Genomic DNA, 516,456 nt, shown 5'->3' on the forward strand with positions numbered 1-516,456 from the left:
GAAATTGCCAAAAAACTGAAGATTTCATACAAAAGGTGTACACTACAGTATTCAAAGACAAAGGACAACTGGCTCTAACAAGGACAGAAAGAGATGTGGAAGGCAAGATGTACAACTAAACAAGAGGATAAGTTCATCAGAGTCTCTAGTTTGAGAAATAGACGCTTCACGTGTCCTCAGCTGACAGCTTCATTGAATTCTACCCGCTCAACACCAGTTTCATGTACAACAGTAAAGAGAAGACTCAGGGGTGCAGGCCTTATGGGAAGAATTGAAAAGAAAAAGCCACTTTTGAAACAGAAAAACAAAAAGAAAAGGTTAGACTGGGCAAAGAAACACAGACATTGGACAACAGATAATTGGAAAAGAGTGTTGCGGATCCTAACTGGGGGGGGTGGGGGGGTTAATGAATGGAAAAAAATACTTCTGAAATGTTGTTGCATCCATGCCACTAGGTGTCGTTGTAAGTCCTAGACGAATAACATATTGACCAGCACAACATAAACTAAGTGTGCACATTTAATCAGCCCTCAATAGACGGTCAATTGATTAACACATAAGCATTTTTTTATTATTATTATTATTATTATTTTATGATATCTTTTAAAAATATATTTTATAATGTCTGCCTTTAAAAATATATTTTATCTACTTTTTTATCGACCTGTCTATGAACCCAAACAGCCTTGACTGTGGGTCTCTTCCTTCACCGTGTGCATGCTGCTGGGTGTTGAACAATGTTTAATTTCCCCTCAAGCGACCTCCACTGGGCGTGACTTAATGTACTTTCTTGTAAACCCGCTCTTATTCGCCTGTTATTCCATAATTTCTTGTCATACTCGTATCTTTCACACGATTCCTGGGAACAAAAGCGCTCCTTTACTTCCTAAGCTCACAAAAGTGGCGAAAGCTGGACATATGATCGATTGAAGTGCATTTTAAAGTTTTTTTATTGCATTTGTGGACCTGTCTTCACTGTGTTTTCCCTCAGAGAATTTTTCACAATGTTGCAGTATTTATTTACGATATTTCTGGGCTGTATGTCCATGCTACTCTTCTGTGCGCTCTGCCGACGGAGGCGGTGAGTGTCGGTTTGACTGTACAGTAGTATGTTGTCTATTTAAATTGACCATTTTTATTAATTGGAATACAGCTTAATGCGTTTTTACATGTATATCAATGTGTGTAGTCGTGCTTATGTTGTGCATGAGGGTTGTGTTTAATTATTTACCATTTGGCAGCCGGATTTGTTCGTAATGACTTGCGGTTTTATTCAACAGATCCCAAATAAGTTGCGCAAGCCAGGAATCCTAAAGATAAAGTAGCTTTATTTGCATGTTAAACAAGGATGTGCATCGCCAAAAAGCTTAAATACACATGATAGGTGTTGACAGTTATGTTCTTTTAAAAAAATGAAGATAATGTTGTGTATATCAATTATTGGAGTGTTTTTGTTTTGCCAAGTGTGCTCTTTTAGAACTTTTAATGGAAAGAATCTACTAGAGTGCCCACATCAAGAGCTCTGTCCTTCGTAGTGAGTAGGGCATAGGGCATAGGGATGATCACTTTCGACTGGAATCGCCCTTGATCTTTGACCACCTGTGAGGACTTCCGGGTTGGTCAGGTTGCTATTTAGTATTTTCTGTTTTTTGATAGATTATCCCCTTGTTTTGTGATGTCTGTAATCTTTATGTCTTCGGTGTTTTTTGTTTTGCTAATTAAATCTGTGCTGAGTTTTTGTACCAAGTCTCTGAGTTAGATGCCCTTTTAAACTTTTAAGTCTGAAAGCATGATGGCTGTATCTGCAATGTCTTTATTGTATTGTTCAGTTAAATAAAGGGGTTGCATACAACATTTACATTTTAGGCATAAATAATGAGGGTCAAGCCATTTTTATTTGTATACAGGTGCTGGTCATAATTAGAATATCATCAAAAAGTTGATTTATTTCACTAATTCCATTCAAAAAGTGAAACTTGTATATTATATTCATTCATTACACACAGACTGATATATTTCAAATGTTTATTTCTTTTAGTTTTGATGATTATAACTGACAACTAAGGAAAATCCCAAATTCAGTATCTCAGAAAATTAGAATATTACTTAAGACCAATACAAAGAAAGGATTTTTAGAAATCTTGGCCAACTGAAAAGTATGAACATGAAAAGTATGAGCATGTACAGCACTCAATACTTAGTTGGGGCTCCTTTTGCCTGAATTACTGCAGCAATGCGGCGTGGCATGGAGTCGATCAGTCTGTGGCACTGCTCAGGTGTTATGAGAGCCCAGGTTGCTCTGATAGTGGCCTTCAGCTCTTCTGCATTGTTGGGTCTGGCATATCGCATCTTCCTCTTCACAATACCCCATAGATTTTCTATGGGGTTAAGGTCAGGCAAGTTTGCTGGCCAATTAAGAACAGGGATACTATGGTCCTTAAACCAGATACTGGTTGCTTTGGCACTGTGTGCAGGTGCCAAGTCCTGTTGGAAAATGAAATCTGCATCTCCATAAAGTTGGTCAGCAGCAGGAAGCATGAAGTGCTCTAAAACTTCCTGGTATACGGCTGCGTTGACCTTGGACCTCAGAAAACACAGTGGACCAACACCAGCAGATGACATGGCACCCCAAACCATCACTGACTGTGGAAACTTTACACTGGACCTCAAGCAACGTGGATTGTGTTCCTCTCCTCTGTTCCTCCAGACTCTGGGACCCTGATTTCCAAAGGAAATGCAAAATTTACTTTCACCAGAGAACATAACTTTGGACCACTCAGCAGCAGTCCAGTCCTTTTTGTCTTTAGCCCAGGCAAGACGCTTCAGATGCTGTCTGTTGTTCAAGAGTGGCTTGACACAAGGAATGCGACAGCCGAAACCCATGTCTTGCATACGTCTGTGCGTAGTGGTTCTTGAAGCACTGACTCCAGCTGCAGTCCACTCTTTGTGAATCTCCCCCACATTTTGGAATGGGTTTTGTTTCTCAATCCTCTCCAGGGTGCGGTTATCCCTATTGCTTGTACACTTTTTTCTACCACATCTTTTCCTTCCCTTCGCCTCTCTATTAATGTGCTTGGACACAGAGCTCTGTGAACAGCCAGCCTCTTTTGCAATGACCTTTTGTGTCTTGCCCTCCTTGTGCAACGTGTCAATGGTCATCTTTTGGACAACTGTCAAGTCAGCAGTCTTCCCCATGATTGTGTAGCGTACAGAACTAGACTGAGAGACCATTTAAAGGCCTTTGCAGGTGTTTTGAGTTAATTAGCTGATTAGAGTGTGGCACCAGGTGTCTTCAATATTGAACCTTTTCACAATATTCTAATTTTCTGAGATACTGAATTTGGGATTTTCCTTAGTTGCCAGTTATAATCATCAAAATTAAAAGAAATAAACATTTGAAATATATCAGTCTGTGTGTAATGAATGAATATAATATACAAGTTTCACTTTTTGAATGGAATTAGTGAAATAAATCAACTTTTTGATGATATTCTAATTATATGACCAGCACCTGTAGCTCTTTTCACAACACGCGTCGTATTAAAACAGCTGTACAGAAAATTCAAGTCATCATTGTCCGTTTTGCTAAAAAACGTGATTGTAGATTATGCCTTCAAATTTATAGATACAGTATACTGTACATACTGGATTATGTGGATTAGGGCTTCCTTTGACTAGAATTGTATGCATTTACATTACATTTATGCATTTGGCAGATGCTTTCATCCAAAGCGACTAACAGTGCATTCAAGGTATACATTTTTTAAATCGGTGTATATATATATATATATATATATATATATATATATATACATATACATATACACATATACACACACACACACACACACACACACACACATGCTGGCGGCCAAAATTTGGAATAATGTTCATATTTTGCTCTTATTGAAAGAAATTGGTACTTTTATTTACCAAAGTGGCATTCAACTTATCACAATGTATAGTCAGGACATTAATAACGTGAAAAATTACTATTACAATTTGAAAAAAAAATCTGAATTTCTTAAACTACTTCAAAGAGTTCTCATCAAAAAAATCCTCCACGTGCAGCAATGACAGCTTTGCAGATCCTTGGTATTCTGTCAGTTTGTCCAGATATTCAGGTGGCACTTCTCATGCACCTTACAGTCTAGCTGATCCCACAAAAGCTCAATGGGTTTAAGATCCATAACACTCTTTTCCAATTATCTGTTGTCCAATGTCTGTTTCTTTGCTCACTCTAACCTTTTCTTTTTGTTTTTCTGTTCCAAAAGTGGCTTTTTCTTTGCAATTCTTCCCATGAGGCCTGCACCCTTAAGGTCTTCTCTTTACTCTTGTACATGAAACTGGTGTTGAGTGGGTAGAATTCAATGAAGCTGTCAGCTGAGGACATGTGAGGCATCTGTTTCTCAAACTAGAGACTCTGATGTACTTATCCTCTTGTTTAGTTGTACATCAGGCCTTCCACATCTCTTTCTGTCCTTGTTAGAGCCAGTTGTCCTTTGTCTTTGAAGACTGTAGTGTACACCTTTGTATGAAATCTTCAGTTTTTTGGCAATTTCAAGCATTGTATAGCCTTCATTCTTCAAAACAATGATTGACTGACGAGTTTATAGAAAAAAACTGTTTATTTTTTGCCATTTTTGAACTAATATTGACCTTAAGACATGCCAGTCTATTGCATACTGTGGCAACTCAAAAACAAACACAAAGACAATGTTAAGCTTTATTTAATGAACCAAATAGCTTTCAGCTGTGTTTGATATAATGGCAAGTGATTTTCTAGTAATTAGCAATTTAGCATGATTACTCAAGGATAAAGTGTTGGAGTGATGGCTGCTGGAAATGGGGCCTCTCTAGATTTGATCAAAGATGACTTTTTTCAAATAGTGATGGTGCTGTTTTTTACATCAGTAATGTCCTGGCTATACTTTGTGATCAGTTGAATGCCACTTTGGTGAATTAAAGTACCAATTTCCTTCCAAAACAGCAAAATCTGTACATTATTCCACATTTTTTGCCACCAGTATCTAATATATATATATATATATATATATATATATATATATATATATATATATTTTACATATATATATATATATATATATATAATATATATATATATATATATATATATATATACATATATATATACATATATATATATATATATATATATATATATATATATATATAAACAACACGAATATAACATCAGTATTGGTTATCTATGTGTCTAAGTCATGGGTTAAAATATTAAACTGAGTAAATGTTGGTGGCCAATGTTTAAACAAAAGGATTTTGTATGAACTGGACAGTTAATGACTAAAAGTCTCTGAACTCCATCCTGTATTAACTAGGGATGCACCGATCCGATACCTGGATCGGTATCAGCTCCAATACTGAAGCTTTTAGACGGATCGGTTATCGGTCCGACGAGCCCGATCCAAATCCGATACTGTGTGTTAGTCATGTTCGTTACTGTCAAGCTCCAAAAATGACATAAAATACCATAAAAACACCATTAAAGCAGTTCATATGACTCCTGCATTTTATTCAAAGCCACTTGAAGATGTGAGATAGCTCTGTGAATCACAAAAGGCTGTGTTTAATAATAAATATATAATATGTGCAGTGCCAGCGTGTTAGTGAATGGTGCTGCTCTGTTGACAAACTCACGCACAGGCTGGTGATGCACTTGCGGCTATTTTTAGCCTTCACAGCAGTGCGCAATATTTGAGCGCTGTTCAAGAACAGCATCTCAGATGTAGATGCTCAATAGTTCGGTTCACTTATAATATGCATTTAGAATGGCACCGGAGGCGCATTTGACCAGAATTTGAATAAGAAGCGAATTAAACTACTGTGAACTTGCCTACAAACAGACACATACAGGATTTCCTGGAGAGTTTAGAATATCAAAATAAAAGCATAAGGGTTTAAAAAGTGCACAATTTAAATATATTACTGTTGTATTTAAAATAAAAATTCAAAGTTAATAATAATAATAATATTAATAACAATGTATTATTATTATTATTATTATTGTCATCATTAGTATTTGTTTACTATTTATAACAATATTTAAGTTGAGTGGGTTCCAAAAAATAACTGTGTGAATGAAAAGTGGACTGATGTCTTACAACTAAATTGAACAAAAAAGAGATCTGAATCCTTTAAAGTCCAGATGCAAGTTGAAACATTAAAAAAAGGCAAAAATAAAACACTGGCTTCTTTTCTACTGAAGACTTGAAGACTGGAATTACTGTTAATTTTGCTGATACATTATCCAGTATACTAGCTAATAATAAAGTGTTTCTTAATAAGCTATACATTTATATTGAAATAATGTGTAGTTAGAGGTTTGTGTTTCTTTACATATTAAAGAGCACTCCCAATTAGTTCCACACAAAAATGTAAAGATATCCTAAACTGATTATGCAAAAATCAACAACACTGGTATCGGCTTGGGATCGGTATCGGCCGATACTGAGATTTCCGATATCGGAATCGGCTCGGAAGAGAAAAAGTGGTATCGGTGCATCCCTAGTATTAACTGTGAAAGTGCACACAGATGCATTGTCCTTTGTTTTTTGGCTGATGAAGGCTTTAGCTGGCATTCCATTTAAAGAGAGTGTAGTCCATCATATGACCAAGATGATACAGGCAACAGTCAGTGAGATGCATCGCCGTCCATCTGGAAGCTTGTGGCAGTTAATTTATGGTAAAGGCCATCCTAAGTCCAAGGTTCAGGCAGTGTCCAGTGCAGTATCCCATGTCTTACGATTGGAGTTAGCAGCAGTTCATCCTCGTGAAGTCTATAGTAGTAGACTGAAGTGATGTCCGGCTGGCACTGGCTACAGTTAGTAGTCAGTACTCAGCAACACATAGCAGTGAGAGTTGGACATTGGGCTTGACCGGAGCTGAATGTCATTAGATGCCATTCATTTTAAATCAGAGTTATAGAATATGAGAAGTGTTTCTGGTTACAGCAGACCTAACTAATGAAGCAGAACTATGAGTTGAGGGATAAATTAGGTGTATGCCTTGCTGAAGAGATGTGTCTTTAGTATAGACTTAAACTGAGAGAGTGTGTCTGAGTCCCGAACAATGCTAGGAAGGCTATTCCATAGTTTAGGAGCCAAATGGGAAGAGGATCTACCTCCTTTTGTGAATTTTGATAATCTAGGTATTATTAACAGGCTGGAATTTTGCAACCGTATTGAACGTGATGGATTATAGCACAATAGAAGGTCACTTAAGTACTGAGGAGCTAGTCCATTCAAAACTTTGTAAGTAATTAACAGAATTTTCAAAATAATATGAAGCTTAACAGCTAGCCAATGTATTGATGATAAAATGAACCTGATATAGTCATATTTCTTGGTTGTAGTCAGCACTCTAGCTACTGCATTTTGAACCAATTCAAGTTTATTTATTGAACCTGCTGGACATCTTCCCAATAATGCATTACAATAGTCTTGAAATCATGAACGCATGAATTAGTTTTTCGGCATCAGAAACAAAAAGCATGTGTCATAACTTAGCAATATTTCTGAGGTGGAAGAATGCTGTTCTACAAACATTCAAAATGTGTTTTTCTTTTTTTTCCCGATTAACAATTTTTATTGATTCACATATATGTAACTCATAAGACAAAACATATATACATAGAATCAAACTTAACCCCAACTATTAGCCCTCCCAATCCCACTCTAACCCCAACAATATAACAGTGGTCCCAAATGACATAGACACACACATGCACAAAAATAAATAAATAAATAAATAAACAGATAAACACAACAACAATAATCACACATCCACAACTGACAAATACCCGCCCCATTTCTCCATGAACACTTTATACCTCCCCGTTCCTCTGAATGTCATTTCCTCGAAGGCCGCCACCCTTCCCATCTCCGAGCACCACTCCTGAAAAGAAGGCACTCTAGCCAACCTCCAGCCCCTCAAAATGATCTGCCTGGCGATCATGACACTGGTTAAGACCCAACTCTTTATATGTCTGCTTTCAATGTCAATGACCACCCCATCACCCAGGATACAGAAGCTGGGGCAGAATGATACCTGAATGCCTAACACATCGCACACCAGACTCTGCACCTTTAACCAAATTTTTTGAATTTCAACACACCCCCAAAAGACATGGGTTATATCTCCATCCGCTGATTGGCATCACCAGCAGGTGGGTGTGTCTTTAAGACCAAGCCTATACAATTTAGAGGGGGTCCAATAGAACCGATGTTAATCTTGAATTGTATAAGGCACACCCTTGCATCTCTAGATGCAGTTTTTATGTTTTTTAAAATCCTAGCCCATTCTCCCTCCTCCAATTCTAAGTTTAAGTCTTTCTCCCATAATCTCTTTAGAGTGGTCGAGACTCTATCCCCCAGACTCTGAATTAGCAGGGAGTAATACACTGATGCCTCATGACCTTTTCCAAAAGTAGAAATCACCTCTCCTAGAGTATCTGCTGCTTGAGGGGGGTGTATGCTCTTCCCAAAAATAGTACAGAGCAAGTGGCGTAGCTGAAGATACCTAAAAAACTGAAATCTGGGGATCCCAAAACACTGAACCAAATTTTCAAAGGATCTCATCACACCACTCTCATAAAGATCACCGAGTGTATTAACCCCCCTCGCAGTCCACTCTGACCAACAAAAAGGGGACTTTTTAAATGCATAGTTTGGCGTTTAGCCATAGACTCAAGGCAACATTTAGATAAATATCTGAATTAAACACTCTGGACACTTTTGTCCATACTGAGTGCAAATGTGAAATAACGGGGCGTGATTTAACTTCTCTGGTTAGATTGGCAGAAAGGCTTTGCAATGGCAAAATAGGAGCAAGAACTTCTTGTTCAATGCAGAACCAGGGAGGGGCTCTTTCAGGTGGAAGTGACCAATGAGCCAAATGTCTGAGACCGAACGCATAATAATAAAACAAAATCTTGGGTAGGCCTAGCCCACCTTTGTCAATCGGTCTATGTAGCTTACTAAAATGTAATCTGAGGCGTTTGCCACTCCAAATAAAAGACTTTGCTATGCTCTCAAATTGCTTGAAATAAGAGAGGGGGATATCTAGCGGGAGAGACTGTAGCAGGTAGTTAAATTTTGGAATACAGTTCATTTTAATAACATTAACCTTCCCAATCATCGATAAATGTAATGAAGCCCACCTGTCTACATCGCTCGAAATAATTTTTATTAAAGCATCAAAATTAACTCTTAACTAAATCAGACAAATTTGTTGGGAATAAAATACCCAAATACTTAATGCCCTGTTTGGGCCACTGGAAGGCGCCTGGCTAGAAGACCGTTACTGGACAGTACGCTGTCAGAGCCAAAGCTTCGGATTTAGACCAGCTGACTTTGTATCCTGAGAATTTGGAAAAGGAATGAGTAATTCTGTGGAGGCAAGGCATAGATTTAGCAGGGTCAGAGATGAATAATAAAATATAATCTGCATAAAGCATAAGCTTATGCGCCACCACCCCTGGAAAATGATCCTCCTTTCTTATCGTGGCTGCTAATGGTTCCAGGGCAAGACAGAACAATAATGGGGAAAGAGGGCAACCTTGCTGGGTGCCCCTATTCAGAGTAAAATAATCTGAAATTAATCCATTTGTTTGTACCGCAGCTACCGGGTGTCTATAAAGTAACTTGATCCAACCAATAAACGTACTCCTGAACCCATACATTTATCAAACGCCTTTTCGGCATCAAGTGAGATGGCAGCAACCGGAGCCTGATCATTCACCACTGACCACATGGTATTGTTGAAACGCATAATGTTATCAGAAGAGCTATGACCCTGAATAAACCCCACCTGATCTATATGTATAAGAGATGTCATAACTTTACATAATCGGTTAGCCAAAAGTTTTGCCAAAATGTTTACATCTAGCTGGATCAGGGAAATTGGACGGTAACTCTTATACTCACTTGGATCATTGTCTTTTTTAAGAATCAGTCTGATCTGTGTTTGCGTCATGGTTGGCGGAAGCTTTCCATTCTTTAATGATTCAGAATAAACTTCTAACAAAAGTGGAGCCAATTCTGTAGCATAAGATCTAAAAAATTCAGCAGCAAAGCCATCTGGCTCCAGAGCCTTTCCTGTAGGTAAGGCCTTAATTACCTCGTCAAGCTCCTCCAAGGTTATCTCAGAATCAAGAGAGTTTTTTTGCTCAGTCATCAGTTTAGGGAGTTCTAATGGTTCCACAAAATTTCTAATATCATCATCAGGTGACGAAGACGTGGAACTATAGAGATCAAGATAGACTTCTTTAAAGGCATTATTAATATCAATGGCCAAGGTAAAAATTTCACCACCAGCAGATTTCATTGAAGGAATGGTAGAAAAAGACTCTCTCTGCTTTATATATCTAGCCAACAGCTTCCCTGCTTTTGTCACCTGACTCAAAATATGACTGTCTTGCTCTGAATAATATAGTATTATATCTGTATTTCAAACGGTCAATTGTCTGAGGCCATTAGACATCATTCGGTGCTTCAGCTCTGCCTCAACACTTTTAATATTCCCCTCCAACTCCACTAGTTCTCGTGCTTTGGGTTTTTTGGTGAATGAGGCATACTGTATGATCCGACCCCTAAGAACAGCCTTAAGTGCCTCCAAAGCCACACCCACAGAGGATACTGAGGACCAGTTGGTCTCCATATAGACACTGATTTCAGTCTTTAACATTTGTTGGAAATCAGGATTTTGCAAAAGGGATACATTAAAGTGCCAGTTGTATGATTTCTTTTTCTCCGTATGTGGCAACACCACCAAGCTCACCAGGGCGTGATCTGAGACTAAAATGTTTCCAATTGAGCAATCGACAACAGATGAAATGAGGGACTTAGATATAAAAAAAAAATCTATTCTATAATAAATCTTATGGACTGATGAAAAAAATGTATAGTCTCTATCAGATGGGTTCAAAAGTCACCAAACATCTGCAAGACCAAGATTTTTACACATCCTGTGAAGTGACACCGTTGCTCTAGGAGGCTTACACACTTTTGCTTCACTATGATCAAGGACTGAGTCCATCAAAAGATGAAAGTCTCCTCCCAATATTATATCATGAGGGGTGCCAGCGATTTGCAACATCCCTTCAAGATCTATAAAAAAGCGTAAATATTAGCCAAAATCAAACTTTGCCCCTGAATTTCTGCTAGAAAAACAATGACTCTTCCTGATTGATCTTTAATCTGTTTGAGGCATTTGAATTGTAGATGTTTATTTATTAATATAATGACCCCCCTGCTCTTACTTGAGCCAGCACTAAAAAAACATGTCCACCCCATATCTTCCCAAATGTTTCAGCTTCCTGTTGGGAAAGATGTGTTTCTCGAAGAAACACTATATCATATTTCTTATGTTTAATGGGGTGCCCCAACCCATTCACATTCCACGTGGAGAAAGATATCCCACTCATATTAACATTTGACATTTGATATAATAGAAAAAATAAATTGTGTCAAAAACAAGATTACAAAGACCAAATTTCAACATCAATGCAACAGTCAAACCCCGAACTTTCCCCAGAACAAAACAAACAGAAAAAAGAAAAACGTGCGCATTAACCCTGTGCACAACAGCGCCAACCGGCGTCCATCCTTCTAAACTCAGAAGGTCCATGTACGTATACGAGAACCCCCGCAACAACTTTGCCATCGGATTGCTCAAGTCCGGTGCTTCTATACAGATTTTGTGAGGCAAAAGTACATAACAGAAAATACTTTGTAAAACAGACCCCAGCCAACAGGCAGAATAAACAGAAAGAACATGTAGATTCATTCACAGAACTGTCTTGAAGGTATGTTCCTCCACAAAACAAATTCCAGCTGATATAAAGCCATTCAGTTTCCTTGGAGAGACAATTAAGTGTTTCAAGTGTTCAGTGAACCAGCTGTTATGAGTGCAGCAGATGACGTAATCATTCCAATGTCCCGCGAAAATACTCCACAAAAACAAACTCCAGCCAACAGGAGGCATAAGTACAAAGAACAAACAGATTCATCCATAACTGTCCCGAAGCAGTGTTATTCCACAAAACAAACTCCAGCCGCTAGGCAGAACTAGCACAAAAAGCAACAAAATAGACATCCCGGTTCCTAAGATGATCAAGAGTCAAATTCACTCGGAGGCCGCATAAAAAAAAAAAAATACATCATGACTTACTCAGTCCGTCAGCTTTATAAAAGACATCCTTTGTGTGGGCATGTGGATATTTTGCGGTCATCTATAGTGTCCATTCTCAATCTGGCCGGGAACTTCAGTGTAAAAGCAATCTTCCGTCAATGCAAAAGTTTCTTGAAGGAAGTGTCGTTCCAAAAAACAGACTCCAGCCGCTAGGTGGAGCCAACGCAGAAAGAAACAAAAATGGTGCCCAGCTTCCTTAGATAGTCGAGTTATGTACAGCAAGTCAGTCCACTCACATAAGTAACATGCAATGGTTTACTCACCCATAGTTTCTATAAAGAACAGTGCTTTTTTGGGGCATAAAAATACTTTGCGGCCATCTTTGGTGTCTATTCTCAGTCTGGTTGGAAACATCCTTGCAAAAGCGATCTTCCGTTGATGTAAGAGTTTCTTACATTCCTTGAACTGATCGCGTTTCTCTCTTGTCGAATTTGCAAAGTCTGGGAACAAGAAAATATTGAAACAGAAATTTGGCCAGAATTGATCGAGGCCTGTCTCCCTCAGCAGATCTCCGAGCCAGGACTCTGTGAGCTCGCTCGATTTCCAGGAATTTCACCATATCTCTGCCCTCTTCATGCTCAGGAATTCCAACAAACCGTATATTGTTCCTTCGATTCCTATTTTCAAGATCTTCCAATTTTTCCAAAATATTTTCCAAGTCTGTTTTGGACACGGGCGGATTAGCGGATAATTCCCTTTCCGACGACTCCAGATAATCGATTCGTTTCTCAACATCTTGTGACCAACTCAGAGAATTTTGTTTCCATCACCTTAATCGATTGACGTATTACAGTGAGATCCTCCAAGTCAGCTACAACCTTTGTCAGCATCACTGAGATGTTGGACAGTTGACGCTGAATATCTTCTCCCGTCACGCTTTCCAAATTGAGTCCCCGGCTCGCAGGCCCGTCAGAGGTTTCAGCTAGAGCACATTAATGTCTTTTAATGTCTCCAGAGTCTGAGGATTTTGACTTCTTTGCCATGTTTACCTCAAAGAGCAAAGATGTAACTGGGTGTATCGAATCTCACCGGATTAAACATGAAAATAATTAAAAACTAGCAAAGTGCGCAGAGCTAGTCGCTCACACGTCTGCTCCTCACATGGCATCACGTGACCTTCCCCGAAATGAACCCAAGTTCTTGACTGTAGAATGGGATGTAAAAGTGCATCCATCGAGAGTCAAATTATATTGTAGTGACTTATTTTTTAGAAGTTTTTGTCCAATAATTAGTACCTCTGTTTTGTCAGAATTGAGTAGTAGGACATTTCTAGCCATCCAATCTTTTATATCATTGACACACTCTGCTAACTTGGAAAATTGGGAAATTTCGTTAGGATTCCAGGAAATATAAAGTTGTGTATTGTCAGTGTAACAGCATAATTCCACGGTTCCTGATAATGTCTCCCAGTGGAAGCATATATGTATAAGGAGAAAAGCAGAGGTCTTAAAGAAATAGTTCACCCAAAAATGAAAATTCTCTAACCATTCTCTCACCCTCATACCATACCAGATGTGTATGACTGACTGACTTCTGCAGAACACAAATGAAGATTTGTAGAAGAATATTTCAGCTCTGTAGGTCCATGTGGTGGTCAGAACATTGAATCTCCAAAAATCACATAAAGTCAGCATAAAAGTAATCCAGATGACTCAAATGGTTAAATCCATATCTTCTGAAGCAATATGATAGGTGTGGGTGATAAACAAACAAAGTGGTAGTGGTTGGATAACTAGGACCTAAACCAAGCTAATGCCTGTCCACAAATGCCAACATAATTCTCAAGCCTATTTAAGAGAATATCAGGATCTATGGCATCGAAGGCAGCATTGAAATGTAAAAGCACTTGAAGTGAAATGTAGCCACATTTAGATAATAAGAGCAAGTCATTTGTAACTCTGATAAGTGCAGTCTCTGTACTATGATGGGGCATAAACCCTGGCTAGAATTCTTCACAGATACTATTTCTCTGTAAAAATGAACATAGTTGGGAGGACACTACCTCTTCTAGTATTTTTGACATAAATGGGAGATTTGAGATCGGTCCATAATTAACCAGCTCTCCAGGATCAAGGCTGCAACCTCAGTTGTAAGTCACAAAGGTCTGCTCCCATTCTGATCAGCCTGAATAAGTAGGGCATGGGAAATAGACAGGAGCAGTAGAGCAGAGAGTCATTAAAAGGTATTTGAAGTAATTAAGTCCTGACTTTGCAAATTAACAGAATACTAGCAGCAAATCAAGCTGAAAAGCATTAAAGGATTTTTTTTTTTTTTTTTTTAAGAAAAATAAGGCAAATCACTCATCTGCAGTACAATATAGCATGTTGATATAAAGGACAGATATATTGTTTATGTGTGTTAACAGGAAGGAAGGTGAGCCCCCACTCATCAAAGGCTGGATTCCATTCCTCGGGAAAGCTTTGGAATTCAGAAAAGACTCTCAACAGTTTCTCACTAAACTACAGCAGGAGCATGGAGACATTTTCACTGTACTTATAGCTGGTATCCATCCCACACACATACATACACACACACTCACTTAAACTTGCAGAAATTCTCTTGTTCTTCCACTCCGACACTGATATTGTGCAATACATGTTCATGTAAAATTGCAAAGAAATACTTCTGGTAATGAAAGACATTGTTTGGATAGAAATAGTATTTGAGTTGTCTACTAATAACGTGGACAAGATTTTAGGTTAAAATTCATACAAATGTATAAGAGAATGTGTATGTTTAAGTTACTATAAATGTAACTTTAATTTCTTATTATTTTTAATAATGAAGCTTTTGCAGGTATCTTTAGTCCTTCAGTATGACATTAATATTTAAAAGTACGAATATCCAAGTTGGATAGGGTCCACACACAACATGCATAAGAGTTAATGAGAGAAGTAGAGATGTTTGATTTGTACAAACAAATCGTTCTTTTGAGTTGGATCTTTTCAAAGAATGACCCGGCTGATCTGGTTCACAAAACTGACCCAGTTCTCGAGTTCAGCTCACTCATTTAATGATCTGGTTGTAGCAGTTCTCAAGGGAAAATTAGTAACAACTTTAGTTTGTTTTGAGCCAATCCTTTAATATGAGGTCATAAAATGGCATGCATTATTGTTAAACAAGAATTAGAAAAAAATGTTTTAGATGAAGCATGTTAAACTGCAGAACACTGCTGTAACCACTTGACATGTCAAATACCTATTTATAAAATGTATTGATTTAAATGTGTGCACTGCATCTGTGCCTGTGTGTCTGTTTAGGGAGATACATAACATTTGTGATGAACCCTCTTCTGTACCCATCTGTGATCAAACATGGGAAACAGTTGGATTTCCACACATTTTCAGACAGTGCTGCATCAAAAGCATTTGGTTACCCACCAATGAGGACTGATCACTTCCCTGGAATGAGTGATAGCGTTCATAGGACCTACACCCTGCTACAGGGTCCCGCTCTCGACTCGCTCACATTCAGCATGATGGGAAACCTGCAGCAGGTCCTGCGACGGCTTTTTCTGTCCAGTGAGGGGGCAGAGCCCCATGGTGATTGGCAGGAGGCAGAGCTGTATGATTTCTGCAAATGTGTAATGTTTGAGGCCACGTTTAAAACACTGTATGGACAGTCACCACACTTGAAGCTGGATCAGCTGCGAGAGGACTTTGAGAAATTTGACGCCTTTTTCCCTTTATTAATGGCCCATGTGCCCATCAGCTTGCTGGGGAAAACCAAAGAGATCCGTGAGAAGCTTATAAGATTTTTCTACCCTCATAGAGTGGCACAATGGAATGCTCCATGTGAATTCATACAGGCCCGAACGGCCCTTTTTCAGCAATATGATACACTTAAAGACCAGGATAAAGCAGGTGACTCTCTCACACAAACACCCACATGCAAGCTCACCCACACAAACCAAAAGATAATGTGTATTTTAAATTGTGTCTTGTCAGATGCATCAGTGTTGTGACTGTGCATCAAGATGCAAAACCATTGCTTCTGTGTTTGTAAAGATAAGACAGATTTATCAAACTCATCTATTGGCTATGTTATCTTAAGGAGGTTTCTGTGGGATCCCATTAACTGGGTTTATATCAGGAGGTTCCTACAGATGCCACTTACTTGTTTTCCTCTCAGGAGGTCCCTGTATGTAGCATGTAGCACAGTCATCATCAGGTCAGGAAGACCATTTGGGTTAAGTATTTAGAAGGTTGAGAAGGTGTCAACATTGGTCTAGAATATTTATGCTACACTGACACCCCTCAGTAAATGCTTCTCCTCACAATCACATTGGTTCAGATTACTTCCTTGTATTAGAAGATCTAACAATGCACTCAGAGAGAAAGCTACTGAGAGGTGGATGGGCCCATGTGACTGTGGAGAGTATTGTTGATGGTGAACACTTTGCTGTAGGTGGGATTTTCCTATTCCCATGGTGCTTTTGGTTTTTTCATGCTTTGCCATGTTTATGCAATTAAAGCATCTTAGGCTTCCCTCAGTGGTCTGTAGAGTGGTTTTCGAGTCTAGTGATGGTCTGTAATGTTTGGTAGATTATGTTAATGCGTGACTATTGTTCCGCTCATACGCGTAATTGTGAGTTGGAGTAGACTTTCCTGTGGTTTCCCCTTCCACAGCAAAATGAGGAGTCTGTAAAGGATGACAGCTCATTTTGTCAGGGCTTTTCATCCAAACTCTAAGTTTTGTCAGTAAAAAAGTATGACAGCCAACATAAAGTGCTAAAATCGATATCAAACCTAGACATTAGATTATTTAGGTGGATGCCTTTGTGATTAAAAGCACAAGGGAAGTCAACAAAAACAATATAGCATGATTCACATTACTTCAAGGTGTTACAGCTTTAGTAGAGTGCTGACGATGGAAAGTGGAATGGATATTACCTAAATTACTTTTCGTCCTTAACATCTTTTGTGAATGAATTATTTAATTGTTAGAGCAGCAGACTAAATGCTGTAGTCATGAAACTTGATATCTGCACATGGAATGAAAGTTAAATTAGGTTTTAGGTTAGTGTGGCGTGGTCATGTGTCGGTCTGCGGGAGAGGGAGAGCGGTAAGGCTCGTCACCTGGCTCATAATTATCTCTGACACATGTCTCTTTCCTCTCTGATGCTCTGGCTTGATTTTTAGGTCTCCCTCCGCCATCACTATAATGAGAGACAGGTGTTAGAGATAATTATGGGCCAGGTGATGAGTCTTACCGCTCTCCCTCTCCCACAGACCGACACATGACCACGCCCCCCATGCCACAGTTAGTAAGTTCGATTTTTAAGATTTACACATTTCAAATTCATAAAACATTTCCATAAAATTGAACTGAGTAATATTTAACTAAATTAAATGAATTCAACTTCAAAATACCAATGTATTTAAGTTGTATTCATTTATTTTTGTTAAATAATATTCAATTAAATTAGTTGGAAATTAGATATTCAAACTGAAATGCTCAAAACTATGCTAATTTTTTTTTTGAGTGTACATGCTGTTGAGGAGCGGGTTTATTCAAGATAGATTACACCACAATGAAGAAAAAAGCATTTAAATAAAGGTGCAACATTTTAATAATGAGAGACTCATAAGTACAGTATAGTCTAGAAAAGAAATATAGTCTATTTCACAGATATAACATAGAAAAGAAGGTAGAATATACAGTTGTGCTTGTGGATATCTAGGTCACTTGATTACTATTTTTTATTTTATTTCCCCTGAGGTTCTCTTATAATATTTGTACATTTGTTTTTAGCAAAACAGTCATAATTTAGTAATACTGTATATGATAATTTTTCAACCAGTCTCTGGACCTCAGGGTCTCACTGAAAACACCCACTGTTATGATTGGCTAACATCGTGCAGCTCCTTGAATACAGCCATATACAACGATCAGCCACAACATTAAAACCACCTTCCTTATATCATGTAGGTCCCCCTCGTGCCACCAAAACAGCTCTGACCCATCAAGGCATGGACTCCACAAGACCTCTGAAGGTGTCCTGTGGTATCTGGCACCAAGACGTTAGCAGCAGATCCTTTAAGTCCTGTAAGTTGTGAGGTGGGGCCTCCATAGATTGGACTTGTTGGTCCAGCACATCCCATAGATGCTCAATCGGATTGAGATCTGGGGAACTTGGGGGCCAAGTCAACACTTTGAACTCTTTGTCAAGCTCCTCAAACCATCCTGAACAGTTTTTGCAGTGTGGCAGGGTGCATTATCCTGCTGAAAGAGGCCACTGCCATCAGGGAATACCATTGCATTGAAGGGGTGTACGTGGTCTGCAACAATCTTTAGGTAGGTGGTACGTGTCAAAGTAACATCCACATGAATGCCAGGACCCAAGGTTTCCCAGCAGAACATTGCCCAGAGCATCACACTGCCTTCGCCGGCCTGCCTTCTTCCTATAGTGCATCCTGCTGCAATCTCTTCCCCAGGTAAACAATGCACACGCACCCAGCTTTCCACATGATCTAAAAGAAAATGTGATTCATCAGACCAGGCCACCTTCTTCCATTGCTCCATGGTCCAGTTCTGATGCTCACATGCCCATTGTAGGTGCTTTCGGCGGTGGACAGAGGTCAGCATAGGCACTCTGAACAGACGGGCTAGCCTTCACTCACCACGTGCATCAATGAGCCTTGGGTGCCCATGACCCTGTCAGCGGTTCACTGGTTGTCCTTCCTTGGACCACTTTTGGTAGGTACTAACCACTGCATGCCAGGAACACCCCACAAGACCTGCCGTTTTGGAGATGCTCTGACCCAGTCGTCTAGCCATCACAATTTGGCCCTTGTCAAAAGTCACTCAGATCCTTACACTTGCCCATTTTTCCTGCTTCCAACACATGAAATTCAAGAACTGACTGTTCACTTGCTGCTTAATACTGTATATCCCACCCCTCGACAGGTGCCATTGTAACGAGATAATCGATGTTATTCACTTCACCTGTCAGTGGTTTTAATGTAGTGGCTGATCAGTGTATATTTAGAACTCAGTCGAAAGAAAACGAACCAGCTCCACAAATTCAAAAACAAAATATCAGGGTTTACACATAACGCACAACCAACACATTGTATCCGAATTTATCAAACTGTTCACTCAAGCACAGCAGCACCATAAACTATAAATATAAAACAGTCATGACATATGAAACATATATGAATGGGAATTGGTTACTTATGGTTTTGTGATTTATTCAATAGTGTTTTTTTCTGATTAACACTTTTATTGATTCACACACTTGAAACAGAAAAGCAAAACATATATTCACAGAATCAGCTATAACCCCCATTATTCCCTTTCCCCCTCCCAATCACCAACCCCACCCTGACCCTCAACAAATATCCCTGTGGTCACAACTTGAGTTACACACAAGAAAAAAAAAATATTGTGCAAAAGTCTTAGGCACTTAAGATGTTTCACAAAAGCATTTGTCTTAAGATGGTTATTTATATCTTCAGCTTTAGTGTATCAATAGGAAACTGATACACTGCCCCCACAGAGCCCCCCACTGAACATAGTGTCAGTCTGAGATTACATGAAGAGACAGAAGCAGCTGAGACAGCCTAAATAGATAGAAGAACTGTGGCCAATTCTCCAAGAAGCTTGGTACATCCTATCTGCCAACAACCAAGAAAAACTGTGTCCAGGATTACCTAGGAGAATTGGTGCTGTTTTAAAGGCAAAGGTGGTCACATTGAATATTGATTTAGCTTTTTTATGTTTACTGGACTTTGTTTGACATTCAGCAGTAAATGAAAACTGTTTATGTCATTATTTTTGAAGACATCCTCACTGAGCAACATTTTTCACACGTGCCTAAAACTTTTGCACAGTACTGTATATATTTAAAAAATATATATATATATAATAATCACACACATTTAAAATTGTGCATCTCTCTCCACTGCCCCTCCCTTAGAGTCCTCCAAAAAGGTCAAGTAGCAGCCCCATTATTTAATTAAATGAATTAAAGTAGCCTAGCCTTCTACATGACATCTCCTCTAATGGTGCTACCTTGCCCATCTCTGTGCACCTCTCTTGAAATGAGGGCGCTCCAGCCAACTCCCATCCCCTAAGAATGATCTGTCTGCCGATCATAACACTGGCTAGGACCCAATTTTTTTTATGCATTTATCCCCTATATTAATGACCGCCCCATCGCCTAAAATACAGAGTCTGGGGCAAAATGAAATTTGAGTGCCCAATACGTCACACATAAAACTCTTGAACCCTCAACCAAAATTCTTGGATCTTAACACACCACCAAAAAACATGGGTTGTGTCCTCATCTTCTGATTGGCATCGCCAGCAGGTGAGTGTGTCTTTAAGACCAAGCCTACACAATCTAGAGGGAGTCCAATAGAATCGATGTAAAATCTTAAATTTCATAAGGCACACCCTTGCATCTCTAGATGTAGACTGGATGTTTTTTAGAATCCTAGCCCACACTCCCTCCTCCAATACCAAGTTTAAATCTTTCTCCCATAATCTCTTGAGAGAAGCCGAAGCTCCATCCCCCAGACTCTGAATTAGCAGGGAGTAATACACTGATGCCTCATTACCTTTTCCAAAAGCAGTAATCACCACTCCCAGAGTATCTGCTGCTTTAGTGGGGTGTATGCTACTTCCAAAAATAGTACAAAGCAGGTGGCGCAGCTGTAAATACTTGAAGAATTGAGATCTGGGATTCCCAAAATGTTGAACCATATTTTCAAAGGATCTCAACACTCAACTCACATATAGGTCACAGAGCATATTAACCTCCCTCACAAGATAATGGTGTGTAACTTATCTTCTCTGATTAGTTTGATAGAAAGGCTTTGCAATGGCAAAAGCAATAGGGGCAATAACTTCCTGTTCAATACAAAACCAGGGAGGGGCTCTCTCAGGTGGAAGCGACCGATGAGCCAAATATCTGAGACCGAATGCATAATAATAAAACAAAATCTTGGGTAGGCCTAGCCCACCTTTGTCAATCGGCCTATGTAACTTATTGAAGTGTAATCTGGAACGTTTACCATTCCAAATGAAAGATTTCGCTATGCTATCAAATTGCTTGAAATAAGAGGGGGGGGACATCTATAGGGAGAGATTGTAGCAGGTAGTTGAATTCTGGACTATAATTCATTTTAATAACATTAACCTTCACAGTTATAGATAAATGTAATGAAGCCCACCTGCTCACATCGCTCGAAAACCTTTTTATTAAAGGGTCAAAATTAACTCTTAACTAAATCACACAAATTTGCTGGGAATAAAATACCCAAATACTTAATGCCCTGTTTGGGCCACTGGAAGGCGCCCGGCTGAAAAGCCATTACCAGGCAGTATGCTGTCAGAGCCAAAGCTTCGGATTTAGACCAATTCATTCTGTATCCTGAGAACTTAGAAAAAGACTTAATAATTCTGTGGAGGCAAGGCATAGATCTAGTAGGGTTGGAGACAAATAATAAAATATCATCTGCATAAAGCATAAGCTTATGCGCCACAGCTCCCGCCACCACCCCCGTAAAATCATCCTCCTTTCTTATCGCGGCTGCTAATGGTTCCAGGGCAAGACAGAACAATAAGGGGGAAAGAGGGCAACCCTGCCAGGTGCCCCTATCCAGAGTTAAATAATCTGAAATTAATCCATTCGTTTGAACCGCCACTACCGGGTGTCTATAAAGTAACTTTATCCACCCAATAAAAGTATTCTCGAACCTGTACATTTCCAAAATCCTAAAAAGATAATACCATTCTACCATATCAAATGTCTTTTCGGCATCAAGCGAGATGGCAGCGACCGAAGTCTGATCATTCGCCACTGCCCACATGACATTAATGAAATGCCTAATGTTATCAGAAGAGTTACGGCCCCAAATAAACCCCACCTGATCTATATGTATAAGAGATGTCATAACATAATTGGTTAGCCAAAATTTTTGACAATATTTTAACATCTAGCTGGATCAGGGAAATTGTACGTTAACTTTTACACTCGCTTGAATATTTGTCCTTTTTAAGAATCAGACTGATCTGGGCTTGTGTCATGATTGGCGGAAGCTTTCCATTCTTTAATGATTCTGTATAAACTTCTAGCAAAAGTGGAGCCAGTTCTGTAGCAGTTCAGCGGCAAAGCCATCTGGCCATCTTGCCTGTAGGCAAGGCCTTAATTACCTCACTAAGCTCCTCCAAGTTTATCTCAGAATCAAGAGAATGTTTTTGCTCAGTCATCAGTTTAGGAAGTTCTAATGGTTCCACAAAGTTTCTAATATCCTCTTCAATAGACGAAGACATGGAACTATAAAGATCAAGATAGAATTCTTTAAAAGCATTGTTAATATCAATGGCCGAGTTAAATATTTTACCACCAGCAGATTTCACTGAGGGAACGGTAGAAAAAGGCTACCTCTCTTGCCAGAAGTTTTCCTGCCTTGTCCCCTGACTCAAAGTATGACTGTCTTGCCCTGAATAGCCAAAACTCCACCTTCTGTGACAAAATGGTATTATATCTGTATTTCAATCAGGTCAATTCTCTGAGGCCATTAGATGACATTCGATGCTTCAGCTCTGCCTCTGCACTTTTAATATTCCCTTCCAATTCCAAGAGTTCTTGTGCTTTGGATTTTTTGGTGAATGTGGCATACTGTATGATCCGGCCCCTAAGAACCGCCTTAAGTGCCTCCCAAGCCACGCCCACAGAGGATACTGAGGACCAGTTGGTCTCCATATAGACATTGATTTCAGCCTTTAACATTTGTTGGAATTCAGGATTTTGCAAAAGAGATACATTAAAGCGCCAACTATATGATTTCCTTTTCTCCATATGTGGCAACACCTATAAACATACCAGGGTGTGATCTGAGACTAAAATGTTTCCAATTGAGCAATCAGCAACTGATGAAATGAGGGACTTATATATATATATATATATATATATATATATATATATATATATATATATATATATATATATATAAAAAATCTATTCTGGAGTAAATCTTATGGACTGATGAAAAAATGTATAGTCCCTCCCAGATGGGTTCAAAAGTCTCCAAATATCTGTAAGACCAAGATTTTTACATATCCTGTGAAGCGTCAATGTTGCTCTTGGGGGCTTGCACACTTTTGCTTCACTATGGTCAAGGACTGAGTCCATCAAAAGATTAAAGTTTCCTCCCAATATTATATTATGAGGGGTGCCAGCGGCTTGCAACATCCCTTCAAGATCTATAAAAAAAGCCCTGATCATCAATGTTAGGTGCATAAATATTAGCCAAAATAAGACTTTTAGCTAAAACAATAATGACTCTTCCTAATTTATCTTTAATCTGATTTAGACATTTGAATTGTAGATGTTTACTTAGTGTAATGACTCCCCTGCTCCTGCTCGAGCCAGCACTAAAGAAAACATGCCCAGCCCATATCCTCCCAAATTTTTCAGCTTCCTGCGGGGAAAGATGCATTTCTTGAAGAAACACTATCATATTTCTTACGCTTAAGAAGAGAAATAACCTTCCTTCTTTTTATGGGGTGCCCCAACCCATTCACATTCCATGTGGAGAGAGACAATCCACTCATATTAACATTTGATATTTTTACATATAAGAAAAAATAGATTGTGTGTCAAAAACAAGATTATAAAGACCACATTCCAACATTAGTGGAACCATCAAAACCTGAACATCCCCCAGAACCAAATAAACAGAAAAAAGAAAAAAGTGAGTATTAACCCCGCGCACGACAGCGCCAACTGGCGTCCGACCCTCTAAACTCAAACAGTCCATGTACGCCTACGAGAACCCCCGCGACAACTTTGCCATCGGATTACTCAAGTCCGGTATTTCTATACAAATTTTGTAAGACAAAATTACACGACAAAAGATAATCTATAAAACAAACTCCAGCCAATAGGCAGAATAAGTACAAAGAGCATGTAGATTCATCCATAAAACTGTCCTGAAGGTGTGTTACTCTACAAAATAAACTCCAGCTGCTAGGCGGAACCAGCACAAAAAAAAGTGCTCCGTTTCCACAAACAGTCAAGTGGCTGCAACGTGAGTACCACAAGATGACTTACTCAATTGTGAATGTTTTACGGCCATCCTTAGCATCTATTCTCAATTTGGCCGGGAATTGCAAAAGCGACCTTCCGTTGATGTAAAAGTTTCTTGCATTCCTTGAATCAATCATATTTCTCTCGTCGAATTCGCAAAGTCTGGGAACAAGAAAATGCTGTTTTTTTTTTCAAGAAAGCCTTCCTTTACTCCTCGCCTCGTGTAACACAAGATCTTTTTTCGGATGATTTCAGAAATTTGGCCAGAATTGATCATCTGTGTGTCATCACAAAGTAGTGAAAACTCAAACAAGCCATTTTTTCAGCTTGGTTTATATAAATGCTCTTTTTGTATTGAGGAGGAAGTTTTGAGTTCTGAAACGTACAGTATTTATAGTACAATGAACTCTTACATGTAGAAAGATCAAGGGAAATTTTATTCCCCTTTAACGGCACTAATCTGGCAAACTTTGACAAATCCAGTAATAATTTTATCCCAAAAAGTGCTTGTTGTATCAACCCAGAACCGTGTCAACACTAATTTGTTTGACCCAAATTTTTTTTATAAAATAATATTTCCCATGTGCTCTTACTCATTGATGCATCAGACTTTTGAAAGGTGAACGGACTGTGGGTGATTCATGGGTGTGCTGTCCAGGGCTTAACATTAACTTTTTGGCTAACCGGCCAATGTGGCTAGTGGTATTTCAAAATCACTAGCCAAAATCTCCTGTCCCACAAAAAGTTATGAAACCAACTGGAGACTGTAACTGCATGCATTTGTTTTGGACATTTTATTTGAACAAGAATTATATGAGTTCAGCAGGACACAAGCCAAATGATTTAAGTAATCTCTTAGAATATCTAAAGGCAAACTGGTGTAGGACATGACAGAGGGAAACAATTTTCAATAAATGTCCATTGGTCTATGGAAGTCCAGATTTTAACCCCTTTAACCATTATAAACTTGCCTTTATTAAAGTTTACCATTTTTCTTAATTTTTTTAACAGTGGCATTTGTAACGATGAGGCCATAGGTAAGACCATGGCTGGCTCCACATTACTGTGGTTAGGCGAATACAGATAGTCTTCCTAAAAAATCAACAATAGTATTTGTTTTGAAAAACTAAGTGTCTAAACATGTTTAGAAACCTTTAACTACAACTTTCACAGTTAATAATTCCATGGAGTACAAAATGGATAATAAAATGTAGATGTTAGGTTGATTAAACTCTCTACTTTCATTGCACCTTTTTCCATGAATGGAAGAAAGTCGGGTTTGGATCAAAATAAAGGTGACTGAATGATGACAGAATAATTATTAATAATTAAGTCTTATAGATTCGCCCTAATTAAATATGCCTCTATACCAGTTACCAGTTAGTGTTACTGCAGTAAAAAGATTTTAGTTTGGATGATGTGTATTTTAAAAAATGTATCAATGTTGATGCAGGGCATACTGTCTCTACTTCATCAGTGGTGTTTATAATGTCAGGGCTGTCTAACATTTTGAGATGTTCGACTTCCTCCATATAGAGCTTTTTCCTAGAACATTCTTTGTAGAATTTAAATGGGTCACATAAGTTTTGTGGTTTCCATCGGCCGCCGCGATATCGAAGCCCAACTGAATCACGCAAGTTTCGCTCTGCACTGTCCCAGAGCTCTGGTTCAATCTCTGGAGTACGCTGATGTGTGCTGCGGCGGTTCACACAAAACCACGTCTCATTCTCCCAGCTGAGATGCACATGTCAGATATGAGAAGCATATTTACTGCTTCTAAAACGCTGGACGCGAGATGAATACAGTTAACTTTGCTTTGGCTAAAGCCACCCGCCAAAGTGGCTAGTAAGGGTGACAGAGTTACCAGCCACTGCCGATTTCTACCCACATTTGGCGGGTGAGTGGTTGTTAATGTTAAGCCCTGGAGCTGTCTGAGATTAATGCACAGATGAATATGAAAACATGCGATGAATTCTGAAACCTAAATGTCACAAGGAGACAATGTAAGAGCTCTGATAGCAAGACTTGGAACTTCCTGACATCAACTTCCATTGAAATGTGGATGGAAGCTAAAAAATATGCTGAAAGGAAGAGTTGCTTATAACAGATTAGCACACATTGAAAATAAATCATGTGGTTTAGAGACACACACATTCGGCTTCTGTCTCTCTTTGTCTATAGCACATCATTTTGCCATGCTGTGGGCATCAGTGGGAAACACCATCCCAGCAGCTTTCTGGTGTCTTTACCACCTCCTTTCCTGTCCAGAAGCCCTTGCTGCAGTGCGGGTAGAGATTGTGGATGTGGTTGGAGAGGAGAAAATTCAGTCAATCTGTAAAGAGGACATCACGATAACACGGGAACAGCTAGAGCAAATGATTTACCTGGGTAAAACACACACATCCTGATTCACATCACAAAAACAATAATACTGTGAACTCAAATGCATTGGTTTAGTAGACCAGGGTTTTTTTTTTTTTTTTTTCAAAAAAAGGGTTACAAATTAAATAATGGGAAACATTTACCTAATTTGACATTATTACAGTTTCATTCTAAAGAGCACTATACAAACAAATATGAATTGAAAATGTTTCTCTTCAAGTTTATACTATACATCTCTTTTGTTATACACTCAAAGGGATTGTTCACCCAAAAGTTCTCATCATTTACTCACTCTCATGCCATTCCAGATATGTACACTATGACTTACTTTCTTCTGCCTTATGTAAATGAAGATTTTCAGAAGAATATCTCAGCTCTGTAGGTCCTCACAATGCAACTGACTGGTGACCAAATCTCCAAAAGCTCCAAAAAGGAGATAAGCAGCATAAAAGTAATCTATAAGACTCCACTGGTTAAATCAATGTCTTCTGAAGTGATCCAGTTGGATTCGGGTGAGAACAGACCAAAATATAACTCCTTGTTCACATTACATCTTGTCATTGCCGTCTCTAGGCATGATAATGATTTCAAGCTCGATGACACTTCCTAGCACTTGATGCATGGGGCGCACAGTGCACTATAAGGCCACTGGAAGTGTAATCGAGCTTGAAATCATGATCGCCGAGAAGACTGCTGTCAAGATGTGCAGTGAAAAAGGAGTTATATTTTGGTCTGTTCTCACCAACTGGATTGCTTCAGAAGACATGGATTAAACCACTGGAGTTTTATGGATTAATTTTATGGTGCCTTTATCACCTTTCTGGAGCTTTTGGAGATTTGATCACCATTCACTTGCATTGTGAGGATCTACAGAGCTAAGATATTCTTCTACAAATCTTCATTTGTGTTTAGCAGAAGAAAGAAAATCATATACATCTGGGATGGCATGAGGATGAGTAAATTACTTTTTTTTGATGAACTAACCTTTAATGCAAAGTAAATATTTGTCTTTATAATATCGCTCTGTATAAATGGGTCTTTATATGTGACAATGCCTTTATATTTTAAGACGGGGGTCCTTTGAAGGGGACCATCACATTTGGGGATCCTTGGCATCAAAAAGTTTGCAAACCCTTGTAGTAGACAATACATACATTAACATACAAGTGTATGTCACTGATTTAGCCTTTTCTCTATCTGCAGAGAGTTCAGTAAATGAGAGTTTGCGTCTCTCCTCTGTATCGATGAACATCCGTGTGGTTCAGGAAGATTTTTGTTTGCGTCTGGATGCCCAATATTCCATCGCCCTGCGGAAAGAGGACATCATAGCTCTTTACCCTCAAACCACGCACCTTGACCCCGAAATATACGAACAGCCTCAGGTAACACACATCTAAATCTGCCCAGAGCCATATAGCAGACCTCTTTCTAAAGCATGCATTTTTTTATTTTTTTATTATTGATTTATTGAGATGTCTTGTGTGTTTGCTTTTTTGTAGCAGTTCCAATTTGACCGATTCGTGGAGGACGGGAAGGAGAAAACAGAGTTTTATAAATCCGGCCAGAAAGTCCGGTACTACCGTATGCCATTCGGTTCCGGGGCCACGCAGTGTCCGGGGCGTTTTTTTGCATTGAATGAGCTGAAACAGTTTGTGTGTGTGATGCTGCTCATGTGTGATATGCACTTGCCACACAGCCAGCAGGAGGCGACGCTGGACACCAGCCGTGCTGGTCTTGGCATCATGCCACCTGCCAATCAAATCCCTTTCAGATACAAAACCAGATATTCACAGGAGAGCTTTCAGAGAGAATGAACTGAATGATGGGGGTGAGGGGAGAGATCTGAAATATACGAACAGCCTCAGGTAACACACATCTAAAGCTGCCCAGACCAGACCAGACCTCTTTCTAAAGCATGCATTTTTTTTAAAATTATTATTATTTGATAATTTTTTTATTGAGATGGGGGGGTCTGGGGTCTGAACTAATTCTGGGTTCATTAAAAACAATAAAATAACGCAATTTCTGTAGTGTACCTTTAAGAATATATTTTGGAATTTATATTTAGCAAAATGTAGAGCTTTCAACACAACTTTTAAAACACATTTTCATATTTTATCTTGTTCCTGGGTGTAAATCACACATTGTAAACTCATAAAGGGACAAAAGCTGCACATGACAGAAAATTATGTCTTAAGAGCAGCTTTTTAATCCAAACTAACTGCTGTTTTAACTGTGATTTTAGCACTTAACATTAAAAGGCATATATTTCTGCCTTTTAACTTTACAAAGCATCCACCCCAGAATTTTATCAGGATTAATGGACTGTTTTAAAATGCATGTTGAAGAGTAAATAAATAAATGTATATTGAACAATGGTGATCTATTGTGTCTGTTTTAACTTTGATTAAATAACTTTTTTCAAAGCTGGCTTACTACTTTTTCCAGAAAGAACCTCCTATTTCTTTCTGAATCTGCAAACACCTTTGATCCGGTGGGATTCAAGCTTATAAATTATTTATAACCTGATGGTTTTCATCTAAAACTATATTGTAAGTCATTAATAAGTTCTTAACTGCTCATACATATAAAAAGATTGATATTTTGGGTATGTTTAAGCTAAATCTATTAAAATGTGGACAATTTCCTCTCAAGCCCTATTTAGACTGATGTGTGCATGAACAAAATCTTGCCACACCCCCTTTAGGCCGTAGTACCTTTGATTTAGTTTATTGTGTTTGTTACATCTGTCATGCCTGTTTTGTACAGGAATGTGTGTGTGACTGTATGTGTATGTGTGTGCATGTTTGTAAACAAGATGCAGTACCAGTGAGAGACAAAAAAAGTGTGTGAGAGAGTATGGGAAAGAGTCCAAATGTAAGAACAGTGTTTTAAGTAAAAATCTAGTTCATAGATGTACTAAAACATCTACATTATATCACGTGTATAGCCACAATGAATGCCCTGGTTATATCTCTTATATACATTTTTTTTATATATATATATATATGTGTGTATTATGATAGTCTTGACAAAGTCCCAAAGTGTGGTTCCTGTACTAAAAACTATGTGGTATTTAAAAATTATTATCTACCGACCCAAACGCAATAGGAGGGTTAAAGATGTTTTGTGGAGGTTCTAGGCTGGGCCATATTCACTATAAAATCTAAGAGGGAGATTGCTTTCAATGTATTCTTGAAATTCTTACATTTGTTCCCCCAATCTTGAATCTTTGGTTATATACTTGGTTCTAGTGAACACTAGATTTGTTTGTTGATATTGTATTTAAAATGTCATTTTCTTTTGAATCTTTACCAAAATGTTATTAAATTACATTTACATTTTGAATTTGTCATACTATTCAGACTGAATAAATGTTTACAGCAAAGAAATCTATGAACAGAGACTATCTGAGACTGACCACTTCTATTAAAATGTATGTGAAAAAATTGGAACGCCCAACGGTGTAGAAAAAGTCCTCAGCTTTTAGATCACCTGACAATCAACTCAAGAACACGCTTGCGCTTTAGCTGAACCAGACTGAAAAATAGCGTTAAGCGTGAAATGAGCTAAAGGAGCACAATGTATGATACCATTGTTGTCAGATTTTACTGCTGATTTGCTAATGCGGATTAACTACTGATGTTCTTTGATCATAATCCTGACCAACCATTTTGGAGATTCTGGTATTTCCCAGTTCAAGTAAATAGGAGCTGTAATTTTATGCCTCTTGTTTACATAGAATATAGTTGCCCAGCCTGCCTGGGAGCATTCCAAAGATGGCTGCAGAGTGGAATAACTTGCCAAAGGGACTTTGCTATGAAGCGCCCTTGAAAATCCTAGAGTCTGGATATAAAAGGTGCTGTAAGCGATTTTAGCAGTTCTGGAATTTCCGCAATCTGAGCCATTGGATTAGCCACGCCCCCCCTTTTTTGGTTGCAAAACCCGCACTCCAAAGATACCAAATGAGCTTTACTGACACCAACATGGAGCAAACACGGTTGTCAAAAACAGCAACAGCAAAATGGCGCCCTCAACTGACAACAGTTACGAACAACATGCCATAAAAATGCCATTAAGCCTCAATTCTCAGAAACGACAATACTAAGAACACGCAAAATGACTGACAGGCAGAAAGTGTCAGTAACCGCGGCTCGTGGACACATTTTTGTTTGCCGTTTACAGAGTCTAGTGCTGTCACAGAGACAAATGAGATATCTCATGACACTTGTTTCATTAATATCTCAATTTTTAATATAACAAATTTTTGCATACCTTTCCTTGAAAAAAAAAAACAAAAAAAAAAACACTTAAAGCACCTCTAAGTGACGGTGTTCATTATTTTTAGAACCGAGTTTTACAGTGTAGGTACTTTGGTATTCTTATCCAAAAATCCATTATTCCCAACCAGGATCCAAAATTAACATTTGCCAACCCCAACTTTCCAAATGTGAGTAAAACTGTGTAAAACTAACTGTAAGAACGGTAATCTCACCCTTGCTGATGTAAGTGACGTGCACGGTTCAAACCAAACTGTCTGCTAAAGAAAACGCGAGCTTTCTCGTCAGCTTTTTTACCCAGTGAAATATTTACCATCAAAAGTTTATGTAGGATGCCCTTTTTACCCCAGAACTCAATGTGGCGACACGTGGAATATTGCCAATATTTATCCACAAAAACGAAAATAAGAGCAAAATTCCTGATGTTTGTTCAATGACAGGTGCGGTTTCACAGAGAGACTAGCATCTTGAGAGACAAATTACCTATGATGTTTGTCTCAAATATGAAAGGAATAAACTGTTTAATAAATCCAAAAACATTATTTGTTTTTAATAAAACAGAATGTCAGACATGTCAGCAATAAAGCCCCAAAGTAGCAGTAGTAATTATACAAATGCACAGTTTCATGGCTGGCAAGGCATATTTATGACCAGTACATTCTCATTTCATCCACTATCAACTGAGGCGGCAAAAAGTAAATTTTGGACCCTGTTCCCAACCCAATAACATGCATGCTAATACTCTCATTGACTGAATCAAGCAGAGATTAGTCAGAGCAACTAATACAAAGACACCAGGAATCAGACCCAAGTTTATCATGGGACACTTTTACTGAAATGTTGGTAGGACAGCATGTGCAAAATGAACACATTCACCACCTCAGAAACTACTGTACAACACTGTGTACCAACAAACACTTGAGTAAAAAAATCAACATAAAAAACCTACAATGTCCACAAGTTTCTCTTTTACACTGAAATTGTAACAGTCAATACTTTTAAATACTGTTTATCCCCAAACAAGCCACAAATAAGATGAAAATTGCTTGTAAATACAGAGCTGCTTCCACCTGTTCAGACGACACAAGATCACAGGCATATCAACAGATGGACGGGCATGTCAACAGATGGGTGGTTGAAGTTAAGGGTTACTTATCACAGAGCAGCATTTATATGGAGTGATGTCCTTATGCTTGAAAAAATGACTGAAGTTATGACTGTACAGTCTTGGGGTCAGAAACCAATGTCGAGTTGTATCCTGTGTTCAAAAACAGCGATGACAAGCATGATGCTGAAGCCCAGGAGTATCCCAGCATTCTGCAGGAGGAAGAAGCCATAATGACTGAAGCCTGCTTCACTTGCATCATTGTGTAACATCTCAGGTACCTACAAAAATACAAAGACTGATTTGAGATCATGGTTTTAGTGGGATAAACACCATTAGAAATCACATAATATGCATACTTGCAATATGCAAACACACCACTATCCACACACTTTCCATCAAGCGCTGGGAGAAATGTGTTGGCAATCACATTATTATAAAGTTTTTTCATAGAAACCATTGCAGTAATTAGATTAACAGGATGTGTGCTTACCATGTCAACTAGGGCGACGTACATAAATAATCCAGCTGTGAGAGCAAAGATCCACATGGCAACATTCTCTGCATAATGACCAATCAGAATACCTGTGATCATGCCCAGATATCCCATTAGGGCCGACAGTAGATTGTACAGAATGGCCTGTCGTACCGACATACCAGCCTTCAGCAAGACTGCAAAATCACCTTCAAGAAGGGAAAGCCGAGGGCAAGTGAATGACAAGATTTTGTAAAGTGCAGATGTAAAAAAAAAAATGTTTATTCATCATTTCAAAGAAATTTCATACAATGGGTTAATACATTGGTCAATTTCAAATGTCAAAACAAATTGTCATCATGGTGATATAAATAAATTATATATATTTATCTCACCCAGCTCATGAGGAAGCTCATGGCAGAATACAGCGACTGAGGTACTAAGACCACTGGACAACCCTTCTGTAAATGCTGCGCCTGAAACACAAACACACACACCTCTTCAGTAAACGCTGCCTTTGAAAATGCACACACATACACCCACACATTATATAAATACTGCCCCTCAGGTAAAAAAAATAAATAAAGGAATTGTTAACCCAAAAATTCGGTCATAATTTACACACCTACATGTCATTCCAAAGACATTACTTTTTCTTATGCAGAACACAAAAACTGAAATTTTAATGAATATTCCGGTCTGTCTTTTCAATACAATAGCACTTTATAGAATTTACTTCAAAGCTTAAGTGTAATAAAAGCTGTCTGTGCATCATATTCTGTGTTCCGAAGGCGTATAACCAGAAATGTACGTTTTTGTTTTTAAAGAAAATGTAAGAAGCTCATTCACAGTGGCATGCATGTTCATGCGAGAACTTACGCGGTTTTTAAATCACTAAACATAGCTAATTCTGGCGTGAACACGCTAGCCACTATGAATGAGTTTCTCTCATAACACTCAAGGACTACTTTTAAGAAACCTCTGGATCCTTTTTTTGTGATTTAAAGTGAGTCCCTTTTAACTGCCATTGTATTGAAAAGCTATAGCTATAAGGACCAGAATCTTTATTTTAAAAAAAACGTTCTTCTCCAACATAAGTCAGTGTTTGCCCTATATGCATTCAGTAGAGGCAAGTCACCACTGCTAAATTATGGTCGCTGCTGCTGAAATTTCAAAAATATTCTCATTAATATTCTTGACACAACGTAACGCTTGATAGGTCTTTTTGGATATAGTTGCAGACAGGAGGAAAAGAACAATGCCATCCCTCCATTGAAACATTTTTAATGGTCACCCAAGCAAAGTTTGGGACAGCCGAGACAAATTTAATGCTAATCTCGAGTTCAGCACATTATACGCTCTAAATAAGCGCTAAATATTCTTCTCATCTGCAACACAATATTTTCGCGGTGCCATTGAAACCTGGTTTGAGAGAGTTTGGCGCAAACCATCCTGGAAGTACTTGCGGCAATGATCTGCACTGCATCTCTGAAGTGCATGCATCGGGCGCATGGGCTTCTCTCGATATCGCGGCGCAGACCACAAAAGTGGTGCAACCCATTTTAATTCTAGTAACTATTTTCTATTTTAAAGGGGGGGAGATGGGAGTCAAACCTCTAAAAGATTAGACAGCCCTGACACTAAACAGCACTGAGGAAAAGAGAAACACTGTGCTATGCGCCAAAATAAATATTTTTTCGAATTACGCATCATCAACCATCAATCATCAACTGTGATATTTGGCAAAAAAATTATAGATTCATATGAATCTTTTAGTAATAATCTGTGTGTTTAGGCTACAATTTTTTTTTTAAAAATACAACAATTTATTTTTATTATTTTAGAAAGACTAGCTACAATGACCTAAACACTATAATAAGGAGCCATCTATGGTCTTACCTGTGCTTATATGCAGGGACTAAATTGGGATTTTTGAGGTGAGGGATTACATTGGGTCTTGATGTCCAATGTAAAATCTGGGTCTCGAAGCAAAACCAGTTACCAGCAGAACCACCGGTGTAGTGATTCAGTAGTGTTGATAGTTAAATGATGTGTTAAATAGGTTTATATCATCTATTTGTGGACAATTTCCAGTCAGTTTCCCGACCGCATCACAGCACAGAGATGGTGCTTATAAAGATACTTAATGATATTCGGCTAAATTCTGATTCAGTCAAAATATCAGTGCTGGTATTACTAGATCTCAGTGCTGCCTCTTGACACTGTTGACCACAACATTCTCCTAGACAGATTGGAAAACTGGATAGGGCTCTCTGGGACGGTTCTCAGCTGGTTCAGGTCATATCTAAATGAGAGGGGTTACTGTGTGAACATAGGCAACTATGAATCTGACTGGACATCCATGACGTGTGGAGTCCCACAAGGCTCAATTCTTGCACCACTCCTGTTCGACCTACAGGTGCATCTCAATAAATTAGAATGTCGTGGAAAAGTTCATTTATTTCAGTAATTCAACTCAAATTGTGAAACTTGTGTATTAAATAAATTCAATGCACACAGACTGAAGTAGTTTAAGTCTTTGGTTCTTTTAATTGTGATGATTTTGGCTCACATTTAACAAAAACCCACCAATTCACTATCTCAAAAAATTAGAATACATCATAAGACCAATAAAAAAAAACATTTTTAGTGAATTGTTGGCCTTCTGGAAAGTATGTTCATTTACTGTATATGTACTCAATACTTGGTAGGGGCTCCTTTTTGCTTTAATTACTGCCTCAATTCGGTGTGGCATGGAGGTGATCAGTTTGTGGCACTGCTGAGGTGGTATGGAAGCCCAGGTTTCTTTGACAGTGGCCTTCAGCTCATCTGCATTTTTTGGTCTCTTGTTTCTCATTTTCCTCTTGACAATACCCCATAGATTCTCTATGGGGTTCAGGTCTGGTGAGTTTGCTGGCCAGTCAAGCACACCAACTCCATGGTCATTTAACCAACTTTTGGTGCTTTTGGCAGTGTGGGCAGGTGCCAAATCCTGCTGGAAAATGAAATCAGCATCTTTAAAAAGCTGGTCAGCAGAAGGAAGCATGAAGTGCTCCAAAATTTCTTGGTAAACGGGTGCAGTGACTTTGGTTTTCAAAAAACACAATGGACCAACACCAGCAGATGACATTGCACCCCAAATCATCACAGACTGTTGAAACTTAACACTGGACTTCAAGCAACTTGGGCTATGAGCTTCTCCACCCTTCCTCCAGACTCTAGGACCTTGGTTTCCAAATGAAATACAAAACTTGCTCTCATCTGAAAAGAGGACTTTGGACCACTGGGCAACAGTCCAGTTCTTCTTCTCCTTAGCCCAGGTAAGATGCCTCTGACGTTGTCTGTGGTTCAGGAGTGGCTTAACAAGAGGAATACGACAACTGTAGCCAAATTCCTTGACACGTCTGTGTGTGGTGGCTCTTGATGCCTTGACCCCAGCCTCAGTCCATTCCTTGTGAAGTTCACCCAAATTCTTGAATCGATTTTGCTTGACAATCCTCATAAGGCTGCGGTTCTCTCGGTTGGTTGTGCATCTTTTTCTTCCACACTTTTTCCTTCCACTCAACTTTCTGTTAACATGCTTGGATACAGCACTCTGTGAACAGCCAGCTTCTTTGGCAATGAATGTTTGTGGCTTACCCTCCTTGTGAAGGGTGTCAATGATTGTCTTCTGGACAACTGTCAGATCAGCAGTCTTCCCCATGATTGTGTAGCCTAGTGAACCAAACTGAGAGACCATTTTGAAGGCTCAGGAAACCTCTTCAGGTGTTTTGAGTTGATTAGCTGATTGGCATGTCACCATATTCTAATTTTTTGAGATAGTGAATTGGTGGGTTTTTGTTAAATGTGAACCAAAATCATCACAATTAAAAGAACCAAAGACTTAAACTACTTCAGTCTGTGTGCATTGAATTTATTTAATACACGAGTTTCACAATTTGAGTTGAATTACTGAAATAAATGAACTTTTCCACGACATTCTAATTTATTGAGATGCACCTGTATATATGCTCCCACTATGATCCTCCATGCTGTCCTTACACATCGCCTGGTATAGATGTCCTGGAGGGAGGGAAGCACACCTCCAATGATGTGCTGGGATGTTCGTACTACCCTCTGCAGCGCTTTGTGGTTGAGAGCAGTACTGTTCCCATACCAGACAGTGATGCAGCCAGTCAGAATGCTCTCCACAGTGCACGTGTAGAACGATCTGAGGATGTTGTGACTCATCCCAAACTTCCTCAGTCGTCTCAGGAAGAAGAGCCGTGGTTGTGCCTTCTTTACTACGTCAGACCTTAGTTTCAGCAGTCACATCAAAGCAATAACTAAATCAGCCTACTATCATCTCAAAAATATAGTGAGAATTAATTGTTTTGTATCCAGTCAAGACATAGAGAAACTTCATGCATTCATCACCAGTAGTGTGGACTACTGCAATGCACTTCTCAACGCCTTTCCCAAAAAGACTATTAGACAACTGCAACTTGTTCAGAATGTTGCTGCCAGGATTCTCACCAGAACCAAAAAAATCAGAGCAGAGTCCTCATGTCTTTACACTGGCTTCCAGTTACATTTAGAATTGATTTTAAAGTACTATTACTCGTTTATAAATCACTAAATGGCGTAGAACCTAAATAAATTGCAGATATGCTTGTTGGATATAAACCTAACAGACCTCTCAGATCATTAGAATCACGTCAGTTAGAAATACCAAGGGTTCACCCAAAAAAAGGTGAGACTACGTTTAGCTATTATGCCACCCGCAGCTGGAACCAGCTTTCGGATGAGATCAGGTGCACTCCAACAGTAGTCACATTCAAGTCTAGACTGAAAACACCTCGGTTTAGCTGTGCATTTATTCACTGAGCACTGTGCTGCACTGCATCATTTTATTTCTGCATTACTTTTTATTATTTTGCTTTATTTAATCATTTAAAAAAAAAAAAAAATTTGTTATTACTTTTTATTCTTATTTCATGTTCTTTATAGGTTTTAATTAATATATAGTGCAAGTATTTTTCTGCGTTGAGGCATTTTATTATTTGAGAGTTATTACTCTGGCTATCTGGGCTTCCAGAGCCCTTTAAGTGTCAAAAGCTCCCAGTAAATAAACACACTTGACAAGGTGGGCATGAATACACTATAACGAATCTAAGGATGTTTTAAGCTAGTTTTCCACCGGCACATGTAAATACGGGTCCGGAGTTTCAGACTTGGGCACGCGTACAACAGCACCGCTGCTGAAAAAAATTCTAGGAGAAACACTGAATGTCATAACAAAACTATGATATATTATGAGTAAATTATGATAAAATGAGTGTCTTTAAAATTTACCTATGGCAAGTCCATCACTGAAGTTGTGAAGTCCATCTCCCATGATGACCATCCAAGCGAGTGTGGCCACACCAGCCTGCTGAAAGTGTTGTAGCGAGTAGGAATGTGTGTGTCTATGCGAATGTGTGTGAGGGTGATGGTTTTGTGAGTGATGGTGATGCAGTATGTGATGGTAGTCATGGTGATGATGATGTTGCTCATCTGACTGGCCAACAGTATCATGGAAGTGGGAGTGGCATTTGTTCTCACAGTCCAGGTCGGTGTAGAGCTCCGCCCCCAACATCACTTCCTCTTCCTCTGCCACGCCACGCCCACATGCACTGCCACCATTTGTTTCCGCAGCTGATGTAATCGTCACAGGCAGTTTAACGTTGACTGCATCTACATAAGCATGCACAAACTTTTACATTTAGACAGACATGTTTACCTTCAAGTGCTTTGACGTCATTTTCCTCCAGTGATGGCACTTTCTCAGATTCCAAAACCTCTGCTGTTAGATCCACTCTCTTCTGCACCTACACACACACTATAATACTTTAAAAATACTCAAGTTCACAGAATACTTTGCCATGCAAAACCCTTAAAAGTGAACTCACTGATTTATTTATTGCTAAATGCTAAACGCTAAACTTTTAAACAGAAAGAAATAGTATTAGTCAAATAGCATTTTTGAAAAAACTAATTTTGAAATTTATTGATAAACATAATATTACTGAATGCTTCTTAAAAAAGTGAAGTGTGTAAATTCTGCGGCATTAGCGGTACCCAATGGAAATGCACAAATAAAGACTTGAGTTTTCCAACAAGTTTCTCAAACACTCTGTCTATCATTGGTCAGACAACACAAGTAGCCCCACCCCAAACTAATGTCAGGACGCTCAAACAGAGCAGTGTTTACTAAAAAATACAAAATGGCTTATTTGCTGTATAGCTGACTCTAAATATTACTCAAGGATAAGATAAAGTATTTTAACACTGAAAAAACACACTTCACCTGTAAAGGGACATCAAGTTTCCATAAAAGGCCAAAATAAGAATGTGAATATGACTATTTTAGATCCGAGTCCTGCAGATTCACTGGCTAGCTTATAGTGTGTGTGTGTGTGCGCACATTTTGCTAACCTTCTGTTTTTTGTCTTTATACATTTTGCCGAGTGTCAGGAAGTGCTCGATAAGGAACATGACGTAGACTCCGCTCAGCACTGTCAACCCTGTCCACACAGGCCGAAGGGAATCCTCTTCTTCTCCATGGTTATGATGCTCTGAGTGGCTGTGCTGGTGATGGCCCTGTGACTGTGGGCAGACAATGAGAAAAGCTGATCAGAAATTGCATGAAATTGCTTTTGTTACAGAAACGTACAGAAACATCTACGCATGTACATGTGCATTCTGCCTAATATCTCCTTTCATGTTCCATGGAAGAAAGTCATACAGGATTGGAACATCACTTTAAAGCTGCACTACATAAATTTGTGCTCTCTAGCGACATATGTAACTGAAGGTTAAAATTGCAAGCAATTTGCAGTAGAACACATTGCATGAGTTGTGTTCCGGCACTGCTCTTCTGGCGGATGAATCTCAAGATTTGAGCTTATCTGGACATCGCATGTGTGTGATCATGACTGAGAAATATTCAGAGCAGGAGTCATTAATGTGCTATTTTGATGTTGATATTATGGTATACAATTAAACATTTAAAACTGAAATATTGGGGGCCTGGGTAGCTCAGTGGTAAAGACGCTGGCTACCACCCCTGGAGTTCGCTAGTTCGAATCCCAGGGTGTGCTGAGTGACTCCAGCCAGGTCTCCAAGCAACCAAATTGGCCCGGTTGCTAGGGAGGGTAGAGTCACATGGGGTAACCTCCTCGTGATCGCTATAATGTGGTTCGTTCTCGTGGAGCACATGGTGAGTTGAGCGTGGATGCCGCGGTGGGTGGCGTGAAGCCTCCACACGTGCTACGTCTCCGTGGCAACGCGCTCATCAAGCCATGTGATAAGACGTGTGGGTTGACGATCTCAGACGCAGAGGCAGCTGGGATTTGTCCTCCGCCACCCGGACTGAGGCGAATCACTACATGACCACAAGGACTTAAAAGCACATTGGGAATTGGCCATTCCAAATTGGGAGAAAAAGGGGAAAATCCCCCCCACCCCAAAAAAAAACTGAAATATTACTTGCTTTGATGAAGATTAAAAAAAAACTCCTATTTAAATATTTTGAATGAATGAATTTTACACTTATATCACTTTTCTGACACTACACTCAAAGATGGGGTTAAAATATAATTTATTAAACAAGAAAACAGTAATATGCTTAAATATGCAATATAACAGTTACAAGAAGTAAATTTCAGAAGTCATAAATATTAGTAATCATGTCACAGTAACTTCCCCCGACAACATAGATACATCGCGATCGGTTAACACTCGATTTCTCTAGCAATATTAGCTTCAACAACCCTACCAAACAACATATCTAAGCATTATAGCAGGTAAACAACCAAACGGGTAACAGATATACATCCATCCAAAATGCAGCGATGCTGTGAACTGAGTGAGTGTGACTAACTGAATAGCATAGTTTCCCCAGCTGGAACACGTGACGGCCGGAACTTCTTTGCTGTGTTTACAGACATGACGTAAAGACTCAAGGATGTACATCATAAGCCAGCGATTTCATGCCAAATCCAACCTGACAGCTCAAAATTATTTGTATGCTTACCACGGTGAATCGGGGTATGGTAAGGACATTGTTTTGAAAAATTATTGTTTATGTACTAAAACAATAAATGGCAATTTGTTAATTTTTAACCAAAAAATTATATAGTGCAGCTTTAAAAGCAACAGATTCCCAAAAAATTTCCAGCCATGTGATTGGCATTCTGTTGCATATCTGTCGTGTCGAATGTGAATGTGTCTTACATGTGGTATGAGGTGGAGGAAAGCATCTCCACTGAGAGTGCCCACTGCAAGGGCCACCAGGAAGCTTAGAAGGAAATTGAAGCAAACTCTGTTCATGAGCGGAATCAACACCACACCAACCAACGCCAGCAAACTGATCAAAGTGATGGCGAGAAAGCCTCCGATCCATGCTGTAAAACATATACTTGTTAGAAACCAAAATGCAAACACGACCCAAACCCCCGGGACACATTATTTTCACATTTAGAGGGCACAGATATTAGTAACTCCATACTGAGGAAAAAAAAACACAAACATTTTGAAGATGCACCAGTTTATACATGCATTACAAACCTACATACATACTAAGTGCCAGATTTATGTAAAAACTAAACTCATATACGTAATAGAACCTATGCAGAAAATCATTACTTTTACACTAGTGAAACAGGTTAAGATGAGACGAAACCAAAGGCAAAACCTATGTGAGACCCAAAAGGGTCTTGTCAGAGGAAACGCTATCTCATTGGCTGAACGTAACAGTTGAGGTGACTGGCTATTTGCAGGATTCCCACACTTTTTGACCCATTTATTTTCATGACCTTTCCAGTTGTATGAAAATTTGCATAAATGGACACCACCAGGGGGTAAACTGGGGTGGAACTGTCCCAAATGGTGTTAGGGCACCTCGGACTCAAAACAGAAACAAATATTGGCAGTTTATTGGCCACTTCATTCTATTTCCTGCAGGCAGGCTCCAGTTGTTTTCTTTACGCATTATGTCTCCATTTAGCAACTTTAAAGTTCTTTAAAGTTCTTTAAATATGCACACATGCTCAGCCTCACCCGCTTCCCACTTCTGTTCCCGTTAGATCACAAATTACTATGCAATTTAGAGGTGGGCGACATACCGGTATACATGATAAACTGGTAGAAATTTGGCAATCAGTATACATTTTGGATTATCGCCTGTATCGCGGTAACCCAAAATCGCCTTCGCGTGGCAAGAAATGTGCACCTCATTCTATTCACGTCACATGTATGCGGTACACGTTCTGTCTGAGAAATGGAGTAGGAAGGCGGGGTGGCTTCACGTGAGAATGAGAGAATTAAAGAAACAGGGTTTTTCAGGTACTGACCATTTTTCAGCGGCTGCTCAAGCGAAATTTCAGGCAGCCGAAGCTAATTAAATGACATTCTTCTCGTGTTATGAATATGCTTCTCATCTCACATATGCAGCTGTGTATCACGTGATTGTCGCGCACGCATCCACTCCAGCAGGCTTCCAGATTGTGCTCCATAGGCAGGAGGACACAGAGCGTGTGATCACTGGCGCTACTTGATCCGGTTTCTCTATCACCAACAAACATCAAAACTTGCGTGACCCATTTGAATTCTTCTGAGTTTAGTTTTTTTTTTTACCTTAAAGCGATGTGGAGGAAGTCAAACATCTCAAACGGAGAGAGAGCCTGACATTCTAACCAACACTGACGGGGAAAACAGCCAAAACAATGTGTCATGCGCCAACAATTATATGTCATCTGTCATGCAGATTTTTAAACGACACATCATCACCCTAAATAAAATTCAGTTCGAATGATGTTCGATATTAGAAAACAAACCGGCTTTGCTTTCAGATATTCAAATATCATCTACAGAGATGACTAAATAATGTGTTTTTTTTCAAGGATAGGAAGGATATTTTTTTACTCATGAATAAGATGAATTATTTCCTTTGTTGCATTGTTTCAGAAGATGTCAAGTTTCTTAAGTTTTATAATAATAATAATAATAATAATAATTAGAGGTAGGAAAAATATCGAAATATCGTGATATTTTTCCTTGTGATATTTGCAGGCCAAATATCGATATAATAATTTTCACATTTTGGTGATGGGTAACATTATTTCTCTTTGCCAAATCGATCTAGGAATTCAACAACAGACCCTTAGAAGGTGCAGTTATCATGCTTTACACATAATCACCCACACTTACTAAAATGTTTAACAATTTTACAGTAGTAACATTAACGGAGGTATTTTGACAAAAACGTTAGTATCATATCGCTTACCTTTTAGGTGAAAAACTATTATACTTTGTGTATTGAAACTGTCATGTAATAAATAATTATTTTAAAGTGTTTTGGCTACTATTGTAATCATAAATACTATAATTTATTTTTAGAAAGACTAGCTACACTGACCTAAGCACAGAAATATGGAGCCATTATGGTCTTATAACCTTGTGGCTTTGCATTGTACATGGATATTAGCAAATAAACTGGCCTTGTTTTGTAAACTGGCACTTTTATATTAATTTAAAAATGCATTTGGTGATTTGGAAACAGTTCTCTGAAATCCAATGAAGACGAATGAGAAACACTGAGTGAAATATTGCAATATATCGTAGTTTTTAATCGCAATAATATCATATCGTGACCTAAATAGCGATATAATATCGTATCGCCAGTTACCTTGTAATTCCCACCCTTAATAATAATATTAGTCAACAACATCAGACTGAAATGTGAAATGTATCATTGTGGTAAGGTTTATTACCACCTTATGAATACCTCCAATTCATTTTTTTAAACTATGTTTGTCAAGTTCCTAATAAAGAGAAAAGTATTCATGAGTATTTAATTCAATTACAGGATTTTTAAAAAAAATAGGCATTACAATATATTTAATTTATAAACCAATTTTTATAGATTTTTTTTTTTTAAATGTAACTCTCTCGTGACATATATCATTATCATGATATCACATTTGTGATATCGTGATATAAGATTTATCATATCGCCCACCCCTAACGCAACTAGTGCTAGAAGTGGGAAGAAATGTGTGGTGGCAGATTCCCCCTCTCAGAAATCCCAATTTATAACACAGTTATTAAAATAACTATGCAACTTAGCCTTTTTATATTAAAAAACTCAAACTATGTTTAAAGTTAATTTGACTGATTAACACTTACCAGTTTTAATAGAGGATATCCTTGGACTGTCATTGGTGTGATTGTGTGGATGGTGATGATGATGATGGTGGTGGTTGTGATGATGGTGATGATCTGAAAATAAAAAATACAAAAGCAACTTGTTACACAGATTCTGCTGATCAGCTGTTACAACTAGAGCTCAGAAACACAAATATATATAAATTATAGGCTCAAGACCTAACCTGATTGGTCATCATCCTGCAAGAGGCAAGACTTGGAATCAATTTGCATAAGAAGGGCAGGGCACAGATAACTGAAGTCCTTGACAGAGAGACCTGTTCCCTCTGTCATGCCATGTGACTGCAGGATTGTGGAGGCATTTTGACACTGAGAGAGGAAAAGCAGAACTTACTTGAGCTGAAAGTGTGGTAGACCGTATGTAACTGGTGCACATCAGTGTGACTGTGCATTTATGTACCTCTAGACTGGGATGGCCGTGTTCGTGCTCATCATGATCATTGTATAAATGGGTGGGTGTGTCCTCAGACTGGTGGGTGTGGTTAATGTGTGTTACATTAGGCTGGGCCGTATTAAATGAGGCTTGGTCCTGCCTTAAATCATAGTCAGCGCTACGATTTGTCCGGTGTGGTTTTGTGATGTATGACGGCGTGGTCAAAGGTGTAGTCAATTCCTGATTTATCTTCATGTAAAGATTGTGTTGTGCATCTGATTTACTCTTCTTCCCAGGGGCAGGATCAGATTGCACTTTCGGGACAGGGTCAATCTTCTCCATGTTATGGTCGTCATCAACCTTCTTGCTGGTAACATGATGTGTATGTGTGGTAAGTTTGTCCACATGTGCATGCGTGCGAGCATGTGAGTGTGTACGATTGTGTGCGTTTCCATGGTGATGCACCATCACCTTCCGGATGTGGTCCAGCCCCACCCCCTTTAAAAGATTGTGCAAGCCTTCTAATGAGATACTACCATTCTGGCCATACTTATTGAACAGAGCCTGTAGGTAGCGCTGTTGCACCTGTCCTGCTACACCACCATCTGTCTCTATGGTGATAGACCTGCAGTCTGAACCTGCCTCCATTGAACACGCCCACAACAGTGCCAGTGACATCACTGGCCAGAAGCGTGGCCATCTGCCAATCATGCTGGTATCCTATTACATAGAAAATATTACTTTTGTAAGTTACAAAAACATTGTAACAACAGAATGTCAACATTACAATTCTTAAAATCTATGAGTCATTCCTACAATTCGGTGACTTTGGCTTTGGAACTTTTGAAAAATGAAACTGCATGGCACGGACTACATGTTTCATCATTAAAGGGATATGTTAAAGATTTTATAAATCATAGAGGTCAAGCTAAATGATTTAACAAATTCAGAGGTCCATTGAGTTAGGTGAGCAGGGTCAGGGTAGAAAATTACAGGGTGAACAATAACAGCTGACATTCAGTGAGTAAAAACAGATTTTCATCTAACATATTATATAAATTATATTTGTAAACTTAAGAGTGATGATTTTATTTCTATCATATATCATATATTAGTTATTTTTTATTACATTAATTTTCCCTATATCTTTCCATAACAGGATGGACATGTTATGGTTGACCATTTATGACTAACATCACAAAATAAAAGGATAACATGATTACAAACCAGAGCTGTTACACACTGATTTCAAATAACTCCAAAATAATTTTGCTTGATGGATGTCACTTCCAAAGTGTGACATCATTTCATAACATAGATCATCAATTAAAAGTAGTTATAGTTAACCCAAAAATGAAAATTATCTTATTTACTCACCCTCATGCCATCCCAGATGTGTATGACTTTGTCTTCTGAAGAACACCAACAAATATCTTTAGAAGAATATCTCAGCCTCGTGGATCCATACAATGTAAGTTAATGGTGACCAAAACTTTGAAGCTCCAAAAGGATATAAAGGCAGCATAAAAGTAATCCATACGACTCCAGTGGTTTAATCAATGTCTTCTGAAGCGATCCAATTGGTTTTGGGTGAGATAAGACCAAATTATAACTCCTTTTTCACTATAAATCTTGCCATTTCAGTCTCTAGGCAGGAGCATTATTTCAATCTCGATTACACTTCCCAGTGCTTAACATATGCACATGGCACTAGGAAGTGTTATTGAGCTTGAAATCATGATCGCCAAGGAGACTACTTATGTCATTTTGCTCTTATCCAACCTAAAACCGATAGGATCACTTCAAAAGACTGATTGATTAAATCACTGGAGTCATCTGGATTGCTTTTACGCTGCCTTTATGTGCTTTTGGAACTTCACAGTTTTGGTCACCATTCACTTGCATTGTATAGACCTATAGAGCTGAGATAATCTTTCAAAAATATATTCTTCGTTTCAGCAGAAGAAAGAAAGCCATACACATCTGGGATTGGCATGAGGGGTGAGTAAATAATGAGAGAATTTTCATTCCCTTACACGACATTGCGTTCTGGTAATGCATATGGGGAGTGTCCTTCCACATGACCTAGCTGAAACCTCTCTACAATAACGCCAATATTCTAATATTGGCTAAGGTGTTTGAGCCCCCCCCTTTTAGGTGCAAAGTTGTCCGCTATAAAAGCAGGCACGCAAACACCACTCCTCAGAATTTTCTTCCTTCAAGACAGCGATTTATCTCTCGTAGAGAAGCCCTCTACTGCTTCGGCATCGACTACACGAGTCAGCGGGCAGGATCTTCACCGCAACGAGAAGACGCTCTGCTCCCCTGCAGTTCTCCGGCGAACATCACTCTGTCTCACTGCTTGACGCTTCGTTGGTGAATGGGCCGCTTCAGCATCCTGATTCCCCGCAGCGCTTCGGCAGGAGTTGTATATCCTTATAAGCAACTATATACTGTTATATTGTGCACACACACACACACACACATTTTATAAATAAATGAGTCCCTTACACGTTTGCGTCTTTTTAAAGATGTTGTTCCGTAAGTTTTCCTTGTGCGAGAGGCACATCCCGCCATCAGATCAGCATAAGAGCTGCATTTACTGTCTGTGCCGTGCCCACACAGAGTCAGCTCTCATGGAGACAACAGACTGCCCTCACTGTGAGGGCATGAGTTTCAAGACGCTTCACTCATGAATTGCCCTCGTTTTGAGGGATGATTCAGCCTCAAGCGCCCACCCGAGGAATCACATGAGGAGGCATGGCGGGGTCGCGAGGTCGAGCAAGATTAATTTGAAGTGGTCTTCGTGCTGGCCCGCGAGCCCCTCAATCTCCATGTAACATGTCTATGCCGGCACGGCCTCGTATCATTTGGTGTTTCTGACACTGGGGATGATGACGATGTCATTTCTCTCAATGCATCAGGCGAGTGGTCAGTGGATGATGCTACCGCCCCTTCCCCAAGCAAGGGCGAGGAGCATGTATGCGCCACTGACAAGGAGATGCTTTCCGTCCTTTCAAGGGCGATCGAAGAACTCGATATTGAGTGGTCTCCTCCAGAGGAACCTACACAATCTCAACTTGATGAATGGTTCCTGCAATCCGGACACTGTCAAGAGACCGCGTCCCGTAGATCTGCACCGTTCTTCCCTGAAGTTCATAACAAACTGTCAAAATGGTGCGCACCCTATCCAGCTAGCCCAGGCAGCGATTACATCCACTCTAATGTGGATCACGAGAAATAAAATGGTTATGCCGAACCCCCTGAAAGAGGCGGTAGCGGCACATCTCTGCCTGGCAAGTAGCAGGGTGTGGAACTCACACCCCGTTCATCTTTCTAAGCCATGTCGACTAACGTCCGCACTGGCTGGAAGAGCAGATTCAATGGCGGGCCAAACTGGTTTAGCACTCCATGCGATGACGGTGCTCCAAGTTTTCCAAGCTAAGCTCCTCAAACAAATGGACGAACAAGGCTATGATCCAGAGATGTTCAAAGAGCTCCGCACCGCTACAGACTTAGCGCTGCAAGCCACGAAAGTCACTGCACCGGCCACTGGCAAGTCAATGAGCAACCTGGTGTTTTTGGATCGTCACATCTGGTTGACCTTCACGGAAATGCGTGGCGCAGAAAAAGCCACTCTACTTGATGCTTTGGTGTCTCCAGCCGGCCTTTTCGGAGGCTCTGTGAATAGAATTGCTGAGTGCTACGTCACAACTCAGCAACAATCACAGGGTATGATACATTTTATGCCAAAACGGAGCAGTACTTCATCACAACCGGCTCGCTCCCACTCTGTCTCGGTCCAGCGCCAAGCTAAAAACCCCACACCAGCTGCCTCAGCGCCACCAAACGTCACTGCTAAAGCCACGCAAGCCTTGGCCCAAACGAACACAGCCATTCTGCCATTTTGAATCACCACATTCTGATTCGTTCAACAACGCAACGGTAGTGGTGTATATACATTGCCATGTCGTGCTGACCTACGAATGGCTGGCGAAACGTAAGTATGCGCTTCTCCTGGTGCACCTCCTTCATTCTGTTATCAGGAAAGTCCGAGTGGACATGGAAACAGTTCTGTTAATTGTGCCAAAATGGCTCAATCAGTCCTGGTTTCTGGAGATGGTAGAAATACTGGACAGGCCTATGGGAAATACAGCTGAAGAAAGATCTTCTCTCTCAAGCACAAGGCACGGTTTGCATCCCCAGCCAGAGCTGCGAAGCCTACATGTGTGGCCTTTGAACAGAATGTGCTAAACACGCCAGAACTGACACATTCAGTTATGAACACCATTTTACAGGCCAGAGCGCCATCCACAAGACACCTCTACGTGCTAAAATGGGATGTGTTCACTGATTGGTGTCTTTCACATGGCAAAGACCCAGTAAACTGCCCATACATGAAATTCATTTCTTCAACAGCGATTAGATGCAGGACTCACTGTCAACGCTCAAAGTTTATGTGGCGACTATACACTGGCGGCCAAAAGTTTGGAAATATGTACAGATTTTGCTGTTTTGGAAAGTGGCATTCAACTGATCACAAAGTATAGTCAGGACATTACTGATGTAAAAAAACAGCACCATCACTATTTAGAATCAAATCTAGACAGGGCCCATTTCCAGCAGCCATCACTCCAACACCTTATCCTTGAGTAATCATGCTAAATTGCTAATTTGGTACTAGAAAATCACTTGCCATTATATCAAACACAGTTGAAAGCTATTTGGTTCATTAAATGAAGCTTAACATTGTCTTTGTTTTGGAGTCACCACAGTATGCAATAGACTGGCATTTCTTAAGGTCAATATTAGGTCAAAAAAGGCAAAAAAATAAAAAACAGCTTTCTCTAGAAACTCATCAGTTAATCATTGTTTTCAGGAATGAAGATTTCATACAAAGGTGTACACTACAGTCTTCAAAGACAAAGGACAACTGGCTCTAACAAGGACAGAAAGAGATGTGGAAGATGTGTACCACTAAACAAGAGGATAAGTACATCAGAGTCTCAAGTTTGAGAAACAGACACCTCACATGTCCTCAGCTGACAGTTTCATTGAATTCTACCCGCTAAACACCAGTTTCATGTACAAGAGTAAAGAGAAGACTCAGGGGTGCAGGCCTTATGGGAAGAATTGAAAAGAAAAAGCCACTTTTGAAACAGAAAAACAAAAAGAAATGGTTAGAGTGGGCAATGAAACACAGCCATTGGACAACAGATAATTGGAAAAGAGTGTTATGGATCTTAACCCCATTGAGCTTTTGTAGGATCAGCTAGACTGTAAGGTGCGTGAGAAGTGCCCGACAAGACAGCCACGTCTATGGCAAATGCTACAGGAAGCGTGGGGTGAAATGTCACCTGAGTATCTGGACAAACTGACAGAATACCAAGGATCTGCAAAGCTGTCATTGCTGCACGTGGAGGATTTTTTTGATGAGAACTCTTTGAAGTAGTTTAAGAAGTTCTGAAATTTTTTTTCAAACTGTTATAGTAATTTTTCACATTATTAATGTCCTATACATTGTGATCAGTTGAATGCCACTTTGGTGAATAAAAGTACCAATTTCTTTCCATAAGAGCAAAATCTGTACATTATTCCAAACTTTTGGCTTCCAGTGTATCTGCCAATCACACACCTGAAGCCGGTGCCACTATAAGCAACCATGATTTAATCAAAGTTCCTTACAGTCCCAACTTGGGACCTAACTTTGGTTGACGCTGTTTTTGCGGCATGAGAGGGACCTACACAATATTAGGCAGGTGGTTTTAATGTTGTGGCTGATTGGTGTGTGTGTGTGTATATATATATATATATATATATATATATATATATATATATATATATATATATTAGTATGACGTTTGCAACGTCTTCATAATAAATAACGAGTCATGGAAATGCTTGTCCTCGCATTCTATTATTATTTTAGATAACTGATCATTTACATTATACTGTATAGCAATAACAGTAAATGCACTTCGGTCGTTTTTGATAAGTTTTATTTTTTTTTTCTTTCTAATGCATTTCCATATGTGTTTCTGGCTCACTGCGCATCAATGACACCTGTTCACACACACTGCTGCAACAGCTGCTTATGAGCACGGCACGAACGTCGTTTTGACATAAAAGCATTACATTTATTAAGTACTCCGATTTTGTTTATCTTCTTTTGAGACACCTAGTACGCACAAATTTGACAGATGCATCATACGAGGATGGACAACAGGCTTCACGCGGCCTATAGTCGGTACGTTACTGCGCAACCTTTCCTAACCGTAAATGCATGCATGCTTAACGGACTTGTTTACACATCAACTTACCGGGACTCCACACGCGCACCACTCTCAAAAGTAAGCGCGTTCAAAGCGGCTATTCTGCACACAACACCACAAGCTCCTCAGCCAGACCGTGTGCAAAAGAAGCGTCATCATAACACCGGAAACCAAAGAGTGCCTTATGTTTCAGATGGGAGCACACTGAAACCGGGGTCTTATCTCATACCTGACATTCCCGACTCAGCAATGACACAGCACAAACAAAAGGACTTGCCAATTCGGTGTGACAATAGACCTCTTGAAAACGAATGTTGACACTGAGATAAAGCCTGGCTGATCTTTAAAGAAGCATTGAAAGCTCTTTCCTATGTCAATGAAGCTTGCTGCTATTGGTTTAGATGTTAGTCACATGACCATTCAACGGTATCATCCAGTAACTTTGGGAAGTCTGATTCATTGTAGCGAGTCTGTTCGTTCGGACGGTTCATTTAATGCAGAGGTGCCCAAAGTTGACCCGTTATGAACTTTGATTTGGCCCGCCTTGCCATAGATGACAAGAGGAAAAAAAATAAAAATAAATTAAAAAAATAAATATGGTATTGATGCTAGCTAGACAAGAACGGTAATGCAATAAACGAATTCTTCATATTTCATCTTATTCTGACTAAACCCCGTTTTGGGGTGTGTATAACATCTGTGTGCATCATACTGTAATTCATTTGTCAAACGTGAGGATATCTTGTTTTCTTGTAACTATCTGCCTAAAAACAGAAAGCTGCAAGTTTTTTATTTTATTTTATTTAATAACATAAGATACAATGCCATATTTCGGCAGGTTCTTAATCATATTTTGGAGGCAACGAAATAAATAGGCCTCTCAATTATTTAGATTGCATAAATGTGCTTCGTAGCTTTTATTTCCTTTCATAATGTAGGCTAATGAATTCAACCTTAATCCATCGCCTCTTAAGAAAAGAAGCAAAAGTACAATTCAAGTTTTTGATATCACAACAGTTTTAATATAAAAGTAAGTAGGCTAAATGCATTAACTATGCAAAAACATTTTACAGCATTGTTATATAATAATCCTATTATCCAGGACAATGTGTATAGGTCTATGATAAGAAATATCTTTAATATCTTCTTTGTCACAAAACAATATCCTACTTGATAGTATTACGTCATGCCGCACTGTATCTTCATCTCTCCAAAACTGCACAGAACTACTGTGTGTTCAATGTGAGGAGATGCGCTGTTCTTAAAGAGACAGTAACCATGTTTAAGAGACACTTACATTTAGTCCATTAGCAGACATATGAACATATGTTTGTACCAGATGTGTACCACATGTTGTTTATTCCAAGGTGCTCTGCTTATACTGAAGTCATTTCATACCATATCAGTCATTTTTAGTGTTTTCCCTTAGGTCCACTTATAATACTAGTCATGTTTTTGTTTTGTTTTTTTAAAAATTATTTAAAAATTATTTTACACAACCATTTTACACCTCCTCTCTGTCTGGCTGTTTTTGCTACTGTACCGTTTTTTTACTCCCCTTCTGTATTTTGTCATCTTTCTAGAATGCCATGGAACCATACAAGTTATAATATTTTGGCAGTATTCAGACTGCAAAAAGTTACATTTAACACAAAATTGAATTAAAATGGAAAAAGACTATCTATTTTCAAGGTGATAACGGCACTTGCTGAATTCAAAATGCCATGTAGTGAGGTCATTGATCTCTCAGGCATATTGAATCATTATATTCTGAGAATATAATTCTATATAATATCCCTATAATTCTGCATGACCAATCCGATTAAACTCAGTTAACATTTTTGAAGTCATTTTAAAGCTGAAGTGTGCAGTTTCTGCACCACTAGTGACAACGAATTAAATTGCAAAAAATAAACATTCTTTTCAATCAGGCTAAATGGGTCACTCAAAACATATCAGCTTAAATGGAACTGTGTTGTCTTTTGTGAAATCTTTTCTATTTTGTGTGTTTTCCTTTATCTTCTGGGATATATTTTTATGGCTAATGTACTTATGTTCCTTAGTGACCCTAAATGTTACTTTAAAACCAAAGAGCATCCTGGGAGATGCAGTTTTTTAATGTCAGGTTGCCACAATGTAAGGTCAGAGGTCAAAACCGCATTGTGAAAACACTTGTTTGCTAAGTGTGCATGTGTGTTTTAGCTGTTGGCTTCAGTTTAATTGATAGTGTGCCACAGGGGAGTAGATTTATAAAAGTAAATTTACCTCAGCACACACAAATGCACATTTGTTCTCTAGATCAACTAAGAAGCAACGCCACTTCTATTTTATATATTTTAGAGGTGAGAAAGCAACGAATATTATCAGCCACCCTAACACACAGATTACGGGAATGTATGAATTAATGGGGCTTTCTATCACTTCTGTGATGTAGCTTCCAAAAATGTCTTAGTATCCCATTACAGTTGTATTTATATCCATGCATATATATATGTGTGTGTGTGTGTGTGTACACGGGGTGGAGTTAGTCAGATTCCAGTGGGGTGTCTCTCTGGAGTGTCAATTTCTCTCTGTACTTATTGGGTGTGTGATTCTGTCTGGCCCCTTACCCATCTCTGGCCCTGTGGCTGTACTTTTGGGGACACTGGTGAAAGAGAGTCAGAGATGGAAAAGAGAGGAGATGTCATTCTTGGGGTGGAGGATGAGTCCGGGCAGCCCGTCACTGCCCTGTCGATTCTCTCTCTGCTGGAACGTGTGTCTACAATCATCGATGGCATCCAGGCAAGTCAGCAGCGCATGGAGGAACGACAGCAGCAGCTTGAGAGCTCGGTCAGCGCCGTCCAATCTGAGCTGCTCAAGCTGGCTCACAACCATGGCTCCACAGCAACCACTGTTGACAAACTGCTCCAGAAAGCCCGCCGTGTGAGTGCACACGTTAAAGAAGTGCGTTCACGTGTGGAGAAACAGAATGTACGTGTGAAGAAGGTGGAAACTACACAGGATGAGCTGCTCACACGCAACAAGTTCAGAGTTGTTATCTACCAGGTATACACACCGACACAGATACACCTTCCCTAAATTACATACTGCATGTGTGTGTGAGTGATTAAGGGTGTGGCTTTATGGTTACTGAGTTAACTGTAAATTGGCTCTGTAATCCCACACTGACACCTGCTGCACTACCAATAGGGGGCACACTTGAAAGTTTTTATTCCTTGAGTTGGTTGGCTATCTATTTCTGTTAGTGTGCCAGATGAGTAGCATTCAGATATTTTTATTATGTCTATTCAAGAGACTTCCAGAAAAAGACTTAAATAGAGTGTGAAATGGAGCCGTAACCACCATAGACAGGGGAACACGCCCCCCTGAATTTTCAGATTAGTAGTCACCCAATAAGGATTTTTCAGTAGCTGATTATTTAACTATTACATTATTCACCCAATCCAGAATATGTGGTTAGTTACGGCCTTGGAGTGGCACAAATGAGTCAAATTCATTTGACTGCGTACCAATAAAACAATTGGTACTTTGAGGTATTCTGAGCTTTCCTAATATAGAGCTGCTCACACAGCTGTGAAGAGTCTTTAAGGTTACTTCCAGAATTGGGGGGGCGCAGGCAGTGATCTTGACATCAAGCCTCTTCTGGCTGATCTGTAGAACAACTTAAGACAGAAAAGATCAGATCAATCATGGCTTCGAGTGTTGCACTACCCAGAATCCAAGTGTCCCACACAAGGTTTTCACTGCCTCAGTTGTTCGGAAATGAGAGCCTCCTGGTGCCACAGCCTTCTGTGTTCTTCTGCCCCAGGGGGAGGTCTTGTTCACTATCAGTGGGGGACGGTATGGGACACATAATGAGCTTCACCAGGGGCGTTTCTAGGACTTGAGGAGGTTCAGGCTTAGCGGGAGCGGGGGATATTATTGCGTGGCCTACATTTAAAATTACATTCGGGGCTACAGTCAAAACATTCGGGGCTGAAGCCCCGGAAAAATAACTTGGCGACGCCGATGAGCTTCACTAAATCACACTCAGAGATTAAATCCCAGCTTGTAGAGAGCAGTCTCGTTTGCATCCAGACTGCAGCTCAGAGGAATACTAGTGTAAACCTACACAAAAATTTTGTTTTTAAAATGTTACTGGTTTTAATGGTTTACAGGTTAATGTGTGCATTCTTGTCGCTATGATCTAGAGTCACATCGACAATAAGTGATTGAGTAGAATAAATAATTGCCCACTTACCACCAGTCCGACAGATACTTGGATATCCATGCTATAAATAAACCGAGAAGCAGATTCGTGAGGCGCTCCGATGTTTATTATTTTTTTTATTAACTGTAATTAATAATTTCCTTTATGTATGAAGTAGAAAAATGCCACAGACCCTTTGTAATTATGCAATCAATACTCAAGGCGGCCGCTAGATGGCAGCCACTGCACGTGTGCGTATCTAGGCGCATTATTGAATTTACATTCAACTCTAGAAATAGCTCAGTATTTCCTCAATATTCTGTAGAGTAAATACTTACGTCAAAATTTTTTTGAAATGTACTTACCATTTATGTAACTGTTGTGCATCCCTCTCGCTGCAGCCTGACTGACAAATTCACGTCATTTTCCTTCCGCATCCAAAGCCAGGGTTTTGCTTTTGTACCAGAAGAAACGAGGAAAACACACAAGAATGAGAAAACCTTTGTATAAAAGTAAAATTTTCATGCACCAAAAACTAAAAATCACACACTAATGTCCTTTTTCTCGGTGGGCCGATTTTGTAGTCCCCAAGTCTGCAGCAATACCTACTACTTGGGTGGTCTGGTGGGCTGACAGCAGGCCAATCCATGATATAAATATAAAAATCAATAAATAAAAATAAAAAGGTCAATTAAACAAATAAATCCCATTTAAAATATAATACTATTATTGTACAATATGTTTTAACATTGAACATAAAAAATGCTTAATTCCTGAATGTTTCACACACCCAGCTTTCCATCCCTTAAAGACGTTGGATCGAAGAGAAAGAAAAGGGCCGTTCACACTAAACATCCTTGCATTAAAAAAGCTATACTCAATGCCACGAATAGAGCAAAACACATGTGTCTCGAGACCGTTCTTAACAGTTGAAGTTCTTTTTAATTTGAAATGGTTTCATTAATTAATGAAGTTGATCTTATCCATAGAAATGTTAAAATGTGGCCAATCAACTTTTTTGTTTATTAAATAAACAAGTTTTTGTTATTGCTATATTTACCCTACAGCCCTTGCGTAAAGATAAGCACCCAAGAGTAAATTAGGTTGTGTGTCGTGTATTATGTCAATTTCAATGAGTCGTTGATTCAGTGCCCCGTTTCCTAATAATAATTATTAAACAATCTTTGTTGTTTAAAGAATATTGGAGGTTCAAGTTAATTAATTAATTAATTAGAACAATTTATTTTGACTTCCCCCTCCTTTTCTTTAAAATCTGGGTTACAGTGTGGCACAATGGTATTGTATATTGTATTTCTATAAAAGAATCAAACCTGTACTTTATGTCTTCAGTGTTTTTACTGGTTTTTGATCTTGAAACTGAGGAATCTAAAACTAAGCAAGCCATTAAAGGGGTCATGACATTGTGGTGATGGGGGCATGGCCGAGCAACATCTTTGGAGAGCGATGTCGCAAGAGGAAGAATGGTAAGGATTGACACCTGTGGGAAATTATCTCTAACAGCTGTTTGTGTTTGCAGTGAGAGCTGAGAGGGATATAAAAGAGCAGTCCGGTCTGCTGGAGGAAAGAGAGAGAGAGAGACATGCAGCAGAGTGTTTGTGTGTGTTGGGGATTGTGCTGAAAAGCTTGAACACCTTGGTGCTGAAAAGCTTGAACACCTTGGTGTGTGGCACTGAAAAGTGGAACAATAAATGTCTTATGTGTGGATGTTAACCCAGCTCCCATTTTCTCCTTTCCACATTAAGAACGTGATCTACCATATTTGTGCCGAAACCCAGGATCTGGAGGAAGGATGAGTCCTTGCCGCTGACTGAAGATTGCAGGAGTGCGTCAGCCGGCAACTGAAAGGCATCGCTGATGGAAGCAGTGCAGCTGGCTGAGGACCGTCTGATGCCGTGTTTTCTCTTCTCTCTCTGTCTCCCCTCTCTCTCTCGTTTTCTCTCCCTCTCTCTCTTTCTCTCTTCCCTCTCCCTCCTCTCATCCTTTTCGTGTTTCCAGGGGGCGGGGAAGACCATCCGGCAGCGGGTCGGCCGAAAGGGCAAAATTTCCCTCCAGAAATGGAAGGGGGAGTAAGTCAGGCCGGATGGCTCCCTGGCCTGAGTTGAGCGATGGGGGTATGTGGCGAGCAGGCATGGCCGAGCAGTAAGGATGGACACCTGGCGGAGAATTATCTCAATCAGCCGGGAGGGAGATAAAGAGGTGCCAGGGCACCAGTTCGAGAGAGAGAGAGATAGAGAGACACACGAAGCTGTGTGTGTTGATGTGTTTGTGTGTGTTTCTCTCCTCTGGTGCACTGGACTGCCCTTTTATATCCCTCTGAGCTCTCACTGCAAACACAAACAGCTGTTAGAGATAATTTCCCACAGGTGTCAATCCTTACCCTTCTTCCTCTCACGGCCTCCATCACCACAGACATACTGTTTTTTTTTTTTATCATTTCATTATCTTCCTTGAGGTCCACTTATAATTTTAGTATAGTTTCTTTGCACCAAAACAGTTTTAATTTAGTCATATATAATAATTTTCCACCCTGTCTCTGGCCCTCTGTCTGAAACACTCAGTTTTAAGCTGTCTGGCCCTTTAAGAGTGCTTTCACACTTTTGCTGCACACCCGGGGTCGAATGACATAAAAGTTTGGTTCGATTGGATAATGTAAACGCTGTTTTCTGAATTTGGGTGTGCACCTGCAAACTGCACCCGGGTCCGCTTGAAAAGGTGGTCTGGGGTACGGTTCATTTGAACTCCAGTACGGTTCGCTGCTGATATGAATGCAAGCGTACCAAATCGCAAAAAGTGAACCATTTGTGATGACGTATAATTAGTGTCTTTGCAGGCTCGCGATCGCAATTATTGTGGTATAATGCATTTCTCATCCCTGCTTGTCTCCAAATAAATCCCCTTCAGAGAGCAGCTCGCATTCTTCACATCTCTTGCAACACATCCACAGCAGACAAACACAAGTGTTCTTCTGTGCATGGCAAGTTTTCGTGGTAAATCTAAAGAGACAAACTTTAATACTTCACTTAACACAGTGACATCTTCTAAAGTTTTTACCTAGTTTCAGTGGTAACAGCTGCCACTTGTACGCACGTTGATGGCGTAATCGGACAGTGGTTCGGTCCCAAATAATATGATGTGAACAGAGACCAGCGGGGGCAGGGAGAGGGGGAGGAAACGAACTTGGGTTTGGTCCGAGCAATCGAACCAAGTGTGAAAGCACCCTTAGACTTAACGTAAACACACACTGTTCGTGCAGCCCTTCCAATACAGCTATATTTGAATCGCAATCTGAAGAAAATGAACAAACTCCACACTACATTTCATGGTTAAAACATCTGAATATATTAAACTGTTCACTCAAGCAGAACTATAAAATATGAAACAGTCATGTCATATGAAATATTCTTGAATAAAATAGTTTACTTACAGATTTGCAGTCCAATAGTGTTTTAACTGCCCCATTCTTTAATAAAAGTTCCTTTACAAAGCTTGAATCATATTGTGACTGTAATACAATCCATGATGTTGGGTGCTTCAATAAGCCAAAGCAGAGACACTGGTCTTCATATCTCACATCTTCTGTGCTTGTTTACACACAGGAATGCATGTGTTTCACCCATCCAGTGGCAGCAGCAGAATGAGATGCATTTTTTGAAGTTGTGCTTATATGTTCTTAAAACGTGGCGCACATTGCCGGTGTTGTGTGGAAAGGCACAAATAGGTCCATGTTTTCAAAAGGCCAACAATTAAAAATAGCACAGATGGGTGCAAAAACAGTCCAGGATGCCTTCAAAACAGTACAACAGCGCAGCTGAATGAAACATAATGGGGTCTCCATTTAGAGTTATAACTTGACATTGCGTCTTTTAAAAGTGGCGCGAGATGTATGATAACTATCAAAGCCATTCGTCTAGTGCACATTTATGTAGAAAAACAAGACTTCTTCAGCATGTCTGCTATGACCATGCAAGCAGTGACAGTGTGACACAGATGAGAAGGACGTAGTCTACATCTAAAGCTGAATAATACAGGTAGCCTACTCCGTTAAATAATAACTCAGAATTCTGCACTAAACATCATGTTTGCGCTCAGATTAAATCCAAGTATAACCGTCAGAAATGGTGCACAAATTTTGTGCACTTTCTTTTTAATCTTGTTCATTTTGTGCGAATGTGCACTTGATTATCATGCAGTACTGGCAGCAACACACTGTCGTTATGATTGATGTATGCAGTCATGAAATCACATAGCCTCCCTTCGAAATCTGAATCGGTCAAATGTCAGGCAGCATTTGTAATAATTATCCATATACATATATAATATATATCTCATTTGTCCATGTGACTCTACCCTCACTAGCAACTGGGCAAATTTGGTTGCTTAGGAGACCTGGCTGGAATCACTCAGCAAACCCTGGATTCGAACTCACGACTCCAGGGGTGGTAGTCAGCGTCAATACTCGCTGAGCTACCCAGGCCCCTTTCTTAAACTAAAAGAGTTCTCTTAAAATAAAATCCTCCACATGCAGCAGTGACAGCTTTGCAGATCCTTGGCATTCTAGCTGTCAGTTTGTCCAGATACTCAGGTGACATTTCACCCCACGCTTCCTGTAGCACTTGCCATAGATGTAGCTGTCTTGTCGGGCACTTCTCACACACCTTACTGTATAGCTGATCTTACAAAAGCTCAATGGGGTTAAGATTCATAACACTCTTTTCAAATTATCTGTTGTCCAATGTCTGTGTTTCTTTGCCCACTCTAACTGGTTAGGCTAAAACATGTGAAATATTAGGGGTGTAACGATCCATCGATCCAATGACCAACGATCCAATGTTATCGATACAATGTGTAATCAATATATAATTTTTTTTAAGATGTACCTTTATTTTAATAATCTCATGTCAGCCTCGTCCGTACGCATTTCCGTCAGGCGATGAAGTAACCTTATTACATTCATTTGATTTTATGAGCGGAAAACATCCTTTTCATGTGGGACACGGATGTGCGTGGGGTCTTTCAAGCTAAATTGTGCTCCGCTATCCTTGTGGCGTGCGCACGTGTCAACCAGGCTTCCCGCGAAATGTGAACTCCATTGACAGGATCCGTGCAAGCGCATCAGCCGGGCACTCCTTAAAATGTGAGCTCTCGTGACAAACGCAGAGCGGCTCACATGCGCGATTAATTCGGGCTTCCATCGATATAGTTTGGTGCTGTGCATTACAGGGAAGACATCCTCCTCCCTCATGTGGTACCCTTCCTGCAGGCTCATCCTGACATGACCCTCCAGCATGACAATGCCACCAGCCATACTGCTTGTTCTGTGCGTGATTTCCTGCAAGACAAGAATGTCAGTGTTCAGCCATGGCCAGTGAAGAGCCCGGCTCTCAATCCCATTGAGCACGTCTGGGACCTATTGGATCGGAGAGTGAGGGCTAGGGCCATTCCCCCCAGAAATGTCCAGGAATTTGCAAGTGCCTTGGTGGAAGAGTGGGGTAACATCTCGCAGCAAGAACTGGCAAATCTGGTGCAGTCCATGAGGAGGAGATGCACTGCAGTAATTAATGCAGCTGGTGGCCACACCAGATACTGACTGTTACTTTTGATTTTGACCCCCCCTTTGTTTAGGGACACATTATTCCATTTCTGTTAGTCACATGTCTGTGAAACTTGTTCAGTTTATGTCTTAGTTGTTGAATCTTTTTATGTTCATACAAATACTTACACATGTTAAGTTTGCTGAAAATAATGAATTTACATATGTACATGAAATATTTATTTACATTATTGCACTATGGGAGTCCTGAAGGCAGTTTAATTGTTCATGTGGAAAATGGCCTGAGGTTAAAAACTGTTCTTGTGCCTGAATGTCCTTGCACTGAGTGCTCTGTACCAGCCAGAGGGCAACAGTTCAAAAGGGGATTGGGCAGGGTGTGTGGGGTCCAGAGTGATGCTACCTGCATGTTTCCTCACTCTGGAGACATACAGGTCTTGGAGGCTGGACGGGGGGCACCAATAATCCTCTCAGCAGTCCTGACTGTTTGTTGTAGTTTCCTTCTGTCTCATTTGGTGGCTGAACCAAACCAGACAATTATAGATGTACACAGGACAGACTCAATGACAGCTGAGTAGAACTGAGTCAGCAGCTCCAGTGGCAGGTTGAACTTCCTCAGCTGGCGAAGGAAGTACTACCTCTGCTGAGCCTTCTTTACAATGAAGTCTATGTGCATGTCCCACTTCAGGTCCTGAGAGATGGTAGAGCCCAGGAACCTGAATTACGCAACTGCTACCACAGTGCTGTTCAGGATGGTGAGGGGGGGAGAGTGCGGTGGGATTTCATCTGAAGTTCACTATCATCTCCACTGTTTTGAGCATGTTCAGCTCAAGGTTTTTGTGACCACACCAGACAGCCAGCTTTTCAACCTCCCGTCTGTATGCAGTAGGGGTGTAAATCGGATGTTTCATCACGATACAATCTTTTATTGATTCTCTTGGCCTGCGATCCAATATTTGCAGATACTTCAAAGTCTGCCGCGAGTTGATTTGATTCAGCGATCGATGTTCCGATATTTTGTGCCTATTTTACACAATCACTTAAATGTTTTTTGCCCTCAAATGCAACCAAAATATAATTTGAATATTTTATTGAGCTCTCTGTAAAGTGCAAATTTAGTATCCACATTGGGACATCCACAACAAAATAAGGTACTTCAGATGTTGAAAAAATTATACAGATAATAATATAAAAAATAATGTCACACACAAGTGATCATCAATCGTTTGATTACAGCTTATTTTTCAGTTTAAATTCAATTCACATTACTTACATACCCATGACTTGTTTCCAAATCCATGCTATCTGCGGTTTTCTTGGCTACAACTTCCGCAGTTGTAATGAAAAATGTTGTTACAGTTAACTGGGATAAATGTTAGTAAGCGTGTTGATGTGTAGATGTGTACAATCTTATAACCAATGCTAGCTCTGGGCAGCAGGTGATTTCTCTTTGCCTCATTAGTGCTGTTCAGAATGTCGGTGTTGTCAAGATGTTTCACATGATGGTTGAACTTCTCCATGGTACTTTTAAATAGCAAATTCTCATGTAAATTCAAATGGGTCGCATGTGCAACAATATCAATGGAAGCCCGATTTAATCGTGCATGTGAGCTGCTCTGTGTTTGTCACAAGAGCTCGCGTTTTAAGGAGCGCCTGGTTGACCTGCTCGCACTGATCCTGTCACTGGTCTGGAGCTCGCGTTTCGCGGTAAGCCCGGTTGACGCGTGCGCACGGATAGCAGAGCACAATTTGGCTTCACAGACCCTGTACACATCCTTGTCCCACATGAAAAGCATATTTAGCGCTCATAAAGTGAAATGAATGTAATAAGTTTACTTCATCGCCTGATGGAAATGCATATGGGTGTGGCTGACATGAGAGTATTAAAATAAAGGTGGATCTTAAAAAGAAATTTCTATATCGATAACATTCGATATCGATAACATAATCGCTGGTTATTGATGCATCAATCCAGATTGATGGATTGTTACACCCCTAGTATGCAGACTCGTCACCGTCACGGATGAGGCTGATGACCGTCGTGTCGTCTGTAAACTTCAGGGGTACTTTTGACAGAGGGGTCCTTTGCAGTGCAGTCATTTGTGTACAGGGAGAAGAGCAGTGGAGAGAGAACACATCCTTGAGGAGCACCAGTGCTAATAGTGAGGGTCCCGGATGTGATTTTCCCCAGTCTCACTAGCTACTGCCTATCTGTCAGAAATCTATTGATCCATTGACAGATTATGGTTGGCATGGAGAGCTGGGTCAGTTTGGTTGAGAAGATCAGGCATGATGGTATTGAAGGCTGAACTTAAGTCCACAAATAGGATCCTTGCATGAGATGTACAGGTGCATCTCAATAAATTAGAATGTCGTGGAAAAGTTCATTTATTTCAGTAATTCAACTCAAATTGTGAAACTCGTGTATTAAATAAATTCAATGCACACAGACTGAAGTAGTTTAAGTCTTTGGTTCTTTTAATTGTGATGATTTTGGCACACATTTAACAAAAACCCACCAATTCACTATCTCAAAAAATTAGAATATGGTGACATGCCAATCAGCTAATCAACTCAAAACACCTGCAAAGGTTTCCTGAGCCTTCAAAATTGTCTCTCAGTTTGGTTCACTAGGCTACACAATCATGGGGAAGACTGCTGATCTGACAGTTGTCCAGAAGACAATCATTGACACCCTTCACAAGGAGGGTAAGCCACAAACATTCATTGCCAAAGAAGCTGGCTGTTCACAGAGTGCTGTATCCAAGCATGTTAACAGAAAGTTGAGTGGAAGGAAAAAGTGTGGAAGAAAAAGATGCACAACCAACCGAGAGAACCGCAGCCTTATGAGGATTGTCAAGCAAAATCGATTCAAGAATTTGGGTGAACTTCACAAGGAATGGACTGAGGCTGGGGTCAAGCCATCAAGAGCCACCACACACAGACATGTCAAGGAATTTGGCTACAGTTGTCGTATTCCTCTTGTTAAGCCACTCCTGAACCACAGACAATGTCAGAGGTGTCTTACCTGGGCTAAGGAGAAGAAAAACTGGACTGTTGCCCAGTGGTCCAAAGTCCTCTTTTCAGATGAAAGCAAGTTTTGTATTTCATTTGGAAACCAAGGTCCTAGAGTCTGGAGGAAGGGTGGAGAAGCTCATAGCCCAAGTTGCTTGAAGTCCAGTGTTAAGTTTCCACAGTCTGTGATGATTTGGGGTGCAATGTCATCTGCTGGTGTTGGTCCATTGTGTTTTTTGAAAACCAAAGTCGCTGCACCCGTTTACCAAGAAATTTTGGAGCACTTCAGGCTTCCTTCTGCTGACCAGCTTTTTAAAGATGCTGATTTCATTTTCCAGCAGGATTTGGCACCTGCCCACACTGCCAAAAGCACCAGAAGTTGGTTAAATGACCATGGTGATGGTGTGCTTGACTGGCCAGCAAACTCACCAGACCTGAACCCCATAGAGAATCTATGGGGTATTGTCAAGAGGAAAATGAGAAACAAGAGACCAAAAAATGCAGATGAGCTGAAGGCCACTGTCAAAGAAACCTGGGCTTCCATACCACCTCAGCAGTGCCACAAACTGATCACCTCCATGCCATGCCGAATTGAGGCAGTAATTAAAGCAAAAGGAGCCCCTACCAAGTATTGAGTACATATACAGTAAATGAACATACTTTCCAGAAGGCCAACAATTCACTAAAAATGTTTTTTTATTGGTCTTATGATGTATTCTAATTTTTTGAGATAGTGAATTGTTGGGTTTTTGTTAAATGTGAGCCAAAATCATCACAATTAAAAGAACCAAAGACTTAAACTACTTCAGTCTGTGTGCATTGAATTTATTTAATACACGAGTTTCACAATTTGAGTTGAATTACTGAAATAAATGAACTTTTCCATGACATTCTAATTTATTGAGATGCACCTGTATATCAACAAGAGGATAAGTACATCAGAGTCTCTAGTTTAAAAAACAGATGCCTCACATGTCCTCAGCTGACAGCTTCATTGAATTCTACCCGCTCAACACCAGTTTCATGTACAATAGTAAAGAGAAAACTCAGGGGTGCTGGCCTTGTGGGAAGAATTGCAAAGAAAAAGCCACTTTTAAAACAGAAAAACAAAAAGAAAAGGTTAGAGTGGGCAAAGAAATACAGACATTGGACAACAGATAATTTGAAAAGAGTGTTATGGATCTTAACCCCACTGAGCTTTTGTGGGATCAGCTAGACTGTAAGGTGTGTGAGAAGTGCCCGACAAGACACATCTATGGCAAGTGCTACAGGAAGCGTGGGGTGAAATGTCACCTGAGTATCTGGACAAACTGACAGCTAGAATGCCAAGGATCTGCAAAGCTGTCATTGCTGCATGATTTTTTGATGAGAACTTTTTGAAGTAGTTTAAGAAGTTCTGAATATTTTTTCAAATTTTAATAGTAATTTTTCACATTATTAATGCCCTGACTATACACTGTGATCAGTTGAATGCCACTTTGTTGAATAAAAGTACCCATTTCTTTCCATAAGAGCAAAATCTGTACATTATTCCAAACTTTTGGCCGCCAGTGTATGAACACTTGAAATGTTTGCGATGCTCTTTGTGTGAGTTTTTCTAGTGAATAATTGTCTTTCTTTTCTGTCTGCCATGGCAGGGTGAAACTAGTGTACCCTCTGTTGCTGTCACCAAGACTCCCAAGGGGGCGGGGCTAGCTAACCTGATGGTGGAGCCAGATGAGTATGACATCCCTGCTGACCTATCATCTGATGAAGAATACATGGTGGTGGAGGAGGCGGAGTCATCCCGAGGTGCACGTCTGAAACAGACAGGGTTAAAGGGCATCGAGAACATAAAAGCTGCATTCTCCAAAGAGAACATGAGCAAGACTCGTGAGAAGACAAGAGAGAACCTAAGCAAGACTAAGGTGAGCCTGAGTAAGACGGGCCAAACGCTCGGAACCAAAATCAACACCTTCGGTGAGAAGATTGTGCCCCCTGAGCAGCGAGAGAAGATACGTCAGAGCGGAGAGTGGCTGAGGGACAACATCGCTAAGAAAGCACCCAATAAAGAATCGTTCCGCATCAGACTGAAGAAGGAACGCACTGTTGCTGAGGGCCAAGAAGGCACAGAGGTGGAACCTGCTGTGACTCCACCCAAAGGCAGGAAGTCCAGCCCAGATGTGACCTACACAGAAGTGATTACTGAGAGGAAGAGGGAGGGTCTAGTATCAGAAGAGGGAGCGATTCGTATCCAAGAAGACTGAAAAAAGGCAATTCACCACACAAACTGTGGAGATATGAAATGAAAAAATGAAGAGAAAAGTGATTCAAAGTGAGAAAGTAGTTTGTAAAGAGTAAGTGGAAGAAAAAATAGTTTTTTATTTTGTAAAATGTGCTCTAAAATGTGAGTGTGTCAGTATGTGTGTGTTGGGTAGCCAAATTAATTAACTTTGCAAGCATTAGATGTGCTTGTATAATTTATGCAACCGTAAGCCTGTTCAGTGTATCACAATACAAAAATGTCTCCTGTTATTCTGCATTGTGTCTTTATTTTCACATTTTTACTTCAAAGTTCAATATCCTGCTGTCTGCATCTGCAGAACGATCTGGCAACTCTGTCCATAACACCTCGATTACAGGTGCAAAAGAGAACTCCCAGAGAACATTAAAGAGTGAAAGAGAGATTGATCCATCAGCCAAAAAAAGATCTCTTGGAATTAATCTCAACAGCTGAACAGCTCTGTCTGCTACACACACAGTCCACACACTCCATAGCAACCTAAAATGAAGCATACCGTTTCTGTTTGTTTACTGAATTCTGTTTTTATGTTCACAGATATGATACCAGACATAAACAAAATATGGCTACTAAAAATGTAGATAATTTCTTTAAAAGTATAGCAATGACTATGTGCAGGGATGTGGAAAAATAAGAACACAGTCAGATGGCAGGAATGGAAGTAGTTTGAAGGTGACACAAGAACAGCAGTAGATTTCTGAGGGTCGCAGTCTCTTCTTTACACCAACAGGTTCTCATAAGACCAAAGCGCAAAACCTAACATCAGTTTCATATTTCATATTTTATTTTATTTTCCATTATTGCTCAGTACCAAGGGGCTGTTTTTATTCAATACACATTTGTATAAATTGTTTTGTATAGTTACAAATATTAAACATTATACAGCAAGACATGTATAAAAATACACACACACTCACAATGGTAGGGGACAAAAAAGTAGGGGAGGTCGGGGTTGGTTGCAGGGCCGTTTTTGAGCATATGGGGGCCCTAAGAGAAACCCAACATTTTAAAGTTCACAAATATTTATAAATACATTTTTATAAATGTATAGCTTTTTTCAATCAATGTACAGACTTTACTCTTTAAAACCATAAAGTGTGTTTTTTAATTAGTAAATTTGCATTTATTAATATGAAATTTGGTCAGAATTATAATTAGATTAATCAATTTAAAATAAAAAAAATCAGATTCTTTTAGCAAATCAGTGAAGTACATTAGTGAATTTAGTACATTTTCCTACAACAGTGAAGAGAAAATATTTTCATTAATACATTTCTGTACACCTGGGTTTTGGGGTCCGGGGGAATGCAATGTTTTTGAGAAAAAAAAAAAAAAAAAAAGGAAAACTACTATTTTTTACTATTTACTATTTTTCTCACACATGGGGTCCATCGCAATAGCAATAGCATATTTATGGGTCCTTGGTAGGTTTGCAAAGGGGTGGAAAATTTCTGGTAAATTTCCGGAAACTTTCCAGAAACTTTCCATGGGAAGTTAAAGGAATAGGTCACCCAAAAATGAAAATTTGCTGATAATTTACTCACCCTCAGGCCATCCAAGATGTATCTGAGTTTCTTTCTTCATCAAAACAGAATTTAAGATTTTTAGGATTTCATTTCAGGCCTCCTCCTCTAAACAATGAAAGTGAATGTCCTCCATTTTTTGACGGTCCAAAATGCATATTTAGGGTGCATCAAAATAATCCACATGACTCCAGTCGACAAATAAAGTTCTTCTGAACGCAAACGACTGATTATTTTGAGAAACAGTCAAGAAGCGCGTCATTGTTTACATTGTTTTTTTTTATTTGTATTATTATTTGTACATTTTTTATTTTATTTTATATTGTTTTGAAATTGTTTTGGACTGTTTTGGTTTATGAACGGTGCTTGGTCTGTGCTCTGTGCAAGTTTCTATTGTAAACAATGATGCGCTTCCTGACTCCTCCTCCACGTGACGCGTGACCTTACCAACGAATTTACGTCATCCCTCTCATGAGCGCATGTCACAGAGATGTAGGAAGCAAACATTTGTAGTTAAAAAGTATATAAGTATTGTTTTGTTTCTCAAAATAATCAGTCGTTTGCGTTCAGAAGAACTTTATTTGCCGACTGGAGTCGTGTGGATTATTTTGATGCACCCTAAATATGCATTTTGGAACGTCCAAAAATGGAGTACATTCACTTGCATTGTTTAGAGGAGGAGGCCTGAAATGAAACCCTAAACATCTTAAATTCTGTTTTGATGAAGAAAGAAACTCAGATACATCTTGGATGGCCTGAGGGTGAGTAAAGTATCTGCTAATTTTAAGCTGGGAAATTTTGGAAATATTGGAAAAAACTTTGGGCACTTGGCTATATGCTGCTGCATCTTTGTGGCATTCTTAACATAGGTCACAGCCTTTCCTTCTACATTGGCTGAGGTGAAATGTATCCACACATCAGATGGCGCACGTGGCATTGTTCTGTAGAATAAGATTAGAAAAAAAGCTTGTAAAACACACTAATGCAATGCCACACACAGATATAGAAACAGTTAGCTAAACAATTGGAATATTCTGGAATGGTAAAAATATTTTACAGTTGATGCTGGACAAATGAATAGAAACAGGCTAGATGAATAGATGAACACTCCTCAATCAGCATGCTAAATCAAATAACCTACATTCTTGTATGATAACAGAAAACTGGCTAGCAGAAGAAACAGCATCACAGTTGAACTAGCTAGCACCATGATAGCTAGCCTCTTAAATTGTCAATGAAATGGTGTTAGCTAGCTTAAATATAGCATATCTGATTTACTGGCTAACTAGCTACTGTATAAACACATTTTGATTTAGTATTTGCTAGTTAAACTTTAATACGATAGATCAAATATATTTACCCTAGTAATATCATCAAAACTTACTTGACTGGATGTAGTCCTTGGGCTCAAATGCAGTAGTGTGGCTTCAATAGTCCTGCTGTACTAAGTAGCCTGCAGTAAGTAGTGTGCTGTGTGCATGTGATTGAGGAATATGCAGGGTAGAAATTCAGCTGAATTTGTATTAAATCTGGTTGTTTTAACCAAGATTATGCTGCAAGATGTTTTTTGTTTTTTTTTTCCAACTACATTTAAGTTCCCTGTTATAGGCTAACTTGCAATTTTGCAAATTTCCAGTTTATTCCCATTAATTCCCGTTAATTCCCATATATTCCCGTTAATTCCCATGGAAAGTTTCCAACTTTGAAAATTCCCGGAATTTTGCAACCCTAGTCATTGGCATCAAAAAGTTTGAAATCCTTAGCATTACACCACAATGTAACTGACTAAATGCAATGTCAAAATAAATTCAAATTAGTTCCATGACAGTCAAAACAGTTTATCCCAAAGAGATGTTCAGTACTGTTTTTTTGTTTCCTATCATGTCGACCACCGGGTGTGACATCATTCTTTGCAACGGTAACCACAACATCCCGAAGCTGTTTTTCTGCCTACAGAAAATGAGTGATAAAAACATACATACAGAGAGAGAAAGATAAATGAAATATGTATCTTTAACATATATTAATGTGTTCGTGATATAAACTCTTTTAACCTTGTTGAATGTGAATCTGATGAAGATAGTGGGATGGCGGAGGAGGAAGAGCGTGGTACCGGTGTTATAGTTCAACTGGTTTTCATGTTAACTGGTGACCTGCTTCCGTTTTACACCAGATGTGAATGACCAGTGTTCTGTCGAAGTCTGTTCCCCAAATGTTTCCCCTTAGTGTCGAAGTCTGTTCATTTAGTGCCGAAGTCTGTTCCCCCTATGTTTAATGTTTAACGGTGCTCTCGAAGTCTGTTCCCCCTATGTTTCCCCTTAAAGGAGTAGTTCACCCAAAAATGAAAATTTGCTGATAATTTACTCACCCTCAGGCCACCCAAGATGTATCTGAGTTTCTTCATCAAAACAGAATTTAAGACTTTTAGGATTTCATTTCAGACCTCCTCCTCTAAACAACGCAAGTGAATGTACTCCATTTTTTGACGGTCCAAAATGCATATTTAGGGTTCATCAAAATAATCCACTTCAGTCAACAAATAAAGTTCTTCTGAACCCAAACGATTGATTATTTTGAGAAACAAAAAATACTTATATACTTTTTAACTACAAATGTTCACTTCCATACATCTCTGTGATGTGTGCTAATGAGAGGGATGACGTAAGCTCGTTAGTAAGGTCACGCGTCACTGGAGGAGGAGTCAGGAAGCGTGTCATTGTTTACATTTTTATTTTATTTATTTTTTTATTATTTGGAAGTGGTTTTAAATTTTTTTGTATTGTTTTGAAGTTGTTTTGGACTGTTTTGGTTTGTGAATGGCACAAGTTTCACTTGTAAACAATGACGCGCTCACGGGCTAGTGAAGGCCGTGTTCGTATGATAAGTGTGTGCGTTCTGGAAGTCAAGAGCAATCCGAAGAGAGTCCATTGAAGCTGGTGTGGTACGAAGCAAAGCCCAGATGATATACTCCCTGAGACGTAGACAGAGACTGAGGAATCCTCCTCCACATGAACTGGGCACAGAACTGACGAGGGCGACGGCAAACAAGAAGGTAACCGCACCTCTACAGACAGGCAACCAACAGACATACGAGCATGCTCCAGCTACACAAGAGAGCACAGTTAACATGACAGTGAACAATAAACAGGTAAAGAACGAGGGGAAACACAAGGAATAAGTAGGGAGTGCAATCAGAGTGAATCAGATGGTAACGGGCGAGTAAATCATTGCCATGATCAGCGTCTCCCCGAGATCGATCAGCATTCCCATGGAAACGCTGATCGCATGCCGGCTCCACCTGTGAAACACGAGGGAGATGCCGGAACCATGACAAATAGTTGTTTGTTGGTAACAAGTTGGTAATGTTTGCTTTTAAGAATTATTCTATAGGCAGACATGCAGTGTTTTAACCTAATTTATGTCCTTATTTGCCCAACATTAATTTAGAGGCTATTTAAACAGTTGTGCATATGAATAACGATTGCAGACTCAATGTACTTCATTTATTTTGACAGTGAACAGAGAAAAATGCAGCAATAAAAGAAATTAAAACCTACTGCAACAGAACTGCAATGAAATTACAAGCCTAAATGACTTCTGTCCTCATCTTAACACCTAATGTTAATTTAATTTAAAGCCATTTTGATAAATAAAAATGGTAAATGACTTTATTACAATATAGTCTTTAGATCTACATATCTTTTCAAAAAATAATCATATTAAATTAAAGCAAAACATTTAAATGAATCTGTTAGCAAAAAAATTTAAAAGTACAATTAATATAGATAGATAGATAGATAGATAGATTCTCTGAATTCTCTGAATTCTCTGAAATTTTAAATACTCCTCCTAGGTGATTCATGAGACTGTCACCACATTTAGACAACATTATGCCTGGATCTGGTGAGCATATCTGTTACTTTCTGGACCAGCTGGTAGAAAAGGTACTAAAGAGCAAAGGATTCACCTGGAAAAGGAACACATACACATAATGACATGCATCTCATGAGCAAAAACTATGATATTTCCATTACATTTGTTAAGTTTGAAATGAAGTTGTGCCTGGGATCCCTTAGAAATCTCAACGGAGACTTCACAAACTCGCTTTCCCTACTTTACACACACATAATCAATAATAAAGCAGTATTTTCTTTAACAGGCCATTGTACCCATCTGTAGAGGTGGAAGATGAGTGTGTGCAGGAAGATGATGTTGAACTCACACTCAGTAAAGTGGAAGAAGAGATGACAGTAAGTCACGCACAAACACTCACACAGATGCATTTACACTAAGTAAGATATAACACACACACATCCACACATGTTGTTTAAAGGAATAGTTAACCAAAATGAATATTCTGTCATTATTTACTCACCCTCTTGTCGTTCCATACCCTTATGACTTTCTTTCCTCTGCAGAACACAAAAGTAAGTACTTTAATGAATGCCATTGTGGCTAAATTCATTACAATGGCACTACATTGAGACTAGTGATAGACCGATATATATATCGGCTGATATTTGGCCATTTTGCAATTATTGTGTTCGCTTGGCCGATTAACAGTGTTATTATTCCCATGTGTCAGTTCCTAAATCTACCAATAGATTTGTCAATGTATACAGGGACTAAAAAAAAATTTTTTTCATTTGGGTTCGTTCTGAGCAAAAACTTTATTTTTTCATTCTGGTTTAGAAGTTCCACAGCCTCCTTTCCAAATAGTAACCGGTTAGAACAAAATAAAAGATTAATAACGGTTAATAATGTTCTTTTTAAAATGTCAGTACTCTGTGCTAAGGGGTGGGTGAAATACCACGTGCAGTGTTGCCAGATCTCACAAGAGAATCAAGCAACCTGGTCTGGAAAAACAAGCCCAAAATAAGCCACTTGCCTCACCAAAATAAGTGAAAATAAGCATTACATTTTTTCCTAAGTGGTGGATTTATCAGCATAGAAATCATAAGCATACAGTTAATTAACAATACAGTATAATTTTAATTACAGATCTGCTTCTCAGTCAAAACATGGCAGCATCAAATCTGTATTAATGCATCATATCTAACAATAATTCAATGAAGACTTGGAAACAACAGAGAAACTTACTTTTAACCTCAAATTATTTTTTCCTTGTATCTGGATTAAGCGCGCATGTAAATGTAGTAATTATATAAAGCTGTTAAAAAGGTCTTAAATTAGGCAAAGAAATGTGTGATGCAGCAGTTTTCTTCAGGATCAAAGCACATGTTTAATTTTTTAGGCAACATGAAGTGGTGTAGGTCCAGACATGTACTGTAATAAAACCCTTTAGCCTTTGGTTTCATGAAAAAATTATCGGAACAGAATTAACTGGTTATAACCGTTTACCAGCATTTAAAAATAAAGTTTTCACTCCGGAACAATTGAAAATCACTTTGTTCCCATTTTTGGATACATTCTGCAAAAAATTTTGTTCGTTTTTGGTTTTTGATTTTCATTCATTGAGCCTTTTTTAGTCCCTGAATGGATACTCAACACTTTCTCTTTTCAAGGTTTTTTTATTTTCAGGTTTATGCAAATGTGGGTAAATATTGCATAAAATGAGTGTTTGTTTCACTTTAGAAATTTTGTGTACATTTGATTTGCTGTTGTTCAATTGTATTATGTCAAAGTCTTTCTAGCAAGTCAGTCCACTGGCAGCCATCTTTGAAACGCTCTCCGGCAGCTATTTTTCTGTAAACAAACAGCATACAAGAGCAGCTACTGTCTACTTGAATGGTGAAAGACCAAATTCTCCAAAACGGTTGCTCAACATTACGAACAAAGAACATATTTCAAATCAGCAGTAAAATCTAACAACATTGGAATCATAAATTGTGCTTTACCTCAGATTACGCGAAAAACAAAACAAAACAAAAAACAGCAATTTTCCCGGCTTGAATAGCTAAAACGCATGTGCATTCTCGAGTTGATTGACAGGTGATATCTGTATCTAAAAGGTGATTGGCTCTTTTATCTGTAAGGCAGGACTTCCTTTCTACATCCGTTGACCGTTGGGCGTTCCAATTTCTCCCATTAATCTTAATAGAAGTGGCCCATCTCTGCTAAATACTCTCTGATTATGTTTATCAGCATTTATATTGGCCAGCCGGCTATCTAGATATCGGTATTGGCATCTGTCATTTAAAAAAAAAAAAAAAAAAAAAAAAACATATCAGTCAACCACAAATTGAGACTCACTTTCACGCTAAATAAAGCACACAAAAGTGTCATAAAAGTTGTTAGTGCGACTCGTGCGTCATATACAAAGTCTTCTGAAGGCATATGATCACTTTGTATGATGAACATACCTTAATTTAAGTGTTTTATTTAAGCCGTATATAGATTTGGGAGAATTAGTAAGAGTTGTAAAGTGTAACTTCAGCAGGAGGATGAGGAGTATGACGAAGAGGATGGACTTGATTTAGACATGCTGAAGACCAGAACCAATCGGACTGTGAGTTTGGGTTGATTTTAAATATCAGCAAGTGCATCTTGTAGCATAATGTATAATAATATAAACAGATTAGAATAACACTCTCTCTCTCTTTCTCTCTACAGGTGGTGAATTGTTCCATATGTGAGGTGTTATTCATGCGTGTGTACTTCAGATGATCAGTAGTCCTCGGTTTCTTGTGTACTGAGTTTGGAGGGATGTAAAAAGCTAATTTAATGAGGAATAATATATATATATATATATATATACACACACACACCGATCAGCCACAACATTAAAACCACCTGCCTAATATTGTATAGGTCCCCCTCGTGCCGCCAAAACAGCGCCAACCCGCATCTCAGAATAGCATTCTATGTAAGTGTGTATATGGTGCAGTTTGTTTTATGTGCTGTGTAGTTTGCTTATAATTATGATTTGATTTTTATACAGTACCGTTTGTTCTTTAATACTTAATGTTTAAGAATTTGTTTTGCAGCTCCAGTGGTAAAGATCTGTCAAAGTTTGACCAAGCTGAAGCAGGAGATTGAGCAGATGGATGTTCGGACGGGAGTGGTAGAGCACACATTGCTACAAGCCAAACTCAGAGAGAAAAACAACATGACCAGAGACATGCATGCTACACACCTCTTAGAACCCAACACATAGACTCACAGACACTGATGTTGTATGTGGTGGTTATATTTATGTACATATTTTATAAGTGTTTCTATCTGTTTTTAAGTGTAAATGATCAAATATCTGCTATAGAGCAATTAAATAAACATTCTCTCTAGATCTCCCACTGAATGCTGCAACAACTCTCCCAAAAAAATTATATTCCAGTTTCAAACCAATCCAAATACTTATTTTAAAAAAGTTTATAAATGCTGAACTTTAGTGACTTCTTCAATGTTTAAAGATCTGGCACACGTGATCCTCACATCCACAAGAATTGCACTGACATCAGCCTTTCCATAACTGAAAAGATTTAAGTCTCATTAATTTTGAAGTTTTAACGTGTAACATTTCCCAGAGGAAGAAAGAATGGTGTAGGTAGTTGTTACTCAACAGTCCTAAAATGTGCAAGAACACAAGAGGCCCAAGAGTTCCACATTGCACACACATACTCTGTTCCATGATGTCATCCTCACAGATTGCAGAGAAACACTTGAGATCATTTGAGTCTGCTTTTCTCAAGTTATTAGTCTACACCCTGAGGAAACACTCACGTAGTGTCTGTGTTCAGTTTAGGAACAATGCACTTTTTGTATTATGCATTTGACAGATGCTTGAATTCAAAGAATTTTACAGTGCACACAATCTGTACATTTGATTGAACCTGTGGCTGTTGCCATGCCCTGCCAGTTGAGCTACAGGCAATATACAATTCTCTCTACTTATTTGCAATATTTACCAAAACAGTCTAAAATGATGGATAACAAGTGCTAGTGAAGCTTCCGGAACTACTTCTGTGATTAAAACCTGCAGCACAGGAAATGTTTTACTGCTCTTTGAAGACAGAGAATTGTCCACACATATCTTAACTGACCACAGGCACACAAAGCCAGGACCGCTCTGCTGGTGTACAGTGCCAGGTTTGTATCAGTATTTTAGAGGTACCCTGAGCATCACAGTCCACTCTGGTGGTCCAAAGTGTTTGGACTAGTCCAGACCAGCAGTTCACATCATACATTTAACAGACCCTCTTATTCACTATGCCTTATAAAAGCTGCTTTAATTTTCATTAACCCCAAATACTAATGCATTTCGTTAATAAATTGTATGAATCAGTCATTTGATCATTATATGTTATATCCAGTGTTGGGGGTAATGCATTACTAAGTAATTAAATACTGTAATTAAATTACTTTTTCATTGGGGGGAAAGTAAAGTAAGGGATTACTCTTAATTTTTCAGTAATTTAATTACAGTTACTTCTGATGTAATTGTGTTAATACTGTATAGACTATAGAACAATTCTAGATAAAACAACAGTGAATTTAAAATCGAAATGTAATGTCTAATGTTAAAATGTATGTTTTCTAATTAAATGCAGCCCCCTTAAATTCTTTGGCCAGTTCATGAATAATTTATTTGATTTTATATGATTTATTTGAAAGAATTAAAAGAACAGTTTCATGTCTATCCTTGTATTTTTCATCTGGTCGAGGTTGATAAGGGTTTTAGAAAGTAATTAGTAATAAGTAATGCAATTACTTTTCAGACAGAGTAATTACATTTACATTTTACATTTACATTTATTCATTTGGCAGACGCTTTTATCCAAAGCAACTTACAAAAGAGGTGTACTAAAAAAAATTAGTACAGTAATCTAATTACACTGTAGAAGATGTAATTAGTAGTTAGTAATCAATTACTTTTTTAGAGTAACTTACAACACTGGTTATATATTGTTTACATGACTGGTGCATATTGCCCTACTACTTTATTCTTGAGTAAAGTTTTGTTTTGAACAGAGCCCCATCCCCTCCTCCCTCCCTCTCTCTCTCTCTCTCTCTCTCTCTCTCTCTCTCTCTCTCTCTCTCTCTCTCTCTCTCTCAGTAGGCGCGGCTCTTCTTCATGTCTGTCAGTGTTTTTAACTGTACCAGCGGACGTCCTTGATCCGCTCGGAAAAGCTGTGTAATCGCATTCTCTGTGATTAAGGTGAGTCTTATTTCTAATGTTTCTGGATCTCTGGCGTTTTATTTGTTTTGCACAATAGATGCGGAACAGATAAAGCGGTAAGTAATGTTGCAAGAAGTGCGAGAAGAAAGCGGATGTTTGTATTACGCAGCGGAATGTCTGTTCAGTTCATTGTTTTATACGTTTGGTATTTTTAAATGTGTGAAACCGTACTTTTACTCTCGGAACCGCTCGATATGTTTTCGACATGTTTCTGATATTGTGGACAAAGACAGGAGGAGCGTCGCGTTGTGTCACGTCTGTACAAAACTAACCGACTGCTCATATAATACAAATAATTTAATGCCAGATTTTGCGGAATTAAAAGAAAACATGGTAATTATTATGATATTTTGATATAAATTATCAATCATCAGATATTATTATTATTAGCCTATTATTGGTCTTGTTCTTATATGATATACACAATAATAGTAACAATCATCATCATCATCATCATAAAGGTAAAAAAAATAGCTTTACTAGGAACTATTTTTGTTCTTCCTCTGCCACTTTTGGGTTAAATAACAAATTTTCTTATTAAGTAATTAAGTACAGAAAGAAAGCAATGAAAATAAAAGAAATAATTTAGCAAATTTAATTATTATTTTGTATTCATATTTATATTTTGAGCTTATAAAGGCTGTTTTTGTGGTTAGTGTGCACTTTTGGACTGGTTTTGTGGTTTAAATGTGTTTCAATAAGGAACTTTTCTATTGCAGCTGCTTTCAGATCATTTCACTATCACTGTTAAAATCTTTACATGCTTTATTTTTGTCTGTATTTACAACTGTAAAGTCTGATGATGTTGGAATTTTTCCAGTTATTCTTCTTGTGGTCATTTCATGTTTCTTACCCAACTGAGAGACTACAGGAAATGTGTGCATGTGTGTATGTGAAAGAGAGAGAGTTGTGTCATGTGATTACTCTGGGAACAGATTTCTGAACAAAAACAAATGGGTGCTGCTGTGTGTGAGCAGTTGTTATTGTACGCCCTCATTCTTTGCCGTTGGACTCCTCGGCTTCACTTTCTAGGCTGTATAATAGCAGCTGCACAGTGCACTCGTACACACAGTCGACACTCTATTCAGCCAATCAGTTTATCCCCAGACAGGAAGTGGTTAACAGGAAGTAAAGTAACTGGTATCCACCCTCTTTGCCAGCATCATCCCCATCTAGATCAGAATGGCTCCCTTATCCCCCCTCCTCATCCCACTCCCTTTATATCCTGCCAGACATCCCTCTCTGATGCTCTCCCCATGTAAATGATTCAGTGTATTTCATGAAAATGTAGACACATTTAAAAAAATAAAAATAAAATACATGAAAAGAACCCTTAAAAATTAAGAAATACTTTATAAATTGTATTGCATTTTACTTTATTACCGTAGGAATTAATCACACAAAAGAATTCCTGCAATGTTTTTTATTTTTTTATCTGTGTCTAATTTACAACATCAGCATTGAATTAAGGCAGCTGTTATTCTTAGCTTTCCAATATATATATATATTCTTATTTAGTTTAATTATTTAATTTTTAGCAACTTAATATTCTTAACTAGTTTCATTCTTTTTTATGAATTAAACTTGAAATGTAATTATGTATTTTATTATTATTATTATTATTATTATTATTATTGTGCGTGTGAAGTGATTTTTAGCAATTGTTTCATGGGAAAAGCTATATTTTGAAATAAACGGTTCTTGAATTAAGCTCTGTTTCTGGAAAGTGAATTACACAGCCTGGCCAAAAAAAAAAAAGTTGCATACTCTTAATATTTCGTTGGACCGCCTTTAGCTTTGATTACAGAGCAAATTCGTCATGGCATTGTTTTGACAAACTTATGCAACTTCACAACATTTATTTCCATCCAGAGTTGCATAAATATTTGGTCGAGATCTTGTATTGATGACAGGAGAGTCGAACCACTTCGTAAAGTCTTCTGCAGCACATCCCAAAGACTTTCAATGGGGTTAAGGTCTGGACTCTGTGGTGGCCAATTCATGTGTGAAAATGATTCCTCATGCTCCCTGAACCACTCTTTCACAATTTGAGCCTGGTGAATCTTGGCATTATCATTCTGGAATATGCCCATGTCATCAGGGAAGAAAAAATCCATTGATGGGATAACCTGGTCATTCAGTACATTCAGGTAATCAGCTGACTTCATTTTATTGTCACATAATTTTGCTGAGCCTAGACCTGACCAGTTGAAGCAACCCCAGATCATAACACTTCCTCCAGAGGCTTGTACAGTGGGCACTGTGCATGACAGGTGCATCGCTTCATGCACTTCCCTTCTTACCCTGACGCGCCCATCTCTTTGGAATAGGGTAAATCTGGACTCATCAGACCACATGACCTTTTTCCATTGCTCCACAGTCCAATCTTTATGCTCCCTAGCAAATTGAAGTTGTTTTTTCTGATTAGCCTCACTAACAAGTGGCTTTCTTGTGGCCACACAGCTGTTTATTCCCAATCCTGTAAGTTCTTGTCGCATTATGCATGTGGAAATGCTCTTACTTTCACTATTAAACATAGCCGTGAGTTCTACTGTCGATTTTTTATGGTTTGATTTCACCAAGTGTTTTTCGACCACATTTCTTCCATGAAGCTGAAGGTTCACCACTATCCTTCCAGGTTTTAATAATCCAATTCCAGTGATTTCAGCAATCTCCTTAGTTGTTTTCCTTGCTTGATGCAGGCAAATAATTCGCCCCTTCTGAAAAACAGTAACATCTTTTTCACGATCATGGGATACATCTTCCGACATGGTTGTTTAAGAAATGAGAAGCTGTTGAACACTGAACTTTCATTTAGCCCCAGACTCTGAATCCTGGGCGATGGGTCGACATTTATTATTGAGGACAAATATTTAAAAAGTTGGGTCCGAGTCATGATTGGTCGGAAAATCATCCTCAGGGGATGGAAGTCGGCTGGGGCACCCTCATTTAGGGAATGGTGCGGGGAGATGGGGAGGTGGCGGCATTTGAGGAGATGTTTTTTAGAAGGCTGGGGAAATGGGATTTGTTCGTCAGGAAGTGGGGGGGTTATCTGGCTTTTTTGGAAGGTTCTCGGGGAGTGGCTGTGGAGAGGGATTTGTAGTTTAGTTGGGTATGTGTTTTTTTTTGACCAGGCAGTGTATATCAAGGATTATTTGATAACTGGTGTATTAAATAACCTGTGTGTATCATATCGGTTTGTGTGTCTGACTCATGCCAAGAGAGCAGAGCAGTGAACATTTGTTAACTTAAGGGATGTGCCAGGGTGGTTGACTAACCAACTAGTCATCCAACAACGAACTAGTCAATTAGTGGTGTTGACTACTAACATTAATATTTTTAGTGGTGGTGGTAATAATGGGAGACACATTTCTCGAATTAATTGAGAGGCGCAGCTTCTTGGAGAGCATTTTTGTGTGGTGATAACTTGTGCTTAACAGTGAATAACAATCAGCACTGTAAAACCCTCTGCAAATGCTTTAGGTTTATGTGCTTTTGTTATAAATATATAATTTGTTGTTATGTGCTTATGTGTATCTATTTATGTGCTTTTGTTACAGCAAAGCGCTACATCAACAATACATTTCAAGACGATCACTGAAATCCTCTGCTGTGAGTAATGTTCCCATATTTAAATGTCTTAAAGTCTTAAAGTCTTGTGCTGAGTCTGTCTGACACTGCTTAGCTAAATAGTTGCAGTAAAAAAGGTTTAAACTGCTTGATGTCATGAACTTTGTTTACCGGCAATATTGTCTTGCAGTTCTGTGCTTTTGAATGTGCAGCGAGGATCACCCTAAAGCACTCTGGGTATGTTGAAGCATGCATTCTGCCTTCAGGATGAGCATAAGCGGTTTCGTGCCGCTCAATATTTGAGCCTGTCTTATTTCTTACCTTGACGTTTTGTGCAATAGGATGTTATAGTTATTTAGCCTATTTATTTGTTGAATTTCCATTCATTACAATGTTGAAGTGCTGCGCTTAGTGTCCATATATCCCTCTGAAACATGTCTGATTGGGGTCACGTGAACATATATAGAGCCTAATTAGAACCAATCCTTAACACCGACTAGTCGATTATGAAAGTTAGTTCTGCACATCCCTAGTTCATTTGTTTATCTGCCTCCTTCCTGAGAGCAAATGTACACTTGTGTTAATTTTTCATGTATTATAGTCTTTCTTTTTCATGCCTTACATCATTTACATATAAATGCAGATGCATATTTACATGTACACTTACATATATACTTGTTTATTCATATATCCATATAGTAAAGTATAACAATTCACATTTATAATAATATTATAAATTTTGTGTTTATTGTGTTTTCCTGTTTCTTCTGCCATGATGAAGAGTTATTCCAAACTTTCTCACAAGGTTTCATCACAATAGTACGAAGTGGCTCATTCATACAAAATTATACAAGTTATACACCCACCAATTAGAGACGCTTGTTATTGGCAAATGTGTAAAAAAAAAGTAGTGCTTTTTCGTACAAATTAAGTCACATGAATTGGTACAAATAGTCAACTCATATTATTGTGACGAATTCTCATGATACTATATTGGTTTTTCTCTGCAAGATGTTCTGTATATTGTCTTAAAAGTTAGCTGATAAGGAGTTGCTGCCACAGACACTGTGAATTCTTTGTTTCTTGTGAGATATAAAGGGGGTGTTTAAGATTGTGTGATTTGGAAAATCTCTAACCTTCAGGTGGCTGTTACATTTCATCTTTAGGAGCTCTCAACATAAAGAAAGCTTTGCATCATTATACTCAGTTTTGGAAATTTTACTTAAATAAAGGGAAAAAGGTAGCTGAACATTAAGTTGAATGTGATGTAGGATTCACTATTTATTTAGCCAAAATGTTATTGTGTTACAGGTTTGGCAACAGTGTGATCCATGGCTTTGTTCTTCAGAGGAGCTGTTACAAGTAAGTATGCCTTTATATCACATCGCTCTCTCTCATTCTCCCTTTATCTTACACACACATTCCATGATAAGGCTTTTGTAATGATGACTTGATGTTTGTTATAGGTTCTCCGATTAAGACCAGGAGCTTGGAGGCTGAACACATTTGTCACAGGTATAGACATGCAGCTCCAACATATATTCATAACCTCTTGCATGTTATTTACTTTAAGTATATGTGTGCTGCTTGTTTGTGCATCAGTAACAATGTGTGTTCCTGTGCATGTGCATGCGAGTTAATGCTGTTTTTTTCTTTCAGTCTTGACTCCTCCTATGAGTGTTTCTCCACCAATCCGCTGACCGGCTCAGTCTGCGCATGCCGGCGAAGTCCCCGTCTACTAGCCAACGGTTACTATGTACTGACAGAGGACAGTTTTAGTACAGACGAGGAGGGTAACGTCACCCTGACTCCCTCACAAACAAGCGTCTCATACAAAGAGAATCTCGTCCGGTGAGTTTTATGTTTGTGTTTATGTGTTCCTGAATTGTGATGCAATGCATAAAATGACTCAATGGGCTTTTAAAACTTTAAATGTTCAGTTATTCTAAAGTTGCAAAGTAACTAGAGATCCTAAACTTAAGTGTTCATGTTACATATATTACTATAATAAATTACTACTATAATAATAATACAAAATGTAATTACAAGCAGCTTCACAAAAGAAGTACACATTAAGTGCATGTTGGTCATTAGCAGTGTATTATTCAGTACTTACGTAAATACACAATAACATAAATGCTGTAATGGAAAATGTGACTTAAGTGTGTTTTTGTGTGTGTGCATGTAGAATATTCAGACGACGGCGCCGGGCAAAAAGGTCATTGGCCAGCCTTCTGAGTGATATGAGCCAATCGTGCCAGTCCTGGCTAGAAGGAAGTGTCTTTAGAAGATCTGACCCCATCACTCCCCTCCAGTCATCGTTATGGGAGGTGGAAGAGCTGGATCACAGCTATGAGAAAGACACACCTATCAGCTTCACCTACGGTTAGGTGGTTTTTTGCTTTGGAGTGCTACTAAATCTATAAAACAGCCAGTTTAAAGCAACTGAACATAAATTTGTGCAAGTGTGCTTTTATGAAATGCATGTGTGTTTTTTGCATTTTTATATATGCAGATCCCACAGATCCTGTTCCTTCCCCTGATAAAGTGGGTCCTCAAACTCAGCTTGAAGAGGAGGAGCCTCAGTCTGAGGCATGCTCTGCCCATGAACAATTCAGCCAATCAGTGAGCGGTCTTCTAGATGTTCCTCCTCCGTCCATGTGTCACCTCAACAGTTATAGTCCATCCAGCAAGACATCATCAGGTGAGATAGAATGAAGACTTTACTGACTACGTTTACATGGACACCTGAAAGCAGCTTATTGCGAGAAAGCAGCGCATTGCCAGAAAGTAGCGTTCCAGTTTACATGCACTGTATACGTGGCATACACTACTCCAGTATACATGCAGTTGTGTCAGTAAGCAGCTTTCTCCACAGCAACGTATTTTCACTGCGCTGCTTGTGTAAATAACAAACATGGTATCCAAGGAAGACTTCCCTGTTGCATCGCTTTATTTCCAGATATTCTAGAGTTGCTTTGTTTGTCTTTCAATCACATCATGCAGCGGAATTGCGCTTTAATAGTGGCGTTTCCCTCTCACGTAAAACTAGGGGATTCCCCCAATGTACGAGCGCATATGCATGAATGTGAGGGACCATTGATATTTTACGTTGGTGTGTATAAATGGGTATAGTTTATAGTGTATGTCCTTTCCCACTGTACTCCTAGAAATAATGAATTATTTTCGCTATGTTGATTTGAAAAGAATTCATTTAAATATTGAATTCTTTTCACTTTGTTGACTCTTCAAAAACCTGTTGCAACACCGCTTATGCATTTACATGACCACATAAGCCACGTTCTCCGGGAGAAACCTGGATGTGTTAAACCGTTTTCTCCTAATGCCTTAAAAGGTGTAAGGAAATTGCCGTTCTTGTTTACATGATGTTTAAGAACGGCACGTACTGCAAAAACCCTGGAATAAACCGTTTTCTTAAGTGCATGTAAACATGGCCAGTGTCCCAACCAGTGGCAGCTCAGTTCCTCAATTAATAGCTCTTCTTGATGAATGTGGAATATTAAAGGTGCTGTAAGTGATTTCAGCCATGTTGATACTTTCAATTAAATGCCCTCTCTCTAAAACCTTGCTCTCTGCCAAGCTGATGTTAGCAATCATGCATCATGTCAAACATGCAACATGCTAAATGAAACACACGCAGTGAGTGTATTTGATAGACAGTGAGTGTCTTTTCTTTTTTTCTTCTAAGGACAGGTGTGATATCTCAGTACACCTATTTCATTGATATCAGTCCGGAAGTAGGGACATTTATGTGTGGTATTCCCCAAGAAACAGTATACTTACAGCATCTTTAGCTGTAAATGCATAGGTCCGTTGAAGATTTTGATTATTTTTGTTTATTTCAGACACTGTGCTGCTGAAAGTCCTCTTGTTGACCATCACTCTGTGCCTCTGCATTGCCATCTCCTCTAGGTAACGAGTGTGTGTGTGTGTGTGTGTGTGTGTGTGTGTGTGTGAGAGAGAGAGAGAGAGAGAGAGAGAGAGGGAGAGGGAGATTTCTTTCTCCTCTGGCTCATTATTAATGAAAATTGGCGAAACTTCTCCCAGACTAATGATGTCATAATCCCTACAGGTGGCTGCTTGGAGGAGTTTCTGTAGCAGTGGCGTTCTTTGTTCTGCTTTCATCCTTATGTGAGTAAACGAAATAAATCGGAAAAAAGTAAAGCAAGTGAGTTGTATTACAAGTTTAAAATCAACATGACATCAATGCAACCCATTTTATTCCTGTAATCTTCTGACGCATTTCCGAGTGAAATAGGATATTCGATGAGAAAATAATGTAAGGTGGAACTTTATTTTATTCATTGGAAAATCGATTGGATTATCTGTAAGACAGGTGGTTGGAGGGAAGGGCTTGAAAAATATAAGGACTTGGTAATTACATTTTGATGAAAACTACTGTAAAGACAAACATTGTTAGAAATAATATGCACTGATTAATGATGCACAATAAGGCCAGTAGCATGTATTAAAAAGGTAAACATTTTGCTCTCATGTTGACTTTAGTATGATTTACCCAAGTTGATTTACCCATGTTCCAACATCATCATCCTTGTTAAACAACATTCTTATAAATCAGTCAGATTTTAGGAGTAGGTTTAGGGAAAGGAATAGGCTTCATGCTGGGGTCAGGGGCTTGAACAACATTCTTATCAATCTATTATTTCCTTATGATTTAAGGGGTAGGTAATGATTTGGTTTAGGTTACAACAACAACATCATCATCTCTCATCATCATCAATCTGCCCTCTACATTAGGTATGTCTAAATCTGGGACAGTCCGCTGGAGGAAACCAAAGGCTGAGGTGAGAATCTCCATACTGTATTGTGTTTCTGCACCTAGAGACAAAAGTAGCACTAAAGCATGACAATGAATACTTGAAAGAATCTGATAGCAGCCCTGTGTCTTTAAAACAGGATATCACCTCTAGAAACGAGTGAGGAGGGGCCATACAGACACATATATACACCTGTGTGAAGTCTGTCCAAGAAAAGTGGAAGAGCGAGTACTGTATGTGAATGCACATCCTGCATTAGCATTACAGTTTAATTATAGATGAGTTTATTGTGTTGGTGTTTTCACTGATCAGCTGCAGAATTCTAAATATGAATCATTATAGAAAGTTCAGGCAGGACCAGTGATGGAAAATGTCACAGTAAATTTTACATGCTAAGAAAAGCATGCATTTTATTCAAATGAATTTTGAACATATCAGTGCAGGACGATCATTTAGGAAAGGTTTAGTAAGTTTCCTTAATTAAAGACTGGATTGCATTCTTAAGGATTCTCTGAGATTCAGTGAAGCTGCCTTGCATTGTGTTTGTGAATATGTTATCTTGGCTTGGCTGGGCTCTTCAACATGGTGACTGGGGCATAATTTGCTTGATAGTCTGATTAGATGATCAGATGCCCATATCATTTAAATAGCTTGCTGCAACACCCAGACAGTTTTAATAGCATTGAGGAAATATTAAACTTGTTAATAGTTAATCGTTAGTAGCAAATTCTGTATCTTAAGGAGTGCAGTTTTGCTTTGCAGAGATGCCTCATATTTGTCAAGTGCCTTCGTATACAAAACTTGAGTGTTTGTTATTGCCATTTGCCAGGGTTATGCACACACACATGTGTTGTGTGACGCAAGAGGGCTAATATTTTGAGCACAAAAGTGCTGCTAGTAGAAGTGCAATAATTAATATTAGTGTATTGCATATCTGTATTGACACTTATAAAGCTCATACAGGGACTTTCTCTAGATAGTGAAGACAATTAAACTCAGTTTGCAGGGGATTGGTGCTGCCAAGGGAACCATGTTCTAGATTTACTCTATATTATGTGTATTATTCTGTCAAATTCGTACAAGGCAGCTACTCTCACAGAAAGAGCCTCACAAGAAGTTAGGACGTTACAGTGTTACCTGTCAAATATTAAATATTTACAATAAATAAGAAAAAGAGTTCTATATCAGCTAACGGAACCTGCAGGTCTAATAGAAGCCGCCTGGAGGAACTGAAATGGATGATTTAAAAAAACATTTTATTACAAAGACTCAAAGAGTTTATAGGAGTTGAATTGTGTTTTTAAAGGCAGCTCAGTTTTGAAGAAAGACATTCACGAGGAAACAAAAGCAAAGCAAAAGTATTTAAAGTAGATCAATTTTAGAGGTTTAAGGTACTAAAAATCTGAAAGCGAACATGTTACAGAGCCAGCCAAGATGAAGAAGTGAATTATCCAGATGTATTTAGCTTGTAGCCAATAGATATGTGTTATATTCTTTGTATCATGCTTTCAATGTTTAAAGAAACTCTTTTTGTAGTGCCCATGAACAATGAAACATTCAAGTGCAATGAATATTACTGTATAAACTAGTCAAAATTCAATGTAAAGTCTGTTACTATTATAGCAATTATTATTACAACAATCAGTTAGATGAGGGTGATAAGCAGTTAATCAACAACAACAACAAAAAATAGACACCCCCCCCCAAAAAAAGGAAAAAGGCCCAAAAGAAAAGATATGTGTATTTTTGTTTATTTACTTCAAATTGCAATTTGTAGTATTCACTGGACACAGAGTATAAATGCAAGTTTTGTTTTTAGAGAAATGGTTTTAAACCATTGATGAAATTTAATATCAAAGTATAGAGAGAAAGCTAGTGTGTAACAGAAGGGTTGTACTAAACAGTCCTCATAAAAATGTGTTCAGTGTTCAGTAATCTGTTTTGTAATTATTGTAATTCATTTGTAATTATTGTCCTGCCATTAAGCTCTGGTGACTGCAGTGAAACTGTAACTCCACATAGACAACAATCTGTGTCACAATAACTGTAAAATTACTGTAAATACTAAAAAGCTTTAGTTAGTCTGTATTCCACTGCAATTGAAAGTGAAAGTTTTAAATGTATCTTCTTAATAAATACACTGTAAAATGTAATCTAAAATTAAATGCATTTGCACAGATAGATTTTAACATGATAAAATTAGCCATGTTAAAAAGGAAAGGATTAAAAGACCTTAAAGATAAGAAGTCTTTGTTTTTTTTTAATATTTATATTTTTACAGTGTATTTTGAAAAGAAAAACTTTTTATTAATTATACAGTTTTGAATTTCATCAATAAAGCATTTTATATGTACTTTTTTGTTGTTTTTGTTACTGAACATTTAAATATTCAACAAAAATAGGGGAAACTGGTGTAAGATGTGCCATTTAATTAATGTTATATTACTGTGTGTATATATATATGCACTGATTAGACAAAACATTATGACCACCTGCCTAATATGCTGTCCTGCGCGTGCTGCCAAAACAGCGCCGACCTGCTGAGGCACGGACTCTACAAGACCCCTAAAGGTGTCCTGTGGTATCTGGCACCAAGACATTAGCAGCAGATCCAAGTCCTGAAAGTTGCAAGGTGGAGCCACCATGGATCGGACTTGTTGGTCCAGTACATCCCACAGATGCTCGATCGGATTGAGATCTGGGGAATTTGGAGGCCAGGGCAACACCTGCCTTCATCATGTTCCCCAAACCATTCCCGAACAACGTGTGCAGTGTGGCAGGGCGCATTATCCTGCTGAAAGAGGCCACTGCCATCAGGGAATACCACTCCCATGAAGGTGTGCACCTGGTCTGCAACAATATTTAGGTAGAAGGCTCGTGTCAAATTGATGTCCATATGAATGGCCGGACCCAGGGTTTCCCAGCAGAACATTGCTCAGAGCATCACACTCCCTCCACCGGCTTGTCGTCTTCTCACAGTGTATCCTGGTACCATCACTTCCCCAGTTAAATGGCGTAAATGGCTGTCCACATGATTATGATGAGGAGGAGGGTGTGGTCGGGCCGTGAGGGTGCACGGCCGGCGCTGAATCAGCTGATCAGCGGGAGAGCAGGATAAAAGGGAGCCGGAGATGCCAGTTCAAGAGAGAGAGCGAGAGAGACACATGCGGCCACGTTGCATGTGTGTCTGTGCACGGCCCGGCCACGCCCTCCTCCTCGTCACAGTGATGTAAAAGAAAACGGGACTCAACGAGCCAGGCGACCTTCTTCCACTGCTCCAAGGTCCAGTTCTGATAGTCGAGTGCCAATTGTAGGCACTTTTGATGGTGGACAGGGGTCATCATGGGCACTCTGGCCAGTCTGCGGTGTTGTGACACATTCCTCCCGTAACAATATTTTACATTTTCTGTGACTTGTGCCACAGTAGACCTTCTGTCGGTTTGGACCAGACGGGATAGCCTTCATTGCCCTCGCGCATCGATGAGCCTTGAGCGCCCAACACCTTGCCACCGGTTTTTCCCTCCTTGGACCACTGTCGGTAGGTACTCACCACTGCTGACCAGGAGCACCCCACAAGCCTTGTCGTTTAAGAGATGCTCTGATCCAGTCATCTGGCCATAACAGTTTGGCCCTTGTCAAACCACTCAGGTCTTTACTCCTGCCAAATTTTTCTGCATTCAACACATTGACTACGAGAACTGATTTTTCGCTTACCATCTAATCTACCCAGACCTTGACAAGTGACCTTGTTAGGAGATGATCGTTATTCACTTCACCTGTGAGTGGTCATAATTTTTGGGATCATCGGCTCATCTGTGTGTGTATGTGTGTGTATACATATATATATATATATATATATATATATATATATATATATATATATATATAAATGTATTTTATTTTTTTGGGGTGTGAAAAATGGCAGCCGTAATTTTGTCTCCTATGAAATCAAATTAGAACATCTACATATAAAACACTCTGTATAAAGTGATTTATTGTGAGGTTGAGTTAACTTCTTCAGTACATATTTGATCATTTTTGTTGAAATGTTTCCCTTTGCTAGTGCTCTCTTTGATTATTTGAGGAAATTTTGCCCCCACTTCCTAACCCAATGTAATAGTATTTATTGCATTTGAATGCAAGGATATTTTGACTAAAAGTTGAGCCCTGGCACCGCTTACAAAACATCTGCTTATATACAGAATAATATATATTGTTATATTGTTTGTACCACTGTATACCTGATCTGTGGTTTTCCCTACATTGACTGATGGATTGAATCTGAGACTGAGCTTTAATTTTTGGTCAAATTGCTTCAAACATTCACACTAGAAGTTTCTGATTGAAATGTATGACAAAACAACACAACAGAATAAAGTGGGCACAAAACATAGCATAGTGGGTTGAACAAAAAGCAGTGCCACTCACCATAGCTTATGAAAGCACAAGCACACATACTGAATCTGGTCAAATCAGAATCCAAATGAGCTTTATTGCTAAGTATGCTTACACATACAAGGAATTTGTCTTAGTGACAGAAGCTTCCAGTGTACAAACAATACAACAACAAGACAGAGTTAATAAAAACATAGAATAAAAATAATAAGCGAAAGAAAATATAAGTATATATAGAAATATACAATAAGAAAAAAATATATACACCAATCAGCCACAACATTAAAACCACCTGCCTAATATTGTGTAGGTCCTCCCTCGTGCCGCCAAAACAGTGCCAACCCGCATCTCAGAATAGCATTCTGCTATTTTCACCACATTTGTACAGTGCGGTTATCTGAGTTACCGTAGACTTTGTCAGTTCGAACCTGTCTGGTCATTCTCTGTTGACCTCTCTCATCAACAAGGCATTTCAGTCCACAGAACTGGCCCTCAGAACCATTCTGAGTAAATTCTAGAGACAGTTGTGTGTGAAAATCCCAGGAGATCAGCAGTTACAGAAATACTTTAACCAGCCAGTCTGGCACCAACAATCATCCACGTGATTATCTAATCAGCCAATTGTGTGGCAGCAGTGCAGTGCATAAAATCATGCAGATCCGGGTCAGGAGCTCCAGTAAATGTTCACATCAACCATCAGTATGGGGAAAAAATGTGATCTCAGTGATTTGGACTGTGGCATGTTTGTTGGTGCCAGATGGGCTGGTTTAAGTATTTCTGTAACTTTTGATCTCCTGGGATTTTCACACACAACAGTCTCTAGAATTTACTCAGATGGTGCCAAAAACAAAAAAACATCCAGTGGCAGTTCTGTGGACGGAAATGCCTTGTTGATGAGAGAGGTCAACAGAGAATGGCCAGACTGGTTCGAACTGACAAAGTCTATGGTAAGTCAGATAACCACTCTGTACAATTGTAGTGAGAAGAATATCATCTCAGAATGTTATTCTGAGATGCGGGTTGGTGCTGTTTTGGCAGCACGAGGGGGACCTACACAATATTAGGCAGGTAGTTTTAATGTTGTGGCTGATCGGTGTATATATACATATGTACAGATACAAATCTGTTATATACAGATAGTGCAAGGGAATGTAAGGGCCGAAGAGGTAGGATTTGTTGGATAAATATAAATAGACTAAGCTGTGTGTTGCACATAATTATTGCTCGGTGGGGAAGTTTTAACAGTTCATGTGATGGATAGCCTGAGGGAAAAACAGTTCTTGTGCCTGACAGTTCTGGTGCTCAGAGCTCTGTAGTGCTGGCCAGAAGGCAACAGATCAAAAAGGTAGTGGGCTGGGTGAGTGGGGTCCAGAGTGATTTTTCCAGCCCTTTTCCTCACTCTGGAAGTGTACAGTTCTTGAAGGGAGGGCAAGGGGAAACCAATAATCTGCTCAGCAGTCCGAACTGTCCTATGTAGTCTTCTGATGTCTGATTTCGTAGCTGAACCAAACCAGACAGTTATTGAAGTGCAGAGGACAGACTCAGTGACTGCTGAGTAGAACTGTTTCAGCAGCGCCTGTGGCAGGTTGAAATTCCTCAACTGGCAAAGGAAGTACAACCTCTGCCGGGCCTTTTTCAATGTGAGTCAATGTGGGTCTCCCACTTCAGGTCCAGTGAGATGGTAGAGCCCAGGAACCTGAATGACTCCACTGCTGCCACAGTGCTGTTCAGAATGGTGAGCGGGGTCAATGTTGGGGTGTTCCTCCTATAGTCCACTATCATCTCCACTGTTTTGAGCATGTTCAGCTACAGGTTGTTTTGATTGCACCAGACAGCCAGCTGTTCAACCTCCCTTCTGTATGCAGACTCATCATCATCCTGGATGAGGCGGACGACAGTTGTGTTGTCTGCAAACTTCAGGAGCATGGTGGTGCAGTCAATTGTGTACAGGGAGAAGAGTAGTGGGGAGAGCACACATCCCTGGGGGACACCAGTGCTGATAGTACAGGTGCTGGAAGTGAATTTCCCCAGTCTCACTAACTGCTGCCTATCTGTCAGAAAGCTGGTGATCCACTGACAGATAGAGGTGGGAACAGAGAGTTGGTTTAATTTAGTCCAGAGAATAGCTGGGATGATGGTGTTGAAAGCCGAACTGAAGTCCACAAAAAGGATCCTTGCATATGTCCCTGGTTTGTCCAGACGTTGCAGGATATGATGCAATCCCATGTTGACTGCATCATCCACAGACTTGTTTGTTCGATAAGCAAATTGAAGGGGATCAAGAAAGGGTCCAGTGATGTCCTTCAGATGGGCCAACACCAGTCTCTCAAATGACTTCATGACCATCGACGTCAGAGCGACGTGTCTGTAGTCATTAAGTCCTGTGATTTTGGGTTTCTTTGGAACAGGGATGATGGTGGATTTTTGAAGCAGCAGGGAACTTCACACTGCTCCAGTGATCTGTTAAAGATCTATATGAAGATGGGGCCAGCTTTTCAGCACAGGATTTTACACAAGTGGGTGAAACCATCTGGGCCCTAAATGTGAGCTTTACTGCAGCTGATGTTGGTTAGATCTACCAGCTTGCAGCACTTTGCAGCATTTCCTGTCAGGTTTCTGTTCCACTTTACTGGAGGCCTTAGGGCACATTATGGTTTGTCTCTGTAACTGTGTGCACATACAGTAAAATGGCGGAAGCCAGTGTTTCTTTGTCTCAGGACCAATTCAGCTGTTCAATCTGCCTAAATGTACTGAAGGTTCCAGTGACCATTCCCTGTGGACACAGTTACTGTATGAGCTGTATTACAGGCTACTGGGAACAGGACGATCAGAAGAGAGTCTACAGCTGCCCTGAGTGCAGACAGACCTTCACTCCAAGACCTGTTTTAGGTAAAAAGATCGTGCTGGTTGAACTGGTGGAGAAACTGAAGAAAACAAAACTACAAGCTGTGAGCCTAAAATCTATGCTGGACCTGAAGATGCGGTGTGTGAAGTCTGTACTGAGACAAAATACAAAACTTTCAAATCCTGTCTTGTGTGTCTGAACTCTTAATGTGAAAATCACCTTGAACAACATGAGAATCTCTTCAAAAGTAAGTGACACTTCTTGATGGATGCAACTGGACGACTACAGGAGATGATCTGCCCTCAACATGATAAATTGATGACAGATGAGAAGTGTATCTGTATGCTGTGTATGGTGGATGAGCACAAAAACCATGACATTGTAGCAGCTGTAGCAGTGAGGACAGAGAAACAGGTATGAACTTAAAAATATACATAAAATCTATTGTTTATATACTTATAATCAGTAACATAAAATCAATAGTTTTATATATTCCCATTGTTTATTATTTAATTACATCATTTGCAATGCTTCATGCCAGGGGATTGTAGTTTGTGCCCTCGTGAAAGAAGGAAAGAACACAGTCTTGTACCTTTGTCTTTTTGTCCATTTTTCAAATATGGTTTTTGCCTCAAATCAAAGATTGTAATGTGGTTCACCTCTGAGCTGGTTGGTTTGGTTCATGGCTTACAGCTTTTATGGAGAATTTTATGAAAAGCCTATGCAAAACATTTATAGGAAAAATACTTTGGGAACTTAGACGGCTGAAAAGTGGGTGGGCACTTTTGCGCTCTATTTCTTGCATTCATTTTAATAGAAATGGCCCGTCTCTGCTAAAATGTCTCTTCTATGGACTCAATGCACCATCACTTTCACGTTTTGCCTCAGGTGGTGCACTATTGTACAGCAACTATACAAAAAACATTGCCATATCAGCTTCATGATAAATTAGAAATACTCTTTCACCATCTGAACATGTTACATATTTTTCATGTTGTCTTATTTCTAACAACTGCATTGTTAATAACTGTATATACATATAGTTGTGGTCATAATAATTTAGTGACATTCAGTCTAATGGAATGTTTCTGAGTTCTGCTGTTACTTGGTTGTGCTACAGAGAGACTTGGAAGAGACCCTGACAAGATTCCAGAGAGAACTCTAGCAGAGAGAGAAGAACTCACAAAGTAAGTTTTGAGCAGAAGAACAACTGCAGCCTTCTGTAAGAGCTGTTTCACACTCAGTTAGGACTCTCCTCCATCAGTCAGTGAGGAGCCCAGTGCTGGAGCACTTTCCAGTCCCAATGAACCCCACTGTGGGTAACAGGCTGTGTGAAGTACCAGTAAGAGCTGATTCTAATGGTTCTCTCTCTGCGTGTCCTAACAACGCTCTGCACAGGCAACAGTGGAGGACAGTGAGATGATCTTTACTGAGCTGATCCGCTCCAATAAGAGAAGCCGATCTGAGGTGACACAGCTGATCAGAGAACAGGAAAAGACTGCAATGAGTTAAGCTGAAAGACTCTTGGATCGAATAGAGCAGGAGATTGCTGATCTGAGGAGGAGAGATGCTGAACTGGAGCAGCATTCACAAACAGAGAATCACATCCAGGTAACAGAGATAAAAAAACAAAAAACAGGACAGTGGTCTTTCATTCTAACTATTACAGGGAGATTACTGATTGTATTTGAGCATTCAGTGTTTAAATTGTATTTGAGCACTTAACTAATCCATAACCATAAATGAAGGCACTTCCTATTACCAATCAAAGTAATAAATATGTGCTTTTCCACATTTATACTTCTGCTTCAGTTTTTGTACTTCTCTGGTTTATTTTTGAAATTAGGTGTTGCAGCGCTGCTAGTTTTATTGGCCCCTGTATGATAAATTGCTTTCTTTGTACATTGTTTTTGATAAAAGCTTTTGTTAAATGATTAATTGAATTTTTTTTATTTGAATTGCACTTTTCATGATACATGGTTACAAAGCAGCTTCGCAGAAGGTCAAGCTTTCATGTGTTAATGCATAATGCAATGTAAATTGAATGTAATGTAAATGCCATTTCTCTTTCTTACGTTTATTTTAAGGTTTATTTTAAGTGTCTTTAATTAATTTATCTGTTCTTTGACTTTTTTGTCTGTGTAGATCTTCCATCTTTCTCTATCACTCCTGGATCTCTATACTTTCTTGGCACCACTGTCAGTTCGCTAATCTCTTTTGATGATGTAATAAAAATATGTTGCACAACTGAGAGAGAAACTGGAGTATTTCAGCAAAGAGGAGATAGAAATTATATCTGGTAGAGGTAAAGTGATGGGCATTTATTTACTCTCAGAAATGAATCAAGCATTAAATAATACAATGTAAAAACAGTGCATTCAAAATACATTACATATGGATGTAGATTAAAGGTTTTTACACTAATTATGCAAGTTGACTCCATAGGCGGATACATCCAGATCATTCCCACCCCTGAATATGAGAGCAGGGAAGAGTTCCTCAAATGTAAGTTATAAAAACATGACACACACACACACACACACACACACACACACACACACAGATGGACAGAGAGAAAAAGATAATGTATTTAGATAAACCGCTCAACTGCGGTACATCTACTAAGAAACAACAGCATTTCCATCATTTACAAAGCTACAAAGACAGGCAGCAATTTTACATTTAATTTATGAAAACATGAACAATAACAAAGATCTAGCTACACTGTACACTCAAAAAATTATTTTTGCTGCTTTCTCAATGCACTTCATTTTAAATTATCTATTGCAACACAATTCTTGAAAAATTATTTCACAGCATGCAATCCACTTACATTTGTAGAATGGAAGTTTTCTTAATCCATTTATGTTGGGACAACATAAATAATTTTGAATTCGGCATGAGTAAAAATTGTGAATTAATGTTTTAAAATGTACTATTTATTGCAGTATTTGCACTTGAGGTGTTGTGTTTCTTGCTCCTTTGAGTTGTGTGTCATGAAGTATTTGCTTAGATTGTATCTCCTTCGGTTGTTTAGTGTCACCGTCATTGTGGTTTGGATGTTAAAGGGATAGTTCACCCAGAAATTAAAATTCTCTCATCATTTACTTAACCGCATGCCATCCCAGATGTGTATGACTTTCTTTCGTATGCTGAACACAAACAAAGATTTTTAGAAGAATATCTCAGCTCTATAGGTCCATTCAATGCAAGTGAATGGAAATATTGATGTTTCTCACCCACCCCTATCATATCGCTTCTGAAGATAAGGATTTAACCACTGGAGTCTTATGGATTACTTTTTTGCTGTCTTTATATGCTTTTTGAAGCTTCAAAGTTCTGGCTACCATTCACTTGCATTGTAAGGAACTACATTTGTGTTCAGCAGAAGAAAGAAAGTAATGCACATCTGGGATGGTATAAGGATGAGTAAATGATGAGAGGATTTTCATCTCTTGTGCAATGATTGGTCAAAACTAGATCAAATCCATTCAAATTAATTATTTTTAGTTGAAATAATGTAATTTTAAAATGTAGCCCATTTTTGCTCAATTTTATGACATTCTTTCAACTTAATAAATTTTAAAAAGTATTCATTTTTGTTTTTTTGTTTTCTAGTGTGAAGAGCGGTAACCTGCAATTGTTACCTTAAGGAGCTATTTCTACCTGATTTAGCCTTTAAATTAGTTTTGTGTTTGTAACTTAATTCAGGCTGATTCAGTGATGTTAAAAAATATTTTTGACTTGATTAAAACCAGTTAATTTAGATTTTATCACATGAAGCAAATTTTAGATTAACATTTTCTTTCAGTGTAATGTGTGGTCTAATGGTTCTAAAAATTAAGATGCGGATGATATGTTTTCTCTTCATCAGATTTCCATCAGTTCACTCTGGATCCAAATACAGCAAATGAAAACCTCTGGAGAAAAGAGAGTTCACTCACACTAATACACTCCAACTGTATTCTTATCACCAAGACAGATTTGATCATTGGTTTCAGGTGCTGTGTAAAGAGTGTGAGTGGACGCTGTAACTGGGAGGTGGAGTGGAGTGGAGTGGAGAGATGTGTCATATAAGAGCATCAGCAGGAAGGGACGATATAATGAGAGTAGATCTGGAAATAATGATCAGTCCTGGAGTTTGATTTGCCATTGATTTTGCCAAATATGTGCTCATTCTGTCACAATAACAAACTGAATACTAGTCTATATGTATTCTCCAACTTATTTAGAAAAGGAGTGTATGTGGATTACAGTGCAGGAATTCTGTTCTTCTACACCATCTCTGACACAATGACCCTCATCCACAGAGTCCACACCACAGTTGTCCTGCTGGAAAATGGAGGGACGTCCCTGGAAAAGATGGTGCTGGATGGCAGTATATGTTGATCCAAACTTTTTATATATCTGTCTGCATTAATGGTGCCCTCACATATGTGTGAGTTACCCGTGCCATTGGTACTGACACACCCCTGGCACATACAGACACTGGCTTTTGGACCTGATGCTAATAACAGCTTGGATGGTCCTTTTCCTCTTTGGCCCGGATGACACAACAGCTGTGTTTTTCAAAAACTTTTTGAAATGTGGACTCTTCGGACCAAAAAACACAGTTCCACTGTTCTACTTTCCATCTAAGATAAGACCGAGCCCAAAGACGTCGGCAGCTCTTCTAGACAGTTTTGATGTAGGGCTTCTGCTTTGCATAGTAAAGTCTTAACTTTCATCTGTGGATGCAGCGGCGAGTGGTGTTGACTAACAAAGGTTTACTAAAGTAATCCCAAGCCCATGTTCATGATATCCATTACAGATGAATGATGTTTTATTAGACAGTGAGGTCTGAGGGATCAGAGATCATGAGCATTCAGAAGTGGTTTTCGTCTTGCCCTTTACGCACTGATATTTAACCAGATTCCTTGAATCTTTTAACTATATTGTGCACTCTAGAGGGTGAAATGCCCAAAATCCTTCCAATTTGTCTTTGGGGAACATTGTTCTCTAAGTGTTGGATTATTTGCTGAAGCACCTGTTGGCAAATTGGCAAGTCTTGAACGATCCTTGCTCTTGAAGGACTAGGCAGTTTTTGGAGGCTCCTTATGCAGTATACAATACTACAGGCCCAGACAGTGTTTCACCTGCCTGTCTGAAAGTCTGCGCTGGCCAACTGGCCCCCGTCTTCACACAGATCTTCAATAGATCACTAGAGCAGTGTGAAGTTCCCTGCTGCTTCAAATGCTTCACCATCATTCTGGTCCCCAAAAAAACCAAAATCACAGGACTTAATGACTACAGACCTGTCGCTCTCATGTCTGTGGTCATGAAATCATTTGAGAGACTGGTTTTGGCCTACCTGAAGGACATCACTGGACCCCTGCTAGACCCCCTTCAGTTTGCTTACCGAGCAAACAGGTCTGTGGACGATGCTGTCAACATGGGACCTCATTATATCCTGCAACACCTCGACAGACCTGGGACTTATGCAAGGATCCTATTTGTGGACTTCAGTTCAGCCTTCAATACCATCATTCCTGATCTTTCTCAACCAAAGTGACCCAACTCTCCGTTCCCACCCCAATCTGTCGATGGATCACCAGCTTTCTGACAGATAGGCAACAGCTAGTGAGACTGGGGAAACTCACATCTGGGACCCTCACTATTAGCACTGGTGCTCCTCAGTGATGCGTTCTCTCTCCACTGCTCTTCTCCCTGTACACAAATAATTGCACTGCAAAGGACCCCTCTGTCAAGCTCCTGAAGTTTGCAGACGACACCATGGTAATTGGCTATTTCCATTTCCATTTCCATTTATTCATTTGGCAGACACTTTTATCCAAAGCAACTTACAAAAGAGGAAGACATAAGCGAATCATCTTAAGGAGACAGTGGTATGAAAAGTACCATATTACAAAGTTTCACTAGCATCAGAATAGTATTCAAAACAGATTAATGTGCAACATTAATGACTGGTTAAGTGCTCATGGAAAAGGTGTGTTTTTAGTCGTTTTTTTGAAGACAGAGAGTGAGTCAGCTTCACGAATGTAGTTGGGAAGGTCATTCCACCAATGTGGTACGATGAAGCTGAAAGTCCGGGAAAGTGTTTTGGTGCCTCTTTGTGTTGGTACAACAAGGCAACGTTTCTCAGCCGACCGCAGGCTTCTAGTGGGCACATAGCTCTGCATAAATGATTTTAGGTATGCTGGAGTAGACCCAGTGACTGTTCTGTATGCCAGCATCAGAGCCTTGAATTTGATACGTGCTTCAACTGGCAGCCAGTGGAGAGAGATGAGGAGTGGTGTAACATACGCTCTCTTTGGTTCATTAAAGACCAGATGTGCTGCTGCATTCTGGATCATTTGCAGGGGTCTAATTGCACATGCAGGGAGGCCTGCAATGAAAGCGTTACAGTAGTCCAGTCTAGTTATGACAAGTGGCTGGACAAGCAGTTGTGTGGCATGTTCAGAGAGGAAGGGTCTTATCTTCCTGATATTGTAGAGTGTAAATCTACATGATCTTGTGGTCTTTGAGATGTGGTCTGTGAAATTTAGATTGTTGTCGATGGTTACCCCTAGATTTCTGACCGTTTTGGAATTGGCCTCATCCACGACGGTGACAAGTTCAGACGGGAGGTTGAACAGCTAGCTGTCTGGTGCGGTCACAACAACCTTGAGCTGAACAGCACTGTGGCAGCAGTGGAGTCATTCAGGTTCCTGGGCTCTACCATCTCTCAGGACCTGAAGTGGAACACCCACATAGACTCCATTGTGAAGAAGGCTCAGCAGAGGTTGTATGTCCTTCACCAGCTGAGGAAGTTCAACCTGCCACAGGAGCTGCTGACACAGTTCTACTCAGCCATCATTGAGTCTGTCCTGTGTACATCTATAACCGTCTGGTTTGGTTCAGCCATTAAATCATACAGAAGGAAACTACAACGGACAGTCAGGACTGCTGAGAGGATTATTGGTGTACCCCTGCCCACCCTCCAAGACCTGTACGTGTCCAGAGTAAGGAAACGTGCAGGTAGAATCACTCTGGACCCCACACACCCTGCCCACTCCCTCTTTGAATTGTTGCCCTCTGGCCGGTGCTACAGAGCACTGAGTGCCATGACATCCAGGTAATGTAATGTTCTGTGTGCACTTGTTTCTCCTATGACCAAAAAAAATTCAAAAAAATTGTGTACGTGAGAACGCTTGGCAAAAAAGCTCATTCTGATTCTGATTCTGACTATGACACAACATCTCCTATTTCACATCGTCTTGTTATTTCAACTTGTCAAATTGTATTAGTCTTAAATTGCCCAAGTCTCAACTTTTTTGGAGCGTGTTGCAAAAATCTGATTTTAAATTACTGTACATAAAAAAAACAAAAAAAAACAACAACAACAACAAAAAAAAACCTACACAAGGTAAAACATCATATTATGTGTAGTTGTGGTGCTTTCAATATAGCAAAGGGTGAATATAATTTACAAATCATTCCTTTTTGTTTTTATTAGCATTTTTCATACTGTCCCAACTTTTTCGGAATTGGGGTTGTATTAATGGTTTTAGTGTAAAATTGTATCAAGATTATATAAATGTTCTCAACATGATTGAAATGTGTTGAAAATACATCTTCGTCATTAGTCAATAATGCCAGTGTGCAAACTGTGTTTAAAAGTACAGTATTTACACTTTTCGTCTTAGAGAGCTGAAGCTGTTTAAAGCTTTGTGATGGTTTGCACGTGTACACAAGGTGTAATCAGAAAAAATAAGTATGTCTTTGCTGGCTCTATGTATTTGTTTTCCAATTTTTTTTTATTAATTTTTTTTTACTCTTCAAAATCAACATCATCTTCAAATATAGCTGATATGCAAAATGATGTTGATTTTCAGTAAAATTGTCATTTTTGACACAATGCTGCTTAGAAAATAGATTAACCATTTAACTTGTACTACAGGCTTTCCTTACAGTAACATGTTAAATAATCGTTACTTTATTATCACGATAGTTGCAGTGACTGTCTAATCATAATTATTCATATCAATAATACAATTTTTGGTTTTCACCAGTATTTTATTGAAATATTGATTCTGTTTGTATAAAGCAGTCTTACCTGGGATAATATATAAAATCTAAAAATGTAATTAAGAGATCAGTCCTTGCATCAAAAGCAGAACCATAAACAGTGATTTATTATGTACTGGACTGCAGTAATTTATTGTAGGTCTGGACTGTGAAGATCTCTGCATCTGTTGGTGACCTATGGGAGTGAGAAATTTAATCATAACAATGCAATGTGAAAATGTGTAATTTTCAGTAGAAACAGACTGTTTAGAACTTTAGTTTCAACTCACCTCTGTATTTTAAGCAGTCAACAGTGTCATCATTTACAATAACCTAAAAAAAGGCATTTTGGATTAACTGTTAATAAACCTGATCTGACTTGAAATACTTTGTTATACTTTAGTTACTTTGTCATGAAATATTGCAGGAAATGAGAGGCAGACACAAAGTCTGGCCAACCTTTTGTCAGAGGAGCCTTAAAAAAATCGTCCATAAGAGCACACTCCGTTTTAGATTTAAATTCCTGCATCACTTCATCTGGTGTGGTGTCATTATGATCTGCAATGGATGATGGGCATAACTCTTGAATATGTATTAAAAACAGCAAACACATATTTAATTTTTTTTTTATTGTAAATCTCACTTTAAAACTGCCCCATGCTTTGTTGCTAACCGGATCACATCAACTAAAAGTATGTGGCAGCTTTTAAATACTTAAATCACACTTAAAATGTTTGAAAGTCCTTGCATTAGAGAAGCAAATATCTTCCTTTAAATTATTGCCACTTGGTTTAATATTTTATTTCATAATGCAAAAACTTTTATACATTTTTGGTGTGTCCAAATACTGTATTTTCTGGGCCGCTGTACCAAAAACCTCTTGATTAAACATTCGTTTCGGAGGTGGGATACAACATAAATTAAATGTTTGTGTATGTTTTGTTTTCATTGCTGTCTGGTTTAGGAGGAAGTATACGACAATCAAGGATGATACTGACTGAAGAGCAGAACGCTGACTTCATCCTTTGCATTCACCATCAATATTATGATGCATGAGGGGCAGTTTATCCAGTTGCCATCCCAAATCACTGCACCAGCCTCAAAATCTGCTCAGAAAACAGTGACAAAGTTTTAAAGTATGTTAAAAGGATAATTCAACCTAAAATTAAAATTGTCATCATTTACTCACCCTCATGTTGTTTCAAACCCATATTACTTTCTTTCAAGGTGCACAAAAAGAGATAGGCAGTCTCAGTCACCATTCACTTTCATTGGATGAAAAAAAATGCAATAAAAGTGAAAGTTGACTGACTCTGCCAAACATTTCCTTTTGTGTGCCACGGAACAGAGAAATTAATATAGGTTTGAAACAACATGAGGGTGATTAAATGATGACAGAATTTTAATTTTTTGGTGAGCTATCCCTTTAAAAACATAAATGACCAATAACACCAGATTGTGGCAGAAATCAGTTCTATGTTAGCTCTCATTCAATTATTGTGTTTTTAGCAATTGAACATCACCTACCTGTTCTAGACAGGAATGGGTATGTTGCAGTGTAAGCAAAGTACTCCCAAGTTTTTGTTTGACACTCCTCTCCACTGTGATGTCATTAACAAAAATGGTTCACATGTACTTGAATCACATAGAAAATTATAGAACAGCTTATATGATATGTAAATGTATCTGGGTGCATATGTGTCTCTTTCCACTCACCGTGCCTTTTCAGTCACTATCAGAGTGGAGCTTTCGTTTTTCTGGATGTGAAGGATAGAACTGTCAGTGACCCTGAAGTCCTTAATACTATCTTCATCCCATGCTGCTGCTGCCACAAAATACCAAGTGCCCATGTACTGCAATGGAGTGAATACAAATATTTTAATATTAATTGATTTTGGAGTATCTGGAAGGCTGAAAATGTGTCAATTAGACAAAGACAACCCATAAAAAAGAAATATCACATTTGAGATATCTTTAATTAGGGTCCAAGCACTGAAAGTGCAGAGGCCCTATTTTCTTCTAGGAATTATTAGGGCCCAAGCACTGAAAGTGCGGAGACCCTATTGTTCTTTTAAGGATTCTTCTTCTTCTTCTTTTCAAGGTTTTGGTACTTTTGGGGTACTTAACATGCATGAAAACTGTTGAAAGTTTGCACACACATCAGAGTTGTCGGTTATTAGGGCTGGGCAAAGTTTGGGGTGTAGGGGGGCTCTATGAAAATGGCCATTATGGGGGGCTCTGTAGGACCCCATTTTCACCTACAGTCACCAAAATTGGTAGATATATAGATCTCATCAAGCCGGACAACTTTCACGCTGACAGTCATAAGCTCCGTCCAACAGGAAGTCAGCCGTTTTTGATTGTTTGAAAAATGCATGCTCTGGAATTTGAAATTATAATTATAATTAAAATTATAATAAAGAATGAAGTGTTTCACAAGTTTTGACTGGTAGTGTATATTAATGTACTTAGTCCTGTTAAATGTATATGGAGTGTAAAGTGTCCTTGAGCTTGTGGAAAGGCGTTATATAAATATAAATAAAAATTATTATTATTAATAATAATGTCAAATGCCAAATGCATGTACCACCTTGCATTGTTTTCTGAAATTCACCAGGTGGAAATGGACCCCATAATAATGTTGGATATTAAAAGTTTTTATGTCTATTTGTTAATGGTAGATCTGTGGACAAAGTAATGTATTTAGATTTTTGGAGTAAAAAGTAGAAGAAAAAAAGTCACAGATATGGGATGGCATGAGGGTGAGTAAATTATGAGAGAATTTTCATTTTTGGGTGAACTCTTCAAAAGGAGAGCAAATTGCTTCTCAAATTCAATGAGCTATGAAAAGAGCAACCCCTGGGGAATCTTATTTTACCTCAGAGAAGGCCCACGAGGTAAACTGCACAATACAATACTCTATATGTATCAGATTTTTTAACTTATAAAAACTCTGATATATATTTTATATATGGTCTGTTTTAACACATATTTACAGATCACTTGAGAAATTTGGGGTTTGGATAATTCTGTCATTTAAAGTGCATGTTGTCAGGTTTACCTTTCCTACCTGTAGAGCTAAAAGCTTTTACTTTAAAGCTCTTACCTGATCAGTACTTATAACAGGAAAGGAGAGTGGAGCTGGAGGAAGACATGGTATCACACCTTGCATCCCTGTGTATATCAAACTCACTACTGAGCCGAAAATACCCCACAATGTGCCAAGCATAGTTGCTTCAATAAGATCACCTGTGTTACACAATGAATCCTGATTCCTTCTAACTGAATGATGCTATGACAGTGACTTTTTAAAACAGTGCTCAAGGGGTACTGTCACCCACCTACAGTTTGTTGCCCTTATGTCTGTTTGTTGAACATCCAGCAGTGGTTGATGGTGTGTTTGTCCGGGCAATGTGCAAGTCAGTAAACCCTAATATGCTCCAGAAAAATCACACAGACAAATGGACGATGATATGACCAATAGCTTTATTCTCGAATAATTTTGCTGACTTCCTCTGATTCCTCAGAAAAAGATTTATGTTTGTCACATAAATATTTATACATTTTTCAGTTGTTGTTTTTTTTTTAATTTTTTTTATTTAGAGCCAAAAAGGCCTCTACAGTAACTATTTATTACAGTATTTATTTATTCTTTTGGCTCCAGGAGCATCCATTTTTAATGGGGCACCAGTGTTATGTCCCTCACTTATTCTGATCCTTTTAAAGGGGTCATGACATGAAGAATAACATTTTCCTTGATCTTTCGACATGTATAAGAGGTCATTGTACTATAAAAACAGAACTGAAAAATTCCTCCTTAATAGAAAAAGAGCATTTATTTAAACCATGTTGCAAAAACGGCTTATTTGGAATTTGTAGAACTTGTGACGTTACAAGGACCAAATATTTCTGCATATGACTGCCTCTTCTGCAAGACATCAATATTTTTCGTCATTGCACCCTTGGCCCTACCCACTGGTGCTCAGTCAGTCACACAGGTGAAGAGGAGAGAGATGGGCCTGTCATGTGAGATTCACACAAAGGGGACTTTTACTGGACACTTTCAAGTGCCTATCTGGATTTAAATGTTTTTCTACATAAACATGCATGGCTTTGACCATTGTCATGCCTCTCGTGCCACTTTTAAAAGACACAATGTCAAATAATAAATCTAAGAAGGACACCCCCATTCTTGTTCATCTTGCTGTTTGCTGTCTTGCTTTTGTGCTGTTTTGAAGGCGTCCTGGACCATTTTTGCACCCATCTGTGCTATTTTTAATTGTTGGTCATTTGTAAACATGGACTAGATGGACATCTTTGATCGTATTGATGCGTTTCCGCACAACACCTGTTTAAGAGCGGTACAAGTGAAATTTCTAAAAACGTGTCTCATTCTGCGGCTGCCACTTACTGGGAGAAATGCATGCAGTCCTGTGTGTAAAGAAACTAGGAAAATGCTGAATGTCACTCTGGTGAAGATGTGCATCTCTTCTTTGGCCTGTTGAAGCACCCAACATCACAGTGGATTGTATTACACTTGCGTATTCAGAACATTTCAGCGTGGATTGTGTGTGTTTTCGGCTCATATCAGCATGTATTGCTTGTGAAACAATCACAATATGATTCAAGCGTTGCAAAAGAACTGTTATTAAAAGATGTTGCAGTTAAAATTGGACTTTTCGACGAAACACCATAAGTAATCAATTCTATTCATGAATGTTTCAAATGTCATGACTGTTTGATAGTTTATCCTGTGCTTGAGTGAACAATCTGATACATTCAGTTGAAATGTGTTGAGTGTACGTTATGTTTTAACCCTGAAATGTGGTTTTATAATGTTGTGTGGAGTTTGTTCATTTTCTTCTGATTGAGTTAAAAAAATGGCTGATTTTGAGGGGCTGCACGATGTTAGCCAATCACAGCAGTGGATGTTTACAGTGAAGTCTTAAAGGGCCAGACAGCTTAAAACTGATAAAATATGATAAAACAGGCAACATGTAAAGATTTTGCCAAAATGACTTTTTAATTTTTGCAGTGATATGAAAGAAAGAACACATTATATAGTGATAGCATAACCCTGTTTGTGACCTTCACTGTCATATAAGCATTTAAGGAAATTTGGTTTCCATATGTGTTGGTTTTTAATTTAGTATTTGTAGTTTCTCATCCAGAATAATTTGTGCTATTTATTTATTCATTCAAAGCAACATTCTAAAGAGACAATTCAAAGATCAGATATTAGAAGCCCTTGTGCAAGCTGGTATACAAAGGCATTATTCTTTACTGCGGGTCGGTGAGTTTCTTGCCACGTCCATACAGCAGCAGAATATGGTTGTCAGGCCAGTTTTATTTGTATTTAGAGTGCTAAATACAGTTCAGTCATGATAACTTTTTGGACTTTTCTGACACACTGATAGGATATTGGTCTTGGTGTACTAGATTTGCTACGCTAATGCTGCTGCTGCAGAGCAAGTATGTAGACTTTCTACAGCTAAAACATACACAGGCATGCAGAGATAAGCATGCTGCTACACAATTAGACATTGGGCACTTTATTAGGAACACTATTGTCCTAATAAAGTGCCCAACACGGTCTTCTGTTGTTGTAGCACATCCGCCATGTGTTGTGCATTCTGAGATGCTATTCTGCTCACTACAATTGTACAGAGCATTTATCTTAGTTACTGTAATCCTTCTGTCAGATCGAACCAGTCTGGCCACTCTCCATTGACCTCTCTCATCAACAAGGCATTTCTGTCTGCAGAACTGCCACTCACTGGATATTTTTTTGTTTTTGGCACCATCTGAGTCAACTCTAGAGACTGTTATGTGTGAAAATCCCAGGAGATCAGCAGTTACAGAAATACTCAAACCAGCCCGTCTGGCACCAACAATCATGCCACGGTCCAAATCACTGAAATCACATTTTTTTCCCCCATTCTGATGGTTGATGTGAACATTAACTGAAGCTCCTGACCTGTATCTGCATGATTTTATGCATTGCACTGCTGCCACACGATTGGCTGATTAGATAATCGTATGAATAAGTAGGTGTACAGGTGTTCCTAATAAAGTTCTCAGTGAGCGTGTCTTCATAATTAGTCATTATTATTCAGGGATGCAAACTCATGAGAGGTGAAAAAGGTGAGAAAGTCATAGCAGGTGTTCCAGATTTATATTTTCAGTTGATTTGTTTGTTGTATTGATGTTCCTGCTTCTGGACTTTAGATTGTTGGGAATTTGTGGAGAATTAGTCTGGATAAAATCTACAAATAAAGTAAAATCATCATGGTGTTAATAATACAAATGTGCAAGTTATGTTATATCTTACACTTTGTACTCTTAGAGATGACAACAGAAAGATTTAGCTTCAGCATTGTGCAACTCAGAATCATAGGGCAGAATCAAGTGGGCTTTACTAATGAATTACACCTCTTTTCTCACACTAAATTGTATTTTGCCACTTAATTCTACATTAAAATTGTAACTCTTTTATACAGTCACTTACAATTATTAGAATAATCATGAAATGTTACGTTAAATATTTTCAATAAATTTTTTTTTTTTTTAAAGCTGTTTAGAAACGTTAATCGGTGATGTTGAATCAGTGCAACAAGCTTTCCCTCACTGTAACATGATAGCTAATTGTCAATTTTTATGATGATTTTGTTAAATATAATTCATCTGTATTTCAGTAATTGACAAATTACATGGACATTTAGGTGCTGTGACTGTTTAACATTTGTAATTAACTCATCGTTTACAGTTAAGAGACCTATGGTGTGACATATGCATTTTTTAAATTACAAACATTTCACGTTGTTTTTCGATTAGATGTAAAAAAATAAAATAAAAATGGAAATCATAACAAAATATATAAAAAAATTAAAAAAACATTTTTTTTAGATATAGCAGTCACAATGGCTTAAAACTAGACGCTTGGAGACACAAACACTCTTCCTTGAATTTGTTTATTTCTATTAAATAAAACAAATTAATGCAGTGTTTCTCCAGTGACTAGCTGCAAGTATAAATGTAAAATCTATAGTTCTATCTAATTTAGATCATAACAAAACTCTTCATTGAAATAGCCACACATTTTCCTGTACACTTTCAGTACATCTACTCTATGTGCAACAGTTAGTGGGTATCTGACTTTTTGTGTACATGCTCTTTTTAAGAGTCTTTGTTTCTTCTAATATTGATGTACAATTGTTGGCTTTCATATGGTTTCCCTGCAGTGTGTATAATGCACACAGGTTTTAACTCACTGACAGAGCTGCTTTAATTTTTCTATAACATGTTTGAGAATGCAGGTCTGACCACTGCATAACTACAATCAGGACTGGCATGTTAACTCTTCAAACATTTTAATTAAATTAATGTCTTTCATTAAATCTCTTCTGTATAATGCAAGATGCAGGACACCTCCACCAAACATCTTTCCAACTGAATAAATAAGAGGAAAAAAATCTTAAACAACAAAACTGGTTTCCAGCTTTCTCTGTGTTGTGAGCACATGTATACTCTCTAGGGATGTGTTTCATTTCACTCATGGTGGTGTTTCCTGCTGTGTGTGTGTTGCTATATGTGAGAGCGTGTGTAAGTCAGGGTGGTGTTTCTTGGTGTGTATGCGTAGGTATTGTTTTCCTGCAAATCGTTTTCCACAGTGGGTGCACTTGTATGGTCTCTCTCCAGTGTGGACAGTCTGGTGAGCCGTGAGGTGGCCAGACTGCGTGAAACGCTTCCCGCACTGCTCACAGCGGTACGGCCGTTCACCAGTGTGTATGCGCATGTGTGTGTCCAAACTCTGCGACGTGGTGAAACTCTTCCCACAGATTGAGCAAATGAAGTGTCTTTTGCCAGCTTCGACTCCCCGTAGAGCGCCCAACCGCCCATAGAGACTCAGCCCCGAGACGTTCCCCAGAGCAACCAGTCGCTGTGCAGCAAACAAAGGTGAATTAATGGATACAAGGGGATCTGAGCCACCAACCGTCTGTGGGGAGGTTTGTGAATGCGTGAGTGTGTTACGGACAGAATGTGTGGCCCAGTCGGAGACTGTGTCCAGATCAGCCGTCACACAAAAGTCTTCCTGAAACACTCGATGGAGATGGGAGGGACGAGTCTCTGATGTACTGTGTGCGAGGGAAAAGGAGGCATCATCGGCACCCGTCAAATCGATACTGGAGTGCTGGGATTCATCAGCACCAGAGTGTGTGTCTGCAAATGCATGCGTATGAGAGTGTGTGTCATTGTCAGGGGAATGTGGGAGTGTATGAGTGTGTGTGTCATGCACAGGGGAATGTGCAAGTGTGTAAGTGTCCTGACAAGAGAGCTCAGCAACATCTGGTTTAGGAGAGTCATGAGTTACTGCAGAGACGCTTTCAACATCATCATCGTCGTCATCATCTGTAAAAACACACAAGCAAACACAGTATGTTACACATCACACTCATCTGGAAGGATTAGGTATTAAAGGTCAGGTGGATCATTCCTACTACGCAGAATATTTTCATCTCCCCATCATATGGGTTAATATATTGGATAACAAATGTATCTCACAATTTTCAAAGACAGAAATGATCAGTAATCATTCAATAGTTCTTTTCACCCTAACTATTGATATCACAACATTTCTACTACTACTTTATAACTAATTTCACAACTTTGGTTTGAGAGGATGTTGCCATTTTAAACAAACATATATTACTGTGCAAAAGTTTTAGGCACATAAGATGTTTCACAAAAGCATTTGTCTTAAGATGGTTATTTATGGAGTGGTGGTGGCGTAGTGGACTAAAGCACTGAACTGGTAAGCAGAAGGTTGTTGGTTCGATCCCCACAGCCACCACCATTGTGTCCTTGAGCAAGGCACATAACTCCAGGTTGCTCCAGGGGAATTGTCCCTTAATAAGTGCACTGTAAGTCGCTTTGAATAAAAGCATCTGCCAAATGCATATATGTAATGTAAATATTTATATCTTCAGCTTTAGTGTGTCAATAGGAAATATAAATGTTAGACTCCCAAACATTACTTTTGCAAATAGAAAAGATTGGAATAAAAGAACAGGGAGCCCTGCAACAGATGTCATGGCCCCAACAAAGCCCCCCACTGAACATCGTGTCAGTCTGAGATGACATAAAGAGACAGAAGCAGTTGAGAGAGCCGAAATAGATAGAAGAACTGTGGCGAATTCTCCAAGAAGCTTGGAACATCCTATCTGCCAACAGCCAAGGAAAACTGTGTCCAGGTGTACCTAGGAGAATCGGTGCTGTTTTAAAGGCAAAGGTGGTCACACCGAATATTGATTTAGCTTTTTTATGTTTACTGGACTTTGTTTGTCATTAAGTGACAAATGAAAACTATTTATGTCATTATTTTTGAAGACATCCTCACTATGCAAATTTTTCACAAGTGCCTAAAACTTTTGCACAGTACTTTAAGTTCTTATGACATCATCCTCCAGGAAAAGGCATCAAGTTTAGTAGGAAAATATCAGCACAAACATCTATCAAATATTAGGAATTAACTGAACAAGGAGTCTTTTTTTAACATTTACGAATGGGGCCCCATTCACTTTTGTTGTTAAGTGCCTCACTGCAACCTTGATTTTTGTTTTTAAGAAAAGGAGGGACAAATTAAAAAAATTTTTTTTTAATAATCAACATTATGCCACAAATGCTTTAGATTGAGCTTAAAGCTTAAGTATGTAAATTTTTTAGTGTTAAAATACTTTCCTATCCTAGCTTAATATGAAGAAACAACTGTAAGTCATTCATAGGTTAATTTTCTTGAAAACTGTAAACACTGTGGTGCTAAAATATTCCCGTTTGTTTTGAGCGACACGCTTAGACCCCACCCAACAATGTTAGTCAACCAATGGCGTGAGTTAGGGGCGGGGCTATTAGACGTTTCAACAACAGCAGATGATAGCTAAATTCGGAAAGCTGTTTTGAAAATATTGTTTATTTTTGTAATTCCGTTTGGTGGCGCTAGTATCACAGAAATTACATACTTCAGCTTTAACTTGATTTGAAGCCGCGATATAATGTTTAAATTACAAAACATCCATATTCATTCATGAGTTCAAACAATACTGTATAACAGAAATGACTGGTGACTCACCTGCCAGCGGCTGCTGCTCGAGACCCTCCACTTTAATCTGCATCTGGATCAGATCTACTTCCTCGCGTGACTGGAAACAGATAAATAAGAAACAAACGTAAACCTTGAGGATTTTTTATACACATTGTTTTACAACCACAATATCAAAACAAAACAAGTGATCATCTCGCCTCCGCCACGGAGCTCCGGCTCGTGGATTCTCCGCCTCCGGACGTTTTTCTGCTCACGGGCGCTTCGCCAATATTACTGTCACACCGACCGTCTCGCAGTGCCGTTTTCTCGTCGCTGTAGCCCCGCGCCGCAACGATGGACTCTATGAGCTGAAGTTTCCGTCTTAGCTCCTCGTTCTCCTTCTTATGGCGCGAGATCTCGATGTGTAAAACGGCGTAACCGTCATCCACGAGCTCGCAGATCTCCGCCACCGCCGCGCGCGTCAGCGTCTCCATGATGGTCGCGAGCTGGGTGTGAAACGCCCGGTAACTCGCCATCCTTGCCTTACCTCAGCGTTTGGGCCACCAGAAGGTCCCTCGGGCAAGTGTATTTCAGTGCCAAATTAGATTACGGAAAGTGTTTTGGTCTCTGCTCTAAACGTGATATTTTCTTGTTTTGTTTTTCACTTCGAAACGGCGTAACGCTTTGAGACTGTTGCTAGTGGAGGCTGATGTCGGTTCCGGGGGTGGGGCTTTGCCCAGATATTATGTCAAAATAAAAGTCCTTGTAGCATTACATAAATATTCCGAGTCCAATACAAGTTAAACTCAATATACAGCATTGGTGGCATAATATTGATTTCCTCAACTAAAATAAATAAAATAAATTGAAAAAAAAAAAAAAACACTACATGTCCCTCTTAAAAAAAAAAAAAAAAGAAAAAAAAAAAGAAGGAAAATCTGGATTCCAGTGAAGCAGTGGAAGACACAAGACAAACAATACACGTGTTGACATGTTTTCATTGTGATAAAATCGATTACTAACCTTTTCTGTGTAAAGTTATAGCCAATTTAACAACTTAAAAATTATAAGCTTCACATTTCTGCCTTTAAAACCTCACCAAAAAAAAAAAAAAAAAAAAAAAAAAAAAGCCTCTTCACTTACATGGTAAGTGCCTCACTGTAATTCCGATTTTTGCTTTTTTTTTTTAAGAAAGGAGGGACGAGTGGAAAATACTTTCAGTGGTAATCAACATTATGCCACAATTGCTGTCACTTGAGCTTAAATTGTATTGAACCTGGAATATTCCTTTAATGAAGTCCCAGTCATAAACAGAGAATGTACCTCTTAATTTTTTAAAATATTTTTTTTGCAATAAAATGTCTGATGAACGACTACATTCACACTTAACATTACCAAATATTACTACATAAAACACAAATTATTTTAACTGCTTACACTGTTTTGCACCAAAATAAAAACCAAGTACTTTACAACTGTTAAATTTAGGCCTATTATCGTCCTACTTTGCATGCCTGTGATCAGCACATTAACCAGTCTTTCTTCATGGTCACCTGCAGCACAGGTTTCACCAGAACAGTTGACCAAAACATGCCTAAAATGTCAAAAGGTCGATATCAGCTTCTTGTTAATAGAACAGTTGTATATAGGCAATCACACACACACACAACTGTCCTGTTGTACAATGCAAAAGCACTTTTGCTCAAGCAATATTGCTTAAATGTATTAGACTAGTAAATTTCCACATTCCAAGAGTGATTTAATTAAAATTCAGGAGACTCCGGTTCAATTATTTGGGTAGAGATTTACTGGACTCCCACTGCACATATTCTCCTCAGTTGCAAAACAACAACTGCTTCCCCATTAATCTGTACTCAGATCTGTTTTTTTGTTTTGTTTTTTTAAAAAATGTAGAATTCAAATTCATGATCATGCACATGATCTATATGGCACATTCTGCACGATATCAGACACTTGGGATAATTACATTACTAACATTTCAATAGCAAATTCTTTCATTTTTAAACTGTGTTTCCATCTGTAGAAAGAATAACTACAGAATATAGAACAATTATTTATTAATCATAGCATAAGGATAGGATGCATAAATCAGAGAGAAAGAACAAGTGAGCAAGACTGCATTTATCTTCGGCTGTTGGTACCAGATTTCCTCTTTCCAGAAAGGAGATGTTTAGGTTTGAGATCAAACACATGGCGGTCAGATTCACCCTTCCTGCCCTGTTTGTTCATATCCTTCTGTGAGCTCTTCATCATGGTCTTCACCTTCTTCAACATCTGGGGTAAAAATAAGGAGACAGTCTGATGAACACGTTTCTTTGAAGAACATGTGAAAAATCTTTCTCTATAACTTGCTATATTGACTTAACATCTTTGTTAATGTGGGCGATTACAGAACTGTTATGAGTGTTTCTTATAGGTTAAAACAAAGAATGCTAAAGGTGATGTGGGCGGTACCTTAGCATCTCTGACACCTGATTGGTGCCGTGGTGGCTTTGAGGCACTCTGGCTGCGAGTGCGTGATGTCGGTGGTGCTGACAATTCCCTCTTCCTCTTTCGGACCAGAGAGCGAGATCTCCAAGCATAATGAATCTACAGGGACAAAATGTGAACACAAAAATGCTTAGAGAACTAGTGGTCGACCGATATGGGTTTTTTAATGGACGATGCCAATATCCAGAAAGCAGGGTAGCCGGTAGGCCGATAAAATGCAGATATACAGGTGCATCTCAATAAATTAGAATGTTGTGGAAAAGTTCATTTATTTCAGTAATTCAACTCAAATTGTGAAACTCGTGTATTAAATAAATTCAATGCACACAGACTGAAGTAGTTTAAGTCTTTGGTTCTTTTAATTGTGATGATTTTGGCTCACATTTAACAAAAACCCACCAATTCACTATCTCAAAAAATTAGAATATGGTGACATGCCAATCAGCTAATCAACTCAAAACACCTGCAAAGGTTTCCTGAGCCTTCAAAATGGTCTCTCAGTTTGGTTCACTAGGCTACACAATCATGGGGAAGACTGCTGATCTGACAGTTGTCCAGAAGACAATCATTGACACCCTTCACAAGGAGGGTAAGCCACAAACATTCATTGCCAAAGAAGCTGGCTGTTCACAGAGTGCTGTATCCAAGCATGTTAACAGAAAGTTGAGTGGAAGGAAAAAGTGTGGAAGAAAAAGATGCACAACCAACCGAGAGAACCGCAGCCTTATGAGGATTGTCAAGCAAAATCGATTCAAGAATTTGGGTGAACTTCACAAGGAATGGACTGAGGCTGGGGTCAAGGCATCAAGAGCCACCACACACAGACGTGTCAAGGAATTTGGCTACAGTTGTCGTATTCCTCTTGTTATGCCACTCCTGAACCACAGACAACGTCAGAGGCGTCTTACCTGGGCTAAGGAGAAGAAGAACTGGACTATTGCTCAGTGGTCCAAAGTCCTCTTTTCAGATGAGAGCAAGTTTTGTATTTCATTTGGAAACCAAGGTCCTAGAGTCTGAAGGAAGGGTGGAGAAGCTCATAGCCCAAGTTGCTTGAAGTCCAGTGTTAAGTTTCCACAGTCTGTGATGATTTGGGGTGCAATGTCATCTGCTGGTGTTGGTCCATTGTGTTTTTTGAAAACCAAAGTCACTGCACCCGTTTACCAAGAAATTTTGGAGCACTTCATGCTTCCTTCTGCTGACCAGCTTTTTAAAGATGCTGATTTCATTTTCCAGCAGGATTTGGCACCTGCCCACTCTACCAAAAGCACCAAAAGTTGGTTAAATGACCATGGTGTTGGTGTGCTTGACTGGCCAGCAAACTCACCAGACCTGAACCCCATAGAGAATCTGTGGGGTATTGTCAAGAGGAAAATGAGAAACAAGAGACCAAAAAATGCAGATGAGCTGAAGGCCACTGTCAAAGAAACCTGGGCTTCCATACCACCTCAGCAGTGCCACAAACTGATCACCTCCATGCCACGCCGAATTGAGGCAGTAATTAAAGCAAAAGGAGCCCCTACCAAGTATTGAGTACATATACAGTAAATGAACATACTTTCCAGAAGGCCAACAATTCACTAAAAATGTTTTTTTTTTTTATTGGTCTTATGATGTATTCTAATTTTTTGAGATAGTGAATTGGTGGGTTTTTGTTAAATGTGAGCCAAAATTATCACAATTAAAAGAACCAAAGACTTAAACTACTTCAGTCTGTGTGCATTGAATTTATTTAATACACAAGTTTCACAATTTGAGTCGAATTACTGAAATAAATGAACTTTTCCATGACATTCTAATTTATTGAGATGCACCTGTATAACACAACTTAATATAGTAAATAACAAACATAAAATTGCACACAAAAAACCCCTCTTATTTAGCACTGTATTTACTCACACAAAAGAATCTAAAAAAAGAATATTTTATTTTAAATTGTAGATAGCAGTTTCTTCTGATTTCTGTTCAGTCATAAAAAATTTTTTGCACATTAAGAAATTGTTAATATATTAGGAAGGAGGACATAAGAGCATACACAGTAGTCCAGCAACCATAGATGGCATGTCCATGTTACCAATCACATTTTCTCAAAAAATACTGAATCAAATTAATTGTACAGACTGTGCATAGTGAATAAGACATTTACTTATAGCACACGTGAAGCGCTTTTACTTTGAAATTGCACCAGAGACTATTTAGCACCAGAGACTATTCTATTAAAATGAATGGGAAAAATTTGAATGCCCAACTGCAGTCAACGGCTGTAAATAGGAAGTCCGCCTTAGAGGTAAAAGAGCCAATCACCTTTTAGATACAGACACTGCCAATCAACCTGGACGCGCATGCGCACTGGCTATAAAAGCTGGGAAAATTACTTTTTTGGGGGTAATCTGAGGTAAAGAAGCTCCATTTATGATACCCGTGTTCTCATATGTTACTGTTGATTTAAAATATGTTCTTTGATCATAATCATGACCAACCGTTTTGGAGATTTTGGTCTTTCTCCATTCAAGTAGAAAGGGGCTGCACTTTCATGACTGGAAATAGCCTCCCGAGAGCGTTCCAAACATGGCCGACAGCGGACTGACTTGCTAGAAAGACTTTGGTCGCACTCACGCTCTCGTGCGTATCCAGCGTGAGCCTCAATCTCCTGACAGTTTAAACGGCCTGGATCGCCTGCTTGGATTGTCGTCATGATTTGTAAATCAGAGTAACTTTTGATCCTGAAGTTTTGATTCTGGCTGATAGAATACATGCTTCAGAGGAAGATATTAGATGAGCGCTCGATGGAAAGAAAACGCTGGATTTTCGTGAGGTTCGTGAATTACACCTGTTTAAACGAGATATCTGCATATAATAAAAGTTTAATTTATATTTGCCTTTTATAATTAGAAAAGTGACAGGGAACTGTTGAGGAGTTAGAATACGTGCTTTAGAGGAAGATAAAAGAGCACTTCACAGGATGCTGAAGTTATGTGAGGTTGGTTTATTACATCTGTTTAAATGAGATATGTGCATATTTGCAGACAGTATATTATATTCATTTTATTGATATTTGCCTTTTTATCATTAGACAAGACAGTTAAAAGTTACAGGGAACTGTTGAGGAGAGAGATGGAGAATGAAACAGGCGAGCACTTTAATATTATGAGCTCAAATGCGTCTGCCGCGGCTCTGATATGTGGATCGCTTAAATGACACTGTGTTGCACACCAGTCTATTATTGTAGTAACAAGATGGCACGTAACAATAAAACGAACTGTAACTGCTCGTTTACATGTCTCAGTCACTTCACATGCAAGCAGCCGATTCTCGGCGCCCTCAAGAAACAAATCGGGCAAAGGGGAAAATTTATCGGCCGATGCGATAATTAAAAAAGTCAGAATATTGGCCATTTTATCAGCCTGGCCGATATATTGGTCGACCACTATAGAGAACACAAGTTATCGTTATGAACAAATAACTTACAGAATCAACCAACCAGAGTATGGAAAGAGTATGCAATTATATGAGATGTTCTTACATCATCTTTATCTGTCATGTCCAAACTTAGATCACCCAGCTCCTTCTCCAGAGTCGCTCTCTCCATCTGCAAACACATATCAATCAAATCAACACATCTATAAACCAGCTAATTAATGAACAATTTGTTTCTTAAAGGTGCACTCAGTACTTTTTAAAAATAGGTTTAAAATGATGTACTTAAGACTCATGTTGGACCTGTAGAATTATTCTTAATGGCACCAGCGCATTAGGATCACAACACCAGGAAAATACTACTCGCCTTATCTCAGTAACCCCCATGTTATTGAACCGTTTTGCTCACAGAATAAATTAATTAGGGCTGACTTCAAATAGTGATTTTCTACAATGGTATCAGTAAAGGAAAATGTTTGTTATTACATAATGCTGCATCTAAGTGTGATAAATCCAAGACCAATGAAATATGACAACCAGGATTGGGACGTTACTTTTAAAATGTATTCAACTACAGATTACAGAATGTTATGATTATAAACAAGTTAATAACAAGTGAAAAAAAATCTACCAGTACAGTAAGACAAAATACACTTATATTAAAAATACATTCTCTGAAAAAGGTCTAAATATTTTATGCAGTGTTGCTTCTAAAACAAGAGAAAGCAAATTTATCTTGTTTTAAGGATTTTTAGATATTTTTACAGAGAAACAAAACAAAAAATTCTCATTAAGAATAAGATTTTTGCCGTGATATCAAAGGTCTTAGTAGAGAAAATAAAATTATGATCTAACGTGGATTTTCTTGATTTGATCCTGCCTGGTAACTGGTGTGTGTAGCATTTTAGCTTAGCATAAAGCTAAATATTCACATGAAAATCTACATAAGGTTTCTTTCTATTGCAACTGCTCAAAACATACCTCAAACTTACTTCTCTGTCTGCTCGTATAAATGTATCACATTTTAAGGATGTGTTTCACCGCTGTTTTAACACTCATTGGATCGCATAATTTATATTAATAAAGGTTTTTCAACTGAATAGACTAAATATTAAATGAAACAAATGACAATAAAATGCAAAATAATCTCTCCAATAATCAAAATATTTTTGAATGTAACTATATTCTGATTACCAACTATTTAAATTGTAACTTTAGTGGAATACAGTTACTTATATTTTGTATTTTAAATACGCAAACAGTTACATGTATTCCGTTACTTCCCAACCCCGATTATAATTTAGATTGGATTAACAACCAGTATAAACCTATTCGCTGTAAATTCACTATTTAGCAATGAAATGAGATATTCTGGAAAGAGAGGCAGACCTTCTTGGCTGTGCGGGGCATCCTGGGTCCCTGAGTGTCTTTCTCTTTGGACTCGAAAATCTTCAGTTTCCTTTTCTCTCGAATCTGACTGGCCAGCTGCTGGATTTCCTTCATCTCCTCATCTTCACTCTCTTCCTCAGAGTCATATTCTCCGGCCTGCTCGCGCAGTTCCTCTTCATGTTCCAAATCCACCAGCCTCTGATATAGAGAGAAAAAGACAGAGAAATTCAGAACATATCATCTGAAATAAGAGGTGTATTATGACATCATGACGTCTGATTGGGTTTCAAACCTTCATGATCTCCGGGTCGATGTAGTCAGCAATATTGTGTCCCTCCCAAACCTCAGGAATCTTTTCCTGCTTCTCATCTGGATTTACCAAATCCCAGTATTCTAAACACACATCGACAGACATCCTTTTAGTCATGACTGCAGCATGAATGTGTATGTGTACATACAGGCTATGCATTTTATACTCCGTAGGTCCAGTGTGTAGTAGTCTCCCAGCTCCATCTCCAGGTCTTTCTCCAGTCTTTCTTCACAAAAGATAACCAGTGCTTTTATTATGAGACATGCCAATACTGAACACATCTCAGTCATAGAGGGAATGGCAAAGTAAGGAGTGCGTGTTTGTACCTTTTGGTCTCTCTTGGTAGGCACTGCCAGGTGGAGTCTGTTCAAAACCTCATGGACCTTTTTGCCTTTCATCTTTGTGTCCACGCGGTGAGCCAATAGCCAATCACATGCCTGTAAATAAACAAGCAATCACACTCTTAAGGCCCGTTCACACCAAACAGTTTTTTCAGAGTGATTGTTCATTCTGAATGAGCTTTTGAACAGGAACATTGGATTCCCATGGCGCTATTCAAACCGGGTTTGACAAATCTTTTGTTGACAATCTGAAGGTTTTATTATGGAGAGTGGTTCGATTTTTTTTTTCTTCTTTGTACTGCAAAACCCGGTCTGTTTTTGGAAGTCTGCTTATGGTTTTTTGTCTTAATGTACATTATTTTATATGTTTTTCACTGTGCCCGTTATATTCTCATGGCATTAAATATAGCAGCGAGGTTCGACAAATGGTTTGCACCAAGCTCGTAGTAAAATATCCCATAAAAAGACTCTTTACATGCAATGTTTTACTGTTGACAAACAAATTGCAGAACCACACTGCTATTTTTATTGCAAGGATACTATAACAAAATATTGCAATAATTTAAATAAAGAAAACACAGTGCGCCAGTATTTTATATTATTTTTTAATATTATGCATCATATTTTCTACTATACTGGTTATTCTTAATGTACATTATTCCACATGTATTTATATAACTGTACCTTTTGTTATATTATCCAGGCATTATAAAAAGAGAAGTTAGGTTCGGGAGTCCATTTGGTATATACTCGTAGCAAAACGAGTATTTGCAAAAATAAATATGCTACAGTGCTCTATATTCATCTCACTCGCATAAAACATAGATATATACTCCTCAAAATGCATCAACACCATGGAAAGAACATAATGAAACAGTTATGCCAAATTAGGTAAATAAATGCTTATTGCTAGCAAATATATTAATCTCTTAACAGCTGGAGGCAAGAGGTCCTCGCTGCGGACTGTAGCCCGATGACGTAGTGGATTTCATCCGCTACGTCACGGACATCCATTACGTAGTGGAGCCGGTAGCTGTGATATACTGGATGTTTTAATGCAAACATTTTCAGCGTGTACAGTATATAGAATTATGTGTAAATAAAAAGTGAGAGAGTGTAATAATTATTGTATTTCCTTAACCTTAAACTTTTTTTATATTAGTAGTATAGTATAGCGTACTAATAACTTTTGAGCATCGGGGATTTTAGTCTTCTAAAGACTATGAGATGTTGCTGAATTATGGATGATGACTATTATATGTTTTTTATTATTTGTTTGTTCAGTTTCGAAAACATATACAGTTCTATTTCTTTGATTTGGGATTAAAATCTTATTTTATACTCTTTCACGTATATCACAGAGGGACAAAGAAATAATATAGCTTTTATTTGATTCATACATTAATGATTATAACATGCCGATGACTGCTTCTACACATCTATGAAACAACATCTCTATAAAACAAGAGAATTATACAGTTACAGATAGATATTTTCAGTCTCTAAACCTTACAAAACAAAAAGGACAAATAAAAATGTGTAGGCTAGTAGATTTTTATGTTCAAAACTTAACAAAATGGCATAATCCAAAGTTATGTGGATTATGGACAACACATATATTATATAAAATATGACTTGCTTGAAATAACAAGAATAAAAAGAAGAAAACGTTTATTTTTATGTATCCTGCAATGGTCGATTATGATACGGCACAAGTAGAGCGGTTTTGTGGAGATAAAATACAAAACATTGAATATATCCAGTATTTAAAATAAACTCCAAACTTTGAAGCTGCCAGAGAGAAACAAACATTTATTATATGGATGAATTTATTAAACATTAAAGCTTATATAGACACAGATCTACTGGCAGACTTTTAGTTATCCACTAGGCTAATATAACCTGTCAAACAAAATTGCGTATAGTCTATATGCCGTACTGACAACACTAAATAACATAATATTGTAAAGAGAATCTAATATAATGTGTAGCTGTGGGCACTTCGACTACGTAGTGGATTAAATCCACTACAGTCAGGAGCGAGGAGTCTCTCTGAAGGTGCGAGGAAGAGACTGGTATAAATGTTTACAGAACAGCAACAGCGCCGCCTACTGTACACGAAATGAAAAGTTTTCGTTTCATTTTTTTAAGGACTTTTAACAGACCTTTCATCGGAAATTCATCCTGCAAAATTGTTACGGATTTGATGTGAACAGGCCTTTACGCTTTACAACTCATGCATGAAACTGATTGACTGTTTTCAGTGAGCGTGTGAGAGATTAAAGCTGATTGGCTGTTCTTACCTCCATCTTCACCTGCATCACTCCCTGTTCTGTCAGAGAGCTGGTTTCAATCACTGTAATCCCATCAGCAGAGATTTTCTATACAAACACAGATCTCAGTTTCAGCACTACTCCAGAATGTCTTAAAGGAATATTCCAGGTTCAAAACAAGGTAAGCTAAATCGACAGCTTTTGTGGCATAATGCTGATCACTACAAAAAACTATTTCCTTTTCTTAAAAAAGAAAATAATAAAAAAAAAAGAAGAAGCAAAAATCAAGGTTACAGTGAGTCACTTACAATATTTGGAGGTTTTAAAGACAGAAATGCAAAGCTTATAATTTTATAACAGCACTTACATTAATTCTTCTGTTAAATTCATGTATTATTTGAGCTGTAAAGTTGTTTAAATCATCATGTTTACAGTCTTTTTAGGGTTTGAAGACATTACATCGCCATTGCAACGAGGTTGTAAAATTGGCTATAACTTTACAGAGAAAAGTAAGTGATTATCACATTAAAATCATATTAACACGCATACTGTTTACATCTTGTGGCTATACTTTTTAAACGGATAGTATTTTTTACATGTGTACAGATTGGCCCCATTTACTTCCATTGTAAGTGCCTCACTGGAACCCAGAATTTTCAAATGTATCATAAAACCAGTCCATGGAACTTCATGTTTGTCATATTCAAAGTCTTCTAAAGGCAAAAAATAGGTCCACTGTGCACTCGGAAGGGCAGCAATATTAATTAAAACATCTCTTTTTGTGTTTCACATCTAAGTCATACAGGTTTGGAACGACATGAGGATGAGTAAATTGACAGAATTTTCATTTTCAGGAACTATGAAGGTCATCAAATATCATTCATTGGTGATAAAAATTCCTTTAAATTTCTTTCATCTGCAGGAATTCTAGATCCTGACTTTAATAAAATACTAAAGAATTTGGGCCCCTATTCACAAATATCTTAAGGCTAACGAAATTTAGGAGCAACTCTTCACTCCTAATTGTAGGACTCGTAAAATTTTCATCAAAAAGTAATTCATGAAGCATTTTAATTATAAAGTAGCTCCTAAACCTACGACAGTTTAAGTCGTCCTGAGGACTTCTAACTCCCAAAGAGTGACTCCCAAACGATCTGAAGCACGTCTGCTGTCGTCAATCCACAATAAAAATTATATATTCTAATATTAGTATGACATGGACTGTTTAAAAAGGCATCGTCTGAATCACAATTGAGTAATGCATTTTAATAATATAATACTATAAATATTACAATGTTGATATTGACCTTTAAAAATCGCGAGGGTGTTCTCATTATTGTAAACTTATATACAGTTACCTCTACTACAAACCAAAACAACCCAATTACACCGGAGATAAAGGTTTTGACAACTCTGCGCCGCAGATGAAATGGGAATTTCTGTCATCCGTCAGCAGAATCATCTATCAAACTATACATGCCCTCTTCAGACCGCATATCACCCACATACACAATCGCTGCAGAGAAAAAGCTTGTGAATATATATCGTTGTCTGTCTCCCGACCAATAGCGGTTCCGTCTACCAATCACTGTGTGCAATTTAAAAGAGCACGCACATAAAACGTGACATCAACTCCGCCTTACTCTTATCTTGAAGTTTCACTAGTATAAGTTGCTCTTAGCAGTTTTGTGAATAGGCTAGCAAAACTCCTAGCAGTAAGATAAAAATGTTTGTGAATACTCTCCCTGAGGCCGTATTCATAGAACTTCTCAGAAATGCTCCTAACAATAGTCTTAAGCTTTGACTTAAGTGTCAAAAAAAATCTTAGCAAAGAGAAGTACTTGTGTAAGAGTGGGAGCTTTTTATAAAGATGCTAAAAGCAACTTTCAGCAAAGTCTAAGACTGATTCTTAGGTGCTAACTGAGGTGACACTTAAGTGTTGTGAAATAAGGACTACAGTGATGTCTACCCAAAATGGCCACCCTCAACCACTGAATCAGCCAACAGTGAGCCTGCAAGGGTAATATGTCCCAGCTGGAATGACATCATTAAATCACTCATGATTTAATACAACACATTATACAACCATGTTTTGATAATAGGTTATTTTCTGTTGATTAATTCTTTGGTTAATCAAATGAAGCCAAAATGGATTTCCTGTATTGTAAAACATTATTCCTCATTTTGCCGAATGTTGTCCTCAAACAATGTGCAAATTGAAGGCTACAAAAAAATCCAAATGCAAAATTTTGCAGTATAAATATAAAGAAATATAAATGTAAATCACAAAATGAAATAATAAACCAAACTGTTATAATCCCTTTACAGTTACATATAAGATTTCAGTGAAACACTGTTCAATTTAATGATTAATTTGACATTCAACATATCAACAATATTTTAATGTGGCACTCTGTTTGTTTACATCACTCCATTAATTTTTTATTTTATTTTTTATTTAATTTAATTTTAAATTTTTGGCTTATTTAAAGTAATAATGACTTGCTGTTTTAGACGAGTTGTTTTGCAAACTGGGAATGTAAACTTACATGACATCGAGTTTATAATATTGACAAATAAGAATAAATCAGTAAAATGTAAGTTATGAGCTGGAGTTAAACATCTCTCAAGCACACTGAACATCGTTTTATATAGTGCTTGTGTTGGGCTCTTTTCAGATGCAGCTCTGTATCATTTTTCAAATGTCTTTTTTTTCCTATCAAAATAAGTTTTCACTACTGTAAAGTGGCATCACAGATGGAGGTTTGTCATGTAAATGCAAAGATTTTCAACTAATCATAATTGAATTCATTGTAGATTATTTTCATCATTGATTTTTTATCATTTTAGTGATATTTATATTTTATTAATTAGTTGTTGCAGCCCTCTGAAAGCTTAGACAGGTAACCCATCAAATTTTTCAAATGCTTAATTCACAATGAGTTTCAGTGTATTCATTAAATCAAATGAATGTGCTGCAATAAAATAAAAAAATAAAAAATAATAATAATAATATATATATACCGGTAGTGTATGTATGCATGAGCACACACACACACACACACACACACTACATTTTGCTTAACTACGAAACACATTTGCCCAATTTCCACTGTCATAAGTCCAACACATTCTTTCTTTGTTGTAGAGTGTGTTGTCTCCGCAGAACACAGTCATTGTGCAACTCCTAACTAGGTTAGGAGACCTCCCCACTACACAAACAATTTAGAAGCGGGGACCAAATCTTAACACTTATGAACCTTTATGAATCACACTTATTCTTAAGTCTAGGAATAAGAGTAAAATGATCTCATTCTCAGAATTTTGACACACTTAAGACAAAAATTTTACTCTAAGCAGCTTTATACATACGACCACAGATCTCTGTTACCTGATTCTCCTCTGAGAGTTCACTCATCTTCCTCACGTCACACTTATTGGCCATCACCATCAGAGGCTGCAGGACACATAAACATTACTGCTGCATGTAGGCTTTGTATGTTGTTCTTGCATTCATTTTGACTATGTTTATGTACTTTGTTGGCAAACAGTGGTCGTATATTGCTGAAAAGCTCTAACTCTTGGGAGAGTGTGTGTCCACACTGCTCGGAGAGATCCATGACATAGAGTACAGCGGCACGCAGGTGAGCCAGAGCTGTGATGGCCTGCATTTCTATAGTATTCCTTTCCTCAAGAGGGTGATCCAGAATACCAGGAGTATCAACAACCTACAAAGAGCACACACACACACACACACACACACACACACACACACACACACACACACACACACACACAAAGATCAGTGAGTTTGGTTCATTTTAAATGTTGAAGTTATGTTCATAGTTGTTATAATTGTTTCAAACTCACTTGCCAGCGCAGGTATTTGTAATCCATGTGACCTACAAACAAAGATTTGGTGTTGAAGGCATATGGCTGGACTTCAACATCTGCACGGGTCACCTGCACACACACAAATCCCATTTAAACCACACATACATATAACAATAAACATACATACACACAAACAAACCTTATTGATAAAGCTGGACTTGCCGACATTGGAGTAGCCACATAGCAGGGTTCTGGTGTTTGGGTCGATGGTAGGTAAACGGGACAGATGCTGCCGCACTGAGACAAACAAAAACTTCCATTTACTGTGTGTAAATGTGTACTGCATGTAACAGGGTTTGTGTTTGGTAATTGATGCGTCATATGCAACCATATGCACACTTATGCTTTTGTGGGTAAAATATTTGTGTGTATGTTTGTGCATGTGTACCTTGTTCCAAATACTCTATGCTCTGTTTCTGTTTCTTTAAGATGGTGCACATGCGACCCAGTGCGGCCCGCTTCAGCTGCTTGCAACGATACAGTGAGTCTCCATATTTCATCAGACGGACATCATTTTTAGCAACACTACACACAGACACATACATTTTTACTCTGTAACATAAATCTTATATGAGCAGAGCTGTACGGAGCCCCTTAGAGGACAGGGTGGGAATTTTTTTTTAGTTTTGCGTGGCCACGCAATACGTTTATGTTCCCTCACAATAGTTTGTGCTTCTTCCCTTGTTTCTTACCTCACAATACCATTGTAGTAAACATAGTTTTTGCCGGAAATAATGTTTCTATAGTAATACTGTAGTAACAATGACTGTTGTAGGCTAACCATGTTTTGTTTTTGATTTTTTGGCAGAAACCATGGTTTTACTATAGTAATATTGTACTAACTATGAAAAGTCAGTCAAGTAACCATGTTTTTTTAACACAGTATACTGCATCCATATAGTAACCATGGTTTTACTACAGATTAACCATAGTAATTCTTGTGGTTACTATGGTTTTACTACACACCATGGTATTTGTAGTAAAACCATAAATCACAACATTTTGATTTTAATTACCATAGTTTTAATTTTCCTGTATTATTTCTGTGGTTTTACTACAAATATCAAGGTTAAAATATGGTTACTACAGTAAAACCATGGTACATTTATTGTGAGGGAATGCAAAACTTATTTCAGAAAGAAATTCCCAACCTCTCATCTAAGGGGCATAGTACTATGAAGCTACAAGGTGGGCCATATCAGAAATATTTTCAACAAGAATCGTAACACCTTTTTAATTAAATCAACAAAAATGCATTTTAAAGTTAGTATGGAAGAGAATTGTGTTTTTTGTAAAAGTGCCCCCAAGACTAATAATAATTTATTTTGGGGGTTGTCCTAAAGTGCAAGTCTTTTGGAGAGAGTAGAAAAATATTTCCAAAAACAAAAAAACAAGATTGTTGTTACTCTGGAAGAATTTGATGTTAACATGTATCTCAATTGATAATATTTCTAAGTGATTTAATTATTACTATGGGTCGTTATTATATACATGAAGTTAAATGGACTGAAAAAATATCTGTGTTTCAACTATTTCAAACTGAAATTAAAACATACGTGGAAACGATATCTACAAGTAAAAATCTGAAAGCAACAAGAACACTATTTACAACATTTTTCTATAATGTCATTTTTGTTGCTTCACTTTCATGTAATTTTTTCCCCATATACCCCTGACATGTTTGTTTTATAAGAATGTTTTTATATTGGTATATGTACTCTTGTTTGTACCATTTGAACTGTTTCCAATGAATTTTTAAAATAAAATAAATCAACAATGTTTTACATTTAAACAACACTTTACGGTTGCAGCCATTAATGGTGGTGATTATTATTATATGGTTATTTGGTGTCTACACCATGAGAGAAGTGACAAAAATGCTTGTGGATATACGTAATACTCTAATGATAAAACTTGTGTATGATGATGATGAAGAAAATAACAGAGAGACTCACTTGTCAGTCAGGTTCTTTGCAATATTGATCTGTCCCAGAGCCAGTTTATAATGATCTTTATCATACAACACATTCATCAAATCAGCATAGAAGGGGTGGATGTCCTAGGAGAGAGCATAGAGAGCAGTGCAGTACTCTTTTATCAAACATGTTATTATTGAAAAGCATTAGTGTGTGACGTTTTCCCCATCTGTGTTGTGAAGTGTGTGAGACTTAAGTCCAGTTTGGGGAAGTCAGTGAGGATCTGAGAGAGCCGGTCATGGTAGTTTTGCTGGGTGAATTCAACTTTGAGCATGTAGAAATGTGTTACTCTGTGGATCTGATAGTGTTTGTGTATGACAGTGGGAGTTTTTCTCTGGGTTTTGGATAAAGTCACATCTGTGAAGTCCTGCATAAAGAATATATATATATATATATATATATATATATATATATAAATAATAAACTAATATATGGAAATAATTTTTATATAATATCGAGACACAAGTTTAAGGTTAAAGGCTTGTCAAAACATATGACAAACAAAAACACAAAAGTATTTCACCCCTTTCCAGATCTATAACACAAGTTTCAACTCAAGTCTTATACTTTTAATGTTAGTAAATACATAAATGCTTAAATGTTGTCAGTGACGGGATGAACATACAACACATTAAAAGTTTAAAGGCTCAGCTCCGCGCGCACGTGTACTGCACGAGCACATTCTGTCAGTCTCCGTCAATAACGAGATCTCACACAGCATCGTATGTAACATTCAACCGCACAAATGTGAAACATAATACGGCATAAATGCCGTACCTTAGCGGTGGGAACCACTATAATATTTTTAAAGTTGTAGAGAGCCATGATTACGGCACCACTGAACACGCTGAAGGATCGAACACGTGTCACGATGAGAAACACGTGTGGTCTACAGTGCCGTCTACTGAGGAGAGGAACCACATTGGACTGGTATGATGAGGACCATTGATTTAAAGGGATAGTTCACCCAAAAATGAAAATTCATCATTTACTCACCCTCATGCCATCCCAGATGTGTATGACTTTCTTTCTTCTGCAGAACACAAACAAAGATTTTTAGAAGAATATCTCAGCTCTGTAGGTCCATACAATGTAAGTGAATCGTGACTAGAAATTTGAAGCTCTAAAAATCAAATAAAGGCCACATAAAAGTAATCCACATGACTCCAGTGAATCAGAACGTGAAAGTGGAGATTTATGGTAAAATAAATAAATAAATAAAAAAAGGACTTAAATATCTATCTTTTTCTCACCCACACAAAGCAGCATTATATTCTACCAAAATCACTTCCAATTGCTGAAACCGTTATGCTTCAGCATGGATTCATAAAAACACTCCAAACCAAAATCTGTTTTATTTCAGCATTTTTTATTGACACAATTCATTTATTTATACATGTAAACCAAAAAATGTAATAAAGAATTACTCTAGTTTTACCTCTGATTAAACAAACCTTCAAGTACTTTAAAGTACCTACAAATAAATAACTGTATTAATTGTGTCTTGTTTGCAAACAGAGCACAGTAACAGGAGAGTCGGAAAAGTGGGAGGGAAAAATCCAACATACTCTTTCTTCAGCAGTTGCTCAGTATTCGTGTGAATTCTGCTCTGTTTTTTACTGAAGTCCTGCAGTGATCAGGACTGCAGCTGATTTCTGCTCACAGCAGTAATTGTGTTATCAACAACACCACTAATACTGGCTCAGCGCTAACAGGACACCATCTAGAGAGATGTGAGAGCGTTTTTTAAGAGTATATGTGATGTGGGTGTACTTGAGATGACGTCTTCTATTAGTGTGTGTGTGTGTGTGTGTGTGTGTGTGTGTGTGTGTGTGTGTGTGCGCATGTCATTTACAGAGGTGAATGCTGACCACTAAAATCAGATGCATTCAAGACCAAGGAAAGAGAACATTTTGAATATTGATATGATGCACAAGTATTATGACCAGTGTTGGGTGTAATCCAATTAAAGTAATTAGTTACTGTAATCTAATTACATTTTAAGTCAAAGTAGTGTAATCCAATAGATTTTAAATTCTTGTAATCAGATTTCAATTACTTTAATTACTTTTAAGTACATTACAGGGTTATGCTTATTTCTAATATATGATTTATGTAGAATACATGAATTATGGCCCTGTAATGAGTCATTGTGAAGCAGAAATGTGAGGTGCTGAGTGTATGTATGTCTTGTGTGTAACAATGAACAAACAAGAAATATAGACATTATTCTGAATTTGTTGAGCAGAAAAGTGTTTTAGAAAGTAACTATTCATTTTATAATTTTTTCATTTAAGTAATTAGTAAAGTAATCTGATAACAATTTTAGAGAAATAATTAGTAATTTGAAGTGGATTACTATTTTTAAGCAACCTACCCAACACTGATTATGACAAAAAGGACACAAATGAAGCTTATTTTAACAGATGTTTGTGTTGCACCGACTGCTGCAAACTCAAAAGTTCAAAGCACCATAAATGAAAACAGCTGAAAAATAAGGAAGTTTCATGCTGTGGGAGGGGCTAATGTGGTTTGGGTGGAGCCAGTGCTGTGGCAGGGGTTATGATTCAGGAGGGACTAATATGGTTTTGATGGAACCAGTGCTGTGGGAGGGGTTATTAATCAGGAGGGACTAATGTGGTTTGGGTGGAGCCAGTGCTGTGGCAGGGGTTATGATTCAGGAGGGACTAATATGGTTTGGGTGGAGCCAATGCTGTGGGAGGAGTTATTAATCAGGAGAGACTAATATGGTTTGGGTGGAGCCAATGCTGTGGGAGGGGTTTTTAATCAGGAGGGACAAATTTGGTTAGGGTGGAGCCAATGCTGTGGGAGGGGTTATTAATTAGGAGGAACTAATATGGTTTGGGTGGAGCCAATGCTGTGGGAGGGGTTATTAATCAGGAGGGACTAATATGGTTTGGGTGGAGCCAATGCTGTGGGAGGGGTTATTAATCAGGAGGGACTAATATGGTTTAGGTGGAGCCAATGCTGTGGGAGGGGTTATTAATCAGGAGGGACTAATATGGTTTGGGTGGAGCCAGTGCTGTGGGAGGGGTTTATGAGTAAGGAAAGGCTAATATGTTTTAGGTGGAGCCAGTGCTATGAGAGTTCACAGTTTGGGAGGAGCTTATATGATCTGGGTGGTGTTAGAGCTAGGGAAAAAGTTTGCATAGTAAAGTTTGCAGTCTTTTTCCCGTCGCTTTTTCAAAACCGAAAGGATGAATCACTGAGGTAAACAAGTAAATATATCAATCTGCTGTATAGAAGAAGAGTAGAGCAGATGAGTATGTGCACAAACAGCAATATAACAGTATGGGGAGATGACTATGTTAAGTGTGTTTGAATTTGTACAATATATGACAATAATCAGAGGTATCTGTCCTGCTGAGGTATTGTGTCAAAAAAAAGTCTTATATTACTAATCAGTGCTTTACGAACTTACTGCGTTAATGTGTGTCACAATTGTGTGTGTGATTAAAAAAAGGCACCAGCAATGGCTATAAGCAGTGTGTTGTGTGTTTACATTTACAGTCTTCCCTCATAACTGTATGATGTATGAGTTTACATGCTTGTGTATGAAAGAGATTAAGTGTATATGTAAATGTTTGTGTGTGTGCATGCATCCACTTGTCTTACACTACCACTTTCTCAAGTGACCGTATGGGTGGAGTTATTGCTTTTAGGCCATTGCCAGGGCAACTGTTCCCACGGCTAAGGGCATTTCCAGTTGGCATGGCAGCGTGGGAGTATTCAGGTAGGCGCGGCAGGAAGACAGGACAGGAGCGTGTGCGGGCGTGGCCTTTGTGACCTCCAGCGTGGCAGATGAGGTGGCTCACCATGTCCAGTGAAGAAAGAGTGTGTGTATGCGTGTGTGCATGTGTCTGCTCCTCAAGCCGCTTCAGAGAATACCAAGTGAGGAAGATGAAGAGGAAGCCCAGGAACTTCAGGCTCGCTGCAAGCCCAAAGTAAACAAACCGTAGGGAAGTGACATCATACTCCCAGCAAGATCCATGGAAACCACAATCTTGCTGCCACAGCATACAGGTGGTGTCAATCACAGCTCCAAAGTAGATGGGAGTGGGGATGTAGGCTGAAGAGATAAAGAAAGAGAAATATTTAAATTATTTCCACAAACTGCACAGCTGACTAATTAAATGCTGTAGTAGACGACAGTGACAGACAAAAAAAAAAAAAAAAAAGTGAATTCTGTAAAATCCTGACAATCGTACCAATTTCAATTCAGGGAGTCATTGCAATTACAAATTCTCTATGTGATTTCTGTGTAAATACAGTTATGCTGCCACAAATGCTGATTACAAAGTGTGTTGTGGTGTCATGCACCTTATACAAGAGTGGAAAACACATTCAATGCATTGTGTTCCCTTAAAAGGATAGTTCACCCAAAAATGAAAAGTCTCCCATTATTTACCCACCCTCATCCCATCCCAGGCGTGAATGACTGTCTTTCTTCAGCAGAACACAAATGAAGATTTTTAGAAGAATATCTCAGCTCTGTGGGTCCATAAAATGCAAGTGAATGGGTTCCAAATTGAAGCTCAAAAAAGCGCATATAGCCATCATAAAAGTAATGCATACGACTCCAGTGGATTAATTATTGCCTTCTGAAGCGAAACACTAGGTATAAGAAATAGATCAATATTTTAAACTTTTATTAAAAATGTTAGCTTCCAGCCAGCTCGTTGATGAGGGTGGAGTTCAAACTGGCTTTCACATGACACAATTGCGTAAGCCTCCTCTGCATAGATATTCATACGTAGATACCTTTTTAGCAGCTGTTCCTATGGACCTCCTATCGCGATACTGTTTCCACACAAAAGCAGTTTATGCAGCAGTCTGACCAAGGAGCTCAGTCTGAGGCATCTTCTCCATTCACTTGCATTCAAACCAATTCAAACAGCTCTCCTTGTTGACCGTTCTAAGCTGGCACCACAGTTGACGTATCCAAACCAGCCGAATGAGGCATCTATGTATGAGTATCTATGCTCCTCTGTTGTGAACAACACTGTGCTTCCGTATTTTTTCGTATTTCACACATCAGTTCTCGCGCGAACTTGCAAATGCGCTTACGTCACGTGAGAGGCTGCTTGACCTCGACCCTCCTGAATTTTTTGTAAAAATAGTTTTAAATATTGATCTACTCCTTACATATAGCGTTTCGCCTCAGAAGACATTAATTAATCCAGTGCAGTTTTCCCCTAGGATCTTTTCAGCAGCGGTGCTGTTGGGTGCACATCCATGAGCCTGCAACAAAAAAATGGAGTTTGACGTGTATTTGTGTGTGTGTGTGGCGGGGTCTCTTTCGCAGTTTAGAAACTGAACTGCTAACTGGGGCTAGCAAGCGTTACGTTGTTTCAAGAATATTAAATGAACCTTGTGAAATGTAATAGCGGTGCTGCGCCGCTGCAAAACACATATACGGGAAACACTGCAATGGAGTCGTATGAATTACTTTTATTATGGCTATATGTACTTTTTTGTGCTTCAAAATTTGGCACCCATTCACTTGCATTTTATGAACCTACAGAGTTCAAATATTCTTCCAAAAAATCTTCATTTGTGTTCTGCTTCAGAAAAACAGTCATACACATCTGGGATGGCATGATGGTGAGAAAATGATGAAAAAATGTTCCTTTAAGTTCATGACAAAACGCTAGTTGGTTTTTAACTTGTTCAGCCTTGTCTATTAAACTGAGGGCTCCCATGTATGTTTATTTGCACCTTTTTGTGGTGTACAGTATATATGCAGAAGGCTATATTGCACACCACATAGTGCTTATGTCTATGTTTTGTCCTACATATGTTTTATCAATAAACAGAATTGTTAATACTTAATTTAAAATTACGATACAACATTTTTGTTCATCAATGTAGAATCATTTCAGAGAGAATATCGATGCATCTGTGAATAACTTTTTTCCCCTCCAGCACAACCTACCAAGAGTCCTGAGAAGAACGAACTGCATTCCCAGAGCAAACGGTCTGTCCTCCTCCTCTACTGACCTGTACAAAAAAAAAGAGAGAGGGGTTAGAACAAGAGCAAAACAGAGATAATTGCTATGAGCGAAGAGAGAGGCAGACCTGAGCGTAACGATAATGACGGACGGCTGAGCGCAGGCAGTTATGAGAGTGACGATGAAGAGAAAGATGAGGAAGGTGATGAGCGTTCCGCAGGTGCGTTCACACTTTCCTGCCAGTGCATAACCGTTCTCGTTCAGGTACGTTTTAACGATCACAACCTGCAGCTCGTGGTTCCCTCCTGACGGCGTGATCACCTGTCTGCTTTGAACACACGCACAGTCCGAATAGTTTCTGATCTGATAGGGAGAAAGACACACGTGTTATTCATACACCATTTTCATCTAACTTTGTACTGTGTATGGCTGTCAACTGATTTAAAATGTAATAAACTTAATGACATTACATGCAAACTAAAAAAATCGAATTTATCACAAATGATCGCATCAATGAATCAAAAAGTGATTGCAATACTTGCAGAGAAAAGCCCCCAAATGAATATAATTCACAGCCATTACATTATTGTGGCAGATGAGTGTTGAATAGAGAATGCAAAAAGAGCAATTAAGAGTCAGTACATTATATTTAATTTCCATATCATTGAACTTAATCCTATCACTGTCCTCAGCAAGCCATTTTGCAGTCGAATTTGTCAAACTGTCCAAAGTAGACTGTTCAGCTCCTTATTCATTCTGTGCTGCTTGCTCTCGTTAACCCTTAAATGCATGGGTGTTTCACCAAACATTATTACATACTCTAGTTTTTAACAAACCGGCACGTATATATCTATCGCAAATGGATCTACAAAATACTCAGATAGTGTCAAATTGTCAAAACATCTTCAAGACAATTAGAAAATAATAGAATAGAATAGAATCTGATATATTTTGATGTTTTATTTTTCATATATCAAAGAGATGATGCAAGAAATATAGAACAGGATTCATTACATCCACACTGAAATTTCATGAGACGCAACTGGCTGTCAAACACATACTGAGCTACACATAACACATAATCTACACATTTATATTTTCTCAGGCACTTTTTGAGTTTAAATAGACACAACATAATTTCAGTAGTACACTCCAATGACAAACGCCAAATCATACTTTTCATGTGTTACACTTGCTATAGTTTACTTCCATGTTGATTCTTCATCAAATAGCAATGTCAAATGTAAATCAGGTCAATCACTGACACATCACTGCCACCTTGAGTAAGAAATAGCATGTATAATATGTGTTTACATGCATATGGAATACTGATAATTTGTCACTGTCACACAGAAAAACAATCGTGATATAGTGGTCATTTGTAAGAATATAGTACTCATTTGTCTTGTAATAAACAAAGAAATATATATTCTGTAAAAGTAAACTCATATAAATATGAAAAAATAATACAAATATGATTTATGGAAGTACAAAAAACAACACTATTACATACTTCGGGTCTTTAATGACCCTATACACTTTTAGTAATCAAACAGTTATAATAATATATATTTTGCATTGTTTTTTTTTTTGTTACACTATTCATAAGAGAAAGCTTAAGGAATACTAAATAGATGTGGACAAAAAATGGATGATATAGAGGGGGTGGAATGAGGTCCCAGATCACTAAAGACTCAAGGTATGCGTTAAAGGGTTAAGTGAGGTTTGGCGATGCACGTTGCAGCTGGAACAAACTTGCAAATACATGCTTTTCCTTTGATGGTAGGAATTTACATACAGGTCAGATGTGATTACCAGAGTTATTTTGTATTACATTTTTAAATAATGAATTGTACTACAGTACATTAGCAGGTTCAATTGAGAGCCCTACTACTGATATTTATAACTCAGGACTTTTACAGTGTGAAGGTACAGCAGGGCATCTGTGGACAGATATGTAAAATGACTTACTCCTGAGGTGTGGTTGGCGATGTTGCTGCATCCAGCCAGGCATGGATTAAAGTATGTAATGCCATCAGAGCCACAGACAGGTGCATACTCATGGATCCTGCAGCCACAGTTGACATTACAGCTTCCCGTAAGGTTACGGTGAGACAGAGTCAGCGTGGGCCTGCAGAATGCAGATCGAACATCATTCAGTGCAGCTCATGTTTGCTGGAGAGTGATTACTGCAGGTGATATGTGTGAGTGTATGGTTTTTTTCTCCATTACCCCGTGGTGTAAGGGATATTGATTCCGCCGAGGTTAATGCTCTCACAGCCGACGATGAAGAGTGTGGAAAAACAGAGCAGGGAAACGCCACTGCAGATCATGGCCAGCTTCGCTGCTTCTCTTGCGCCCAGTTTCAGCTTCTTGATGATGAACCCGCCCAAAAATATACCCACACCTGCACTGGGTACGATGATCAGACCTACACACACAAAGATGCATTTAATAAACACAGACATTAATCTCCACACCCACACTGGGTGCTATGATCAAATGGACAACTGTGTCACTGTGTGTGTATGCATGTACCTGTGTATATACTGGCGCTAGATGCTGGAACACCAAATTGAGACTCAATAAATTTGGGAATGAAAGTGATGAAGGCCGTGACGATGGCGCATTCTGCCGTATACGACAAACTCACAAACAAAAACGTCACATTACTCAAAATTCGCCCTGCTGCTTTTGGCAGATCTGGAGATATAAAGATAGAGAGAGGAACAGATTTATAATTAATCTGTGAACGACAACTTGAAGCCTTCTGCACTTAATAAACAAATAACGATGTCCCACTTTTATTCATTCAGGATCAGGACAGGAGCAGAATCATGAAATGTAGTGAGCCGGACTCAAAATCAAGTTGTCTGTATGAGCACCGCAGCTCACTGCGTTTACTGCTTGGGCATGGCTCTGACATGGATTTTTTTGTTTTAGGCCACAGCCTAAATTATTGCAAAGTTTTGACATTATGTTTTACCTTTGATGTTTTTGCCAAAACCCATAGAAGAGGAGACAGCCTGGCTCTTTTCCTTCATCATTTCGTCATCACTGGAGACGTCGCCTGGACTCTTTTTCACATGCCTCTTACTTTTCTTGTGGCGCGGTGGAAGTTTTTTAGGAAAGGAGAACATGGGGAAGATCACCAACAACATTGCCACAGCACACAAGAGAAACCCACTCCACCTGAGAAAGACAGAGACAGAGAGAGTTACAGGGCTGTTAACTATGCTTGAAGGAATATTCCGGGTTTAATACAAGCTAAGCTCAATCGACAGCATTTGTGGCATAATGTTGATTACCACAAAGATCTATTTTGACCTGCCCCTCCTTATCTTTAAAAAAAGCAAAAATCTGGGTTCCAGTGAGGCACTTACAATGGATGTGAATGGGGGCCAATTCGTAAACGTTAAAATACTTACCGTTTCAAAAGTATAGCCACAAGATGTAAACAATATGCATGTTAACAGGATTTGTGTGATAAAATTGTTTACAAATCCTTTCTGTGTAAAGTTTTAGCCAATTTTACAACTTTGTTGCCATGACAATGTAATGTAAACAAACCCTAAAATGACTGTAATAATTATGATTAAAACAACTTTACTGCTCAAATATTACATGAGTTTTAACAGAAGAATTAATGTAAGTGCTTTTATAAAATTGTAAGCTTCACATTTCTGCTTTTAAACCCTCCAAAAATTGGCCCTCCATTGTAAGAGCCTCATTGTAACCTCAGTTTTTGCTTTTTTTTTAAAAATTTTTTTAGTGGTAATCAACATTATGCCACAAATGCTGTTGATTGAGCTTAAATTGTATTGAACCTGGAATATTCCTTTAAGTGTGTGTTATTTGAGAAAGAGGTTCTCACCAGTTTCCAACAAAACGCGGGTCGCTCTGGTCAATATTGACATTGGTACCGGGGTCAACGTAGAATCCGATCAGTATCCCTCCCAGCAGATAGCCAGCAGCTGGTCCAAGTGCTCCCATTACATACATGATAGCTACACACAAACAAACAAAGAGAATACAGAACTTACTTCATTAAGAGACAATTACAGACTTTGTATGACAGAATACCCTAGTTACAGAATTTCCTCAGAGGGCAAAAAATAACCTGTTAACCACAACACCAGCAGATTAAAAACTGATGTTATAGTCCAAAAACTAAACTCAGCTGTACTTTCAAACACATTCTACATTTGTGACAGATTCACACACCCATACACACACACACACACACTTATGGTCAACTGATATAAATCTGCCCATATTTTTTTATTTTTAAGATTATCTGAATTGCCAACTTGACCGATTAATAGAAGTGTTACTGACAACATTTCTCCCAAATTCCAAACATAAATATTGTCATTTAGAGCATTTATTTGCAGAAAATGACAACTGGTCAAAATAACAAAAAAGATGCAGTTTTTTCAGACCTCGAATAATGCAAAGAAAACAAGTTCATATTCATTGTTAAACATCACAATACTAATGTTTTAATTTAGGAAGAGTTCAGGAATCAATATTTGGTGGAATAACCCTGATTTTCAATCACAGCTTTCATGCGTCTTGGCATGCTCTCCACCAGTCTTTCACATTGCTGTTGGATGACTTTATGCCACTCTTGGCACCCCCCAGATCATCACCGATCCTCCACCAAATTTCACAGTGGGTGCGAGACACTGTGGTTTGAAGGCCTCTCCAGGTCTCCGTCTAACCATTAGACAACCAGGTGGAGCATCGGTGATGATCTGGGGGTGCTTCAGCAAGGCTGGAAATGGACTGATTCGTCTTTGTGAAGGACGCATGAATCAAGCCACGAACAAGGTTATCCTGGAAGAAAACTTGCTTCCTTCTGCTCTGACAATGTTCCCCAACTCTGAGGATTGGTTGTTCCAGCAGAACAATGCTCCATGCCACACAGCCAGATCAATCAAGGTGTGGATGGAGGACCTCCGGATCAAGACCCTGTCATGGCCAGCCCAATCTCCAGACCTGAACCCCATTGAAAACCTCTGGAATGTGATCAAGAGGAAGATGGATGGCCACAAGCCATCAAACAAAGTCAAGCTACTTTAATTTTTGCAACAGGAGTGGCATAAAGTCACCCAACAGCAATGTGAAAGACTGGTAGAGAGCATGGCAAGATGCATGAAAGCTGTGATTGAAAATCAGGGTTATTCCACCAAATATTGATTCCTGAACTCTTCCTAAGTTAAAACATTAGTATTGTGTTGTTTACAAATGAATATGAACTTGTTTTCTTTGCATTATTCGAGGTCTAAAAACACTATATCTTTTTGTTATTTTGACCAGCTGTCATTTTCTGCAAATAAATGCTCTAAATGACAATATTTTTATTTGGAATTTGGGAGAAATGTTGTCAGTACTTTATAGAATAAAACAAAAATGTTCATTTTACTCAAACACATACCTATAAATAGTAAATCCAGAGAAACTGATAATTTTGCAGTGGTCTCTTAATTTTTTTCCAGCGCTGTGTGTGTGTGTGTGTGTGTGTGTATATATATAATACATATAAAGCATTATAACAGAGCCAAGTCTCTATCATTTTTTAAATAAAAGGCCCCAGTGTATTTCGGGCTTGTTTATAGTTACGTTATGCACCAAATCTTTATTCTTCTGGTTATTATTGGAATTTTGGTTGCACAATAACCTGCTTTTGAGATTTTATTCATTTTGGACTCTTGTAGCCTCAATGTCTGTGCCCGTCATATTAAGGAAAGACACAAGAAATCTTTGATCATTCTATAAATCGATTTAAAAAAAACTATCGGCCGATTAATCGGTTATTGGCCTTTTCCACCACCTTAGTTATCGGTATTGGCAAAATCACAATCGGTCGACCTCTAATTACTGTATATCACCATCAGCCATCTAAATATCTGCATCAACCTTTAAAAACCCCAATCAGTCAGCAACTAAGACACAGATTACACTCAAATGAAACCCCACACTGTCTCACCAAGGTACAGTGATGCGTTCTCTTTCTTCACATTGTCATCCAGGTAAGTTGGTCCAAGTGTGTATATGGGAGTCGACCCCATTCCCACCAGGATCTGAGCACATATGAACAGAGCCACATAGAGGGCATGTTCACTCTCCTCTCGGTCCCGTTGGCACCTGGACAGCACTGGCTTCTCCTGTCCACTGCTGTTCCCACTGGCACAGAGCCCCTCACCCCCTACCGTGCTGTTCAGCTCCTCCAGCTGATAGGGTGGAGATATGAAGTGAGGTAGGGAGAAGAGGGCGGCACCCACTGCAATAAATATGCCCCCTACGGCCAGCCAGCGTGGCCTCTGACCCCGTCCACCAAAGTAGCTTATGAAGACCACAACGAGGAGACTACCAATGTCAAAACAGCTGACCAGCAAACCTGACTCTGAGCTCCGAAGACTGTAGCGTTTTTCTGGAAAACACAGGGCACATTTAGTCAGAGACAACATTCATGTAAGACTTCCATGATGCCATAGAATGAGATTGAAATGTTAAAGGGATTGTGCCACTGATATATATATATATATAGAACTGGATTGCTGATGACGCCATAACAGTGAAGCCACTGCGCCGCCATATTGCTATGCCCAAACATTCCATTCTGCCTATTGACTTAACAGGCCATTTAAACAGATTTGTATTTCTAAAATCTGCCTGAACATCCCTACAACGCAAACGTCATACATATGTAATTTATTTGAAGTCGGAAATTGTTTCTTGAAAGCCCGAGCGAGTAATGTATATCTATATCAAACGTATACAGTACCTCTGACAAACTTCAGTGGCGAACAGATCAGCTGAATGTAAACAAGTTCAATGAAACTGAGGTAAGATACAAACAGACATTTTCAGAAATATTTATTTACAACATTGAAGTGTTCGTTCAGAGTTACTTGTTTCACATATGGTAAATGTTTTCATTAAAAAGTGAATTTTTCTTGTGGTCACTTGCCTGAGATCATGCATTCTCTCTCTCCCTCTCTCTATCACACACGTGCAGCGGGCACGCAGAGAATGAGGGAGACAAGCAAAGCAAAGATTATTATACTGATACGCTAGGTTAAAATGGCAAACACACATAATGTATGACGTGTACATTTGAAGTCAGAAGTTTACATACACTTAGGTTGAAGTGATTAAAACTCATTTTTGAACCACTCCACAGATGTCATATTAGCAAACTATAGTTTTGGCAAGTCGTTTAGGACATCTGCTTTGAGCATGACAGAAGTAATTTTTCCAACAATTGTTTACAGACAGATTGTTTCAATTTTAATTGACTATATCACAGTTCCAGTGGGTCAAAAGTTTACATACACTAAGTTAACTGTGCCTTTAAGCAGCTTGGAAAATTCCAGAAAATGATGTCAAGCCTTTAGACAGGGAATGTTTTCTACGATTTAATGTCAGGTATTGTGAAAAACTGAATTTAAATGTATTTGGCTGAGGTGTATGTAAACTTCTGACTTCAATTGTATTGAAGTACTCTTGACTAAAAAGAGCACTTCAATAGGAAAACAGGCAAATCCCGGGCATTTTAGGCGATTTAGAAATACCGGTCTGACTTTTTTAAGAACGCTCTGAGGAAAAAGGACGTGTTGTCACCATAAAACAAGGACATATTACAGCTTTTCCTACTTACATTACAATTTGTGGAGCGTTTTGCCACGTCCTTGATGATCGTAGTGCTGCAACTGATAAGATGCACACCGGGACAGGTGAATGCTCTGACATCACGATTGCTTATATCGTTTCCCTCTTAAAGTGTGCATGAAATGAAAATTCACACTATCTATTTTCTTTTTTTACATTTTTTTTTTTTTTTTACTTCGTAATCTTTAATCAAAATGTAATAATTCCATCTTCCGGTGAAACAGCAGACTTCTCTCTGGTGACGTATGCAGGACTTCTCCAATCATTTAGTCCACTTAAACCCTGCGCCTTTCTTATAAATATCACAACCTTGCGTAGTGTTGAACGAAGCGTCAATCGCATGTTGGCGAAGATGGCAAGGTGTATTTTCATCTGATTTGAATTCAAGCTGGCTTGAATTTACATTTCGAATGAGGAGAAACAAAGGCGAATTTGCAGTTGTGTTCGAGACATTTCATGCCTGAATTGCTGAGGTGATCACTAATAAATACAATGCTTTGGATGCCTCTGGAGTTTATTTATATTTTTGAATGCAGTTATATTGGGATGCACAGCACGAGTAAGTGTTTTTTTTTTTCCTTTATATTTAGTGTATTGTGATTCAAAACGTTAAAGTATGGTTATCTTTTACCTCGCTCATTTTTCAACAGCTACAGCTTTTTCGTAAGCAAAGACCGTGATGTGCTTGTGTGTTTATGTTGTCAGTTTGTTCATAAATGTGTTGATCACTGCTCAATTTCACCGATAACCGGCTCTGACACGAACAACATGGTGGTAGGGGTGTGTGTGTCCACTGCAAACTCGCATTCAGATCTTCCTCCATTCTGCTATGCAACGCCCATATTTTCACAATCCAATCAACGACCAATGGATAAACTCAGATCCCAGCCCTACATTTTGTTTCTTGTTTGATAAGCTGTTTCACTCGGAAATACATCACAATACGGAAGTAAAATCGGTCGCAATTTCCGTTTCATGCCGACTTTAACAAAAATAATCCAAAACAAGCAAATTAAACATTAACCATGATTGTCACTAGAGGGAAAAATGCGACTGCCATATCCAGAGGTCGGAGAGAGTGAAAAGGCAGCGTTATCAGCAGTCAGTCATTGAGGCTCTATGACAGTTGGGGCACACCAAGATGGCCGCTCGAACACTTCCTGTGGCTTCACCTCCTGCTGGCAGTTTCCTGTTGCATCAGTGATCTAGCTCTATATATATATATATATCAGTGGATTGTGCACCAAAAAATGAAAATTCTCTCATCATTTACTCACTTTCATGCCATCCCAGATGTGTATGACTTTATTTCTTCTGCTGAACACAAACAAAGATTTTTAGAAGAATATTTCAGCTCTGTAGGTCCATACAATGCAATTGAATGGTGGCCAGAACTTTGAAGCTCCAAAAAGTACATAAAGGCAGCATCAAAGTAATCCATATGACCCCAGTGGTTAAATCCATGTCTTCTAAAGCAATGCAATCACTTTGGGTAAGAAACAGATCAATATTTAAGTCCTTTTTTTATTTTTAACTATAAATCTCCACTATCACTTTTAGAATATGTAAGTGAAAATTTAGATTTATAATTCACACAGTGGTGGCTCAGCGGTTAAGGCTCTGGGTTACAGATCAGAAGGTCAGGGGTTCAAGCCCCAGTACTACCAAGATGCTACTGTTGGGCCCTTGAGCAAGGCCCTTGACCCAATCTGCTCCAGGGGTGCCATATCATGGCTGACACACCTATTATTTAATCACTTCTGAAAATATAGATTGTATCACTGGGGTCATATGAGTTACTTTTATGCTTCCTTTATGTGATTTTTGGAGCTTGAAAGGTCTGGTCACCATTCACTTGCATTGTAGGGAACTACAGAGCTGAAATATTCTTCTTAAAATCGTTGTGTTTCGCAGGAGAAAGTCAAACACATCTGGGATGGAATGAGGGTGAGTAAATGATGAGAGAATTTACATTTTTGTGTGAACTATCCCTTTAACAAGAAGGAAAGAAGAGATGAGATTGAGAGTAGAGGAAATTGAGGTAAATAATCTGACAGGTGATGTAAATGCGGGTCAGTTGTCAGGTATGTTACCTATGGTAGTGATGACGCTGCTGAGATATCCGGACACCATCAGTGACTGAATAAATGTGAGGTAACACATGCAGAACAGGAAGCAGCGTGAGTCGGCCAGGATCACGTCCACATAGCGTCTGATCGGCAGCCGGAACGCCAAGAGCGCAGCTGTGCCGCGACCCTCCGAATCACGAACTGGGGATCCGCAATGGGGTGAGCTGTACGGGGCAGAGAGCAATGTCTGATCCGCCTCCTGCTCCGGAGCCTGACTACCGCTGAGCACAGGGAGGCTCTGAGATTTCAATCCCTGAGTAGATTCCTCACACAAGCACGGGAACGGTTTAACGGGTGCACGGTCCCCTACCCCAGCGTCCCCACCAGCACCGGAGGCCATACTGACGGGCAGCGCGAGCTCCTGTGTTTAGCGCAAATACGCTGATTGACACACCAACATGACAGACTTTTAGATAAACCAGCAACAGCTTATCTATGTTACTGTAACACCCACTTCCTTTCTATAGATAATGTCCAAATAAAAAAACAAGTGTTAGTGCTGAATCTCCGGCTGTCCAGACCCGTAATAATCGCGATATAGACGCAGTTATTCTGCGCTGGCTCCGTGATTTTATTGAAACAAAAACACATTAATAGATACGTATACACAGATATGCTTTATAAAACAAATGTAAACGCACCCTATTTGTTCACAGCACCATTTTAATTCCCATGACACATATTCACTAAAACAACACGTTGATTGAGTAAGAATCGCCGACCGAGCGCTCACGCGCCTCTGCGCGGATACTGCAGCGGCGCAGCGTTCGCGCTCGGCCGCATCACACACGAGCATTCTGTCCCGTTATCTGCGGGAGATAAATAACACCGATTAATTCCATCTTGCACAGTTAAACGGTAATCGATCGCCTCTCCGTGCGACAATCAGACACACCATCGGGGTAGATCCTCGTCGTGTGATCCAAATATACTTGTCCTTGGACGGCGGACGGTAGCCTTGTCCGTTATTCACGGTAAAAGCGGTATCGCCTCCAAGCGCATTGGTGAGCACCGCAGCAAGAGCATGTAAATAAGTGTTAACTTCCGGTTCACGGTTCCCCTCTGTCAGAAAAAAAGGGAGTGCGTATTTTAACTCGTTTTGCCTATTCTATGTGTGCAAATACAACCCCTGGCAAAAAATAATGGAAGCACCACACTTAGAGGATGTTCACCAGCTTTTTTACTTCGTAGCAAATAAACAAATCACAGATATGACACAAAACAATTTTTGTTTAATAGCTGAACATTCTTGCTTCGTGAAACATCCCTCAAACAAATTAAATTACATTATTTTGATTAATAGCATTTTATTTTTTATTTTTTCCATATCAAGTAGAGGAAAAAATTATGGAATCACCTTGTAATTTGCATTTCTAAAACAAATACCAGCACAAGTCTAAAAATGCAAATTAGTCTGCAGTTAAAAGAGAGTGCTTACAGACCTTAATGAGCTGTTGGACTTGGTTAATTGAAAGGAAACATGGCCCCAACAAGAGAGTTGAAACAATGGAAAGGATTATAAAACTTCTTCAAGAAGGAAATCCAACATGGAGTGTGGCAAAAGAAGTTGGTTGTTCCCAGTCAGCTGTCTAAAATTTGGTGCAAGTATAAACAAAATGAAAAGGTTATGAAAGGAAAACATTTGGGTAGACCAAGGAAGATGTCAAAGCGTCAGGATAGAAAACTCAAAGCAATATGCCTTGAAAATAGAAAATGCACAACAAATGAAAAACAAATGGGTGGAAACGGGAGTCAATATTTGTGACAGAACTGTAAGAAATTGGCTGAATGAAATGGGATTTACATATAGAAAAGCCAAACGAAAACCAGCACTAACACCTAAACAGAAGAAAACAAGGCTACAGTGAGCCAAAGAGAAGCAATCATGGAGTGTGGATGATTGGATGAAAGTGATAATCAGTGATGAATCACGAATCTGCATTGGCCAAGGCGATGAGTGCTGGAACTTTTGATGTCTGGTGCTGTTCTAATGAAACATATAAAGATGACTGCCTGAAGAAAACAATCAAATTTCCCCAGTCATTTATGATATGGGGTTGCATGTCAGGTAAAGGACCAGGGGAGATGGCAATCGTTACCTCAACAGTCAATGCACAGGGGTTCATTGAAATTTTGGACACTTTTCTCATTCCATCGATAGAAAATAGGTTTGGTGATGATGAAGTCATTTTTCAGGATGATAATGCATCTTGCCACAGAGCAAAGAGCTTTTCTCCAGGAAAGGCATTTCAATTCAATGGCATGGCCAGCAAACAGTCCGGATCTCAATCCGATTGAAAATTTATGGTGGAAATTGAAAATATTGGTCCATGACAAGGATCCATCCTGCAAAGCTGATCTGTCAACCGCTATTCGAGAAAGTTGGAACCAGCTTGATGGAGAATATTGGTTTTCATTAGAGAAGTCCATGCCTCCAAAAATTCAGGCCGTCATAAAGGCCAGAGGAGGAGCAACAAAGTACTAATTGTGATTATGTTGATGATTCCATAATTTTTTCCTCAACACTGAGTGATTCCATAATTTTTGCCAGGGGTTTGTACTGTTTCCTCTCAAATTTATTAAACTGTGTTGCTTAAAATATTCGATTTTGCAATTGATTTCAATAATGAACCCATGCCAGCCCATGCTATATGAAACAACACTGTTCTCTAGTGGCAACTAATAAAATAATTCAACATTTCAGACAACAATGACATCAAAAAGGCTTAAGACTTTTTTAATTGGTATTAATTGGTAGCACTTTACAATAAGGTTCCATTTGTTAACATTAGTTAATGCATTGGGCATTACACTGTTATCCCTGATGTTGTTCTAACCGAAATAAATGAAGTACAATAAACATAAATCTCCATTACGTTAAGTGTTTTGAGTTAGGTGGATGATTTTAATTTCTCATTCTACTGGAATTTTTGAGTTCAATCAGTTTGTATACTTAAGTTGAATTAACAAGCGTATTTGCCAAATCAACTCTAAAACATTTGTTGAATCAACTAAAGTGGGTGTCAGTTAACGCAGCATCATTTATCGCAAATCTTAGATACTGAGAAATGTAAATTACTTTGAATCTAAACATGTTAGACAAACAATATCCCCCTAAATGTCATCCCAAATAGCTTAACAAATGTGTCTAAACACTATTTAACATTGAACAATGTTGCTGATTTGCCAGATCCCAGCATGCATTGCGGTATGAATATATTTGTAATGGTTGTTATAGGCTTATGGTTTGCAGACTTTATCTGTGCTGTTGTTTTTGTCATCACTGTTAGTTAATAGTTCTGTAATGATATTCAGAGCTCATCTTTTTAATTGATGTTTGTTGATTGTCACCATTACTGAGGTGTGTGTGCCAAGTGTTGAGCTCTATGTGCGTCAGCACATAATGTGTTTGATTTGCAGTTTGCTATTGCCTTAAAAAAAACAAAGATTGTGCTGTGTACTTGATAAAGTATGCAGATGAATTGCAAGTGTTTAAATAAACAAATGTAATGAATTATATATGTTATTTGAACAAAACAAGTCTACATTACCTATATCAAATGGGTTTTCAATCATTTTTACCTGTTGTCTTAACAAGACTTCATTAGTTTAAAAAAATGATATTTTTATATCAATGTAACTTGAGTCAAAGCAAAGATAACACAACTAAGTTAAGTCAAACCAACTTTTTTAACACAGAAAAATTAACCTTTTTAGGGCAACGAGTATCCATGAAAATTTTTAAGTTCAATGAACATGTTTGGGCTTACATGAACTAACAATGAACAATATATATATATATATTTTTACAGCATTTATTAATATTTGTTAATGTTAGTTAATAAAAATGTAATTGTTCATTGATAGTGCATTAACTAATGTCAACATATATATGTATAGTAAAAATGTATTACTATATGTTGAAATTAACATTAACCAAGATATATAAATGCTTTTAAAAGTATTTATCATTTTTAGTTCATGTTAACTAATATAAGCAAATGCAACCTTATTGTAAAGTTTATGAATGTAAAAAAAAAAGTGCAAATTTTTGTAAGCTGATTCCTTAGATGTTCCAGTCATTAAACCTCTCAATTGGCAAGATCAGGTGCATAGGAACCATTTAGGCATGGGATTTTACAAAGTAGGCTTAATGATTATCCTGAAATACAGAACAGGCAACAAATACATTTCTTAAAGTGGAAATGTGTTCATTCAGTTTTAATGATTGCTACAACCCTGTATGTAGATTAATATGATGAGCAAGTGTTTCCAAAAAAAAATAAACTTCCACAAAACAAAAACACCACCCAAGTCCTATTTGAACCTTTTTTTAAACACTGATGGTGATATGTGCTCTGGGTAAAAATCACAAATTACTCTTCCACTTTTTTCCACTTGAGTCTTCTTCAGCTGCAAGCAAACAAAAAATAATGTTAACTCACATAGAGTACAAGCCCTGAAATGTGGGCCACTTAAAATTAACAAAAGAACATACATAAGAATGTACAACTGTGCACAGACACACATAAACACCTGCATGCACACATACCAAAGCAAATCTTTCCTTCCTTGTAGAGTTTCTTTAAATGGTGCAGCAAGTTAACCTCTGCTGCTCTGTGCAGATGTTCAGGAGTCTCCTGAAATGGCAAAAAACAAGATCACCTAATGAATATTTGGGGGGGGAAACACTTAGTAGTTTGCATCCCTGTAGGTTTAACACAGATATCAAAATCATTTCAACACTACAAAGCCTTTGAGTTCAGTCTAATTACAAAGGTATCATGAATAGGCTGAACCGAGATCAGTAAGAAAAGGGCTTAACCTTGTAAACCACTTTAACCAGTTGGCTGGATGTAAAGACAGTTCCACTGTTCTCCTGTAGAACCTGTAGGACCTGCTGTTCTCTTGCGTTCCAGTGAGTTATGTACTCATAAATCTTAGAGCCTGCATTCTGGACAACTGGCCCATGACCTGACAAATACACACACATCCTTAAGCATCACTTAAAATATAATGCAAAAAGATATATATAACAAAAACAGCAACACGCACTCAACTGGATATATGAAATCAGCCTTCATGCTGAGCAGCTTCTGCAGTGACTTCATGTAATCATGGAGGTCCTCAAACACAGCAGTGCCCTCTCCCAGAATACAGTCACCTGAAAACACGGCTTGCTCTTCCTCCAGTAATAATGCCATGTGATCATCTGTATGACCGGGAGTAAACAACACCCTAAACACACAATATCAAAAACAAATTTGTTTAGTCAGTAAAAAAAAATTAAAAAATACATTTAAAAATATACACACTAATAAGCCTTATGCATAAAGGCTCAAGCCTAAAACAGCCTTTTTAAAGGCCATGTGAATGAATACGAATTCTATTCTGTTCTGTTTTATTGTTATTCTATAAATACAGGTGCATCTCAATAAATTAGAATGTCGTGGAAAAGTTCATTTATTTCAGTAATTCAACTCAAATTGTGAAACTCGTGTATTAAATAAATTCAATGCACACAGACTGAAGTAGTTTAAGTCTTTGGTTCTTTTAATTGTGATGATTTTGGCTCACATTTAACAAAAACCCACCAATTCACTATCTCAAAAAATTAGAATATGGTGACATGCCAATCAGCTAATCAACTCAAAACACCTGCAAAGGTTTCCTGAGCCTTCAAAATGGTCTCTCAGTTTGGTTCACTAGGCTACACAATCATGGGGAAGACTGCTGATCTGACAGTTGTCCAGAAGACAATCATTGACACCCTTCACAAGGAGGGTAAGCCACAAACATTCATTGCCAAAGAAGCTGGCTGTTCACAGAGTGCTGTATCCAAGCATGTTAACAGAAAGTTGAGTGGAAGGAAAAAGTATGGAAGAAAAAGATGCACAACCAACCGAGAGAACCACAGCCTTATGAGGATTGTCAAGCAAAATCGATTCAAGAATTTGGGTGAACTTCACAAGGAATGGACTGAGGCTGGGGTCAAGGCATCAAGAGCCACCACACACAGACATGTCAAGGAATTTGGCTACAGTTGTCGTATTCCTCTTGTTAAGCCACTCCTGAACCACAGACAACGTCAGAGGCGTCTTACCTGGGCTAAGGAGAAGAAGAACTGGACTGTTGCTCAGTGGTCCAAAGTCCTCTTTTCAGATGAGAGCAAGTTTTGTATTTCATTTGGAAACCAAGGTCCTAGAGTCTGGAGGAAGGGTGGAGAAGCTCATAGCCCAAGTTGCTTGAAGTCCAGTGTTAAGTTTCCACAGTCTGTGATGATTTGGGGTGCAGTGTCATCTGCTGGTGTTGGTCCATTGTGTTTTTTGAAAACCAAAGTCACTGCACCCGTTTACCAATAAATTTTGGAGCACTTCATGCTTCCTTCTGCTGACCAGCTTTTTAAAGATGCTGATTTCATTTTCCAGCAGGATTTGGCACCTGCCCACACTGCCAAAAGCACCAAAAGTTGGTAAAATGACCATGGTGTTGGTGTGCTTGACTGGCCAGCAAACTCACCAGACCTGAACCCCATAGAGAATCTATGGGGTATTGTCAAGAGGAAAATGAGAAACAAGAGACCAAAAAATGCAGATGAGCTGAAGGCCACTGTCAAAGAAACCTGGGCTTCCATACCACCTCAGCAGTGCCACAAACTGATCACCTCCATGCCACGCCGAATTGAGGCAGTAATTAAAGCAAAAGGAGCCCCTACCAAGTACTGAGTACATATATAGTAAATTAACATACTTTCCAGAAGGCCAACAATTCACTAAAAATGTTTTTTTTATTGGTCTTATGATGTATTCTAATTTTTTGAGATAGTGAATTGGTGGGTTTTGTTAAATGTGAGCCAAAATCATCACAATTAAAAGAACCAAAGACTTAAACTACTTCAGTCTGTGTGCATTGAATTTATTTAATACACGAGTTTCACAATTTGAGTTGAATTACTGAAATAAATGAACTTTTCCATGACATTCTAATTTATTGAGATGCACCTGTATGAGCATATAACATTAACAAACGCAATAATGTACAGAATGTGTGTGTGTTTACCGTAATGTTGCCCCCTCTGTCTTTATCACATCACCATCACTGAGATATGAATATTTCTTCTTCTCCTCTCCAATACCTTCTTCTTGTGGAGGAGATCGGGGAAGCTTACTTACCCTCAGGTCAGCATCTGTGTAAAATACACACAAGTTTAAAGGAATAGTTCACCCAAAAATGAAAATTCTCTCATTATTCACTTACCCTGATGCCATCCCAGATGTGTATGACTGTCGTTTTTCAGCAGAACACAAATGAAGATTTTTAGAAGAAGATAGATCTCTGTCAGGTCCTTATAATAGAAGTACACGGGTGCCTGCACTTTGACGGTCCAAAAGTCACATTTAGGCAGCAATAAAGTAATCCACACGACTCCAGTTGATCAATTAATGTCTTCTGAAGCAATCTGATAAATTTGTGCAAAAAATAAATCGAAAATGAAAACGTTATTAACTTCTAAAAAGTGCTTCCTGCCAGAAAATCTTCATTTGTGAACTGCTAAAGAAAGACAGTCATACACATCTGGGATGGCATTAGGGTAAGTGAATAATGAGAGAATTTTCATTTTCGGGTGAACTTTTCCTTTAATTTACTTAAAATTCAAATGTTTTTTTTATTTATCTTATTTTAACCCTTTAAAGCATACCTGACCCGAGACCTCATTCCACCCCTGTACCACATTCATTTTTTGGAGTTATGCCCACACCTCTTTAGTATTCCTCAACCTTTCTCTACTGAATAGTGGGTTAAAAAAAAAAAGGCAAAACTGCAAAAAAAAATAAAAAAATAAAAAAATAAAAATGATAATATATATATATATATATATATATTTCATAACTGCTTAAAGGTGCACTCTGTAATTTTTTAAGTATTTCGAAGAGGCTTACATTGACTTACACTGACACCTAGTGGCCTGGATGCTGCATTATTCAAACGCAGTAGTTTTCAGTTACCAATGCCATAGTAGAAATTCACTAAGCACAGTAAACCAGGATTAATTTATTCCCTGAATGAAAGTGTCCAATAACAGGGCAGTTATTGAGATTAAGTGAGTAGTATTCAGATGGTCATGTGATACTAACACGGCAGCCCCCATCAGGGGACCCTGCCCCATTTAGAATAAAAGAGCTTTTATAAGGTTATGACTGAACAGTTCATCTCACAAGAGTGGTTATGAATCCATACATGTTTCAACATTACTATTACATTTTTTAGAAGAAAAACTTCTTAAATAATGAAAATAATTACTCAGTGAACTTTTAATTACCAAAGTGTATAAGGTCTAGGCCTGTCGCGATTATTAAATAATCGTCTGATCGCGGTTATTTAATCTGATCTTGGTTATTTGAGATAACCGCGATTATTGTGCACATTAAATTCCAATCAAGTCCAAATAAGGGAAAGAACGGCGCGTTCGAGTGTCTCCGACTGTCTCAGCAACACTGTGGACCACACTGTGCAGCTCCTGAAGAGTGGGTAAAGAAACCACTTATGAATCTGACTTGAAGTTGACTATTGAATACAAAATGCTCCAGTTTCCCTTTAATTTAACCATCATGTAGTGGCAAATGTTATTTGTCGCTGTGGGTTCATACACGCAGTGTTAATGACACACAGTGACACAGAGAAACCCTGTGCCATGCCCAGGATGACAGAATAAAATAAAACACAGAATCTCAAGATCTGTCTTCATGTGAAATAAGGACTTGTGGGTTTAATTGGAATGCCTTAAAATAACTTGTGAAAGCGAAGAATTTTGGACAAACATTTAATTATTGCATAATAGAATAGAATAGCTATTCAGGTTGTCTGGGTTCCAACAATAACAACAGTGTAAATGTAAAATGACCCAAGACAATAGTTTACCAAAAAGAGAGACATACAGGCCTATTTTAAGTTATTTGAAATATTTTGATATTTAAAATATTATTTTTAATATCATTCATACATTTTTAAAGCCTTCAAGGAAATCATGTAAAAGTTAAATATAAATAAATTAAGGTTTATGAAGCACACATACACCTATAACAAAAGCATGACAATTTGTATGGCAATTAATCGTCAAAATTGTAAGAGCCCAAAAACAGACAATTAATCGCAATTATTTGATTGACAATTAATCGTAAGAGACAAAAGAGTACTAATGACTACTATATCACATTGATTTTCTGTGTGACAATGGTGAATTATCATTATTCCATCTGCGTGTACATTAGGGCTGGGCATCACCAGCCAACTCACGATATGATACATATTGCGATAGACGTCACGATTCGATATATCGCGATACTCCACAATACCATGATTCCATTTTGATTTAGCTTTTAATATAATTTAATCTGGGTCAGTTTTAATGTCCATTTTGCTTTTTCTCATTATACAGGGGACCTTCTGACTTGTTAAATTACGGACATACAGTATCAATTTTACAAATTTTATTTCATCATTCATTTTTCATCATTTTGGTGACATATTAGCTTTTTTTTTTTTTTTTTTTTTAATATAGTCCATGTATTACATCAATAAACATTATGTATTGAAATTGCATATATTATATTGCATATATACAGTAGCTACATGTATGTTGTTCACATGCCTAATTTACACTATTAACAAGTATTTACAAGTGCTAAAATGGTACGGTCTCTTTAAGACCTGTGGCAGTGACTTTGACAGTAGTGTTTGTTTGGTCGAATGGCTTCTTTACAGCATCCATGCTGTGTGTGATTAGAATTAAATGTTTGTTTTGTTGTTTTTGATACATATCTGACTGTAGAGAACAGAAAGAGTTTTAAAAGAGACATTATTAAACAACAAATCATTTGCTTGGATCTAGTCTTTGGACTCATTACACAGAAAGAGTCAAAACTTTAACTCTCAGCATGCAGTGAAAAGATCTTCTACGCCACTACACCACTCAAACACTGGTGAGTGAAATCTAAAAAATTACCAGCCTGTGGCTAAACATTTTTTGTAGCATATGGGAAGCATTTACGCACATATGATTGTAGGGGACTGCAGACAGAATGAAAGAGCGGTATATTAAGAATCAACATTGGGTACGTACAACTGAAGTTTAAGTAGAAAATAAATATTTTTGCCCGGCCCTAGATCCAAACACGTGAGAGGGGTTCAGCATGTCTGTGAGAGAAACCGTGAATGCTGCTGGATTGGTTTCAGTCTCTTTCGTGCCTCATAGAAGCGTCTCAGACTGCATTGAAAATATCACAATATATCACAATACATGGATCGAATTATCAAAACAACATTGTGAGAAAAAGTATCGCGATATATTGGTATTTGATTGTATCACAGCCTAGTATCAGGGGGTCAGGAATTGGCTGGTTAGCAGGTCCCTGTTAGCACCTGCTGGTAGATGCTGGAACTACACCACCCGATAGCAAAAAGCATGTTTCTCCATAGACAGCCATTCAAAAGTAGCCGTGTTTTATGACGAAATTAAACAAAATTCCAAAAACCATTTTAATTTAAATTATTTCATTGGATTGTTTTTGAAGGGCTCTTAAAAGCATGAAATGTATTTATATTTTCCCCTATCTATTCCCATTGATGAGTGATCAGTCACGTGACACCCGATCCCGGAACGGAGCGCCCATGGGCAAAGATGGCAGCCTCCATTTCGCTAGCTTTCTGGGAACCCTGCGCCAGCTGAGCACAGTCATAAAGATGAATAGGGATGCAAACGGATAGCTCTCTCCAGGTATTTTATATCTCCATGCAGGGTCGTAGATTCCAATTTCTTCAACATGGGGGGTATTGGTCGCAAGTACACCCCCCCATTGTCGAAGAAAAATCGACATATGGTGGCACTGACGTGTCAGTGATTGACTTGATTTACATTTGACATTGCGATTTGACGACGAAGCCACATGGAAGTAAACTATAGCAAGTGTAACATATGAACAGTATGATTTGGCTATTGTCATTTGGGAGAACTTCGAAATGATGTAAGTTGTGCATCTGTTTAGACTAAAAAAAAGCGCCTGAGAAAATGCATATGTGTAACTTATGTGTTACATCACTCACCTGCGTGAACGTTTGCGAGTATGTCCTGTACTCCTCCAGTGTGGTCATAATGCCAGTGTGTTATCAGAATGTGCTGTATAGATGTCTCGTGTTGCTTCAGCGCCTCGCGCAGATTGGCAATATACTCTGGTATCGCGGGCTCACCTGCATCAATTAACACTCGCCTGACAAGATCGATACACATGCACATGAGTCTCACACACACTTGCTACGTTCAATAAATATGTTGTGCATGGCGAATGACTTGATGTACATGCTGTGATGTCTCAATAAAATAAATACGTTCCTCCATGACAGAATTATTTTCTTGAGTGTTGTACCACCTTTTGCCAGTCCCGACCAGGTATGTGTTGGTGCCCTGCAGTGTCATGGGTCCCGGGTTACAGCCCAGAATACGCACCACTCTAGATGACAGCTGCTCGATACGAGGAATCACCGTGGACATTGTCTCCAAGATGAGCCTGACCGACCCAGCGTGAACTTTTAATGAAACGTAAAAGAAAAAAAAAAAAAAGTCCTGGCTGCGACTGACCTGACTGACAGCACTTTGGACTGAGACTTCCTGTTCATAAATCACACTTTACAAAATAAAAGTCTTTTACGCTCAACATTAGTTGATGTTTAATCTCTGATATAGCCTACTTTTTTGATAAATATTAATAAAACAATTAATTTAGTTTCTATGCATTTTAACGCTTTTTGAATCAGCTCCATTAACGATTATGATAGTAAAGAAAGAGATTTACATTTATTCATGCAAATAGTGAAATAGTGATTAGTTTTGTTTTATTCTTTCAAATTGTGTGCACATGTATGGAAATGTGTATGTTTGCAATGTATACAATGCAATGTATGCAATGTTACTAATTCTTTGGCCTTGTAAAATGTAAAGCTTTGTTATTAAAGCTACAGTACATGAACCTGAGATTGGTACGCATTTATTAAACTTATGTACACTTACACTTATTTTTTGATTTTTGTTTTATGCCACTGCTTTTATTGTGTTTATTGATGCTTTGACAATATCGTATGTAAAAAGTACGATAAATAATGCCAATAACAGTCTGGTTCCGGAAGTAAAAATCCCATTCATTTTTTCCATAGACTAATTGTTTTTCAGCGATAAATTATAAACCTTTAAAGCAGACTTACCAAGAGCTCCGAGGTTGTTCATCGATTGTTGAAGCCATCAGTCCATGTTTTTTCAACTTCATTGTTTAAAAATTGGTTGATAGCGGTATTCCTGTTAAACAACTACATTACCCATGGTCCAGCAGAGAAAGCTTCACCAATCAGAGAACCGGGACCAACAAAGCCTGCAAAACGTGCCTCCGAGCGACCGCCCTCTCTGTGAATGATGTAATCAAGTCTCTTCACCTTATATATTTATACATATAGGATTATTATTTTTTTTTTGTTGTTGTTGCAGTAAATGTAAAATATATTGTTTCTGTACTTATAATCAACAACCTAAAATCAACAGTTTTATATAGTCCCATAATTTTCTGTTTGTTTAATTACATCATTTGCAATGCTTCATGGGACTGTAGTTCATGCCTTCATGAAAGATGGTAAATACACACTCTAGTCTCTTTGTCTGATTTTTTTTTTGCCTCAAAACAAAGTTTATATTGTTGTGATTCCCCTCAGAGCTGGTTGGTTTGGTTCATGGCTGGCAACTCTATTATGGAGGATTTAATGATAAGCCTATACAAAAAAATTAATGAGAAAAAATACTTCCGGAACCCACAAAGCTGAAAAAGTAGGCTGACACTGTTGCGCTCTATTGAGATGGTGTTTTTTAATAATATATGATTTTTAATAATACATGCATAAAGGATCAGCAAACAGCAAAACTAGAGTGGAATTAGTGTAATATGTTGGCTAAATGAAAAAGCTAAAAAGATGAGATATTAAGTATCTAAATGGAAATCGTATGTTTTGAGAGCATATATAAAGATGTCATAACATTAAGATGCACATTATGCAATATTAACAAATATGGCATTATATATATTTCAAATTTAAGAAATGATGACATATGTCTGCTTGACAAATACATAATATCATCAAGTGGTTACTTACTGTTTCCATTAGTATTTGTTCCAGTCATACACAAACAAAATAAGGAATTCTACAAAAAGGCACAAACACAGGATATGTGGTTAAAGGGAGATCTCTTAGAATAGCTGGATCTTCTAAGAAATAACTGCTAAAACTACAAATACACTTTGCTGTAACTGATGTGTTCAAAGACTGCTTAGTGTCCAAAGCGGCGCTTGTAAAAATGCCAAATTCACAGATACTCTAATAAAATCTGCCCACGATCAATCATTTGACCACAATTCTCTAGAGAGAGCCTACTAATTCAAAAGTCACAACAGCATTTGCAATTGCCATTTTCCTTTAGTCTCAGCTCAGCACCATTGTCCTCAAAATATGCATTTAAAAACCAATTTAAGTTAGTTAGCAGCTCTCAATGGTTCTCTGAAAATCAATGGTTCTTTGAACAAGGCGAATGGTTGGTTACATGTTTATGTGCATTGTTACATTGTGTGTGCACATAACAATGAATCTGCATGTGTAGGTGTTTGCAAGTAGACTGTGTCTGTAAGTGTGTGCCTGTATTTACCTCACAGACACATGGCACTTTATTATGGAGCTGCACTGGTTCAAAACAGCTTCCGTTATTCTTTAGTAATATGAACTGATGGTCTGTTAAGGATGAAGAAATTAATCAATCTAAATATCCACAGACTGAATTTAGTCAAACAAATGAGCCTGTTAGTAATGATCTTATTACTGGGGTTATAACTGGAATTTTAACAACATTTATTTATTTTCTGTTTATGTACAATGCAGCCTGCTATTGGCTTAAATGTTAATGTCTGAGCTGCTTCTGGGTCAGTCCACGGGAACCTGGTATCAAGAGATTCATTGTATGCCCACTGAGCATTAGGACAAGTTAAATCCATCTATTGATTTTCTTTATGGTCTGTTATTAAAATGAGTGAATGTTTATTGCTCTATTAATCTGGTCTCCATTTGTCTTCCATTTTTACAAATAAGACCATGCCCATGCACTCCTTAAACCTCAAAGTAATAGCAGGTACCTTAATGGAGATCAGACATTGTGTCTGTGATTTTGACAATAATATTTATTTGTTTACGTTCTGCTGTAAGATCGTAAAGCACAACTGCACAAGTCTTGCATGCATTTCAACTTGCTATAAACAAGTATTTATTGTAATCCATACACAGTTTGTGCATACTGCATTTTAATACACTTTGTAAGTGGGACTTGACAAGATTTTGGTTTAATGGCAAATGAAAATGATAACTTGAACTTCATGACTTAAATATTTCCTTGGCTTGGAGAGGCAGAAATGTCCTCATGTTCTTGGCATGAATCATGGTTTATGTGTTTGTATGTTATGTGCACATTATCTCATGCAAGATGTTTCTACTTTTTATATATCTCTGATGATCAGATAAATTAAATCTGCACACATAACCCGTAGAACAAAATTCTAAATCTTATATCAAAGCACTTAAACAGACAGATTAATTTGACATGAGGAAAAATAAAATGTACTTTCTTATTCACACAAAACTAAAACAGCACATAATTCCTAATTACTAATATAGTCCAATAATTTTACTGACAAAATAGTTTCTATGGGACATATATGTTCAGGGTCAGAGTTTATATATACAACAGACAGAGAGAAAAAATGAGAGGCAAAAAAGTTGAGAGAAAAAAGAAGAGAAGAAGGATCACTGTGGCAGGACTTTGAGAATAGCGTTCACTTCCTCTGCTACAGCTGTCAATGCAAACTCAAACTGCTCCTGAGGAAGACAGACAGAGTGCATGTCAGTTTGAAAATATGTATCTGTGTTTCAGTGTGCATGTCCCCTCATATGTTTAAGTTCATGTACCTTGGTCTGGACCATGCCAGGTCTCTGGTCTCTCAGGTGTTCCAGCGTAGCAGCAATATCAATCTCTTTTGCACCTGTAAAACACACAAACAGCTCACACTGAGAGGAAGGTTCTATATCTGAATTTTGTATAAGATTATCCATAATGCGTGAAACTTCACTGAACTGATCAGGCTCTGCTCCAGATGTAAGGAGGGCCATAAGTCTCTCAGGGTGGGCTGAACACCCCATGGGATTACCCCTTTTTACATGGTACCATGGTAATTGCTTTGTATTCTTTGAAGCATCTAAGTGTACCATGTAAATACCATGATATATGTATTGTTCAGTAGCAATGTATATATCACTGTAACATGGCATTACAATTTGACTCCATCACTTTACCATTGTACTGCACTACTATTGTGTGTATGGTGGTGTCCAGGGTGGGCCGAGCTCATAACTGGCTCTCCCGTGAAACTCAGGTCTGTATCTGATTTAACTTCAGCGTCTCTCTCTGAATTTACCTTTAGACATTTTATTCAACACCATGTCAATGAGAATATATGTCCCAGTCCGTCCAGCACCATCACTGATGGAAAGAGAGAAAAAGAGAAAAAAAAAAAACAATTAAAGGAATATTCCAGGTTCAATGCAACATAAGCTCAGACGACACCATTTGTGGCTTATTGTATATTACCCCAAAAAATATTTTCAACTCATCCCTGATTTATTTAAAAAAACAAAAATTGTGGTTACAGTAAGGCACTTACAATGGCAGTGAATGGGGCCAGTCTAAATATGCACTGTTTCAAAAGTATAGCCACAACATTTAACACTATGTACATTATTTTAGTGTGATAAAATTGCTTAGTAACCTTCTCAGTGGAAAGTTCTATTCAATATTACAACTTCATTGCCATAACAACGGAACGCTGGTAAACCCTATGAGCGATTTTATCACACTTAAGTCATGTTTACATGTATAGGGCCCTATTTAAAGAGCACTAGCAAGGCCCTGTAGCCTTAAGTCATATATGCAAAGTCCGTGGGCATGGCCATGAAGTTTTGGTATTTTCGTGCAAGCATGTGCTAAGTCTAGGAGCAAGTGGGTTTGGGCTCGATGAACGCTAGTGGGCAGGGTCAAGTGCAATTTAATTCGGAGATTCTTCTCTGGTTATTGCACCATCTATGTCCTATTATATAGTGCATTCCCTGTCAAGCACCAGTGATATAAACAAAGACAGCACATTTATAAGAAGTTGGTAGTCTAAATGGCCTGTATGCAATGAATTAGAAGAATAGAAATATGGACTTACGTTCTTTTGTGCATTAATTGAATGTCTGGCATATTTCTATGACAGTGACACGCTCCTGTTATACGCACTGGAAAAATGTGGTTCTCGTCAGGATTTGGATTAAATTATAGAGAATGTAAATATTATCAATGATTTTCATCTATTGACACACAAATCATGGCTAGTATTAACAGTGATTGTATCGGAATGCACTTGACTTCTACCGGTCGATTTTGATAAAACATGTTTTTATTAATTTATTGAAACATGAAAAAATTAAACCAGAAATATTTCTACATTCAAATTTGATTTAAACATATAATATATATATATAAATAAAATCAAACTAACAAAGTCATAAAAAAAATCATACCAAATCCAAACATTTTACACTCTCCAACTTCTTCCACTGGCCCCTTTTGCAGTGACTTAAAAATCACTCTTCGACAAAAGGTGGACATTTTATAAATAAAATTGTAAATATAAACATTATAATAATAATTGAAAAATAAACCATGACCTAAAGATAGATTAACACAAATCTCATAAATATTTGTTTCATAAAAGGCCTACAACAGTGATCATCATGGACATAATTTAATGTTCCACTGTATTTTCAGAGTTTGGACATGAACTTTATTACCACCTGCTGTTGGAATCTCCAAACTGCAAATGCAGGAACTCAGTTTGGACTTTGCGCTGAGATAATATGTGCTTTTGATGACAAATTGTGCTTTGTGCCACTTCATTACATACAATACACCCACATTTTATGCACATACACCCACAGTAGCGCAAACACTGCCACCCAATTGCGCTTTGCACTGGCACGAAAATTGCACTTAGAATTAGCACTCTTATGAAAATTGGACGTTGTGCATGGTCGTAGCACTGCACTTTGCTCAGTCACGAAAATAGAGCCCATAATGTTTACGTCATGTGGCTATACTTTTGAAACGTATATTTTAATGTTAATGGACTGGCCAATTTTTAAATAAATGAGGGGCAAGTTAAAAATATTTTTTTATGATAATCAATAGTATTCTACAAATACGGTCAATTGAGCTTAACTTGTATTGAACATGGAATATTCCTTTAAAAACACAGAGAAAGACATATTACGGATTGTTTTGTAGCGACTGAAGTCGGCTTTGATCAGTTTGTGTTTATTTTTTGTGCTTGTGTGTGTGTGAGTTTTTGTACTTGCCTGCAGTGAACAATGACAGGACAGGACCTTCCACGGTAGCATTTGTTTACTTTTCTATTGGAGAGAAGACACACAATCATAGACATACACACAAAAACATAAACACACACATATACACAGACATGAAACACTGTAAATAGACTTAAAATGCAGCTCAACAGAAAAATATGTTTTAAAAGAGCATATCAACTTGTTATAAATTGCCAGAAAAAAACAAACAAACAGATTTTGACATAATAATTACAAAAACACTCAAATTTGAGGATTTGTGGATTAAAGGAGATTATGTAGGACAAATCAATGAACACACTCTCATGATGAGAACAGACTCTCACTCTCTCTCTCTCTCTCTCTCTCACACACACACAGACACACACACACACAGACACACACACACACACAGCAGTCAAGTTAGCTTCAGCCTTGTTGCTTGTTTATGCTCATAAACACTGTTGCTGGTTTTATGCAGATCAGAAATAAAAGATGGCACGGTCTGGAACAAAAGCAAACCATTCTGATAAGAGAAAAACTGAATACATGAGAGAGACAGAAACAGCAGTGGTAGGCAAGGGGGGAAAAGAGAGAGAGAGAGAGAGAGAGTGTTAGAGATTGGTTGGGAAATGGCTTAGGGTGAAGGACGGAGGGGTTGGTATCCGAGGGAGCACTTGGATGCAGAGTCGCAGTTGTCAATGATCACTTTTGTGACTATGCAACTGGAGCCAGTTCACTAGCTGCACGACCACAAAAATGACACTGGCAACCGCTCAGGAGCTGACACATACGCACACACATACAATCACATGTTCTGGCACACACTCTCTAGGGTAGGTGTACCTGCGGAAGTCGAGCAGGGTCTGGCTGGTCTCAGGCGTCTGGTTGTTCAGCCAGGTGTGATAGTGGAACTGTGTGACGGTACGGGTCTCGTTCGTCTGCATGTTCTTAAGGTAAAAGCTCCGAACCAGGAAGTCCTCACACCAGACGTGCTCTGAAACCAGATTAACCTATGCAAACACACATAAGACAAAACAACATATTAATATTCCAAACATCAACAAAACCAGTGAAAAAAAAAAAAGATGATGGTGAAAGATGGTCTTCTGATCTTAGCTGGTCTCCCAACCTGGATTGTTTGCTGGTTTTAAACACTTGTCAGCTGGTCAGGCAGGGTCACCAGCTAAATCAGCTGAAGACCAGTTTGGCAAGACTGGAAGATCAGTTAAACATCTTACACCAGCTAAGACCAGCAAAGCATCTTAGGCTGGTTTAAACTATTTTTAATAGCAGGGAACAGTTAGGATTTTTGATTTGAAGTGAACTTACACTGAACAACAAAACAATAAACACAAGTAAAGCCACAGTTTGTAAAAGTGTGTGTGTGTGTGTGTGTGTGTGTGTGTACGGTACTTCGTAAATGTTGTAGAGATTGGATCCTTCATCGGGCCAGTAGTGGTAACACTGCTTTACACCGTTCTCAGAGAGAGGAGTCAACATGACAATCACCACACACCCGCTTTCCCACACCATCTGCAAAAAAATACACACATATCTGTATGTTACACATATCTGCAAGTCAACACACACATTACACACACATACTTGACACTCAAACTTTCCACAAACATCTGCAAGAGAACACGTACACAACACAATCTGCAAAAGAAAGAAACTCTGTCTATGTGTAATCACATACATTCCACACATACTGTATGTGTTTACCTGCCAGAAGTCTGCAACAGTGGAGGGCAGTGGGCCCTGAGTGGCGATGTACGCTGGGTTACGAGGATCATGATCCATCTGAGAGAGAGAGAACCACATAATCATAAATACACAAACTAGAGAGGAGTCTCTCATGAGCCCTGTGTGGGTGAAAACTGTATGTTACATTGTGTTTGCAATCTACCGGTATGAGATTTACTCCATTACACATACAAATTTCAATTTAAAAAAGTTGGGACACTGTGTAAATTGTAAAAAAACAAAAAAAAACAAAAAAAAATATATGAAAGAAAAAAGAAAAAAACAAAACAACAGAATTAAATGATTTAAAAATCCTTCCTGACTTGTATTCAATTGATGTCTATATATTTATTTATTTATATATATATTTTTTCCCATTTTACATACTGTCCCAGCTTCTTGAGAATCAAGGTTTGTATGTACAATCAAACCATAAAGCATCCATAGTGTGTTTATTCTAAAGCTTTTATCAATATAACACTGTCTAAGTTAGAACTGACCCTGAGATTGCTAAATTATGCTGTCACCAGTACTATGAATGCACAACTTATAGAGTGAAGATCTTTTGTCAGTCAGCTCTTGCACTCATTTACAGTCTAACACACTACAGCTTTCATTTACATGTGATCCGTGCACAGCATGAAGTATGCAAGGTGAAGTTTGGTTACTTGTTTGTTTGCTTACACTTTTTCATCTCTTTTCTCTGGCAGGATTCTCATTTAAACCTATATCTATGCCTAGAGTGTGGTTTGTCCAGTGCTTACTATAGTGTGCAGTTTGTGTAGAAGAGTGTGGTTTGCACTATAGTGTGTAGTGTGCAGTTTGAGCTGCAGTTTGTAGCTTTTGCTCAAGTATGTAGTTTAGGCTCACGATTGGGCTGGCGTTGATGTAGTCAGAGTTTCCTTGATTGTTCTCCGCTTTTAGAGTTATTCTGCAATGATCATCTACACAAATACATACACACAAAGAGATTTTATTTTAAGACCTGAAAAACTAAAAGCTCAATCATATAGAAAAACATTAAATACACACGCAAACAATTCAACATTTTAAAGGAATAGTTTACCCAACAATGAAAATTCTGTCATAATTTACTCACCCTCATGTGTTCCAAACCCATAAGACTTTCTTTCTTCTGTGGGAGACAAAAAAAAGTAGTCACATGGACTACTTTTATGATACTTTTGGGCGCCTTTTTCAACTTTAAAATGTATCCCTATCAACTGTCATTGCATTGAAAAGGACCAGGATATATTAATTTCATTTTCTTCTTTTAGTTCTACATACTAAAGAAAGCCATACAGGTTTGTAACGACATGAGGGTAAGTCATGACAGAATTTTCATTTTTGGGTGAACTATTTTTTTAGGTTTACCATCTGGAAAAATGTGTGTGCACAAATATGTATGCGTTCTACTCACAGGCTATGACTGTGCTTGTGCGGTTTTTCTTGGTGTTGCCGTCTCTCTGACCAATGGTGGTGGCATTGGGCTCAGCCTGGTATGCACAGAGAGCCTCCCACTCTGATTCCAAACGATTCTTATTTTTCAGATGGTCCTCCATATATGCCTACATGTGTACATAGAAAACACATATGTGATTGTGTGTGTCTTGTATTGTTCCTATTTATGCATCATGTCATAATTGCTGTTAAACTGTCACTAGCAAAACTGTAAACATAGTAACAAACATTTTGATTTTTTTTTTAGTTTTGGCTTGTTTATTTCATTACACATTGAATATGCATGTGCCTATTAACTTTAAACATTAATGTATGCTCAACCAGTAACTTAGAGCAATAGAAGAACACATTCGTGAAGACTTTATAATGTTAAAGGGATAGTACATTCGAAAATGGAAATTCTCTCATCATTACTTACCCTCATTCCATCCCAGATGTGTATGATTTTCTTTCTTCCGCTGAACACAAATTAAGATTTTTGACAAATATTTCAGCTCTGTAGGTCCATACAATGCAAGTGAATGGTGGCCAGAACTTTGCAGGTCCAAAAAGCACATAAAGGCAAAGTAATCCCCAGGACTCCAGTGGTTTAATCCATATCTTCAAAAGCAATAAGATAGGTGTGGATGAGTAAAAGATACATATTTTAGTCCTTATTTACTATAAATCTCCACTTTCACATTCTTCCTCTTTTGTTTTTGGTGATTCGCATTCTTCGCTTATGTCGCCACCTATTGCTATTGGGCAGGAAGGAGAATTTATAGTAAAAAAGGACTTCTATTGATTATATTAATATTGATCTGTTTTTTACAGAGTTCGTACAGATGCTTCAAACTTAAATTCAAGGACTTTTCAAGCACATTTTTATTTGTTTTCAAGGACTGTGCTCGAGTCATTAAAACAAATTATTTTTGTTAATTTTAAATACAAATATTTTAACCATTCAGTTAATTTATTTTTTATAAAACACCACTTATTACAAGTACAACAATGAGCTTCTTTAACTACATATTCTCACAGTAACAATTCTTGGTTCATTCATGACGAAATTGATGTGCAATTGTAGTAAGCTCCCTCAAAACGCACTTCGCTTTCCAACAAAAGTGAATAACTGGGTCTGTAAACAGTAGTCCATATGATTCATGTGCTGTGTTCCATGTTTTCTAAAGTCACACAACAGATTTATGTGAGGAACTGACCAAAACTACAAATGGGTCATTCTCAAAACATTTTGACTTTCCAACTTACAAAATATGGAAATTTTCCATTTAGTTCAGTTTTTGCCTATAAATGCTGAGGGTAAATTATTTTGTAACATGTTGACATTATTTTTTATTCATAAAGGACAACTTGGCTGTTGTTCTTTCTTTTATTATTTAATTTTGTTTCATGAACGAAGCAAGTTAACACTAAGTTAACACTTGGGTTACAACACCACATTTTGAGGGTTCAATGGGGTACAACACCAAATATTTTTGTGTGAAAATATTAGTTAAAATGTGAATAACTTTTTAACATGCTGGGAAAAATCACTATATGCATATTTAAGCAGCCTCTGATCTTAAACCTTAAAAATTATTTTCTACAACTTTTTGTTTTTAAAAAAATGTTAAAACATAAAAATAAGGGTTTTAACATTGATAAAACCAATAACATGAAATCAAGGGACAAACATTCTTTTTAAATTATTAAAATTATTAATCATAATTTTATTTGCATTTTTGCACACTTGTTCGACCTTGCAATAATGCTTTTATTAAAAGTACAAAATCAATACACAAACAAATTTACATGTCATAGAAGTGGTGTACCAGATGAAGGGATCAGTGTTTTTTTTCAGGCAATTAAAAATGTCAAATATATTTTCTAAAAAAATTTCAAAACAGAGTCAAGCCATTTCATATCATTAAAGGTTAGGTTATAAAATTATATTTTGATATTGACCCAAATGTTGTCAGAAATAATCTATTTTGTAAGACACAAAGCTTTCTTTACAGAAGGGGATACTAGACGGCTCACAAAACTGAATCCTCCATTGATCTGCATTCAAATCATTCAAAACGTTTTATATCTCATATAATTTTTTCACCCTAGAGAGTAAATTGTAATTGAAACTGATAGTTGCAAGGATTTATACTTGTTAAATCCGCAACAGCAGTATCTATAAAATATATATATTTTAAATCCTCCAGTAACTCGAAGTGATTGGCCCATTCTGAACAGCGCTGCCAAAAGTAACAAGTGCCACATGACAGCCGTCTATGCGCTGCCTGCTTCAGCAGTGGTCTAGTGGTCTGTCGTCGTGTTTTTCCAAAAATAAATAAATACATTTCATTTATTAAATGATTTAAGCAACGTATTTTAAGACTTTCTATAATTCAAGAACTTTTTAAGCACCGCGTGGTAATAATTGCTATTTTCAAGGGTTTTCCAGGACTTCAATTTGAAAAAGCCAAATTCAAGAACTTCAAGCACCTTTTACGAACCCTGTTCTCATCCACACCTATCATATCGCTTCTGAAGACACGGATTAAAAAACTGGAGTCGTGTGGATTACTTTTATGCTGCCTTTGTGCTTTTTGGACCTTTAAAGTTCTGGCCACAATTCAATTGCTTTGTAAGGACCTACAGAGCTGAGATATTTTTCAAAAAATCTTTTGTTCACAAATTTTGTTCAGCAGATAAAAGAACATCAAACACATCTGGGATGGCATGAGGATGAGTAAATGATGAGAGAATTTTCTTTAAATTCCAATTTTTTATGTCTAAAGGAGATGCAAAATGATCATTTAATATGTGTTTGTATGTTCATGTACCAGTATCATGTGGCCAGTAGAGATGTCCATGTTGGAGTGAGCTGGCTCTTCGCTCCAGGAGGAAGTGCTAGTGCGTGCAGAGGGGCTGGGCATTGGCCCGTCACTCAGCTGAGATGACACACTGTTTATTCGAGAAGAGTGAATAGGATCCGACTTCTCTACAGAAGGCTTTACTGCCATTCGCTGCCTACACAGCTCCTAGAGAGAGAGAGAGAGAGAGAGAGAGAGAGAGAGAGAGAGACAAAGAGATGTTGGTCTCACAGCTTTAGATGACACTTAAACCCCATACTACAGGAATAACCTCTACACACACACACTGTGATACCTGATAAGTAGCAGTGGCATCAGTGGTGGGGTCGGAGCCCAGGTTTGTGAGCTTCTCTTTGAGTTTGTGATGAGAACGGTGACGCAGACAGTACACCACACTGGACGCCAGAAGCACTCCAATGATACACACAATAGAAATCACAGTCAGAATGAGAAACTTGAGTGACTCAGAGCGACTGTACTTTGTGGGAATCTGGTTTAGTTTACTCTTCTAGAGAGAGAGAGAGAGAAATACAACATGAAATAATAAAAATTTTATGCGAGAGAAATGTGAAAATGTACCTATTTTCTCATGATTTGCTTTTTGCTAAAGTTATACCAGTTGGCCATTGAAGAAATATACAGTACATACTTTCAACTAGAGAGAAACAGTAAGATGAAAACAGTTGGAAAGTGAGGCTGAGACAGAGAGAATGAAAGAGATTCTTACATCAGTAACTCCAGCTTCCACAATCTTGACTTTTGCTTCTTTCTCCAGTTCATCCTTCTGACGGACTGATAAAATAGAAGAATCAGAGAAGATGGGATAAGAACACTCATCACTCTGAACACTGCATGGACAAATAAAAGTGGACATGCGTGCATATCTTTAGGGTGTGATGTACTGTATATTTGTTGTATTGACTAAGCTCTTACCTGCCACATTAGCCACATCAGCTGTAGTGATGTTCTGAGCATTCGGATGGACTTGAAATGTCACAGCTGGACTAACAACACTGCACACACACAGCAAGTTAGTTTCAGGCATTATTTTGCCATATCCAAACATGAAGTTTACTCACAGTTAGTTCTTTTCAAATCCGTTCTCACACTCCAACCTACAACCATCCATTAAACCTTATTCTTACGGTATGCTCCATACCTGCCTGAACTTTAATTCCGTAACTTAATCCTTAAATGCTCCTGACTCTGACTAAAATGGCATAAAATTTTAGTCAACGAAAATTGTTTTAGTTGATGATAATGTGCATAATGATAAAAACATATGTCAAACTCTAACAGACAACACTTTAATACAATTTTCAAATGTATCAAACATACAGCTAAAAAATACAACAAAATACAATTGTCTCTGAGCTCCTGAAATAATAGCAGAAAAAGAATATACTGAAGTATTAGCTACATTTCAACTTCAAAATTCTTCATGCTTTATAGCAGGACTATTCAACTTCATCAAAAAGTGGGCCAGAGGTAAAACATCTTCAGGGCACGCAGTACAAGCCAGGATATTTTGTTATCGAAAAGCTATCTACAGATATTGTATAACATCTGTGTTATCTACAGATATTGTATAACATCTGTGTTTATAGTAGCTTTCATTTTTTGAACAAGCCTGCTTTAGACTGTTATTCATTTTCTGTGTTTTAGCCAGTTCAGGATATTGCATTGCATGTAGCACATTTTTAAGGAAACAGCGTTTTCACAACGCAAGTTACGCATTCTGGCAAGCACATAATTTAGCTCAAGTTTACATGTTCATTTGCTTCATTGTCTGTGCATTGTGCAGTTGTAAGTTGTAAAATTACATATATGTTGTGGATATAGCGATTAATCCTATATATATATATATATATATATATACACACACGATGCGTTTGAGTGATGTAATTAACCCATTTGTAAAGCGGTTTAGCTCTTTCTGTTCACACAGATCAAGCGGTGAAATGCCCAACATACTGGATTTCTTATAAAAACAGATGTTTCTCTAGATTTTTCTACTTTTGTTTATGCACTGTTAATATCTTGCAGTATTATTGTTTTCTCGTCCTATTTTCATCAACAGTATGTTTTTACTAAAATTGTTTAAATTTTTGTTGTCACGTATTCCCTGTGTTTTTGCTTAGACTTTTATTTTGAAATTCTTGTTTAGTTCCCCGTTCCTGTTTCCCGTTAACGTTGTAGTCCTTTGTAGTTTCTTTTCATGATTGGTTTTCCCCTGATTGTTATCCCCAGGTGTTCTTCGTTTCCTTATTTACCCATTTGTATTTAAGCCCTTGTTTCCCCTGGTTTCTTTGTCGGTCTTCACATGTGTTGTCATGTTCTGTGCCTGGTTTCCTGTGTTTTATTTCCTTTAATTCTGAGTACTTTGTTTATCTTTGGTTTCTATTAAAAGCTGCATTTAGACCCTCATTCCTCGCCTGCCTCCTCACAATTGTCAAAATTCAACTTTTAGTTTCATCTTAGTTATTCCTGGCAAAATAAAAAAAAACCTTTGTCTATGAACATTTTCCTCAGTTATTTAATTAACGAGATTAACACTGTTTCCATTATTCTACAATTTCTAATTTTCTAGTTTTTTCAATCTATAAATATGACCACTCCAACTACAGTATATATACTGAACTGGCCAATATATTAAACAAATTGTGGCTTTTCTTGTTTGTAAGTTAGTGTGGCCCCTGCTTTAAGAATCACAAGTATACACAGACATGCAATCACGACTCACGAGAGCTCTGAGAAATCTGTCATTTGAATTTTCGCTTTACGAGCCACCAGCTCCATCAGATACAAACCCTTATCAGTGGGAAGAGACCTGATCCAAAGGAAGAGAGAGAGGGAGAGAAAGAGAAGTTAAAAAACAAACTTTAAAAGCTCTTGATTCAATTTAACAACAAAGTGATAAAATGTGTCTTATGGGATACAACATGCATATACTGTATTTAAGGTCACAGAAAAAGATTGATGTTTAGGCTCAAGTTTGTTCAATATATTTATAATCAATGAGTTGCAATATCAATATTCATAGCCTACAATGAGCAATACTGTATATAAAATAATGTATGTTACCTTAATAATGCCAAAACCCTCACAGAGACAATACAACCCAAACAATACACTTTAGACCTCAGAAATACATATAAATAATTTTTGAATGGGTACGAACTTGATGAATTTGTTCACTAATGTCTATATTGTATAGTTGCTTCTGTACTGATTGAATCCTTTGATAATGTTGTATAGAAAAGAGTCGGATAAAGAACACTGAATTGAAAACTGAATTAAGAGAGGGGGGGGTCACTTTGGTGTGTGTGTGTGTGTGTGTGTGTCTGTGTAATGTGCAGTAAACAACTCACTCTGTATCAGTGATAATGTACCCATAGATATCATTCTTAGCATTGTTCTGGACATCCAGCTGAAGATCTTGCACTTTCATGTTCTTGCGGCGTGGTGTAGGGTTGTCCTCCAGGCCAGAGGATGGCGCTATAGCAGCTGCATGTACCCAGCCCTCCACTTCCTCCACTTGCTCTATTGCCTTTTTCTGCATCCCCACTTCTCGATGTGTCGTTCGGCTGTGCACCGTCTCCACAGACACACCCTTCCCTTCACCAACAGACTCAGGTTCTGTTTTATCCAGGTACTCCAGCAGCTTGCCTAAAATGCCCCCATCCTGTTTAAGCAGGACATATACACATTAAAGCTGGGAAGTAGGGAATGACAATCTGTCCTCTAAGGGAAAACTCTATGCATGTTTCGAATGTAATCAGACTTTTATATGATTTTTATTTAATTTATTTTAATGACGTTTTATTCAACATTCAGTCCCCTGCTGGAATAACCAGGTGGCCAGGTTTAACAGGAAAATCCAGCTTGAGGTGATTAAGGTGGATTTGGGACATATTTTCTGGTTTGTTACTGGTCCAAGGTTATCTGTCAGCCTTAACCTGCTTTACCAAGATAGCTTACCAGGTTAAAACCAGGTCCACCAGTCAATAGTCCAGTTGACTGACCATCTAGAAACTTTAGGAAACCAGCCACTATCACTGGTTTTAGCTGGATTGTTGAACAGGGAAATGCATTTGTCTTCCTCCCTCTGTCTAAGCATTTTCTATAATCGTAATGTCAGTAGAAGTACCTTGTTGTCCATGGTTCTTTTCTCCCCCCCTACAGTTTGTCTCTCTGAAAGAGAAACACAATGATCTTTATATGCGTTTGTCTATGTATGAATGAAGTCATCATGGCTTTGCTTCAGATGTGTGTTACCTGTCACAAGTGGGATGGTTTGGACAGTTTTTTGAGTGACTGATGAACTTTCCTGAGCCACTTCCATCTGTTTCTGAACACTGTCTTCTGGGGTCTGATCCATCAAATCACTCTCAGGAAGCTGGTCCTCTGTTTGGTCCTCATATTGCAGATCTTCTGTCTGGTCCTCAGGCTGCTGCTGGGTCTCCAGGTCTCTGGGTGTTTCTCCCTGTCCTGCCTGTTTTTCCACAACATGCAGAGCATCTGCAATAAGGACAGAAAGCTTATCCAGATCTGCTGCTTCCAGACTCTTCACGTCCACACTGTGCCTGCCCACATTCCTCAAAATTTTGCTGATGAAGGTTTCTGTTAACAGATGAACCATGACATCAGTTTTTTCACATCTAGAACTGTATATCTTCACATTCATATTCAAAATTGACAATCAGTCACGAGACATGTAAGAACATTTTACATTTACTTTTGCAAATTTTGAAATAGATTTGAGATTCACACAGTTACATTTGAGAGTTAAATTTTGGTCTGTTCCTCATAAAAAGCTATCGTATGGTTTCAGAAGACTGGGAATACAGAGCACTACTAGTATGGAATCAATTATATGGACCATTATGGTGCTTCTTTGTCCTTTTTGGAGCTTTACAGCTACTGGTAACTACTTTTGTTGAAACTAAAATATTCAACTAAACATCTCCTTTTATGTTTCACAGAAGAAAGAAAATCATACATGTTTCGACAACCAGAGGTTGAGCAAATGATGACAGAATTTTCATTTTTTTGTGTGAACTATGCCCAAACAGGTGCGAGATGGATGTCATACCATCCACAGGAGTGAGGGAGTCACTGGCTGAGGGCTTTGTGGATCCATCTTTTAGAAAGAGTCGTTCCGCTCTTGATCTGTCTCCCACATCAGGCTGAGGGGGTTTGTTCTTGTAAAGGTACTTTTGAAGAGCGGCCACGAGCAGGTCTGAGCCATCTTCCTGTGGAGGAGTTTGTACCGCATCGCTCTGGTACCAGCTAAGATCAGGGTAAGACTGTGATTGATAGGGCAACTCTGGAATGAACTCAGGAGGGGTGGAGTCAGTTTTAGGGTGTGGTTCTCCAGAGCGATAATAGTGAAGCTCCGCCTCCTGTGCAGGGAGAATGAATATTCACATTTAAAACCTATTAGCAACTTTAAGAAATTAGTTTAATTGCTTTACAAATATTTTAGTCCAGGATATGTCTTAATTAGTATGAATGAAAGAAATGAGTGCGTTCAAAATCATAGTACCATAAAATAGTAACTTGTCGGTGCCCAGATGATAAGATGTTTTTAGTGGATTTTTTAAGTGTTTAACCGTGCATGCTTTTTCAGCTAAATGTCGTACTACACACACTTAAAAGTATAAACTTTCACATCAACACGAAGTATACGCGTTGTACTCCCCAGATTTGTTAGTTAACGTGTATGTTAGCGAATTCTAAACATTCATAAACAGGGGGCGTGTGCATGTTCATACACAATTTTTATTTTTTATTTTAGCAGATGCTTTTTTGCAAAGCAACCCACAATACAGTCAAGGTATACATTTTATCATTATGTTCCCTGTGGATGCACACACACAGATCATACACACACTCATCACCTTTTGCGATGTTTTTGGTAGCAGTCCCAGGTGCTGCAGGTATTTCAGAGTCTTCCGAAGCTCCGCCTCTGATGATTTCATTCTTCTGTCTCCGACAACAGCAGCACTATAAGGTCTATTAAAATGTAAAGATATAGGCCATGACATCAAGAATCTTATGACATCAAGGGATTTATGAGTAACTCTGAGGGTTAACTGTGTTCCTAATCTAATACCCACAGGAACATTTTGTTGCTCAGAGGTTGCTTCTTTATAGCCCAGGAGACTTACTGTACATCAGTTATGTTTCATTTATCAACTTTGTCTCAGATGTTTCTCCTGTGCCCTAGATGAAATAACAGTGGACTATATAAATCTATCAAATTAATGTGATGATAAATTGGCTTAAATAATTTGGTCTTGGAAAATTTGTATGATTTCATTCTGAATTTTTATTGCAGACTTTGGTATCTTGGCAGATCTGAGCCCAGTGCGTAATACTGTTGAGATCTCTTCTGAAAGTCTAAATGAGACACATCTGAGACTACTGTGGTCTTTTTCTCAGAAGAAATATCTAAGTAGGGGACTTCAGCAAAAGTCTCATTTGCTCTCCATTTAATCTTATTTGTGTCTAGGAGAAACAATTGAAAAACATCTCATTTGTGATGATCTTTTCTGTGTACCTGTGCTCTGGTAATGGAAGGGAAATCTTGCTTAGTTTGGAGAACTCATTTGATAAAACCTGTTGTGTGACGTCATCCTCCCACGCTAACCCTATTGGAGTAAAAATGCAAAATAAACATTTTTATTTCCAAGATGATAACTGGATGGCACTCACTGAATTAAACAGGCAACTTTATGAGGTCTTGTGAAAACAATGCAGCATATCACTGTTTGAAATGTTTACTGTGGAATAATGACTACTGTTTCACTTACTATTTGTAAAAACTAGTAGCTAGGTAGTATATACTGTGCAGAGGTATATATAGTGCACTAGTTTTTAATTCCGTACATAGCCTGAGGCTTTGATTTGATCCTCAAATGCGGCCAAGCTAGTAGCCTTGGTGACAGTGATGTGTGCAGTTGCTATGGCAACACTAATGCACCTACCTCTGTGAGCCAGTCTCTGAAGCAGCGCACGAAATCTCTGAACTGTTGCTGGCTTGACGTCATATGTGTAGACATCTGTTAATGGAGCAGACTCACAGCGGCCAAACATGCCATCTATAGAGAAAAACAGTTCAACAACCTGCAGCACTCCAGACTGACAATTATGTACACAAGAATACATCTGTGTGTGCGTGTATTTTTAGATCCACTGTGACATTAGTGCGGTCGCTAGTGGCAACTGAGATAGGACCAGCTGGAGTCTCCGCCACCTGTCTGATAATGAGGTCACAACATGTGTGAGTGTTTGTGTGTACACTACACGCTTTAAATTACTATTCGTTTGCTTTCTCTCTCTATTATTATTATTTGATGAATATTCAGTATGTAACTGAAGTGGGGTAAATGATCTGGCAGTCAGTGATTTGTACAGTAAGCAGAGCTCAGATCAATGCATAGAAAATAGAGCATGACAAACACATTCATATGCAGTAAAATTCATAGCTTAAAGCTTATATATAAAAAATTATGTATTAACAATTATTTCTTTAACCCTTTAAGCTCTGAAGGTGTTTTTAAAGATTTCTTGTTTCAGTGGCATGCCCAAAATTAAAGACTTATAGCTCTCCAAAAAAAAAAAAAAAGAAAAAAAAAAAGGGTCAATTATTTGGAATCATTTTATTGTATTAATTTTTTTTTTTATGCTACAGATTATGATAAATTATGAGACACTCAGCCTTAGAATCTGTTGAAAAAAAGCAAAAAATTTACTTTTTTTCGTATTTTTCTGATTTGATATTATACTGTAGAATGTAAATAAGATAGCCCCGAAAAACTGCTTTTGTTTTGTTCCCAATCATGTCACCTGTTACTGAGTAAAATTTTGTGTTGGTACGACAACAAAGCAATCGTACATAAGAACTAAGGACACATACAAATACAACAATGACTAAAGGTATGCTCTCTCCAAAGCAGTAATGAGTAATGAGTATCTCATTCAGTTCCATTCTGTGGAACTGCCTATATTTGGATGATTTTCACCTCTGGTTTCAGCGATCTGAATCCTAATACGACTGGTTTAGCGTTCCATTACGCTGGACAACATACTAAATCATTTCCGGTGAAAGTCATCTGGTCCAGGAAATCTAATGTGTTTTAAGCCAGATAGCACATTTTGTGCTGTGTGCACATTGTGCTTCATGTGGATTATCTAATGATCTATGCAGCCGATTCTGTGTGTGTGCGTGGGCTTGTTTTAATGGGAATCCCCTCCTCTAAGTAATGGTATTATATTTTATATAATACCTGTTCTGTTTTTTGGCGAATTTATAAGCGAAAACGTGTCTTATAAGCAGCACCTGTTTACATGTCACATGTATGTCAAAGACATGTACATGTCATTGACATGACATTGACATTGTGAGTAAAACAAATAGGCTGGTTGTATTCTACTCTTTGAGAGCTTTCCAACGACATATGACACACGGCTATTTGATCAGTTTGATGTTTTTACTGATTACAATAATATGTACTGAGCAAATGTCAAAATCACAGCATGTCGAGAAAACAATTATCAAAATATTAATATTTACAGTCTTGACCAACACAAAATAGGTACTTATGTATCAAAACCATAGGATTTACCCTTGATAAAGGATAAGGCCAACTATATTCGTCATCAGCAAAACTGCAACATTGGCTAAAAGGTAATTTACATAGAAGTCTTAAAGGTACAGTGGCAAAAACTGCCTGTTTGATTCTAAGAGTCAAAAAGAGGGTGGAAAATATTCATGAAAAACTAATTTGCATTTTTAGGGCATGACTAAAATTATTAGGACTTAAATGAAAAAATTATAAAAACAAATATGACCCCTTGAATGTAAATAAAAATGTACTAAAAACAAATATTTAAATTTGTCATAAAATAAGTTGTTAATCCAAAATATTTAAAAGTGAACAAATAATTAATCTTTTGTCAACCTACACACTCTGATATCCTTTTTCACAGTAAAGCTGAATTAAATAAAATTAAATATACAGTAACACACACTCTTGAAGAATATCAGTAGGAGAGTAGGTTACTAATCTGAATGTGAATGTTTCATTCATATTACCCTAGCATTGAGTGCAACTCAGTGTGTGAAAATATCACAGCAACAAAAAACATTTAACCTTTGACCTTTTGGAGTTCTGAAAGGTTACAAAGCAACTCAAAAGTTATATTGAACAACATGTTTGTTGTATGACGCACTAAGAAATGCATTTTTTTATTTTGTTACACTGCTAGTTGTACATACACACACACTGGCTGAATCCAGATAAAAACCTCCACTCTAGATCAAACGGCATGATGCATGAGATCTACTAACAGAGACTGCAGACTCAAGTGTGTAAAGGGGGTAAAAATTTTGCGTGGCAGCATAATATAAAAAATAATATTAAAGAAAACAATGGCTCTTGGTCTTTTCTGTATTTTTTATTTTTATTTTTTTTATTTATCCCCTTTACTCCCCAATTTTGGAATGCCCATTTCCCACTACTTACTAGGTCCTCGTGGTGGCACGGTTACTCACCTCAATCTGGGTGGCGGAGGACAAGTCTCAGTTGCCTCTGCTTCTGAGACCGTCAATCCGTGCATCTTATCACGTGGCTCGCTGTGCATGACACCGCGGAGACTCACAACATGTGGAGGCTCATGCTACTCTCCATGATCCACGCACAACTTACCCCATGCCCCATTGAGAGCAAGAACCACTTAATCACAACCATGAGGAGGTTACCCCATGTGACAGGTGGTAGTCAGCATCAACACTCACTGAGCTACCCAGGCCCCCCGGTCTTTTCTGTATTTAATTATTGCATATTTGTATTGAATTCAGGCTTTCTTGTGCATGGTGAGAAAAAGAGCACTGTTACAGGAATACTTTGTTATACACTGCCTGGCCAAAAAAAAAACCTTGCCATTTGGATTTAAATAAGCAGATACTTAAGAGCCTATGATTGGATCATTACTGCAGTGATTAATATGTTTCAGCTGGCAACAATTCTTTTAACCCTAACTGATGCAGTGTGTGTAGCTTCTCATTTCTTAAGCAACCATGTCAGAAGACGTATCCCGTGGTCGTGGAAAAGATGTTACTGTGTTTCAGAAGGGGTAAATTATTGGCCTGCATCAAGCTAAGAAAACAACTAAGGAGATTGCTGAAATCACTGGAATTGGATTATTAAAACCTGGAAGGATAGTGGTGAACCTTCAGCTTCACGGAAGAAATGTGGTCGAAAAACGTTTGAAGTCAAACCGTAAAAAAATCAGACAGTAGAACTCACAGCAATGTTAAATAGTAAAAGTAAGAGCATTTCCACATGCACAATGCAATGAGAATTTACAGGATTGGGACTAAACAGCAGTGTGGCCACAAGAAAGCCACTAGTTAGTGAGGCTAATCGGAAAAAACAACTTAAATTTGCTAGGGAGCATAGAGATTGGACTGTGGAGCAATGGAAAAAGGTCATGTGGTCTGATGAGTCCAGATTTATCCTATTCCAAAGCGATGGGCGCGTCAGGGTAAGAAGGGAAGTGCATGCAGTGATGCACCTGTCATGCACAGTGCCCACTGTACAAGCCTCTGGAGGAAGTGTTATGATCTGGGGTTGTTTCAATTGGTCAGGTCTAGGCTCAGCAACATTATGTGACAATAAAATGAAGTCAGCTGACTACCTGAATGTACTGAATGACCAGGTTATCCCATCAATAGATTTTTTCTTCCTTGTCGAAACGGGCATATTCCAGGACGACAATGCCAAGATTCATGCATGAGTAATCATTTTCACATATGAATTGGCCACCTCAGAATCCTGAACTTAACCCCATTGAAAGTCTTTGGGATGGGCTGGAGAAGACTTTACGGAGTGGTTCGACTCTCCCGTCATCAATACAAGATCTCGGCCAAAAATTAATGAAACTCTGGATGGAAATAAACATTGTGACATTGCATAAGGTTGTCTAAACAATGCTATGATGAATGCGCACCATAATCAAAGCTAAAGGTGGTCCAACGAAATATTAGAGTGTGCAACTTTTATTTGGGCCAGGCAGTGTATTATACTTGCAATAAAAATAGCAGTAAGGTTCTGCAATTCATTTGTCAGCATTTATCATAAAGTTTTAGTAAAACTACATTCATAGTAAGTCTCAGAGGGACTGCTGCGTTATCTGCCTTACAGAAACTTGGATGTCTGCGGAGATTCCAGACTCAGCCATTGAACCCACGGGGTTCTCCATGCTCCGAGCGGACAGAGCGAAAGACCTCTCAGGTAAAACTAGAGGAGGTGGTGTATGTTTTATGATCAACAAATCCTGGTGTGATCAGAGGAACGTACATTCCATCAAGTCTTTCTGTTCTCCTGATCTGGAATTTCTTATGCTTCTGTGTCGACCATTCTGGCTACCGAGGGAATTCACAGCGGTCATTATCACAGCTGTGTACATTCCCCCACAAGCCGACACAGACCGGGCACTCAAGGAACTGTATGGGAGTATAAGTGAGCAGGAAACCGCGCACCCTGAGGCCGCGTTCATTGTGACCGGGGACTTTAATAAAGCCAGTTTAAAATCAGTCGCACCAAAATATCACCAGCACATTAGTTTCAACACACGAGGGGACCGGGTTTTGGACCATTGCTACTCTCCGTTCCGGGATGGCTACAAATCCCTCCCCCGCCCACCATTTGGCAAATCGGACCACTCTTCCATTCTGCTTCTGCCCGCTTACAGGCAGAAACTGAAACAGGAAGCACCCACCCTCAGAACGATCCAGTGCTGGTCGGACCAATCAGACTCTACGCTACAAGACTGTTTTGATCGCACGGACTGGGAGATGTTCCGGTCCGCCTCTGATGACGACATCGAGCTTTACGCTGATAGCGTAATGTGTTTCATCAGAACGTGTGTAGAGGAAGTGATTCCGACCAGAACTGTGCGAATCTATCCGAATCAGAAGCCGTGGATCAACAGCGATGTTCGCGCGGCACTTAATGTGCGGACCTCCGCTTTTAATTCCGGGAACGCGGAGGAGCATAAACAAGCCAGTTATGCCCTCCGAAAAACTATCAAAACAGCAAAACGCCAGTACAGGAGTAAGATTGAGGGACAGTTTAACACCACCAACTCTAGAAGCATGTGGCAGGGAATTAACATCATCACGGACTTTAAAGGGAATAAAAACTCCGCCATGAACACCGCTGCCTCTCTACCGGATGAGCTAAATACTTTTTATGCTCGTTTCGAGGGAAATAACACCGCCCTCGTGGAGAGAGCTCTCGCGGCCGAAGCTACAGAGGTTAGTTCACTCTCCGTCTCTGTAGCGGATGTAACCCGATCCTTCCGACGGGTGAATATCCGCAAAGCCGCGGGTCCAGACGGCATTCCGGGCCGCGTCAACAGAGCGTGCGCGAACCAGCTGGCTGGTGTTTTTACGGACATTTTCAACCTTTCCCTCTCTTTGTCTGTAGTCCCCACATGCTTTAAAACATCCACCATTGTGCCTGTTACAAAACAATCGAAAATAACTTGGTTAAATGACTGGCGTCCTGTTGCTCTGACCCCCATCATCAGCAAATGTTTTGAGAGACTAATCAGAGATTACATCTGCTCTGTATTACCACTCAATCTTGACCCGCTGCAGTTTGCTTACCGCAACAACCGCTCCACTGATGATGCCATTGCATCTACAATACACACTGCTCTCTCCCACCTGGAAAAAAAGAACACTTATGTGAGAATGCTGTTTGTAGACTACAGCTCAGCATTCAACACCATAGTGCCCTCCAAGCTAGATGAGAAACTCCGGGCTCTGGGCTTAAACAGCTCGCTGTGCAGCTGGATCCTGGACTTCCTGTCAAGCAGACGCCAGGTGGTTAGAATAGGCAGCAACATCTCCTCATCACTGACCCTCAACACTGGAGCCCCACAGGGCTGTGTTCTCAGCCCACTACTGTATTCCCTGTACACACATGACTGTGTGGCAACACATAACTCCAATGCCATCATTAAGTTTGCTGATGACACGACGGTGGTAGGTCTGATCACTGACAATGATGAAACAGCCTACAGAGAGGAGGTGCACACTCTGACACACTGGTGTCAGGAGCACAACCTCTCCCTCAACGTCAGTAAGACAAAGGAGCTTGTGGTGGACTTCAGGAGAAAAGACAGAGAACACAATCCAATCACCATCAATGGAGCACCGGTGGAGAGAGTCAGCAGCTTCAAGTTCCTGGGTGTCCACATCACTGAGGAACTCACATGGTCCGTCCACACTGAAGTCGTTGTGAAGAAGGCTCATCAGCGCCTTTTCTTCCTGAGACGGCTGAGGAAGTTTGGAATGAACCGCCACATCCTCACACGGTTCTACACCTGCACTGTGGAGAGCATCCTGACTGGCTGTATCTCCGCCTGGTACGGCAATAGCACTGCCCACAACCGCAAAGCACTGCAAAGGGTGGTGCGAACTGCCAAACACATCATCGGAGGTGAGCTTCCCTCCCTCCAGGAAATATATACAAGGCGGTGTGTGAAAAAAGCTCGGAGGATCATCAGAGACTCCAGCCACCCGAGCCATGGGCTGTTCTCACTGCTACCATCAGGTAGGCGGTATCGCAGCATCAGGACCCGCACCAGCCGACTCCATGATAGCTTCTTCCCCCAAGCAATCAGACTTCTGAACTCTTGATCTCCCACGATCAAAATACATCAGCCCTGCACTTTATTACTCTTTTATCTCACACCGGACTGTCATAAATTATATTACTGTCATTATATTATGTCTCTCTTAACAACTGACTATCAACCGACAGCCTGAATGTCAATACAGTACAATACTGTACATTCTATATATATACTTTTTTCATATATATTTTAATTTTTATTGAATAATGTGTATCTATATAGTAAAAAACAAAAAAAAAACAAAAAACAAAAACAGCATATTGTATACTGTACAGTGTATGTTATTATTTGTATATTGTTGAGTGTAATTGTGTATAACAGATGTTTAAATTGTGTTGTGTTAATTTGATGTTTTAAGTTGTGTAATTATGTATAACAGATGTTTAAATTGTGTTGTGTTAATTTGATGTTTTAAGTTGTGTAATTATGTATAACAGATGTTTAAATTGTGTTGTGTTAATTTGATGTTTTAAGTCGAGTTTAATTATGTATAACAGATGTTTAAATTGCGTTGTGTTAATTTGATGTTATTGTAAATTGGTATATGTCTCATCACTGTCACGACTGCTATGTTGATCGGAACTGCACCCAAGAATTTCACACACCATTGCACTTGTGTATATGGCTGTGTGACAATAAAGTGATTTGATTTGATTTTTTGATTTTGATTTTTATGGGATATTTTACTACGAGCTTAGTCAAAACGAGTATTTTTAATGCAATCAGAATATAACAGGCACAGTGATATATATATTAACTAATGTACATTAGGAGTAAAACACGAGATATAATATCAAATGTGAGGTATAAATGCATTACATAAATATTCTAAAAAGAAAGAATATGTTTACAGCTTCTACATTATTTACTACATATTTTCATTGAATTTAGTGTTTGTGCATGAGGCGAGTAAAAGCAAAGTCTTTGTTTATGAACTTTTATAATACATGCACATACAGTATATTATAAGCAGATCGGGTTTATGTTTGAAGTACAAAGGATTCATGAACTGCAACTATTTAAGTATATAATTTTCGGGTGTGTGTATCAGCTGCATGTCCAATGCCGGTGTTTGCTAGTTGATTAGCACCACCAATGCGCTGGATTGTGCAGCTGCAGCATTTCTGGAAAAGTGATAAAAAGCTTGTATCTCATTGGTCAGTCAGTTTTTAATTGCAGTCCAAAGGAAATAAATCATACTGCTCTCCGAATTTTTTTTCCCTTATTGTCGGGATACGTTTTGTCGGACCCAGTGTGAATAGCGCCATGGGAATCCATTTTTACAATGCAAAGCCATGTCTGGTCGAGTGGCAGCTGCCTGTGGCTGTGATGCAACGCGACACTCACGTCCAAAGCTTGAATATAGTGGCAATGGTTTCAAGCCGTGTCTGGTCTAGTGGCAGCTAGCTGTGGCAGTGACGGGTCGAGTGGCAGCTGCCTGTGGGAGTGATGGGTCGAGTGGAAGCTGCCTGTGGCGGGTGCGGCTCGAGTGGCAGGTCTCACTGACAATTAAGATTTTACCCCTACTGCAAGTGTGTGTGGGTGTGTGTGTGACTCACCATTAAGACAGACTTCATATTTCAAACACAGACCCTCCTCAAACAGGCAGCCTGAGAAAGAGAGAGAACTTTAAGATTAAGAAAGAAAAAAATTATTTCTGATTCAGATAATTCTATTGAAAGTAAATGTGAAACCACGTTTTAACCCATTTTGGGTCCGTAATTTGACGTATTTCCATGGGAAATAGAGGAAGTGAAAGTTATTGCATTTTGATTAAAGATAACAAAGACATTGTTTTTACATTTAAAAACAATGTGCACTGATGAGTCCATCACCAAAACTGGAATCATGAATTAAGAAAGTAAATAGGGTCAGTTGTTCATGTTGACTTTAAATTGCTTCGAAATCCTCATCTAACCACATCCAAACAGCTGGGATTTGTTGTTACACTTTTCTTAATCAAACCAGTTGAGACAGATGGCAGAACTCTGCCATCTCACCTGCTGCAGGACCAACAACCCAAAACACCAAACAACTGCAGTGTGTTTGATCCTTCATCACTTCATCTGTTCTGATTTCAGTGTGCTTTGCAATTTCTTCATAAAAAATAATTCAGTGTGATTTGTATTCTGACACATTCACACGACTCAAATAGAGCAGCCAGGATGCACCCACACAGCACACTAAACAACGTCATAATGCGTACTTGGCTTTTCATAGTGCTGTTGATGTCTTTTAGAGGCTCTCTGTTACTATGGAGAGTGTTTTGGAAGTCTGTTTTGGGGGAGGCAGTGTGAAGTCACAGTCAAAGAGTATCAAAATAATGGTGGACAGACTGTCCTCTCACTGACATCCTCTCAAAAGAACCTAATGGCTCCACATCTTCTTATCAGTTCGAATTATGACTGCACACTAATAGGTGGTTTGGTTTAATCAAAGCTTTTCAGTTGACTATGACCAGTACTGTGTGCAGCCTTTTAATATTAACGTAATACAGTATATGGTACCCTAAAATGACTGAATAACGGACAATAAACAATTACAGGTACGATACATCTGGCATAAAAGAACAGTTTAAAATAGCTACACTCAAAAAATTGCTCTTTGGCTGAACTTGATTCAGTTTTGGACAGTGGTTGCACATGTTTGGAATGAGTTTTCTTAACTTAAAATTATTATTTAATCTCAACACAAACACTTTGTGTAGAAAGAACCAAGTTGAATTAAATGCATGCTGGTTGGAAGCACTACAGAGTGTAGATTAGTAATTATGCTATGGAAAGTAGAGCAATTGCACAACGAAGTGAAAAATCTATTTCATGTCCGATATCTACCTGTCCTCATCGTCAGCTCAAGCTCCACTTTTCACCATAAAGGTAACCCCCAAAACTCCAACATAACAGAAAGTAGGGATGCCATAAAATATTGATATATCGATTATTGATCGTCACGTTATTTTATCAACACATTCTCACGGCGAAATCGTCAGGATTCGTAGGACTTTTCTAAATTTGGCAAATTCGTATCGTGCGACTGCACTCTTTTGAATTCCTACGACTTTCACTACAGCCAATGACGTCGCTGGACATCGTTTCCATCTAATCAGCGACAATTACTTGCTTCTGTCACACACAACAGCTTCCTATCATGTTTACACACTCTACTGATTGGTTAAGTTTAGATAAGGGGTATGGGTTAGGGCATAATATTAATAAGTATGTCCTTAACACTTCGTGCGTGGAACTCGCACTTACTTCCGCATTAGACATCCGGGAATTTGCACGTGATGAAGTCGTACGGGTTTATGCGAACAACATCGTGCGAGACCATACGAAATAGCCAACTTGTAAATTATGTATGACTTTTCATGATATATTTTTGAGGCATCAATATATTAAAATGAGCTGACATTTAAATTAGAAGCCTAATTTGTGAGCTTTCCAATTCACTCAGTTGGGCTTCTGTTTAATAGTACAGCGTAATAGCGTTGGGATAGCGTTTGTACTTCTTCAGGAATGAACGAAGTGATAAGTTTACAGGTTAGTGTATGAAACTGGTGTAACTGCGCAAACTGAATGATTAGAAATGGCGAAGTTTATTATTCAATTTCTCTGTATGTAGCCTTTAATAGGCCTTTAATTGTAAGCTGTCAAACCACAAAACAACATACTGAAAATACATAGTGTTGGCTATATGAAAGATACATATGCACAATATATCATCCAGCGATGGCTAGAGTAAATAATATTGTCCTTTGATAATGATTTGGGTCGAATTTAATTTAATGGAAGACTGCGAGTTGCACTCCATAGCACTGCAGAAATCTGATGCTGAGCACTGATCTGATGCGCACCTTCTTAGAAAATAATGGTTTTGAATTTTAGAATGCGCCATGTCATGTGTGTGACCCCCTTTATTTACCCTGCCGCTCACACTTTACCAAAGCTGTGTTGAGAAATATGTTTGAAAAGACTACTGTGCAACGAGCAGCCACATTTATGTCTGAAAAAAATCCCAATATATATCGATAATCATCGAGAACATTTTCTGATTTACCAAGCCTATTAACAAGTATCCCCCTTTATATTCATCTTGCACAAAACCACATAAAATAATGCTTCATTTTTAACATTTAGTCTCCCCAACAAGTCCCATGAAAAGCATGCTGGAAAATGGAAATCCCCTGCCCATTTTCATCAATGCTACATTAACACTACAAAAAGTATGAATGTATTCCCAACTTAAATAGATTAAGTAAGCATCCATTTTTACAAATTTAAATGGATAGAATGCAATCAAATAAAGTTGTGACAAAATGTTCTAGAATTGTGTTGCTTTAGTTCATTTTAATTCAGTAAATTGAACAAGCAGCAAAATCCTTTTTTAAGTGTACTGAACTTATAGCAATATTTTGCAATATTTAAATATACAATTGCAAAAAGCTACACACTGAAACATTTTAAAGCTGAAATAAACTGTTGAATTTCTAAAAGTCTTATTTTGTGTAATCGACTCTAGTGTGTAGTGCTGAGTGCTGATAACTGGGCATTAAATCTACCTATAGGCCTATTTTATTGTTGTCATCTATTATAATTATCCGTAACTGTAATCCCACTCCTAATTTACTACATTTAAAACAGAAACTCTGATTTGCACTAACTAGCTGTCTTTGAGCTGACAAACTGTGTATATTTAGATGGTTAATTTAAAGAATATTGCACTGCGAAAGTGTATATATATATATATATATATATATATATATATATATATATATATATATATATTTTTTTTTTTTTCCTCCCTTTTTCTCCCCAATTTGGAATGCCCAATTCCCAATGCGCTCTAAGTCCTCGTGATGGCATAGTGACTCGCCTCAATCCGGGTGGCGGAGGACGAATTTCAGTTGCCTCCGCGTCTGAGACGTCAATCCATGCATTTTATCATGTGGCTTGTTGAGCGCGTTACCACGGAGACCTAGCGTGTGTGGAGGCTTCACGCTATTCTCCGCGGCATCCACGCACAACTCACCACGCACCCCACCGAGAGCGAACTATATTATAGTGACCACGAGGAGGCTACCCCATGTGACTCTACCCTCCCTAGTAACCGGGCCAATTTGGTTGCTTAGGAGACCTGGCTGAAGTCACTCAACATGCCCTGGATTCGAACTCACGACTCCAGGGGTGGTAGTCAGCGTCAATACTCGCTGAGCTACCCAGGCCCCAAAAGTATATTTTCTTCATTTTTAGGCTCACTTGTTTGTCTTGTTTAAATGTTATTTTCAAACTCTCATTTGAACAGAATGAACCCTGGGCTACTATAACAGTTTATATCGCAATTATATCAAAAGTGTGCGTGTGCGCTGGTGTGTTTGTCTGTGTGCACTTGTATTTGTGCCAAATCAATATGAATGTAACATGCTGCAACCAGTTGCCATGGTTACAGTTGCTAATGACTGACAAGAAGACCTTTTTCTGGGCTGGGTTCATGAATCACACAGGCACACACGCAGACCCCATATAAACTCATATTATTGGCGAGCTGTAATCTGTGATGCTTCATTTCCTGTGCTGATGCACTGACTGCAGAAAGAGGTCCAGCTGATGACAAACAATTCTCTGATGTAATGCTCAGATCAATAATATCATTAAAATACTCAATCATATTATTGGATTCATCTGCATGATAAATGAAGCATCCAGGCCGTGGGTGTCTGTCATATATTAATGCATCACTTATTTTCCGTCTCTCCAGCTTCAGACCCAGTTATGTAATGACGGAAATACCAGTTTATAATACAGCTATACAGACTGACAGAACATGGGGTAAAATTAGTATACATTTACAATCAGTGTGTTTTAAAGACTGGAGCCACGGTTTGTTCAGCTCGTTTCGTCTCTCTGCCGGAATAAGCATTAAACTAATTTATGATATTCCCTGTCGCCCTATTTCTTGGCTCCATGAGCGCTCTCAATCTGCCTAAAAACACTCAGCGGGGTGGGGAAAAAGCGTTTGGACGTCCACTGAATTTTTTGGTTGCGATAGTTAAGAGAGATATGGCGCTTTTATCCGCACGCGCTTTTGATAGACTAATAATATTGACATGGCGCGCGCGCTTCTCGCCCTTTTCCCACGGAAACGCGGACGTACACACACACACACACACACACACACATACATATATATATATATATATACACTTACCGAATTTTCGATCCGCCGTGGAGGCGAGACTGGCCCGGAGCGCGAGGAGGACGAGAAACAGGTGAAGCGGTTCCATCCTTCCGATCACTCATCCATCTCACCTGCGCGTTATTAATCCATTCCAGCGGTTTGGTGGTCTACGGCGTATTTTCTGCTTTCTGTTGAGGTCTGAGGTGATGAGGGACAGCGGAGACGTTGTGGAGGAAGAGAGAGAGAGAGAGAGGGAGAAACGGGAGGAGAAAGAGAAGAGAATACGTCAAACGTACGCAAAACCTGTCAGCGAGCGCCGCAGTATCCGCGCGCCGCCAGAATCAGCACTGAACGGCGACCCGCCTCTGACGTCACGAACGCATATACACACACACACACACACACACACACACACAGTATCCAATGTTAATGAACTTAAAGCAGTTGCCACATCTCTTGGTACCCTTTCAAATGAAAAAGCTATTACAGTAGCCAACTTTTTCAACGAGTTAAGTACCCCATAGCTTTTTGATACCCCTTTGCAAAAACGTATCTTTTCAATGTTTTTTTTTATTTTTTTATATTACTTTATATTTAATTTAAATTTATTGCTGTCACGTATTATAATTGTTAACTATGTCTGCCTTTTGAGAACTGTAAATGGTTAATATTGTTTGTTAATGCCTTTTTTGTTTGTAAATTTGTTATTCTTTTCAATAAAAAAAAAAAAAAATTAAAAAAAAAAAAAAAAAAAAAAAAAACACACAGTATCCAATTACACGCTACACATACTGTACTCCTATTTATTTATTTATTTATTTTTTACACTGACTCAAACATAGTGAAAATGTTGTGTCATTGCCATTAAAAAACATCTGGTAAATCATAGCAAAAAATCTGGGTTATAGCAAAGAATTTACAATGAAAGAGAATGGGGCCAATCCGTTAATGTTAAAATACACACTGTTTCAAAAGTATAGCCAAAAGACGTAAACAATATGCCTGTTAACAAGATTTCAGTGAGAAAATTGCTTACTAACCTTTTCTGTGTAAAGTTTTATCCAATTTTACAACTTCCTTGCCTTGAAGTAATGCCTTTAACACTAAAAGTGCCATAAAAACTATGATTTAAACAACTTTACAGCTCAAATAATACACAAGTTTTAACAGAACTCATGAAAGTGCTTTTATAAAATTATAAGCTTCACATTTCTGCCTCTAAACCCTCCTAAAATTGGCCACATTCACTTCCATTGTAAGTGCCTCACTGTATTCTTGATTTATTTGTATTTATTTTTTTAAGAAAAGGAGAAACAAGTCAAATTTTTTTTTTTTTTTGTTGTAACCAGTATTATGCCACAAATGCTTATACGCCCTTGTATATTTTTAATTGTGTTATGCGGGGTGTTGCAGATGTTATTTATGTTATATAAGGTATGTGTGATGTGTAGGATTATATTATGAATGGCATATTGAATGTTATGTTTTACACAGTGTCAGGGATGTTATCCATGTAATGAACAATGTTTAGGATGTTATTATTGTTATAAACAGTGTGTGGGATATTATTTGTGTTATGTAGGGTGTTGCAGATGTTATTTATGTTATAAAAGTGCTTGTTGGATGTTATGCTGTCGATTGAGCTTAACTTGTATTGAAGATGGAATATCCCTTGAAGTGCAAATACATTGTATTAGAAGTTTTTGGATTAGTTGGCAATATCCGCCCTTTATCCGAACATTGTGCACATCTACATGAAACCAATATTCCTTTCACACAGAAAACATGTAAATTAATTCAGATCCTTTAAAACAAATTTTTCCTCAAGCTGAACATTCCCAAAATAATCAAAACAAATTTTCTCTGAACAGCTCTTCAAAATGGCAAAAGTGCATGGTGAAATCTGGGATTGGTTTTGGGATTAAAACATAAACCATCTGACATAATGTAGCTACAACACAAATTATTTGAAATCAATTACTGGTACAGAATAAAATGTTTATTGAAACCAAAAACTTGGACATCAAAATCAAAGACTTTACAATCCTCTTTCTGATGTCAAATATACTCATATAAGTATCATATAAGTATATTATTGGTCGTAAGGCACATTAAACATATATACACATCAATAAGGCAAGCTTAGCAGAGGGGTGCTCTTACAGCATACGTTTGTTGTTTGTGATAATAAGCATTAATCATAATAATAAGCATAATAAAATCTGTCATAATATACACAATAATTTATATAATAAAACATTCTTGCTGACAGAAACAAAGAACAGTTCGAGGTTAGATCATCTGCATACAATAAGCTCAGCTCATTGACAATGCATCAGAGTCTAAACCACAACCTTCACTTAAGATTAGACCACACACAACACATGCTTTTATAAAACTCTGAGACTCAAATGATCATTGAAGGACAGCTGATATGGTAGTGTGTGAGAGGTGAGCAAGTGTTTTTGCAAAAACTGTGAATGTGACCAAGTGCTTTAGAAAAGCAAATCAAGATTCAGAGACATGGCAGCATTTGATATCACACTAAGAATGACATACAACACACCCAGGGTCATGTGAAAATATAGATGCCCATGCATGTTTGAGCACTGACAGTTAGTTCTGTGATGGTGGATGCTGACACCAGCACTGCTCAATCGCAACCAGAGAATATAAACACTCATACTGTACATATACCAACACTTTCAGGTGCATATTTGGTTAAATCATACACTTTAAAATAAGCCAAGCACTTCTTTGGTAGTTGTTGTCTCCTAAAAGGAGCACAGGAAGACATAAACAAAATACACATTATAACACTTTTCATTCAGACGCAAGCGTGAGTTCAGTGTTTTTAACAAGAATTCTTAAAGGTTAATATTCAAACATTTCAAAATATTATATTTTTTTTTAATATTTAATTTAGGTTTATTTACAGTCTGAGCTCCATTTTATATATATATATATATATATATATATATATATATATATATACACACAGTATATATACTCTGTATATATCATATAAAATCTCCACCATCACTGTTTGAATAGTGGATGCTTTTAGAGTTTGCCTTTTAAGAACTTTTAATGTGTAAACAACTAATTTCACAGATGCCACTGAACTGTAACCTTTTTTTTTTTTTTTAAATCTCTAAACTCTCTCTCAATCATTCTTTGCCATGCTCTCATTCTCTCTTTCACTCTTGCTTAGTCAGTGCACATAACATTGATATAATTTTTTTTCTTGTGTACTGTACATAAATCTGTTAAAACTGAAGATACAACAAGTACAAGTTGTGCCTACATTCTAAAACACAAGGCTTAAATATGGCTGACGTTTGGAACTTGTGTTGGGATTTGTAGTTATTTTAAAATGTGTAGGCTGATTCCCTTGCTTAAGGAGACTGTCGCCTCAGTCCGTCCACTGTAAGCTCATACCTGTCATTAAAAAACACAAATATAGGGACACATTAACACATTACATTTTTTAATGTCAGCTAAAGTTTTAAATGTCAATAAGGTTTTTATTTTCTTGTATATTTTTTATATAAACATTTTACCATAGTGTTAAGCCCTTTGATATTTCCTCAGAGGTCAAGTCAACCAATACCTGAGACACACAGACAATCAGAATGTTGGCGATATATTGTTGTATTATACAGTATATTGAACAGACTTTTATGTTAAGTACAAGTTAGGCATGTTATGACATGCTTGTGGCATATTATACATGCTATGAAGGTTGTGACAGATGTTATTTATTTGATAAAAGGTATGTGGGATGTTTATTTTGATATGAATGGCATGTTGGATGTTATTTATATTAAACATGGTGTTAGGGGTGTTATCATGTAATGAACAATATTTAGGATGTTATTATTGTTATGAACAGTGTGTGGGATATCAATTGTGTTATGCAGGGTGTTGCAGATGTTATTTATGTTATAAAAGGTACGTGTAGGATTATGTTATAAATGGCATATTGAATGTTCTTTATGTTTTACACAGTGTCAGGGATGTTATCCATGTAATGAACAATGTTTAGGATGTCATTATTATTATAAACAGTGTGTGGGATATTATGTGTTATGCAGGGTGATGCCGATGTTATTTATGTTATAAAAGGTATGTGGGATGTGTAGGATTATGTTTCGAATATCATGTTGGATGTTATTTATGTTTTACACAGTGTCAGGGATGTTATCAATGTAATGAACAATGTTTAGGATGTTATTATTGTTATAAACAGTGTGTGGGATACATGGTTTTAGGGATGTTATCCATGTAATGAACAATGTTTAGGATGCTATTATTGCTATAAACAGTGTGTGGGATATTATTTGTGTTATGCAGGGTGTTGCAGATGTTATTTATGTTATAAAAGGTATGTGGGATGTGTAGGATTATGTTACGAATATCATGTTGGATGTCATTTATGTTTTACACAGTGTTAGGGATGTTATCCATGTAATGAACAATGTTTAGGATGTTATTATTGTTATAAACAGTGTGTGGGATATTATTTGTGTTATGAAGGGTGTTGCAGATGTTATTTATGTTATAAAAGGTATGTGGGATGTGTAGGATTATGTTATGAATGGTATGTTGGACGTTATTTATAATATACATGGTGTCAAGTGATGTTATCCATGTAATGAACAATGTTAGGATGTTATTATTGTTATAAACAGTGTGGGGGATATTATTTGTGTTATGAAGGGTGTTGTAGATGTTATGTTATAAAAGGTATGTGGGATGTGCAGGATTATGTTATGAATGGCATGTTGGATGTTATTTATGTTAAACATGGTGTCAAGGGATGTTATCAATGTAATGAACAATGTTTAGGATGTTATTATTGTTATAAACTGTGTGTGGGATACATGGTTTTAGGGATGTTATCCATGTAATGAACAATGTTTAGGATGCTATTATTGCTATAAACAGTGTGTGGGATATTATTTGTGTTATGCAGGGTGTTGCAGATGTTATTTATGTTATAAAAGGTATATGGGTTGTGTAGGATTATGTTCTGAATGGCATGTTGGATGTTATTAATGTTATACATGGTGACAGGGATGTCATCCATGTAATGAACAATTTTTAGGATGCTATTATTGCTATAAACAGTGTGTGGGATATGTGGTAAATAAAAGTGATATAAAATGAATGTGGAATGTGTAGGATGTTATTTATGTTATACATGGTGTTAGGGATGTTATCTATTTATGCATGGTGACCGGAAAGTTATGTTACACATGGTGACGGGATGTTGTCTATGTTTGGCATTGCATATGGGATGTAATTTACATTAGAAACTGCGTGAGGGGTGATATTTACATTATGAAGGATGCTATTCATGCTATTAACCATGTGAGGGATGCTATTTGTTATAAATGGTCTATGAGGATGATATTTATGTTTTGTATGGTATGATGGATGTTCTTTCTGGTGTCAGAGATCTCACCTTTCCAAGCAGGCCTCTATGTTTTGACAGGATTCCTCCTCCATTCTTTACAGCCACATCAAGAGTTCTTCTGTGTAACTCCACAAGTGATGCACTAAATTCAAACCTACACACACGTACACATGTACACATAATTAAAATCAACACAAAAAGAAGTTATTATGATGAAAATTCAGAGCAGACTGGTATAGGACAAAGGAGGAAAAATTGGAAGAACTGGAAGGAGGAAAGATGACTAACGTCTGATCGTAGATCGGGTTTACAGTTTTCTTCATTGTGTTTGTTTTTCTGCGTCCAGAGCGTCGTTTATCAGGCAGCAAATACAAGCGGACGTATGGATCAGAACCACTTTCAGTGGAAGAGATCAGATTTCTGCAAACACACACATACTTACATATTGAAAACTTCCTGCATAATTCTTCAAAGTGGTCAAAGTGTTGTGCTTTCTACAGTTAGTCATGATCTGTGTGTACAGTATAAGTTATTTTGTAGCACTGAAATTCTGAAACATAAACAGTCAAGTCTGTCTGTGTGTATTTTACCTGCAGCTGTGTACCACAACTATTAATTTGTTTCTCTGGGGACTGTGCTTGATGGTTAGCTGAATCTCACCCAATGCAGCGAAACCAGGTGAGGCACCACTGTGAATACACACACATTCCATTAAAACCAATAGAAATCAAGCGTTTCAAACTGATAACATCAATAATAAACATCCTTGGAATTGCTCTAAATATACAAAAAATGGTCAAAACAGTTATGTGTCTGAAATTAACTTTAGCATTAAGGGGATAATTCTCCCAAAAATGAAAATTCTCACATCATTTACTCAGCCGCATGCCATCCCAGATGTGTATGACTTTCTTTCTTCTGCTAAACACAAATATTTGTAGAAAAATATCTCAGCTCTGTAGGTCCATAGAATGCAAGTTATTGGTGGCCAGAAATTTGTACGTCCAAAAAAAGCATATAAAGGCAGCATAAAAGTAATCCATAAGACTCCAGTGGTTAAATCCATGTCTTCTGAAGCAATATGATAGGTGTGTTTTTTATTTTTACTATAAATCTCGATTTTTACTTTCACATTCTTCTTTTGTTTTTGCTGATTAGCATTCTTTGTGCATATCGCCACCTACTGGCAGGAAGGAGAATTTATAGTAAAATAGGACTTAAATATTCATCTGTTTCTCACCCACACCTATCATTTCGCTTCTGAAATACAGATTTAACCATTGGAGTTGCCTTTATGTGCTATTTGGACATTCAAAGTTCTAGCCACCATTCACTTACATTGTACCACTTGCACTTGCATAAACCTACAGAGCGGAGATACCCTTCTAAAAATCTTTGTTTGTGTTCAGCAGAAGAAAGAAAGTCATGCACCACTGGGATGGCATGAGGGTGAGTAAATGATGAGAATTTTCATTTTTGGGTGAACTATCCCTTTAAGGGACAATTTTTACCCCCTTGATTTGATTTTCATGGGTATTTTTGTACCTTTATGAAGGCATATTTCTTCTAGCCATAGAAAAATATACTGTTTGTCATACTTTTGTGTCTATGAGGTACAAATAAAAAATAGAGGAATTCATTAAGGGGACATTTTCTGCCCCAAAAACTAAAGTTTCAGTGGCATTTTTTTCCTAAGCCCTGGTTATTTTTGACCCCATGTGTAAGTCATTCAGAGCTGTGTATACTTCTGTAATTGTTGTATTGTTCTCTGGAGATCCTGGGTGGCGCTGGGATTGGAGATATCAGATGCTATGCTGGGTGTTGCCTCTTTGTTGTTCAGGTGCATCTGAGAGCCAGAAATGGCCAGGTTAGACAAGCTCCGCCCTGATTTAGCCAGACGGGCAGGCGAATCCTCCAATGGTGTGTTGTCTGTTAGTGACTCCACCCTCGGGGAAGGTGTTGGGGTTGGTTGTGTTCTAGGTGCTGGGGTCGGCTGGGCTCTGGGTGTTGGGATGGGCTCTGGAACAACAGGTTTCTGCTGAGGGGAGGGGTTGGGGCCTACACTGGCGCTGGGCCGGCGGATCTGGACTGAGGAGGGCTGATCCGATACAGCCAACTTCTCCAAACATAGCACCTGAAATGAACAAACAAACTTTGGATATTGTCTTTTACCAGATAGACTTAGAATACATTTGCTGCTTGGGCAGCTGACATGAAGCAAAACAGGGTTAAAGGTTGTCAAGAGCATAATGGTTATTAGGGATTTAAGCAGCTCTCAAATTCATGAGATCTGCTGAGATTAGGGACCTTTCAGTCAGAGGTGTCTTGCCCGTTAAACTGAGTCAAGTGGAATTTAAAATTGTTTTATCTTTGATTAATAATTAAGTGGTATGATTAATGCAGGTAAAAAAAAAGTGTCTAGAATGTCTAGAAAGAAACAAAAAAAAAACCCACTCATGTCGATTCAAACTCTCATGGAACACAATTAGTTATCAAAATGTCACAGCATTTTATTCCTACATGGACGGTGATCACTGGCTGTCAAGTTCAGTTGCAATTTTGTTTGGTTTAGTAAAAATAAAATACATACAGTATTACAGTAGGTCAGATTTAAACCCACATCCCCAAGCTCACTAAATGAAAGCTGTATCCCTAGACCAGCGGTGCCCAACTGGTAGATCGCGAAAGGACAGCTTCACGATCAATGTGTGTGTGTGTGTGTGTGTTACCCTAAGAGCCATCTTCATTTTAAGTGTAGCACTTGGTCCTGAGTTTTTGAGAGGGAATCTCTGGCTGATCATCATCTGATCCTCCTGTAACAGCTTAGACAGAGGAAGAGAGAACATCCCCAGAGAACAGTCGTGTTTCACATCCTTCACCTGCACACACAACAAAGGAATGTGACTCAAATCAATTCACTGATCACTGCACTGTGAGCAATTCAACTTCCAGATGACATTTAAATAGCTGATTTATGCATAAGCGTGAATCTCACAAAAACATGTTCAGGTTACCTGACAATCAAAAGAAAACTAAATAGTGTTAAAAGTTTTAGGTAAGTTTAAGTATTTGGTTTTGTTTCTGTGTAAACAAATTATGCATTAGAGCCACTTTACTGCTGTTATGACACTGAATATGCATCTTGTTTTCAGTCAGCTGGAAACAAGAATCAACACATAATCACTGTGCAGTATAAAGGTGGCTTTAAATGGTTAAACATATGCAAGAAAGAAGATCAAATCACAATTCAATATACACGTATCATGATAACGACATCACTTTTGGTTACATTTTGAATTCTCCACATTTTAATAATGTAAGTTTATTTTTCTTCAAATGTATGTTCTTTACCTCGACTTCAAGTTCCTGACTCTTTGGATTGTGAATCAGGAATGTGAAGGCCTCCTCCCAAACCGGCTCGTTGGTTTTAAATCGTGTCTACAATGAACAGAGTATGTAAACTATTTGACCATTTAATTTTTAACAACAGTGAAAACACAAAAGGGTGGAGATCCTGGTCTTTTATTCCTATCCTGAAATCACAGCACAATTAACTCAAATATAAGTTAAAAAAAACAACTGCACAAATGGGATCTGAATGGGACCCATAACAGTAATTTCCTTTAGTGCCGTACATACTTATTTTACTTGTCTATTCTTAGTTTTAGAACAAAATTTTGAGTGACATCATCTTAAAGACAATGCAGTTCATTTTTCTCTGTCTTTAAAAAAATTAATACAAAATAAAATACTTCATGCAAAACCATACCTAGTGTCCCTGATTTATATTTCATGTGTATATTAACACCTGTAAGTACAACACTGTCTGATATGCACCTCTATAATTAAAGCCAGATAAAAAAAAATAAAGAAATGAGTGTGGGTATGTGTGCATCTGTTAAAGGACAAGTTCACCCAAAAATGAAAATTCTGTCATCATTTACTCACCCTCACGTTGGTCAGGCGACTGTTCATCATACAAAAGGACCGTTTACCTTTAGAAGACTGGAATATGACGTACGAGTCATATTTACACTTTTGGGTTCTTTATTAAGCGTTAAAGTAAAACACTATCAGTGGCGTCTCAGGCTCTTTATTTCTGGTGGTACACAATCACTCACTTAAAGGGATAGTTCACCCAAAAATGAAAATTCTCTCATTATTCACTTACCCTGATGCCATCCCAGATGTGTATGACGGTCTTTCTTCAGCAGAACTCAAATGAAGATTTTCAGAAGAAGATTGAGCTCTGTCAGGTCCTTATAATGGATGTACACGGGTGCCAGCACTTTGACAGTCCAAAAGTCACATTTAGGCAGCAATAAAGTAATCCATGTGACTCCAGTCGATCAGTGAATTTCTTCTGAAGTGAATCGGTAGGTTTATGTAAGAAATAAGTCGATAATTAAAACGTTTTTTTAATTAACCCATGTACATCCATTATAAGGACCTGACAGAGATCTATCTTCTTCTAAAAATCTTCATTTGTGTTCTGCTGAAGAGAGACAGTCATACACATCTGGGATGTCATCAGGGTTAGTGAATAATGAGGGACTTTTCATTTTGGGTGATGTCAGGGGTTGCGTCACCTCATTCACAGATTTTTTAAATATTGATGGATAATTCCAAATGCTGTCCATCATTTTAACAGATAAAAAAAGAAACAAGAAAATAATTTTAACCTAGTGCATCAGTTTTGACTTCACTCTTTCTCTCACACACACTCCTGCTGTGTCTGTGTGACCTGTTTATTCCCTGATATTAAGATGCTTAAAATGCGTATTAACAGGCATCATGGCCATGAACACATGGTAATAAGCATCTCTTTTGACCAATTGTGTTCGGATTTCGAGGAGAGGGTCTATGATTTCATGACTGCATACATCAGTCATTACATCAGTGTGTTAATGCATGATAATAAAGCACAAAAATGTATAGAAACAAAAAGAAAGCGCAAAAAAGCGGAAAATCGTTTCAAAGTAACTAACATCATTATAATAGTAATTCCATCTCAGCACAAAACACCACTAAAACATCCACATCAAAAAGCTCAAGTGACCATGAAAGCATACAAGATATAGGCAAATCATCAAAGGCTGTGCATTTTATTTCACTAACTTGCACAAACGGCATTAAAAAACTAATCAAAACGAAAGACTCAATATTTTGCAATTATTGTAATCTAATACAAACCAATGAATCATCAACAACACCTTAAAGCAATGGCACACAATTCATTGAAATGATGAGCGGTGCCCTTTAACTAATTCAACCGGCAACATACTAGAATAAAATTTGATTTTAAAACTTATGAATAAAGTTCACTAAGCAAGTCTGCACTCATGAGCGGTAACTTCCGAGGACCATGCCAGCTTGACATACATGCAATCAAATCTTTTGATTAGCTAAGTGGCAAAGGCAAACGTGCCCCTCAGGCCATCACTGAACACTAGTTGCACAATCACATGATGATGTCCAAATCTCCCTTGATTAACACTGAGGACGATGGGCTAGCCCCACGTATAGCAAATGAGAACGATTAAATGGCTTTAATGCAACAGACCGTATTAATTATAGAATTTCTCAAAAGAATGTATACTGTTGTCTTGTATAATAGACATAAAACAAGTTTAAGATACAGAAAATATATTTTTCTTCAAATAAATCTATGATTATGCCGCGCACTTTGAACCACAGCGCCACATCTGGTGGGGAACAGCCCCAAACTGCCCCTAATGTAGAGACGTCATTGAATACTATGTACGGTCATTGTATTGAATTTACAGTGATGTGAAAAAGTATTTGCCCCTTCCTGATTTCTTCTATTTTTGTGTATTTTTCATACTAAATTTTTTTAGATCTTCATACAAGATATAACATAAAACAAAGACAACCTGAGTAAACACAAAATACAGTTTTCAAATATATATATATTTTTTTTATTGAAGCAGAAAAGTTATCCCACACCTACTGTATATTACTCATTTGAAAAACGAACTGCCCCCTTAAATGTAATAGCTGGTTGTGCCACCTTTAGCAGCAACAACTGCAACCAAATGCTTCCAATAACTGGAGATCAGTCTTTCACAACACTGTTCTGGAATTTTGCCCCACTCCTCTTTGCAGAACTGCTTTAGTTCAGCCACATTGTAGGGTTTTCTAACATGAACTGCCCATTTAAGGTCCTGCCAAAGCATCTCAATTGGGTTCAAGTCAGGACTTAAACTAGGCCACTCCAAAACTTTAATTTAGCTTCTTTTGTGCCATTCAGAGGTAGACTTACTCCTATGCTTTGGATCATTGTCTTGCTGCATAATCCAGTTGCACTTGAGCTTCAACTCACGGACTGACGAACGGACATTCTCCTTTAGGATTTTCTGGTATAGAGCAGAATTCATGTTTCCCTCAATTATTGCAAGTAACCCTGGCCCTGAAGCAGCAAAGCATCCCCACACCATCACACAACCACCACCATGATTGACAGTAGGTATGATGTTCTTTTAGTGGAATTCTGTGTTTGATTTAAGCCAGATGTAACGGGACCCCTGTCTTCCAAACAGTTCCACTTTCGACTTATCAGTCCACAAACATTCTCCCAAAAGGTTTGAGGATCATCAAGGTGTGTTTTGGCAAAATTAAGATGAGCCTTAATGTTCTTCTGTGTTAGCAGTAGTTTTCACCACACCACTCTTCCATGGATGCCATTTTTTGCCAGTGTCTTTCTAATAGCAGAGTCATGAACATTGACCTTTATTGATGCGAGAGAGGCCCGCAGTTCCTTGGATGGTGTCCTTGGCTTTTTTGTGACTTCCTGGATGAGTCGTCGCTGTACTCCTGGAGGAATTTTGGAAGGTCGGCCACTTCTGGGAAGGTACATTACTGTGCCAATTTTCTCCATTTGGAGATAATGGCTTTCACTGGGGTTCTTCGGGGTCACAGAGCCTTTGAAATATCTTTGTAACCCTTCCCAGACTGATGTATTTCAATCACCTTTTTCCTCATCATTTCTAGAATTTCTTTTAACCTTGGCAAAGTGTGCTACTGGGTGAGACCTTTTAGCCAACTTCATGCTGCTGAAAAAGTTCTATTTAGGTGTTAATTTGATTGAACAGGGCTGGCAGTAATCAGGCCTGGGTATGTCTAGTCCAGCTGAACCCCATTATGAATGCAGTTTCATATATTTGGGGATTTCGTAACTAAGAGGCAAATACTTTTTCACACAGGCCCAGTTGGTATTGGATAACTTTTTTTGCTTCAATCAATAACATTATCATTTAAAAACTGTATTTTGTATTTACTCAGATTGCCTTTGTTTTATGTTAGATTTAGTTTGAATTTTTGAAACACTTTAACATGAGATATACACAAAAACAGAAGAAATCAGGATGGGGCAAATAATTTTTTACAACAATGTAGCCAACAGGACATTAATTAAAATAAATGATAACAGAATTTTCAATTTTGGGTGAAATGTTCCTTAAATACATTTCCAGTAAAACGTTTAGACATGAATTGATTCATCATTTCAAAATTCATCAATTCATCATTTCAAAATGTGAGTGTGTTTACCTTGCTCTCAAAGGATTTGTGTCCCACAGTAAACTGGACAAATGGACTGGGATCACTGGTGACCTTCTTACCAGACTAAACAAAGTCACGAGCACACAAGTTTAATTAACATCACATTCACATTCAAATATCACAGTTAACATTACCGACACACTTGCTTAAAAAATAACAAAGAAATCAAAGGTGAACTCAGTAATTTTCTTTTCATATTTAAAAATTTGCAACACTTACTTTGAAATGAATAGTACTATTTAAAAATATGTTTAAAAATAATGTACATTAACATGCGATGAAGACTTCCCTAATCAAGGCTAAATGTGAATAGAGCATATCTACAATGATATCGGTAACTACAGTCCATACTGCCATATCAGCCAGCGCAACATAAATAAAATGACTGAGTGCACCTTAAATAACAATGAACTTAATCATACAATTAATCAAAGACTGTCATCTGACATATGACATAGAACATTGTTGAATTAAAATATGGTCACATATGTGTCTTGGCTGCTCAGCTGATTTATACTGTTTTCAGAGAGCCCCTTACTGTCTGAATTCAGTGCATTTCAGATAGTCAGACACACAAAGTCTGTAAGATGCAGGTTTAGATCTGCATGCGGTTAATATTAATGCGGCAAAGCAGACAGACAGCACACACAGCACCTGCTGTGGGTTGATCTCCCTGATTCACTTACACATAATCATCTTGGGCAGTCTTTTAACACCTGTCTATGTGTATGTAAGTGTGCGTAAACTGAAATAATTGGTTGTGTTGTGTTACCTTTATCGCTTTATTGGCTGTACCCTTCTTCAGACCTGCATGGTTGAATTCTAAAGGATTGCGCTTATTTCCCAAGCAGAAAAGGACAACACACACAAATACAGGCAGGATTATTAGGAGGATGGCATGCAGAACAAACACACATAACACAATGATTTATGGGTAAATAATTAAATGCATGGTTAATTTGATGAAATGATAAAAGAAGGAGTCTCTTTTTGTATTTTTTGCAGTTTAATTGGTAAACCCATTAAAACGTGTACTAAATTAATACATCCATAATTAACAACAATAATTAATTTTCAAATAATAAAGCAGTCCTAACTTAGCACATTAATCAGATCACAGTATGTAAAAAGGGGCGGAGTCTCATATCAGTCTGCAGATAGTCTTGCATACTTTGACTTTTGACTTGCGGCATAAAGTCTGGTCCTCATTCCAGCTTATACTGGTCAAGAACCGCCCATTTTGACCATGTAACGCCTGATTCACACTTACTCCGTGAGTGAGGCATGAGTGGGGTGTGAGCAATGCGGTCTTGTTTAGGCTCTCTTCTGCGAGACAGAGCCTGTGGCTGTGTGCAGAAAAAAGTTATATCTAGGTTATATATATATCACCTATATATCAAAGCTCCTTTAAAGGCAAGCCAGTCTACTCGGTGGCCATCTTTGGAACGCTCTTGGGCCACGCTGGGCAGCTATGTAAACATGCGGCATAAAGTACAGCTCGTACTTACATGGAGAAAGACCGAATTTTCCAAAACAATTGGTCAAGATTACGATCAAAGGACATATTTAAAACTAGCAGTAAAATCTGACAACAACAGTATCATAAATTGTGCTTCTTTAGCTCAGATCATGCTAAAAAATGCTTTTTTCAGGCTGGTTCAGCTAATGCGCATGCGTGTTCAAGTTGATGTCTGTATCTAAAAGGTGATTGGCTCTTTTACCTTTCCAATTTCTCCCATTCATTTTAATACCGGTGGTCCATCTCTCCTAAGCTGTCTCTGTATATATACATAACACAGGCAAAAGTCCTGCAGTTTATTTGTTTATTCTTTCCTTTATTTAGATATTTTGTGTTTGTATGCAGATATATAAATTGTAGTTTACTGTAGGTTCGGTTTAAATATGTTTTATTTGCTTTTGCGCCTTTTCTATAATCTTCTGATTATTTTTGTTTTGCACTGCACACAGAGCCGCCGAGTTCAGCGTGAGCCGTGTGACAAAAACAGGCGATAATCGAATAATGAAAACGCGCTGCTCACGCCCCTCACGGAGTATGTGTGAAACAGGCCTACACCAACCAACAAACCACAGTTCATTTTGTTTTTACCTGCCATTTAGTGTTAACTTTGGCAAATCCTGTGAATATTTCATCCTCAAAAGAACTCGTTTCACTTATTAATAAACACCCTGTGTGCCATTACTCCAAGAAGTTGCGTAAAGTCAGCCAGTTAGATTAGAGTTTGCAATATCGAGAAAGTGCTTCCTAGTTCAGTGTGCAATATCAGCGAACAGACCGTGGGTGGTCTGTGAGTGTACCAAAACTGAGACTAGTTTTATGACCTACAATCGCTCCGATATCAAAGAACATTAAAGGTTTTATTAATCTGTGTGTGACTTATGAGGTCTGGAGAGTGGGCACAGGAGAGTACACAGTTGATATGTCAGGGACAGTGATGGAAAAAAATGAAAGAAGATCATGATGCACAAAGATGAAAGAGAAATAAAGACACAGCAATCCAAAGAGAATTTAACAGGAGTCCAACCCACACTTCACTGAAAATGAAACTGCACATCTGGGTGCAGAAATATATACCAGCTCATGGGCAGCTGATGATACAGGATGTCTGAATCTACTTAAATGACAAATGAGGATGGAAGAAAAAGGCATGAGCTCATATAACTGATACATTATAATGTATGTCTTACAGTGAAGTGCCAAGTGAGACCTGTTTCTTTCAACATGCACAAAATATTACAAAAAATGTAATTTTCTACACCTCACAGACACACCTATCCACACCTGTCTAACTACAGAAGTTGTCTAACAGCCCCGCCCACTCCTGTCTCATTTACCTTTATTCATTTAGCAGATAATTCCAGTTACAATAATTAACAGTATGTTTTGGCCTTCCATCCACACTGAGACAGTGTTTTTGACAGCAAAAACAGACTCAGAGCTTTATTTAAATTTGAAAACGCCATCTTCGTGTTGTAGTGTGGAGAGGGAAAATGGAGATATCTAAAAATGATGATGTATTTTTTGTCATGTGATCCAGTCAACCCGAAACAATCAAGATGGCAGCCCATGTTGTAGCAGTGTTGTTGTGCCTGCTATTCACTTTGATAGCATTGTTCAAGATAAATATTACTTTGTACAACCTTCCTAATGTATTCCTTTAAAGGCAACAGGAAGTTTACTCGGAATTGCTTTCCGGCAATGGAACACAAGGACAATTGCATTTCAGACTGTAAATTAGTGGTGTAGTCGGTGCCATATGCATGTATATGCCATATGCTTACTTTCTTCCCAGGGCTGTTTTCGTATAACGAATTCTAAGGATCAATATTTGCGTATACCCTCGGTATACCCACTTGTTTTGCTGCTTCAGAAGTCCATAATACACTGTCGTGTTAGTTTCCCTTTAACTGTATTGGATGCTATTTTGTGAAACTAGAGATTCTTTGTTATAACTGGTGCATTATCACTTGAATTTTACCATTCCCCGCCCCTGACAACCACTGTCACTGCCATCATCGACTGAGGGAATTTATGACAGTGAGTGGATAGAGAGAGTCTCACCCTCACGTTGAAGCAGTATCAGGTAAAATTAATTAACCGTATATGCCAAATGTCTTGTCAAATAAGGAATTGTCCCGTAATTAAGGAGAAAAAAAAATTGCGTTTCGTATGAAATCCATACGCGATGCCGTTTGTCCCTTATTTTAGCATCACACACCCAAACTGCTGAGAATGTTTCACAAATTGAGAGAAATGGACCTGAAACACACACTTTTCGCGTGAGTTTTGTGAGATATCAGATGTTGCTTTACATGGACGCTACACTTGACAGAAATGGCTGGGGGAAAGATCAGTGACAATCAGTGGACGTCTTCTGTCAGAAGCAAGATAATTATTTCAAAATCATATAGCATTCGAGTGCATGTTAATTGTTTCACTGTCAACTCTATTGTTTTATTTAGGTTTTCCTTTATTTTGTTGTGTTACTCATATGTGGTCAAGCACAACATGTCCACCCTATTATGGGAAGATATATGGGTAATTAATATAATTTAAAAAAAATTAATATACAGTATTTATGTAAACAGAATTTGTTTCCTAGATATCAACCACAGACCACGCAGTGGCTCATTTATCCACTGAATGTCCACCCTGGTGCTGCCCATTTAACTGGATGGACTTCTGAATTTTTTAGTAATTTAGCTTGACCAGTAAGACCAATACAATCTTTAATATGTCCCTGTAATGATGAAATGTGAAGAAACTTGTAAAAGTATGTTTTATTTTTCAAAAGTTTCAAAGCCGGAATGTCACTGAATTGTAGGAATTACCCATTTACAATATGTACAGAGTTGCAGTTCCGCAGCTCTCTATACGAAGATTACGCAGTCTACAGTAACAGTAAGTACAGTCTATAGTAACAGACAACCACTTAAACACTAGTAAATCACTTTTTTTGGTAGGACTACACCACTTTTCGAAAATGAAAACGCCATTTTCAAATGTATGCAGATTAATGTGGACGTAGCCTGAGAATAGTACAACAGTATTTTTGATATATATATATTATATATAAAAACAAAATAATATAGTACATACTGTATATAATATCGAATATAAAAGTATAATATACTTTTTAAATTATATATAAATAAAATCAGATTTGAAGATATAGAAATTATTAATCTTTAGCTACTTTATCTTAATCATTGCATATTAAAATATTTTACATTGTATATTTCATAGTATGTATATTTTATCTTTAACATTTAAAATGTTTTATGCTCAAATTTTAACAAATAAACTACATCTCCTCTTATATGTTCATATAAATAAACTATCCCTCAGGGATTAATAAAGTTGTATTGTGCTATTAGAAATTAGATGCAATCACAAAGAGATTTCCCAGAACTGCATCTGATCAAACACCTCTTTATAAAAAAAATTAGCACACAAAATAGGAAAAATACACACAAAAACACCTGTATTAACATTAAATTAATGTGAAAATGTGGGCGGGGCCTCTACGAACATTAGCGTGCTGAAAAACAAATGAAAAACAAAGCACTCAGAGTTCAAAGAGTATTACAGGAAGATTGTAAATGAAAAAGGGAGGTAAAGAAGATCTAACAAGAAGACTTTTGTAATTAGAGAAACTAGCAGTTAATGCACAAAATGCAGGTAAAATGCAAGCTGCAAAATGAAACCAAAATGCCAGCAGAGTGACTCACAAACATTGTCCTGTAGAGGGTAGCAGTGTTCTCACAAAACACAAGCCCAGCAGAGCGGCACTCTCGCAGACACCCAGTGCCCACGTTCCCCTCAAAAACACTCTTCAATGACAGGAAACCAGAGAGGGATGACAGAAAGAAACGGAGGATGAAAGAAGAAAGAAGTGATATCAGATAAAAGAGTGAACGATTCATAAGGAGAAGGTGAAGAAAAGGTGAAAGACAAGAAAGCAAGAAGGAGAGGAAGTGTGTGTGGGTGTGTATGTAGGTGTGGTTTGTGTGTGTGCTCACTGGCAGGTTTTTTGCAGAGTCCAGGTGCACCAGTAATAAAGCTGATGACAGTCCGTCGTTTGCCTGCCCCTTATCTGCTTTAATAATGCTTAACACCTAAAACACAAAACATTAAATATTTATTAGCAATAACTCTGTGTGTGTGTGTATGTGTGTGTGATCTGTTCATCTGCTAATGTCCTTCATGACCAGTGTTGGGTAAATTATTCAAAAAAGTAATCCACTACAAATTACTTATCTAAAATGTATCAGATTACTTTTCTGGTTACTTCATCTAAAAAGTAATCACATTACTAATATTTTACTTTTAAGTTACTTTCTAAATCACTTTTCCTAGAAAAGTTTTTGGTTTTCCACACATTCAAAATGTCTATATTTCCTCCACATTCATTGACACACATCCTTCAGCTGTCACAGACAGGTGGCAACAATTCTTTTAACCCTAACTGATGCAGTGCATAGCTTCTCATTTCTTAAACAACCATGTCGGAAGACATACCCCGTGGTTGTGGAAAAGATGTTACTGTGTTTCAGAATGGGGCCAATTATTGGCCTGCATCAAGCCAAGAAAACATCTAAGGAGATTGCTGAAATCACTGGAATTGGGTTACGAACTGTCCAACACATTAATAAAACCTGGAAGGATAGTGGCGAACCATCAGCTTCACGAAAAAAATCTTGAATGATCGTGATCGGAGATCACTAAAATGCTTGGTGAAATCACATCGTAAAAAAAAAAAGAAAAAGAAAAATCGACAGTAGAACTCACGGCTATGTTTAATAGTGAAAGTAAGAGCATTTCCACATGCATAATGCGACGAGAACTTACAGGATTGGGACTAAACAGCAGTGTGGCCACAAGAAAGCCACTACTTAGTGAGGCTAATTGGGGAAAAAATGACTTCAATTTGCTAGGGAGCATAAAGATTGGATTTGGGAGCAATGGAAAAAGGTCATGTGGTCTGATGAGTCCAGAATTACCCTATTCCAAAGCAATGGGCACGTCAGGGTAAGAAGGGAAGAGCATGAAGTGATGCACCCGTCATGCATAGTGCCCACTGTGGTCTAGGCTCAGCAATGTTATGCGACAATAAAATGAAGTCAGCCGACTACTTGAATGTACTGAATGACCAGCTTATCCCATCAATGGATTTTTTCTTCTCTGACAACACGGGCATATTCCAGGACGACAATGCCAAGATTCATCTGGCTTAAATTGTGAAAGAGTGGTTCAGGGAGCATGAGGAATCATTTTCACACATGGATTGGCCACCACAGAATCCTGACCTTAACCCCATTGAAAGTCTTTGGGATGTGCTGCAGAAGACTTTACGGAGTGGTTTGACTCTCCCGTCATCAATGAAAGATCTCGACCAAAAATTAATGCAACTCTGATAAATGTTGTGACATTGCATAAGGTTGTTGAAACAATGCCACAACAAATGCGCACCGTAATCAAAGCTAAAGGTGGTCCAATGAAATATTAGAGTATGCAACTTTTTTTTGGCAAGGCAGTGTATATTGGGTCCAAAACCGCTTCCTCATTCACTTATTAACTATATGGAGAATGTCATATAATTAGGCCCACATGGAATCTGCAGGCCCAGAACTCCAAAATGTCCACAGATTTCTACACAACGCCGCTCATTCACACTTTTCTTCTCATCTCCAGCCTCTTGTGTGTTCATTTTTTAAACTCTCAGCTCTGTTTAACACATTTTACCATGTTTCTCTACTCCACAGAATTCGTCAGATTTCCCCCCAAAATTAGCACAGAAAAATGTGGGAACAAGTTCACAGATTCAATCTGGTTATATGCTTTTTTAAATGCTATATAGAAAAAGAGTGTGTGAACGTGTATTTGGACACAGCTCCATATAATTTTGCTATGCTGGATGGTACATTCACATTGTGACCCATATGATCAAAATAACTTCTTGAAATCTGTTAAGACAGACACAAAAAAAATAAAAAAAATTGGAATTGAATTTAGATTTCAAACCACCAATGTATGCAGTTTGGATCGAGTTTGTAACATCAGATTTCATTTGATTTTTAGCTGTTCAGACTACAAAAAAACTGAACAGATTTGAGTCAGATGCACCAATAAACCCCAAGTGTCCACACAAAGATGGCAAAACCTGAAAAACCTACATTTCGGTGACATATTTAATAATCTCTTCATAAAGAGATTTAATAATGTCTCATTTTACATTTACAAAATTTTAGGGCTATGATTAGGGTAAGGATTAGTCTATAGTAATTTTAATTAGCTAAGAACAACAGAAGCCCATGGGAAGTCCCCACAATGATACAAAAAACAAATGTATGTGCGCAAGTTACCTCGTCGAGTTTATCAGGTTTAGGTTGAAGAGAAAGCCATTCAATTTTCAGGTGAATCTTCCCTGTAGCAGTATCATCAAGTACAAACCACTACAAACATAAAACAGACATGAAAAGTATATGTAACAAAAACATATGTAAAACGCAATAATTTATTTAAAACTAGAGCTTTCAAAATGTAATTCGTTAATGTATGCGATTAATTTAAAAAGTTTAACGTGTTAATTTTTCTTAAAGGGGATTAACGCATTTACCGTTAATACAGGACAAACCAGCATAAACACTGCTTTGAAGGGCGGAAGCTTTGCGATGTGTCCGCCCGGCGTCATAACACTGACGGACACACAACAACACACACACAACAGTGATTCCGTGTCAGTAAATAAAATGATGGAGAAAGGAGCTCTTGACGCTACTTGTTGTACAAAACAAGCCCAGATGGGACTTGTGACAGAAAGTATTTTTCAGCCTAAGTGAGGCGCTTTTTTATGATCACGTAAAGTCTTACCTATCACCAAAACGCAGAATGAGACGTTTTTGTCTGCAATCGCTTTTCATGTGGAGTTCAAAGCGATGACACCCTGATGCAAATCGTGAATGCGGTGGAACGATTGCTTTAACATGGAGGATCAGATTTAATGTCCATTGCAATGAATATGCAACCTAGGTGGGGACTAGTTCTTTCAATTTTTCAAGCTCCCACTTAGACATTGGGAAACGTGTAATGTTACTTGAATTGGTGCTATTTTAGTGCATTTCTATCTTTATACTCTGGAAGGCTTTGTTTGGAAAATGTTAATAAAGCATTATATTGTTACATATTGTTATCTTTTCTTTCCTAAGATGGAAATAAATTCATTTTGACAGGAAAATATCAAATTTGAGCACTTTCAAAATCTGTGATTAATTGCGATTAACTACGAAAAATGATGCAATTAATCGCTATAACATTTTAATCGCCTGACAGCACTATTAAAACACTTTATTATATTTCATGTCATTTTTTAATTTCTGTACTATTTTTAACACTTTAGAAAGTATCACGTTTAATTTAGGACTGCGAGGTGTACTGCTGCAACATGTCATGCCGGATTTTATGTAACTGAGTTTCCGACTAGTAAAAAATGCTCATGGCTTTGACAATCTTGTAATTACAAGTTGGAATCTCTGAATTTTATGAAAGCTCCAACTTCCTACTCGACCATCATATGAAAACTACTTATAGAGATGAATTCATGTAGCTAAAGTATTTTGCTGTTATTAACAATAAAGCTTCAAGTGGATTTTGGAATTCTGAAAATTGCCATAGAAACAAAAAATGAGTCTGAGAACATGAACAGCTCAGAGTAGACGTCATCTTGAATTTTCATTAAATCAGGTGAATGCAGCATAACCCTATACTTTATGGTTTGCATTTTATGGAGGGATGCCTTCCTCTTTTCTTCAAAAACGTAGATGAAAAAAATACTTTTTATTCTTACCTCATCTACTTTCTGTTCTTTTTGCAGTTCATCTACGTTGATTTTAAGGCTAGAGAGGAGGAGAAATATCAGACTGAATTAAACATACAAATCCTGGTGACCTTTCAGGCACAAATCTGAAGGATGATGTCATGTGAATGTCATATTTGATAAGTCTTTGAGCTTGATTAATCAAAGCCGTTACCCTCCCAGAAAATCATCTTTATCTGTGTCCTCATCAAACAACTCTATCAACAGAGTCTGTCCTGTGTGATCATATACACACGCCTAAAACACACATAAACACATCACTTATTAATTAATTAACTGATAAATACAAATATATACATTCAAATAGACTGACCCACACACACCCTTACCTCGTACACTTCATTCCATTTAGGGTTTAATGAATCTTTGATGACTTTAGAGCGGAAGAGCTGATTACCAAGCTGAACAACACCATACGGGTCAGACTTTCCTTTTATCAAACCACCCAGAAACGTGTCCTTCCCTACCAGGTCCTGTGCCTCAAGGAAGTGAATCCGTAGAACGCCCTGCAACAAACACACACATATACATACGTTATATATATATATATATATATATATATATATATATATATATATATATATATATATATATATATAGATAGATACATTATACAGTATATACAGTGTGTTTGTGTCTGCGCATGCGTGAGTGTGTTCAGTGTGTGTGTGTGTTACCTTGGGCAAAGGAAAGCGGAGTTTAGCAATCTGTGCATCATCTACTAGTGGAATAGTGATTTTGTTTGGCAACACCAGATAACTGTAGATGATATCCTGAATGATATTGTCACACAGACCACTGAAAGAAAGAGAGAGAGAGATCAGTACAAATGATGAAGCCAAATTAATAATAAAACAAATCCGTCAAATACATGAAATTCAATCTTTCAATAAATTCACACAGCTTGTGAAATGTTTTTACTAAAACAAGCGTTACATTTAGAAGTGTAACTAAGACTTCAATTTCAGTTTGTTACTCACACACAGCTATCGTATGGCTTCAAAAGATGTGAAACAGCACACAAGTCTTATGTAATTGTCGACCAATATGGGTTTTTGAATGGCCAATGTCCATACCAATATCTAGACTCTATTACTCGAAAGCAGAAAATGTGCACTATCCATTGGTAAGTCTGTCGGTAGATTTTGGAACAGAGAGTCTAAGAGGAATGACCATTTCTGTTAATTAGCCAAGTGGGCACAATTATCGGCCAATAACCTCAAAATGGCCAAATAATCAGTCTGGCCAATATATTTGGTCTATCACTAGTCCTACAGACAACATTAATGGTATTTTTTATTTTTTTGCCCTTTTTGGAGCTTGACAGCCCCTGATCCTCATCCAATTTAATTGTATGGAAAAGAGGAGCCTGAACATTTACAAAATTCTGATTTTTGGCTGGACAATTAAATACAATGTCTGTTCTTGGAAGCTGTGGTCAGAGTTGCAGAGTTTAATGTACATTTTTTTTTTCTTCTACAAAGAGCGCCAGTTGAGGTAACAGTCAAGTTTGCTTAAAGCATTATTATGTTGGATTGACAATGCCAACAAACTGTTTTTATACAGACTTGGTTTAGGTTTTTTTCCAAAATCCCTACGAACAAGAACAAAATTATCAATTGTAACACCTCCTACAGCTCTTCCAAGCCACATTCACCAACTTGGCACAGACCTTCAGACTGTTCTGACTGCTGTCTTTTCTAACTGACTGGACTTATGGTTTTCCTGTAGGGGACAATCAAATATCCAAAAAATCCCATAGACTTACACTGACGGAACGTTCAAATGGCCCAAAACTATTTCAACTTCAACAGTCAAAAATGTAAATGTAAACAAACACGCACAAGGCTTTTAATCAGCTTTATATAGCTCTCTCTCTCTCTCTTAAGCCATCTTTACACTGCAAAGGAGGCACAGAAGCTGCATCTGAAGTGGCATTTAGGTGTATTTACACAGACTATTTAATGCTGCTCAGAGAAGGCATAAATGCATTTACACAGCAATTACAACTGCATATATTATGTTATAAGGTTAATGTTTTAAATATACAATTATGAATATAAAAATATGAAATTAATGAAAATATGAAGTTATACTTTTAAATATGAAACTAAATTATGAAATATATGCTCTTATCATGGCAACAACAAAGTTTAAGGCTGCTCTGATGCTGCATTTAATTTACACAGAACCAAAGCAGAATCAGAACTGCCTTTGATACTCAGGGCTGAGGTGGGTCAGAGCAGGCACAATTTAGTCTGAATTTTATGTGTCATTGTGTCTTTAGACATAATTTTCAGCAGGCACAGAAAAGCTTATCTTGGCTGTGTAACAATGCCTTTAGTGGTGCACCAAAATGAAAATTCTTGACCGAAACCGAACATTCTGGACACACTGGCCCGAAAACATAAATTATTATTTTAAATTAGACGTTGTTTGGGATAATTCAATTCTAAATGTTATTATAAGGGATGCACCAAAACCACCTTTTCCATAACTACATATATCATTATAAAATAGAGTAGACAGAAAATAATTACATTAAAAAAATTAAAAAAATGTGTAGCCTATTAAGAAAATCTTTATTGTTAACAATGCAGCTGCAAAATGAACAGTAATTTGAGTGAAAATCTTTCGTGAACATGAAGCCAGTTCTATTGGCACTTTTATTTTCTCCACACTGTATGTGGACCTAGAATGTGCAATAGATTCTTTACTGGACCTCTTCTGTGTTCACTTTAGTTGTGAAAGGATATCACATTACTTAGATAACATTACTCAAAATAAATATTGTTGAAATGTGTAATATATTATTATTATTGCTAATAATAAAATAATAGCATAGATATATGATACAATAATACAATTTAAGTTGTAATTTATTAACTATAAAGATGGTGTGATTATTTTCCTGGAAAGTTATGCACAAAATGTTCCTACTCCCTGAAAGTTATTAATGAAATAAGTGTCGTGAGATATCTCACCAGTCTCCGTGACCGCCCACGACTCGGTAAACAGTAAAAAAAAATGTCTGTCAATTATTTTGTGCGTTCTCATAGTATTGTAGTTGCAGCGAATGATTGAGGATTAATGCCATTTTTATGCCATGTTGCTCATAACAATTGAAGGCACTAATTTGCTGCTGTTGTTTTTTATAACCGCTTCTGCTCAATGGACCATTTTCACATATCCGGGTTGGAGTGCGGAAGTAGATCCATAGCAGGGTAAACTTGAATGGCAGCGAATGGGAGACCACAGCAAATATAATTTTTGCTTAACCGTTTACAACAGCAAAAGAAAAAAAAAATCATTAATTAAAAGAAAGATTAAGCTTTCACATCTTTGCAAAAGAAGATAAAAATATAGAGCGCTGAATAACAGCAGTAAGAAGAGGGAAATGAGCCAAATTTTCTGTCACTCGCTCAGCAGCTGTGTTAGAAGCCTCCTCTCAGCTGTGGTACCTGACTTTTTAAAAACTTTTTCCAGGGTAATATAATACAAAGCACAATGTTATAAATGTAAAAATGGAAATATAAAAAAACTTTGCTACATTTTCATTGTTAAAGAAGGCGGAAACGCATCATAACAGGTCTGTGAAAAGGGTTCATGTCAGTCTCAAAAAAGTTCATTTGGTATCTTTCGAACTATCAAGCATCTACATCTGAGATGGAGTTTGTGTTAAGCTCTCACATATTGCAAGCCACACGCGTGCTGTGTGTCTTTGTCAACAACAGAGCACCGCTCATTCGCTGAAGCCAGCTGTGCATGCAGACTGTATATTTAATAATTACTCTATCAGATCAGAGATCAAAGAATTCAGATTGAAATCAGCTATACCGTCACACCAGCAGAGGGTATAAATTGTGACTCTTCTAAGAGGGGGTGTGTGTGTGTGTGTGTGTGTGTGTGTGTGTGTGTGTGTGTGTGTGTGTGTGTGTGAGAGAGAGAGAGAGAGAGAGAGAGAGAGAGAGAGAGAGAGAGAATGTAACAAAGGACAAAATCTTATTTTACACGCCTTAACCACAACCCCAGCTCCACCTAGGAATACGACTATAAAAGGAGAGAGAGAAAGTGAGAGAAATAAATAAGAAAGATCTAACGTTACTCCACTGGGGCAAACACACTAAACTCTATGTTTGGACTGAAATCTCACACACACGATGGAGCAAATTTTATGATAAAACTCAATTTTCCCCAATTACAAGAGGGCGTTTCCATGGATCTGCAGATGTTGTCAGACAGGAAGAGCAACATTTCTGAGACTGCAGTGTGCAAAATGTGTGTGAGAAAGTATGTTATCTGTGCCACCTTAAAATATGACAGCATACTGTATGTATGTTGCCTGGACTACTTCCTGGTTTTATAAAAGCTGATATAATAATTTGCTCACAAAATAATCACACACACAAATACTCATCTATACAAACTCATACGACATTCAGTACAGTAGTCTTGTGTGTCACTTACTTTATTCCTGGGATGTCTAGCATGTTTGTAAGACCGGTCCAGTTTATATCCAGCAACTGACAGAGACAAACACACAAAATTTAATAAGCTATAGCTGAAAGAGGGTAGTTGACATGACATGTCAAGCAGTGTCCTGCTTTGTGACATCCTACATCTAAAACTATATTAAACATTTTCCCATTCTTTTATCATTATTATACGTACATACAGAGACTACATTGAATTTGTCTATTGGAAAAAGTGAACTGCAAAAATGCTAAAAGGTGATTAAAATGGTTAAAAACTTCAGTTATAGAGTCTACTCACTGAGCACTTTATTAGGAACACATGTACACCTATTTATTCATGTGATTATTTAAACAGCCAATCGTGTGGCAGCAGATCAGTGCATAAAATCATGCAGATACCGGTCAGGAGCTTCAGTTAATTATCACATCAACCATCAGAATGCGTGTCTTGTGTTAATCATAAGGGGTTTAGTTAACTCAGAAACAGAAACGGAGATATGAGCTGTGTGTCATCCAATATCCATCCACTGTCTTTCACCGAAGCTGCTCACGACTGCGTACGACAAATGCTGTGCTCTGCACTCAGTTAAAAAGCATTCAAAAGGCGCTGCCGGCTAATTATGTTCTGATGAATGAACTTGCGCCTCATTTGGACTTGTTTATTTAATAACGTGGCGTTATTGTGATAAGACATGTTCTGGACTTCGCCATTTTTAATATTTACTTCAGTCACTGTCACTACGGTTCCAGCTGTTAGAATACGGTTGTGACTTTGGTTGTTCGTTCATACAGACCGTATTCAAGCCGCTACTGTAAGCTGTTGTATAAACTGGACATTTAAAGACTCACACCTGTAAGTAAATGCGGTTGTCAATCCCAAACACTGACTGTGTGAATGTAGCCATTGATTTCGACCGTGGCATGATTGTTGGTGCCAGATGGGCTGGTTTGAGTATTTCTGTAACTGATGATCTCCTGGGATTTTCACGCACAACATTCTCTAGTTTACTCAGAATGGTGCCAAAAACATCCACTGTGTGGCACTTCTGCGGACCGAAACGCCTTGTTGATGAGAGAGGTCAACGAAGAATGGCCAGATTGGTTGGAGCTGACAGAAAGGCTACGGTAACTCAGATAATCAATCAGAACAATTGTAGTGAGCAGAATAGCATCTCAGATTGCACAACACGTCGAACCTTAATGCGGATGGGCTACAACAGCAGAAGACCACGTCAGGCACATCATTAGGACCTTAGTGTTCCTAATAAATTGCTCACTGAGTGTATACTCTTCCTTAATTATTGTCATTTCAATTTGAACCTTAAATCTTAATGTTGATAAAAAAATTTTTTGTCAATTATCCAGTATCAGGTGAAAACATATCTTGGTCATCTGTACCAGCATCCAATCAGAGCCATCCATTTAGACTCTTTCCTCTTAATTGGACAACTGGCGGTGTATTAAAACAGCTCAATGGAAGCAGGTCTAATAAAACTGTTTATGACACTGATATTAAAGATGTAAAATTACTTTCCCTTAAGATCAACACCTTTAAAGACAATCAATTAAAATGCTGTTTCATTACTAGTTGAGGATCACAATTTTAGCCAATTTTGAATTAATACATTTAATTTTTGGGACAGCTTGAAGGGAAATAGATTTAGAGATCTTGTTTGACTGCAGTAGTTTCTGAAAAGCAGGTCAGAGCAGTATTTTGAGTTTTAGGAAAGATTCTGACTGTTAAAACCTTTGGAGTTACAAGGGTGTTGGTGTGTGTTTATTAAATTTCAGGCACATTCTCATCATCCTTTAAGTTGTTTGTTTGCCTATGTAAGAAAGTCTGGTCTGCAGTAAAACTGATTAGATAAAGACACACTGAGAGACTGAGAGAAAAAGCATGTTCACTGGTGTGTGTATGCTGTGGTTTCATACCGGTTTCTTGAGGAAGAACACATTCAGTGCTCCAACAAGAGGCATGTCTCCTAGCAATGGCTCCATGATGACTCTCAACACCCCATTAAGCTACACATAAACAAACAAAAGATCAATAAACTTTGGCACCAGAAACAACATAAGCAAATGATAGACAGTTACACAAAATGGGCGGCACTAAATATCAGGTAAGAAACTAACTAGGAACGTTGGGAAGAATAGGAACTAACAATGCCAAGGTCATGGGTTTGATTCTCAGGCAACATAAGTAATGACATACTGATGAAATGAATACTTAAAAGGCCCTGTATGTTGCTTTGGATAAAAGCGTCTGCTAAAAGAATAAATGGTAACACTTTACAATAAGGTTCCATTCGTTAACATTAGTTAACGCATTTGGTATCATGAACAAACAGTTAACAAAATGTTAGTAAATAAAAATACTATTGTTCATTATTAGTTCATGTTAGTTCATATTGCATTAACTATTGTTAACAAATACAACTTTTGATTTGAAAAATGTATACTATATGTTCAAATTAACATCAGCTAAGATTCATTAATGCTTAAGTATTGTTCATTGTTAGTTCATGCTCACTAATGTTGTTAATTAATGTTAACATATGGAACCTTATTGTTAAGTCTTACCGAATAAATGTAATGTAAACGTAAAATGAAAGAAAAACGTCATCAGTTCCGATTTGAACATGCCTCACTGACACTAGCTCTTGAGCTCAATATGACAGAGCATGTGTGCTACCCAGGGACCTAAAATTCACAGAGCCCAGGAATTTTTTTTTTGGATGGGCCCCCTCTTTCCTGGGCCCAATTGCTTCCTGTAAATTCTTAGGTTAAAAAGTAAACATTTGCGAATTGAGGATGATATACAAGCATAGCCAAGTCATCCCCAAACACACACACAAAAACACTCTTACCTGTATGCTCTTGATTCCTGCACGGCAGTAATATCTTTTGATGTCCACATCAATTTCTGTGTTTCCAACAAAACTACACAAATAGAACAATATACAAACTGAGTTTCAATTACTGAACTCCAATAATGAGTCCCAATGGGTAACTGTATTTGTGTGTACTTTACCTGATCTGTAGGTCCATAATAATCTGTCGTTTATCTACATTTTCTGTATAAACTTTCACTCCATCCACCCTGAGTGGCTGCAAACAAAATTAAAGTGATTTCATTTTAAGCATGTATCAGAGTCAAAAGGTAAACATGATTAATAAATACATAAATCATGCAAATGTTTTATTGTAAGGGTAGGGTTTGGATTAGACTGTTGTAATTATATTTAGCTTTATATTAAATAAAAAAATCAATGGTATGTTCTCATTTAGATACTGTAGCTATAGGTAAACATCTATATACATATATACCGTATGTGTGTTATGTGTGTGTACCTTGTCCCCCATGTCTATTTTGGAGAAGGTGAAAGTACTGAGGTGTGCATTGGCTCCCTGAACAGCCGGTTCAATGGTCTCTCTGAAAAGTTTATCTACAAACTGACAAATATACGGCCACATCTGGTGTACTGTCTGAGAGAGAGAGAGAGAGAACCAGAGAGAGTTAATGCTCTGGAGAAGACATTTCTGGGTTAGCACAGACCCAGATCTATTTTTATTAAACCAGCCCACACACACACACACACCTTGTTGAGCCACTCCACTCTCTCCACATCTGGAAAATGAACCTGAAAGAGAAAGCAAATTTAAATAATCAGCATGTATTAATGTAATAAATGTATTACTTTAATTCTCAGGCTGATTTTAGTGCATGTAACATACTCAGTCTTTAATTAGGAACAACACATCACCAGCTCACACATCCACACCTCACAAAACCACACTCAAAGCTTTCAAAGCTTGTATTGAAGTTTAATTCAACTTCAGCATCAAAATGGTGTCTAATCAAACGAATTCATAAAACTTAAAAAAAATGAAAATTGAACAATTGCTTTTCAACATACCATTGCATTCTACTAATCAAATAAAGTGCTTCTGTAAAGATTTCACAGCATAATCTAAAACACAACATTGGTCTTTTTTTTTTTTTGTCAAATAAAGTGCTGCACAAAAAAGCATCACAGTATGAATTAAATAGACATAATTGATAAAAACTTTTATTCAGTGCAACAGTACTCTTGCTTGTGAGATATTGCTTAAACATTATTATAAATATTATTAATATTGGTGAATAAATTTTGGTGAATATTAAATTTTACTATACAGCATTAACATATTTCTGTCGCAAGTTGAATTGAGCTTTTATTTTGACATAAAGGCTTTTCAGTTTGTGTGTGTTTTTGATGGTATTTTCACACCTCTAGATTAGCACGTTTAAATGGCCCATTGTGATTATTAAAGCGCAAAACTCTACGATTTATTTATATAAATACAGTATAGTCTGCAGGCACTATGCGCTTCACAGTGAATATGCGCTCTGTTCTATAATTTAGCCTGTACAACACGCACAGCATGAGTGATGCTCTTAATGCGGTGATGTTAACATATGAGTGGCTTCACACATTCACTGTAAAGTGCTCAGCACATGCAGACAGACTATTTAATTAAATCGCATCCTTTTGCAGTTTAATACTCGCACTGGTACCTATCATGATTTTAATCAAATTAATTGTGCATTAATCTTTTCCCAAATATGTCAAATTCGTGTGTGAGCATTTGAAAGCAGTCTTGTGTCAGTCAGACAGTGCGCTGGTATTGAATTGAGCTCAGTACTACTGGTGCTGCATAAATACTGGTATTGTGACATATTTTTTTTTTTATTTTAGTATTGACTTGGAATCGAAGTAGCAGTACTTTTGACATTTGGAGAAAGGATCTAGATGGAAAGATGCAGTAAGAGAGATGCCAGGAACACCAAATGGAAAATCCCTGACTTGTCTCAGCTCCATTTCTTTCCAATATTTTCCTGAGGGGGAAAGCCAGCCTATGACTCAAAGCTCTGTTATTTCCTGAATATACACACACACAGAGCATACACCAGCTAAAGTTAGCCTGCTAATTCCCATGGCCTGTCAGACAACAGTCGATGCTGAGCTGATCTGATATTACACAAAGACTACAATCTGTTTACATGTCTTATCTCTGCCACAAACACACAAAGACAAACCTCTGGCCATCAAAGAGCTTCAAAATCTATGCAAGGGATCAGAGTCTCTTTCAAACACACAATTTTCTCTTTGACACTGAAATACAGTGAGTCCACAAATGCAGTAATATTTTTTAAAATAGGGCAATATTTTTTTAACATGACATGCAGCTAGTCTGAGCATTCAAGACTGAGGCATAAAAACATGTACAGTAATGTTTGTGATTTATCTGCATGGGTGGTTATGCATGTTTGCGCATCCGATTTGTTAAGCAACGTTATTTCCTATTTAAGAAAATAACTTTGTCATACGAGAGACCTGCTGTCCAGTTGAGAAATATACCAATGCTAACACACATGCAAATACATGCATTCCGAGAGTAACTGTAGCAATCAGGAAGAACCTCACACAGATTTGAACTTATTTGACCCCTGAATGACTCAAAGAGAGGATAATTGTATTGAAGGTCTCACAGCTATAGCTGTTTAATGATTTGGCTAAATATCTCAGGCTCTTCTCTGAGATGAGTCAGCGTGATTGGTGGACAGGTCAGAGGGCATCTGCTGTGCTATTTTAGCTGTGCTGTGTGTATCTGTCAGCGAACACAGCCAATGTGTCAGACTCAATGCATGAAGCTGGATTTATGAAAAATGTCATTTTTATGCCTCAAAACAACAGTTCTTAAAGGGATAGTTTACCCAAAAATGCCAGTTCTATCATTGTTTACTCACCCTCATGTTGTTACTTATAATGGTATGTTCTAGGTTCAATACAAGTTCAATCGACAACTTCTGTGACACTACCTCAGAAAATAATTTGAACCAGCTTTACAATTGGATATAGCTTTGAACAGACAAGTTAATGAGAGATTTTATCACACATACTCACGCTAACACATAAAATTATAAGCCTTGAGGCTGTACACACTGTGTATAGTGTGTATTTTAACAATTATCCTGGTGCAATGCCCCGTAGTCTTCCACTGAAAGTGCATTACAGTAAAGAAAATGTTTGTATCTTTTACAAACTGAGGGAATGATTGGAAATTATTTTCTGTAGTAATCAGCCACATGCCACAGATCCTGTTGATAGAGCTTAACCCAGAACATTCCTTTAAGACGACACACCAACCAGTTCCTTTCACACCTAAAGACCAGTTTACTGCTCACATGATCAAAAAGAGTTTGATTGTTTTTTAATTTATGTGGAGATAAATAATGGTCTCTGCTGAAGGGAAACAGACAGACAGATCCCTCTCAGCATTTTACAGGCATGATGACAGGCTGACGAGATGAATAAGAGAGGAGATGGAGAGATCTGCAGATGTAAGAGAGGACAGTTTCAGTTTAATTAGAATCAACCAGCGGAGAGAGCTGACATGAGGGAGAGGAGAAAAACACTGTCCCTATAGAACAGACACTGGGTTTCCTAAGAGAAAGATCCGTTGGGAGAGGCTGTGGGTGAATCAGTGCAGCAGACAAGAAGAATCTGAAGTGTGATCCTAAATACAAAAACAAAAAAGCCACTGCCAATGACAAAAAGTCCACCCACTTTTAGATATGCACAATTAGAGTACTGAAAACTTTTATGGTTTTGTGAGGAGCTTGGCACTGCACAAAAAAGAGCAAACAATTCTCCCAGGGCAAAAACAGAAGAAGAAACAGCAGAAGAAATACGTAAACATGCTCTCTGATGAAGGGGTTATGTGATTTATTTTTTATTGGGGGTTTTTTCCTCGACGTCAGCTAACAATATTAGTACGGTAATGTTTTTTTGCGAAGTTTTTCATGACCATTTTCCACCCTCTTTCTGACACTGACAATTGAGGGGCCTGCTTCAATTGATGCAATTCACTGTGGACTTAAACAATCCACAGTGAAATGTGCCACATAATTGGTTAAAACTAGGGCTGGCAGACGATTAAAATATTTAATCGTTATTAATCACGTGGTTTTTCATAGTGAATCGTGATTAATCGTACACATACATAGCTGCGGGAACGGTTTTTGAACAGGGGCTGCTGTAGGCAGATGGATTTATGATCATATAATAATTTATATAACTTATGAAAACCTGAGCTCCTGTAATAAAAGCATATAAAGAGTATAAAGTATTAGCTAGTATTAGTATTATCATTTAAGGAGTTATGGTGTTGTTAATAGTTTTAGGGATTGTTATTAATTTTCCGTGTTTTAGACAGGTGGTCTGTGATCAGCTCAATTCATGCAGCTCAAGCGGGCAAAATCCCCAAAACTATGTTATGTCACGGTCCAAATCACTGAGATTACATTTTTTCCCCATTCTGATGGTTGATGTGAACATTAACTGAAGCTCTTTACCAAATCTGCTTGATTTTATACATTGCACTGCTGACACATGATTGGCTGATTAGATAATCGCATCAATATGTAGGTGTACAGGTGTATCTAATACAGTGGTTGGTGAAAATTGAACAATTGCTTTTCAACATACCATTATATTTACTAATCAAATAAAGTGCTTCTGTAAAGATTTCACAGCATAATCTAAAACACAACATTGGTTTTTTGTCAAATAAAGTGCTGCACAAAAAAGCATCACAGTATAAATTAAATAGACATAATTGATAAAAAACTTTTATTCAGTACAACAGTACTCTTGCTTGTGAGATATTGCTTAAACATTATTATTATAATTATTATTAATATTGGTGAATACATTGTGGTGAATATTACATTTTACTATATAGCATTAACATATTTCTGTCGCAAGTTGAATTGAGCTTTTATTTTGTCATAAAGGCTTTTCAGTTTGTGTGTGTTTTTGAAGATATTTTCACACCTCTAGATTAGCAGTTGTTTAAATGGCCCATTGTGATTATTAAAGCGCAAAATTCTACGATTTATTTATATAAATACAGTATAGTCTGCAGGCACTATGCGCTTCACAGTGAATATGCGCTCTGTTCTGTAATTTAGCCTATACAACACGCACAGCGTGAGTGATGCTCTTAATGCGGTGATGTTAACATATGAGTGGCTTCACACATTCACTGTAAAGTGCTCAGCACACGCAGACTGACTATTTAATTAAATCGCATACTTTTGCAGTTTAATACTCACACTGGTACCTATCTCATTTTTAATCAGATTAATTGTGCATTAATTTTTTCCCAAATATGTCAAATTCGTGTGTGAGCATTTGAAAGCAGTCTTGTGTCAGTCAGACAGTGCGCTGGTATTGAATTGAGCTCGGTACTACTGTGCTGCATAAATACTGGTATTGTGACATATTTTCTTTTATTTTAGTATTGACTTGGTATCGAAGTAGCAGTACTTTTGACATTTGGAGAAAGGATCTAGATGGAAAGATGCAGTAAGAGAGATGCCAGGAACACCAAATGGAAAATCCCTGACTTGTCTCAGCTCCCATGTCCTGTCCGGTGAGTGTGTGTGTCTATATGTATATATATATACACACACACACACACACACACACACACACACACACACACACACACACACACACACACATATATATATATATAAACATATACACACACATATATATACACACACAAATACATACATGACTTAAATACTGTTTAAAAAGCAGCCCAGGGTGATACCTCAAGAAGTTGGTTGAGGAAATGTCAAGAGTACATGTCTGCAAATTCTAGGCAAAGGGTGACTACTTTGAAGATGCTAAAATATAACACAGTTTTGATTTATTTTGGATTTTGTTTAGTCACAACATAAATCCCATGGTTCCATTTATGTTATTCCATAGTTTTGATGACTTTATTATTATTCTAAATTGTGAAAAAAAAACAAAAAACAAAAATGATAATAAAGAATGAGTAAGTGTTTCAAAACTTTTGACCGGTAGTGTACATAAAATAAAAAAACAACAACTTTTATTTAGCATAATATTTACACAAATCTTTGTTCAAATAAAAATCTGTAAAAAAAAATGGTTTGTGTTTTTTTTTTTTTTAGAGTAGATAGCAGCTTCTCATGGTTTCTGTTCAGTCATCCCATATAAATGAAAAAAATTGTTAAGACATAAAAGAAGGAAATAACAACAGTCAATCAAAATCAAATCAAATCACTTTATTGTCACACAGCCATATACACAAGTGCAATGGTGTGTGAAATTCTTGGGTGCAGTTCCAATCAACATAGCAGTCGTGACAGTGATGAGACATATACCAATTTACAATACACAAATTAACACAACACAATTTAAACATCTGTTATACACATAATTACACTCAACAATATACAAATAATAACATACACTGTACAGTATACAATACGCTGTTTTTTTTATTTTTAACTATATAGATACACATTATTCAATAAAAATTAAAAATAAAAATATATAAAAAAAAGTATATATATATATATATATATATATATATATATATATATATATATATATATATATATATATATATATATAGAATGTACAGTATTGTACTGTATTGACATTCAGGCTGTCGGTTGATAGTCAGTTGTTAAGAGAGAATATAATATAATAATAATATACATTTATGACAGTCCGGTGTGAGATATAAGAGTAAGGGTAATAAAGTGCAGTGCTGATGTATTTTGATCGTGGGAGATCAAGAGTTCAGAAGTCTGATTGCTTGGGGGAAGAAGCTATCATGGAGTCGGCTGGTGCGGGTCCTGATGCTGCGATACCGCCTACCTGATGGTAGCAGTGAGAACAGCCCATGGCTCGGGTGGCTGGAGTCTCTGATGATCCTCCGAGCTTTTTTCACACACCGCCTTGTATATATTTCCTGGAGGGAGGGAAGCTCACCTCCGATGATGTGTCTGGCAGTTCGCACCACCCTTTGCAGTGCTTTGCGGTTGTGGGCAGTGCTATTGCCATACCAGGCGGAGATACAGCCAGTCAGGATGCTCTCCACAGTGCAGGTGTAGAACCGTGTGAGGATGTGGCGGTTCATTCCAAACTTCCTCAGCCGTCTTAGGAAGAAGAGGCACTGATGAGCCTTCTTCACAACGACTTCAGTGTGGACGGACCATGTGAGTTCCTCAGTGATGTGGACACCAGGAACTTGAAGCTGCTGACTCTCTCCACTGGTGCTCCATTGATGGTGATGGGACTGTGTTCTCTGTCTTTTCTTCTGAAGTCCACCACAAGCTCCTTTGTTTTACTGACGTTGAGGGAGAGGTTGTGCTCCTGACACCAGTGTGTCAGAGTGTGCACCTCCTCTCTGTAGGCTGTTTCATCATTGTCAGTGATCAGACCTACCACCGTCGTGTCATCAGCAAACTTAATGATGGCATTGGAGCTATGTGTTGCCACACAGTCATGTGTGTACAAGGAATACAGTAGTGGGCTGAGAACACAGCCCTGTGGGGCTCCAGTGTTGAGGGTTAGTGATGAGGAGATGCTGCTGCCTATTCTAACCACCTGGCGTCTGCTTGACAGGAAGTCCAGGATCCAGCTGCACAGCAAGCTGTTTAAGCCCAGAGCCCAGAGTTTCTCATCTAGCTTGGAGGGCACTATGGTGTTGAATGCTGAGCTGTAGTCTACAAACAGCATTCTCACATAAGTGTTCTTTTTTTCCAGTGCACACAGTTATCCAGCCACCATGGACAGTATGCGCATTAGCAAACGCATTTTCTCACAAAAAGACCTAATACTATGACAATAATAGCTAATAATAATAATAATAATATTTTTACACAATCACTTGCATGTGGCATTGCTATACAGCATGTGGCATTGCTTAAACCCTTAAGCCTTTTTCTGAAAACTGAAGAAAGTATTTTTGAGTTTTTGCATGTAGCTGAGTTGACAATGGCCTTTTTTTCTGATTAACAATTTTTTATTGATTCATATATTAAACAGAAAAACAAAACATATATACACAGAATCAATGTTTAACCTCCACTATTACCCCTCCCAATCCCCAACCCCACCCTGACATCCCAGTGGTCGTACATGATTATAGACACACACACACACAAAATAAATAAATAAAATAAATTCCCTCCAAAAATGCCAGATATCTGCCCCATTTCCCCACAAACGAGTCCAATTTCCCCAGTCTTCTAGATGACCCTTCTTCAAAAGCCGCCACCCTCCCCATCTCCGAGCACCACTCCTGAAATGGGAGCGCTCCAGCCAACCTCCATCCCCTTAAAACTATCTGTCTGGCGATCATGACACTGGTTAGGACCCAACTCTTTATGTGACTATCCTCTAAATCGATGACCGCCCCCTTGATTAGACACTGAAAAGCAAACATACTGTAACCAATCCATCTACGACTACACACAAACACATACAGCATAATTATTTTGCATAAAATAAGGAGATGTTTGAAGCCTTTAGGCAACAAATGGAAAATACTAAATAATTTGCATCTTATTTTGTATAGTAAGGCACTGCAGAACTTCCTTGGGTTTTTATAATCTACACAAAGCTTTTAGTTCACGTTAATAAAACAGGCTGTAAATGTGTGTTTTTTTTAAACAGTGTTGTAGTTCTTTTGGCCTACTGGCAGGATTCCAGTAGTTTTCTGTTACTTTAAACAAATGAGTGTGCTGTCTAACCTGAGATAATAGTTGTGGCATATTACCTCATAGCTTTTACAGGACTGTGTGGTGAAAGCGTCATTCAGGGCTACAAAACTCCTCTGTGTTCACTCCACTAGCTGTAATTCATTCTCTGGCATTGTCAGACAGGCTGTTATTGTTCCTTCCCTCATTTTTCAGCAAATCTTCAGAAACATGATCAGGTAAGACGTGAAAAACAGGTTGGCTGATTGTGTGACTTGGGACTGGGTGGCTACTTTTAGTGTTCTCCACCTGTGGGACCTGAATAGGGTGTTTGGTCGTGATCAGACTTTAAGGTTATGTTAATTATTACGCTTATACCATGTGCTTATACCATTAATCGCATAAACATTTATCACATTGGTTTTTGCCCCTAAAACACACTTGTGTGAATAATTTACTAGGCTTGGGATTGATGACTTTTCCATGCATCAATAATCGGAAGATTTTCCAGATGATTATCTATATACAGTAAATCTGAATTATTTGCAGATATAAATTGGGCTGCTCGTGGCACAATAGTCTTTATCTTTTCAAAAATTTTCTCAACACAACTTTGTTGAGAAAAAGTGTGAGCAGCAGGGTTAATTAAAGGGACACCGGACGTATCTAGAGGACGACAGGGCGCGTTCTAAAATTCAAAACAATTATTTTCTACAAAAGATACACACCCACCGCCAACATTCAGCATCAAAATTCTGCAGTGCCACGGAGCACAACTGGCATACTCGTTTTCCATTAAATTCAACCCAAATCATTATCAAAGGACAAAGATTATTTACTCTAGCCATCACTGGATGATATACTGAGTACATATATCTTTCATATAGCCTACACTATGTATTTTCAGTTACAAGTATGTCATTTTGTGGTTTGACAGCTTGAATGAAAGACCTATTTAAGAATACATACAGAGAAATGGCATAATAAACATCACAATTTCTAATTGTTCAGTTTGCGCAGTTTCACCAGTTTCATACACTAACCTGCAAACACATCAGTTCCTTCTTGAAGAAGCACAAAAACCCTCATAACTTTGGACTGCCATCTGCTGTGCCGCATCAGCTTGTCCAGTGTGTTTGTGTGTGGGATCGTGACCGGCTTCAGTAAATATTATATCACCCTCTTGTGGTCTCCCCATGCTACAACACCACACTATTAAACAGAAGGCCAAGTGAATTGGAAAGCACGCAAATTAGGCTTCTAATTTAAATGTCGGCTAATTTTAATACATCGACGCCTCAAAAATATATCGATCAAATAACGTGCCAATCAATAATCGATATATTGATATTTTATGACATCACTATTAATTACATTCTTAAGCCACTGATTGAGCATCCTGCTAAGAAAAAGCCTACTAGTTCAAAAATGTCACAAAAGCCACCATTACAAGTTTAAAAGCATCACTTTAAAAATAGTAACAGTAGCTTGTGCAGTTATTAGAGTAACACATACTATATTATTATATAATTTGTAATACTTTATTACACATTATATAATAATGTGTGATACATTATTATATATTACTGTATTTTTTGGCTTTACAGATGCCTCATTCATTCACTCCTAAATAATGTATATTAAAAGTAATTAGAAAAATCAATTTATTTATTTTTTATTCACTTTATCCATTTTGCTGTACCAGTGGCCTGTTTCATTGTTTGGCTGGGTAAAAAACTTAAATCGTGATATTGACTTTTAAAATCCCAAGATTGATCTTTTACTTTTCCCTTAAAGTTTACTTCAGCTTTGGCTGGGCTGAATATAATATCTGTTGCATAAATAGCAATTGAACTGCATAGTTTGGGCCCTGTTGTTATTTTTTTTATTGAATATTTTCGTAATATACCTACCAAGTTAGAAGGTTCCCAGTATAATTTACAGCATTAGCTGAGAGAGAATTTCTTTCATATGCAAGCAGAACATTATAACTGAAATATACCCATATGAATCAGATTTTAATCAAATCGGATCAAAATCAGAACTGAAGCTTGTGAATTGGAATCTAGCAAAAATCTGTATCGATATCCAGCCCTACATTTGACTTTAGCAAAGTGATATGGAACTGTAATGTGTTCAACCTTGAACAACTACATAGCTGTGCAGTTACTGCAACATTTTCAACACCCTGGAATGTCTGTCAACCAATTAGAATCAAGCATTCATCTATGCCATGGTATAAGACATTGTACAACAGCCTCTTTCAGTGGTAGTGTTCAAAACTGAAAGGGAAAGGCAACGATTTACACACAGAGACATATGACACACGGCACACTCATAAACACTTCATTCACAAAATTCACAACTTCACAGAATCATCACTTTTAGACTTGTTTGAGTGAAGTGGTCTGTGTGTGTCTGTCTGTAAACAGCTGTTGCTGATATTTTGTTAATCCTTTTCAAATAATAGCTCTCTCCTGAGTGGGTGTGGCATGTTACTATAGTGATTGTATTATTATTTTGACATCAAGAGCTATTATTGACATCACCAACCAACTTAAAGTCACATGCTTGAGGGAATGTTGCCATGGTGACATATCAATCAGATGGAGCACACCATATTCCATTTTTGGGCAATAATGTGTGCATGTGTGAGAAGATGAAATGACTCTGCACCTGGAGGACAAGTTTTATAAAGGCAGTGCTCTTGCCCTATTGTTCACCAGTGTTTGTATGCATCAATAACTAACAAGTGAATCATTATATCAAACTTGGAGTATAAAAGTTGTCAGTTAACCCTCAGAGACCCAGTGTAGCAGAATTGCATAGTTTTTACAAAGCAATCAAATAATACCTAATTTTCATTAAATACTGGTAAAAACTACACGTAACAGTAGCTGGCACTCAGAGCTTTCTCACTACATCAGTTTTGGTGACATCACAGCTTGCTTAAGTCAAAACAAAAAAGGTTGCATCTTGCTGACAAAGTGTAACACTTCTGGAACAAATTAAGCCATTTTCAAGTAAGTATCTGACATCAAATATTTTTTTTCTTAATTCCTAACATGTTTAGTGATTGAAAAAAGCTTACATGCCCTGAAATTATCAACTTACTTAAATCTGAGGGGCCTGGGTAGCTCAGTGAGTATTGACGCTGACTACCACACCTGAAGTTGCGAGTTCGTATCCAGGGCGTGCTGAGTGATTCCAGCCAGGTCTCCTAAGCAACCAAATTGGCCCAGTTGCTAGGAAGGGTAGATTCACATGGGGTAACCTCCTTGTGCTCGCTATAATGTGGTTCTTGCTCTTGGTGGGGCACGTGGCGAGTTGTGCTTGGATGCCACGGAGAATAGCGTGGGCCTCCACACGCGCTACGTCTCCGCGTTAATGTGCTCAACAAGCCACGTGATAAGATGTGCGGATTGACGGTCTCAGACGTGGAGGCAACTGAGATTCGTCCTCCGCCACCCAGATTGAGGTGAGTCACTACGCCACAACAAGGACTTAGAGCGCACTGGGAATTGGGCATTCCAAATTGAGGAGAAAAAAAAATAAAATGAGACCAATATTTTAAGTGTGGCAAAAATGCAATGCTGGGCATTAGCGGTCAAACTTTTTTCTAGATTTTTCACACAATGAAACCTATTCAGTAAATCATATATAAACTATTCCAAATTATTTTCAGCTCTCTTCTGTGCTGTTTTCTCATTGTCTCATTAACTAAACTTTTTTTTAAATTGTACTACACATATTACATTGCATACAGTTGGTAAGAGAAGGGCATATTTTATATCTTTTAAGAATGCCACTGACAAAAGGAGGAAGATGTTTTTCAGTTCAGGATGTGTTGGAGGCAATTATTCACGGAGATACAAGTGATTTTTAAATTGAATCAGAGGACTGAATGATAGTGATGAAGAAAGTACAGAAAATGATGTAAGGAAACGGAATCTTACTAATGAAAGTAAGGAAGAAAGACATGAAGAAAGTCAAAGTGAGGAAAAAGAGGAAAGTGAGAATAGTCCCTCTTATGAAAGGTGTGATTCAGCACGTAGCAAGAACAAATCTGCCAGGTGTCGCTGGTACCACAACCAGAAGAGAAGATTAAGCGTTTTGACAAACGTACAAAGTCTTATCTTGAAGTCAGCAGACCTTCTGTTGTGAGAAAATCTTCTGGCACACTATCATACTTGGAGTAGTCAATGCTTGGTTGCTGCACAGGTGTGATTGCAAAGCCTTGCAAATCACAGAAAAAGACACCCTGAAAAGGAGGCACTTCCAGGCACAGCTGGCTGCCTCCCTCATATCAATACTGCAAAGAGAGGCAGACCATCCACAGCTGAAGAGAGGTCATCAGCTCCCAAAGAGAAAAAGATGCACTGCAATGTCCTACCCCCCAGCATTCGGCAAGATAATTTGGAGCATTTGCCGGTGAAGACAAAAAAAAGAGCCAGATGTAGGTACTGCAAAGATGGATTTACAACATCTGCCTGCATGAAGTGTGATGTCTGCTTGTGCTTTAATGACCACAAAAACTGTTTTCTTAATTTTCATATGTAAATGGTCACACAATAGTCATTTTTAATTGAAAACATGAAGAAAAAAAAACAGGAAAATGTAAACTCTTCAAGTTTTAATAATATTCAGATGATCTTTTGCAAAGAATATTGTTTTAAAGATTTTAAATATTTAAAGTTATTAACTATTTATGAGTTTACCCTTACAAGTTGTAATAAAAAAAAGTCATATACATTTGTGTTGAATTGTGTTCAACAATGCAAAATATGTTCCTAAAAACATGTTTAAAAGTGAAAAATTATATGTCAAGAACATCAATGCTTGGGTCTCTCGGGGTTAAAGTTGGACAATAAAGTGTGTGCACAGCGTTTTTCGATCAGTTCTCACAACTCTTTCTGTATAACCAGGGGCGTAGGAACAATGCAATTGAAGTCAATAAATAACTAAATTTACCCATCCCATTAGTGATGGGTTTAGGGTTAGGGTTAAGGTTATAGATTCTTCAACCAATCAGGTATCACTTTCCTCATTGAATATAAAGGACCGATCCCCTTGCCATCCTATGTTTCGGAAATTCGCCTTTCTGACTGACAGATGCCTTCTTTCTCTGTGCGTGCTAATGTGTTTGTGTGCGTTAAAAGCACTCACGACGGACACGCGCCACTGTTACTGTGTGACGGTACACTGTAAAATGCCTGTCTTGACACGAGGTATTACTGTAATTAAAACACAATAAGTTTTGTCTTAAGTAAATGTACAAGCCTGATAGACCTGCCTGTCTATGCTGTTAATATGAATCAAACAATAATAACAAGAAATCAAGACTATTTATTGCTCTTGACTGGATAACTTTAGTAGCTTTAAAAATATGAATGTATTATAATCATGATCTATTAAGTTTTATGGTAAATTATAATTTTTTTCCATTTCTGAACATATACTTGAATACCTATTAATACTGCTGTAAATGTAAGCACTGTTTTCTTTTTTTATTAAATCATACAATAACAGTGAAATGCAAAAAATAAATAAAATCAATATATATTTTATATATATATATATATATATATATATATATATATATATATATTTTTATATTATATATATATATATATATATATATATATATATATATATATATATATATATATATATATATATACACTATATTGCCAAAAGTATTCGCTCACCCATCCAAATAATTGAATTCAGGTGTTCCAATCACTTCCATGGCCACAGGTGTATAAAATGAAGCACCTAGGCATGCAGACTGCTTCTACAAACATTTGTGAAAGAATGGGCCGCTCTCAGGAGCTCAGTGAATTCCAGCGTGGTACTGGGATAGGATGCCACCTGTGCAACAAGTCCAGGCGTGAAATTTCCTCGCTACTAAATATTCCACAGTCAACTGTCAGTGGTATTATAACAAAGTGGAAGCGATTGGGAATGACAGCAACTCAGCCACGAAGTGGTAGGCCATGTAAAATGACAGAGCGGGGTCAGCGGATGCTGAGGCGCATAGTGCGCAGAGGTCGCCAACTTTCTACAGAGTCAATCGCTACAGACCTCCAAAGTTCATGTGGCCTTCAGATTAGCTCAAGAACAGTGCGTAGAGAGCTTCATGGAATGGGTTTCCATGGCCGAGCAGCCGCATCCAAGCCATACATCACCAAGTGCAATGCAAAGCGTCGGATGCAGTGGTGTAAAGCACGCCGCCACTGGACTCTAGAGCAGTGGAGACGCGTTCTCTGGAGTGACGAATCATGCTTCTCCATCTGGCAATCTGATGGACGAGTCTGGGTTTGGCGGTTGCCAGTAGAACGGTACTTGTCTGACTGCATTGTGCCAACTGTGAAGTTTGGTGGAGAGGGGATTATGGTGTGGGGTTGTTTTTCAGGAGCTGGGCTTGGCCCCTTAGTTCCAGTGAAAGGAACTCTGAATGCTTCAGCATACCAAGAGATTTTGGACAATTCCATGGTCCCAACTTTGTGGGAACAGTTTGGGGATGGCCCCTTCCTGTTCCAACATGACTGCGCACCAGTGCACAAAGCAAGGTCCATAAAGACATGGATGAGCGAGTTTGGTGTGGAAGAACTTGACTGGCCTGCACAGAGTCCTGACCTCAACCCAATAGAGCACCTTCGGGATGAATTAGAGTGAAGACTGTGAGCCAGGCCTTCTCGTCCAACATCAGTGTCTGACCTCACAAATGCGCTATATATATATACACACACATACATAAATACATACATACACATAATAATCATACTAACTATAATACACTACTTTCTCCACACCCCACCTGAGAGCCCTCCAAAATCTCCAAATACCTGCCCCATTTCCGTATAAACATATCCAAGCCACCCCGTCTTCCCGATGACACCTCCTCATAAGCTGCCACCCTCCCCACCTCCGCGCACCAGTCTGTATATGGGGGCGCACCAGCTGACCTCCAACCCCTCAAAATAACCCAGTTCTCTATATGGCCATCCCCCAAATCGATGACCGCCCCATCGGTCAGAACACAAAGTCTGGGGCAAAACGAAACCTGAGTGCTCACCACGTCGCACACAATATTCTGAATGTTCGACCAGAATTTCTGGATCTCGACACACCACCAAAAAACATGGGCCATGTCTCCATCCTCCGATTGGCATCTCCAGCAGGTGGGAGTGTCTTAAGACCAAACCTATACAGTCTAGAGGGGGTCCAATAAAATCTATGCAAAATTTTGAATTGTATAAGATGCACCCAGACTTAATGTTTTTAAGAATCTTAGCACCACACTCCTTCCTCCAATGCCAAGTTGAAATCTTTCTCCCAAACTCTCTTGAGAGAAGTTAAGGCTCCGTCCCCCAGACTCTGAATTAACAGGGAGTAATACACTGATGCCTCATGACCTTTTCCAAAAGCCGCAATCACCTCTCCCAAAGCATCTGCCTCCTTAGGGGATGCGTGCTACTCCCAAAAATAGTGCAAATCAGGTGGCGCAGTTGTAAATGCCTATAAAACTGAGGTCTGTGGATCCCAAAATGTTGGACCAAGTTTTCAAACGATCTCAACACTCCACTTTCATATAGGTCACTGAATGTAGCATCCCCCCTCACAATCCACTCTGGCCAGCAGAAAGGGGACTTGCCAAAACACAATCTTGGGTTCTGACATATGCTTGAGGCAACATTTAAATAAGTGTCCAATTTAAACAATCTGGACACTTTAGTCCATACCGAGTGTAAATGCGAAATAACAGGGTGTAGCTTAACTTTTCCGATTAGTTTGATAGAGATACTTTGTAATGGCGAAATAGGGGCAAGAACTGCCTGTTCAATAACAATCCAAGGAGAGGCTCTCTCAGGTGGAAGTGACCAATGAGCCAAATGTCTGAGACTGAATGCATAGTAATAAAACAAAATCTTGGGTAGGCCTAGCCCACCTTTTCTATCGGCCTATGTAACTTATTAAAATGCAATCTGGGACGTTTACCATTCCAAATGAAGGACTTCGCTATGCTATCAAATTGCTTGAAATAAGAGAGGGGGACATCAGCAAGGAGAGATAGTAGCAGGTAGTTAAATCTTGGAATACAATTCATTTTAATAACATTAACCTTCCCAATCATTGATAAATTTAATGAAGCCCACCTGCCCACATCACTCGAAAACCTTTTTATTAAAGGGTCAAAATTAACACTAACTAAATCAGACAAATTTGCTGGGAATAAAATCCCCAAATACTTAATGCCCTGTTTGGGCCACTGGAAGGCGCCCGGCTGGAAAGCCATTACTGGACAGTATGCTGTCAGAGCCAAAACTTCGGATTTAGCCCAATTGACTTTGTATCCTGAGAACTTGGAAAAGGAATTAATAATTCTGTGGAGGCAAGGCATAGATCTAGTAGGTTCAGAGACAAATAAGAAAATATTATCTGCGTAAAGCAGAAGCTTTTGCACCACAACCTCCCGCCACCACCCCTGGAAAATCATCCTCCTTTCTTATCGCGGCTGCTAATGGTTCCAGGGCAAGACAGAACAATAATGGGGAAAGAGGGCAACCCTGCCGAGTGCCCCTGTCTAGAGTAAACTAATCTGAAATTAATCCATTTGTTTGTACTGCTGCTACAGGGTGTCTATAAAGTAACTTAATCCAACCAATAAATGTACTCCCGAACCCATACATTTCCAAAATTTTAAAAAGATAATCCCATTCTACCACATCAAACGCCTTTTCGGCGTCAAGTGAGATGGCAGCGATTGGAGATTGATCATTCGCTACTGACCACATGATACTGATGAGACGCCTGATGTTATCAGAAGAGCTGCGGCCCCGAATAAATCCCACCTGATCTATATGTATAAGTGATGTCATAACTTAATCAATTAGCCAAAATTTTTGACAAAATGTTTACATCTAGTTGGATCAGGGAGATTGGATGGTAACTTTTACACTCGCTTGGATCTTTGTCCTTTTTAAGAATCAGACTGATCCGGGCTTGTGTCATGGTTGGAGGAAGCTTTCCATTCTTTAATGTTTCAGAATAGACTTCTAACAAATTGGAGCCAGTTCTGTAGCATAAGATCTAAAAAAATTCAGCAGCAAAGCCATCTGGCCCCGGAGCCTTGCCAGTAGGTAGGGACTTTATTACCTCATCAAGCTCCTCCAAGGTTATCTCAGAATCAAGAGCGTTTTTTTGCTCAGTCTTCAGTTTAGGAAGATCTAATGGTTCCACAAAGTTTCTAATATCTTCATCAGTAGATGAAGACGTGGAAATATAAAGATCAAGATAGAACACTTTAAAGGCATTATTAATATCAATGGCTGAGGTAAAAATTTCACCACCAGCAGATTTCACTGAGGGAATGATAGAAAGAGACTCTCTCTGCTTTATATATCTAGCCAAAAGCTTCCCTGCTTTTGTCACCTGACTCAACGTATGACTGTCTTGCCCTGAATAACCAAAACTCCACTTTCCATCAGATGACATTCGGCGCTTCAGCTCTGCCTCTGCACTTTTAATATTTCCTTCCAACTCCATAAGTTCTTGTGCTTTGGATTTTTTGATGAATGAGGCATACTGTATGATCCGACCCCTAAGAACCGCCTTAAGTGCCTCCCAAGCCACGCCCACAGAGGATACCGAGGACCAGTTGGTCTCCATATAAATATTGATTTCAGTCTTTAACATTTGTTGGAAATCATGATTTTGTAAAAGGGAGACATTAAGGTGACAACTTTATGATTTCTTTTTCTCTATATGTGGTAACACCTCTAAACAGACCAAGGCTTGATCTGAGACTAAAATGTTTCCAATTGAGCAATCAACAACAGATAAAATGAGGGATTTGGATATAAAAAAAAAAGAAAAAACTATTCTAGAATAAATCTTATGGACTGATGAAAAAAAAAATGGGTTCAAAAGTCTCCAAATATCTGTAAGACCAAGATTTTTACATATCCTGTGAAGCGTCAATGTTGCTCTTGGGGGCTTACACATTTTTGCTTCACTGTGATCAAGGACTGAATCCATCAAAAGATTAAAGTCTCCTCCCAAAATTATATCATGAGGGGTGCCAGCGGCTTGCAACATCCCTTCAAGATCTATAAAAAAGCCCTGATCATCAGCGTTAGGTGCGTATATATTAGCCAGAATCAGACTTTGCCCCTGAATTTCTGCTAAAACAATAATTACTCTTCCTAATTTATCATTAAACTGTTTGAGACATTTGAATTGTAAATGTTTATTTACCAATATAATGACTCCCTTGCTCTTACTTGAGCCAACACTAAAGAAAACATGTCCACCCCATATCTTTCCAAAATGTTCAGCTTCCTGCGGGGAAAGATGCGTTTCTTGAAGAAACACTATATCATATTTCTTACATTTAAGAAAAGAAATAACATTCCTTCTTTTTATGGGGTGCCCCAACCCATTCACATTCCATGTGGAGAGAGATAGTACACTCATATTAACATTTGACATTTTGATATAATAGAAAAAATAAATTGTGTGCCAAAGACAAAATTATGAAGACCACATTTCAACATTAATGCAACAATAAAACCCCGAACTTCCCCCCGAACAAAACAAACAGAAAAAAGACAAACGTGCACAACCGGCATCAATCCCTTTAAACTCAAAGAATCCATGTACGTCTACGAGAGCCCCTGTGACAACTTTGCCATCGGATTACAAATTTGTATGGCAAAATTACATAACATCAAATATTTTGTAAAACAAACCCCAGCCAATAGGCAGAATAAACACACAGAACATGTAGACTCATTCACAGAACTGTCTTGAAGGTGTGTTCCTTCACAAAACAAATTCCAGCCGATATAAAGCCGTTCAGTTTCCTCGGTCAGGCAAACGAATCTTCAGTGAGCCAGCTGATGAGTGCAGCAGATGACATAATCATTCCAGTGTCCCACGAAAATACTCCACAAATCATACTCCAGCCAACAGGAGGCATAAGCACAAGGAACTGACAGATTCATCCATAACTGTCCCGAAGTAGTTTACTTAACAAAACAAGCTCCAACCGCTAGGCGGAACCAGCACAAAAGGAAACAAAACACGCATCCCGGTTCCTCGGATGGTCAAAAGTCGCATAAAAGTATATCCCATGATTTACACAGTCCGCCAACTTCATAAAAGACATCCTTTGTGTGGGCATGTAGATATTTTGAGGTCATCCGTAGTGTCTATTCTCAATCTGCCCAGGAACTTCATTGTAAAAGTGATCTTCCATCAATGCAAAAGTTTCTTTAAGGAAAAGTGTTAATCCACAAAACAAAACAAACTCCAACCACTCGGCGGAGCCAATACAAAAAGAAACAAAAATGGTGCCCAGCTTCCTCCGAAAGCCAGAGTATGTACAGTGAGTCAATCCACTCACAAGAAAAACACCCAATGGTTACTCACCCATTGTTTCAATAAAAGACATTGCCTGGTTGGGACATGTAAATGCTTTGCTGCCGTCCTTGGTGTTTATTCTCAGTCTGGCCGGAAACATCAGAGCAAAAGTGATCTTCCGCTGATGTAAGAGTTTCTTGCATTCCTTAAACCGATCGCGTTTCTCTCGTCGAGTTCGCAAAGTCCGGGAACAAGAAAATATTGTAATTCTTCCAAGAAAGCTTTCCTTTGCTCCTCGCCTGGTGCAACACGAGATCTTTATCGGATGATCTCAAAAATTTGGCCAGAATCGATCGGGACCTTTTTCCCTCAGCAGATCTGTGAGCTGGGACTCTGTGAGCTCGCTCGATTTCCAGTTTGTGGCCTGTTATGTCGAGCAGACTTGGGAAAAGCTTGTCTAGGAATTTCACCATATCTCTCCTCTCCTCATGCTCAGGAATTCCAACAGTTCGAATGTTATTCCTGCGGCTTCTATTCTCAAGATCTTCAAGCTTTTCAAGAACACGTTCCAAATCAACTTTGGTCTCGGGCAGATTAGAGGCTAATTCCCTCTCTGATGCCTCCAAATAATCGATTCGTTTTTCAACATCTGTCACTCTTGTGACTAGCTCAGAGAATTTGTTTTCCATCTCCGTAATCGATCGACGTATTACAGTGAGATCCTCCAAGTCCGCAAGTACCTTCGTCAACATCACCATCGTGTTGGACAGTTGACGCTGGATTCCTTCTCCCTCCACGCCATCCAAATCGAGTCCCCGGTCCACAGATCAGTCTGGGCTTTCATCTTGAACCCGTAAGTGTTTTTTAATGTCTCCAGAGCCCGAGGATTTTGACCTCTTTGCATTGTTTACCTCAAACAGTAAATGTGTAACTGGGTGTATCGAATTTCACCGGATTATATAATGAAAATAATTTTTAAAAATTAGCAAAGTGCGCAGAGCTGTCTCTCACACGTCTGCCCTTCACATGGCATCACGTGGCTCGACCGTAAGCACTGTTTTCTTAATTTGTTTCTATGTTCTTATTACTGTTGTTTCCTTGTCCTGCATAATTGCTTCAGAACTTAAAACAATGTTTACCTAATGAACAAATTAGTAAGTATTAGTTTGGTCTCGAGAATTGTCAAATTTCACTGGTATGCAGGTACCGACAACTCAAATGTTGGTATCATGACAACACTGTCTACAATACATGGTAGATCGTTCTTACTATAATGGCATTATGAAAAAGTAAATCTCATGCCATAGAAGTGTGAGCACCCCTGGTGTAGTGCAGTGGAAAAAACTGCAGCCGTTCACCTAAAATGAAACCTTTAACACCCAGGGGAAGCCTCTGCCAGTTGGGTGCTTCGGTGCTAATCCCACTGGTTTTTGCTCACATTTCACAGACCACATTGTGACGCAGACAGCGTGATTAATATTAATGAGCCCAACAGCCTGTCAGACAATCTATCGGAGACAAGACGTGAGCAAACAGAGAACTCATCTTTGACTATTGTAAGTTAATGTTGTTAAACAAACAGAGAAGTCATCTTTGACTATCGTAAGTTAATGTTGTTAAACAAACAGAGAAGTAATATATGACTAGTGTAAATTAATGTTGTTAAACAAACAGATTAAAATATTTTATATTTTTTATATTTTTGGTAACTTTTAGCAAGTTTTAAAGTTCTGACCTTTTTTTATTTTTAGTCTTTTTCACTGAAAAAGACCAATAATGACCAATATTGTTTCATGTAAAACCAGCAGCCAAAAAACTGAAGGAGACAGACATTAGGGATTTCTATCATTGAGTCATGTGTGTGACAACAATAATCTAATGTCAAAGTATTCATAAACAATGATATTGTTTATTGACTCTTCCATGTTTTTTGTTTGCTATTATATTTAATTAAGATTAATGGTAATGGTTATGTTTGTGGCATAATACTTCTAGAGAGAGGGAAAAAATGATCAGTGACAAAGTCAAAAATGAAGACAGAGAGGTGACACAAGCTTCTGAAATTGTTCAGATAAGATCATATTTGACACTGACATTAAGGATTTATTTTTTTTAGTGCTTTTATTCTTTGGTTCTGGCTGACTGGACAAACGTTAGAAATGTTTGAGAATCATTCAGTTATATATATATATATATATATATATATTTATATGAAAATGTTCATTCATACATGGTTTCTACATTTTTGTTCTAATTATCATAATAAATGCTTATGTTTCTTAAAATTTCTGTTGATATGCTTTCTTTTAAATATCACATATTCTTAAAAACATAATATATATAATACATATATATATATATATATATATATATATATATATATATATATATATATATATATTCTTAATTATTTGGTCCAGGTCATCCATTTCAAAAACTTTTTAATATATATATATATATATATATATATATATATATATATATATATATATATATATATTTATATAAAATTTTTGTTTTATAATTAAATAAATTAATATAGTGGCACAATTATATTTTTGTCTACAAAACTCATTTCAAACATTTTAGCATAGGCCTTCAGATCAAAAGATTTTTAAGATCATGAGAAACATTTCAGGCAAGTGACCCCAAGCTTCTGAATGGTAGTGTGTATATATTTTTATTATATATATATATATATTTATTTTTTTTATTTTTTTTTACTGGCGTATTATTTTTTTAACTGTGTGTATATATATATATATATTTATTTTTTAATTTTTTTTACTGTCTTATTGTGAAGACTCAAGATTTGATTTGTAATCAAATGAGTCATTCGGGTATGCAAGTTATGAAAACAGACATACACAAACTTCTCTCAGCAACATCAGACTTCAACCACAAACACGCCCGTACAGCGAGGACACACCGGTTGAACTGGGCTATGTTAATCAGAATTAGTGCTATAGGTCAAGGCTGAGGTCAGAAGTCAAACTTTCCGTTGTGAATCATTAACAGATGAAGTAAAGGACAGTCTAAAAGACACTCACCCACGGCGGCAGCTCCGATCTCTGAAAGGTCTGACGCACCGCTCGCTCATCCTGCTCCAGGAACGCCAGCGTCTGGTTCACCCGAGCGAATTTGCTGCCCTGGTTCCGTTTAAGCCAAAAAAGCACGGCGAGGACAATGAGGATCCAGCTGAAGCTGAACTCCAGATATCCCAGCACGTAGATGGGGAAAATGAGCAGGAATGTCTTAGCGAACTTAATTCCCATCTGCGTGGCGTCCGTCACCGAAGACTGCGGCTCTTCCTCCGGTACCTCCGGCTCGGGTTCTTTGACATCTCCTGGTTTCGAAACCGGACCGGGTCCATTCTTACTGACTGTTGGTCCCGAGTTAGGGTTCACGCTTTCTGACGCACTCATCTCCAAAGTAAAAATCCAAAAACAAACAAAACTAAAAACTAACCAAAACAAGTAAGAGAGTTTCTACAGAAACATCTCAAATATGCAAAAATGTTCACAGAAAAACAAAACGCGTCGCTCGATTCCGGGGCCCTTCCCAGCAGCACAGATGATTGGATCAGCGCTTCTGCTTAAACTGCTTCTCACCCGACCTTGCCTTGTATGGAGCGGCTGTCGGCCGGTGATTATCCGCCCTTCCAACGAACTTTTAACTCGAGCTCGAGTCCTTCAGCTGCTGCCCGTCTCTGCCCGCGCTACGTCTCGCAGTCACACAATAGTCCCCGCGCGAGCTCAGAGCGGCACCACCTCTCTCGCACTTACCACATCCTGCAATAACACACACGCATTCTCTGACCAAACCCTCCGCTTTGGGCTCAGTAGTAACCTCTCTGACAGGATAAGGGTGTCGCATTGAGCATTCACCAGCAATGTCTGTTAGCGCCATCATGTGGACTCAACTAAACATGAAGACATAGAATACATAATTATTTAACCCTAAAGTGAAAATTCTTTAATCATTTACTCACCACCATTCCATACCAGATGTGTATGACTTTCTCTCTTCTGCTGAACACAAATGAAGATTTTTAGAAGAATATCTCAGCTCTGTAGGTCCATACAAAATAAATAAATAAATAATAAAATTAAATTACAATGCAAGTGAATGGTGACCAGAACTTTAAAGCTCCAAAAAAAAAAAAAAAAAAAAGCAGCACACAAAGGCAGCATAAAAATAATCCATAAAATTCCAGTGGTTTAATCCGTGTCTTCAGAAGTGGTATAATAAGTGTGGGTGAGAAACAGGTCCACATTTAAAATATTTTTTCTATAAATCTCTAATTTCACTTTCTTCTTCTTTTGTTTTTGGTGATTCGCATTTTTTGTGCATATTGCCACCTACTGAGAAGGGAAGAAAACTTATAGAAAAAAAAGGACCTAAATATTGATCTGTTTCTCACCCACACCTTTCAAATTGCTTCTGAAAATATAGATTTAACCACTGGAATTTTATGGATTACTTTTATGCTGCCTTAATGTGCTTTTTGGACCTTCAAAGATCTGGTCATCATTCACTTGCATTGTATGGACCTACAGAGCCAAGATATTCTTCTAAAAAAATTGTTTTGTGTGTTCAGAAGTGAAAAAGTCAAACATCTGGGATGGCACATGAGGTTGGGTAAATGAGAAAATTCGACCATCCATCCATCCATCTAACTATCTATCTATAAAAGAAAATACATTGATGAGCCAAAACATGACCACTCACAGGTGAAGCGAATAACGTTGATCATCTCCTAACAAGGCCACATGTTAAGGTCTGGGTAGATTAGATGGTAAGCGAACAATCAGTTCTCGTGGTCAACATGTTAAATGCAGGAGAAATGGGCAGGAGTAAAGACCTGAGTGACTTTGACAAGGGCCAAATTGTTATGGACAGACGACTGGGTCAGAGCATCCCTGAATCGACAAGGCTTGTGGGGTGCTCCCAATCAGCAGTGCTGAGTACCTGCCGACAGTGGTCCGAAGAGGGACAAACCACAAACTGGCAACAGGGTGTTGAGCACGCAAATCTTATCAATGCACGAGAACAACCAAGGCTATCCCGTCTGGTCCGAACCAACAGAAGGTCTACTGTTGCACAAGTCACAGAAAATTTTAATAATGGTTACGGGAGGAATGTTTCACAACACACAGTGCATTGCACCCAGCTGCGAATGGGGCTGCATAGCCGCAGACCGGTCAGAGTGCCCATGATGACCCCTGTCATCTGTCGAAAGCACCTACAATGGGCACACAAGCATCAGAACTGGACCTTAGAGCAGTGGAAGCAGGTCGCCTGGTCCGATGAGTCCTGTTCCCTTACAATTCAGTACACTTGACATTGCATCACTAAGCTGACACTATGAGGATTGCCCTTCTACACGACCTAGTTGAAACCCTTCTATAATAACGGCAGTATTGACTATGGTGTTTAAGCCCCACCCTTTTAGGCACAAAGCTGTCCGGTATAAAAGCAGGCACGCAAACACCATTCCTCAGAATTTTCTTCCTTCAAGACAGTGATTTATCTCTTGTCTAGAAGCCTTCTATTACTTTGCCGTCGACATACACGAGCAACGAGAAGACTCTCCGCTCAGCTACAGTGTTCCGGCGAACATTTGCTCCACCTCACCACTTGATGCTTCGCTGGTGCATGGGCCGCTTCAGCATCCTGATTCCACACATCGCTTCGGCAGGAATTTTGTATCCTTATAAGCTATTGTTGATATTGTGTGTGTATATATAAATAACTAAAAGAGACGCTTACATGTTCGCGTCTTTTTAAAGATGTCGTTCAGTAAGCGTTCCTTATGCGAGGGACACATCCCGCCGTCAGATCATCATGAGAGCTGGATTCACTGTCTGGGCTGCGCCCATACAGAGACAGCTCTCATAAAGACAGACTGCCATTGCTGTGAGGGCATGAGTCTAAAGACGCTTTGCTCGCGAATCACCCTCGTTCTTAAGGACGATTCAACCTCCCGCGCCCACCCACCTCTTCTGTGACTCCTGAGGGATCGCACGAGGAGGCACAGCGTGGCCTAGAGGTCGAGCAGGATGAATTTGAGGTGGACCTCGTGCCAGCACACACCCCATGAGCCCCTCAATCTCCATATACTGTGTCTATGCCAATACACTATGTGCATGACAAGCATTGGCCCTCTGCAGGAGCACACGACCTCATCACATTTGCCGGTTCTGACGCTGGGGATGATGCTATGTTTCTCGCTGCATCTGGCGAGTGGTCAATGGAGGACATTGCCGCCCCTTCCCTCAGTGAGGGGAGGAGCATGCACACACCACTGACAAGGAGATGCTTCATGTCCTTTCAAGGGCAGTCAAAGAGCTCGGTCTTGAGTGGTCTCCTCCAGAGGAACCTGAAAAATCTCACCTTGATGAATGGTTCTTGCAGTACTGTCAAGCGACCACGTTCCGCAGATCTGCCCCATTGCAGATTGCCAGTGGCGGGCCAAGCTGGTTCAGCATTCCACGTGATGGCGTTGCTCCAATTTTCCAAGCTAAGCTCCTCAAGCAAATGGACAAACAAGGCTACGATCCAGAGATGTTCAAAGAGCTCTGCACTGCTAAGGACTTAGTACTAGGAGCCATGAAAGTCACTGCACAGGCCATTGGCAAGTCAATGAGCAACCTGGTGGTTTTGAATCGTCACATCTGGCTGACCCTCACGGAAATGTGTGAGGCAGAAAAAGCCGCTCTATTTGATGCTCCGGTGTCTCCAGCCGGCCTTTTCGGTGGTTCTTTGGATAGATTTGCTGAGTGCTACGTCACGACTCAGTAACACTCACAGGCTATGAGATATTTTATGCCAAAATGGAGCAGTACTTCATCACAGCCAGCTCGCTCCCGCTCTGTCTCGGGCCAGCAACCGGCTAAAAACCCCACACCTGCTACCTCAGCGACACTCACACTTTTTCAATGAAGAGCTCTTTCCCACTTCAAAGCTCACACATTATGTACAACTGCTTCCCAATGGTGAGCAGTGCAATATATCATACAATGAACAAACCAAATTGCCCTCTGTCCCGTTACGTGGACGCATGGCGAGCCCTTATGGGAATTTCGGACTGGGTGCTAAAAATGACCGAACATGGTTATACGCTCCAATTTGCACTTCGGCCGCCCCGTTTCAACGGTGTTCTGTCTTCCACAGCTCCATCCAAAGACACGCTGGTGTTACGAGCCGAAATACACAATCTTCTCCCAAAAAATGCGATAGAGGTTGGCTGTGTCTTGTTTGGAAGGCTGCATGCTAGGTAGGATGCATCCTTTGAAGGCTGCAGTATACCGAGTGTCCTCCATTAAACAAGCCACGTTTACACGAGACGGCCTTCGTAGGACAAACGGAAACGGAACATAACATGGTTGCTATGACAGCACGCCACTCTTTAACAAGCGCGAGCACTTTGAGTGAGAAGGGAACAAAGTCCTTCTGGAAGGGAATGTATGAGGTACATTTTAGGAGAGTTATAATGATGTAAAGAGAAAAAAAATAGATTTTACAGTTGTACTTTTAGTCTAATACTTTATTTTAATGATATATTAATATAATTATACATATTATATACTCTGCACCCATCTACTGAGGTACTTCAACTTGGGAATTAACATTACTTGCGTTTGAACATCATATTTACGGGCAAATTGGCGTAATTTGTTTAGACATTTCCGTTGAAGCAAAGAATTGTGGGTTGTGAGTCCCCACAAAGGATACACCTCATGCATCCTCCGAATTCCCATGAAAGAAGGTCGCATTCGAAGGCTGCATTCGAAGTGTCAAACTCGCTTTTCTAAAACGAGACAGCCTTGATGACGTATGCGGCCAAAAAATGCGACCTCCGGAGGACGCATCCTTCCAAACGAGACACAGCCATTGTTTCAAATGAATTAATAAGCCTGCTGTCCCACTCCACGAATGCATGGCAAGTTCTCACGGGCGTGTCAGACAGGGTGATTAAAACGATCGAGTCTTAAGATTCAGTTTGTACGCCAGCCACCTCGCTTCACCAGCACTTTGCAATGTGTGGTCTGACCTCAGGATGCGCTGGTGTTGCATGCAGAGATTCACAGTCTCCTCACAAAAATGCTATAGAGACTGCGACACACACAGCGGGATTTACAGCTGTTATTTCCTCATTCTGGAGAAGGACGGAGGGCTTCGACTCATTCTAGTTCTGAAAAGCTTGAAACGTACTCGCAACACGTCCATTCAAAATGTTAACTCAGATCTTATCGCACATCCATCCTCAAGACTGGTTTGCGTCATTAGATCGGAAGGACATGTACTTCATGTACCAATTGCACCGCATTAAAGGTGGCTTTTTAGAGGAATTCTGATGAATGGTGTTTGTGCACCTGATTTTATGCCAGACAGCTTCGTGCCTAAAAGGGTGGGGCTTAAATACCATAGCCAATACTGCTGTTATTGTAGAAAGATTTCAACTAGGTCATGTAGAAGGACACTGCCCATAGCGTCAGCTTAGTGACGCATTGTCTCGTTCCCTTCATCTCAGGGAAACCTGTGCGCCGTTTACCTGGGGAGGTAATGGCACCAGGATACACTGTGAGAAGACGACAAGCTAATGGAAGGAGTGTGATACTCTGGACAATGTTCTGCTGGGAAACCCTGGGTCTTGCCATTCATGTGGACATCAATTTGACACGTGCCACCTACCTAAACGTCATTGCAGACCAGGTACACATCTTCATGGCAATGATATTCCCTGATGGCAGTGGCCTCTTTCAGCAGGATAATGTGCCCTGCCACACTGCACACATTGTTCGTGAATGGTTTGAGGAACATGATGAAGAGTTCAAGGTGTTGACCTGGCCTCCAATTTTCCCAGATCTCAATCCGATTGAGCATCTGTGGGATGTGCTGGACCAACAAGTCCGATCCACGGTGGCTCCACCTCACAATTTACAGGACTTAAAGGATCTGCTGCTAATGTCTTGGTGCCAAATACCACAGGACAACTTCAGGGGTCTTGTAGAGCCATACCTTGGCAGTTTTGGTGGCACAGCGTATTAGGCAGTTGACCATAATGTTTTGGCTCATCAATGTAAAATATAAATATTAAATAAACAATTTAAAACGAACAACAATTATTATTATTATTGTGCAGACCAAGTGCAAATATCAAAATGCAATACTTAATATATCCTATGAGTTAGTTTATAGCTGTACCTAAATTTAATAATTATCAAGTTTCTGACAATTGGAAATAATGAAATTAATTGATAAAAGCTTTAATTTAAAACTTGATTTTATTTTATAATTTTGGCACATACTTTGTGGAAACTGAAATAGTTAATGAGGTTTTTGTTTTTAAGGATTGTATTTGTGTTTGGCAGATTGTAAGGTCCATACATATAATTGGACTGCACTACTAAAGAACAAAAGAAAAAAAAGAAAAAAAACAGCAATGAGCCCAAGCTAAACCACATTTCTTTGACCACCTGGTCAGGCTAGAAGACTATTTTAAACCATCTACAACCAGCTTAGGGAAGATGTTTATTGTAGTGATTCTGTTTGTTGTCTTCAGTCGCCTCGCTGAGGGCAGTTTGGTTAAGAGGTGATGTGTAGATGTGGGTTGGGCTTTAAGTGGGCATGCAATAGGTCAGCAGAACCAGCTTGGCCCAAGAAGACTAAGCAATTCAGTGCCACACACTCTTCTGCTCAGTCAATGTGACATAGCTAGGTACAGTATAGGAAAATACTATGATTGGAACTCAGTGCTGGTGCGTTGATGTAATGTGTCCACTAGATGACAGTGAATGTAGAATGTGAGCCCCCCTTTCACAAATATTGGCAAGACAGCTTTCACAATAAGAATAGTTGAAAATATTTTATTGACATATGAAAAGACATTGTGACTGAATCAAAGTGCTCTAGTTACCATAAGGTCATGGAAGCTTCAAAAATAAATAAAGATATGATAAACACACATTTTGCATATGTCCTCTTTCTCTGTCATTCTTTCCATTTCTCCATTTCTTTAGCTATAAACATAAAACAGTATAGATCAACTGCAGCAAGGCAATTAATCTAGAATGCAGATTCTAGTTGACATTGCTCTGTATTCTCACAGTGCAGAAATGATATTTTTCACATACATGATAAAATAGCCTCATGTTAGCCGAAACGATTAGATCACAAACATGATACTGCAAAAGCAAGACACAATTAAAAACAAAACTGAACCAAATTCTGTACATAATTAACAGTTATGAAATGTCAACATTATTATCTGTAAAAGTATAACAAACATGCTAAATGAGTTGGTATGTGACATACTAAAACAACTTGGAAAAAGCGTACTAACAAAGACAACAACAAGCATAAAACATCAATATGCCAAGAAAGAGCACACAGAAGCCCAAATATGACATGTATATATTTAGATGTGATTGCAGTTATAAAAACACAAATGACATGAATTTAGTTGGCAACAGCAATATATAAAAATTCCTTGTTCTTTAAATCAAAACTTAATACACAAGATAAAAAAGCAACAATATCGAAATAATGAGCAAAAATAAAAACTTGAAGATATGCTACAGCAGTCCTTTCAAGTCCCTCTGTGAATGAGTGTGTGTATGTGTGTGCTTGCTATTTTGAGGGTGCTCAATCTACTGCTAACAGAAGTGCTGACAGTAAGAGGGTAGTGCTGGAAATCGTTGTCGTGCCTGTATTTATGACAATGATTCTCTCTCTGATAAAAACTGTGTTTGTGTGTTTCTACATGTTGTAAGCCACGTATATAGGGTCGAGCTGGTCGGCAAGGAAGCCGTCTCGCAGGTGCATGCGCTGCTTCTCTCCACGAGAGTTGATGGGAATTACACCCATATCCACGACTACCACCACACCCACAATCAAGTAATGTTCCTCTAGAACTACATTAGTTACCATGGGAACCAGATCTAGAGCATCTTGCTCGGAACCGTCCAATTCCACCACCACCACTAAGAGATTAGTCCATGTGAACACCGCACTGAGAGAAAGAGGGAGAGAGTTAGGCCCAAAACATAGTCTATGGAAGTATGTGAATGCAAATGCTTCTAGCTAGCTGGATTACATGCATAGTTGTGTTCCAAAATGTGTACGAATTTACATGAATAATTCACAATTTTTAACTCAACTATGCGTGGCTTTCTTAAGACTTGCCCAAAGAGATGGTCAATTTTCTCTTAGGGCAACTACTGTCATGGTGGAGCAACAGTTTGAAGAGAGAATCTTGCTGAGCAAGTTAGTTGTCATGTTGAATAGTAACACAAACAGTTTAAAGGGATAGTTCACCCAAAAATGATAAGTCTCTCATCATTTTCTCATGCAGTCTCAAACTCGTATGATTTTCTTTTTTTTTATGGAACACAAACAATGATATTTTGAAGGATGTATGATGTGTTTTTGTCCATACAATATAAATCAATGGGGTCCAAAACTTTAAAGCTCCAAAAAGGACATAAAAGCAGCATAGATGTATGACTCAAGTGGTTTAATCCACATCCACATTTACATTGTCATTTAGCAGATGCTTTTATCCAAAGCGACTGACAAATGAGGAACATAGCAAGAAATTTGTCATACAAATTGCATGTTCCATGTCTTCTGAAGTGATACGATCACTTAGGGTGAGAAATCAAATCCTTATTTACTATAAATCTTGACATCTGCCCCAATTAGAACACAGTGCAGGCTTAGAGATGGGTGATTCTCTGATGCGGCATGCGGTTGCCAGGTATTTAATCCTGGTATTATTATACATCATTATCAACCTTCTGCAACTGCGGTACATTTTAAAAGTATTGTAAATAAACTCAATCCGTGACTATGATTTTAACTTGAAAATTAAGAACCTGGCAACCCTGTGTTTGGTTTGTGTACAGCGCTTTTTGTATGTGTCAAGCACGTGGAAGTGGTGAACGAGCTTCTCTCGTTAATGCGTGAAGGAGAGTGCAAAAGTCAAGATGTCTCGTGAATAAGGACTAGAAGGAATATTCCGGGTTCAATACAAACTAAGCTCAGTCGACAGCATTTGTGGCATAATATTGATTATCACAAAAATTTCTTTTGACTTGCTCATCATTTTCTTTAAAAAAAGTAAAAATGTGGCCTGGGTAGCTCAGCGAGTATTGACACTGACTACCACGCCTGGAGTCGTGAGTTCGAATCCAGGGTGTGCTCAGTGACTCCAGCCAGGTCTCCTAAGCAACCAAAATGGCCCTGTTGCTAGGGAGGGTAGAGTCACATGGGGTAACTTCTTCATGGTAGCGATTAGGGATTCTCGCTCACAATTGGGCGTGTGGTAAGCGATGCATGGATCGCGGAGAGCAGCATGAGTCTCCACATGCTGTGAGTCTCTGCGGTGTCATGCACAGCGAGCCACGTGATAAGATGCACGGACTGAGTGTCTCAGAAGTGGAGGCAACTGAGACTTGTCCTTCACCACCCGGATTGAGGTGAGTAACTGCGCCACCACAAGGACCTACTAAGTAGTGGGAATTGGGCATTCCAAATTGGGAGAATTTCACCCCATTCAAAATGAGACTTACAATGGGAGTGAATGGGGCCAATCATTAAACGTTTCAAAAGTATAGCCACAAGACATAAACAATGTGTTTTAACATGATTTTAGTGTGACAAAATCACTTACTAACATTTTCTGTGTAAAGTTATAGCAATTTTACAACTTGACAACGCAATAAAAAATAAAAATAAATAAAATGACTGTAAAAATTATGATTTAAACAACTTAAAGCTCAAATAATACATGAGTTTTAACAGAAGTATTAATGTAAGTGATTTAATAAAATTATAATTTTCACATTTCCACCTTTAAACCCTATAAAAATTAGCCCCATTAACTTACATTGTGAGTGCTTCACTGTAACTTCGATTTTTTTCTTTTTTTTTTTTTTAAGAAAAGTTTGAATTTGAAATAATTTTTTGTGGTAATCAACATTATGCCACAAATGCTGTTGACTGAGGTTAACTTGAGTTAAATCCAGAATATTTGGTCTGCTTCTCACCAAAGTGATCGTATCACTTCAGAAGACATGTAATAAACCACTGCCAACAGCCATGTACTTTTTGGAGCACGAAAGTTTTGAAATCCATTGACTTACATAACAAAAATACGTTATGCATCCTTCAAATATCTTTCTTTGTTTTCTGCAGAAGAAAGAAAGTCATACGAGTTTGAGACAGCATGCAGATGAGTAAATTATGAAAGAATACCATTTTTTGTTGAACTAACCCTTAAATTGCACTGACATTTGAAGGTTGCTCTATCGCCCCATTGAATACTGGGGTTTCTTACTGTCACGGTAACAAAAGAACACACGCTAAGTATGTAAAACCGGACAGCACGCTTGCAATGTGTTGACCAAGCATTTTGTGGAGGTGTGTATAAGTGGGTGTATGTGCTCACCATTCTGTTATATTCCGGTGTGCTCTGATAATGGACGTTTCAATGTCAATAGGATGGTATTTCATCCCTCTCAGCTCCATGACTTCATCCAGTGCTCCCACCACATAAAGGGCATCATGCCTCTCTGAACAAACACACAAATTAATCAGCTGTTTTAACAACCCCAATGTATTGGTGTTTAGTCATGAATGACTCTTTGAAGTAAAGGAATCATTCTTGTTCACTTCCATGCACTGACTCAAAGCATTGACTGATTTGACGGCTTTTTCATGGCTTCAAAAACTGAAATAGCATTGATTGGTCAAAGTTATTGAACTAATACACCCCTGCAATGAGGATTACATTTCTAGCCAGAAAATCAATGTTATTAGATGTTTAGACTTTAAAAATCTTAGTTGGTGCTTTGGTACAGCCTCATTTTTATTTTGCTGCTTTTCTTTTGGTATATCAGCATTTCTCAGTGTACTAAAGGCAAACTACAGAAGTTTAAAATTAACTGCTCAGGTTAATATTAAAAACTCATCCCTCTACTCATTTGGATACAAAATCTTTTAAGGATCTTGGTGTCTTGCCAACTGAGAAAAAAGCTATTATAATAAAATGGGGTCATACCAATACAATTTTAAATAATTCTGTTCCAAGATATTTAGCAAGCTATTTCAACTTGGTAAGATATCATCATAAATATGCCACAAGTGGTTGTATCTGAACAAAAAAGTAACCATGCATATTTAAAGGAATAGTTCATCCAAAAATATAAATTGCCTCATCATTTACTCATCCACATGCCATCCCAGATGTGTATGACTTTCTTTCTTCTGCTGAATACATAGATTTTTAGAAAACTATCTCAGCTTTTTAGGTCCATTCAATGCAAGTGAATGGTGGCAAGAACTTTGAAGCTCAAAAAAGCACAAAAAGGCAGCATGAAAGTAATGCACTCCAGTAGTTAAATCTGTGTCTTCAGAAGTGATATGACAGGTGTGGGTGAGAAAAAGATTAATATTTAAGTCCTTTTTTAACTATAAATCTACATTTACACTCACATTCTTTTTCTTTTGCTTTTGGCAATTTGCATTCTTTGTGCAGATCGCCACCTATTGGGCATGGAGGAGAATATTGGGGACTTAAATATTGATCTGATTCTCACCCACACCTATCATATAGCCAGGGTTGGGAGGGTTACTTTTTAAATGTATTCCACTACAGATTACAGAATACATGCTGTAAAATGTCATTTGTAATGTATTCTGCTAGATTACTCAAGGTCAGTAACGTAATCTAAATACTTTGGATTACTTCTTCAGCACTGGTAGATTTTTTCACTTGTTTTGACTATAAAAACTCTGCCAGTACAGTAAGACAAAATACACATGTTAAAAATACATTCTCTGAAAAACCTAAATATCTTATGCAGTGTTGTTTCTAAAACAAGATAAATCAAATTGATCTTGTTTTAAGGATTTTTAGATATTTTTTACAGGAAATCAATACAAAAATTATTATCAAGAATACGATTTTTGCCCTAATATCAAAGGTCATACTAGAAAAAAATAAATGATTGACCAACGTGAATGTTCTTGATAAAAAATATGATCGTGCCTGGTAACGTGCATGTAAAATGGCTAGAAATAGCATTTTAGCTTAGCGTAAAGCTGACAATTTAAACAAGGTTTATTTCTATTTCTTCTGCTCCAAACTTACCTCTCTGTCTGCTCGTATGAATGTAACACATCATAAGAAAGTGTTTCACCGCTGTTCAAATTCACTTTGGATCACATCATTTATATGTATAAATGTTTTCCATCTAAAAGGATTAAATATTAAATGAAACAAATGACAATAAAATACAAAGTAATCTCTTCAGTAATCAAAATACTTTTTGAATGTAACTGTATTCTAATTACCAATGATTTAAACTGTAACTGTAGTGGAATACTGTTACTTATATTTTGCATTTTATATACGTAATCCCATTACATGTATTCTGTTACTCCCCAAACCTGCATATAGCTTCTGAATATATGGATCAAACCACTGGAGTCATATGGATTACTTTTATGCTGCTCTTTATATACTTTTTGGAACTTCAAAGTTCTGGCCACCATTTCCTTGCATTGTATGGACCTACAGAGCTGAGATATTTAAAAAAAATAATAACTGTGTTCAGCAGAAGAAAGAAAGTCATACACAGCTTGGATGGCACAAGGGTGAGTAAATGATGAGAGAATTTTCATTTTTGAGTGAACTATCCTTTTAAGAGGTCTATGGGGAAAAATGCTGTGCCTTTTTATATACAAGTACAATTGTTTGAAATAGATTATCAGAGCCTCTAAAATATATACAGCTTGAGAGACGTTTTAAAAGATGGCTTTTTGTAATTGATTGATTTTTGTAGTACCGTATGTTATGGTTAGCCTCCTCCCATCTTTTCTGCTCATAGAGGACCACAATGCAAATAAGCCTTTGGCTTTGGATGGTGTAAATATTATAATTCTTGTACATTTTATAAAAAAAAAAAAAATTGTCCAATAAATCAAATCAAATTACATGCTGCCACCTGCTGGTGTAATGATGTTACCTACAGAAAGAGTGACTGAACTAATTAGAGAATGAATCTTAATTTATATTGCTAAATAGATTCAAAAGATTTGAGTAACTGGGATGAATCAAAATCCCCACTACTGTCCCACTGTTCAACCAAAACAAACATCTACACTCTTTAAACCTCTCTCTACTCACACAGTTCCCCTTATCTGTGACAAAAGAACAATAAACATTGAGCGCACACACACACCTCCACTTGCATCTGTGAGGTCAGTTCTGCGCAGGAACCCCAGGTATCCGGTTCTGGCCCAAACAGTCTGAGTGTCTCCAAAGCTCAACCTGGCTCCGAAATGATCCGAACGCACATTTTCCTCTCCAAGCACAGTGAAGTATCCGCTGGCATTCTGTGGACTATGGACCCAGATCTGCACCACAGATGCACATTTCACAGTGACTTTGTGATAATAGACACACAAAAGACCAAAAGATATTATTTGATCTGCTAGTCAAGAAAGAGTGTGGTCTAACCTCCCCTAAATGAGAGTCTCCGATTGGTCCCTTAGTCTCTGGGTTAGCGATGATGATGCGTACACCTGGTAAAATCTGTTAATGAAAGAAAAAATCCTTAATAAATGTTATGTTTATTTCTTTAAGGACATAGACACAGGATTGTTTCATTGTCTTACCTTCCCTGATTCCATGAGAGGTAGGCTGTGTGGAGATCCTCTTTCAACAAGTCTCACCCTACAAACAACGGAACAAAAATCCTTACAAAAAGTACTGAGCCGGTACCATGGAACAGTGATGGCATCAGATGACAATATAATGCCACTTGGATATATAGCATTGTACAGAATCATTACCTTATACAATGGAAATGGCAGGGTTTTAAAGAATACCATGGTCCCATTTTCTGAGTGGAAATAATGACATTCTTAATGTGTTTGTGTGTGTCTTGCCTGTCATGTCTCAGTGCTCTCATGTCCACATAGACAGTTGTGGGATCAGGTCCTGATGTCCCCTGCACAAACAAACAAATCACCTTCTATAAATAACGGTCAAATATACCGTAAAATGTAAAGCATCATGCTCATCTAACTTGCATTAAAAGTGCCGAAAGTGCAGGTAGTAATACTTTACAATTTAAATAATATATCCTTTTTTCACGTTGCAGTAATGAGAGTATAATAATGACTTTTTTCTGACTTTTGTCGGTAATGAGAATTAGGGGTAAAATGTGCATAACTGTCATAAAAATAATGTCAAAATGTTAAAAAGAAATCTTACTGGCCCCAAAAATAGGCTTCACTTTCTATATGCAAAATTAGCTTCTTTTGATTTAAGTAAAATAGGACCAGGACATTTTCTTGACAGGTTTCGTGAAAATAATGGCATTGTTTAAAGTAAGGACTACTTGTTAATATTTTACCATTTCCAAAGCAACAATGTTTTTTAATTTTTTTTTATTTAAAAGAACATAATACGTATGTACACACCACACCCATACATTATGGTCCAGAGAGGGCGCGATGTTTAAAAGCTGTAACTTACAGCACATGAAACATGGAGCTTCTGTTGATGGCAATTTATTAAAATTCCTGAAGGATAATACATATTAAGTCGCAAATACTACTTTGGTCAAAAGCAGATAGTTTAAAGGGGTCATATCATGAGGAGTCAAATTTCCCTTGATATTTTGACAAATAAGAGTCTACTATAAAAACATATTGTAAATTTCAGAACTCAAAACTGAATCCCCAATGCAATAAAAACATTTATTGAAACTAAGCTGCAAAAACACCTCATTCTCTTCTTCCGCGACTTCCCAACGTCACTAGGGGACTCATTAATTCATGACCGCCTCTACAGCAACAACATCAACGCCTACATTACATCACCCTTGACCCAGCCCACTGGGAATCAGTTTGGAAACAGAGAGAGAGAGCAGGATGGACAGGCCTGGTGTGGCCTACTAACTATTCCTGAACACCAAAAGGGACCCATCTGAACTATTTTGAATAATTTTTTTTATATAAACATACAGTAGACAGACAGTAAACCATTGTCATGTATTTTGATCTGCTTTTAAAAGACACGGTGTCAAGTTACAGCTCTGAAGAGGAGACCCTGTTTCATTCATATACACACCAGGATAGTCTGAGGACATGTGCTAAATTTTATCAAATTCCTCTGGTCAACAACAAATAAAAATATTATTTATTTCGACTGTAATTGACAGAAGAAGGATGTACTACTTATTTTGTCCACTAGATGGAGCAGCAAGTTAGGAAATTAAATTAAATCATCTGACTTAAAGTTATTGCTCTTGTAATGTAATATCTGTGCAGTAAAATAGCAACAGCTATCCAACAAATGAAGAGCCCTATGAAATCTGTTTAAGTTTTTCTCAAGTTCAGCTTTTCCTGATTTAACTGTCCAGCAATCCAAAATCTCATTTATGTATTGTAAATGAAGGATGTATTACCGACTTTGCCAAGACTAAAAATCCTTGACAATCCTCTTTGACTTAGCTTTTTGCTCTTGTAATTTGCTGTTGTCCAGTAATCCAAATCTATTCTTCTTCTTCATCTTCTATTGCCATTCTAATAAAATTCTAATTTTGCAACTGTGAAAAAAAAGGTTTTGGAAGAAATTTTACACAAAAACAGCTTTGTTCACAACATCCAGCTCTATTGTGTCCAATTTAATTATTTTGGACATGTCCTGGCCATACGTGCTTGGACCACGATGATTACCGCTTGTGGCTTTATTACTAAATTATGACTGTTTTTATGCTAAAAAACTTACATTATCAGTGGACCTCAGGGAAGATAATAAAATATAATATATATATGAGTATGTCATGACACCTTTAAACTGTTGGCATTTATGTCTGTTGTTTACAGCTGCGAGACACCTAAATGTTGCTATGGTTATCACTATGTCAACCATCGCAAATTCTGTACACAGAATGCAAATTTGCGGATTGACTCCCTCTTTAAGCATATTTTTCACTCCCAAAACTTTGCAGGGTGTATGCAACCAATAATGCATCTCATTGGAGGAGATCAGATAAATGAAGAACAGTCTGGGGTTTGATATGATGATCAGATGAAGATCAGCCATACCTGCTCAGCAAGCTTCCCCAACCTATGAGGCTACATGAGGAGAGGGGGAGGAAAAGAAGAGGCAGATGTGATGTACAAATATGATGTTAAAAATAAGACAAAATCAACTTCATGAAAAATGTTGCCAAATGAATAAAAAAGCTGAACACTGGGGGGTGTAATGAGACTATGACGTCAGATTTGATTCTATATGAACATATTCTGTACTGACCTGTAAGCAGATTGCGAGATTGACCCTGCAGCCGAATGCAGTGCTTACTGCACGGGGATGCAGCCCCACATCCTTAAAGAGCTTACAGAAGGACTGAGTCAGACAAACACGAGGCCTCTCCTCTGCCACAACCACACATGAACGCACACGGGTCAGGTCCAGCCCACGGGCCTAAGAGAGAAAAATACACACACACAGCCGTACAATATGAAGTAGATTTAATGCCATGTCAGAGTACGTGTGCCTACTTCTTTAGCTATAATTTAGGGGCAGAATTGTTGGGGACATTCAGGGACATGCTCAATTGGAAAATCATAAAAAAAGCAAATACTGTTTTTGAACATTCGAAAGGTGTGAATACAAACACACCTTTAGAGGGTCCGTGAGAGAGCTGAGTGATCTCGTGCAGAGCTCCATCACAGAGTATGAACAGAATGTGTCTCGGACTTTAAACTGACTGACGGACTGCAGCCACAGAGCTGGATTCACCTCTAGATCCATTGGAGAGATCAAAACAGACTGCTGCCCTGCATACACACTATACACACACACACACACACACACACACACACACACACACACACACACACACACAGCACACATTCAAAACAGATTTACATAAAGAACAGAGTGTTTGTTTCTTAGTGATTTAACACCATGTCAGCTTCTGTGGCTATTTTCATGGTGAAAAACAAGTAAAAATACAATAAAAGGATAAGAACAGAGCGTAATGCGCAAAATATTTAGTTTAACATAACATCTTCAACTATTTTTTTGCCTATTTATTTTTATTTAGGAAAGGTGATGCAGGAGATAGGTGCTTAAAGAGATATTCTGTGTTTAATACAAATTAATCTCAATTGACATTAATTTTGACATTTGTGACAATGTTGAATACCACAAAACATTTTTGGACTCCTTTTCTTTAAAAAGCAAAAACCGAGGTTACAGTGTGTCACTTACAATGGAAGTGAATGGGGCTAATTTTTTGAGGGTTTAAAGGCAGAAATGCAAAGCTTATAATTTTATAAAAGCACAAATTAATTATTCAGTTAAAACTCATGTATTATTTGAGCAGTAAAGTTGTTTAAATCATTTTTACAGTTGTTTTAGGGTTTGTTGACATAGCATATTCATGGCAGCAAAGTTTTAAAATTGGCTATAACTTTTCACAGAAAAGTTAGTAAGTGATTTTATAACACTAAAATCATTTTAACGATCATATTGTTTATGTCTTGTGGCTATACTTTTGAAACAGTGAGTATTTTAACAAAAAAGGAGGGGCAAGTCAATACATTTTTGTGGTAATCAATATTATGCCACAAATGCTGTCCGGTTAAGCTTAACTCGTATTGAACCCGGAATATTCCTGTAACACCTGTTAGCTAAGGTGGTCCGTACCTGCAAAGACACCAAAGGATGAAGCCGAGGCCGCAGTAGGGGTCAAGACAGACGGCCACCTCACGAGAGGGATACAACTCACATTGCAGTTTAACAGAGCGACACAGAGCACTGGTGGCATTGTGAGACATCTTCAGAGAGAGAAAGAACAGATAATTTCCTTTTTAATGAATAATAAAAAAATAGCATTCTGAGATGATATTCTTCTCACCACAATTGTACAGAGTGGTTATCTGAGTTACCATAGACTTCGTTAGTTCGAACCACTCTCATCAACAAGGCATTTCCGTCCACAGAACTTCCGCTCACTGGATGTTTTTTTGTTTTTGGCACCATTCTGAGTAAATTCTAGAGACTGTTGTGTGAGAAAATCCCAGGAGATCAGTTACAGAAATACTCAAACCAGCTCATCTGGCACCAACAATCATCCATGCAATTATCTAATCAGCCAATTGTGTGGTAGCAGTGCATAAAATCATTCAGATACGGGTCAGGAGCTTCAGTTTATGTTCACATCAACCATCAGAATGGGGAAAACATTTGATCTCAGTGATTTAGACCGTGGCATGATTGGCATCGATGTATTTCTGTAACTTCTGATCTCCTGGGATTTTCACACACAACAGTCTCTAGAATTTACTCAGAATGGTGGCAAAAACAAAAAACATCCAGTGATCAGCAGTTCAATGGACAGAAATGCCTTGTTGATGAGAGAGGTCAACAGAGAATGGCCAGACTGGTTCGAACTGACAAAGCCTACGGTAATTCAGATAACTGCTCTGTACAATTGTGGTGAGAAGAATAGCATCTCAGAATGCTATTCTGAGATGTGGGTTGGCGCTGTTTTGGCGGCACGAGTGGGACCTACACAATATTAGGCAGGTGGTTTTAATGTTGTGGCTGATTGGTGTATAGTGAAGGGGGGATGGGAATATGTGCTAAATGCTGCACTACAATTCTGACTTTTTAAAAAATATTATAAAATTATTTAAATATTTATACATTAAGAATTATAAAATGTATAAATTATTGTTATACTAATTCAATTCCAGTTTTTAAAAGAACCTGAATTAAAACATTCATTTCCAAAAATGACCATGCACTGAAAGACAGAGATGAACATTATGAATATTTCGGAAATCAATTCCGAGAAACTTACAGCCTGTACATAAAATAACACCACCTCCATCCCCAATTCCTCACACATTAGTTGGAGGTAAAAGGAGTCAAACCTTCACTCCAGCGAGCATGCCAGTGGTGGACACACTGAAGTCCAGGTACGCCAATGAGTCTGGGTCACACGGCTTATACAGCAGGGGACAGCGCTTCTTTGGCAAGTCATCTAACAAATACACAAATGCACATATCGTCTGAAGTTCTGTTCAGATGGAGTATAGTTTTCTACTTTTGGCTTATTTCGTGCACAGAAAACAATCAGTTCAATGAAACACCCTGTATTCACCAAGTGCGAGCAATCACAATAAAAATACAGCTTCGTTGATTATAATGGGACTGATAATCAACGTTAGATCGCATTCAGACCGTGTACTTCTGTAAAAATAAATAAATAAATAAATAAAAATACGCAGCACAAAGAATGAAACAGACTGCAGGTGTCTTGAGAAACGTTTTTGAAAGTTGTAGTTCTTTTTAATTGACTCGCCATCTTAAAAATGTGGTGCTCCTGCACCAAACAGAATTTCTTTTTTTAAAACAATGCAAATGAATGCAAAAATGCGTTTGGTGTGAACGGGCCCTTACATGACAACATTCCACTATTCTGAAGTATTTGGCTAAAAAATGTTTGTTGGGTCATTGTGTAAGAAGTTTAAAAATACTATTTCAGCAACTCAGTTGCTGATAAGATCTCTTCTGACAAGAACCTGACAGGTATAACCTCTGAATAAAGATCTCTCACATACTCACCTGTTTCCAGGATAGGAGGCCATGATTTAAAGTCCACAGCCACTGATGCATCTCTGGATCGCAGAAGTTTAGCGATCGCTTGGGATGTCATTACACACATTGAACGACTCACCTACACACACACACACATACACACAAGATTTATTAGAATACATTATAATATAAACTCACTGACCACTTTATTAGGAACACCTGTATACCTACTTATTCATGCAATGATCTAATCAGCCAATCGTGTGGCAGCAGTGCAGATATGGAGCACGATTAAGCTTCAGTTAATATTCACATCAACCATCAAAATGGGGGAAAAAATTTGATCTCAGTGATTACAAATTAGTTGAATTCATGATTGTTGGTGTCAGATGGGCTGGTTTGAGTATTTCTGTAACTGATGATCTCCTGGAATTTTCACGCACAACAGTCTCTAGAGTTTACTCAGAAAGGTGCCATAAACAAAAAACATCCAGTGAGAGGCAGTTCTGCGGACGGAAATGCCTTGTTGATGAGAGAGGTCAGTGGAGAATGGCCAGGCTGGTTCGAGCTGACAGAAAGGCTACGGTAACTCAGATAACCCCTCTGTACAACTGTAGTGAGCAGAATAGCATCTCAGAATGTACAACATGTTGAATCTTTAGGCATATGGTCTACAACAGCAGAAGACCATGTGGACCTGAGGCCCGCTTTTGCCGGTGTCGCTGCGGCTCGTTTCGTGTGCGCTTGTAAAATTTATGGTTTATTATTTCTCTGTAATGTAGAACAGTGTTAGCAATGTTACTTATAACAGCCTTTCTCAGCCCTGGAACTCAAACCATTTTCTGATGCCCCCCAAAAAATATATATTTAAGTAATTAAATTAATATCATAAACCTGCGACAACTAGTCGACTAATGGCTTAAACTAATGACTACTAGTCGACTAGGAAAATCTTTGGTCAGGGGCAGCCCTAGTAGCTCTACTTCTATCGTTTTCCCCCTTTGATTAATAGTCTTCTCATTTGTAAGCCACTTTGGATAAGTGTCTGCTAAATGAATTACTTATGTCTCAATTCTATAATATCAATATAATCACTTTTGTAATAATAACGTAATTAATTTAACTATTAAGTCAGGATCACTTCTAGAATCTATTTAGTTTAATTAATTATAAGTGTGTCTGAGTGTGTGAATTTAATGGTGTGTTCTCACCTCTAAGATCATTTTAACTGTAGGTAGAGTTGTTGAGATATTCTGAGGGTGAGGTGGCCGTACAGTGATCGGAATACAGCCTGCATACAGACAGCCATAAAACGCAGCGATCAAATCTAGACCTGAAACACACAGAAACATAAAATCAGTATGAAATGGAATTACATTTGTAATAAAACAGAATCTAGTGTATAGTTACTCATCCTGGTTCGATGAAATTCTTATAGACATTACATATCTACAACAAGCCATGTTCAGAATTCATCGCTTTAATAACACAAGTTCATTTACAATTATGATGTGAAGTGCGTGAAGAATTAACTGGAGTGGGCAGCTCTTGAATGTGTAAAGGAGGAACAGGTCAGACTGCTGTAGCCAATCTAATTTAAGGGAATATTCTGGGTTCTATACAAGTTAAGCTCAATCGACAGCATTTGTGACAATACTGATTACCACAAAAATTTATTTTGTCTTGCCCCTCCTTTTCATTAAATAAAAGACAAAAATCTGGGTTCCAGTGTGGCACTTACAATGGAAGTGAATGGGGCAAATCCGAAAACATTAAAATACTCACTATTTCAAAAGTATAGCCACAAGACACAAACAATATGTGTGTTAACATGATTTTAGTGTGATAAAATGTCTTACTAACCTTTTCTGTATAAAGTTATAGCCAATTTTACAACTTTGTTGTAACTTATGATTTAAACAATTTTACAGCTCAAATAATACATGAGTTTTAACTGAAGAATTAATGTAAGTGCTTTTATAAAATTATAAGCTTCACGTTTCTGTCTTTAAACCCTCCAAAAATTGGACCCATTCACTTTCATAGTAAGTACCTCACTGTAACCTAGATTTTTGCTTATATAAGGAACGAGTAGAAATGATTTTTTATGGTAATCAACATTATGCCACAAATGCTGTCGATTGAGATTAACTTGTATTGAACCCAGAGTATTCCTTTAAATGAGGTGGAACATTACAATAAGCAGTACAGAAAAACAACTTCAGGTGGGACTTCTATCTTGAACAAGAGTTCAGCACAAAAATAATAAAGACTGCACATGAAGACTGAACAGTTTATGAACTAGTGCGCTGATAACAAAAAATTTGATAAATTACTTACAGCATTATTTGGCTTAAATAAAGGCAAAGGTGTATTACTGCAGATTACACAGGTTCATTGGTAAACACAGGTGGCTAGAGTGAGTGAGGTTGTTTACCTGGAGGGTACAATAATGCAACATGATCTCCATCTCGCAGTTGTCCCCTCTCATACAGCAAAGTGGCAATTTTCTCAGCTCTTTTATGAAGTTGTAGACAGGTCAGAGAGCTTCCTATTGTCCCCTAAACACACACACACACATTTATATAAACGCAACTCCATACGTACACCTGAAATCATATCTACTTTGTACGTTTAATATTACGTGTGGATAAAATATGATTTTCCGAACAAACTCTGCTTTCTGTGTGAGGATAGTGTGTGTGTGTGTGTGTGTTACCCGTGAGTTGATGAGTGTGTACAGGATGTGGTCAGGTGTTGTCTGCACTCTCCACTGCAATACCTCTGACAAAAAGAGAAACTGGAAGACACAAAAGAGATAAAACAGTCATACAGTGAAAAAGACATGTTTACACACATACTTTCATGCCTTCATAGAAACACACACACTCTGTGTTTACCTGTTCACTGTCGTCTATGTGACTCAAGTCTCGTCCACTGGTCTGAGCCATTCGCTTTCCTGCTACGAGATTACCCACCATCACCGAGGCAGGACCCACCTCTGCAACAAACAGGCATATTATTAATAATCTTTATACTACCTCCAAAAAGGAAACTTTTAGCATTTTTTGAACAGTATTTGCATTATTTATGAATTTGTCAAATTTTCCAATTAAGGACATCTCAAAATATCCCTAAAGTGAGGATTTATGCGATTTTGGGGACAATTTTGTCTACACACACATGTTCACTCAGCTGTCTAGATGGGGACGTACCATAGACTTCTATTGTTTTTATATAAAGCTAAATTAACCTTAACCCACACCCTAAACCTAACCCTAACAGAACCTAAACCTTCTGCTAACTTCTGGGTACAAATTTTCCCCAAACTATAGCCAAGCAAGTACAAACACACACACACAGGACACACAGGACACACAGGACACACAGGACACACACTTCATGCATCATGCTCAATAATAAACACAAAGTGCTTTTGTACCGGGTTGTTTCTGTCTGGGTTTGGGCAGGTTGGTGATGCAGGAGTGAGGACACATAAGGATGCTGCAGGGGTGTAGCGCCCCCTCTAAGAACAGCTGTTTGGTCTCAGAAAGGTGAATCCCACCCAGTGGAGTTTTTGGGAGCGTGTTAGCAGGAACCATGGCCAGACAGTACACCCCAACCTGATGAATCCCATCTATAGCCTGAATACACACACACACACACACACACACACGATCAGAGAAATATTTATATATGATACAGTTAATACACAGAGGAGTCCTTACATCATGCCTTCAATGACTAACAGAACTGAGATTTGCAGTCCCTCCAAAATTGAAATGAATAAATATTTGAATATACATTTAAAATAATAATAAAAAAAATATATATATATTTATATGTATATATATATATATATATATATATATATATATATATATATATATATATATATATATATATAGTAAATATATTTATACAGAAAAACTCTACATAACTAAAAGGTATTTATTATCTGAAATAGAATTGTGTTGATTGTTCATTAAATTTATGACTGACTCTGAACTGCTGCATGGCATGAATATAAATAAATAAATAAACAAAAGGACAAAAACAATTCAATTCACTAACAATTCACTGTTGTTGGACAGATTTTGAATGGTGAAATTCTATCAGTGTTTTGTACATTTTTTATTTAAAAAAAGTTGAAGTTAATGGGGAATTTTTTTACTTAAAGGGATAGTTCACCCAAAAATAAAAATGATCATATCATTTACCACCCCCCCCCAACCCCCCGCCCGCCATATGTGTATGACTTTCTTCTGCTGAACACAAACAAAGATTTTAAGAAGAATATCTCAGTTCTGTAGGTCCACACAATGCAAGTAAATGGTACACCTTTAGTAGGTGGCAATATGAAGGAAGAATGTGGAAGTGAAAGTGGAGATCTATAATAAAAAAAAAGGACTTAATTATTTATCCATTTCTCACCCACATGTATCATATTGCTAGTGAAGATATAGATTTAACCACTGGAGTCATATGGATTACTTTTATGCTGCCTTTATGTGCTTTTTGGACCTTCAAAGTTCTGGCCACCATTTACTTGCATTGTATGGACCTACAGAGCTGAGATATCCTTCTAAAAATCTTTTTTTATGTTCAGCAGAAGACAGACAGACATATACATCTGGGATGGAATAAGGGTGAGTAAATGATGAGAGAATTTTCATTTGTGGGTGAACTATCCCTTTAAATCTCAAAGTTTATAGATAGTTTGACAAAAAAAAATTATGTTAAAGTTTCAGATTTATTAGTCTAGGACAGTTGTATGAAGGTAAAGGCTGTCACCTTAGCTCTGAAATTTTGCAAGTACAGCACATTTTACTGTGAAACGTTATCCATCCCATTTGTGTGTGTATGTGTGTTTACCTGCAGCACTCTGCTCATCCACTGATAACTCTCTTCTTCAGTAGAATCTGGTCTCTGTTCAGCCACCAGCACAATCCTCTCATCATACAATACAGTTACTGAGAATACCACTGTCCTACACACACACAGTTAGAAAAGAGACTTAGATGTTATTCAGGTGAAGAATAGGCTGTGTGTTTCTTGTAATCAGAGCTACTGTATGCACAGTTTCATTGATAAACAAACCTCCCCCGATAGATGAACTTCATCGGCTCCACTGCGAGAGCAGTGGCGATGATGTCATCAGCGTTGTGCTTCCGTCCACCGACCTGCATCAGTCCTTCCAGCGTCCCAGAGACAAAGATCATTCCACTCGGACCCACAAACCCAAGCAAACCCGACCGCACAAACACACAGTCACTGACTAAACCACCATCAGATGACACTGGACATACCTGTATCACGGAGAGAGAGACACACACACGCACGCGTGCGCATGCACACATACACACAGACATATTTAATGACCAGAAGGACACATGTATGTTTATAGCAGAAATTACTCGAGCAATATCTTTGTTAGACACTACAGTGAAGTGCATTGCTGAAAGTAACAGTTCACCCAAAAATGGAAATGCCATCATCATTGTCATTCCAAATTCGTATGTCTTACTTTCTTCCATGGAATGCAAATTTTCACGCTGTTCTTTTCTATGCAATGCAAGTTAACAGGTATGGACTATTCTGAGCTCCAAAAACTACAAAAATTGCTTTTTAAAGACTACTTTTATGGTGCTTTTTTGTCATTTAGGACATTCTGCTAAACTTGTTTTGTGTTCCACAGAAGAAAATGAAAAGCCATACACGTTCATAATGACATAGGTGAGAAACTAATGACAAAAATTCCTTTTTTGGGTGAAGTATTCCATAAAGTAGTGCTTAAGTAAAATAGTTACATTTTTTTAAAATTACGATGGTAAAATGCCATGTGTCTTAAAGGAATATTCCAGGCTCAGTACAAATTAAGCTCAATCGACAGCATTTGTGGCATATTGTTGATTATCACAAAAAATAATGGAGATGGAGACTTGTCCGTCCTTTTCTTTAAAGGGGAAACAAATTTTCCTTGATTTTTTGACATAAGAGTTCATTGTACTATAAAAACATACTGTAAGTTTCAGAATTGAAAACTTCCTCAATAGAAAAAGAGCATTTATTAAAACTAAGCTGCAAAAATGGCTCGTTTGGAATTGATGACGTCACAAGGACCAGATACATCTGCATATGCAACGCCTATTTTTCCGTCATTGCACCCTTGCCCTGCCCATTGGTGCTCAGTCAGTCACACAGGTGAAGAAGAGAGAGGAGGCCTCATGGGAGATTCATCCAAAGTGGACTTACACATGACACCTTCATGTGCCTGTCTGGATTTAAATGTTTTTCTACATAAACCTGCTCTAGATGAACGGCTTTGACCGTTATCATACATCTTGTGCTGCTTTTAAAAGACGCAATGTCAAGTTATAACTTTAAAATGGAGACCCCTATTGTGTTTCATTCAGCTGCGCTGACATGCTGTTGTGCTGTTTTGAAGGCGTCCTGGACCGTTTTTGGACACACGTGCTATTTTTAATTGTCTTTTGTTAACATAAGTGCTGCGTTTTAAGAGCGGTACAAACACAGCTTTCATAAACGCATCTCAATCTGCTACTGCCATTGCATAGGAGAAACACATGGTGTTCTGTGTGTAAACAAACTGGGAAAATGTGAGATGTGAAGATCAGTGTCTCTGCTTTTGTCTGCTGAGCAGCCCAACGCCACCACCATGGTCTGTTTACGTTCTTGTATTCAGAACATCTCAGGGAGGATTGTATGATTTCAGCTCATATTATGAGCATGATTGCAGGAACTGTTATTGAAGGATGGGGCAGTTAAAACACTATTGGACTGGAAATCCGTAAGTAAACAATTGAATTCATGAATATTTCATATGTCATGACTGTTTGATAGTTTATGAGTGAACAGTTTAATATACTGAGATGAAATGTGTTTGATGCGGGTTATATGTTAATCCTGAAATTTAGTTTTATAAATGTTGTGGTTTTGTGGAGTTTATTCATTTCCTCCGGATTGCATTTCAAATATGACTCTGTTGGAAGGGTTGCATGATGTCAGACAATCACAACAGTGGGCATTTACAATGAAGTCTTAAAGGGCCAAACAGCTTAAAACAGAGCATTTCAGACAGAGGCCAGAGACAGGGTGGAAAATTACTATATATGACTAAATTATAGGGCTGCCCCCTAACAGTTGACCAAACATTAGTCGATGAGAAGAGTCTTGGTCGACCAAGTTTTGATTGGTCGGTTGGTAGCAGAAAAAAAAAAACTCCATAGGAATCGACAAACACCAGTATTACTGCTGGTTGGTCGCTAGGTGGTACTATGGGGTAATTTTTGTTAAGCAGGGTTAGGGTTAAGCCTACACAATAAAGCAAGACACCTTGATTTCAAACCTTGAACTTTATTTTTTATTTATTTTTACAAAAATGTAAAATGAAACTGGAAAAAAATTAAGTGCAATTAAAGTGTGTGTTGTTCAACTTTGAAAGTTGAAAGATGGCTTTACAACAGTTGTGAAGGGCAACATCTCTCTGGCAAAGAACCTACATCATCTGTGCATTCTCTACCGGTCGGGTATTTCATTGTCCGGGAAAATACATCATGTGTGTGAATAAATTTGTTTTGTTCCCTACTTCACGAGATTATATTATATATATATATATATATATATATATATAAACTCAGCAAAAAAAGAAACGTCCTCTCACTTTCAACTGCTTTATTTTCAGCAAACTTAACGTGTAAATATTTGTATGAACATAAAAAGATTCAACAACTAAGACATAAACTGAACAAGATTCACAGACATGTGACTAAAAGAAATGGAATAGTGTTTCCCTGAACAAATGGGGGTCAAAAGTAACAGTCAGTATCTGGTGTGGCCTCCAACTGCATTAAGTACTTTAGTGCATCTCCTCCTCATGGACTGCACCAGATTTGTCAGTTCTTGCTGTGAGATGTTACCCCACTCTTCCACCAAGACATTTGCAAGTTCCTGGATATTTCTGGGGAGAATAGCCCTCACCCTCCAATCCAATAGGTCCCAGACGTGCACAATGGGATTGAAATCCGGGCTCTTCGCTGGCCATAGCAGAACACTGACATTCCTGTCTTGCAGGAAATCACGCACAGAACGAGCAGTATGGCTGGTGGCATTGCCATGCTGGAGGGTCATGTCAGGATGAGCCTGCAGGAAGGGTACCACATGAGGTAGGAGGATGTCTTCGCACAGTGTTGAGATTGCCTGCAATGACAACAAGCTCAGTCCGATGATGCTGTGACACACCGCCCCAGACCATGACGGACCCTCCGCCTCCAAATCGATCCCGCTCCAGAGTACAGGCCTCGGTGTAACGCTCATTCCTTCGACGATAAACACGAGTCCGACCATCACCCCTGGTGAGACAAAACCGCGACTCGTCAGTGAAGAGCACTTTTTGACAGTCCTGTCTGGTCCAGTGAAGTTGGGTTTGTGCTCATAGGCGACATTGTTGTCGGTGATGTCTGGTAAGGACCTGCCTTACAACAGGCCTACAAGCCCTCAGTCCAGCTTCTCTCAGCCTATTGCGGACAGTCTGATCACTGATGGAGGGATTGTGCGTTTCTTGTGTAACTCAGGCATTTGTTGTTGGCATCCTGTACCTGTCCCGCAGGTGTGATATTCGGATGTACCGATCCTGTGCAGGTGTTGTTACCCGTGGTCTGCTACTGCGAGGACGATTAGCTGTCCTTCCTGTCTCCCTGTAGCGCTGTCTTAGGCGTCTCACAGTACAGATATCTCAATTTATTGCCCTAGCCAAATCTGCAGTCCTCCTACCTCCATGCAGCATGCCTAAGGCACGTTCACGCAGATGAGCAGGGACCCTGGGCATCTTTCTTTTGGTGTATTTCAGAGTCAGTAGAAAGGTCTCTTTAGTGTCCTAAGTTTTTATAACTGTGACCGTAATTGCCTACCGTCTGTAAGCTGTTAGTGTCTTAACGACCGTTCCACAGGTGCATGTTCGTTAATTGTTTATGGTTCACTGAACAAGCATGGAAAACATTGTTTAAACCCTTTACAATAAAGATCTGTAAAGTTATTTGGATTTTTATAAAATTATCTTTAAAATACAGTGTCCTGAAAAAGGGACGTTTCTTTTTTTTGCTGAGTTTTATATATATATATACAATAACATCGGCAACCCCCGGGCTGAGGGACTGGTGAATATTCTTGCTTTAGTGATTTTGCATTGAAAATTCATTTATTTAAAAAAAACTTAAATCAAATAAATTTCTAAATTCAAACTGCACTCCAAACGAAACGAACAAGCAATTAAAATAATGAAGTGATCAAAAAAATTATATATATATATATATATATATATATATATATATATATATATATATGTAACAACCTTTCCATTTGCCGTCAGGCAAGTATCCATCTAAACATGCAGGCGGAAAATTACTTACACACATGAAGGCATAAAAACAATTATAAATGTAAAAATATTAATTAGAATGATGATAATAATCACTGAAATATAAATCATGGTTCGAGGTGAATGTGTTTTTGTATTATTTTATGTTTTAATCACAGATGTAGGCTATAGGCTGCAGAGTTGGTCACAATGAACAGCTCTATGGAAATAAAGCGAACTGAACTCAAAGCACCTCCTGAGCTGAGATGTCTGAGGTTATTTGCAGCACTCATAGACGATACTGTTCTTGCAAAAAAAATAAAAAAATTCAGAAGACAGAAACAAAGAAAAAGCGAGAACCTTTTACATGCGTGTGTTCCACGAGACTGCACGCCTCCACACAAACATACATGCACACAGACGCTTTTCTGTCATCTGTTCTTAATAATATAACAAAGTGAGTTTCTTTAAGCGCGTGTCTGTGTGCCGTGGAGCAAATTATTTATAATATTAATTTCATAATAATAATAGCCTAATAATAATAATTTAATACATTAATGGGAAAACGAGCCAAACATCGTCTTGACGTCATCAAAGGCATCAGCTATTGCCGATCACTCTGACCATCGTCGATCCTCGAGATCATCATCTGTCGGCACAACCCTAATGTGCATTTCTCTATAAATTAACAAAATGTTCAGACAGTCTCCTTGCTGGTTTTTCCGATACATTCAGAATCACTACCGCTTTTGTCGGTGTCACTGTGGCTTGCTTCATGCATGCGCTTGTAAAATGTACATTTTAAAGGCTCATTATTACGTCTTAGTATTTCTCTGTAATGTAGAACAGTGTTAGCAATGTTACTTATAACAGCCTTTCTCAGCCCTGGAACGCAAACCATTTTCTGATGCCCCCCAGAATATATATATATATATATATATAAAGTAATTAAATTAATATCATAAACGTCCAACAACTAGTCGACTAATGGCTTAAACTAACGACTACTAGTCGACTAGGAAAATCTTTGGTCGGGGGCAGCCCTACTAAATTATGACTGTTTTTGTGCAAAAAAACTATACTAGCATTATAAGTGGACCTCAGGGAATATAATACAATTATATATATATATATATATATATATATATATATATATATATAATTTTATAAAAGCACTCGCATTAATTATTCTGTTAAAACTCATGTATTATTTGAGCTGTAAGTAGTTTAAATCATCATTTTTACAGTAATTTTAGTTTTTTTTACCATATATTGTTTATGTCTTTTCACTATACTTTTGAACATTTATGGATTGGCCCCCTTCACTTCTAATGTAAGTGCCTCACTCTGGAACCCAGATTTTTGCCTTTTTCTTTTTTTTTTAAAAAAGGTGAGCAAGTCAAAATAAATGTTTGTGTTAATCAACATTATGCCACAAATGTTGTCGATTGAGCTTAACTTGTATTGAACCTGGAATATTCCTTTAAGCAGTATATTTCCTTATGGAACAGGGTGGATATTTAATGTATAGGGGATTTTCACACCTCAAAAATGTTCTTGCTCATTCCTGTCAGCCCATAATATGACGTCCCCGTGGCAACAGATGACACGCAGATCTCTCCAATCTCATCTGTTTTACACAGCTGAGGGACGCCCTCTGGTTTAACAATGCACACCATCGCTAAGAGACATAGAGAAAGTCAGTTTTATGAGAATCATAAAGGCGTTTGATGAGGTTTGTGGTCACATGAGGAAAACAGCACCAAATTGCTCTCTGCTGGTTATATGAGGTTTAGGTTGGAAATGAATAAAACGCTTTGAGAATGGTCAATCATTCATGCTCTCTTTGCCTCTTTACCTCCTGGCATGGCTGTGCCCACATACTGTAGGGTGAGGACGGACAGCTTTTCTCCTGTGTCCACTCTGATGACCCCATGACTCAGATTCGTCATACTGAGAACCCCACGTCCTGCCAGCTTAGAGCTGCCCTCCTGAGGCCTGATAGAAAACACAAACACAAACAATAAACATGTCCATATGTGTTAAGGACAGAATATTATGTTACCATTTGCACAATATTTTCCAGATTTCATAAACAATATGGATATGTTTGGTTTGGTTACTGGAGCTGTAGAGGTTCTTGATTGGCTGATTGGTGGACATTACACTATGCTAAAGTTCTCGTTGAAAACGGAAGCCAAAATATAAAAGTTTATGGAAGCTTCATTGTTGTTATTTTTTAACAGTACTTGCATTTATACCCACAGTAATCAAAGATCAAGAATATGTCGGCAAAAGCATTACATTTTATGCCATTTTCAAGAGATTCACATTGAACAGTCTGGTTATGCAAGACTAATATCAGTTTGACTGTAGGATACAGTTTTAAACCAAAACCACACAAAAACAGAATTAAATGTATTTTAATAACTGATTTATATGCAAAATCAAGCAATTTTTCTACATTTGAAATGAAGTTAAATTTCTGTAAAAGTCAGATGTGTTTCCTAATGGATTTGTGTGTCCTTGTGTCTGTGTGTAAGAATGTGTGTAGGCCTGGTTATGTTGTTTGTAATGTGTGACCACAAAAGGCAGAACCTCCCAATTTTAATGATTTTAAACAGAAAGCAGATTCCTGAGCCCAAGAATGACTGCACATGTGTGTCTGTGATGTTTGCTTGGTTACGTGTGTGTGTGTGTGTGTGTGTGTGTTTACTGGGCAAACAGTGAGAGTGTATTTCCTGTATACCTCCTGACAGCTACAGTAAGGGCTTCGGGCGAGCCGGCACATGGGCATATGACCTCTGACCTCAAGCCCATATTCTGGAATACATTTAGGAATGCGTCACATGAGGATATTGACCCTAAGAATGGGAGAGTGACAATTTGTTTAATTAAAATTCAATTTACAGTATTTTTGTAATGTTTTACAAAGGATAGAGCATTTAATCCTTCTGTGATCACACCAAAGGTGATCGTGGAAAGGAAAAACTACCAAAGATGTTTAGGCAAGTTGAGAAAGAAACCTTATGGTGAACCAAGACTCAATTAGGGGAGCCCTCCTCCTCTGGCTGGCACAACAAATTATTACTTTCTGCATGTACAGTAAGAGTTTGAGTGACCAGTAAGACTTCACACACTCACAGGGGTTTGATCCATCAGCAATCAGCAGCATTCTCAGTGAGCTCATGTTGATGTCAGTCTGATCTTTGTGGGCCATCAGAGCCCAGTGTAGATCCCTGCTCTTCACACACACCACCTTAGCTGCACACATGCAGTACAGAGAAAGACACCAATTACTGAATAAAACTATTATTTGTGAACCTGTTTGTGCACTATTTTTGTATATCAAACTTCTAATCAGAGTGAAACAGAAGACTCAAGATGGTGCCGAGTATGGCTGCTGCGTTGCGAGCTCCGACACAACATAGCAATGTTTTGTTTGTTTTGTTTACAATTCTTATGTTTTTTGTCTTGGATGCTGTCTGCCTTATTGTCTACGACAGACAAACACTTTTGGACATTGGTTCAGCGATCTCACACCGAAAACCGGACTTCACATTCCTCAATGCCGACCCGCTGTTTACAAACACGCAAGCGGAGCCCTTTGTCTGGGCAGCACGGCCGCAGAAACGCAGGAGGAAAAGGGGAAACAGAGCCGGCGTTCTCATCAGAGTAAGACGCCATGCAAATCGACCCCCGCTACCCACTATTCTACTGGCAAATGTTCAGTCTCTGGATAACAAGCTCTGCGAGCTGAAAGCGCGGATCTCTTTCCAACGAGAGACGAGGGACTGCTGCATTATCTACCTTACGGAAACTTGGATGTCTGTGGAGATTCCAGACTCAGCCATTGAACCCGTGGGGTTCTCCATGCACCGAGCGGACAGAGCGAAAGACCTCTCAGGTAAAACTAGAGGAGGTGGTGTATGTTTTATGATCAACAAATTCTGGTGTGATCAGAGGAACGTACATTCCATCAAGTTTTTCTGTTCTCCTGATCTGGAATTTCTTATGCTTCTGTGTCGACCATTCTGGCTACCGAGGGAATTCACAGCGGTCATTATCACTGCTGTGTACATTCCCCCACAAGCCGACACAGACCGGGCACTCAAGGAACTGTATGGGATTATAAGTGAGCAGGAAACCACGCACCCTGAGGCCGCGTTCATTGTGACCGGGGACTTTAATAAAGCCAGTTTAAAATCAGTCGCACCAAAATATCACCAGCACATTAGTTTCAACACACGAGGGGACTGGGTTTTGGATCATTGCTACTCTCCGTTCCGGGATGGCTACAAATCCCTCCCCCGCCCACCATTTGGCAAATCGGACCACTCTTCCATTCTGCTTCTGCCTGCTTACAGGCAGAAATTGAAACAGGAAGCACCCACCCTCAGAACGATCCAGTGCTGGTCGGACCAATCAGACTCTACGCTACAAGACTGTTTTGATCACACGGACTGGGAGATGTTCCGGTCCGCTTCTGATGACGACATCGAGCTTTACGCTGATAGCGTAATGTGTTTCATCAGAACGTGCGTAGAGGAAGTGATTCCGACCAGAACTGTACGAATCTATCCGAATCAGAAGCCGTGGATCAATAGCGATGTTCGCGCGGCACTTAATGTGCGGACCTCCTCTTTTAATTCCGGGAACGCGGAGGAGCATAAACAAGCCAGTTATGCCCTCCGAAAAACTATCAAAACAGCAAAACGCCAGTACAGGAGCAAGATTGAAGGACAGTTTAACACCACCAACTCTAGAAGCATGTGGCAGGGAATTAACATCATCATGGACTTTAAAGGGAATAAAAACTCCGCCATGAACACCGCTGCCTCTCTACCCGATGAGCTAAATACTTTTTATGCTCGTTTCGAGGGAAATAACACCACCCTCGCTGAGAGAGCTCTCACGGCCGAAGCTACAGAGGTTAGTTCACTCTCCGTCTCTGTAGCGGATGTAACCCGATCCTTCCGACGGGTGAATATCCGCAAAGCCGCGGGTCCAGACGGCATTCCGGGCCGCGTCATCAGAGCGTGCGCGAACCAGCTGGCTGGTGTTTTTACGGACATTTTCAACCTTTCCCTCTCTTTGTCTGTAGTCCCCACATGCTTTAAAACATCCACCATTGTGCCTGTTCCAAAACAATCAAAAATAACTTGTTTAAATGACTGGCGTCCTGTTGCTCTGACCCCCATCATCAGCAAATGCTTTGAGAGACTAATCAGAGATTACATCTGCTCTGTCTTGCCACTCAATCTTGACCCTCTGCAGTTTGCTTATCGCAACAACCGCTCCACTGATGATGCCATTGCATCTACAATACACACTGCTCTCTCCCACCTGGAAAAAAAGAACACTTATGTGAGAATGTTGTTTGTAGACTACAGCTCAGCATTCAACACCATAGTGACCTCCAAGCTAGCTAGATGAGAAACTCCGGGCTCTGGGCTTAAACAGCTCGCTGTGCAGCTGGATCCTGGACTTCCTGTCAAGCAGACGCCAGGTGGTTAGAATAGGCAGCAACATCTCCTCATCACTAACCCTCAACACTGGAGCCCCGCAGGGCTGTGTTCTCAGCCCACTACTGTATTCCTTGTACACACATGACTGTGTGGCAACACATTGCTCCAATGCCATCATTAAGTTTGCTGATGACACGACGGTGGTAGGTCTGATCACTGACAATGATGAAACAGCCTACAGAGAGGAGGTGCACACTCTGACACACTGGTGTCAGGAGCACAACCTCTCCCTCAACGTCAGTAAGACAAAGGAGCTTGTGGTGGACTTCAGAAGAAAAGACAGAAAACACAGTCCCATCACCATCAATGGAGCACCAGTGGAGAGAGTCAGCAGCTTCAATTTCCTGGGTGTCCACATCACTGAGGAACTCACATGGTCCGTCCACACTGAAGTCGTTGTGAAGGCTCATCAGCGACTCTTCTTCCTGAGACGGCTGAGGAAGTTTAGAATGAACCGCCACATCCTCACACGGTTCTACACCTGCACTGTGGAGAGCATCCTGACTGGCTGTATCTCCGCCTGGTACGGCAATAGCACCGCCCACAACCGCAAAGCACTGCAAAGGGTGGTGCGAACTGCCAAACACATCATCGGAGGTGAGCTTCCCTCCCTCCAGGAAATATATACAAGGCGGTGTGTGAAAAAAGCTCGGAGGATCATCAGAGACTCCAGCCACCCGAGCCATGGGCTGTTCTCACTGCTACCATCAGGTAGGCGGTATAGCAGCATCAGGACCCGCACCAGCCGACTCCATGATAGCTTCTTCCCCCAAGCAATCAGACTTTTGAACTTTTGATCTCCCATGATCAAAATACATCAGCCCTGCACTTTATTACTCTTTTATCTCACACCGGACTGTCATAAATTATATTACTATTATTATATTATGTCTCTCTTAACAACTGACTATCAACCGACAGCCTGAATGTCAATACAGTACAATACTGTACATTATATGTATATATATATATATATATATATATATATATATATATATACTTTTTTTTTTATATATATATTTAAATTTTTATTGAATAATGTGTATCTATATAGTAAAAAACAAAAAAACAAAAACAGCATATTGTATACTGTACAGTGTATGTTATTATTTGTATATTGTTGAGTGTAATTATGTGTATAATAGATGTTTAAATTGTGTTGTGTTAATTTGATGTTTTAAGTTGAGTGTAATTATGTGTATAACAGATGCTTAAATTGTGTTGTGTTAATTTGATGTTTTAAGTTGAGTGTAATTATGTATAACAGATGTTTAAATCGTGTTGTGTTAATTTGATGTTATTGTAAATTGGTATATGTCTCATCACTGTCACGACTGCTATGTTGATCGGAACTGCACCCAAGAATTTCACACACCATTGCACTTGTGTATATGGCTGTGTGACAATAAAGTGATTTGATTTGATTTGATTTGATTTGATTGATTTGAAACGTCATCTTTGATTACGTAAGATATGGGTACACTAGACACACAGCCAAGATACCAAACATCTACCATCTACATCTAACATACATACTGATGTGTTGAGTGTTTACGTTTGTGTACCTTTGTACTGGGAGACTTTTTGGATCCAGGAGAGAGGATTCACCTTCATTAGCGCATATGGAACACTGACCACATGTAACATATTCAACACACTCTACAGACACAAAGAGGGAGAAACAGAGAGCGTTAGGCTGCAAAAGACTAAAGACATTGTCAGAGAAATTTATGTAAAACATATATTGTTTTAGAAAAGGAGTCTGATAAATGACAAATAACAAACATGAACTGATATTACCGCTTGAACACTATGCCAAAGGCCGATGCCTTTCTTAAAATCCAACACATTCACCATGGTCTCAGCTGAAACACACAAACACACACACATGAACTAACAAGGAAAGGTCACCCAAAAATAAAAAGGAATAGTTCACCCAAAAATGAAAATTCTCTCATCATTTACTCACCCTCATGCCATCCCAGATATGTATGACTTTCTCTCTTCTGCTGAACACAAACAAAGATTTTTAGAAGAATATCTCAGCTCTGTAGGTCCATACAATGCAAGTGAATGGTGATCAGATCTTTGAAGGTCAAAAAGGCAGCATAAAAGTAATCCACATGACTCCAGGAGTTAAATTCATATCTTCAGAAGTGATATGATAGATGTGGGTGAGAAACAGATTAATATTTTAGTCATTATTTTCAATAATTCTCCGCTTTCACTTTTTCTTTTGTCTTTGGTGATTCACATTCTTTGTGCATATTGCCACCTACTGGGCAGGGAGGAGAATTTATAGAAAGAAGGACTTAAATATTGATCTGTCTCTCACTCACACCTATCATATCGCTTCTGAAGATATGCATTTAACCACTGGAGTAGTGTGGCTCCCTTTATATGCTTTTTGGACCTCCAAAGTTCTGGCCACCTACAGAGCGGAGATATTCTTCTAAAAATGTTTGTTTGTGTTCAGCAGAAGAAAGTCATACACATCAGGGATGGCATGTGAGTAAATGATGAGAGAATTTTTGGGTGAACTATCCCTTTAAGAATCAGATGAAAATGCACATTCATCAGAAGTGAGATATTTGTGTGTGATTAAGTGCATTTTAACACGTCCGTGTGCAGGTTTGTGTGTGTGTGTGTGTGTGTATCTTACCCTCGCTGTATCCACCGGTGTGTGTGAGTGTTTGGCAGTGTTTGAGCATTGCCATCCTGCTCACAGTTATTCCCAAAACACTTCCATCCTTACAGGTCTTATACTGTCAATCAACCACAAAACACGTCCCCTCTCATTATAACTTTATGAGATAATCAAGCATGTCTTATATTGTACATAACACACTCACTTTAAATATAACTTTAAAGAGTTAACTGTACACATCTCTAATATTACTAAATTAACAATATAAGATATGCACAGTTATCTCCTTACATAGTGGATGTGTTTTCAAACCATGCTCACTCTTATGTAAATAATGAGATAACTGTACACATCTAATAGTGTCAATCAACCACAAAAGCCGCCCACACACATTGAAAATAAAAAATAAAAAATCTGACATGCACAAGTACACACTGTATTACCTCTATATATGCAGTGTCATTGTTGGCATCTTTAATGAGAGGGAACCACTCTCTTGGGGGTTTAGATAAATGTTTGGAGTCAGTCAACACCCATAGCAACTTTGGCCAGCCTGACCACACACACAGAAAACAAACACATACTCACTGCTAAGTACAAATAACACACAAATATAACAGATAAATTCATATTCAAAAGTTTTCCACTACTGAGACTTGTATGTAAGTGATATTGTGAAATCTCTGACCTTTAAACTGCATGACATCACCACTAGTGCTTTTGGGAAGACCTTTATGACACGCATCGCTGGTCAATGCCACAGCAACTCCACAGCTGCCCAATAGGAAGCCAATCTGTTGACTCCCAGCATCCTTTGAGGGGAAAGAGAGGGCAAATTTCAGGCAAGTTCATTCTCAGTGTCTCATTGGTGTGTCAGCATGAATCTGGAATTTTTGAAAGGTTTAAAGGCATAGATTACCATACATAATGAACTATTTCTTTAATAATGACTAGGGCTGTCACCATTATGAAATTTGGTTGAAGATTAATAGTCAAACAAATAATTGTGATTATGATGATTAATTGTCTGTTTTAGGGCTTTTACGATTAATTGTCATTCAAATTGTTATACTTCTTAAGGTGTTTGAGTGCTTCATACAAAAGTAATTTATTCATATTTAACTTGGAATCATATTTTAAAATATGGATGTATGATTTCCTTTAAGTCTTTAAAAACTTATGAATTAATATGTTTTAGTCTTGGGGGCCTGGATAGCCCAGCAAGCAAAAGACACTGACTATCACACCTGGAGTCGTAAGTTTGAATCCAGGGCGTGCTGAGTGACTCCAGTCAGGCTTCCTAAGCAACCAATTGGCCCGGTTGCTAGGGTGGGTAGAGTCACGTTGGGTTAACCTCCTCGTGGTCGCCATAATGTGTTTCTCGTTCTCGGTGGGGCGCGTGGTGAGTTGTGCTTGGATGCCGTGGAGAACAGCATGAAGCCTCCACACGCGCTACGTCTCCGTGGTAACGTGCTCAACAAGCCACATGATAAAATGCACGGATTGACGGTCTCAGACGCGGAGGCAACTGAGATTCATCCTCCACCACCCAGATTGAGGCAAGTCACTATGCCACCACGAGGATTTAGAGTGGGAATTGGGCATTCCAAATTGGGGAGAATGTTTTTTTTATTTTACATTACATATACACTGTTTTTATATTTACATTGTTTTTGGAACCCAGCCAGTCTGAATAGCTATTATATTATATTATAAATAATTCTGTCCTAAATTCTTCATTTTCACACGTTATTTTAAGGCTCTCTGATTAAACCCACAATGAAGAGATTCTGTGTGTATTTGAAAAAAATTTGTTTCTTCAAAAAGAGTAAGCGGGCATCCCCTCCTCTATGTCAGTGTGGGCCATTAACCCTGCATGTATGAACCTGCAATGACCAAGAGCATTTGCCATAACACGGCTGTTAAATTAAAGTGAAACCGGAGCGCATTACATTTACCATCAAAATCCTAGCGTACGTTTTCGCGGGAGTTTGGCGCGAATGTCCGCATGTGCATCACAGCACTTCACGTGCTCTTCAGAATCTGTTCTGAGAGCGGTCCGCGTTGCGGGTCAATTTGTGGGTGCGTCTCAATCTGTGTTTAATTTTGTGGTTACTATAAATTACCATGGTGATACTATAGTTACTGTAGTAAAACCATGGTTAATATTTGTAAGGGAAAGTTAGAGTTAGGTTTAGGGGTAGGGTGTCTATGGGACTCTAAATAAACAATCTTTGTTTATTAAAATAGAAAGTTGCATAGAAGCGGATTAGAACCCGGAACCTCTGACACAAGGGACGAATTAGTTACTACTAGACCACCCAATCAGACTCTTATCAACAGAGCTGATTGATGTACTTCTCCACTGACCAACAATATGTCAGAGCGTAGCAGACGTATTGCTGAAGTTATAAAATGTATTATGTAAACTACTTATTTTAGAGCTTGAATTGGTCATCAAGAATGACTATTTATCAAAACAGACAATTTAAAATAGTCTTTTATGAGCGCTTTTCATTGCTGTGCTATTTCAAATTAACATGAGATTGACGTGAGAGGGATCCCTTTTAGACATGACCCATCGTTTCTCACTATGTTCTCTTACCGGAAACATCGTCATAACTTCTGTGCAAAACAAGTGTAAAACTATGGCTACGTTCACACCGCAGCTGAATGTGGCCAAAATCTGATTTTTTCACACACATTTGACACAGACCTCCTAAATGGATGACTATGTGAACAGCCACAAGCGCACTGAATCTGACATTTTCAAATCTGATCTGGATCACTTTCATATGTGGAAATAAATCGGATACGTATCTGATTTTTTTTTTCAATGTGCCTTTAGTGTGAACAGCCAGGTGAGATTTAATGTGATTTTTACATCAATCTAACTTAACATTCGTCATTTGTGCACTTGATTTCCGGCATATAGACGTGTTATTGTTTAAAACTTTTAATCAGCCAACTAACAAGGACAATGCATCTATGTGAACTTCTGCAGTTAATCCAGGATGAACTTCAAAGACATTAGTCATTAATCTTACAGTTCATACAAAATCTTTGGCCCTTAACACTTACTTAGTTTACTATTTTTAAACCATGACTTGCACTGCACACAAATAACTAATATTGCCATTATATCCATGCTCTTTAGAGGTGAATTGGCCCCCACAGTGAGCCTGGTTTCTCCCAAGTTATTTTTCTCCATTAACCCTCTGGGGTCTGAGGGTGTTTTTGGGCCCTGGAGTTTTGACATGCCTTGACATTTGTGCTTTTTTCAGTTACTTAAAAACATATTAACGGCTAAAGTCTGATAACACTGTACTTAGCACAAACTGGGCTACAATAATATGTAAGCAACATGTATGTACATGTTTGTATTTTTGAGAAAATAACGTTTTTGAAAAAACAAAAATTTTAAGTCACTGAAATAAGGCCATATAACACATACTGAACATTTGTTCACAAGACTTTTGAGAACTGGATCTTGTAGCCTAGAGTTTTTGCAACAAAATGATATGAAAACCATCCTGATCACTCATTCTTGTAAGACACTTTTAGTGTTAGAAAGGCCATATGCAAGGAGGCGTGAATGATCATGAATACTGATGTGATTCACACCTGAGGAGACAAAGACCCCTCCCCTGGGAACAGAATAAAATGTAATATCTGATATAGGGCATATACACAATATATTAAAAAAGTTTCAGGATTCTTTGATGAATAGAAAGTTCAAAATAACAGCATTTATCTGAAATAGAAAGCTTTTGTAACATTATAAATGTCTTTACTGTCACTTTTGATCAATATAATGCATCCTTGCTGAATAAAAGTATTAATTTCTTTCCAAGAAAAAAAAAAATTCTTACTGACCCCAAACTTTTGAACGGTGGTGTATAATGTTACAAAAGCTTTCCATTTCAGATAAATGCTGTTATTTTGAACTTTCTATTCATCAAAGAATCCTGAAAAAAATTGTACACAACTGTTTTCAACATTGATAATAATAATAAATATTTCTTGAGCAGCAAATCAGCATATTAGAATGATTTCTGAAGGATCATGTGACACTAAAGACTGGAGTAATGCTGAAAATTCACTGTATGCCCAAACATGATGGAGTATTTGAAGTTGTTTCCGCTGATATGAGGAAAAAAATCCAGCAGGATGCGTCGACCCCAGAGGGTTAACCAACATCTTATGGAGTTTTGTGTTCCTTGCCACAGTCGCCTTCAGCTTGCACACAGGGGTTATTATACATTTTTTATACACAATTTACAATCATAATGACTCTAAGACTTTATATATATTACAGTTTCATTTTTTGTTAATGCATGATTTTCTGTAAAGCTGCTTTGAAACGATGTGAAAAGCACTATACAAATAAAATTGACAACTTAATTGCGAGTAATTTATTTTTCATTTAATGCATTCTTTTTCAAGGAAATAAAATACAATTATAGGCTCAACAGTTGGGTTCAGCAATTCAATTGGACTACACATAGCAAAATATGTGCATGAAAAGATTCAGAGATAGATTAATCATGTAACAGCACTCTTTGCCCATGTCACTCACACAGTTTTGCGTTTCTCAAACTGTATCAAAACGTGAATGCAAGTCAATGGCAATCTGAAATAATTATAGATAACAACTCTACTTGCTTTACATATGTAATGCCGCTTTTCTGCTTTTTATGGTGTTTTCCTCTTAAGTAATAGTATACTTTTGAGCTTTCATGACAATTAAATTGCACCATATGAAGGCAAATTACTTTATTTAAAAATACAGTACTTTATCCATCAGGATGGTCTTTCTCCATCACTTGCTGACACAGTATTAGATAAATAGGCATTAAGTGTCCTATCTGCTTAAAAAACCTGCCAATTACATTTTTAAATGTAATTTAATTCATTATTCATTTTATAATAATGAACATGCTGAGTTTTTTATATTCACGTGCTCATGGAGTGTTGTATGCATGCGGGTCAGTTTAGGAGCAACAGCTGTTCAGACCAGTGTCTGATATATAAAAAAAAAATAAAAAACATCGGATTTTAGCAGAAAATTGATTTGGGTCACATTCAGCTGTGGTGTGAATGTGGCCTTTCAGCCTTATTTTCTTTTTAAAAGAGATATTGTTTGTAATGTTCTTCATCCATAATGACCATAAAAGTGAAACAATCTTTTAAATATTACAGTTGTTAAAAGAAGTTAAAAATATACACAGCCATTCAAAAGTTTGGGCTCACTTACTCATTCTTCTTTATTATTTTTTCTTAACATTTTAGAATAATAGTGAAGTCATCAAAACCATGGAATAACAGAAATGGAACTATAGGAATTATGTTGTGACTAAAATATAATTGGATTTTTTTTTAGTCACAACATAATTCCCATAGTTCCAAAGTAGCCACCCTTTGCCTAGAATTTGCAGACATGTACTCTTGGCATTTTCTCAACCAACTTCTTGAGGTATCACCCTGGGATGCTTTTAAAACAGTACTGAAGGAGTTCCCATCTATGTTGGGCACTTATTGGCTGCTTTTCTTTATTATTCGGTCCAAGTCATAAATTTCAAAAACGTTTTTTTTTTTTTTTTTTAAATAAAATTTTCGCTTTGCAATGAAATACATATGTTGGCACAATTATATCTTTGTCTACAAAACTCATTTCAAACATTTAAGCAAACACCTTCAGATCAAAAGGTTTTTAAGATCATTAGAAATATTTCAGTCAAGTGACCCCAAACTTTTGAACAGCAGTGTATATTTGTATTACTTTATTTACAGTATGTCATTAATCTTTCATTATCAAACTGTGCGTTTGAATATCTACAATGAAAATACACTGCATTGTCATTCATACAGCAACACTGTTGATTAATACCAGCTGTATTTTAATGCGCAACCTTGTAATCATGTCGCAGGTGATTGAGTCATAAGTGTCATGAATCTGTGTTCATGATATACCACTTCATAACATAGGGAGCCGATTAAGACGCACCCTTGGAGTGCTCACATAATGCAATAACATTGGAAAATGAGACACACAAAGCACCATTCTAAGCATTTATGTATTCGCTAAAAATTCCCTTATTTGGACAGTAAAATGTGATTGGAATTTGAAGTGCACAATATTCGTGGTTATCTTTAATAATTGCCACAGCCCTAATAATAACTAATTAATATGTTAACTATTCACAGTCAGACTGCTGTGTATTATGATGCCATATCTTCTGTAAATTATTAAATTATTTCATGAAATCTTCACAAAATGTGTTGCAGTCCTGCATATTCTGATCTATCACTGCTAGAAAATCAATAGGTATTACCTTCTTTGTGAGTGGCACTTCAATTGGGACAGGAACAACTTCAGCCAAAAGACAGCCATAAAATGCCACCATGAATGCTGCTGGGTCATTATTCGGGTACACAAGTGCTACCTAACACACACAGACACACAATGCATAGATATTAAAGAATCTTTATTCTTCAGCAGTCCTTGAATATATATCTGTTTTAGTGTGCATATCTGATTTCATTTAGTTGCCAATACATTTTAGAACAATGTAACACAATTATTTAAATTCTCTCTTACTCTGTCTCTGGGGTGGATAATTGGTTCTTGTTTGGTTCCCAGTTTGTGGAGGAGGTTATATGCCAACTTTAAACTCTTGGACCAGAACTTGCCTACAAAAACAAACACAAATATGTATAAACATGCAATGTCAACCAAACAAAAGGTTTATCAGTCACTTTAATGAACATATGTGTGTATGTACCATATGTAAGAGTGTATGGTTGTTTGGCATTGCTGTGCGTGGTGGTCAGACAGGGGGCTTTAGGTGCAATGGCTCCCCAATGCAGAAGAGCTGCCTCCAGGGAGGCAGGGCAGTTTTTGAGTCTTTCCAGCATCTCTCCTTGTAGAAGAATTGACTCCCCCCCCTCTGGGCGTGGCAGAGAGGGATCAGGCTGCTGCACTGCACAAGGCAAACATTAAAAAAAGGTTGGCAAAGCATTGATGTCATGATGTTGACATTATAAATAGACCTGTCTTCTAAATCTTCTAAGGTGTCTTTACACAGCCGAGTTAAGTCTGCACTGTTCTTTCTTAAAATTCTGTGTAAAGACACAATGCCGCATAAAAGCCAGACTAAATTATGCCTGCTCTGATCCACCTCAGCTCTGAGTATCAAAGGCAGTTCTGATGCTGCTTTGGTTCTGTGTAAATTAATTGCAGCATCAGAGCAGACATAAACTTTGTTGTTGCCATGACGGAGCGTATATTGATATTTAAAAGTATAACTTAATTTTCTCATTCTTTTCATAGTTTTATATTTAAAACATTAATATCATAACATTATTTATGCAATTGCTGTGCAAATTCATTTATGCCTGCTCTGAGCAGCATTAAACAGTCTGTGTAAATACACCTAAATGCCACTTCAGATGCAGCTTCTGTGCCACCTCTGCAGTGTAAAAAAGGCTTTAGACAATTTTAACTGAATCAAGATTTTCATTATGTGATGCTTAAAGGAATAGTTCACCCAAAAAGGAAAATTCTGTCATCATTTACTCAACCTCATGTGGTCAGATTGTGAATTACTATCTTACTTCCATGAAACACAAAGACATTTCATTCATTATCGCATTAGATTTTACGTGTTTTGTGATCGATCGCCATTGAAGTCAAATCTGGCACAACTCATCTTAAAAGAATAGTTCACCCAAAAATGATAATTGTCTCATCATTTACTCACCCTTATGCCATCTCAAACTCTTACGTGTACAGCGCTCTGCACATGTATCAAGCACAAGGAAGTGTGAATAAGCTTCTGTCATGAATGCGCCAGGGAGAATACAGATGTCAAGACTAATGTATAGCGAAAAAGGAGTTACATTTTAGTCAGTTTATCACCCAAAACTGATCGTATTGCTTCAGAAGACATGGATTAAACCACTCAAGTCGTTTGGATTGCCTTTATGCTGCCTTTATGTCCAATTTGGAGCTTGAAAATGTTGGACCCCATTGACTTGCATTGTATGGACAAACAGACATCATATATCCTTCAAAATATCTTCATCTGTTTTCCACAGAAGAAAGAAAGTTGTACGAATTTGAGACGGCATGAGGGTGAGTAAATGATGAGAGAATTATCATTTTTGATACCATTCCTTGAAGGGAGCAGGTTTGAATGTGCATAAGGGCAAAAGAGATTTGAGAGCTGCAGCATAACAACTTCAGTCTGTTCCTCATACAAAGCTATTATATGGCTTCAGTAGACTTTGAATATAGTATATAGTTTGATGTGTATGAATATAGTATGATATTTATGAATATACAGAGAAAAGTAAATGACAGAAATTCTGGGTGAACTATACCTTCAAGCTCTTCACCTGGATCTCTGCAAAAATAGCTGAATCAAATTAGCCTTTTCTGAATGTGATGTGGAGCATTTAATCTGAGAGTAATGAATTTTAAGCCCTTTGACCTGTCACTAACTGTGGAAGTGTAAGAAGTGTTTCTGTGAACTGGTGCAGGGTATTTAAACACCATTTGACATCTATATTTACACTAATTTACATTAGATTCTAAATAAAACATGAAGGCACAAAGAGAGAGGAAAACATTTATACCTTCCAGCAGCTCTTCAAAGTCCTCAACAAAGAATTCTCTCAGGGGCCTTCGCTTGGGTCGCTTCAGTGTGTTCACTAGCTGCTGGATCTTTGCTGAGACCCGGCTACTGACAGGTACACCTATATGAACACACACATTCTGTATATGCAATTGCACTTTAATACAATGTCTCACAATGTTGAGAATTTTTTATCTTAAAGAAAGTGATTGGCAGATTTTTTGTCATTTCAAATAAAAGAAAAATCCATGAACACTGAATAAAGATTGTATACACACTAAACACAGAGCTGCCAAACTCACCATCTCCTGTCTCCATCAGCTCAGCATTGCCATATTTGGGTGGAGGCTTGGTTATCATGGAAACCTGTGGGCGTTGCACAGAGATGGGGGCAGGGTCTGGCATGTAGCTGGTGATGTCAGGGGGGGCCGACAGACTGTCTGCATGGCACAAACAAATAGGTTAACTCAAATCGGTATAGTACCGTAAGGCATAACCAATGCTATTTCCCCCTGCAAGAATAATTCACAGTCAATTATTAGGAATGAGATGGAATCATTTAAAAAAGGCCTCTCAGCTACAAAGTGCATTTGAACATAACTTTGGTGTGTACATATCAAACAGTGAACCTCAAGTCCACTACTGACTTAGATTTTTAATATGTTGGATAAATACTCTCACATATTCGTACACACTCACATTAAAGCACAGAAATGAACTCTTTATGTGATGTCATATTAGTGGATGTATGTAAGCTGATGTTTAAAGTCTATTGAAAATATTCAGTCAAAAGCATTACAGCTTACTGACTAGGGCTGGGCGATTAAACGAATGTTATTTTCAATTACAATTTTGGCTTCCAACGATTATGAAAACAAGATAATCGAGATAATACTATTGTTGTGCCGCATTCTATTTCGCAATGAAACGTCCCGCTGTTATATCTTTAAAGCATCCTTTATTAAAGTTCAAATAATAAGGAAGTGGGTGTGGCGGCGGTGGCATGGACGAGCGTTCGTCTGGAAAGAGAGAGAAAGCGATATGGGTACACACCTGAGCGCTATAATATCTAACACCTGTTTCTGTTTGCAGTAAGCACTGGGGAGAGCGATAAAAGGAGAGACCAAGCCAGAGATGGGGAGGGAGAGCCGAGCTTCAGAGCTGTGTTTGTGTTGACAAGAGTGTTCCGCTGAAAAGCACGTTGTTTGAGTATACAATAAATGTACAGTTTTTGAGTATGAATTTCCCCGTCCTCCGCTTCCTCCACCTAAGAGTGCAAGAGATCCTTTACAGCGGGTTATGAAAATAAACTCAGAAACTGGCATTTCTCAGTGCGGTCAGCGATGCGTCTATGAGTTGCGTGAAGTGACCGGGGAAGAGATTGAATCTTCTCCCGGATATGCACACTCTGGCGTGGGGACGCTTGTCACCCGCACGCATTTGCTGCAGCTAGGTTATAACGCGATGGCCCACAACATAGTGAATCATAATATATAGGTCACGTTCACTGTGCGTATCTTATCATGAAGAATATCGGCGATACGCAGCTTTATTAAGAAGAGATAGTTTGTTTCTTGTTCTTGTTAAAGATGGATCGAAGTGAACATAAAGGTGAGAGAGTGTAGTCTTAGCCCATTGTACAGTGGAACAAAATTCGTTTTTGATAAGTCTTTTTTGGCTTGTTTTCCAAAATAATATCTAAAACTCCTTTAAAACAACATACATTTACTTTAGGAGCTATGCTGCAGAAGAACATTTTTTTATCAGAGAATGCTGAATAGAATATTTAATCAGGGCTTGACATTAATGCAGATCCGGGACAAGTGGATTTTTGAAGGGGCAAGTGAAAGAGAATTTTACTTGCCTGACCGGACAAGCAGACTGATTAAAACATCAATAACGAAAACAATAACCGGCTATATTTGTCACTTATTAGAAAGTTCATATTCTTATTCTGCTGTTGAAAGTAATCCAGAGCATGTAATTTTATAATTTGCTAGCAATCTAGTAACAGCTGCACCCTGTTTGATTGACAGGCGGCGTATGTGTGTGTGTGCTGAACATGCGCGTGTTCCAAAAATGCTTGCGCTAATGCGTGCCTGAACGGTCAAATACATTTCAAAATACCACCAAAATGCCCATCTTGGTGAGGTATTCATGTAAACATAGAGTTATATCTAAAGTAAACGTAAACAGTGAAGAAAAAAGCAGATTTGTATTAAAATGTTGGACTTGTAAGTATACTAATAGACCTGATGCCATCTAGTGTAGTGTGTCATAATAATCAAACAACAAACAAGAATACAAGAAAACACTCACTGCTCTTGAATGGGTAATTTTAGTAGCTTTAACAAGTATTAATGTATTATAATCATACAGTGAAGACCAGTAGTAGTTTTATGTTGCATTTTATTCTGAATGTTTACTTGAATACTTGATACTGCTGTTAAAAACTTTTAAAGCTGTTAAAAAGCACTGAATTTTCTTAATTTGTTCTATTATTTTAAATCTATTTCTATTCATTGCTGTTTTTTTTTTTTTTTTTATTGTTAATTTATTACTGACTGTTTACTAGTCTTGAATAATTACTTAAGCACTTGAAACCATTCTTCCTCATTAACATATTAGTTAGTGTTATTATTTGTAATGGTTTTGAAGCTGGTATTGAGAATTGTCAAATTTCACTACCGACTACTGAAATTGTGGTATAGTGATAATGTATAGCCTTTATTGTACATGGTAGATCTTGCTGCAATAACATGATGAAAAAGTATATCTCATTCCATAGAAGTGTGAGCATCCTTGCTGTAAATGATGGTGATGAAGGCTTTCCTTTATTTGACTACCATACATAACATAAACAAATTATCATATGACAATAGCCTCCTCCCCTACCCAGCGCAGTTTACATTTCAAGTTCAAGGAAATCCACTGTTAAAAAGACTATTTTTTTTTTAAAAGTTCAATAAATGCATGATGTTTCCAAAGTTGTTTTAAATAAGCGTGATCTCAATATTGACCAAAATAATCGTGATTATAATTTTGGCCATAATCGAGCAGCCCTATTACTGACCCTCAGAATCGAGAGATGACCAGGGCCGATCTGATTGGTAGTCACTGGAATGCCTGATGACAATACCATTCTCAGCAGACACACCCATTTCTCTTAAGCCCCACCTTTTCAGAGACAGGTGAGACATCGGACCAACTGGGGTAGAAAGACAGAGGGAAAGCAGAAGGGTAATATTAACAATTGCAGTCATATTAAAGCTGAAGTAAGTAATTTCTGCGAAACTAGCACAAAAATAAACAATGTTTTCAAAACAGCTTTCTAAATACGCCCCTCGCCTGCAGTTGTTCAGACAGTCAGATAGTCCTGCCACTCATGCCATTGGTTAAGTAACATTGTTGGGGTGGGTCCAGGGCCACGTTAACCCAATGGACAACATGGGCTGCAGCTAGTGGGGGCCCCCGGGTACACGAGATCAAATATGAATTTTAATATGAATTGTGTAATTTCGGCACCACCAGCACCACCAAACTCTGTAAAAAATTATTATTATTTAAAAAAAAAATACAAATCTGAACACTCTTGCCACTCTTAGTCTGCTATTGTTTGCAAAAATGAGTAAATTCACAGCTAAACAGCGTATTACAGGTACTCCCGCCCCAAAGTCACACAACTGGTTGAGCCAGAAGTTGACATGTCATTCAAACTAAGGGAACAACGTTTTGAGAGCGCTACAGAGCCAGTGTTTACATTTTTCCTGGGGAAATCAACCTACAAATGGCTTATTTACTGTAGGCTATAATTGTCTCTGCAATAAGAGACATTATTTTAACATCAGAAATAAATCACATGAGGATGTTGGTTCACATTATAAAATATGTATGTATATGCATTACCGGTCTGAACTGACTCCATACTCTTAGCGCTTATAATTGAATTTACCCTTAAACCGGAGAGTTTGTTTTCGGAGATCAGCCTCATCAAAATCAGCTGAGGACGTCAGTGAATTGTAACAGACTGAACTTTATGATGACAATGTAAACAGAGCACGACGATCTCCTGCACCTTTTGGGTTTCAAATATTCATTAGAGGGCTTGCTTTCAAGGAGGCCATGAAGAGGGCACGTTAAGTGGTTTGATCATAGTGGTGAGTGTCATTTAATTTTATATATAACTCTGCTTGACTGTTTTAGTAGTTTTAACATGATTGCATGGTAAATTTATCTATCCTCAATGGCGTGGGCTATTTTTATATGTATTCCGCAGTCTAAACAAAATTATTTCTGTCTGTGTTACATTCATACTAACGGCCATTCAAGGGCTGATGTATTTACTATTTGTTCTTTATTGGACAAGCTTCGACATATGTGTCATTGGCGAGTCTTCTGTGATCAAATACTGTATGTTGGTAGTTTGCGACTCTCTGGGCCATGAGCGAATATTTATTATTAATATTAATTTGTTTACTATGACGTTGGTTAACCTGTGTAGTGAGGTAGATCACATGACCTAATTAGTATTCAAGAGCTAGCCAAGGGTCCCGGGGAGCCTTAACCCGGCCCAGGGCAGGTCTAAAGCCCAAAGTATACTTCGATTTTGACACGAACAATCAGTGTCTGCATACAGTTGAACGTGACCCTGTCAAAGTATACTTCATATAACTGTGCGCATACACAGGCTGTTGGCACATGTGCAATATGACTGCTATGAGACACCAGACTATTTCTCTTCAGGAGTTTGATTTTGTTGATTTTCTTTATAGTCCTTCAGACTGGATTTATACAATTGCATTTCCTCACACACGCGCTCTTGACGTGCACACCTACTGTTGTTGTTTTCACCTATGTCTCCTGTTGTTTACTGGATATTACATTTTCTTCTATTGTTTCTTCGTGACAGCATCAGCTCAAATGTGAGTGTTGCCACCTTGTGAACCCATTAATTAGTGCAAATAATTACAGGCGCATGTGCATTCTGAGCATTCAAAGACGTGCCGTTAGAAAAATCATGCTGCGTGCATTCAGTGCTACAGCACTCTGCTGATGATGAGATTTAAGCCATGCGTCCTGTACTGAAGTATACTTTGGGCTTAAGCAGGTTGCTGAAAACAAACACAGGAATTTTTATAGCACCACAGAGACACAGTGTTTACTGTTTTTGAGAAGATTAATTATAGATGTCTCTGTATATTAGGCTGGGCTAGAAGAAAGTAGTTTAACACTAAAAAGTTACATACTTCAGCTTTAACAGTGTAATTTCAAGTAAACAACATGTGTTAGTATGTGCAGTGTTGAAGGTGGCTTGATTCTAAGGATCCGATTGGCTAAAGGGAATTGAGTGTGAGAGCCAATTGGCTGGAGTGAGTTGACTGTGTGGAGCTGATTGGCTGAAGAGACTTTGGAAAAAATTTGAAAAAGGCCCAAATCGGATTTGAAAACAATCTGAATTCATGTGTGTTTACATGCATAGCAACAGTTAGAGAAAATCAGTTTTGGTTGCTCAGACTTAGCTGACAGTATAAATGTGGCCTAAAAGACTGATTTATCACATGACACGTGATTCTCTGTATTTGTTTGTGTATTTGCACGCAAACTTACTGCCGTATGAGTGCATGTTGGTCTCTGCGAGTCGGGCTGCATTGGCAGAGCTGTTGCTGTGTGAAGATGATGACGATGAAGTTGAAGGTGAGCCATGGAGAGCTCTGCTGATCCAGGAGTCCACGCTGACACCTCCCGCCCTCCCCAGAGACCCCTCTGCGTCAGAGCCAGAAGACGAGTCTGCAGAGACAGGGACAGACAGCAGTCACACACACGCATTCACACTTACACACTCACTCTCTCACAAACGGCCTCACACCTGGAGGCGTGTACGTGTCCATGGAGGTTTGACCGATAAGAGACCGTCGCTTGGATGGCAACAGCACAGCCATCTTTCTCTCGCTGTGTCTCTCCAGAGCAGCCTGCACAGCTTCTGAGTGCACGTCTGAGAGAGAAACATAAGAGATATAAGTTTAGAGAAATAAGAGGGACATAGATGCACACCCTCAGAAAACAGTATTCTTAATATTAAATAATGTCGTCAAATGTGTATTTTATTGCATGTTATATATTATTATTACCATTGGCAACTTATTAAATAAAATTACATTAATGGCAGATTAGTACAACACAAAGAATAATGTAATGAATTTTTACTATAAAAAAGCTAGATTTAAGGCCGAACCATACTTGCAAACGCAGACGCGAGCGCTTGGCCAACACGTGGTCCCGTTGTACATACATTTTGTGTGCTCTTGCGTTGCTCTGGTGGTTACAAACCTCAGACCACAAGGGGGCAATAGATTTTTTAGGTGTGACCACGAAACCGGTGCTGCGTCCGAAACCAGGACATTGCTGCCTTCAGAGGCTATATACGGAGGCAGGATGAAAATAAGGTGCTTTTCAAACTGTACGGAGACCAGTTTTCTTAAGAGTTCCATTTGTTCAAAACAGCCAGTTAAGCCATTAACTGATTAGTCAGCTGCCTACGTTTTTGGATGCTGCCCGGATGTGGTAGATGAGTCGACAGTTGAGGACTGGGGATGAGACACAGAGAAAAAACAAGTTCGTCTAATGGACTACGGACAAAATGTCGTATATATTTTTCGAAAAGATTTAACTCAAATTGCTGCCCGAGTCCGCCATAACAGTTGTTGCGGCAACGCTGAGAATACAGCACATACTTGCGTTATGTTATGAATTGAGCACTGACACATTTCACAATGCAACGACGCTTGAAATCGAACTTGCGTAGCAAGGTGCGCCTGCATTCACGTACTTGCGTAGAGTATGTTTGGGCCTTAATGCTGCTAAATTAAGACGGAAATGTGTCATCTGTGAAAAGGGTCCATTTTGTATGCAAACAATCATGTCAATAGAGTATATTGAAACTCAAATAGAGCGAAAGAGAGAGTTTACAGTAAGAGTGCACAATGCTAAAACCTTCTTAGCTTCTTATGTTTATAGAATGTGTGCAAAGAATAAAGTTTAACAGTATTAGACTTGTACATCTGGAGATTTACTTTGAGAGATTATTTATTCAACAATTGTTTATCCATGCAAGAAATACTGTTTCTATTTTCAGCACAGATTAAATCTAAACCCAATCACACATTCTGCAATGCTGTCGATAAATTACATCATTCTGAAAATCTACACTTATTTATTAAAGCTACACTATGTAACTTTTGGCCCTCTAGTGGTTAAAAAATAAAACTGCATGCGTCTTGCGGAAGAACATTGTTTTAGTAACGACGCAAATTGTGCTTCGGCTCTGCTCCTATGCGTGGATGAATGTGGTTCGAGGCACCGGTGTACACATGGATACAGGACATCTTATCAGAGCGAATGAACAAATAAATAACGAAAGAAAGGAAAAGATGGATATCCGAAAACATGTCATCTGAGCAGGTAAGTGCCATATCTTATGCTGTTGTTTTGACTTATTGGAAACATTGATGTTTTGAAATAAATTACGTTACAAAAGTTAGGCAACATTCGTTAACATTAGACATAACGATTGCTAGTCTGATAAAGTTTTTATAACTGCAGAATATTCTGGCCAAACAGACCATGGTAGTAACTAATTTATAGATTGCCATTGTTACCAACCAGTGGTCAACATAATTTCAAGACTCACATGTCCTTGGCAAGCCTAGGACTAAAGGATTTATTTAAATAAATTATTGCCATGATAAAGAAAAATACACACGTGTGCTAGCAAGGGAAATGTTCTGCACCGATTACAGTATAATTATTGTATTTCACTACACACACACACAGACGTTTGTGTGTGTGATTACACAACTATACATAAACCATATGAATAAAATATCTTGCCTGTTGAGTAAGAAAAAAGCCACCTCTGAAAAGCTAAGCCGATGTTGATTCGGGTTTTATTACGGACTCTGTCACTTTCCCTTTTGTTTGTAGACTCTGCTCTGTTCGGGGTTTCTTTGTTTTACAACCGGTGATTCCCCGGAGGTTTGCCATTTTGAATGATCCATGGTCAATTTTCTCGTTCGTTGTGGCAACAAACTTTCAGCTTCACGCTACTCCCACACCATACACACGCTACAGTAGCCAGAGCTTATTTTCTCTGTGTACGGATATGACATGAACACCCACGGGTGAAAGAACGAATGTATGCAATTTCCCACGAAATCCCTCCCGACAGCTCTAAAATATAAATCATTATTATAGGTTTATCAAAGTGTATTTGGGTAAAGTCATGGTTTGGAAAATTGATTTTTGTTGCACTCTCATATTAATAACATTTTGTTATTTTTAACCAAAAAAAAGTTACATAGTGTAGCTTTAAATCAGATAAAATGGAAAAATGTCTTCTTGAAGACACCTTTGATTGAGTTTGCTTGCAGACTTTTTAAATCAATTTATAACTGTTTCTAACTATATAATAAAAGCACATTTAAAGATGTGCTTAGTAATTTTTTTGCTTATGTAATCTTGGACTTACACTGACACCTAAAGGCATGGATTTATTATCATTTAAACGCAACAGTTTTCAAATCAAATCTTTATTAAAATTACACTTAAATTAAAAATTTATTGTCACTCAACCATATACACAAGTGCAACAGTGGGTGAAAGTCTTGGGTGCAGTTCCGAGCAACATAGCAGTCATGACAGTGATAAGACATTTTCAGTTTACAATAAACATCAGATTTACACAACACAATTTACATATCTAATATACACATAATTACACAACACAATATACAAATAATAATATACAATGTATAGTATACAATACACACAATATAGAATACACATGCACACAATATAGAATACACAGTATACAATAAAAAATAGTATATATAAAATATACAGTAGGTTGTATTGTGCTGTATTGACATTCAGGCTGTCAGTTGATTGTCAGTTGCCAGTGTGTTTTTAAGAGAGAATATAATTTATGACAGTCCAGTGTAAGATTAATAAAGTGCAGTGCTGATGTATTTTGTTCGTGAGAGATCAAGAGTTCAAAAGTCTGATTGCTTGGGGGAAGAAGCTATCATGGAGTCGGCTGGTGCGGGTCCTGATGCTGTGATACTGCCTACCTGATGGTAGCAGTGAGAGCTGCCCATGGCTTGGGTGGCTGGAGTCTCTGATGATCCTCCGAGCTTTTTTCACACACCGCCTGGTATATATGTCCTGGAGGGAGGGATGCTCACTTCCGATGATGTGTCTGGCAGTTCGCACCACCCTTAGCAGGGCTTTGCTGTTGAGGGCAGTGCTGTTGCCGTACCATGCAGTGATGCAGCCAGTAGAACCGTGTGAGGATGTGGTGGTTCATTCCAAACTTCCTCAGCCGTCTCAGGAAGAAGAGGCGCTGGTGAGCCTTCTTCACAACGGCCTCAGTGTGGACGGACCATGTGAGTTCCTCAGTGATGTGGACACCGAGGAACTTGAAGCTGCTGATTCTCTCCACTGGTGCTCCATTGATGGTGATGGGGCTGTGTTCTCTGTCTTTTATCCTGAAGTCCACTACAAGCTCTTTGGTCTTGCTGACGTTGAGGGAGAGGTTGTGCTCCTGACACCAGCGTGTCAGATTGTGCACCTCCTCTCCGTAGGCTGTTTCAAACATTGTCAGTGATCAGAACTTCTACCATTGTATCATCAGCAAACTTAATGATGGCATTGGAGCTATGTGTTGCCACACAGTCATGTGTGTACAAGGAATACAAGAGTGGGCTGAGAACACAGCCCTGCAGGGCTCCAGTGTTGAGGGTCAGTGATGAGGAGATGTTGCTGCCTATTCTAACCACCTGGCGTCTGCTTGACAGGAAGTCCAGGATCTAGCTGCACAGTGAGCTGTTTAAGCCCAGAGCCTGGAGTTTCTCATCAAGCTTGGAGGGCACTATGGTGATGAATGAGAAACTCTAGGCTTTTCAGTTATCAGTTCCATTGTAGAAATTCACTATTCACAGTCAGCTACAATTAATTTAATTAATGAGTGAAAGTTTTGAATAACAGGGTGATTACTGAGATTAGGTGAGTAGTATTCGGCTGGTCATGTGATCTCAACATGGCAGCCCCCATGAGGGGACTCTCTCTGTGTACAATAAAACAGCTTTTATAAGGTTACTGATATGACTGGATTCTTAATAAATGTGAGAAGTCTTCCTTTTAAACATATGTTTTAAAATTACAATTAATTTGTTTGGAGTAAAACATTTTTAATTAGTAAAAATTAATGAGTGAACCTTTAAGGTGGGCAATTTAAATATGAGCTATTGCTGCTGGTCAGTTTATTATGACTCCTGGATCCTGGGAACCGTATTGTTTGTTATATATGTGTGTCTTTATCTCACCTGAGCGGTAACGCTCATCCCTTGTGCCGGTGGACCGTCGACGCTGGTAACGAGAAGATGAGGATGACGATGAAGATGGTGTGACAGGGACACGACGCTCCGCCCCTACAACCAACATACAGGGACAGATGCAGCCAAAATCCAATAAACACTGTTTGTTTGACCAGTATCTGTGTGACCTGTTAAGTATGGTGTGAGAAGTGTGTGTTACCTGGTGTGTGAGGTAGGTAAGCTTTTAAAAGTTTGGATCTCTTCTTCTCATAGCCCTTCTGTGTGATGTCACCTGAAAATACAAAGTCATGTTAAACTAAACATCAATTGCTGCATCAGTAAATTGAAGTATGCCAGGGAAGCATCACAGTAACATTAACAAAGATTTTAAGGGATAGTTCACAAAAAATGAAAATTCTGTCATTTATTCACCCTCAAACCTATATGTCTTCTTTTATCCACGTAACACAAAAGGAGATGATGTTAGACAGAATGACAGCCTCAGTCACCATTCACTTTCACTGTATGGAAAATGATGCAATAAAGGTGAATGTTGAGATTAACATAGTGCCAAACATCTTCTTTTGTGTTCCATAGGACAAAGAATTTCATATTGGTTTGGAACAACATGAGGGCCCTCTACTTTGCGAGTAAATCACTTGCATATGTGACCAAATTCTGCGCTATGCAACTAAAATATGTCTATAGAAATGTTCAGATTTTACTCGCCAGTGATCGAGCTGTGTAGTGGTGAAGAATTTAAGCACAGCGATCCTTTTACTGAATAAAAAGTTGGCATTTAAGAAGACGGATTCAGCCTCGTCTTTTACTGTGTGCTGTGTCTCGAGAGCGCCAGGGCTGGGAAGTAACGGAACACATGTAACGGGATTAGTAATTAAGGGATTACATATTTAAAATACTAAATATCAGTAACTGTATTCCACTACATTTACAATTTAAATCGGTGAAAATCAGATTACAGTAACATTCAAAAAGTAATGTACAGAAGAGATTACTTTGCACTATATTAGTCTGCTTAGTTGAAAATCATCCATACAAATGATGCGATCCAAGGAGTGTTTGAACAGCCGTGAAACACTTTTTTATGATGCGTTACACTCAAACAAGCAAAAAAAGGGCACTTTAACTATTATGAATTATGAATGAAAAGATGGATATGATGTCATACAATCAGAAGATGATGTGGTTGTGTACACACTATGGGGTTTTGAAGTAAGTTTGAAGCAGCAGAAACAGTTAACCTAGTGTAAACTGACATGTAAACACTTAGCTTTATGTTAAGCTAAAATGCTATTTCTAGACCTTTTACATGCACCTGTTATCAGGCACGATTATATTTTTCAGGTCGGAAACTTTCACTGGGAGGCAGCAGACATCTAATACATTGCATACAACCGGGTTTCAGCAAAATATTTATTATGTTGATGATGTAGAGTTTTAAAAAAATCGTTTATGAAATATGATACACACAGCTTTATAGGATTAATATTTGCAGATATTATACACAGACCTACACATACAGCCAAAACTGTCTGTAGTGCACACACACGTGCGCACACACACACTTAGTAATATGTAGTCGTTCAACTGCACAATGTTGATTTGACAATGCTGACAATGTATTTCTTGTACAATGTTATTTTTTTTTTGCAATATTCCTATCATTGTAATGTTGCAGAATATAAACCATGATTTTTTTTCTTTCAGACTAATTAAATTTGTAAGTAATATGAGTATCAGCTTTTCTTAAGGACTGTAAATGTGTAGTACCATAACTCACAAATAGGTGGTGATCTTTCTAGTTAAAATGCTACTATAGAAGCCTTTATTCAGTGTGAAAACATGTACAGGTGCATCTCAATAAATTAGAATGTCATGGAAAAGGATGGAGAAGCTCATAGCCCAAGTTGCTTGAAGTCCAGTGTTAAGTTTCCACAGTCTGTGATGATTTGGGGTGCAATGTCATCTGCTGGTGTTGGTCCATTGTGTTTTTTGAAAACCAAAGTCACTGCACCTGTTTACCAAGAAATTTAGGAGCACTTCATGCTTCCTTCTGCTGACCAGCTTTTTAAAGATGCTGATTTCATTTTCCAGCAGGCTTTGGCAACTGCCCACACTGCCAAAAGCACCAAAAGTTGGTTAAATGACCATGGTGTTGGTGTGCTTGACTGGCCAGCAAACTCACCAGACCTGAACCCCATAGAGAATCTATGGGGTATTGTCAAGAGGAAAATGAGAAACAAGAGACCAAAAAATGCAGATGAGCTGAAGGCCACTGTCAAAGAAACCTGGGCTTCCATACCACCTCAGCAGTGCCACAAACTGATCACCTCCATGCCACGCCGAATTGAGAGAGTAATTAAAGCAAAAGGAGCCCCTACCAAGTACTGAGTACATATATAGTAAATTAACATACTTTCCAGAAGGCCAACAATTCACTAAAAATGTTTTTTTTTATTGGTCTTATGATGTATTCTAATTTTTTGAGATAGTGAATTGGTGGGCTTTTGTTAAATGTGAGCCAAAATCATCACAATTAAAAGAACCAAAGACATCATCACAGACTGTGGAAACTTAACACTGGACTTCAAGCAACTTGGGCTATGAGCTTCTCCACCCTTCCTCCAGACTCTAGGACCTTGGTTTCCAAATGAAATACAAAACTTGCTCTCATTTGAAAAGTGGACTTTGGAACACTGGGCAACAGTCCAGTTCTTCTTCTCCTTAGCCCAGGTAAGATGCCTCTGACATTGTCTGTGGTTCAGGAGTGGCTTAACAAGAGGAATACGACAACTGTAGCCAAATTCCTTGACATGTCTGTGTGTGGTGGCTCTTGATGCCTTGACCCCAGCCTCAGTCCATTCCTTGTGAAGTTCACCCAAATTCTTGAATTGATTTTGCTTGACAATCATAAGGCTGCGGTTCTCTCGGTTGGTTGTGCATTTTTTTCTTCCACACTTTTTCCTTCCACTCAACTTTCTGTTAACATGCTTGGATACAGCACTCTGTGAACAGCCAGCTTCTTTGGCAGTGAATGTTTGTGGCTTACCCTCCTTGTGAAGGGTGTCAATGATTGTCTTCTGGACAACTGTCAGATCAGCAGTCTTCCCCATGATTGTGTAGCCTAGTGAACCAAACTGAGAGACCATTTTGAAGGCTCAGGAAACCTTTGCAGGTGTTTTGAGTTGATTAGCTGATTGGCATGTCACCATATTCTAATTTTTTGAGATAGTGAATTGGTGGGTTTTTGTTAAATGTGAGCCAAAATCATCACAATTAAAAGAACAAAAGACTTAGACTACTTCAGTCTGTGTGCATTGAATTTATTTAATACACGAGTTTCACAATTTGAGTTGAATTACTGAAATAAATTAACTTTTCCACAACATTCTAATTTATTGAGATGCACCTGTAAGCAAGCAAGCCTATGCCAATTTTTAAGTTCATAATTTATAGATAAGTGTGCTGTAAATTTACTGAATATCTATTGAACTCAATACGGGTCATTTTTGACCCGAACATCACAGGTGTCATTATTTTTAAACATAACAGAAGGGTTAACTTCAGCAAACATTGTAAATATGGAAGAATTTAACAAATAGGCTCTTGCAGCATCTAAGCAGGTTTTTTTTTACAAAACCTAAAAAATTGTATATGGTACTTTTGATATAGTAGCACTTCAATTATTATTTTTATGATACAATGATTAAATTATTGTTATATGTGGAATTCTATTTTCATTATTAAGTTCCAACCTTGTGAATTTTTTTGCAAAAAAGTGTATGAAATTTTTAAACTGTGACAACAGCTTGAATCATTACTAAGGATGTCATATGTCGATTAGTGATCGGCACGTTATTTTAGTGAAATATATTTCATGCTTTCAAGTTCTCTCAGTTGGCCTCTGTTTAACAGTCTGGCGTAATAGCATTTGGAGACAGCAGATATATCCCGAGATATATCGAAAATCTTTGGGGAAATCTTCTGATTATCGATCCCAAGCCTAATCATTACTATAAATGCAATTTCACGACATCATATACATTTATAGAATGTGAAATTTGTACTTTTTTAAAAAGCTTAAATGTGATTGAAATGATAAAAAACAAAATATGAAATTAAAATGTACAATCTTGCAAACTTATATCGCATGAGTTACACACACCGATCAGCCACAACATTAAAACCACCTGCCTAAGATTGTGTAGGTCCCCCTTGTGCCACTAAAACGGCACCAACCTGCATCTCAGAATAGAATTCTGAGATGCTATTCTTCACACCACAATTGTAAAGAGTGGTTTTCTGAGTTACCGTAGACTTTGTCATTCGAACCAGTCTGGCCATTCTCTGTTGACCTCTCTCATCAACAAGGCGTTTCCATCCGCAGAACTGCCGCTCACTGGATGTTTTTTTTGTTTTTGGCACCATTCGGAGTAAATTCTAGAGACTGTTGTGTGTGACAATCCCAGGAAATCAGCAGTTACAGAAATACTCAGACCAGCCCATCTGATTGCCAATCTGATGATTGTTGGTGCCAGATGGGCTGGTTTGAGTATTTCTGTAACTGATCTCCTGGGATTGTCACACACAACAGTCTCTAGAATTTACTCAGATGGTGCCAAAAACAAACAAAAAATCCAATGAGCGGCAGTTCTGCAGATGGAAACGCATTGTTGATGAGTGAGGTCAACAGAGAACAGCCAGACTGGTTCGAAATGACCAGTTATGTTAAGTTATGGAGGAAAAAACTTTTCCATTTCATCAGGCTAGAATGACTGCACTGCGGTTTCAAAGACACATTCAAACATTCAAACAAACACACTTATCGATGGAAGCGATGCAAAATATATAAATATTTTAAACTCTGAATTCAAAATCCATCAGCATATGATTCACTACTGAGTTTGTGTAGTTATCAATTCTAGTAAACAAACACAAGTCTAAACATGCAGCATCCCAAATTAATAATGGTATCCATTGCAACATAGGTGTGGTGGCCCCCCAGAGACCTTTAGGAAATGAAGACAAGAAGCGCCTTCTCTCATGAGACCCCCATTTTATGAGCAACAGAGGAAGAGAAAGAAGCATTAATGTGATGAGATAAATTCTCTAAATAAAGATACATATTAATCGAATTAATTCTTTTCTTTTATGAAACAAAAAGAGGTAGTTTGATTGCACAGAGAGCAGAAGGGGAAAACCATAAAACGTCACTCCACAAACTGGGTTACTGGGTTAATCTGAACTGAGCTTTACATAATATAAAAGCACATTCAAAGACTGGATAACATATGCATGTACACTGAAACCCAAGCAAACACACACATATACATTATCAAATACCACATAACAAACACACTTTACACACATTAATGCATGCTATCCTACACATGCACACCAAAACACAAGCTAACACACTCTCAGTGGCCACTTTATTAGACACGGCTGCTTGTCAAAGCAAACAGCCAAACATCTGGCTGTAACTGTATTTAGAAAGCACACAGATATCATCACAATGGTTTAGTTGCTTTTGGACAATCGGATCATTAGAATTGGCACATTATGGCATGTGATCAGAGCGAATGAGCGTGGGAGGATTGTTGATGCAAGGTTTCTCAGAAACGGAGGACCTCCTGGGATTTACATTTTTCAGTTCACAGAGAACGCTGTGTGAAATCAGCCAGATCTGAGAGAAAACACCTTGTTAAACAGAGCTCAGAGGAACTGATGTTAAAGCTCTCGTCACAACACTGTTGTGAAAAAAGGGCATATGTCAAAGTAGGGCTGGTTATTGATACAGATTTCCCGATTTGATTCGATTCACAAGCTCACCATTCGACTCGATTCTGAGCTCGATTCGATGTTGATTCATATGGGTAAATTTCTGTTACAAAAGAAATTCTCTCCCAGCTAATGCTCTTAATTATAAAGGAATCTTTTAGGCAACCATTCTAGGTACAATTTGAAAATATTAATTTTACTAATTATATTATTAATTATAACTATATAATATCATTAGTTTTTCATCATATTGGTCACATTTTAGCTTTAGATTTATTTTTTCAAATTCAGTCAATTAAATCAATTAATGTCTTGAAATTGCATTTATTTTGTTGCATATATATATTTGTTACATTTTTATTGTTTACTTGCATAATCTGTACTATTTACAAGTATTTACATTGATATGCAGAACACATGCTTAATTGGCACTGTCTCTTTAAGACTAACGGCATCAGCCAGTAAGCACATACCTGTATAACGAGAGAAGACGTGCATCATTTCTTTAGTGCATCCATGTGTGATTTTAATTAAATGTTTCTTTTTTTGTTGTTGTTTTTAAATCAACAACTGACTGACAAAAAACAAGGGTATTAAAAAAGGCAATATTTAATGACATGTTGATCCATGGATCTCATCTTTGGACACACAGAACAACTTAAACCAAACTTTTACTCTCAACACGCAGTGAAAGGGCCTCTGTGCTAATAACTTCTCCACTATACTACTCAGTCACTGGAGAGTGAAATCTGAACATTTACTAGCCAGTGGCTCATCAGAGATATTTTTAGTTGCATAGTGTGAGATTTGGTTGCACATGCGAGTGATTTACTTGCATTATAAAGGGTTGCCATATAAAGTGAAAGATTGATCTTGGGATTTAAGAATCGATATCTTTCAAATGAAGATTATGATGTATCAGAAAATCAATATTTTTTACCCAGCCCAATGTCAAAGCTCAGAGAAGAAGAGGTGCATGATACATGACTGGAAGATGAGCTGTTAATTGCAATGTGATCACCAATACTGGGCAAATAAAAATAAGAAAGCCATTACTTCTGACAAATGTTGATTTCTGTTGCAGTTATAATGGTAGTGGGTCAAAATTTGGCTAAAACAGCATGAATCCAGGCTTTGGAAGTACAAAAATGTTTTGCTCAGATGTTGCTCATTCATTTCTCAGTAAAATTAAATGAAGCTCTCAATTATGCTTCATTCAAGTCTCAGATGTTACTTCTAGGTTTGCTCCAATACCAAACTGTTGGCTTCGGTACGATACCATCCCTGGTACCTCTTAATCGATACTAACGATAATCAACAAATAAAAAGCCTCAGATTTTTGATGAAATTACACAGAAAATGACTTGATTAAAAGAACTGCATAAAGTCTCACAGATACAAATTATGCATTTTCAGTTCGAACTTTTCTGGATTTCATGTTAAATGTTTTAATTAAATGTTATGATCAAATGATGTTTAATCAAATTGATACATACAGCTTTAATCAAATAAAAATATAATATATATATATATACACTGGCAGCCAAAAGTTTGGAATAATGTACAGATTTTGCTCTTATGGAAAGAAATTGGTACTTTTATTCACCAAAGTGGCATTCAACTGATCACAATGTATAGACAGGACATTAATAATGTGAAAAATTACAATCTAAAAAAAAAAAAAAAAAAAAAAAAAAAAATTCAGAATTTCTTCAAAGAGTTCTCATCAAAAAATCCTCCACGTGCAGCAATGACAGTTTTGCAGATCCTTGGCATTCTAGCTGTCAGTTTGTCCAGATACTCAGGTGACATTTCACCCCACACTTCCTGTAGCATTTGCCATAGATGTGGCTGTCTTGTTGGGCACTTCTCACGCACCTTACAGTCTAGCTGATCCCACAAAAGTTCAATGGGGTGAAGATCCATAACACTCTTTTCCAATTATCTGTTGTCCAATGTCTGTGTTTCATTGACCGCTCTAACCATTTCTTTTTGTTTTTCTGTTTCAAAAGTGGCTTTTTCTTTGCAATTCTTCCCATAAGGCTTTCAACTTTGTTTGATATAATGGCAAGTGATTTTCTAGTAATTAGCAATTTAGCATGATTACTCAAGGATAAGGTGTTGCAGTGATGGCTGCTGGAAATGGGGCCTGTCTAGATTTGATCAGAAATGACTTTTTTCAAATAGTGATGGTGCTGTTTTTTACATCAGTAATGTCCTGACTATACTTTGTGATCAGTTGAATGCCACTTTGATGAATTAAAGTACCAATTTACTTTATATACATATATATATATATATATATATATATTTACATATGCAATTTTCTTTTTGGTAAATTATGATGCTGCACAACAGAGCTAGCTTCACAATATTAATGAAAACATTAACGAAAAAAAAAATCTGATTACATGTGGCACAAGGCTGCTATGGCTGAATAATGCATGCTGATAAAACACTTAAATTTGTGATATTGCTTACAGATGATAATAATAATAATAATATAATAATAATAAAACAACCATTTAATATTATAGAATTGTTATTATGAGTATTATTCTGCTTTTTTAATATTACATTTTTATACAGTAGTTATATTTTTCTGTCTTCAATCTCACGCATCCAGTTGAATAGAGCTTTCATTTAAGCGGGACTTTCATTTTGACATACCTTTGAGTTCTTCTTGTTTTTGATGAGTTAGTTATATCAAGCTTCCCATTAATGCTGGGATAATCCCGTCACGACTCTTGAGCGGAAATCTCCGAGCTGCACAGGAGGGGTTCATTTAAGTGTTAACAGCCGTTTATACTCTAAACACACTGCATGAAAATTAAGCACCAGTAGTGTGTGTTACGTTTGTGTGAGTGTGTGCATGTGACTGTATAATATTTAATTAAATTACATCCTTCAGCTGTTTAAATGATCACACTTGGCCATATCCAAAGGTTTTTTTATTTTATTTTCAAATTGTTATTGATTTCATCTCAAAACTGTCACATCTCATATCATTTAGCTAATTACAGCATACTGTAATATGGTACCGAAATTAGCAACAAGATGACATTGTACAATTTTAAATTTTTTGGTATCACGATACTTCATTAGTACCGGTAAACCGTGCAACCCTAGATTCTTCTCAAATTCTTTAGGAGACATAGAATTTGCACTATTGTTACTTTACTTTATTGGACCTATTTTGCATAATTTATCTTTGTACTATACAAATGTGCAGTTTTTTAGAGTCACGTTGGGTTAACCTCCTCGTGGTCGCTATAATGTGGTTCTCGCTCTCGGTGGGGCACGTGGTGAGTTGTGCGTGTATGCCACAGAGAATAGCATGAGCCTCCACACGTGCTACGTCTCCGCGGAAAAGCACTCGACAAGCCATGTGATAAGATGCGCGGATTAACGGTCTCAGACACGGAGGCAACTGAGATTCATCCTCCGCCACCTGGATCGAGTCGATTCACTACGCCACCACAAGGGGCAAAAAAAAAAGGAAGAAATTTCGACAGAAATATTTTACTAATTTATAGTAATATATTTAATTTATTAGAAATAATAATTATTATATTTAAGTAATATCGCATATGCAAGAGTGTAGCTGTACTGAATATTAGATTTCATAAATGTGTTCATTTATACTGTGATACAATATTGTGCAGTACTTTTTTTTACCAAAAAATTACTCCAAAACACAATATTGGAGTAATTTTTTGGTTAAAAAAAAAAAAAAAAAAAAAAAAAAAAGTATATTCGATTTGTATACAAGCACTTAATTTGATAACATTATGCAATCTTATGTTGAAAATTATTTGTTTCATATTTTATTTGATAGAAGTTTAATTATTTCATTTGATTAGACACCCTTTTGATAATAAATTAAATTAAACATGGCATTCAGAAAAAAGTAAACATAAAACACAGAATTTGGAGGAAAAGAAAACAGATTTTATAGGGCCCTACAGAGCACACTAAGTTGAGTGCATTAAATACAAATGAGACAATTGTTGACAAAGTAAGAGTATAGAGCTATGACATTAATGTGAATAGCATAGCTCAGATATTTTGATCTTGGAAGAATTTGATAAGAAAGGTTTTGGATTTATATTGAAATATTTGACTTTTAATTGCAGACTTTAGTATCTTGGCAAATCTGAGCACAGTTTGAGACATTGTTGACATCTCTTCTGAAACTCTTGAAACACATGTGAGATTACTGGGTCTCCATTTGTTCTCCATTTACTACTACTGCCTTGGAAAAAACAATTCAGATTTTTCCATCCTGTGGGTTCTACCATCATCAGGGTTTTGTTACCTAATTTAGCCATAATTTATCTAACCCTGTAGGGGTATGGTACAGTATACCACTGGATAATGTGAAGTCACAAAGCTCCCCTCAAGTGTGACCCATAAACTTTATACTTGAGGATTTACATCTAGATCCAAGGAAGGTGCAGGCTTTCGCATTTACTGATGCATGGCTAGCAGGTGAGAGCTTAACCCTAAAACTAATGCCAACACCATCATAACCAACAAAATAAAACTGTATCTAGGTCAAGTCTTAAACACAAACACTGCTGCTCTGAGATTGCCTGAAGCTGTAAATGAATGCAAAAGCATGGAAATTAGGGGAGAATGGAATGCTTCAGAGAGTATAAATACACTCTTTAACATAACAGCAGCAATAATGTGTATGATTACACTGATCAACTCGTATGGAGCTCTATTCCACTTATAATTATAAAAATAATAGGGAAATTATTCTGATCTATTTGAGGCAGTACAGTAATTTATGTGTGTATATATGTGAGAGAAAGAAAGAAAGAGAAGGAGAGAATTAAAATAGCATCATGACGGGCTTTTGGACAGCTGCAGTTGCGGAAAGAATAACTTCCCATGATTCCCCTACCCTCTACCACACACACACACTCACATTGTGTCTTGTTTTTTTCTCATTTAAACATTCAGAGGTTAAACACTACAAATGTGTACAGCAACACAAACTCTTACGCACACAAACCAAAGGTTAATTATCTTAAAGTGGTCATGACATAAGGAATAATATTGTCCTTGATCTTTTGACATGTATGAATTAATTGTACTAAAAAAATGTTCTGTAAATTTCAGAACTCAAAATTTTCTCCTCAATACAAAAAGAGCATTATTTAAACCAAGCTGCAAAAACGGCTCGTTTGGATTTTTCCTACTTTGTGACATCACACAGATGAATATATTAGCATAGGGCTGGGCAATTTTTTTTATAAGCCATTCTGTAGTGGATTTACTTTGATGTTTAAAGTCATTGTCCAGCTGCATCACTCAACTTCTACTGAGCTTCAGCTGGCGCACAGCCACCCTGGCATTGCCCTGTAGGATATCTTGATAAACTTGGGAATTAATTTTTCCCTCGATGATGGCAAGCATTCCAGGCCCCGAAGCAGCAAAGCATCCACAAATCATGATGCTCCCTCCACCGTACATCACCGTTGGGTTGATGTTTTCATGTTGCTATGCGGTTCCCTTTTTACGCCATACATAGTGCTGTGTGTTCTTCCCAAACAATTCAACCTTAGTTTCACCAGTCCACAAAATATTTTCCCAGTAGCGTTGTGGAGAGTCAGGGTGGTCTTTTGCAAACTTCAGGTGTGGAGCAATAATTTTGTTGGTAAGCAGCGGCTTCCTTCGAGTTATCCAGCCAAGGACACCATGCCTTTTTTATGTTTTCCATATAGTATACTCATAAACATAGATGTTAACCAGTTACAATGATTCCTTCAAGTCTTTAGCTGTCACTCTAGGGTTCTTTTTGATCTCATTGAGCATTCTGCGATGTGCCTTTTGAGTCATCTTGGCTGGACAGCCACTTCTAGTGAGAGTAGCCACAGTACTAAATCATCTCCATTTATAGAGAATTTGTCTAACTGTGAACAGATGAATATTTAAGCTCTTCAAGATAACTTTGTAAACCTTTCCAGCAAAACAACAATTGTTGATCATAGATCTTCTGAGATCTCTTTTTTGCGAGGCATGGTCCACATCAGCATATGCTTCCTGTAAATAGTTTACTCAAAATGTTTGAATATTTTTTATAAGTCATATTTGCTCTAACCCACACCTCCAATCCCGTTTCATTAATTGGATGCAAAGTTTGCCAACTCCTGACTCTAATTAGCTTTTGTTGACGTCAATAGCCTAGGGGTTCACATACTTTTTTCAAACCTACACTGTCAATGTTTGATGTGTTCAATATGTACTAGAACAATACAATAATTTGTGTGTTATTAGTTAAAAAAAGATTGTGTTTGTTCATTATTGTAACTTAGATGATCAAACCAGATTATAAGACATATTTATACATAAATGAATGTAATTCAAAAGGGTTCACATACTTTTTCTTGCCACTGTATAAAGCCTGTTAGCAGGGAGCCCTGTTGTCATGGAAACAGGTTATGAGGCCAGCTAAGCTCTGTAGCCACAAGCTAGCAGCTAGCTATCTGGCTAAAATTATTTAATCATGTACTGAACAAGACAGCATTGACAATCCAATACAGCTATCGACTGAACACAACAACTCCAACATCAACACCATTGCTGTTTATTAACATACTATTTGGTTAAAGTTTTTTCATGATCCATAGTGCTGTCACAAAGAAGAAAGTATTTCTTATTCTTGTGATGTTTATAGTGGTTGGCAATCCAGTTTATGGTGCATTACTGCCACCTACTGAGCTGGATTGTGGAGCGAAAGACAGTCTTACAGCGGAGTCAAACATCAGCTGAAAATGATGAAATTCCAAAATTTCATTGAAAAGAGGTCATGCACACCTTATTTAAGATTAATTCCTAAACTGAATGTACTTTAAAAGGTAGCTTACCCTCTGGAGTTTACTTGTAAACAAACAAGTTATGTTTCATTCATTCTTGAGGTCTAACAAACATGTGGAACGCAGTTCCACCTGGAGGTCTGCATTCCCGTGGAACTCTTGCAGGATTCGTGGGACCCGATCAGATTTCTTGCGGGGTGGGATTACATTTCAGAGTATCGCCCAGACCCACATTAGCACACGACTGCCTCTATAGCAAGACATCAGCACCTACTTTTACATGATCCCATCCTTGACCTGCCCACTGGTGCTCAGTTAGGCAGATGGAGAGTAAAGAACAGGACAGATGGGCCTACTATTTCTCTACATGAAAGGGGACTTACAAAGGACACATTTTTGTGCCCATCTGGATGATTTTTAAATGTTTTTTCTACATAAACATCCAAAAAACAAACTGCTTCAACCATTATTATGCATCTCACGGTGCTTTTAAAAGAAGCTGTGTTAATTTATAATCCTTAAAAGGAGACCACCTTTCTGCATCTTGAGGTTTTGAGTAAACACATGTTCTGGATGCATTTTTGCACCTAACTGCGCTATTTTTTAATTGTTGGAATTTGAAAAAAAATGCACTAGATGGATGTCTTTGAATGTTTTGATATGTTTCCAGTGATGTCTGCCATGTTTTAAGAGTGGTAAAAGCTCAACTTATAAAAATGCAACTGTTCTGGTCCATTCCATTAATGCCACTGGCTAGGAGAACTACATCTCGTCCAGAGTAAACAGACGATGACAGATGTGAGATGTTGCGCCTGTGAACACCAGTGTCTCTGCTTTGGCCTCCGAGTCACTGTGCATTGGATTGTGTGTGTGCGTCATGTTTCACTGTGGATTGTATTATGTGTGTTCAGCACATTTAGGCATGGATTTTATGTGTGTTTGACTCATTTCAGCGTTTATTATATGTGCTTTCAGCTCATATTAGCGTTGATTGCTTGTGAATGAGTCATAATATGATTCAAGCTTTGCAAAGGAACTGTTATTGAAAGATGGGGCAGTTAAAAACACTATTGGACCCAACTGTAAAACTGTAAGTAACCAATTCCATTCATGAACGTTTCACATGTCATGACTGTTTGATATTTATAGTTTATGATGCTGCTGTGCTTTAGTGAACAGTTTGATAAATTCGGATGCAATGTGTTGGGTGTGCGTTATGTGTAAACCCCAAAATTTTGTTTTATAATGTTGTGAAGCTTGTTTATTCTCTTCTGATTGAGTTTCAAATATGGCTGTATTCGAGGGGCTGCATTTATATGCATATATTTATACTACTCACATGGATTCATAAAGAACATACTTTTTTTGTTAGTTTTTTTACCAGAAGAGAAGTGCATCCTTCACCAAATGCAGTATATACTCTTACAGTACACAATTTCAGATTCTCTCTTCTATCTAATATGCAGTAAGGGTGTAACGGTTACATTTTTTCACGGTTCGGTTTGTATCATGGTTTTAGGGTCATGGTTTCGGTACGGTTCCGTATTCGCAATGTTCAGAAAAAAAAAAAAAAAAAGAACATTTCTGCCAAATCCAAAATAAGAATATTCTATTTGGTAACAAACACTTCAACAGGTTTGCCCTGAATAAAAATTATTGTTTTACAGTAACCAAAGTTTAACTGTGGTATTTGTAGTAAAAACATAGTACCACAAAATCAACATGGATACGATCATGTTTACAATATATAGTATAATCATGGTTACTATATGGAAACTACAGTATTACTGTTGTAAAACCATGATTTTTGCAAAGAAAACCATGATGACAGCAGTCATGGTTACTACAATATTACTATAGTAAAACCATAGTTAATTTTCATTAGGGTCTTTAACTAAAAAAAAAACCTTTTCTATAATTACTAAATCAACATTTTAACTTAATACCTGCACTATTACGCTACATGCATTGACATAAAATGCATTTCAAACTCTACTGCACATATATTCAATATTCGGAAGCTGTACATCATTGTAGAAGGAACTTTGCTTTTAAAATGGATACGAGGGATGTTGTGACACGGCTCAAGTGTTTTAAACATACGCAGAAATCACACATCTTCGTCAGTGGAGTAGGGAAACATATCGTTGCCAATGAACACCCCAATCACTTTAGTTCTTGTTTTATGCCTGTCCGAATTAGCACTGAGTGTCTGCTTAAAAACGAAAGGGAGTGTGTGCAGTGTCGGCTGATCTGAGGTTCTGTGCGCGCCACGTGCTATCTTTACCTGGTGATTTTGGTGTAAATGATCATATGTCGATGTATTACCAGTATACAGCACTCGTTTTGTAAAAGTTTTTTGACCATCGCTGTTGTAATTGACTACAAAAAGAAAATGTTTCCAGACAGGAGACCTGAATAATGCAGGGGGCTTCTCAATCAGTGGCTCGTTTTCTCCACTTGCCATTTTCAACTACACACAATGCTTGCAGAACAGAGATGTCATCAAGTTGACCCGCATGAAACACAGGCTGAGCGTATACATCTACAGATCCATTCAGGTGCATTAGCGGAGGTTGTAACTGTGTGTGTCTATTTGACGCTTTATTTTCTTCGCAAAACCTTGTGCTCCAGATGCGTCAATAAACTTGAGGTGAACAGCGGTGCCAGTGCTTACCAAACTGTTGGTGGCGAACCGTACGGTTCAGTATTTTACTGAGAACCGTTACACCCCTAATATGCAGTAATCATTCAAACTGTGACAAAAAATTTAACACACTAATCAGACAACTGATCTAAATCAGGAAAGAGTGTGTGATGTGTTTGCATGTATTGTTGAGCTGCTGTATATGTTTATATTATTTAGATTTTCTATTCATTCCTTGTTTATTGTCTCGCTGGATGACTAATAGACTCCCATATGTAAATAGTGATAATTGTGCTGGTACCTCATGTCTACACCTTACTTCTGTACACAGGAAATAAAAGTGGCTGACATTCTGAAACACACACATCATGCATATTTACACACAGATACACTATATAGCCAAAAGTTTGTGGACACCCCCTTCTAATTAACGAATTTGGTTACTCCATTAAATCCAGTAAAGAAAAATCTTAATGTTTCTTTATGCAAAGGCTTGGGCTTTGTGTGCTTCCAAATTTGTGGCAACTGTTTGGGGATAGCCCTTTTCTGTTCCAGCATGACAATGCCCCTGTGAACAAAGTGAGGTCCATAAAGAAATGTTTTACTGTGTCTGGCGTGGAAGAAATTAACTGGCTTGCACAAAGCCCAGACCTGAACCCCACTGATCACTTTTGGGGTGAACTGGAACAGCATCTGTAAGTCAGGCCCCATTGACCAACATCAGTTCCTGACCTCACTGATAGTTGTGTCTGAGTGAGAGCAAATACCTGCAGCCATGTTACTACATACAGTATAGTGGAAAGCCTTCCCAAAAGAGTGGAAGCTGTTATTACAGCAAAGGGGGAAATTGATGCCTAAGGTTCTGAAATCAAATGTTCATCAAGCACATATGGTGTTCACAAACTTTTGGCCATATAGTGTATGTTGTCCACCACTGTCTGTTTCCAATCCAATTAAATTTTTCTGAAGATATCAACACTTCACTAATGCAATACAAAACTTTACAAAGTGACATTATTGGTATGTTAAATCTCTAACAGACAATTGTCGTTTACCAAATGCCATATCAAAGCCCACATACATACATACATGGTTATTGGTTATATTCTGCATGAGTGAATTAGTATAAGTTTCTCAGTGAAAGACCCTAATCCTCCAGGATGACTCTTCTGTCCCCATAAGCCTTTGTCCTCAGAGCCAATCAGAACACAGTATGAGAGACTGTAAACCAGTGAAGCACTTGCTTGTAGGCAAGAAGGCCAATTAGACGACAGCATGCGTGGAAACTAGGCCAGAAGCCAAAGCAACAGAACAGTGACAACAGATGCCACAACCCACACACACACACACACACACACACACACAAGTAGGATATTGTAATATATGACAAGCTTATGAATCCAAATGTCATACACCCTAATTTTTAAACAGTTGTAGTACAGATCTGACATGGCTCTCATGCGCTTGGCAATTTTCTAGTCTGAATCTTCAGTAAATAGCTCCAAAGCATAATGCATTCTTGGGAATATCTGCTCGTTATAAGTATTCTAGCCCATTTGATTGAACAGGGTCAGAGGTCACCGGAAACATTCTGAACTACTGACTTTTTGAGCTAGAACAAACATCATGATGGAGGAAAAATTATTTAATATCTGTTTAAAGTATACAAAATAACAGAGCACTGTATCGTGCACACAGGGATGGTGGCAGATGTGCCCTAATAAGGGGAATCATCATTCTCCATCAAATGATGCAATCTCTGTGAAACATGAACTACAAAAATCTCTCACACACACACACAGACTTCTGCACTAACTGACCATGTGGCCTCACTGTCTTCTATTTGAAATATTTGAGTGCAAAAAGCCAAAAAGTTTATTAAAAATGACTAAAAACTTAAAAAGAAATGGTGACCATTTAAATCACCTCAAATAGTATATTTCCACATATACATTTAACCAAAGCTCTTGAGGTCGACTTGACCTGGGCCCAATGCATAGACTATTCCAGGGCCATAACCACCATAGACATTGAGAGGGCGTGTCCCCTGATATTCTTATTAGTGCATCAATATGCGATTTTCAATTAACAATTAACATTTTTTTACCTTTGGTCTCACAATTTTGAATATTTGTATACACATTTGGACTTTAAAAAAATATGATATATGGTAATACCTGTATATGTAAACACATGCACACACACGTATACAGTATATACTATATCTATATATAAATATATCCATATAGATATACTGTATATATATATATATATATATATATATATATATATATATATATATATATATATATATATATATTAAGGATGTGACAACCCATCAATCTAGATCAATGCACAAGTCAAATAACCAACAATGCGATGTCATCGATTCAACGCGTAAACATCGATGTATATTTTTTAGGTCTGGGACGATTAATCGACGTAATCGACATCATCGATTACAGAAATACGTCGATTTGCATAACATGCATCGGCAGGTCGCAATGGAGTAATTAAAATGGCAGCGCCCGGTTTAAGTATGAATTCCCCCAAAGAACAAGCTGCAGCTAAAACAAGTCCTGTTTACTTTTTGTCCCCACCCAAGCATGACATATTAGTATTACAACACATGTTTCTGTTAGTAGTAGTCACTTTAAATTGATTTTCTAAATGTTTCCTCATCGCCCCCATGTTAAAAGTAATTTCTGCACCGCTGCTAATGTAGGGTGACCATACGTCCTCTTTTTCCCGGACATGTCCTCTTTTTCGGACCTTACAAAAGCGTCCAGCCAGGATTTCTAAATTTGCGAATATGTCCAGGATTCGGCTTTAGTTGCATTATGGTGTGCATCTGGTCTAATACTTCATTGTGTGTGCGTGCATATTTGCATTGCTTTAACCCCTATTTGTAAGTCCCACCTTCTCACACACAATTGGTCACATATAAGAGGCTTGCAGCAACTATTGGCCAAATTCTTGATTGTCAATCTCTCCGCAAATGCACCAAGCGCTGTTGTGTTCGGCATCAAACAGTTGCTTGACAGCAGCAGCAAATGACAGCTGAGTGGTAACAATGCCCAAACGAAAGTGCAATTTACATAAGATTTAAACAAAAATTCCCATGCTTTCGTCCTGGTCGAGATCCGTGGTAAGCAGAATGTATGACATGTAAAGCTGGCACTTAAGTGTCAGTTGCTAATAAAGGTCCAAGTGATTTAGAAGCACACTTTAGCTCTGCGAAGCATAAAGGGTCAGCAAAAGGTGAAAGTTCATCAGGAAAATTAACGGACTACTTTTTGCGACCAGGTAAAATTGTTATCACATTGCTTCATTTTCCATGGCCATTCAAAATAATAGTAATAGTAAATGAAGGTACACTCATGGCATCAAATATTTTATTTTAGTACACAGACATTCAAAAGAATGTAGGAAATGTTTGTTTATTTATATATATATATATATATATATATATATATATATATATATTTATGTTATGCTAATAGAGTGTCTTTTTCACTGTATTAAAGTTTGCATTCATAGTAACACTGTTTTTGGTTGTAGAATAATGCCCTGTAGTGCACACTTTGTTTCTTGTACATTTGTTTGTGTTTAAGAGAAGATGATTTAATAAAATATTGAAATATTAATGAGACAAGTTTTGTATATTTATTTTGGGTTAATTAATTGTTATATTAATCAAGTAATAATTATAAAAAAATCTTTAGAATAATCGGCAAATTAGTCATTAGATTAATCGACTAATCGGAAAAAGAATCGTTAGATTAATCGATAACAAAATAATCGTTAGGTGCAGCCCTAATACTTTTTAAGATGCACCTTTATTTTGACGCTCTAATGCTAGCCACCTCCGTACGCATTTCCGTCAGGCGATGCAGCAACCTTTTGACATTCATCTCGCTTTATAAGCACTAAATATGCTTCTCATGTGGGACACTGCACGTAGTGATTGAAGCCTGAAGTTGCGCTCTGCCTTATCAGCGTGCTCACATCAACTGGGTTTCTCTTGAAATGCAAGCTACGGTGACAGGATAGCACAGAGCGGCTCACATGCACGATTAAATCGGGCTTCCCTCGATATCGTGGCACATGCAACACATTTGAATTCTACATGAGAATTTTCTATTTTAAGCGCTATGGCTATTTAAAGTGCAATTCAACCATGTTAAACGGCTAGACAGCCCCGACATTCTGAAAAGAAATGATGAGGGAAAGAGAAAACACCTGCCCTGCTCAACAACAATTACAAGACTTTTCACATCTTCACATAAACACCCTTAATAACATTTATCACTGTAAACTGTAACAATTTTTTAATACAACTTTTGAAGTTGTAGCCAAGAAAAAACACAGATGGCACATACACTCCTGTCGAAAACAAGTCATGGGTATGTAAGTATTTTGGATTGAAAGACTTGCATTGAGCTGTCATCAAACAATTGACAATCATGTGTATGTGACTATTTGTTATATTATTTATTTTTCTGTATATTTTTTTCCAACAACTTAAGTACCTTATTTTGTTGTGGATGTCCCAATGAGGATACTGGATTTGCACATTTTAGAGAGCGCAATAAAATATTCAAATTATATTTTGGTTGCATTTGTGAGATAATAAATGTAATTGACTGTGTAAAACAGGCATATTATTTGGTAATATCAATCGCAGGCCCCTGATTCGAAGCAAATCGAAATCGCATAACGGAAGACTTTAAAGGGATAGTTTACCCAAAAATGAAAATTCTCTCATCATTTACTCACCCTCATGCCATCTCAGATGTGTCTGACTTTCTTTCTTCTGCTGAACACAAACGAAGATTCTAGGTCCTTTCTATGGAAGTGAATGTTGACCAGAAATCTGTATGTCCAAAAAGCAGATAAAAGCAACCTAAAAGTAATCGATAAGACTCTAAAGGTTAAGTCAATTTCTTCTAAATCGATTTGGTAGGTGTGAGTGAGAAACAGATCAATATTTAAGTCCTTTTATACTATAAATCTTCACTTACACTTTCAGATGTGAAAGTGAAACTAAACAGGTGCCACATGTGACTTTTAGATGTGAAAGTAAAAGTGGAGATTTATAGTAAAAAAAGGACTTAAATATTGATCTGTTTCTCACCCACACTTATCATATCACTTCTAAAGATAAGGACTCAACCACTGGAGTCTTATAGATTACTTTTTATCAGCTTTTTGGACCTTCAGATTTGTGGTCACCATTTGTCTGGTCACCATATTTCTGTTTGTCCTTTCACTTGCATTGAAAGGACAAACAGAGCTGAGATATTCTTCTAAAAATCCTTGTTTGTGTTCAGCAGAAGAAAGAAAGTCATACACATCTGGGATGGCATGAGGTTGAGTAAATGATAAGAGAATTTCATTTTTGGGTGAACCATCCCTTTAAGGTATCGGTAAACATAGAATCGCTGGCTAAGAGGATCGATATAAAATCGTATTGTGTTAAAACTTGTGATTTACACCCCTAATGTATACATACATATGTATATAAATATAATAGTATGTTCACATAAGGTTTTCACTGATATAAAAAGACACATACTTGTACATATAACTAAAATGGCAGTTTTCCTATATGTAACACATATTTTCCAAATCACAGTGGAATTTCAATATCTATCTATCTGTCTATCTATATAAACAGTGCATTTAAAAAGTACTCAGCCCCCAGTGCATTTTTCACAATTTTTGGTGGCAGATTCCAAATTTACAATATATTAAATTAGGACTATTTTCTGACCATTTTTATATGACTATTCTACTGTATATCATGACAAAAAAACCTCTTGGATATACAGTATACATTATATTCATATACATGGGGGCTATCTGTATATGGGGGCCACTGATGACCAGACCAGAAAACTCCTATATCAGAGTGAGATGCATTGCGTGTTTAGTCTGTTCCAAAACTTTAAAAACAAATTATTTACATCAAAACAAGAACAACAAACGGGAAACTAAACAGAGAGGAATATTGCAATGCCACGCATACCAGCTTTACTTATAACAACTCATTTACGTGCACTATAAATTCAAAAAGGCGGTGGCCCTCTTATGAACAACTCACTGGAACGAAAGATGGAAATGTACTGTATTTGTGTGTGTGTGTGTGTGTGTGTGTGTGTGTGTGTGTGTGTGTGTGTGTGTGTGTGTGAGAGAGAGAGAGAGATTTGTCAATTCCAACACACCTCTCCCTTCAATAAAACAGTTACTGAAAGTGCCACATAACATCCATTTCTGTCCTCATCCAAGGTCACCGGAACCACTCATCACGTAAATCTGGTACATGTACGGAACGCGCGCTGACCCGTTCATCTCTCTCTCTCTCTGTCGTTCACTCTCTCTCCGGTAATCTCGTTCTAAATTGACCGGGCAAACAGGCAACTCACCCTCAGATAGCTCCAGCTCCAATTCCGCGAGCCGCGCTCGCACCTCCAACGGCAGCGGTAACGAATCACGGTCTGCCATTGCGATTCCAACACATCCGAGCCTCGGTTCCTGTGTGTCTCCCGAGCGCACGGTGTCAAACGTGTTTTATGGTGCAAAAATAGACTGCATGAGTGTCCGCGCGCGGAGAGCAAGCCGTTGCGCTACTGGACACGCGCCATCACAGGCGGGTTTTTCGGTTAGAGGACGTACTGATGTCGATCGTTATTGCTTCTGGTGTAGCGGTGCACAGGAGTGAAACTGCCCGTGTTTCCACTGCGGTGCCACCGTACCCGTGGCCGTTGCTGCCGTCGCGCTCACGTGACCTCGGTGCTGATTCAAACCCAGACGAGGGCGACAATGCGCGCGCGCAACGACTGTAACGGAAAGTGCGAGCTGTGAGGAGAAATAACACATCATGGTATAACCGATTGAATACAATTTCAAAAGTCACATTTAAATCCATTTAGTAATATGTCCTCTTTTAAAAGTAGTAACATGACTGTACTGAAATATTTATCTATTTAAAGACAAAATTAAATTACTCTCATTTAATGCAATATGTAAAGTCTTTTTTATCATTAAAAATTATATTATTTATTTTCTCATATTATGTAAAAATTGTAATTATTTTATTTGTTTCATATATTCTTTTTTTTATTATTACTATTCGTTTTGTCATATTGTTTAGGAAATAAATCAAGAACTTCACATTTAGTGTGACTATAATGCCTCCTGCAGGCGAGAGGTGGTATGACAGCTTTAAGAGTGCAGTAATGCAGTGACACTAGTTGAATCCAAAACACAGCCTGGAGATGATTACTGAGTAGAACAAAGGCTCTGTTGTATTCCAGTGTGAACTTTGTCCGTTAGTATGGCATAATTCGTTTTATTGGTGTGACGTGTTTCTGCAGAGCATACACCTGTCATGATCACCTGATTATCATCTTTCATAGGACTGTTGATACTGAAAATCTGTTTTTCCACTTTTCCAGTTATTCACAGTCTTGACTCACAGTCCAAATCTAAGAACACACACTTAAGTGTAGCACAGACTATGCAGATTTCAAAACTTCTTTTTGGTTGAAGGCAGGGAACTTTTTTTTTTTTTTTTTTTTTACACATTGTGCACTGATCCCAGATCAGAATGTTTGTTTCCTCTCACATACTGCATGCATGAAGATAGTAAATAGCAAGAAGAAAAGACCATGGCAGGAGTAGGTTCAATGTACAGTATTATTACTTGTGGTAAGCAAGTTATGTCCTAAAGGCACATATAGCCAGTTTAATAACACTGTAAGAAAAACACAGTATAAAGCATAGGCTACAGTCATGACTCATGAGCCAGACAGTAATAACCACCTCAGAGAAGCCATAAAAAAGAGCACACATGTGTATGTGGCACAGAAACACCACATCAGTTCAGATCACATGATGAACTTTGGATCTGGTAAGAGCGTTGCATTTATATAGGCAAATGTGATAAAAACTACTGCACCCAGGGAGGTCTGTGGAAAACCTTTAGGGCCCATTTGATGAAAAGAGTAGTAAGACACATTGTGAATGCTTGAACTTCAGTAATTTTTCTTGCATAAAGAAGCTTTAACACCCTCTCTTTTGGGTCAGACCCCATGCCTTTTTAATAGCTTAGAAAACATACTTTGTAATTAACATTTTTATTAAATCATACAATAACAATGAAATGTACAACATATATATATATAAAATCAACATTTAAACCCCACAACCCCCCCTCCCCGACCCCGTCCCCCCAAAAAGCAACCCTGTGGTCAAACATAAGAAAATATATAGAAATAAAAATCAAACCGACACACATATATACATATATATATATATATATATATATATATATATATATATATATATATATATATATATATATACACATAAATACATACAAACACACGCATAATAATCATACTAACTATAATACACTACTCTCTCCACACCCCACCCGAGAGCCCTCCAAAAACTCCAAATACCTGCCCCATTTCCAAATAAACTTATCCAAGCCACCCCATCTTCCCGATGACACCTCCTCATAAGCTGCCACCCTCCCCACCTCCGTGCACCACTCCGGATATGGGGGCGCACCAGCTGACCTCCAACCCCTCAAAATAACCTGCCTGGCGATCATCACACATGTCAGAACCCAGTTCTCTATATGGCCATCCCCCACATCAATGACCGCCCTATCGCCCAGAACACAAAGTCTGGGGCAAAACGAAACCTGAGTGCCCACCACATCGCACACAAAATTCTGAACCTTCGACCAGAATTTCTGGATCTCGACACACCACCAAAAAACATGGGCCATGTCTCCATCCTCCGATTGGCATCTCCAGCAGGTGGGTGTGTCTTTAAGACCAAGCCTATACAGTCTAGAAGGGGTCCAATAAAATCTATGCAAAATTTTGAATTGTTTAAGACGCACCCTTGCATCACTAGATGCAGACTTAACGTTTTTTAAGAATCTTAGCCCACACTCCTTCCTCCAATGCCAAGTTGAAATCTTTCTCCCAAACTCTCTTGAGAGAAGTTAAGGCTCCGTCCCCCAGACTCTGAATTTACAGGGAGTAGTACACTGATGCCTCATGACCTTTTCCAAAAGCCGCAATCACCTCTCCCAAAGCATCTGCCTCCTTAGGGGGATGTGTGCTACTCCCAAAAATAGTACAAAGCAGGTGGCGCAGTTGTAAATACCTATAAAACCGAGGTCTGAGGATCCCAGAATGTTGGACCAAGTTTTCAAACGATCTCAACACTCCACTTTCATATAGGTCACTGAATGTAGCATCCCCCCTCACAATCCACTCTGGCCAGCAGAAAGCGGACTTGCCAATACACAGTCTTGGGTTCTGCCATATGCTCGAGGCAAGATTTAAATAAGTGTCCAATATAAACAATCTGGACACTTTAGTCCATAACGAGTGTAAATGCGAAATAACGGGGTGTAACTCAACTTTTCCGATTAGTTTGAAAGAGATGCTTTGTAATGGTGAAATAGGGGCAAGAACTGCCTGTTCAATAACAATCCAGGGAGGGGCTCTTTCAGGTGGAAGTGACCAATGAGCCAAATGTCTGAGACTGAACACATAGTAATAAAACAAAATCTTGGGCAGGCCTAGCCCTCCTTTGTCTATCGGCCTATGTAACTTATTAAAATGCAATCTGGGACGTTTACCATTCCAAATGAAGGACTTCGCTATGCTATCAAATTCCTTGAAATAAGAGAGGGGGACATCTACAGGTAGAGACTGTAGCAGGTAGTTAAATTTTGGAATACAATTCATTTTAATAATATTAACCTTCCCAATCATCGATAAATGTAATGAAGCCCATCTGCTCTCATCGCTCGAAAACCTTTTTATTAAAGGGTCAAAATTAACACTAACTAAATCAGACAAATTTGCTGGGAATAAAATCCCCAAATACTTAATGCCCTGTTTGGGCCATTGGAAGGCGCCCGGCTGAAAAGCCGTTACTGGGCAGTACGCTGTCAGAGCCAAAACTTCGGATTTAGCCCAATTGACTTTGTATCCTGAGAACTTGGAAAAGGAATTAATAATTCTGTGGAGGCAAGGCATAGATCTAGTAGGTTCAGAGACAAATAATAAAATATCATCTGCGTAAAGCAGAAGCTTATGCGGCACACCTCCCGCCACCACCCCTGGAAAATCATCCTCCTTTCTTATCGCGGCTGCTAATGGTTCCAGAGCAAGACAGAACAATAATGGGGAAAGAGGGCAGCCCTGCCGAGTGCCCCTGTCCAGAGTAAACTAATCTGAAATTAATCCATTTGTTTGTACCGCTGTTACAGGTTGTCTATAAAGTAACTTAATCCAACCAATAAATGTACTCCCGAACCCATACATTTCCAAAATCTTAAAAAGATAATCCCATTCTACCATATCAAACGCCTTTTTGGCATCAAGTGAGATGGCAGCGATTGGAGATTGATCATTTGCTACTGACCACATGATATTGATGAGACGCCTGATGTTATCAGAAGAGCTGCAGCCCTGAATAAATCCCACCTGATCTATATGTATAAGTGATGTCATAACTTTACTTAATCGATTAGCCAAAATTTTTGACAATATTTTTACATTTAGTTGGATCAGGGAAATTGGACGGTAACTTTTACATTCGCTTGGATCTTTGTCCTTTTTAAGAATCAGACTGATCTGGGCTTGTGTCATGGTTGGAGGAAGCTTTCCATTCTTTAATGATTCAGTATAAACTTCTAACAAAAGTGGAGCCAGTTCTGTAGCATAGGATCTAAAAAATTCTGCGGCAAAACCATCTGGCCCCGGAGCCTTGCCTGTAGGTAGGGACTTAATTACCTCGTCAAGCTCCTCCAAGGTTATCTCAGAATCAAGAGAGTTTTTTTGCTCAGTCGTCAGTTTAGGAAGATCTAATGGTTCCACAAAGTTTCTAATATCTTCATCAGTAGACGAAGATGTGGAACTATAAAGATCAAGATAGAACTCTTTAAAGGCATTATTAATATCAATGGCTGAAGTAAAAATGTCACCATCAGCAGATTTCACAGAGGGAATGGTTAAAAAAGACACTCTCTGCTTTATATATCTAGCCAAAAGCTTCCCTGCTTTGTCACCCGACTCAAAGTTTGACTGTCTTGCCTTGAATAACCAAAACTCCACTTTCCGTGACAAAATAGTATTATATCTGTATTTCAGTCGGGTCAGTTCTCTGAGGCCATCAGCTGACATACGGCGCTTCAGCTTTTTCACTTTTCATATTTCCTTCCAACTCCATAAGTTCTTGTGCTTTGGATTTTTTGATGAATGAGACATACTGTATGATCCGACCCCAAGAACCGCCTTAAGTGCCTCCCAAGCCACGCCCACAGAGGATACTGAGGACCAGTTGGTCTCCATATAAATATTGATTTCAGTCTTTAACATTTGTTGGAAATCAGGATTTTGCAAAAGGGATACATTAAGGCGCCAACTATGTGATTTATTTTTCTCTATATGTGGCATCACCTCTAAACTCACCAGGGCATGATCCGAGACTAAAATGTTTCCAATTGAGCAATCTAAAACAGATGAAATGAGGGATTTGGATATGAAAAAAAAAAAATCTATTCAAGAATAAATCTTATGGACTGATGAAAAAAATGTATAGTCCCTACCAGATGGGTTCAAAAGTCTCCAAATATCTGTAAGACCAAGATTTTTACATATCCTGTGAAGCGTCAATGTTGCTCTAGGGGGCTTACACACTTTTGCTTCACTATGATCAAGGACTGAATCCATCAAAAGATTAAAGTCTCCTCCCAAAATTATATCATGAGGGGTGCCAGTGGTTTGCAACATCCCTTCAACATCTATAAAAAAGCCCTGATCATCAGCATTAGGTGCATAAATATTAGCCAAAATCAACCTTTGTCCTTGAATTTCAGCTAAAACAATAATGACTCTTTGAATTTGAATTGTAGATGTTTATTTACCAATATAATGACTCCCTTGCTCTTATTTGAGCCAGCACTAAAAAAAACATGTCCACCCCATATCTTCCCAAATTTTTCAGCTTCCTGTGGGGAGAGATGTGTTTCTTGAAGAAACACTATATTTCTTACGTTTAAGAAAAGTAATAACCTTCCTTCTTTTTATGGGGTGCCCCAACCCATTTACATTCCATGTGGAGAGAGATAGTAGACTCATATTAACATTTGACATTTTGATATAGTAGAAAAAATAAACTGTGTCAAAAACAAAATTATACAGACCACATTCCCCATTAGTGAAACAATCAAACCCCGAACAAAACAAACAGAAAAAAAGAAAAACTTGCGCATTAACCCCGCGTACGACAGCGCCAACCGGCGACAATCCCTCTAAACTCAAAAGCTCCATGAATGCCCACAAGTCCCCATGACAACATTGCCATCGGATTGCTCAATTTTGCCTCACAAATTTGTGAGGCAAAATTACATAACAGAAAATACTTTGTAAAATAAACCCAGTAAATAGGAAGAATGAACACAAAGAATGTGTAGATTCATTCACAGAATTGTTTTAAAGGTGTGATCTTCCACAAAACAAATTCTAGCTGATATAAAACCGTTCAGATTCCTTGGACAGACAAACGAATGTTCAGTGAGCCAGCTGTTATGAGTTCAGCGGATGATGTATTCATTCCAATGTCCTGTAAAAAAAAACTCAACAAAACAAACTACAGCCAGCAGGAGGAATAAGCACGAAGAACGAACAGATTAATCCACAGCTGTTCCAAAGGAGTGTTATTCAATAGAACAAGCTCCAGCCGCTAGGCGGAACCAATACAAAAAGAAACAAAACCAGCATACCTGTTCCCTGGATGGTCGAGTCAATTCACTCGGAGGCCATATAAAAGTATATACCATGACTTACATAATCCGTCAACTTCATAAAAGACATCCTTTGTGTGAGCATGTAGATATTTTGCGGTCATCCGTAGTGTCCACTCTCAAACTGGCCGGGAACTTCCATGCAAAATTTCTTTAAAGAAAAGTGTTATTCACAAAACAAACTCCAGCCACACGGCGGAGCCAACGCAAAAAGAAAAAAGAAACCAAAATGATGCCCAGCTTCCTCAAGAGTAAGTACAGCGAGTCGACCCACTCACATGAGAAACAACCAATGGTTTACTCAGACACTGATTCAATAAAAGACATTGCCTGATTTGGACATGTAAATACTTTGCAACCGTTTTTCGTTTCTATTCTCAGTTTGGCCGGAAACATCAGAGCAAACAAGAAATTTTTCTGATGTAAGAGTTTCTTGCATTACTTGAATCGATCGCGTTTCTCTCTTGTCGAACTCGCAAAGTCCGGGAACAAGAAAACATTATGGTTCTTCCAAGAGAGCTTCCCTTTGCTCCTCACCTGGTGCAACACAAGATCTTTATCGGATGATTTCAGAAATTTGACCAGAATCGATCTGGGCCTTTCTTCCTCAGCAGATCTGTGAGCTGGCACTCTGTGAGCTCGCTCGATTTCCAGCTTGTGGCCTGTTATGTCAAGCAGACTTGGGAAAAGCTCCTCAAGGAATTTCACCATATCTCTGCCCTCCTCATGCTCAGGAATTCCAACAGTTCGAACATTATTCCTGCGGCTTCTATTCTCAAGATCTTCAAGCTTTTCAAGGAGATGTTCCAAATCGACTTTGGTCGCGGGCAGATTAGTGGTTAATTCCCTCTCCAAAGATTCCAGAAAATCGATTCGTTTTTCAACATCAGTCACTCTTGTAGCTAACTCAGAGAATTTTTTTTCCATCGCCGTAATTGATCGACGTATTACATCAAGATCCTCCAAGTCAGCGAGAATCTTCGTCAACATCATCGACATGTTGGACAACTGACGCTGGATTCCTTCTCCCGCCGCGGCATCCAAATCGAGTCCCCGGTCTGAAGGACTGTCAGGGCTTTCATCCTGAACACATAAGTGTCTTTTAATGTCTCCAGAGCCCGAGGATTTTGACTTCTTTGCCATGTTTTGCAACAAAGGGCAAATGTGTAACTGGGTGTATCAAAATTCACCAGATTATAACATGAAAATAATTAAAAATTTAGCAAAGTGCGCAGAGCTCGTTGCTCACACATCTGCCTCTTGCATGGCGTCACGTGACCCCCTCAGAAAACATACTTAACATTGAAGTATTTATGACGTAAATTGATTTTACGAGAAATTATCATAAACAAAATTTTAATTTTATAGCATATTTCAAAATTCATCCATGAAAATTCTTACATTACTTCTGTTTGGGGCGTCAGATACCCCAGGTATAAAAACATTAAAGGTGCACTCAGTAAGTGGCTTACATTGGCTTACACTGACACCTAGTGGCCTGGATGCTGCATCATTCAAACACAGTTTTCAGTTACCAATGCCATAGTAGAAATTCAATATGCACAGTAAACCAGGATTAATTTAATCCATGAATGAAAGTGTCCAATAACAGGGCAGTTACTGAGATTAAGCGAGTAATATTCAGCTGGTCATGTGATGCTAAGATGGCTGGCCCCATTAGGCACCCCTGACCCATATAGAATAAAAGAGCTTTTAAGAGTAAACTGATATATTAATACTACTTATAATAATACATACAAATTAATATAAAGGTTGATTGCCTTGCAGTGATTTGGTCACGGTGACGGTCAGGGAGTTTGATCCAGGTAAAATTAACCATGGTTTTACTATAGTAATATTGTAATAACCATGTTTTTTTTGGGGGGGGGGGGGGTTTGGCGGAAACCATAGTTTTAATTCAAATAACCATAGTGTTACTACAGTAATATGGTGTTAATATAGTAACCATGTTTAATTTTGTGGTTACTATGATTTTACTACAAAATACCATGGTGATACTATGGTTACTGTAGTAAAACCATGTTACATTTTTGAAAGGTAGAGTTAGGATTAGAGGTTAGTGTAGGGTGACTGTGGAACTCTAAATAAACATAATAAATATGCTGCAGTGATGCCCATATACTGTATGTTAGAATTTAATTAGGAGTGCAAATAGTATCTAACTATTTTAGTGCAAAGAAGATGCTTTTTATAGCTTCTATCACTATTTCCTATGCCAAAATTAAATTACATGCTATTTATTTTCAAATGGTAAGATTTTCTGACTGATAAACAATTCACCAGTTCACTCGGAGTCAATGGGGTCAATTTAACCCTGGCAAAAAATGCATTGTAAAAAGATACAACAAAACAAATCCAAACCGACAGGATCTTTCTACAGTGTGTTTTTTTGCCAGGGTTACTGAAAATTGACCACAAACAAAAGCAACATTACTATTTTGGATACCAGTCATACAGTATTTCTGAAAAGTGCATGCCTATTTTGTGGTAAAAGTGACCAGTTAAAGAGTCATTCATTTCTGCCTACTGGGTTTTGATTATATCACAGGAACATTTTGAAATATTTTTTTTTACACTTAAATCATTGGTTTCTCTGGGACCTCACACATAAAGACAGTAAGATCAATCTCAAAAGAACACGAGGGTTGCAGTAAAACGTCTCTGTTACATATGTAACCTCGGTTCCCTGAGATGAAGTGAATGAGACATTGCGTCGCTGACGCTATGGGGAGTGTACTTCTAAACGACCTAGCTGAAACCCTTCTACAATAACGGCAATTCTATTATTGGCTATGGTGTTTAAGCCCCGCCCTTTTAGGTGCGAAGCTGTCCGGTATTTTCTGACTGAGGGACAAAGTGTGCATCGCTCACACCTAAAAAAAAAAAAAAAAAACTGAGTCTGTAGTGCAGCCAGCTTATGCAATGTCTCGTTGCCTTTATCTCAGGGAATCGAGGTTACATAGGTAATCGAGACATTCCCTTACAATTCAGTTCTCTTGACATTGCATCGCTGACACTATGGGCAACAGAGTCCCATCACCCCACACTACATGACATAACCCTCCCAGAGAGGGAACTGAGGAATAATACTCAGAAAAACATGATGCCGCAGTCCTGCGGGATGGTGACCGACATGAGTATGCTGCAAGTGAATGAACCTGATGGTGAGCCAGGAGGGGAACACTCAGAATATATATAAACTATGGTCATTATAATATGAATTAACCCCTTCAACGAACCCAGTTGGGAAGGAAATTTTATTATAATGAAAGTGCTTGTGACTTTTGGGAAATACAACGGTCTGAATGCAGGCGGTTGTGTAAAATGACCCAGCATGACACTTTGCTGGTAGAAAGCAGGAGTTGTCCAAGGTGCTGTAGCAGCTAGACTGTGGCGTGATATAGCGATGTGCATGCGCCTTTGGCGCCAGGCATGTCATGGCACATGGTGCTTGAGCCAGCACTGAAGAGGTCTCATGTGTAAAAGACCTAATGGAATAACGGTGGATGCCGCCATCGTAAACTCCAATGCATTTTTAAACAGCTTCAGTGGAAGTGTTCTCCCCAGTTTGAACTGAGACAGACACAGGAGAATGGCCTGACTGCACTCGCTCGTGAGAAGCTCACGCTCGCTCAGCAATAAGTCTCTGTGCTGGCATAACAGAACCTTTGATTGGGCCAGTAATAGCCAATCATTGAGGCAGTTCAAAATGCATTCGCCGCACTGAGTAGCGCATTGATGCACTTTGTAAACGCTCGAGGAGCCAGGGACAACTCGAACGCGAACCTCAAAAATGTCCTGTGATGTGGTACAATTTGTACATGAAAGTAAACGTCTTTCAGATCTATAGACAAAAACCAATCGTGTGGGATGGCATGTCATAAGATCTGACAATGTCCTCTATTCATTAGATGCAGCGAGAGACACAGCATCATCATCCCCAGCATCAGAACTGCTGAATGTTGACGAGGCCATGCGTTCCTGCAGAGGGCCAAAGCTTGTCATGTACATACTGTATCAGCATAGACGCTTTACATGGAGATTGAGGGGCTCGCGGGGCATGTGCCGGCATGGGGTCCACCTCAAATTCATCCTGATCGACCTCGCAGCCCCGCCGTGCCTCCTCGTGTGATCCCTCTGGAGTCACAGAAGAGTCGGGTGGGAGGGTGCAGGAGGCTGAATCGTCCCTCAGAATGAGGGCTATTTGCGAGGGAAGTGTCTTGAGACTCATGCCCTCACAGTGAGGGCAGTCTGTCTCCATGACAGGCGAGTGGTTCACGGATGATGTTGCCGCTCCTTCCCTCCCCCAGCGAGTGTGAAGGACGTGCACACGCCAAGGACAAGGAGCTTCTTCGCATCCTCACAAGGGCGGATGACAAGCTCGGTCTTGAGTGGTCCCCTCCAGAAGAGCCCAAAAAGTCTCGCCTGGATGAATGTTTTTTGCAAACTGGCCATCGTCAACAGACCGTGGTCCGGAGGAGCGCACCATTCTTCCCTGAGGTCCACGCAGAGCTCACAAAGACCCGGCGTGCACCCTACTTTTCACACACTCAGGTCAGAGATGCTGTCGTCCTCACTAAAGTGGACCACGGCAAGGAAAAAGGCTACAAAAAGCTTCCCCTGGTAGAACATGCAGTTTTAGCTTGCCATAATACTGCCATGGAATGAAAATCCCGCCCCACCCACCCCATCAAGCCATGCTGACTGACATCCACACTGACTGGAAGAGCTTATACAGCAGCGGGCCAGGCTTGTTCAGCACTCCACAGCATGTCGGTGCTCAAGGTTTTTCAAGCTAAGTTCCTCAAACAAATGGATGAGCAAGGCCCCAATCCAGAGCTGTTCAAAGAGCTCCATATCACTACAGATTTGGCACTGTGAGCCACGAAAGCTACCGCTTAGGCCATCGGCAAAATGACGAGCAGCCTGGTGGTTCTGGACCAGCATATTTGGCTAACTCTCACGGACATGCATGATGCTGAGAAAGCCGCCCTCCTCGACACCCCGGTGTCGCCAGCCAGTCTCTTTAGCAATGCCGTGGAAGGCTTTTTAGAGTGCTTCATCGCGGCACAAAAGCAGTATCAAGCGATGATAAATTTCCCTTTCTCGGCACGCTCCTGGTCTAATTCTGGTCAGCGCCCGTCAAAGAATCCATTTCTTGCTGCCCCAGGGCAGCCGAAAGCTACTACTGAGCCATCTGTAAAGCCACGCAAACTGTAGCCCAAGCGTAAGCACCCACCATCTCAGCGTGAAAAAACACGCCGAAGGAAAACCCCAGCTGGGCAGCAGAAACATTCCTGACATGTCCAGCTCCATGAAGAGGAGCCCAGAGCTCGCCGTTATTCACGGCCCAGAGCGGAAGAAGGCTCATTTTGAGGCACATAGTGTTTCTCCCCTCTTCCCCAATACTGTTGTAGGAAATTTGATAGTATAAATGTTCACGGTATGGGTTAAAATGCCCGTGTACCGTGTCACGTTCGACAACCATTATAAGAAAGATAAATGACAAATAATTAGATTATTTGTCTGAATAAAATTCTCCACCATTAAAATCATATTACATCTTGTTGTATCCACTCACAATTTCTATTGTAAGGAATTAGCTTTAATAAGGGAATTATGATTAATTAACTTATTGGAGTAATACTATTCTCATGGCTTATTGAAAATAGTATCACATATATTTTAGATATGGTCCGAGCTTAGGTGCAAGATCTTTGAAAAATCAAGTGATGAGATTATTTAACAAAATATACTACAGTCAATTCATCTTTGAATAGAAACAAGACTTTATGGATAATCTACAACATAAAACTGACTAACACACAACTAAACTAACACATAGACAAAAAAACATAAACATGGGTTGGTAAGTGAGCTTTGACAGAAGATGAATGGAAAATTATCTGTAATAGAAAATGAATTTTTATGGAGTCAATAGTTCTTGCCTTGAACAAATCCTGAGAACTTAATTTAATATGCCGTGATTTGAGATCGGGTTACTCAAATTATATTAAATAAAGCACCAGATTTCAGCGAAAGTCTGGAGGTCTGTACTAGCATTGCGTGCGTTGTTTGGCATGTTGAGTTCTTTGAAGTCCTTTGGCTTGGTTCAGTTCCAGGATGCCTTTGTTTGGTTCAGTGGAGTGACCAAGCAGAGCCTGGAGGCCAGGACTCCCGCCAGGGAGAACTTGGGACTTCTCGAGACCGAGGTCAAAGTGTGTGAAGGCCATCGAGTAGAGAAGAACTCGAGGGGGTTGTCCAGGCTGGTCATTTAACCCATTCGGTTAGTTCACACCCCAAAGTGGCTCTAAGCCAATCAGAGGCAGCTTTTCAGAGGGCCCGTATTTGAAGTGTCCTCCCCTCAAGATAATTAATTTATGGCCTTTGTTCTAAGGTTTGTCAGTTTCCTGCTCAAAAAGTGAACATTTTAATCATGAATTTAATAAGAAAACTATAACTGCAAATAACCCGAAAATACTTCACATCATCATTCTGGAATTTAAGAGACAATCAGTTACATACCAAATACTTATACTTTATTATTAAATTACAGTTATAATGCATGATAAAACTTCCTACTAATTAATTTTTTAGTTTTAACACGGATAATATATTACACGTTATAAAAAATGTAATTGTCAGGGTTATCACCTGCATAGGATGCATTTGTCCATATTTGCAGTATAATCCTACACATGTCTGTGTATTTGGATTGTAGTGAAATAGAAAAGCCAAGGTCCATGTCAACTGTTTATGAATGAAGCTTAATGTGAGCTGATGAGCTGGAAACATGCCTCATGATTAGTATAATAGTTTTAAATGTGGAGAGTTGGTTATTTTGAAGAACAATGGGTTTCCATGGGTTTCCCTGGCGATCATGAAAAGAGTAGTCCCTCAGCAAATGGCCAGTCATGTGATGAGTTAGTTTAAGGGTTATCTGATTAACAACAAAGACAGATGAGCTTCACTGTGCCTTTCCCATGATTCCCCACTGTTTTACGGCAGTTAAGATTTGCCAGATGCATGACACCCAGACTTGCTGGCGTAAGTCCGAATCTCTTTATAGTTCAGGAGAAAGTCAGTGTAGATTCTATATTTAAATTATTCTGTGTAGAATTGTTGAATTTCTCATAGTTATCTTCTGCATCAAAGTCCTACACTGTTCATCGGGAACGGGACATTGTTCAAAATGTTGCTTCTAAGTGTATTACTCAAACAGAGGTTGTTCTCACAAAAGAGAAAAAGCATCCGTTGTACAAACACGGGACACTCACACAATCTCATAAAATCTCTCATACACTATGCTCAACCGCTTCCCTATGCTGAGTGGCGCTCTTTCTCCTATAGCGAGCAATTCAATAAGCCCGCTGTCCCGCTGCACGAACAGACTGTCAGACTGGGTGTTAAAAACAATCAAGCACAGTTATACGATTCAGTTTGTATGCCGGCCACCTCGCTTCACCGGCATTTTGTGGTCTAACCACAGGATGCGTCGGTGTTGCACACAGAGATTCACAGTCTCCTCGCAAAAAAAGTGATAGAGACTGTCCTAGACTGTGACACACACAGCGGTGTTTACAGCCGTTATTTTCTCATTCCGAAAAAAGATGGTGGGCTTCAGCCCATTCTAGATCTGAGATGCTTGAATTCCATGCTCGTGAAGCGCCCATTCAAAATGATAATTCAGAAACAGATCTCATCACACAAACATCCTCAGGACTGGTTTGCGTCAATAGATCTGAAGGACGCATACTTTCATGTACCAATTGCACCGCGTCACAGGGGGTTTTTGAGATTCGCATTCGAGGGAACTGCGTATCAATTCAAATTCTTTCTTTCGGTCTGTCACTGGCTCCCCACACATTCACGAAATGTATCGATGCGGCACTCTCCCCATTGAAAATGAACGGTGTGCTTGCTTTGAATTACCTTGACGATTGGCTATTACTAGGCCAATCAGAGGCACTATTGAGCGAACACAGAGACTTGCTGCTTTGCCATCTGAAAATCTGGGTCTAAATGTCAACTGGGCGAAAAGCACACTGTTCCACAGCCAGCAAATCTCCTTTTTAGGAGTTTGTCTCGACTCCGTGAGCATGTGTGCGCACCTCACGAACGAGTGCGTACAGACCATTCTTGCCTGTCTCAGTTCAAACTGGGGAAAACATTGCCACTAAAGTCATTTTAGAGAATGCTGGGTTTTATGGCGGCAGCATCCGCCATCATACCGTTAGATCTGTTACACATGAGACCTCTCCAGTACTGGCTCAAGCGGCATTTTCCACATTGTGCCTGGAGCCTCGGGTGCATGTGCATCATGGTGACTCACTGCTGTCTGGCTGCTCTAGCATCATGGACAGTGCCGGCCTTCTACCAACAGATTGTTATGCTGGGTCAAATTTTCAGATGAAAAGAGCATGACACAACGCCTCCTCCAATGGAGTCATCTCCTCTCATTGCGTGTGACACATGTCCCAGGCCATCTGAATTTCGGAGCGGATCTGTTGTCACACCAGGGAGCATTAACAGGGGGAATGGAGACTTCATCCTCTGACAGTGATGAGGATTTGGGAAATATTCAGCAAAGTGGAAGTCGACTTATTTGCCTCTGTGGAGAACAGCCATTGTCTCCTCTGCTACTCCATGTCCCATGCCCCACTGGGCGTGGACGCGCTGGTTCACAAATGGCCGGCAAAATGTAAGTATGCGTTTCCCCCGGTGTGCCTCTTTCATTCTGTCATCAGCAAAGTCTGAGAGGACATGGAAACAGTTCTGTTAATTGCACCAAAATAGCCCAATAAGTCCTGGTTTCCAGAGATGATAGAAATACTGGACGGCCCTCCATGGGAAATATCGCTGGGGAGAGACCTTTTCTCTCAAGCACAAGGCACAATTTGGCATCCCCAGCCAGAGCTGTGGAACCTACATATGTGGCCCCTGAATGGAGCATATTGGACGAGCCAGAACTGGCTCAGCGGTGATGAACACCATTTTACAGGCTAGAGCACCATCCACGAGACGCCTCTATGCACTTAAATTGTGTGTGTTTGCAAATTGGTGTTCTTCACGTGGTAAAGACCTGGTGAATTGCCACAGCTGAGATTTTGACATTCCTTCAAGAGCAGCTGGACGCTGGTCTTGCCCCGTCAATGCTCAAGGTTTATGTAACGACTATTTCAGCATACCACTCCCTGGAGGCTGGCTCGTTGATAGGCAAACATAATGTAGTCATAAAGTTCCTTAGGAGAGCGAGACATTTGAACCCCCCTCACCCTGCTCTGGGGCCGACTTGGGACATAAATATGGTGCTCCCCATTCGAGCCATTGGAATTTGTTGAGCTGCGGGTGCTTTCCATAAAGACCGCCCTCCTATTGGCTTTGGCCTCATTTAAATCGGTGAGTGACAGGCAGGTGCTGTTGAATGACAGCTCAAATCTGGAGTTTGGTCCAGGTCTGTCAAAAGCCACCATTAAACCTAGAAAAGGCTACGTGCCTAAGGTTTTATCAATGCCCTTCAGGGCTTTGGTGGTTCGTTTGCAAGCCTTCTTTCCCCCACCATTTAATTCAGATGAAGAACAATCTATACATATTTTATGCCCGGTGAGGGCATTGCATACATGGCTGTCAGATCAGCTCTTTATTTGTTATGGAGGACACACAAAAGGAATGTCCGTCTCCAAACAAAGGCTCTCTCGCTGGATCATTGATCACCCTCACTTATGAATCACAGGGCATGAATTGCCCTATTGGTGTCAAAGCGCATTCAGCCAGAGGCATGGCCTCTTCATGGGCATGGACAAACGATGTCCTTACAGGACATATGTTTGGCAGCAGGATGGTCCTCATAAAACACATTTGCGTGGTTTTATAACCTGGACGTGGCGTCCATCTCCTCACAAGTCCTCACAAGTCCTCTCTGTATAGAGTGCTTCTTATATTCAAGCGGGTGAGACCAAGCCCTTATTATGGGTGGGCTACCAACTATAATCAACACAGCCACCTAATTATATGCTGTTGAACTGCTACTTTTGAAGTCATAACACTCCCATAAGAAATAAAATCTACTTTCCCAACCTTGTTGTGAGAGGGATAATATTCAGTACTGTGTATATCTATACGGTTCATATAGATCCCAGACTACATTAGTTTCCATCTGGCGTCCGCCACGTGGGACTATTCATAAACACTTTGATATGACTTATAAGTCATCAGCCTGTGGCTCCTTATGAATATATCTATTTAGTGTCATAACTTTGGGAGTGTAATGTTGCATAGTGCAGCATGATGGGATATCATTCCCCATAGTGCTTACATCAATGTCGAGTGAACTGAACTGAAAGGGAATGTCTCTGGTTACACAAGTAAGCTCGGTTCCCTGAGATGAAGGGAACAAGACATTGCGAAAGCTGGCCACACTACTACTTCAGAGTTTTATAATACAAGTGACTCACTCTTGTCCCTCTGTCAGAAAATTCTGAAGAAATAGTGACTGAGCACCCACTTATATAGTCTTACTACACACCTAAATGTGCGGGGCTCAGACACCACTGCCAATCAGAAGATTGGCATGATTGTATAAGGGTTTCAACAAGGTCGTGTGAAGGACACTTCCCCATAGTGCTTACAGCAATGTCTCGTTCCCTTCATCTCAGTTAGGTTTAGGGGTAGGGGTTAGTGTAGGGTTACTGTGGGACTCTAAATAAACATAATAAACACGCTGCAGTGATGCCCATAAACTGTATGTTAGTATTTAATTAGTGCAAAGAAGATGCTTTTTATAGCAACAAGATTTGGCGATCTGTTTTGTTGTATCTTTCTACAATGCATTTTTTTTGTAGGGATGGCACCGATCCAATACCTGGATCGGTATTGGCTCCGATACTGTCAATTTAGACAGATCGGGTATTGGTCCGACGAGCCTGATCCAAATCCGATACTGTGCGCTAGTCATATTCATTACTGTCAAGCTCCAAAAATGACTTTCATACTTAGTTCATATGACTCATGCATTTGATCCAAAGCCACTTGAAGACGTGCGGTAGCTCTGTGAATCACAAAAAGCTGTTTAATAAATAAATATAAAAAAAAGCACGCAGTGAATGGCACTGCTCTGTTGAAACACACACACACTCATGGCTAGCCTTCATGCGGTGCACAATATTGAGCGCTACTCACGAACAACATCTCAGATGTTGATGCTCAATCGTTCAGTTCACTTATAATTGTCACGGTTTGTAGCAGAGATGAGATGGGAGACGATGGATCTATATGCAGGCTTTTAATGAAGGTGATGGAGATACAGAACAATGTGGAGAAATGCAAAGAACCAAATAATCTATCAACTACAAACACAGGAACATACTAGGAAACATGCTAGGTAACATACTAGGTAACTCAAGAAAAAGTTGCTAAAGCCGTCCTACCTGTGCTCTGCCGCTATCCAAAAGAGAGAAACAATCGTACTAAAATTACCTCAGGAATTATAAAACAGCTCATATTTTAAACATGCAATTATATCTAATACAGTATAGTTGCCAAAAGGCTATATCCACTTTTTGATGATGAATTACAGAGAAGTGCTGATCATCATATGTCTTCTCCAAAGATCTCTCAGTTATGTTCATGGTTTTTATAGGGATATTGTTTGGTTCGTTGGGTCGGTTTGCATTCTCACCACAAGGGAACTGCTCCAGAGTTCGTGTGCAATCGGTCTGAGGCCACCTCGTTCAGGTGGTCTTGACCGATTGTTTTGGTGCGGATCCGAGTGTGATTGCCGTGTTCATATATGCCTAAACGAACCGAACCAAGGGAGAAAACGCGCCACGTTCCGAAACAAACACTCCAAATGAGCCAGGTGTGAAAACGCCCTTAGACTTGAATTACTGTTAATTTTGCTGCTACACTATCCAGCTGACTAGTTAACAATAAAGTGTTTCTTAATAAGCTATACATTTCTATTGAAATAATGTGTAGTTAGAGGTTCGTGTTCCTTTACATATTACAGAGTACCCCTAGTTAGTTCCACACAATAATGTAAAGATATTCTAAACTGGTTATGCAAAAAAAAAAACAACAACACTGGTATCGGATCGGGATCGGTGTCGACCGATACTGAGATTTCAGATATCGCAATCAGATCGGAAGAGAAAACAGTGGTATTGGTACATCCCTAGTTTTTTAACAGGGTTACTGTAAATTGACCACAAACAAAAGCAACATTACTATTTTTGTTACCAGTCATATTTCTGAAAAGTGCATGCCTACTTTGTGATAAAAGCCACCGGTTAAAGGTTAATTAATATCTGCCTTCTGAGTTTTGATAATATCACAGGGTGTGTATCAGTATGACTGCGCTTATTGGCTATTTTAAAAAATGGCTCGAGCTGTTCTTCAACAAGTTTTGTTGTCTTCATGTTTCAGTAGGAAATAGTGTAATGTAAGCTGTGCTTTTCAAGACACTTCATGGGGACATTAATATCTGCCTTCTGAGTTTTGATTATATCACAGGAACATTTTGAAATAATTTTACGGGAATATAACTTATTTTTACACTTAAATCATTGGTTTCTCTGAGTCCCTGCACATAAAGACAGTAAGGTCAATATCAAAAGAACAGGAGGGTTGCAGTAAAACTACAAATGGATTAAATCCTTAACTCTCATGAGGCGCTAACGTCTGAATGTAATGGTTTGACCAATCACAGCGCAGTAATTTACATATACCCCACCTCGACAGTTTAAACGAGTAATTTTAATTGTTTTAGAGAAAATAATGCATACGTCCAACATACAAAACATGTCAGCCTCAAAGAGATATTCTTTGTATTAACACTGTTTAGCGGTTTAGAATAAATAAATAAATAAATAAATAAATAAATAAATGTAACATGGTACCACAGATGAAAAGTATTTCCCTTTATAGAGAGTTTATGAGCTACGTAAACTCCCTATTTGATCGGAGCGGTAGGAAGCTTACTGTAGAGGTCACAAACGGAGTGTCTATCACTCATCGATTAACCTCGGGGAAGGTCTGAGATAAGAGCCAATCGCTGTCTTAACGGGACATTGTCTGAAAAGGTCTGAGATAAGAGCCAATCGCTGTCTTAACGGGACATTGTCTGAAAAGGTGAGCGAGTGCCCAGAAAACATGGGTCACTGTGCGGTGTAATCGCACAAGACGTTGGTAGTTGCTCAATGTAAAGCAAACCAACTGATGCGATCCACGCAGACTTGGAAATGCTCGCGGCTGGCGCTATGAGTTCAATGTGTGAGCTAGCAGGACATGCTAGAACCCAATTCAGACTACTCTCTCCCCGCTCTTTTGCCTACTCACAAGTTATTTGAAAAGATAACATATGCGTACTTCATTCGTTTAAATACACCGGTGATAAATTTTAGCACTTATTTCACAATGCAAATATATATATATATATATATATAAAAAAATGAATGCTTTTGCTAGACCTTTTTAGTCTGAATCTTCATTCAATGAGAGGAGGACAGCAACTTTTGTGGTTTTGATAAGGGCTCTGGCCTTAAGAGAACTTATTATGCATCATTATGTCTTTTTGTACTAATTGTACACTGTAGAGCTTAGTCAGGACTTGCTTATAGAATATAAGCAGTGCTGTTGAATTTACAGATACATTTTGGGGCATTTTAGGCTTTAAATGTTTTTTATGGAATGTTGCAATAAAGTTTATTATTATTTTGGAAGCTTTTTTCGCAGCTCTTTGTAATACATTAATCTGACGACTGTCTCTGTCTATGAGAGTTTTTTTTTTTTTTTTTTTTTAGAAATTAAGATTTTAGTATATTAGTAGGTTAAGCACTGTATTTGGAAGTTATTCATGAAGCTCTAATCTGTATCAGAAACAAGATCTTACTCTACCCTCTGGGCATCACAGGAACTGTGCTTGACTGGTTTAACTCCTATCTCTCAGGTAGGTCCTTCAAGGTAGCCTGGAGAGGTGAGGTATCCAAGCCACATCAGCTACTTACTGGGGTACCTCAGGGATCAGTGCTTGGGCCACTTCTCTTCTCTATATACACAACATCACTGGGACCCATCATTCAGGCACATGGTTTCTCTTACCACAGCTACGCTGATGACACGCAACTCTACTTGTCTTTCCAGCCCAACGACACCACAGTGACTGCTCGAATTTCTGCCTCCCTGGCAGACATCTCATCCTGGATGAAGGAGCACCACCTGCAACTCAACCCAGCCAAGACCGTACTCCTTGTCTTTCCAGCCAACCCTGCTGTTGAACACAACATCACTGTGCAGCTGGGTGCAACTACAGTAACGCCTTCCAAATCGGTCAGAAATCTAGGGGTAACCATCGACAACAGGCTAAATTTCACAGACCACATCTCAAAGACCGCAAGATCATGTAGATTTACACTCTACAATATCAGGAAGATAAGACCCTTCCTCTCTGAACATGCCACACAACTGCTTGTCCAGTCACTTGTCATAACTAGACTGGACTACTGTAACGCTCTCATTGCAGGCCTCCCTGCATGTGCAATTAGACCCCTGCAAATGATCCAGAATGCAGCAACACGTCTGGTCTTTAATGAACCAAAGAGAGCGTATGTTACACCTCTCCTCATCTCTCTCCACTGGCTACCAGATGATGCACGTATCAAATTCAAGGCTCTGATGCTGGCATACAGAACAGTCACTGGGTCTGCTCCAGTATACCTAAAATCATTTATGCAGAGCTATGCGCCCACTAGAAGCCTGCGGTCGGCTAAGGAACGTCGCCTTGTTGTACCAACACAAAGAGGCACCAAAACACTCTCCCGGACTTTCAGCTTCATCATACCACGTTGGTGGGACGACCTTCCGAACTCCATCCGTGAAGCTGACTCACTCTCTGTCTTCAAAAACTGACTAAAAACACATCTTTTCCATGAGCACTTAACCAGTCACTAAAAAAAATAAAACATTTCCTGTTGCACTTTATTCTGTTTTGAATACTATTCAGATGCTAGTGATACTTTGTAATACAGCACTTTTCATACCACTGTCTCCTTAAGATGATTCGCTTATGTTTTCCTCTTTTGTAAGTCGCTTTGGATAAAAGCCTCTGCCAAATGAATAAATGGAAATGGAAATGTAAGATGTAAGGGAAACCTGAACTGAAACCTGTGGCCCTGCAGCATTTTGCCAACTATTACTACTGTAATATCATAACCAATAATAATAATAATAATAATAATAATAATAATTATTATTATTATTATTATTTATATAAACTCTGATAATTGAAAAGGGGATATCTGTAGAAATATCAGAATAAAAGTTTTTTTCATGACTAAATAAACTGTACCATTGACCATGTCACTGTCAAGCCTATTATGTTTCTGAAGGCATAATTACAACTCAAAACATATCTGCATATCAATATTTATAGTGAATAAGGACTTAGATTTTAAAATGTTTCTCACACAAAGCGATCGTATTACTTTAAAGCACTTGAGTTGTATGGATTGCCTTTAGGTCCTTTTTGGAGCTTGAAAGTAATAAGTTTACACGTAATACCTTTTCACATTCTTTTAGTCATTTTGTTAATTTTTTTTATGGCAGTGGTGGCTATATTATGGTATTAGGTATAATACCACGTTGCCACAGTTTTATTTTATAATGGCTATGGTTACTATGGTAAATCTTTTAAGTCAGTCCGTGCTGCAGACAGAGCGCGTGCCTCCAGGGCGGGTGGCTTGCAGGTTAAATGATCAATCATATGGAACATTTACCCAAACGACTTTCTTATATACAGCATCGTCGTCCATCCTTGCGCGCCGTGCAACACTCACGCATTTGCCACACTCAAGCCGTTGTAATCGGCGTATTTCATGCTTTTGTGAAGGGAGACTGTGGTTATGCGTGTTTTATATCTCAACTGCTCGGTGTTCCAGCACCGCGCCCGGATGGAAATGTGTCTTTCGGGGAGAAGCCGCTTTCAGCCAACTAGACACCGAGCACAGCGCGCCACACAGCCTGGGCATCTGCAACTTTTAAGAATACATGCGGTTTGAGATACAGATCTATGGCCAGACGATACAACCTGCGTCCCAGAGGACAGAATAGGGGTTGTGGGAAATCTGACAGAGGCTCTTAAGAGCTATAACTCCAAATTGTGCTGTTTCATTCTGGTTTTAGTGCCGTCATTCATGGATGTGCACGCAGAGGCGGGTCCGTTGCACGAGCAAACGGTGGAAGAGCCACCGGGAGGCGCCACGGTGACTGTCATCACCGCACAGTGTCAGGTCGAAACGGTGGTGGGGTGTGACGCCGAGCTCGGCGAGGATGACCTACAGTCGGGCGCTGGAGCTCAAACACCGGGGGCGGTTGTTCCAGACACGGAGATCGAGAGCGAGGATGGTGCGCGTGCAGGGGCGGACAGACCTCTCGAGGAGCAGAGAGCGGGGAAAACGGAAACCGTGGGTTCCAGTTGCAGCAACGAGAGCTGCGTCCCGACCCCAGGCTGTCGGATTTGCTTCCAAGGAGCCGAACAGGTAAGGGGTCGTTCAGACGAGCACGTTCTTGGGCTTAAAAGGCCAGACGCAGCGCAATACATGTAAGAGTAAGCAGGTGTCTCGTTTTTTTTTTAAATTTATTTTAATTTTATACCTGACACGGCGTCGAAAAAATGTGGCACTCCTTTGCGTGACGCTGAAAAACAGCGAGACGTGGCGCAGCGGTCAAAGACATCCATCTAGTGCATGTTTATATAGGAAAAACAACGGGAAAAGACCACAGACGTACGCACAAACGTATTCGGTGTGAACGGCCCCTGACTAAAATGCTATTTCTTAAAGGTGCTGTAAGCGATTTTTTTTAATGGAATGATATGCAGAAAATGTTCCTTCTCCCTGAAATATATCACCAAAATAAGTGTCCTGAGATATCTCACTAGTCTCTGTGACAGCATTAGACTGTGTTAACAATAAACAAAAAATTGACCGCAGGACTTTACATCATCTTGCGCATTCTCAAAGTGTAGTAGTTGAAGCGATTAATTCAGGTTTAATGCCATCTTTAGATTCATAACAGTTGTCAGCGTTATTTTGCTACTGTTTTGACAACGGTGAGAAGGTGAGGTCTCAACCTATCTTTAGAGGGCGTTGTTTTGGAAAGAGGGGGCGTGTCTTTTTCAACAGCTGGGCCTTGTGGAAGTTCCAGAACGGCTAAAATCGCTTACAACACCTTGTTGGTTTATGTACACATGCGTCAGACCGGCATATTTGACCATCGCTGTTTTTTCAGTGTCTCGCTCTATGAGCATTGCATTTTAAGACGTGCGTCAACACTTTTTAAAACGCGTTGTGAGGACCGTTCTATTCATTTGCAGCTATTTCTGTTTTTAATTAAAGAATGCGTCCTGTGTGAAGAGTACACGTTATTATCTGTAAATTCAGCACCGTGGACAAGGATCGAACAAAAAGTATGCGCTTCTACGGATAACATACAGGTATAACAGAGTCAGTGGTTCATTGAAATATCCTGCTGTTGAAGAGCGTTAGGACATTCGGGGGAGAACAATATAAACCTTAGGCTATCCATATAAACTTGCATAAATATAAACATATTTTAGATTTATAAAAAGACAGCCTACATTATTAATACAGTTATTAGAATACAAGAAACCTGAGATCAAACATTCCTGATGCTTTGAACTGATATATTGTACAGTTTGAGTGTGTGTCTGTGTGTGTGTGTGTGTGTGTGTGTGTGTGTGTGTGTGTGTGTATTGGTGAGATGTCAGATCCATTAGAATACCTGCTGCTTGTTTCATCCTTTCATCTCTAATGCTTTTCACTTCCTGCAGCTAATGTGCTTCCTCAAGACGCCTTGTCTCTCTCTGAGTGTGAGTGTGTGTTTGTGTGTGTGTTTGTGTTCCACTCTGTCTTTAGACTCATTATAGTTCTAAATGAGGATGTTTCTGAAATTATTCATGAATCCACAGATGAATCATTTCCTTTCCACTCATACCAAACTGAATCTCTGTCATTATTCATATTATGTTTCATTGATTTCACTTGTTCTTCTCATTCAGGAGACAGACTTTGGCTTTGAATTCATCTGCTCCCTTGTTCATGGTTCCACACCCTTAATGCTCAACCCAACAGTAGAGGATGCAAAGACACACATCTCCCCCTAGTTTTTGATAATATTTTATTTCTATTGGAAGTCATACATGGAGGATCTCCAGTCAAACAGCTTTCAAATGGTCTGTGTTTTATCTTTGTGTGTTATATGTGTCTGAGTGATATATCTGTGTATGTGGTGTGTGTTGTGATTGGTTACAGGGTGAGCTGCTGAGCCCGTGCCGCTGTGCTGGTTCTGTTCGACATGCCCATCAGCAGTGTCTGCTCAAATGGATCAGTGAGAAGGGCTCCTGGACCTGTGAACTCTGTAACTACAGATTCAACATTCTACCCATACATATCAAGCCCCCACAGCAGGTAAATGCATACACAAACATGTATACAAATCTTTATATACACATACATGCTAAGAGATGCAAAATATATCTGTCACAATATCGATTTTTGCATATCAGTTGGCCCATTTAAAAAAAAATTTACTGGCATATTTTCCTGCCATTTTTGAAAATGACTGGAATCATTTTTATTTAATTACTGGCATTTTAAGCACTTAAAATTCATCCATCTTTTCTAATTTTGATGCATGCTTTTGTTTGAAGCATGTAAAATTCTATACTTGAGCTTTTGCGGGAACTCTGCGGCCTGCTGGGGGGTCCAAAAGGAGGGATGCTATGTCGCAAAAAAAGTTTACACTTAAAATGTTCAAGTCTCCGAATACATAAGTCATATGTGGTATCGTTCGAAAGCTTAGAATCTGAACTTTTCATATATATAAAACCATCATTTCTGCATTTATGTTACATAAAACAACAAAATAAGGCCTGAAAACATTTGCGTCGCAATCAGCGCCATCTTGAGATGATGATAAAATGTTATACATAATCGCAAAGGGGAGGCTTAGCTTTCTAATGGCTAGATTTTTATAGATTGAGCTTCTAGTCCACTCAGAGGCTGAGATATTCAATGAAACAATAAAGGGGGTGCGTGAACTGAAATTAGACTGAATGTCTATGGACGAGCACATCTGTGAGGGCTAAAATGCATTAGAGGGCCATCTACATTTCAGATATGAAACAATGAGACCATTTTTTTTTTGCAGTTAGTCCACAGTATGTGTAAATGGTAAGCTTTTAAATTTGAGTGTGAAAAAATTGCAGGCAGCAGCCCAAAAATGCCACATGCAAAACATATCAGGCAGATTGGATTTATAATATTGACCATCGTATATGTAATCAGCCATTTTCAGCATTATCATATTCTGCCAAAATTATACATATGCTGTATATGCACAAAACAGGCCCTTCTGAAAAACAGACCTGTATTCTATATTCATTAAAGCTGTTATGTGAACAAAACATTAAATGTGTTTGTTTGTGTGTTTTGCCAGTGGCAGGCAGTCACAATGACTTTGGTGGAGAAGGTGCAGGTCATTGCAGTGTTGCTGGGTGGCATCTTCCTATTGGCCAGTGTGTCGTGGCTGCTGTGGTCAGCACTGAGTCCTGAGGCACTATGGCAACGAAGTGACCTCCTTTTCCAGATCTGCTACGGCATGTATGCAGTCATGGACCTTGTGTGTATTGGTGAGACACAAATACTGTATCTACACTCAATCAGCCATATATTTTCTCTGCGTATGTTTGTATGTGCTGTGGAGGTGTGGTACTACTGTTATTTGTTATACAGGGAGAGAAACGGGGGCCATGTACACACTAATCTGTTTAAGTTTGAAACCTCCATTTTCAGTATCCTAACATCATTATTTTAAGCAAAGTATGCAGTTGTGAAGAGCATTTTCAAAAGTCTCCGTTTTCGGTGAAGGGACACGCCATTGTAGTGTAGGCGTAAATGTAGCAAAATCAATGTGTTTCCAAACTAAAACGTATCAGTGTGTGGACATGGCCTGAAAAAGAGTGAAAGTAGAAAACGTTTCTTTATTTTTTCTACTTGCTTCTATTCTGAGAATGGATGGATTGATTCATTAAGTGAGATGTTGAAAAACAGATGATCAGCACAAAGAAGCCACTCTCATAAAACTAAACGTTTCTATTAGAACCAAAAAGAGTTTTACAGTTTGATGCCATATAGGAGAACCTTTTTAAGTTCTATTAAATGCTATTTATTCTCCAGTTGTTTAGACCAGGGGTTTTCAAACTTTTTGATGCAAGGACCCCCAGATATAATGACTGCCTTATGAGGGACTCCCTTGCTTAAATATAAAGGCAGTTTTATATTTTAATGTATAAATAGAATATATTTATATTCTTTGTGAAAAATAGAAAGTGTGACACATTGTTGGCAAAATTAAATAGTTGCCGTTTATATTGTCATTTACAGTATTGTAACAGCCAAAAGAAATTGTTAAAGCATTATCTGTTAAAAGTTTACTTTGTATTATGTTGACAGTCTTTTTACTACCCACTTTTAGAGTAATGTTGGGCATATAAACCTGAAGAAAAGTTTTATCTGAATTTGTAATTCGATTAATATTTATTAGTAGATTTTAGAAAGCAGAATGAAATGGCAATAATGGCAAATTTTGTTTAACTGTTTTTTTTTTGTTTTTTTTGTTTTTTTTTTTTTTTACGCTTTTTTTTTTCTCTGAAATTTTCCACGGACCCCCTAGCACCCCCATTGTGGCCCCCTGGGAGTCCCCGGAACCCAGTTTGAAAACCCCTGGTTTAGACAACCCATCTATCTACTGGTGACCTTACCTCATGCGACCCTGCGTCCACATGCGTGGACATTGTATTTTGGCTTTGTCACACATTTTGTAGAAGGTAACTAAAAACACATTTAAAGTAATGCACTTATAATTAAAGTCTATGGGAAGAATAGTGAAGTTCGTATTTTTGTTATCGCACTTCGGCAAAAATTAGTGTTAATAAATTATTTAACCTTGTGTGATCCCGCGTCCACATGCGTGGACATTGTATTTTGGCTTCGCTATATTCAACGCATAATTTAATTTCATTTAAGGAGAGTGTGCTGTCAGTAAAGGGTTAAACTTTTGACGTACATAGTCATTTGACAAAACAACATGGTGCCGATCACAGCAGAGTTTGTCTTTGGGAGAAACGCCAACAAAACGACATTTGGTAAGAAACCTAGGTAAGTTTTTACATTGAAACCTATTTGAGTCAAAAGATTAGAGTCTCTAGTTTAATCCGATATGCCATTTTTAAAATTAGAGCGATTTATCGTGAAACAGCATGCTATTAAACAGAATGACCATGTAAGTTGCGTGTGGATCGCGGAGAATAGTATGAGTCTCCACATGCTGTGAGTCTCCGCGGTATCATGCACAGCGAGCCTTGTGATAAGATGCGCGGCTTGACTATCTCAGAAGCGGAGGCAACTGAGACTTGTCCTCCGCCATCCCAATTGAGGTGAGTAACCGTGCCACCACGAGGACCTAGTAAGCAGTGGGAATTGGGCATGCCAAATTGGGGAGAAAAGGGGAGAAAAAATAATAATAAAAAAACCCCAGAATGACCATGTACGTGGACTGTATGATCCTTTTCATTAAAAATATCAATGGATGCATACAAAAGCTGGAAAATGTTGCTTTCAGAGACTGTATACAGAGTTAGAATGAAAATAAGATGCATTTCAAACTGTTCTGAGACCAGTGCAGAAAGACAGCACACTGGAGGTTAAGTCATTCACTAAATAGGGAGCAAGGGAGCATCCTATAGCTGAAGAGCATTCAATCTAAACTTCCTACCAAAAGTTCAGTTTCAGACTGCAGATGATGTTTGGACAACTCAACATGTTTGGCAGACATGGGACAATGGTAATCAGTACATAGATTCAGAATTCTTCATGCAAAATTATATTTTAACATGGTTGGCAGTGATTGGATGATGCTGGCCATTACTTAGAATCAGAATTAATTATGCTTCTTTCTGATGTAATGTCTGTAATTTCTCAAAAACATGAATAACCAACACTCTTGGAAACATAATAAACAACTGATGATTTTAAAAAAATCTGACTTTCTATAACTTAGTCCTGCTGTCCACATACTGTATGTATGACTATTTGCTCTAGAAATTATTTATTTTTTTGTGCATATTGTTTAGGGGCTATTAGTTACAAATCAAAAAGGAGAATGGAAATTGCATATAGCAGTCATGCACTGGTCTCAAAGGACCCATAATCCAATATGCTGATCTAAAGAACATATAATATACTGTAACATCAAGAACTTTTTTAATGTCCAGACAGAGAACCATATAGTCAACTCAAGAACCCTATACAGAGAAAAAGTGTACTTTGTTGAACCTTTAGAATCTTTATTTTTAAGTGTTAACAGAAAAATTATGCAGATAAATACATATGCTATAGACCCTTTTCTCATTTCACGTGTTTTGAACATGGAAGTAAACTTCTATAGATGTACACAGGAGACCAGAGCAAGTATTATTTTTGCGATTCCATTTGCTCCAACAGCAAAAGCAAAAATCCATTATTATGTTTTCATGACTTTCCAAAAGAGATAAAAAAAAGAGAGAGAATTACAACAGTCAAAAGAGAGAAAGATGCCAAATTTACTATAATTTTTCAGCAGCTGTTTTTGAAACCCCATAGGAGCAGTGTTGACAAATTTTTCTTTAAAGGTGCAATATGTAAAAATTTTAATGTAATATTCGCGGACTTTCTAGTTTGCCTATTAAAGCCTGTAGACTGATTTTCATGGGAAGGGAGCGGGTCGCTTTTGCCGGGAAAATCCAAAAGATGTGACGTTTATGCGCGCTTCCGAGAGCCTTGCCAAAGTGCTTCCGCTATTCAACAAACTGCAACACTAGGTAACGTTATCTTAGAGATGGAATCCAGCAAACGTCCGGCTCCCAGCACAACACCAACTCCTACACAAACTCAGAGTAAGCCAAAAAAAAAAAAAAAAAAAAGTTTATCTACTGAATCCTGTCTGGCTAAGCGGGATGTGATCGTGGTCGAGCGAAAATTAGAGTGAACATCGGCAGGGCATTTTTTTTTCCTTTTTCTCCCAACTTGGAATGCCCAATTCCCAATGTGCTTTTTAAGTTCTTGTGGTCACATAGTGATTCGCCTCAGTCCGGGTGGCGGAGGACGAATCCCAGTTGCCTCCGTGTCTGAGATCGTCAACCTGTGCATCTTATCACATGGCTTGTTGAGCACGTTGCCATGGAGACATAGCACGTGTGGAGGCTTCACCCCATCCACCGCGGCAACCACGCTCAACTCACCACGCGCCCCACCGAGAACGAACCACATTATAGCGATCACAAGGTTACCCCATGTAACTCTACCCTCCCTAGCAACTGGGCTAGGGAGGGTTTGGTTGCTTAGGAGACCTGGCTGGAGTTACTCAGCACACCCTGGGATTTGAACTAGAAAACTCCAGGGGTGGTAGCCAGCTTCTTTACCACTGAGCTACCCAGGCCCCCATCAGCAGGGCATTTGATTCCTGGAGGGACTTTCGTTCGGTTTTGGGGATCAAAACCGCCCCTGATTTGGCGTTCTTCTTATTGGACAGGTAAGCTTACATAACTGCAAAGCATGTGAAATATAGTGCCATAAGGATTGATCTGTGTAATTTTAGCTAACAGTGCAGTGCAACAGTAAACTGTCTGGTATAGTTCGGTAGTATGTAGCTGTATGTGTGTATCAGTATGCTATGTTAACTGATAAGTAGTTTTAGATTAGTCTCAAAGTTTGTAGTAATACAATCATAACTGTGTAATTTTAATTATGCTACCTCATCTGTCAGCATGATGCCGGTGGATCACGTTCAGTCTCTTTGTACATTATGTCATTGTTTTGGTCGATGCTCGCTCATCACGTCCCTATGGAGTGTGTGCACGAGCAACAGGTAGCTGGCTGCAGTTCACTTAACGGCCACAGGTGTCATTAATAACAAGGGTTTCTGAATCTTACATACTGCACCTTTAATTAATGCCGTGGTAATACAACACAAAGAATAATGTTATGCATTTACCGGTCTGTTGTACATTAAATAAAAAATAGAAAAAGTTGGCTACATTAGGCTGCTAATATAAGACAGAAATGTGTCATGACACTCTGTGAAAATGGTTCATTATCAACTATACTTTTTATCGACCATTTATACTCTGAGTTTCCAGGAAGTGGAATACACAATCTAAAATATCCCCACCAAACTGTGTTCTAAAAATGTGTATCTGTGTGTTGCAGGTCTGATTGTTCATGAAGGTGGTGCTGTGTACAATGTACTGATGCGTTGGCGAGCAGTTAATCTTCTTTGGGACGTTCATAACTATGATAAAAGCCGAGACCTGGACAGCACACACAGTCCACATCGTAACCTGTGGCTGCCTCTCACAAATACGCATACAGTCTCGAACACACACTCACACACCACCCGACTGGAGTCATCGCCTCGATGCCCCCTTCACCTCCTCTCCATGTGCCTGAACACGACCTCTGAGCTCTCCCCACAGGAGGAAGGCTCAGGCGAGCTTGTTGTGAGGGTCACTTCAGTCTGACTTCAAATGAACTCATTCAGGGACCAATCCACTCTCCCTGCACTGTCCAGTGATGGGCATGGCTAACCAATGGGAAGAGCCTAAGTGTTGGGAAGAGCCTTACTTGAAAAGCACTTTAGAAGATGCACAAACTGAATTAAATATGGTATTGTTATTATGTATTGTACTGTATATTGGAGCAGGTTTTCTAGGCCTGGAGTTTAGTAACTGACTCTGGATCAGCCTTTGAGCATCAAAGTTCAACTGCAAAGCACACACATAGACATATACTAAATTGTAATACACTCACACACGCACATAACACCTGCAAAATGTATTACTGCTTTTTAGACAAATGAATGTTTGTTTAAAACCAACTTTGGTTTTGTGTTCAGGTTTTTCAGTATTCAAAACTTTCAGAGGCAGTGTTTTCCAAAAGTTTTAACTTTTGAAAGCTGAAAAATTTCAACTGCAATATACGCTGGCATAGACATCCACTGACCAATGAGAATCTCAGACAGGCAGGTTTAGGTCATGGTTAGGTTAGGCCACTTGTGTTTTAGACATTACAATTTGCTGTGTAGAGCTTTTCAGCAATGACGGCAATTTGCAGGCAAACCTGGCAGGAAAATTCGCCATGAGTTCCCTTGGGATTTTCCTATGGGTTTTTATAATGGGGGTTTTCAAAAGTGAATTTTGGAAAACATTATGTTGCTAATGAGTTGCTAAATAAGGTCTACAACTACCACAAGCATGTGAGTGAACGTGCCTGACGAAACGGAAAGCTGTCATAGTTCTTATCTAGCAACTTGTTAACAATATACTTGTTTTTTTATCACTTTTTTCAAAATTCACATTTGGGGTATGACTGTGTATAATTAATGTCCAAGTATCTTAAAGTAATGTTTACTACAGACCTTATTTTATTCATAAATCCAAAACTGCCATTATAAAAACCCTAGGAAAATACTAATTCCTGAACAGCTCTTTTCCCCTCTTGATTTCTCTCACAGATCATTCCACACCGTCAAAACGTATCTTACACATTCTTATCCGGGAAAGATACATCAGAGCTTTCTCTAGTGTGTAAGCGCCTTACATCTCCTGTTGTATTACAGCAAAAAACAAACTTGATTTTGCACTATTAGTCTTGACTCATATAAAACATTCATTTGAGTGGTCGGAGTTGGTTGTCAGATATTTCAGTAATCTTTGTGATGCTGCTAGCCTAATGGTTAAAAATCTGTGTCAGTCATACAAAGCTTAATATTAAAATTTCCAGCCAAGAAACAAGTGGTCATTTTAACCATTGTGCCCAATAGCGCCGTGAAAAATGTGAGTCGACTGATTCCGTCTGGGTCTATCTGCTGTGTTGACCTTTAAATCATCATGAAATGGCATTCACAACCCGTTTTACTTTCGTAATGTGATGTATTTCAAGTAAAACAGGATATTTAATGAGAAATGATGGGTCGGACTCCATCTGTAATTGACTGGATCATGAAAAGTAGTCTTTATATCATGCATGCTTGGAGGACTTTGTGACATCAACCAAGAAGGAATGTCATTTCAAAGGTGGAGCAAGTTACTACATTGTTTTGATGAAATTTTACAAACATTTATTTTTTGGAATAACGTGCACTGATGAAGTTTGCACAATAAGAACAGGAACATGTATTATGAAAGTAAATAGGGTCAATTTGGATTTTATAAACATCAAGAAGTAATCTGAAGTGCTTTTACTAGTAAAGTTTCAGCTCAAACAGATGCACTGCACGTCTTTGGCTGTATAGTACAGAGAGAACAAAGATGGACTGGATGTATGTTTTAATAGAATGTAAAAGCCTTTTGAAATGTTCTTACATTTATTGCCTATAAACTAATATACAGTAAAGATACAAAATGAGAAAGATGTTCCTGTTGTTTAAGTGTTTTATAAGCTTAAGAGTAAAAACAAAATAGGATCAGAGGGAGTTTTGGTTAAATCCAATAGTATCACAGTCCTGCAGTTACACAGAAAAGGTTTATAAAATATACAGCTCCTCAGAAATATATAACATACAATATAAACATTGCACATATTCACTGTTACATATAAAACAGACATACAGGGCACTCTTTGTGTGTGTTTGTATATGGGTGTGTATATTTGTGTGTTTAAAGGCACTGGATTTGAGTGCTGTTTATTTTTGGCTAGAATTCTGCCTGCAGAATTCCAAATAAATGTGTTTGGACTTTAAAATGATAATACAACATATCAGGAATATTAAAGCAACATAAGGGTCTGAGTGGACATACCTGTATGCATGGCACAGTGTCAAGCACAACAATCTCTCAAATGAATGTGTGCATGTCTGGACATGATGGTGTCTTTTGAAAGTGTCATGATATTGTCTTTGGTTAACACACATGATTCTTCTGCACTCAGCATTTAAGGGTCACTCATTTTTGTGATTTATCTGTCCTTCACATATAGAGTTTGTGTGTTTAACAAATATGCTGGTGGTGGGGTTAAAGGTCAGGGGTGAGAGATCACCAGTTGCTGCCATGGCTGCTGATGGATTGACAAGTGCTGAAGCGTTTTTTCACTATTAGACTGATGTAAGCCTTCATGAGCTTTGCAATGTCCATCACCTATACACACCAACAGACACACAGATAAAAAAGGGAGAAACATGATCAGTGTTCATTAAGTTACTCAAAAAAGCAATCCACTACAAATTACTCTAAAATTGTAATCAAATTACTTTGCTGATTACTTAAGTGAAAAAGAATCACATTACTAATTAAATTACTTTTAAGTTACTTTCTAAAACATTTTTCACCTAAATGTCAATATAAATGTAAATATTTCCCCCTCGTCTATTGTCACACGCCCTTCAGGTGTCACAGAAACTATGGCTCACGGAAGCGAAAGGGGCCGCCCGGGTTACTTTTGAAGTCTGATAAATTATGAAATACATAAAACTTTTGTTCTTTTTTACTAAAATTGATTTAATTACATTGCTGATGATTTACTAGATTTTTGACAAGTGCTACTGCATTAATTTGAGGTTACAGGCAGTACATAACTTTATATATTCAAGTTTTTAAACCAATACAACAATATTTTTAACTCAGCCAGCTCTGATTAAAAATGAATCAATCACCAGCGCGCATTTTCTCTAGACTGCATCAAAGCGCTAAAACTACAGTGACGGTCTACCTTTACAATTGTCATGCACAATCAATTTCATGAGCACAAATACTCAGTGTTGGAGGATGCCAGCACATCAGAGGCCCGCCGGTTTCTCCCCCTCAGGTGCTCCCCTCCATCCCCGCTCTATCTACAACCAGTACAGCCGAAATGCACTGTTCAAGCGAATGCTGCAGGAATCTTACGAGCTAATCAACCAATAATAAAGGTAATGTCCCCTCATCAGTCCTAGTGTTCCTTTCTGCTATGCTGTTTGTTGTGTGGACAGATGTGATGTAAATTCTGTCATTTGACACTACATTTTTTGCATTAATGCCTTTTTTTCTAGACAAAAAGTGTTTCCAAACTAGTTTAACAAAATTTGACATATCGACAAAGGATTTCTGTGCTAAAGTTAAATGGAAAGAATAATTATGACAAAACTTGTGAAATGTTATCGATACTTTACGTTTCCATTAGCTATATTGGTAAACATTTTTGCACCAAAAAAAAAAAGAAAAAAAAAGAAAGACAGTTATTGTTGCTTTTGTGCAGTCAAATGACTGGCATTAAACAAGAAAATTGAACCTGCCTTTGCCGTGGGTGGTTTCCACAACTGGAAACATGCATTATTATCATTCAGGGAGTCAAAGTGAGTCTTAGTTTTTTCTTTAGTATGGCTTTATGTTTTCTTAGTTTACGTAATGTGTGATATGTCTATCTCTGTTTCTTAGTCTACATAATGTGTAATATGTCTCTGTATGTGAAATGCACAAATTGTGCAGGATGAGTAACACGGCAAAGTTTAATAGTTAAGAGTTTTTTCAAATCACTAACCCTGAATATGAGCAATAATAATAGTGATGTTTGCCTTAGCAAGCACCATCTCCTCATATACTGTACACACTATTGCATACCATGTTGGTGTTGAAGAGCAGCTCACGTCCCTCCACACTGATCTTGTATATGCTGGGCTGCGGAGCACCAAAGGACAGAATAACCTCAAATGGGAACACTTCCAGGGGCCAAGCCTCCCCACGCTTGTAAACACACACCCCCTTACGACTCACACCCAGCCACAGCTCTCCTGGATACACACCATCTACACACTGACAAACACAGAGATTGCAATCAGCACTTCTACTGATTGACTGCTGGTTACTAGTATATTAGGAACTACAATATAATAATTGCATTGTCACAGGAACAAAAATATATTACAAATAATGTAAAATACAGTTTCATGGCTGGTAAAAATAATTAATGGCTGGAAAATTTTCTCAATTCACCTGCCATAAGAAGGTGTAGCAAAAAGTTAATTTGAGACCCTGTGTGTGTGTAAACATAGTGGGATTGGGGCTAGTTGTCACATGGGGAAGTTGCCACAAGGGCTATGTCTCAGTAATGATACGATTTGGAGCGCACCCCCCCCCACCCCCAATATGTGTGTGTGTGTGTGTGTATCCTCACCTCTACATCAAAGAGAGTAGAGCCATATCCCTGCCATTCTTTGATGAGGCTCATGTATTTGTTCATGGCCTGGTCCTGTTCCATACCCTGCAGTTTACGCCATTTCTCCATCAAACAACTCCTCAGCCCCGCCTTCTCATCTTGCAACCATGCCTCTATGGCTGCATGCCCCTCCCCTGAGCGCTGTCGTCCCAGTGTCCCTCGGAAGCTCCGCCTGAGCGTGCCCTCCAAGAAACTTCCCCTTTTCCTTTCTGTGGATGGAGTAGAACTGCTGTTGCCAGGTGCAAAGCACCGTGCGGACTGCTGGACTCGAGCAAGCAGGCGGGACATAGGGAACACCTGCTCCAACTCAGGCATGGCACTCTGGGTAGTGCAGTCTCCTAACAGATACTGCAGCCGAAGAGCAGCCAGGAACTGTAGAGTCTCTTCTGGGGCTGGATACTGACCTCTGATGACAGCTTCATGAGCCTGTGGAAGAGAAAAACATGGAAATTACATTTCAGGTGTTTTCAGGTGAGATATCACCTCTATGAAACCAGATTTAAGCTTGACAGTCCATAGGTTTATTAATAAAAAAACTCATTTTTAGAGGTCGATATATCTGTTTTACCGATTAATTGGTGCCGATATAGTTGCTTTTTGGAACTATCGGTTATCGGCAAAAAATTGACAGTAATAGTTGCAGATAGTTTTCATCTGTTGAATATATAGGCTAAATAAAAAAGCTTAATTTGGTGAATATTTCCAGAGAGTATTGTAATGGAGCCAATCACTGTTTAAGAACTAATTCCCAATTATTAATGCGAAATTATCTACTATTAATGAAAAATGATCTTCTGTTGATTAATTATTGCTCATAGTATTTATTAGCCCATATGACAATGTTTACTTTATAGCGATTCTATTGTAATACATTATGCAACATCATGCCAAGACATTGTAGATGCTAAACTGTGAACGGATTTGTGATATTCTGAACCATGGTGAAGCAATACATTTATGGCAAAAAATGGTAAACAAGAAGTGCCTTTTATCTTCTGTGTGCATTGTGTGATTTTGATGAAAATTCAGTTTGGTAATGGAGGCTGATCACATTGATGCGGCTATTATGGGTCACGGTCATAGCGCCACCAACTGGCAGCAGGAAGTATGGCATTTTTAACAGATTTTGAAATAGCCCTCTTGTGTTTACATAAATTGCTTCAAAATTCTTTAGAATAATGCTGATGTAAAACTGTAAAGGGATATTTGATATCTTAAATACTGTTGCCATGGCAATGCATTAATTGTTATTCCTTTCTTCCTATATTTGGGTGTTTTTGAGGCACCTGGCATGCTTAAAATTTCATGAAATTTTGCATACACACATCAGAGTCGTCGGCCATTAGGACTGGGCAAAAGTTCACACATGGGCGTGCAGGGGGGCTCTGTAGCGCCCCCTTTAATATGGGCCTGTAACGGGGTCTCTGTAGCACCCCCATTTTCACCTAGAGTCACCAAACTTGGTACATATATTGTTCTCATCAAGACGAACAACTTTTATACTTAGTCATTAGCTCACCCAACAGGAAGTTGGACATTTTGGATTTTTTGAATATTGCAGTCTCTGAACTTTTAAATACTCCTCCTAGGGGATTCATGAGACTGTCACCACATTTAGATATAATATTCCATATTTGGAATTACACAAATGTACAATTAGTGAATCTAGATCACTGTAAATATAACAGGCTCAGTTCATTAGCCTGGCACATGCTCGGAGTATGTGTAACCCTACAGACAACAGAACTGTGCACATACAGTAAGTGTAGTGAGCAGCGTGTGCAGACTATTTACTGAATTAAATTGCAGCCCTTGCGGTTTGATAATAGTGATTTTGATTTTATTTATATTAATCGTTCAGCCCTATATGTAAGTGTGGCTTAAGTGTCCAAATACTGTTTGGGGCCACTGTTTGTGTTTTTAGGACAGATACTGAACTGCAATCTGACCTGTTCGAACATGAATGCAAACTCCACACTTTCGCTGGAAACATTCTCAGGTTCTGAGAAGCAAAAAAGTTTAAAATAGAACTTCCATCCCTCTCCTTCCTGTTCTTTACTTGCCAACCTGTGAAAGAGAGAGACAAACAGATTAAAAACTACAGGATTTAGTTAAGCTAAGGCCTGGTGATGGTGGTTTGAGGTGAGACTCACTTCTCAAATTTGGCGAGGATATCGGCCACCACTGCCTTACTCTCTATGGCTCTGTCTGTGGTGTTGTTATGTTCAAACAGAGCGAACATGTTCCTACAATCTTCCATGGAGAGACCTTTCAGTAGCTTCTCAACAACCTGATGACCAGGGGACACAAATGCATAGGTTAACCTGAAACTGATTCTCACACTAGACGTGCGTGGGTGTGTTTATGTGTTTGGTTTTTGTTTGCACCTCTCCTGCAGTTGTATGCGAGTTAATGGTGATTTTGCAGGACCCTCCGCCATGGCAGTAGACTGTTGATGTCATTTCCTGTCTGCTGAGAATGGCCCGCAACTCCTCTTGTGAAGGAACATACTCACGTCCACGCACATGGCGCAAGGCGTCTTGGGAAAATGTAGCATACCGATCCATCTCTGTGCCAGGGTACAGCTCTCGTGTCCTGAGTGGTAATCCTCACTATTAATAATATTTCTTGCAAGACAGCACTTTATTGATATTCCACAAACATTCTGGTTAGGATTTGTTCTTAACTAATTCAGCTTGAACTGCTTAATGTACAGACTGCATTCAAACTTCATTTCAGCCTTATCTATTTTTGCCTTTTGCAAATTTTATAATTTTAAAGATATTTGAAGGTGCTGTAAGCAATGTTAGCTGTTCAGGAACTTTCATCAGACTTAGCCACTGATTTAGACACGCCCCCTTCCAAACCCCACCCTCCAAAGATACCCTTGTACTGTTAGGACCATCACCAAGCAGAAGGACAGCAGTGCGCTTCTCACAGTTGTCAAAAACAACAGTGGTAAAATAGCGCCCTCAACTGACAAATGTTATGAATCTGAATATGGTGTTAAACCTGATTGATCCGCTTCAACTACTTCCTTCCTCAGTCTTGTGCATTGTCTCTCTCTTTAAATATATGGTCTTGAACCCTCCTATTCTGATCAAGTAGGGCCGCTTTGCTGTTCGCTGTCATTTTTGACCAGACACAGTACAGGTGTACTTTTTATTTTTTTTTAAAGAAATGCCAACATTTCTTCTTCCCTTAAGTAAAAACAAGAATTGAATGCACTTCTTTTTGGGATTTTATGTTTTTTAGATCTTATTTACAAATACATTTCTCGATTTCACCATTCATTTGCATATGCAAATTAACACATTTTTGGAATTTGACTACAGTAAATAACCTAGTTGAAACATGATAAAAATATGAGAATGTGTCCTGTATTGAGAACAGACTGCTGGCATCTGGTGAAAAAAGAAATATAACATGAATTGAAAATCATGTTATGACAATAATAGCAAGTTTATGGCTGTGTTCTATACAGCCACCTACTGTGTAATAATTGTAAATTTTAGTCTATGCATTTAGATATACGTATATTTAGACATTTTCAAACTATTATTTGTCAACGTTTAGCGTTTGTTTTTATTATTTTGTAACTGTTTTGAAGTTTTTGCAATAACGTCACATTATGCTCAAACCTGACCTGGTGTTCCAAAGAGAAGACATAAAATAATAATTTTGTTGCCAATTTTTTATTTCAAACATACAAATGTAATAACTTAAAGTAAATAAATTATAATGTCAAGAAAATGAACAGTAATAAACAGAAATTAACAGCAATGGACTACAGAAGACTCAGACTTTGTTCTCTGTATTTGTGCTTGCATAAGTGTGTGTGTGTGTGTGTGTTTGCATTTGTGTCTGTTGTTTTCTGTGTTCTGCCTTCTGGCTGTGTTAGGCCCACCCATTTATTTCTATGTGCTGCACTGTGGGTGTGTTATCATCTCATTTATGTGTGTGTGTGTGCATGCATGTGTGTCCTGCATTGTGGCTGATTTATAGATTTTACTTGACAAAATGTAAAAAAATTGCTCCGTGTTATAGTATCACCAGTTCATTTTTGTGTATGTGTAAGTGTGTGTGTGTGTGTGTGTGGGGGGGGGGGGGTTATATAATTATGATTTTAACTCTGCATGTTGTAAAGTCTCACCCTGTCATTTCGGGGTTTTTTTTGCATTGTGGCTGATTTCTATATTGTATTTAACAAATAATAATACAAAAAAAATGCTCTGTTTTTAGTCTTTTCCTATTTTCATTTACTATGGTAAATGGTCGGTCAATTTTGACCACGAACAGCAAAGATGTTGCTTCGACCTATCAAATCAAGTCCAAAATTATTTTGTGTTCAAATGGCAAATGGAGGAAAAGTCACTAAGTCTTATACCACTCAGATAAACGAAACAATTTTTATTACATCTGAAAAATGTATTTCAGTCAAAAATGACCAAAGAGAATAGGACAGTTAAGGCAGTTTGACAGTGAAAAATACTCCAAGAACACACACACACACACACACACACACACACACACACACACACACACACATATTAATTTTCATACACTGACCTCTTCAGGTGGAATTTCAGGTACTTGAGGATGCTTCTAGAGGCTGGGCTAAACGTGCAGCACATGCAGGCCATGATTCTCCAGCCACTGATGTGGGCGGGTCCAGCTGGCTTTGGGGGGTGTGCTGTCTGCTTGATGAGCTGGCAGAAGAGTTCATCTCTAAGAGGTCGGAGGTCATGAACTGTCTGCAGGAGATTCTGGATGTGTGGTATGGGATTGGCCTCTCCCTCCAACTGATGAAGAACACTGAAGAGCTTCAGGGCTTCAGCCTGCAGTGTGCTGTAGCTTCTCCCTTTGTCAGCTAAAAAACACACACACAGAGTAAGTTTGAAGACTTGGGTATTTTCCATTAAGGGGTAATATTTTCCCCCTGTATTTGGTTTTGTGTGTGTGTGTGTGTGTGTGTGTGTGTGTGTGTGTGTGTGTGTGTGTGTGTTTTTCTTTTACTTTTTTTACCATATAAAAATATACCATGTGTCATAATTTTTTGTCAAATACTTAAATTTTTCAAACAGTACTTAAAACTGATAATTTCAACAATTCATTAACAACATTTTTAATCAGAATAATTAGATCTCATAATTTATGCAATTATATATAGTCCTAGAATACAATACTAAAATATATCAGATGTTACAAATAAAACAAACACATTTTAAAATTCGGGGATATTTGTCACATTATGCAGCATTTTTGCTCACACCCCTGTGAATTTCTTTTTTTCTTTTTTAATATACACTCACCGGCCACATTATTAGGTACACCTGTACATCTACTTATTCATGTGATTATCTAATTAGCCAATCATGTGGCAGCAGTGTAATGTATAAAATCATGCAGATACGGGTCAGGAGCTTCAGTTAATGTTCACATCAACCATCAGAATGGGGGAAAAAAACGTGATCTCAGTGATTTCGACCGTGGCATGATTTTTGGTGCCAGACAGGCTGATTTGAGTATTTCTGTAACTGCTGATCTCCTGCTAATAGTCCAGACTGGTCCAAGCTGACAGGAAGGTGACAGTAACCCAAATAAACATGCGTTACAACATATATATATATATATATATATATACGTATATTTTGGCTGTTAAGCCTTTTATCTTATAGGACAGTTATTGTTTTTAGATTTAGTATGTTAAGCCTTTTATCTTATAGGACAGTCAAAAGAGAGGGAAAGGAAAGTTGAGGGAGAGAGGGGAGAAGGGATTAAGACCCAGGCTGGATTCGAATCTGGGTCCTTGTGAACCAACGGCTCTCGTATGTCATGAGCACCACCCTCTGCGCCATTGCCCTGACGAGCCCATGTTAATATCGGACACTGGTGCAAGCTGTTTGTTTGTGTATGTGTTACTCACAGCTGTGCTGTGTGTCTCCATAGGGTAAGGGCAGCAGTGCAGTGTGCAGAGGGTGGTGTGTATAACGCAGTATTGGGTTCCTCTTATAGATTTGCTCCACCACCTCTGAATTCAGACAGTTCTCCTGAAAGCACACATTCACATAACATACAAGCCATGATTACAACAGCATATCCAGAGATTGTTACAAATTAAGAACATATGTGTATGTGTGTGTTACCTTGATGTCCTGTAAAAGTTGTTGCGTGTGTGTGTCCATGAGTGGTTTGCTGTCGATGACGGTCTGCACCGCGCTGGCCCACCGGCTAGCCTCAGTCTGCAGCTTAGAGTACAGCCTGTATGAATGCTTACGACCAAACACGCTTACATTCCAGTAGCCTAGACACACACAAAACACATACAGGACAGAGATTAAGAAAGATTTTCTCATGTGTAATGCAATGTTTTTTTGGTATACTTTTCACTGAGTATATGTTTGCTGGTTGTGTATACTAACCAGTCTCCTTGAAGACCCTCTCGTCAGGAACAAGCACAGAGCAGAGGCTGTTAAGCACTAAAGAACCCAATTTCAGGGCATTTCTCTCTGAGCTTTTATAATAATCCACAGAATTATGAGTCAGCACAAACCAACGCTTCTTCAGTTTAAGATTGCCAGGACTGCTGCCCCGAATCTCTTTATACAGCCAACCTGAAAACCACAAAAAGTAAGAACGAGAGTTGACATATTTTCATATCTAAAAACACAGTTTGAAGAGATGTGCTGTTTATGTTGACTGTGGTGTCAATATAAGAGTGACCTTTTTATTCAGAAATGACACTTTCCATTAATTTGCCCACCTGGATTTGAATACATGTTTGTATGAATGTTTGTGAAGGCTTTTGTAACTCCAGTAGTAAATGCCAGAACTTTACCTGACTGTATAAATAATCTTCAGACAAACCATGAACAAATGGATTCTGAGCATGCCTTTTGACTTGTGAGCAGGTAACATCTTACCCCTAATAATGAACTCTTGTCCCTGTACGCGTGTGTCTCCTTTAGTGCGCTGCAGCAGTGTAATCCAGTGATGCATTTCTTCTGCTGATTCAGCCATGCAATGTAGCACCCGATGAGCTGTAATTATCACAAAGGAGTTTGGCCTGCAGAGAGAGAGAGAGTGAAAACATTTTGTAATCTGTACACAACAAGGCAATTAGTAAATTTTTTTTTTCTATGGTCCCCATTCTTGGGTAATAATTACGAATGAGTGCGCCAATCCACTAATCACCCTTTTTACATTTTTGCATTTAAAAGTCATAATTAAGATGCTCTATTGTACATCATCCTGCTTACTCCCTTAATAATTTCGAGCTAGCTCATCTCTTTGGAATTGAAAGCAGATGTGCCATCAGGAAAATGTAAAAATAACTCACAGTACTGTGCAAAAGTCTTAGGCAGTTGTATAGTGAGGATGTTTTTAAAAATAATGCCATGAAAATTATTATCAATTAACTTAAGTGCAGTAAGCAATTAAAAAAACAAAATCAATATTTGGTGTGACCAGCCTATGTCTTTAAAACAGCACCAATTCTGATAGATACACTTGGGCACAGTTTTAGGTTGTTGGCAGATAGGATGTTCCAAGCTTCTTGGAGAATTTGCCACAGTTCTATGTATTTAGGTTGCCTCAATTGCTTCTGTCTCTTTGTGTAATCCCAGACTGACTCAATAGCAGCATTTCCACTATCGGGCCAAATGAGGGCATGCTAGTGTATGCCAGGACCAGTTGTGTTCCCACTGTCACTTCCGGGGCTTCATCGTGCCTCCTCGGGGCTTGCCTTTGGCCCACCGATTACCCTTGGACCAAACAAGCCCATCCGAGGATTGAGACAGGTTCAAAGTCCAAGGTGGAGTTTCGCCGAAATTACCAGGTTGTGTTTCCAGTGCACAACGGTAAAGGTTTGGGAAAACTCCCAATGAAAAAAGCGGTGCCCATAGAAATTACTTTCCATGGTTCGGTGAACATTCATAGATGGTGTACTGGGACATCGTCCTGCTGTTAGTGGAGAGACCACTCTGGACACCATGGCAGTTACAGTCAGTAAGTTGTCAATGCTTACTTATATTGCTGTTTACAATATAAACTCAATATTCTAGATAACTAGATAACATGATTCCTCAGCTTGAGCTTCCTTCTTGCTTGTGAAATGGGCGGTTGTGTGACGTTGGTACCGCAGGGTTTTTGGGCAACGCTGCGGATTAATTGGGCCGATGGTGGGAATGCAGATCGATTTTGGTATTGCGGGTCAAGGTCTGAAGCTACTGGCCCCGGCTGGCCAGTTGTTAGCCCTGGCTTGCACTGACCCGACAGTGGAAAAGCGGCTAATGATGTTGAGATCTGGGCTCTGTTGCGGCCAAACCATCTGTTGCAGGGCTTCTATTCTATTCTATTTGCAAAAGGAATGTTTGTTAATTTAAAAACTGATATTTCCTCTTGACACACTAAAGCAGAAGATAAAAAATAACCATCTTAAGACAAATGTTTTTGTGTAACATCTAATGTGCACAAGACTTTTGCACAGAATTGTATACTCCCTTGGTGTTTGTGATTATACAAAGAAAGACCTTGAGTATTTATGCCCAGCAAAGTAGAAAATCAAGCCCTGAGTAATGCTTCCTTTGTTTGTTCATAAAAAAAATGTGCCAAAGCTTTTTTCTGCAGATACAACATGCAATGCAAAAAAGAGAGAGGGAGAGAGAAAAAGACAAAGAGAGAAAGAAAGGAATTAAAACAGAGAGAGAAAACATTGTGTGTGTTTTTATCTGTAAGAGTGCTTACTTTTCTGGGTTGTCAGATGCACATACAGAATCAATCATCCCCACGTCCATCGTGCCCTAAGAAAAACACACACTCACGTTGCCTCATGTTCTTATGGATAACACTCTTACTAATTGTCTGAAAATGTGTCAATAACTGTCTATGTACAGGTGTATGTATAATACTCACCACAGCATTCTGAGGATTTGCTTGTTCATCATTCATCTCTCGTATTTCCTGTTCTGTTGATGTGTGCACCTGACTCAACACACTGAACCAATGACTGCAGATCACACAAAGACAGCCAAACAGTTTTATACATCATTGATCAACTAAAAATCGAAAGGCCTGTAGCAAGCAGAGATAAAAATGCATGGTGAGACACATAATCACACTTACCTGGCATCTTCTGCGGTTTCTGCAATGAGGTGGTATGTTCTCCCGGGCATTACAATGTCAATTCCATTCTCCTTTCCTGTTACATCAATAATCTCTCTAATAGAACCACAGGAAAAGAGAGACAGAGAGAGAGAGAGAGAGAGGGAAATTGAGGCATTCATATTGTAAAAATGTAATCTATCTATCTAGTATCTATCTGACTTGTGACAGACTGAACCAGAAACCTTGAGATCTTACTTGGCTTCGTGCATGTCCAGCATGCCTTTCATCCGCTCCTCTGTATCGTTCTCGTAGTAGATGAGTTTGCTCTGTCGTAGGACAAACCAGCGGCGTCTCCAGTTGCGACGAGAGAGAGTGGAGGACCCTCCACCCTTTTTGAGCAGCCAGCCCTGTTTGAGAGCCTCCTGTCTGCTGCGGAACCACAGAAAGGTTTCATCCTTCAGCACACACCAGCGACGCTTCCACGAGTTCAACAGTCCACCTGCAACACACATGAAATAATGAGAAAGATTTTAAGATATGTTTTGGCTTTAGGCTTTGAGTAAATGGAATGCAGCAATGGCATGTTATTATGACATTCAAAAATTGTCGTCTTTTCTATCAGCTATGCATGAGAAACAGCACAGACTGTAATGCTGCTTCTGTACCTTTGCAGTGTAAAAGTGGCTGTAGATGGCTACATTGATGTTAGAAAAGGTCCAATCACAATTCACTATGCATATAAATGCAATAAAGCTTCAGTATGCAAATATTACAATTACAATTTTGTGGTTGGTTAGACTTTGAATGGCAAACTACAAATGTAAGTCAATGAGAGATTTAATCTTAAATATATTTGGTATATTAAATTAATAAATATTTTTAAAAAGTATTATAAAGTATTAAATGTATAATGTTTATTAAAACCCTTATGTTGTTCCAATCCCATATGCTCCATGGAATAAAAAAGGTAATGTTAGGCAGAATGTTAGCCTTAGTCAAAAGAAACATTTTGTCTTACCTCTTTTTGAGTTCAACAGAAAAAAGAAAATCATATGAGTTTGGAACAACTCAAGGGTGTGACAGAATTTTCATTTTTGAGTGAACTATCCTTTAAAACAAAAAAAGAGGAAAGGTGTTGAGAGAGAGGAGTGGGAAGGATTTTTTTAACCTTTAATATAAAGGAAACTGTGGAAGTAGGGGAGAGTGACACAGCTATAAACAGAATCCCGCCGGTAAGATGATTCATCGTCTGTGTCAACCCTATCAAAGTCATCTTCACTGTCCTCAAACTGAAAGAAAGAAATACACAGGAATATACAATCAGCAAACACTGGTATAATGCATGAGTTGGTGTATATGCAAGACTCCTGTGTAAAATCTCTGAATAAATGGTCTGCACTTATATAGTGCCTTTTTTAACCTTAGCAGTTCTACAAAGCACTTTACACTGTGTCTCATTCACCCATTCACACACACCAATGACAGCAGAGCTGCCATGCAAGGCAGCCAGCTTGCCATTGGGAGCAACTTGGGGTTCAGTGTCTTGCCCAAGGACACTTTGGCATGTGGAGTCATGTGGACTGGGAATCAAACCACTAACCTTGCAATTGGTGGACAACCTGCTCTACCACCTGAGCCACAGCCGCCCTTGTGTATAATTGCGTATAATATTATACACAAGAATACTCTTGTGTATAATATTAATACTCATGTAAGACCAGTCAGTTGACCAGAATTTTAGCCAGTAACCACACATGTGTACCAAGCCAAGTAGACTTACTACTTATAAATATAGCCTTGTAAGTCTGTTTAATGATGCAAAGAACATTTCCTGACATTTACCCTTTATTTTGATCCTTGTATTCTGTTCTGTGTGGTATTTGTCGCCATCATATTCATTAAAGGGACAGTTCACCAAAAAATGAAAATTGTTTAATTCTTTACTCACCCTCATGTTGTTCCAAACTGTATGTCATTCTTTCTTTCTTTCTTTCTTTCATGGAAAACAAAATGAGGTGTTATGCCTCAGTCATCATTCACTTTCATTGTATGGAAAAAAAATATGCAATGAAAGTGAATGGTGACTGAGTCTAACATTCTGCCTAACATCTCCTTTTGTGTTCCACGAAAGGAAGAATATCATACAGGTATAAAACAACCAGAGGTTGAATAAATGATGACAATCCCTTTAACACCTCTTCCTTTTGATGCTGATTGCAATATTGTTCATTCTTAAAGGAATATTTTTCCCAAAAATCTAAATTCTCTCATCATTTACTCACCCTCATGCCATCCCAGATGTGTATGACTTTCTTTCTTCTGCAGAACACAAACAAACAAAGATTTTTAGAATATCTCAGCTCTGTAATTCCATTCAATGCAGGTGAATTGGGTCCAACACTTTCAAGCTCCAAAAAGTACAAAAGGCAGCATAAAAATAATCCATAAGACTCCAGTGGTTTAATCCATGTCTTCTGAAGCAATCCAATCAATTTTGGGTGAGAACAGACCAAAATGTAACACATTTTTTACTGTACATCTTGCCATTGCAGTCTCTAGGAACAATCATGATTTCAAGCTTGATTACACTTCCAAATGCTTGACGCATGCGCAGAGCGCTAGATGGCGCTAGAAAGTTTTATAGAGCTTGAAATCATGATCACCAAGGAGACTGCAGATGTTAAAATTTATAGTGTAAATTGAGGTACATTTTGGTCTATTCTCACCCAAGTCCGATTGGATCGCTTGAGAACACTGAAGTCGTATGGATTACTTTTATGCTGCCTTTATGTGCTTTTTGAAGCTTAAAAATTTTAGACCCCCATTCACTTGAATTGTATGGACCTACAGAGCTGAGATATTCTTCTAAAAATCTTTGTGTTCTGCAGAAGAAAGAAAGTCATAAATATTTGGGATGGAATGAGGGTGAGTAAATGATGAGAGAATTTTCATTTTTGGGTTAAAGAGCATGCTTGAGATACTCACTGAAGACTGTTGCCCCTCTGAGCTGAAGCGATACGCCCCTGAGCTGACACTGGTGCTGGTTGCAAAGGAGCTGCGGTGGTCACGTGACCAGTGGTCGTTGTGGGGTGGGAGGCTGGGAGGTTGCATGTTAATGCCACCCTCATCATAATCATCTGCATCATAATCAGAGTCTTCATCCGGTGGGATTAGCTCCACCTCCTCCTCCTGAACCACATGAGAGTAGGCGGAGCTGCTGCTGGAGGATGGACCGTGATAGGCTGAGGGTATGATGGTGGGCGGAACTGGTGGTGGAGGCATACGATCATTAGCATAAGGATCTTCTTCCGAGGAATCATCACTGGTGCGTATTCCACTGGTACGCTGCCCATCGGAGTGGCCGTGCTCGCTGGGGTTTGGCGAGTCTTTAAATCCATCTTCCTCCACCCCGAGGCCTTCATCCACTTCCTCTTCATCCTCACCTCTTTCTGCCCCCCGCTGTGAGCCACCGGACCCCCCCAGTGAGCTCTCGATGTTACGTACGCATTCATCGATCTCATCGAAGTTGAGTGAGGTAAGGAACTGTTGCGCAGCCTTGCAGGCCTCCTCTTCCAGCCTGCGCAGCTCCTGATCACGGAGCCACTGCAGACGCTGCATCGACTGCTCAGTCAGACTCTGCTCCTGAGCCTCCTTCTGCCTTCGCAGATCTTCAATCTCACGCTCCAAACGCAAGATTTCCTCCACTTGTGACGCTTGGTTTGCCTCGCTCACAAACACCTTGTCAAACACCTGCTCCGCCAGTGACCGCTCTGGTACAAGGCCACACTCAGGTGGGACAGTGTCAGGTGAAATACTGTCTGGTGTGGTACTCTCAGGTAAGACATTTTGAATCTCCTCCTTTTGAATCTCTTCCAATAATCGAGCCTCCTCTGCCTGCATAGAGGACAGTAAAGTCTGCATTACTCAACATGCAACAGAAACAGAAGGTCATTTGAATACACTGTAAGTGGAAATGTGCGGTTGTTACATTTAGGAGCTATATCTGACCACTGCAGTAAAATATCTTTATTATTAGTGTAACCTAATGCAATCAGGTTGATTTAGACAATATTAAATATTATTCTAGACTTGAATAAAAACAAGTTAGTTTAGATTGTACCACTTAACCCTTTAAACTCTAAAGGTGTTTTTAAAGATTTACTTTTTCAGTGGCATTCCCAAAATTAAAGGCTTATAACTCGATAAAAAAAAAACAAAAAAAAAAAAACAAGGAGGGTCAAGTGTTTGGTATCATGGTAAAGAAAACTTTTCAAATGTTTTAATGATATAGATTATGATACATTATGTGACTTTCAGCCTAAGAAACTGCTGAAAAATAAAAAAAAATAAAACATTTAGCCATATTTTTTTTCTTATTTGACATTATATATCTCTGGGTGTAAATAAGGCAGCTTTTGTTTTGTTCCCAATCATGTCAACTGTATCTGAGAGAAATTTTGTGTTGATATGACAAAGCAATCAAAAGTTATAGCATTACAAAAAAAAATTATCATAGTGTCCAAAAACACCTTCATGGGTCCAAAAGCCTCTCCAAACAAATAAAACATAATAATTGTACTTAAGAACTAATTACACATGCAAAAGCAACAATGACTAAAGGTATGCATAGCATGAAGACATGATTTTAGAAATGAGATTTCACAAAATGAGTGCCTTTTCACTCAATTAGTCTGCATCATTGAATTTGTGTCATTTACTTGGCCCCATCTCCTGGTGGCCATGTGTAACATTGTGCTTCGTGTGGATTATCTAATGATCTATGCTTCCGATTACCTTTTATGTGGGCTTGTTTGAAAAATAATCACCTCCTCTAAGTAATACTATGTGATATTTTACGTTCCATTAATTTTTTGTGAAGTTATCAGCAAAAACGCGGCATACAAGCAACACCAACATAACTGTCAAAGACATATACTTTGCTAATACTCGCTATATTTTTGTCTGTGAGTAAAACAAATAGGCTGTTTGTATTCTACTCTTTGAGACCTTTCCAACAACCTATGACACATGGCTATCTGATGAGTTTGATGTTTTTACTGACTGCAATATTTACAGTGCAAATGTTTTTTTTTTTTTTATAAATTATTAAAACGGAACACTTCTGATTTGTCTGCAAATTTCAAAGCACTTAATCAGTTTTGGTAATAATGTCTGCATGCATTGGAAAGCAGAGCTTCTAAGCTTTCAAACAATACATGTTTTGTATTGGTCAAGACTGTAGTTATTAATGTTTTGATTATTTTTTTTCTTGTGGCCCCGCCGGCAAGCTTAAAGCGTTAAATCACATTTTTCAGGTTACCTTCCAAACCATTTATAGCATAGACCGTGTTTGAGTGCTCCCTTTATGAGTGATTTTTGAATCAGATCCTCACATCTAATATTTTCTGCCACCTGAGGTTTCATATCAAATGAGAATTTAATAAACGGGAAATAAAGGTTTTATATCTATAGACCTTTTAAATTGTAATGTAATTAGCTAGCCTATAAATATTGGTGTTAAAATGTTTTGGTTATGGATTTGAAAAACATTTCACTTACCGCTCGTGCTAGGAGCTCCAACTCCAGCTGCTGTCTTTCTCTGACAATCAAGACAACATTACAAGAATATTAGAAACTTAGAAATAAACATGAATAACACAAACGTTGGTATAAAATAATAAAGAATAATTAACATTTTGTCAAATTTCTTATATTAAATATTGAATATACGTATATTATACTTATTCTGCTACATGTAACATATGGATTATACTAAGACATGCATGTTGGGCCCACCTCTCTAGCGCCTCCTGTTCTGCTCTTCGTCTCTTCTCCTCTTCTTCTCTCCTTCTCTTCTCCTCTTCTTCTCTCCTCCTCTTCTCTTCTTCTTCTCTCCTCCTCTTCTCCTCCAGAAGGTGAGTGCAAAGCCGTCGTGCCCTTTGACCTCTGAGTCTCTTCTGTAAGGTGATGGTGGCCCAGCGCATCATCAGGAAGCGTCGCCGCCAATAAAATGATCGGTAGCTTTTCTGAATTATCACAATGCACTGCAACAGTCGTCTGTATTGCCTCCTACAAGAGTGAGAGATAGAGAGAGTGGGAATGAATGAATTGGAGAATAATATATGAGTGTTGGCACCAAGTGGAAGTGAGTGTGCATGTGCATGCATATGCATGTGCATGTTTAAGTGTGTGTGTGTGTGTGTGTGTTTACCGTGCTCTGTAGCCAAGTATATAAGCTTGGATAATAGATGCTGCTTTGAGCACTTCCTTCTCTCTCTGTTTCTCTAACCGCAGCTCCAAACTCTCCTTCAAGAACACCTACAAAAGCAACCAATCAAATGCCAAACTAAACACCAGATCCACCAGTCATGACTGATCTAGACTGTAAAACAAATTAATAGATATGTTAATGAATTTTAGATCCAAAAATCTGTCAGATTGATTCCATAGCTTCACTTGCACAAAACTTTCCAGAAAAAGTTTTATAAAAATAAGGGTTCCCTTTAAATACAAATCAAAACAATACACCCTACATTATTTCCTGCTGAATATTCAGTTTCACTGGGAAATACATAACATTACAAATGCCATTCATGACATCTTTTACACATACACACACTCATGTGATTTCAGCAACTATGTGCATACTCTCCTTTATTACAACATGCAAACACACACACACAAAAAAAAGCATTTTCCCAACACTGGATTGAGGTAATGTTCAGTTTTAAACAGGGCTCTGAAAATGAAAAGTTTATTTCAATAGATTTCAAAATGAACATCATGAGAATATGATGTTGCTTACTTTGGTCTTTCCCAGCTGCCATTCAGCACTGTTGTTGTCATAGAGCTGCAGCAGGAGTTGACACCGCCCCTTGAGGTCATCTGACAAAGCCACGTCTCTCATCAGCACATAGTACCTGTCAAACAAAAAATTAATATTTAATATTCATTGTTCCAATATTCAAACAATATTAAACTTTCCAAACATTCAAAATAATGACAAACATATTTGGTAAATAATAAAAAACTGGAAATTCACAATAAGGGCGCCTTCGAGTTTAGAGAATACTGTGAAATTTTGGCTGCTATGCTCTCTGACGATGGCAGACAAGCGAGTCCAGTTGTGCTTTCGGAAATCCAATTCACTATAATCCCACTTGTTTTCAAACTGTTCCGGCTTTCTACACTCTCAAAATGGATCGTATGCATTCCTATCTGTTAAACACGCTTTCTCTAGTGTGTAAACAAAGAAAGACCCAAAATGTATAAATCCATTCCAAACTTATGTTTTCAGTCATGTAAACCCGTTTACTCTGCAGTTTATAAACCAAAAAATGCTTGTCACAAACCCTAAAGGCCCCGATATACTTCTGATGAAATCGAAGAACGAATGGGTGTGAGGTCATTTAGAACAAAATCTGGTCAAAAAGAAAGTGTTTTTGCATTAGTTTCGGTGGTTCGTAACAGCTCATCTGGATGAACTTTTAGGAAAATATCTTGCCAGCTGCTAAACACCTTACTGCCATTGTTTCACATCATCAGTAGGTGTGACCTGGAGCTCCACCTACCTTGAGGCTGACAGCTCATTTTGTTTATGTTTTCAGTCAATTAAAATCAGTCAACATGAACACACCGGCGTGCAGAGTTATTAGCGAGCTGGTGCAAATTTACCTACATCTATACTATCGTTTCCTTAGAGACATTTTGCAAGAACATGTTATGCAAATTTTTGTTTTGTTTAATTGGTCTACAAAAGGATTCAAATCTACTCAAATACTCTCAAGTGCCCATTCACTCATGTGCCATCTGCAGCGAAAGCAATTCACACATCTACCCATAGTAAGATATCTTAACACTCTTTTATACATACATCTTTGCAGTAGTATCAGTGTCATCATAAATTACAATAACAGAGTGTAAACAGTGCATATTATGGCCGGGTTTAGAGTGTTAGTGCATTAACATCATGAATTCAGAATGTAAACAAGAAATATTAAACATTTTCTACGACATACGTATTACTTTAAATCATCATTGAGTGGTTAAAACAGCTTCTTTTACTGACCTCATGTGAATTCTGCTCATAGAATGAGGCATAAGTCATTGATAACACATTTTTAAGGTTTTACATGTAGCGTCCTCATATTTAAATGTCCTCTAAACACCTCTCACAGCGGTGTGGTGGGTGTCTGAATGTTCACAAACAGTATACTGTTGCTCGGCTGTTTTGAACTTATTTTTATCCCTGAAGGAATAACGCAGAAGAAGTTCTCTAAGTATATCGGGGCCTTAATAAAGCAACTTAAAGGTTTGAGAATAATCAGATTTTGCAGCACTATGTTCATAATGTTTCAGGTGAAATTCTGGCCAAACCTGAAGCAGAAATCCTTGAATGTTCTCCGAACTGGAAACCCAGAGCGCCTGATCTTAACAGTCTCCAACATCCCAGAATATCTCAGCTGGTTGAGGACAACAGACTGCTCAAAATGATTTGGCATCTGCGAGAGAAAGGAACAGAGAAAAATACATTCTGAATCACCACTAAAAAATTCTCAGGACAGTAAAAAGTCTCTTAATTGCTCTGTTTAAAAAGTTTAAATTACAAAGTTAGAGGTCCTAAATCTAAATTAGCTGAATTAAATCAGGTTTTCAAATATAGATTTGTTGGATTTGAGTGGTTTCATTCTTCAAAAACACTAAGTGGGCCATAATCACCCCCTCTCCCCGTGACCTCGGACCCTGTGTGGGGGTGAGGTCGGAAACGGGGCGCTGTGATACCCGCTTCTAAATGTCATCTCTGTGGATGGAGCGATGAACTAGAAGGATTGAGGAATGAAAGTGAGATGAAGAGATGAGTGGTGAATGAGCTCCGTGAGAGTGAGGTCAATTACAACACACTCACTCTCTCTCTCTTTCTCACACACACACACACACACACACACACACACACACACACACACACACACACACACACACACACACACGTTGGTGCGGCTATCCTTATGGAGGACTCTCCACAGACATAATGATTTTTATACTGTACAAACTATAGATTCTATCCCCTAACCCTAACCCTATCCCTAAACCTAACCCTCACAAAAAACTTTCTGCATTTTTACATTTTCCAAAAAACATTATTTAGTGTTTAAGCGATTTGAATTATGGGGACACTAGAAATGTCCTCATAAACCACATTTATTGCATAATACCCTTGTAATTACCAGTTTGTAACCTGAAAAAAGTCCTCGTAAACCACCCAAACCCGCCCGCACACACACGCACACAAACAATCATTCATTATTGTTAGAGGCGAATTAACATACTGATACATGCAGCACAAGTCACAGCAGACAGGATCAATGTCATTGTGTGTGACTGTGTGTGTGAGTGTATTTCATGGGGGGAGGGCAGTAAATTCAGGAGTTAATGTCCAAAATAAAGTCTCTCTCTAATTCGTTCCCTTTAAACTCTTAAAAACATCTCAGATAACCTAGAATACACACAAATAGCTTAAGTGCAACTTCATGACAACTGTAAATAAACATATTTTAGCTGGAAAACAATATGGCATCCTGTGTGAAACATTACTGATGTGTTTGTAATTTTTAACCCATTATAACTATAACTAACAAACTATCAGAAGCCATTCTCGCAATTTCAAAAAAATCAAAACATCACTCCACATACTCAATTTAAAATAAATAAATAAATAAATAATAATAATAATAATAAACATTTCGGAACACTGCAGTTACCATAATCAAAAAGCAAAACATGTTCATTCGATACAGATGTAAATCCCAACAGGTAAAGACATATCTGACCCCCCAGCCCTCCCCCACACCTTCTCAAAGACGACGGTTTGAGTCACATCGCAAAAAGCAGCAGTCAAACAGAAATGCATACATCTGGAAAAACTCTCAGCATCAGTCTAAACATCACTGTATCAGATCTGTTCTTCTAAAGAGAAAATGTATCTGGCAGAAACTCTTTCTTTCCCAAAACACACACACACACACACACACACAATAACACTCCTGGTTCTTAGTTTAGTTTAGCTTAGTTTAGTAATATTTAATCTCTTACTGAACAGAAATGTGTCCTTTCTCATCCTGTGAACATCAGCAACTCCCAGTTCAGCCAGTGATCAACTGGTCAGCTCACACACACATACACACCCCAACCTCTCCAGTCTCATTCAGATACAGCTGGTTGCCATGGCACTCAGAGCCATGCTGGGCTAATTTGTGCACAATGGGGGAGGGAGGTGTTGCAAAGAGGTGCATTATGGGTAAAAAAGGGTAGAAGCCACACTAGCTGTTTACATTCAAATGAAGTAGGGAAAAGAGAGAGAGAGGAGGACGTTGAGACAGAGGCACATTCTTCACTTTGTTTTAATTTAAAGATTAACAAGAGTAAAAGACCTTGAGAAAAAGGGCGATTCACCAAAAAGGGCTAAATAGTTGATCAGCTTGTGATGTGCGAATGGCTTGCACGCGCAGCACGAGTCTCGGCACAGCCACAAGTAGTTGTGTGTGTATATCTTTCCAATAAGATATTCTTAATGTTCAATGTCTTGTTGATGGTTTATATTTTTTGTATAATTTTTGTATCATTTTTTTATTTTTTATAATCTATTATTTTTATAACTCTTTTTGATATTTGTATTAATGCTTTAGCAATATTTTATGTAAAACAATCATGCCAATAAAGTACTTTGAAATGTAAAAATAGATTAATTAGCTAATACATTTTCTTTCTTTTCCTAAAGAAAGTTATTTTTACATTTATTCATTTAGCAGACGTTTTATCCAAAGCGACTTACAAAATGAGTAAGGATACATCATAAGCGATTAATCTTAAGGCGACATTAACATGAAAAGTGCTGTATTACAGAGTTTCCATCAAAAGTATGAGGGAATTCTAATGCAAAAATACAAAATAATTTAATACAGAAGCACTGTCATCGTGAAATAAAACGGAGCCAGATCTGGCATTCTGCTTAAGCAAAACTTGCATCTCAGAGTGTCTAAAAATGAAATATATCTTAATGCATCTTTTATTAAAGTTCCAATGATAAGGAAGCAGGTCATGTAAATAAACAAACTCCGAAACTGGCATTTCTCTGTGCAGTCAGTGCCGCTTTTATGAGTCGCGTAAAGTGACCCACTCTAAGAGGGAAAGATTGAAACTGCCCCTGGCTGATGCGCACTCTGGTGCGGGGATGCTCATCCCTCGCGCGTGTTAGCTGCGGTTTGATTATAACGTGATGGCTTGTGATGTTTTGAATCATAATATACTGTATGTGCCAAGGTGTGTATCTTATCGTTAAGAAAATTGGCGATACGCAGCTCTATGAAGAAGAGAGAGTTTGATTTTTGTGAGTTAAAGATGGATCGAAGTGAACAAAAAGGTGAGAAAGGTTAGTCTTTAGCTCATTATACACTGCAACAAAATGTTTTTGATTAGTCTTTTTTGGCTTGTTTTCCAAAATAATATCTAAATCTCCTTTAAAACAACATACATTTACTTTAGGAGCTATACTGCAGAAGAAAAAAGTGTTAGAGAATGTTTAATACAATATTTAATATTAAAATATCTAAAAATCCTTAAAACAAGATACATTTACCTGAGAAGCAACATATAAGATATTTAAACTTGCTTTCAGAGAATATATCTTGAATACGAGTATATTTTTTCTTTATTGCACTGGCAGAAGTATGAACAAGTGAAAAAAATACACTTATATTCAAGATACATTCTCTGAAAGCAAGTCTAAATATCTTATATGTTGCTTCTCAAGTAAATGTATCTTGTTTTAAGGATTTTTAAATAATTTAAAATGGAAAACAAGACAAAAACTCTTGATAACAATAGGATATTTTGGCAGTGCATGTTTTGCTGAATTAAACTTAATACAAATCCAAGGTTTTTTCCCCTTGTAATACAGTGAATGTCATTTACAGGTATTTTTAAAAGATGATTTTGTCCTCTTTATTGTTAGTAAGCATGTTTAATACAACCTTTTAAGTCGAGGCACAAGTTGAATAGTCGAATAATCATTCTAATAACCATTAGATTAGTCGATTATCAAAATAATCGTTAGTTGCAGCCCTACTTTTTTATATTACATATACTATCATATGTACATATATTCTATACAATAATACAGTAATAATAGAAAGCTAAATTGAACTTCATTCATTTTCAGAGACCAAAACAAAAGCTTTAAAGGGATAGTTCATCCACAAATATTTCCTTTGGGTCCAAGATTTCCTCATTGAGAGACCTCAGTTAGTACGAATTGGAGGCAACATCTCAAATACCATCAAGCGGAGCACTGGTGCATCTCAGGGCTGTGCGCTCAGTCCGCTCTTTTTCACGTTGCTAACTTACGACTGCACTGCCAGTTTAAGTTCTAACCACATTATAAAGTTCACAGATGACACCACTGTGGTAGAACTCATCAGTAACAACAGTGATGCACCATAGAGGGACGAGGTGGACCAACTGGCAGTATGGTGTAAAGACAATAGTCTGTCACTGAATGTAAAGAAAACAAGAGATCATCATGGAATTTTGAAGGGCTCATGCTGGACAAGAACATACACCGCTGACTATCGGAGGCACCACCATAGAGAGAGTCAGTAGCTCTAAGGTTTTAGGAGTACACATCTCAGAAGACTTAACCTGGACCACCAAACACCACATCCCATGCAAAGAGGTCCCAACAGCATCTTCACTTCCTGCAACTGCTAAAGAAAACAAGACTACCGATGCCCATTTTAACATTCTAAAGGGGCACCATTGAGAGTGTTCTAACCAGTGGCATCACTGTCTGGTACGGAAATTTCAATGCCTTAGATCACAAGACTCTACAACAAATAGTGAATGCAGCTGGAAAGATCATCGGGTCTCTCTTCATTCTATCCAGGAGATCTACCATGCACGGTGTGCAGGGAGGGCCTCCAGGATTGTGAATGACCCTTACCACCCATCACACGGCCTCTTTAATCTTCTTCCCTCAGGCAGAAGGTATAAGAGTATCCGAGCTAGGTCTGCCAGATTGTGCAATAACTTTTTCCCACAAGCTGTCAGAATCCTCAACACTAAGAGGTACTCCATGCAGTCTGGAACTGATACAAGTAACTATACACATACGCACACATACACACACACGAACACACTAATGACAGTAGAAAACACTATAAACCGAAATTGCTGCTATTCTATATCCTGGAACACTTGAACACTGCTTAAAATACTGCATGATGCATCATAATGGTTTAATGTGTAATCTGTATATATGTCCAAATCTGGCCATGTCTCATTGTTTCATTGTTTCAAACCAATTCTGTTTTATCTATGCACTGTGGTCCGTGAGAAACGACATCTCATAACTGTATTGCATCTGCATACGGATAAATGACAATAAAGCTCGAACTCAACAAATTAGAATTCTGTCATCATTTACTCACCCTTATGTTGTTCCAAACCCAAATTACGCATGCAGCCTGACATCTGCTTTTGAGTTAATGGGCAGTCTGCTGAATGGCCTCAGGTCCAGAGTGGACTGAATGGACAAGTGTGTAGAGCGTGTGTCTGTCTCTCTCAGAGGGGTCTTAAATCTCCATTCTGACTCTATAATGTCTAATCTCCTTCTCTCACTACTGAATGAAAACACCCACATATAACATCTCTCCCTGTGTGTAACAATACACAGAACTGCCGGCATGTGTGAGGGGTGGAATGAGAGGAACATTTGAACAATCCTGATGACAACTGTGACAAGAGTGTGTGTGTCATTGTCTGTGTATACTGTATGTGTGAGTGTATTTAGCTGTAGTTTGGGAACAAAATAGTCTGAGGACCCTGATGCACAGATTTCACAGGCTTTTACTTTAAAGATTATGGAGTGAACCCAAATTTATACATGAAAAACTGACCAAACCCAGTCCAGTTTAACAGGTTCTGTTCACGCTCTAGTCAGGTGGCGGACCTCTAAAGCGTAGAAGTCTGTGTGTGTGACACATACCTTGTTGTTGTTGGGTTTAACACAGCGTACAAAGAACGGATTGGAGGCACTTAGGTTGGACATCAGAGAGTGCAATGAATTCTGTGTAGACAGACAAAAATAATGATCAATAATAAATGCATTCCTTTTACACTAACAATTACAAATGTTTTATACCTTAAATTCTTAATATACTAATTAATAGGGGTGGGTAAAAATATGGATTTTCCGATGCATCGCAATCTTTATTTGAACTTTACTATAATGAGAGGAAATCAATCGCATTAGCAACCAAATTTCACGCTACGTGACTTAAATGTACATATTTGGCAACTGGCTGGTAAATGTTTACATTCCACTCACCAGTAATTGTGTAGTATAGTGGTGGAGTATTCAGCAGCAAGATCCTTTCAATGCGTGTTGACAGTAACAGTTGTTCCGATTAATGTTTGTCCAAAGACGAGATCCACGTGACCCATTTGTCATTTAATAATGTCTTTTTTACGTAACACCCTTTCTGTTCTTTACAGTAAGTTGTTGATCAAAAACAACAAAAAAATAAACATTTAACTGTAATCATGTATAGCACAGATGAGATAAAGCCATTAGAGTCCTGTCTCCTGTACATGCGCTCATCTACAGACACTCTTTAAGGAAGTGCTGGTCTTGTTAAAGAGACAGTACCGGTTTTAGTACGTGTTCCACAAATCAATGTAAATACTTGTAAATAGTAAAAATTATGCAATTAAACAAACATTTAACAAAAAATTACATATGAAATATAATATCTTATTTATTGATTGAAAATATGGATTTGTTCATTTTTAAAAAGTGACCAAAATGTTAAAAAAACGAATACAATATAACTGGTAAAATTAATATTTTCGTAATGTACCTAGTTAGAAGGTCCCCTATATAATTAACAGCATTAGCTGGGAGAGAATTTATTTCATATGTAAGCAAAAGGGACATTATAATGGAAATATACCCATATGAATCAATATTGGAATCAAATCGAATCAAAAATCTGTATCAATACCCAGCCCTACTAACTAACCCTTGATTTTTATAAAAAGCACAAGATGAATATACAATAATTTCTTAAAAACTATGCTTCGGTTTGGATATTCTGTTTAGTGGGACAATATGTAAACATGCTACTTTCTTCTAAATCAATTTTCAGACAAAAGTTCAGACACAAAAGGATCTAATCTAGACAGTAAGCCAAACATGTTAACAATTTTCTACAGTATATGAACATGTGAACTGGAATTATAGTTGTATAAGGAAGTTATTGGCCTTTTAGGTGGAAATACTAATTAATTTACACAGTTTGATCGCTTACTCTGATTCTGTCCAAAGCATTATGGTAGTTGTAGTTTCTTACCTTAAACTGAGAGCTAACTGTTGGTCTGCGATACTTTGAGCCGCACTTGGCTGTGTCCTGCCCTGTCCAGGTGTTCACTCGCTCAAAGAGATCATACACAAAATCCAACCTAAGAGAACAGAAATGTTTGAACAAATAACAACATAGAGGACAGAACATCAAATCGCACACACACACACCTGCTCTCCCTGAGTAAGTTGAGAATGTCATCTCTGAAAGTGTCTCTGTTCTTCTCCAGGATTCCTCTGACATCATACACAACCTGCAGACAAAAAAAACAGGATGTTAACCTGATACTAGGATATTTGCCCATCAGAGAAGGCATAGGAGGCTGAGCCTCTTCAAAACCGTATTCAAACAACAAAGTGATCAAATTAACAGTTGTTTTAATCAATTTACCTACTAACATACATAACTCTGATCCCTTTAATGAAAAAATATGTATTTTTATATTTCTCTTTCAAGGGGTGTAGCCCAGGTGAGTTTTAATCACTGTATGAATCTGTGTGAATGCCAGATGAGGCTTACAGCGTAAAGCCTCTTCTCATTAGAAAACAGACCAATCAAAATTGATATTAAAATCACGCAGCATCATCTGCTTCTATCCAAACTGCAGCCAATAACCAATCTGCATTCATAACAAATCATTATCAGATGTAACCATTTAAGCCAATTAGTTTTCAGTATCACGTTAAAGTGACAGGTGAAGAGAAACTTTAAAAATCAAAAAACATGTGAAAGACTGAACGACAGGTTCATATATAAATTAGACTAAATGAAGCAGTGGAGGATGGAGCTCCCTTAAAACGTACTGCATCGGATGAGTGGATGATACTGTACATGGAATGGGGCCCTCCATATAAATGCTTGCATTGATCATAGTCTGTAGATGTCACTGCGTGATTTGTTCCGTTCGTTTACTGTATTGACAAAAATTGGGTTGATGATCAAAAAGATTATAACACATCGGAGTTATCTAGACTATTTTAAAATATACAGGAGCATTATCAGAAAATAAATAAATAAAAAACAGAATACAACATGATATTTGAACCCACTGCAATCTTTTATTAGTTTGATCTTTCAATACCGATTGACATATTTGCCTCCCCGGAAATTCCCTCACGGACCGCAACTGATAGTTTACCCAAAAAGTACATGGGCTTGAGAGAAGCAAAATGGGTCGACACTGGAATTACAAGTCAGTCTATATTTTTCCCCATTAAACTGTTAAGCATTTTTACACAATTACATTTGGCTTTATATTATTACAAAGTCTGCATTTAAATCACTGTCATGTTAATGTTACACATTTTAAATATAAATAATAATACAATTATTATAAAAAAAAAAAAAAAAGGATATCTGGAGCAGATGTATACAAAGTTTAATTTCACCTCAGGCTGCACGTGCTTCTTCCCTCAATCGCTCAATCGCGGCGCATGCAGAAAAATGACCTCTCGCAAGACCAGCAAAGTAGCTATGGAAATCACTTCGGTGGTGGTGCGGGAAGTGGATTTCCGAAACGTTGTCTTGCAAGTTGCTATGGATGTTTTTACATTTGAGTCTTTGAATCTGTGTATGCTTGCAAGTTATTTCCCCCCCCCCCGTTAATTTTGCTCATCAAAAATGTACGCTTTTGCGCAAGTAGCCTAGAAAATGATTATTTTAGCCTAGGTATGCAAATTATTTTTACCTTGCTGATCAGGAAGGCCATTTTCAACGATGTGCCAACTGCTTAACTGGTTAAACCCTTTTATTCTGTGTGCACCTCATGTTTAGAACAAAACATTACGTTTATTGTACATTTCTCACAGGCCTATTTTTTTTACAAATCCTAGCCATTTATTTAATTTTACACTGTAACCGTTATTTGCTAACGTTCTTAACCAAACGGCCATCATATTAGATCATAGGCTAATGCATGTCGTGAAATACGTGCAAGTTTTCAGCGCATTTTCTCTCTCTCGTAGATTTGGCTTACCTGTGAATTATTTAAATAAAATGTCCTGACTGTTTTAATATATTAAGTTACTTGTTGATTTCTGTTTAGAACAGGCTATTAGGGTTGCTCTATTGGTCCTGTACTTCTCATTCTTTGTATTTACTCATTGTTATCAACAATTATGCCTGTATTCGCTAAAATGTATTTAATAAATGCAATGATAATGCAAGTCAAGCACTTTGCAGATAAATGACCTTTTTAAAAATTAAACTTTGCCATATGAAAATACACAAACTAAATTGAACAATATGAAAATTAATAAGTCATCTCATTAAAAAAGCACAAAATTGATTATTGTAATATTTATATTTTAGTTTATTGTGGTCAACCCAGTTGCTGCTAAATGTCAGGCAATATTGGCAAAAGGTTTAACAAAATATTTACTAAACCACTGTTGAGGTGAATAAACTTGCTTTAAGATGCCCCAGAAAATTTTCAGCAATATAATTTAATAAATAAAATCTAAAATTACGGGTCTATATTTATTATAAAACATGAGAAATTGCATTTGCTACATGAGCAAAATGTCACTTCATGGAAATGGCTGTTGAAAGATGCTTACTGATGCTAATTTACTTGAAGGTTGTATAAAAGTATGAAAAAAAGTGAATACATTTTGTTGGCTGTTATTTTTCTGAAAGTTTGGTAGTTGCTGCAAAGTACTGCAGAAAGTCAAAGTTGTTACATTTGACAAAAGTAAACCATTCGAAATTCATGCCACCTCATTGAAACAGAATAAACACACACACACACACACACACACACACACACACACACACACGCTTCTGTACCTCTCCTGCATAGTGCTTGATTCCAAACTGATGAACTGCAACACGGGGTTTAATATAGAACTGATTCCTCTACAGAGACAGAGAAAGAGAGTGAGATTGTGTTTGTGACACACTCATTTCCTATATAACAGTAACAGTAAAAGGTTACATTAAAATGTTGTATCGTTGCCTATAGATCATGCAAATCTATTGCCATTCAGAGAAATGATAATGGATGTATGCATGTTTGAGTGTTTATTATTTACAGAATGTTGGCTGTGGAGTTTCTCCAGCAGTGTGTCATCTGTGCCTTTAGGAAAATGACTCTCCTCATTGATGAGAGCAAGCAAACCCAACTTCTGCAAGGACAACACACATGCACCGACAGACTCAGATCTAGAACAACAGAATCTAGACAGTATTGTGTTTGTTTGAGTCTTTACCTTTTCTATGAGATCAAGGCATTCTCCATTGTCCACCCAGTTGACATCATCCCAAATCAGCCCTTCTCTGTAAACACAAACATACACAAAGTGAATTAAGATAGCTTGTTTTACGTACTCCAGTATTGTAGTTGGGTCTGACTTGCACTGGGCGTGTGTTAAATGATCACTCACTTGTTGTACTCCAGCTGTTCAAGTGAGAAAATATGCTTATTGAAATACTCCTGTAGCTTCTCATTTGCATAATTAATGTTGAACTGGTCAAACCGGTTCACCTGAGATATGGAAAGAAAATAAGAGCGGAAGGGTATATGATATCTGATTTTAGGGATTTTCAATGGGATAATACCTGTGTCTGAATCTGGTCAGCATTAATCTCACCTCAAAGTTCTCAAACCCGAAGATGTCCAGGATGCCGATGGATCTAAAGTCTTCATTGCCATTGATACGGCTGTTTAATTTACGAATGATCCATGTGAAACATTGAGAGTAGAGAGCCATCGCCATGGAGTCCCGTGAGTCCACCGCCTATTCAACACACGTTAAAATTGTGTTCTGTGAGAGCAGTAATACACAGATGCAATTCTTTTTTGTGATGTGAGGTTTGTGAGTCTTGATCAAGAAGCTGTTTCGAACAGGATGGTATAATCAAACCAAAAAATACACTGGTGGCCAAAAGTTTGGAATAAAGTACAGATTTAACTGTTTCGGAAGGAAATTGGTACTTTAATTCACCAAAGTGTCATTCAACTGATCACAAAGTATAGTCAGGACATTACTGATGTAAAAAAACAGCACCATCACTATTTGAAAAAAGTCATTTTTTATCAAATCCAGACAGGCCCCATTTCCAGCAGCCATCACTCTAACACCTTATCCTTAAATAATCATGATAAATTGCTAATTTGGTACTAGAAAATCACTTGCCTTTATATCAAACACAGTTGAAAGCTATTTGGTTTGTTAAATGAAGCTTAACATTGTCTTTGTTTTTGAGTTGCCACATTATGCAATAGACTGGCATGTCTTAAGGTCAATATTAGGTCAAAAATGGCAAAAATGAAACAGCTTTCTCTAGAAACTCATCAGTCAATCATTGTTTTGAGGAATGAAGGCTACACAATGCTTGAAATTGCCAAAGAACTGAAGATTTCATACAAAGGTGTACACTACAGTCTTCAAAGACAAAGGACAACTGACTCTAACAAGGACAGAAAGAGATGTGGAAGGCCAGATGTACAACTAAACAAGAGGATAAGTACATCAGAGTCTCTAGTTTGAGAAATAGACGCCTTACATGTCCTCAGCTGACAGCTTCATTGAATTCTACCCACTAAACACCAGTTTTATGTACAACAGTAAAGAGAAGACTCAGGGGTGCAGGCCTTATGGGAAGAATTTCAAAGAAAAAGCCACTTTTAAAACAGAAAAACAAAAATAAAAGGTTAGAGTGGGCAAAGAAACACAGACATTGGACAACAGATAATTGGAAAAGAGTGTTATGGATCTTAAACCCATTGAGCTTTTGTGGGATCAGCTAGACTGTAAGGTGCGTGAGAAGTGCCTGACATGACAAGAGGAATCGTGGGGTGAAATGTCACCTGAGTATCTGGATCAAACTGACAGCTAAAATGCCAAAGATCTGCAAAGCTGTCATTGCTGCACATGGAGGATTTTTTGACGAGAACTCTTTGTAGTTTAAGAAGTTCTGGACATTTTTTTCAAACTGTTATAGTAATCTTTCATGTTATTAATGTCCTGACTTTACATTGTGATCAGTTGAATGCAACTTTGGTGAATAAAAGTACCAATTTCTTTCCATAAGAGCAAAATCTGTACATTATTCCAAAATGTTGGCTGCCAGTGTATAATATATATATATATATATATTCTGGCATCATTTATTCACTCTCATGTTGTTCCAAACCTGTATGACATTCTTTCTTCCACTGAAGACAAAAAAGATGTTAGGCAGAATTACAGGCTTAGTCACCATTCACTTTCATTGTATAGAAAATATTGCAATTAAAGTTAATGGTGACAGACTAACATTCCTAAAATCTCCTTCTGTGCTCCACAGAAGAAAAAAAGTCAAATGAGTTTGGAATAACATGAGGATGAAAAAATTATGACACTAATTTTATTTTGGGTGAGGATATTTTTAATTAAAGGGATAGTTCACCCAAACATGAATGAAAAATGAAGATAAAAAAAGATTTTTAGAAGAATATCTCAGTTCTGTTGGTCCTTACAATATATGTGAATAGTGGCCAGAACTTTAAAGGTCCAAAAAGCACATAAAAGTAATCCAAACAACTCCAGTGGTTAAAAACGTATCTTCAGAAGCGATATGATAATGTGTGTGTGTGTGTGTGTGTGTGTGAAACAAATTAAATCCTTTTTTACTTTAAATTCCCCTCCCTGCCCAGTAGGTGGCAATATGCACAAAGATAAAAAAAAAAAAAAAAGATAAATGTGAAATTGAAAGTGGAGATTTATAGTAAAAAGGGACTTAAATATTGATCTGTTTCTCACCCACACTTACTGTAAATCGCTTCTGATTATATGGATTTAACCACTGAATTCATGTGGATTACTTTTATGCTGCCTTTATGTGCTTTTTGGACCATTACAATTCTGGTTACTGTTCACTTGCATTGTATGGACCTACAGAGTTGAGCTATTTAAAAAAAAAAAAATTGATTTGGGGCCTGGGTAGCTCAGCTAGTAAAGACTTTCACAACCACTCCTGGAGTCACGAGTTCGAATCCAGGGCATGCTGAGTGAATCCAGCCAGGTCTCCTAAGCAACCAAATTGGCCCGGTTGCTAGGGAGGGTAGAGTTACATGGGGTAACCTCCTCATGGTCGCTATAATGTGGTTCTTGTTCTCGGTGGGGCACGTGATGAGTTGTGCCTGGATGCCGCGGAGAATACCGTGAAGCCTCCACACACGCTATGTCTCCGCGGTAACGCGCTCAACGTGCCACGTGATAAGATGCGTGGATTGACAGTCTCAGACACGGAGGCAACTGAGATTCGTCCTCCGCCACCCGGATTGAGGCAAGTCCCTACGCCACCATGAGGACTTAGAGCACATTGGGAATTGGGCATTCCAAATTGGGGAGAAAATCAATAATAATAATAAAAAAAAAAAATCTTTGTTTGTTTTCAACAGAAGAGATAAAGTCGTACACATCTGAGATATCATGAGAGTGAGTATTTTATACTTTGGTTGATCTATCCCTTCAAGGGAATGCAGTTACCCATGGAGTCCACTAGAGGGAAGGAGAGACTTAATTGTGTTTTTGGAATTGGCAAATTTTAGGAAGTTCAGTGCACACTTCTCTAAATGTACAGTATACAGTATATCAAAAAAGAAGAAAAACTCTTTTCTTGGGATTATTCTTGTCAAAAATCCATCTACTTGGGGTTATATTCAAACTCAGGTGTGACTTGAGATTGTGACTGGATAGGATCAGTACAGTAATACAGTATATATCAAACTTTGTGTTGCAGGGCACCAGTTTGGAATCAAACACTATGCAGAACAGGTACAGCACCACTGTTTGGTCTTTGATGTAATTATTTTTAAAGTTTAAGTTTGATGGGAAACTACGATGTTTGTTTTGTTTGAGTGTTTTTGTGTACAGTATTGACTGTGTTACCTGCTCTACAGTAAGAGGTGTGCTGATCTCTTCTCCTCTGAGGATCATGGATCTGTGGGTCAAAACTTCAGCCAGCTGGGAACAATCCAACCCCAAGAGATCTGCAGCTTTACTCAGAGCTACACACACAAGGTAAAAAAGTCATATACACAATAGTATACTCATTGACAACTCAGTCACAAACACACAATAGTATACTCATTGACAACTCAAACACAATCAGACACACATACATAAAAAATATTTAAACAGAACATTTTTACTAAACATGATTACTAAATTGATATATGATTATAAAATTGATTAATGTAAAAACAGGAAAATAATAAGTTAAAATTAAGAACTAGAGAGAGAAATAGAGAAATAAACAGATGAAGAGAAAAACGGAAAGATAAACACAGAAGCAAGTGACGAAGATAGAGAGGAAGAGGGTGCTCACCTGTTTTAGAGCAGACCTGAGCTCCACCTGCTGTTAAAAACTCAATGTTCCCTATGTGCAGAATTCCAGACAGGAGTCTCAAAACCTCCTTGATGTTCTCTTCTCCAAACTGCATCGTCCTTAGAGCAATCTGACACAGAACACACAGTGAACAAGTATTTAAACACAGAATGAGTGTAACCATTAATTATAATGTGGCTTATTGCTTTATTTAAATATTAACATTATGATAACATTACAATCACAATTAAGATTGTACTTTTGTGCAGTGTTGGGTGCTTTTTTAAACAATTCAATTCAATGTGTGTTTATGCGCTTTACATGAGTCACACAGCGATATGTTGTCATGTTGTGACTACCTTACCAGCACTTCCTGAAAAGTCTCAGTGTCATTAATGGCTTTGTCCTTCACACATCCTGACTGACCCAGATAGTGAAAGTTCTCCGGCGGGGAGAGAGAGAAGGTCTCTATGAAATAATGATTTGGGAGAGAGAGAGATTTTAAACAAACTGAAACTGCGTTAAAAACAGCACTGATTCACTGTGACCTTCTGACCTCTCTGTTCAATTGACAGTGACATCATCATCAGGTGAAGCCTGGCCTAGATGACTTAACAGTGTGTTGCTCACCATGAAGTCTGTAATGAAAAACTAACCCTATTTCCTTTCTTAATACATGTTCCTGGTCTTAATGTGCATGATTAACTGATTTTTAAAGAAAGTGCAAGTCAAATACATAAATAGAACTGATAAATGCCAATAAATGTCAATACAACAGTATAAGATATCCTTCATCTAAAGTCATTGTGGAGGAAAAATGTGTGTTATTTTAGGAGCATTAGACCAATCTGTCCTCATATACTTTTATTTTTCAGATTTGAGCCCTCTTTAGGCTGCAAAATTTGTATGATACCTTTAAAGGAATATTCTAGGTTAAATACTCCATGTAAACATTCATGTAAACATTCATTACAGAATTAATGTTTTCTTTTTTTAGGGGGGGATTTTCCCCTTTTTCTCCCCATTTTGGAATGCCCAATTCCCAATGTGCTTTTAAGTCCTCGTGGTCACATAGTGATTTGCCTCAGTCTGGGTGGTGGAGGATGAATCCCAGTTGCCTCCACGTCTGAGACCATCAACATGCGCATCTTATCACGTGGCTTGTTGAGCACATTGCCACGGAGACACAGTGCGTGTGGAGGCTTCACAACATCTACCGTGGCAACCATGCTCAACTCACCACGCACCTCACCGAGAACTAACCACATTATAGTGACCATGAGGAGTTTACCCCATGTGACTCTACCCTCCCAAGCAACTGGGCCAATTTGGTTGCTTAGGAGACCTGGCTGGAGTCACTCAGCACACCCTGGGATTCGAACTAGCGAGCTAGCGAACTCCAGGAGTGGCAGCCAGCGTATTTTACCACTGAGCTACCCAGGCCCCCTATTACAGAATTAATGTAAATGAAAATACGAGTTTCACATTTCTGCTTTTAAACCTTCTGGAATCAAAAGTATGTCACTGATGTTTTCGTTAGTGCAGTTTAAAGTTTTTAAGTATTTAACCCAGAATATTCCTTTAAAGGGCAAGGGGTCTCCAATCTCAAACACAAGGGTCAAAAAGAGGCCTGAAATGACAATATGTGGACAACATAGAGGCAGACAGCACACACTCACCCCTCTGTTCTGCACTGGTTCCAGCCAGCAGAGCGTAGAATATGTGATAATTTCTTTCACCAGGATTCTGACGCACAACTCGATTCTGACATAAACACACATACACAATAAATGCAAAGTCTGTAACAAAAACATGATTAGTGACCCACATTACTGAAAACCTGAAAATCTCACCTTTTCTAGTAGGTCTGTTTGTTGAAAATAACGAGTCAAGGAAAATAAAGTGGATTAAATTCACTGCATTACAATTTCTGTACTTACATTATAAAAGCACTGTAATGACACATACACAACCACATAGATTGTGACCACATTCCATTATAGACATTACAGCATAATGTTCTGTTACAGCTTAATTTTCTGTAAATCTGCTTTGAAACTATGTGTGTTGTGAAAAGCGCTGTTCAAACAAATGACTCTGGGCGAAAGTTATTTGTGCTCTTATCGGAGTATGCTTGTGCGCCATTGTTTTGTGAAGTTTCTTTAGAAGCCAATCTAGATAACGTCATTAATTATGACTAACTTTTGTTTCCTTAGTGTTTAGTCACCTTGAATCACTGGATGTTTTGGATAAAATAGACTAGATTATTTTTTCTAGACTTTTAAAATCTGTTTTGGTACATTATTATTCTGCATTTCCAAAATCAGGTCAATCTGCAAGTAGTTTGTCATGTGGACATCTGTCTGGAAAGCATGCTGAACCAGGTGGATTTTGCCGATACCTATAACTAACGTGGGTGAAAAAGGCAGATAACTGATAAATCGGCCGATAGTTTTTAAAACCGAATAATAATAAAACAATTTATTAAAAAAAGTATTTCCTTACTATGACAGGCACGGATATAAAGGCTAAAAGAGTCCAAAATGGATAAAATCCCAGATGCAGTTTATTGTTCAACCACATTCCCAATAATCTGGTGCATAAAGTGGGACTTTTAACTATAAACAAATCCATAAAAAAAATCCATCTACCTCTATTTATGTGCACTCATAATGAGAGCTGTTAAGAACTGACAGCTCATACATGCACACACACACACACACACACACACACACACACACACACACACACACACACACAAATGCACAAACAGTTACACAAACATTTAGAGGATACAGTCTGTTATCTTTCCTCCCTGGATGTTTCCGTGCTGGCTGAAATTAAGCTGGATGAATTTCCCAAATCTACTAGAATTGTTATTATGAACCGTTTTAGCATTTCCAAAAGCCTCCATTATAGGACTACAGAGAGAGAGAGACAGATAGACAGACAGAAAGATAAATAAAGACAGAGACATTAGTGTGTGAAATTTGCATAAATACTGCATATTCTGTATTATGTAGTGTGTGCATGCACCTGCTCTCCAGAATTGCCTCTTCTACATGAGATGATGCGGCCTTTGTTGCTGAGAGCTCCACACTTTGCTGACTCATTGCAGACAGAAAGCGCAGAATCATCTTCGTACTCTCCGTTTTACCTGCTCCACTCTCCCCACTGAAACACAAATGCACATACACAGACAGAGAAAAACATCAGTACTGAGGGTGCAGAAATAATTGTTATGAGCTGATGTGGTCAGCAGAGGGCAGCTACATTCAGGTTTACTTTTAAGATTCAAGAAGTTTTATAAAGGTATGATGAAAAGGGTTTGCATTGCTAAAGTTTTACTAAATATTAGATGTACATACCGTGTGGTCCAAAAGTCTGAGACCAACAGTGAAATCGTTTTCCAAATTACAAGTTATAATAAAGTTGAACTGAAAAAGGTACATGAATTTTAGAATGTCTTTGCTATGTCCTCTTGATTAAATGATAGCATGCACTCAAGCTGGCATGAACTCTACAAGTTTGTGCAAAACTTGATGATCCATGTTTTCCCAGCACGATTTGAGAATGTTTCAAAAAGTATCTTTTGAGAAAATCTGACCTTTTTTTCAAAGGAGTTAACATGTTCAATGTCACACAATTGCTTATTTGTGAAATAATTCATACACAATGTTAAATATGTTGTATTCATTATATGTCATAACAAGAGCTGTCAAAATTAACACGCTAACGCTAACTTGAAAAACTTTTAACGTATCAATTTTTAATAATCGCGATTAACACATTTAATGTTAATACAGCATAAATACTTGTTGGAACCTTTGCGATGTGTCCGCCCGGAGTCATTACCCTGACACACACACCACAAACACACAGCAGTGATTCAGTATCAGTGATAAAGTAATGGGGAAAGGAGCTCTTAATGCTATTTGTTGTACAAAACAAGCCTATATGGAACAGAACAGAGTGTGACAGAAATCAAGCATTTTTCAGTAAGGAGCATTTTAATTACCACAGAAGCACGTCAAGTTTTAACAATCAACAAAACGCAGAATGAGCCTTTTTTGCCTACAAGAACTTTTCATGTGGAGTTCGGCGCTTGATGCTGGTGCTGATACCCTGACCCGAATCATAAACACGGTTTCACGATTAATGCCCATTGCAATGAATACACAACCTATGGGGAGACTAATTCTTTCAATCAGTCAACCTCCGAATTAGGACAGGAAAACAAGTATATTTAGAGTCAAATTTCAGCACTTCTGAAATCTGTGATTAATCTTGATTAACCACAAAAACGTATGCATTTAATCGTGATTAAAAATCTTAATCGACTGACAGCACTAGTCATAACATAAAACTTTGTTTATTTGCAGGTTTAAATAGGATTTTGAATCCAAGATTAGCAATGCTAATTACAAAGATATTACTGAAAAGTTATGTCTTGTCGTATGAAATGGGGAACCAGTGGGGCACAAACACAAAGCTGAAAGTTGCCAGCTTTGCACAGACATAAAATAATTTTTAACATTAATGTACATAGCTTATTTGCACTTACTTTTCACCTAGAAGGTCTGGGACTTTGAAGGTATTACATTTCCATTGAAATTCTTTGTTGTGGTTTGCAAAATAGCAAAAGAATGTGTTCCTGAATTGTGTGAAGTTAAGGCATGAATTTAAGAAGTGTCTACCCCATTTCTTTTGCGGTGTATCCTTTTGGTAGCTCTATCTGTCTGTGTCCGCATGTTTGCTGAGGCTGTGTATGCTTAGGGCTTTTCTTAGTCTAGAGTTGGTCACAGTGGTCAGGTATGCTGCCAATTTGTATTCTCTATGCAGGCTACTAGGCTTTCACTAAAGCTGATGAGAGATCTGCAGCACAATCTGTGCAGTGTGGAGAATAAACACAGCAGTCTGTAACCCTTGACCTCTGCATGCTTGTGTAATGAGTGCTGTCAGACAGCCATGAGTTTGACCTCACACCCTAGTGAAAGGTCAGAGGTATGGGCTAAGGTCATGGTTAGGAGTTTAGTGATCAGACTGCCTGAAAACTGGATGAAAATAAAAACAAAAGTGGGTAAACCTTTTTCGGGTTAGTTAGTTAAAGCTGAAGTGTGTAATTTTTTTTACATGAAGACAACTATAAGTAAGTAATTCATAGGGTGATTCCCTTGCAAAGTGTAAACACTGCCTCTGTGGCACCATCAAAACATTGCTCTATTTGTTTTAGCATCTGGATCAGCCTGACATGGCCATGTTGTTTCAACCAATGGCATGAGTTTGGGGTGGTACTACCTGTTTGCTCGACTTATGGCAGACGGTTGGTGTTTGGGAAACCAGTTTTTTTTATAAACCAGTGATTATTTTTGCAATTCCATTTGTTGTTGCTAGAGGCGCAGAAATTAAACACTTTACCTTTAAAAACATAAATAAAGTGATGTGTAATGTATATGCATGTGTATGTTACCTGATGAGCACACACTGGTTGTTTGAGCGTTTCCACAGTGATCTGTAGCATTCGTTAGCTATGGCGTAGATGTGAGGTGGAATCTCACCCAGGTGATGTCGACTGTATCGTTTCACTGCTGTGACATCATACAGCTCAGACAGACACTGATATGGGTTTACTGCTGCTAAAATAGAGCCGATATATGTCTGCAAACAGAGCAAGAGACAAAGAAATAGGGTATGATAGACACATACTTAAATTTTCTGTGTATGCATGTGTGTTTGTGCACATCCACATGTATTTGTGTGTTCCTTGTCTACTGACCTACTCCACTGACCACTGATGCAAATAGATTTGATTAGCTGGACAGATGTTTTGATTTGAATAGCAAATAAGTGCAAATTGTTGTGTAAACGGTAAAATGTTCAGGTGACTTTAGGACACGTGACGCACAAGGTCACGTGTTTGTAAAGTTCGTGTAGGAGTGTGTGTATGTGCTAAGTCACAGAAATAAAAAGGAGCATGTCTGTATTTTGTGTCATAAATCACTGATACATATATATATATATATATATATATAATGGTAGAGGTAATGTTTTCATTTATACTGATATAAAGGCAGGAACAAATGTGTAGCATGTCTGTCTGAAAAAGTGCACACAAGTTGCAGATATGTAACAATTTCAACTCATTCTAAAGGAGCTTTAAAGGAATAGTTCACCCAAAAATGAAAATTCTCTCATTATTTACTCAACCTCATGTTGTTCCAAACAAAAGTTTATGGTGTCTGAGGTTCTCATTCTGCCAAACATCTCCTCTCGTCTTCCACGAATAAATACAATTATATGGGTTTGGAACAACATGAGAGTGAGTAAATGATGACAGAATTACCATTTTTGAGTAAACTATACACATCTTTATCTCAGTAAAAAAGTGAGCAAATTAAAAAAAACCTTTTTCTCTGTCATTGATCAAAAATATATGTTATTGATTAAAGCTACTGTTTTCATGCTGATATGAATGACAGTATTGACTGTAGTGACTGTCAAACTATAAATCCAATTTCTCCCACTGAATGTCAGGTACAATACCGGCACTTCAAATGAAGTTTGCATTTTCTCGTTTATGAGATTTGTTCAGTCAAATTTGAAACATACACTTAACACAGCAGGTTTTATAGTAATATTAACTTCTCTGCTTCTGTTGTTCAGCCAGAGGCAGAACTGAGACAGAAACAGAGGTAAGTAGAGTAAGGTTTAAAGCAGACATTAAACTGTCAGTATGTGGTCCTCAGCCGAGGAAAGCCATCTCATTGAGACACAGGTGTGACCAGTTTGCTCTTTTTTCTATTACAGGAAAGATGAAGTCAGTGAGATTCTCCCTAAAGAACTTTGGCCATAATAAAAATAATGAGCACTTTTGGTCCAGAGTCTAAGTGTGCATGAGATATTTTTGGAATGGAATACAAGCATACTGCTTACTAAATACTATGCATCATGTATTGCATATTGTAGAAAGCATTGTTTAACTGTACACAGTGTGCAGTGATAAACATGTGAAACTGTTGTATGCTACATTGTTCTCACATGGCCTCACTATGTTGCATGTGAGTGGTTTCCATTGATCATCACGGAATTTATGAAGTTATTTAGCATTTTTTAATCCAATTTTGTATATTAATGTCTACAAATTTTGTGTGTGTCACGAAGGACATGGTAAAAGCAAAATTTGCTGTAGATATTGGAAATGCAATGTGGAGCACATTGCATTGTGGGATAGTGTTGTACATGGCTCCTTTTGGTAAAGGTAGTGGTACTGCATGCATACTCTACATATTTTACATACTGCAAACTAGAGATAAACTGATGTATCAGCCAAACACCGGTATTAGCAGATTATCTGCACTATAGGACATCGTCCGATTGTTTAAAAGCAGCTGATGATCAGAGCCGATTATTTCCTGCCAAAAGGGGGCAGAAATACGCATCAGACACTTACAATTTGTGCAGTGTGTGAAAGAAAATGTCTATTGTGTAGAATAAATTTGAATTGGGTGACAATGACAGCAGAGTTATTTTCCAGAATTTTAACTACAGGTAAAACTTTTAACACAACTAATTTGATTACTTACCTTAAAGCTCGACGCAGCAAGAAATATAACGAGTTTGTCAAAGCTAAAGCAAATGCTGCGTCAGCTAAAAAGTGACAAGCTTCATCATTCAGAATCTAGCTAATGTGAGAAAAATTCAGAAATCTTACCAATTTAATGTGAGCTTAACAAGTGGCTATTCAGAATTCATTAACATTCTTAACTCACAGTAAATGTTAATAATGTACTTTTTGTTTCATTGTATTGTTTATAACTGAGACCAGCTACTCGGAAACATTTTCTTTCAAAGCTGTGTAATTAATAATCAGTGATTTGAAACAAGGCAGTATAAAAAACAGAACCACCAAACTATTGGTATCAGCAGATGTTGTTCTAAATAATCAGCAGTGTTGGGTAAGTTACTGAAAAATAGTAATCCACTACAAATTACTTATTATTTCTCTAAAATTATAAACAGATTACTTATTACTTAATTGAAAAAGTAATCACATTACTATTTACTTTACTTTTAAGTTACTTTCTAAAATACTTTTCTGCTCAACAAATACAAAATAATATCTGTATTTCTTTTTAATTTTACACACAAGTCATACACTCAGCAATGTCAGCACCTCACATTTCTCCTTCACAGTGATTCACTACGGGGCCATAATTCATGTATTCTACATAAATAATATATTAGAAACAAGCATAATCCTGTAATGTAATTAAAAGTAATTAAATTAATTGAAATTCAGTAATTTTAATCTGATTACAAGAATTTAAAATGTAATGCATTACACAAATTTTTTTTTTACTAAAAAGTAATTAGATTACAGTAACAAATACCTTTGTAATTGGATTACACCCAACACTGATAATCAGATATCACATCGGCACACAAATTTTGTATCGTGCATCCCTACTGCACACTACTTTCTTTAACTTTCTTTAAAGTCCGATCGAACAGTCAAGAAAAAGATGTTAAAATCTCAGCTGATATAGTTTCTAGTTCATCGTCACACTGGTTGTGCTAGGTCAAGTCGAGCACATTTGGGTAAATGTACTGTAGCAGATCATCTGCGTAATCCATGCATACTGAGTGCATTTACATAAACACCAATACGCTGATAACTACCAAATATCAGCTTATCTTAAAAGTTCTTACATCAATTATGCTTAATAAGCCGACAACGTGTAAGGTCTTAAAAGGCTTTACTTTATCGGGGTAAGGTCATAAACGCTTTAAGCATAAACCGATCAACACATAGATTTTTGTACATTACCCCATTTTCACGTTACATGTAAACACCTTCATCCTCATTCTTACAAGCTTATCCAATGTGCGCAAATGATGTGCGCATGACTATTTACGTTTTGACGTCAAAAGCAGAGAATTATCCAATGATATCAAATCTCGTGTAAATGCAGATTTCTTGCATTGTCAGATTTTAAAATAAGCTGAATTTTTGTAGTAATCAGTGTATTGGTGTGCATGTAAACGCACACTATGTGCGTTTATGATCTCACCCTGATAAAGGAAAAACGTTTTAAGCTTATTAAACATATGTAAACGCTCTCACTGAATCCCTACATCCTGTACTGCACATGTAACTGCTCGACCCTTCCGAACGGGATTCAAACCAGTATCTCCGGTGTGGGAGGCGGGGGTGCTAACAAGGAGGCTAAAGGCTACAGAATCTGCTAATGCACCACTTGAGGCCAGGGAGTGAGGTTTACAAACACTGCACAGAACATACCAGCTGGCAACCGTTATACTAACCACCCTAAACCTCACTCCCATCCGGGTCACGGCTCCTCTGTAACCGGTCCTGCTCGACCTGCTCTGAACGGGATTCGAACTGGCGTCTCCAGTGTTGCAGGTGGACACGCTAACAAGGAGGTTAAAGGCTATAGCCTCTAGCGTCAGTTGCTTGTGTGCCGCTTGAGGCCAGGGGAGTGAGGTTTACACACACTGCACAGCACGTACCAGCTGGCTACCATTACACATGCACAATACCTACTGCAGACTACTTTCTTTCAAAAATAGTAGGTAATATGCTATTCCAAACATTGCCGTAGACTTTCAGTCTGTGGAAGGTTTGGACAAGCAATGTCTGACATACTGCCCCAGAGACAGTCAGATGCCTCTGAGAGGATTTAATCTCCATAAGCACAACCTCAGAAATGCAGTGCCCTCCCCATAACCTCCCCTGGGTGTGTCTGGAAATGTGTTTAAAATGTGCAACAGCAGACTGAAGGTTTTTAATTGGGGGTGAATGTCACTTCTCTCTACATGTATCACTCTTTTTGTTGAGCTCAGTCCAGTGGTGTTATTAATCTGGTTAGATAAATTCTTAACACAGCAATAAGTTGTTCAGTAAAAGATGCACTTTTAAAGAGTGTGTGTGAATTATATGCAGTTGTTATACATGTTCCACATGCACAGACAGAAGCAGAGATTGCAGTCTAGAGACAGCTGAAAGTAACTGCTATGAATAGTAATGCATTATAAACATACACTCACTAAACACACCCACCCTCTCGTTGTTAAACTGAGTTTTTAGGGTGAGAGTTGAAATATGATCCGACCCAACTGAAGCAGAACTATTTCCTGCAACACACACACACACACACACACACACACACACACACACACACTATAGAGAGAGAGACTCAAAAAGAGAGGCAGAGTGCAATACTAAGAAAAAAAAAAAAAAAAACACATACAAATTACATTTTCTGGATCACCAGCCCCCTTGTGTGTGTATGTGTGTGTTTGATGTGGGAAGCTGCTCTACCATTTTCTGTCCGAATGTAAGGCAAAAAAAAAAAAAATTCTTTTTAAAAAATCCACAGCTGTTTATAATCAGGGAGAGAAAGAGAGAGAGAGAGAGAGAGAGAGAGAGAGAGAGAGAGAGAGAGAGAGAGAGAGAGAGAGAGAGAGAGAGTCTTTGTGTTTAAAATGCAGCGGAATTTGATCTTAGTGAGAAACACATTCCACAAGAAGAAAGAAACACACATACACACACATGCTGAACTGATTGGCTCCAAATTATTTCAGATGTGTTTAAACATGAAATGTATATATTTTTTTGAATAAAATTCTGTTGAACAAGAAATAGGCAGACATTTCACAGACCACCAAAACAAACCACATCCACCACACACAAATAGAACCCTAATTAGTTCTGATTGCTCCCATATGTCCAGCAATTAGCCAATGAATTCAGCAGACATGTGACAGCTGCCCTGATTGGCCAATCAAATCATTAGTTCTATAAAATGTGGGAGGGGTGCATATTGCACTGAAATTCTAAGATGGTGAAATTCTGTGATTTTATATTTCAGCATTTACAGGTACCGTGTGCAATTTCACCAGAACAGAATGTAATTCCAAGACTAATTACTTTCTTAAACAGGATTTCGAAACGCTCCCCTCATGTACAGGGATAGAAGAAAATATTTTAACTAGTGCTGTAAGTCGATGAAAATTTTTAATTGCTATTAATCTCATAATTTTTCATAGTTAATTGCGATTAAACACAGATTTTGAAAGTGCCAAAATTTGATGCTATATATACTTTTTTTATTGTCAAAATGCATTTATTTACTTCTTTGGAAAGAAAGCAAAACAATGTGAAACAATATAATGCGTTCTTAACTATGGTTGAAACGATTAGTCGACATTATCGACAACGTCAACAATAAAAAATTGTTGACAACATTTTTTGTCAAATAGTCATTTGATCTCATGTAACACAACATGAGATCACATTAAACTCTAATGATGATGCGTGAGAGCAGCACTGCAGCTCGTGCCTGACTGAGGAGAGGAAGAAAACAGCTCACAGTCCAGATGCACTCTAAATTTTCACAGCTTCAGGTGATGTTGATTGCAAAGTATATAAAATATACAAAATAAGTTGATACAGAAGCACTCTCATTGTGAAATAAGCAGAGCTGGAGCTGCCGCACCGCTGAAGCAAAACTTGCACGTCCAGAGTCTTTACAGGAAACACCCCTGCTTTACATCTTTAATGCAGTTATATTTAATGTGTTATAGCTTTATAAAAGTTCAAATAATATGGAAGTAGGTCATGTAAATAACTACAAACTCCAAAACTGGCATTTTACTTTGCAGTCAGCGCCTCTTCTTTGAGATGTGCGAAGTGTCCCCATCTAAGGGGGAAAGATTGAAACTGCACCCGGCTGAGGCACACTCTGTCACGGGGATGCTCTTCCCTCAGGCGCGCTTGCTGCAGCTAAATTATAACGTGATGGCTCACGACTTATTGAATTATAATATATGTCACTCTGCGTTTCTTATCATGAAGAAAACGTCCTGGTTACTTTCATAACCTCCGTTCCCTGATGGAGGGAACAAGACGTTGTGTCGATGTAGTGACACTAGGGGTAACTCTTGGGAGCCCTAAACACCTCTGCTTTTTGAAAAAAGGCCAATGGGAATTGGAGAGTGGAATTTGCATGCCACTCCCCCGGACATATGGGTATAAAAGGAGCTGGCATGCAACCACTCGTTCAGGTTTTGTGCTGAGGAGCCGAGACAAGGTCCCGGACATTTCAGCGGGTAGTTCAGTGTTGTGACAAGAGTGACACAACATCTCGTTCCCTCCATCAGGGAACGGAGGTTACGAAAGTAACCAGGACGTTCCCTATCTGTCACTCACTCGACGTTGTGTTGATGTAACCTCCCCCAATGCTCTTATGAGCATCGAACGGTCCTTTGGGAACAAGTCGACTGGCCAACAAATAGGGACAGGCTAACCTAGCCGTGACCTCTTTTCCTCTTTTTTCGCCCCAAAAAGAGTGGAATTTTGTTTATCGGCTAGGGGCCATAGGTGTCTAAATCGGGAGGGTGTCGGAGTACACCCGCCGTCTCCTCCTCTGGAGTCAGCAGCGCCTCAAGTCGAAGGACTACAGAGAGGTCCCACGAGGGGATGAGGCGCGGTCTGGAGGGATTCAACCTCCTAGCGCCTCTCAGGAACCTGATGATCAAGTCGTGCTTCCCCAAATACTTATCATCCACTGCATCGTGATGTGCCAAAATGGCGGCTACATACATCTTCAAGGTGGAGGGGGACAGCCGCCCCTCCAGCCTCTCCTGCAGGAAGGAAAGCACCGATCTGTCTGCGCATCTCTGGGGGTCTTCGAGTCGGGAAGAACACCACTTAGCGAATAGACGCCACTTCAATGCATACAGGCGTCTCGTAGAGGGAGCCCTAGCCTGAGTGATCGTGTCTACCACTGCGGGTGGTAGGCCACTTAGGTCTTCCGCATCCCGTTCAAGGGCCAGACGTGGAGATTCCAGAGGTCTGGTCATGGGTGCCAGATGGTGCCCCGTCCCTGAGAAAGAAGGTCCTTCCTCAGGAAAATTCGCTGGGGGGGGGTGTGTGATGTCCGAGAACCACGTCTGGGTGGGCCAGTAGGGTGCTACTAGGATGACCTGCTCCTCGTACTCCCTGACCTTGCACAGGGTCTGTGCAAGTAGGCTTAATAGGGGAAACACGTATTTGTGTAGTCCCGGGGGCCAGCTGTGTGCCAGCGTGTCTATACCGAGGGGTGCCTCGGTCAGGGCGTACTAAAGCGGGCAGTGGGAGGATTCCCGGGAAGCAAACAGGGCTACCTGTGCTCGACCGAATTGACTCCAAATCAGCTGGACCACCTGGGGGTTGAGTCTCCCCTCTCCCCTGAGCGTAACCTGTCGTGACAGCGCATCCACTGCGGTGTTGAGGTCGCCCGGGATGTGAGTGGCTCATAGCGACTTGAGGCGCTGCTGACTCCAGAGGAGGAGACGGCGGGTGAGTTTTGACATGCAACAGGAGCGTAAAACGCCTTGACGGTTGATGTATGCTGCCGTCGCCATGTTGTCCATCCCGACCAACACGTGCTTGCCCTGGATCAATGTCCGGAACCTCTGCAGGGCGAGCAGTACTGCCAACAACTCGAAGCAGTTGATGTGCCAACGCGTTTTTGCATCAGCATCTTGAACGGGAGTCTGTGTAAGGCCCGGTTCAGTACTCGCAGGTCCAAGATTGGCCGCAACCCACCGCTTTTCTTCGGTACGATGAAGTAGGGGCTGTAAAACCCCTTCTTCATCTAGGCCGGAGGGACAGGCTCAATCGCACCCTTCCGTAGAAGGGTAGCGATCTCCGCACGCAAGGTAGCGGTGTTCTCGTCCTTCACCGAGGTGAAGCGGATGCCGCTGAACCTGGGCGGGCGCCTGGTGAACTGAATCGCATAGCCGAGTCAGACGGTCCGGGTCAGCCATCGTGACGGGTTGGAAAGTGCGAGCCACGCGTCCAAACTTCGGGCGAGGGGGACCAAGGGGACAATCATGTCGGACATACCGGCGGGTGGGGCAGAGCGGAGCCTGAAGCACCACGTCGAGGGGGCTCAAACCCCGTGGCCATGCTGAGTCCAGAGACATCGAAGACTTACCTGGTTCCTAATGTCAACCATAAAATTGGTCGAGGAGGGGGGAGGAGAAATATCGTCCCCGTAGTCCATCGGAACCAACCCGCTGTGGGCATGTTTGTTCCACAGCTGTGTGTGCAGGGTCGGGGATCCGCCGCTGAAGCGCCGATCCTGCCGAAATGGGACGGTGAACAGTGGTTGTGATGATGGCCATGCGCACCTGACATGTGAACCAGGGAACAAGACAACCACTCTTTTGTTGAAGTTTTGGGTACCGCAGCCTCTTGGGTGTGCGGCGAAAAATGAAACAAAAGATTCTCCTCCCGGCCCTCCACGGGGGGATGGAGTGTTCTGTCTACCAGCTCCATAGAAGCGGGTCTCCTCGTCCCTGGCGTCTACTTCCTGCGGTGGGCTCCACGCTGGGGCCGGGTGCTGTTGTTGCAGGAGGATGCCCTTGGTGACGAGCGGACGGGGTGCGGGGTCTTGAGCCGCACTGGGGCAGGATGTGTTGAACAGCCTCCGTCTGCTGCTTCACCGCCAAGCAAAGTCCAAAAGGCCAACCTGGGAAATGGGGGCATCAAGGAACTGTGCCTTGTCAGCCTCTCTCATCTCGACCAGTTTGAGCCAAAGGTGGTGCTCCTGGACCACCAGGGTGGACATCACCTGCTCGAGAGACAAGACAACTGCAGGGCGAGTGACCTGTGACCTTCATCGCCCGGAGAGCGAGGTCGGTTGCTGAGTGCAGTTCCTGCATCAATCCCGGGTCAGAACTACCCTTGTGCAGCTCTTTTAGCACCTTGGCTTGGTGTACTTGCAGGAGAGCCATGGCGTGCAGGGCGGAGGCAGCTTGTCCAGTGGCACCGTAGGCAATCATACCCGAAGGAGGAAGCCCAGCCGAAGCCTCCTCGTCAGAATGGACGAGCCCGCTCTCCGATGCTGCGCTCGATAACTCATCGTCTTCCCGGGCCCCGAATAAGAGGTCGAATTCGCCCTGAGACGAGCCAGTGGTCTCATCCGAGAGCCCGACCGGGGCAAACGAGCATGCTGAGGAATGGGAGGTCCGTGGGGGGAGACGAGGCAGGGAGCAGCTGGGGTGGCTTGCTTTCTTATGAAGGCAAGCCGCGACTGCAACATTGCCATGGTCATGTTCTTACAATGAGGACAAGACCCATCCACGAATGATGTCTCCACGTGGGCAGCGCCCAGACACGTAAGGCAGCGATTGTGGCCATCAGAAGTGGAGAGATAACGACCACAACCAGGAATAACACACAAACGGAAAGGCATCTTTAAAAGACGTTCTGTGTGTGCCACTCTTTTAAGTTAAGTTTTAAGTTAAGTTTGACATTAAACTTTATGTTTACTGTACAGCTGGTTCCCGCCTCCTACTTGCCCATCCTCAAACTGTTGCAGTGGTGCCGAAACCCGGGAGGGAGGAAGGATGTGCTGTCACGGAGTCCACGCCGCTGCCATCTGCCAGGGGAGCAGCCACGGCTGTCTGCCTGGGGACGGAGGGGTCGCTGCCGGCCGCCACGAGCAAGAGGAACCGCTGCCGTCCGCCAAAGAGGGGGAGGAGCAGTTCTGTCCGCCAGGGGGCTGAGGACTCACTGCCATCAGCCGGGGGAGGAGCGAGCTGGCATCCGCCAGAGGGCAGAGGAGCGGTTGAGGACAGGGCAACAGCGCCTCCGGGAGCCGACGAGCAAGTTCGTCTCTCTCTCTCTTCTCTCGCTGTGTCTCCGCTCGCCCTTTCTCTCTCCCCACGCCTCCCCTCGTCTCTCCCCCAGGTTCACAGGAGGCAGGGTGGACCACCAGCTGACAGAATGGCCGGAAGGGCAGCGTCTCCCCTCCAGAGATGGGGGGAGTTAATCAGACCGGTGGCGCCCCGGCCTGAATGGACTTGGACTTGTCACGGACTCGGATGCATTTTTACTTGGACTTGACTCGGACTCAAGCCTTTGGGACTCTTTTCAGAGTCCAGCTGAGTCCATTGCATTTGATTTGTGATGCAATGTGATACAATGAACAAAATAAATAAATAAAAATAACGAAACAGAAATAAATGGACACTCTGTCTGCAAGCACCCCCTGATGTCGTAGACGTAGCCAGAGTTTGTTTCACCGTGTTGAGCAAACACACCTGCAGGTTGGCACGCTCAGTCAAACAATACACTTGAATGTTACTATGGAGACTGCTGTATAACATCGATTACTGAGGTGGCTGGCACAACGAACACATGAAGACAGGTATGTAGCCAATGTACTAGAAACTACAAGGTCACGGCACAGGACCTGACAACTGGTAAAATCGCACCTGCCATTTGTGCAGCCAAGACGGTGCTCACATTGTGGTTTTGTCGTCGTTAAGAACTTCAATAAGTCAAGTCACCCACATCATGTCTCTCACAGTTTACTAAAATAACATATCAAAATAAAAATTCAGAAAAATATTATTAATATTGGGCTATTAAGTCTTTTTAGGCATAATGTATCCACACATGTAGGCATCTGTAGTCTCTTGTGGTCCACACAGTGTTGTCAACTTAAACTGGTCCTTGATGAATTAACTAACTTTTTAAATAGTTGGGGAAAAAAATGTTTATTGCTAAAGCAGACTGCAACTCTGAAAAACAGATAAACAGCACCTATTTATTGTTTTTCTATTTTAAAAGCATTGGCGAGCTGCTTAAAATATGTTCTTTTACAGTTTTTTTCCACAATAAAATGCACAATGAAATATGAAGTTATTTTGGGCAGTGAAATGTTTTGTTTATAATTTCATTATAGACTGGGTGACCAGACGTCCCGGTTTATTACACAGGACACGGTTTTTTGGTAGGGTCACTGATTTTTTCCTTCTTAAATTAAATCTCCTCATTGTCCTTCTCGCTCTTGTCTCTGGTATTGTTTGCAGAGAAGAAAATTAATTTTGTTGCGTTGCACGTTGATTTGACGATACATTCATTCTAGTCTTCAGCAAATCAGCTGAAATGTGTCTGGTTACCATGGCAATGACGTTGTGCACTTAGCGCTCACGCTCTACGTCGTCCTGTCAGTCAGCACAAATGCCCAAAATAATGCAAAAATGCGTTTTTAACAATGGGCTGAAAGAAGCCGATCCATGTCTTCGCGCAACACGTGAAAATGTAAGCGGGGTGTTTTCTGAATGTTCATTTTCCCCACAAGAACGGAGGTAAATTAGACAAGTGTCACATTCAGACAGCTACACTGTACTTTTTACATAGTACAAGCATTTTAAGGAATATTCCATGTTCAATACAAGTTAAGTGCAATCAACAGCATTTGTGGCATAATCTCTCTCTCTCCTCTGTGGTATTTTTCATTACCACAAAAATACATTTGGACTCATCCCTTTTCTTTAAATAAAGCAAAAATCTTTAAGTGAGGCACTTAAAATACTCACTGTTTCAAACGTTTAGCCACAAGACATAATGGATATGCGTGTAAACATGATTTTAGTGTGATAAACTCACTAACCTTTTCTGTGTAAAGTTATCTTACATTTTTACAACTTCTTTGCCATGATGATGTAATGTCAACAAACATACTATTTAAACAAATTTACAGCTCAAATAATACATGAGTTTTAACAGAAGAATTAATGCAAGTGCTTTTATAAAATTATAGATTTCACAATTCTTTGTTTATACAGTTGTGTGTTGTAGTTATTTGTGAAAGTTAAAATAAGCTTAAAATATTGATGTTGAGTTTATGGTTACAATTTGAATTCAGATTCGTGAGCAGATTCATTTGGACTCGACTCAGACTCGGCCTGTTATGGATTCGGTCTTGAGTCCAAATGGCCCCTTTTGGACTCGGACTCAATTTGGACTCGATTGTTAAAAGACTGGGACTTGGAGTTGCATTGCGCCATGCGAGGGTTGGATGTGTGAACGGAAATCTCTGCGCACTTTGCTAGTTTTTAATACTTTTTATGTCATAAAGCAGTGAGATTCTATACACCCTGATCCATAACTGTTCTATGAAGACAATACGTCAAAGAAGTCAAAATCCTCGGGCTCTGGAGACATTAAAAGACACTTGCGTGCTCAAGCTGATACCCCAGACAGGGCCGCAGACCAGGGACTCGGTTTGGATGGTGCAGCAGGAGAGATTAAACTGTCGAGCATGTCGGCAATGCTGGCGAAGGTCGTTGCGGACTTGGAGGATCTTGCTGTAATATATCGATTGATCACTGCCATGGAGACGAAAGTCTCTGAGTTGGTTACAAGAGTGTCGGACGTTGAGAAACGGATTGATTATCTGGAGTCATCGGAAAGGAAATTAGCTGCTAACCCGCTAGCGACCAAGACAGACTTGGAAAGCATTTTGGAAAAGTTGGAAGACTTAGAGAATCGTAGCCGGCGAAACAACGTCCAAATTGTTGGAATTCCTGAGAATGAAGAAGGCCGAGATATGGTGAAATTCCTAGACGAGCTCTTCCCAAGTCTGCTCGACGTAACAGGCCATAAGCTGTAGATTGAGCAAGCTCACAGGGTTCTGGCTCGGAGATCCGCTGAGGGAGACAGGCCCCGATCAATTCTGGCCAAATTTCTGAGATCATCCGATAAAGATCTTGTGTTACGTGAGGCAAGGAGTAAAGGAAGGCTTTCTTGGAAGAACCACAACATTTTCTTGTTCACAGACTTTGCGAATTCGACAGAGATAAATGTGATCGATTCAAGGAATGCAAGAATCTCTTACATTAACGGAAGGTCACTTTTGCACTGATGTTCCCGGCCAAATTGAGAATAGATACTAAGGATGGCCACAAAATATTTACATGCCCACAGCAAGCAATGTCCTTCATAAAGTCAATGGAATGAGTAAGTTATTGTGTGATACTGTCTATGCAGCCGAGTGGACATGACTCACTGAACATTCACTTGTTCGTCCGAGGAACTGAGCACCTTCTTTGTTTCTTTTTGTGCTGGTTCTGACTAGCGGCTGAAGTATGTTTTGTGAGTAACACTCCTTCGGGACAGTTTGTGGATGAATCTGCACATTCTTTGTTCTTATGCCTCCTATTGGTTGGAGTTTGTTTTCTGTTGTGTAATTCTGTCTCACAAAATTTGTTTAGAAGCACTGGATTTGAGCAATCCAACGGCAAAGTTGTCGCAGGGGCTCTCGTAGGCGTACATGGACTGTTTGAGTTTAGAGGGATGGATGCCGGTTGGCGCTGTCATGCATGTTTTTCTTTTTTCTGTTTGTTTTGTTCGGGGGGGAAGTTTGGGGTTTGATTGTTGCACTAATGTTGGAAGGTGGTCTTTATAATTGTATTTTTGACATACAATCTATTTTTCTAATATGTCAAAATGTTAGTATGAGTGGATTGTCTCTCTCCATGTGGAATGTGAATGGGTTGGGACACCCCATAAAAAGAAGGAAGGTTATTTATTTTCTTAAACGTAAGAAATATGATATTGTGTTTCTTCAAGAAACGTATCTTTCCCCGCAGGAAGCTAAAAAATTTGTGAAGATATGGGGTGGACATGTTTTATTTAGTGCTGGCTCAAATAAGAACAGGTAAACATCTGTCTCAAACAGATTAATGAGTCATTATTGTTTTAGCAGAAATTCAGGGGCAAAGGTTGATTTTGGCTAATATTTACACACATAGCATTGCTGATCACGGCTTTTTTATAGATCTTGAAGGGATGTTGCAAGCCACTGGCACCCCTCATGATATAATATTGGTAGGAGACTTTAATCTTTTGATGGACTCATTCCTTGATCATAGTGAAGCAAAAGTGTGTAAGCCCCCTAGAGCAACATTGATGCTTCACAGAATGTGTAAAGATCTTGGTCTTGCAAATATTTGGAGACTTTTGAACCAATCTGGTAGGGACTATACATTTTTTTCATCAGTCCATAAGATTTATTCTAGAATAGATTTTTTTTTAATTTTTATATCTAAGTCCCTCATTTCATCTGTTGTGGACTGCTCAATTGGAAACATCTTAGTCTCAGATCACGCCCTGGTGAGTTTAGAGGTGTTGCCACATATGAAGGAAAAAAATCATATAGTTTAATGTATCCCTTTTGCAAAATCCTGAATACCAACAAATGATAAAGGCTGAAATCAATGTTTATATGGAGACCAACTGGTCCTCAGTATCCTCTGTGGACGTGGATTGGGAGGCACTTAAAGCAGTTCTTAGGGGTCGGATCATAGAGTATGCCTCATTCATCAAAAAATCCAAAGCAAGAGAACTCGTGGAGTTGGAAGGGAATATTAAAAGTGCAGAGGCAGAGCTGAAGTGCAGAATGTCATCTGATGGCCTCAGAGAATTGACCCGATTAAAATACAGATATAATACTACTTTGTCACGGAAGGTGGAGTTTTGGCTATTCAGGGCAAGACAGTCATACTTTGAGTCGGGGGACAAAGCAGGGAAGCTTTTGGCTAGATATATAAAGCAGAAAGAGTCTTTTTCTACCATTCCCTCAGTGAAATCTGCTGGTGGTGAAATATTTACCTCAGCCATTTATATTAATAATGCTTTTAAAGAATTCTATCTTGATCTTTATAGTTCCACATCTTCGTCTACTGATGAAGATATTAGAAACTTTGTGGAACCATTAGAACTCCCTAAACTGATGACTGAGCAAAAAAATTCTGAGATAAAGTTGGAGGAGCTTGGTGAGGTAATTAAGGCCTTGCCTACAGGCAAGTCTCCAGGGCCAGATGGTTTTGCCGCTTAGTTTTTAGATCTTATGCTACAGAACTGGCTCCGCTTTTGTTAGAAGTTTATACGGAATCATTAAAGAATGGAAAGCTCCCGCCAACCATGACACAAGCCTGGATCAGTCTGATTCTTAAAAAAGGACAAAGACCAAAGTGAGTGAAAGAGTTACCGTCCAATTTCCCTGATCCAGCTAGATGTAAAAATATTGTCAAAAATTTTGGCTAACCGATTAAGTAAAGTTATGACATCTCTTATACATATAGATGTATACATATCGGTGGAGTTTATTCGGGGCCGCAGCTCTTCTGATAACATTAGGTGTTTCATCAATATCATGTGGTCAGTGGCGAATGATCAGACTCCGGTCGCGGCCATCTCACTTGATGCCAAAAAGGCGTTTGATATGGCTGAATGGGATTATCTTTTTAAGATTTTGGAAATATACGGGTTCGGGAATACTTTTATTGGATGGATTAAATTACTTTATCGTCACCCGGTACCGGTGGTACAAACAAATGGATTAATCGCAGATTATTTTACTCCAGATAGGGGTACCCAGCAGGGTTGCCCTCTTTCCCCATTATTGTTCTGTCTTGCTCTGGAACCATTAGCAGCCGTGATAAGAAAGGAGGATGATTTTCCAGGGGTGATGGCGGGAGGTGTGGCGCATAAGCTTCTGCTTTATGCAGATTATATTTTATTATTTGTCTCCGACCCATCTAGATCTATGCCTTGCCTCCACAGAATTATTAATTCCTTTTCTAAGTTCTCGGGATACACAGTTAATTGGTCTAAATCTGAAGCTTTGGCTCTGACAGCATACTGCCGATAATGGCTTTTCAGCCGGGTGCCTTTCAGTGGACCAAACAGGGCATTAATTATTTGGGTATTTTATTCCCAGCAAATTTGTGTGATTTAGTTAGAGTTAATTTTGACCCTTTAATAAAAAGTTTTGAGCGATGTGGGCAGGTGGGCTTTGTTACATTTATTGATGATTGGGAAGGATAATGTTATTAAAATGAATTGTATTCAAAAATTCAACTACCTGCTACAGTCACTCCCTATAGATGTCCCCCTCTCTTATTTCAAACAATTTGATAGCATAGCAAGGTTCTTCATTTGGAATAGGAAATGCCCCAGATTACATTTCAGTAAGCTGTATAGGTCGATTGACAAAGGTGGGCTAGGTTTACCAAAGATTTTGTTTTATTATTATGCATTCGGTCTCAGACATTTGGCTCATTGGTCGCTTCCACCTGAGAGAGCCCCCCCTGGTTTTGTATTGAACAGGAAGTTCTTGCCCCTATTTCGCCATTGCAAAGCCTTTCTATCAAACTAAACGGAGAAGCTAAATTACACCCCGTTATCTTGCATTTACACTCGGTATGGACAAAAGTGTCCAGAGTGTTTAATTCAGACATTTATTTAAATGTTGCCTCGAGTTTATGGCTGAACCTCAAATAATGTATTAATAAATCCCCTTTCTGCTGGTCAGAGTGGATTGTGAGGGAGATTAATACACTCAGTGACCTATATGAGAGCGGAGTGTTGAGATCCTTTGAAAATCTGATTCATCATTTTGGGATTCCCAGATCTCAGTTCTTTAGATATTTACAGCAACGCCATCTGCTCTGTACTATTTTTGGGAGTAGCATACACCCCCCCCTGGAGCGGCAGATACTCTGGGAATGGTGATTGCTGCTTTTGGAAAAGGTCATGAGGCATCAGTGTATTACTCCCTGCTAATTCAGTGTCTGGGTGACAGAGCTTCAACTTCTCTCAAGAGATTATGGGAGAAAGATTTAAACTTGGTATTGGAGGAGGGAGAGTGGGCTAGGATTCTAAAAAACGTCAAGTCTGCATTTAGAGATACAAGGGTGTGCCTTATGCAATTCAAGATTTCACACTGATTCTATTGGACACCCTCTAGATTGTATAGGCTTGGTCTTAAAGACACACCCACCTGCTGGCAATGCCAATCAGAGGATGGAGACATAACCCATGTCTTTTGGGGGTGTGTTAAGATCCAGCAGTTTTGGTAGAAGGTTCAGAGTTTTGTTGGTGATGTATTGGGCACTCGGGTTTTATTTTGCCCCAGACTCTGTATTTTGGACGATGGGGTGGTCATCGATGTTGAGATTAGACACATAAAGAGTTGGGTCCTAACCAGCATCATGATCGCCAGACAGATTCTTTTAAGGGGTTGGAGGTCAGCTGGAGTGCCCTAATTTCAGGAGTGGTGCTCAGAGATGGGGAGGGTGGCAGCCTTTGAAGAAGGGTCATTTAGAAGACTAGGGAAATTGAATTTGTTTATGGAGAAATGGGGTGGATATCTGACATTGCTGGATGTGTGATTATTATTATTTTTATTCATTTATTTATTTATTTGTGTGTGTGTCTATAATCATGTACGACCACTGGGATGTTGTTGGGGGCCAGGGTGGGGTTGGGGATTGGGGAGGGGTGATAGTGTGTAACGTATGCTGGCTGCTGACAATGATGGCAATGATGAAGACGATGATGAGATGAAGAACCCAAGTGCAGTTTATTAATAAACGTGAACACCAATAACCCTGACTACAAAACGAAACATGAACATGGACTAAACTAGACTTGACTTGACTTGACTACAGCGTACCAAACACATACCATCACATACAATACTCGACAAAAAGACAATGCAAACATGAGGGCTTAAATACAAGACATGGGAGAACATAAACCAATGAACAAACAGAACTGATAACAAGATAATTAAACAATAAACCAATGAAAACATGGCACATGAACATGGAGGGAAAACAGAAATCACATGACTAGGGAAACAGGAATACATGACATGAAACAGGAACTAGAATTTCAAAATAAAAGACATGAATCAACAGAATACACCTGACATATCCCCCCCACTAAGGGGTGGCTCCTGACACCCCAACACATAAACAAAACAAGTAATACATGACATAATTCAAAGTTCTGTAGGGAGCGGGGGGGGGTGTTTTGAGGCTTGGGGCGTGGTGTGGCGAGAAAGGGCGAGGGGCATGGGACCAGGGCAAAGTCCGTGGGAGGTGAAGCCATGAGAGGCTCGAGGGGCGGAGCCATGGAAGGTGGAGCCGTGAGAGGCTCGAGGGGCGGAGCCTTGGAACGTGGTGCCCGGAGAGTAGCCGAAGACACGAAGGGCCAGGGTGGAGCCGATGGCAGGGAGGACCAAGGCGATGCTAGAGGCTCGGAGAGCCAAAGCGGAGCCAGGTGACCGACAGACCAAGGAGGAGCCAGAGGGACGAGGGACCCCGGCACAGCCGACAGGCTGAAGGACCGTAGTGGAGCCGAGGGAACGCCGAGCTGAGGCAATGTCGAGGGACCGACAGGCCAAAGCGAAGTCCAGGGCTCAGAGGGTCCAGGTGGGATCAGAGGGCCAAAAGTTCCCCTTGCCTGCTCAGGAGAACTAAAGGTGGGTATAAGGGTGAGAACCATCTCCAGGTCCCACTGCTCAGGTGTGGCTGTGACATGGCATGGAGCAGGCTGAGGCGTCGCTGTGACGTGGTACGGAAGTCATGGCACTTGGCACGGCCATGACGTGGGACTCTGGCTCGGCGGCGGCCATGTCGTGGGACTCTGGCTCGGCGGCGGCCATGTCGTGGGACTCTGGCTCGGCGGCGGCCATGTCGTGGGACTCTGGCTCGGCGGCGGCCATGTCGTGGGACTCTGGCTCGGGATCCGCCTCCCCCACAGTGAACGGGGAACCGATGAATCGAAGGGCGAGGTCGATATATTGAGCCAGGCTGAGGGAACTGCGATCGCCAGGCATCAAAAAAGAAATGGACTCATTTAGTCCAAATCTAAAACAACCCTTGAGGGCAACCTCATTGAAGTCTACCTGGCTGGCTAGACCGCAGAAGTCCTCACCATAGTCCTCCAGAGGACGATTCCCCTGACGTAAGCGCAGAAGTGAAACTGCTGGGTTCATGGTTGGTCGAGTATTCTGTAACGTATGCTGGCTGCTGACAATGATGGCAATGATGAAGACGATGATGAGATGAAGAACCCAAGTGCATTTTATTAATAAACGTGAACACCAATAACCCTGACTACAAAACAAAACATGAACATGAACATGGACTAAACTAGACTCTGACTCTGACTCTGACTTGACTCTGACTCTGACTCTGACTCTGACTCTGACTCTGACTCTGACTCTGACTCTGACTCTGACTACAGCGTACCAAACACATACCATCACATACAATACTCGACAAAAAGACAATGCAAACATGAGGGCTTAAATACAAGACATGGGAGAACATAAACCAATGAACAAACAGAACTGATAACAAGATAATTAAACAATAAACCAATGAAAATGTGACACATGAACATGGAGGGAAAACAGAAATCACATGACTAGGGAAACAGGAACACATGACATGAAACAGGAACTAGAATTTCAAAATAAAAGACATGAATCAACAGAATACACCTGACATAGTGGGGGTTAATTATTGATTCTGTGTATATATGTTTTGTTTTTCTCTGTTCAATATGAAAATAAAAATTGTTAATCAGAAAAAGACTCGGACTTGATTCGGACTCGACTAAGGTGGACTCGAAGCCAACACTATTGTTTTTAAGTTAAGTTTGACATTAAAATTTTGTTTATTTTTCAGCCGGTTCCCGCCTCCTCCTTGCCCATCTTTAAACTGTTACAATGCGTTAACGCGTTCATTTTCACAGCTTTAATTTTAACTCACCTTTATCATACATAAATAAAACCTTGTATATTTATTCATGCAGGGACTTCCCATTCATACAAGACATTTTTTCTTCAACTTCGGGCACATTCATGCCTCAGAGGTTAATTTTTATTTTTAAACAAACAGATTTAAACTTTTTTCTTTTTGTTTTATGGTCACATTAAAACTGAAGTGGAAACATTTTACCAGGCTTTCACAATTTATTTTTGTTATTTTTCAAATGCCTTTTATTTATAGATTTAACTGTTTTGTCCATGTCCCAGACACAGACTTTTAATATTAAACTATGAAAATCCATAATAACAATACATATTATTACATGATTAAAACTATTATAATCGAAACCATTTATTTTTATTTTTTTCAAAAATTACGTCTGTCCCACAGTTGTGGTGTCATTTCCACCACCCCAAACAATTTTGCCCCTAATCATTTTTAGCATATTTGCTAACCATGTCAACAAAAGTTTCAATGAAGAACATGCTTAAGGTAAAATATGGGACAAGTAATGTTAGAAAAAAAAAAAAACTGAGAAAAATCAAGGTAAATATCACTTGTAAGCTGAATATATTTTATTGGGCATCATTGCCAGTAAAGCTGTCTTTTTGCCAAATTATGAAAAAGTGTAAAAATATTATTTAGTTGTGTGTATTTAGGATACATAAAATGTTAGCTATGAAATTAGCCTTAGCAAGACAAAGGAGTCTGAAAAAAATTTAATTTCCATCTACGTATTTTCCGCTACGGAATTCTATTAAACACAGGTAGATTTGTGATGTGGTAGAAATGACACAGACTGTGGTGGGAATTTTTACAACTTTCATAAAAAATGGCATAAATCTCCAATGATGCATTTACAAACACTGCTGGACATTGTTAGAAGACAAATTTTAAAAACTAGTGAGGGTGTGAAAAATTTTATAATGAGACTTTACATTCTAGAAATCCACAGTGCCTAAAGTGCCCGAAGTTCACATATATTTCTTAATAAAACCTAACTATAGTTACTACAGACTGCAGTCTGTTTTTTTTTTTTTTTTTTTGCATTTTTTTGCATTTTCAGATATTAAGACACTATTTATTCCTTTTATGGACCTTTCTTTCATGTGGGGACGTCCCCAACAATAAGGTGTGGGAAAAGTTTAGTCATGTCGAAACAAGTGCTGGGAATTTTCTCATGAGAAGTGAGAGAAACTCTGATGTTATTCTGATAACCATTGCATACCTGCAGACCACACCCACCTGCTCAAACTCACAGCTGACTGGACTGCTCACACTCAAAATGAACCAATCAAACAGCTTCGTGTGACAAACAAACAGACAGCCAGACAATGTTTGTGTGTGTGGGATGTAGAAAAAGAGGTGACTCCTGTATTAAGTATGGCACTGATACTCATGTACCTAATGAGGAAATATAAACATTCAGTGGGTCTCATTCACTAATGGTGTGTACGTTGGTATCTGAACGTACAAGCTGTGTGCAAACACGTTAACACAGAAATCATGATTCATCAATAAGTTCGCAATCTTTCGAAATTCAGGAATTCAAACCACAGGTATGCAAAAATCACATTATATATATGCCTACAAATTGAATAACTATGTGACCCAACAATAAGCCTTACAATTCTTAGTGAATAAAACCCAGTCTGTGTGTGTGTGTGAGACAGAGAGAAAGAGCTGACTCCTGTATTACGTATGCACATATGGCCCTGATTTAAAGTACAAGAGGAAATATTAACATTTAGTGTCTCATAAAATTTCACACTGAACAATGTATAATGAAAATGTTTACATGCTAAAATGCATTAGAGGAGAATTATCGAAAAATGTAGACATGTTGTGCATACACAGACTCTGATCATGCATTAATTGGACTTGATCTGAGAAAATTGAAACATCAGAGCAGTGGTCTTGTTTTGAGAGGCAGCACTAGCATATTAACTCTGTTTCTTAGAGTCAGTCGGGAAATCTGGAACTGCTTTTGGCATAGACTACATCCCTGGCACAAACACAACACACACACACACAGGCGCAAAAACACTACTAACACAGTTGAAACAACGCCAAAAAGGACAGAACACAGTATGCTCTTGTGTTTTACTGTTGTGTGGAAGGGCTCAAAGAGGCAAGAAATAAAGAGAGGATATGTAATTAAGCATATATTTTACTTTGACACATTAAATAATACAAAGCCATCCAGCCACCTGCACAACAACTGAGTATTCTTGACAACTATGGCATTTATTACAGCTACAATCACTGTGTGTGCTTTGGGGGTGTTGTGGCATTTGTGTTTGCTCACATATATGCTCTTCTGTGTGTAGCGCAGGTGCAGGTTGTGTAGAATAGCCCCATCGTGCAGGTCCTGTAGGGTTGCCATGTCCTCGACCCCAGTGTTACTGCTGCTGTGCATTGGATACACTCTCTGCCTGCTCACTGCATTCTGTTTATAGGTGTACACCTGCAACACACATATTAACAGTACAATTTTCTTTTATTTGAGAATTTGTGTTTATGTATGCGTAATAACAACAGGAGAAACAAACAAAAAAGAACAATACAGTTCCGGGTTTAAAATTTGATTGGATGAGCCACATTCAAGCCATCTGTGGTGGAATAATCCGCCCCTCTGGCTCGTCATCGTCGCCCCGCCTCTTAGGGCCGCCCTTCAGCCAGGATCACGATGGGAGTTGGGCGGGAGAGCGAGAAGAGGCGCATAATTAATAAGCCTCGTTTGGTCAGCGGTGAATGAAGCACACCTGATGGGGATAATGCTTCATCACCGCTGTTTTTAAAACGCAGTGCGCACATCTTCTCGGGGAGCTGGCTTCAAATCTCCATGTGTGCACAAACTGGCATCCTTGCACACCCAGGACCAGAACTGGGATGGATCGGGCAAGTGGACACGCTGCCGGATCTGTTCTTCGGACCCCCGGACGTGCTTCTCACGTTGCCGCCGACGGGCTAGATGCCGGGCCGCCTTCCCCTCACGCTTGCCGCGGGCCTGGGAAGACAGGCCACCAGTGACGCCGCCGCCCCACGCGCCGTGGACTTTGGAGGGGAGCGTGAGCGGACTGACACAGCCCGTGCCTGGGCTCTCCTATGGACACTACCCCACCCCTTTCACGGAGCCCCATTCACTGCGAGGATGCCAGATTCCCCCTTTTATTATGAACACTATTCCCCCTTGGACACTTTATTACCCCTTTTGGACATTTTCACGTTTATTATTGTTTCCAATAAATGCCTCTCCGAGGATTGACGCCACACCCACTGTGTCTCTTGCTCACCCTGCCACACATCATAAAATAGCCAATAATACCATTTCAAAGAATATTCTTTGGTTTGGGAAGTCACGTCCAGTTCCTAGACCATTTCCGGTTAGTTGTCAAACACATTCAAAACAACAGCGGGGCACTTCATTCATAGTGACTAATGTTAACCTTATCATGATTGTCATAAAATGTAAAGATTAATATTTGGACCATGTTGTTCGGTGGCTGAATGCTTCCCGGATGCCTGGAATAGACCTAGACTGATAAATCGCCTTTTTCAATTCATCTATGACGATAGTTGCTTTTTGGAACTATCTGTTATCAGTAAAAATTCTTTGCCGATAATTGCCAATATATTTTTCTTTCCTCTGTAGCCGGCAGTGTTGGACTATACAGTTGGAATGTCTTGGTTCTAGGGCTAGGTATTGATACAGATTTGTATTAGATTCCAATTCATAAGCTCTTGCTTTGATTCAATTCCAGATTCAAATGGGTATATTTCAGTTTTAATGTTCCTTTTGCTTACATTTGAAAGAAATTCTCTCCTGCCTGTAAATTTTACAGAGGACCTTCTAACTAGGTACTTTAAGAAAATATACATTTTAATAATTATACTTGATTAGTTTTTATCATTTTGGTCACATTTTAGCTTTTTAAAAATGAACAAATCTATGTATACAATCAATAAATATGATATTATATTGACAATAATATATTTTGTTACATCTTTATTGTTTAATTGCATAAATTTACTATTTACAAGTATTTACATAAATTTGTTGAATATATGCTAAAAACTGGTCTTGTCTCTTTAAGAACTCTGGCATTTCTGTAAAGAGCGTCTGTAAACGAGCGCATGTTAATGAGACGGACTCGAATGGCTTTATCTTATCGGTGCTATGCATGATTAGGATGAAATGTTTCCTTTTTTTATTGTTTCTAATCAACAACTGACTGTAAAGAAAAGAAAGGGTATTAAAAGAAACATTTTTCAAAGAAAAATGGGTCGCGTAGCTCTCGTCTTTGGACACACATTACACGGAACAACTTTTACTCTCAACACGCATTGAAAGGATCTGGGATTTGCTGTATCATCATTGACAATATTTATCCATATTTTTATCTTCACTTCAAAGCATATTTTGTTATTTCGATTAAAACATCAAAATTTGACTATATGGAAACGTCCCTCGTCAGCACATACATTGTGTCTCCAACTTCATATCTTGTAAATAAAAATAAACGTATTCCTTATTAAACCTCATCTGGTGAAATATAATTGTATACAAAACCCTTTATCTGGTGAATTCAGGCCTATAGGCTATAAAAAGCTTGATTTGGTTAATAATTAAATGAAGAGCATTGTAACCGAACCAAGTCTACGTCATTTCAAAACAAGAGTCTGCGGTATGTTTCAGGCTTGTTTCAAGTTAAAAGTCCCACGTTTTGCACCAAATCCTCATTTTTTCTGATTATTATTAGGATTTTGGTAGAACAATAAACGACATCTGTGATTTTATCATTTTGTAGTCTCTGTGTCTGTGCCCATCAAAGTAAGAAATGAAAAAAAAAAAAAAAGAAAAAAGTAAAGTCTATAAATCAATTTTAAAAGCTATTGGCTGATTAATCGGTTACCAGCCTTTTCCACCACCTTAGTTATGGGTTTTGGCAAAATCCACTATCGGTCAAGCTCTAGCCTGGAACAAACGAAAATGAAAGTGTATTGATTTACGGAAAAACAAAACACAAATGGATGCATGGACTTCAGCAGTGAAGCGAGACGGCTTAATACTAATAACTGTCGTATTTGTAGCACACATTTTATCTCTGGTAAGAGAATGCAGTTTTTGCCAATTAACTGTAGGTTTTACAGGTAGAGTCTAACTGGCTAGTAATAGTGACCTTATACATATATCGGAGTAATCAAATATTCCCGACCTTTCCGCTAAGGAATAATTGCAAGCATCTAAACGACGACACGCTTTCATCGTCTCTCTCTCGTGTAGAGGCACTCAGTGTCAACAAGACAATGGTAAATATCTGAGTATTAGTAAAAGTGTTTTGATGTCATAATATATCATTGTGTGAGGAACAGAGCAAAAAGTATATGATTATTAACTGATAATCTGCCATTGTACTCATGATTTGTGTGAAAGTGAATACAAGTCATTGTTGTCATAGCGCCTCTAATGTTTATTTCACCAGGAAACTGCCACAAAATGTACAACGAGCCACATAAAAATAATTCTGCAAAAATATAGGTATAGTAATATGTAACTACGTAACAGTAACAGTAACTATGAGGCCAGGTTGCTATCGTGTTTAGTCACCTATGAAGAATGCTCATGGCTTGTAGGTAACTGAGGGCTCTAGTAGGCCAGAAATAGAAGCAGAAGACATGAGCGAGAAACATGCTCATCTGAAGAATAAAGAAGAAATAACTGACGAATCGGACATGATCTGATTAAAGCATGAATGCTACTAGTGTGTCTATGTCTTGCGTCAGTTCACACACTGGCTTCAGTGAGTTTGTCTCTATGACAACAAAATGCCTGCTAGCCTCTTTACACACTGGGGGTACACAGAGAAGTGTGTATTTGTGTAAAATGAGAGCACGCCACCTGTTCAGCAGTGCGTTTTGATCTCAAGTGCACAGAGCAGATGTTAAGCCACAGTTCCGGTGTAATGCATACACCACCTCTCCCTTTCTTACCTGTCCATAGTCGGTGTTAAAGACCACCACTCCACCAGAGCACGAGTCCACAGTACTGGGCACATAATGATCTTCCACCCAGAGCCACACACGACAACCCTGCCAAACACAAACACAGTTATTAGTACTATACTGAACTACAGTAAAAACAATAATATATAAGCAACTGTTTTATAAATTCATGCGTTATTTGTAATTCTGTATCTTGATGTTTAGAATGACAGTGTCTGACTCATTTTAGCATTTTATCACATTGTTAAAAGACCCCTCAGTTGTTTGAAAGAACAACCTCTGAACAATAACATTTTCTTCTGACTGGGTCTTCTCATCAGGAATATTTGTACATTAAGTCAAAAAATGTACAATTATTAATAGCTGAAACTCATTAAGAGCATTAAGTCTCTCTCTCACATACACACATCATCAGCGTACAGTCCGATGGCAGAAACACATGGTGATTTGAACTGGCTGTGAGGCCCCACTGAAGCAGGCACGGATGAACTTTAACCCCATTCCCCACTTCCAGTTGGATACACACATATAGACATGCATGCATAAACACACACACTGTCTGCACTGCATTATACACTGCAGTACTGTGCAGTCCCACACTGCTTTATTGGTTTTGTAGTTGTATATAACATGAAAACTTTTATATGAAGCATTTGCAATCAGATTAAAATCTAGAAAGACAAGCTGAAAAGTTCAAACCAAATCACAAATAAATGCACAGCCATAAATATGATCATGTTTGGTCTCCAAATATCAAAACAAATAAGTTTCCAAACTATGGAGTGCAATATATTTGAAAAAGTAATTAGAAGCCTCTGGAATCTAACAAATTAGTCTACAGTACAGCACCTAGTTAGTAACCATTACAAATTCACAATTAGTAACCTTTTACTCCATTTGGCACTTCTCGGTTTCTTTTTGTCTACCTCTCTCTGTTTATTCACTCAGTGGCATTAACTTTACAGCTATAAGAGTTATTATTCAGAACAGCGGAAACACAAACACACACACAGCTGTTAAATGATCACAATGAACTGTTACAGAACAGCTGTGCAGCTGGACACACACAACTACACACTCTCTCTTAACAGGCTGCCTGAGTGCTGTGTATATGTTACAGTAGCTGTCCTCATTCTGACAGCAGGGTCCAGCACAGAGAGGAATATCAGCAGCAGTAAATATTCTAACTCCATGTAAAATAGAGCCGCAACAACTAATCAATAATAAATAATCAAAATAGTTTTAAACCATATACTGTATGTCAGGTCTTTGTGCTGTGGACACACGTTGGACACACCAACACACTTAAACCAGCTAAAACCAGCCATCCAGCTAGGCTGATTTTAGCTGGGGGGTTTTCAGCAGCGTAGTAAAAAACAACAACAACAACAAACAAATTATAATAATGATTATATGAAAAACAAAAAACTCATTAAAAGTGATACGTAGCAGTCCTGCATGTGGACAGGTACATGCGGGTACCTGACGGGTGAACCGCTAATATTTGATGTAACGGGTGGAAAACTATTTACATTTTCATTTGCGGTGCGTGTGCAGGTCAGAAATAAATAGGCACGGGTGGACTGTGTGTCAAATAGCCAAGCCTATTTTTTTAAATGTCAAATAATGTTCATCTTTCTCATCTTTTTTCTGTTAATTTTCACCACAACATTAGGCTACATGTCTATTTTTCTTAAATGCTCCAACTTAGAATGTTAGTTTGATTGCTTGTGTGGCATGAGCAAATAAACAATTTTTGTCTACCTGATGTAGTAGATTTATTTTAATTTGGGTGCGGTTCAGATCACAGTCTTTATGTTAAACAGGTCGGGTTGGGTACAGAATTAAATTAGTGCTGCTGTCGGATAACGGGTCAGGTGTTCTGTTAAGTACCGTGGGTGCTGGGCGGGTGCGGGTTTACAAAACCGGACCTATATAGGACTCTGATACGTAGTTCACCCAAAAATGAAAAATCTCTCATCAATTACTCACTTTCATGCCATCCCAGATGATGTGTATTACCTTTTTATCTGCAAAGCACAAACGAAGCTTTTTAGAGGAATATCTCAGCTCTGTAGGTCCTTTCAATGCAAGTGAATGGTACCCAGACCATTGAAGCTCCAAAAATCACATAAAGGCAGCATAAAAGTATTCCATAAAACTCCAGGGGTTTATTATATGTCTTCTGAAGTGATGCAATCACTTTCAATCCTTTTTTACCATAAAACTCCACTTTCACTTTCAGAATTTGAAAGTGAAGGTGAAAGTGGAGATTTATAGTAAAAAAAGACTTAAATATTGATCTGTTTCTCACCCACACCTATTATATAGCTTCTGAAGACATGCAGAGAAGACTCTGCATGTTTATCAATGCATGAAAGACACATAAAACATGGACCATTGTTGAAACATTCATTTATATGCTATTGTTGACTTTGGTGTCACTAGAAAAGAGAAAAGTATGTTTTATCATCACACCAGATTACCACAATAACAGGATGTGGTGTGAAATTTCTATTTCACTATCGCCACCAAACGAAATTGCAAAAATAAACCTTGTTTTCAAACAGCTTTCCAAATACGCCCCAGTCTGCTGCTGATCAAACAAACCGTCCCCAACTGACGCCATTGGTTGTGTGAATGTTGTTATGTCCGCATGTACGGACCGCTCAAAACAAGCAGAGGAATTTTTATAGCGACAGAGACACAGTGTTCACAGTTTGAGAAAATGAACCTTCAATTCAATAACTTATTGTTGTCTCTGCATATTTTAAAAAGTTGCACAGTTTAACGAGCGATCACTCATCTAAATGTACTGTACATGACCGAATACTAAAACATTGATGTTGATATTCTGTCAGAATTAATGCGTTAACACATGCGATTCATTAAAAAAGTTTAACACGTAAATTTTTCTTAATCGCGATTAACGCATTTACCGTTAATACGGCGTAAGCATTGGTGTGAAGGGCGGAACCTTTGTAATGTGTCTGTCCAGGTAATTACACTGCCGCAAACTTCACAAACAGATACAGCACCAGAGCCCTTCTACCAAGATGAGCCTACAAGCTTAGCATAAAACAGCACAAAGCGGTGGTCCCATTGACATTCTATGGGTGGTACTGTCATAATACTCTTCATTGAAAGAGCCGCGGAGGTTATTATCTTAGTAAATAAAAGAATCTCTTACAACGCTTTCCTGTCAGTGATAAAATGATGGAAAAAGGAGATCTTAGTGCCATTTAATGTACAAAACAAGCCCAGATGGGACTTGTAAGGTGCCTTTTAATTACCACAGAAGCAAGGCAAGTCTTAACTATCACCAAAATGCAGAATGAGACGTTTTTGTCTGGAAGTGCTTTTCATGGTGAGTTCAATGTGGCACTGACACCCTGACACGAATCTTGAACGCAGCTTCATGATTGCTGTAACAAATCAGATTAATATTGTGGAGGATGAGCATTTAAGAGATTTAATGCCCATTGCAATGAATATGCAACCTATGGGGAGACTTTGGGAAACGTTTAATGTTACTTGAATAGAGCTGTACGACTTGTAGTCCAAAAACCCAGAAAAGAATTTGCCATGGGTTCCCTCAGGATTTTCCAGTGTTTATGAGCTTATGTGTAAAATAAGGACTGTGTTAAATATTACTTGATGATACATGGACGTTTTGTTCTACAACGTAAAATACACACTTTCATACCTCCAACGTGAATTTTGAAGCCGTATTGAATTACATACTTTTAAAAAAAAAAATTCACAGCAGCTTCAAAATTCACTTTTGAGGTATGAAAGTGTGTAATATATGTTGTAGAACAAAACAACCACATATTGTCAAATAATGTTTACCACAAACCTTATTTTACACACAAGTTCAAAAACCCTATTACAAAAACCCATAGGAAAATCCAGAGGGAACTCATGGCAAATTTGACTTCCGGGTTCGCCTACAAATTGATGTCACAGCTAAACAGCTCTATTGGTGCTATTTTAGTGCATTTCTTGTGGAAGGCTTTGTTTGGAAAATGTTAATAAAGTATTATATTGTTACATATTGTTTTGATTTATTTCCTAAAATGGAAATAAATGCATTTTGAAAAGAAAATAAGTATATATAGAGTAGTGTCAAATTTCAGCACTGTCAATCTGTGATTAATCACGATTAACTACAAAACAATTATGCGATTAATCACAATTAAAAATTTTAATCGACTTACAGCACTAGTATCTTTATGATGTTTATATTCCCACTCTTTACACTGGAAGAACTCATATCTGGTGGGTTTGTGTGATGGGAAGTCCGATTCATGAACTGATTTGGGTAACTGGTTCAACCGGTTCACTGAAAAGAACCAGTTCTTAAAGAACAAGTTTAAAACGAGGAAGGGGGGATTGTTTGAATGGTCAAAAGTGGTTTATTTAATGCTGTTAAGCTGCTTGTGCTTATTATTTAATTTTGTTGTTGTAAATAGTCATTTTTTGTAGTTAAATATATTTCTTGGTTGTTGGTACTTTGTTTTTGTTTATACAATAAACTGCACTTGGGAATTTACACCTTTTGGACTCCTGAAGCCTCTATGCTCAGGCCTCCCCTGTCACAGCTCAATCATCCCATCACATTCCCTTTATGTTTGTGTTTGATTTCCCTTTAGCTCCAGTGCTTTATTTTCATTGTTTCTTCTTCATTTTCTGAGTTCCATAATAAATAGTTCTACATTTGGATCCCCAGTCTCTCGTTTTGTGCTTCCCAGTAAAGTAACATCCCTGCTACACCCTATAATTATTATCTGAAAACTGTTCATTTAAACTGTTCTGCTGTTGACTTTTTTTTTTTAAACAGTGGGTAAGCAGGTTTTTATAATTTTTATCTTTGAATTTGCACATTGTTGAGAGACATAATTTTACCAATGGAAACATTACACATTGTATTATGAAATATTACAAAGCACCAATGAAAATGTTTAACTATTAAATGGGAAATTAAATTTTTAAAGATGTCTAGTCCTTTCTGGAAGGCAGTACGTAAAAAGTATTAAAGTTAACTGCCTGCCGTGTGTTTGTGTATTAACAGTTAATGTTTACTGTAGAATGATACACAAATATTATACAGAGCAAGCACTGCCCAAATACATAAAATGTAGTGCTGTCAGTTGATTTAAAATTTTTATATCGTGATTAATTGCATATTTGTTTTTTTTTAGTTACTCGCGATTAATCACAGATTTTGAAAGTGCTGATATTTGACACTATATATACTTATTTTCTTGTCAAAATGCATTTATTTCCATTTTAGGAAATAAATCAGAACAATATTTTATAATATAATGCTTTAACATTTTCCAAACAAAGCCTTCCACAATAGAGCTGTTCAGCCGTGACGTCAATTTGTAGGCAAACCCGGAAGTCTAATTTGCCATGGGTTCCCTCAAGATTTTCCTATGGGTTTTTATAATGGGGTTTTTGAACTTATGTGTAAAATAAGGTCTGTGGTAAACATTATTTGACAATACGTGGTTGTTTTGTTCTACAACATAAATTACACACTTTCATACCTCAAACATGAATTTTGAAGCTACCGTTTGTTTGTTTTTAAAAGTATGTAATTCAATTCGGCTTTAAAATTCACGTTTGAGGTATGAAAGTGTGTAATTTATGTTGTAGAACAAAACGTCCATATATAATAAAGTAAGTATACCACAGAATTTATTTTACTCATAAGTTCAAAAACTCCATCATAAAAACCCATAGGAAAATCCAGAGGGAACCCATGGCGAATTCTCTTCCGGGTTTTTAGACTACAAGCCGTACAGCTCTATTCGAGTAACATTAAACGTTTCCCAAAGTCTCCCCATAGGTTGCATATTCATTACAATGGGCATTAAGTCTCTAAAATGGCAATATTAATCTGCCGGTACACTGTGCCTTTCTGATTTGTTACAGCAATCGTGAAGCTGCGTTCAATATTTGCATCAGGGCGTCAGCGCCACTTTGAAACCATGAAAAGCGCTTGCAGACAAAAATGTCTCATTCTGCTTTTAGATGATAGTTAAGACTTGACTTGCTTCTGTGGTAATTAGAATGCACCTTACAAGTCTCATCTGGGCTTGTTTTATACATTAAATAGCGCTATGAGCTCCTTTCTCCATCATTTTATCTTTGACAGGAAAGCACTGTCAGAGATTATTTTATTTACTATGATAACAACCTCTGCGTCTCTATCAAAGGAGAGTATTATGACAGTACCGTCCACAGATTGTCAATGGGACCGCCGCGTTGAGCTGTTTTATGCTAAGCTTGTAGGCTCATCTTGGTAGAAGGGCTCTGCCGCTGTGTCTGTTTGTGAAGTGTGCGGCAGAGTAATGACTCCGGGCGGACACATTACAAAGGTTCCGCCCTTCACACCAATGTTTATGCCATATTAACGGCAAATGCGTTAATCGTGATTAACGCGTTAAACTTTAATTAATCACATGCGTTAATGCATTAATTCTGACAGCTCTAATAAAATAACTAGGGGTGTAACGGTTTATCGTGGCATGATACATCACAATTAAAAAATGTGACGATGCGCATCGTATTTTAGCGTCTGTTCTATCCAATACGCGCGTTGACCTACTCCTGCGTAATGCATGCATACAAATGGAAATTGCTTAATTGCACACAAAAAGCACTATAATACAATTGCACACTAGCATGCACATGCTTTTCGATGAGTTTGCCTGAAACAAACTGTGGAAACTGAAAGTGAATCCAGGAGCGGGAGCGAGACGCACCTTTTCAGCACGAGGGATAGAATGTCTGTTTGAAGCACAAGAGTGATCTGCTCTGACTGCATGAGAGAAAATTAAAGTTTACAGAGGTTAAATTTTAGTGCCATATTAATCTCTACTATATAAATTATGCTGAATATTATGTATAATCATGCTATGGGGGAATATAATACTAATGTCAAATGTCATGTCTTTTTCATCAGATTTGATTTCATCAGTAAATTATTATTGTTTAACTGGATAAGCATGCACTTCCATTAAATATGAAAAGAATATTTAGATGTAATCAGACACAGAATTATTTTAGAAAAATTTAATTTTAATTTAAAATATTTTAAATGTATCAGTGACAGTGTGTAAGCAGCATTTGTATTTTACATAATTCCGTATTTTCAGTAATCAGAATTATTAGCTAATATTTCCATTTGTCACCATTGCACTGCTCTGGTCTGATTTTTTAATCCTATTACTTTGAACTTTTAGTTTATTAACTTTTCTTGATTCAGGTTTAGTTTAAAGAATCGTGAACCGAACCGAACCAAATTGTTAGATGAGTGAATCATTACACCCCTAAAATAACTACATATAAGTTTACAATCAAAAAAGAAATCTTTTCTCTAGTTTTAAATGACTCTAAAACCTCGAAACTCAGAGTCAACCTCATCAAGTTAGTGCATCTCTAACCCACACAAACAGGAAGCTGTTTTTCTCCCTAAACCAAGTTTATCTCTGGAATTCTGGGCCTCTAATCCAATTCTCCATCTCTGCAATAAACCAGGACACACACTGACACTAAGTTTCCCAATGTTTGACTTTAGTGCTTAACGATGAGCTCAACAGTTTCTTTATACCCTACAGCAGGTTAGTGTGGACCGACACATACACGTTTTTGTCTAATGTTAAGAAATGTGACTTTGAATTGTTCATTGTTTTGCTAAGTGTGTCAGTTCCTGGACAGAAGGAGTTAAACAGCTTAGCATGTGTCTCGTGTTTATCTTCAAACATTGGAAGATTAGAACTGCTCGACCAGTTTATAACTGCAGCACCTATTTATGATCATGGGCAGCTGACATGTAGGCCTTATTTCGCTGGCCTCATTGGCTGGATAGCAAAGAAAACAGATTGTTTGTCCATAAACACAACAATTTCTATTCAAATGTTTATTTTTTAGCATTTCAAAATGCAATGTGGAAATTGTCCTGCAATGTCACTGTCCTTATGAGCTGTGAAATACAGAAATTAACAATGTGGACAGAAATACTATATAATGTAAATATATGTAAATATGTATGTATTTTCAAAAATGACTGATCATGAAAATACACATTACTTTAAGAATGTATACTATGTCTCTAACTATTGTGTTTGGTGGAGTGAATCGTCATTCACAAAATATGTTTCTAAATGGGGAATCTATTGGGATTCTTGAAAATGTTGCTAATTAGGACCAAACAGGAAGTAATAAAGACATTTTAAAGATAGAAATTTGTAAAGTTTGTGTGGAACTACTGCACTTCCATGTTTATTTATTCAGTGATGCCACCACTTAATAGAAAGAGAGTTTTTTTTTTTTTTTTTTTTTACATTACAGTACAAAGATTAAAATAAGTCAGAGTTTCACTTATTTGTGTGGATGCTAGCATGTGGAGGTTGGTAACTGTTGGTGTACCAAAATAGCTTAACTACTTGAAATGTCATGCAGTCTGACATATTAAACTCCTTCTAAAACTACTTTTTTCAAAAAAAGAATTATTTTGCATACTGTTTTCATGATCTCATATTAAATGAGGGACAACATGAAGTATTTTTTTTAATCATTAGTCACACAGTAGGACTGTGACTAAACTAAATAACTAAATAAAAGCATAACTAAAGGCAAAAAGTTGAATAGAAAATGGTGAAAACCTAAAAGAATTGGAGACCAATTACAGCACCTAAAACTATACAATTTCATTTATGCAAATATGTACATATGTCATGTTCATTTGTTAACTACCCAACTTATAAATATTCTAATAACATTAATAACAGTGAATAGACCTCTCTTTCTCTCATCAATACGATTTATGTTAAAGGAAAATTCCGGGTTCAATACAAGTTAAGTTCAATCGACAGCACTTGTGGCACAATGTTGATCACAACAAAAAATAATATAGACTCGTTCATCCTTTTCTTTAAAAAAAGCAAAAATCGAGGTTACAGTGAGGTACTTACAATGGAAGTGAATGGGGCCAATTTTTGGAAGGTTTAAAGGCAGAAATGTGAAGCTGATAATTTTATAAAAGCACTTACATTAATACTTCTGATAAACATCAAATGTATTATTTGAGCTGTAATGTTGTTTTATTCGTCATTTTTTACGGTTGTTTTAGGGTTTGTTGATATTACATCATCATGGCAATGAAGTCAAAATCAATTTTTGTGGTAGTCAATATTATGCCACAAATGCTGTCCATTGAGCTTAACTTGTGTTAAACCCGTAATATTCCTTTAAGTGTTTAAAACTAAATTTGCACAAAAAGTATTTAAACGTTTGCACTGACTTGTAATTTATAGTTCTCTGGGAAAGAAAGAAAGAAAGAAAGAAAGTTATATGTGTCTGCCAGCTTTTCTGGGCATTTGCTCAGTTCCTGTGCTAAAACAGATGGCTCAAGGGAATCACAAATTTACACAGGTAGCAAAGTATCCAACGAAAACATCACACACTGACAAAACTAATGCAAAACTCCCAAATAAAACATCAATGACTCTTCCTAATTTCTTTTCATGTTCAGATAAAAGAAAAACCTTTGAAAAACCTCTCACTTTGAAGTTAAAAAGTGCACTCTGTGTGTGTGTCCTTGTATTGTGTTTCTAAACTCTTAAAATAATATCAGAGTTTTGGAGGGCATTCAGGCTGGGCAGAGTAAAGGATGAAACAGACCAGAGTTACTCTGTAATCTCAATGCTGCTTACTGAGCATGTTTAGTGCTTTCCACACACACACACACACACACACACACACACACACAAACACACACACACACATGCTTCTCCATAGCTCCCTCTGTCTCCGTCTGTCCCCCTCTCTTTCTTTCTCTCATCTGGCTGCAGGAAGTGAGGGATCAGATATCGTTTGGGTCAACAGGAAGACAGGCCAGTGATGAAGGGCATTTATGCATACTTTCATCCCAAAGATCCCAAATTCATCTCTCTCACACACAGAGTGACCTGCATGTGTGTGTGTTATGTTAAAGTTTAAGTTTGGTGTTCAGACCAGTTTTCTAAAACAAATTTAACCAAACTTTCTCACCAAGCAACTCCCCAAAACCCACACATATGCTCGTCCCCTACTTTATTGCTACATGACCTACTTTTCCAAATGCAGTCTTGTTTTCTCTCTCTCTCTCTCTCTTCTACAGTGAAAAATGTGTTTATACTTCACAATGAGAGTGAACGTTAAGAGAGATAGACTATATAAACTTGCACAGAAAACAGACAAAGACCATCTTCGTGCATGCATGCATGATTGTGCGTACGCCTGGTCAATGTCCTTTGCACCTGGCCATAGTTTAGAAGCATGATAAAGATTGAATTGTGATGAATCGTAACAGGAAGTTCTCTTCTTATGTGTTTTCTTCCTATCTGTTAAGCAATTATAATGCTTTAGTCATTCATGAACAAACAAACCAGCAAAGCAATCAAGTATTTGTGTGCATGTGCTTATTGACGTGACAGTGTTGTTCCAGGAACATTGAAAGACTTGTGGAGCAAAAATGTGGAGCACTCTTTAACTTTCAGAACAAATGGATAAATACAAAACAAATCCACTAACAGTTCTCTCCAACAGTCTCTCACTCTCTTTCCCAATTTCTCTCAGTTAGTGTACATACTAGGTGGTTTTCCTATTCTGAGTATCAAACTCCTGTTTACAAGCAGATTTGAATCACTGTGCTGTGTAATCACTAAGCTACTCATAAGATTGAATGCATGTCTGTGTGTGTCTGTGTAACAAAAAGGATTACCTGACTCCCTTGGGTGGGGGGGTATTTAACTATACTTTAGGCTTTAGCTAAATCTGACAAAACCTCAAAACCTCAGGCCACTGAACGTCCTCAAAAGGCAAAAAATTATCAAGTAAGCAAATAAAAAATGCTAAATGTTTTTAGAGGTTGGGTTAGGGTTACAGTTAGTCTGTAATACTTATAATTGACCCTTCGCTAAGCTCAACCCCCCCCCCCCCCAGCCCACCTTGGATACCGTTGCTCACTCTGACAAGCTTTGCTGAATGGCCCATAGGACTGAATGGGAAATTGCAGTGAACGGTGCAGTTTTTGACAAAATATGGATATTATTCTTATGTGTGGGCTGGAACAAAGAGTGACGTCACAAAGCATTTTTATTACAGATGGGCATGTCGAGCAATTTTGTACGAGTACTCTAGTATATAAAAAAATTAGTAATCGATTGCTTGAAATTTAGAATTTAGTAAATAAAGAGTATGACATACCTGTGAAATTAATAGCCTATTGGGGTTTTCACAAATGTCACCCTTATAGCGATTAAAATAAAAAAAAAAAAGCTACACAACCTTTGAACCTGTTTTTCTTATGAAAAAAATAGCACTATGCATGAAAAAAAAATTGCACTCTAAGAAACACACTAAGTCTTCGGAAGGAATACAATCACTTTAAATAATTACATAATTTTCATTTTTGGGTGAACTATTCATTTAACAATGTTATGTATCCACAGCGCTACTCAATGCATTGGGTGGGTAAAAATATTGATTTTCCAATGCATCTGCATTTGATCGATACTTAAATTCGAAGATCGATCTTTTACTCTGTGCACAACCCTCTACACAATGAGAGGAAATCACTAGCATTTGCAACCAAATTTCATACTATACCACTCAAATTTATATATTTGGCAACTGGCTGGTAAATGTTTACATTTCACTCACCAGTAATTGTGTTGTATAGTGGTGGAGTGTTCAGCAGCGAGATCCTTTCAATGAGTGATGACAATAAAAGTTGTTCTGTGTAATGTGTGTGTGTCCAAAGACGAGATCCAAGCAACCCATTTGTCAATTAATAATGTCTCTTTTAAAGGGATAGTTCACACAAAAATGAAAATTCTCTCATTATTTACTTACCCTAAAGCCATCCCAGATGTGTATGACTGTCGTTTCTTCAGCAGAACACAAATGAAGATTTTCAGAAGAAGATAGACCTTTGTCAGGTCCTTATAATGGATGTACATGGGTGCCAGCACTTTGACAGTCCAAAAGTCAAATTTAGGCAGTATAAAAGTAATCTACATGACTCCAGTCAATCAATGAATGTCTTCTGAAGTGAATCGATAGGTTCATGTTAAAAACAAGTCGATAATAAAAAGATTTTAACTTTACTTTGGCGCTTCCATCCAGGGCTCTGGCCGAACTCTCACGTGACATTCCTTCTTCTGTTGTAAATAAGTGCCGCTCCCGAATTCTTGCGTGAACTCGCTGACACGCTTACGTCAAGCTTCGCGTAAGCTGCTGGCAGGAATCACTTCTTAAAACTTAATAACATTTTAATTATCTATTTATTTTTTACACAAATGTATCGATTCACTTCAGAAGACATTCACTGATTGACTGGAGTCATGTGGATTACTTTATTGCTGCCTAAATGTGACTTTTGGACTGTCAAAGTGCTGGCACCCTTGTACTTCTATTATAAGGACCTGACAGAGATCTATCTTCTTCTGAAAATCTTAATTTGTGTTCTGCTGAAGAAAGACAGTCATACACATCTGGGATGGCATCAGGGTAAGTGAATAATGAGAGAATTTTCATTTTTGGGTGAACTATCCCTTTAATACTCTTTCTGTTCTCTACAGTCAGTTGTTAATCAAAAACAACAAAAAAGAAACATGTAACTCTAATCATGCAAGGTACAGATAAGATAAAGCCATTCGAGTCCTCTCTCTTTAACGTGCACTCATTTCTATGCTCTTTACAGAAATGCAGGGTTTCCTTAAAGAGACAGTACCGGTTTGAGCATGTATTTAGCAAATCAAAGTAAATACTTAAAATTGTACAAATTATGCAATTAAACAATAAGCATGAAACAAAAATAATATATGAGATCTAATATCTTATTTATTGATTGAATACATGGATTTGTTCATTTTTAAAAGCCAAAATGTGACCAAAATGATGATAAATCTAATAACATATCTGTAGTAAAATTAATATTTTCATAATGTACCTAGTTAGAAGGTCCCCTGTATAATTAATTGCATTAGCTGGGAGAGAATTTCTTTAAAATGTAAGCAAAAAGGACATTATAAATGAAATATACCCATATGGATCGATATTGAATCAAAAAATTGTAATCAAATATAGGGATATACCAATACCACTTTTTCTCTTCCGATCCGATTCTGATATCGGAAATCTCAGTATCGGCCGATACCGATCCCGATCCGATACCAGTGTTGTTGTTTGCATAATCAGTTTAGAATATCTTTACATTATTGTGTGGAACTAATTGGGTGTTCTCTTTAATATGTAAAGAAACACAAACCTCTAACTACACATTATTTCAATATAAATGTATAGCTTATTAAGAAACACTTTATTGTTAACTAGTATACTGGATAATGTGGCAGCAAAATTAACAGTAATTCCAGTATAAGTCATCTGTAGAAAGGAAGCAGGGTTTTTTGTTTTGTTTTTTTGCACATTTTTTCAACTTGTATCTGGACTTTTGTTCAATTTAGTTGTAAGATATCAGCTCACTTTTCATTCACACAGTTATTTTTTGGAACCCATTCAACTTAAATATTATTATCATTTGTAAACAAATGATAATAGTAATAATAATATATTATAATAGTAATATATAGTAATATATCTCAATCGTGCACCTTTTGTCATGGATACACCGTTCTCTCTCTCTCTCTTCCTCACTGCCATCAGCGCTCACTCTCCCCTGAGTTCTGATTACACGCACCTGCATATCATTAGTGGCTAATCAAGGACTGCATATATACCCCGATTTCACACACACTCTTTGTCTGTTCTCACTGATAGTATCTCTGAGACTCCACTCCTTTCTACTATGTCAAACAGACCTGTGTCTTCATTACTGCCTGCAAGTATCATAAGACTGTTGTGAGTTATCTGTTCATCGTGTCTATACCCTGTCTGGATATTACTCACCTGCTGTTTGCCACTCTGCTCAACTGGATTTACTCACAATGTTTACGTCACTGTTTCAATCATCTGTTCAATAAACCCTGCTACTGAGTTCATATCTCTGCCTCCGTGAGCCTCTCCGTGACACCTTTAACTTTTAAAACCCTCACGCTTTTATTTTGACATTCTGAACTCTCCAGGAAGTCCTGTATGTGTCTGTTTGTAGGAAAATTCACAGTAGTTTAATTCGCTTCTTATTCAAATTCTGGTAAAATGCGCCTCCGGTGCCATTCTAAATGCATATAAGTGAACCAAACTATTGAGCATCTACATCTGAGATGCTGTTCTTGAGTAGCGCTCAAATATTGCACACCGCTGTGAAGGCTAAAAATAGCCGCGGGTGTGTGTAAACAGAGCAGCGCCATTCAATAACGCGCTGGAGCTGCGCGTGCATTTTATATATTTACTTATTAAACACAGCCTTTTGTGATTCACAGAGCTATCGCACGTCTTCAAGTGGCTTTGAATAAAATGCATATGTCATATGAACTACTTTTATTGTGTTTATATGGTTCTTTTATGTCATTTTTTGAGCTTGACAGTAACAAACATGACTAACACACAGTATCGGATTAGGATTGGGCTTTTCGGACCGATACCTGATCCGCTTAAAAATGTCAGTATTGGAGCTGATACCGATCCAGGTATTGGATCAGTGCATCCCTTATCAAATAGGATATCTGCATTAAAGTTGAATTATTAGAGTTAGAGTTGTTAATTTTGGAATGAGGACTTACACAGTTTATCCATAACATGCACTTCTCAAGATTTATTAAAAAAGGGACATTTTTTTTTATCACTTTTAAGGCGGGGCTTTGCGAAGTGACAGTTAGCTTTATACAACATTAGAAGTTTATGGTATGTCTTGATTTAGATAGCTAGGTAAATATTTGTGTGTGTATGTGTGTTTAGGTGTAAAGTGTTTCATGGCCAAGGTTGCAGTATCCCAGGTGCTGAATAAAGCCCAAAGTATACTTCGGTTTTGACGCAAACGCTTAGCATCTGCGTACAGTTAAATGCTCAGCCTTTCAAAGTATACTTCATTTGACTACTTCATTATATGACAGCTATGAGATACTGGACTATTTCTCTTCAGGAATTTAGACTCCTTTATACAAAGTTATACAAATACAGGTATCTTTTGACCTCCTTACATACGTGCTCCTGACGTGCACACCCACGTGCACATCTTCTTCTCTTCTTCTTTGTGACAGCAATGGCTTAACTGTGAGTATTGCCACCTTGTGGACCCACTACTCAGTGCAAATAATTGCTGGCGCGTTCGCATTCTGAGTACGCGCTGTTAAAAAATCAGGCTCCATGCGTTCAGTGCTCGAGCACTCTGCTGATAATTAAATTTTCATCATACGTCCTGTACGCGTCTAACCGAAGTATACATTGGGCTTAAGATCCACCCCCTCTGTGTGTTTCACTATAGGGTTAAGATTGATTTCACTTTTAAGCACTTAAAATTGCTTGAAATATCAACAGCAATGCAGCAGAAAAAAAGCAGAGAGAGAGAGTTATATCCTTCATATTCAAGTATTTGAGACCTCACTATTGCACCTGCAGCTTTACAAACAGAGGAAGAAGAAATTAGATTTAATCCATTTCAAAAACTCACATTTTCTGCTTTCTGATTGGCTGCTCTCTCTAAAAGAAACAATAACCTGGAGTGTTTATTTTCCCTGAGTGTCACTCCTCTCTGCTAAATACGTCAAACTTTACCTGCGACTCTGATTGACCACCTCACAGGAAGAGCTTTACCTTTGCGTAAGCTCCGCCCACAGCGACTGCAAAGAGGCATTAACCTCAGTGTCACTGCTGTGCAAACACAGCCATATACAAACACACCTAAAACAAACAAAAAAACAGACATGCACATCTGCAACCATAAGTGCAAACAAATGTGTGCATGTGCAGCCAAGCTAAACCAAAAAGCTGAAGAAAATAAAAATAGGGCAGTCTGCATGTGAAATTAAATGGTCTCTCTAAGAGCTATGTGTGAGACACTCTCTCTCTCTTTCTCTCTCTCTCTCTCTCTCTCTCTCTCTCTCTCTCTCTGAGGTTATACATGTAGGAAAGCTGTGTGTGAAAACTGTCTCTTTCAGATTCAAATAGCTTTTTTGGCATGGAAAAAAAAAAGACATTTTACATTGCCAAAGCATAATAACATTAAACGTGTCTCTGTCTTTTTCCATATATGTAGTTAGTCATGTACTGTAGAAGAGTTGTCTGTGAGAAAGGCATTCACAAGCTCTTCTCCGCATTCCACTCGCATGTTTCGGTTGAATCTGCTCTGTCTCTTTTTAAAGACACAGCTCCTTTTGTTCAGAACCGATTCGCCCGCTAGATACGCAGCAGCCGGTGGATATTTGACACTATTGTGTAAAGTTGGTACAGTGCTCATGCAACTTACTGCTTTTTGTGCTTCCCTTCATGACCACGAAACTCTTAATACATAATATATAGTAAATATCTGACTCGGAGCAGGTGAGTTGTGTTTTGACGGGATTAATTTCATTAGAGCCACAACCTTACAGGTAAACAGCTCATTCTGGAGGTCATAACGATCCGCCTCAAGCCAATATTGGGAGCGTTCAGTTGTGACTCAAAAGGGAGCGGCTCGCGCTACTGATCATCATCTCGAGCTCATGTCACAATCAGGTCACCAGGGATGAATAATACTACTGTCTCATATCTGTCATCACCAGTTCTGACATGCATTAACCCAAAATTACCATTTCAACATGGATTCATTTAATTATATTTCAGTTTTGTATAATTATTATATAGTTATTTTTGTAATTTATAATTATCATTCTATAACAACAATTATAGCCTAATTATATTATTTAATTGTTAGTACTACTGTTTTAATATAATTAGCATTCTATTTTGTATTATTCTATAAATGTATTCTAATTATTCTAATAAATTATTACTATTATAGAATGCTAATAGAATATATCGCAAATATGTCATTAACAATTATTATTATTATTATATTATAACAAAGTACAATATAACAACATAATAATAATAATATAATATTGTAATAATATAAATATAAAATAATATTACAAAATATAATAAAAATCATCATCATCAAAGGGCCTAATAAATGCATAATTATTATTCTGAGAAATCTAATAAATGCAATATGTTAGTTGCAGTATCATAATAATGGTTAAAAGAGGTATAAACACTGAACAGTTGCTGAGTGCATAACTATTTGTTAATTCAGCGAGTGTACACGATAAGGTGAGCTTGCTGAGGGTTTATGTTTGGACTTCTAATAATAGAAGCGGGATGTAGAGGAGGAAAACGAGAAGAAAGGTTAGGAAATGCCTGCGTGCTTTGCTGGGAACCATCCCAAACGGCAGGAGCCCAAACAGTTTAGCTCCGTTACAGAACCGGGCCATGTGTGAGCGAGTTGCGCGCACACACATTAATAACACATACATACGCACGCACGCACACATTAATAACACACACATACGCACGCGCACAAACATTAATAACACACATACGCACGCGCACACACAACACAGTCATGAACATAAAAAATAATAATAATAATAATAATAATAATAATAATAATTAAATTAAATGAAAAAGTGCAGCAGCGGAGAAAAAAATATACACCTGGTAATTTTCATAGTAGGCCACAAAGCAGTTAAACTTGTTAAAGCAACTTTCAGGAGTTTTGTTCTGTAGGACAGAAATAGCAGAACATCGCTCTTGCACACTATACTGACACGAAAATGTTATATATACAAATATACATATATATGTATATAAACTTACCTCAGTGAAAAAGTTATCCATTGTCCTTATAATTATTAATATGTGTGGTCTTCATAGGAGTCGACGAGCCGAACCATCAGTGACACATAAAGTGAAAAGTGCCTGGCAAGTCTCTCACTGCATCTCACTGTTCTCCAGGAACCACTAAAGCCTGTCTGTTTCTCTTTCGCAGAAACACGTCTTTGTTTCAGACCGTACAAATGTCTGAAGCTCTCATGTGCCCCGCTGCAAGTCACAAGAGTAAGGAAAGAGAAATATTTCACGAGCGCTGTGACACCGCTGCTCGCGAAGCGCATGTGTATGTTCGAGACAGGATATAAAGACGCGGCGCGAGGTCACTTTATATGCCGGTGTGACACGCGCCTCGGTGACACCAGCGAGGGCTTCGACTTCTGCCAAGTATTAGCAACGACTCCGCTGAGTCGGCTCCCTGTCCGGTGGCTCCGCCCAGCGCACATTTTGAATGGCAAAACTTCTGGAGCCCCGTTGCCTCGCGCGCTCCACCTGCTGTTCCCGTGGTGAGGATGCTCGAGACAGTCGGCTCAGCTACCGAGACCATTAAGGTTGGCTCACTTTGTAAAACTTCACGAAAGTGAAACGGAGAGTTAATTATTATTAATTATGTATACCTACAGTATATATATTATTATATATACAGTAGGAAACACTTATATAAAATCTTAATATATAGTTGTAAATTCGAATATATAAATATAAAGCTTAATATATAGTTGTATATACACTGGCGGCCAAAAGTTTGTAATAATGTACAGATTTTGCTGTTTCGGTAGGAAATTGGTACTTTAATTCACCAAAGTGGCATTCAACTGATAACAAAGTTTAGTCAGGACATTACTGATAAAAAAAAAAAAAAAAAAAAAAAAAAAAAAACAGCTCCATCACTATTTGAAAAAAGTCATTTTTTATCAAATCTAGACAGGCCCCATTTCCAGCAGCCATCACTCCAACACCTTATCCTTGAGTAATCATGCTAAATTACTTGCCATTATATCAAACATAGTTGAAAGCTATTTGGTTCGTTAAATGAAGCTTAACATTGACTTTGTGTTTGTTTTTGAGTTGCCACAGTATGCAATAGACTGGCATGTCTTAAGGTCAATATTAGGTCAAAAATGTTAAAAAAAAGAAACAGCTTTCGCTAGAAACTCATCAGTCAATCATTGTTTTGAGGAATGAAGGCTATACAATGCTTGAAATTAACAAAAAACGGAAGATTTCATACAAAGGTGTACACTACAGTCTTCAAAGACAAAGGACAACTGGCTCTAACAAGGACAGAAAGAGATGTGGACGGCCAGATGTACAACTAAACAAGAGGATAAGTACATCAGAGTCTCTAGTTTGAGAAATAGACACCTCACATGTCCTCAGCTGACAGCTTCATTGAATTCTACCTGCTCAACACCAGTTTCATGTACAACAGTAAAGAGAAGACTCAGGGGTGTAAGCCTTATGAGAAGAACTGCAAAGAAAAAGCCACTTTTGAAACAGAAAAACAAAAAGAAAAGGTTAGAGTTGGCAAAGAAACACAGACATTGGACAACAGATAATTGGAAAAGAGTGTTATGGATCTTAACCCCACTGAACTTTTGTGGGATCATCTAGACTGTATGGTGCATGAGAAGTGCCTGACAAGACAGCCACATCTATGGCAAGTGCAACAGGAAGCGTGGGGTGAAATGTCACCTGAGTATCTGGACAAACTGACAGCTAGAATGCCAAGGATCTGCAAAGCTGTCATTGCTGCACGTGGAGGATTTTTTTTTGATGAGAACTCTTTGATGTAGTTTAAGAAGTTCTGAACATTTTTTTTTTTTCAAATTGTAATAATAAATTTTCACGTTATTAATGTCCTGACTATACATTGTGATCAGTTGAATGCCACTTTGGTCAATAAAAGTACCAATTTCCTTCTGAAAAAGCAAAATCTGTACATTAGTCCTTTATTATTCATTATATATATATATATATATATATATATATATATATATATATATATATATATATTTGAATATATAGTTGAAGTCTGAATATATACTCGTAAATCCTGAATATATAAATATAAATCCGAATTTATATTTGGATATAAATTCGTCTTTTGTAAGTCGCTTTGGATAAAGCGTATGCCAAATGAATGAATGTAAATGTAAATGAATATATAGTTGTTTATCCTGAATATATAGTTGTAAGTCTGAATATATAAATATAAATCTGAATATATAGTTGTAAATCCTGAATAGATTGTTGTAAATCCTGAATATAGTTGTAAGTCTGAATATATAAATATAAATCTGGATATATAGTTGTAAATCCTGAATATATAGTTGTAAGTCTGAATATATAAATATAAATCCAAATATATAGTTGTAAATCCTGAATATATAGTTGTAAGTCTGAATATATAAATATAAATCTGAATATATAGTTGTAAATCCTGAATATATAGTTGTAAGTCTGAATATATAAATATAAATCTGGATATATAGTTGTAAATCCTGAATATATAGTTGTAAGTCTGAATATATAAATATAAATCCAAATATATAGTTGTAAATCCTGAATATATAGTTGTAAGTCTGAATATATAAATATAAATCTGAATATATAGTTGTAAATCCTGAATAGATTGTTGTAAATCCTGAATATAGTTGTAAGTCTGAATATATAAATATAAATCTGGATATATAGTTGTAAATCCTGAATATATAGTTGTAAGTCTGAATATATAAATATAAATCTGGATATATAGTTGTAAATCCTGAATATATAGTTGTAAGTCTGAATATATAAATATAAATCTGAATATATAGTTGTAAATCCTGAATAGATAGTTGTAAATCCTGAATATATAGTTGTAAGTCTGAATATATAAATATAAATCCAAATATATAGTTGTAAATCCTGAATATATAGTTGTAAGTCTGAATATATAAATATAAATCCAAATATATAGTTGTAAATCCTGAATATATAGTTGTAAGTCTGAATATATAAATATAAATCTGGATATATAGTTGTAAATCCTGAATATATAGTTGTAAGTCTGAATATATAAATATAAATCTGGATATATAGTTGTAAATCCTGAATATATAGTTGTAAGTCTGAATATATAAATATAAATCTGGATATATAGTTGTAAATCCTGAATATAGTTGTAAGTCTGAATATATAAATATAAATCTGAATATTTAGTTGTAAATCCTGAATATATAAATATAAATCTGAATATATAGTTGTAAATCCTGAATATATAAATATAAATATGAATATATAGTTGTAAATCCTGAAAATATAGTTGTAAGTCTGAATATATAAATATAAATCTGGATATATAGTTGTAAATCCTGAATATATAAATATAAATCTGGATATATAGTTGTAAATCCTGAATATATAGTTGTAAGTCTGAATATATAAATATAAATCTGAATATATAAATATAAATCTGAATATATAGTTGTAAATCATGAATATATAAATATAAATCTGAATATATAGTTGTAAATCCTGAATATATAGTTGTAAATCCTGAATATATAAATATAAATCTGGATATATAGTTGTAAATCCTGAATATATAGTTGTAAGTTTGAATATATAAATATAAATCCAAATATATAGTTGTAAATCCTGAATATATAGTTGTAAGTCTGAATATATAAATATAAATCTGGATATATAGTTGTAAATCCTGAATATAGTTGTAAGTCTGAATATATAAATATAAATCTGAATATATAGTTGTAAATCCTGAATATATAAATATATATAACATAACATAATTTTAAAAACATAATTTTTGGTTTAATATGATTTTTCTGCTTTTAATTAGGCCTGCATGGAATCTTCATCTGAAATCTGAAAGGTTGGCAGAATTTTAACCCCCATTATCAATCAAATTCTACACCTCCATTGCCCCTTTTGTGTTCATTTATTAAATATTTTTGACTTTCAGCTAATTTTCAGCTGCCAAAAGTACTTCCAGTGTTGTTTGGCACATTTAACCACATTTCAAACAATTAAAAGAGTAATGAAAAATGTATTTAGGGACATCAGTCACTTTGTGTGTTTGTCCAACTATCTTAAAACTAAACACACAAAGACAGCCAAAAATTGTATCCTTTGGGTGACAGTAGGCAGTGATGGGCAGTAGCTTCGCTACAAATATCATAGCTATTAGCTTAACTACATTTCTGAGTAGCGAGGTGATAGCTTTGCTAGTTTTAAATCAAGTAGCTTTTCAGTAGCGAAGCAACTTGGTAGCGGCGTAGCTACACCGTTGAGAAAAGCTACACCGCTACATCATGCCTTGTACCTGGTGTTTACTAATGCCAGTTTTGAATCAAAACTAAAGATGTCCGATCACAATTGCTCATCTGAGTCGGTTCTTTAAAATTAATTGGTCACACGTGATAGGAAAGCAGTCTGAATCAGTTCGCGATTCAATCTGAATGACTCAGAAAGCTTGCACTCATGCTGCTGAATCATTTGGCGTGCACTCTCACTTGTCAACAAGCTCATGGAATATTTTATAACACTGCAAATAAAGATAACGCTGGTTGCAGTGGATCTACAATCCATGGAAATGAAACCTGCAAATGCGTCCTATCGTTTGCCAGTGATGAAGCAGGTCTTTATAAAGTTCAACACGTTTGCAGCTTGTAAATGAGCAGGTAAATACATTTTCCAACCAAAAAAGTATCACAACACATATTAGCCTACACGAAAACACTTAAAATAGTACCATGGCATTACCATGTTTTTTTTTTGAACATGTACCATTACCTGGATGCACTGTTAATACAATGGTAGGGTATATGAATATGGTAATCATATAGCGAAGTACTATGGTATTTTTTGAATTGCCTTGAAGCACCATGTAAATACAATAGTATATGAATATGGTAATCATATATCAATTTACCATGGTAGTAACATGGTATTCTTTGAAGTACTTTGAAGCACCATGCAAATACAGAATGGTACATAAATATGGTAATTGCATATCAACGTACCATGGTATTACTATCTGATAACATCAGAAATCACATTGTTATTGCCCAGATGTGCTCTCACACACACACGTGCAAGAAATTTGGCCTCTGATGATATATCCTGTAATTCTGTGTCTAGCTGCTGTTTTTCTGTATTGTATAGATGAATATATAGATGAATAGTATACTGTATGTACACAGAGTTTTTATACAGGAATGTGCAAATTAATTTATGTTTAAATGGGTATGGGTTTGTAGAGGTAGTAGTATAAATATGAAAAATAAAATGTAAAAATAGTGACTTTAAATGTTGAACACATGAGTTTGTACAAGTAGCATGTCTAAATATGAACTTACATGTTTGTTTGTGTTTTGTGTTTTTTTTACATGCACATACCGGTACGTATTGCACCATACTTTATACTTGTATACTGTATTGCTCTAAACTGTAATATACGGTACCAAGGCTTTGATAAACATCATGTGAATAAGTCTTTTAGATGCTTTGTCTATGACAGTATGTTCCGTGCATCTGCCGTTGAAAGTAGCTTAAATGTAGCAAGCTACTTTTGGCATATAGCTTGTAGTGTAACTTGCTACTTTCTTTGAAGTGTAGCTTTTAGCTACTAATTTTTTCTGTTGAGTAGTTTGTAGCTTAGCTTGCTACATTTTTTGAGTAGCTTGCCCAACACTGACAGTAGGTTATAGGAGCCAAACTTCCTTTTGCTTCAGTAAACTTCATTTAGCTCTGACACATAGACACTCAGACACACACACACACACACACACACACACACACACACACACACACACACACTCCAAACTCATATTCAAAGGGTTTCTCAGTCAAGAAGAGGAACATAAATATTTCTCTTGGCTACAGCTTCAGATCCTTGATAAACATGTGGAAAGGTAAAAGGAGAGGCAGAGTTATAATTATGATGTGGGTGATATCTATCTATCTATCCATCCATCCATCTATCTGTTGGTCTGACTACCATCCAGTGAACTTGTGTATTACATGAATGGCACACCTGTTTGCACGTTTCTCAAACACAATCCCTGGAAAAAACAGGATGTTCAAGACAACTGAAACTAAGTTTCTGTATGTGGATGTGATTCTATATCTATGTGTAATTTACACACAGTGAAATGGCAGTGGCCAATATTTTATGGGCTCAGGACCAGTTCAGCTGTCCAATTTGTCTGAATTTACTGAAGGATCCAGTGGCCATTCCCTGTGGACACAGTTACTGTATGAACTGTATTACAGACTTTCACTCCAAGACCTGTTTTAGGTAAAAACACCATGTTGGCTGAAGTGGTGGAGGAGCAGAAGAAGACAAAACTACAAGCTGCTCGTCCTGCTCAGTTTTATTCTGGATCTGAAGATGTGGAGTGTGACGTCTGTACTGAGACAAAACACAAAGCTGTCAAATCCTGTCTGGTGTGTCTGAACTCTTACTGTCAAAATCACCTTGAACACACGAGAATTTCTTCAAAGTTAAGAAACACAGTTTAATGAATGCAACAAGACGACTGCAGGAGATGATATGCCCTCAACGTGATAAACTGCTGGTTATTTTCTGTTACACTTATCAGTGATGCATTTGATGATATTATGGTGGATGAGCACAAAAATCATGAGACTATCAGCTGCTGGCTGCAGACAGGAATAAGAGACAGGTATAAAAAGCACATACTTGTATGCTAATGCCACCAGTTATGTGCAATGATTATGTTTCTTCAAGAGCCCATAAAAGCTCCCTAAAAAGGATCATGATCAAATATTTCTAAAAGTTTTAATTAGCATCTCATGAAGTTTATTTACTTTCTGTTTTCATTCATTCCTCCTTGTGACTATTCACCTTTCACACAGGGACTAGCACTTTTGATAGTGTCACCCCCATTCAATTAAAGAAAATTAAAGAAAAAAGCCCTGCACCATAGTACAATGATCACACTCATGCTCTCAAGAGAGCAGCTTGGAAAATGGAGCGCAAGTGGAAGAATACAAAATTAGAGGTATTTCGTGGTGCATGGAAGGACAGTGTCTGTAGCTACAGACAGGCACTAAAAGCTGCCAGGTCAGCATATTTTAGCAAACTCATAGAAAATAACCACAACAATCCTAGGTGTTTATTCAGTACTGTGGCTAAATTGGTTAGGAATAAAGCCTCAACAGAACCAGATATTCCATCGCTGCACAAGAGTAAAGACTTTTATTTACTGATAAAATTAAAATAATAAGAAATAAAATTGGAATTATGCAATCATCTGTCACAGTACCTCAGAAAATGTGCAACTTCAATCCTTCGCTGTCATAGGTCATGAAGAGCTAACAAAACTTATCGAAACATCAAAAGCCACAACATGTATGTTAGATCCAATACCAACCAAGCTCTTAAAAGAGGTATTCCCTGTAATCTCAGAACCTCTTCTTAATATTATTAACACCTCGCTATCCTTAGGACATGTCCCAACTTTAAAATGGCAATTATCAAACCGCTTATTAAGAAGCCACAACTTGATCCTGGAGAACTGGCTAATTAAAGACTGATTTCAAATCTCCCGTTTATGTCGAAATTAGGTAGTATCCTCCCAACTATGTTCATTTCTACAGAGAAATAGTATATATGAACAATTTCAGTCAGGATTTAGGCCCCATCACAGTACAGTGACTGCACTTATCAGAGTTACAAATTACTTGTTCTTATCATCTGATCACAGCTGCATTTCACTTCTAGTGTTTTTAGATCTTAGTGCTGCAATCGACACGATAGATCACGACATTCTCTTGAATAGGCTAGAGAATTATGTTGGCATTTGTGGAGTTGCATTAGCATGGTTTAGGTCCTGTTTAGCAGACTGCTACCACTTTGTCTATGTAAATGAAGAATTGTCAAACCAAACAAAAGTAAAGTATGGAGTGCCACAGGGATCAGTTTTAGGTCCTCTGCTTTTCTCCTTGTATATGCTTCCCCTGGGAGATATGATCAGGAATCGTGGAATAAGTTTCCACTGTTATGCCGACGATACCCAACTTTATATTTCTTCAAAACCTGATGAAATTTCACAATTCTCCTAATTAGTAGAGTGTATCAATGAAATAAAAGATTGGATGGCCAGAAATTTCCTTCTACTCAATTCCAACAAAACAGAGGTACTAATTATTGGACCAAAAACCTCTAAAAACAAGCTGCTAAAATATAATTTGACTCTCGATGAATGTACTGTTACATCGTCTTCAACAGCGAAGAAATTAGGTGTTATATTTGATACCAATCTGTCCTTTGAAAATCAAATTATCAATGTTTGTAGAACAGCATTCTTCCACCTAAGAAATATTGCTAAATTACGACACATGCTCCCTGTTGCTGATGCTGAAAAACTAATTCATGCGTTCATGACCTCAAGACTAGATTACAGTAATGCATTACTGGGAGGATGTCCAGCAAGATCAATAAATAAACTTCAATTGGTTCAAAATGCAGCAGCCAGAGTGCTGACTACAACCAAGATATATGATCAAATTAGCCCCATTTTATAGTCGTTACACTGGCTACCTGTTACATTTCGTAATCATTTTTAAATTCTGTTAACTACTTACAAAGCTTTGAATGGTCTAGCTCCGCAGAATTAAGTGGCCTTCTACCATGCTATATTCCATCATGTTCATTACGATCGCAAAATTCTGGCCTGTTAATAGTTCCTAGAATATCAAAATCCACAAAAGGAGGTAGATCCTTTTCATATTTGGCTCCTAAACTATGGAATAGTCTCCCTAACACTGTTCGAGATGCAGACACACTCACTCAGTTTAAGTCTAGACTAAAGACTCATCTATTTAGCCAGGCATACACCTAATTTATCCTTCAACTCACAATTAGGCTGCTTTAGTTAGGTCTGCCGGAACCAGAAACCAGAAACATTGATCATGATCTATAACTCTGCAATAAATTGAATGGCATCTATGCTAATATTATTCTATTTGTTTCCCTGTCTCAACCTCATGACTTCTATCCTGAGGTCACCAGAACCGGCTGGATCCAGCTCCATTCCTGCTTCGTGTTGGACTCCACTGCTATGAGTGATGACGACTAATAGCAGCCGGTGCCAGCCAAACATCACTTCAGTCTATTACGATGGACTTCAGAGGATGAACTGATGCCAACTCCAACCATAAGACATGGGATACTTCATATGCCATTGCCTGAACCTTGGATTTAGGATAGACCTCACCGAAATTACTGGTCGGTTGAACTGCAATGCACCTAACTGAGCTCTGCCTGCATCACCTCGGTCTAATGATGGACTACACTCTTGAAATGGAATACATAGACTATCAGTTAATTGCCAACAAAACCCTTCATCAGCCAACTAACAAGGACAACTGCATCTATGTGAACTTCTGCAGTTAATCCAGGATGGACTTCAAAGACATTTGTCATTAATCTTACAGTTCATACAAAATCTTTGTTTAAACACTGACCCTTAACACTTAGTTTAATAATTTTAAACCATGATGTGCACTATACATAAGTAATATTGGCATTATATTCATGATGTTAGCCAGAGGGGATCTGGCCCCCACAATGAGCCTGGTTTCTCCCAAGGTTATTTTTCTCCATTAACCAACATCTTATGGAGTTTTGTGTTCCTTGCCACAGTCGCCTTCGAATTGCTCACTGGGGTTCTAAAAACAATTATTATTTAATTACTTATTTTTAAACACAATTCACAATCGTATTTTATCAAACTACACAATGATGACTCTAAGACATTTTAGATATTACAGTTTCATTTTCTGTTAATGCATGATTTTCTGTAAAGCTGCTTTGAAACGATGTGTGTTGTGAAAGGTGCTATACAAATAAAAATGACTTGACTTGATTTGACTTCATACTGACTGTATACTGATGGCCATAAAACAATATTAGCATAAAACACAGCTATTTCTATAATTAAACTTCCACTCTTTTGTAAATGATATGTGGTTTATCATTTTTGTGCATAATGTTACTACTGAAGGAGACACAAAGAAAATACCAACAGAGAGTCCAGCAGAGAGAAAAGGAGCTTAAGGCGCTGAAAGAGACTGTGGAGTCTCACAAGGTGAGTTTTGAGCAAAAGAACAACTGCAGCCTTCTGTAAGAGCTGTTTCACACTCAGTTAGGACTCTCCTCCTATCAGTCAGTGAGGAGCCCAGTGCTGGAGCACTTTCCAGTCCCAATGAACCCTGATTCTGAGCTGATTCTAATGGTCCTCTCTCTGTATGTCCTAACAGCGCTCTGCACAGGCAGCAGTGGAGGACAGTGAGAGGATCTTTACTGAGCTGATCTGCTCTAATAAGAGAAGCCGATCTGAGGTGACACAGCTGATCAGAGATCAGGAAAAGGCTGCAGTGAGTCAAGCTGAAGGACTCTTGAAGTGACAGGAACAGGAGATTGCTGATCTGAGGAGGAGAGATGCTGAGCTGGAGCAGCTTTCACAAATAGAGAATCACATTCATTTCCTCCAGGTAACAGAAGTCTAAAAAAACTTAAAGTGGTGGCTCTTTAGTTTTGGCTATTCAGGGCAAGACAGTCATACTTTGAGTCGGGGGACAAAGCAGGGAAGCTTTTGGCTAGATATATAAAGCAGAGAGAGTCTTTTTCTACCATTCCCTCGAAATCTGCTGGTGGTGAAATATATACCTCAGCCATTGATATTAATAATGCTTTTAAATAATTCTATCTTGATCTTTATAGTTCCACATCTTCGTCTACTGATGATGATATTAGAAACTTTGTGGGACCATTAGAACTCCCTAAACTGGGGCCTTGGTAGCTCAGCGAGTAAAGACGCTGACTACCACCCCTGGAGTCATGATTTCGAATCCAGGACATGTTGAGTGACTCCAGCCTGGTCTCCTAAGCAACCAAATTGGCCCGGTTGCTAAGGAGGGTAGAGTCACATGGGGTGACCTCCTCGTGGTTGCTATAATGTGGTTCGCTCTCGGTAGGGCACGTGGTGAGTTGTCCATGGATGCCGTGGAGAATAGCGTGAAGCCTCCACACGTGCTATGTCTCCGCAGTAATGCGCTCAACAAGCCACGTGATAAGATGCGTGGGTTGACAGTCTCAGACGCGGAGGCAACTGAGATTCCCTATCTGTCACTCACTCAACGTTTTCTTGGGAGCCCCAAACACCTCTGCTTTTTGAAAAAAGGCCAATGGGAATTGGCGAGTGGAATTTGCATGCCACTCCCCCAGACATACGGATATAAAAGGAGCTGGTATGCAACCACTCATTCAAATTTTCTCTTCAGAGCCGAGCGGTTGCATTCAGTGCACTGAATTCAATTCTCCCTTCCGTTCACCTCAAACTGCTGGATTTACGGCGCATTTCAGCGGCTTCTCCCTCTCTACACCCATGGAGTGCAGAGAATGCCCCTGGGCACTTCGGCAGAGCAAAACAAAGAGTATATTCTAAAGAGTATGTTTTCATAAAAGAGCGGCACACACGGAACGTCTTTTTAAAGATGCTTTTCCGTTTGTGTGTTATTCCTGGTTGCGGTCATTATCTCTCCACTTCTTATGGCCACGATTGCTGTCTTACGTGTCTGGGTGCTGCCCACACAGAGACATCGTTCATAGATGGGTCTTGTCCTCATTGCGAGAACATGACCATAGCAACATTGCAGTCGCGGCTTGCCTTCGTAAGAAAGCAAGCCACCTCAGGGGCTCCCTGCCTCAGTCCTTCTACCCACGGGTATGAGGCCGCATCGGTTAGCACTGGGGGTGATTTGGGGACTTCAATGGGAGCACCTCCACCGGGCAACCCCCCATAGACCTCCCATTTCTCAACACGCTCGCTTGCCCTGGTCGGGCTCTCGGATGAAACCGTCGGCTCATCTCAGGGTGAGTTCGACCTCTTATTTGGGGCCTGGGAAGATGATGAGTTATCGAGCGCAGCATCGGAGAGCGGGCTCGTCCAGTCTGACGCGGAGGCTTCGGCTGGGCTTCATCCTTCAGGTGTGGTCGCCCAGTCTCAGGCCGATGCGGAGAAGACGGACATGCTTTCCCGGGCAGCCGTGAGCATCGGGCTAGAGTGGAACCCTCCACTCTCCCCTGAACCCTTGCGGCTTGATGATTGGTTCCTGGGCCCAGAGCGCCGCTCACGACCGCACCCCGCCCCGGTCATTTTCTTCCTGGAAGTGCATGAGGAGCTGACAAGATCGTGGGGGGCACCATTTACTACCCAATCCCGATCTTTCAGCTCCCCCGCTCTCACTACCCTCGATGTTGGGGTGGCCAAGGGGTATTCGGTGATCCCCCAGGTGGATAAGGCACTCGTGGTGTACTTGTGCCCACAGAGCACCGCCACCTGGTGTGGGCACCCGAGGCTCCCGTCCAGGGCCTGTAGGTTTACGTCGTCTCTGACGGCTAAGGCCTACGGTGCCACTGGACAAGCTGCCTCTGCCCTGCACACCATGACTCTCCTGCAGGTACACTAAGCCAAGGTGCTAAAAGAGCTGCATGAGGGTAGTTCTGACCCGGGATTGATGCAGGAACTGCGCTCGGGGACCGACCTCGCTCTCCGGGCGACGAAGGTCACGGCGCGGTCTCTCGGGCAGGCGATGTCCACACTGGTGGTCCAGGAACGCCACCTTTGGCTCAACCTGGTTGAGATGAGAGAGGCTGACAAGGCACGGTTCCTTGATGCCCCCATTTCCCAGGTTGGCCTGTTCGGCGACACCGTCGAGGACTTTGCCCAGCAGTTCTCGGTGGTGAAGCAGCAGACGGAGGCTATTCAACACATCCTGCCCCGGTGCAGCTCAAGACCCCGCACCCGTCTGCTCGTCGTCAAGGGCGTCCTTCTGCAGCAACAGCACCGGCTTTGCCGCAGCCCGCCCCCACGGCCCGGCCCCGGCGTGGAGCCCACCGCAGGAAGCAGATGCCACCCGTCTCACGGCCAGCCGCCAAGAACCCAAGGAAGGCTTCGAAGTGCCCCTGAGACGGGCGACCCAGGGATGAGGAGACCCGCTTCTATGGAGCTGGTAGACAGACCACTCCATCCCCCGGTGGAGGGCCAGGAGGAGAATCTTTTGTTTCATTTTTCGCCACATGCCCAAGAGGCTGCGGTACCCAAAACTTCAACAAAAGAGTGTTTATTTTGTTCCCTGGGTCACATGTCAGGTGCGCACGCCATCGTCATGACTGCCGTCCACAGTCCCATTTTGGCAGGTTCGGCGACCCCCCGTCCCTGCGCGCCTATAGCTGTGGCACAAACATGCCCACACTGGGTTGGTTCCGATGGACTACGGGGACGATATTCCTCCTCCCCCCTCCTCGACCAATCTTATGGTGGGCGTCAGCAGCCAGGTAAGTGCTTCGATGTCTCTGGACTCAGCACGACCACAGGGTTCAAGCCCCCTCGACGTGGTGCCTCAGGCTCCGCCCCAGGCTCCTGGACTGGCCCGCAGCTGCGTTGGCACATGAACTGCCTCGAGTTGTTGGTAGTACTGCTTGCCTTGCAGAGGTTCTGGCCATTGATCCAGGGCAAGCACGTGTTGGTCCGGATGGACAACACGGCGACGGTAGCATACATCAACCGTCAATGCGGTCTACGCTCCCGTTGCATATCACAACTTGCCCGCCGTCTCCTCCTCTGGAGTCAGCAGTGCCTCAAGTCGCTACGAGCCACTCACATCCCGGGCGACCTCAACACCGCAGCGGACGCACTGTCAGACAGGTTATGCTCAGGGAAGAGTGGAGACTCCACCCCCAGGTGGTCCAGCTGATTTTTAGTCGATTCGGTCGAGCACAGGTAGACCTGTTTGCTTCCCGGGATCCTCCCACTGCCTGCTTTGGTACGCCCTGACTGAGGCACCCCTTGGTATAGATGCGCTGGCACACAGCTGGCCCCCGGGATTACGCAAATACGTGTTTCCCCCAGTGAGCCTACTTGCACAGACCCTGTGCAAGGTAAGGCCTTAATTACCTCACCAAGCTCCTCCAAGGTTATCTCAGAATCAAGATTATTTTTTTGCTCAGTCATTAGTTTAGGGAGTTCTTTATTTTCTCTCCCCTTTTTCTCCCCAATTTAGAATGCCCGATTCCCAATGCACTCTAAGTCCTCGTGGTGGCGTAGTGACTCGCCTCAATCCGGGTGGCGGAGGACGAAGTGGCACATAGCCCAGTTGGGGTCTCAGGATCACGTTAGAGTAACCCGGACCAAACTCCAGGCATGATTTGCTGACAGAGAACGCCTGCAGGTCCCCTACCCTCTTGATGGAAGTGAGCGCAGTCAGGAGGGCAGTCTTCAAAGAGAGTACCTTAAGCTCAACTGACTTCAGGGGCTCAAAGGGAGCTCCCCGTAGACCCCGAAGGACTACAGAGAGGTCCCACGAGGGGATGAGGCACGGTCTGGAGGGATTCAACCTCCTAGCACCTCTCAGGAACCTGATGATCAAGTCGTGCTTCCCCAAATACTTACCATCCACTGCATTGTGATGTTCCGAAATGGTGGCTACATACACCTTCAAGGTGGAGGGGGACAGCTGCCCCTCCATCCTCTCCTGCAGGAAGGAAAGCACCGATCCTACTGCGCATCTCTTCGCGTCAGGAAGGAGCGTGGAGCGTGAGGTCCGAGAACTACGTCTGGGTGGGCCAGTAGGGTGCTACTAGGACGACCTGCTCCTCATCCTCCCTGAACCACAGGCAAGACTCCAGGGCCAGATGGCTTTGCCGTTGAATTTTTTAGATCTTATGCTACGGAACTGGCTCCACTTTTGCTAGAAGTTTATACGGAATCATTAAAGAATGGAAATCTTCCACCAACCATGACAAGCCCGGATAAATCTGATTCTTAAAAAGGACAAAGATCCAAGCGAGTGTAAGAGTTACCGTCCAATTTCCCTGATCCAGCTAGACGTTAAAATATTGTCAAAAATTCTGGCTAACCGATTAATTAAAGTTATGACATCTAATACATATAGATCAGGTGGGGTTTATTCGGGGCTGCAGCTCTTCTGATAACATTAGGCGTTTCATTAATATCATGTGGTCAGTGGCGAATGATCAGACTCCGGTCACTGCCATTTCACTTGACGCAGAAAAGGCGTTTGATATGGTAGAATGGGATTATCTTTTTAGGATTTTGGAAATGTATGGGTTTGGGAATACTTTTATTGGATGGATTAAGTTACTTTATAGACAACTGGCAGCAGCGGTACAAACAAATGGATTAATTTCAGATTATTTTACTCTGGATAGGGGCACACCGCAGGGTTGCCCTCTTTCCCCCTTATTGTTCTGTCTTGCCCTGGAACCATTAGCAGCCACGATAAGAAAGGAAGATGATTTTCGAGGAGTGATGGCGGGATGTATGGCGCATAAGCTTTTGCTTCACGCGTAAGTTTTTGCTTCACGCTTTTCAGCCGGGTGCCTTCCAGTGGCCCAAACAGGGCATTAAGTATTTGGGCATCTTATTCCCAGTGAATTTGGTTGATTTAGTTAATTTGGACCCCTTAATAAAAAGGTTTTCAAGCTGTTGGGCAGGTGGGCTTCATTACATATATCTATGATTGGGAAGGTTAATGTTAATAAAATGAATTGTATTCCAAAATTCTGCTACAGTCTCTCCCTGTAGATGTCCCCCTCTTTTATTTCAAGCAATTTGATAGTATAATGAAGTCCTTCATTTGGAATGGTAAGCGTCCCAGATTACATTTCAATAAGTTACATAGGCCGATTGACAATGATGGACTAGGCCTACCCAAGATTTTGTTTTATTATTATGCATTCGGTCTCAGACATTTGGTTCATCGGTCGCTTCCACCGAGAGAGCCCCTCCCTGGTTTTGTATGGAACAGGAAGTTCTTGCTCCTATTTTGCAATTGCAAAGCCTTTCTATTAAACTAACCGGAGAAGTTAAGTCACACCCAATTATCTCGCATTTGCACGCGGTATAGACAAAAGTGTTTAATTCTATTTTTAATGTTGCCTCGAGCATATGTCTGAACTCAAAATTAAGTATTAATAAGTCCCCTTTCTGCTGGTCAGAGTGGATTGTGAGGGAGGTTAGTACACTCGGTGACCTATATGAGAGTGCAGTGTTGAGATCTTTTGAAAATATGGTTCAACATTTTAGGATTCCCAGATCTCAGTTCTTTAGGTATTTACAGCTGCGCCACCTGCTCTGTACTATTTTTGGGAGTAGCATACACCCTCTAAAGCGGCAGATACTCTGGAAGTGGTGATTACTGCTTTTGGAAAAGATAATGAGACGTCAGTGTATTACTCCCTGTTAATTCAGAGTTTTGGGGAGGGAGCTTCAACTTCTCTCAAGAGATTATGGGAGAAAGATTTAAACTTGGTATTGGAGGAGGGAGTGTGGGTTAATGTTCGGGGGGAAAAAGCATTGTGTGGACTAATGGATTTTGCGTGCTGTCCATAATGGAGTGGCTCAAGCTCTAAGATCCCCCCTGGACAGTCTGACTAAAGCTAGATATAGACACATTGAGCACTTTATTAGAAACATTATGGTCCTAATAAAGTTCCCGATGTGGTCTTCTACTGTTGTAGCCCATTCACCTCAAGGTTCGACATGTTGTGCATTCTGAGATGCTATTCTGCTCACTACAATTGTATAGAGTGGTTATCGTAGCCTTTCTGTCAGGTCGAACCAGTCTGAACCTTCTCCATTGACCTCTCTCATCAACAAGGTGTTTCCATCCACAGAACTGCAGCTCACTAGATTTTTGTTTTGTTTTTTGGCACCATTCTGAGTAAACTCTAGAGACTGTTGTGTGTGAAAATCCCAGGAGATCAGCAGTTACAGAAATACTCAAACCAGCCCGTATGGCACGAAAAAATTTTCCCCATTCTGATGGTTGATGATTTTATGCATTGCATTGCTGCCACACGATTGGCTGATTAGATAATCACATGAATGATGTAGGTGTACAGGTGTTCCTAATAAAGTGCTCAGTGACAATTGACAATTTAAAAATACTAAATGATACAGGTGTTAAGAAATAAAGGTGGAGATGGGGTGGTAAGAAGATGGACTGAGGGAAGCAGCCGCTTATATCTTTGAGATTTGATTGACAGGACTAGATGAACAGACTCCGCCCAAACTTATGTTTGGAACTTAATTTAATTTTGACATATATAGAAACCTAATTGTAAGAAACCCCTGGTGTTTTATGTTGATGAGTAATGTAGATTATGTGTTTAATCTTCATCAGATTTCTGTCATCTCACTGTGAATCCAAACTCAGTGAATATAAAGCTCTGTCTGTCTGAGGGGAACAGAGTGATTACTATGACTGACAAAGTCTAACCGTATCCTGATCATCAAGACAGATTTGATTCTGATTACCAGGTGCTGTGCCAAGAGAGTGTGAGTGGACGCTGTTACTGGGAGGTTGAGTGGAGTGGTTCGATGGATATATCAGTGTCATAAAAGGGTAAGAAGAGCGATTTTAGACAGAATGATCAGTCCTGGAATCAAATCAAATCACATTTATTTATATAGCACATTTAAAAACAACCATGGTTGACCAAAGTGCTGTACAGTGGCATCACAGGCAAGGCAGTATAACAGAAATTAAACATAGGTAGTAGGGCAATTTCACAGCTTACCCATGATTTAAGGTAAATTAAAAGCTAATGAAAATAAGAAAATTTTAAGCAACGATTTAAAAACAGATAGAGAGGAGGCGGTCCTGAGGTAATTGTTAATTTGGTAATTTGGGGCCAGTGATACAAAAAGCACGATCACCTCTATGCTTCATCCTGGATCTAGGAACAGACAGAAGTCCATGATCCCTGGATCTGAGTGATCTGGTTGGGTTATGCAGATGAACCAAATCACAGAGATAATGGGGTGCCTGTTTAAGGATTTATAGATAAATGTTCAAATCTTAAAATCAATTCGAAATCTGATAGGCAAGCAGTGCAAGGAGATCAGGATGGGAGTGATGTGTTCATGTTTACGACTGCCCGTTAAAAGTTGTGCTGCAGCATTTTGGACAATCTGCAGGCGGGATAGAGCTGATTGGTGCAGGCCAGAGTACAGAGAATTACAGTAATCCAAGCGTGAAGAAATAAAAGCATGGATCACAATTTCAAAAGTTTTCCTGGATAGAAAAGGTTTTGTTTTAGCTAGGCGACGTAGGTGGAAAAAACTCGATCTAACCACTTCGTTATTTGTTTGTCGAACTTTAGGCTACTATCAAAGAAAAAGCCTAGGTTCTTAGCGTGAGAAGTGAGATGAGGAGTGAGAATACCTAAGTCAATGTTGTTCACTGTTTTAAGCATGTTTGGTCCAAACAGGATAATTTCTGTTTTATTCTCATTAAGGTGTAGGAAATTATCTGTCAACCAGGTTTTGAGTTCCTGCAGACAAGCTAAGAGAGGGTCAAGAGCTTGTTTGTCATGACATTTTATAGGTACATAGATCTGTGTGTCGTCAGCATAACAATGAAATGACACCCCATATTTGTTAAAAATAGCGCCCATAGGAAGCATGTATAAAGAAAATAGGGTTGGAGCGAGGATCGAGCCCTGTGGAACACCACAGGTAAGCTGTGCCACAGAGGAGGTGTGCTGGCCCATTGCAACAGAGAAGCTTCTATCTGATAGATATGACCGGAACCAATCCAGAGCCGTACCTCGAATACCAACACAATGCTCAAGGTGTGAAATAAGGACATTGTGGTCAACCAGGTCAAATGCTGAGCTAAGATCTAAGATGAGCAAACCATGACATTCCCAGAGTCTGTAGTCATTAGGATGTCATTGAGTACTTTTAGTAGACCAGATTCTGTACTATGCAAAGCTTTGAAACCCGACTGGAGAGGTTCAAGGATAGAGTTCATATTTAAAAATGATTGCAACTGGGTTAAATCTGCCTTTTCCGTAATCTTTGCAATAAAAGGCAAGTTAGAGATAGGCCTAAAATTGGTACAGATAGTGGGATCCAAAGTGGGTTTTGTGAGGAGAGGTGTCACCGTTGCAAGTGTAAGGCAAGTCGAGACAGTCCCAGTACAGAGACAGTTGTTAATAACAGACAGTAAATCTGGACCAATAGTGTCAAATATTTGCTTGAAAAAGCGTGGTGGTACAACATCATTTGGAGATAAGGTAGGCTTTAGATGTTCAGTGATTTCTCTGCATAATTGGAGAGAAACAGGCTCAAATTCACTCCAAACAGCTGAACAGGATGGAGTCTCAACCAGGTCATGAACATCTAGCAGCAGCTGAGATCGAATACTGGTAACCTTTTCAGTAAAAAAATTAAGACAATTTTCACATAGATCCACTGATGTCTCAGGGAAAAATAGTTGTAATAGGATTTAAAACTGCGTTGATGGTAGAGAAAAGAGTTCTGGGTCTATGGGAGTTTTTAGTTATAATCTCAGATAGATATTTCGATTTAGCAGATTTGACAGCTTTTTGGAAGGTGGACAGTGCATTTTTCATTATTTCGTAAGACACTTGTAGATGGTCCTTTTTCCATTTACGTTCTGCCTGCTGGCAGATCTGCCTGAGTGATCGCGTAATGTCATTAAACCATGGCTCTGATTTCGGTTTTCAGTGACGTGCCTTTAGTGGAGCTATAGAGTTTAAGGTATTTGAACAGATGGAATTGAATAAGTTGAGATATTCCTCAGCATCCCAATTATTTGATGAAGATGCAAAATCCAGAGGTTTACAGACCTTGTTATATGCATTTGAGAAGTCTGTAGAGGAGCGTGGAGAAAATATATGTGACAAATTTACCTGAGATGGGACTTTCACCACAGAGTCAGAGAGAGAGAGAGGTTGAAAATAGGATCAGATTGTGATCAGAAAAGGTGTTGTCACAGATTTCAATGCTGTCAACAGATATTCCATGCGTTAATACCAAATCAAGGGTATGACCATGTGAATGAGTGGGGCCATTTACCCACTGAACAAAATTCAAGATGTCAATAAGGGTTGAAAACTCCTTATATAGTGGATTAGAAGCACAGGATAAGAGAATGTTAAAATCACCCAAAAGTATAATGCTATCAAAGCTTGTCACAATCCCCCCCAGAAAATCAGTGAATTCATTGATAAAATCCTTGTTTGGTTGTGGAGGTCGGTAGATCAATATGAACAACACTGGATTACCAAGTTCCATATGGAGCAACAAAACCTCAAAACTATGATATATAGCTGTAGGTACGGAGCGGCAGTGAAGTGTGTTTCTTATAACAGAAGCCAGACCTCCGCCACGACCAGTGGTCCGATGGGAATTAAAAAATTAGCAGTCCAGAGGGACTAGTTCAGAAAACGGTCTTAAGTCTCCCATTTTAATCCAAGTCTCTGTGACAAAGAGAAGATCCAAGCTTTGTGAAATAAAAAAGTCATGTAATATAAAAGTTTTGTTTACCAAGCCTTGGTAAGTGCAATCCTGAGCTGTAATGGTTCACTAGCAGTAGCTGTTACACAGCTGATGGTGCGGAGATTAAGGTGGTTCATTCCTCCTCGGCGTGTTCTGGGTGAAATGTACCGAGGGGTCCCGGCAGGCGAGTCAGGGGAAAGTGAGCAAATCCACTGATGAGGTATCTCCAGTGAGTGCCACACAACGTGCCGTCGGTAGTAGAGATCCGGTATTGGAAGGGCCGAACCGGACCGGCGAGCAAGATCCGAAGCCAGGCTGTACTTCCACCTAAACGCGACACCTGCTTGCTTGCCACATCTCCTGCGGCGCTTCCTCCGTGGAAGATTAAAAGTCCTCCAGCGCAGGTAATCAGGGATGTTTGGTGAGGGGGGAGGCAAGTAGAAGCGAGGTCCACTCAAATTAAGCGTGGAAATCTTAGCAGCTGAGTTGCGTATATCAAGCAGAGTTTGGCGATCATAAACCAGCGAAGAATAACTATACGTAAATAAAATAAAAAGTAAAAGAAACGAAGACAGAGAGGGGAGCAGATGGCAAACACACACACCGGCGCCATCTTGTCCTGCTTTCAGTCCACTTATTCTGGCATAATAACAAACAGACTAAAGTCGCTGTAATATCCAGACCCTCAAAAATAGGAGTGTATTTGGATCACAGTGCAGGAACTCTGTCTTTCTAGTGTTTCTGACACAATGATCCTCATGCACAGAGTCCACACCACATTCACTCAGCCTCTCTATCCTGGGTTTGGGATCTCTGTATGTTTTATAGGAGGAGTTGAAGTTTATTCAAAAGTGACTCTCTGTGATCTAACAATTTAAAGAGTCTACAAATAATATTGTCATATCACAGGAGTGGAAAAAAGATGAGTTTATACAAATTTTCATTAACAGTAACAACAAAAATCATATTAATAGACCTGTTTATAACTTGGGTGAATGAGTATATTTGATTTGTGTAAACATGTTTTTATGTGAATGAGTGTCTTTGTGTTAGTCAAATAATATTAATTGTTGCAGATTAATGTAGGTCATATGTTTAGTATTATTTTGCAATATTATTTCTTGACCATCAAACATAACCTCTTTCACATAGGCATACTATTGATGAAGGATATCGTTCTCATTCTCAACATATTATTGTAATTTGTTTTGGATTTGGACATTTTTGTTACGTTTACTCAAAACATTTTTATTTCCTGACTTTATTCACTGTATGAGTTGCACTGATGCTTAGAACCGTTTGTAACCAATTCAGTATAATCATTGCCAGAAAGGGTTAATCTGAAGTGGAAATGGGTGTGGTTCTCTTTTCACCCTGTAGAGGATGCTCTTGTTCATCGTAATTGTTCGGAGAGTTGACCTGACACGCGAAGTTGCTGTTGTTAGAAATTATAGCAAGAAGGTTATTTTCATTGATATTTTGCTAAATATTGTTTCATTTTAATGAAATCCATCTAATTTGCAGTGTGTTCTAAAGTTTCCCAGATGTAATCCATCGGAGGAGCCTTGTATTTTCTTTACTGTCTACTGTTTTTATAAGCTCTGGTGAGTTTCAAATTCATCAATACAATTCATGATTAAATTAATTGTAAACTTGTCAAAATGTTATAACATCCTTCACAAAACTGCTTTAAAACCTGTCAGTGTGATCTTTAATTATTATATGTGATATTTTCATGAAATGTGTGCTGCAAGTGCCAAGTGTGTGTGAATCGAAATGCATCATTGATTTGGTTAATTATATGTTTTTTATTTAGTTAATCAAGCTAAATATCACAAATTTCACATGTGAAACTACTTAATGAGTATTATCAAGTAAAAGGGTATATTGTTCCAATTCATTGATTTAATTAAGAGTTTCGTGTAACAGCAACCTATTATATGTTAAGTGTTTATAATATATTTTCTCATGAACGTCATTCATGATATAAAACGTCTTGGTTACATACGTAACCTCGGTTCCCTGAGACGAAGGGAATGAGAAGGGAACGAGACATTGCGTTTGCTAACGCATATAAGGAAGTGTCCTTCCACATGACCTACTCAGGGAATCAAGGTTATGTTTAATACATCAATAAAACTGTTATCCTTTTATTTGAAGTTGTACACAAAAATCAAGCAACGCAACAATATTCACTCTCCTGTTCTGCACTCACAAATGCTTTCATAATAAATCACTTATTTAGACCCTGTCTGTACCTTGATTATAATGGTCAGGGATCGTTTTAGTTGTCGCATTGCTCGTTTGCGGGTTGTTTACCTATGATAAATAAAACGGGGCGACATTTAACTAATTGAAAATAATTTAAAATTGCTCACCTTTGTTCTACAGCTTCTTTTCGAGTGTCAGGTGATGTTTCTTTAGCACTAATTTTCATGTGCGATCGGAAACCAAGATGAAATATACTGTAAAGCAAGTATCTGGATGTCAGACTATTCAAAACTTGCGCATAATGATTGGCTGTCATTACTGATAGGACTGTAATGTAGACTCACTGCATCTCTGATTGCCCATTGCTGTTTCATTGCTCAACGCACATGTCTGGGATTGGTTAGAAACTCAACCACTGCAAAAATACGTTCTAAATAGAAACCATTAACGCAACAGGAGTAGACTTAAATTGAATGCTGTAATTATCAGTTTTCACGATTACATAATTATGAGAGCCGTAATTGTAATCACGATTAGTTTTTCGATTAATTGTGCAACCCTATTGGTGGCGCCGAGGCAGCTGGTGTGGAGTATTTAAGCCAGGCGCTGGACCAAGACCGGTTGTGATAAAATATTGCTCTGTTTTGGCATAAAATGTCTCATAGACTGTGAGTGTTGCTGAGTCATGATGTAGCGCTCAGCAGTTCTATTCACAGAGCCTCCAAAATGGCCGGCTGGAGACACCGGTGTCAGTGTTTTGGTCTTGTCATGTTTTACTTTGTTCACTAGATGTCGCCATTGTGTTCTCCCTGTGTTTCCCATGCTTGTCTGTCATTATTCATTTCACCTCTGTCTTGTTTTCTGTGATCTATTTAAGTTGGCTGTTTTTGTTCATTTGTTGCTCAGTTTTTGGATTTGAGCTTCTCTGACCTGTTCTCTGTTGCTCCCGAGACCCTGTGGATTTCTGACTGTTATTGTTTGGAAATACTTTTTGTTTTCTGGATTTATGCTTTTTCAAACCGTGTGGATTTTTACTGCCATAAACTTTGTTTAACTGGATTCATTTTTTGGCATTGCTCCTGAGTTCTCCTTTGGATAATTAAAGACTTGTTTTTGTTTTATCCCTGTCTTCCGTGCGTTCCTTGCAACTGGGTCCACATTCCCCATTTTTCCCTGAGCTCAGTTCCCTTGACCTTGCGTCACCCCAGAGTCCTTGACAACCGGAGCATCAAAAAGAGCGGCTTTTCCCATGTCACTCATTTCCGGGAGGGTCCGCCAGATGTGACGATCTAAAAACACCAGGTTGCTCACTGACTTGCCAATGGCCTGTGTAGTGACTTTTGTGGCTTGCAGTGCTAAGTCCATAGCGTTGCGGAGCTCTTTGAACATCTCTGGATTGTAGCCTTTCTCATTCATTGTTTGAGGAGCTTAGCTTGGAAAACTTGGAGCACCGTCATCACGTGGAGTGCTGAACCAGTTTGGCCTGCCACTGAGTATGCTCTTCCAGTCAGTGCGGATGTCAAGGCGAGATTGTGTAGGTTCCTCTGGAGGAAACCACTCTATATCAAGCTCTTTGACTGCCCATGAAAGGATGCAAAGCATCTCCTTGTTGGTGGCTCATACACGCTCCTCGCTCTCACTGGGGAAAGGGTTGGTAACATCATCCACGGACCACTCGCCTGATGCAGTGAGAGACGTGACATCGTCATCATCCCCAGCATCAGAATTGCTGAACGAGACAAGGCATTGTGCTTCTGCAGAGGGCTGGAGCTCAGAATGCACATAATGTATCGGCATAGACGCGTTACATGGAGATTGAGCGTCTTGAGACTCAGTCTGTCTCCATGAAAACTAACTCTGCATGTTCACGGCCCAGACAGTGAATGCAGCTCTTATGCTGATCTAACAATGGGATGTGCCTCTCGCACAAGGAACACTTACAGAATGACATCTTTAAAAAGACGTGAACACGTAAGCGATTCGTGTGTGTGTGTGTGTGTGTGTGTATATATATATATATATATATATATATATATATATATATATACACAGACACACACACAATATAACAATATAAAATTGCTTATAAGGATACACAACACCTGCCGAAGCGCTGCGGTGAATCAGGATGCTGATGCAGCCCGTTCACCAGCAAAACCTCAAGTGGCGAGGCAGAGTGATGTTCACCGGAACACTGCAGCGGAGGAGAGAGAGTCTTCTCGTTGCCATGAAGATCCCACCTGCAGACTCGTATAGGGCTTCTAGATGAGAGATGAATCACTGTCTTGAAGGAATAAAATTCAGAGGAATGGTGTTTGTGCGCCTGCTTTTATAGCGAACAGTTTCGTGCCTAAAAGGGCAGGACTCAAACACCATAGCCAATATTTTTTAGATTAACATTTTTTTATTGATTCATATATTAACAAATAAAAGCAAAAACATTTACAAACAGAATCAATACTTAACCCCCTTGATTACTAACCCCCCCTCCCCCAATCCCCAGCCCCACCCACAAGAACACCCCAGTGGTCCCACATGATTATAGACACGCAAAAACAAATATTAAAAAATAAAATAAATAAAATATAATAATCACACACATAACATCTACACCTCTCTCTCCACTGTCCCTCCCCGAGAGCCCTCCAAAAATGGCAGATATTTGCCCCACTTTCCCACAAACAAGTCCAAATTACCCAATCCTTTAGCTACCCCTTCTTCAAAAGCTGCCACCTGCCCCATCTCCGCACACCACTCCAGAAATGATGGCGCTCCGTCCGACTTCCAAACCCTTAAATTAAATTGTCTGCCAATCAAAACACTTGTCAGAACCCAATTTTTTATACATTCTCCCCCCAAATTTATGACTGCCCCATCGCCCAAAATACAAAGTCTGGGGCAAAGTAAAACTTGAGTGCCCAAAATGTCACACAAATAACTCTGAACCCTCAACCAAAAATCTTGAATCTTAACACCCCCCCCAAAAGACATGAGTTGTGTCTCCAACTTCTGATTGGCATCGCCAGCAGGTGGGTGTGTCTTTAAGACCAAGCCTATATAATCTAGAGGGGGTCCAATAAAATCTATGTAAAATCTTAAATTGCATAAGGCGAACCCTTGCATCTCTATATTCAGACTTTACATTTTTTAGAATCCTAGTCCACACTCCTTCCTCCAGTACCAAATTCAAATCTTTCTCCCATAATCTCTTGATAGAAGTTAAAGCTCCATTCCCCCAGACTCTGAATTAGCAGGGAGTAATACACAGATGCCTCATGACCTTTTCCAAAAGCAGCAATCACCTCTCCCAAAGCACCGGCCACTTTAGGGGGTGTGTGCTACTCCCAAAAACAGTACAGAGCATGTGGCGCAGCTGTAAATACCTATAAAACTGAGATCTGGGAATCCCAAAATGATGACCCAAAATTCTCAAAAGATCTCAACACTTCACTCTCATACAGGTCGCCGAGTGTAGTAACCCCCCTCACAATCCACTCTGACCAACAGAAAGGGGACTTGTTGATACATAATTTGGGGTTCAGCCATATGCTTGAGGCAACATTTAAATAAATGTCCGAATTAAATACTCTGGCCACTCTTGTCCAAATCACATGCAAATGTGAAATAACGGAGTGTGATTTAACTTCTCCAGTTAGTTTGATAGAAAGTATTTGCAATGGTGAAATAGGGGCAAGGACTTCCTGTTCAATAGAAAACCAGGGAGGGGCTCTTTCAGGTGGAAGCGACCAATGAGCCAAATGCCTGACACTGAACGCATAATAATAAAATCTTGGGTAGGCCTAGCCCACCTTTGTCAATCGGCCTATGTAATTTGTTGAAATGTAGTATGGGACATTTACCATTCCAAATGAAGGACTTCGCTATGCTATCAAATTGCTTGAAATAAGAGAGGGGGACATCTATAGGGAGTGACTGTAGCAGGTAGTTGAATTTTGGAATACAGTTCATTTTAATAACATTAACCTTCCCAATCATCGATAAATGTAATGAAGCCCACCTGTCCACATCGCTCGAAAACCTTTTTATTAAAGGGTCAAAATTAACTCTAACTAAATCAGACAAATTTGCTGGGAATAAAATACCCGAATACATAATGCCCTGTTTGTGCCACTGGAAGGCGCCCGGCTGGAAGGCCGTTACTGGACAGTACACTGTCAGAGCCAAAGCTTCAGATTTAGACCAACTGATTTGTATCCTGAGAACTTGGAAAGGAATTAATATTCTGTGGAGGCAAGGCATAGGTCTAGTAGGGTCAGAGACAAATAATAAAATATCATCTGCATAAAGCAGAAGCTTATGAGCCACACCTCCCGCCATCATCCCTGGAAAATCATCCTTTCTTTCTTTTCTTATTAACAGAACAATAATGGGGAAAGAGGGCAACCCTGCCGAGTGCCCCTATTCAGAATAAAATAATCTGAAATTAATCCATTTGTTTGTACCGCTGCTACAGGGTGTCTATAAAATGACTTAATCCATCCAATAAAAGTATTCCCGAACCCATACATTTCCAAAATCTTAAAAAGATAATCCCATTCTACCATATCAAACGCCTTTTCGGTGTCAAGTGAGATGGCAGCGACTGGAGACTGATCATTCGCTACTGACCACATGATATTGATGAAGATATCAGAAGAGCTATGGCCCCGAATAAATCCCACTTGATCTATATGTATTAGAGATGTCATAACTTTATTTAATCTGTTAGCCAAAATGTTTGACAAAATTTTTATACCTAGCTGGATAAGGGGAATTGGAATGTAACTTTTACACTCACTTGGATCTTTGTCCTTTTTAAGAATCAGTCTGATCCAGGCTTGTATCATGGTTGGGGGAAGCTTTCCATTCTTTAATGATTCCGTATAAACTTCTAACAAAAGTGGAGCCAATTCTGTAGCATAATATCTAAAAAATTCAGCGGCAAAACCATCTGGCCCCAGAGCTTTGCCTGCAGGTAAGGCCTTAATTACCTCTTCAAACTCCTCCATGGTTATCTCAGAATCAAGAGAATTTTTTTGCTCAGTTGTCAATTTAGGGAGTTCTAATGGTTCCACAAATTTTCTAATATCTTCATCTGTAGACGAAGACGTGGAACTATAAAGATCAAGAGAACTCTTTAAAGGCATTAATATCAATGGCCGAGGTAAAAATTTCACCACCTGCAGATTTCACTGAGGTAATGGTAGAAAAAGACTCTCTCTGCTTTATATATCTAGCCAAAAGCTTCCCTGCTTTGTCCCCCGACTCAAAGTATGACTGTCTTGCCCTGAATAACCAAAACTCCACTTTCTGCAACAAAACAGTATTATATCTGTATTTCAATCGGGTCAATTCTCTGAGGCCATCAGACGACATTCGGCGCTTCAGCTCTGCCTCTGCACTTTTAATATTCCCTTTCATCTCCACGAGTTTGCTTTGGATTATGCTGTGGATTTTTTTGGTAAATGAGGCATACTGTATGATCCGACCCCTAAGAACTGCCTTGCGTGCCTCCCAAGCCACGCCACATTCATTTCAGTCTTTAACATTTGTTGGAAAACAGGATTTTGCAAAAGGGATACATTAAAGCTCCAGCTATATGATTTCTTTTTCTCTGTATGTGGCAACATCTCTAAACTCACCAGGGCGTGATCTGACACTAAGATGTTTCCAATTGAGCAGTCCACAACAGATGAAATGAGGGACTTGGATATAAAAACAAATCTATTCTAGAATAAATCTTATGGACTGATGAAAAAAATGTATAGTCCCTACCAGATGGGTTCAAAAGTCGCCAAATATCTGCAAGACCAAGATTTTTACACATCCTGTGAAGTGTCAATGTTGCTCTAGGGGGCTTACACACTTTTGCTTCACTATGATCAAGGACTGAGTCTATCAAAAGATTAAAGTCTCCTCCCAGTATTATATCATGAGGGGTGCCAGTGGCTTGCAACTTCCCTTCAAGATCAATAAAAAAGCCCTTATCGTCAACGTTAGGCGCGTAAATATTAACCAAAACCAACCTTTGCCCCTGAATTTCTGCTAAAACAATAATGATTCTCCCTAATTTATCTTTAATCTGTTTGAGAGATTTGAATTGTAATGACTCCCCTGCTCTTACTTGAGCCAGCACTAAAGAAAACATGCCCACCCCATATCTTCCCAAATTTTTCAGCTTCCTGCGAGGTAAGACATTTCACATTTCTTACGCTTAAGAAAAGAAATAACCTTCCTGGTGCCCCAACCCATTCACATTCCACGTGGAGAAAGATAACCCACTCATATTAACATCTGACATTTTGATATAATAGAAAAAATAAATTGTGTGTCAAAAACAAGATTATACAGACCATATTCCAACATTAATGCAACAATCAAACCCCGAACTCCCCCCCCCGAACCAAACAAACAGAAAAAAGAAAAATGTGCGCATTAACCCCACGCATGACAGCGCCAACCGGCGTCAATCCCTCTAAACTCAAAAGGTCCATGTATGCCTACAAGAGCCCCCGTGACAACTTTGCCATCAGATTGCTCAAGTCCGGTGCTTCTGCACAAATTTTTTGAGGCAAAATTACTTAACAGAAAATATTTTTTAAAACAAACCCCAGCCAATAGGCAGAATAAACACAAAGAATTGTAGATGTAGATTCATTCACAGAACTGTCTCGAAGGTGTGTTCCTCCACAAAACAAATTCCAGCCGATATAAAGCCGTTCAGTTTCTTCGAACAGACAAACAAGTGTTCAGTGAGTCGGCTGTTTATGAGTGCAGCAGATGACGTAATCATTCCAATGTCCCGCAAAAATACTCTACAAAACAAACTCCAGCCAACAGGAGGCATAAGCACAAAGAACAAACAGATTCATCCACAACTGTCCCAAAGCAGTGTTATTCCACAAAACAAACTCCAGCCGCTAGGTGGAACCAGCACAAAAAGAAACAAAACAGGTGTCCCTGTTCCTCGGATATCCAGAGTGTATTGAGTGAGTCAAATTCACTTGGACAGCCAGAGTAAGTACAGCAAGTTAATTCACTCTGGAGCTACTTGAAAAACACCAAATGGCTTAGCCATTGTTTCTATGAAGGACAGTGTTTGCTTGGGACACATAAATTCTTTGCGGCCATCCGTAGTATCTATTCTCAGTTTGGCCAGAAACATCAGTTTAAAAGCGATCTTCCGTTGATGTAAGAGTTTCTTACATTCCTTGAATCGATCGCGTTTCTCTCATTGAATTCGCAAAGTCCGGGAACAAGAAAATATTGTGATTCTTCCAAGAAAGCTTTCCTTTGCTCCTAGCATCGCACAACACAAGATCTTTATTGGATGATCTCAGAAATTTGGCCAGAATTGATCGGGATCTGTCCCCCTCAGCAGATCTGCGAACCAGGACTTTGTGAGCTCGCTCGATTTCCAGCTTATGGCCTGTTATATCGAGCAGACTCGGGAAGAGCTCGTCTAGGAATTTCACCATATCTCTGCCATCTTAATGCTCAGGAATTCCAACAATCTGTATGTTATTTCGTCTGCTCCTATTTTCCAAATCTTCCAGTTTTTCCAAAATGTTTTCCACGTCTATTTTGGTCGCGAGTGGATTAGCGGATACTTCCCTTTCCGATGACTCCAGATAATCGATCCGTTTCTAAACATCTGCCACTCTTGTAACCAACTCGGAGAATTTTGTTTCCATCGCCGTAATCGATCGACGTATTACAGCGAGATCTTCCAAGTCAGCAACAACCTTTATCAGCATCACAGACATGTTGGACAGTTGATGATGGATTTCTCCCGCTGCACTGATCAAATCGAGACCCTGGTCCGCAGGCCCATCAGAGGTTTCAGCTTGAGCACTTAAATGTCTTTTAATGTCTCCAGAGCCTGAGGATTTTGACTTCTTTGCCATGTTTACCTCAAAGAACAAATATGTAGATATTAGAGCCTAGGTCTTTGATGTGAGTGAAGTCTATTCTAAATTTGAGTAGAAGTGCTACACATACTTATGTCTTGGGAGTATTTGACAAACCGAACAAAATGATGGGGTTGATGGGATTATAATTTTTTGATTGTAACACTTTTTACAGCAAGGTTGTTTACATGAACATATGCACATTTAACACGTATTACAATCTAAATTAGGGATCATGTATTAAAAATAAATATTTTTCATACATTTTTTAATCTTGGTTAATGTTGATTTATGTAATGATGATTCTATACTGGACGATAAGGGCAGATGTGTTGCTAAAACTACCCATCTCGAAAGGTCCATCCAAAAAACAGTTATCCTGCTTGAAGCAGATTGAGAACTTACCTTGTGTCTACCATTCCTTGGGTTAGTCCATAATTAAATATCCTTAATTAAGAGTTATGTGTCACTAAGTTACAAGGAAATCACAAGAAAGTGATTTGGTGGGAGTGTAGCTGACGTCAAAGTCTGTTTAGATTTATTCATGCTTATTTAATTATTTTTCCAATATTTTTGTGTTAAAGAAATAAAAGACCTTTAATTTGTAAAATGAAAAAAGTTAGGAAGGAACTGTTTTAGCGGAGGCTTTTATGATGAAACAAACACAGAGGCTGAGTTTGGAATTGTATACTACCCATACTACTCGTACTACTTCTGCCAAATCGGTCTATGGCAGAAATAGTACGAGTAGTATGCAATTCCAAACTCAGCGAGTGAGACTCAGAGAAAAGATATCCACACCACATATTGAGTTCCAGAGTGTTCCACATTTTTAATATTGTTTATTGAAGTCATCCTACTTATCTAAGTTACAGAAGATGTTACAAGATGCAAGATTAAGTTATTCTTTGGTAATAAGCAGCCAATGAATTCTCAGAGGTTGAGTGGAGTGACAGGGTGGACATATCAGTGTCATATAAGAGCATCAGTAGGAAGGGAGTGTGGATTTGGATATAATAATCATTCCTGGAGTTTTTATTGCTCTGGGTCTGGTTACTCATTCTGGCACAATAAAAAAAAAGACAACTCCCTGTAGTCTCCAAATCTTCAAGAACAGGAGTGTATGTGGATCACAGTGCAAAAATTCTGTCCTTCTACAGTGTCTCTGACACAATGACCTCATCCACAGATTCCACACCACATTCACTCAGACTCTCTATACTGGGATAAAGGTTTATGGAGAATCAAAAGTGAAACTATGTTGTATAACTGTCTAGATGATACAGAGATTCTATTACACGCTGTGCCTAAGAACATCCCCTACCTTTTGTAAAATTACTGTAAGGCACAGGCTTCATGCTGTAATATGAAAAAAGACACAATTGTTAATGAATAGTTACATTTATTTATAATAAAAATAAATAATATACTCAGAACAATCAGAATAAAAAAATTTCTGTCAGTTAATACAGTTAGTAACATTAGCCAAATGGTAGGCCGAAATCTACAACTAGATCTGGTCAGCTAATTTGATTGGACAAGTGGCATTCCATTATATTTTGTTTACCTACACTGGAACATTTAATTTTGTGTTAATTCTACATGTCTGTAAATTCCAATTCCATGGTTTGCAACATTGTAACCAAACTATTTTCTTTGGCAGAGCACAAACTAAACAAGCAGACCATACTGTGTCTGAAATGTCAGTTACTCAATATTAACTTTTTGTTCATGGAACTGTTTTATAAAAACGAATGCTCTGGGGGGATTGTCCCTGTTTTAAGAGCACTGTAAGTCACTTTGGATAAAAGCATCTGCCAAATGCATAAATGTAAATAATATCTGCCCAAACTTAACCCTTTCCCTAATCGTGAGTGGAAGTGACACCCACTTTTGGAGTTGGCGCAACCCCCTTTTGGATATTGGAGGTGTACTGAATAGGAGGTGTACCTTTGCTTGACATCATGGGAAAATCAAAAGAAATCAGCCAAGACCTCAGAAATAAATTGTGGACCTCCACAAGTCTGGTTCATTCTTGGTAGCAATTTCCAAATGCCTGAACCACATTCATCTATACAAACAATAGTACGCAAGTATAAACACCATGGGACCACGCAGCCATCATACCACTCAGGAAGGAGACACATTCTGTCTCCTAAAGATGAACGTAGTTTGGTGGCCGAAAAGTGCAAATCAATCCCAGAACAACAGCAAAGGACCTTGTGAAGATGCTGGAGGAAACAGGTAGACAAGTATCGATATCCACAGTAAAATGTTTCCTATATCGACATAACCTGAAATGCTGCTCAGCAAGGAAGAAGCCACTGCTCCAGAACCGCCATTAAAAAAGCCAGACTACAGTTTGCAAGTGCACATGGCGACAAAGATCTTACTTTCTGAAGAAATATCCTCTGGTCTAATGAAACAGAAATTGAACTGTTTGGCCATAATGACCATCATTATGTTTGGAGGAAAAAAGGTGAGGCTTGCGAGCCGAAGAACACCATCCCAACCGTGAAGCATAGGGGATGGCAGCATCATGTTGTGGGGGTGCTTTGCTGCAGGAGGGACTGGTGCACTTCACAAAATAGATGACATCATGAGGAAGGAAAATTATGTGGCTATATTGAAGCAACATCTCAAGACATCAGCCAGGAAGTTAAAGCTTGGTCGCAAATGGGTCTTTCAAATGGATAATGACCCCAAGTATATCTCCAAAGTTGTGGCAAAATGGCTTAAGGACAACAAGGTCAAGGTATTGGAGTGGCCATCACAAAGACCTGACCTCAATCTGATAGAAAATTTGCGGGCAGAACTGAAAAAGCGTGTGCGAGCAAGGAAGCCTACAAACCTGACTCAGTTACACCAGTCTGGAGGAATGGGCCAACATTTCAGCAACTTATTGTGAGAAGCTTGTGGAAGGCTACCCAAAACATTTGACCCAAGTTAAACAATTTAAAGGCAATGCTATCAAATATTAACAAAGTGTATGTAAATTTCTGACCCACTGGGAATGTGATGAAAGAAATTAAAGCTGAAATAAATCATTCTCTCTACTATTATTCTGACATTTCACATTCTTAAAATAAAGCAGAGATCCTAACTGACCTAAGACAGTGAATGTTTTCTACGATTAAATGTCAGGAATTGTGAATTTTATTTTTTATGTATTTGGCTAAAGTATATGTAAACGTCTGACTTCAACTGTATAAATGGAGGTTTACGAGAAAAAAACACTGCATCGTCACGATTTCGGTAAAGTAAGAAGCAGATTTTATTATCATCTCTTCAATACAACACAGCAACAAGTGAGTGATTTACTTACTCTTTTACTATAAATGCTGAAGTTAGAAAATTATTCGATATTAGGCCATCATTCTGCTGTACATACTGTGGTTGTGTGAAAGTTTATAAACTTATATCTGAATTCTGGTATTATTATCCTTCAATTTATTTACATTGCCGGAAATGCAGCCGCTGCGTACATCCGCGTTGCAAAATAAGATGGATACCTACTTGGGCATTCTAGCCTCTTACACATATTTTCTTTCTGTGTTCGCTGAAGTACCGGTTGATGTCGCCAGGGGGCGTGCCAAGACAAAAGCTGGATTCATTGAGCAGCCTCCTACTCTTCACAAGCACATGGATGCGCGTTCCTCGGTTTAAACTCAATACAAGCTGGTATAAATTGATAATTGAGCATTATGAATTCATACCACATTTAACCAGCAAGCATTGGAACTATCATACAAAGAAGTAACACTGGTTTAAAGATGTTACTAAACAATTTAATTAAAATAGAAGAGGCTAAACGAAAAAAACAAACAAACTCGAATGTGTTTGTGAACTGTTTTTATTGAGAGATAACATCAGAAATCAATGTTACTGTGTAGACATTATGTAGCGCGCAGCCGTGTCTCGTCTTGGAGCGTCGCGTGCCCCCGCCCCCAAACCGAATACGAGAGTGCGCGCGAGAAATGCAGCGCGAGACACACACCGAACAGCCCCAAGAAACCCCACCGACGCCACGCGCACTGGAAAAAGAGCACTGAAGAAAACAGCAGACGTTTGCGAAAGGAGCGACAGGAAAGGCGACCGCCGACGGTAAGTGTCTTTCACTCTTTCAGTAGATTTCACAGTTCACTATCAGGAATTTAATCTAGTTGGAGCGACTCTGACGAATAGGCTGTGCCTCCATCTCCATTTGGAGAGCCGGAGCGCACAGTGGTAAACGGGTGATAACCAAATCAGTGCACGTTTAAGCATATCGATACAAGTCATAAAGCGGGTGAATAGCTGAACGATGGGTATTTTTTTTTTAATAATGTAATTTTCGATGTGCTCAAAGATTTAAATGAGCCGAGGAATTCACTGAACTGAGTGGAGAGGGGCGTGTTCTGAGCAGACAAGTGATATCTCTGAGAGTGCGTTCGTCGCCGTCTCATCACTGTTTAGTATCATTTTATTTCAAATATGTTAAGTAAAATTGCTTGACGAATTAATTGCTGAACAGAATTACGAATGCGCAAAAACAGACATTGATAAGTTAGCGGATTTTCACAGAACTCTTGGTTTTATATGGAATGATAGTGGTTTTGGTGATGATTAAAGGGTAAAAATGTGTTTTTGATTGTTTAAAAAGGCATGGATTGATGTTCTCCTTCCTCTGTCAGAGAGTAGAGCTGGCACACATTTTGCAGCTATATATCTAACTGGTGCACACGCGTGCGCGCACACCCACACACGCGCGCGCACTCAAATACTACGGAACAGAAGCTTATAAATAATATACACATGACAAACACTTGTGACTGATCAACATTGTTTGTATATACATTTTACCCTATATGATGCGATGTTAGCAAGATTTATTTTCCTATATTTCCTCACTGTTGAATCTCTCACAAATGCAATGTGGACAGGATTTATTCTTTATATCTGTATCAATGTGTTTTGTCTGCTCATTATTATTATTACTTTTTGTTGTTGTTGTTGTTTGTCTCGATCTACACCATAATTGCCTGATCCTTTGTCTCTGCAAAGCACATGCGCATTGCGCGTAGGGTGTGGATGGACAACAGATGCTTTTTACCCTCTATATTTCACACACCGTTCCCTATGTACAACTGCATCTGTGTTTATAATTTGAGTACAATCTTACTATATGTATTAATTTCCCTGCTGTTTTCATGCTGATATTTCTTTAGTGAAGGAATCTATTTTACGATGCGATGCCTCAGACAATGAACCGAGTGACCGTGCGCTCGCGCTCGCCTCCCGGTATTCCAGAAGACAGTGAGGGGAAAAAAAACGTGTGCTCGTTCACACTCTATGTAAATTCTTGAGCGGATACAAGAGCATCACCACGTCCAGACACCGCATGCTGAAATCAGTGTAACATAGCATTTGGTCCAATGTTTTTCCTCTTTCTTTCGGATAAGAGCTGATGATAAGTAAGTTTGAGAGAAGTGCACGGTTCAACCATCCTCACGTTCACGCGACCAACTAAAAACCCTCATCCAGGTTATGAGTCACGCGCTTTAACCTGGAAACATCATAACCTACTCAGGATTGAGTGCTGATTTTGAGGTGACCATTCAGACGACAATTTCCCTATTAGTACGATTTATATCTGCTTGAGCACAGGGAAATTTGGTATAATCCTATTGGATAATTACTCTTTTAGATTTCCGAAAAGATTCCTTCTGAAATAAAACTGACCAGGAAAATAAATATTGCCAACGAGGTAGAGAATAAGGGGCAAATGGAGAATTTGACTCTGTTGAAATGTTCTAAAGATATTAGATTAAAAAATACAGATATCTTCTGGAAATAGCCAATAGAAATAAGTTCTCTGTAATAGGTGCATTGGACGTAACCAGTAGGGCTGGATGATAGGACGATGTAATCGGACATCGACGATATCTGACAGTTTTCCTGATGCTGATTGTGACACTCATTGACAGATGATAAACGACAAAATCTGGAAATTACAAAACCATAGAGCTGGGAAGTCACCATATGTATTAAATAGCAGCACAAGATATAAAATTATCACCCGCCAAATGCAGGTAGGCCATATCATGCGCATGGCGGGCAATTTTGCTCATCTGCCTGCCACTTTGGCGGGCTAACGGTAAGATGTCTCGGAATGACACATTTCAAGAAATGCTGTAAGACAGACACACCCTTGAAGAAACACACTTTATTTAGAAGAACAGACAAAAGAAAAGCCATTGATGTGCATATCTGATTCATTGTTTGTTCAGAGACATGCAGAGCGAGCGTGTCTCGTGGAATGCGCATAGTTCTCTTTCTTTTCCAGTCATCTGAAAACTGTTTGCAAGGATAGTGTGATCTATGAGAATGCTGCAAATGACCTCAGACCATCTCAGGAGGTGCTCGAACTTTTGTTCGCTTTATTTCCACAGAGTAGTTTGCGCTTAATATGCATTGTGAACGCAACTCTGCAGATCATCTTTATATATAGCCTATGTGATTAAATCATAAATTAATACAAAAACACATTGAACTTGAACCTACAATTTATTTATATTTCAGTTATTATTATCATCACTATTATTATTATGTTTACATTTATAATTGTCTTTAGATCTTAATTTGTATTAGTAATTTTCCACCTGTTGTCATACAGTGATACTTGCGTGACAGCAGCAAATGGAAGGGTGGTTATATAATATATATATATATTTTTGATAACTTTGCAAATGTATTAAGAAGAAAAAACTGAAATATCACATTGACACAAGTATTCAAACCCTTTGCTATGACACTTGAAATTTAGCTCATGTGCATCCCATTTCTCTGGATCATCTTTGAGATGTTTCTACATTTTCATTGGAGATTACACCTGTGACAAATTCAGTTGATTGGACATGATTTGGAAAGGCACACACCTGTCTACAGTATATAAGGTCTCACAGCTGAAAATGCATATCAGTGCAAAAACCAAGCCATGAGGTCAAAGGAACTGCCTGCAGAGCTCAGAGACAGGATTGTGTCGAGGCACAGATCTGAAAGAAGTTTGGAACAACCAGGTCTATTCCTAGAGCTGGCCGCCCAGCCAAACTGAGCAGTTGGGAGAGAAGTGCCTTGGTAAGAGAGGTGACCAAGAACCCAAGGGCACTCTGGTTGAGCTCCAGAGATAATTTCTGGAGATGGGAGAAACTTGCAGAAGGACAGCCATCACTGCAACACTGTACTGATCTGGGCTTTATGGTAGAGTGTCCAGATGGAAGCCTCTCCTCAGTGCAAGACACATGAAAGCCAGCCGGAATTTGCAAAAAACACTTAAAAGGATTCTCAGACTGTGAGAAACGAGATTCTCTGGTCTGATGAAATGAAGATAAACTGTTTGGCCTCAATTCCAAGCGTCATATCTGGAGGAAACCTGGCACTGCTCATCGCCTGCGCAATACCTTCCTAACGGTGAAGCGTGGTGGTAGCATCATGCTGTGTGGGTGTTTTTCAGCTGCGACTTGAACCCAATCGAACATCTCTGGAGAGACCTGAAAATTGCTGTCCACCGACAGTCCCCATCCAACCTGAGAGAGCTTGAGAGGATCTGCAGAGAAGAATGGCAGAAAATCCTCAAATCCAGGTGTGCAAAACTTGTTGCATCATACCCAAAAAAGACTTGAGGCTGTAATCGCTGCCAAAGGTGCTTCAACTAAGTACTGAGTGAGGGGTCTGAATAATGTCAATGTGATATTTCAGTTTTTTCTTTTTAATAAATTTGCGACGTTAACCAGGGTTCCCGCGGGTCCTTAAAATGACTTGAATTCAGTTTTCTGAAATGTATGGTCACAAAATTCTTAATTATCATTTAAAGAGGTCTTAAATTTGGTTGTGGAAAGACAGGAGCAGAAGGCAAAACATTTCCAAATAAGAGTCCCCGGTGTATTTCATCCTATAAAGTTAAAAGTTCAGTAAAGCAAAAATCGAAGTTCCAGTGAGGCACTTACAATGGAAGTGAATGGGGCCAAATCCATACATATTAAAATACTCACTATTTTGAAAGTATAGCCATAAGACATAAACAATATGCATGTTAACATGATTTTAGTGTGATAAAATCACTTACTAACCTTTTCTGTGCAAAGTTATAGCCAATTTTACAACTTCTTTGCAACCCTAAAATGACTGTAAAAATTACAATTTAAATAATTTTACAGCTAAAATACACAAGTTTTAACAGAAGAGTTAATGTAAGTGCTTTTATAAAATTATAAGCTTCACATTTCTGCATTTAAACAATCAAAAAAGTTGCCCCATTAACTTCCATTATAAGTGCTTCACTGTAACCTTGAACCTTTAAAAAAAAAAAAAATGAAGTACAGGAGGGACTAGTCGAAATAAATTTTTGTTGTAATCAATATTATGCCACAAATGCTGTTGATTGAGCTTAACCTTTATTGAAACCGGAATATTCTTTTAAATCCATTTGTATTCATTCAGATTCCTTGTATTAGATCATCCAAAGAAACAAGAAATGAGGTGATTCACACTTGAGCTCAGGTGTAAGTGTGTGGTAATGAACAGAACATTTCAAACCTAGTTGGAGTTTAGTGTCATAGTAACAGATGGGAGCAGAACTCTTATAATTTTGAGACATCTGGAGTAAGAAAGTTGTTAAAGACATTATGCTTGTTATGTCCGTTATCACGGTTTCTGCTCTGTGTGACATGAACCACCCAGAAGGAAGCAGTGAGAGTGAGAAAAATCTGGAATGTCTCTTGGGTACTTTAATTGTAGATGTGTGTTTGTGTGTGTGAGAGAGTGTACAGGAGATTTACAATCTGAATCAGTACACAGTTGTCTTGTTGAAGAAGAATGGATGTTTGTTTTTGTCCACCCGAGCCACATCAACCAATTAGGAATCAGAAATGCAGAAGAGTCATAGTGAGCAGTTTTGTGAAATCTCAAACGAATTTGGTGCAGCAGGTGCTTTTGATTTGAACAAAGTTCCCATGGTCATGGAAAACGCCCCAAATTACTTGATCAGCTATAAATTAATCTTTGTGAGTGTGATCTATATAAAATTATTAAAAACATATCCATATCCAGTAATCGACAACTGGAAAAGTCATAATTCATTGGTCAAAAGGTGTGGGAACTGGATATTTTGATGACTGGATCACAGTTTGTCACAGAAAAGAGTGTGATAGAAAAGGGGCAGTGAGACAGGATGGCAATGACAGACTGAGAGGCAGACCAGCCAAGCAGAGCTGTGTGTGTGTGTGCGTGCCTGTGCATGTGCATGTTTGTTTGAAGAAGATCATTCAAAGGGACAGATAACTCAAGCACATCTGAAACAGTCCAGAATTAGAGATGCAGCCAAATTCAATGTTATTTTTGGACCTGTACGTCTTAAAAAAATTATTTGATAGTCTACGTACCCATTCTGTCACACCGGAGTTAACTTCTTGTGATTAGTCGAGCATTTCTTTTATTCTTTGATGCTTTCTCCAGGAAGCTTTAGTGTTGCTTGCAAAACTTGATAAGTTTTAGTGTCAGTCACTAGTCAGTTTCTGTCCCGTCGTGCTTTACAATCTGTTTGCATTATGGGGAAAGTGATTGTAGTATTATATAATAGTATGGCCTAGTTATGGGTTTACATGATGTAGTGATTTATTTCAATATGTATAATTATTCAATGTATTATGTATATTTGACTTAATATAAAATATAGGGTGTCATAAAGGTTAAAAAGTCCCCTGAAAATCAATTTCAGGGGGCAAAAACCAGCCTTTCATAACAGATTTAATTTCTGACACTGTATCAACCCACAAGGTGCAGATTTGTCAGGGAAACTTTGTTTTTAAATATTCATGTACATGATTGTGTTAATTATGAGCGGTTCCTGGTGGGGAAATTAGCCCCTCAGAATTCTTGATTCTAATATTGTGTGTGTCATCATGGAATCTCTCTGGGTTTCCATGGCAATGACCTAAAGGAACTGTAAGAATAAGCCAGAATGGCAGCCCTCCTATGGTTCCTACGGCAACAGCCAATCAAAGGCCAGACCCCCACTGACCCCACCTGTCTGTTACAGTCCCTTGGAGAGAGATGTGCACACACTACCACACACAATTAATACTGTTCGAGAACATTGGGCATGATAAACATTACAACGAAAAAAATACATAATTTTATTGTTAGGGTTGTATTGATGTGTGAGGTTGATAAAAGAGACTCAGGCCACGTCCACACTAATATGTTTTCATTTGAAAACGCATCTTTTTCATCTTCGCGTGGTAGTGTGGACAGGGGAAATGGAGATATCTGAAAACGATGATGTATTTGTTGTCATGTTACACAGTTATGTGATCCATTCAACCCAAAACATTTATGATGGCGGCCCATGTTTTAGCTGCGTTGTTGTGCTTGTTATTATCTTTGATAGCGTTGTTAAAGATAAATGTTGTGTACAACCCTAACAAATGCATTCCTTTAAAAGTGACATGAAGTTTACTTGGAATTGCTGTCCGGTGATGGAACACAAGGACAATTGTGTTTCAGACCGTACATGGAGCGGCAATTTTTTTTTAATTTAAATTTTTATTTTTAATAGTGTGGACGAGCAACTTTTGGGAAAACGCTTTTAACCAGCAGTGTGGGCGGAGAGCGTTTCGAAAACAAAATTCCTGTTTTCAAATGTATCTGGATTAATGTGGATGTAGCCTCACTATGCTCTAGACCAGAGATGCCCAAACTAGGGCCTGTGGGCCAACTGACCTTTGAAATTGCCCGCCTTGACGTATATGACGAGTGGGCAAAAAAAGCAAAAAAAACAAAAGAATGCTATTGACGGAGTTTTTCATTGCATTAATTTAGCAGATTGCAGAGTAATGTTTTTTTTGTATAATTAAACCATAAAGGAGGGGAACCAGGGCAACTTAAATATTTTAAAGATGCCCTATTATGCTTTTTAGGATTTTACCTTTTCTATAGTGTGTAACATAGCGCTTTGTGCATGCAAAATTTCTGCAAAAATTACACAGCACAAAGTCCACGCAGTTATTCTCTCCGACAGACAACATTGCTCAAGAACTACAAGAAACGGCTGGATTGTAGTCCAGCCATTTTTTCCGTAAAGTATATACGTCACTATGTAACACATTTGCATAATGCACACCTAAGGGCTAATTTGGCCCGCCCTCAAACAAATGTAGTAATAGCCGAGGCCAGGATGAGTTGGGTTAGTGTTGTTGCCATGTCGAGAAGACGCTGTTTTCTTCACTGCAAAGGCAAACCTTCTTTGTTTGGACTTCCAAAGGCAGACGAATTGAAGTATCAGTGGTTAAAATTTATTTTTACCACTATTCCTCAGCAGTACAACCACAACCAATGCCGGATTTTCAAGTCGGCTACTCCTGAAAGATGGTTCAGTTCCCACTTTGTTGGGACAATCTGGCGCTTCAGAATCACAACCTGTAAGTATGCTTGATTATTTGTGGATTTATCTGCTACCAAGAGTTCAGATGCAGAGTTTTGTGTTGTTGTTACAATGTACACCCAGTGCACAGCTGTAGGCCTCTGCTAACTTGCTAGCTAATGTTATTGTGTTGAAATAGTTTTGCTAATCAGCTGTGGGCCCACTTTTACCTACAGTTGTGTAGAATAATGCAGATTGTTTGTCGTTCTTACTATCATGAATAGTGATCAAGTGTGGAGATGGATTTATTTTTACAAACGGTCATTTTACATCTGCAATCCACGGTAGTGCTCGGCTAACTCGCTATGTAATTTTATTGTTTTGTTAAGGGTTTACTATTCAGCTGTGGCTGGTTTTACCTAAAACTGTGTAACAAAATGGTCGATCTCAAGAGTCTTTATAATTATATAATTACAAGCTGTAATGTTACGGCCGCTATCCACGGTAGTCCACGGCTAACTTGCTCACTAACTCTCTAATACTGCCGGTAATGTCCATCCGGGAGTAAGCCTCTGTTCTCCGTTCATATCTCGGGTGAAAAAAGTTCAACAACACTCATTCCAGCAAAGGATGACTAATTTAGATGCACAATGTGTCTTTTACTTGAAGCTTTGTTAGGTTCACAATAATCAACACTGTACTTGTAAGAAAGCTACTAAATTAATTATGTTAATTAAATGTCCTGCTAAAGTCGTGCTTGCGAAGATGGTTCGGGTCGATCAGCTTGTTCTTCCAAACTTTTATTATTTCATTCATTATCGGACTCTGGCTCAAACTGGTACGGCAAAAACCGATGCCATTGTTACCATAGTTACAATAGTGTTTACAGCTGCTCAGGAAGCCTGAAACTCGGTTATGGTAAGGGCCGTTACATTTCCGACACACAATCTACACTGTTGACCTGTTGATCACAACAGACTAGGCCAGCTGACCAATCAGAGCAGACTGGGCTTTTCGGAAAGGGGGGCTTTAAAGAGACCGGAGGTAAATCAGAACGTTTCGGCCAGAGTATGAAGAGCGTAAACTTATGAACCTGTAACTTAGCATAATATGGGGTCTTCAATATAATACAGCTGGCAGAGCCTGAAATTCGGCTAACAATTCCCGCATTCATAATACGGGAAATTCCCACACACTTTTATTCATTTTACAGTGCAGCTGCCAATTATTAAACCAATAGATACAGATGAACAAATCAAATCAGTAAACTTGTTTTTGTATCAAACTGTAATTCCAAAAGCTGCATGAGTAAATCCGCTGTCTCTCTCTTGCAGTTGTCAGCAGTGTCAGAAGTGTGAGCGTGCACAGTGAGCAAGTGCTTCAACGCTTAGTTACTGAACTTAGGTTTACACATCTGTAACATCTTTTCTAAACCTGTTAATTCGACATGCAAATGGCGTTATACCACTTCTCCGAAAGCGAGCGATGCGATAAAACTACATTCCTGTTTATAATCAACAAAGCTGTTAACATTGCAAGTGCGTGCGCCTTTCATATCTTTGTACTCCCTCATTATTCATAATGCAGCACATTTGCAAGAAAGGCAGAAATAGCCAAAATAGTTTGTGTAATGTACCAGCTGCATGGTGAAGAGAGACACTTAAACACCTGTTACATCTCTCATCTCCATCTCTAGTTCCATCCAGGATCGGAAATTAACGGAGGCTCAGGGAAAAAAATAAATACCCTGCAATCTGACAGTTCCAAATTAATATATCTATCATGTTCTTCATTTGAATACATTGTTTTCGTGCTATCCCTTATGCAGATGTTGCCGAGTCAGTGGCGGATGCTCGCACCATAAACGAGCACAGACGGTCACTCCGCTTCTCACGCTTTGCATCAGTTCGGTGTCATGCTCACACGTTCAAATGATCAAATGCTACAATGCAGTTAATAACAATATTAACAAAAATAATATCTGGATGTGTTAAATAGCCTTGATGTTAAATAAAACATTATTAATGATACAATAATAATTTTACAGAACATTAACCACTTAATATCTCTGACTAATGTTCATTGTTTTATTAAATTGGCTTGGAGTTGCTAATTTTTTTTATAAGCTCCTCATTCCAAATCTGGAGAAATGCAGTCATCTACATCTACTGTATCTTTGCATTTGTTTTGTAGGCTGTTAATTTAATAGGCAAAATATTTGGAAATATGTGAATGAGAAAATAAATTGTTTCAGTAACAATGCACATTATGCAGTGTAGAGATCATTTGTTATAATACAGTGTTCTCTTTTGGCCCCCAGCCCTCAATCAAGTTTGATTTTTGGCCTTTCGTATGAAAAAGTGTAAAACACAGGGCAAGAATAAAACACAGAACACAAAACAACACTAAACGAACAACAGTTCTTCCTTGGCCAAAGCCAAAAAATGGACTAACAGCTCATCCCAGTGACCATCTCTGTGTTTGCTTGTTAAGAACTGAAATAACTCTTATTTACTAGTGCCTCCTAAGGCAAGCATTACTATTACTCATAAACAGGGTTAGGGATTTGAACAAACCTCAATCTAAGTATTAAACTTTGCAGCATAACTTGTCCCACACACTGGTGAGAAGAGGTTTGCTGTTACTTTTCTAAGCAATCAGATGTAAGATTTTTGCCTGGCGGACAATAAAATTGGCAAAAAAAAAAAAATCCCTCTGGTTTACAGGAGGAACCCAAGCCATTTTTTGGTGTTTCTTTAACCGAGTTCAACTTTTTCTTATATGAAGTTTCTGTTAAAACTAATTTGGTAACTTTTAACCAGGACTTCATCATTTATTTCTGGTACTTTTAAAACACCTTATGTACAAATTTGACTGTTTTAGCTTTGTCCCAGTACCAGACATGCAATATTAAACTATAAAAATCCATTATAAAAATACAAATTATTACTTGTTTAAAACTACGATAATCTGAACAGAGTGAAATAAACCATTTAAATATTTATTGTGTGAAAATTATTTCTATCAACTTTACAAAAATTACAACTGTCCCACAGTTGTGGCATCATTTCCACCACACTTAAACAATTTTGCGCCTAATATAGTGTTTTCAGAAGTTAGTGTACTTGTTCATCAAGTAAACAAAAGTGTCAGTGAAGAGCTTGCTTGATATAAAATATGAGACAAGTGATGTTTTATAAAAACAAAGGAAAATATGGGTAAATATCACTTGTGCGCATGATATTTTATTGGCTGTCCTTTTCAGTTAAGCTGTAATTTTGCCAAATTGTGCAAAAGTGTGAAAATATTATTTAAATGTATTTAGGATACGTACAAATGTTAGCTATGAAATTTGCTTTAGAAAGACAAAGGAGTGGGCCAATTTTCATAAATAAACATTTAATTTCCATCACTGTCATTATTCTATTAAACAAAATACAGAATCTGATACAAAAATTACAAAAAATTACAAATCTCCTGTGATGCATGTCATTGTAGGATATTGTTAGTAGACAAATAAAGAAAATTATATTGTGAAGTGTTTCTTGTTCACAGTGCTAAAAGTGCCTGAAGCTGAAGAAACACCTAGGCAATATATGGACCAGAATATCATACAGTAGACTTGGAGGCTGCTTTGACTTGGTCCAGTAAGCAACCAACCAGCAATGTCCTAGCCAACACCCAAAACACCCTAGCAACTAACAAGCATCATGCTAAAACCCACTCAGAACCTCAGAAACCACTAGCAGCCATTCATTATGCTAGCATTGTTGACTTTTGCATGGGTAAGCAAACAATTGCAAAAATTGACAAATGCAGCATACAGTTTTCATCCATTTTGCACTTACAGAAGCTGCATTATACAGCTGAGAATGGCTAATACAGCTAATGCATGTTTAAATATAAATGTACATGTTTGCTGCTTGTTTTGCTCTTGTTGATATCATTATATATTTACTTCATGTAAAGTTGTAAAAGGACTTGGCTGATACATTTTTGCAAGCAGAAACGAAGACATTTGAAAACCAACTTCTGTTGTGTGCAGGTCACAGGCTATATAATCAAGGCCTCTAATGAACAATGCACTCGCAATTGTTTGGACAGCGAGTTTCCCTGAGAATGAAAATATTAAACACTGTGTAGATTTATGTGTCTTTCCTTTTTCCTGGTGATAGGAGGATTATGTTTAGACTAAGCCTAAATCTCAGATATTTAAGACAACATTAAGTGTCTTTCATAATTTCATAAAAGTCGTACACATATGAAACATTGTAGATGCTTTTTAAGTCCTAAGATGTATTTAAAACTTGATATATGTGCAGAAAATATATACAGTTGTGCTCAAAAGTTTGCATACCCTTGGATAATTGGAAATATATGTACCATTTTTAAAGAAATCATGAGTGATCAGGCAAAACACAATTCTTTTATTTCTTATGGGATTCATATTCAACTGTAGGTTATAACAGAATGGCACAATCATAAAACAAAACAAGGCAACAAAGAAAAAAATTAAATGACCCCTGTTAAAAAGTCTGCATACCCTTAGTTCTTAATACTGTGTATTGCCGGGGTGGCCTGGGTAGCTCAGTGGTAAAAGACGCTGGCCACCACCCCTGGAGTTCGCTAGTTTGAATCCCAGGGCGTGCCGAGTGACTCCAGCCAGGTCTCCTAAGCAACCAAATTGGCCCGGTTGCTAGGGAGGGTAGAGTCAAATGGGGTAACCTCCTCATGGTCACTAGGGAGGGTAGAGTCACATGGGGTAACCTCCTCATGGTCGCTATAATGTGGCTCGTTCTCGGTGGGGCGCGTGGTGAGTTGAGCGCGGATGCCGCGGTGGATGGCGTGAAGCCTCCACGCGCTATGTCTCCGTGACAACTCGCTCAACAAGCCACGTGATAAGATGCGCGGGTTGATGGTCTCAGACACGGAGGCAACTGGGATTCATCCTCCGACCATGCAGCTCATTTTTGTTCAAGTATCGTCGTATTGTACTCCTTGAAACAACCACACCGTCTTTTTCCAGAGCAGCCTGTATTTATCTCGAGGTTACCTGTGGGATTTCTTTGTATCCCGAACAATTCTTCTGGCAGTTGTGGCTGAAATCTTTCTTGGTCTACCTGACCTTGGCTTGGTATCGAGATCCCCGAATTTTCTACTTCTTAATAAGTGATTGAACAGTACTGACTGGCATTTTCAAGGCATTGGATATCTTTTTATATCCTTTTCCATCTTTATATAGTTCCACTGACTGGCATTTTCAAGGCATTGGATATCTTTTTATATCCTTTTCCATCTTTATATAGTTCCACTGACTGGCATTTTCAAGGCATTGGATATCTTTTTATATCCTTTTCCATCTTTATAAAGTTCCATTACCTTGTTACGCAGGTCTTTTGACAGTTCTTTTCTGCTCCCCATGGCTCAGTATCTAGCCTGCTCAATGCATCCACGTGAGAGCTAACAAACTCATTGACTATTTATACACAGACATTAATTGCAATTTAAAAAGCCACAGGTGTGGGAAATTAACCTTTAATTGCCATTTAAACCTGTGTGTGTCACCTTGTGTGTCTGTAACAAGGCCAACCATTCAAGGGTATGTTAACTTTTGATCAGGGCCATTTGGGTGATTTCTGTTATCATTATGATTTAAAAAGGAGCCAAACAACTATGTGATAATAAATGGCTTCATATGATCACTATCCTTAAATAAAAGGATTTTTTTTTTGTTTTGTTTTTGTTTTGCATGATCAGTCATATTTTCAAAATCAATGCCAAAATGTCACAATTTCTGCCAGGGTATGCAAATTTTGAGCACAACTGTATACTGTATATACACCGATCAACCACAACATTAAAACCACCTGCCTATATATTGTGTAGGTCCCCCTTGTGCCACCAAAACAGTGCCAACCCGCATCTCAGAATAGCATTCTGAGATGCTATTCTCACCACAATTGTGCAGAATGCTTATCTGTTACCATAGACTTTGTCAGTTTGAACCAGTCTGGCCATTCTCTGTTGACCTCTCTCATCAACATCAAGGCATTTCCATCCACAGAACTGCCGCTCACTGGATGTTTTTTGATTTTGGCACCATTCAGAATAAATTCTAGAGACTGTTGTGCATAAAAATCCCAGGAGATCAGCAGTTATAGAAATACTAATACCAACCCATGTGGCACCAACAGTCATCCATGCGATTATCTAATCAGACAATCATGTGGCAGCAGTGCATAAAATTATTCAGATACAGTCACGATCAGAATGGGGGAAAAAAAAAATTCTCAGTGATTTGGACCTTGGTATGATTGTTTGTGCCAGATGGGCTGGTTTGAGTATCTATTTTTTGCTTTGTCATCATGAGGTATGGAGTGTAGATTGATGTGGAATTTTTTTTAAAAAACATTTTAACATATGGCTGCAACATAAAATGTGAAAAAAATGAAGGGGTCTCCATACCTACACTCCATACTTGTGTGCGCGTGCGTGCGCGCGCGTGCGTGCGTGCGTGCGTTCCACATCAATCTACACTCCATACCTCATGATGACAAAGCAAAAAATAGATTTTTGATAAATATGCAAATTTATTAAAGAAAAAACTGAAATATCACATTGACATAAGTATGATGACTCTTTGCTATGACAATTGAAATTTAGCTGAGGTGCATCCCATTTCTCTGTATTATCTTTGAGATGTTTCTACACTTCGACTGGGGTCCACCTGTGGCAAATTCAATTGATTGGACATGATTTGGAAAGGCATATACCTGTCTATATAAGGTCTCACAGCTGAGAATGCATATTAGAGCAAAAACCAAGCCATGAGGTCAAAGGAACTGCCTTCAGAGCTCAGAGACAAGATTGTGCTGAGGCACAGATCTGGGGAAGGCTAAAAAAAAAAAAAAAAAAAAAATTGGCTGCATTGAAGGATTCCAAGAGCACATTGGCCTCCATAATTCTTAAATGAAAGAAGTTTGGAACAACCAGGACTCTTCGTAGAGCTGGTCGCCCAGCAATCGGGGAAGAAGGGCCTTGGTAAGAGAGGTGACCAAGAACCCGATGGTCACTCTTGTTGAGCTCCAGAGATCATTTGTGGAGATGGGACAAACTTGCAGAAGGACAACCATCACTGCAACACTACCGATCTAGGCTTTATGGCAGAGTGGCCAGACGGAAACCACTCAGTGCAAGACACGCAAAAGAGCACATAAAAGACTCAGAATGTGAGAAAAAAGATTCTCTGGTCTGATGAAATGAAGATTGAACTGTTTGGCCTCAATTCCAAGCATCATGTCTGAAGGAAATCAGGCACTGCTCATCACCTGTGCAATACCATCCCAATGGTGAAGCATGATGGTGGAAGCATTATGCTGTGGGGGTGTTTTTCAGCGGCAGGGACTGGGGGACTGGTCAGGGTTGAAGGAAAGCTGAACGAAGCAAAATATAGAGATATCCTTAATGAAAACCTGGTCCAGAGCTCTCAGGACCTCAGACTGGGCTGAAGGTTCACCTTCCAACAGAACAATGACCCTAAACACACAAGCCATGACAAAACATGTGTGGCTTAGAAACAACTCTTTGAATGTCCTTGAGTGGCCCAGCCAGAGCCTGGACTTAAATGCAATCGAACATCTCTGGAGAGACCTGAAAATGGCTGTCCACTGACAATCCCTGTCCAACCTGACAGAGTTTGAGAGGATCTGCAGAGAAGAATGGCAGAAAATCCCCAAATCCAGGTGTGCAAAGCTTGTCGCATCATACCCAAAAAGACTTGAGGCTGTAATCGCTGCCAAAGGTGTTTCAACTAAGTACTGAGTTAAGGGTCTGAATACATGTCAATGTGAGATTTCAGTTTTTTCTTTTGAATAAATTTGCAAAGTTATAAAAAAATCTGGTTTCTGCTATGTCATAATTGGGTATGGAGTGTAGATTGATGTGAAAAAATAAAGCATTTTAGCATAAAGCTGCAACAACCAAATGTGGAAGAAAAAAAAAATGAAGGTGTCTGAATACTTTCTGAATGCACTGTATACGTGTGTGTGTGTTTAGGTGAGGAATAGACTCTACAGCTCACATTTCATCTTATCAAGCAGATCTGTCAGTTTTATTATTTATGGATGTTTGTACTCGAAGGACATATCACAAAACACACAAGGCAGCAGCTCAAAGATTGTGTGTATATTACTTTCTTAGATTGGCTCCAGTGAGGTTAGTTGTTAAGAACCATGAAAGTCTTAAATGAACACACACTCACAAACACACTCAGTCACAGTGCATTTAACCATCAGTGAGCAGCTAAACAATCATCAGAATAATGTGGAGTCACTACACTATTGAAGTAAGAATGTCAAGGTCTTTATGTGTGCGTGTTTTTGTCTGCCAGTGGTGTTTATGTTCCCTCTCCGTTGTTTTCATTAGAGCAATTTCCATCCTGAGAGATAGCTGTGTGTGTGTACGATGAAGGATTTTACCAGGTCAAAGTTTTCTCAGTTCTCAAGACACAGTCTAAATGAGTTAGTAAACCACCCCAGTACTTCCAGAATGCTCCTGTAGAAACACACACAAGAATTGTACTACTGAAGTAAACGTATCTTTTTTCCAATTTAAGTCTATTTATCTTAGTATTGGCTGTAGACTAGGCAGCTTCCTTATCAAGGTGTTCGCTCACTAGATGCATCTGGCGGATGACACGTTGTCCAAAAATGTAAAAACATTATTTTCTATGTACGCACGCCAGTGTCCGGCTACAACTCTGGTTGCTGCCGAAAATAATGCCGTGCCACTCACCTTTTTCCATTATATTACATTAAACTCAACCCAAATAATTTTAAAGAGGCATACATTATTGCCTTAAGCCTAGTAGAAGATACACTGAATATAGGCAATGTTTCTGTAACAGTTATGTTAAGTATTTGTGGTTTGACAGTTTGAATAAAGCCTAGGCTGCATATAGAGAAATTACTTAATAAATGTAGCTCTTGCTAATCTTTCAGTTTGTGTAGTTGCACTGTTTCTTTCATTCACCAACCTGTAAACGCACTGATGTCACCTTGTTCATTCTTGAGGAAGTGCAGCCTTTGTTTTGTAAATTTTGTCTTTACTGTGATTACTGTTAATTCACTGTTTTGGACTGCCCCCTCCATTTACCACACCGATGTGTTCTGTGCGCAATACCTGTGCGTTGTTCTACCCGCCACATGGCGCATCTCATCCAGTGTGCGACCACCTTAAGACAGGTTCCTAACTGTCATGGAACCTCGTATGTGACCATTTAAAATGCTCAATATAAACAACTCTGCGTACCAAACAAATAGTGCTTTGCACAGTAGACTTGACTTGCAATTGATTTCAATCGAGTTAGCATGTTGCTAGGCTACTCTAATAAGCATAAAAATACCAAGCAAAAAAAAAATACTGGGTAAAATAATGACACTAAACTATTTTTATCAATACACAATCATGATTTCTCACTTCATCCACCATCTTAAATGTATTTTTCTACTTGTCGTTATGTATCTGGGATTGCTTTGTAGGATACGTGCCAAAAGAATGTACACTAAGTCAGATAACCTAAAAAAAATTTGCTTCATGCAGTAACTTCTAAATGAACTGGTTTTATTCAAGTGAAAAATATAATATTAACATACTTAATGTGACTAAATCAACCAGACTACATTGTTACATCAACGAAAATCATTTTAAAGGGTTAGATTAAGTAGAAATAGATCTTTAAGGTAACAATTGCATGTTACCAGTTTTTACAGTGTATTTTAGGAGGTAGCATAATTAAGATGCCTACAAATTTATATCAGCCTTTGTGTCACAAAAACACACCTATGATGCCTCCATCAGCAGCTCACTAAGATTTGGAACATAGCATATTTTTTATTGCATTAAGTGTTCAATTAAGGGCCCTGAGAAGAGTATTTTCCTTCTCTACACTCTGTCTCTCTCTCGTTTATGTTCCCTAAGTAGTAGATGTTTGTTTTTTGTCTTACTGTCACAAGGAATGAGAGGCACAGGCACACACATTCCAGGCCCAGATTAGGGATACACATGTGCGAGACTAGTCGACTAAATGGTTCTGATGCTGCTAGTCGACACTGAAATTACTAGTCAGATAATAATTCCCCCATTAAACTGATCATCATCTACAGAGGCTGCACTTAAATTACTGTCATATTAATGTTGCATATTTTAAATAGAATTAATAATACAAATGTTATTTAAAAAAAGAGGATATCTGGAGCAGATACAAAGTTTAATTTCACCTCGGGCTGCGCGTGTTTCTTCCCTCTCTCACTCGCGGCGCACGCAGGAAAATGTCCTCTCGCTAGACAAGCAAACTCAGCAAAGTAGTTATGAAATCACTTCGGTGGTGGTGCGGGAATCGGATTTCCAAACGTTTGAAAGTCCTTATGGATGTTTTTACATTTGAGTCTTCTTTAAATCTGTGCATGCTTGTAAGTTATTTTCCCACTAAGTGTGCTTTTTCAAGCACAGGATAGCAGCCTCAGGTGAGTCAGGTTTATTGTAGGCTACATCACAGGACTATTTTTTTTTCTATCCTATGGCTACTTCAAAAAAAAAAAAACTGTTATTGGTTAACGTTCTTTACCGAACAGCTGTCATATAAGATCAATGGCTAATGCACGTCGTGAAATATGCACAACTTTTCAGCACATTCTTTTTTTTTTTTCTCTAGTAGATTTGGCTTACCTGTTAATTATTTCCAACAATGTTCTGACTGTTTTAATATGTTAAATAACTTTTGCATGGTGAATTCCGTTTAGAACAGGCTGGGTTGCTCTGTTGGTGCTGCACTATTCATTCAATTGTTTTCAATAAATATGCCTGTTAATTATTCACTAACGTTGAATCGGTGAATGCGTGTCATGTTCTATATTTAATGTACAATGATCATAATGCAAGGCCAGTACCTCGCAGATAAATGCCCCTTTTCAGTCAAATTTAGCTTTGGATTTGAAATAGATCAATTATTTTTAATGGGTCGCATAAACACTTGGTTTTTTATTTTTTTTTTATTTTATTTTTTTTTTTACTGTTTTCTGAAGGTTGGTTTCTTTTTAGACTAGTCGACTTCAAAATTTCAGTTTAAACGTCAGTGAAATTAGTCGTTCAGCACATCCCTAGTCCAGATATAGCTATAGTTATTTTCTCCACAACAACAATATCAAGAGACATTCTTACCATACTACGTTCATCTGATATTTTAGACTTCAAGATGTTCTCCAGTTACTGTATAAGAGATGTATTGTCCAGAATAGCTGGTATCTGAAGAACTTTTTTTCTTTCAGTAACTGAATAAAGTTTCAAATTTGGAGCTTCACAGGCCTTAGAATAAAGCAATATGCCACGAAAGGCTGTGTTGCAAATTTTCATTAAAACATTCTTTTATAAAACAAAGACATTATAAGATTTAGTCCCTGACTATGTAAACAATAAGATTATTCTCTGGGTGCTGTGCAGTTATGAAAATAGTAGCTAGATGATAAGGTATTTTTTTGTGACTGTTCTGATTTGTCCATGTTCAAATCACTACTCAAAATTGATCTTTTCAGGATTGCTTTTAATGTATGATTAATGTTGTGTGTGATAGGTTTTACTGTATTGTTTTTGACTATTTTTTAAATTCACATAAAGCATCTTTGAGTACCTTAAAGCGCTCCTATAAATATTTTCTGCGATCCTAAAAGCACATCTGTTTTTCATTATTTACCAAGGATTAATATAAACAAGAATAATCAATTAAACACAATCACAATAATCATCATATGACTCACCCTCACATACTGTATTTACTCATCAGATCATCTCAATCAATCAAACAAAGAACAGGATCAAGTTTCATTCTCTGTACTGGAGTTATTCATTAGCTTGATCTACTGTTTACGTAGAGGCCTGGGCTACTATGTGCTAGTGTGTTTCATTTGAGTTCATCTTTAGGGTTATGAATGTGTGTGTGTCATACACTTGACCCATCACATTCTCTTCACCCTTCCTCCTCCATTCATGGGTAGAGAGAGGCATATCAGTCAAAGTATTGTTAATTTTGATACTGATGTTGTATCAAAGAGGACCGACCGATCCTCACATAAATTTTTGTATTTAATTTACCATGAAAATGAATGCGTTCCATAAGCTTCGAAGTGTAAAAAATAACTACACTCGCTGAGCACTTTATTAGGAACACTATACTAATACTAGGTAGGGCCCCCTTCTGCTTTCAAAACAGCCTCAATTTTTCGTGACATGGATTCCTTAAGATGTTGGAAATATTCCTTTTGAGATTCTGGTTCATGCTGACATGATTGCATCATGCAGTTTCTGCAGATTTGTCAGCTGCACATTCATGCTACGAATCTCCCATTCTACCACATCCCAAAGATGTTCTATTGGATTCAGATCTGGTGATTGGGAAGACCACTAAAGAACGGTGAACTCATTGTCATGTTCATGAAACCAGTTCAAGATGACTTTTGCTTTGTGACATGGTGCATTATCATGCTGGAAGTAGCCATTAGAAGATGGGAAAATTGTGGCCATGAAGTGATGCACATGGTCAGCAACAATACTCAAATAGGCTGTGGCATTCAAGCGATGATTGATTGGTATTAGCAGGCACAAAGTGTGCCATGAAAACATTCCCCACTCCATTACACCACCACCACCAGCCTGGACTGTTGACACAAGACAGGTTGGGTCCATGGATTCATGCTGTTGGCGCCACATTCTGACCCTACCATATGTGTGCCTTGGCAGAAATCGAGATTCATCAGACCAAGCTACGTTTTTCCAGTTCAGCTGCCTGATTTTGTTGAGCCTGTGTATGTAGTATGTATAATATAGTATATACATCATTTTAAGAAAGGTATTGTATCAGTATCAGCAACATTGGTCTACTTGGCATCAGATTGAAAAGAAAATAAGTGGTATTAAAGTCTCTTTCAAAGCAAGTCCGTCCACTCTGCGGCCATCTTGGGAATGCTCCTAGGCAGATATCTTCTATGTATACAAGAGCTATACAAGGACAAATAACATATTTCCAGATGGTTGGTCAAATAACATTTCAAATCGGCAGTAAAATCTGACAGCAGTGGTATCGTAAATTGTGCTGCTTCAGCTGCTAAAAAAAACACTTTTTCAGGCTGGTCCAGCTAATGCGCATACTTGTCTTGAGTTAACTGACATGCGATGTCTCTATCAAAAAGGTTATTGGCTATTTTACCTGTAAAGTGTGACTTTTCTTACATGTCAGAGTAGTATGTGTGTGTTATGCCTTGATGTGAAAATCAATCCAGCTCCTTGTTTACAACAATTTTCAGTTTGGTGAACTGGTAAATCTTTACAATAAGCCATACATTTTTTAAAGCATTTACATTTAGTCATTTAGCAGATGCTTTTATCCTAAGCGACTTACAAAATGAGGAACATAAGCAATTCATACAAAAGCCAGCAATATCCGCAGTATCGCACTGCTAAGTTCTAATCGTAGCTGGACTAGTACAGAAGTTAGAGCAGAAGAAAGACACAACAGAATTTTTTTTTTGTTGTTTTTAATATAGAACACCTAGAAGTGCCTTATATTCTATATTATATAAACATATATTAATGGTATTAGTAAATGTTGAAATGAACCTTAACCAAGATTAATAAATACTGTAGAAGTATTTTTGATTTGTTAATGTTAAATAATGTAGTTTACTTATGTTAAGGAATACAGCCTTATTATAAAGTGTTACCAGTGAATGTATGTCAGGATTGATTACAACATGTAGTGTAGAATAATAAAAAAACAAATTGTGATTTGTAAAGTAACAGAACTTTATTCTAACTGAAATGTAAAGAGGTAATATGCTAATAACTAAGGTAATGGGTAATGTGAATAGCTATAAAAGTGTTTCCTCCCAGCGTGCTTTGCTGTTGTTAAAGCACAGAGATTGGGTCAGATCTTCTGCTCCAGTTCCTCATCCCCTGCCCCAAGCCGTGTGTGTGTGTGTGTGTGTATTATAGTTTGAGTTACATAAGCAATTTAGGATTCAAAGGCACACATTTATATTGCTAAACTGATTGTACAGCTATAGATATGCACAAAACGTCCATACGCTCTGATCAGTCAACTCTCATTTTAAGCAGATGGACACCAGCAGGGTGTTTTCGTTAACAGTGTGCAGCACAGGTTGATGGTAAATTATAGTGATGATCTTGTCTCTATCTCACTGTCCTACACTAAAACATACATGATCCCTGGACACACTGTATTGAGTCCTTAAGCTGTCACCCATTGTCTTGACCCATTCTTGTTCACGTGACACATTTATTTTATGTTCAATAAAATCTAACAGATAAAATTTCCCATGGAACTTAACCATAAATCATTTAACGAAATGATGCTATGTAGATCTAGTCTCCACGATGCAGTAGGACTGGGTGATATGGGAAAAACTAAAATCAACCAGGTCTGAAGAGACTCATGTGAAATCATACAGGAGAGAAGCCAGTGAGTTGAGTTTGTGGCAAAACCTTTTACAGTGCTTGCATATTGTTCTGTCTTTTACTGCATATGATAATTCATACTCAAAGTAGAACTGAAGTGACATTCATTACAAGATGATTAGTTAAAACCTTTCAAAATGCACTTACATTGTTTTGCATTTTGTGACTTTCAGTCGAATAAAAGACTATTTTTCCAGTCATATACACTAAAGTTTTATGTTTTGAAAAGTTTTGAAACACTTGCCTGAAATGTTTCTCATGATCTTAAAAATCTTTTGATCTGAAGGCATATTAATTTATTTCATTACAAAACTAAAATGTAATAAAAAAAAGGTTTTTTTGAAACCTTGGACCAAATAATAAAGAAAAGTGCCCAACATAGATGGGAATACTGTTTAAAAAGCATCCCAGGGTGATACCTCAAGAAAATGTCAAGAGTACATGTCTGCAAAGGGTGACTACTTTGAAGATGCTAAAATATAACACCGTTTTGATTTATTTTGGATTTTGTTTAGTCACAACATAATTCCCATAGTTCTAAATTATTATAAAGAATGAGTAAGTGTTTCAAAACGTTTGACCGGTAATGTAAATAGTGTTAAAATATCGTCTCGTCTCGTTCTCAGGGACCCAGTATTGTGTATCGTCTCGTCTCGGGAGCTATGTGTATCGTCACACCCCTAATACACAGTTTAGGATTTAATCCTACATAAGGTGTGTGACTTTTTTATATAATTAAAATTATCCAATTTTATTATTTTCAGCTGACGTTTGACTTCAACGAAAGACTTTCTTGTGATGCTCCATAGTACAGCTCAGTAGGTGGCCATAATGCACCATAAACTTGATTGCCAACATCACAAGAAGAAGAAACCCTTTCTTGCCTGTGACAGCGCTATGATCATGAAATTTGTTTTTTAACTAAATAGTACATACATAAACAGCAATGGTAATGATATCTGAGTTGTTGTTGTTGTGTTGTCGATAGCTGTACTGCATTGTCAGAGCTGTCTTGTTCGATACACAACGATGTTAAATTAGCCAGAGAGCTAGCGGCTACCGAGCCTCATTGCCAGTTTCCATGACAGCAGGGCTGCCTGTTAAAACTTCCTAATGGACTGATTTCATGACAGTGATTCAATTAGCTAGTTGTGTGTATAACTTTGCCGAACTGCTTGCGTTTTTAGCAAGACGAACCTGATTCTATCGTCTAGATGTAGAACATAGGCTAAATATTAGAGTTTGACCGTAATGGGTTTTTTAATGGCCAATGCCGATATCCAGAGAGCAGGGTGGCCGATGGGCTGATATTATGCCGATATGTCACAGTTTAAGATAGCAAATAACATATAAAATTGCAAAAAAAAATTTTTTTTTTAAATTTACTTTTTAAATTTTACTTAATAGAACTATATTTACTTAAATTCTACACAGTTTTATTTATTTATTTATTATCCTTTTTTCTCCCCAAGTTGGCATGTCCAATTCCCACTGCATACTAGGTCCTCGTGGTGGCGCGGTTACTCGCCTCAATCCGGGTGGCGGAGGACAAGTCTCAGTTGCCTCCAATTCTGAGATAGCCCGCGCATCGTCACGTGGTTTGCTGTGCATGACACCGCGGAGACTCGTAGCATGTGGAGGCTCATGCTACTCTCCGCGATCCATGCACAACTTACCATGCGCCCCATTGAGAGCAAGAACCACTAATCGCAACCACGAGGAGGTTACCCCATGTAACTCTAATCTCCTTAGCAACTGGGCCAATTTGGTTGCTTAGGAGACCTGGCTGGAGTCACTCAGCACACCCTGGATTCTAACTCGTGACTCCAGGGGTGGTAGTCAGCATCAATACTCGCTGAGCTACCCAGGCCCCTTCACACAAAATTTTAACTTTATAAAAAAGAACATTTAAAAAAAAAATTAAAAAAATAAGATTGTTTTTTAAATGGTAGATAGCAGTTTCTTCTGATTTCTGTTTAGTCATCCAATTCATTTTTTTAAACAAAGCAATATATTGTATAATATATTAGGTAGAAGGAAATAGTGCACACAGTAGTCTAGCAACCATGGATGTCATGTGCGCATTAGCAATCACATTTTCTCACAAAAGACAGAATCAAACCAGTTGTACATAAAGTGCACAGTGAATATGACATACCTGCAGAGCACGTGAACCGCTTTTACTTTGAAGTTGCTCTCACGTGCTAGTGCGAATCCAGTGAGCAGCAATCTCCTGACATCTCTGTTAACACGGCTCGGATTGCCTGCTTGGATTGTCACGGACTGACCGTCATGTTACATTCATAAATCACAGGAACTGAGTTTTGATCCAGGCTGACCGATAACACGCTTCAGTTCAGAGGAAGATATGAGCGCTTGACTGGAAGAAAGAAAACACTGGATTTTTGTGAGGTTTGTGAATTACATCTGTTTAAATGAGATATCCGCATATTTGTAGACCATATATGAAAGAAGTATGATATTTGCGTTTTTATCATCAGACAAGAAAGTTAAAAGCCACAGGCAACTGTTGAAAAGAGGCTGATAGAATACATGCTTTAGAGGAAGAAATATGAGTGCTCCTCAGGATGTTGGATTTGCGCAAGTTTTGAGGTTTGTGAATTACACGATTAAATGAGATATCTGCATATTTGCTGACGGTTTATGATTGAAGTTTTATTGATATTTGCCTTTAATTATTAGCCAAGACAGTTAAAAGTTATAGGGCATTTTTTAAGGAGAGAGAGGGAGAGTGAAACAGGCTAGCACTTAAACATTGAGCTCATACGTGTCTGTTGCGGCTTTGATATGCGGGACCATTTAAATAAGGAGTTGTTGCACATAACAAAACGAACTGTGATTGGTTGTTTACATGTCTCTGATGGCTCCTTCACGTGCAAGAAACTAACCGGCCAAACTGGAAAATGTATCGCCCAATACCAATAATTTAAAAAAATCAGAATAGCGGCCGATTTATCAGCCATAGCGATATCGGTCAACCACTTCTAAATATCGAAAACTACTTTGTTTTTTTCCTGATAAATATCAATATCGTTTTATCACCCTGCCCTACGATGCAGCTCTGCCCTGGGGCCTAGTCTTAATGATGCAGCTCTGTCCTGGGGTCTAACCTACACCATAAAGGTTGTGCTGGGGCCTAGCCTTCAGGATTTAACTCTTCCCTGCGGCCTAGGCCTTTATTATGCAGCTATGTCCTGGGCCCTAGCCTCCAACATAAAGCTCTGTCTTGGGGCCTAGCCTCCACGCTTAATCTCTGTCCTGCAGCTTTGTCTGCATGATGCAACATCTATCTTACAGCTCTGTCCTTGGGCCTAGCTATCACAATGCGGAACTGTCCTGGGACCTAGCCTTCACCATGCAGCTCTGTTCTGAGGCCTTGCCTCCACAATGCAGTTCTGTCATGGTGCCTAGCATCCATGAATTAACCATGTCCTGAGGCCTTGTCTCCATGATGCAGCTCTGTCCTGGGGCCTAGCCTCAAAAATTGAATTCCGTGTAGAAGCCTTGTCTCATGATGCAGCTCTGTCCTGGGGCCTAGCCTTCACAATGCAGCTCTGTCCTGGGGACTAGCTTCTGTGATTTAATTCTTTCCTGAGGTGTTGTCTCATGATGCAGCTCTGTCATTGTGTCTAGCCTCCATGATTAACTCTGTCTTGAGGCCTTGTCTCCACGATACAGCTCTGTCCTGGGGCCTAGGTTCCACAATTTAACTCTGTCCTGAGACCTTGTCTTGTGTTGCAGCTCTGTCCTTGGGCCTAGCCTCCACAGTGCAGCTCTGTGTTGGTGGCATTGTGCAGCTCCATTTGGTCTAGTTGTACAGGTAAAATCCTGTTTCAATGCTCACTGGCCCCATTTACAAATGAAGATGTGTTTTTGCCGTTTCATTTGAAACAGGATGATGAAATGGGAAGACTGGTATAAACGGGGTCCAATATGTTTTGAGATTTGTCAACTTTAACCACATTGCAGGTGGTTGAAATTGGTCAAAAACATATGTGACCACATTGGGCTTGTAGTGTAAACACTCATCCGTTCAAATGTGTTTGAACAGCAGTGAAGCACTGCCAATTCACCTGTCAATCAACCAATGTGTAAAAACAAGAGTTTATAACCTTACCGATTACATGAGACTTTTAAAAAAAAAATAACCGTCCGATTGGAAAATGAGAAAAGGCAAATACATGTACATGCAAAACATTTATTGGAACTTCTTCAGTGTGCCTGATATCAAAAAGCAGGGACAAAGAAGAGAAGCATGCACATTCAATTCTTCCTAAACTCGAGTTGCTCTGTCCTGTGGCCTAAAACCCCTTTGTCCTGGAAGCTGCTCCTCATCAATGAATTTGTCTTCACCTTTAATCTTGAATTTGGTAATTGGGCTTTTAAATACTTCATGCACACACACACAGTGACGGTTTCTGAACAGACAGTTTACAAGCCATTTGAAGATCATATTTACTACCAATCAGCAGGTTTCATACAAGTAAATTTCGACCCCACTGTTCAGATGAGACATCACACACACGCACTGCAGCGTATTGTTTAATGCTGAAACAGCGTGCTGCTCTCTGCTTACTGGAGATGACACAGATAGGTTCTCTTACACACACAGCGAGAAGAGTCTCCATCTTTCCATTGCCATACATGTGTCTGAAGTCTTCAACTCACTCATAATTGTATGTGTGTGCCAGTGTTTCAGTACACAGATGGTTGTTGAGCTCAGGAACAGCATAGCAGGGAGACTGGAGTGAGTGAGAGAGAGAGAGAGAGAGAGAGAATGTGTTTTGCACTGCCCCTTATTCGGAATGTGTCACATGACCACCCAGTTGCCTTGGTAACTGCAGTTCCGATTTGCAGGTACTTCGCCTATACAGCTCAGAGATGCTGTTCTTCATAACCCCCATGCATCTATCTTGCTAACTATCAGAGATGGGATCTGATTACAGGTCAATTATTTAGTTTTGATGTGTGTGATATGACATAACTCAGTTATGCCTGCTGAGCTTTTATTACCGCTTTGAGCAGTTGTGCATTAATAAACACAGATTAGAACATATTGAAAGATTCATTAATTTATTTTATTTTATTTATGCTTTCTCTCATTATCGCACCTTGCACAGGTGTCTTTGTGTGGATGTGCAAAGTTTTTTAGTACCTATTGAAGGCATAAAATGCATTTCTTTTCTGCATTTGTCTTTCAAGTCATTCTGATTATGCAAGACAAGTAGCATTTGACAGTTTACATAAATAATCCCAGATGAAAATTGTATTGCTCAGAGGTTGCTCTTTCATAGCTCATAGGAGACTTAATGTAGTTTCTAGTAAAGTATCAACTTTCCTGAAATTCCTGGAGAAATACAATCAGAAACAAATGAGTCGATCGTTGACATAAGTATACTGTAATGGTATTGAGCAATAAAATTGTTGATTGCACAGCCCAGACTTTGGTATCTAGACAAATCTGAGCACTGTTTGTGATACTGAGGTCACTTCTGAAACTCTAGAAATGACACATGTAATATTACAAGGTCCTTTTCCCTGGAGTAAAATCTGATTATATTTCTTATCCAATTAAACTATGATACAAATCACCAAACACAAACGCACACTCTTTCTTTCTCTTGCCTTTTCTTACCTTCATCTAATGAGTGAAATAAAAACATGGAAACCCTTTTCACAGACTGTGATGATGCATTACTGTCTTACTTTAGTAGCTTAAATCTAACCAATTTATTTTATTTTTTTTTATTATTCTTTGCGTTATATTACACTGCCATTCATAAAAAAAAATTAAAAAAAACGTGTAATCTTAAAGTAGTCGCCACTGCAATTTACTCCACAAGAGTTTATTTCCGTGTTCCAAACCCAGAAATGTGAAAAGGGTCTATTGCTGCCCTGGAATCTGTGTGATTAAAGTCTTTATCTTGGACAGAAATCTAAGAAGCAAGAGACTGTCTCCATTTCCTCTACATTCAATTTCATTGCTGTCTAAGTGAAACAGTTGAGATTTTAAAGAGATTTAATTTGGGATTTTTCTTTCCTAGGGAATATCTGAAATTTCGCACTAGTGTTGATGGACTCTTAAAGACCTCATTCTGGATTGCATCAGTCGTTTTAGACAGTGCTGATCATTTTGTTTCTCTTTTTCAGAGGTAAGAGGAAAAATGGGTGGGAAGCTGAGCAAAAAGAAGAAGGGATACAATGTAAACGACGAGAAGGCAAAAGAGAAGGACGCCAAGACGGAGGGAGCGTCGGCGGAGGAGAACGAAGCTCTGAAAGACAAGGAGGAAGCTGCTGCCACCACGGAGACGACCAATGACACAGCGGCAGCCAGCAAAGAAGCTACACCTGGTGCTGAAAGTAATTCCATTGCACCCAAGGAGGAGGAAAAAACCTCTGCACCTCCGGAGGAGCCTGCAGCTAATGCTAACGCTCCTAAAGCCTCTGACAACAAGACCAGCGAGGCTGCCAATGCAGAGGCCGCCAAGAGCCCTGATGCCCCTCCCGCCAAAGCGGAAGAAAAATCTGCCCCCTCTGCAGTTCCAGCAAATGACAAAGAGCCTGCTAAAGAGCCCGCCCCTCCTGCTAAAGATCCCACCCCTCCTGTAGCCACAGCGACGGAGAGCAAGGCTGACTCTGAGTCTAAAAAGACTGAGGCTCCGCCCGCAAAGGAATCCACCCCTGCAGAGCCAATCACCACGGAGTCAAGCACCGCCCCCAATAAGGAGCAAGCAGTTGCTGTGCAGGATTAACAGTGAACGACAAGATTAATGATGGAATGAAAACGGTCAAATCTACATAATAAATCTAGCCCGCCCATTTTAAATTCAGTAATTATAATATTAATAATGATAATAGTAACAGTAATAATTATAACAGGCTGGACTTTATCATCGTTTGAGCGATAGACATGATCATGGTGAATAAGACTGATAGTTATGATGATAAAGATTATCTTTAATATCCAATTGAACTTTGATACAAACCACCAGCCCCAAACACCTCTCTCTCTCTCTCTCTCTCTCTCTCTCTCTCTCTCTCTCTCTCTCTCTCTCTCTCTCTCTCCTTGCTTTCTACCTCCACTTAATAAGGGGTGGAATAAAAACATGGAATCTGTTCATTACCACACTCCAATTCTCACTTCCCTCCATTTGAGTGTGATGTGATGGCAGTGGGTGGGGTTAATGTATATGTGTGTGTGTGATAGTAATAATAGTAATCCAGCCTCCCTGATTCATATTTCCTGTTTGCTGCTTTCTAGTTTGTGACTGGCATTGTGTCTGCTTATCCCGACTTACTTTGATTCTCTCTCTCACTCTGTTCTCACGTATCAGTGGAAATAAAGTCAGTGTACAGCACAATGCATACATACAAACAGGGTCAAAAAATTAACACTCGCCAAGTGCCAAATGAGCGTAACAATAGCTTTGGCTATTTATTGGACATAATAATAAATAAAAAAAATTCTTTTTTTTTTTGTTGAATTGAACCCTTGTTGTTGATTTAAAGGAATATTCCTGGTTTAGTCAAATTAAGATCAATCAACAGCATTTGTGGCATAATGTTGATTACCACAAAAAAAATTATTTCGACTCATCCCTCCTTTTCTTGAAAAAACAAAAAAGCAAAAATAGAGGTTACAGTGAGGCACTTACAATGGAAGTGAATGGGGCCAGCTTTTGGAGGGTTTAAAGACAAATGTAAAGCTTATAATTTGATCAAAGCACTTACATTAATTCTTCTGTTAAAACTCATGTATTATTTGAGCTGTAAAGTTGTTTAAATCGTCATTTTTACAGTCATTTTAGGGTTTGTTGACTACATTATGGCATTGAAGTTGTAAATTTGGCTATAACTTTACATAGAAAAGTTAGTGATTTCATCACATTAAAATCACACTAACACACATTGTTTACATGTTGTGATTATACGTTTGAAATGGTCAGTATTTGACCATTTACAGATTGGCTCCATTAACTTCCATTATAAATGCCTCACTGTAACCCAGATTTTTCCTTTTTTTTTTGTTTTTTTTTTAAGAAAAGGGGCAAGTCAAAATAAATTTGTTGTGATAATATTATGCCACAAATGCTGTCGATTGAGCTTAACATTTAATGTAAGTAAATCAAATACGTACAAGCCATCTACCAAAGAAAACATCTAAGTTCATAACTTTTACCTCAGTGGAAGATTTGCAATCAGAAATTTATTTAGAACGCATAGTTGTTTTTTTCCAGACCTCCATGTGGCGGCACACATGTAGAATATTCCTTAAGCAACCAAATCGAAAATATACGGAGCAAAATAATGGTGTGACGTCTTTGTGGCAGGTGCAGTTTCACTGAGAGATGAGGTCTGACTCATCTTGTATATGATGCTGCGAGTGCTGATCACAAATATACAAAGAATAAACAGCAAAATATTTCCATGGTAGCAACAAAAATATATTTTCTAAAAAATAATGCAAAATAAATTTTCATAGCTGGTAAGAAATATTTATGGCTGGTAATTTTTTTTTTTTTTTTTAATTCGACAGCCATTGAAATGCGTGGCAAAAGGTTAATTTTGGGCCCTGCATACACACATAGACACACACAGTATTGAATGTTAGCGGCATTAGTGTTTTTGTCTGGATGTTTAAAGTGACAGTGAAAGAGTGTGCGTGTGTGTAGAGATTGGGGGTATGAAGTGAGTGTGTGTGTTGTAAAAAGTTATGCATGGTATGAGCATGGATTTTGTGAAAATGTTTGTGTGTGTGTTTGTGTTAATGGAGTTCTGGTCTTTCTGTACTTTGAAAGAAGTCGTTTTCATGATGTCAGAGAGAGAGAGAGAGAGTCCAGACCTCTAAACTCACCAAACAGGACACTTTTCACATGCACTGTTCTCGTTGTGAGGGCTGTGTGTGTGTTTGCATGTCAGTGGTTGGCCCTATTGCTGTGTATTTTTGGTTGCTGTGGAGATAATGTTGCTACAGGTGATATTTCATTTAAATTAACTCTTTCTCTTTCTCTCTGTTCCTTTCTCTGTCCTTTCTCTTTTCAATCCTTTTCTGAAACTCCCTGGTAAAATAAAAAAAAAATAAAATGGAAGAACTGAGATATATGTACTTGTATACATGGAGCAACATTAATAAAATGAAAGAAACCGATTGAAAATCAGTTAACATGTCTTGATTTAATGTGTTTGTGTTTTCACAGATAAAAGAGAAAATCACAAAGCATACATGGCGTCAGTGTTTCACCCCTACACACACTTGAATTTATTCTTTCTTAAAGGAATGGTTCAATACAATTTAAGCTCAATCGACAGCATTTGTGGCATAATATTGATAACCGCAAAAAAATATTTAGACTTGTGCTAAAAGGGCAAAACTTGACGTTACAGTGAGGCACTTACAATGGAAGTGAATGTGGCCAAGTTTTGGAGGGCTTAAAGACAGAAATGTGAAGCTTATGATTTTATAAAAGCACTTACAACAATTCTTCAGTTAAAACTCATGAGCTGTAAAGTTGTAAATCGTAATTTTTACAATCATTTTAGAGTTGTAAGAAAGTTGTAATATTGGATATAACTACACAGGAAAGGTTAGTAAGTGATTTTATCACACTAAAATCATGTTAACATGTATGTTGTTTACATCTTGTGGCTATACTTTTGAAACTGTGAGTATTGTAATGTTTACAGACTGGCCCCATTCACTTCCATTGTAAGTGCCTCAATAGAACACATATTTTTGCTTTTTTTTTTTTAAAGAAAAAGAGTGGCAAGACAAAATTCATTTTTGCGGCAATCAATATTATGCCACAAATGCTGTCGATTGAGCTTAACTTATATTGAACCCAAAATATTCTTTTAACACTTATTTCGTAGCTATTTAAGACGAGTGAAATAATTCAAACAAACATAAATTTCAAAATACATACACATTGGCAGAAAAAAATGAAGTTGGCTCTTGTCTAATTTTCCCAGTGTCAAACCCTAAATAGCTGCAATAGCTGCACCGAAGCCACATCTGAAGCGACATATTTACCACAAAAAAGTGTATTTGCACAATATTTGTAATGCAGTGCAAGGATGACATAAATGTATTTAAACAGGAATCACAATTGCAATAAAAAATATCTCTGTTCCAAAATTTTGTGAGCTGCATTTTAAGGCAACTTTTGTCCAAATTCTTTGGAACAATAAGAGGGTGAGTAAATTATGATAAAATTTTTCAATTTTGGGAGAATGGTCCCTTAAGATTCAAGTTTAAGAGCAGCACATCAGGGCAGTGTGATCCTAGAATCTAAAATCTTTTACTCTAAAGAATTTCCGAGGTAATATTTGTCTTTTATCATATACTGTTACCTTACTAAATGCTCCTGACAAACACTCATAACTTGCTACTTTTTATCCATAGCTGTCATCCCAAGGTTGGATTTCGAATTCAAAAAATAAACTGACAGTTTAATAACCACATTTTTAGAGGATTTTGTAAAAACCCAACCTGAGTACAAGTGTGAGTGCTTTGGAGATGTCAGATCCTCTCTATTTCTCTCTCTATCTCTCTCTCTCACTCACTCTCACTCTCACTGTCTCTGGGTTGACTGGGTTCATGTATGACTGCCTTTGGGCCTTAGTAACGGTCGCCAAGCCGCTGATCCCATAGCAACCGGTCACTTGGTTTTGCAAGATAGAAGGAGAGGACGTTTCACACAGACAGATATCATAGCAAATGTAACACTTACAGTTCTGACTTAGACTATACTAGGAGTCATTTGTTTTAATATTTTAATGTAAACACTATGTTGAGTGACAGTTTTGTTTTGCGGCATCTCTGAAAATAGCATTTGGATTTCTTGTGATCATGACTGACTATGGCTTCAACATGGTTTTCTGTTTGTGCCCTACCTAAGGTTTTTAACACTAAGGCCACAACCGCACTATGGCTACGACCACATTCATTTCGAGGGGAGGGACTCTGATTCATGACGACATACATCAATAACTCTGTCAGTGTGTTACTGCATGATAATAAAGCGCAACAAAGCTAGAAAACACAAAGAAAGCCCAAAAAAATGGTGTGCTGTTTCCCCAGATGTGGTTGAAATTTACATTTAAGCACAAACGCAACATGTCAACCAGAATTATCTGTTATTTTAGTGTATTATCTGTATTAAAGGAGCTTCTGATGTTCGTGCTTCTCATCAGTGTTGATATCAGACACACTAAAGAAGATGCGTGAAGCTCTCGTGATTGTGTATGTATCCACTTTTTTAAATTTTCCGATCGGACGGTTACTTCCTTTTAAAGCCGCTCGTAACCTGCAGAGTTTAAACTCTTGTTTTGACAGATGAGGGTTGGTGCTTCACTGCCGCCGGGACGCATTCAGGGCGGATTAGTGTTTACACCTCAAATGTGAAGTGGTCGGATGCGTTTTTGACCACGTTCGAATGTGGTTTTCGTGATCCGATCACAAAACATTTTAGACCCTGTTTAGACCTGTATTTAGCACCGACCACATGATCAGATCACCCGAGAGACATCTTAATACTAGGTGGAAACTGGGTCAAAAAAATGCATTTTCAAAAGAAAACGTATTAGTGTGAACATGGCCTAATATGATTTTGTTTAAAAACGCATCGATTTCACTTCGTTTATGCCTCTCATCCACACTGGAATGCCGCTTTTCTACACTGAAAATGGAGCATTTCGAAAATGCTCTCCATTACTTTAGAAAATGATGTTAGGAAACTAAAAACTGAGTTTTCAAATGAAAATGGATTAGTGTAGATGTGGCCTCAGTTAACTACATTTTTCATAAGTGTGACAGTAGCTCAGCTGTTTTCACATTAGAGGCAGCTTTACAACTGAGCAAATTGATGCAATAATCAAATGTGCTCTCCTAAGATGTTTCCAAATTGCTCATATTTAGCATTAGAAAGTCAGATTCATTTTAGTGAATCAGTTCGTTTGGACAGTTGATATCATGAACCGGTTCAAAAACGAGTCATCGATTCAAGTCCCTGCAAGGCATTTCCTCTTTGTTGTAGCAAAATATTTTGTTAAATGCTGCTGTTCATTGCTATTTTTCCCGACTCAGATATATAAATTAGGATGATTCTAGTTTTATTAGTTGTATTTTGTGTAAATATATCTGTTTACGTTTTATGATGTCACCTTATTGGAGATCCACATGTTCTTTTTTCCACTTAAGTCAATATCACAGAAACTGAAGACAGATCAGAAGAACCAAAGCAAAACAGGAGTTACAACCGTGAAAGACCGCTTATACTTTCATCACTGCCACACATAAGACACACACACACACACACACACACACACACACACACACACATACATGAAACAGGGGCCAACATCAACATTTACAACTGATTGGAGATGGAGGTAACCATGGATACCGCTCTTGCCTAGCAACAGGCTCAAGTGCAAACGTTGTAAACCCCGCCTACCTAAAGTTAAAAGAGCACACATACCTGCACATGCTCACACATACACAGTCTCTCATTTTTCACTATCCACCTACCTCTTGTTTTCTCCTGTTTATGCCCCCATGCCTCCCCTCAGCCCGAATCAGCAGGGTCCCTGGAGGGAAAATTGCAACCTGTCATTGGCTGACTACATCTCCATGGTGATGCAGCTGCAGCTGTGATTGTGCATAAGACAGAGAGACAGAGTGTGTGCAAATATTGTACCCATCTATTAATTAGCCAAAAAGAGATGACAGTTCACCCTCATTACCTGTGCAGAAGTGTTTTAGTAGGCAGTCTTGTTCTAAAGATAGACACATTTCAAAAATATATCATGAAGTTCAAACACTAAAATATCTTCTGGCTGGTAGCGTCATCCCAGTGGAATAATTCATTGCTCAGAGGTTGCTTCTTTCATAGGAGATGTAATGGAATTTTCAATTATGTCTCATATACACTTTGTATCATTGTTGTCTCCTGAAGTTTCTCAGAAATAATAATAGAATGAAATGAGGCAATCGTTGTTATACAGTAATGGATTTATAAAACCAATGTTGATAGTATAGCCCACAAAATTTGAACATGAATTATTTTGATGAATAGATGTTTCAGTTTATAATTAAATCTTTGATGTTTTGGCAAATCTGAGCACAGTTTGTGACATTGTTGAGATGTCTTCTGAAACCCATAGTACCTTTTTTTTTTTCTTTTTTTTCTGCAAGAAACATTTTGAAAGAAAATTATTGCTTGTCCTTCAAAGATATAGTGTTGGATGCTCTCACTCACTATCACTACCAAACAGGAACAGGCCACCCTCATTTTGCTCATTTCTGACACATTCGCAGTACATAACATAACAATTTTTTTTACAGTTGTTTAGCGACCAATGCTAACTACCGTAATGATTTTGGTTTTCTTAAAGCTAGAATGGCAGGCGAAAATAAAGTCTCTTTCAAGGCAAGTCAGTTCACTCAGCGGCCATCTTTGGAACGCTCCCTGGCAGCTATTTTCTATGGACACAAGCAGCATAAAAGTATAGCTCCAGTCTACTTGAATGAGAAAAAACTGAAATCTCCTAAATGGTTGGTCAAGATTATGATCAAACAACATATTTCAAATCATCAGTCAAATCTGACAACAATGGTACTGTTAACTGTGCTTCTTTAGCTCAATTTACAAAACAAAAAAAGTGCTATTTTTCAGGCTGGTCCAGCTAATGCGCATGCACGTTCTCGAGTTAATTAACAGCCAATATATCTACCAAAAAGGTGATTAGCCCTTTTACCTGTAAGGTGGGACTTCCGTTTCTACTTCAAATTTCTCCCATTTATCTTAATAAAAGTGGTCCGTATCGGCCTTAAATAGCCTTAAATCACAGATGGCAGTTTGACACATCTGTACCTTGAGTGCCCACCCGCCATGTCAGATGATCAGAGAACTGCCTCATTGTTGAATATCTCAAAGGTTGGTCATCTTGTGTGTCAAAAGGATCCCTAGGTTGTCATGGAAATGATTTGTTTTGGGTATATGGGCCACATTTTATCCTTGGTATTTTAATATAATAAAGACTTGCATGTTTTACCAAATCTATACTTTGATCAGAAGTTAATGATATTTGAAATAATGAAATATATTTATTATGTCTTTTATCACCCTGAAGGGGTTTATTTTGCGATAGTGACTGTCGATTATCCTGCTTATTACACTGCTGCTTGCCAAATTAATAATTAAATGGACATGAAATAATGATTGAGTTGAAATTACATTAGGTACAAATATGACATAACACACAGGCCAAATTCCCTTAGTCATCCATCACAATGTGTAAGACCAAAGAATAAAGTTCTGTTGTGTGGCAAAAGGTTGTTGAGCTTCACAAAATGGGAAGTGGCTATAAGAAAATAGCTAAAGCATTGAAAATGAGGTAGCCATATGGAAAAGTACCTCATGCCCACGGTTAAATATGGTGGTGGATTTTTAATGCTGTGGGGCTGGTTTTCTGCCAGAGGTCCTGGACATCCTGTTCGGATACATGGCATCACAGACTCAATCAAACACCAACAGATAAAAAAATCAAAATCTGGCTGCCTCTGCCAGAAAGCTTAAAATGGGCCATGGTTGGATCTTCCAGCAGGACAGTGATCCAAAACAAACATCAAAATCAACACAAAAATGCTTCACTGACCACAAAATCAAGGTTCTGCCATGACCATCCCAGTCCCCTGACTTGAACCTCATAGAAAACCTGTGGGGTGAACTGAAGAGGAGAGTCCACCAACATGGAACTTGGAATATGAAGGCTCTGTAGAGATTCTGCATGGAGGAATGGTCTCAGATCCCTTGCCATGTGTTCTCCAACTTAGGCATTATAGGAGAAGACTCAGAGCTGTTATCTTGGCAAAGGGAGGTTGCACAAAGTATTGAATAAAAGGGTGCTAATAATTGTGACACACATATTGTATATTTGAGAAAAATATTTGTTTTTTGATAAAACTTGTGTTGTGTTTGCAATTGTTTGATATCCATTTGAGATTTTTGTGAATATTTAAAAAGAAAGATAAAGAAATATAAAAAGGTTAAAGAAAGATAAAAATTATAAACAATAAAGCTACTAGAGACGCACAACAGTCCCTAGAGTTTACTCACAAATGTGCCAAAAATTTTTTTTAAAAACATCCAGTGAGCAGCAGTTCTGCGGACAGAAATGCCTTGTTGATGAGAGAGGTCAATGGAGAATGGCCAGACTGGTTTGAGCTGACAGAAAGGCTACGGTAACTCAGATAACCCCTCTGTACAATTGTAGTGAGCAGAATAGCATCTCAGAATGCACAACACATCAAACTTTGAGGCAGATGGGCTACAACAGCAGAAGACTACGTTGGGCACTTTAGTAGGACCATAATGTTCCTAATAAAGTGCTTAGTGAGAGTATTCCAAGAAAGACGTTCCTTGTGCTGAAATAGTGCTTGTTTAGCAAAACCAGAGTAGATTATTTTCACGGTTGTTGTTGTTACATCTTATGTTTGGGTCGTGGGTCATTACCCACCTCCCTGGATGAAGTATGCCCAGAATCTATCAATACCACTTGCATGCATACCCGCTGAGAAGTGTGTCCTTCATCAAATACAGTACATACTCTGACACGCGATTTCAGCACACGCAGGGCACATCTAATTCTCCCCAAATCATGTTTTCTGGACTTTTTTGTCAATTGAATTTAAAAAAAAAAAAAAAATTTTAAAGATGTGTTTTCAATGTTTAGTCAGCGGAACGATCCAAAACACTTTAAACAACAGTACAACCCATTGAAGAGACTGTTGTCATTCCCGTCAAAAATTAAAGATGGCGCTACCGATTATCCGAAATATCGATTATTCTGGGTAACCGTATAAAAAGAAATCAAAATTATAAACATTAAAAAACATTTTTGAAAGCAACACATTTTTGTTTTTCATTGCACTACAGCAAGAGAAATCTGATGCCTGAAAATATAATGAATATCTCCTGAAAAAGTGTCTGGACTGTTATAATGATGGTATGCCCCTGGCGAAGGCAGCAGGGGCATCAGCTACATTAAACACATCTCATCAGTGGCCCATTCTATCACAGCGTTTAAATATTCATAATTTTTCATGCATAATGCAGTACCTGAGTGGTGATTCAGAACTCTGTGAGGCTGATGGGACCTCAGCTCCACCCTCCTATTATCAGAGGAAATATAATAATTGATTTTGAATGTATAGTGTAATTAAGAGTCCTATAAAGAGTGATCAATATGGACTGTCATCTGCTGGAATACACAAAACATCTGCATATTGGTGGGGGAAGGGGGTCTCAGAGGTTGTTGCCAAGCAACAGCATATACACAAGTCCCAGAATTGTGACTGTATAAAAAAAAGCAGAGAATGAGTATAAGTGTTTAATTCAAATATGTATTTCTTTGTGAATGTGTTGATTGTTCCAATATCTGTTTTATGCAGTGGTCGATTTGTAAAAAAAAAAAAAAAAAAACAATTCAAGGGGGATGACTTTAAAAACTTTAAACTTTAAAATTGTCATGTGGTGTAACCATCAAGTAAAAAGTATAATACTTTCTTTGCATCTTGAATACATGAGCGTATAAACAACTTCATCATTAATTTCCAAAAAATTTTCAAATACATTTTTCAAGGAAATTTATATATATATATATATATATATATATATATATATATATTATGAATTTTTGACTAAAAAATATCAAGCTATCTCAGCGTTACACCACATGACTTGTGCAACAAAATGTGCTTTTTCATAAAAATGTCAAAATAAATATCAGATGTTTTTTAAAACTTCAGGCTCAGTCCTGAGGTTCCAAAGGTGTCCGCTCTGTTTTATGGTTTTTATGGTCAGCATGGTCTACACCCAATGACTGATTTGGTGGACAAAAGCATTTTAAAATATGAATAACATTTTAAAATACAATTGTTTAACTGCATTACTTTCAGTGGCGTAAGTTTCATGTGAACACTAGGAAGGACAAATCAACCCATTGCTAAACTCAGACATACCTGCCAGTGTTTTCAGAAAACCGGGGTCTTTTCGCAGTGGAGAGAGAGCTTGCCGTGCAAGGTTGCCAGATTTCATGACTAAAACGTCATCCAGGAAGAATATTTCCAAACTGTACAAGTTTCATGATTTGATTGGGGATGTCACCTATAGAAATCAGTTCGGTTATGTATGTAACCTTGGTTCCCTGAGATGAAGGGAATGAGACGTGGGGTCAGGAAGCTGACACTATGGGGGAGTGTCCTTCTATACGACCTTGTTGAAACCTTTCTACAATAACAGCAATTCTAAAATTGTCTATGGTATTTAAGCCCCACCCTTTTAGGTGCAAAGCTTCCGGTATAAAAGCGAGCACGCAAACATGATTTCTCAGAATTTCTGACTGAGGGACAAGAGCGCATTGCTCACACCTCAAAGAACTCTGAGTCTGTAGTGCGGCCAGCTTACGCATTGTCTCGTTCCCTTCATCTCAGGGAACCAAGTTTACATACATAACCGAGACATTCCCTTACGACTCAGTACACTTGACATTGTGTCAGGAATCTGATGATATGGGGAACAGAGTCCCATCACGCCACACTACATGACATTACCTTCCAGAGAGGAAACATGATGACGCAGTCCCGTGGGACGGCGACTGACATGATTATGCCGCAAGTGAATGACCCTCATGGTGGGCCAGGAGGGGAACACTCAGAATGGATATATGAACTATAGTCATATAGTATGAATCAACCCCTTCACGAACCCAGTCGGGAAGGAAGTTTATTTGTAATGAAAGTGCCTGTGACTTTTGGGGAAATACAGCGGTCTGAATGCAGGTGGTTGTGTAAAAAGTTAGGGAGCCCATACTTGAAAAGAGGGGCATAAGTATATGTTTGGCCAATGAAATAGCAAGCGCTCTAGACAGAGATGACTTGCCATGAGAGGGATATTACTTCTAGGTTGTAAAACCTTGCGAATGTGTTTTGAGAAGACCATCCTGCTGCAAAACATATGTCTTGTAAGGAAACATCATTCGTCCATGCCCATGAAGAGGTCATGCCTCTAGTTGAGTATACTTTAACACCAATTGGGCAATTCGCACCCTGCGACTCATAAGCCAGGTTGATCGCGTCAACGATCCAGTGAGAAAGTCTTATTCCTTTCATGCGTCCTTCACAACACACAAAGAGCTGGTCAGACATTCTGAATTGGTGGGTGCACTCAACGTATGTGTGTAGTGCGCGCAAAGGGCATAACAAATGCAAGGACTATTCCTCATCCGAATTAAATGGAGGAGGGAAAAAGGCTTGAAGGTGAACCACCTGCGCTCTTAAGGGCGTGGTTAGAACTTTAGGCACATAGCCTTTTCTGGGTTTGACAGTGGTTTTTGAAAGACCCGGACCAAACTCGAGGCATAAATTGTCAACTGACAGTGCTTGCAAATTACCGACCCATTTTACTGAGACCAAAGCCAGCAGTAATGCTGTCTTAAGATAAAGAACATGCAATTCAACATCATCCAGAAGCTCGAAAGGAGGCCCCGCGAGCACTTTTAGGACCAAAGTTAGGTCCCAAGTCGAGACTGTAGCCGGGCGAGTGGGATTTAGCCGCCTCGCCCCCTTAAGGAATTATTATTAAATCATGTTTGCTTATAGAGGTGCCAGCTTCAGGTGCATGACATGCAGATATAATCACCACATAAACTTTGAGCATGGACGGAGTGAGCCCTCTGTCCAATCGCTCTTAAAGAAATTTATGAATTTCAGTTATGGGGCAGTTCACTGGGTCTTTGCCATGTGAAAAGCACCATTTAGTGAACATATTCCTTTTCAGTGCATAAAGGTGTCTCGTGGACAGTGCTCTAGCCTGTAAAATGGTGTTCATGAACCAATTCTGACTGAGCCAATTCTGGCTCATCTGCTGTGCTCCGTTCAAAGGCCACACATGTAGGCTTCACAGCTCTGGCTGGGAATGCCAAATCGTGTCTTGTGTTTGAGAGAGAAGGTCTTTCTTCAGCGGTGTTTCCCATGGAGGCCTATTCAGTATTTCTACCATCTCCTGAAACCAGGACTGATTGGGCCATTTCGGCGCAATTAACAAAACCGTTTCCATGTCCACTCAGACTTTGCTGATGACAGAATGAAGGAGGCGCACCGGGAAAATGCATACTTGCGTTTCGCTGGCCATATGTGGGCCAGCGCATCCTGGTGTCATATTTACGCCACTACTGTTGTGTTTTCCAAACAAATCAGAATGTGGGAATTCACGATGTTGGAATGAAAAGCTCTCAAAGCTAGAAAGACAGCCAATAGCTCTAGGCAGTTGACATGCCATGCATGTTTCACACCTGTCCAGGTGTTGAAAGTCAGGCGTCCATCACACACCGAGCCCCAACCAGTGTTGGATGCATCCATGGTCAGCACTTTCCTTCTGAAAATTTGATCCAGATTAACACCCTGTTGTAGGCCAGCGCTGTCCATGGTGCTAGAGCAGCCAGACAGCGGTGAGTCACTGTGATGCGCATGCTCCAGGCGCAATGTGGAACATCGCTTGAGTCAGTACTGGAGAGGTCTCATGTGTAACAGACATAATGGTATGACGGCGGGTTGACGCTATAAAACCCAGCATTCTCTGAAATGACTTCAGTGGTAATGTTTTTCCTGTTTGAACTGAGACAGACACGAACTATGGTCCATGCGTGCTCATTCGTGAGGTGCGTACGCATGCTCATGGAGTTGAGACAAACTTCTAAAAAGGAGATTTACTGGCTGGGGAAATGTGTCCTTTTTGCCCAGTTGACATTAGACCAGATTTTACATATGGCAAAGCAGCAAGTCTCTGTGTTCACTCAGAAGTGCCTCTGATTGGTTAGTAATAACCAGTCACCAAGGTAATTTAAAACATGCACACCGTTCATTTTTATTGGGGTGAGTGCCGCATTTCGTGAACGTGCGGAGAGCCAGAGACAGACTGAAATCTAGGACTTTAAATTGATACGCAATTCCCTCGAACACGAATCTAAAAAACCGTCTGTAACGTGGTGCAATTAGTACATGAAGTACGTGTCCTTCAGATCTATTGATGCAAACCAGTCCTGTGGACGGATGTGTGATAAGATCTGTTTTCTGAGTTAACATTTTGAATGGACATGTCGCGAGCGTGCGTTCAAGCGTCTCAGAACTAGAATGGGCCGAAGCACACCGTCCTTCTTCAGAACGAGGAAATAACAGCTGAAAATCCTGCTGTGAGTGTCACAGTCTGGGGCAGTCTCTATCGCATTTTTTTGTGAGGAGACTGTGAAACTCTTCGTGCAACACCAGCACATCCTGTGGTTGGACCACAGATTGCAAAGCGCTGGTGAAGCAAGGTGGCCGGCATACAAACTGAATTGTATGACCATGCTCGATCATTTTAAACACCAGTTCTGACACACCCGATTCGTGCAGCGGGAAAGCAGGCTTATTAATTCATCTGAAAAAAACTCTATCGTGTTCTTTGCGAGAAGATTGTGTATTTCTCGTAATACTGGCGCGTTTTTGGACAGAACCGTGGAAGACAGAACACCATTGAAACGGGGTGGCCGACGTGCAAATTGGATCGTATAACCATGTTCGATCATTTTTAGCACCCAGTCAGAAATGCCTGTAAGGGCTCGCCACGCGTCCGCATAACGAGACAGAGGGCAATTTGGTTTGTTCATTGTATGATATAACGTGCCGCTCACCAATGGGAAGTGGTTGTGCATAATGTGTGGGCTTTGAAGTGTGAAAGTTTTTATTGAAAAAGCGTGAGCGTCTCGTGCATGTGCAACTAGCACTGTACTCTTTTTTGCATTCTTTATTGCATTTGACTGAATGTGAGACACAGAAGCAACATATTGAACAACAATATTCATTTCCCGACAAACAGCAGTGGGGAAGAGAGGAACAGCATTGTGTGTCAGGAGCGCAGGGGGTTTTCCCCCTCTGTGCGGGGCTTGTGCTGAGGCAGCTGCCTTTGTTTGGGCCACGGCTTGCATGGCTTTACCGGCGGCAACATTTGGTGACGCTGAGGCAGCAGGCGTGGGGTTTTTAGCTGGGCGCTGGCCCGAGACAGAACGGGAATGAGCTGTCTCGGTCGTGAACGAGTCGTGATGTAGCACTCAACAAATCTATCCACAGAGCCACCAAAAAGGCCAGCTGGAGACAACAAACTCCAACAACTGTTGGAGCATCAAACAGGCCGGCTTTTTCTGCGTCACGCATTTCCGTGAGGGTCAGCCAGATGTGACGATCCAAAACCAACAGGTTGCCCATTGACTTGCCAATGGGGCGGCAACGTCCTCCACTGACCACTCGCCAGATGTAGCGAGAGACATAACATCATCCCCAGCATCAGAACCAGCGAATGTGACAAGGTTGTGCGCTCCTGCAGAGGGCCAAAGCTCGTCACGCACATACTGTACTGGCATAGACGCAGTATATGGAGATTGAGGGGCTTGCGGGGCTTTTACCGTGCCTCCTTGTGTGATTCCTCGGGAGTCACAGAAGAGGTCATGGGAGGGTGCAGGAGGATGAATTGTCCCTCAGAATGATTCGTGAGTGAAGTGTCTTGAGACTCATGCCCTCACAGTGAGGGCAGTCTGTCTCTATGAGAGCTGTCTCTGCCTGGGCGCAGCCCAGACAGCGAATGCAGCTCTCATTCTGATCTGACAGCAGGATGTGTCCCTCGCATAAGGAACACTTACAGAACGACATCTTTAAAGAGACGCGAACACGTAAGCAGCTCTTTTAGGTATATATATATATATATATATATATATATATATATATATAAACTCCTGCTGAAGCGCTGCAGGGAATCAGGATGCTGAAATGGCCCATTCACCAGCAAAGTGTCAAGCAGTGAGGCGGAGTAAATGTTCGCCAGAAAACTGCAGGGGAGTGGAGAGTCTTCCGCTGCAGTGAAGATCCCACCTGCTGACTCATGTATGTTGATGGCAAAGTAGTAGAAGGCTTCTAGATGAGAGATGAATCACTGTCTTGAAGGAAGAAAATTCTGAGGAATGGTGTTTGTGTGCCCGCTTTTATACCGGAAGCGTTGCACCTAAAAGGGACGGGCTTAAACACCACATTGGCATTATTGTAGAAAGGTTTCAACTAGGTTGCATAGAAGGACGCTCCCCCATAGCGTCAGCTTCCTGACGCAATGTCAAGTGTACTGAGTCGTAAGGGAACTGGCAACCTCACACATGTCGAAATCTAATTCTGACTGGCAAATCGCTGATATTGAAAGTCTGTTATTTATCAAACGTAGAAAATTTAATATTTTACTTGCATGATTAGTTCCAAGTAATACATGACACAATTAATCTAAAGGGGATGGTGGTTTTACAAAGGGGATGCTTTTTGGTATTTCTTTCAACAAGGGGTAGTCCATCCCCTCGCATTCCCCCTCAACTCAAGCCCTGGTTGTATCTTGTTTTAACACGATTATGATAGCAATCTTTAATGTTCCAATGACTGATTCACCACACAGATTAATGCAGTAATGACAACATAACAGATTCCAAGTAAAATGGAAAACAAAACCCATAAAGAAAGTAATGAGGCCAATCCGCTGCAAATAAATAATTTCCACTGAAACTACAAGCTCAGTTTCATTTCACAATTACGAGTGACATTGTGAACATTTCACGTGGTCCTCGCTATTTAACTAGGCTCATAAATCGACCAACTCATGTTTTGCATCAAATCTAATTATGTAAACAGATTTCTTTGAAGGTAGATAACTCAATTTTAATATGAAAACCATTGTGTCAACAAGAGTTTTTCCATGAGCACTTAACCAGTAATAAAAAAAATTATAAAAAATTCCTGTTGTACTTTATTCTGTTTTGAATACTATTCTGATGCTAGTGAAACTTTGTAATACAGCACTTTTCATACCACTGTCTCCTTAAGATGATTCGCTTATGTTTTCCTCTTTTGTAAGTCGCTTTGGATAAAAGCATCTGCCAAATGAATAAACGTAAATATAAAATGTAAATGTAAGAGTTCCTCACTAATAGCTTTTTAAGGTCTCTCTGCGTGTGTGTGTGTGTGTGTGTGGGGGGGGGGGGGTGGTTTGGGTGGTTTACAGGGAAATTTTTTTAGGTTACAAACTGGTAATTACAAGGGTATTATGCTATAAATGTGGTTTATGAGGACATTTCTAGTGTCCCATAATTCAAATAGCTTAAAAACACACTAAACGATGTTTTATTGAAAATGTAAAAATGCAGAGAGTTTTTTGTGAGGGTTAGGTTTAGGGGTAGGGTCTATAGTTCGTACAGTATAAAAATCATTATGTCTATGGAGAGTCCTCATAATGATAGCTGCACCAACATGTGTGCGTGTGTGTGTGTGTTGTGCCTATACTGTGTGAGTGAGCATCCTAAGTTAAGTTCACAGATGGCTTGTCAACACACACACACACACACACACACACACACACACACACACACACATACACACACGTTGGTGCGGCTATCCTTAAGATGACTCTCCATAGACATAATGATTTTTATACTGTACGAACTATAGACCCTACCCCTAAACCTAACCCTCACAAAAAACTTTCTGCATTTTTACATTTTCAAAAAAACATCGATTAGTGTGTTTTTTAAGGAATTTGAATTACGGGGATACTAGAAATGTCCTCATAAACCACATTTATAGCATAATACTCTTGTAATAACCGGTTTGTAACCTAGAAAAATTTCCTCGTAAACCACTTAAACCTGCCCACACGCACGCACACACACACAAACACACCATACAGTGCCACAGCTGAGGTCGTATTTGTGCCAGTTTTTGAACATGCTTTGAGCAAAAGTTGCATCCCCCATCTCTCCCTAAACATTTTTATTTCCTCTCTCTGTCACTCTACACATCAAAGCTTTTCACTATTCACCATCATGCCTCCATTCGTTTTTAATCGCCAGTAAAAAAACAGCGCTGAGAATCACACCGTTCCTGATTGGCTGTTGACATTGTGACAGTGGTGATGTGATTTATAGCTCCTCCTACCGGGCAGAAATACAGTCGACTGTCCGATTGACGAGATCTGTGTTTCCATGGAGACAACACCTACGTGAGGAAAGAGGGAAGAGGAAAAAAGAGAAAAGAAAAACTAACCGCAGTTACAAGGTTCAATGAAATTATTAAAACAATAAATATTCAATAATAAATGATAATTTACAGTTTAATTTAGAATTTAAAAAATATTATTTTAAAATATGAATACAAATATTATTATTTATTACTTAATTACTACTATTATTTGCTAATATTTAGAGATGCATTATACACATGCACATGGACATTTTTAAACCACTTAATTGATCAGTGAAGCTTGCCATCTGCTGGACAGTCCCGAAACTATCTGTCTAAATGCCTGTGCTCTTTATGTCACATTATGATCAATGTGCTAGTGCAAAGACAAGGAGAAGGGTATAGCTGCAGGCATTGCTCCAAAAAGGGGCGTGAGCTCCAAATTGCCATTGAAGATATAGGTAACCTAACCCTTTCCCTAACCTTAACCGTGAGTGGAAGTGATGCCCCCTTTTTGAGTTGGTGCAACCCCCTTTTGGAGTAACCCCGCCCTCTTTTGGAGATTCCGCCTCCATTTGGAGGTCTCCGGCCTGCAGCTATACCTACTTGAAGAGAAGAGGCTCTTAGACCATTTCAAGGCAGTTTAAGGAAGTGATGTCTTTTTGTTCCTTGAACATTTCCTGCCAGACGCAGACTCAGACTGCGTTCCAAACGGGATAAATCACAATCCTAAGGGCACTTTAAAGGAACAACAATCATGATAATCATGCTGTAAGATCACTTCAAACTTTCAAACTGAATTTCCAATTAAATGACTTAAAAAGTGCGTTTGAAATGACATTTGTTTTTTTTATCCCAACACCTTTTAGCCTTTCAATGCTCTCAGTGGATGGTAAAGGGATAATCACTTCCGAATGGAACACATCCTCATTCAAAACAACAGCGTACTTTCACAGTGAACCGAGAAGGCTGGATGGATATGTGCAGTAAAAACAACTAATTTAAGGCAACTAATTGTAAGTTTGAGAGTTAGAGAGCTCTAAAAGTGACTATCGCTCCCATGAAGCTGCACAAGTCATTTACTTTTACATTTAGTCATTAAACAGACCCTTTTATCCAGAAGAAAGAGACAAGAAAAGTATTTTTATCATTAAAAAAGAAATCCTTACCTTGTCCGCAGGTCACGTCGACAGCTTTATTGAATGGCTTCATTGATTATAACAGGAGAGATCCAATATTCCCAATCTCCCCGCTGAGGAAATAATTGTGAGCATCTAAACCACGAAACGCTTTCATCGCCTCTCTCGCTTAGACGTGCTCAGTATCAACAACACATCTGGATAAGTCACTTCAGGTAAACGTTTGATGTTCTTTAAGAAAATTTGTTGACTCTAATTTAAAGGATCCGGTAATGACACCTCATTGTTTATTTTCAATTTTTGCAAATATCTCGTTTGTTCTGTTTTAGCTAGACTATAAAAAGTAATTTTGTGCTAGTCATTTTACTTCAACAGTTCTGGGTTGCCGCTTAATGCTTAAGGGCCAGACATGCGCAGTAGCATTCTAATTCCTTTGTTATTGTTTATGTCATTGAAATGATCTTATAGTGTTTAATTAATGTTAGTGTTGTAAAATTTAGAAAAGATTTAGTTTAGGTAAAATCTTCAAAAATAAAAAGAATGAATTCATTACCATGAAGGTTACTAGTGATGTTTTGGATTCTCAATATTAGCTAATTTCAGAATGACAGTAATGTAGTCACCTCCAGGGCACCTTAGACATTGAAAGCAGCAAGCTGCAGAAGAATTATGTGAAGTGCACTCTGTATGGCATCATATAAATCAATTCACAACTCACCCCATTGTTATCTTTAGACAACATACAACTCTGAAAAAAACAGCAAAGAGTTTTCAGAATAACTTTACAAGCTGACTAAGCCAGGATCTTTTTAAAATGTTTTTTAAAGAAGCTAAAACATTTGCCAGCTTTGATTAAAGGTGCTGTAAGCGATTTCTTTTTTCATGGAAAGGTATTAAAAAAATTGTCCTACTCTCTGAAAGATATTAATGAAATAAGTGTCATGAGATATCTCACCAGTGTCTGTGACAGCTCTAGACTCTGTAAACAGACTCTGACGCTTTCTGCCTATCAATCATTTTGCGCGTTCTCATAGTATTGTAGTTGCAACAAATTATTGAGGCTTACTGCCATTTTTATGCCGTGTTGTTCATAACAGTTGCTATTTCACTGCTGTTATTTTTTAACAACGATTTCTGTGTGATGTCGGTCTGATTAAAGCCCATTTGGTATCTTTGGAGGGCAGGTTTTGGAAAGAGGGGGCGTGGCTAATCAAACGACTCAGCCTTGAGAAAGTAGAAAGGCTAAAATCGCTTACAGCACCTTTAACATGTCACATACCTTTCTCTATTTGTAGATTGCCTGTCTTGAGCCATAAAAATCATCATCATCTGTTTTGAATTGCTAGGGTGTTGATGCTTGTTTAAATGTGAAAAGTCCTTGCACATTTGCGTGGACTTTTGAGTATTATAGATAAATCCAGGGGTCATTGAAAGTATCAATTATAGGTAGCTGACATCAAACAGTGATAGAGCGGTCCTGCAGTGTATGACATGTCCATGTAAAAATGAACAACATTGATTTACTTTTTGTATTATGGATTAAAGATCATATTAGAGATTTAGTTCACCCAAACATTTTGGGTGAACTAATTCTTTCATTGAAAGACTACATGGAATATTTGCACACTGCAGGACTTAAAGTGGTTGAAAACCTAAAAAAGATTTCTTTAAAGAAATATTCCGGATTCAATACAAGGTAAGCTCAACTGACAGCATTTGTTTACCATAACAATTTATTTTGACTTGCCCCTCTTTTTGAAAGTAAGCAAAAATCTGGGATCCACTGAGGCACTTACAATGGAAGTAAATGGGGCCAATCCATAAATGCTGAAATACTATTTCAAAAGTAAAGCCACAAGACATAAACAATATGTGTGTCACTAAAAAAAAATGATTTTAGTGTGATAAAATCTCGTACTAACTTTTCCTGTGTAAAGTTATAGCCAATTTTTCAACTTCGTAGCCATGATGATATGTCAACAAACCCGAAAACGACTATAAAAATGACAATTTAAACAACTTTACAGCTCAAATAAAACATGAGTTTTAACAGAAT

General features: G+C 38.6%; 14 protein-coding genes and 2 pseudogenes across 24 annotated transcripts; 7 read left to right on the top strand and 9 right to left on the bottom strand.

Annotated features, from left to right (window-relative positions):
* Positions 1–791: 791 nt before the first annotated feature.
* LOC127442099 (cytochrome P450 7B1-like) lies at positions 792–29,026 on the top strand. Its single transcript, XM_051699872.1, has 6 exons — positions 792–1,081; positions 14,597–14,733; positions 15,492–16,094; positions 26,456–26,662; positions 27,860–28,038; positions 28,156–29,026. The coding sequence occupies exons 1-6, from the start codon at positions 1,005–1,007 to the stop codon at positions 28,468–28,470; spliced, it is 1,518 nt and encodes a 505-aa protein (XP_051555832.1). The 5' UTR covers positions 792–1,004; the 3' UTR covers positions 28,471–29,026.
* A 1,927-nt stretch (positions 29,027–30,953) lies between these two features.
* LOC127442098 (zinc transporter ZIP6-like) lies at positions 30,954–50,756 on the bottom strand. The gene is made up of 11 exons (XM_051699871.1): positions 50,457–50,756; positions 44,164–44,856; positions 43,928–44,072; positions 43,725–43,817; positions 40,773–40,942; positions 38,973–39,143; positions 38,278–38,365; positions 37,851–38,192; positions 32,912–32,992; positions 32,535–32,725; positions 30,954–32,322 (listed from the first exon to the last, which is right to left on the bottom strand). Exons 2-11 carry the CDS (start codon positions 44,845–44,847, stop codon positions 32,170–32,172), a joined length of 2,118 nt encoding a protein of 705 aa, XP_051555831.1. The 5' UTR covers positions 44,848–44,856; positions 50,457–50,756; the 3' UTR covers positions 30,954–32,169.
* Positions 50,757–52,941: 2,185 nt separating this feature from the next.
* Positions 52,942–65,695, top strand: LOC127442101 (caveolae-associated protein 4a-like). Its single transcript, XM_051699876.1, has 2 exons — positions 52,942–53,453; positions 64,819–65,695. The coding sequence occupies exons 1-2, from the start codon at positions 53,073–53,075 to the stop codon at positions 65,425–65,427; spliced, it is 990 nt and encodes a 329-aa protein (XP_051555836.1). The 5' UTR covers positions 52,942–53,072; the 3' UTR covers positions 65,428–65,695.
* Positions 65,696–75,988: 10,293 nt separating this feature from the next.
* LOC127442504 (transmembrane protein 71-like) lies at positions 75,989–86,843 on the top strand. 7 transcript variants are annotated; one of them, XM_051700584.1, is made up of 12 exons: positions 75,989–76,100; positions 79,682–79,733; positions 79,882–79,928; positions 81,003–81,053; positions 81,158–81,206; positions 81,351–81,542; positions 81,880–82,076; positions 82,207–82,395; positions 83,558–83,624; positions 83,785–83,843; positions 84,471–84,517; positions 84,630–86,843. In XM_051700584.1, the coding sequence occupies exons 4-12, from the start codon at positions 81,023–81,025 to the stop codon at positions 84,651–84,653; spliced, it is 855 nt and encodes a 284-aa protein (XP_051556544.1). In that variant the 5' UTR covers positions 75,989–76,100; positions 79,682–79,733; positions 79,882–79,928; positions 81,003–81,022; the 3' UTR covers positions 84,654–86,843. The 7 variants fall into 7 exon arrangements, with proteins under 7 accessions (XP_051556544.1, XP_051556545.1, XP_051556546.1 ...); XM_051700588.1 differs by lacking the exon at positions 75,989–76,100 and adding an exon at positions 76,206–76,454; XM_051700587.1 differs by lacking the exon at positions 75,989–76,100 and adding an exon at positions 76,450–76,582.
* A 4,666-nt stretch (positions 86,844–91,509) lies between these two features.
* Positions 91,510–96,136, top strand: LOC127442737 (E3 ubiquitin-protein ligase TRIM16-like; annotated as a pseudogene).
* Positions 96,137–103,279: 7,143 nt separating this feature from the next.
* LOC127442667 (zinc finger protein 774-like) lies at positions 103,280–110,700 on the bottom strand. The gene is made up of 3 exons (XM_051700863.1): positions 110,073–110,700; positions 109,903–109,972; positions 103,280–108,185 (listed from the first exon to the last, which is right to left on the bottom strand). The coding sequence occupies exons 1-3, from the start codon at positions 110,388–110,390 to the stop codon at positions 107,329–107,331; spliced, it is 1,245 nt and encodes a 414-aa protein (XP_051556823.1). The 5' UTR covers positions 110,391–110,700; the 3' UTR covers positions 103,280–107,328.
* An 886-nt stretch (positions 110,701–111,586) lies between these two features.
* Positions 111,587–126,787, bottom strand: LOC127442346 (GTP-binding protein 4-like). The gene is made up of 15 exons (XM_051700302.1): positions 126,740–126,787; positions 126,159–126,329; positions 125,942–126,045; positions 124,375–124,511; positions 124,126–124,223; positions 123,963–124,055; positions 123,629–123,820; positions 123,484–123,549; positions 120,123–120,200; positions 117,645–117,915; positions 117,461–117,561; positions 117,169–117,366; positions 115,886–115,951; positions 112,330–112,464; positions 111,587–112,149 (listed from the first exon to the last, which is right to left on the bottom strand). The coding sequence occupies exons 1-15, from the start codon at positions 126,785–126,787 to the stop codon at positions 111,997–111,999; spliced, it is 1,911 nt and encodes a 636-aa protein (XP_051556262.1). The 3' UTR covers positions 111,587–111,996.
* Positions 126,788–129,582: 2,795 nt separating this feature from the next.
* Positions 129,583–142,747, bottom strand: LOC127442665 (solute carrier organic anion transporter family member 5A1-like). Its single transcript, XM_051700857.1, has 10 exons — positions 141,705–142,747; positions 137,927–138,370; positions 135,809–135,941; positions 134,921–135,126; positions 134,473–134,637; positions 134,167–134,365; positions 133,906–134,065; positions 132,062–132,297; positions 131,919–131,983; positions 129,583–130,052 (listed from the first exon to the last, which is right to left on the bottom strand). The coding sequence occupies exons 1-10, from the start codon at positions 142,078–142,080 to the stop codon at positions 129,595–129,597; spliced, it is 2,442 nt and encodes an 813-aa protein (XP_051556817.1). The 5' UTR covers positions 142,081–142,747; the 3' UTR covers positions 129,583–129,594.
* A 357-nt stretch (positions 142,748–143,104) lies between these two features.
* On the bottom strand, positions 143,105–153,288 carry LOC127442849 (endoribonuclease LACTB2-like). Its single transcript, XM_051701087.1, has 7 exons — positions 153,164–153,288; positions 152,841–153,004; positions 148,800–148,926; positions 146,800–146,978; positions 146,566–146,714; positions 146,293–146,380; positions 143,105–146,153 (listed from the first exon to the last, which is right to left on the bottom strand). Exons 1-7 carry the CDS (start codon positions 153,283–153,285, stop codon positions 146,110–146,112), a joined length of 873 nt encoding a protein of 290 aa, XP_051557047.1. The 5' UTR covers positions 153,286–153,288; the 3' UTR covers positions 143,105–146,109.
* A 2,765-nt stretch (positions 153,289–156,053) lies between these two features.
* On the bottom strand, positions 156,054–185,544 carry LOC127442054 (receptor-type tyrosine-protein phosphatase N2-like). Of its 2 annotated transcripts, none has more exons than XM_051699739.1 (23): positions 185,228–185,544; positions 180,583–180,633; positions 172,300–172,413; positions 171,873–171,963; positions 171,211–171,325; positions 170,403–170,712; positions 169,586–169,828; positions 169,458–169,501; positions 168,679–168,992; positions 168,051–168,137; positions 166,241–166,320; positions 166,035–166,099; positions 165,603–165,815; positions 165,278–165,475; positions 162,421–162,568; positions 161,871–161,944; positions 160,980–161,057; positions 160,668–160,787; positions 160,098–160,264; positions 159,264–159,317; positions 157,286–157,350; positions 156,780–156,853; positions 156,054–156,689 (listed from the first exon to the last, which is right to left on the bottom strand). In XM_051699739.1, exons 1-23 carry the CDS (start codon positions 185,301–185,303, stop codon positions 156,618–156,620), a joined length of 2,853 nt encoding a protein of 950 aa, XP_051555699.1. In that variant the 5' UTR covers positions 185,304–185,544; the 3' UTR covers positions 156,054–156,617. The 2 variants fall into 2 exon arrangements, with proteins under 2 accessions (XP_051555699.1, XP_051555698.1); XM_051699738.1 differs by having other exon boundaries at positions 169,586–169,930.
* Positions 185,545–187,181: 1,637 nt separating this feature from the next.
* On the bottom strand, positions 187,182–238,877 carry LOC127442055 (extended synaptotagmin-2-like). 2 transcript variants are annotated; one of them, XM_051699740.1, is made up of 23 exons: positions 238,066–238,877; positions 215,670–215,711; positions 215,422–215,556; positions 215,102–215,178; positions 214,938–215,010; positions 214,003–214,092; positions 212,063–212,118; positions 208,273–208,393; positions 207,925–208,101; positions 207,750–207,832; positions 207,566–207,614; positions 206,085–206,174; positions 203,742–203,837; positions 198,973–199,035; positions 198,189–198,263; positions 193,971–194,057; positions 193,349–193,498; positions 192,365–192,753; positions 191,210–191,308; positions 190,908–191,039; positions 190,668–190,773; positions 188,761–188,810; positions 187,182–188,638 (listed from the first exon to the last, which is right to left on the bottom strand). In XM_051699740.1, exons 1-23 carry the CDS (start codon positions 238,438–238,440, stop codon positions 188,596–188,598), a joined length of 2,658 nt encoding a protein of 885 aa, XP_051555700.1. In that variant the 5' UTR covers positions 238,441–238,877; the 3' UTR covers positions 187,182–188,595. The 2 variants fall into 2 exon arrangements, with proteins under 2 accessions (XP_051555700.1, XP_051555701.1); XM_051699741.1 differs by lacking the exon at positions 198,973–199,035.
* A 5,977-nt stretch (positions 238,878–244,854) lies between these two features.
* Positions 244,855–316,268, bottom strand: LOC127442053 (disco-interacting protein 2 homolog C-like). 3 transcript variants are annotated; one of them, XM_051699735.1, is made up of 39 exons: positions 315,922–316,268; positions 294,438–294,509; positions 294,227–294,331; positions 289,714–289,839; positions 289,455–289,634; positions 286,921–287,055; positions 284,150–284,287; positions 283,849–283,968; positions 281,994–282,191; positions 281,810–281,901; positions 281,544–281,654; positions 275,897–276,020; positions 275,652–275,761; positions 275,224–275,326; positions 274,362–274,426; positions 274,127–274,220; positions 270,178–270,297; positions 269,783–269,897; positions 268,892–269,031; positions 268,578–268,714; positions 262,758–262,966; positions 262,533–262,647; positions 261,100–261,301; positions 260,558–260,658; positions 260,377–260,457; positions 260,095–260,218; positions 258,869–258,990; positions 257,685–257,796; positions 256,991–257,100; positions 255,759–255,889; positions 254,727–254,895; positions 254,358–254,528; positions 254,147–254,176; positions 251,978–252,039; positions 251,705–251,762; positions 251,547–251,621; positions 251,269–251,443; positions 248,472–248,595; positions 244,855–246,032 (listed from the first exon to the last, which is right to left on the bottom strand). In XM_051699735.1, the coding sequence occupies exons 1-39, from the start codon at positions 315,998–316,000 to the stop codon at positions 245,780–245,782; spliced, it is 4,788 nt and encodes a 1,595-aa protein (XP_051555695.1). In that variant the 5' UTR covers positions 316,001–316,268; the 3' UTR covers positions 244,855–245,779. The 3 variants fall into 3 exon arrangements, with proteins under 3 accessions (XP_051555695.1, XP_051555697.1, XP_051555696.1); XM_051699737.1 differs by lacking the exon at positions 286,921–287,055; XM_051699736.1 differs by lacking the exon at positions 254,147–254,176.
* Positions 316,269–338,163: 21,895 nt separating this feature from the next.
* Positions 338,164–348,748, top strand: LOC127442383 (E3 ubiquitin-protein ligase MARCHF11-like). Its single transcript, XM_051700370.1, has 4 exons — positions 338,164–338,890; positions 340,685–340,840; positions 341,871–342,063; positions 346,679–348,748. Exons 1-4 carry the CDS (start codon positions 338,546–338,548, stop codon positions 346,987–346,989), a joined length of 1,005 nt encoding a protein of 334 aa, XP_051556330.1. The 5' UTR covers positions 338,164–338,545; the 3' UTR covers positions 346,990–348,748.
* A 138-nt stretch (positions 348,749–348,886) lies between these two features.
* On the bottom strand, positions 348,887–433,126 carry LOC127442384 (unconventional myosin-X-like). Its single transcript, XM_051700371.1, has 41 exons — positions 432,739–433,126; positions 414,916–415,014; positions 411,230–411,388; positions 388,958–389,145; positions 386,524–386,661; positions 386,284–386,408; positions 385,341–385,354; positions 385,167–385,251; positions 383,852–383,955; positions 383,488–383,617; positions 383,049–383,167; positions 379,764–379,910; positions 379,557–379,657; positions 379,383–379,449; positions 379,206–379,298; positions 378,961–379,029; positions 376,344–376,426; positions 376,165–376,273; positions 374,799–374,879; positions 369,137–369,261; positions 367,566–367,680; positions 366,972–367,078; positions 366,557–366,829; positions 366,320–366,359; positions 363,746–364,654; positions 361,929–362,049; positions 361,016–361,259; positions 360,779–360,874; positions 360,569–360,662; positions 360,401–360,456; positions 358,579–358,721; positions 358,078–358,269; positions 357,802–357,959; positions 357,582–357,705; positions 356,225–356,525; positions 354,043–354,250; positions 353,809–353,945; positions 353,605–353,722; positions 351,614–352,081; positions 351,061–351,252; positions 348,887–349,602 (listed from the first exon to the last, which is right to left on the bottom strand). Exons 1-41 carry the CDS (start codon positions 432,757–432,759, stop codon positions 349,501–349,503), a joined length of 6,255 nt encoding a protein of 2,084 aa, XP_051556331.1. The 5' UTR covers positions 432,760–433,126; the 3' UTR covers positions 348,887–349,500.
* A 5,782-nt stretch (positions 433,127–438,908) lies between these two features.
* LOC127442738 (E3 ubiquitin/ISG15 ligase TRIM25-like) lies at positions 438,909–443,292 on the top strand (annotated as a pseudogene).
* A 23,919-nt stretch (positions 443,293–467,211) lies between these two features.
* LOC127443130 (brain acid soluble protein 1 homolog) lies at positions 467,212–498,340 on the top strand. The gene is made up of 2 exons (XM_051701665.1): positions 467,212–467,344; positions 495,333–498,340. Exon 2 carries the CDS (start codon positions 495,347–495,349, stop codon positions 495,932–495,934), a length of 588 nt encoding a protein of 195 aa, XP_051557625.1. The 5' UTR covers positions 467,212–467,344; positions 495,333–495,346; the 3' UTR covers positions 495,935–498,340.
* The last annotated feature ends 18,116 nt before the right edge of the window (positions 498,341–516,456 follow it).

This window comes from Myxocyprinus asiaticus, chromosome 6 (genome assembly GCF_019703515.2).
Source record: "Myxocyprinus asiaticus isolate MX2 ecotype Aquarium Trade chromosome 6, UBuf_Myxa_2, whole genome shotgun sequence".
Lineage (NCBI taxonomy): Eukaryota > Metazoa > Chordata > Actinopteri > Cypriniformes > Catostomidae > Myxocyprinus > Myxocyprinus asiaticus.

Coding starts and splice junctions, on each gene's coding strand:
- LOC127442099 (XM_051699872.1), top strand. CDS start 1,005: ATGTTGCAGTATTTATTTACGATATTTCTGGGCTGTATGTCCATGCTA. Junction 26,663..27,859: donor AGAGCAAATGATTTACCTGG/GTAAAACACACA, acceptor CTCTATCTGCAG/AGAGTTCAGTAAATGAGAGT. Junction 28,039..28,155: donor AAATATACGAACAGCCTCAG/GTAACACACATC, acceptor GCTTTTTTGTAG/CAGTTCCAATTTGACCGATT.
- LOC127442098 (XM_051699871.1), bottom strand. CDS start 44,847: ATGATTGGCAGATGGCCACGCTTCTGGCCAGTGATGTCACTGGCACTG. Junction 43,818..43,927: donor GCAGGATGATGACCAATCAG/GTTAGGTCTTGA, acceptor TTTTATTTTCAG/ATCATCACCATCATCACAAC. Junction 38,366..38,972: donor ATAAAGACAAAAAACAGAAG/GTTAGCAAAATG, acceptor GTGTGTGTGTAG/GTGCAGAAGAGAGTGGATCT.
- LOC127442101 (XM_051699876.1), top strand. CDS start 53,073: ATGGAAAAGAGAGGAGATGTCATTCTTGGGGTGGAGGATGAGTCCGGG. Junction 53,454..64,818: donor TCAGAGTTGTTATCTACCAG/GTATACACACCG, acceptor CTGCCATGGCAG/GGTGAAACTAGTGTACCCTC.
- LOC127442504 (XM_051700584.1), top strand. CDS start 81,023: ATGGCTTTGTTCTTCAGAGGAGCTGTTACAA. Junction 81,543..81,879: donor TACAAAGAGAATCTCGTCCG/GTGAGTTTTATG, acceptor GTGTGCATGTAG/AATATTCAGACGACGGCGCC. Junction 82,396..83,557: donor ATCCAGCAAGACATCATCAG/GTGAGATAGAAT, acceptor TGTTTATTTCAG/ACACTGTGCTGCTGAAAGTC.
- LOC127442667 (XM_051700863.1), bottom strand. CDS start 110,390: ATGGCGAGTTACCGGGCGTTTCACACCCAGCTCGCGACCATCATGGAG. Junction 109,973..110,072: donor GCCGGAGCTCCGTGGCGGAG/GCGAGATGATCA, acceptor ATCTGTTTCCAG/TCACGCGAGGAAGTAGATCT. Junction 108,186..109,902: donor CGAGCAGCAGCCGCTGGCAG/GTGAGTCACCAG, acceptor GTGTTTTTACAG/ATGATGACGACGATGATGAT.
- LOC127442346 (XM_051700302.1), bottom strand. CDS start 126,787: ATGGCTCTCTACAACTTTAAAAATATTATAGTGGTTCCCACCGCTAAG. Junction 126,330..126,739: donor TAGTGGTTCCCACCGCTAAG/GTACGGCATTTA, acceptor TTCTTTATGCAG/GACTTCACAGATGTGACTTT. Junction 124,224..124,374: donor CATAGAGTATTTGGAACAAG/GTACACATGCAC, acceptor TGTTTGTCTCAG/TGCGGCAGCATCTGTCCCGT.
- LOC127442665 (XM_051700857.1), bottom strand. CDS start 142,080: ATGGCCTCCGGTGCTGGTGGGGACGCTGGGGTAGGGGACCGTGCACCC. Junction 134,638..134,920: donor TTTTGGCAAAAACATCAAAG/GTAAAACATAAT, acceptor TTATATCTCCAG/ATCTGCCAAAAGCAGCAGGG. Junction 134,366..134,472: donor TAGCGCCAGTATATACACAG/GTACATGCATAC, acceptor TTGTGTGTGTAG/GTCTGATCATCGTACCCAGT.
- LOC127442849 (XM_051701087.1), bottom strand. CDS start 153,285: ATGTCCACGGTGATTCCTCGTATCGAGCAGCTGTCATCTAGAGTGGTG. Junction 153,005..153,163: donor CTGGTCGGGACTGGCAAAAG/GTGGTACAACAC, acceptor CGATCTTGTCAG/GCGAGTGTTAATTGATGCAG. Junction 146,979..148,799: donor ACAGAGGGGGCAACATTACG/GTAAACACACAC, acceptor TTGTGTGTTTAG/GGTGTTGTTTACTCCCGGTC.
- LOC127442054 (XM_051699738.1), bottom strand. CDS start 185,303: ATGGAACCGCTTCACCTGTTTCTCGTCCTCCTCGCGCTCCGGGCCAGT. Junction 159,318..160,097: donor ACCCTGCTCGACTTCCGCAG/GTACACCTACCC, acceptor TCTCTCCAATAG/AAAAGTAAACAAATGCTACC. Junction 156,690..156,779: donor CTGGCATGGTCCAGACCAAG/GTACATGAACTT, acceptor TGTCTTCCTCAG/GAGCAGTTTGAGTTTGCATT.
- LOC127442055 (XM_051699740.1), bottom strand. CDS start 238,440: ATGAGTGCGTCAGAAAGCGTGAACCCTAACTCGGGACCAACAGTCAGT. Junction 215,712..238,065: donor GATCGGAGCTGCCGCCGTGG/GTGAGTGTCTTT, acceptor TTTCTCTTTCAG/GTTCATTTTCCAGATGTGGA. Junction 208,394..212,062: donor CTAGACATCCCAGGAATAAA/GTAAGTGACACA, acceptor TCTTTCTTTCAG/TGGTCTGTGTGACAATATCA.
- LOC127442053 (XM_051699735.1), bottom strand. CDS start 316,000: ATGGCAGACCGTGATTCGTTACCGCTGCCGTTGGAGGTGCGAGCGCGG. Junction 275,762..275,896: donor TGATGTCATGCAGTTTAAAG/GTCAGAGATTTC, acceptor GTGTGTGGTCAG/GCTGGCCAAAGTTGCTATGG. Junction 255,890..256,990: donor GCATGCTCGCTGGAGTGAAG/GTTTGACTCCTT, acceptor CTCTCTCTGAAG/ATGTCTCACAATGCCACCAG.
- LOC127442383 (XM_051700370.1), top strand. CDS start 338,546: ATGGATGTGCACGCAGAGGCGGGTCCGTTGCACGAGCAAACGGTGGAA. Junction 338,891..340,684: donor GCTTCCAAGGAGCCGAACAG/GTAAGGGGTCGT, acceptor GATTGGTTACAG/GGTGAGCTGCTGAGCCCGTG. Junction 340,841..341,870: donor ATATCAAGCCCCCACAGCAG/GTAAATGCATAC, acceptor GTGTTTTGCCAG/TGGCAGGCAGTCACAATGAC.
- LOC127442384 (XM_051700371.1), bottom strand. CDS start 432,759: ATGGATAACTTTTTCACTGAG. Junction 376,427..378,960: donor TCAAGCACTATGCAGGAGAG/GTACAGAAGCGT, acceptor TTTTGTCTGCAG/GTTGTGTATGATGTCAGAGG. Junction 349,603..351,060: donor TGCTCTTCAACACCAACATG/GTATGCAATAGT, acceptor TGGTGTGTATAG/GTGATGGACATTGCAAAGCT.
- LOC127443130 (XM_051701665.1), top strand. CDS start 495,347: ATGGGTGGGAAGCTGAGCAAAAAGAAGAAGGGATACAATGTAAACGAC.